The following is a 472,516-nucleotide window of genomic DNA, read 5'->3' on the forward strand; positions in this document are numbered from 1 at the left end:
GTCTCTCGGTGTTTATTCTGAACTGTCTCTCGGTGTTTGTTCTGAACTGTCTCTCGGTGTTTGTTCTGAACTGTTCGTCGGTGTTTGTTCTGAACTGTCTCTCGGTGTTTGTTCTGAACTGTCTCTCGGTGTTTGTTCTGAACTGTCGCTCACTGTTTTGTTCTGAACTGTCTCTCGGTGTTTATTCTGAACTGTCACTCGGTGTTTGTTCTGAACTGTCTCTCGGTGTTTGTTCAGAACTGTCTCTCGGTGTTAGTTCTGAACTGTCTCTCGGTGTTTGTTCTGAAATGCCTCTCGGTGTTTGTTCTGAACTGTCTCTCGGTGTTTGTTCCAAACTGTCTCTCGGTGTTTGTTCCAAACTGCCTCTCGGTGTTTGTTCTGAACCGTCTCTTGGTGTTTGTTGTGAACTGTCTCTCGGTGTTTGTTCTGAACTGTTCGTCGGTGTTTGTTCTGAACTGTCTCTCAGTGTTTGTTCTGAACTGTCTCTTGGTGTTTGTTCTGAACTGTCTCTTGGTGTTTGTTGTGAACTGTCTCTCGGTGTTTGTTCTGAACTGTTCGTCGGTGTTTGTTCTGAACTGTCTCTCAGTGTTTGTTCTGAACTGTCTCTTGGTGTTTGTTGTGAACTGTCTCTCGGTGTTTGTTCTGAACTGTTCGTCGGTGTTTGTTCTGAACTGTCTCTCAGTGTTTGTTCTGAACTGTCTCTTGGTGTTTGTTGTGAACTGTCTCTCGGTGTTTGTTCTGAACTGTCTCTCGGTGTTTGTTCTGAACTGTTCGTCGGTGTTTGTTCTGAACTGTCTCTCGGTGTTTGTTCTGAACTGTCTCTTGGTGTTTGTTGTGAACTGTCTCTCGGTGTTTGTTCTGAACTGTCTCTCGGTGTTTGTTCTGAACTGTTCGTCGGTGTTTGTTCTGAACTGTCTCTTGGTGTTTGTTGTGAACTGTCTCTCGGTGTTTGTTCTGAACTGTCTCTCGGTGTTTGTTCTGAACTGTTCGTCGGTGTTTGTTCTGAACTGTCTCTCGGTGTTTCTTCTGAACTGTCGCTCACTGTTTTGTTCTGAACTGTCTCTCGGTGTTTATTCTGAACTGTCTCTCGGTGTTAGTTCTGAACTGTCTCTCGGTGTTTGTTCTGAAATGCCTCTCGGTGTTTGTTCCGAACTGTCTCTCGGTGTTTGTTCCAAACTGTCTCTCGGTGTTTGTTCTGAACTGTCTCTCGGTGTTTATTCTGAACTGTCCGTCCGTGTTTGTTCTGAACTGTCTCTCGGTCTTTGTTCTGAACTGTCTCTCGGTGTTTGTTCTGAACTGTCTCTCGGTGTTTGTTCTGAACTTTCCATCGGTGTTTGTTCTGAAAAGTCTGTCGGTGGTTGTACTGACCTGACTCTCTGTGTTTGTTCTGAACTGCACGACGGTGTTTGTTCTGAATTGTCACTCAGTGTTTGTTCTGAACTGACTCTCTGTGTTTGTTCTGAACTGTCCGTCGGTGTTTGTTCTGAACTGTCTCTCGGAGTTTGTTCTGAACTGTCTCTCGGTGTTTGTTCTGAAATGCCTCACGGTGTTTGTTCTGAACTGTCTCTGGGAGTTTGTTCTGAACTGTCTCTCGGTGTTTGTTCTGAACTGTCTCTCGGTGTTTGTTCTGAACTGTCTCTCGGTGTTTGTTCTGAACTGTCTCTCGGTGTTTGTTCTGAAATGCCTCTCGGTGTTTGTTCTGAACTGTCTCGCGGAGTTTGTTCTGAACTGCCCGTCGGTGTTTGTTCTGAACTGTCTCTCGGTGTTTGTACTGACCTGCCCGTCGGTGTTTGTTCTGAACTGTCTCTCGGAGTTTGTTCTGAACTGTCTCTCGGTGTTTGTTCTGAACTGTCTCTCGGTGATTGTTCTGAACTGTCTCTCGGTGATTGTTCTGATCTGTCTCTCGGTGTTTGTTCTGAACTGTCTCTCGGTGTTTGTTCTGAACTGTCTCTCGGTGTTTGTTCTGAACTGTTCGTCGGTGTTTGTTCTGAACTGTCTCTCAGTGTTTGTTCTGAACTGTCTCTCGGTGTTTGTTCTGAACTGTTCGTCGGTGTTTGTTCTGAACTGTCTCTCGGTGTTTGTTCTGAACTGTTCGTCGGTGTTTGTTCTGAACTGTCTCTCGGTGTTTGTTCTGAACTGTCTCTCGGTGTTTGTTCTGAACTGTCTCTCGGTGTTTGTTCTGAACTGTCTCTCGGTGTTTGTTCTGAACTGTCTCTCGGTGTTTGTTCTGAACTGTCTCTCGGTGTTTGTTCTGAACTGTCTCTCGGTGTTTGTTCTGATCTGTCTCTCGGTGTTTGTTCTGAACTGTCTCTCGGTGTTTGTTCTGAACTGTCTCTCTGTGTTTGTTCTGAACTGTCTCTCGGTGTTTGTTCTGAACTCTCTCTCGGTGTTTGTTCTGAACTGTTCGTCGGTGTTTGTTCTGAACTGTCTCTCGGTGTTTGTTCTGAACTGTCTCTCGGTGTTTGTTCTGAACTGTCTCTCGGTGTTTGTTCTGATCTGTCTCTCGGTGTTTGTTCTGAACTGTCTCTCGGTGTTTGTTCTGAACTGTCTCTCAGTGTTTGTTCTGAACTGTCTCTCGGTGTTTGTTCTCAACTGTCTCTCGGTGATTGTTCTGAACTGTCTCTCGGTGTTTGTTCTGAACTGTCGCTCACTGTTTTGTTCTGAACTGTCTCTCGGTGTTTATTCTGAACTGTCACTCGGTGTTTGTTCTGAACTGTCTCTCGGTGTTTATTCTGAAATGTCTCTCGGTGTTTATTCTGAACTGTCCGTCGGTGTTTGTTCTGAACTGTCTCTCGGTGTTTGTTCTGAACTGTCTCTCGGTGTTTGTTCTGAACTGTCTCTCGGTGTTTGTTCTGAACTGTTCGTCGGTGTTTGTTCTGAACTGTCTCTCGGTGTTTGTTCTGAACTGTCTCTCGGTGTTTGTTCTGAACTGTCGCTCACTGTTTTGTTCTGAACTGTCTCTCGGTGTTTATTCTGAACTGTCACTCGGTGTTTGTTCTGAACTGTCTCTCGGTGTTTGTTCAGAACTGTCTCTCGGTGTTAGTTCTGAACTGTCTCTCGGTGTTTGTTCTGAAATGCCTCTCGGTGTTTGTTCTGAACTGTCTCTCGGTGTTTGTTCCAAACTGTCTCTCGGTGTTTGTTCTGAACTGTCTCTCGGTGTTTATTCTGAACTGTCCGTCCGTGTTTGTTCTGAACTGTCTCTCGGTCTTTGTTCTGAACTGTCTCTCGGTGCTTGTTCTGAACTGTCTCTCGGTGTTTGTTCTGAACTGTCTCTCGGTGTTTGTTCTGAACTTTCCATCAGTGTTTGTTCTGAAAAGTCTGTCGGTGGTTGTACTGACCTGACTCTCTGTGTTTGTTCTGAACTGAACGACGGTGTTTGTTCTGAATTGTCACTCAGTGTTTGTTCTGAACTGACTCTCTGTGTTTGTTCTGAACTGACTCTCTGTGTTTGTTCTGAACTGTCCGTCGGTGTTTGTTCTGAACTGTCTCTCGGTGTTAGTTCTGAACTGTCTCTCGGTGTTTGTTCTGAAATGCCTCTCGGTGTTTGTTCTGAACTGTCTCTGGGAGTTTGTTCTGAACTGTCTCTCGGCGTTTGTTCTGAACTGTCTCTCGGTGTTTGTTCTGAACTGTCTCTGGGAGTTTGTTCTGAACTGTCCGTCGGTGTTTGTTCTGAACTGTCCGTCGGTGTTTGTTCTGAACTGTCTCTGCGAGTTTGTTCTGATATGTGTCTCGGAGTTTGTTCTGCACTGTCTCTCGGTGTTTGTTCTGAACTGTCGCTCACTGTTTGTTCTGAACTGTCTCTCGGTGTTTGTTCTGAACTGTCCGTCGGTGTTTGTTCTCAACTGTCTCTCGGTGTTTGTTCTGAAATGCCTCTCGGTGTTTGTTCTGAACTGTCTCTCGGTGTTTGTTCTGAACTGTCCGTCTGTGTTTGTTCTGAACTGTCTCTCGGTGTTTGTTCTGAACTGTCTCTCGGTGTTTGTTCTGAACTGTCTCTCAGTGTTTGTTCTGAACTGTTCGTCGGTGTTTGTTCTGAACTGTCTCTCGGTGTTTGTTCCGAACTGTCTCTCGGAGTTTTTTCTGAACTGTCTCGCGGAGTTTGTTCTGAACTCCCTCTCTGTGTTTTTTCTGAACTGCCCGTCGGTGTTTGTTCTGAACTGTCTCTCGGTGTTTGTTCTGAACTGCCCGTCGGTGTTTGTTCTGAACTGTCTCTCGGTGTTAGTTCTGAACTGTCTCTCGGTGTTTGTTCTGAAATGCCTCTCGGTGTTTGTTCTGAACTGTCTCTGGGAGTTTGTTCTGAACGGTCTCTCGGCGTTTGTTCTGAACTGTCTCTCGGTGTTTGTTCTGAACTGTCTCTGGGAGTTTCTTCTGAACTGTCCGTCGGTGTTTGTTCTGAACTGTCCGTCGGTGTTTGTTCTGAACTGTCTCTGCGAGTTTGTTCTGATATGTGTCTCGGTGTTTGTTCTGAACTGTCGCTCACTGTTTGTTCTGAACTGTCTCTCCGTGTTTGTTCTGAACTGTCCGTCGGTGTTTGTTCTCAACTGTCTCTCGGTGTTTGTTCTGAAATGCCTCTCGGTGTTTGTTCTGAACTGTCTCTCGGTGTTTGTTCTGAACTGTCCGTCTGTGTTTGTTCTGAACTGTCTCTCGGTGTTTGTTCTGAACTGTCTCTCGGTGTTTGTTCTGAACTGTCTCTCAGTGTTTGTTCTGAACTGTCTCTCGGTGTTTGTTCTGAACTGTCTCTCAGTGTTTGTTCTGAACTGTCCGTCGGTGTTTGTTCTGAACTGTCTCTCGGTGTTAGTTCTGAACTCCCTCTCGGTGTTTGTTCCGAACTGTCTCTCGGAGTTTTTTCTGAACTGTCTCGCGGAGTTTGTTCTGAACTCCCTCTCTGTGTTTTTTCTGAACTGCCCGTCGGTGTTTGTTCTGAACTGTCTCTCGGTGTATGTTCTGAACTGCCCGTCGGTGTTTGTTCTGAACTGTCTCTCGAAGTTTGTTCTGAACTGTCTCTCGGTGTTTGTTCTGAACTGTCTCTCGGTGTTTGTTCTGAACTTTCCATCGGTGTTTGTTCTGAAAAGTCTGTCGGTGGTTGTACTGACCTGACTCTCTGTGTTTGTTCTGAACTGAACGTCGGTGTTTGTTCTGAACTGTCTCTCGGTGTTTGTTCTGAACTGTCTCTCGGTGTTTGTTCTGAACTGTCTCTCGGTGTTTGTTCTGAACTGTCTGTCGGTGTTTGTTCTGAACTGTCTCTCACTGTTTGTTCTGGACTGTCTCTCGGAGTTTGTTCTGAACTGTCTCTCGGAGATTGTTCTGAACTCCCTGTCTGTGTTGGTTCTGAACTGTCTCTCGCTGTTTGTTCTGGACTGTCCGTTGGTGATTGTTCTGAACTGTCTCTCGGAGTTTTTTCTGACCTGCCTCTCTGAGTTTGTTCTGAACTGTCCATCTGTGTTTGTTCTGACCTGTCACCCGGTGTTTGATCTGAACTGTCTCTCGCTGTTTGTTCTGAACTGTCTGTCTGTGTTTGTTCTGAACTGTTTCTCGGTGTTTGTTCTGTACTGTCTCTCGGTGTTTGTTCTGAACTGTCCGTCGGTGTTTGTTCTGAACTGTCGCTCACTGTTTGTTCTGAACTGTCTCTCGGTGTTTGTTCTGAACTGTCTCTCGGTGATTGTTCTGAACTGTCTCTCACTGTTTGTTCTGAACTGTCCGTCGGTGTTTGTTCTGAACTGTCGCTCACTGTTTGTTCTGAACTGTCTCTCAGTGTTTGTTCTGAACTGTCTCTCGGTGTTTGTTCTGAACTGTCTCTCGGTGTTTGTTCTGAACTGTCTCTCGGTGTTAGTTCTGAACTGTGTCTCGGTGTTTGTTCTGAACTGTCTCTCGGGGTTTGTTCTGAACTCCCTGTCTGTGTTTGTACTAAACTGTCTCTCGGTGTTTGTTCTGAACTGTCCGTCAGTGTTTGTTCTGATCTGTCTCTCTCTGTTTGTTCTGAACTGTCTCTCGGTGTTTGTTCTGAACTGTTTCTCGGTGTTTGTTCTGAACTGTCTCTGGGTGTTTGTTCTGAACTGTCTCTCGGTGTTTGTTCTGAACTGTCCGTCGGTGTTTGTTCCGAACTGTCTCTCGGTGTTTTTTCTGAACTGTCTCTCGGTGATTGTTCTGAACTGTCTCTCGGTGTTTGTTCTGAACTGTCTCTCGGTGTTTGTTCTGAATGGTCTCTCGGTGTTTGTTCTGAACTGTGTCTCGGTGTTTGTTCTGAACTGTCTCTCGGTGTTTGTTCTGGACTGTCCGTTGGTGTTTGTTCTGAACTGTCTCGCGGAGTTTGTTCTGAACTCCCTCTCTGTGTTTGTTCTGAACTGCCCGTCGGTGTTTGTTCTGAACTGTCTCTCGGTGTTTGTTCTGAACTGTCGCTCACTGTTTGTTCTGAACTGTCTCTCGGTGTTTGTTCTGAACGGTCTCTCGGTGTTTGTTCTGAACTGTCTCTCGGTGTTTGTTCTGGACTGTCCGTTGGTGTTTGTTCTGAACTGTCTCTCGGTGTTAGTTCTGAACTGCCCGTCGGTGTTTATTCTGAACTGTCTCTCGGTGTTTGTTCTGAACTGCCCGTCGGTGTTTGTTCTGAACTGTCTCTCGGAGTTTGTTCTGAACTGTCTCTCGGTGTTTGTTCTGAACTGTCTCTCACTGTTTGTTCTGAACTGTCCGTCTGTGTTTGTTCTGAACTGTCTCTCAGTGTTTGTTCTGAACTGTCTCTCGTTACTTGTTCTGAGCTTTCTCTCGGTGTTTGTTCTGAACTGTCAGTCGGTGTTTGTTCTGAACTGTCTCTCGGTGTTTGTTCTGAACTGTCTCTCGGTGTTTGTTCTGAACTGTCCCTCGGTGTTTGTTCTGAACTGTCCGTCGGTGTTTGTTCTGAACTGTCTCTTGGTGTTTTTTCTGATCTGTCTCTCGGTGTTTGTTTTGAACTGTCTCTCGGTGTTTGTTCTGAACTGTCCCTCGGTGTTTATTCTGAACTGTCTCTCGGTGTTTGTTCTGAACTGTTCGTCGGTGTTTGTTCTGAACTGTCTCTCGGTGTTTGTTCTGAACTGTCTCTCGGTGTTTGTTCTGAACTGTCTCTCGGTGATTGTTCTGAACTGTCTCTCGGTGATTGTTCTGAACTGTCTCTCGGTGTTTGTTCTGAAATGCCTCTCGGTGTTTGTTCTGAACTGTCTCTCGGAGTTTTTTCTGAACTGTCTCGCGGAGTTTGTTCTGAACTCCCTCTCTGTGTTTGTTCTGAACTGCCCGTCGGTGTTTGTTCTGAACTGTCTCTCGGTGTTTGTTCAGAACTGTCTCTCGGAGTTTGTTCTGAACTGTCTCTCGGTGTTTGTTCCGAACTGTCTCTCGGTGTTTGTTCTGAACTTTCCATCGGTGTTTGTTCTGGACTGTGTCTCGGAGTTTGTTCTGAACTGTCTCTCGGTGTTTGTTCTGAACTGTCTCTCGGTGTTTGTTCTGAACTGTCTCTCGGTGATTGTTCTGAACTGTCTCTCGGTGATTGTTCTGAACTGTCTCTCGGTGATTGTTCTGATCTGTCTCTCGGTGTTTGTTCTGAACTGTCTCTCGGTGTTTGTTCTGAACTGTTCGTCGGTGTTTGTTCTGAACTGTCTCTCGGTGTTTGTTCTCAACTGTCTCTCGGTGATTGTTCTGAACTGTCTCTCGGTGTTTGTTCTGAACTACCTGTCGGTGTTTGTTCTGAACTGTCACTCGGTGTTTGTTCAGAACTGTCTCTCGGTGTTTGTTCTGAACTGTCTCTCGGTGTTAGTTCTGAACTGTCTCTCGGTGTTTGTTCTGAAATGCCTTTCGGTGTTTGTTCCGAACTGTGTCTCGGTGTTTGTTCCAAACTGTCTCTCGGTGTTTGTTCTGAACTGTCTCTCGGTGTTTATTCTGAACTGTCCGTCCGTGTTCGTTCTGAACTGTCTCTCGGTCTTTGTTCTGAACTGTCTCTCGGTGTTTGTTCTGAACTGTCTCTCGGTGTTTGTTCTGAACTTTCCATCGGTGTTTGTTCTGAAAAGTCTGTCGGTGGTTGAACTGACCTGACTCTCTGTGTTTGTTCTGAACTGCACGACGGTGTTTGTTCTGAATTGTCACTCAGTGTTTGTTCTGAACTGACTCTCTGTGTTTGTTCTGAACTGACTCTCTGTGTTTGTTCTGAACTGTCCGTCGGTGTTTGTTCTGAACTGTCTCTCGGTGTTAGTTCTGAACTGTCTCTCGGTGTTTGTTCTGAAATGCCTCTCGGTGTTTGTTCTGAACTGTCCGTCTGTGTTTGTTCTGAACTGTCTCTCGTTACTTGTTCTGAGCTGTCTCTCGGTCTTTGTTCTGAACTGTCCGTCGGTGTTTGTTCTGAACTGTCTCTCGGTGTTAGTTCTGAACTGTCTCTCGGAGTTTGTTCTGAACTGTCTCTCACTGTTTGTTCTGAACTGTCCGTCTGTGTTTGTTCTGAACTGTCTCTCGTTACTTGTTCTGAGCTGTCTCTCGGTCTTTGTTCTGAACTGTCCGTCGGTGTTTGTTCTGAACTGTCTCTCGGTGATTGTTCTGAACTGTCCGTCGGTGTTTGTTCTGAACTGTCTCTCGGTGATTGTTCTGAACTTTCTCTCGTTACTTGTTCTGAGCTTTCTCTCGGTGTTTGTTCTGAACTGTCAGTCGGTGTTTGTTCTGAACTGTCTCTCGGTGTTTGTTCTGAACTGTCTCTCGGTGTTTGTTCTGAACTGTCCCTCGGTGTTTGTTCTGAACTGTCCGTCGGTGTTTGTTCTGAACTGTCTCTTGGTGTTTTTTCTGATCTGTCTCTCGGTGTTTGTTTTGAACTGTCTCTCGGTGTTTGTTCTGAACTGTCCCTCGGTGTTTATTCTGAACTGTCTCTCGGTGTTTGTTCTGAACTGTTCGTCGGTGTTTGTTCTGAACTGTCTCTCGGAGTTTGTTCTGAACTGTCTCTCGGTGTTTGTTCTGAACTGTCTCTCGGTGATTGTTCTGAACTGTCTCTCGGTGATTGTTCTGAACTGTCTCTCGGTGTTTGTTCTGAAATGCCTCTCGGTGTTTGTTCTGAACTGTCTCTCGGAGTTTTTTCTGAACTGTCTCGCGGAGTTTGTTCTGAACTCCCTCTCTGTGTTTGTTCTGAACTGCCCGTCGGTGTTTGTTCTGAACTGTCTCTCGTTGTTTGTTCTGAACTGCCCGTCGGTGTTTGTTCTGAACTGTCTCTCGGTGTTTGTTCAGAACTGTCTCTCGGAGTTTGTTCTGAACTGTCTCTCGGTGTTTGTTCCGAACTGTCTCTCGGTGTTTGTTCTGAACTTTCCATCGGTGTTTGTTCTGGACTGTGTCTCGGAGTTTGTTCTGAACTGTCTCTCGGTGTTTGTTCTGAACTGTCTCTCGGTGTTTGTTCTGAACTGTCTCTCGGTGATTGTTCTGAACTGTCTCTCGGTGATTGTTCTGAACTGTCTCTCGGTGATTGTTCTGATCTGTCTCTCGGTGTTTGTTCTGAACTGTCTCTCGGTGTTTGTTCTGAACTGTTCGTCGGTGTTTGTTCTGAACTGTCTCTCGGTGTTTGTTCTCAACTGTCTCTCGGTGATTGTTCTGAACTGTCTCTCGGTGTTTGTTCTGAACTACCTGTCGGTGTTTGTTCTGAACTGTCACTCGGTGTTTGTTCAGAACTGTCTCTCGGTGTTAGTTCTGAACTGTCTCTCGGTGTTTGTTCTGAAATGCCTTTCGGTGTTTGTTCCGAACTGTGTCTCGGTGTTTGTTCCAAACTGTCTCTCGGTGTTTGTTCTGAACTGTCTCTCGGTGTTTATTCTGAACTGTCCGTCCGTGTTCGTTCTGAACTGTCTCTCGGTCTTTGTTCTGAACTGTCTCTCGGTGTTTGTTCTGAACTGTCTCTCGGTGTTTGTTCTGAACTTTCCATCGGTGTTTGTTCTGAAAAGTCTGTCGGTGGTTGAACTGACCTGACTCTCTGTGTTTGTTCTGAACTGCACGACGGTGTTTGTTCTGAATTGTCACTCAGTGTTTGTTCTGAACTGACTCTCTGTGTTTGTTCTGAACTGACTCTCTGTGTTTGTTCTGAACTGTCCGTCGGTGTTTGTTCTGAACTGTCTCTCGGTGTTAGTTCTGAACTGTCTCTCGGTGTTTGTTCTGAAATGCCTCTCGGTGTTTGTTCTGAACTGTCTCTGGGAGTTTGTTCTGAACTGTCTCTCGGTGTTTGTTCTGAACTGTCTCTCGGTGTTTGTTCTGAACTGTCTCTCGGTGTTTGTTCTGAAATGCCTCTCGGTGTTTGTTCTGAACTGTCTCTCGGAGTTTTTTCTGAACTGTCTCGCGGAGTTTGTTCTGAACTCCCTCTCTGTGTTTGTTCTGAACTGCCCGTCGGTGTTTGTTCTGAACTGTCTCTCGGTGTTTGTTCTGAACTGCCCGTCGGTGTTTGTTCTGAACTGTCTCTCGGAGTTTGTTCTGAACTGTCTCTCGGTGTTTGTTCTGAACTGTCTCTCGGTGTTTGTTCTGAACTTTCCATCGGTGGTTGTTCTGGACTTTGTCTCGGAGTTTGTTGTGAACTGTCTCTCGGTGTTTGTTCTGTACTGTCTCTCGGTGTTTGTTCTGAACTTTCCATCGGTGTTTGTTCTGGACTGTGTCTCGGAGTTTGTTCTGAACTGTCTCTCGGTGTTTGTTCTAAACTTTCCATCGGTGTTTGTTCTGGACTGTGTCTCGGAGTTTGTTGTGAACTGTCTCTCGGTGTTTGTTCTGAACTGTCTCTCGGTGATTGTTCTGAACTGTCTCTCGGTGATTGTTCTGAACTGTCTCTCGGTGATTGTTCTGATCTGTCTCTCGGTGTTTGTTCTGAACTGTCTCTCGGTGATTGTTCTGAACTGTCTCTCGGTGATTGTTCTGAGCTGTCTCTCGGTCTTTGTTCTGAACCGTCCGTCGGTGTTTGTTCTGAACTGTCTCTCGGTGTTAGTTCTGAACTGTCTCTCGGAGTTTGTTCTGAACTGTCTCTCACTGTTTGTTCTGAACTGTCCGTCTGTGTTTGTTCTGAACTGTCTCTCGTTACTTGTTCTGAGCTGTCTCTCGGTCTTTGTTCTGAACTGTCCGTCGGTGTTTGTTCTGAACTGTCTCTCGGTGATTGTTCTGAACTGTCCGTCGGTGTTTGTTCTGAACTGTCTCTCGGTGATTGTTCTGAACTGTCTCTCGTTACTTGTTCTGAGCTTTCTCTCGGTGTTTGTTCTGAACTGTCAGTCGGTGTTTGTTCTGAACTGTCTCTCGGTGTTTGTTCTGAACTGTCTCTCGGTGTTTGTTCTGAACTGTCCCTCGGTGTTTGTTCTGAACTGTCCGTCGGTGTTTGTTCTGAACTGTCTCTTGGTGTTTTTTCTGATCTGTCTCTCGGTGTTTGTTTTGAACTGTCTCTCGGTGTTTGTTCTGAACTGTCCCTCGGTGTTTATTCTGAACTGTCTCTCGGTGTTTGTTCTGAACTGTTCGTCGGTGTTTGTTCTGAACTGTCTCTCGGAGTTTTTTCTGAACTGTCTCTCGGTGTTTGTTCTGAACTGTCTCTCGGTGATTGTTCTGAACTGTCTCTCGGTGATTGTTCTGAACTGTCTCTCGGTGTTTGTTCTGAAATGCCTCTCGGTGTTTGTTCTGAACTGTCTCTCGGAGTTTTTTCTGAACTGTCTCGCGGAGTTTGTTCTGAACTCCCTCTCTGTGTTTGTTCTGAACTGCCCGTCGGTGTTTGTTCTGAACTGTCTCTCGTTGTTTGTTCTGAACTGCCCGTCGGTGTTTGTTCTGAACTGTCTCTCGGTGTTTGTTCAGAACTGTCTCTCGGAGTTTGTTCTGAACTGTCTCTCGGTGTTTGTTCCGAACTGTCTCTCGGTGTTTGTTCTGAACTTTCCATCGGAGTTTGTTCTGGACTGTGTCTCGGAGTTTGTTCTGAACTGTCTCTCGGTGTTTGTTCTGAACTGTCTCTCGGTGTTTGTTCTGAACTGTCTCTCGGTGATTGTTCTGAACTGTCTCTCGGTGATTGTTCTGAACTGTCTCTCGGTGATTGTTCTGATCTGTCTCTCGGTGTTTGTTCTGAACTGTCTCTCGGTGTTTGTTCTGAACTGTTCGTCGGTGTTTGTTCTGAACTGTCTCTCGGTGTTTGTTCTCAACTGTCTCTCGGTGATTGTTCTGAACTGTCTCTCGGTGTTTGTTCTGAACTACCTGTCGGTGTTTGTTCTGAACTGTCACTCGGTGTTTGTTCTGAACTGTTCATCGGTGTTTGTTCTGAACTGTCTCTCGGTGTTAGTTCTGAACTGTCTCTCGGTGTTTGTTCTGAAATGCCTTTCGGTGTTTGTTCCGAACTGTGTCTCGGTGTTTGTTCCAAACTGTCTCTCGGTGTTTGTTCTGAACTGTCTCTCGGTGTTTATTCTGAACTGTCCGTCCGTGTTCGTTCTGAACTGTCTCTCGGTCTTTGTTCTGAACTGTCTCTCGGTGTTTGTTCTGAACTGTCTCTCGGTGTTTGTTCTGAACTTTCCATCGGTGTTTGTTCTGAAAAGTCTGTCGGTGGTTGAACTGACCTGACTCTCTGTGTTTGTTCTGAACTGCACGACGGTGTTTGTTCTGAATTGTCACTCAGTGTTTGTTCTGAACTGACTCTCTGTGTTTGTTCTGAACTGACTCTCTGTGTTTGTTCTGAACTGTCCGTCGGTGTTTGTTCTGAACTGTCTCTCGGTGTTAGTTCTGAACTGTCTCTCGGTGTTTGTTCTGAAATGCCTCTCGGTGTTTGTTCTGAACTGTCTCTGGGAGTTTGTTCTGAACTGTCTCTCGGTGTTTGTTCTGAACTGTCTCTCGGTGTTTGTTCTGAACTGTCTCTCGGTGTTTGTTCTGAAATGCCTCTCGGTGTTTGTTCTGAACTGTCTCTCGGAGTTTTTTCTGAACTGTCTCGCGGAGTTTGTTCTGAACTCCCTCTCTGTGTTTGTTCTGAACTGCCCGTCGGTGTTTGTTCTGAACTGTCTCTCGGTGTTTGTTCTGAACTGCCCGTCGGTGTTTGTTCTGAACTGTCTCTCGGAGTTTGTTCTGAACTGTCTCTCGGTGTTTGTTCTGAACTGTCTCTCGGTGTTTGTTCTGAACTTTCCATCGGTGGTTGTTCTGGACTTTGTCTCGGAGTTTGTTGTGAACTGTCTCTCGGTGTTTGTTCTGTACTGTCTCTCGGTGTTTGTTCTGAACTTTCCATCGGTGTTTGTTCTGGACTGTGTCTCGGAGTTTGTTCTGAACTGTCTCTCGGTGTTTGTTCTAAACTTTCCATCGGTGTTTGTTCTGGACTGTGTCTCGGAGTTTGTTGTGAACTGTCTCTCGGTGTTTGTTCTGAACTGTCTCTCGGTGATTGTTCTGAACTGTCTCTCGGTGATTGTTCTGAACTGTCTCTCGGTGATTGTTCTGATCTGTCTCTCGGTGTTTGTTCTGAACTGTCTCTCGGTGTTTGTTCTGAACTGTTCGTCGGTGTTTGTTCTGAACTGTCTCTCAGTGTTTGTTCTGAACTGTCTCTCGGTGTTTGTTCTCAACTGTCTCTCGGTGTTTGTTCTGAACTGTCTCTCGGTGTTTGTTCTGAACTGTCTCTCGGTGTTTGTTCTGAACTGTCTCTCAGTGTTTGTTCTGAACTGTCTCTCGGTGTTTGTTCTCAACTGTCTCTCGGTGTTTGTTCTGAACTGTCTCTCGGTGTTTGTTCTGAACTGTCTCTCGGTGTTTGTTCTGAACTGTCTCTCGGTGTTTGTTCTGAACTGTCGCTCACTGTTTTGTTCTGTACTGTCTCTCTCTGTTTGTTCTGAACTGTCCGTCGGTGTTTATTCTGAACTGTCACTCGGTGTTTGTTCTGAACTGTCTCTCGGTGTTTGTTCAGAACTGTCTCTCGGTGTTAGTTCTGAACTGTCTCTCGGTGTTTGTTCTGAAATGCCTCTCGGTGTTTGTTCTGAACTGTCTCTCGGTGTTTGTTCAGAACTGTCTCTCGGTGTTTGTTCTGAACTGTCTCTCGGTGTTTGTTCCAAACTGTCTCTCGGTGTTTGTTCTGAACGGTCTCTCGGTGTTTATTCTGAACTGTCCGTCCGTGTTTGTTCTGAACTGTCTCTCGGTCGTTGTTCTGAACTGTCTCTCGGTGTTTGTTCTGAACTGTCTCTCGGTGTTTGTTCTGAACTTTCCATCGGTGTTTGTTCTGAAAAGTCTGTCGGTGGTTCTACTGACCTGACTCTCCGTGTTTGTTCTGAACTGCACGACGGTGTTTGTTCTGAATTGTCACTCAGTGTTTGTTCTGAACTGACTCTCTGTGTTTGTTCTGAACTGACTCTCTGTGTTTGTTCTGAACTGTCCGGCGGTGTTTGTTCTGAACTGTCTCTCGGTGTTAGTTCTGAACTGTCTCTCGGTGTTTGTTCTGAAATGCCTCTCGGTGTTTGTTCTGAACTGTCTCTGGGAGTTTGTTCTGAACTGTCTCTCGGTGTTTGTTCTGAACTGTCTCTCGGTGTTTGTTCTGAACTGTCTCTGGGAGTTTGTTCTGAACTGTCCGTCGGTGTTTGTTCTGAACTGTCCGTCGGTGTTTGTTCTGAACTGTCTCTCGGTGTTTGTTCTGAACTGTCCGTCGGTGTTTGTTCTCAACTGTCTCTCGGTGTTTGTTCTGAAATGCCTCTCGGTGTTTGTTCTGAACTGTCTCTCGGTGTTTGTTCTGAACTGTCTTTCTGTGTTTGTTCCGAACTGTCTCTCGGAGTTTTTTCTTAACTGTCTCGCGGAGTTTGTTCTGAACTCCCTCTCTGTGTTTTTTCTGAACTGCCCGTCGGTGTTTGTTCTGAACTGTCTCTCGGTGTTTGTTCTGAACTGCCCGTCGGTGTTTGTTCTGAACTGTCTCTCGGAGTTTGTTCTGAACTGTCTCTCGGTGTTTGTTCTGAACTGTCTCTCGGTGTTTGTTCTGAACTTTCCATCGGTGTTTGTTCTGAAAAGTCTGTCGGTGGTTGTACTGACCTGACTCTCTGTGTTTGTTCTGAACTGAACGTCGGTGTTTGTTCTGAACTGTCTCTCGGTGTTTGTTCTGAACTGTCTGTCGGTGTTTGTTCTGAACTGTCTCTCACTGTTTGTTCTGGACTGTCTCTCGGAGTTTGTTCTGAACTGTCTCTCGGAGATTGTTCTGAACTCCCTGTCTGTGTTGGTTCTGAACTGTCTCTCGCTGTTTGTTCTGGACTGTCCGTTGGTGATTGTTCTGAACTGTCTCTCGGAGTTTTTTCTGAACTGCCTCTCTGAGTTTGTTCTGAACTCCCTGTCTGTGTTTGTTCTGAACTGGCTGTCTGTGTTTGTTCTGAACTGCCCGTCGTTGTTTGTTCTGAACTGTCTCTCGGTGTTAGTTCTGAACTGTCTCTCGGTGTTTGTTCTGAACTGTCTCTCGGTGTTTATTCTGAACTGTCTCTCGGTGTTTGTTCTGAACTGTTCGTCGGTGTTTGTTCTGAACTGTCTCTCGGAGTTTGTTCTGAACTGTCTCTCGGTGTTTGTTCTGAACTGTCTCTCGGTGATTGTTCTGAACTGTCTCTCGGTGATTGTTCTGAACTGTCTCTCGGTGTTTGTTCTGAAATGCCTCTCGGTGTTTGTTCTGAACTGTCTCTCGGAGTTTTTTCTGAACTGTCTCGCGGAGTTTGTTCTGAACTCCCTCTCTGTGTTTGTTCTGAACTGCCCGTCGGTGTTTGTTCTGAACTGTCTCTCGTTGTTTGTTCTGAACTGCCCGTCGGTGTTTGTTCTGAACTGTCTCTCGGTGTTTGTTCAGAACTGTCTCTCGGAGTTTGTTCTGAACTGTCTCTCGGTGTTTGTTCCGAACTGTCTCTCGGTGTTTGTTCTGAACTTTCCATCGGTGTTTGTTCTGGACTGTGTCTCGGAGTTTGTTCTGAACTGTCTCTCGGTGTTTGTTCTGAACTGTCTCTCGGTGTTTGTTCTGAACTGTCTCTCGGTGATTGTTCTGAACTGTCTCTCGGTGATTGTTCTGAACTGTCTCTCGGTGATTGTTCTGATCTGTCTCTCGGTGTTTGTTCTGAACTGTCTCTCGGTGTTTGTTCTGAACTGTTCGTCGGTGTTTGTTCTGAACTGTCTCTCGGTGTTTGTTCTCAACTGTCTCTCGGTGATTGTTCTGAACTGTCTCTCGGTGTTTGTTCTGAACTACCTGTCGGTGTTTGTTCTGAACTGTCACTCGGTGTTTGTTCAGAACTGTCTCTCGGTGTTAGTTCTGAACTGTCTCTCGGTGTTTGTTCTGAAATGCCTTTCGGTGTTTGTTCCGAACTGTGTCTCGGTGTTTGTTCCAAACTGTCTCTCGGTGTTTGTTCTGAACTGTCTCTCGGTGTTTATTCTGAACTGTCCGTCCGTGTTTGTTCTGAACTGTCTCTCGGTCGTTGTTCTGAACTGTCTCTCGGTGTTTGTTCTGAACTGTCTCTCGGTGTTTGTTCTGAACTTTCCATCGGTGTTTGTTCTGAAAAGTCTGTCGGTGGTTCTACTGACCTGACTCTCCGTGTTTGTTCTGAACTGCACGACGGTGTTTGTTCTGAATTGTCACTCAGTGTTTGTTCTGAACTGACTCTCTGTGTTTGTTCTGAACTGACTCTCTGTGTTTGTTCTGAACTGACTCTCTGTGTTTGTTCTGAACTGTCTCTCGGTGTTAGTTCTGAACTGTCTCTCGGTGTTAGTTCTGAACTGTCTCTCGGTGTTTGTTCTGAAATGCCTCTCGGTGTTTGTTCTGAACTGTCTCTGGGAGTTTGTTCTGAACTGTCTCTCGGTGTTTGTTCTGAACTGTCTCTCGGTGTTTGTTCTGAACTGTCTCTCGGTGTTTGTTCTGAAATGCCTCTCGGTGTTTGTTCTGAACTGTCTCTCGGAGTTTTTTCTGAACTGTCTCGCGGAGTTTGTTCTGAACTCCCTCTCTGTGTTTGTTCTGAACTGCCCGTCGGTGTTTGTTCTGAACTGTCTCTCGGTGTTTGTTCTGAACTGCCCGTCGGTGTTTGTTCTGAACTGTCTCTCGGAGTTTGTTCTGAACTGTCTCTCGGTGTTTGTTCTGAACTGTCTCTCGGTGTTTGTTCTGAACTTTCCATCGGTGGTTGTTCTGGACTTTGTCTCGGAGTTTGTTGTGAACTGTCTCTCGGTGTTTGTTCTGTACTGTCTCTCGGTGTTTGTTCTGAACTTTCCATCGGTGTTTGTTCTGGACTGTGTCTCGGAGTTTGTTCTGAACTGTCTCTCGGTGTTTGTTCTAAACTTTCCATCGGTGTTTGTTCTGGACTGTGTCTCGGAGTTTGTTGTGAACTGTCTCTCGGTGTTTGTTCTGAACTGTCTCTCGGTGATTGTTCTGAACTGTCTCTCGGTGATTGTTCTGAACTGTCTCTCGGTGATTGTTCTGATCTGTCTCTCGGTGTTTATTCTGAACTGTCCGTCCGTGTTTGTTCTGAACTGTCTCTCGGTCGTTGTTCTGAACTGTCTCTCGGTGTTTGTTCTGAACTGTCTCTCGGTGTTTGTTCTGAACTTTCCATCGGTGTTTGTTCTGAAAAGTCTGTCGGTGGTTCTACTGACCTGACTCTCCGTGTTTGTTCTGAACTGCACGACGGTGTTTGTTCTGAATTGTCACTCAGTGTTTGTTCTGAACTGACTCTCTGTGTTTGTTCTGAACTGACTCTCTGTGTTTGTTCTGAACTGTACGGCGGTGTTTGTTCTGAACTGTCTCTCGGTGTTAGTTCTGAACTGTCTCTCGGTGTTTGTTCTGAAATGCCTCTCGGTGTTTGTTCTGAACTGTCTCTGGGAGTTTGTTCTGAACTGTCTCTCGGTGTTTGTTCTGAACTGTCTCTCGGTGTTTGTTCTGAACTGTCTCTGGGAGTTTGTTCTGAACTGTCCGTCGGTGTTTGTTCTGAACTGTCCGTCGGTGTTTGTTCTGAACTGTCCGTCGGTGTTTGTTCTCAACTGTCTCTCGGTGTTTGTTCTGAAATGCCTCTCGGTGTTTGTTCTGAACTGTCTCTCGGTGTTTGTTCTGAACTGTCTTTCTGTGTTTGTTCCGAACTGTCTCTCGGAGTTTTTTCTTAACTGTCTCGCGGAGTTTGTTCTGAACTCCCTCTCTGTGTTTTTTCTGAACTGCCCGTCGGTGTTTGTTCTGAACTGTCTCTCGGTGTTTGTTCTGAACTGCCCGTCGGTGTTTGTTCTGAACTGTCTCTCGGAGTTTGTTCTGAACTGTCTCTCGGTGTTTGTTCTGAACTGTCTCTCGGTGTTTGTTCTGAACTTTCCATCGGTGTTTGTTCTGAAAAGTCTGTCGGTGGTTGTACTGACCTGACTCTCTGTGTTTGTTCTGAACTGAACGTCGGTGTTTGTTCTGAACTGTCTCTCGGTGTTTGTTCTGAACTGTCTCTCGGTGTTTGTTCTGAACTGTCTGTCGGTGTTTGTTCTGAACTGTCTCTCACTGTTTGTTCTGGACTGTCTCTCGGAGTTTGTTCTGAACTGTCTCTCGGAGATTGTTCTGAACTCCCTGTCTGTGTTGGTTCTGAACTGTCTCTCGCTGTTTGTTCTGGACTGTCCGTTGGTGATTGTTCTGAACTGTCTCTCGGAGTTTTTTCTGAACTGCCTCTCTGAGTTTGTTCTGAACTCCCTGTCTGTGTTTGTTCTGAACTGGCTGTCTGTGTTTGTTCTGAACTGCCCGTCGTTGTTTGTTCTGAACTGTCTCTCGGTGTTAGTTCTGAACTGTCTCTCGGTGTTTGTTCTGAACTGTCTCTCGGTGTTAGTTCTGAACTGTCTCTCGGTGTTTGTTCTGAACTGTCTCTCGGTGTTAGTTCTGAACTGTCTCTCGGCTTTTGTTCTGAACTGTCTCTTGGTGTTTGTTCTGAACTTTCACTCGGTGTTTCTTCTGAACTGTCCGTCAGTGTTTGTTCTGATCTGTCTCTCTCTGTTTGTTCTGAACTGTCCATCTGTGTTTGTTCTGACCTGTCACCCGGTGTTTGTTCTGAACTGTCTGTCTGTGTTTGTTCTGAAATGTTTCTCGGTGTTTGTTCTGTACTGTCTCTCGGTGTTTGTTCTGAACTGTCCGTCGGTGTTTGTTCTGAACTGTCTCTCGGTGTTTGTTCTGAACTGTCTCTCGGTGATTGTTCTGAACTGTCTCTCACTGCTTGTTCTGAACTGTCTCTCGGTGTTTGTTCTGAACTGTCCGTCGGTGTTTGTTCTGAACTGTCGCTCACTGTTTGTTCTGAACTGTGTCTCGGTGTTTGTTCTGAACTGTCTCTCGGGGTTTGTTCTGAACTCCCTGTCTGTGTTTGTACTAAACTGTCTCTCGGTGTTTGTTCTGAACTGTCCGTCAGTGTTTGTTCTGATCTGTCTCTCTCTGTTTGTTCTGAACTGTCTCTCGGTGTTTGTTCTGAACTGTTTCTCGGTGTTTGTTCTGAACTGTCTCTCGGTGTTTGTTCTGAACTGTCTCTCGGTGTTTGTTCTGAACTGTCCGTCGGTGTTTGTTCTGAACTGTCTCTCGGTGTTTGTTCCGAACTGTCTCTCGGTGTTTTTTCTGAACTGTGTCTCGGTGTTTGTTCTGAACTGTCTCTCGGTGTTTGTTCTGGACTGTCCGTTGGTGTTTGTTCTGAACTGTCTCTCGGTGTTTGTTCTGAAATGCCTCTCGGTGTTTGTTCTGAACTGTCTCTCGGAGTTTTTTCTGAACTGTCTCGCGGAGTTTGTTCTGAACTCCCTCTCTGTGTTTGTTCTGAACTGCCCGTCGGTGTTTGTTCTGAACTGTCTCTCGGTGTTTGTTCTGAACTGCCCGTCGGTGTTTGTTCTGAACTGTCTCTCGGAGTTTGTTCTGAACTGTCGCTCGGTGTTTGTTCTGAACTGTCTCTCGGTGTTTGTTCTGAACTTTCCATCGGTGGTTGTTCTGGACTTTGTCTCGGAGTTTGTTGTGAACTGTCTCTCGGTGTTTGTTCTGTACTGTCTCTCGGTGTTTGTTCTGAACTTTCCATCGGTGTTTGTTCTGGACTGTGTCTCGGAGTTTGTTCTGAACTGTCTCTCGGTGTTTGTTCTAAACTTTCCATCGGTGTTTGTTCTGGACTGTGTCTCGGAGTTTGTTGTGAACTGTCTCTCGGTGTTTGTTCTGAACTGTCTCTCGGTGATTGTTCTGAACTGTCTCTCGGTGATTGTTCTGAACTGTCTCTCGGTGATTGTTCTGATCTGTCTCTCGGTGTTTGTTCTGAACTGTCTCTCGGTGATTGTTCTGAACTGTCTCTCGGTGATTGTTCTGAGCTGTCTCTCGGTCTTTGTTCTGAACTGTCCGTCGGTGTTTGTTCTGAACTGTCTCTCGGTGTTAGTTCTGAACTGTCTCTCGGAGTTTGTTCTGAACTGTCTCTCACTGTTTGTTCTGAACTGTCCGTCTGTGTTTGTTCTGAACTGTCTCTCGTTACTTGTTCTGAGCTGTCTCTCGGTCTTTGTTCTGAACTGTCCGTCGGTGTTTGTTCTGAACTGTCTCTCGGTGATTGTTCTGAACTGTCCGTCGGTGTTTGTTCTGAACTGTCTCTCGGTGATTGTTCTGAACTGTCTCTCGTTACTTGTTCTGAGCTTTCTCTCGGTGTTTGTTCTGAACTGTCAGTCGGTGTTTGTTCTGAACTGTCTCTCGGTGTTTGTTCTGAACTGTCTCTCGGTGTTTGTTCTGAACTGTCCCTCGGTGTTTGTTCTGAACTGTCCGTCGGTGTTTGTTCTGAACTGTCTCTTGGTGTTTTTTCTGATCTGTCTCTCGGTGTTTGTTTTGAACTGTCTCTCGGTGTTTGTTCTGAACTGTCCCTCGGTGTTTATTCTGAACTGTCTCTCGGTGTTTGTTCTGAACTGTTCGTCGGTGTTTGTTCTGAACTGTCTCTCGGAGTTTGTTCTGAACTGTCTCTCGGTGTTTGTTCTGAACTGTCTCTCGGTGATTGTTCTGAACTGTCTCTCGGTGATTGTTCTGAACTGTCTCTCGGTGTTTGTTCTGAAATGCCTCTCGGTGTTTGTTCTGAACTGTCTCTCGGAGTTTTTTCTGAACTGTCTCGCGGAGTTTGTTCTGAACTCCCTCTCTGTGTTTGTTCTGAACTGCCCGTCGGTGTTTGTTCTGAACTGTCTCTCGTTGTTTGTTCTGAACTGCCCGTCGGTGTTTGTTCTGAACTGTCTCTCGGTGTTTGTTCAGAACTGTCTCTCGGAGTTTGTTCTGAACTGTCTCTCGGTGTTTGTTCCGAACTGTCTCTCGGTGTTTGTTCTGAACTTTCCATCGGTGTTTGTTCTGGACTGTGTCTCGGAGTTTGTTCTGAACTGTCTCTCGGTGTTTGTTCTGAACTGTCTCTCGGTGTTTGTTCTGAACTGTCTCTCGGTGATTGTTCTGAACTGTCTCTCGGTGATTGTTCTGAACTGTCTCTCGGTGATTGTTCTGATCTGTCTCTCGGTGTTTGTTCTGAACTGTCTCTCGGTGTTTGTTCTGAACTGTTCGTCGGTGTTTGTTCTGAACTGTCTCTCGGTGTTTGTTCTCAACTGTCTCTCGGTGATTGTTCTGAACTGTCTCTCGGTGTTTGTTCTGAACTACCTGTCGGTGTTTGTTCTGAACTGTCACTCGGTGTTTGTTCAGAACTGTCTCTCGGTGTTAGTTCTGAACTGTCTCTCGGTGTTTGTTCTGAAATGCCTTTCGGTGTTTGTTCCGAACTGTGTCTCGGTGTTTGTTCCAAACTGTCTCTCGGTGTTTGTTCTGAACTGTCTCTCGGTGTTTATTCTGAACTGTCCGTCCGTGTTCGTTCTGAACTGTCTCTCGGTCTTTGTTCTGAACTGTCTCTCGGTGTTTGTTCTGAACTTTCCATCGGTGTTTGTTCTGAAAAGTCTGTCGGTGGTTGAACTGACCTGACTCTCTGTGTTTGTTCTGAACTGCACGACGGTGTTTGTTCTGAATTGTCACTCAGTGTTTGTTCTGAACTGACTCTCTGTGTTTGTTCTGAACTGACTCTCTGTGTTTGTTCTGAACTGTCCGTCGGTGTTTGTTCTGAACTGTCTCTCGGTGTTAGTTCTGAACTGTCTCTCGGTGTTTGTTCTGAAATGCCTCTCGGTGTTTGTTCTGAACTGTCTCTGGGAGTTTGTTCTGAACTGTCTCTCGGTGTTTGTTCTGAACTGTCTCTCGGTGTTTGTTCTGAACTGTCTCTCGGTGTTTGTTCTGAAATGCCTCTCGGTGTTTGTTCTGAACTGTCTCTCGGAGTTTTTTCTGAACTGTCTCGCGGAGTTTGTTCTGAACTCCCTCTCTGTGTTTGTTCTGAACTGCCCGTCGGTGTTTGTTCTGAACTGTCTCTCGGTGTTTGTTCTGAACTGCCCGTCGGTGTTTGTTCTGAACTGTCTCTCGGAGTTTGTTCTGAACTGTCTCTCGGTGTTTGTTCTGAACTGTCTCTCGGTGTTTGTTCTGAACTTTCCATCGGTGGTTGTTCTGGACTTTGTCTCGGAGTTTGTTGTGAACAGTCTCTCGGTGTTTGTTCTGTACTGTCTCTCGGTGTTTGTTCTGAACTTTCCATCGGTGTTTGTTCTGGACTGTGTCTCGGAGTTTGTTCTGAACTGTCTCTCGGTGTTTGTTCTAAACTTTCCATCGGTGTTTGTTCTGGACTGTGTCTCGGAGTTTGTTGTGAACTGTCTCTCGGTGTTTGTTCTGAACTGTCTCTCGGTGATTGTTCTGAACTGTCTCTCGGTGATTGTTCTGAACTGTCTCTCGGTGATTGTTCTGATCTGTCTCTCGGTGTTTGTTCTGAACTGTCTCTCGGTGTTTGTTCTGAACTGTTCATCGGTGTTTGTTCAGAACTGTCTCTCGGTGTTAGTTCTGAACTGTCTCTCGGTGTTTGTTCTGAAATGCCTTTCGGTGTTTGTTCCGAACTGTGTCTCGGTGTTTGTTCCAAACTGTCTCTCGGTGTTTGTTCTGAACTGTCTCTCGGTGTTTATTCTGAACTGTCCGTCCGTGTTCGTTCTGAACTGTCTCTCGGTCTTTGTTCTGAACTGTCTCTCGGTGTTTGTTCTGAACTGTCTCTCGGTGTTTGTTCTGAACTTTCCATCGGTGTTTGTTCTGAAAAGTCTGTCGGTGGTTGAACTGACCTGACTCTCTGTGTTTGTTCTGAACTGCACGACGGTGTTTGTTCTGAATTGTCACTCAGTGTTTGTTCTGAACTGACTCTCTGTGTTTGTTCTGAACTGACTCTCTGTGTTTGTTCTGAACTGTCCGTCGGTGTTTGTTCTGAACTGTTTCTCGGTGTTAGTTCTGAACTGTCTCTCGGTGTTTGTTCTGAAATGCCTCTCGGTGTTTGTTCTGAACTGTCTCTGGGAGTTTGTTCTGAACTGTCTCTCGGTGTTTGTTCTGAACTGTCTCTCGGTGTTTGTTCTGAACTGTCTCTCGGTGTTTGTTCTGAAATGCCTCTCGGTGTTTGTTCTGAACTGTCTCTCGGAGTTTTTTCTGAACTGTCTCGCGGAGTTTGTTCTGAACTCCCTCTCTGTGTTTGTTCTGAACTGCCCGTCGGTGTTTGTTCTGAACTGTCTCTCGGTGTTTGTTCTGAACTGCCCGTCGGTGTTTGTTCTGAACTGTCTCTCGGAGTTTGTTCTGAACTGTCTCTCGGTGTTTGTTCTGAACTGTCTCTCGGTGTTTGTTCTGAACTTTCCATCGGTGGTTGTTCTGGACTTTGTCTCGGAGTTTGTTGTGAACTGTCTCTCGGTGTTTGTTCTGTACTGTCTCTCGGTGTTTGTTCTGAACTTTCCATCGGTGTTTGTTCTGGACTGTGTCTCGGAGTTTGTTCTGAACTGTCTCTCGGTGTTTGTTCTAAACTTTCCATCGGTGTTTGTTCTGGACTGTGTCTCGGAGTTTGTTGTGAACTGTCTCTCGGTGTTTGTTCTGAACTGTCTCTCGGTGATTGTTCTGAACTGTCTCTCGGTGATTGTTCTGAACTGTCTCTCGGTGATTGTTCTGATCTGTTTCTCGGTGTTTGTTCTGAACTGTCTCTCGGTGTTTGTTCTGAACTGTTCGTCGGTGTTTGTTCTGAACTGTCTCTCAGTGTTTGTTCTGAACTGTCTCTCGGTGTTTGTTCTCAACTGTCTCTCGGTGTTTGTTCTGAACTGTCTCTCGGTGTTTGTTCTGAACTGTCTCTCGGTGTTTGTTCTGAACTGTCTCTCGGTGTTTGTTCTGAACTGTCGCTCACTGTTTTGTTCTGAACTGTCTCTCGGTGTTTGTTTTGAACTGTCTCTCTCTGTTTGTTCTGAACTGTCCGTCGGTGTTTATTCTGAACTGTCACTCGGTGTTTGTTCTGAACTGTCTCTCGGTGTTTGTTCAGAACTGTCTCTCGGTGTTAGTTCTGAACTGTCTCTCGGTGTTTGTTCTGAAATGCCTCTCGGTGTTTGTTCTGAACTGTCTCTCGGTGTTTGTTCAGAACTGTCTCTCGGTGTTTGTTCTGAACTGTCTCTCGGTGTTTGTTCCAAACTGTCTCTCGGTGTTTGTTCTGAACGGTCTCTCGGTGTTTATTCTGAACTGTCCGTCCGTGTTTGTTCTGAACTGTCTCTCGGTCGTTGTTCTGAACTGTCTCTCGGTGTTTGTTCTGAACTGTCTCTCGGTGTTTGTTCTGAACTTTCCATCGGTGTTTGTTCTGAAAAGTCTGTCGGTGGTTCTACTGACCTGACTCTCCGTGTTTGTTCTGAACTGCACGACGGTGTTTGTTCTGAATTGTCACTCAGTGTTTGTTCTGAACTGACTCTCTGTGTTTGTTCTGAACTGACTCTCTGTGTTTGTTCTGAACTGTCCGGCGGTGTTTGTTCTGAACTGTCTCTCGGTGTTAGTTCTGAACTGTCTCTCGGTGTTTGTTCTGAAATGCCTCTCGGTGTTTGTTCTGAACTGTCTCTGGGAGTTTGTTCTGAACTGTCTCTCGGTGTTTGTTCTGAACTGTCTCTCGGTGTTTGTTCTGAACTGTCTCTGGGAGTTTGTTCTGAACTGTCCGTCGGTGTTTGTTCTGAACTGTCCGTCGGTGTTTGTTCTGAACTGTCTCTCGGTGTTTGTTCTGAACTGTCCGTCGGTGTTTGTTCTCAACTGTCTCTCGGTGTTTGTTCTGAAATGCCTCTCGGTGTTTGTTCTGAACTGTCTCTCGGTGTTTGTTCTGAACTGTCTTTCTGTGTTTGTTCCGAACTGTCTCTCGGAGTTTTTTCTTAACTGTCTCGCGGAGTTTGTTCTGAACTCCCTCTCTGTGTTTTTTCTGAACTGCCCGTCGGTGTTTGTTCTGAACTGTCTCTCGGTGTTTGTTCTGAACTGCCCGTCGGTGTTTGTTCTGAACTGTCTCTCGGAGTTTGTTCTGAACTGTCTCTCGGTGTTTGTTCTGAACTGTCTCTCGGTGTTTGTTCTGAACTTTCCATCGGTGTTTGTTCTGAAAAGTCTGTCGGTGGTTGTACTGACCTGACTCTCTGTGTTTGTTCTGAACTGAACGTCGGTGTTTGTTCTGAACTGTCTCTCGGTGTTTGTTCTGAACTGTCTCTCGGTGTTTGTTCTGAACTGTCTGTCGGTGTTTGTTCTGAACTGTCTCTCACTGTTTGTTCTGGACTGTCTCTCGGAGTTTGTTCTGAACTGTCTCTCGGAGATTGTTCTGAACTCCCTGTCTGTGTTGGTTCTGAACTGTCTCTCGCTGTTTGTTCTGGACTGTCCGTTGGTGATTGTTCTGAACTGTCTCTCGGAGTTTTTTCTGAACTGCCTCTCTGAGTTTGTTCTGAACTCCCTGTCTGTGTTTGTTCTGAACTGGCTGTCTGTGTTTGTTCTGAACTGCCCGTCGTTGTTTGTTCTGAACTGTCTCTCGGTGTTAGTTCTGAACTGTCTCTCGGTGTTTGTTCTGAACTGTCTCTCGGTGTTTATTCTGAACTGTCTCTCGGTGTTTGTTCTGAACTGTTCGTCGGTGTTTGTTCTGAACTCTCTCTCGGAGTTTGTTCTGAACTGTCTCTCGGTGTTTGTTCTGAACTGTCTCTCGGTGATTGTTCTGAACTGTCTCTCGGTGATTGTTCTGAACTGTCTCTCGGTGTTTGTTCTGAAATGCCTCTCGGTGTTTGTTCTGAACTGTCTCTCGGAGTTTTTTCTGAACTGTCTCGCGGAGTTTGTTCTGAACTCCCTCTCTGTGTTTGTTCTGAACTGCCCGTCGGTGTTTGTTCTGAACTGTCTCTCGTTGTTTGTTCTGAACTGTCTCTCGGTGTTTGTTCTGAACTGTCTCTCGGTGTTTGTTCTGAACTGTCTCTCGGTGATTGTTCTGAACTGTCTCTCGGTGATTGTTCTGAACTGTCTCTCGGTGATTGTTCTGATCTGTCTCTCGGTGTTTGTTCTGAACTGTCTCTCGGTGTTTGTTCTGAACTGTTCGTCGGTGTTTGTTCTGAACTGTCTCTCGGTGTTTGTTCTCAACTGTCTCTCGGTGATTGTTCTGAACTGTCTCTCGGTGTTTGTTCTGAACTACCTGTCGGTGTTTGTTCTGAACTGTCACTCGGTGTTTGTTCAGAACTGTCTCTCGGTGTTAGTTCTGAACTGTCTCTCGGTGTTTGTTCTGAAATGCCTTTCGGTGTTTGTTCCGAACTGTGTCTCGGTGTTTGTTCCAAACTGTCTCTCGGTGTTTGTTCTGAACTGTCTCTCGGTGTTTATTCTGAACTGTCCGTCCGTGTTCGTTCTGAACTGTCTCTCGGTCTTTGTTCTGAACTGTCTCTCGGTGTTTGTTCTGAACTGTCTCTCGGTGTTTGTTCTGAACTTTCCATCGGTGTTTGTTCTGAAAAGTCTGTCGGTGGTTGAACTGACCTGACTCTCTGTGTTTGTTCTGAACTGCACGACGGTGTTTGTTCTGAATTGTCACTCAGTGTTTGTTCTGAACTGACTCTCTGTGTTTGTTCTGAACTGACTCTCTGTGTTTGTTCTGAACTGTCCGTCGGTGTTTGTTCTGAACTGTCTCTCGGTGTTAGTTCTGAACTGTCTCTCGGTGTTTGTTCTGAAATGCCTCTCGGTGTTTGTTCTGAACTGTCTCTGGGAGTTTGTTCTGAACTGTCTCTCGGTGTTTGTTCTGAACTGTCTCTCGGTGTTTGTTATGAACTGTCTCTCGGTGTTTGTTCTGAAATGCCTCTCGGTGTTTGTTCTGAACTGTCTCTCGGAGTTTTTTCTGAACTGTCTCGCGGAGTTTGTTCTGAACTCCCTCTCTGTGTTTGTTCTGAACTGCCCGTCGGTGTTTGTTCTGAACTGTCTCTCGGTGTTTGTTCTGAACTGCCCGTCGGTGTTTGTTCTGAACTGTCTCTCGGAGTTTGTTCTGAACTGTCTCTCGGTGTTTGTTCTGAACTGTCTCTCGGTGTTTGTTCTGAACTTTCCATCGGTGGTTGTTCTGGACTTTGTCTCGGAGTTTGTTGTGAACTGTCTCTCGGTGTTTGTTCTGTACTGTCTCTCGGTGTTTGTTCTGAACTTTCCATCGGTGTTTGTTCTGGACTGTGTCTCGGAGTTTGTTCTGAACTGTCTCTCGGTGTTTGTTCTAAACTTTCCATCGGTGTTTGTTCTGGACTGTGTCTCGGAGTTTGTTGTGAACTGTCTCTCGGTGTTTGTTCTGAACTGTCTCTCGGTGATTGTTCTGAACTGTCTCTCGGTGATTGTTCTGAACTGTCTCTCGGTGATTGTTCTGATCTGTCTCTCGGTGTTTATTCTGAACTGTCCGTCCGTGTTTGTTCTGAACTGTCTCTCGGTCGTTGTTCTGAACTGTCTCTCGGTGTTTGTTCTGAACTGTCTCTCGGTGTTTGTTCTGAACTTTCCATCGGTGTTTGTTCTGAAAAGTCTGTCGGTGGTTCTACTGACCTGACTCTCCGTGTTTGTTCTGAACTGCACGACGGTGTTTGTTCTGAATTGTCACTCAGTGTTTGTTCTGAACTGACTCTCTGTGTTTGTTCTGAACTGACTCTCTGTGTTTGTTCTGAACTGTCTCTCGGTGTTTATTCTGAACTGTCCGTCCGTGTTCGTTCTGAACTGTCTCTCGGTCTTTGTTCTGAACTGTCTCTCGGTGTTTGTTCTGAACTTTCCATCGGTGTTTGTTCTGAAAAGTCTGTCGGTGGTTGAACTGACCTGACTCTCTGTGTTTGTTCTGAACTGCACGACGGTGTTTGTTCTGAATTGTCACTCAGTGTTTGTTCTGAACTGACTCTCTGTGTTTGTTCTGAACTGACTCTCTGTGTTTGTTCTGAACTGTCCGTCGGTGTTTGTTCTGAACTGTCTCTCGGTGTTAGTTCTGAACTGTCTCTCGGTGTTTGTTCTGAAATGCCTCTCGGTGTTTGTTCTGAACTGTCTCTGGGAGTTTGTTCTGAACTGTCTCTCGGTGTTTGTTCTGAACTGTCTCTCGGTGTTTGTTCTGAACTGTCTCTCGGTGTTTGTTCTGAAATGCCTCTCGGTGTTTGTTCTGAACTGTCTCTCGGAGTTTTTTCTGAACTGTCTCGCGGAGTTTGTTCTGAACTCCCTCTCTGTGTTTGTTCTGAACTGCCCGTCGGTGTTTGTTCTGAACTGTCTCTCGGTGTTTGTTCTGAACTGCCCGTCGGTGTTTGTTCTGAACTGTCTCTCGGAGTTTGTTCTGAACTGTCTCTCGGTGTTTGTTCTGAACTGTCTCTCGGTGTTTGTTCTGAACTTTCCATCGGTGGTTGTTCTGGACTTTGTCTCGGAGTTTGTTGTGAACAGTCTCTCGGTGTTTGTTCTGTACTGTCTCTCGGTGTTTGTTCTGAACTTTCCATCGGTGTTTGTTCTGGACTGTGTCTCGGAGTTTGTTCTGAACTGTCTCTCGGTGTTTGTTCTAAACTTTCCATCGGTGTTTGTTCTGGACTGTGTCTCGGAGTTTGTTGTGAACTGTCTCTCGGTGTTTGTTCTGAACTGTCTCTCGGTGATTGTTCTGAACTGTCTCTCGGTGATTGTTCTGAACTGTCTCTCGGTGATTGTTCTGATCTGTCTCTCGGTGTTTGTTCTGAACTGTCTCTCGGTGTTTGTTCTGAACTGTTCATCGGTGTTTGTTCAGAACTGTCTCTCGGTGTTAGTTCTGAACTGTCTCTCGGTGTTTGTTCTGAAATGCCTTTCGGTGTTTGTTCCGAACTGTGTCTCGGTGTTTGTTCCAAACTGTCTCTCGGTGTTTGTTCTGAACTGTCTCTCGGTGTTTATTCTGAACTGTCCGTCCGTGTTCGTTCTGAACTGTCTCTCGGTCTTTGTTCTGAACTGTCTCTCGGTGTTTGTTCTGAACTGTCTCTCGGTGTTTGTTCTGAACTTTCCATCGGTGTTTGTTCTGAAAAGTCTGTCGGTGGTTGAACTGACCTGACTCTCTGTGTTTGTTCTGAACTGCACGACGGTGTTTGTTCTGAATTGTCACTCAGTGTTTGTTCTGAACTGACTCTCTGTGTTTGTTCTGAACTGACTCTCTGTGTTTGTTCTGAACTGTCCGTCGGTGTTTGTTCTGAACTGTTTCTCGGTGTTAGTTCTGAACTGTCTCTCGGTGTTTGTTCTGAAATGCCTCTCGGTGTTTGTTCTGAACTGTCTCTGGGAGTTTGTTCTGAACTGTCTCTCGGTGTTTGTTCTGAACTGTCTCTCGGTGTTTGTTCTGAACTGTCTCTCGGTGTTTGTTCTGAAATGCCTCTCGGTGTTTGTTCTGAACTGTCTCTCGGAGTTTTTTCTGAACTGTCTCGCGGAGTTTGTTCTGAACTCCCTCTCTGTGTTTGTTCTGAACTGCCCGTCGGTGTTTGTTCTGAACTGTCTCTCGGTGTTTGTTCTGAACTGCCCGTCGGTGTTTGTTCTGAACTGTCTCTCGGAGTTTGTTCTGAACTGTCTCTCGGTGTTTGTTCTGAACTGTCTCTCGGTGTTTGTTCTGAACTTTCCATCGGTGGTTGTTCTGGACTTTGTCTCGGAGTTTGTTGTGAACTGTCTCTCGGTGTTTGTTCTGTACTGTCTCTCGGTGTTTGTTCTGAACTTTCCATCGGTGTTTGTTCTGGACTGTGTCTCGGAGTTTGTTCTGAACTGTCTCTCGGTGTTTGTTCTAAACTTTCCATCGGTGTTTGTTCTGGACTGTGTCTCGGAGTTTGTTGTGAACTGTCTCTCGGTGTTTGTTCTGAACTGTCTCTCGGTGATTGTTCTGAACTGTCTCTCGGTGATTGTTCTGAACTGTCTCTCGGTGATTGTTCTGATCTGTCTCTCGGTGTTTGTTCTGAACTGTCTCTCGGTGTTTGTTCTGAACTGTTCGTCGGTGTTTGTTCTGAACTGTCTCTCAGTGTTTGTTCTGAACTGTCTCTCGGTGTTTGTTCTCAACTGTCTCTCGGTGTTTGTTCTGAACTGTCTCTCGGTGTTTGTTCTGAACTGTCTCTCGGTGTTTGTTCTGAACTGTCTCTCGGTGTTTGTTCTGAACTGTCGCTCACTGTTTTGTTCTGAACTGTCTCTCGGTGTTTGTTTTGAACTGTCTCTCTCTGTTTGTTCTGAACTGTCCGTCGGTGTTTATTCTGAACTGTCACTCGGTGTTTGTTCTGAACTGTCTCTCGGTGTTTGTTCAGAACTGTCTCTCGGTGTTAGTTCTGAACTGTCTCTCGGTGTTTGTTCTGAAATGCCTCTCGGTGTTTGTTCTGAACTGTCTCTCGGTGTTTGTTCAGAACTGTCTCTCGGTGTTTGTTCTGAACTGTCTCTCGGTGTTTGTTCCAAACTGTCTCTCGGTGTTTGTTCTGAACGGTCTCTCGGTGTTTATTCTGAACTGTCCGTCCGTGTTTGTTCTGAACTGTCTCTCGGTCGTTGTTCTGAACTGTCTCTCGGTGTTTGTTCTGAACTGTCTCTCGGTGTTTGTTCTGAACTTTCCATCGGTGTTTGTTCTGAAAAGTCTGTCGGTGGTTCTACTGACCTGACTCTCCGTGTTTGTTCTGAACTGCACGACGGTGTTTGTTCTGAATTGTCACTCAGTGTTTGTTCTGAACTGACTCTCTGTGTTTGTTCTGAACTGACTCTCTGTGTTTGTTCTGAACTGTCCGGCGGTGTTTGTTCTGAACTGTCTCTCGGTGTTAGTTCTGAACTGTCTCTCGGTGTTTGTTCTGAAATGCCTCTCGGTGTTTGTTCTGAACTGTCTCTGGGAGTTTGTTCTGAACTGTCTCTCGGTGTTTGTTCTGAACTGTCTCTCGGTGTTTGTTCTGAACTGTCTCTGGGAGTTTGTTCTGAACTGTCCGTCGGTGTTTGTTCTGAACTGTCCGTCGGTGTTTGTTCTGAACTGTCTCTCGGTGTTTGTTCTGAACTGTCCGTCGGTGTTTGTTCTCAACTGTCTCTCGGTGTTTGTTCTGAAATGCCTCTCGGTGTTTGTTCTGAACTGTCTCTCGGTGTTTGTTCTGAACTGTCTTTCTGTGTTTGTTCCGAACTGTCTCTCGGAGTTTTTTCTTAACTGTCTCGCGGAGTTTGTTCTGAACTCCCTCTCTGTGTTTTTTCTGAACTGCCCGTCGGTGTTTGTTCTGAACTGTCTCTCGGTGTTTGTTCTGAACTGCCCGTCGGTGTTTGTTCTGAACTGTCTCTCGGAGTTTGTTCTGAACTGTCTCTCGGTGTTTGTTCTGAACTGTCTCTCGGTGTTTGTTCTGAACTTTCCATCGGTGTTTGTTCTGAAAAGTCTGTCGGTGGTTGTACTGACCTGACTCTCTGTGTTTGTTCTGAACTGAACGTCGGTGTTTGTTCTGAACTGTCTCTCGGTGTTTGTTCTGAACTGTCTCTCGGTGTTTGTTCTGAACTGTCTGTCGGTGTTTGTTCTGAACTGTCTCTCACTGTTTGTTCTGGACTGTCTCTCGGAGTTTGTTCTGAACTGTCTCTCGGAGATTGTTCTGAACTCCCTGTCTGTGTTGGTTCTGAACTGTCTCTCGCTGTTTGTTCTGGACTGTCCGTTGGTGATTGTTCTGAACTGTCTCTCGGAGTTTTTTCTGAACTGCCTCTCTGAGTTTGTTCTGAACTCCCTGTCTGTGTTTGTTCTGAACTGGCTGTCTGTGTTTGTTCTGAACTGCCCGTCGTTGTTTGTTCTGAACTGTCTCTCGGTGTTAGTTCTGAACTGTCTCTCGGTGTTTGTTCTGAACTGTCTCTCGGTGTTTATTCTGAACTGTCTCTCGGTGTTTGTTCTGAACTGTTCGTCGGTGTTTGTTCTGAACTGTCTCTCGGAGTTTGTTCTGAACTGTCTCTCGGTGTTTGTTCTGAACTGTCTCTCGGTGATTGTTCTGAACTGTCTCTCGGTGATTGTTCTGAACTGTCTCTCGGTGTTTGTTCTGAAATGCCTCTCGGTGTTTGTTCTGAACTGTCTCTCGGAGTTTTTTCTGAACTGTCTCGCGGAGTTTGTTCTGAACTCCCTCTCTGTGTTTGTTCTGAACTGCCCGTCGGTGTTTGTTCTGAACTGTCTCTCGGTGTTTGTTCTGAACTGCCCGTCGGTGTTTGTTCTGAACTGTCTCTCGGAGTTTGTTCTGAACTGTCTCTCGGTGTTTGTTCTGAACTGTCTCTCGGTGTTTGTTCTGAACTTTCCATCGGTGGTTGTTCTGGACTTTGTCTCGGAGTTTGTTGTGAACTGTCTCTCGGTGTTTGTTCTGTACTGTCTCTCGGTGTTTGTTCTGAACTTTCCATCGGTGTTTGTTCTGGACTGTGTCTCGGAGTTTGTTCTGAACTGTCTCTCGGTGTTTGTTCTAAACTTTCCATCGGTGTTTGTTCTGGACTGTGTCTCGGAGTTTGTTGTGAACTGTCTCTCGGTGTTTGTTCTGAACTGTCTCTCGGTGATTGTTCTGAACTGTCTCTCGGTGATTGTTCTGAACTGTCTCTCGGTGATTGTTCTGATCTGTCTCTCGGTGTTTGTTCTGAACTGTCTCTCGGTGTTTGTTCTGAACTGTTCGTCGGTGTTTGTTCTGAACTGTCTCTCAGTGTTTGTTCTGAACTGTCTCTCGGTGTTTGTTCTCAACTGTCTCTCGGTGTTTGTTCTGAACTGTCTCTCGGTGTTTGTTCTGAACTGTCTCTCGGTGTTTGTTCTGAACTGTCTCTCGGTGTTTGTTCTGAACTGTCGCTCACTGTTTTGTTCTGAACTGTCTCTCGGTGTTTGTTTTGAACTGTCTCTCTCTGTTTGTTCTGAACTGTCCGTCGGTGTTTATTCTGAACTGTCACTCGGTGTTTGTTCTGAACTGTCTCTCGGTGTTTGTTCAGAACTGTCTCTCGGTGTTAGTTCTGAACTGTCTCTCGGTGTTTGTTCTGAAATGCCTCTCGGTGTTTGTTCTGAACTGTCTCTCGGTGTTTGTTCAGAACTGTCTCTCGGTGTTTGTTCTGAACTGTCTCTCGGTGTTTGTTCCAAACTGTCTCTCGGTGTTTGTTCTGAACGGTCTCTCGGTGTTTATTCTGAACTGTCCGTCCGTGTTTGTTCTGAACTGTCTCTCGGTCGTTGTTCTGAACTGTCTCTCGGTGTTTGTTCTGAACTGTCTCTCGGTGTTTGTTCTGAACTTTCCATCGGTGTTTGTTCTGAAAAGTCTGTCGGTGGTTCTACTGACCTGACTCTCCGTGTTTGTTCTGAACTGCACGACGGTGTTTGTTCTGAATTGTCACTCAGTGTTTGTTCTGAACTGACTCTCTGTGTTTGTTCTGAACTGACTCTCTGTGTTTGTTCTGAACTGTCCGGCGGTGTTTGTTCTGAACTGTCTCTCGGTGTTAGTTCTGAACTGTCTCTCGGTGTTTGTTCTGAAATGCCTCTCGGTGTTTGTTCTGAACTGTCTCTGGGAGTTTGTTCTGAACTGTCTCTCGGTGTTTGTTCTGAACTGTCTCTCGGTGTTTGTTCTGAACTGTCTCTGGGAGTTTGTTCTGAACTGTCCGTCGGTGTTTGTTCTGAACTGTCCGTCGGTGTTTGTTCTGAACTGTCTCTCGGTGTTTGTTCTGAACTGTCCGTCGGTGTTTGTTCTCAACTGTCTCTCGGTGTTTGTTCTGAAATGCCTCTCGGTGTTTGTTCTGAACTGTCTCTCGGTGTTTGTTCTGAACTGTCTTTCTGTGTTTGTTCCGAACTGTCTCTCGGAGTTTTTTCTTAACTGTCTCGCGGAGTTTGTTCTGAACTCCCTCTCTGTGTTTGTTCTGAACTTCCCGTCGGTGTTTGTTCTGAACTGTCTCTCGGTGTTTGTTCTGAACTGCCCGTCGGTGTTTGTTCTGAACTGTCTCTCGGAGTTTGTTCTGAACTGTCTCTCGGTGTTTGTTCTGAACTGTCTCTCGGTGTTTGTTCTGAACTTTCCATCGGTGGTTGTTCTGGACTTTGTCTCGGAGTTTGTTGTGAACTGTCTCTCGGTGTTTGTTCTGTACTGTCTCTCGGTGTTTGTTCTGAACTTTCCATCGGTGTTTGTTCTGGACTGTGTCTCGGAGTTTGTTCTGAACTGTCTCTCGGTGTTTGTTCTAAACTTTCCATCGGTGTTTGTTCTGGACTGTGTCTCGGAGTTTGTTGTGAACTGTCTCTCGGTGTTTGTTCTGAACTGTCTCTCGGTGATTGTTCTGAACTGTCTCTCGGTGATTGTTCTGAACTGTCTCTCGGTGATTGTTCTGATCTGTCTCTCGGTGTTTGTTCTGAACTGTCTCTCGGTGTTTGTTCTGAACTGTTCGTCGGTGTTTGTTCTGAACTGTCTCTCAGTGTTTGTTCTGAACTGTCTCTCGGTGTTTGTTCTCAACTGTCTCTCGGTGTTTGTTCTGAACTGTCTCTCGGTGTTTGTTCTGAACTGTCTCTCGGTGTTTGTTCTGAACTGTCTCTCGGTGTTTTGTTCTGAACTGTCTCTCGGTGTTTGTTTTGAACTGTCTCTCTCTGTTTGTTCTGAACTGTCCGTCGGTGTTTATTCTGAACTGTCACTCGGTGTTTGTTCTGAACTGTCTCTCGGTGTTTGTTCAGAACTGTCTCTCGGTGTTAGTTCTGAACTGTCTCTCGGTGTTTGTTCTGAAATGCCTCTCGGTGTTTGTTCTGAACTGTCTCTCGGTGTTTGTTCAGAACTGTCTCTCGGTGTTTGTTCTGAACTGTCTCTCGGTGTTTGTTCCAAACTGTCTCTCGGTGTTTGTTCTGAACGGTCTCTCGGTGTTTATTCTGAACTGTCCGTCCGTGTTTGTTCTGAACTGTCTCTCGGTCGTTGTTCTGAACTGTCTCTCGGTGTTTGTTCTGAACTGTCTCTCGGTGTTTGTTCTGAACTTTCCATCGGTGTTTGTTCTGAAAAGTCTGTCGGTGGTTCTACTGACCTGACTCTCCGTGTTTGTTCTGAACTGCACGACGGTGTTTGTTCTGAATTGTCACTCAGTGTTTGTTCTGAACTGACTCTCTGTGTTTGTTCTGAACTGACTCTCTGTGTTTGTTCTGAACTGTCCGGCGGTGTTTGTTCTGAACTGTCTCTCGGTGTTAGTTCTGAACTGTCTCTCGGTGTTTGTTCTGAAATGCCTCTCGGTGTTTGTTCTGAACTGTCTCTGGGAGTTTGTTCTGAACTGTCTCTCGGTGTTTGTTCTGAACTGTCTCTCGGTGTTTGTTCTGAACTGTCTCTGGGAGTTTGTTCTGAACTGTCCGTCGGTGTTTGTTCTGAACTGTCCGTCGGTGTTTGTTCTGAACTGTCTCTCGGTGTTTGTTCTGAACTGTCCGTCGGTGTTTGTTCTCAACTGTCTCTCGGTGTTTGTTCTGAAATGCCTCTCGGTGTTTGTTCTGAACTGTCTCTCGGTGTTTGTTCTGAACTGTCTTTCTGTGTTTGTTCCGAACTGTCTCTCGGAGTTTTTTCTTAACTGTCTCGCGGAGTTTGTTCTGAACTCCCTCTCTGTGTTTTTTCTGAACTGCCCGTCGGTGTTTGTTCTGAACTGTCTCTCGGTGTTTGTTCTGAACTGCCCGTCGGTGTTTGTTCTGAACTGTCTCTCGGAGTTTGTTCTGAACTGTCTCTCGGTGTTTGTTCTGAACTGTCTCTCGGTGTTTGTTCTGAACTTTCCATCGGTGTTTGTTCTGAAAAGTCTGTCGGTGGTTGTACTGACCTGACTCTCTGTGTTTGTTCTGAACTGAACGTCGGTGTTTGTTCTGAACTGTCTCTCGGTGTTTGTTCTGAACTGTCTCTCGGTGTTTGTTCTGAACTGTCTGTCGGTGTTTGTTCTGAACTGTCTCTCACTGTTTGTTCTGGACTGTCTCTCGGAGTTTGTTCTGAACTGTCTCTCGGAGATTGTTCTGAACTCCCTGTCTGTGTTGGTTCTGAACTGTCTCTCGCTGTTTGTTCTGGACTGTCCGTTGGTGATTGTTCTGAACTGTCTCTCGGAGTTTTTTCTGAACTGCCTCTCTGAGTTTGTTCTGAACTCCCTGTCTGTGTTTGTTCTGAACTGGCTGTCTGTGTTTGTTCTGAACTGCCCGTCGTTGTTTGTTCTGAACTGTCTCTCGGTGTTAGTTCTGAACTGTCTCTCGGTGTTTGTTCTGAACTGTCTCTCGGTGTTTATTCTGAACTGTCTCTCGGTGTTTGTTCTGAACTGTTCGTCGGTGTTTGTTCTGAACTGTCTCTCGGAGTTTGTTCTGAACTGTCTCTCGGTGTTTGTTCTGAACTGTCTCTCGGTGATTGTTCTGAACTGTCTCTCGGTGATTGTTCTGAACTGTCTCTCGGTGTTTGTTCTGAAATGCCTCTCGGTGTTTGTTCTGAACTGTCTCTCGGAGTTTTTTCTGAACTGTCTCGCGGAGTTTGTTCTGAACTCCCTCTCTGTGTTTGTTCTGAACTGCCCGTCGGTGTTTGTTCTGAACTGTCTCTCGTTGTTTGTTCTGAACTGCCCGTCGGTGTTTGTTCTGAACTGTCTCTCGGTGTTTGTTCAGAACTGTCTCTCGGAGTTTGTTCTGAACTGTCTCTCGGTGTTTGTTCCGAACTGTCTCTCGGTGTTTGTTCTGAACTTTCCATCGGTGTTTGTTCTGGACTGTGTCTCGGAGTTTGTTCTGAACTGTCTCTCGGTGTTTGTTCTGAACTGTCTCTCGGTGTTTGTTCTGAACTGTCTCTCGGTGATTGTTCTGAACTGTCTCTCGGTGATTGTTCTGAACTGTCTCTCGGTGATTGTTCTGATCTGTCTCTCGGTGTTTGTTCTGAACTGTCTCTCGGTGTTTGTTCTGAACTGTTCGTCGGTGTTTGTTCTGAACTGTCTCTCGGTGTTTGTTCTCAACTGTCTCTCGGTGATTGTTCTGAATTGTCTCTCGGTGTTTGTTCTGAACTACCTGTCGGTGTTTGTTCTGAACTGTCACTCGGTGTTTGTTCAGAACTGTCTCTCGGTGTTAGTTCTGAACTGTCTCTCGGTGTTTGTTCTGAAATGCCTTTCGGTGTTTGTTCCGAACTGTGTCTCGGTGTTTGTTCCAAACTGTCTCTCGGTGTTTGTTCTGAACTGTCTCTCGGTGTTTATTCTGAACTGTCCGTCCGTGTTCGTTCTGAACTGTCTCTCGGTCTTTGTTCTGAACTGTCTCTCGGTGTTTGTTCTGAACTGTCTCTCGGTGTTTGTTCTGAACTTTCCATCGGTGTTTGTTCTGAAAAGTCTGTCGGTGGTTGAACTGACCTGACTCTCTGTGTTTGTTCTGAACTGCACGACGGTGTTTGTTCTGAATTGTCACTCAGTGTTTGTTCTGAACTGACTCTCTGTGTTTGTTCTGAACTGACTCTCTGTGTTTGTTCTGAACTGTCCGTCGGTGTTTGTTCTGAACTGTCTCTCGGTGTTAGTTCTGAACTGTCTCTCGGTGTTTGTTCTGAAATGCCTCTCGGTGTTTGTTCTGAACTGTCTCTGGGAGTTTGTTCTGAACTGTCTCTCGGTGTTTGTTCTGAACTGTCTCTCGGTGTTTGTTCTGAACTGTCTCTCGGTGTTTGTTCTGAAATGCCTCTCGGTGTTTGTTCTGAACTGTCTCTCGGAGTTTTTTCTGAACTGTCTCGCGGAGTTTGTTCTGAACTCCCTCTCTGTGTTTGTTCTGAACTGCCCGTCGGTGTTTGTTCTGAACTGTCTCTCGGTGTTTGTTCTGAACTGCCCGTCGGTGTTTGTTCTGAACTGTCTCTCGGAGTTTGTTCTGAACTGTCTCTCGGTGTTTGTTCTGAACTGTCTCTCGGTGTTTGTTCTGAACTTTCCATCGGTGGTTGTTCTGGACTTTGTCTCGGAGTTTGTTGTGAACTGTCTCTCGGTGTTTGTTCTGTACTGTCTCTCGGTGTTTGTTCTGAACTTTCCATCGGTGTTTGTTCTGGACTGTGTCTCGGAGTTTGTTCTGAACTGTCTCTCGGTGTTTGTTCTAAACTTTCCATCGGTGTTTGTTCTGGACTGTGTCTCGGAGTTTGTTGTGAACTGTCTCTCGGTGTTTGTTCTGAACTGTCTCTCGGTGATTGTTCTGAACTGTCTCTCGGTGATTGTTCTGAACTGTCTCTCGGTGATTGTTCTGATCTGTCTCTCGGTGTTTATTCTGAACTGTCCGTCCGTGTTTGTTCTGAACTGTCTCTCGGTCGTTGTTCTGAACTGTCTCTCGGTGTTTGTTCTGAACTGTCTCTCGGTGTTTGTTCTGAACTTTCCATCGGTGTTTGTTCTGAAAAGTCTGTCGGTGGTTCTACTGACCTGACTCTCCGTGTTTGTTCTGAACTGCACGACGGTGTTTGTTCTGAATTGTCACTCAGTGTTTGTTCTGAACTGACTCTCTGTGTTTGTTCTGAACTGACTCTCTGTGTTTGTTCTGAACTGTCCGGCGGTGTTTGTTCTGAACTGTCTCTCGGTGTTAGTTCTGAACTGTCTCTCGGTGTTTGTTCTGAAATGCCTCTCGGTGTTTGTTCTGAACTGTCTCTGGGAGTTTGTTCTGAACTGTCTCTCGGTGTTTGTTCTGAACTGTCTCTCGGTGTTTGTTCTGAACTGTCTCTGGGAGTTTGTTCTGAACTGTCCGTCGGTGTTTGTTCTGAACTGTCCGTCGGTGTTTGTTCTGAACTGTCCGTCGGTGTTTGTTCTCAACTGTCTCTCGGTGTTTGTTCTGAAATGCCTCTCGGTGTTTGTTCTGAACTGTCTCTCGGTGTTTGTTCTGAACTGTCTTTCTGTGTTTGTTCCGAACTGTCTCTCGGAGTTTTTTCTTAACTGTCTCGCGGAGTTTGTTCTGAACTCCCTCTCTGTGTTTTTTCTGAACTGCCCGTCGGTGTTTGTTCTGAACTGTCTCTCGGTGTTTGTTCTGAACTGCCCGTCGGTGTTTGTTCTGAACTGTCTCTCGGAGTTTGTTCTGAACTGTCTCTCGGTGTTTGTTCTGAACTGTCTCTCGGTGTTTGTTCTGAACTTTCCATCGGTGTTTGTTCTGAAAAGTCTGTCGGTGGTTGTACTGACCTGACTCTCTGTGTTTGTTCTGAACTGAACGTCGGTGTTTGTTCTGAACTGTCTCTCGGTGTTTGTTCTGAACTGTCTCTCGGTGTTTGTTCTGAACTGTCTGTCGGTGTTTGTTCTGAACTGTCTCTCACTGTTTGTTCTGGACTGTCTCTCGGAGTTTGTTCTGAACTGTCTCTCGGAGATTGTTCTGAACTCCCTGTCTGTGTTGGTTCTGAACTGTCTCTCGCTGTTTGTTCTGGACTGTCCGTTGGTGATTGTTCTGAACTGTCTCTCGGAGTTTTTTCTGAACTGCCTCTCTGAGTTTGTTCTGAACTCCCTGTCTGTGTTTGTTCTGAACTGGCTGTCTGTGTTTGTTCTGAACTGCCCGTCGTTGTTTGTTCTGAACTGTCTCTCGGTGTTAGTTCTGAACTGTCTCTCGGTGTTTGTTCTGAACTGTCTCTCGGTGTTAGTTCTGAACTGTCTCTCGGTGTTTGTTCTGAACTGTCTCTCGGTGTTAGTTCTGAACTGTCTCTCGGCTTTTGTTCTGAACTGTCTCTTGGTGTTTGTTCTGAACTTTCACTCGGTGTTTCTTCTGAACTGTCCGTCAGTGTTTGTTCTGATCTGTCTCTCTCTGTTTGTTCTGAACTGTCCATCTGTGTTTGTTCTGACCTGTCACCCGGTGTTTGTTCTGAACTGTCTGTCTGTGTTTGTTCTGAAATGTTTCTCGGTGTTTGTTCTGTACTGTCTCTCGGTGTTTGTTCTGAACTGTCCGTCGGTGTTTGTTCTGAACTGTCGCTCACTGTTTGTTCTGAACTGTCTCTCGGTGTTTGTTCTGAACTGTCTCTCGGTGATTGTTCTGAACTGTCTCTCACTGCTTGTTCTGAACTGTCTCTCGGTGTTTGTTCTGAACTGTCCGTCGGTGTTTGTTCTGAACTGTCGCTCACTGTTTGTTCTGAACTGTCTCTCGGTGTTTGTTCTGAACTGTCTCTCGCTGTTAGTTCTGAACTGTGTCTCGGTGTTTGTTCTGAACTGTCTCTCGGGGTTTGTTCTGAACTCCCTGTCTGTGTTTGTACTAAACTGTCTCTCGGTGTTTGTTCTGAACTGTCCGTCAGTGTTTGTTCTGATCTGTCTCTCTCTGTTTGTTCTGAACTGTCTCTCGGTGTTTGTTCTGAACTGTTTCTCGGTGTTTGTTCTGAACTGTCTCTCGGTGTTTGTTCTGAACTGTCTCTCGGTGTTTGTTCTGAACTGTCCGTCGGTGTTTGTTCTGAACTGTCTCTCGGTGTTTGTTCCGAACTGTCTCTCGGTGTTTTTTCTGAACTGTGTCTCGGTGTTTGTTCTGAACTGTCTCTCGGTGTTTGTTCTGGACTGTCCGTTGGTGTTTGTTCTGAACTGTCTCTCGGTGTTTGTTCTGAAATGCCTCTCGGTGTTTGTTCTGAACTGTCTCTCGGAGTTTTTTCTGAACTGTCTCGCGGAGTTTGTTCTGAACTCCCTCTCTGTGTTTGTTCTGAACTGCCCGTCGGTGTTTGTTCTGAACTGTCTCTCGGTGTTTGTTCTGAACTGCCCGTCGGTGTTTGTTCTGAACTGTCTCTCGGAGTTTGTTCTGAACTGTCTCTCGGTGTTTGTTCTGAACTGTCTCTCGGTGTTTGTTCTGAACTTTCCATCGGTGGTTGTTCTGGACTTTGTCTCGGAGTTTGTTGTGAACTGTCTCTCGGTGTTTGTTCTGTACTGTCTCTCGGTGTTTGTTCTGAACTTTCCATCGGTGTTTGTTCTGGACTGTGTCTCGGAGTTTGTTCTGAACTGTCTCTCGGTGTTTGTTCTAAACTTTCCATCGGTGTTTGTTCTGGACTGTGTCTCGGAGTTTGTTGTGAACTGTCTCTCGGTGTTTGTTCTGAACTGTCTCTCGGTGATTGTTCTGAACTGTCTCTCGGTGATTGTTCTGAACTGTCTCTCGGTGATTGTTCTGATCTGTCTCTCGGTGTTTGTTCTGAACTGTCTCTCGGTGATTGTTCTGAACTGTCTCTCGGTGATTGTTCTGAGCTGTCTCTCGGTCTTTGTTCTGAACTGTCCGTCGGTGTTTGTTCTGAACTGTCTCTCGGTGTTAGTTCTGAACTGTCTCTCGGAGTTTGTTCTGAACTGTCTCTCACTGTTTGTTCTGAACTGTCCGTCTGTGTTTGTTCTGAACTGTCTCTCGTTACTTGTTCTGAGCTGTCTCTCGGTCTTTGTTCTGAACTGTCCGTCGGTGTTTGTTCTGAACTGTCTCTCGGTGATTGTTCTGAACTGTCCGTCGGTGTTTGTTCTGAACTGTCTCTCGGTGATTGTTCTGAACTGTCTCTCGTTACTTGTTCTGAGCTTTCTCTCGGTGTTTGTTCTGAACTGTCAGTCGGTGTTTGTTCTGAACTGTCTCTCGGTGTTTGTTCTGAACTGTCTCTCGGTGTTTGTTCTGAACTGTCCCTCGGTGTTTGTTCTGAACTGTCCGTCGGTGTTTGTTCTGAACTGTCTCTTGGTGTTTTTTCTGATCTGTCTCTCGGTGTTTGTTTTGAACTGTCTCTCGGTGTTTGTTCTGAACTGTCCCTCGGTGTTTATTCTGAACTGTCTCTCGGTGTTTGTTCTGAACTGTTCGTCGGTGTTTGTTCTGAACTGTCTCTCGGAGTTTGTTCTGAACTGTCTCTCGGTGTTTGTTCTGAACTGTCTCTCGGTGATTGTTCTGAACTGTCTCTCGGTGATTGTTCTGAACTGTCTCTCGGTGTTTGTTCTGAAATGCCTCTCGGTGTTTGTTCTGAACTGTCTCTCGGAGTTTTTTCTGAACTGTCTCGCGGAGTTTGTTCTGAACTCCCTCTCTGTGTTTGTTCTGAACTGCCCGTCGGTGTTTGTTCTGAACTGTCTCTCGTTGTTTGTTCTGAACTGCCCGTCGGTGTTTGTTCTGAACTGTCTCTCGGTGTTTGTTCAGAACTGTCTCTCGGAGTTTGTTCTGAACTGTCTCTCGGTGTTTGTTCCGAACTGTCTCTCGGTGTTTGTTCTGAACTTTCCATCGGTGTTTGTTCTGGACTGTGTCTCGGAGTTTGTTCTGAACTGTCTCTCGGTGTTTGTTCTGAACTGTCTCTCGGTGTTTGTTCTGAACTGTCTCTCGGTGATTGTTCTGAACTGTCTCTCGGTGATTGTTCTGAACTGTCTCTCGGTGATTGTTCTGATCTGTCTCTCGGTGTTTGTTCTGAACTGTCTCTCGGTGTTTGTTCTGAACTGTTCGTCGGTGTTTGTTCTGAACTGTCTCTCGGTGTTTGTTCTCAACTGTCTCTCGGTGATTGTTCTGAACTGTCTCTCGGTGTTTGTTCTGAACTACCTGTCGGTGTTTGTTCTGAACTGTCACTCGGTGTTTGTTCAGAACTGTCTCTCGGTGTTAGTTCTGAACTGTCTCTCGGTGTTTGTTCTGAAATGCCTTTCGGTGTTTGTTCCGAACTGTGTCTCGGTGTTTGTTCCAAACTGTCTCTCGGTGTTTGTTCTGAACTGTCTCTCGGTGTTTATTCTGAACTGTCCGTCCGTGTTCGTTCTGAACTGTCTCTCGGTCTTTGTTCTGAACTGTCTCTCGGTGTTTGTTCTGAACTTTCCATCGGTGTTTGTTCTGAAAAGTCTGTCGGTGGTTGAACTGACCTGACTCTCTGTGTTTGTTCTGAACTGCACGACGGTGTTTGTTCTGAATTGTCACTCAGTGTTTGTTCTGAACTGACTCTCTGTGTTTGTTCTGAACTGACTCTCTGTGTTTGTTCTGAACTGTCCGTCGGTGTTTGTTCTGAACTGTCTCTCGGTGTTAGTTCTGAACTGTCTCTCGGTGTTTGTTCTGAAATGCCTCTCGGTGTTTGTTCTGAACTGTCTCTGGGAGTTTGTTCTGAACTGTCTCTCGGTGTTTGTTCTGAACTGTCTCTCGGTGTTTGTTCTGAACTGTCTCTCGGTGTTTGTTCTGAAATGCCTCTCGGTGTTTGTTCTGAACTGTCTCTCGGAGTTTTTTCTGAACTGTCTCGCGGAGTTTGTTCTGAACTCCCTCTCTGTGTTTGTTCTGAACTGCCCGTCGGTGTTTGTTCTGAACTGTCTCTCGGTGTTTGTTCTGAACTGCCCGTCGGTGTTTGTTCTGAACTGTCTCTCGGAGTTTGTTCTGAACTGTCTCTCGGTGTTTGTTCTGAACTGTCTCTCGGTGTTTGTTCTGAACTTTCCATCGGTGGTTGTTCTGGACTTTGTCTCGGAGTTTGTTGTGAACAGTCTCTCGGTGTTTGTTCTGTACTGTCTCTCGGTGTTTGTTCTGAACTTTCCATCGGTGTTTGTTCTGGACTGTGTCTCGGAGTTTGTTCTGAACTGTCTCTCGGTGTTTGTTCTAAACTTTCCATCGGTGTTTGTTCTGGACTGTGTCTCGGAGTTTGTTGTGAACTGTCTCTCGGTGTTTGTTCTGAACTGTCTCTCGGTGATTGTTCTGAACTGTCTCTCGGTGATTGTTCTGAACTGTCTCTCGGTGATTGTTCTGATCTGTCTCTCGGTGTTTGTTCTGAACTGTCTCTCGGTGTTTGTTCTGAACTGTTCATCGGTGTTTGTTCTGAACTGTCTCTCAGTGTTTGTTCTGAACTGTCTCTCGGTGTTTGTTCTCAACTGTCTCTCGGTGTTTGTTCTGAACTGTTCGTCGGTGTTTGTTCTGAACTGTCTCTCGGTGTTTGTTCTGAACTGTCTCTCGGTGTTTGTTCTGAACTGTCTCTCGGTGTTTGTTCTGAACTGTCGCTCACTGTTTTGTTCTGAACTGTCTCTCGGTGTTTGTTTTGAACTGTCTCTCTCTGTTTGTTCTGAACTGTCCGTCGGTGTTTATTCTGAACTGTCACTCGGTGTTTGTTCTGAACTGTCTCTCGGTGTTTGTTCAGAACTGTCTCTCGGTGTTAGTTCTGAACTGTCTCTCGGTGTTTGTTCTGAAATGCCTCTCGGTGTTTGTTCTGAAATGCCTCTCGGTGTTTGTTCCGAACTGTCTCTCGGTGTTTGTTCTGAACGGTCTCTCGGTGTTTATTCTGAACTGTCCGTCCGTGTTTGTTCTGAACTGTCTCTCGGTCGTTGTTCTGAACTGTCTCTCGGTGTTTGTTCTGAACTGTCTCTCGGTGTTTGTTCTGAACTTTCCATCGGTGTTTGTTCTGAAAAGTCTGTCGGTGGTTCTACTGACCTGACTCTCCGTGTTTGTTCTGAACTGCACGACGGTGTTTGTTCTGAATTGTCACTCAGTGTTTGTTCTGAACTGACTCTCTGTGTTTGTTCTGAACTGACTCTCTGTGTTTGTTCTGAACTGTCCGGCGGTGTTTGTTCTGAACTGTCTCTCGGTGTTAGTTCTGAACTGTCTCTCGGTGTTTGTTCTGAAATGCCTCTCGGTGTTTGTTCTGAACTGTCTCTGGGAGTTTGTTCTGAACTGTCTCTCGGTGTTTGTTCTGAACTGTCTCTCGGTGTTTGTTCTGAACTGTCTCTGGGAGTTTGTTCTGAACTGTCCGTCGGTGTTTGTTCTGAACTGTCGCTCACTGTTTGTTCTGAACTGTCTCTCGGTGTTTGTTCTGAACTGTCCGTCGGTGTTTGTTCTCAACTGTCTCTCGGTGTTTGTTCTGAAATGCCTCTCGGTGTTTGTTCTGAACTGTCTCTCGGTGTTTGTTCTGAACTGTCTTTCTGTGTTTGTTCCGAACTGTCTCTCGGAGTTTTTTCTTAACTGTCTCGCGGAGTTTGTTCTGAACTCCCTCTCTGTGTTTTTTCTGAACTGCCCGTCGGTGTTTGTTCTGAACTGTCTCTCGGTGTTTGTTCTGAACTGCCCGTCGGAGTTTGTTCTGAACTGTCTCTCGGAGTTTGTTCTGAACTGTCTCTCGGTGTTTGTTCTGAACTGTCTCTCGGTGTTTGTTCTGAACTTTCCATCGGTGTTTGTTCTGAAAAGTCTGTCGGTGGTTGTACTGACCTGACTCTCTGTGTTTGTTCTGAACTGAACGTCGGTGTTTGTTCTGAACTGTCTCTCGGTGTTTGTTCTGAACTGTCTCTCGGTGTTTGTTCTGAACTGTCTGTCGGTGTTTGTTCTGAACTGTCTCTCACTGTTTGTTCTGGACTGTCTCTCGGAGTTTGTTCTGAACTGTCTCTCGGAGATTGTTCTGAACTCCCTGTCTGTGTTGGTTCTGAACTGTCTCTCGCTGTTTGTTCTGGACTGTCCGTTGGTGATTGTTCTGAACTGTCTCTCGGAGTTTTTTCTGAACTGCCTCTCTGAGTTTGTTCTGAACTCCCTGTCTGTGTTTGTTCTGAACTGGCTGTCTGTGTTTGTTCTGAACTGCCCGTCGTTGTTTGTTCTGAACTGTCTCTCGGTGTTAGTTCTGAACTGTGTCTCGGTGTTTGTTCTGAACTGTCTCTCGGTGTTAGTTCTGAACTGTCTCTCGGTGTTTGTTCTGAACTGTCTCTCGGTGTTAGTTCTGAACTGTCTCTCGGCTTTTGTTCTGAACTGTCTCTTGGTGTTTGTTCTGAACTTTCACTCGGTGTTTGTTCTGAACTGTCCGTCAGTGTTTGTTCTGATCTGTCTCTCTCTGTTTGTTCTGAACTGTCCATCTGTGTTTGTTCTGACCTGTCACCCGGTGTTTGTTCTGAACTGTCTGTCTGTGTTTGTTCTGAAATGTTTCTCGGTGTTTGTTCTGTACTGTCTCTCGGTGTTTGTTCTGAACTGTCCGTCGGTGTTTGTTCTGAACTGTCGCTCACTGTTTGTTCTGAACTGTCTCTCGGTGATTGTTCTGAACTGTCTCTCACTGCTTGTTCTGAACTGTCTCTCGGTGTTTGTTCTGAACTGTCCGTCGGTGTTTGTTCTGAACTGTCTCTCGGTGTTTGTTCTGGACTGTCCGTTGGTGTTTGTTCTGAACTGTCTCTCGGTGTTTGTTCTGAACTGTCTCTCGGTGTTAGTTCTGAACTGTGTCTCGGTGTTTGTTCTGAACTGTCTCTCGGGGTTTGTTCTGAACTCCCTGTCTGTGTTTGTACTAAACTGTCTCTCGGTGTTTGTTCTGAACTGTCCGTCAGTGTTTGTTCTGATCTGTCTCTCTCTGTTTGTTCTGAACTGTCTCTCGGTGATTGTTCTGAACTGTCTCTCGGTGATTGTTCTGAACTGTCTCTCGGTGATTGTTCTGATCTGTCTCTCGGTGTTTGTTCTGAACTGTCTCTCGGTGTTTGTTCTGAACTGTCTCTCGGTGTTTGTTCTCAACTGTCTCTCGGTGATTGTTCTGAACTGTCTCTCGGTGTTTGTTCTGAACTGTCTCTCGGTGTTTATTCTGAACTGTCACTCGGTGTTTGTTCTGAACTGTCTCTCGGTGTTTGTTCAGAACTGTCTCTCGGTGTTAGTTCTGAACTGTCTCTCGGTGTTTGTTCTGAAATGCCTTTCGGTATTTGTTCCGAACTGTGTCTCGGTGTTTGTTCCAAACTGTCTCTCGGTGTTTGTTCTGAACTGTCTCTTGGTGTTTATTCTGAACTGTCCGTCCGTGTTTGTTCTGAACTGTCTCTCGGTCTTTGTTCTGAACTGTCTCTCGGTGTTTGTTCTGAACTGTCTCTCGGTGTTTGTTCTGAACTTTCCATCGGTGTTTGTTCTGAAAAGTCTGTCGGTGGTTGAACTGACCTGACTCTCTGTGTTTGTTCTGAACTGCACGACGGTGTTTGTTCTGAATTGTCACTCAGTGTTTGTTCTGAACTGACTCTCTGTGTTTGTTCTGAACTGACTCTCTGTGTTTGTTCTGAACTGTCCGTCGGTGTTTGTTCTGAACTGTCTCTCGGTGTTAGTTCTGAACTGTCTCTCGGTGTTTGTTCTGAAATGCCTCTCGGTGTTTGTTCTGAACTGTCTCTGGGAGTTTGTTCTGAACTGTCTCTCGGTGTTTGTTCTGAACTGTCTCTCGGTGTTAGTTCTGAACTGTCTCTCGGTATTTGTTCTGAACTGTCTCTCGGTGTTTGTTCTGTACTGTCTCTCGGTGTTTGTTCTGAACTGTCTCTCGGTGTTTGTTCTGAACTGTCTCTCGGTGTTTGTTCTGAACTGTCCGTCGGTGTTTATTCTGAACTGTCCGTCGGTGTTAGTTCTGAACTGTCTCTCGGTGTTTGTTCTGAACTGTTCATCGGTGTTTGTTCTGAACTGTCTCTCAGTGTTTTTTCTGATCTGTCTCTCGGTGATTGTTCTGAACTGTCTCTCGGTGTTTGTTCTGAACTGTCGCTCACTGTTTTGTTCTGAACTGTCTCTCGGTGTTTGTTCTGAACTGTCTCTCGGTGTTTGTTCTGAACTGTCTCTCGGTGTTTGTTCTGAACTGTCTCTCGGTGTTTGTTCTGAACTGTCGCTCACTGTTTGTTCTGAACTGTCTCTCGGTGTTTGTTCTGAACTGTCTCTCGGTGTTAGTTCTGAACTGTGTCTCGGTGTTTGTTCTGAACTGTCTCTCGGGGTTTGTTCTGAACTCCCTGTCTGTGTTTGTACTAAACTGTCTCTCGGTGTTTGTTCTGAACTGTCCGTCAGTGTTTGTTCTGATCTGTCTCTCTCGGTGTTTGTTCTGAACTGTTTCTCGGTGTTTGTTCTGAACTGTCTCTCGGTGTTTGTTCTGAACTGTCTCTCGGTGTTTGTTCTGAACTGTCCGTCGGTGTTTGTTCTGAACTGTCTCTCGGTGTTTGTTCCGAACTGTCTCTCGGTGTTTTTTCTGAACTGTCTCTCGGTGTTTGTTCTGAACTGTCCGTCCGTGTTTGTTCTGAACTGTCTCTCGGTGTTTGTTCTGAACTGTCTCTCGGTGTTTGTTCTGAACTGTCTCTCGGTGTTTGTTCAGAACTTTCCATCGGTGTTTGTTCTGAAAAGTCTGTCGGTGGTTGTACTGACCTGACTCTCTGTGTTTGTTCTGAACTGCACGACGGTGTTTGTTCTGAATTGTCACTCAGTGTTTGTTCTGAACTGACTCTCTGTGTTTGTTCTGAACTGACTCTCTGTGTTTGTTCTGAACTGTCCGTCGGTGTTTGTTCTGAACTGTCTCTCGGTGTTAGTTCTGAACTGTCTCTCCGTGTTTGTTCTGAAATGCCTCTCTGTGTTTGTTCTGAACTGTCTCTGGGAGTTTGTTCTGAACTGTCTCTCGGTGTTTGTTCTGAACTGTCTCTCGGTGTTTGTTCTGAACTGTCTCTGGGAGTTTGTTCTGAACTGTCCGTCGGTGTTTGTTCTGAACTGTCCGTCGGTGTTTGTTCTGAACTGTCGCTCACTGTTTGTTCTGAACTGTCTCTCGGTGTTTGTTCTGAACTGTCTCTCGGTGTTTGTTCTGAACTGTCTTTCTGTGTTTGTTCCGAACTGTCTCTCGGAGTTTTTTCTGAACTGTCTCGCGGAGTTTGTTCTGAACTCCCTCTCTGTGTTTTTTCTGAACTGCCCGTCGGTGTTTGTTCTGAACTGTCTCTCGGTGTTTGTTCTGAACTGCCCGTCGGTGTTTGTTCTGAACTGTCTCTCGGAGTTTGTTCTGAACTGTCTCTCGGTGTTTGTTCTGAACTGTCTGTCGGTGTTTGTTCTGAACTTTCCATCGGTGTTTGTTCTGAAAAGTCTGTCGGTGGTTGTACTGACCTGACTCTCTGTGTTTGTTCTGAACTGAACGTCGGTGTTTGTTCTGAACTGTCTCTCGGTGTTTGTTCTGAACTGTCTCTCGGTGTTTGTTCTGAACTGTCTGTCGGTGTTTGTTCTGAACTGTCTCTCACTGTTTGTTCTGGACTGTCTCTCGGAGTTTGTTCTGAACTGTCTCTCGGAGATTGTTCTGAACTCCCTGTCTGTGTTGGTTCTGAACTGTCTCTCGCTGTTTGTTCTGGACTGTCCGTTGGTGATTGTTCTGAACTGTCTCTCGGAGTTTTTTCTGAACTGCCTCTCTGAGTTTGTTCTGAACTCCCTGTCTGTGTTTGTTCTGAACTGGCTGTCTGTGTTTGTTCTGAACTGCCCGTCGTTGTTTGTTCTGAACTGTCTCTCGGTGTTTGTTCTGAACTGTCTCTCGGTGTTTGTTCTGAACTGTCCGTCGGTGTTTGTTCTGAACTGTCTCTCGGTGTTTGTTCTGAACTGTCTCTCGGTGTTAGTTCTGAACTGTCTCTCGGCTTTTGTTCTGAACTGTCTCTTGGTGTTTGTTCTGAACTTTCACTCGGTGTTTGTTCTGAACTGTCCGTCAGTGTTTGTTCTGATCTGTCTCTCTCTGTTTGTTCTGAACTGTCCATCTGTGTTTGTTCTGACCTGTCACCCGGTGTTTGTTCTGAACTGTCTCTCGCTGTTTGTTCTGAACTGTCTGTCTGTGTTTGTTCTGAACTGTTTCTCGGTGTTTGTTCTGTACTGTCTCTCGGTGTTTGTTCTGAACAGTCCGTCGGTGTTTGTTCTGAACTGTCGCTCACTGTTTGTTCTGAACTGTCTCTCGGTGTTTGTTCTGAACTGTCTCTCGGTGATTGTTCTGAACTGTCCGTCGGTGTTTGTTCTGAACTGTCGCTCACTGTTTGTTCTGAACTGTCTCTCGGTGTTTGTTCTGAACTGTCTCTCGGTGTTAGTTCTGAACTGTGACTCGGTGTTTGTTCTGAACTGTCTCTCGGGGTTTGTTCTGAACTCCCTGTCTGTGTTTGTACTAAACTGTCTCTCGGTGTTTGTTCTGAACTGTCCGTCAGTGTTTGTTCTGATCTGTCTCTCTCTGTTTGTTCTGAACTGTCTCTCGGTGTTTGTTCTGAACTGTTTCTCGGTGTTTGTTCTGAACTGTCTCTCGGTGTTTGTTCTGAACTGTCTCTCGGTGTTTGTTCTGAACTGTCCGTCGGTGTTTGTTCTGAACTGTCTCTCGGTGTTTGTTCCGAACTGTCTCTCGGTGTTTTTTCTGAACTGTCTCTCGGTGTTTGTTCTGAACTGTCTCTCGGTGTTTGTTCTGAACTGTCGCTCACTGTTTGTTCTGAACTGTCTCTCGGTGTTTGTTCTGAACTGTCTCTCGGTGTTTGTTCTGAACTGTGTCTCGGTGTTTGTTCTGAACTGTCTCTCGGTGTTTGTTCTGAACTCCCTCTCTGTGTTTGTTCTGAACTGCCCGTCGGTGTTTGTTCTGAACTGTCTCTCGGTGTTTGTTCTGAACTGTCTCTCGGTGTTTGTTCTGAACTGCCCGTCGGTGTTTGTTCTGAACTGTCTCTCGGTGTTTGTTCTGAACTGTCTCTCGGTGTTTGTTCTGAACTGTCTCTCGGTGTTTGTTCTGAACTGTCTCTCGGTGTTTGTTCTGAACTGTCTCTCGGTGATTGTTCTGAACTGTCTCTCGGTGATTGTTCTGAACTGTCTCTCGGTGATTGTTCTGATCTGTCTCTCGGTGTTTGTTCTGAACTGTCTCTCGGTGATTGTTCTGAACTGTCTCTCGGTGATTGTTCTGAACTGTCTCTCGGTGATTGTTCTGATCTGTCTCTCGGTGTTTGTTCTGAAATGTCTCTCGGTGTTTGTTCTGAACTGTCTCTCGTTACTTGTTCTGAACTATCTCTCGGTGTTTGGTCTGAACTGTTCGTCGGTGTTTGTTCTGAACTGTCTCTCAGTGTTTGTTCTGAACTGTCTCTCGGTGTTTGTTCTCAACTGTCTCTCGCTGTTTGTTCTGAACTGTCTCTCGGTGTTTGTTCTGAACTGTTCGTCGGTGTTTGTTCTGAACTGTCTCTCGGTGTTTGTTCTGAACTGTCTCTCGGTGTTTGTTCTGAACTGTCTCTCGGTGTTTGTTCTGAACTATCGCTCACTGTTTTGTTCTGAACTGTCTCTCGGTGTTTATTCTGAACTGTCACTCGGTGTTTGTTCTGAACTGTCTCTCGGTGTTTGTTCAGAACTGTCTCTCGGTGTTAGTTCTGAACTGTCTCTCGGTGTTTGTTCTGAAATGCCTCTCGGTGTTTGTTCCGAACTGTCTCTCGGTGTTTGTTCTGAACTGTCTCTCGGTGTTTGTTCCGAACTGTCTCTCGGTGTTTGTTCCGAACTGTCTCTCGGTGTTTGTTCTGAACTGTCTCTCGGTGTTTGTTCTGAACTGTCTCTCGGTGTTAGTTCTGAACTGTCTCTCGGTATTTGTTCTGAACTGTCTCTCGGTGTTTGTTCTGTACTGTCTCTCGGTGTTTGTTCTGAACTGTCTCTCGGTGTTTGTTCTGAACTGTCTCTCGGTGTTTGTTCTGAACTGTCCGTCGGTGTTTATTCTGAACTGTCCGTCGGTGTTAGTTCTGAACTGTCTCTCGGTGTTTGTTCTGAACTGTCTCTCGGTGTTTGTTCTGAACTGTTCGTCGGTGTTTGTTCTGAACTGTCTCTCAGTGTTTTTTCTGATCTGTCTCTCGGTGATTGTTCTGAACTGTCTCTCGGTGTTTGTTCTGAACTGTCGCTCACTGTTTTGTTCTGAACTGTCTCTCGGTGTTTGTTCTGAACTGTCTCTCGGTGTTTGTTCTGAACTGTCTCTCGGTGTTTGTTCTGAACTGTTCGTCGGTGTTTGTTCTGAACTGTCTCTCAGTGTTTTTTCTGATCTGTCTCTCGGTGATTGTTCTGAACTGTCTCTCGGTGTTTGTTCTGAACTGTCGCTCACTGTTTTGTTCTGAACTGTCTCTCGGTGTTTGTTCTGAACTGTCTCTCGGTGTTTGTTCTGAACTGTTCGTCGGTGTTTGTTCTGAACTGTCTCTCGGTGTTTGTTCTGAACTGTCTCTCGGTGTTTGTTCTGAACTGTCGCTCACTGTTTTGTTCTGAACTGTCTCTCGGTGTTTATTCTGAACTGTCACTCGCTGTTTGTTCTGAACTGTCTCTCGGTGTTTGTTCAGAACTGTCTCTCGGTGTTAGTTCTGAACTGTCTCTCGGTGTTTGTTCTGAAATGCCTCTCGGTGTTTGTTCCGAACTGTCTCTCGGTGTTTGTTCCAAACTGTCTCTCGGTGTTTGTTCTGAACTGTCCGTCCGTGTTTGTTCTGAACTGTCTCTCGGTGTTTGTTCTGAACTGTCTCTCGGTGTTTGTTCTGAACTGTCTCTCGGTGTTTGTTCAGAACTTTCCATCGGTGTTTGTTCTGAAAAGTCTGTCGGTGGTTGTACTGACCTGACTCTCTGTGTTTGTTCTGAACTGCACGACGGTGTTTGTTCTGAATTGTCACTCAGTGTTTGTTCTGAACTGACTCTCTGTGTTTGTTCTGAACTGACTCTCTGTGTTTGTTCTGAACTGTCCGTCGGTGTTTGTTCTGAACTGTCTCTCGGTGTTTGTTCTGAAATGCCTCTCGGTGTTTGTTCTGAACTGTCTCTCGGAGTTTTTTCTGAACTGTCTCGCGGAGTTTGTTCTGAACTCCCTCTCTGTGTTTGTTCTGAACTGCCCGTCGGTGTTTGTTCTGAACTGTCTCTCGGTGTTTGTTCTGAACTGCCCGTCGGTGTTTGTTCTGAACTGTCTCTCGGAGTTTGTTCTGAACTGTCTCTCGGTGTTTGTTCTGAACTGTCTCTCGGTGTTTGTTCTGAACTTTCCATCGGTGGTTGTTCTGGACTTTGTCTCGGATTTTGTTGTGAACTGTCTCTCGGTGTTTGTTCTGTACTGTCTCTCGGTGTTTGTTCTGAACTTTCCATCGGTGTTTGTTCTGGACTGTGTCTCGGAGTTTGTTCTGAACTGTCTCTCGGTGTTTGTTCTAAACTTTCCATCGGTGTTTGTTCTGGACTGTGTCTCGGAGTTTGTTGTGAACTGTCTCTTGGTGTTTGTTCTGAACTGTCTCTCGGTGATTGTTCTGAACTGTCTCTCGGTGATTGTTCTGAACTGTCTCTCGGTGATTGTTCTGATCTGTCTCTCGGTGTTTGTTCTGAACTGTCTCTCGGTGTTTGTTCTGAACTGTTCGTCGGTGTTTGTTCTGAACTGTCTCTCAGTGTTTGTTCTGAACTGTCTCTCGGTGTTTGTTCTCAACTGTCTCTCGGTGTTTGTTCTGAACTGTTCGTCGGTGTTTGTTCTGAACTGTCTCTCGGTGTTTGTTCTGAACTGTCTCTCGGTGTTTGTTCTGAACTGTCTCTCGGTGTTTGTTCTGAACTGTCGCTCACTGTTTTGTTCTGAACTGTCTCTCGGTGTTTATTCTGAACTGTCACTCGGTGTTTGTTCTGAACTGTCTCTCGGTGTTTGTTCAGAACTGTCTCTCGGTGTTAGTTCTGAACTGTCTCTCGGTGTTTGTTCTGAAATGCCTCTCGGTGTTTGTTCCGAACTGTCTCTCGGTGTTTGTTCCAAACTGTCTCTCGGTGTTTGTTCTGAACGGTCTCTCGGTGTTTATTCTGAACTGTCCGTCCGTGTTTGTTCTGAACTGTCTCTCGGTCGTTGTTCTGAACTGTCTCTCGGTGTTTGTTCTGAACTGTCTCTCGGTGTTTGTTCTGAACTTTCCATCGGTGTTTGTTCTGAAAAGTCTGTCGGTGGTTGTACTGACCTGACTCTCCGTGTTTGTTCTGAACTGCACGACGGTGTTTGTTCTGAATTGTCACTCAGTGTTTGTTCTGAACTGACTCTCTGTATTTGTTCTGAACTGACTCTCTGTGTTTGTTCTGAACTGTCCGGCGGTGTTTGTTCTGAACTGTCTCTCGGTGTTAGTTCTGAACTGTCTCTCGGTGTTTGTTCTGAAATGCCTCTCGGTGTTTGTTCTGAACTGTCTCTGGGAGTTTGTTCTGAACTGTCTCTCGGTGTTTGTTCTGAACTGTCTCTCGGTGTTTGTTCTGAACTGTCTCTGGGAGTTTGTTCTGAACTGTCCGTCGGTGTTTGTTCTGAACTGTCCGTCGGTGTTTGTTCTGAACTGTCGCTCACTGTTTGTTCTGAACTGTCTCTCGGTGTTTGTTCTGAACTGTCCGTCGGTGTTTGTTCTCAACTGTCTCTCGGTGTTTGTTCTGAAATGCCTCTCGGTGTTTGTTCTGAACTGTCTCTCGGTGTTTGTTCTGAACTGTCTTTCTGTGTTTGTTCCGAACTGTCTCTCGGAGTTTTTTCTTAACTGTCTCGCGGAGTTTGTTCTGAACTCCCTCTCTGTGTTTTTTCTGAACTGCCCGTCGGTGTTTGTTCTGAACTGTCTCTCGGTGTTTGTTCTGAACTGCCCGTCGGTGTTTGTTCTGAACTGTCTCTCGGAGTTTGTTCTGAACTGTCTCTCGGTGTTTGTTCTGAACTGTCTCTCGGTGTTTGTTCTGAACTTTCCATCGGTGTTTGTTCTGAAAAGTCTGTCGGTGGTTGTACTGACCTGACTCTCTGTGTTTGTTCTGAACTGAACGTCGGTGTTTGTTCTGAACTGTCTCTCGGTGTTTGTTCTGAACTGTCTCTCGGTGTTTGTTCTGAACTGTCTGTCGGTGTTTGTTCTGAACTGTCTCTCACTGTTTGTTCTGGACTGTCTCTCGGAGTTTGTTCTGAACTGTCTCTCGGAGATTGTTCTGAACTCCCTGTCTGTGTTGGTTCTGAACTGTCTCTCGCTGTTTGTTCTGGACTGTCCGTTGGTGATTGTTCTGAACTGTCTCTCGGAGTTTTTTCTGAACTGCCTCTCTGAGTTTGTTCTGAACTCCCTGTCTGTGTTTGTTCTGAACTGGCTGTCTGTGTTTGTTCTGAACTGCCCGTCGTTGTTTGTTCTGAACTGTCTCTCGGTGTTTGTTCTGAACTGTCTCTCGGTGTTTGTTCTGAACTGTCCGTTGGTGTTTGTTCTGAACTGTCTCTCCGTGCTTGTTCTGAACTGTCTCTCGGTGTTAGTTCTGAACTGTCTCTCGGCTTTTGTTCTGAACTGTCTCTTGGTGTTTGTTCTGAACTTTCACTCGGTGTTTGTTCTGAACTGTCCGTCAGTGTTTGTTCTGATCTGTCTCTCTCTGTTTGTTCTGAACTGTCCATCTGTGTTTGTTCTGACCTGTCACCCGGTGTTTGTTCTGAACTGTCTGTCTGTGTTTGTTCTGAACTGTTTCTCGGTGTTTGTTCTGTACTGTCTCTCGGTGTTTGTTCTGAACTGTCCGTCGGTGTTTGTTCTGAACTGTCGCTCACTGTTTGTTCTGAACTGTCTCTCGGTGTTTGTTCTGAACTGTCTCTCGGTGATTGTTCTGAACTGTCTCTCACTGTTTGTTCTGAACTGTCTCTCGGTGTTTGTTCTGAACTGTCCGTCGGTGTTTGTTCTGAACTGTCGCTCACTGTTTGTTCTGAACTGTCTCTCGGTGTTTGTTCTGAACTGTCTCTCGCTGTTAGTTCTGAACTGTGTCTCGTTGTTTGTTCTGAACTGTCTCTCGGGGTTTGTTCTGAACTCCCTGTCTGTGTTTGTACTAAACTGTCTCTCGGTGTTTGTTCTGAACTGTCCGTCAGTGTTTGTTCTGATCTGTCTCTCTCTGTTTGTTCTGAACTGTCTCTCGGTGTTTGTTCTGAACTGTTTCTCGGTGTTTGTTCTGAACTGTCTCTCGGTGTTTGTTCTGAACTGTCTCTCGGTGTTTGTTCTGAACTGTCCGTCGGTGTTTGTTCTGAACTGTCTCTCGGTGTTTGTTCCGAACTGTCTCTCGGTGTTTTTTCTGAACTGTGTCTCGGTGTTTGTTCTGAACTGTCTCTCGGTGTTTGTTCTGGACTGTCCGTTGGTGTTTGTTCTGAACTGTCTCTCGGTGTTTGTTCTGAACTGTCTCTCGGTGTTAGTTCTGAACTGTGTCTCGGTGTTTGTTCTGAACTGTCTCTCGGGGTTTGTTCTGAACTCCCTGTCTGTGTTTGTACTAAACTGTCTCTCGGTGTTTGTTCTGAACTGTCCGTCAGTGTTTGTTCTGATCTGTCTCTCTCTGTTTGTTCTGAACTGTCTCTCGGTGATTGTTCTGAACTGTCTCTCGGTGATTGTTCTGAACTGTCTCTCGGTGATTGTTCTGATCTGTCTCTCGGTGTTTGTTCTGAACTGTCTCTCGGTGTTTGTTCTGAACTGTCTCTCGGTGTTTGTTCTCAACTGTCTCTCGGTGATTGTTCTGAACTGTCTCTCGGTGTTTGTTCTGAACTGTCGCTCACTGTTTTGTTCTGAACTGTCTCTCGGTGTTTGTTCTGAACTGTCTCTCGGTGTTTATTCTGAACTGTCACTCGGTGTTTGTTCTGAACTGTCTCTCGGTGTTTGTTCAGAACTGTCTCTCGGTGTTAGTTCTGAACTGTCTCTCGGTGTTTGTTCTGAAATGCCTTTCGGTATTTGTTCCGAACTGTGTCTCGGTGTTTGTTCCAAACTGTCTCTCGGTGTTTGTTCTGAACTGTCTCTCGGTGTTTATTCTGAACTGTCCGTCCGTGTTTGTTCTGAACTGTCTCTCGGTCTTTGTTCTGAACTGTCTCTCGGTGTTTGTTCTGAACTGTCTCTCGGTGTTTGTTCTGAACTTTCCATCGGTGTTTGTTCTGAAAAGTCTGTCGGTGGTTGAACTGACCTGACTCTCTGTGTTTGTTCTGAACTGCACGACGGTGTTTGTTCTGAATTGTCACTCAGTGTTTGTTCTGAACTGACTCTCTGTGTTTGTTCTGAACTGACTCTCTGTGTTTGTTCTGAACTGTCCGTCGGTGTTTGTTCTGAACTGTCTCTCGGTGTTAGTTCTGAACTGTCTCTCGGTGTTTGTTCTGAAATGCCTCTCGGTGTTTGTTCTGAACTGTCTCTGGGAGTTTGTTCTGAACTGTCTCTCGGTGTTTGTTCTGAACTGTCTCTCGGTGTTAGTTCTGAACTGTCTCTCGGTATTTGTTCTGAACTGTCTCTCGGTGTTTGTTCTGTACTGTCTCTCGGTGTTTGTTCTGAACTGTCTCTCGGTGTTTGTTCTGAACTGTCTCTCGGTGTTTGTTCTGAACTGTCCGTCGGTGTTTATTCTGAACTGTCCGTCGGTGTTAGTTCTGAACTGTCTCTCGGTGTTTGTTCTGAACTGTCTCTCGGTGTTTGTTCTGAACTGTTCGTCGGTGTTTGTTCTGAACTGTCTCTCAGTGTTTTTTCTGATCTGTCTCTCGGTGATTGTTCTGAACTGTCTCTCGGTGTTTGTTCTGAACTGTCGCTCACTGTTTTGTTCTGAACTGTCTCTCGGTGTTTGTTCTGAACTGTCTCTCGGTGTTTGTTCTGAACTGTTCGTCGGTGTTTGTTCTGAACTGTCTCTCGGTGTTTGTTCTGAACTGTCTCTCGGTGTTTGTTCTGAACTGTCGCTCACTGTTTTGTTCTGAACTGTCTCTCGGTGTTTATTCTGAACTGTCACTCGGTGTTTGTTCTGAACTGTCTCTCGGTGTTTGTTCAGAACTGTCTCTCGGTGTTAGTTCTGAACTGTCTCTCGGTGTTTGTTCTGAAATGCCTCTCGGTGTTTGTTCCGAACTGTCTCTCGGTGTTTGTTCCAAACTGTCTCTCGGTGTTTGTTCTGAACTGTCCGTCCGTGTTTGTTCTGAACTGTCTCTCGGTGTTTGTTCTGAACTGTCTCTCGGTGTTTGTTCTGAACTGTCTCTCGGTGTTTGTTCAGAACTTTCCATCGGTGTTTGTTCTGAAAAGTCTGTCGGTGGTTGTACTGACCTGACTCTCTGTGTTTGTTCTGAACTGCACGACGGTGTTTGTTCTGAATTGTCACTCAGTGTTTGTTCTGAACTGACTCTCTGTGTTTGTTCTGAACTGACTCTCTGTGTTTGTTCTGAACTGTCCGTCGGTGTTTGTTCTGAACTGTCTCTCGGTGTTAGTTCTGAACTGTCTCTCCGTGTTTGTTCTGAAATGCCTCTCTGTGTTTGTTCTGAACTGTCTCTGGGAGTTTGTTCTGAACTGTCTCTCGGTGTTTGTTCTGAACTGTCTCTCGGTGTTTGTTCTGAACTGTCTCTGGGAGTTTGTTCTGAACTGTCCGTCGGTGTTTGTTCTGAACTGTCCGTCGGTGTTTGTTCTGAACTGTCGCTCACTGTTTGTTCTGAACTGTCTCTCGGTGTTTGTTCTGAACTGTCTCTCGGTGTTTGTTCTGAACTGTCTTTCTGTGTTTGTTCCGAACTGTCTCTCGGAGTTTTTTCTGAACTGTCTCGCGGAGTTTGTTCTGAACTCCCTCTCTGTGTTTTTTCTGAACTGCCCGTCGGTGTTTGTTCTGAACTGTCTCTCGGTGTTTGTTCTGAACTGCCCGTCGGTGTTTGTTCTGAACTGTCTCTCGGAGTTTGTTCTGAACTGTCTCTCGGTGTTTGTTCTGAACTGTCTCTCGGTGTTTGTTCTGAACTTTCCATCGGTGTTTGTTCTGAAAAGTCTGTCGGTGGTTGTACTGACCTGACTCTCTGTGTTTGTTCTGAACTGAACGTCGGTGTTTGTTCTGAACTGTCTCTCGGTGTTTGTTCTGAACTGTCTCTCGGTGTTTGTTCTGAACTGTCTGTCGGTGTTTGTTCTGAACTGTCTCTCACTGTTTGTTCTGGACTGTCTCTCGGAGTTTGTTCTGAACTGTCTCTCGGAGATTGTTCTGAACTCCCTGTCTGTGTTGGTTCTGAACTGTCTCTCGCTGTTTGTTCTGGACTGTCCGTTGGTGATTGTTCTGAACTGTCTCTCGGAGTTTTTTCTGAACTGCCTCTCTGAGTTTGTTCTGAACTCCCTGTCTGTGTTTGTTCTGAACTGGCTGTCTGTGTTTGTTCTGAACTGCCCGTCGTTGTTTGTTCTGAACTGTCTCTCGGCTTTTGTTCTGAACTGTCTCTTGGTGTTTGTTCTGAACTTTCACTCGGTGTTTGTTCTGAACTGTCCGTCAGTGTTTGTTCTGATCTGTCTCTCTCTGTTTGTTCTGAACTGTCCATCTGTGTTTGTTCTGACCTGCCACCCGGTGTTTGTTCTGAACTGTCTCTCGCTGTTTGTTCTGAACTGTCTGTCTGTGTTTGTTCTGAACTGTTTCTCGGTGTTTGTTCTGTACTGTCTCTCGGTGTTTGTTCTGAACTGTCCGTCGGTGTTTGTTCTGAACTGTCGCTCACTGTTTGTTCTGAACTGTCTCTCGGTGTTTGTTCTGAACTGTCTCTCGGTGATTGTTCTGAACTGTCCGTCGGTGTTTGTTCTGAACTGTCGCTCACTGTTTGTTCTGAACTGTCTCTCGGTGTTTGTTCTGAACTGTCTCTCGGTGTTAGTTCTGAACTGTGTCTCGGTGTTTGTTCTGAACTGTCTCTCGGGGTTTGTTCTGAACTCCCTGTCTGTGTTTGTACTAAACTGTCTCTCGGTGTTTGTTCTGAACTGTCCGTCAGTGTTTGTTCTGATCTGTCTCTCTCTGTTTGTTCTGAACTGTCTCTCGGTGTTTGTTCTGAACTGTTTCTCGGTGTTTGTTCTGAACTGTCTCTCGGTGTTTGTTCTGAACTGTCTCTCGGTGTTTGTTCTGAACTGTCCGTCGGTGTTTGTTCTGAACTGTCTCTCGGTGTTTGTTCCGAACTGTCTCTCGGTGTTTTTTCTGAACTGTCTCTCGGTGTTTGTTCTGAACTGTCTCTCGGTGTTTGTTCTGAACTGTCGCTCACTGTTTGTTCTGAACTGTCTCTCGGTGTTTGTTCTGAACTGTCTCTCGGTGTTTGTTCTGAACTGTGTCTCGGTGTTTGTTCTGAACTGTCTCTCGGTGTTTGTTCTGAACTCCCTCTCTGTGTTTGTTCTGAACTGCCCGTCGGTGTTTGTTCTGAACTGTCTCTCGGTGTTTGTTCTGAACTGCCCGTCGGTGTTTGTTCTGAACTGTCTCTCGGAGTTTGTTCTGAACTGTCTTTCGGTGTTTGTTCTGAACTGTCTCTCAGTGTTTGTTCTGAACTGTCTCTCGGTGATTGTTCTGAACTGTCTCTCGGTGATTGTTCTGAACTGTCTCTCGGTGATTGTTCTGATCTGTCTCTCGGTGTTTGTTCTGAACTGTCTCTCGGTGATTGTTCTGAACTGTCTCTCGGTGATTGTTCTGAACTGTCTCTCGGTGATTGTTCTGATCTGTCTCTCGGTGTTTGTTCTGAACTGTCTCTCGGTGTTTGTTCTGAACTGTCTCTCGTTACTTGTTCTGAACTATCTCTCGGTGTTTGGTCTGAACTGTTCGTCGGTGTTTGTTCTGAACTGTCTCTCAGTGTTTGTTCTGAACTGTCTCTCGGTGTTTGTTCTCAACTGTCTCTCGGTGATTGTTCTGAACTGTCTCTCGGTGTTTGTTCTGAACTGTCGCTCACTGTTTTGTTCTGAACTGTCTCTCGGTGTTTGTTCTGAACTGTCTCTCGGTGTTTGTTCTGAACTGTTCGTCGGTGTTTGTTCTGAACTGTCTCTCGGTGTTTGTTCTGAACTGTCTCTCGGTGTTTGTTCTGAACTGTCTCTCGGTGTTTGTTCTGAACTGTCGCTCACTGTTTTGTTCTGAACTGTCTCTCGGTGTTTGTTCTGAACTGTCTCTCGGTGTTTATTCTGAACTGTCACTCGGTGTTTGTTCTGAACTGTCTCTCGGTGTTTGTTCAGAACTGTCTCTCGGTGTTAGTTCTGAACTGTCTCTCGGTGTTTGTTCTGAAATGCCTCTCGGTGTTTGTTCCGAACTGTCTCTCGGTGTTTGTTCTGAACTGTCTCTCGGTGTTTGTTCCGAACTGTCTCTCGGTGTTTGTTCCGAACTGTCTCTCGGTGTTTGTTCTGAACTGTCTCTCGGTGTTTGTTCTGAACTGTCTCTCGGTGTTAGTTCTGAACTGTCTCTCGGTATTTGTTCTGAACTGTCTCTCGGTGTTTGTTCTGTACTGTCTCTCGGTGTTTGTTCTGAACTGTCTCTCGGTGTTTGTTCTGAACTGTCTCTCGGTGTTTGTTCTGAACTGTCCGTCGGTGTTTATTCTGAACTGTCCGTCGGTGTTAGTTCTGAACTGTCTCTCGGTGTTTGTTCTGAACTGTCTCTCGGTGTTTGTTCTGAACTGTTCGTCGGTGTTTGTTCTGAACTGTCTCTCAGTGTTTTTTCTGATCTGTCTCTCGGTGATTGTTCTGAACTGTCTCTCGGTGTTTGTTCTGAACTGTCGCTCACTGTTTTGTTCTGAACTGTCTCTCGGTGTTTGTTCTGAACTGTCTCTCGGTGTTTGTTCTGAACTGTCTCTCGGTGTTTGTTCTGAACTGTTCGTCGGTGTTTGTTCTGAACTGTCTCTCAGTGTTTTTTCTGATCTGTCTCTCGGTGATTGTTCTGAACTGTCTCTCGGTGTTTGTTCTGAACTGTCGCTCACTGTTTTGTTCTGAACTGTCTCTCGGTGTTTGTTCTGAACTGTCTCTCGGTGTTTGTTCTGAACTGTTCGTCGGTGTTTGTTCTGAACTGTCTCTCGGTGTTTGTTCTGAACTGTCTCTCGGTGTTTGTTCTGAACTGTCGCTCACTGTTTTGTTCTGAACTGTCTCTCGGTGTTTATTCTGAACTGTCACTCGGTGTTTGTTCTGAACTGTCTCTCGGTGTTTGTTCAGAACTGTCTCTCGGTGTTAGTTCTGAACTGTCTCTCGGTGTTTGTTCTGAAATGCCTCTCGGTGTTTGTTCCGAACTGTCTCTCGGTGTTTGTTCCAAACTGTCTCTCGGTGTTTGTTCTGAACTGTCCGTCCGTGTTTGTTCTGAACTGTCTCTCGGTGTTTGTTCTGAACTGTCTCTCGGTGTTTGTTCTGAACTGTCTCTCGGTGTTTGTTCTGAACTTTCCATCGGTGTTTGTTCTGAAAAGTCTGTCGGTGGTTGTACTGACCTGACTCTCTGTGTTTGTTCTGAACTGCACGACGGTGTTTGTTCTGAATTGTCACTCAGTGTTTGTTCTGAACTGACTCTCTGTGTTTGTTCTGAACTGACTCTCTGTGTTTGTTCTGAACTGTCCGTCGGTGTTTGTTCTGAACTGTCTCTCGGTGTTAGTTCTGAACTGTCTCTCGGTGTTTGTTCTGAAATGCCTCTCGGTGTTTGTTCTGAACTGTCTCTGTGAGTTTGTTCTGAACTGTCTCTCGGTGTTTGTTCTGAACTGTCTCTCGGTGTTTGTTCTGAACTGTCTCTGGGAGTTTGTTCTGAACTGTCCGTCGGTGTTTGTTCTGAACTGTCCGTCGGTGTTTGTTCTGAACTGTCTCTGCGAGTTTGTTCTGATATGTGTCTCGGAGTTTGTTCTGCACTGTCTCTCGGTGTTTGTTCTGAACTGTCGCTCACTGTTTGTTCTGAACTGTCTCTCGGTGTTTGTTCTGAACTGTCCGTCGGTGTTTGTTCTCAACTGTCTCTCGGTGTTTGTTCTGAAATGCCTCTCGGTGTTTGTTCCGAACTGTCTCTCGGTGTTTATTCTGAACTGTCTTTCTGTGTTTGTTCCGAACTGTCTCTCGGAGTTTTTTCTGAACTGTCTCGCGGAGTTTGTTCTGAACTCCCTCTCTGTGTTTTTTCTGAACTGCCCGTCGGTGTTTGTTCTGAACTGTCTCTCGGTGTTTGTTCTGAACTGCCCGTCGGTGTTTGTTCTGAACTGTCTCTCGGAGTTTTTTCTGAATTGTCTCTCGGTGTTTGTTCTGAACTGTCTCTCGGTGTTTGTTCTGAACTTTCCATCGGTGTTTGTTCTGAAAAGTCTGTCGGTGGTTGTACTGACCTGACTCTCTGTGTTTGTTCTGAACTGAACGTCGGTGTTTGTTCTGAACTGTCTCTCGGTGTTTGTTCTGAACTGTCTCTCGGTGTTTGTTCTGAACTGTCTGTCGGTGTTTGTTCTGAACTGTCTCTCACTGTTTGTTCTGGACTGTCTCTCGGAGTTTGTTCTGAACTGTCTCTCGGAGATTGTTCTGAACTCCCTGTCTGTGTTGGTTCTGAACTGTCTCTCGTTGTTTGTTCTGGACTGTCCGTTGGTGATTGTTCTGAACTGTCTCTCGGAGTTTTTTCTGAACTGCCTCTCTGAGTTTGTTCTGAACTCCCTGTCTGTGTTTGTTCTGAACTGGCTGTCTGTGTTTGTTCTGAACTGCCCGTCGTTGTTTGTTCTGAACTGTCTCTCGGTGTTTGTTCTGAACTGTCTCTCGGTGTTTGTTCTGAACTGTCCGTCGGTGTTTGTTCTGAACTGTCTCTCGGTGTTTGTTCTGAACTGTCTCTCGGTGTTAGTTCTGAACTGTCTCTCGGCTTTTGTTCTGAACTGTCTCTTGGTGTTTGTTCTGAACTTTCATTCGGTGTTTGTTCTGAACTGTCCGTCAGTGTTTGTTCTGATCTGTCTCTCTCTGTTTGTTCTGAACTGTCCATCTGTGTTTGTTCTGACCTGTCACCCGGTGTTTGTTCTGAACTGTCTCTCGCTGTTTGTTCTGAACTGTTTCTCGGTGTTTGTTCTGTACTGTCTCTCGGTGTTTGTTCTGAACTGTCCGTCGGTGTTTGTTCTGAACTGTCGCTCACTGTTTGTTCTGAACTGTCTCTCGGTGTTTGTTCTGAACTGTCTCTCACTGTTTGTTCTGAACTGTCTCTCGGTGTTTGTTCTGAACTGCCCGTCGGTGTTTGTTCTGAACTGTCTCTCGGAGTTTGTTCTGAACTGTCTCTCGGTGTTTGTTCTGAACTGTCTCTCGGTGTTTGTTCTGAACTTTCCATCGGTGTTTGTTCTGGACTGTGTCTCGGAGTTTGTTCTGAACTGTCTCTCGGTGTTTGTTCTGAACTGTCTCTCGGTGTTTGTTCTGAACTGTATCTCGGTGATTGTTCTGAAATGTCTCTCGGTGATTGTTCTGAACTGTCTCTCGGTGATTGTTCTGATCTGTCTCTCGGTGTTTGTTCTGAACTGTCTCTCGGTGTTTGTTCTCAACTGTCTCTCGGTGATTGTTCTGAACTGTCTCTCGGTGTTTGTTCTGAACTGTCTCTCGGTGTTTGTTCTGAACTGTCTCTCAGTGTTTGTTCTCAACTGTCTCTCGGTGATTGTTCTGAACTGTCTCTCGGTGTTTGTTCTGAACTGTCTCTCGGTGTTTGTTCTGAACTGTTCGTCGGTGTTTGTTCTGAAGTGTCTCTCGGTGTTTGTTCTGAACTGTCTCTCGGTGTTTGTTCTGAACTGTCGCTCACTGTTTTGTTCTGAACTGTCTCTCGGTGTTTATTCTGAACTGTCACTCGGTGTTTGTTCTGAACTGTCTCTCGGTGTTTGTTCAGAACTGTCTCGCGGTGTTAGTTCTGAACTGTCTCTCGGTGTTTGTTCTGAAATGCCTCTCGGTGTTTGTTCCGAACTGTCTCTCGGTGTTTGTTCCAAACTGTCTCTCGGTGTTTGTTCTGAACTGTCTCTCGGTGTTTATTCTGAACTGTCCGTCCGTGTTTGTTCTGAACTGTCTCTCGGTCTTTGTTCTGAACTGTCTCTCGGTGTTTGTTCTGAACTGTCTCTCGGTGTTTGTTCTGAACTGTCTCTCGGTGTTTGTTCTGAACTTTCCATCGGTGCTTGTTCTGAAAAGTCTGTAGGTGGTTGTACTGACCTGACTCTCTGTGTTTGTTCTGAACTGCACGACGGTGTTTGTTCTGAACTGTCTCTCACTGTTTGTTCTGGACTGTCTCTCGGAGTTTGTTCTGAACTGTCTCTCGGAGATTGTTCTGAACTCCCTGTCTGTGTTGGTTCTGAACTGTCTCTCGTTGTTTGTTCTGGACTGTCCGTTGGTGATTGTTCTGAACTGTCTCTCGGAGTTTTTTCTGAACTGCCTCTCTGAGTTTGTTCTGAACTCCCTGTCTGTGTTTGTTCTGAACTGGCTGTCTGTGTTTGTTCTGAACTGCCCGTCGTTGTTTGTTCTGAACTGTCTCTCGGTGTTTGTTCTGAACTGTCTCTCGGTGTTTGTTCTGAACTGTCCGTCGGTGTTTGTTCTGAACTGTCTCTCGGTGTTTGTTCTGAACTGTCTCTCGGTGTTAGTTCTGAACTGTCTCTCGGCTTTTGTTCTGAACTGTCTCTTGGTGTTTGTTCTGAACTTTCATTCGGTGTTTGTTCTGAACTGTCCGTCAGTGTTTGTTCTGATCTGTCTCTCTCTGTTTGTTCTGAACTGTCCATCTGTGTTTGTTCTGACCTGTCACCCGGTGTTTGTTCTGAACTGTCTCTCGCTGTTTGTTCTGAACTGTTTCTCGGTGTTTGTTCTGTACTGTCTCTCGGTGTTTGTTCTGAACTGTCCGTCGGTGTTTGTTCTGAACTGTCGCTCACTGTTTGTTCTGAACTGTCTCTCGGTGTTTGTTCTGAACTGTCTCTCACTGTTTGTTCTGAACTGTCTCTCGGTGTTTGTTCTGAACTGCCCGTCGGTGTTTGTTCTGAACTGTCTCTCGGAGTTTGTTCTGAACTGTCTCTCGGTGTTTGTTCTGAACTGTCTCTCGGTGTTTGTTCTGAACTTTCCATCGGTGTTTGTTCTGGACTGTGTCTCGGAGTTTGTTCTGAACTGTCTCTCGGTGTTTGTTCTGAACTGTCTCTCGGTGTTTGTTCTGAACTGTATCTCGGTGATTGTTCTGAAATGTCTCTCGGTGATTGTTCTGAACTGTCTCTCGGTGATTGTTCTGATCTGTCTCTCGGTGTTTGTTCTGAACTGTCTCTCGGTGTTTGTTCTCAACTGTCTCTCGGTGATTGTTCTGAACTGTCTCTCGGTGTTTGTTCTGAACTGTCTCTCGGTGTTTGTTCTGAACTGTCTCTCAGTGTTTGTTCTCAACTGTCTCTCGGTGATTGTTCTGAACTGTCTCTCGGTGTTTGTTCTGAACTGTCTCTCGGTGTTTGTTCTGAACTGTTCGTCGGTGTTTGTTCTGAAGTGTCTCTCGGTGTTTGTTCTGAACTGTCTCTCGGTGTTTGTTCTGAACTGTCGCTCACTGTTTTGTTCTGAACTGTCTCTCGGTGTTTATTCTGAACTGTCACTCGGTGTTTGTTCTGAACTGTCTCTCGGTGTTTGTTCAGAACTGTCTCGCGGTGTTAGTTCTGAACTGTCTCTCGGTGTTTGTTCTGAAATGCCTCTCGGTGTTTGTTCCGAACTGTCTCTCGGTGTTTGTTCCAAACTGTCTCTCGGTGTTTGTTCTGAACTGTCTCTCGGTGTTTATTCTGAACTGTCCGTCCGTGTTTGTTCTGAACTGTCTCTCGGTCTTTGTTCTGAACTGTCTCTCGGTGTTTGTTCTGAACTGTCTCTCGGTGTTTGTTCTGAACTGTCTCTCGGTGTTTGTTCTGAACTTTCCATCGGTGCTTGTTCTGAAAAGTCTGTAGGTGGTTGTACTGACCTGACTCTCTGTGTTTGTTCTGAACTGCACGACGGTGTTTGTTCTGAACTGTCTCTCACTGTTTGTTCTGGACTGTCTCTCGGAGTTTGTTCTGAACTGTCTCTCGGAGATTGTTCTGAACTCCCTGTCTGTGTTGGTTCTGAACTGTCTCTCGTTGTTTGTTCTGGACTGTCCGTTGGTGATTGTTCTGAACTGTCTCTCGGAGTTTTTTCTGAACTGCCTCTCTGAGTTTGTTCTGAACTCCCTGTCTGTGTTTGTTCTGAACTGGCTGTCTGTGTTTGTTCTGAACTGCCCGTCGTTGTTTGTTCTGAACTGTCTCTCGGTGTTTGTTCTGAACTGTCTCTCGGTGTTTGTTCTGAACTGTCCGTCGGTGTTTGTTCTGAACTGTCTCTCGGTGTTTGTTCTGAACTGTCTCTCGGTGTTAGTTCTGAACTGTCTCTCGGCTTTTGTTCTGAACTGTCTCTTGGTGTTTGTTCTGAACTTTCACTCGGTGTTTGTTCTGAACTGTCTGTCAGTGTTTGTTCTGATCTGTCTCTCTCTGTTTGTTCTGAACTGTCCATCTGTGTTTGTTCTGACCTGTCACCCGGTGTTTGTTCTGAACTGTCTCTCGCTCTTTGTTCTGAACTGTTTCTCGGTGTTTGTTCTGAACTGTCTCTCGCTGTTTGTTCTGAACTGTCTCTCGGTGTTTGTTCTGAGCTGTCTCTCTCTGTTTGTTCTGAACTGTCCATCTGTGTTTGTTCTGACCTGTCACCCGGTGTTTGTTCTGAACTGTCTCTCGCTGTTTGTTCTGAACTGTCTGTCTGTGTTTGTTCTGAACTGTTTCTCGGTGTTTGTTCTGTACTGTCTCTCGGTGTTTGTTCTGAACTGTCCGTCGGTGTTTGTTCTGAACTGTCGCTCACTGTTTGTTCTGAACTGTCTCTCGGTGTTTGTTCTGAACTGTCTCTCACTGTTTGTTCTGAACTGTCTCTCGGTGTTTGTTCTGAACTGCCCGTCGGTGTTTGTTCTGAACTGTCTCTCGGAGTTTGTTCTGAACTGTCTCTCGGTGTTTGTTCTGAACTGTCTCTCGGTGTTTGTTCTGAACTTTCCATCGGTGTTTGTTCTGGACTGTGTCTCGGAGTTTGTTCTGAACTGTCTCTCGGTGTTTGTTCTGAACTGTCTCTCGGTGTTTGTTCTGAACTGTATCTCGGTGATTGTTCTGAAATGTCTCTCGGTGATTGTTCTGAACTGTCTCTCGGTGATTGTTCTGATCTGTCTCTCGGTGTTTGTTCTGAACTGTCTCTCGGTGTTTGTTCTGAACTGTTCGTCGGTGTTTGTTCTGAACTGTCTCTCAGTGTTTGTTCTGAACTGTCTCTCGGTGTTTGTTCTCAACTGTCTCTCGGTGATTGTTCTGAACTGTCTCTCGGTGTTTGTTCTGAACTGTCTCTCGGTGTTTGTTCTGAACTGTCTCTCAGTGTTTGTTCTCAACTGTCTCTCGGTGATTGTTCTGAACTGTCTCTCGGTGTTTGTTCTGAACTGTCTCTCGGTGTTTGTTCTGAACTGTTCGTCGGTGTTTGTTCTGAAGTGTCTCTCGGTGTTTGTTCTGAACTGTCTCTCGGTGTTTGTTCTGAACTGTCGCTCACTGTTTTGTTCTGAACTGTCTCTCGGTGTTTATTCTGAACTGTCACTCGGTGTTTGTTCTGAACTGTCTCTCGGTGTTTGTTCAGAACTGTCCCTCGGTGTTAGTTCTGAACTGTCTCTCGGTGTTTGTTCTGAAATGCCTCTCGGTGTTTGTTCCGAACTGTCTCTCGTTGTTTGTTCCAAACTGTCTCTCGGTGTTTGTTCTGAACTGTCTCTCGGTGTTTATTCTGAACTGACCGTCCGTGTTTGTTCTGAACTGTCTCTCGGTCTTTGTTCTGAACTGTCTCTCGGTGTTTGTTCTGAACTGTCTCTCGGTGTTTGTTCTGAACTTTCCATCGGTGTTTGTTCTGAAAAGTCTGTCGGTGGTTGTACTGACCTGTCTCTCTGTGTTTGTTCTGAACTGCACGACGGTGTTTGTTCTGAATTGTCACTCAGTGTTTGTTCTGAACTGACTCTCTGTGTTTGTTCTGAACTGACTCTCTGTGTTTGTTCTGAACTGTCCGTCGGTGTTTGTTCTGAACTGTCTCTCGGTGTTAGTTCTGAACTGTCTCTCGGTGTTTGTTCTGAAATGCCTCTCGGTGTTTGTTCTGAACTGTCTCTGGGAGTTTGTTCTGAACTGTCTCTCGGTGTTTGTTCTGAACTGTCTCTCGGTGTTTGTTCTGAACTGTCTCTGGGAGTTTGTTCTGAACTGTCCGTCGGTGTTTGTTCTGAACTGTCCGTCGGTGTTTGTTCTGAACTGTCTCTGCGAGTTTGTTCTGATATGTGTCTCGGAGTTTGTTCTGCACTGTCTCTCGGTGTTTGTTCTGAACTGTCGCTCACTGTTTGTTCTGAACTGTCTCTCGGTGTTTGTTCTGAACTGTCCGTCGGTGTTTGTTCTCAACTGTCTCTCGGTGTTTGTTCTGAAATGCCTCTCGGTGTTTGTTCTGAACTGTCTCTCGGTGTTTGTTCTGAACTGTCTTTCTGTGTTTGTTCCGAACTGTCTCTCGGAGTTTTTTCTGAACTGTCTCGCGGAGTTTGTTCTGAACTCCCTCTCTGTGTTTTTTCTGAACTGCCCGTCGGTGTTTGTTCTGAACTGTCTCTCGGTGTTTGTTCTTTACTGTCTCTCGGTGTTTGTTCTGAACTGCCCGTCGGTGTTTGTTCTGAACTGTCTCTCGGAGTTTGTTCTGAACTGTCTCTCGGTGTTTGTTCTGAACTGTCTCTCGGTGTTTGTTCTGAACTTTCCATCGGTGTTTGTTCTGAAAAGTCTGTCGGTGGTTGTACTGACCTGACTCTCTGTGTTTGTTCTGAACTGAACGTCGGTGTTTGTTCTGAACTGTCTCTCGGTGTTTGTTCTGAACTGTCTCTCGGTGTTTGTTCTGAACTGTCTGTCGGTGTTTGTTCTGAACTGTCTCTCACTGTTTGTTCTGGACTGTCTCTCGGAGTTTGTTCTGAACTGTCTCTCGGAGATTGTTCTGAACTCCCTGTCTGTGTTGGTTCTGAACTGTCTCTCGCTGTTTGTTCTGGACTGTCCGTTGGTGATTGTTCTGAACTGTCTCTCGGAGTTTTTTCTGAACTGCCTCTCTGAGTTTGTTCTGAACTCCCTGTCTGTGTTTGTTCTGAACTGGCTGTCTGTGTTTGTTCTGAACTGCCCGTCGTTGTTTGTTCTGAACTGTCTCTCGGTGTTTGTTCTGAACTGTCTCTCGGTGTTTGTTCTGAACTGTCCGTCGGTGTTTGTTCTGAACTGTCTCTCGGTGTTTGTTCTGAACTGTCTCTCGGTGTTAGTTCTGAACTGTCTCTCGGCTTTTGTTCTGAACTGTCTCTTGGTGTTTGTTCTGAACTTTCACTCGGTGTTTGTTCTGAACTGTCCGTCAGTGTTTGTTCTGATCTGTCTCTCTCTGTTTGTTCTGAACTGTCCATCTGTGTTTGTTCTGACCTGTCACCCGGTGTTTGTTCTGAACTGTCTCTCGCTGTTTGTTCTGAACTGTCTGTCTGTGTTTGTTCTGAACTGTTTCTCGGTGTTTGTTCTGTACTGTCTCTCGGTGTTTGTTCTGAACTGTCCGTCGGTGTTTGTTCTGAACTGTCGCTCACTGTTTGTTCTGAACTGTCTCTCGGTGTTTGTTCTGAACTGTCTCTCGGTGATTGTTCTGAACTGTCTCTCACTGTTTGTTCTGAACTGTCTCTCGGTGTTTGTTCTGAACTGTCCGTCGGTGTTTGTTCTGAACTGTCGCTCACTGTTTGTTCTGAACTGTCTCTCGGTGTTTGTTCTGAACTGTCTCTCGGTGTTAGTTCTGAACTGTGTCTCGGTGTTTGTTCTGAACTGTCTCTCGGGGTTTGTTCTGAACTCCCTGTCTGTGTTTGTACTAAACTGTCTCTCACTGTTTGTTCTGAACTGTCTCTCGGTGTTTGTTCTGAACTGTCCGTCGGTGTTTGTTCTGAACTGTCGCTCACTGTTTGTTCTGAACTGTCTCTCGGTGTTTGTTCTGAACTGTCTCTCGGTGTTAGTTCTGAACTGTGTCTCGGTGTGTGTTCTGAACTGTCTCTCGGTGTTTGTTCTGAACTGTCCGTCAGTGTTTGTTCTGATCTGTCTCTCTCTGTTTGTTCTGAACTGTCTCTCGGTGTTTGTTCTGAACTGTTTCTCGGTGTTTGTTCTGAATTGTCTCTCGGTGTTTGTTCTGAACTGTCTCTCGGTGTTTGTTCTGAACTGTCCGTCGGTGTTTGTTCTGAACTGTCTCTCGGTGTTTGTTCCGAACTGTCTCTCGGTGTTTTTTCTGAACTGTCTCTCGGTGTTTGTTCTGAACTGTCTCTCGGTGTTTGTTCCGATCTGTCTCTCGTTGTTTGTTCTGAACTGTCTCTCGGTGTTTGTTCTGAACTGTCGCTCACTGTTTGTTCTGAACTGTCTCTCGGTGTTTGTTCTGAACTGTCTCTCGGTGTTTGTTCTGAACTGTGTCTCGGTGTTTGTTCTGAACTGTCTCTCGGTGTTTTTTCTGAACTGTCTCTCGGTGTTTGTTCTGAACTGTCTCTCGGTGTTTGTTCTGAACTGTCTCTCGGTGTTTGTTCTGAACTGTCGCTCACTGTTTGTTCTGAACTGTCTCTCGGTGTTTGTTCTGAACTGTCTCTCGGTGTTTGTTCTGAACTGTGTCTCGGTGTTTGTTCTGAACTGTGTCTCGGTGTTTGTTCTGAACTGTCTCTCGGTGTTTGTTCTGAACTGTGTCTCGGTGTTTGTTCTGAACTGTGTCTCGGTGTTTGTTCTGAACTGTCTCTCGGTGTTTGTTCTGGACTGTCCGTTGGTGTTTGTTCTGAACTGTCTCTCGGTGTTTGTTCTGAACTGTCTCTCGGAGTTTTTTCTGAACTGTCTCTCTGAGTTTGTTCTGAACTCCCTGTCTGTGTTTGTTCTGAACTGGAAAGTATTCTTAGAGATAGTATCTATAATTATCTGGATAGACAGGCTCTGATTAGGAACAGTCAACATTGATTTGTGCGCGGACGGTCATGTTTGTCAAATCTTATTTAATTTTTTGAAGCTGTTACGAGGAAAGTTGACGAGTTTAAAGCAGTGGATGTTGTCCATATGGACTTCAGTAAGGCCTTTTACAAGGTTCCGCACGAAAGGTTAGTTAGGAAGGTTCAATCGTTAGGTATTAAAATTGAAGTAATAAAATGGATTCAACACTGGGTGGATGGGAGATGCCAGAGAGTAGTGGTGTATAACTGTTTGTAAGTTTGGAGGCCGTTGATAAGTGTGAGATTCTGCATTTTGGTAGGAATAATCCAAATAGGACATACATGGTAAATGGTAGGGCATTGAATAATGCAGTAGAACAGAGTGATCTAGGAATAATGGTGCATAGTTCCTTGAAGGTGGAATCTGATGTGGATAGGGTGGTGAAGAAAGCTTTTGGTATGTTGGCCTTTATAAATCAGAGCATTGAGTATAGGATTTGGAATGTAATGTTGAAATTGTACAAGGCATTGGTGAGGCCACTTTTGGAGTATTGTGTATCAGTTCTGGTCACCGAATTATAGGACAGATTTCAACAAAATAGCGAGAGTACAGAGAAGGTTTACTAGGATGTTACTTGGGTTTCAGTGCCTAAGTTACAGGGAAAGGTTGAACAATTAGGTCTTTATTCTTTGGAGCATAGAAGGTTGAGGGGGATTTGATAGAGGTATTTAAAATTATGAGGTGGATACATAGTTGATGTGGATAGGCTTTTTCCGTTGAGTGTAGAGGAGATTCAAACAAGAAGACATGAGTTGAGAGTTCGGGGGCAAAAGTTTAGGGGTAACTTGAGGGGGAACTTCTTTACTCAGAGTGTGGTAGCTGTGTGGAACGAGCTTCCAGTAGAAGTGGTAGAGGCAGGTTTGATATTGTCATTTAAGGTAAAATTGGATAGGTATATGGACAGGAAAGGAATGGAGGGTTATGGACTGAGTGCAGGTCGGTGGGACTAGGGGAGAATTAGCGTGTGTCATGGACTAGAAGGGCTGAGATGGCCTGTTTCTGTGCTGTAATTGTTATATGGTTATTGTTATATAGGAGCAGAATTAGGTCATTTGCCCCATTGAGTCTGCTTCATCATTTCATCATGGCTGATCCATTTCCTTCTCAGCCCCAATTTCCTGCCATCTCCCTGTAACCTTTATACCCTAATCTATCATTCTTTGCCTTAAATATACACAATGACCTGACCTTCACAGCTACCTGTGCTAACAAATTTCACACGTTCCCAGAATTAGTCTTTGGGTAGAGAAATTCCTCCTCATCTCTGTTTCAAAAGGATACCCTTCCGTTCTAAGGCTGTGTCCTCTGATCTTATACTCCCCCAGCACTGGAATCATCCTCTCCACATCAGGGCCTTTCGACATTCAGTGTAGTCACCGCTCGTTTCTCTGAACTCCAGTGTATACGGGCCCAAAGCCATCAAATGCTCCTCATATGATAAGCCTTTCAAACGAGGAATCATTTTTGTGAACCTGAGGATGAGAGGTGACCTGATAGGGGTGTACAAGATAATGACAGGGATGATCATATGGGTCGTCACAGACTTTTTCCCAGGACTGAAATAGCTCGCAGGAGAGGGCACAGTTTTAAGGTGCTTGGAAGTAGGTACAGAGGAGATTTCAGCAGATAGGTTGGAAAAATCAGGTTGGTTTTGGATCCCAAGGTGAGGATTTCTAGAATGCCTACAAAATGGCTTTTAGAACAGTTGGCAGTTGAGTCAACTAGAGTATGAGCTATTCTATATTGTGAATTATGCAATGAACTGAAAGTGATTAGCAAGCTTAAGCTAAAAGAACCCTTAGGGGCAAGTAATCATAATATGATTGAAATCAGCCTAAAACTTGAGAAGGAGAAGCTAAAGTCAGAAGTATCAGTATTACAGTTGAGTAAAGGGAATTACAGAGGCTTGAGAGAGGAGCTGATCAAAACTGATTGGAAAAGAACACTGGCAGGGATGACGGCAGAGCAGCGATGGCTGGAATTCTGGAAGCAATTCAGAAGGCACAGGGTATGTACATCCCAAAGAGGAAGAAGCATTCTAAAGGAAAGGTGACATAACCATGGCTAACGAGAGGCCCTATAATAGAGCAATATAAAAAGAGAGGCCCTATAATAGAGCAAAAATTAGTGGGAAGTTAGAGTATTGGGAGGCTTTTAAAAACCAACAGAAGGCCACTGAAAAGTCATAAAAAAGGAAAAGATGGAACACATAAGAACATGAGCAACAGGAGCAGGAGGAGGTCATCCAGCCCATCGAGCCTGCCCCACCATTCAATAAGATCATGGCTGATCTGTCCGTAAACTCAGATCCATCTGCCAGACCTTGGCCCACAAACTTAACCTATCTATATCCCTCTGCAGACTCTCCACACCCTCTGTACAATTTGCTTTTCTACTCAGTTTAGTGTCATCAGCAAATTTTGCTACACCACACTCAGTCCCCTCTTCCAAATCATCAAAGTAAATGGTAAACAGCTGCAGGCCCATCACTGACCTCTGCGGCACCCCACTCACCACAGACTGCCAACCAGAGAAACACCCATTTATACCAGCTCTCTGCCTTTTATCAGTTAACCAATCCACTATCCAAGCCAATACACTTCCTCCGACTCCATGCATCCGTATCTTATTTATAAGTCTCTTGTGCGGCACCTTATCGAACGCCTTCTGGAAATTCAAGTATATGACATCTACCTGTTCCCCTCTATCCACTGCACTCATTATGTCCTCAAAGAACTCCTGTAAGTATTTCAAACAGGACCTGCCCTTTCTGAATCCATGTTGCATCTGTCGAATGGAACCACTCCTTTCTAAATGTTTCGCCATTTCTTCCTTAATGACAGCTTCAAGCATTTTCCCGACTACAGATGTTAACTAACTGTACAGGTGTACAGCTAACTAGCCTATAGTTGCCCATCTTTTGCCTACATCCTTTTTTAAAAGTGGCGTGACATTTGCTGTCTTCCAATCCACTAGGACCTGCCCAGGGTCTAGAGAGTTTTGATAAATGATTACCAGCACGTCTACTGTAAACTCTGCCAATTCCCTTATCACCCTGGGATGCATCCCATCAGAATCAGGGGACTTGTCTACCTTCAGGCCCTCTAGTTTGCTCATCACTATCTCTTTAGTGACAGTGATTTTATCTAGGTCCTCACCTCCCATTTTGTCCATAACATCCTTTTTTGGCATATAGACGTGTCCCCCACCATGAAGACTGACACAAAATAGTCGTTCAATGCCTCAGCCATTTCCTTATCACCCAATATCAATTTCCCCTTCTTGTCTTCCAAGGGACCTATGTTGACTTTAGCCACCCTCTTCTGCTTTATGTACCTCTACTGGAAGGTGAGACTAGAACTAGGGGACATAGCTTCAAGATTTGGGGGAGTAGATTTAGGACAGGAATGAGGAGTAACTGCTTTTCCCAGAGAGTGGTGGATCGGTGGAATTCTCTGCCCAATAAAGCAGTGGAGGCTACCTCAGTAAAAATATTTAAGACAAGGATGGTCCCTCCTGCCGTCTGGGAAAAAGCTCTGAAGCATTTGGGCTCTCATGACCAGACCATGTAACAGTTTCTTCCCTCAAGCTATCAGACTCCTCAATACCCAAAGCCTAGACTGACATCTTGCCCTACTGCCCTGTTTATTATTTATTGTAAATGCCTGCACTGTTTTTGTGCACTTTACGCAGTCCAGTGTAGGTCTGTAGTCTAGTGTAGCTTTCTCTGTGTTGTTTTTTTACGTAGTTCAGTCTAGTTTTTTTACTGTGTCATGTAACACCATGGCCCTGAAAAACGTTGTCTCGTTTTTACTGTGTACTGTGCCAGCAGTTATAGTCGAAATGACAATAAAAGTGTCTTCACTTGAATTGATAGATTTTTGCATGAGGATTAAGCAAATTAAGGATTATGGGGAATAGGCAGGTAGGTGGAGATGAGTCCATGATCTTATTGAATGGCAGAGCAGGCTCGAAGGGCCAGATGGCCACTCCTGTCCTATTTATTATGTTCTTATTTATCACCATATACAACCCTAACATTCATTTTCTTGTGGGGCATATGAAATAAATCCATCATAGAATGAGAATACTGTAGTAGAATCAATGAAAGACTGCACCAATTTGGACATTCAGCCAACCTATGTATAAAAGATAACAATCTGCAAGTACAAAAAGGAAATAATGAATACTATATATAAACCATAAATATCAAGAACGAGATGAGGAGTCATTGAAAGTGAGTCAGTGGACTGTGCGACAGTGATGGGGCAAGTGGAGTGAAGTTATCCCTTTTGGCTGAAGGGATAACTGTTTATGAACCTGGCGGTGTGAGTCCTGAGGGTCCTGTCCCTCCTGCCTGATGGCAGCAGTGAGAAGAGAGCATGTCTTGGGTGGTGGCGGGGTTCTCTGATAATGGATACTGCTTCCCTACGATAGCAGTTCATGCAGATGTCTCCTCTCCACTCACTGACCAACAGAACAGTTGCAGAATATTCTGCTTCTATTTCAATAGTTTTTCTTGAATCTTCCTCTGATGTGTCCGTCCCACCTGTTTTATTCTGTCCACCCTCACTATTGACTCTCTCTCCTGACTCCGTTCCCTGGTTTTTCACTAACCTCTGGTTCCTGCTCTTCTCAACTTGGTTTTCTTTTCATTTCCCTCTTTCCCCTCAGCCCAACTCTGTCTTGTCAGACACGTCTTCTCGCCTAGTTCCTGCAGCAAATTTTTCTCCTGCGATAACTCTCTGTCCTCCTCGTGGAATCTGATTCTACCCTTGCCCTGATAGGATGTTCCATACACACATCACTCTCTGTGTAAAAATCCTCCACACATCCTCCATTCACCTTACCATTTTGCATGCCTCCATTAGGTCATCTCTCATCCTCCTTCATTCCAAACAGTAAAGTGCTAGCTCATTTAACTTTCTTATAAGACATGCTTTCTTGACCAGGCAATCTCCTCTTCACCCTGTCTAAAAGTTCCACATCCCTTCAGTAACGAGGCAACCAGAACTGAAGACAATACTGAAGACAATAAGTGTGGTCCCACAAGAGTTTTATAGAACTGCAACATTACATTTCAGCTCTTTAACTCAGTCACCTGACTGATGAAGCTCAACACACCGTACACCTTCTTAACCACTCCATCAACTTATGTAGCAATTTTGAGGGATCGATGTATGTGGACTCCAAGATCTCTGTTCCTCCACACTTCTAAGAATCCTGCTGTTAGCCCTGGATCTGGCCTTCAAATTCGACCTTCCAAAATGATTCACTTCATACTTACCTGGATTGAACTTCATCTCTCACTTCTCAGCCCAGCAACCTACAAGAACCCTCTATGCTATCCAGAGCAACACCAAACTTTATATCCTCTGAAAGCTGACTAACCCACTCTTCCACTTCCTCATCCAAGTCACTTATTAGCATCACCAAGAGCAGGGGACCCGGAACATCACTGGTCACTGACACCTAGGCAGAATACACTCAATCTACAGCCACCATTTGCTTTCTGTGGAAACCCAATTGTGTATCCACACAGCCAAGTTTCCCTGGAAACCACACCTAATGAATTACTGAATGAGCCCACCATGGGGAACCTTACCAAATCATAAACACAAGAGGTTCTGCGGATGCTGGAAATCCAAAGCAATACACACAAAATGCTGGAGGAACTCAGCAGGTCAGGCAGCATCTATAGAAATGAATGAACAGTCTATATTTTGGGCTGAGACCCAAGAAAGGTCTCCTTATCAAATGCCTTACTAAATTCCATATACACTTCATCTGATGCTTTACCTTCATCAAAGTGCTCTGTCACGTTCTCAAAGAATTAAATCAGGCTCATAAATCATGGGCCTTCCCCTCACAAAGCCATGCTGACTATCCCTAATCAGACTATGCTTCTCCAAATGCTCGTAAACATTGTGAATCTTCTCCAATAATTCTCCTGCCACTGATGTATGACCCACTGGGCAATAATTCCCTGGGTTATCCCAGCTACCTTTCATGGACAAAGGAACAAGATTTGCCACTATACAATCACTCGGTACTGTTCCTGTAGCCAGTGAGGATGCAAAGATCACCACCAAAGACACTGCAAGCTCTTCCCTCACTTCCCAGGGTTCCCTGTTTCACACCCACATTCCAACGGTGTGTGGGATTAGTGGGGTGATTGGCCCAAGTGTGTGGTTGAGGTGGAAGAATCTGGTGGGGGGGTGGGGGGGGCAGAGTGGGTTAGTATAAGATTGGTGTAAGTTCATGGCTGATGGGCAGAAAGGACTGAGTGACCTAACGTCAGAATTAGGAGCTGGAGATGACCTCCTCCACCATTCAATCAGATCATGGCTGATCTGACCATGGACTCAGAGCCATCTTCCCTGCCTTTCCCTCCGAACACTCCGAACTTGCCCTGCACAAGGTTTGCCAAGTAGAAAAATCCGATCAGTGCAAAAATCTATCAAACTGGGTCTTAAGTATGTTCAATGAGAAAGCCTCTATGGCTTCTCTGGGCAGTGGATTCCACAGATTCCAGACTCTCTGGGAAAAACATTTTCTTCTCAGCTCGCTCCAGCATAAATCATAAATATACTCCCCCAAATCCTGAGATTCTATCCCCCAGTTCTAGTGTCACTCACCAATGGAAACAACTTTCCTGCCCCGATCTTATCTGTCCCTTAAATAATTTTATACGATCATTATAAATTCCTGCTGAAGTTCCAATGTTCCCATCATTTGCTCCACAAATGGCAGGAGGAACTCAGTGAGTCACGCAGCATCCGGGATGGAAAGTGATGTCGAATATCCTTCATCTCCCACCTCCGTTCCATCAGCAAAAAGCAGGATTTCCCAGTGGCCGGCTGTTCTAATCCCAATCCCCATTCTTGCTCTGACACATGGCCTCCTCTCAGGGTGGAGAAGCCTCATCTCATTTTCCATTTAGGTAGCCTCCAGCCTAATGGCATCAACATTGATTTCTCTTTCTGCTAATCTTTCCCCTTCCCCTTCCTCACCTGCCTATCACCTCCCCCTGGTACCCCTCCATCTTCCCTTTCTCCTGTGGTCTGCCTCCTCCCTCTCCAGCCTTTCACCTTTCCACCCACCTGCTTTACCCGTCACCTTCCAGCTTGTCTGCCTCCCCCTCCCCCACCTTTTTATTCCGGCCTCTCCCCTTCCTATCCAGTCCTGATAAAAGGTTTTGGCCTGAAACATCGTCAGTTTATTAACTTCCACCGAATCGGCCTGCCCTGCTGAGCTCCCCCAGCATTTTGTGTGAGTTGTTTGGATCTGCAGACTCTGCTTTGTCTCCATCTTGCTCAGTTCGCACCGCGACTGTGAGTGACGAGCCCACTCACCACTTTCCTGAAATGACATCACACTGGCAATTTCCTGAAACATTCTACCGATCAGCGCTTGAGTCCCGTCACCACACAGACTGAAATTAAAATTGCCAGCAACTCCCTGATTTGCAGCCAACAGCAGTGAGAATTCAGTGACCTCAGTCAGTCTGACGCAGGGTACACGGACAGAATTAATGATGGAGACGGGGGAGGGGATGGGAAATGAGATTAAAGATTACTGATTAAGAATAAGAATTTTGAAAGATTAGTCTTGTTTGTCACATGCAGATCAAAACATCAAAGTAAGCGACAGAAGGCTGCTGAACAGCCAACATTTCATCCCTGAATTAATGAAAAAATCAGAGGCAGAATCAGGTGTAATACAAATGCCACAGGTCGTGAAGCTTGCGATTTTGCAGCAGCAGTACATTGCAATCACTGCATAATAATGTAAATACTGTCAATTACAATAAGGAATAGAGTCATAGAAAAGTACAGCACAGAAATAGGAACTTCAGCCCACCTAGACCATACCAGGCCAACTAACCTGCCTGCTCCCATTGACCTGCACCAGGCCCATAGCCCTCCATCCCCTTCCATACATGTACCTATCCAAATTCCTCTGAAACATTGAAATCGCGCTCACATGCACCATTTGTGTTGGTAGCTCGTTCCACACTCTCACCACCTTCTTGAGTGAAGAAATTTTCCCTCGCGTTCCTGTTAAAATTTTCACCTTTTAAACCCGTGTAGCCCAACGCAATCTCAGTGGAAAAAGCCTGTTTGCATTTACCCTACCTATACCCCTCATAATTTTGTATGCCCCTATCAAATCTCATCTCAGTCTTTTGTGTTCCAAGGAATGAAGTTCTAACCTCATCAATCTTTCCATATAGCTCGGGTCCTCCAGTCCAGTAACATCCTTGTAAATTTTCTCTGTACTCTTTCAATCTCTCCTGTAGGAAGTTTAACCAAAAAAAAATAAATAAAATTCATGTAAGTAAAAAGAAAGCTAAAAATATATAGTAAGATTGTGTAGATGGGTTCATTGTCCATTCTGGAATGAGATGGCAGAGGAAATGCCGACTGTGGGTCTTTAGGTTCCTGTACCTCCTACCTGATGAGAAGAGGGCATGTCCTGGCTGATGGAGGTCCTTAACGATGGATGCTGTCTTCTTGAGGCTTTGTCCTTGTTTCTGGAGAGGCCAGTGCCCACGTTGGAGCCCGCTGAGTTTACGTTCTGCAATTTTTTCCCAGTTCTGTGCAATCACCTCTCTCTCTCCCCCTCTCTCTTTCTCACTCTCTCTCCTCTCTCTCTCCCACTCTCTCTCTCTTTTTTTCTCTCTCCCTCCCCTCTCTCTCACTCTCTCTTCCCCTTCTCCCCTCTCCCTCTTTCTCTCTCTCTCTCTCACTCTCTCTCTCTCTCTCTCCTCCTCCACTCTCTCTCTTTCCACCCTCTCTCCAACACAGAAGACGTGGGTCTTTTACATAGAAAGTGGGCGGGTGCGTGGTCAAGGCAGATACGTTAGAGTAATTTAAGAAACTCAGATGGGCACACGGATGAAGGAAGAATGGAGGGCTATGTGTGAGAGAAGGGTTAGATTGATCTCGGAGTGAGGTATCATTAAAATCTACCAAATATCAGACCCAGGTAGAGTGGACATGCAGAGGCTGTTTCCAATAGTGGGGGATTCTAGGATCAGAGGGCACAGTCTCAGAATACAAGGATGTCTCTTTAGAACAGAGATGAGGAGGAATTTCTTTAGCCAGAGGCTGGTGACTCTGTGAAATTCATTGCCACAAATGAATGTGGAGGCCGAGTCATTGGGGATATTTAAAGTGGAGGAGGATCGGTTCTTGATCAGTAAGGGAGTCAAAGGTTACAGGGAGAAGGCAGCAGAATGCAGTTGAGAGGTTGATCAGCCATGATGGAATTGTGGGACAGAAGCAATGGGTCCAACTGCCTAATTGTGACTCTATATTGTATGGTCTAATTGTCCAGCAATTGAGACATGTCTGGGTCTTTACCCTGGACACTGTGACTCTGTCATATGGTTTAATTGTCCAGCAGTTGGGACATGTCTGGGTCTTTACCCTGGACACTGTGACTCTGTCATATGGTTTAATTGTCCAGCAGTTGGGACATGTCTGGGTCTTTACCCGGGACACTGTGACTCTATGTCATGTGGTTTAATTGTCCAGCAGTTGGGACATGTCTGGGTCTTTACCCTGGATGCTGTGACTCTATGTCATATGGTTTAATTGTCCAGCAGTTGGGACATGTCTGGGTCTTTACCCTGGACACTGTGACTCTGTCATATGGTTTAATTGTCCAGCAGTTGGGACATGTCTGGGTCTTTACCCTGGACACTGTGACTCTGTCATATGGTTTAATTGTCCAGCAGTTGGGACATGTCTGGGTCTTTACCCTGGACACTGTGACTCTGTCATATGGTTTAATTGTCCAGCAGTTGGGACATGTCTGGGTCTTTACCCGGGACACTGTGACTCTATGTCATATGGTTTAATTGTCCAGCAGTTGGGACATGTCTGGGTCTTTACCCTGGATGCTGTGACTCTATGTCATATGGTTTAATTGTCCAGCAGTTGGGACATGTCTGGGTCTTTACCCGGGACACTGTGACTCTATGTCATATGGTTTAATTGTCCAGCAGTTGGGACATGTCTGGGTCTTTACCTTGGACACTGTGACTCTATGTCATGTGGTTTAATTGTCCAGCAGTTGGGACATGTCTGGGTCTTTACCTTGGACACTGTGACTCACCCAAGTGATGTCAGGCTTCAGTCCCTCCTCAACTGTCATGGTGAGAGAGCTGATGTAATGTTTGGCTACAGTCCATCAGAACGCAGAGAACAAATCCCACAACAGCACAGGAATAGGCCATTCTGCCCACCATGCAGTGCTGACCAAACTAACCCCTTCTGTCTGCACATGGTCACCTCAAACAAGCATGCACCATTAAGGACCCTCATCATCCAGGAATCACCACCATCAGGGAGGAGGTACAGGCTCCTGAATTCACACACTCAATGATTCAGGAACAGCTTCTTCCCTTCTGCAGTCGGATTTCCGAATGGACATTGAACCTCTGAACTCTACTCCACTACATTTTTTTCATTCTCCTGCATCACTTATGTAAGTTAATTTTATGTATATTTCTTATTGTAATTTACAGTTCTTAATTGATATGCATCGCAATGTATTGCTGCTGCAAAACAACGGATTCCACGACATACGCTGGAGATAGAAAACCTGATTCCAGTTCTGATGATCCATGTATCACGTTAAACACCCCTGCCCTATCTGGCTCCACCCCCATTCTTGGCACCCGCCACTCCCTGTGTAAAAATCCTCACCCCACACAACTTCTTTAAACTTGACCCCCTCGGAGACTCTGTGTGTGAGGACGCAGGAGGAAGGCATGGGGCAACAGTTAGCCCATTCTTGGCACCCACCACTCCCTGTGTAAAAATCCTCACCCCACACAACTTCTTTAAACTTGACCCCCTCGGAGACTCTGTGTGTGAGGACGCAGGAGGAAGGCATGGGGCAACAGTTAGCCCATTCTTGGCACCCGCCACTCCCTGTGTAAAAATCCTCAACACTGCCCCCCACATCTCCTGTAAATTCTACCCCCTCAGAGTGAGGACACAGGAGGAGAGTGTGGGGCAATAACTCTCTAACCCAGACGCTGTCAGGAAAAGGGACCCAAAAGCCAGGGGCACAGGCTTAATAGACAATAGACAGTAGGTGCAGGAGTAGGCCATTCGGCGCTTCTAGCCAGCACTGCCATTCACTGTGATCATGGCTGAACATACACATACCCTAAGATGTGAGGGGGAGATTGACAGGGGAAAAAGGAGCAGCTTTCAGAGGGTGGTGAGGGTGTGGAATGAGGAAGTGTTGAGGAGGCCATTATTACATTTGAAAGGCACTTGGACAGATACATTAACAGGAAAGTGGGACAAGTACCGGTTTAGATGGACACCTTGCTCAGCGAGGATTGAAGTTCAAGTTCATCTGACTGTACGTACAACCAAATGAAACTGTTCTTCTGGACAACAGAACATATGAACCATAAATAAACTGATAAACTACCACTCAAAGTGCATGTAGAGACACCACAGGTAAACAATAAACAGCTCACTGTCCTGGTGACGAGACCCCAGTGGTGACAGGGTATTCATTAGTCTCACAGCCCGAGGGAAGAAGCTGTTACCCAGTCTGACAGTCCCAGTCCTGATGCCCCTGTACCTCCTTTCTGACAGTACAGAGACAAAGAGATTGTGGGTTGGGTGGTGGAAACGAGACCCCAGTGGTGACAGGGTATTCATTAGTCTCACAGCCCGAGGGAAGAAGCTGTCACCCAGTCTGACTGTCCCAGTCCTGAAACTCCTGTACCTGGTGGTGGATCAAAGAGATTATGGGGTGGGTGGTGGGGATTCTCAAGAATTCTTCAAGCCCTTGGTCTGCAACGCTCCCGGTAAATGTCAGAAATGCGGGAGGGAGACCCCAGTCATCCTGACAGCCACTGCCCGCACAGAACACTGGACAGAATAGACCTGATAGCTGGCATGCCCTGAATCACTGTTTACTGTATCCCGATGGGATCTCGCTGGGACCTAGAGCTCTACAACACAGAAACAGGCCTTTCAGCCCATCTAGTCCGTGCTGAACTATTCTGCCTGGATCCATCGACCTGCACCCAGACCATAGCCCTCCATACCCCTTCCATCCATGTATTTATCCAAACTTATCTTAAATGTTGAAATTGAGCTCAGCTCCACCATTTCTGCTGTCAGCTCGTTCCATACTTTCACCACCCTCTGAGTGAAGAAGTTCTCTCTCAGGTGCCTCTTAAATATTTCACCTTCCACCCTTAAAAGAGCCCTAAGGCAGAAGTAATCATAATATGCTAGAATTCACCCTGCAATTTGAGAGAGAGAAGCTAAAGTTAGATGTATCAGTATTACAGTGGAGTAAAGCGAAAATTGATGAGGAAGTATTCTAAAGAAAGGATGAAACAACTGTGTCTGACAAGAGAAGTCAAAGACAGCATAAAGGCTAAAGAGAGGGCATACAATACAGCAACAACTGAGAGAAAAGATAACATATGAAGGTAAATTAGCTAATAATAAAAAAAAGACACCAAAAGAATTTTCACAATATAAAGAGTAAAAGAGAAATGACAGCATATATTTGATTGATTGCAAATGACAATGGAGAGGTAGTAATGGGGATCAAAAATGGCGGAAGGACTTAGTAAACATTTTGCTTCATTGTGGAAGACTCAAGCAGAATGCCAGAAATAGAAGCATATTGGGGGAAGAAGTGAGTGAAGTCACTGCTACAGGGAGAAAGTGCTTGGAAACTGAAAGGTCAGAAGGTAGACAAGTGTAAAAGAGAGTCGAAAGTGGATATCAAACCACTGGAAAATGAAGATGCAGAAGTAGTAATGGTGGACAAGGAAATGGCAGATGAACTGAATAAGCAGTTTGCATCAGTCTTCATTGCGGAAGACACTGTGGTAGAAGTTCCCCGTGTCAGGAAGCATGAAGTGTGTGAAGTTTCCATTTCTAGAGAGAAGGGTTTTGGGAAACTGAAAAGGTCTGAAGGTAGATAAGACACCTGGACCAGATGGTCTGCACCCTAGGGCTCTGAAAGAGGTGGCTGAAGAGATGGTGGAGGCGTTAGTAATGATCTTTCAAAAATCCCTGGATTCTGGAATGGTTCTGAAAGACTGGAAAATTGCAAATGTGACTCCACTCTTCGAGAAGGGAGAGAAGCAAAATAAAGAAAACTATAGGCCAGTTATTTGACCTCAGTGGTCAGGAAGATGTTGGAGTTGATCATTAAGGATGAGGTTTCAGGATACTTAGAGGCAGATGATAAAAATAGGCCATAGTCAGCATGGTTTCCTCAAGGGAAAATCTTACCTGACAAATCTGTTGGAATTCTTTGGAGAAATAATAAACAGGATAGACAAAGGAGAATCGGTGGATGTTGTGCACTTGGATTTTCAGAAGGCCTTTGACAAAGAGCCACACAAGAGGCTGCTAAACATGATAAGAGCCCATGGTATTACAGGAAAGAACGAGCATGGATAAAGCATTAGGCTGGATGCAGAAGGCAAAAAGTGAGAATAAAGGGAAGCTGATCTGGCTGGCTGTTGATGACCAGTGGTGTTCAGCAGGGGTCTGTGTTGGGATTGATTCTTTTCACTTTACGTGTCAGTGATTTGGATGATGGAACTAATGGCTTTGGGGCCAGGTTTGTAGATGGAGGGGGTGGTGGTGTTGAGGAAGCAGCGTATCTGCAGAAGGACATAGACAGATTAGGAGAACGGGCAAAGCAATGGCAGATGGAACGCAGTGTTGGGAAGTGAATGGTCAGACACTTTGGTAGAAGGAATAAAAATGCAGACTCTGTTGTAAATGGTGAGAAAATAGAACAATCAGAGGTGCACAGGGACGTGGGAGTCCTCATGCAGGATTCCCTAAAAGTTAATTTGCAGGTTGAATTTGTGGTGAAGAAGGCAAATGTAATGTTAGCATTCTTTTTGAGAGGACTAGAATATGGAAACAAAGATATATTGCTGAGGCTTTAGAAGACATTGATCAGACCACAGTTAGAGTACAGTGAGCAGTTTTGGGCCCATTATCTATACTGACATTTGAAAGGGTCCAGAGGAGGTTTGCAAAAAAAATGTTTTCAGGAAAGAACAGGTTAACATATGAGGAGAATTTGATAGCTCTGGGCTATACTCATTGGAGTTTAGAAGAATGAGGGGGTCATCACTGAAACCTTTCTAATATTGAAAGGCCTAGATAGATAGAGTGGATGTGGAGAGGATGTTTCCTATGGTGGGGGCATCTAGAACCACAGATAGAGTGGATGTTTCCTGTAGTGGGGAGTCTAGGACCAGAGGACACAGATAGTGGATGTGGAGAGGATGTTTCCTATGGTGGGGGCATCTAGAACCAGAGGACACAGATAGAGTGGATGTTTCCTATAGTGGGGGAGTCTAGGACCAGAGGACACAGATAGAGTGGATGTGGAAAGGATGTTTCCTGTAGTGGGGGAGTCTAGGACCAGAGGACACAGATAGAGTGGATGTGGAGAGGATGTTTCCTGTAGTGGGGGAGTCTAGGACCAGAGGACACAGATAGAGTGGATGTGGAGAGGATGTTTCCTATAGTAGGAGAGTCTAGGACCAGAGGACACAGATAGAGTGAATGTGGAGGATGTTTCCTATAGTGGGGGAGTCTAGGACCAGAGGACACAGATAGTGGATGTGGAGAGGATGTTTCCTATAGTAGGAGAGTCTAGGACCAGAGGACACAGATAGAGTGAATGTGGAGGATGTTTCCTATAGTGGGAGAGTCTAGGACCAGAGGACACAGATAGAGTAGATGTGGAGAGGATGTTTCCTAGAGTGGGAGAGTCTAGGACCAGAGGACACAGATAGAGTGGATGTGGAGAGGATGTTTCCTAGAGTGGGAGAGTCTAGGACCAGAGGACACAGATAGAGTGAATGTGGAGAGGATGTTTCCTATAGTGGGAGAGTCTAGGACCAGAGGACACAGATAGAGTGAATGTGGAGAGGATGTTTCCTATGGTGGGGGAGTCTAGGACCAGAGGACACAGATAGAGTGGATGTGGAGAGGATGTTTCCTATAGTGGGAGAGTCTAGGACCAGAGGACACAGATAGAGTGAATGTGGAGAGGATGTTTCCTATGGTGGGGGAGTCTAGGACCAGAGGACACAGATAGTGGATGTGGAGAGGATGTTTCCTATGGTGGGGGAGTCTAGGACCAGAGGACACAGATAGAGTGGATGTGGAGAGGATGTTTCCTAGAGTGGGAGAGTCTAGGACCAGAGGACACAGATAGAGTGAATGTGGAGAGGATGTTTCCTATGGTGGGGGAGTCTAGGACCAGAGGACACAGATAGTGGATGTGGAGAGGATGTTTCCTATGGTGGGGGAGTCTAGGACCAGAGGACACAGATAGAGTGGATGTGGAGAGGATGTTTCCTATAGTGGGAGAGTCTAGGACCAGAGGAAACAGATAGAGTGGATGTGGAGAGGATGTTTCCTATAGTGGGGGAGTCTAGGACCAGAGGACACAGATAGAGTGGATGTGGAGAGGATGTTTCCTATAGTGGGGGAGTCTGGGACTAGAGGACACAGATAGAGTGGATGTGGAGAGGATGTTTCCTAGAGTGGGAGAGTCTAGGACCAGAGGACACAGATAGAGTAGATGTGGAGGATATTTCCTATAGTGGGAGAGTCTAGGACCAGAGGACACAGATAGAGTGAATATGGAGAGGATGTTTCCTATGGTGGTGGAGTCTAGGACCAGAGGACACAGATAGAGTAGATGTGGAGAGGATGTTTGCTAGAGTGGGAGAGTCTAGGACCAGAGGACACAGATAGAGTGGATGTGGAGAGGATGTTTCCTAGAGTGGGAGAGTGTAGGACCAGAGGACACAGATAGAGTGGATGTGGAGAGGATGTTTCCTATAGTGGGGGAGTCTAGGACCAGAGGACACAGATAGAGTGGATGTGGAGAGGATGTTTCCTATAGTGGGGGAGTCTTATCATCACCAATGATGGAATGGCAGAGCAGGCTCAATGGGCTGAATGGCCTCATGGCCAATGAGTCCTATGTCTTGTGGTCTTAACCGATGAACTCTAGTTTTAGTTTCACCCAAGCTCAGTGGAAAAAACCTGCTTGCTTTTGCCCTATCTATACCCCTCATAATTTTGTATGCCTCTGTCAAATCTCCTCTCATTCTCCTGGGCTGGAAGGAATCAAGTCCTAACCTATTTAACCTTCCCCTGTAACTCAGGCCCTCAAGTCCCGACATTGAGCTCCTGCAGAGGGAAACCATGCAGTAGTGATCTGGCCGAGGGCCCCCGATTGACCCCAGCACCTCCACCCCTCGTGCCTTTCCCTACCTTTTCCCCCGAGGCAGTGGGAAAGAGCCTGGTCTCAGAGGGTTAATTGCTTCCACCGCTGGCTCCGATCCCACCGGCCAATCAGAGCTCTCACCAGCGTCTTCCAATCAGGGGGCGGCGATTGATGTCATGCGAGGAGCCGGAGGCAGGCGGCTGGTCCAGACGCGTCAGTTTCTGCTGCTCCGGAGGCAGACACCTGCGGTAAGTGGGCACAAGGCAAACACGGGCGAGTCCGGCTGCGAATCCGCCGGGAAGCGCAGACAGCCTCTACTATTACCATGATTTTGCGAGGGATGTGTGTGTGACTGCGACAGATTGCCCACACCAATTTACGGCGATATCATGTTGTTTCCCTGTTTCTTCGGTGTTTTGATGAAATATTTCCCGAATGTTTTTTGAAAAGAATATTGTCGTCAGTGTATGAATGGACTGAGATTATCAGCACCGTGTTACGTCAATATCACCTCGGCAGTCTTGCTTTTGGCCTGTGATTTGATTAAATCGCTTGTATGCTGTCTGTTTTAAAATGAATACTAGACATACAATCAATGTATAAAAGGTATCTTGTGTGTTGATATTTATTGTGTTTGTATCATCGTCTTCTACATCTTATTCCGTGTTTTTGTGCTGCATCAGATCCAGGGTAACAATTATTTTGTTCTCCTTTACACTGTGTACTGGAAATGGCGTTAAACAATCTTGAGAATTTTGTTGTCAGTGAATGAACGGTTTGAACAAAGAAACTTGATTTATTTCCCCTCTGATAGTCAGTTCCCGGAGTGTTGCGGGGATAGATGCGGGTACTGGGTATGAAGTGTAAGCAGCGCTAATGGCTGTTGTGGGCAGGTGCCGGTCTGTACCGCTCCCTCGGCGATCTGTCGGAGTCAGGTTTATATCACTGACATTCCATGTTTTCTGTCAGCAGTACTGTGCACGACATAAAATTACTGTGAGTTACAATCAGAAATATTTAAAAATACTGCAAAAAGAGAGTGAAATAGTGAGTGAGTGTTCCTGGCTCAGAAACCCTCCGGGGGCGGGGCGGGGGTGTTGCTGCAGCTGTCCGTCTGTTTCATGAAAAACACGGTGCCTGGTATGATCTTCGAACTGGGTTGTGTCTCGATGGAATCGGGGAGCTGGACAAGTGAGACGAGAAGCAGGGCGTGGTATGAGCCATTCTCATAGGAGTGTGTGTGTGTGAGAGACTGGGTGTGTCCGTGTGTGTGTGTGACTGGTGTGTCCGTGTGTCTGTGTCCGTGTGTGTGTGTCTGTGTTTACGCGTCCCTGTCTGTCTGTGTCCGTGGGTGTGTCTGTGCCGTGTGCGTGTCTGTGTTTACGCGTCCTGGTCTGTCTGTGTCCGTGTGCGTATGCGTGTGTCTGTGTTTACGCGTCCCTGTCTATCTGTCCGTGGGTGTGTCCGTGTGTGTCTGTGTCTGTGTCCGTGTGAGGTCTGTGTTTACGCGTCCCAGTCTGTCTGTGTCCGTGTGTCTGTGTTTACGCTTCCCGGTCTGTCAGTATCCGTGTGTCTGTGTCCATGTCCGTGTCCGTGTCTGTGTTTACGCGTCCCGGTCTGTCTGTGTCCGTGTATCTGTGTCTGTGTCCGTTTGCGTATATGTGTTTACGCGTCCCTGTGTCTGTCTGGACGTGGGTGTGTCCGTCTGTGTCTGTGTCTGTGTCCATGTGGGTGTCTGTGTTTACGAGACCCTGTCGAGGTGCCCTGCAGATTCCGATTCATTTCTTTGTCGCGCAAACACGGGAACTTGCAGTGAAATGCGAGTTTCGCGTGAACGAAGGATGTGCTGCGGGCAGTGTGACCACATTCTGGTACCAGTGAAGTGAAAATTCCCACCACGCCTTACCCAGCCTCACAACAGGGCAGTACCGTGACGGGTTTTCCCTTTCAGCTGTCTGCATTCAGGGGTCCGCCACTGCAACGCTCTGCCCAGCAGCGTCCGAGAAAGAAATTAACCGGGTTTCTCAACATTAGAGAAGTTGGGAGTCTTTACAAGGAGACGTGCCGAGGCTGACTGGCAGCCATCACTCCCACCATGGACAGGCAGGAGAGGCACAGAAATCATCTGGTGTCTGTGCGTGAGAGTGTGCCGGCCGCACAGCCTGGGACCACTCCCCGATGTCCAGGACGAGCAGGTTCAAGTTCCAGGGCGTCAACATCTCTGAGGATTTGAAAAGCTCACTGCAGTGGCTCGATTTCTTTGGGAGTTGGAGCGGATTTGGTACGTCACATAAAACACTCGCAAATATCTACAGAAATTTGGAGCGCATTCCAGCCGGTAGCACAGCGGATGTCCTCACCATACCAGGATCGATATAAGCTGCAGTCTGTACTGAGGTCTCTCAGCTCCATCGGGGACAATAGACGCCCCAACATCCCGGACATCTTCACAGAGCGATGCTGCAAAAAGGCGGCATCCGAGATCCTGGACATGCCCTCACCCCACTATTACCATCGGGGAGGAGGTACAGGACATTCCCTCTCTTCACTGTTCCCACCGGGGAGGAGGTACTGGATATTCCCTCTCCTCACTGTTCCCATCGGGGAGGAGGTACTGGACACTCCCTCTCCTCACTGTTCCCATCGGGGAGGAGGTACAGGACATTCCCTCTCCTCACTGTTCCCATCGGGGAGGAGGTACTGGATATTCCCTCTCCTCACTGTTCCCATCGGGGAGGAGCTACAGGACATTCCCTCTCCTCACTGTTCCCATCGGGGAGGAGGTACTGGATATTCCCTCTCCTCTGTTCCCATCGGGGAGGAGGTACTGGATATTCCCTCTCCTCACTGTTCCCATCGGGGAGGAGGTACTGGATATTCCCTCTCCTCACTGTTCCCATCGGGGAGGAGGTACAGGACACTCCCTCTCCTCACTGTTCCCATCGGGGAGGAGGTACTGGATATTCCCTCTCCTCACTGTTCCCATCGGGGAGGAGGTACAGGACATTCCCACTCTTCACTGTTCCCATCGGGGAGGAGGTACAGGACATTCCCACTCCTCACTGTTCCCATCGGGGAGGAGGTACAGGACTCCCTCACCTCACTATTACCATCGGGGAGGAGGTACAGGACACACCCTCTCCTCACTGTTCCCATCGGGGAGGAGGTACAGGACATTCCCACTCCTCACTGTTCCCATCGGGGAGGAGGTACAAGACATTCCCTCTCCTCACTGTTCCCATCGGGGAAGAGGTACAGGACATTCCCTCTCCTCACTGTTCCCATCGGGGAGGAGGTACAGGACATTCCCTCTCCTCACTGTTCCCATCGGGGAGGAGGTACTGGATATTCCCTCTCCTCACTGTTCCCATCGGGGAGGAGGTACTGGATATTCCCTCTCCTCACTGTTCCCATCGGGGAGGAGGTACTGGATATTCCCTCTCCTCACTGTTCCCATCGGGGAGGAGGTACTGGATATTCCCTCTCCTCACTGTTCCCATCGGGGAGGAGGTACTGGATATTCCCTCTCCTCACTGTTCCCATCGGGGAGGAGGTACTGGATATTCCCTCTCCTCACTGTTCCCATCGGGGAGGAGGTACAGGACATGCCCTCACCCCACTATTACCATCGGGGAGGAGGTACAGGACATTCCCTCTCCTCACTGTTCCCATCGGGGAGGAGGTACAGGACATTCCCTCTCCTCACTGTTCCCATCGGGGAGGAGGTACTGGATATTCCCTCTCCTCACTGTTCCCATCGGGGAGGAGGTACTGGACACTCCCTCTCCTCACTGTTCCCATCGGGGAGGAGGTACAGGACATTCCCTCTCCTCACTGTTCCCATTGGGGAGGAGGTACTGGATATTCCCTCTCCTCACTGTTCCCATCGGGGAGGAGGTACAGGACATTCCCTCTCCTCACTGTTCTCATCGGGGAGGAGGTACTGGATATTCCCTCTCCTCACTGTTCCCATCGGGGAGGAGGTACTGGATATTCCCTCTCCTCACTGTTCCCATCGGGGAGGAGGTACTGGATATTCCCTCTCCTCACTGTTCCCATTGGGGAGGAGGTACAGGACACTCCCTCTCCTCACTGTTCCCATCGGGGAGGAGGTACTGGATATTCCCTCTCCTCACTGTTCCCATCGGGGAGGAGGTACAGGACATTCCCACTCCTCACTGTTCCCATCGGGGAGGAGGTACAGGACATTCTCACTCCTCACTGTTCCCATCGGGGAGGAGGTACAGGACATTCCCTCACCTCACTATTACCATCGGGGAGGAGGTACAGGACACACCCTTTCCTCACTGTTCCCATCGGGGAGGAGGTACAGGACATTCCCACTCCTCACTGTTCCCATCGGGGAGGAGGTACAAGACATTACCTCTCCTCACTGTTCCCATCGGGGAGGAGGTACAGGACATTCCCTCTCCTCACTGTTCCCATCGGGGAGGAGGTACAGGACATTCCCTCTCCTCACTGTTCCCATCGGGGAGGAGGTACTGGATATTCCCTCTCCTCACTGTTCCCATCGGGGAGGAGGTACTGGATATTCCCTCTCCTCACTGTTCCCATCGGGGAGGAGGTACTGGATATTCCCTCTCCTCACTGTTCCCATCGGGGAGGTACAGGACATTCCCTCTCCTCACTGTTCCCATCGGGAAGGAGGTACAGGACATTCCCTCTCCTCACTGTTCTTATCGGGGAGGAGGTACTGGATATTCCCTCTCCTCACTGTTCCCATCGGGGAGGAGGTACTGGATATTCCCTCTCCTCACTGTTCCCATCGGGGAGGAGGTACAGGACACTCCCTCTCCTCACTGTTCCCATCGGGGAGGAGGTACTGGATATTCCCTCTCCTCACTGTTCCCATCGGGGAGGAGGTACAGGACATTCCCACTCCTCACTGTTCCCATCGGGGAGGAGGTACAGGACATTCCCACTCCTCACTGTTCCCATCGGGGAGGAGGTACAGGACATTCCCTCACCTCACTATTACCATCGGGGAGGAGGTACAGGACACACCCTCTCCTCACTGTTCCCATCGGGGAGGAGGTACAAGACATTCCCTCTCCTCACTGTTCCCATCGGGGAGGAGGTACAGGACACCCCCTCTCCTCACTGTTCCCATCGGGGAGGAGGTAAAGGACATTCCCTCTCCTCACTGTTCCTATCGGGGAGGAGGTACAGGACACCTTCTCCTCACTGTTCCCATCGGGGAGGAGGTACAGGACATTCCCTCTCCTCACTGATCCCATCGGGGAGGAGGTACAGGACACTCCCCATCCTCACTGTTCCCATCGGGGAGGAGGTACAGGACACGCCCTCTCCTCACTGTTCCCCTCGGGGAGGAGGTACAGGACATTCCCTCTCCTCACTGTTCCCATCGGGGAGGAGGTACAGGACATTGCCTCTCCTCACTGTTCCCATCGGGGAGGAGGTACAGGACATTCCCTCTCCTCACTGATCCCATCGGAGAGGAGGTACAGGACATTCCCTCTCCTCACTGTTCCCATCGGGGAGGAGGTACAGGACATTCCCTCTCCTCACTGTTCCCATCGGGGAGGAGGTACAGGACACACCCTCTCCTCACTGTTCCCATCGGGGAGGAGGTACAGGACACCATCTCCACACTGTTCCCATCGGGGAGGAGGTACAGGACACTCCCCATCCTCACTGTTCCCATCGGGGAGGAGGTAAAGAACACCCCCACTCCACACTGTTCCCATCGGGGAGGAGGTACAGGACACTCCCTCTCCTCACTGTTCCCATCGGGGAGGTGGTACAGGACACTCCCTCTCCTCACTGTTCCCATCGGGGAGGAGGTACAGGACATTCCCTCTCCTCACTGTTCCCATCGGGGAGGAGGTACAGGACACACCCTCTCCTCACTGTTCCCATCGGGGAGGAGGTACAGGACACTCCCTCTCCTCACTGTTACCATCGGGGAGGAGGTACAGGACACTCCCTCTCCTCACTGTTCCCATTGGGGAGGAGGTACAGGACACCCTCTCCTCACTGATCCCATCGGGGAGGAGGTACAGGACACTTCCTCTCCTCACTGTTCCCATCGGGGAGGAGGTACAGGACATTCCCTCTCATCACTGTTCCCATCAGGGAGGGGGTACAGGACACTCGCTCTCCTCACTGATCCCATCGGGGAGGACGTACAGGACACTCCCTCTCCTCACTGTTCCCATCGGGGAGGAGGTACAGGACACACCCTCTCCTCACTGTTCCCATCGGGGAGGAGGTACAGGACATTCCCTCTCCTTTACTGATCCCATCGGGGAGGAGGTACAGGACATTCCCTCTCCTCACTGTTCCCATCGGGGAGGGGGTACAGGACACACCCTCTCCTCACTGTTCCCATCGGGGAGGAGGTACAGGACATTCCCTCTCCTCACTGTTCCCATCGGGGAAGAGGTACAGGACATTCCCTCTCCTTTAGTGTTCCCATCGGGGAGGATGTACAGGACATTCCCTCACCTCACTGTTCCCATCGGGGAGCAGGTACAGGACATTCCCTCTCCTTTACTGTTCCCTTCGGGGAGGAGGTACAGGACATTCCCTCACCTCACTGTTCCCATCGGGGAGGAGGTACAGGACATTCCCTCTCCTTTACTGTTCCCATCGGGGAGGAGGTACAGGACATTCCCTCTACTCACTGTTCCCATCGGGGAGGAGGTACTGGGCATTCCCTCTCCTCACTGATCCCATCGGGGAGGAGGTACAGGACATTCCCTCTACTCACTGTTCCCATCAGGGAGGAGGTACAGGCCACCCTCTCCCCACTGTTCCCATCGGGGAGGAGGTACAGGACACTCCCTCTCCTCACTGATCCCATCGGGGAGGAGGTACAGGACATTCCCTCACCTCACTGTTCCCATCGGGGAGGAGGTACAGGACATTCCCTCTCCTTTACTGATCCCATCGGGGAGGAGGTACAGGACATTCCCTCTCCTCACTGTTCCCATCGGGGAGCAGGTACAGGACATTCCCTCACCTCACTGTTACCATCGGGGAGGAGGTACAGGACATTCCCTCTCCTTTACTGTTCCCATTGGGGAGGAGGTACAGGACATTCCCTCTCCTCACTGTTCCCATCGGGGAGGAGGTACAGGACAAACCCTCTCCTCACCGTTCCCATCGGGGAGGAGGTACTGGACATTCCCTCTCCTCACTGTTCCAATCGGGGAGGATGTACAGGACAAACCCTCTCCTCACTGTTCCCATCGGGGAGGAGGTACAGGACATTCCCTCACCTCACTGATCCCATCGGGGAGGAGGTACAGGACACTCGCTCTCCTCACTGTTCCCATCGGGGAGGAGGTACAGGACACTCCCTCCTCACTGTTCCCATCGGGGAGGACACACCCTCTCCTCACTGTTCCCATCAGGGAGGAGGTACAGGACATTCCCTCTCCTCACTGTTCCCATCGGGGAAGAGGTACAGGACATTCCCTCTCCTTTAGTGTTCCCATCGGGGAGGATGTACAGGACATTCCCTCACCTCACTGTTCCCATCGGGGAGCAGGTACAGGACATTCCCTCTCCTTTACTGTTCCCATCGGGGAGGAGGTACAGGACATTCCCTCACCTCACTGTTCCCATCGGGGAGGAGGTACAGGACATTCCCTCTCCTTTACTGTTCCCATCGGGGAGGAGGTACAGGACACGCCCTCTCCTCACTGTTCCCATCGGGGAGGAGGTACAGGACATTCCCTCTACTGTTCCCATTGGGGAGGAGGTACAGGACATTCCCTCTACTCACTGTTCCCATCGGGGAGGAGGTACTGGGCATTCCCTCTCCTCACTGATCCCATCGGGGAGGAGGTACAGGACATTCCCTCTACTCACTGTTCCCATCAGGGAGGAGGTACAGGCCACCCTCTCCCCACTGTTCCCATCGGGGAGGAGGTACAGGACACTCCCTCTCCTCACTGATCCCATCGGGGAGGAGGTACAGGACACTCCCTCTCCTCACTGTTCCCATCGGGGAGGAGGTACAGGACACTCCCTCTCCTCACTGTTCCCATCGGGGAGGAGGTACAGGACATTCCCTCTCCTCACTGATCCCATCGGGGAGGAGGTACAGGACACTCCCTCTCCTCACTGTTCCCATTGGGGAGGAGGTACCGGACACTCGCTCTCCTCATTGTTCCCATCGGGGAGGAGGTACAGGACATTCCCTCTCCTCATTGTTCCCATCGGGGAGGAGGTACAGGACATTCCCTCTCCTCACTGTTCCCATTGGGGAGGAGGTACAGGACGTCCTCTCCTCATTGTTCCCATCGGGGAGGAGGTACAGGACATTCCCTCTCCTCACTGTTCCCATCGGGGAGGAGGTACAGGACACTCGATCTCCTCACTGTTCCCATCGGGGAGGAGGTACAGGACACACCCTCTCCTCACTGATCCCATCGGAGAGGAGGTACAGGACAGTCGCTCCCCTCACTGTTCCCATCGGGGAGGAGGTACTGGACATTCCCTTTCCTCACTGTTCCCATCGGGGAGGAGGTACAGGACACGTCCTCTCCTCACTGATCCCATCGGGGAGGAGGTACAGGACATTCCCTCTACTCACTGTTCCCATCAGGGAGGAGGTACAGGACATTCCCTCTCCTCACCGTTCCCATCGGGGAGGAGGTACAGGACACGTCCTCTCCTCACTGATCCCATCGGGGAGGAGGTACAGGACATTCCCTCCCCTCACCGTTCCCATCGGGGAGGAGGTACTGGACATTCCCTCTCCTCACTGTTCCCATCGGGGAGGAGGTACAGGACATTCCCTCTCCTCACTGTTCCCATCGGGGAGGAGGTACAGGACATTCCCTCTCCTCACTGTTCCCATTGGGGAGGACACACCCTCTCCTCACTGTTCCCATCGGTGAGGAGGTACAGGACATTCCCTCTCCTCACTGTTCCCATCTGGGAGGAGGTACAGGATAGTGACGCTCCTCACTGTTCCCATTGGGGAGGAGGGACAGGACATTCCCTACCCTCACTGTTCCCATCGGGGAGGAGGTACAGGACATTCCCTCTCCTCACTGTTCCCATCGGGGAGGAGGTACAGGACACACCCACTCCTCAGTGTGCCTATTGGGGAAGAGGTACAGAACATTCCCTCTCCTTTAGTGTTCCCATCGGGGAGGATGTACAGGACATTCCCTCACCTCACTGTTCCCATCGGGGAGGAGGTACAGGACATTCCCTCACCTCACTGTTCCCATCGGGGAGCAGGTACAGGACATTCCCTCTCCTTTACTGTTCCCATCGGGGAGGAGGTACAGGACATTCCCTCTCCTCACTGTTCCCATCGGGGAGGAGCTTCAGGACATTCCCTCTCCTTTAGTGTTCCCATCGGGGAGGATGTACAGGACATTCCCTCACCTCACTGTTCCCATCGGGGTGCAGGTACAGGACATTCCCTCTCCTTTACTGTTCCCATCGGGGAGGAGGTACAGGACATTCCCTCACCTCACTGTTCCCATCGGGGAGGAGGTACAGGACATTCCCTCACCTCACTGTTCCCATCGGGGAGGAGGTACAGGACATTCCCTCTACTGTTCCCATTGGGGAGGAGGTACAGGACATTCCCTCTCCTCACTGTTCCCATCGGGGAGGAGGTACAGGACAAACCCTCTTCTCACCGTTCCCATCGGGGAGGAGCTACAGGACAAACCCTCTCCTCACTGTTCCCATCGGGGAGGAGATACAGGACATTCCCTCCTCACTGTTCCCATCGGGGAGGAGGTACAGGACACTCCCTCCTCACTGTCCCCATCGGGGAGGAGGTACAGGACATTCCCTCTCCTCACTGTTCCCATCGGGGAGGAGGTAGAGGACAGTCCCGCTCCTCACTGTTCCCATCGGGGAGGAGGTAGAGGACACACCCTCCCCTCAGTGTTCCCATCCGGTAGTAGGTACAGGACACTCCCTCTCCTCACTGTTCCAATCGGGGAGGAGGTACAGGACACACCCTCCCCTCAGTGTTCCCATCGGGGAGGAGGTACAGGACATTCCCTCTCCTCACTGTTCCCGTCGGGGAGGAGGTACAGGACATTCCCTCTCCTCACTGTTCCCATCGGGGAGGAGGTATAGGACACGTCCTCTCCTCACCTGTTCCCATCGGGGAGGAGGTACAGGACATTCCCTCTCCTCACTGATCCCATAGGGGAGGAGGTATAGGACACGTCCTCTCCTCACCTGTTCCCATCGGGGAGGAGGTACTGGACATTCCCTCTCCTCACAGTTCCCATCGGGGAGGGTGTACAGGTTCCTGAACTCAACGCTTCAGAAACAGGTTCTTCTTCTCCGCCGTCACTACCTTTTCCCTATTCTGCTCTCATTTTGTTCTGATGCAGCAGTTTCACATTTCACAGAAATTCTCGCTGATCAGAGAGGCGTCTTCCAATGCTGACTTGCCGCTGATCCTGCGCCGGTTTGGCTGGGTATCACTGTGCAGAGACTGGGCGCTGTCCGTCACGGCGCGGGGGTGTCTAATTTGCGGCTCCTTTTCTGGTTCTCTGCCTCACCCAGGCGATGTTCAGTAACGTCCCGGTGCAGCTGACGGAAAGACCTGATTAATTCCTGTCGGCATGACCGTTGTTAATTAATACTCGTCACACTCAAAAGATTGACGCATCCTAACAGCAGACGAACAGCAGAGCTGCCCAGGCAATGGTTGTCTCTCTGCGCTATCCCGTCACCCTCTCCCAGGACAGGTAATGACGGGTTGGACACAGAGTAAATCTCCCTCCACACTGTCCTGACTCCCTCTTCCAGGACGGAGCCATTGGGGTTGGACACAACAATGTTGTCCCGAACTGTCCTGTCAGGTTGTTCGAGGTGAGATACGCTACTGGTTCCTTTTCTGAACCGAGCAAACCTTCGTTATTTCTTTATTTAACATGGAACATTGAACCCTGCAGGAACAGGCCTTTCGGCCCACAATTTTGTGCTGACCCAATCAAATTCGTTCTCAAGTGGCCAACTAAACTACTCCCTTCTGCCTGCACAATGTCCATTCCCTTCCAGTTTCCTCTCATTCATGTGACTATCTAAACATCTCTTAAAAGCCCCTGATGTATCTGCCTCTACCACCACCCCAGGCAGGGCATTTACCAGTACCCACCACTCTCTGTGTTCAAGAAAACCTGCCCCTCAGTCTCGTTTTGAACTTACTCCTCTCCTACTACTGCTCTGCTCTGCTCCGACTGAAGCCGGACCCAAGGGTTTGTGAACTCAGAGCTCCCTTGGCTGCTGTCCTCAGCTGCAGAAGACACCAACTGCTCCCAGAGATGCTGGGGAGCCGATATCAACTGCTGTGACTGATGCCCTGCTCTGTGCCCTACCCCACCGATCCAGCCCCTGTGTTACAGTCAGCATCTCCCTGTCTTTCACTGAATTGCACACCACAGGAACAGACCTTTTGGCCCATCGGATCCCTACTAGTCCCATTCTATAGCAGTTGTACCCATCTCTACTGGTCCCATTCTATAGCAGTTGTACCCATCTCTACTGGTCCCATTCTATAGCAGTTGTACCCATCCCTGCTGGTCCCATTCTATAGCAGTTGTACCCATCCCTACTGGTCCCATTCTATAGCAGTTGTACCCATCTCTGCTGGTCCCATTCTATAGCAGTTGTACCCATCTCTACTGGTCCCATTCTATAGCAGTTGTACCCATCTCTGCTGGTCCCATTCTATAGCAGTTGTACCCATCTCTGCTGGTCCCATTCTATAGCAGTTGTACCCATCTCTACTGGTCCCATTCTATAGCAGTTGTACCCATCTCTACTGGTCCCATTCTATAGCAGTTGTACCCATCCCTACTGGTCCCATTCTATAGCAGTTGTACCCATCTCTGCTGGTCCCATTCTATAGCAGTTGTACCCATCTCTGCTGGTCCCATTCTATAGCAGTTGTACCCATCTCTGCTGGTCCCATTCTATAGCAGTTGTACCCATCTCTGCTGGTCCCATTCTATAGCAGTTGTACCCATCTCTGCTGGTCCCATTCTATAGCAGTTGTACCCATCTCTGCTGGTCCCATTCTATAGCAGTTGTACCCATCTCTGCTGGTCCCATTCTATAGCAGTTGTACCCATCTCTGCTGGTCCCATTCTATAGCAGTTGTACTCATCTCTGCTGGTCCCATTCTATAGCAGTTGTACCCATCTCTGCTGGTCCCATTCTATAGCAGTTGTACCCATCTCTACTGGTCCCATTCTATAGCAGTTGTACCCATCTCTGCTGGTCCCATTCTATAGCAGTTGTACCCATCTCTGCTAGTCCCCGTCTCTGCTAATCCCATTAAATAGCAGTTGTTACATAGCCTTGGTGATTCAAGTCAGAGAACACTACAGCACAGAAAGAGGCCCTTCGACTCATCGAGTCTATGCTGATCTATTATTCTGCCAAATCCCATCAACCTGGACCATTGCCCTTCAAACCTCTTCCATCCATGTTCCTATCCAAACATTTCTTAAATGTTGTAATTGATCACATGCTGGCCACCTCCACTGGTTCTCTGTTCCACACTCCCATCACCCTCTGAGTGAAAAAGTTCATCCTCATGTTCCCCTTAAACACTTCATCTTTCACCCTTAACGCATGACTTCTGCTTGTGGTCCCACCCAGCTTTAGTGGAAAAAGCCAGTTTGCGTTCACCCTATCTATACCACTCGGAATTTTGGATACCTCATTCCCCTACGTTCCATGGAAAAACATCCTAACCTTTAACTAGGTGTTGATCCAGATGCTGCCCCACCACCATCTCAGGTAATGTGCCCAAATTCCAATCTCCCTCTAGGAACAAAGATAAACTTTACCTGTTACATCGAAACAGACAGTGAAACGTGCTGTTCAAATCAGATCACTGAGGGGAGCCACGCTTGCAGCACTGACACAGTATGCCCACAACGTCCTAACCCTAACGGGTACAGGAGGGAAATGGAGAAGCTAGGGAAGCCGACACTGTCACAATGACGGGAGAACACAGGAATCAAACCCTGATCAGTGATCGCTAACTGACATGTTTAAATTCACCATGGACGGCCACAAGCCTGGCGGCGAAAGGTGGAGGGTTGGCAACCTCATCACGTACAAACATCAAAACCCAGAGTTACAGACACCCGGAGATCTCATCCCTGGGAGAGGAAAGACCTTCGCCTGGGAGGCGTCTGAAATCAAAAGCCACTGTACCGATCAGCCTCGGACGGGGGGCCCTGGGGAACTGTCCCAGTGGTCAACATCGTAGTCGTGGCGATGGGATTAAGAAGAGCTGCTACACTTCCTGAGGTCCCCTCCAACCATTTTCATCAGCTGTGGTGTTAGGAAAAGGCCCATTATCTCTCCCCTTGTAACTGTCTACATCTGTATCACCTCAGCGTCCTCCATCCCAAGGAAAACGACCCCACCCTGTCCAATCTCCCCACTTCACTGGAGCGTTCTAACCCTTCTGCACCCTCTCCTCTCCATTCACCTCCTTCCATAAGACATAGATGCAGAATTAGGCCATTCAGCCCATAGAGTCTGCTCTGCCACTCCATCATGGCTGACTCAGTGGCCCTATCTTCTCCATTCTCCAACCTTCTCCCCATAACCTTTGTCACCCTTACTAATCAAGAACCTATTGAACTCTGCTTTAATATACCCAATGGCTTGGTCCCCACAGCCATCATGCCAATGAATTCGCCATCCTCTGGCTAAAGAAATTCCTCCTCATTTCTGCTCTGAGGCTGTGTCCTCCAGTCTGAGACACCCCCTTTATAGGAAACATGCTCTCCACTTCCAGTCTGCCTAGGCTTTGCAATGTTTGATAGGTTTCTAATCTTCAGTGAGCCATCAAATGCTCCTCACACATTAACCCTTCCATTCCTGGAATAATAATCCTGAGGTGTGTGAGGTGATAACTTTGAGGACGTATCATCAATATTGCACATGATGAATGGTGGTATGCAATGGAGTGTTGAGCAGAGTGACCTTGCGGCACCTGACCAGGACTCTCTGAAGGTAGTCTTAGCAGATGTGTATGTGCTGAGGAGCTGGTGCAGAGGGAAGAATTTCAGATGTCTGATCCTAGGGAAGGTATGACCTGTACGAAAGAGACCGATTTCCTTGTGGACAGGCTTGCTGGAGCTGTTGGGGAGGATGTAAGTTAATTTGGCAGAGGATGGGAACCAGAGTGATAAATCAAAGGATGGGCCAGTTGGTGGAAAGGTAGATGCAGTGTGCAGAGAGACTGTGAGGAAGGATAGACAGTGGAAAGAGCAAAATTGCAGTCAGTGGGATGTCGGTGTGACCAGGAACAATTCCCTACATAATATGTGGACAGACGGACTGAAGAAGGGAAGCTCCTATCCCACTGCTATTATAATGTTCACTTGGTACAAGGTGGACTATCTACCGCATTATGAAGTTGCACCCCATTGTCTGCCTGCAGTGCTCTCTCTCTGTGACCATCACACTTTGTGTATTTACTCATTGAGACATACAGCAGAGAGCAGGCCCCTACGGCCCAACAAGCTGCACTGCCCGGCAATCCTAGCCTAGTCACGGGACCATTTACAAAGACTGATTAACCATCTAACTGGTACCTCTTTGAACTGTTGGAGGAAACCAGAGCACCTGGAGGAAATCCACGCAGTCACTGGGAGAATGTAGAAACTCCTCGGAGGCAACACCAGTACTGAATGCTGATCTCCAGGAGGCCCTGATCCGTAATACTGTCCTCCTACCTTTCCCCACCACCGAGACAGCCTGGGGGTCAGGACAGTCACCCTGTCATTGGTCGCCTTCTTCACTGAACCCAATGGAGTGGCCTCACTCAGTGACTGTCTGAAATCCCAGACCATCAGGCTCAAGGACAGGGTCTACCCTCCTCTTATATGATTATTGAACATTCTAGAACATAGAAGAATGCAGCCTATGCAGAGGCCCTTTGGCCCACAATATTGTGCTGAATCAATTCAATTAGTAATAAGACCATAAGACATAAGAGCAGAATGAAGCCATTCAGCCCATCAAGTCTGCTCTGCCAGATCCCGAATCCCACTCAACCCCATACACCTGCTTTCTCACCATATCCTTTAATGCCCTGACCAGACAGGAAACAATCAACTTCCACCTTAAATACCCTCACAGTCCTTGGCTCCACCTCAGTCTGTGGCAGAGCCCTCCACAGATACACTACTCTCTGGCTAAAAAAATTCCTCCTTATCTCTGTTCAAAAAGGTTGCCCCTCAATTTTGAGGTTGTGCCCTCTAGTTCTGGATACCCCACCATAGGAAACATCCTTTCCACATCCACCCTATCTAGTCCTTCAAAATTCGGTAGGTTTCAATGAGATCCCCCAACATTCTTCTAAATTCCAGTGAGTACAAGCCCACAACTGCCAAACACTCCTCATATGTTAACCCCTAAATTCCCAGAATCATCCTTGTAAACCTCGTGAACCTCCTCTGGACTCTCTCCAATGACAACACATCCTGTCTGAGATACGGGGCCCAAAACTGCTGACAATACTCCAGGTGCAGCCTGACTAGTGTCTTATAAAGGCTCAGCATTATCTCACATAACACACACAAAATGCTGGTGGAACGCAGCAGGCCAGGCAGCATCTATAGGGAGAAGCACTGTCGATGTTTCCGGCCGAGACCCTTCATCAGGACTAACCGAAAGAAACTATCTTTTCTTTCAGTTAGTCCTGATGAAGAGTCTCGGCCCGAAATGTCGACGGTGCTTCTTCCTATAGATGCTGCCTGGCCTGCTGTGTTCCACCAGCATTTTGTGTGTGCTGCTTGAATTTCCAGCATCTGCAGATTTCCTCGTGTCAGCATTATCTCCTTCGTTTTATATTATATTCCCCTTGAAATAAATGCCAACAATTATTTACCACAGACTCGACCTGTAAATTAACTTTCTGAGAGTCTTGCACAAGAATACCTAAGTCCCTCTGCGTCTCTGATGCTTGAACCTTCTCCCCATTTAGATAATAGTCCACACTTCTGTTCCTTTAACCAAAAAGCATTATCATACATTTCCAAACACTGTATCCCATCTGACACTTTTCTGCCCATTCTTCTTCCAATTTGTCTAAGTCCTGCTGCAATCACGTTGCTTCCTCAGCACTACCTACCCCTCCACCTATCCTTGATCTTCAACTGCAGACTTTGCTACAAAGCCATCAAATGCATTATCTAAATCATTGACAAACAATGTGAAAAGTAACAGTCCCAATACTGACCCCCAAGGAGCACCACTAGTCATTGGCAGCCAGCCAGAAAAAGCCCCTTTTTATACCCACTCACTGCCTCCTGCCTGTCAGCCATTCTCTATGCATGCCAGTATCTTTCCTGTAATGCCATGGGATTTTATTTTGTTAAGCAGCCTCCTGTGTGGCACCTTATCAAATGCCTTCTGAAAATCCAGGTAAATGACATCCACTGCCTCTCCTTTGTCCACCCTCCTTGTTACTTCCTTGAAGAACTCTAACAGATTTGTCAGGCAAGGGTTCCCTTCACAGAAACCATGCTGACTTTGACTTATTTTATTATTAGTTTCCAAGTACCTCAAAACCTCATCCTTAACACCAGCACTTTTTCAACCACTGAGGTGAGGCTAACTGGCCGATAATTTCCTTTCTTTTACCTTCCTCCCTTCATAAAGAGTGGAGTGACATTTGCAATCTTCCAGTCCTCCGGGACCATGCCAGAGTCAAGTGATTCTTGAAAGATCATGACCAATGCATCTGTTATCTCTTCTGCAACCACTCTCAGGACTCTGGGATGTAGTCCATCTGGTCCAGGTGACTGATCCACCTTAAGACCTTTCAGTTTGTCTAGCACTTTTCCTTTGTAATAGCAATGGCACTCACTTCTGCTCTCTGACACCCATGGACCTCTGGCACACTGCTAGGGTCTTGCACAGTGAAGACTGATGCAAAGTGCACATTAAATTCATCTGCTATTTCTTTGTTCCCCCATTAGTACCTCAGCAGCATCATTTTCCAAAGGTCCAATGTCAACTCTCACCTCCCTTTTACCCTTTATATAATTGAAAAAAGATTCTAGTATCCTGCTTCATATTACTGGCTAGCATGCCCTTGTATTTCACCTTTCCATATGGCTTTTTCAGTCGCCTTTTGTTTGATTTTAAAAGCTTCCCAATCATCCCACTTCCCGCTCAATCTTGTTATCTTATATGCCCTTTCCTTAGCTTTTTTTGCAGTCAAAAACAGTTGCCTAGTCTTGTCCTTTGAGAACTTCTTCTGTGGAACAGATCTATCCTGCACCTTGTGAACTAATCCCAGAAACTTCAGCCATCTCTGATCTGCCATCATCCCCACCAGCATCCTCCTCCAATCCACCTGGGCAACTAGACCAATCTCTTCTGCCTACACATATCCTTACATTTCCCTCACATTCCTCAGCCCATCCAGACATCTGTAACATTTGCAGAGCACCCCAAGCTGTAATAGTGTCATTCTAACTGCCATGCTACCACAGAGCTAAGCTTTATTTTGCATTCTGTTATTGTTTTAACTTGTTCTCCCTCAATATGACAAGATAGGCAGAACTCAGCATGGTTTCCTTTAAGGAAAATCTTGCCTGACAAACCTAGTGCAATTTTTTGAGGAAATTACAAGTAGGCTAGACAAGGGAGATGCAGTGGATGTTGTGTATTTGGATTTTCAGAAGGCCTTTGACAAGGTGCCACGCATGAGGCTGCTAAACAAGATAAGAGCCCAAGGAATTACGGGAAAGTTACACAAGTGGTTAGAGCATTAGTTGATTGGCAGGAAACAGAGTGGGAATAAAGGGATCCCATTCTGGTTGGCTGCCAGTTACCAGTGATGTTCCACAGGGGTCCATGTTGGGGCTGCTTCTTTTTACATTGTATATCAATGATTTGGATTATGGAATGGATGGCTTTGTGGCTAAGTTTGCTGATGATACAAAGATAGGTGGAGGGGCTGGTAGTGCTGAGGAAACAGAGAGTCTGCAGAGAGACCTGGATAGATTGGGGGAATGGGCAAAGAAGTGGCAAATGAATTACAATGTCGGAAATTGTATGGTCATGCACTTTGGTAGAAGAAATAAACGGGCAGACTATTATTTAAATGGGCAGAAAATTCAAAGTTCTGAGATGCAACGGGACTTGGGAGTTCTCGTGCAGGATACCCTTAAGGTTAAACTCCAGGTTGAGTCAGTGGTGAAGAAGGCAAATGCAATGTTGGCATTCATTTCTAGAAGAATAGAGTATAGAAGCAGGGACGTGATGTTGAGGCTCTATAAGGCACTGGTAAGACCTCACTTGGAGTACTGTGTGTAGTTTTGGGCACCTTATTTGAGAAAGGATGAGCTGACATTGGAGAGAGTTCAGAGAAGATTCACTAGAATGATTCTGGGACACGCTATGCAATGATTTGAACCATATACAAGACAAGTTTTACATGGTATCTTGGTACATGTGACAATAATACCAATTTCAAATCTTTGCTCTGTAATCATTAGTCCACAGGGATGTTAAAAATCCACCCTGTAGGTATGGATGTTGAGACTGCAACCTGGGACAGAACGTTGCATCTCTTCCTGCTGCCATCGGGAAGGAGGTACAGGAGCCTCAGGCCTCACACCACCAGGTTCAGGAACAGTATTACCCCTCAACCATCAGGCTCCTGAACCAGAGGGGTAACTTCACTCGCTACAACACTGAACAGTACCCACAACCTATGGACTCGCTTTCAAGAAATCTCCATCTCATATTCTCAACATTTAAGACCATAAGACCATACAAATTTAGGAACAAAATTAGGCCATTTGGCACATTTCATCATGGCTGATCCATTTTCCCTCTCAGCCCCAACCTCCTGCCTTCTCTCCGTATCCCTTCATGCTCTGACCAATCAAGAATCTATCAAACTCTGCCTTAAATATACCCGATGACTTGGCTTCCAGTCACCTATGGCAACGAATTCCACAGATTCACCATCCTGTGGCTAAAGAAATTCATCCTTGTCTCCATTCTAATTGGATGTCCCTCTGTTCTGAGGCTTTGTCCTCTGGTCTTAGACTCCCCCACCATAGGACTCACCCTCTCCATATGCACTCTATCAAGGCCTTTCACCATTCAATGAGGTCCCCTTCATTCTTCTGAATTCCAGTGAGTACAGGCCCAGAACCATCAAATGCTCCTCATATAACAAGCCTTTCAATTTAGAATCATTTTTGTGAACCTCTTTTACACCCTCTTTAGTTTCAGTATATCTTGTCTAAGATAAGGAGCACAAAACTACTCACAATTCTCCAAGTGAGGCCTTGCCAGTGGTTTATAACATTACAACATTACATCCTTGTTCTTATATCGTAGTCCTTTTGAAATGAATGCCAATATCTCATTTGCCTTCCTCACCAGCGACTTAACCTGCAAATTAACTTTTAGGGGATCCTGTATGAGGACTCCCAATTCCCTTTGCACCTTGTTTTTTTTAAATTTTCTGTCCAAATAGTCAACCCTTTTATTTCTTCTTCCAAGGTGCATGACCATAGACTTCCTGCCACTGTATTCCATGTGCCATTCTGTGCCCATTCTCCTCATCTGTCTAAATCCGTCTGTACCCTCCCTATATCCTGAAAACCACCTGGCCCTCCACCTATCTACATATCACCTGCAAATGGCCTCAAAGCCGTTTACCCCATCGTTCAAATCATTGATATGTATTGCTTATTTATTCATTATTATTATGGTTTTTTTCCCACTTTTTGAATTTTAACCGTTTGTTGTCTTTAGCACATTGGATGTTTGTCTATCTAGTTGTGTGTGTTATTTCATTGGTTCTATTGTGTTGCTGGTAGTTACAAAGATGAATCTCTGGATTGTATATGGTGATATATATGTATTTCGATAATAAATTTACTTTAAACTCTGAACATCCAGCTGCTGGAAGGCTTCCTCTCTCCAACACCCATTTCTGGGCCTTGCCCTGAGCTCCCAGCAGAGGGAGCCAGCTCTCCGTCCCAACCCCGGCAGACGCTCCCGCCACACCGGGCTCCTCACGTCCTGCCTGCCTTTCAGCCCCATCTTTGCTCATCCTGTACGAAGGGGTCAGAGAAAGAAGAGGGACCTGTCGATAAGCTGGAGACAGGCAGTGGAGGGGTCCGTCCGGGCTGACCGCCTGGCAATGCTCAGAGGGTATTGCACGTTGCACCCACGGGTAGCAGGTGTTCGGGCACTGCTGGGCACTTGGGGGGGTGGGGGGGGGGTAAATGGCATCTTCGATGAGAATGGGAAGTTAGTTCAGTCTGTCTCAGTCAGGAATTATCTGATTTATATTAGTAATGTGATGGTGCAATGGACTGCAGTGTGCTTTAAAAATTACACACACACACCCTTATACAGACACACACTCTCTGTGTGCTGAATGAATCTGTTCGAAAGGATGCTCCGCTGCTTATTCAGTAGGTTATGAAGCGGACATGTCCGATTGTTCATAATGGATAACGGTTTGTGTAGTGACCTCCTCTCCACCACTAGCTCAAAAGAATCCAGGTTGTGGCCAAGGACGTATCCAGCCTTTCTGATGAGTTTAGTTTGCATCACCAGCTCTGATGCTGCTCCCCCAACATAAAGCCACAAAGAAGACTGCAGTCGCTACAACAGACTGGTGGAAGATCTCCAACATCCTGCTTCCTTAGAATCTCAACTTCCTTAGAAAATAGAGTCAACTCCTACCCTTCAAGAAAAGGAGTAGAGATAACCCAGGAAATTATAGACCAGAGAGTCTGACTTCAGTGGTGGGTAATTTGTTGAAGATCCTGAGGGGCAGGACTTTTGAGCATTTGAAGAGGTCGTGCCTTACGAGCCTGTTTGAATTCTTTGAGGATGTGACTAAACACATTGATGAAGGTCAAGCAGTGGATGTAATGTGTATGGATTTCAGTAAGACATTTGATAAGGTTCCCCATTCAGAAAGTAAGGAGGCATGGATCCAAGGAGGCCGTGCTTTGTGGATCCAGAATTTGCTTGCCCACAAAAGGTGATCGTAGATGGTTTATATTCTGCACTGAGGTCAGTGATCAATGGTGTTCTGCAGGGATCTGTTCTGGGAGCCTTCCTCTTTATAAATGACCTGGATGAGGAAGTGGAGGATGGGTTAGTACATTTGCTGGTGACACAAAGGTTGGAGATGTTGTGGATAGTGTGGAGGGCTGTCAGAATTTACAGTGGGACATTGATAGGATGCAGAACTGGGCTGAGAAGTGGCAGATGGACTTCAACCCAGATAAGTGTGAAGTGGTTCATTTTGGTAGGTCCAATTTGAAGACAGAATATAGACAACTTTTTTTTAAAAAGGAGGGAGAGAGAAACCGGGGAATTATAGACCCATTAGCCTGACATCGGTGGTGGGGAAAATGCTAGTCAGTTATCAAAGATGTGATAACAGCACATTTGGAAAGCGGTGAAATCATCGGACAAAGTCAGCATGGATTTGTGAAAGGAAAATCATGTCTGACGAATCTTACAGAATTTTTTGAGGATGTAGCTAGTAGAGTGGATAGGGGAGAACCAGTGGATGTGGTATATTTGGATTTTCAAAAGGCTTTTGACAAGGTCCCACACAGGAGATTAGTGTGAAAACTTAAAGCACACGGTATTGGGGGTATGGTATTGATGTGGATAGAGAATTGGTTGGCAGACAGGAAGCAAAGAGTGGGAGTAAACGGGACCTTTTCAGAATGGCAGGCAGTGACTAGTGGGGGTACCACAAGGCTCAGTGCTGGGACCCCAGTTGTTTACAATATATATTAATGATTCAGACAAGGGAATTAACTGCAGCATCTCCAAGTTTGCGGATGACATGAAGCTGGGTGGCAGTGTTAGCTGTGAGGAGGATGCTAAGAGGATGCAGGGTGATTTGGAGAGGTTAGGTGAATGGGCAAATTCATGGCAGATGCAATTTAATGTGGATAAATGTGAGGTTATCCACTTTGGTGGCAAGACCAGGAAGACAGATTATTATCTGAATGGTGGCTGATTAGGAAAAAGGGAGGTGCAACGAGACCTGGGTGTCATTGTACACCAGTCATTGAAGGTGGGCATGCAGGTACAGCAGGCGGTGAAAAAGGCAAATGGTATGTTGGCATTCAGAGCAAGAGGACTCGAGTACAGGAGCAGGGAGGTTCTACTGCAGTTGTACAAGGCCTTGGTGAGACCACACCTGGAGTATTGTGTGCAGATTTGGTCCCCTAATCTGAGGAAAGACATTCTTGCAATTGAGGGAGTACAAAGAAAGATTAATTCCTGGGATGGCAGGACTTTCATATGAAGAAAGACTGAATTGACTGGGCTTACACTTGCTGGAATTTAGAAAATTGAGGGGGGATCTTATTGAAATGTATAAAATTCTAAAGAAATTGGACAGGCTAGATGCAGGAAGATTGTTCCCGATGTTGGAACAAGGGGTCACAGTTTAAGGATATAGGGGAAGCCTTTTAGGACCGAGGTGAGGAGAAACTTCTTCACACAGAGAGTGGTGAATCTGTGGAATTCTCTGCCACAGGAAACAGTTGAGGCCGGTCCTTTGGCTATATTTAAGAGGGAGTTAGATATGGCCCTTGTGGCTAAAGGGATCAGAGGGTATGGAGAGAAAGCAGGTACAGGGTTCTGAGTTGGATGATCAGCCATGATCATACTGAATGGTGGTGCAGGCTCGAAGGGCCGAATGGCCTACTCCTGCACCTACTTTCTATGTTTCTATAATATAAATGGTAAGACTTTTAGCAGTATGGATGATCTGAGAGATCTTGGGCTCTGTGTTGATAGGACATTCAAAGTTGCTGTGCAGGTTGACAGCATTGTCAAGAAGGTGTATGGTGTGTTGGAATTCATCAACCATGCGATTGAGTTCAAGAGCCATGAGGCAATGTTGCAGCTATATAGGACCTTGGTCAGACCCCACTTGGAGTACTGTGTTCGTTTCTGGTCACCTCACTACAGGAAGGATGTGGAAGCCATAGAAAGGGTGTAGAGGAGATTTACAAGGATGTTGCCTGGATTGGAGAGCATGCCTTAAGGGAATAAGTTGAGTGAACTCGACCTTTTCTCCTTGGAGTGGTGGAGGATGAGATGTGACCTGATAGAGGTGTATAAGATGATGAGTGACATTAGTCGTGTGGATAGCCAGAGGCTTTTTCCCAGGGCTGAAATGGCTAACATGAGAGGGCATAGTATCGATAAGATGTTAGGGTTTCACACAGCGAGTGGTGGGTGCGTGGAATGCACTGCTAGTGAAGGTGGTAGAGGTCTTTTAAGAGCCTTTAGGGTCTTTTAAGAGCCTCTTGGATAGGTATATGGATCTAAGAAAAATAGACAGCTATGTGCTAGGGAAATTCTAGGCAGTTTCTAGAGTAGGTTACATGGTCGGCACAACATTGTGGGCCGAAGGGCCTGTAATGTGCTGTAGATTTCTATGTTGTATGTTCTTGTAATAACCTTGGGGTTGGTTTTCCAGTCAAGTCTGCTGTCAAGGTGAATTCGCAAGTATTTGTACTCCACCACCACAACAACCTCTCCCAGAATGTATACAGGACTCCCAGACCACCTGGCTTAAGGACAGAGTCTACCCGCTGTTCTATCATTATTGACTGGCTCCTTAGAATATAGAACCGCACAGCAAAAGAAACAGGCCCTTATGCCTACAGAGCTGTGCCAAACTTATTAAGCTAGTAATCAAATGGCCAACTGAACTAATCCTTTCTGCCTGCACAACGTCCATACCCTTCCAATATCCTCTCATTCATGTGTCTTAAACTTCTCTTAAATGTCCCTGATGTAACTGCCTCTACCACCACCCCAGGCAGGGCATTTCAGACACCCACCACTCTGTATTTTTAAAAAAATCATTCTCTCACATCTCCTTTGAACTGCCCTCTTCTCACCTTAAAGGCATGGCCTCTGGTATTAGAACATCTCAACCCTGGGGAAAAAATCCTGTCTGTCCATAATCTTATAGACCTCCATCAGTTCTCCCATCAGCCTCCACCGCTCCAGAAAAACAACCCAGGTTTGTCCAAGCTCTTGTTAAAGCATGTGCCCTCTAAACCAGGCAGCATCCTGGTGAACCTCTTCAACACAGCTCCAACATCTTTCCTATAGTGGGTAGATGTATAGCAGGAACAGCAGCTCTGCCATACTCCTGATGCAGACTAACTTGAGTTTTATAAAGCTGTAACATAACTTCCTGACTTCTGAACTCAATTCCTCGACTAATAAATGTACAAATGCCATTTGCCTTCTTAACCACCTGTGTAGCCACCTTCAGGGGGCAAGGAACTTGGACCTCAAAATCCCTCAGCTGATGAACGGCCTTGCCCTGGACAGTGTACTGTCTCTGGACAGAGTCTTCCCAGTACAATAAGATGGACTTTTGGCCCAATCATCCTCATCATTTTGGCCTTTCATCTTATTATTTACCTGCTCTCCACTTCCATGTACTTGTTACACTATAAAACCATAAGATATAGGAGTATAAGTAGTCCATTGAGTCTGCTCCACCATGGGCTGAACCAATTATTATAGTCATCCCCACTCCCCTGCCCTCTCCCCATACCCTTTGATGCCCTGGCTAACCAAGAACCTATCTATCTCTGCCTTAAATGCACCCAATAACTTGGCCTCCACAGCTACTCATGGCAACAAATTCCACAGATTTACCACCCTCTGTCTAAATTAATTTCTCCACACCTCTGTTCTAAATGGATGTCCTTCAATCCTGAAGTCATGCCCTTTGTCCTAGCCTCCCCTACCATGGGAAATAACTTTGCCATATCTAATCTCTTCAGGCCTTTTAACATTTGGAACATTTCTATGAAATCCCCCCCTCATTCTCCTGAACTCCAGGGAATACAGCCCAGGAGCTACCAAATGTTCCTAATATGGTAACCCTTTCATTCCTGGAATCATTCTCGTGAATCTTCTCTGAACCCTCTCCAATGTCAGTATAAACTTTCTAAAATAAGAAGCCCAAAACAGCACACAATACTCCAAGTGTGGTTTCACGAGTGTCTTATAGAGCCTCAACATCTCATTCCTGCTCTTATATTCTATATCTCTAGAAATGAATGCCAACATTGCATTCGTCATCTTCACCCCCGACTCAGTTTGGAGGTTAACCTTTAGGGGATCTTGCACAAGGTCTCCTAAGTCCCTTTGCATCTCTGCATTTTGAATTCTCTCCCCATCTAAATAACAGTCTGCCACTTTCTTTCTTCCACCAAAATGCATGACCATACACTCTTCAACATTGTATTTCATTTGCCACTTCTTTGCCCATTCCCCTAAACTATCTAAGTCTCTCTGCAGGCTCTGTTTCCCCAACACTACCCGCTCCTCCACCTATCTTTGTATTATCGGCAAATTTGGCCACAAATCCATTAATCCACAGTCAAAATCATGACATACGTCGTAAAAAGCAGTGGTCCCAACACTGACCCCTGTGGAACTCCACTGGTAAATGGCAGCCAGCCAGAATAGGATCCCTTTATTCCCACTCTCTGTTTTCTGCCGATCAGCCAATGCTCCACCCATGCAGTAACCTCCCTGTAATTCCATGGTCTCATATCTTGCTAAACAGCCTCATGTCCGACACCTTGTCAAAGCCCTTCTGAAAATCCAAGTACACCATGTCTACTTCAACTCCTTTGACTACCTTGCATGTAATTTCTTCAAAGAGTTGCATTAGGTTTGTCAGTTCAGACTTCCCTTTCAGGAAACCATGCTGGCCTTGGCCTTCCTAAAATATAGATAGATACAGGCCTTTCAGCCCACAAAGTTGTGCTGAACATGTCCCTACCTTAGAAATTACCAGGGTTACCCATAGCCCTCTATTTTTCTAAGCTCCATATACCTATCCAAAACTCTCTTAAAAGACCCCATCGTATCCACCCCCACCACCGTCACCGGCAGCCCATTCCACGCACTCGCCACTCTCTGAGTAAAAAAACTGACCCCTAACATCTCCACTGTATCTACTCCCCAGCAACATAAACCTGTGCCCTCCTGTGGCAGCCATTTCAGCCCTGGGAAAAAGCCTCTGACTATCCACATGATCAATGCCTCTCATCTCATACACCTCGATCAGGTCACCTCTCATCCTCCATTGCTCCAAGGAGAAAAGGCCGATTTCAGTCAATTTATTCCCTTAAGGCATGTCCTCCAATTCAGGCAACATCCTTGTAAATCTCCTCTGCACCCTTTCTATGGTTTCCACATCCTTCCTGTAGTGAGGTGACCAGAACTGAGCACAGTACTCCAAGTGGGGTCTGACCAGGGTCCTATATAGCTGCAACATTACCTCTCGGCTCCTAATTTCAATTCAACAATTGATCAAGGCCAATGCACCGTATGCCTCTTTCCACACAGTCAACCTGCGCAGCTGCTTTGAGTTTCCTATGGACTTGGACCCAAGATCCCTCTGATCCTCCACACTGCCAAGAGTCTTACCATTAATACTGTATTCTGCCATCATATTTGACCTACCAAAATGAGCCACTTCACACTTATCTGGGTTGAAATCCATCTGCTCTTCTCAGTCCATTTTCGTATCCTATCAATGTCCTGCTGTAACCTCTGACAGCCCTCTACAGTATCCACAACATCCCCAACCTTTGTGTCATTAGCAAATTTACTAACCCATCCCTCCACTTCCTCATCCAGGTCCAGAGTAAGGGTCCCAGAACAGATCCCTGAGGCACACCACTGGTCAGTGACCTCCATGCCGAATATGTCCTGTCTACAACCATTCTTTGCCTTCTGTGGGCAAGCCAGTACAAAGTAATGTCCCCTCACATCCCATGCCTCCTTACTTTCTCAATAAACCTTGCATGGAGTACTTCATCAAATGCCTTGCTGAAATCCATATACACTACATCTACTGCTCTTCTTTCAAAGTGTTTAGTCACATCCTCAAAATTCAATCAGACTCATAAGGCACGACCTGCCCTTGATAAACCCATGCTGACTATTCCTAAGCATATTATCCCTCTCCAAATGTTCATAAATCCTGCCTCTCAGGATCTTCTCCATCACCTTACCAACCACTGAAGTAAGACTCATTGGTCTATAATTTCCAGGGCTATCTCTACTCCCTTTCTTGAATAAAGGAACAACATCCGCAAGACTCCAATCCTCCAGAACATTCCCCCGTCCTCATTGATGATGTAAAGATCATCACCAGAGGTTCAGCAATCTCCTCCCTCGCCTCCCACAGTAGCCTGGGGTACATCTCATCCGGTCCCGGTGACTTATCCAACTTGATGCTTTCCAAAAGCTACAACACATCCTCTTTCTTAAGATCTACATGCTCAAGCTTTTCAGACCACGGCAAGTCATCACTACAATCACTTCTCATCTGCCTCCAGATACTCCATAATCTCATCTCTATCAATTGATTCCAACATATTCCCAACCACTAATGTCAGGCTAACAGGTCCATAGTTTCCTTTCTGCTTCCTGCCACCCTTCTTAAATGTCGGAGTAACATTTGCAATTTTCCAGTCATCTGGTACAATGCCAGAATTTATCGATTCTTCAAAGAACATTGTTAATGCCTCTGCAATCTTTCCAGCTACATCCTTCAGAACCCGAGGGTGCGTTCAATCAGGTCCAGGAGATTTATCCATCCCTCAGACTCTTGGGCAGATATAGCTAATATCATTCAAAGGTGATTGGAGGAATGTTGGAGAGGCTGAGCTTTGTGAGAGGGGGAATTCACAGGAGATGGCTCCACCCAACCCCTGCACCTGAACTACTGGGGAACCAGATATACTGGCCCAGTAATGTGGCGCTAACACACTCACAGTGTGAAATAACAGCGGTAATGTACAGCAATGAGACCCAGCTGTCCAGGTACAACCAGCTCCAGTCGGCAGGCAAACCACACACAGGCCCAAACAGCGGTATTGCCACATTTTATGCAGCCTTTCCCACTGAATTTGGTGTTTAATTCCCTCTACCTTTCCTTTCTTTCACAGGTGGACACAAGGAATTCGCAATCTCCATCCAGTGTTTTTGGATCTGCTGATCACAGCAGTCACCATGTCTCTGTCTGGTATGTATCACCTGTCCTCACAAACTCCTCATCCCTCACCGTGAACGTGTCCATCTCACTGTCCAGTCTTAATCACCCTGTACTCACAAACTCCTCATCCCTCACTGTGAACGTCCCCATCTCACTGTCCAGTGTGTATCACACAGTCGGCACAATCTCCTCATCCCTCAGTGTGAACATGTCCATCTCACTGTCCAGTGTGTATCACACTGACCTCACAATCTACTCATCCCTCACTGTAAAAATGTCCATCTCACTGTCCGGTGTGTATCACCCTGTCCTCACAATCTCCTCATCCCTCACTATGAACGTGTCCATTTCACAGTCCGCTGTGTATCACCCTGACCTCACAATCTCCTCATCCCTCACTGTGAACGTCTCCATCTCATTTTCCGGTGTCTATCACCCTGTCCTCACAATCTCTTCATCCCTCACTGTGAACGTGTCCATCTCACAGTCTGGAGTATATCACACTGTCCTGACAATCTCCTCATCCCTCAATGTGAACGTGTCCATCTCACTGTCCGGTGTGTATCACCCTGTCCTCACAATCTCCTCATCCCTCACTGTGAAACCGTCCAACTCACTGTCCAGTGTGTATCACCCTGTCGTCACAATCTCATCATCCGTCACTGTGAATGTCTCCATCTGACTGCCCTGTCTGTATTACCCTATTCACACAATCTCCTCATCCCTCACTGTGAAACCGTCCATCTCACTGTCTGGTGTGAATCACCCTGTCATCACAATCTCCTTGTCACTCACTGTGAACATGTCCACCTCACTGTCCTGTGTATAACACCCTGTCATCACGATCTCCTCATCCTTCACTGTGAACGTCTCCATCTCACTGTCCGGACTGTATCACACTGTCCTCACAATCTCCTCATCCTTCACTGTGAACGTGTCCATCTCACTGTCCTGTGTGTATCACCCTGTCCTCAAAATCTCCTCATCTCTAACTGTGAACATGTCCATCTCACTGTCCTGTGTGTATCACCCTGTCCTCAAAATCTCCTCATCTCTAACTGTGAACATGTCCATCTCACTGTCCAGTGTGTATCACACTGTCCTCACAATCTACTCATACCTCACTGTGAACGTCTCCATCACACTGTCCTGTGTGTATCACCCTGTCCTCACAATCTCCTCAGCCCTCCCTGTGAACGTGTGTATCTCACTGACCGTTCTGTATCGGCCTGTCCTCAAAATCTCCTCATCGGTCACTGTGAATGTCTCCATCTCACAGTCTGGTGTGTATCACCCTGTCCTCACAATCTCCTCTTCCCTCACTGTGAACATGTCCATCTCACTGTCCTGTGTGTATCACCCTGTCTTGACAATCTCCTCATCCATCACTGTGAACGTGTCCATCTCACTGTCCTGTGTGTATCACCCTGTCCTCACAATCTACTCATACCTCACTGTGAACGTCTCCATCACACTGTCCTGTGTGTATCAGCCTGTCCTCACAATCTCCTCATACCTCACAGTGAACATCTCCATCTTCCTGTCCGGATTGTATCACCCTGTCCTCTCAATCTCTTCATCCCTCACTGTGAAACCGTCCATCTCACTGTCCTGTGTGTATCACCCTGTCCTCTCAATCTCCTCATCCCTCACTGTGAACATGTCCATCTCACTGTCCGATGTGTTTCACACTGTCCTCACAATCTACTCATACGTCACTGTGAACGTCTCCATCTCACTGTCCTGTGTGTATCACCCTGTTCTCACAATCTCCTCATCCCTCACTTTGAACGTGTCCATCTCACTGTCCAGTGTGTATCACCCTGTCCTGGCAATCTCCTCATCCTTCACTGTGGAAGTATCCATCTCACAGTCCTGTGTGTATCACCCTGTCCTCACAATCTCCTCATCCCTCACTGTGAACGTGTCCATCTCACTGTCCTTTGTGTATCACCCTGTCCGCACAATCTCCTCATCCCTCACTGTGAACGTGTCCATCTCAATGTCCGGTGTGTTTCACCATGTCCGCACAACCTCCTCATCCCTCACTGTGAACGTGTCCATCTCACTGTCCTTTGTGTATCACCCTGTCCGCACAATCTCCTCATTCCTCAGAGTGCACGTGTCCATCTCACTGTCCGGTGTGTTTCACCATGTCCGCACAATCTCCTCATCCCTCACTGTGAACGTGTCCATCTCAATGTCCTGTGTGTATCACACTGTCCTCACAATCTACTCATACCTCACTGTGAATGTCTCCATCTCACTGTCCTGTGTGTATCAGCCTGTCCTCACAATCTCCTCATACCTCACTGTGAACATCTCCATCTCACTGTCCGGTTTGTATCACCCTGTCCTCACAATCTCCTCATCCCTCACTGTGAAACCGTCCATCTCACTGTCCTGTGTGTATCACCCTGTCCTCTCAATCTCCTCATCCCTCACTGTGAAGATGTCCATCTCACTGTCCTGAGTGTTTCACCCTGTCCTCACAATCTCCTCATCCCTCACTATGAACATGTCCATCTCACTGTCCTTTGTGTATCACCCTGTCCGCACAATCTCATCATCCCTCAGTGTGAACGTGTCCATGTCACTGTCCGGTGTGTTTCACCCTGTCCGCACAATCTCCTCATCCCTCACTGTGAACGTGTCCATCTCACTGTCCTGTGTGTATCACCCTGTCCTCACAATCTACTCATACCTCACTGTGAACGTGTCCATCTCACTGTCCTGTGTGTATCACCCTGTCCTCACAATCTACTCATACCTCACTGTGAAACTGTCCATCTCACTGTCCAATGTGTTTCACACTGTCCTCACAATCTACTCATACCTCACTGTGAAATTCTCCATCTCACTGTCCTGTGTGTATCACCCTGTTCTCACAATCTCCTCATCCCTCACTTTGAACGTGTCCATCTCACTGTCCAGTGTGTATCACCCTGTCCTGACAATCTCCTCATCCTTCACTGTGAAAGTATCCATTTCACAGTCCTGTGTGTATCACCCTGTCCTCACAATCTCCTCATCCCTCACTGTGAACGTGTCCATCTCACTGTCCTGAGTGTATCACCCTGTCCTCACAATCTCCTCATCCCTCACTGTGAACATGTCCATCTCACTGTCCTTTGTGTATCACCCTGTCCGCACAATCTCATCATCCCTCAGTGTGAACGTGTCCATCTCACTGTCCGGTGTGATTCACCCTGTCCGCACAATCTCCTCATCCCTCACTGTGAACATCTCCATCTCACTGTCCGGTTTATATCACCCTGTCCTCTCAATCTCCTCATCTTTCACTGTGAAACTATCCATCTCACTGTACGATGTGTTTCACACTGTCCTCACAATCTACTCATACCTCACTGTGAAATGCTCCATCTCACTGTCCTGTGTGTATCACCCTGTTCTCACAATCTCCTCATCCCTCACTGTGAACGTGTCCATTTCACTGTACGGTGTGTATCACCCTGTCCTCACAATCTCCTCATCCCTCACTGAGAATATGTCCATCTCACTGTCCTTTGTGTATCAACCTGTCCGCACAATCTCCTCATCCCTCAGTGTGAACGTGTCCATCTCACTGTCCGGTGTGTGTCACCCTGTCCGCACAATCTCCTCATCCCTCACTGTGAACGTGTCCATCTCACTGTCCTATGTGTATCACACTGTCCTCACAATCTACTCATACCTCACTGTGAATGTCTCCATCTCACTGTCCTGTGTGTATCAGCCTGTCCTCACAATCTCCTCATACCTCACTGTGAACATCTCCATCTCACTGTCCAGTTTGTATCACCCTGTCCTCTCAATCTCCTCATCCCTCACTGTGAAACCGTCCATCTCACTGTCCTGTGTGTATCACCCTGTCATCTCAATCTCCTCATCCCTCACTGTGAACGTGTCCATCTCACTGTCCTTTGTGTATCACCCTGTCCGCACAATCTCCTCATCCCTCACTGTGAACGTGTCCATCTCACTCTCCGGTGTGTTTCACCCTGTCCGCACAATCTCCTCATCCCTCACTGTGAACGTCTCCATCTCACTGTCCTGTGCGTATCAGCCTGTCCTCACAATCTCCTCATACCTCACTGTGAACATCTCCATCTCACTGTCCAGTTTGTATCACCCTGTCCTCTCAATCTCCTCATCCCTCACTGTGAACATGTCCATCTCACTGTCTGATGTGTTTCACACTGTCCTCACAATCTACTCATACCTCACTGTGAATGTCTCCATTTCACTGTCCTGTGTGTATCACCCTGTTTCCACAATCTCCTCATCCCTCACCTTGAACGTGTCCATCTTACTGTCCAGTGTGTATCACCCTGTCTTGGCAATCTCCTCATCCTTCACTGTGAAAGTATCCATCTCACAGTCCTGTGTGTATCACCCTGTGCTCACAATCTCCTCATCCCTCACTGTGAACGTGTCCATTTCACTGTCCGCTGTGTATCACCCTGTCCTCACAATCTCCTCATCCCTCACTGTGAACGTCTCCATCTCACTGTCCTGTGTGTATCACCCTGTTCTCACAATCTCCTCATCCCTCACTTTGAACGTGTCCATCTCACTGTCCAGTGTGTATCACCCTGTCCTGGCAATCTCCTCATCCTTCACTGTGAAAGTATCCATCTCACAGTCCTGTGTGTATCACCCTGTGCTCACAATCTCCTCATCCCTCACTGTGAAGGTGTCCATTTCACTGTACGGTGTGTATCACCCTGTCCTCACAATCTCCTCATCCCTCACTATGAACATGTCCATCTCACTGTCCTTTGTGTATCACCCTGTCCGCACAATCTCATCATCCCTCAGTGTGAACGTGTCCATCTCACTGTCCGGTGTGTTTCACCCTGTCCGCACAATCTCCTCATCCCTCACTGTGAACATCTCCATCTCACTGTCCGGTTTGTATCACCCTGTCCTCTCAATCTCCTCATCCCTCACTGTGAACATGTCCATCTCACTGTCCTGAGTGTTTCACCCTGTCCTCACAATCTCCTCATCCCTCACTATGAACATGTCCATCTCACTGTCCTTTGTGTATCACCCTGTCCGCACAATCTCATCATCCCTCAGTGTGAACGTGTCCATCTCACTGTCCGGTGTGTTTCACCCTGTCCGCACAATCTCCTCATCCCTCACTGTGAACGTGTCCATCTCACTGTCCTGTGTGTATCACCCTGTCCTCACAATCTCCTCATACCTCACTGTGAACGTGTCCATCTCACTGTCCTGTGTGTATCACCCTGTCCTCACAATCTACTCATACCTCACTGTGAAACTGTCCATCTCACTGTCCAATGTGTTTCACACTGTCCTCACAATCTACTCATACCTCACTGTGAAATTCTCCATCTCACTGTCCTGTGTGTATCACCCTGTTCTCACAATCTCCTCATCCCTCACTTTGAACGTGTCCATCTCACTGTCCAGTGTGTATCACCCTGTCCTGACAATCTCCTCATCCTTCACTGTGAAAGTATCCATTTCACAGTCCTGTGTGTATCACCCTGTCCTCACAATCTCCTCATCCCTCACTGTGAACATGTCCATCTCACTGTCCTTTGTGTATCACCCTGTCCGCACAATCTCATCATCCCTCAGTGTGAACGTGTCCATCTCACTGTCCGGTGTGATTCACCCTGTCCGCACAATCTCCTCATCCCTCACTGTGAACATCTCCATCTCACTGTCCGGTTTATATCACCCTGTCCTCTCAATCTCCTCATCTTTCACTGTGAAACTATCCATCTCACTGTACGATGTGTTTCACACTGTCCTCACAATCTACTCATACCTCACTGTGAAATGCTCCATCTCACTGTCCTGTGTGTATCACCCTGTTCTCACAATCTCCTCATCCCTCACTGTGAACGTCTCCATATCACTGTCCTGTGTATAACAACCTGTCCTCACAATCTCCTCATCCCTCACTGTGAACGTGTCCATCTCACTGTCCTTTGTGTATCACCCTGTCCGCACAATCTCCTCATCCCTCACTGTGAACATCACCATCTCACTATCCGGTGTGTATCACCCTGTCCACACAAACTCCTGATCCCTCACTGTAAACATGTCCATCTCAGTGTCCGGTGTGTATCACCCTGTCCTCACAATCTCCTCATCCCTCACTGTGAACGTGTCCATCTCACTGTCCTGTGTGTATCAGCCTGTCCTCACAATCTCCTCATCCCTCACTGTGAACGTGTCCATGACACTGTCCGGTGTCTATCACCCATTCATCACGATCTCCTCATCCTTCACTGTGAACGTCTCCATCTCACTGTCCGGACTGTATCACACTGTCCTCACAATCTCCTCATCCTTCACTGTGAACGTGTCCATCTCACTGTCAGGAGTGCATCACCCTGTCCTCAAAATCTCCTCATCTCTAACTGTGAACATGTCCATCTCACTGTCCAGTGTGTATCACACTGTCCTCACAATCTACTCATACCTCACTGTGAACGTCTCCATCACACTGTCCTGTGTGTATCACCCTGTCCTCACAATCTCCTCAGCCCTCCCTGTGAACGTGTGTATCTCACTGACCGTTCTGTATCGGCCTGTCCTCAAAATCTCCTCATCGGTCACTGTGAATGTCTCCATCTCACAGTCTGGTGTGTATCACCCTGTCCTCACAATCTCCTCTTCCCTCACTGTGAACATGTCCATCTCACTGTCCTGTGTGTATCACCCTGTCTTGACAATCTCCTCATCCATCACTGTGAACGTGTCCATCTCACTGTCCTGTGTGTATCACCCTGTCCTCACAATCTACTCATACCTCACTGTGAACGTCTCCATCACACTGTCCTGTGTGTATCAGCCTGTCCTCACAATCTCCTCATACCTCACTGTGAACATCTCCATCTTCCTGACCGGATTGTATCACCCTGTCCTCTCAATCTCTTCATCCCTCACTGTGAAACCGTCCATCTCACTGTCCTGTGTGTATCACCCTGTCCTCTCAATCTCCTCATCCCTCACTGTGAACATGTCCATCTCACTGTCCGATGTGTTTCACACTGTCCTCACAATCTACTCATACGTCACTGTGAACGTCTCCATCTCACTGTCCGGTTTGTATCACCCTGTCCTCTCAATCTCCTCATCCCTCACTGTGAACATGTCCATCTCACTGTCCTGAGTGTTTCACCCTGTCCTCACAATCTCCTCATCCCTCACTATGAACATGTCCATCTCACTGTCCTTTGTGTATCACCCTGTCCGCACAATCTCATCATCCCTCAGTGTGAACGTGTCCATCTCACTGTCCGGTGTGTTTCACCCTGTCCGCACAATCTCCTCATCCCTCACTGTGAACGTGTCCATCTCACTGTCCTGTGTGTATCACCCTGTCCTCACAATCTACTCATACCTCACTGTGAACGTGTCCATCTCACTGTCCTGTGTGTATCACCCTGTCCTCACAATCTACTCATACCTCACTGTGAAACTGTCCATCTCACTGTCCAATGTGTTTCACACTGTCCTCACAATCTACTCATACCTCACTGTGAAATTCTCCATCTCACTGTCCTGTGTGTATCACCCTGTTCTCACAATCTCCTCATCCCTCACTTTGAACGTGTCCATCTCACTGTCCAGTGTGTATCACCCTGTCCTGACAATCTCCTCATCCTTCACTGTGAAAGTATCCATTTCACAGTCCTGTGTGTATCACCCTGTCCTCACAATCTCCTCATCCCTCACTGTGAACGTGTCCATCTCACTGTCCTGTGTGTATCACCCTGTCCTCACAATCTACTCATACCTCACTGTGAAACTGTCCATCTCACTGTCCAATGTGTTTCACACTGTCCTCACAATCTACTCATACCTCACTGTGAAATTCTCCATCTCACTGTCCTGTGTGTATCACCCTGTTCTCACAATCTCCTCATCCCTCACTTTGAACGTGTCCATCTCACTGTCCAGTGTGTATCACCCTGTCCTGACAATCTCCTCATCCTTCACTGTGAACATGTCCATCTCACTGTCCTTTGTGTATCACCCTGTCCGCACAATCTCATCATCCCTCAGTGTGAACGTGACCATCTCACTGTCCGGTGTGATTCACCCTGTCCGCACAATCTCCTCATCCCTCACTGTGAACATCTCCATCTCACTGTCCGGTTTATATCACCCTGTCCTCTCAATCTCCTCATCTTTCACTGTGAAACTATCCATCTCACTGTACGATGTGTTTCACACTGTCCTCACAATCTACTCATACCTCACTGTGAAATGCTCCATCTCACTGTCCTGTGTGTATCACCCTGTTCTCACAATCTCCTCATCCCTCACTGTGAACGTCTCCATATCACTGTCCTGTGTATAACAACCTGTCCTCACAATCTCCTCATCCGTCACTGTGAACGTGTCCATCTCACTGTCCTTTGTGTATCACCCTGTCCGCACAATCTCCTCATCCCTCACTGTGAACATCACCATCTCACTATCCGGTGTGTATCACCCTGTCCACACAAACTCCTGATCCCTCACTGTAAACATGTCCATCTCACTGTCCTATGTGTATCAGCCTGTCCTCACAATCTCCTCATCCCTCACTGTGAACGTGTCCATGACACTGTCCGGTGTCTATCACCCATTCATCACGATCTCCTCATCCTTCACTGTGAACGTCTCCATCTCACTGTCCGGACTGTATCACACTGTCCTCACAATCTCCTCATCCTTCACTGTGAACGTGTCCATCTCACTGTCAGGAGTGCATCACCCTGTCCTCAAAATCTCCTCATCTCTAACTGTGAACATGTCCATCTCACTGTCCAGTGTGTATCACACTGTCCTCACAATCTACTCATACCTCACTGTGAACGTCTCCATCACACTGTCCTGTGTGTATCACCCTGTCCTCACAATCTCCTCAGCCCTCCCTGTGAACGTGTGTATCTCACTGACCGTTCTGTATCGGCCTGTCCTCAAAATCTCCTCATCGGTCACTGTGAATGTCTCCATCTCACAGTCTGGTGTGTATCACCCTGTCCTCACAATCTCCTCTTCCCTCACTGTGAACATGTCCATCTCACTGTCCTGTGTGTATCACCCTGTCTTGACAATCTCCTCATCCATCACTGTGAACGTGTCCATCTCACTGTCCTGTGTGTATCACCCTGTCCTCACAATCTACTCATACCTCACTGTGAACGTCTCCATCACACTGTCCTGTGTGTATCAGCCTGTCCTCACAATCTCCTCATACCTCACTGTGAACATCTCCATCTTCCTGACCGGATTGTATCACCCTGTCCTCTCAATCTCTTCATCCCTCACTGTGAAACCGTCCATCTCACTGTCCTGTGTGTATCACCCTGTCCTCTCAATCTCCTCATCCCTCACTGTGAACATGTCCATCTCACTGTCCGATGTGTTTCACACTGTCCTCACAATCTACTCATACGTCACTGTGAACGTCTCCATCTCACTGTCCTGTGTGTATCACCCTGTTCTCACAATCTCCTCATCCCTCACTTTGAACGTGTCCATCTCACTGTCCAGTGTGTATCACCCTGTCCTGGCAATCTCCTCATCCTTCACTGTGGAAGTATCCATCTCACAGTCCTGTGTGTATCACCCTGTCCTCACAATCTCCTCATCCCTCACTGTGAACGTGTCCATCTCACTGTCCTTTGTGTATCACCCTGTCCGCACAATCTCCTCATCCCTCACTGAGAACGTGTCCATCTCAATGTCCGGTGTGTTTCACCATGTCCGCACAACCTCCTCATCCCTCACTGTGAACGTGTCCATCTCACTGTCCTTTGTGTATCACCCTGTCCGCACAATCTCCTCATTCCTCAGAGTGCACGTGTCCATCTCACTGTCCGGTGTGTTTCACCATGTCCGCACAATCTCCTCATCCCTCACTGTGAACGTGTCCATCTCAATGTCCTGTGTGTATCACACTGTCCTCACAATCTACTCATACCTCACTGTGAATGTCTCCATCTCACTGTCCTGTGTGTATCAGCCTGTCCTCACAATCTCCTCATACCTCACTGTGAACATCTCCATCTCACTGTCCGGTTTGTATCACCCTGTCCTCACAATCTCCTCATCCCTCACTGTGAAACCGTCCATCTCACTGTCCTGTGTGTATCACCCTGTCCTCTCAATCTCCTCATCCCTCACTGTGAACATGTCCATCTCACTGTCCTGAGTGTTTCACCCTGTCCTCACAATCTCCTCATCCCTCACTATGAACATGTCCATCTCACTGTCCTTTGTGTATCACCCTGTCCGCACAATCTCATCATCCCTCAGTGTGAACGTGTCCATCTCACTGTCCGGTGTGTTTCACCCTGTCCGCACAATCTCCTCATCCCTCACTGTGAACGTGTCCATCTCACTGTCCTGTGTGTATCACCCTGTCCTCACAATCTACTCATACCTCACTGTGAACGTGTCCATCTCACTGTCCTGTGTGTATCACCCTGTCCTCACAATCTACTCATACCTCACTGTGAAACTGTCCATCTCACTGTCCAATGTGTTTCACACTGTCCTCACAATCTACTCATACCTCACTGTGAAATTCTCCATCTCACTGTCCTGTGTGTATCACCCTGTTCTCACAATCTCCTCATCCCTCACTTTGAACGTGTCCATCTCACTGTCCAGTGTGTATCACCCTGTCCTGACAATCTCCTCATCCTTCACTGTGAAAGTATCCATTTCACAGTCCTGTGTGTATCACCCTGTCCTCACAATCTCCTCATCCCTCACTGTGAACGTGTCCATCTCACTGTCCTTTGTGTATCACCCTGTCCGCACAATCTCCTCATCCCTCACTGTGAACGTGTCCATCTCACTGTCCTTTGTGTATCACCCTGTCCGCACAATCTCCTCATCCCTCACTGTGAACATCACCATCTCACTATCCGGTGTGTATCACCCTGTCCACACAAACTCCTGATCCCTCACTGTAAACATGTCCATCTCAGTGTCCGGTGTGTATCACCCTGTCCTCACAATCTCCTCATCCCTCACTGTGAACGTGTCCATCTCACTGTCCTGTGTGTATCAGCCTGTCCTCACAATCTCCTCATCCCTCACTGTGAACGTGTCCATGACACTGTCCGGTGTCTATCACCCATTCATCACGATCTCCTCATCCTTCACTGTGAACGTCTCCATCTCACTGTCCGGACTGTATCACACTGTCCTCACAATCTCCTCATCCTTCACTGTGAACGTGTCCATCTCACTGTCAGGAGTGCATCACCCTGTCCTCAAAATCTCCTCATCTCTAACTGTGAACATGTCCATCTCACTGTCCAGTGTGTATCACACTGTCCTCACAATCTACTCATACCTCACTGTGAACGTCTCCATCACACTGTCCTGTGTGTATCACCCTGTCCTCACAATCTCCTCAGCCCTCCCTGTGAACGTGTGTATCTCACTGACCGTTCTGTATCGGCCTGTCCTCAAAATCTCCTCATCGGTCACTGTGAATGTCTCCATCTCACAGTCTGGTGTGTATCACCCTGTCCTCACAATCTCCTCTTCCCTCACTGTGAACATGTCCATCTCACTGTCCTGTGTGTATCACCCTGTCTTGACAATCTCCTCATCCATCACTGTGAACGTGTCCATCTCACTGTCCTGTGTGTATCACCCTGTCCTCACAATCTACTCATACCTCACTGTGAACGTCTCCATCACACTGTCCTGTGTGTATCAGCCTGTCCTCACAATCTCCTCATACCTCACTGTGAACATCTCCATCTTCCTGACCGGATTGTATCACCCTGTCCTCTCAATCTCTTCATCCCTCACTGTGAAACCGTCCATCTCACTGTCCTGTGTGTATCACCCTGTCCTCTCAATCTCCTCATCCCTCACTGTGAACATGTCCATCTCACTGTCCGATGTGTTTCACACTGTCCTCACAATCTACTCATACGTCACTGTGAACGTCTCCATCTCACTGTCCGGTTTGTATCACCCTGTCCTCTCAATCTCCTCATCCCTCACTGTGAACATGTCCATCTCACTGTCCTGAGTGTTTCACCCTGTCCTCACAATCTCCTCATCCCTCACTATGAACATGTCCATCTGACTGTCCTTTGTGTATCACCCTGTCCGCACAATCTCATCATCCCTCAGTGTGAACGTGTCCATCTCACTGTCCGGTGTGTTTCACCCTGTCCGCACAATCTCCTCATCCCTCACTGTGAACGTGTCCATCTCACTGTCCTGTGTGTATCACCCTGTCCTCACAATCTACTCATACCTCACTGTGAACGTGTCCATCTCACTGTCCTGTGTGTATCACCCTGTCCTCACAATCTACTCATACCTCACTGTGAAACTGTCCATCTCACTGTCCAATGTGTTTCACACTGTCCTCACAATCTACTCATACCTCACTGTGAAATTCTCCATCTCACTGTCCTGTGTGTATCACCCTGTTCTCACAATCTCCTCATCCCTCACTTTGAACGTGTCCATCTCACTGTCCAGTGTGTATCACCCTGTCCTGACAATCTCCTCATCCTTCACTGTGAAAGTATCCATTTCACAGTCCTGTGTGTATCACCCTGTCCTCACAATCTCCTCATCCCTCACTGTGAACGTGTCCATCTCACTGTCCTGTGTGTATCACCCTGTCCTCACAATCTACTCATACCTCACTGTGAAACTGTCCATCTCACTGTCCAATGTGTTTCACACTGTCCTCACAATCTACTCATACCTCACTGTGAAATTCTCCATCTCACTGTCCTGTGTGTATCACCCTGTCCTCACAATCTACTCATACCTCACTGTGAAACTGTCCATCTCACTGTCCAATGTGTTTCACACTGTCCTCACAATCTACTCATACCTCACTGTGAAATTCTCCATCTCACTGTCCTGTGTGTATCACCCTGTTCTCACAATCTCCTCATCCCTCACTTTGAACGTGTCCATCTCACTGTCCAGTGTGTATCACCCTGTCCTGACAATCTCCTCATCCTTCACTGTGAACATGTCCATCTCACTGTCCTTTGTGTATCACCCTGTCCGCACAATCTCATCATCCCTCAGTGTGAACGTGACCATCTCACTGTCCGGTGTGATTCACCCTGTCCGCACAATCTCCTCATCCCTCACTGTGAACATCTCCATCTCACTGTCCGGTTTATATCACCCTGTCCTCTCAATCTCCTCATCTTTCACTGTGAAACTATCCATCTCACTGTACGATGTGTTTCACACTGTCCTCACAATCTACTCATACCTCACTGTGAAATGCTCCATCTCACTGTCCTGTGTGTATCACCCTGTTCTCACAATCTCCTCATCCCTCACTGTGAACGTCTCCATATCACTGTCCTGTGTATAACAACCTGTCCTCACAATCTCCTCATCCCTCACTGTGAACGTGTCCATCTCACTGTCCTTTGTGTATCACCCTGTCCGCACAATCTCCTCATCCCTCACTGTGAACATCACCATCTCACTATCCGGTGTGTATCACCCTGTCCACACAAACTCCTGATCCCTCACTGTAAACATGTCCATCTCACTGTCCTATGTGTATCAGCCTGTCCTCACAATCTCCTCATCCCTCACTGTGAACGTGTCCATGACACTGTCCGGTGTCTATCACCCATTCATCACGATCTCCTCATCCTTCACTGTGAACGTCTCCATCTCACTGTCCGGACTGTATCACACTGTCCTCACAATCTCCTCATCCTTCACTGTGAACGTGTCCATCTCACTGTCAGGAGTGCATCACCCTGTCCTCAAAATCTCCTCATCTCTAACTGTGAACATGTCCATCTCACTGTCCAGTGTGTATCACACTGTCCTCACAATCTACTCATACCTCACTGTGAACGTCTCCATCACACTGTCCTGTGTGTATCACCCTGTCCTCACAATCTCCTCAGCCCTCCCTGTGAACGTGTGTATCTCACTGACCGTTCTGTATCGGCCTGTCCTCAAAATCTCCTCATCGGTCACTGTGAATGTCTCCATCTCACAGTCTGGTGTGTATCACCCTGTCCTCACAATCTCCTCTTCCCTCACTGTGAACATGTCCATCTCACTGTCCTGTGTGTATCACCCTGTCTTGACAATCTCCTCATCCATCACTGTGAACGTGTCCATCTCACTGTCCTGTGTGTATCACCCTGTCCTCACAATCTACTCATACCTCACTGTGAACGTCTCCATCACACTGTCCTGTGTGTATCAGCCTGTCCTCACAATCTCCTCATACCTCACTGTGAACATCTCCATCTTCCTGACCGGATTGTATCACCCTGTCCTCTCAATCTCTTCATCCCTCACTGTGAAACCGTCCATCTCACTGTCCTGTGTGTATCACCCTGTCCTCTCAATCTCCTCATCCCTCACTGTGAACATGTCCATCTCACTGTCCGATGTGTTTCACACTGTCCTCACAATCTACTCATACGTCACTGTGAACGTCTCCATCTCACTGTCCTGTGTGTATCACCCTGTTCTCACAATCTCCTCATCCCTCACTTTGAACGTGTCCATCTCACTATCCAGTGTGTATCACCCTGTCCTGGCAATCTCCTCATCCTTCACTGTGGAAGTATCCATCTCACAGTCCTGTGTGTATCACCCTGTCCTCACAATCTCCTCATCCCTCACTGTGAACGTGTCCATCTCACTGTCCTTTGTGTATCACCCTGTCCGCACAATCTCCTCATCCCTCACTGAGAACGTGTCCATCTCAATGTCCGGTGTGTTTCACCATGTCCGCACAACCTCCTCATCCCTCACTGTGAACGTGTCCATCTCACTGTCCTTTGTGTATCACCCTGTCCGCACAATCTCCTCATTCCTCAGAGTGCACGTGTCCATCTCACTGTCCGGTGTGTTTCACCATGTCCGCACAATCTCCTCATCCCTCACTGTGAACGTGTCCATCTCAATGTCCTGTGTGTATCACACTGTCCTCACAATCTACTCATACCTCACTGTGAATGTCTCCATCTCACTGTCCTGTGTGTATCAGCCTGTCCTCACAATCTCCTCATACCTCACTGTGAACATCTCCATCTCACTGTCCGGTTTGTATCACCCTGTCCTCACAATCTCCTCATCCCTCACTGTGAAACCGTCCATCTCACTGTCCTGTGTGTATCACCCTGTCCTCTCAATCTCCTCATCCCTCACTGTGAACATGTCCATCTCACTGTCCTGAGTGTTTCACCCTGTCCTCACAATCTCCTCATCCCTCACTATGAACATGTCCATCTCACTGTCCTTTGTGTATCACCCTGTCCGCACAATCTCATCATCCCTCAGTGTGAACGTGTCCATGTCACTGTCCGGTGTGTTTCACCCTGTCCGCACAATCTCCTCATCCCTCACTGTGAACGTGTCCATCTCACTGTCCTGTGTGTATCACCCTGTCCTCACAATCTACTCATACCTCACTGTGAACGTGTCCATCTCACTGTCCTGTGTGTATCACCCTGTCCTCACAATCTACTCATACCTCACTGTGAAACTGTCCATCTCACTGTCCAATGTGTTTCACACTGTCCTCACAATCTACTCATACCTCACTGTGAAATTCTCCATCTCACTGTCCTGTGTGTATCACCCTGTTCTCACAATCTCCTCATCCCTCACTTTGAACGTGTCCATCTCACTGTCCAGTGTGTATCACCCTGTCCTGACAATCTCCTCATCCTTCACTGTGAAAGTATCCATTTCACAGTCCTGTGTGTATCACCCTGTCCTCACAATCTCCTCATCCCTCACTGTGAACGTGTCCATCTCACTGTCCTGAGTGTATCACCCTGTCCTCACAATCTCCTCATCCCTCACTGTGAACATGTCCATCTCACTGTCCTTTGTGTATCACCCTGTCCGCACAATCTCATCATCCCTCAGTGTGAACGTGTCCATCTCACTGTCCGGTGTGATTCACCCTGTCCGCACAATCTCCTCATCCCTCACTGTGAACATCTCCATCTCACTGTCCGGTTTATATCACCCTGTCCTCTCAATCTCCTCATCTTTCACTGTGAAACTATCCATCTCACTGTACGATGTGTTTCACACTGTCCTCACAATCTACTCATACCTCACTGTGAAATGCTCCATCTCACTGTCCTGTGTGTATCACCCTGTTCTCACAATCTCCTCATCCCTCACTGTGAACGTGTCCATTTCACTGTACGGTGTGTATCACCCTGTCCTCACAATCTCCTCATCCCTCACTGAGAACATGTCCATCTCACTGTCCTTTGTGTATCAACCTGTCCGCACAATCTCCTCATCCCTCAGTGTGAACGTGTCCATCTCACTGTCCGGTGTGTGTCACCCTGTCCGCACAATCTCCTCATCCCTCACTGTGAACGTGTCCATCTCACTGTCCTATGTGTATCACACTGTCCTCACAATCTACTCATACCTCACTGTGAATGTCTCCATCTCACTGTCCTGTGTGTATCAGCCTGTCCTCACAATCTCCTCATACCTCACTGTGAACATCTCCATCTCACTGTCCGGTTTGTATCACCCTGTCCTCTCAATCTCTTCATCCCTCACTGTGAAACCGTCCATCTCACTGTCCTGTGTGTATCACCCTGTCCTGGCAATCTCCTCATCCTTCACTGTGAAAGTATCCATCTCACAGTCCTGTGTGTATCACCCTGTCCGCACAATCTCCTCATCCCCCAGTGTGAACGTGTCCATCTCACTGTCCGGTGTGTTTCACCCTGTCCGCACAATCTCCTCATCCCTCACTGTGAACGTCTCCATCTCACTGTCCTGTGCGTATCAGCCTGTCCTCACAATCTACTCATACCTCACTGTGAATGTCTCCATCTCACTGTCCTGTGTGTATCAGCCTGTCCTCACAATCTCCTCATACCTCACTGTGAACATCTCCATCTCACTGTCCGGTTTGTATCACCCTGTCCTCTCAATCTCTTCATCCCTCACTGTGAAACCGTCCATCTCACTGTCCTGTGTGTATCACCCTGTCCTGGCAATCTCCTCATCCTTCACTGTGAAAGTATCCATCTCACAGTCCTGTGTGTATCACCCTGTCCGCACAATCTCCTCATCCCCCAGTGTGAACGTGTCCATCTCACTGTCCGGTGTGTTTCACCCTGTCCGCACAATCTCCTCATCCCTCACTGTGAACGTCTCCATCTCACTGTCCTGTGCGTATCAGCCTGTCCTCACAATCTCCTCATACCTCACTGTGAACATCTCCATCTCACTGTCCAGTTTGTATCACCCTGTCCTCTCAATCTCCTCATCCCTCACTGTGAGCATGTCCATCTCACTGTCCTTTGTGTATCACACTGTCCTCACAATCTACTTATACCTCACTGTGAATGTCTCCATCTCACTGTCCTGTGTGTATCAGCCTGTCCTCACAATCTCCTCATACCTCACTGTGAACATCTCCATCTCACTGTCCAGTTTGTATCACCCTGTCCTCTCAATCTCCTCATCCCTCACTGTGAAACCGTCCATCTCACTGTCCTGTGTGTATCACCCTGTCATCTCAATCTCCTCATCCCTCACTGTGAACGTGTCCATCTCACTGTCCTTTGTGTATCACCCTGTCCGCACAATCTCCTCATCCCTCACTGTGAACGTGTCCATCTCACTCTCCGGTGTGTTTCACCCTGTCCGCACAATCTCCTCATCCCTCACTGTGAACGTCTCCATCTCACTGTCCTGTGCGTATCAGCCTGTCCTCACAATCTCCTCATACCTCACTGTGAACATCTCCATCTCACTGTCCAGTTTGTATCACCCTGTCCTCTCAATCTCCTCATCCCTCACTGTGAACATGTCCATCTCACTGTCTGATGTGTTTCACACTGTCCTCACAATCTACTCATACCTCACTGTGAATGTCTCCATTTCACTGTCCTGTGTGTATCACCCTGTTTCCACAATCTCCTCATCCCTCACCTTGAACGTGTCCATCTTACTGTCCAGTGTGTATCACCCTGTCTTGGCAATCTCCTCATCCTTCACTGTGAAAGTATCCATCTCACAGTCCTGTGTGTATCACCCTGTGCTCACAATCTCCTCATCCCTCACTGTGAACGTGTCCATTTAACTGTCCGGTGTGTATCACCCTGTCCTCACAATCTCCTCATCCCTCACTGTGAACGTCTCCATCTCACTGTCCTGTGTGTATCACCCTGTTCTCACAATCTCCTCATCCCTCACTTTGAACGTGTCCATCTCACTGTCCAGTGTGTATCACCCTGTCCTGGCAATCTCCTCATCCTTCACTGTGAAAGTATCCATCTCACAGTCCTGTGTGTATCACCCTGTCCTCTCAATCTCTTCATCCCTCACTGTGAAACCGTCCATCTCACTGTCCTGTGTGTATCACCCTGTCCTGGCAATCTCCTCATCCTTCACTGTGAAAGTATCCATCTCACAGTCCTGTGTGTATCACCCTGTCCGCACAATCTCCTCATCCCCCAGTGTGAACGTGTCCATCTCACTGTCCGGTGTGTTTCACCCTGTCCGCACAATCTCCTCATCCCTCACTGTGAACGTCTCCATCTCACTGTCCTGTGCGTATCAGCCTGTCCTCACAATCTCCTCATACCTCACTGTGAACATCTCCATCTCACTGTCCAGTTTGTATCACCCTGTCCTCTCAATCTCCTCATCCCTCACTGTGAGCATGTCCATCTCACTGTCCTTTGTGTATCACACTGTCCTCACAATCTACTTATACCTCACTGTGAATGTCTCCATCTCACTGTCCTGTGTGTATCAGCCTGTCCTCACAATCTCCTCATACCTCACTGTGAACATCTCCATCTCACTGTCCAGTTTGTATCACCCTGTCCTCTCAATCTCCTCATCCCTCACTGTGAAACCGTCCATCTCACTGTCCTGTGTGTATCACCCTGTCATCTCAATCTCCTCATCCCTCACTGTGAACGTGTCCATCTCACTGTCCTTTGTGTATCACCCTGTCCGCACAATCTCCTCATCCCTCACTGTGAACGTGTCCATCTCACTCTCCGGTGTGTTTCACCCTGTCCGCACAATCTCCTCATCCCTCACTGTGAACGTCTCCATCTCACTGTCCTGTGCGTATCAGCCTGTCCTCACAATCTCCTCATACCTCACTGTGAACATCTCCATCTCACTGTCCAGTTTGTATCACCCTGTCCTCTCAATCTCCTCATCCCTCACTGTGAACATGTCCATCTCACTGTCTGATGTGTTTCACACTGTCCTCACAATCTACTCATACCTCACTGTGAATGTCTCCATTTCACTGTCCTGTGTGTATCACCCTGTTTCCACAATCTCCTCATCCCTCACCTTGAACGTGTCCATCTTACTGTCCAGTGTGTATCACCCTGTCTTGGCAATCTCCTCATCCTTCACTGTGAAAGTATCCATCTCACAGTCCTGTGTGTATCACCCTGTGCTCACAATCTCCTCATCCCTCACTGTGAACGTGTCCATTTAACTGTCCGGTGTGTATCACCCTGTCCTCACAATCTCCTCATCCCTCACTGTGAACGTCTCCATCTCACTGTCCTGTGTGTATCACCCTGTTCTCACAATCTCCTCATCCCTCACTTTGAACGTGTCCATCTCACTGTCCAGTGTGTATCACCCTGTCCTGGCAATCTCCTCATCCTTCACTGTGAAAGTATCCATCTCACAGTCCTGTGTGTATCACCCTGTGCTCACAATCTCCTCATCCCTCACTGTGAAGGTGTCCATTTCACTGTACGGTGTGTATCACCCTGTCCTCACAATCTCCTCATCCCTCACTATGAACATGTCCATCTCACTGTCCTTTGTGTATCACCCTGTCCGCACAATCTCATCATCCCTCAGTGTGAACGTGTCCATCTCACTGTCCTATGTGTATCACACTGTCCTCACAATCTACTCATACCTCACTGTGAATGTCTCCATCTCACTGTCCTGTGTGTATCAGCCTGTCCTCACAATCTCCTCATACCTCACTGTGAACATCTCCATCTCACTGTCCGGTTTGTATCACCCTGTCCTCTCAATCTCTTCATCCCTCACTGTGAAACCGTCCATCTCACTGTCCTGTGTGTATCACCCTGTCCTGGCAATCTCCTCATCCTTCACTGTGAAAGTATCCATCTCACAGTCCTGTGTGTATCACCCTGTCCGCACAATCTCCTCATCCCCCAGTGTGAACGTGTCCATCTCACTGTCCGGTGTGTTTCACCCTGTCCGCACAATCTCCTCATCCCTCACTGTGAACGTCTCCATCTCACTGTCCTGTGCGTATCAGCCTGTCCTCACAATCTCCTCATACCTCACTGTGAACATCTCCATCTCACTGTCCAGTTTGTATCACCCTGTCCTCTCAATCTCCTCATCCCTCACTGTGAGCATGTCCATCTCACTGTCCTTTGTGTATCACACTGTCCTCACAATCTACTTATACCTCACTGTGAATGTCTCCATCTCACTGTCCTGTGTGTATCAGCCTGTCCTCACAATCTCCTCATACCTCACTGTGAACATCTCCATCTCACTGTCCAGTTTGTATCACCCTGTCCTCTCAATCTCCTCATCCCTCACTGTGAAACCGTCCATCTCACTGTCCTGTGTGTATCACCCTGTCATCTCAATCTCCTCATCCCTCACTGTGAACGTGTCCATCTCACTGTCCTTTGTGTATCACCCTGTCCGCACAATCTCCTCATCCCTCACTGTGAACGTGTCCATCTCACTCTCCGGTGTGTTTCACCCTGTCCGCACAATCTCCTCATCCCTCACTGTGAACGTCTCCATCTCACTGTCCTGTGCGTATCAGCCTGTCCTCACAATCTCCTCATACCTCACTGTGAACATCTCCATCTCACTGTCCAGTTTGTATCACCCTGTCCTCTCAATCTCCTCATCCCTCACTGTGAACATGTCCATCTCACTGTCCGATGTGTTTCACACTGTCCTCACAATCTACTCATACCTCACTGTGAACGTCTCCATCTCACTGTCCTGTGTGTATCACACTGTTCTCACAATCTCGTCATCCCTCACTTTGAACGTGTCCATCTCACTGTCCAGTGTGTATCACCCTGTCCTGGCAATCTCCTCATCCTTCACTGTGAAAGTATCCATCTCACAGTCCTGTGTGTATCACCCTGTGCTCACAATCTCCTCATCCCTCACTGTGAACGTGTCCATTTCACTGTACGGTGTGTATCACCCTGTCCTCACAATCTCCTCATCCCTCACTGTGAACATGTCCATCTCACTGTCCTTTGTGTATCACCCTGTCCGCTCAATCTCCTCATCCCTCAGTGTGAACGTGTCCACCTCACTGTCCTTTGTGTATAACCCTGTCCGCACAATCTCCTCATCCCTCAGTGTGAACGTGTCCATCTCACTGTCCTGTGTGTATCAGCCTGTCCTCACAATCTCCTCATCCCTCACTGTGAACGTGTCCATTTCACTGTACGGTGTGTATCACCCTGTCCTCACAATCTCCTCATCCCTCACTATGAATGTGTCCATCTCACCGTCCTTTGTGTATCACCCTGTCCGCAAAATCTCCTCATCCCTCACTGTGAACATGTCCATCTCACTGTCCGATCTGTTTCACAATGTCCTAACAATCTCCTCATCCCTCACTGTGAACCCGTCTATCACTGTGCACGTGTCCATCTCACTGGCCGGTTTGTATCTTCCTGTCTTCACAAACTCCTCATTCCTCAATGTGAACCGAACCATCTCACAGTCTGGTGTGTATCACCCTGTCCTCACAGTCTCCTAATCACTCACTGTGAACATCTCCATCCCACTGTCCTGTGTGTATCACCCTGTCCTCACAATCTCCTCATCCCTCACTGTGAACATGTCCATCTCACTGTCCGTTGCGTATCACCCTGTCTTCACAAACTCCTCATCCCTCACTGTGAACTCATCCTTCTCTCTGTCCGGTGTGTATCTCCCTGTCTTCACAATCTCCTCATCCCTCACTTGGAACGTGTCCATCTCACTGTCCACTGTGTATCATCCTGTCCTCACAATCTACTCATCCCTCACTGTGAACGTGTCCATCTCACTGTCCGCTGTGTATCACCCTGTCCTCACAATCTCCTCATCCCTCACTGTGAACGTCTCCATCTCACTGTCCGGTGTGTATCACCTTGTCTTAACAATCTCCTCATCCCTCACTGTGCACGTGCCCATCTCACTATCTGGTATGTATCTCCCTGTCTTCACAAACTCCTCATTCCTCAGTGTGAACCGAACCATCTCACAGGCTGGTGTGTATCACCCTGTCCTCACAATCTCGTCATCCCGCACTGTGAACATGTCCATCTCACTGTCCGGTGTGTTTAACCCTGTCCTCACAATCTTCTCATCCCTCATTGTGAACGTGTCCATCTAACTGTCCGGTGTGTATCAGCCTGACTTGACAATCTCCTCCTCCCTCACTGTGAATGTCTCCATCTCACCGTCCTGTGTGTATCACCCTGTCCTCAAAATCTCCTCATCGGTCACTGTGAACGTCTCCATCTCACTGTTCGGTGTGTATCACCCTGTCCTCACAATCTCCTCATCCCTCACCGTGAACGTGTCCATTTCACTGTCCCGTGTGTATCACCCTGTCCTCACAATCTCCTCAATCCTCACCGTGAACGTGTCCATCTCACTGTCCGGTGTGATTCACCCGGTCCTCACATTCTCCTCATCCCTCACTTTGCACATGTCCATCTCACTGTCCGGTGTGTATCACCCTGTCCTCACAATCTCCTCATCCTTCACTGTGAATATCTCCATCTCACTGTCCTGCGTGTATCTCCCTGTCCTCTCAATCACCTCATCCCTCACAGTTAACGTGTCCATTTCACTGTCCTGTGTGTATCTCCCTGTTCTCACAATCTCCTCATCCCTCACTGTGAACGTGTCTATCTCACTGTACGGTGTGTATCTCCCTGTCCTCACTATCTCCTCATCCCTCACTGTGAACGTTTCCATATAACGGTTCAGTGTGCATCACCCAGTCCGCACAATCTCCTCATCCCTTAGTGTGAACGTGTCCATCTCACTTTCCTTTGTGTATCACCCTGTCCGCACACTCTCCTCATCCCTCAGTGTGAACGTGTCCATCTCACTGTCCTGTGTGTATCACACTGTCCTGACAATCTACTCATACCTCACTGTGAACATCTCCATCTCACTGTCCGGTTTGTATCACCCTGACCTCTCAATCTCTTCATCCCTCACTGTGAAACCGTCCATCTCACTGTCCTGTGTGTATCACCCTGTCATCTCAATCTCCTCATCCTTCACTGTGAACGTGTCCATCTCACTGTCCTGTGTGTATCACACTGTCCTCACAATCTACTCATACCTCACTGTGAACGTCACCATCTCACAGTCCTGTGTGTATCACCCTGTCCTCACAATCTCCTCATCCCTCACTGTGAACGTGTCCATTTCACTATACAGTGTGTATCACCCTGTCCTCACAATCTCCTCATCCCTCACTGTGAACGTGCCCATCTCACTGTCCTTTGTGTATCACCCTGTCCGCACAATCTCCTCATCCCTCAGTGTGAACGTGTCCATCTCACTGTCCGGTGTGTTTCACCCTGTCCGCACAATCTCCTCATCCCTCACTGTGAACGTTTCCATCTCACTGTGCTGTGTGTATCACCCTGTCCTCACAATCTACTCATACCTCACTGTGAACGTCTCCATCACACTGTCCTGTGTGTATCAGCCTGTCCTCACAATCTCCTCATACCTCACTGTGAACATCTCCATCTCACTGTCCGGTTTGTATCACCCTGTCCTCTCAATCTCTTCATCCCTCACTGTGAAACCGTCCATCTCACTGATGTGTGTGTATCACCCTGTCATCTCAATCTCCTCATGCCTCACTGTGAACATGTCCATCTCACTGTCCAATGTGTTTCACACTGTCCTCACAATCTACTCATACCTCACTGTGAACGTCTCGATCTCACTGTCCTGTGTGTATCACCCTGTTCTCACAATCTCCTCATGCCTCACTTTGAACGTGTCCATCTCACTGTCCAGTGTGTATCACCCTGTCAGCACAATCTCCTCATCACTCACTGTGAACATGTCCATCTCACTGTCCTTTGTGTATCACCCTGTCCGCACAATCTCCTCATCCCTTAGTGTGAACGTGTCCATCTCACTGTCCGGTGTGTTTCACCCTGTCCGCACAATCTCCTCATCCCTCACTGTGAATGTGTCCATCTCACTGTCCTGTGTGTATCACACTGTCCTCACAATCAACTCATACCTCACTGTGAACGTCTCCATCTCACTGTCCTGTGTGTATCACCCTGTCCTCTCAATCTCTTCATCCCTCACTGTGAAACCGTCCATCTCACTGTCCTGTGTGTATCACCCTGTCATCTCAATCTCCTCATCCTTCACTGTGAACGTGTCCATCTCACTGTCCTGTGTGTATCACCCTGTCCTCACAATCTCCTCATCCCTCACTGTGAACATCTCCATCTCACTGTCCGGTTTGTATCACCCTGTCCTCTCAATATCTTCATCCCTCACTGTGAAACCGTCCATCTCACTGTCCTGTGTGTATCACCCTGTCCTCACCATCTCCGCATCCCTCACTGTGAACGTGTCCATCTCACTGTCCTTTGTGTATCATCCTGTCCGCACAATCTCCTCATCCCTCAGTGTGAACGTGTCCATCTCACTGTCCGGTGTGTATCAGCCTGTCCTCACAATCTCCTCATACCTCACTGTGAACGTGTCCATCTCACTGTCCAGTGTGTATCACCCTGTCCTCACAATCTCCTCATCCCTCACTGTGAACGTGTCCATCTCACTGTCCTTTGTGCATCACCCTGTCCGCACAATCTCCTCATCCCTCACTGTGAACGTCTCCATCTCACTGTCCTTTGTGCATCACCCTGTCCGCACAATCTCCTCATCCCTCACTGTGAACGTCTCCATCTCACTGTCCTTTGTGCATCACCCTGTCCGCACAATCTCCTCATCCCTCAGTGTGAACGTGTCCATCTCACTGTCCGGTGTGTTTCACCCTGTCCGCACAATCTCCTCATCACTCACTGTGAACATGTCCATCTCACTGTCCTTTGTGTATCACCCTGTCCGCACAATCTCCTCATCCCTTAGTGTGAACGTGTCCATCTCACTGTCCGGTGGGTTTCACCCTGTCCGCACAATCTCCTCATCCCTCACTGTGAATGTGTCCATCTCACTGTCCTGTGTGTATCACACTGTCCTCACAATCTACTCATACCTCACTGTGAACGTCTCCATCTCACTGTCCTGTGTGTATCAGCCTGTCCTCACAATCTCCTCATACCTCACTGTGAACATCTCCATCTCACTGTCCGGTTTGTATCACCCTGTCCTCCCAATATCTTCATCCCTCACTGTGAACGTCTCGATCTCACTGTCCTGTGTGTATCACCCTGTTCTCACAATCTCCTCATCCCTCACTTTGAACGTGTCCATCTCACTGTCCAGTGTGTATCTCACTGTCCTCACCATCTCCTCATCCCTCACTGTGAACGAGTCCATCTCACTGTCCTGTGTGTATCACCCTGTCCTCACCATCTCCGCATCCCTCACTGTGAACGTGTCCATCTCACTGTCCTTTGTGTATCATCCTGTCCGCACAATCTCCTCATCCCTCAGTGTGAACGTGTCCATCTCACTGTCCGGTGTGTATCACCCTGTCCGCACAATCTCCTCATCCCTCAGTGTGAACGTGTCCATCTCACTGTCCTGTGTGTATCACCCTGTCCGCACAATCTCCTCATCCCTCAGTGTGAACGTGTCCATCTCACTGTCCTGTGTTTATCACACTGTCCTCACAATCTACTCATACCTCACTGTGAAAGTCTCCATCTCACTGTCCTTTGTGTATCACCCTGTCCGCACAATCTCCTCATCCCTCAGTGTGAACGTGTCCATCTCACTGTCCTGTCTGTATCACACTGTCCTCACAATCTACTCATACCTCACTGTGAACGTCTCCATCTCACTGTCCTGTGTGTATCAGCCTGTCCTCACAATCTCCTCATACCTCACTGTGAACATCTCCATCTCACTTTCCGGTGTGTATCACACTGTCCTCAATATCTCCTAATCCCTCACTGTGAACGTCTCCATCTCACTTCCTCTGTGTATCTCCCTGTCCTCTCAATCTCATCATCCCTCACTGTGAACGTGTCCATTTCACTATCCGGTGTGTATCACCCTGTCGTCACAATCTCCTCATCCCTCACTGTGAACCCGTCTATCACTGTGCACGTGTCCATCTCACTATACGGTGTGTATCTCACTGTCTTCACAGACTCCTCATTCCTCAATGTGAACCGAACCATCTCACAGTCTGGTGTGTATCACCCTGTCTTCACAATCTCCTCAGTCCTCACAATGAACGTGTCCATCTCACTATACGGTGTGTATCACCCTCTCCTGACAATCTCCTCATCCTTCACTGTGAACGTGTCCATCTCACTGTCCGGTGTGTTTCACCCTGTCCGCACAATCTCCTCATCCCTCACTGTGAACGTGTCCATTTCACTGTACAGTGTGTATCACCCTGTCCTCACAATCTCCTCATCCCTCACTGTGAACGTGACCATCTCACTGTCCTTTGTGTATCACCCTGTCCGCACATTCTCCTCATCCCTCACCGTGAACGTGTCCATCTCACTGTCCGATGTGTTTCACCCTGTCCGCACAATCTCCTCATCCCTCACTGTGAACGTGTCCATCTCACTTTCCTTTGGGTATCACCCTGTCCGCACACTCTCCTCATCCCTCAGTGTGAACGTGTCCATCTCATTGTCCTGTGTGTATCACACTGTCCTCACAATCTACTCATACCTCACTGTGAACGTCTCCATCTCACTGTCCTGTGTGTATAAGCCTGTCCTCACAATCTCCTCATACCTCACTGTGAACATCTCCATCTCACTGTCCGGTTTGTATCACCCTGACCTCTCAATCTCTTCATCCCTCACTGTGAAACCGTCCATCTCACTGTCCTGTGTTTATCACCCTGTCATCTCAATCTCCTTATCCCTCACTGTGAACACGTCCATCTCACTGTCCGATGTGTTTCACACTGTCCTCACAATCTACTCATACCTCACTGTGAACGTCTCCATCTCACTGTCCTGTGTGTATCACCCTGTCCTCACAATCTCCTCATCCCTCACTGTGAACGTGTCCATTTCACTGTACAGTGTGTATCACCCTGTCCTCACAATCTCCTCATCCCTCACTGTGAACGTGTCCATCTCACTGTCCTTTGTGCGGACAGGGTGATACACAATCTCCTCATCCCTCACTGTGAACGTGTCCATCTCACTGTCCTTTCTGTATCACCCTGTCCGCACAATCTCCTCATCCCTCAGTGTGAACGTGTCCATCTCACTGTCCGGTGTGTTTCACCCTGTCCGCATAATCTCCTCATCCCTCACTGTGGACGTGTCCATCTCACTGTCCTTTGTGTATCAACCTATCCGCACAATCTCCTCATCCCTCAGAGTGCACATGTCCATCTCACAGTCCGGTGTGTTTCACCCTGTCTGCACAATCTCCTCATACCTCACTGTGAACATCTCCATCTCACTGTCCGGTTTGTATCACCCTGTCCTCTCAATCTCCTCATCCCTCACTGTGAAACTGTCCATCTCACTGTCCTGTGTGTATCACCCTATCCTCTCAATCTCCTCATCCCTCACTGTGAACATGTCCATCTCACTGTCCGATGTGTTTCACACTGTCCTCACAATCTACTCATCCCTCACTGTGAACATTTCCATCTCACTGTCCGGTGTGTATCACCCTATCCTCTCAATCTCCTCATCCCTCACTGTGAACATGTCCATCTCACTGACCTTTGTGTATCACCCTGTCCGCACAATCTCCTCATCCCTTAGTGTGAACGAGTCCATCTCACTGTCCTTTGTGTATCACCCTGTCCGCACAATCTCCTCATCCCTCAGTGTGAACGTGTCCATCTCACTGTCCTTTATGTATCACGCTGTCTGCACAATCTCCTCATTCCTCAGTGTGAACGTGTCCATCTCACTGTCCTTTGTGTATCACCCTGTCCTCACAATCTCCTCATCCCTCACTGTGAACGTGTCCATTTCACTGTACGGTGTGTATCACCCTGTCCTCACAATCTCTTTATCCCTCACTATGAACTTGTCCATCTCACTGTCCTTTGTGTATCACCCTGTCCGCACAATCTCCTCATCCCTCAGTGTGAACGTGTCCATCTCACTGTCCGGTGTGTTTCACCCTGTCCGCACAATCTCCTCATCCCTCACTGTGAACGTGTCCATCTCACTGTCCTATGTGTATCACACTGTCCTCACAATCTACTCATACCTCACTGTGAACATCTCCATCTCACTGTCCGGTTTGTATCACCCTGTCCTCACTATCTTTTCATCCCTCACTGTGAAACCGTCCATCTCATTGTCCTGTGTGTATCACCCTGTCCGCACAATCTCCTCATCCCTCAGTGTGAACGTGTCCATCTCACTGTCCTTTGTGTATCACCCTTTCCGCACAATCTCCTCATCCCTCACTGTGAACGTGTCCATCTCACTGTCCGGTGTGTTTCACCCTGTCCGCACAATCTCCTCATACCTCACTGTGAACGTCTCCATCTCACTCTCCGGTTTGTATCACCCTGTCCTAACAATCTCCTCATCCCTAACTGTGAACCCGTCTATCACTGTGCACGTGTCCATCTCTCTATCCGGTGTGTATCTCCCTGTCTTCACAGACTCCTCATTCCTCAATGTGAACCGAACTATCTCACAGTCTGGTGTGTATCACCCTGTCCTCACAATCTCCTCAGTACTCACAGTGAACGTGTCCATCTCACTATCCGGTGTGTATCACCCTCTCCTGACAATCTCCTCATCCCTCACGTTGAACGTGTCCATCTCACTGTCCAGTGTGTATCACCCTGTCCTGACAATCTCCTCATCCCTCACTGTGAACGTGTCCATTTCACTGTACAGTGTGTATCACCCTGTCCTCACAATCTCCTCATCCCTCACTGTGAACGTGACCATCTCACTGTCCTTTGTTTATCACCCTGTCCGCACAAGCTCCTCATCTCTCAGTGTGAACGTGTCCATCTCACTGTCCTGTGTGTATCAGCCTGTCCTCACAATCTCCTCATCCCTCACTGTGAAACCGTCCATCTCACTGTCCTGTGTGTATCACCCTGTCATCTCAATCTCCTTATCCCTCACTGTGAACACGTCCATCTCACTGTCCTGTGTGTATCACCCTGTCCTCACAATCTACTTATAACTCACTGTGAACGTCTCCATCTCACTGTCCTGTGTGTATCACCCTGTTGTCACAATCTCCACATCCCTCACTTTGAACGTGTCCATCTCACTGTCCAGTGTGTTTCACCCTGTCCTGACAATCTCCTCATCCTTCACTGTGAAAGTATCCATCTCACAGTCCTGTGTGTATCACCCTGTCCTCACAATCTCCTCATCCCTCACTGTGAACGTGTCCATTTCACTGTACAGTGTGTATCACCCTGTCTGCACAATCTCCTCATCCCTCAGTGTGAACGTGTCCATCTCACTGTCCGGTGTGTTTCACCCTGCCCGCACAATCTCCTCATCACTCACTGTGAACGTGTCCATCTCACTGTCCTGTGTGTATCACCCTGTCCTCACAATCTCCTCATCCCTCACTGTGAACGTGTCCATCTCACTGTCCTTTGTGTATCACCCTGTCCGCACAATCTCCTCATCCCTTATTGTGAACGTGTCCATCCCACTGTCCGGTGTGTTTCACCCTGTCCGCACAATCTCCTCATCCCTCACTGTGAACGTGTCCATTTCACTGTACGGTGTGTATCACCCTGTCCTCACAATCTCCTCATCCCTCACTGTGAACGTTTCCATCTCACTGTCCTTTGTGTATCACCCTGTCCGCACAATCTCCTCATCCCTCAGTGTGAACGTGTCCATCTCACAGTCCGGTGTGTTTCACCCTGACTGCACAATCTCCTCATACCTCACTGTGAACATCTCCATCTCACTGTCCGGTTTGTATCACCCTGTCCTCTCAATCTCCTCATCCCTCACTGTGAAACTGTCCATCTCACTGTCCTGTGTGTATCACCCAGTTCTCACAATCTCCTCATCCCTCACTGTGAACGTGTCCATCTCACTGTCCAGTGTGTATCACCCTGTCCTGACAATCTCCTCATCCCTCACTGTGAACGTGTCCATCTCACTGACCTTTGTGTATCACCCTGTCCGCACAATCTCCTCATCCCTTAGTGTGAACGAGTCCATCTCACTGTCCTTTGTGTATCACCCTGTCCGCACAATCTCCTCATCCCTCAGTGTGAACGTGTCCATCTCACTGTCCTTTGTGTATCACGCTGTCTGCACAATCTCCTCATCCCTCAGTGTGAACGTGTCCATCTCACTGTCCTTTGTGTATCACCCTGTCCGCACAATCTCCTCATCCCTCAGTGTGAACGTGTCCATCTCACTGTCCGGTGTGTTTCACCCTGTCCGCACAATCTCCTCATCCCTCACTGTGAACGTGTCCATCTCACTGTCCTGTGTGTATCACCCTGTCCTCACAATCTCCTCATACCTCACTGTGAACGTCTCCATCTCACTGTCCTGTGTGTATCAGCCTGTCCTCACAATCTCCTCATCCCTCACTGTGAACATCTCCATCTCACTGTCCTGTGTGTATCAGCCTGTCCTCACAATCTCCTCATACCTCACTGTGAACATCTCCATCTCACTGTCCGGTTTGTATCACCCTGTCCTCTCAATCTCCTCATCCCTCACTGTGAAACTGTCCATCTCACTGTCCTGTGTGTATCACCCTATCCTCTCAATCTCCTCATCCCTCACTGTGAACATGTCCATCTCACTGTCCTGAGTGCATCACCCTGTCCTCACAATCTCCTCATCCCTCACTGTGAACATGTCCATCTCACTGTCCGGTGTGTATCACCCTGTCCGCACAATCTCCTCATCCCTCACTGTGAACGTCTCCATCTCACTGTCCTGTGTGTATCACCCAGTTCTCACAATCTCCTCATCCCTCACTTTGAACGTGTTCATCTCACTGTCCAGTGTGTATCACCCTGTCCTGACAATCTCCTCATCCCTCACTGTGAACGTGTCCATCTCACTGACCTTTGTGTATCACCCTGTCCGCACAATCTCCTCATCCCTTAGTGTGAACGAGTCCATCTCACTGTCCTGTGTGTATCACCCTGTCCTCACAATCTCCTCATCCCTCACTGTGAACGTGTCCATCTCACTGTCCTGTGTGTATCACACTGTCCTCACAATCTACTCATACCTCACTGTGAACGTCTCCATCTCACTGTCCTGCGTGTATCAGCCTGTCCTCACAATCTCCTCATACCTCACTGTGAACATCTCCATCTCACTGTCCGGTTTGTATCACCCTGTCCTCTCAATCTTTTCATCCCTCACTGTGAAACCGACCATCTCACTGTCCTTTGTGTATCACCCTGTCCTCACAATCACCTCATCCCTCACTGTGAACGTGTCCATTTCACTGTACGGTGTGTATCACCCTGTCCTCACAATCTCTTTATCCCTCACTATGAACTTGTCCATCTCACTGTCCTTTGTGTATCACCCTGTCCGCACAATCTCCTCATCCCTCACTGTGAACGTGTCCATCTCTCTGTCCTGTGTGTATCACCCTGTCCTCACAATCTCCTCATACCTCACTGTGAACGTGTCCATCTCACTGTCCTGTGTGTATCAGCCTGTCCTCACAATCTTCTCATACCTCACTGTGCACATCTCCATCTCACTGTCCGATGTGTTTCTCCCTGTCCTCACAATCTCCTCATCCCTCACTGTGAACGTGTCCATCTCACTGTCCTTTGTGTATCACCCTGTCTTCACAAACTCCTCATCCATCAATGTGAAACGAACGATCTCACAGTCTGGTGTGTATCACCCTGTCTGCACAATCTCCTCATCCCTTAGTGTGAACGAGTCCATCTCACTGTCCTTTGTGTATCACCCTGTCCGCACAATCTCCTCATCCCTCACTGTGAACGTGTCCATCTCACTGACCTTTGTGTATCACCCTGTCCGCACAATCTCCTCATCCCTTAGTGTGAACGAGTCCATCTCACTGTCCTTTGTGTATCACACTGTCCGCACAATCTCCTCATCCCTCAGTGTGAACGTGTCCATCTCACTGTCCTTTGTGTATCACGCTGTCTGCACAATCTCCTCATCCCTCAGTGTGAACGTGTCCATCTCACTGTCCTTTGTGTATCACCCTGTCCGCACAATCTCCTCATCCCTCAGTGTGAACGTGTCCATCTGACTGTCCGGTGTGTTTCACCCTGTCCGCACAATCTCCTCATCCCTCACTGTGAACGTGTCCATCTCACTGTCCTGTGTGTATCACCCTGTCCTCACAATCTCCTCATACCTCACTGTGAACGTCTCCATCTCACTGTCCTGTGTGTATCAGCCTGTCCTCACAATCTCCTCATACCTCACTGTGAACATCTCCATCTCACTGTCCGAAGTGTTTCACAATGTCCTAACAATCTCCTCATCCCTCACTGTGAACATCTCCATCTCACTGTCCTGTGTGTATCAGCCTGTCCTCACAATCTCCTCATACCTCACTGTGAACATCTCCATCTCACTGTCCTGTGTGTATCACCCTATCCTCTCAATCTCCTCATCCCTCACTGTGAACATGTCCATCTCACTGTCCTGAGTGCATCACCCTGTCCTCACAATCTCCTCATCCCTCACTGTGAACATGTCCATCTCACTGTCCGGTGTGTTTCACCCTGTCCGCACAATCTCCTCATCCCTCACTGTGAACGTCTCCATCTCACTGTCCTGTGTGTATCACCCAGTTCTCACAATCTCCTCATCCCTCACTTTGAACGTGTCCATCTCACTGTCCAGTGTGTATCACCCTGTCCTGACAATCTCCTCATCCCTCACTGTGAACGTGTCCATCTCACTGACCTTTGTGTATCACCCTGTCCGCACAATCTCCTCATCCCTTAGTGTGAACGAGTCCATCTCACTGTCCTGTGTGTATCACCCTGTCCTCACAATCTCCTCATCCCTCACTGTGAACATGTCCATCTCACTGTCCTGTGTGTATCACACTGTCCTCACAATCTACTCATACCTCACTGTGAACGTCTCCATCTCACTGTCCTGCGTGTATCAGCCTGTCCTCACAATCTCCTCATACCTCACTGTGAACATCTCCATCTCACTGTCCGGTTTGTATCACCCTGTCCTCTCAATCTTTTCATCCCTCACTGTGAAACCGTCCATCTCACTGTCCTTTGTGTATCACCCTGTCCTCACAATCTCCTCATCCCTCACTGTGAACGTGTCCATTTCACTGTACGGTGTGTATCACCCTGTCCTCACAATCTCTTTATCCCTCACTATGAACTTGTCCATCTCACTGTCCTTTGTGTATCACCCTGTCCGCAAAATCTCCTCATCCCTCAGTGTGAACGTGTCCATCTCACTGTCCGGTGTGTTTCACCCTGTCCGCACAATCTCCTCATCCCTCACTGTGAACGTGTCCATCTCTCTGTCCTGTGTGTATCACCCTGTCCTCACAATCTCCTCATACCTCACTGTGAACGTCTCCATCTCACTGTCCTGTGTGTATCAGCCTGTCCTCACAATCTTCTCATACCTCACTGTGAACATCTCCATCTCACTGTCCGATGTGTTTCTCCCTGTCCTCACAATCTCCTCATCCCTCACTGTGAACGTGTCCATCTCACTGTCCTTTGTGTATCACCCTGTCTTCACAAACTCCTCATCCATCAATGTGAAACGAACGATCTCACAGTCTGGTGTGTATCACCCTGTCTGCACAATCTCCTCATCCCTTAGTGTGAACGAGTCCATCTCACTGTCCTTTGTGTATCACCCTGTCCGCACAATCTCCTCATCCCTCAGTGTGAACGTGTTCATCTCACTGTCCTTTGTGTATCACCCTGTCCGCACAATCTCCTCATCCCTTAGTGTGAACGTGTCCATCTCACTGTCCGGTGTGTATCACCCTGTCCTCACAATCTCCTCATCCCTCACTGTGAACGTGTCCATCTCACTGTCCTTTGTGTATCACCCTGTCCGCACAATCTCCTCATCCCTTAGTGTGAACGTGTCCATCTCACTGTCCGGTGTGTTTCACCCTGTCCGCACAATCTCCTCATCCCTCACTGTGAACGTGTCCATCTTACTGTCCTGTGTGTATCACACTGTCCTCACAATCTACTCATACCTCACTGTGAACGTCTCCATCTCACTGTCCTGTGTGTATCAGCCTGTCCTCACAATCTCCTCATACCTCACTGTGAACATCTCCATCTCACTGTCCGGTTTGTATCACCCTGTCCGCACAATCTCCTCATCCCTCACTGTGAAACCGTCCATCTCACTGTCCTGTGTGTATCACCCTGTCCTCACAATCTCCTCATCCCTCACTGTGAACATGTCCATCTCACTGTCCGATGTGTTTCACACTGTTCTCACAATCTACTCATACCTCACTGTGAACGTCTCCATCTCACTGTCCTGTGTGTATCAACCTGTTCTCACAATCTCCTCATCCCTCACTTTGAACGTGTCCATCTCACTGTCCTTTCTGTATCACCCTGTCCGCACAATCTCCTCATCCCTCACTGTGAACGTGTCCATCTCACTGTCCTTTCTGTATCACCCTGTCCGCACAATCTCCTCATCCCTCAGTGTGAACGTGTCCATCTCACTGTCCGGTGTGTTTCACCCTTTCCGCACAATCTGCTCATCCCTCACTGTGAACGTGTCCATCTCAGTGTCCGGTGTGTATCACCCTGTCCTCACAATCTCCTCATCCCTCACTGTGAACGTGTCCATTTCACTGTACGGTGTGTATCACCCTGTTCTCACAATCTCCTCATCCCTCACTGTGAACGTGTCCATCTCACTGTCCGTTGTGTATCACCCTGTCCTCACAATCTCCTCATCCCTCACTGTGAACGTGTCCATTTCACTGTACGGTGTGTATCACCCTGTCCTCACAATCTCCTCATCCCTCACTATGAATGTGTCCATCTCAGCGTCCTTTGTGTATCACCCTGTCCGCACAATCTCCTCATCCCTCATTGTGAATGTGTCCATCTCACCGTCCTTTGTGTATCACCCTGTCCGCACAATCTCCTCATCCCTCACTGTGAACATGTCCATCTCACTGTCCGATGTGTTTCACAATGTCCTAACAATCTCCTCATCCCTAACTGTGAACACGTCTATCACTGTGCTCGTGTCCATCTCACTGGCCGGTTTGTATCTTCCTGTCTTCACAAACTCCTCATTCCTCAATGTGAACCGAACCATCTCACAGTCTGGTGTGTATCACCCTGTCCTCACAATCTCCTCAGTCCTCACAGTGAACGTGTCCATCTCACTATCCGGTGTGTATCACCCTCTCCTGACAATCTCCTCATCCCTCACCGTCAACGTGTCAATTTCAAAGTCCCGTGTGTATCACCCTGTCCTCACAATCTCCTCATCCCTCACTGTGAACGTGTCCATCTCACTGTCCGTTGCGTATCACCCTGTCTTCACAAACTCCTCATCCATCAATGTGAAACGAACGATCTCACAGTCTGGTGTGTATCACCCTGTCCTCACAATCTCCTCATCCCTCACTTGGAACGTGTCCATTTCACTGTCCTGTGTGTATCACACTGTCCTCACAATCTCCTCATCCCTCACTGTGAACGTCTCCATCTGACTGTCTGGTGTGTTTCACCCTGTCCTCACAATCTCCTCATCCCTCACTGTGAACGTGTCCATCTCACTGACCTTTGTGTATCACCCTGTCCGCACAATCTCCTCATCCCTTAGTGTGAACGAGTCCATCTCACTGTCCTGTGTGTATCACCCTGTCCTCACAATCTCCTCATCCCTCACTGTGAACATGTCCATCTCACTGTCCTATGTGTATCACACTGTCCTCACAATCTACTCATACCTCACTGTGAACGTCTCCATCTCACTGTCCTGTGTGTATCAGCCTGTCCTCACAATCTCCTCATACCTCACTGTGAACATCTCCATCTCACTGTCCGGTTTGTATCACCCTGTCCTCTCAATCTTTTCATCCCTCACTGTGAAACCGTCCATCTCACTGTCCTTTGTGTATCACCCTGTCCACACAATCTCCTCATCCCTCACTGTGAACGTGTCCATTTCACTGTACGGTGTGTATCACCCTGTCCTCACAATCTCTTTATCCCTCACTATGAACTTGTCCATCTCACTGTCCTTTGTGTATCACCCTGTCCGCAAAATCTCCTCATCCCTCAGTGTGAACGTGTCCATCTCACTGTCCGGTGTGTTTCACCCTGTCCGCACAATCTCCTCATCCCTCACTGTGAACGTGTCCATCTCACTGTCCTGTGTGTATCACCCTGTCCTCACAATCTTCTCATACCTCACTGTGAACATCTCCATCTCACTGTCCGATGTGTTTCTCCCTGTCCTCACAATCTCCTCATCCCTCACTGTGAACGTGTCCATCTCACTGTCCGTTGCGTATCACCCTGTCTTCACAAACTCCTCATCCATCAATGTGAAACGAACGATCTCACAGTCTGGTGTGTATCACCCTGTCCTCACCATCTCCTCATCCCTCACTGTGAACTCATCCTTCTGTCTGTCCGGTGTGTATCTCCCTGTCTTCACAATCTCCTCATCCCTCACTTGGAACGTGTCCATTTCACTGTCCTGTGTGTATCACACTGTCCTCACAATCTCCTCATCCCTCACTGTGAACGTCTCCATCTGACTGTCTGGTGTGTTTCACCCTGTCCTCACAATCTCCTCATCCCTCACTGTGAACGTGTCCATCTCACTGTCCGCTGTTTATCACCCTGTCCTCACAATCTCCTCATCCCTTAGTGTGAACGTGTCCATCTCACTGTACGGTGTGTATCACCTTGTCGTAACAATCTCCTCATCCCTAACTGTGAACCCATCTATCACTGTGCACGTGCCCATCTCACTAACCAGTGTGTATCTCCATGTCTTCACAAACTCCTCATTCCACACTGTGAACCGAACCATCTCACAGGCTGGTGGGTAACACGCTGTCCTCACAATCTCCTCATCCCTCACCGTGAACGTGTCCATTTCACTGTCCCGTGTGTATCACCCTGTCCTCACAATCTCCTCAATCCTCACCGTGAACGTGTCCATTTCACTGTCCCGTGAGTATCACCCTGTCCTCACAATCTCCTCAATCCTCACCGTGAACGTGTCCATCTCACCGTCCGGTGTGATTGACCCGGTCCTCACAATCTCCTCATCCCTCACTGTGAACATCTCCATCTCACTGTCCTGCGTGTATCTCCCTGTCCTCTCAATCTCGTCATCCCTCACAGTGAACGTGTCCATTTCACTGTCCGGTGTGTATCACCCTGTCCTCACTATCTCCTCATCCCTCACTGTGAACGTGTCTATCTCACTGTACAGTGTGTATCACCCTGTCCTCACAATCTCCTCATCCCTCACTGTGAACATGTCCATCTCACTGTCCTTTGTGTATCACCCTGTCCGCACAATCTCCTCATCCCTCACTGTGAACGTGTCCATCTCACTGTCCTGTGTGTATCACCCTGTCCTCACAATCTTCTCATACCTCACTGTGAACATCTCCATCTCACTGTCCGATGTGTTTCTCCCTGTCCTCACAATCTCCTCATCCCTCACTGTGAACGTGTCCATCTCACTGTCCGTTGCGTATCACCCTGTCTTCACAAACTCCTCATCCATCAATGTGAAACGAACGATCTCACAGTCTGGTGTGTATCACCCTGTCCTCACCATCTCCTCATCCCTCACTGTGAACTCATCCTTCTGTCTGTCCGGTGTGTATCTCCCTGTCTTCACAATCTCCTCATCCCTCACTTGGAACGTGTCCATTTCACTGTCCTGTGTGTATCACACTGTCCTCACAATCTCCTCATCCCTCACTGTGAACGTCTCCATCTGACTGTCTGGTGTGTTTCACCCTGTCCTCACAATCTCCTCATCCCTCACTGTGAACGTGTCCATCTCACTGTCCGCTGTTTATCACCCTGTCCTCACAATCTCCTCATCCCTTAGTGTGAACGTGTCCATCTCACTGTACGGTGTGTATCACCTTGTCGTAACAATCTCCTCATCCCTAACTGTGAACCCATCTATCACTGTGCACGTGCCCATCTCACTAACCAGTGTGTATCTCCATGTCTTCACAAACTCCTCATTCCACACTGTGAACCGAACCATCTCACAGGCTGGTGGGTAACACGCTGTCCTCACAATCTCCTCATCCCTCACCGTGAACGTGTCCATTTCACTGTCCCGTGTGTATCACCCTGTCCTCACAATCTCCTCAATCCTCACCGTGAACGTGTCCATTTCACTGTCCCGTGAGTATCACCCTGTCCTCACAATCTCCTCAATCCTCACCGTGAACGTGTCCATCTCACCGTCCGGTGTGATTGACCCGGTCCTCACAATCTCCTCATCCCTCACTGTGAACATCTCCATCTCACTGTCCTGCGTGTATCTCCCTGTCCTCTCAATCTCGTCATCCCTCACAGTGAACGTGTCCATTTCACTGTCCGGTGTGTATCACCCTGTCCTCACTATCTCCTCATCCCTCACTGTGAACGTGTCTATCTCACTGTACAGTGTGTATCACCCTGTCCTCACAATCTCCTCATCCCTCACTGTGAACATGTCCATCTCACTGTCCTTTGTGTATCACCCTGTCCGCACAATCTCCTCATCCCTTAGTGTGAACGTGTCCATCTAACTGTGAACCCGTCTATCACTGTGAACGTCACCATCTCACTGTCCTGTGTGTATCTCCCTGTCCTCTCAATCTCATCATCCCTCACTGTGAACGTGTCCATCTCACTGTCCGGTGTGTTTCACCCTGTCCGCACAATTTCCTTATCCCTCAGTGTGAACGTGTCCATCTCACTGTCCGGTTTATATCACCCTGCCCTCTCAATCTCTTCATCCCTCACTGTGAACGTGTCCATTTCACTGTCCTGTGTGTAACACCCTGTTCTCACAATCTCCTCATCCCTCACTGTGAACGTCTCCAACTCACTGTCCTGTGTGTATCACCCTGTCCTCACAATCTCCTCATCCCTCACTGTGAACATGTCCATCTCACTGTCCTGTGTGTATCACCCTGTCCTCACAATCTCCTCATCCCTCACTGTGAACATGTCCATCTCACTGTCCGGTGTGTTTCACACTGTCCTAACAAACTCCTCATCCATAACTGTGAACCCGTCTATCACTGTGCACGTGTCCATCTCACTATCTGGTGTGTATCTCCCTGTCTTCACAGACACCTCATTCCTCAATGTGAACCGAACCATCTCACAGTCTGGTGTGTATCACCCTGTCCTCACAATCTCCTCAGTCCTCACAGTGAACGTGTCCATCTCACTATATGGTGTGTATCACCCTCTCCTGAAAATCTCCGCATCCCTCACTTTGAACGTGTCCATCTCACTGTCCAGTGTGTATCACCCTGTCCTCACAATCTCCTCATCCCTCACTGTGAACGTGTCCATTTCACTGTACAGTGTGTATCAACCTGTCCTCACAGTCTCCTCATCCCTCACTGTGAACGTGACCATCTCACTGTCCTTTGTGTATCACCCTGTCCGCACACTCTCCTCATCCCTCAGTGTGAACGTGTCCATCTCACTGTCCGGTGTGTTTCACCCTGTCCGCACAATCTCCTCATCCCTCACTGTGAACGTGTCCATCTCATTGTCCTGTGTGTATCACACTGTCCTCACAATCTACTCATACCTCACTGTGAACGTCTCCATCTCACTGTCCTGTGTGTATCAGCCTGTCCTCACAATATCCTCATACCTCACTGTGAACATCTCCATCTCACTGTCCGGTTTGTATCACCCTGACCTCTCAATCTCTTCATCCCTCACTGTGAAACCGTCCATCTCACTGTCCTGTGTGTATCACCCTGTCATCTCAATCTCCTTATCCCTCACTGTGAACACGTCCATCTCACTGTCCGAAGTGTATCACACTGTCCTCACAATCTACTCATACCTCACTGTGAACGTGTCCATCTCACTGTCCTGTGTGTATCACCCTGTCCTCACAATCTGCTCATACCTCACTGTGAACGTCTCGATCTCACTGTCCTGTGTGTATCAGCCTGTCCTCACAATCTCCTCATACCTCACTGTGAACGTGTCCATCTCACTGTCCTGTGTGTATCACCCTGTCCGCACAATCTCCTCATCCCTCACTGTGAACGTGTCCATCTCACTGTCCGGTGTGTATCAGCCTGTCCTCACAATCTCCTCATCCCTCACTGTGAACGTGTCCATCTCACTGTCCTTTGTGTATCACCCTGTCCTCACAATCTCCTCATCCCTCACTGTGAAAGTGTCCATCTCACTGTCCTGTGTGTATCACCCTGTCCGCACAATCTCCTCATCCCTCACTGTGAACGTGTCCATCTCACTGTCCTTTGTGTATCACCCTGTCCGCACAATCTCCTCATCCCTCAGTGTGAACGTGTCCATCTCACTGTCCTGTGTGTATCACCCTGTCCTCACAATCTCCTCATCCCTCACTGTGAAAGTGTCCATTTCACTGTCCTTTGTGTATCACCCTGTCCGCACAATCTCCTCATCCCTTAGTGTGAACGTGTCCATCTCACTGTCCGGTGTGTTTCACACTGTCCGCACAATCTACTCATACCTCACTGTGAACGTCTCTATCTCACTGTACTGTGTGTATCAGCCTGTCCTCAGAATCTCCTCATCCCTCACTGTGAACATCACCATCTCACTGTCCGGTTTGTATCACACTGTCCTCTCAATCTCTTCATCTCTCACTGTGAACGTCTCGATCTCACTGTCCTGTGTGTATCACCCTTTTCTCACAATCTCCTCATCCCTCACTTTGAACGTGTCCATCTCACTGTCCAGTGTGTATCTCACTGTCCGCACAATCTACTCATACCTCACTGTGAACGTGTCCATCTCAATGTCCTGTGTGTATCACCCTGTCCTCACAATCTCCTCATCCCTCACCGTGAACGTGTCCATCTCACTGTCCTTTGTGTATCATCCTGTCCGCACAATCTCCTCATACCTCAGTGTGAACGTGTCCATCTCACTGTCCTGTGTGTATCACACTGTCCTCACAATCTACTCATACCTCAGTGTGAACGTGTCCATCTCACTGTCCTGTGTGTATCACCCTGTCCTCACAATCTCCTCATCCCTCACCGTGAACGTGTCCATCTCACTGTCCTTTGTGTATCACCCTGTCCGCACAATCTCCTCATCCCTCACTGTGAACGTGTCCATCTCACTGTCCGGTGTGTTTCACCCTATCCTCACAATCTCCTCATCCCTCACTGTGAACGTGTCCATCTCACTGTCCAGTGTGTTTCACCCTGTCCGCACAATCTCCTCATCCCTCAGTGTGCACGTGTCCATCTCACTGTCCGGTGTGTTTCACCCTGTCCGCACAATCTCCTCATCCCTCACTGTGAACGTGTCCATCTCACTGTCCTTTGTGTATCACCCTGTCCTCACAATCTCCTCATCCCTCACTGTGAACGTGTCCATCTCACTGTCCTTTGTGTATCAGCCTGTCCGCACAATCTCCTCATCCCTTAGTGTGAACGTGTCCATCTCACTGTCCAGTGTGTATCAGCCTGTCCTCACAATCTCCTCATCCTTCACTGTGAACGTGTCCATCTCACTGTCCGGTGTGTTTCACCCTGTCCGCACAATCTCCTCATCCCTCACTGTGAACGTGTCCATCTCACTGTCCGGTGTGTATCACCCTGTCCGCACAATCTCCTCATCCCTCAGTGTGAACGTGTCCATCTCACTGTCTGGTGTGATTCACCCTGTCTGCACAATCTCCTCATCCCTCACTGTGAACGTGTCCATCTCACTGTCCTTTGTGTATCACCCTGTCCGCACAATCTCCTCATCCCTTAGTGTGAACGTGTCCATCTCACTGTCCGGTGTGTATCACCCTGTCCTCACAATCTCCTCATCCCTTAGTGTGAACGTGTCCATCTGACTGTCCAGTGTGTTTCACCCTGTCCGCACAATCTCCTCATCCCTCACTGTGAACGTGTCCATTTCACTGTCCTGTGTGTATCACCCTGTCCTCTCAATCTCTTCATCCCTCACTGTGAACGTCTCGATCTCACTGTCCTGTGTGTATCACCCTGTTCTCACAATCTCCTCATCCCTCACTTTGAACGTGTCCATCTCACTGTCCAGTGTGTATCTCACTGTCCTCACAATCTCCTCATCCCTCACTGTGAACGAGTCCAACTCACTGTCCTGTGTGTATCACCCTGTCCTCACAATCTCCTCATCCCTCACCGTGAACGTGTCCATCTCACTGTCCTTTGTGTATCACCCTGTCCGCACAATCTCCTCATCCCTCAGTGTGAACGTGTCCATCTCACTGTCCGGTGTGTTTCACCCTGTCCGCACAATCTCCTCATCCCTCACTGTGAACGTGTCCATCTCACTGTCCTGTGTGTATCACCCTGTCCTCACAATCTCCTCATCCCTCACTGTGAACGTGTCCATCTCACTGTCCTTTGTGTATCACCCTGTCCGCACAATCTCCTCATCCCTTAGTGTGAACGTGTCCATCTCACTGTCCGGTGTGTATCACCCTGTCCGCACAATCTCCTCATCCCTCACTGTGAACGTGTCCATCTCACTGTCCTTTGTGTTTCACCCTGTCCGCACAATCTCCTCATCCCTCACTGTGAACGTGTCCATCTCACTGTCCTGTGTGTATCACCCTGTCCTCACAATCTCCTCATCCCTCACTGTGAACGTGTCCATCTCACTGTCCTTTGTGTATCACCCTGTCCGCACAATCTCCTCATCCCTTAGTGTGAACGTGTCCATCTCACTGTCCGGTGTGTATCACCCTGTCCGCACAATCTCCTCATCCCTCACTGTGAACGTGTCCACCTCACTGTCCTTTGTGTATCACCCTGTCCGCACAATCTCCTCATCCCTCACTGTGAACATGTCCATCTCACTGTCCTTTGTGTATCACCCTGTCCGCACAATCTCCTCATCCCTTAGTGTGAACGTGTCCATCTAACTGTGAACCCGTCTATCACTGTGAACGTCACCATCTCACTGTCCTGTGTGTATCTCCCTGTCCTCTCAATCTCATCATCCCTCACTGTGAACGTGTCCATCTCACTGTCCGGTGTGTTTCACCCTGTCCGCACAATTTCCTTATCCCTCAGTGTGAACGTGTCCATCTCACTGTCCGGTTTATATCACCCTGCCCTCTCAATCTCTTCATCCCTCACTGTGAACGTGTCCATTTCACTGTCCTGTGTGTAACACCCTGTTCTCACAATCTCCTCATCCCTCACTGTGAACGTCTCCAACTCACTGTCCTGTGTGTATCACCCTGTCCTCACAATCTCCTCATCCCTCACTGTGAACATGTCCATCTCACTGTCCGGTGTGTTTCACACTGTCCTAACAAACTCCTCATCCGTAACTGTGAACCCGTCTATCACTGTGCACGTGTCCATCTCACTATCTGGTGTGTATCTCCCTGTCTTCACAGACACCTCATTCCTCAATGTGAACCGAACCATCTCACAGTCTGGTGTGTATCACCCTGTCCTCACAATCTCCTCAGTCCTCACAGTGAACGTGTCCATCTCACTATATGGTGTGTATCACCCTCTCCTGAAAATCTCCGCATCCCTCACTTTGAACGTGTCCATCTCACTGTCCAGTGTGTATCACCCTGTCCTCACAATCTCCACATCCCTCACTGTGAACGTGTCCATTTCACTGTACAGTGTGTATCAACCTGTCCTCACAGTCTCCTCATCCCTCACTGTGAACGTGACCATCTCACTGTCCTTTGTGTATCACCCTGTCCGCACACTCTCCTCATCCCTCAGTGTGAACGTGTCCATCTCACTGTCCGGTGTGTTTCACCCTGTCCGCACAATCTCCTCATCCCTCACTGTGAACGTGTCCATCTCATTGTCCTGTGTGTATCACACTGTCCTCACAATCTACTCATACCTCACTGTGAACGTCTCCATCTCACTGTCCTGTGTGTATCAGCCTGTCCTCACAATATCCTCATACCTCACTGTGAACATCTCCATCTCACTGTCCGGTTTGTATCACCCTGACCTCTCAATCTCTTCATCCCTCACTGTGAAACCGTCCATCTCACTGTCCTGTGTGTATCACCCTGTCATCTCAATCTCCTTATCCCTCACTGTGAACACGTCCATCTCACTGTCCTGTGTGTATCACACTGTCCTCACAATCTACTCATACCTCACTGTGAACGTGTCCATCTCACTGTCCTGTGTGTATCACCCTGTCCTCACAATCTGCTCATACCTCACTGTGAAAGTCTCGATCTCACTGTCCTGTGTGTATCAGCCTGTCCTCACAATCTCCTCATACCTCACTGTGAACGTGTCCATCTCACTGTCCTGTGTGTATCACCCTGTCCTCACAATCTCCTCATCCCTCACTTTGAACGTGTCCATCTCACTGTCCAGTGTGTATCTCACTGTCCGCACAATCTACTCATACCTCACTGTGAACGTGTCCATCTCACTGTCCTGTGTGTATCAGACTGTCCTCACAATCTACTCATACCTCAGTGTGAACGTGTCCATCTCACTGTCCTGTGTGTATCACCCTGTCCTCACAATCTCCTCATCCCTCACTGTGAACGTGTCCATCTCACTGTCCTTTGTGTGTCACCCTGTCCGCACAATCTCCTCATCCCTCACTGTGAACGAGTCCATCTCACTGTCCTGTGTGTATCACCCTGTCCTCACAATCTCCTCATCCCTCACTGTGAACGAGTCCATCTCACTGTCCTGTGTGTATCACCCTGTCCTCACAATCTCCTGATCCCTCACCGTGAACGTGTCCATCTCACTGTCCTTTGTGTATCACCCTGTCCGCACAATCTCCTAATCCCTCAGTGTGAACGTGTCCATCTCACTGTCCGGTGTGTTTCACCCTGTCCACACAATATCCTCATCCCTCAGTGTGAACATGTCCATCTCACTGTCCTTTGTGTATCACCCTGTCCGCACAATCTCCTCATCCCTCACTGTGAACGTGTCCATCTCACTGTCCTGTGTGTATCACCCTGTCCTCACAATCTCCTCATCCCTCACTGTGAACGTGTCCATCTCACTGTCCTTTGTGTATCACCCTGTCCTCACAATCTCCTCATCCCTCACTGTGAACGTGTCCATCTCACTGTCCTTTGTGTATCAGCCTGTCCGCACAATCTCCTCATCCCTCACTGTGAACGTGTCCATCTCACTGTCCTTTGTGTATCACCCTGTCCTCACAATCTCCTCATCCCTTAGTGTGAACGTGTCCATCTCACTGTCCGGTGTGTATCACCCTGTCCTCACAATCTCCTCATCCCTTAGTGTGAACGTGTCCATCTGACTGTCCAGTGTGTTTCACCCTGTCCGCACAATCTCCTCATCCTTCACTGTGAACGTGTCCATTTCACTGTCCTGTGTGTATCACCCTGTCCTCTCAATCTCTTCATCCCTCACTGTGAACGTCTCGATCTCACTGTCCTGTGTGTATCACCCTGTTCTCACAATCTCCTCATCCCTCACTTTGAACGTGTCCATCTCACTGTCCAGTGTGTATCTCACTGTCCTCACAATCTCCTCATCCCTCACTGTGAACGAGTCCAACTCACTGTCCTGTGTGTATCACCCTGTCCTCACAATCTCCTCATCCCTCACCGTGAACGTGTCCATCTCACTGTCCTTTGTGTATCACCCTGTCCGCACAATCTCCTCATCCCTCAGTGTGAACGTGTCCATCTCACTGTCCGGTGTGTTTCACCCTGTCCGCACAATCTCCTCATCCCTCACTGTGAATGTGTCCATCTCACTGTCCTGTGTGTATCACCCTGTCCTCACAATCTCCTCATCCCTCACTATGAACGTGTCCATCTCACTGTCCTGTGTGTATCACCCTGTCCTCACAATCTCCTCATCCCTCACTGTGAACGTGTCCATCTCACTGTCCTTTGTGTATCACCCTGTCCGCACAATCTCCTCATCCCTTAGTGTGAACGTGTCCATCTCACTGTCCGGTGTGTATCACCCTGTCCGCACAATCTCCTCATCCCTCACTGTGAACGTGTCCATCTCACTGTCCTTTGTGTATCACCCTGTCCGCACAATCTCCTCATCCCTCAGTGTGAACATGTCCATCTCACTGTCCGGTGTGTTTCACCCTGTCCGCACAATCTCCTCATCCCTCAGTGTGAACGTGTCCATCTCACTGTCCAGTGTGTTTCACCCTGTCCTCACAATCTCCTCATCCCTCACTGTGAACGTGTCCATCTCACTGTCCTTTGTGTATCACCCTGTCCGCACAATCTGCACATCCCTCACTGTGAACGTGTCCATCTCACTGTCCTTTGTGTATCACCCTGTCCGCACAATCTCCTCATCCCTCACTGTGTACGTGTCCATCTCACTGTCCTGTGTGTATCACCCTGTCCGCACAATCTCCTCATCCCTCAGTGTGAACGTGTCCATCTCACTGTCCGGTGTGTTTCACCCTGTCCGCACAATCTCCGCATCCCTCACTGTGAACGTGTCCATCTCACTGTCCTGTGTGTATCACCCTGTCCTCACAATCTCCTCATCCCTCACTTTGAACGTGTCCATCTCACTGTCCAGTGTGTATCACACTGTCCTCACAATCTACTCATCCCTCAGTGTGAACGTGTCCATCTCACTGTCCTGTGTGTATCAGCCTGTCCTCACAATCTCCTCATACCTCACTGTGAACATCACCATCTCACTGTCCGGTTTGTATGACCCTGTCCTCTCAATATCTTCATCCCTCACTGTGAACGTCTCGATCTCACTGTCCTGTGTGTATCACCCTGTTCTCACAATGTCCTCATCCCTCACTTTGAACGTGTCCATCTCACTGTCCAGTGTGCGTCTCACTGTCCTCACAATCTCCTCATCCCTCACTGTGAACGAGTCCATCTCACTGTCCTGTGTGTATCACCCTGTCCTCACAATCTCCTCATCCCTCACCGTCAACGTGTCCATCTCACTGTCCTTTGTGTATCACCCTGTCCGCACAATCTCCTCATCCCTCAGTGTGAACGTTTCCATCTCACTGTCAGGTGTGTTTCACCCTGTCCGCACAATCTCCTCATCCCTCACTGTGAACGTGTCCAACTCACTGTCCTGTGTGTTTCACCCTGTCCGCACAATCTCCTCATCCCTCAGTGTGAACGTGTCCATCTCACTGTCTGGTGTGTTTCACCCTGTCCGCACAATCTCCTCATCACTCACTGTGAACGTGTCCATCTCACTGTCCTGTGTGTATCACCCTGTCCTTACAATCTCCTCATCCCTCACTGTGAACGTGTCCATCTCACTGTCCTTTGTGTATCACCCTGTCCGCACAATCTCCTCATCCCTTAGTGTGAACGTGTCCATCTTACTGTCCGGTGTGTTTCACCCTGTCCGCACAATCTCCTCATCCCTCACTGTGAACGTGTCCATCTCACTGTCCTGTGTGTATCAGCCTGTGCTCACAATCTCCTCATCCCTCACTGTGAACGTGTCCACCTCACTGTCCTGTGTGTATCACACTGTCCTCACAATCTACTCATACCTCACTGTGAACGTCTCCATCTCACTGTCCTGTGTGTATCAGCCTGTCCTCACAATCTCCTCATCCCTCACTGTGAACGTGTCCATCTCACTGTCCTTTGTGTATCACCCTGTCCTCACAATCTCCTCATCCCTCAGTGTGAACGTGTCCATCTCACTGTCCTTTGTGTATCACCCTGTCCGCACAATCTCCTCATCCCTCAGTGTGAACATGTCCATCTCACTGTCCTGTGTGTATCACCCTGTCCTCACAATCTACTCATACCTCACTGTGAACGTGTCCATCTCACTGTCCTGTGTGTATCGCACTGTCCGCACAATCTACTCATCCCTCACTGTGAACGTGTCCATCTCACTGTCCTGTGTGTATCACACTGTCCGCACAATCTCCTAATCCCTCACTGTGAATGTGTCCATCTCACTGTCCTGTGTGTATCACACTGTCCTCACAATCTACTCATACCTCACTGTGAACGTGTCCATCTCACTGTCCTGTGTGTATCACACTGTCCGCACAATCTCCTCATCCCTCACTGTGAATGTGTCCATCTCACTGTCCTGTGTGTTTCACACTGTCCTCACAATCTACTCATACCTCACTGTGAACATCTCCATCTCACTGTCCGGTGTGTATCACCCTGTCCTCTCAATCTCTTCATCCCTCACTGTGAAACCGTCCATCTCACTGACGTGTGTGTATCACCCTGTCCTCACAATCTCCTCATCCCTCACTGTGAACGTGTCCATCTCACTGTCCTTTGTGTATCACCCTGTCCGCACAATCTCCTCATCCCTCAGTGTGAACGTGTCCATCTCACTGTCCGGTGTGTTTCACCCTGTCCGCACAATCTCCTCATCCCTCACTGTGAACGTGTCCATCTCACTGTCCGGTGTGTTTCACCCTGTCCGCACAATCTCCTCATCCCTTAGTGTGAACGTGTCCATCTCACTGTCCGGTGTGTTTCACCCTGTCCGCACAATCTCCGCATCCCTCACTGTGAACGTGTCCATCTCACTGTCCTGTGTGTATCACCCTGTCCTCACAATCTCCTCATCCCTCACTTTGAACGTGTCCATCTCACTGTCCAGTGTGTATCACACTGTCCTCACAATCTACTCATCCCTCAGTGTGAACGTGTCCATCTCACTGTCCTGTGTGTATCAGCCTGTCCTCACAATCTCCTCATACCTCACTGTGAACATCACCATCTCACTGTCCGGTTTGTATGACCCTGTCCTCTCAATATCTTCATCCCTCACTGTGAACGTCTCGATCTCACTGTCCTGTGTGTATCACCCTGTTCTCACAATGTCCTCATCCCTCACTTTGAACGTGTCCATCTCACTGTCCAGTGTGCGTCTCACTGTCCTCACAATCTCCTCATCCCTCACTGTGAACGAGTCCATCTCACTGTCCTGTGTGTATCACCCTGTCCTCACAATCTCCTCATCCCTCACCGTCAACGTGTCCATCTCACTGTCCTTTGTGTATCACCCTGTCCGCACAATCTCCTCATCCCTCAGTGTGAACGTTTCCATCTCACTGTCAGGTGTGTTTCACCCTGTCCGCACAATCTCCTCATCCCTCACTGTGAACGTGTCCAACTCACTGACCTGTGTGTTTCACCCTGTCCGCACAATCTCCTCATCCCTCAGTGTGAACGTGTCCATCTCACTGTCTGGTGTGTTTCACCCTGTCCGCACAATCTCCTCATCACTCACTGTGAACGTGTCCATCTCACTGTCCTGTGTGTATCACCCTGTCCTTACAATCTCCTCATCCCTCACTGTGAACGTGTCCATCTCACTGTCCTTTGTGTATCACCCTGTCCGCACAATCTCCTCATCCCTTAGTGTGAACGTGTCCATCTTACTGTCCGGTGTGTTTCACCCTGTCCGCACAATCTCCTCATCCCTCACTGTGAACGTGTCCATCTCACTGTCCTGTGTGTATCAGCCTGTGCTCACAATCTCCTCATCCCTCACTGTGAACGTGTCCATCTCACTGTCCTGTGTGTATCACACTGTCCTCACAATCTACTCATACCTCACTGTGAACGTCTCCATCTCACTGTCCTGTGTGTATCAGCCTGTCCTCACAATCTCCTCATCCCTCACTGTGAACGTGTCCATCTCACTGTCCTTTGTGTATCACCCTGTCCTCACAATCTCCTCATCCCTCAGTGTGAACGTGTCCATCTCACTGTCCTTTGTGTATCACCCTGTCCGCACAATCTCCTCATCCCTCAGTGTGAACATGTCCATCTCACTGTCCTGTGTGTATCACCCTGTCCTCACAATCTACTCATACCTCACTGTGAACGTGTCCATCTCACTGTCCTGTGTGTATCACACTGTCCGCACAATCTACTCATCCCTCACTGTGAACGTGTCCATCTCACTGTCCTGTGTGTATCACACTGTCCGCACAATCTCCTAATCCCTCACTGTGAATGTGTCCATCTCACTGTCCTGTGTGTATCACACTGTCCTCACAATCTACTCATACCTCACTGTGAACGTGTCCATCTCACTGTCCTGTGTGTATCACACTGTCCGCACAATCTCCTCATCCCTCACTGTGAATGTGTCCATCTCACTGTCCTGTGTGTTTCACACTGTCCTCACAATCTACTCATACCTCACTGTGAACATCTCCATCTCACTGTCCGGTGTGTATCACCCTGTCCTCTCAATCTCTTCATCCCTCACTGTGAAACCGTCCATCTCACTGACGTGTGTGTATCACCCTGTCCTCACAATCTCCTCATCCCTCACTGTGAACGTGTCCATCTCACTGTCCTTTGTGTATCACCCTGTCCGCACAATCTCCTCATCCCTCAGTGTGAACGTGTCCATCTCACTGTCCGGTGTGTTTCACCCTGTCCGCACAATCTCCTCATCCCTCACTGTGAACGTGTCCATCTCACTGTCCGGTGTGTTTCACCCTGTCCGCACAATCTCCTCATCCCTCACTGTGAACGTGTCCATCTCACTGTCCTGTGTGTATCACACTGTCCTCACAATCTACTCATACCTCACTGTGAACGTGTCCATCTCACAGTCCTGTGTGTATCACACTGTCCGCACAATCTCCTCATCCCTCACTGTGAACGTGTCCATCTCACTGTCCTGTGTGTATCACACTGTCCTCACAATTTACTCATACCTCACTGTGAACATCTCCATCTCACTGTCCGGTGTGTATCACCCTGTCCTCTCAATCTCTTCATCCCTCACTGTGAAACCGTCCATCTCACTGACGTGTGTGTATCACCCTGTCATCTCAATCTCCTCATGCCTCACTGTGAACGTCTCGATCTCACTGTCCTGTGTGTATCACCCTGTTCTCACAATCTCCTCATCCCTCACTTTGAACGTGTCCGTCTCACTGTCCAGTGTGTACCTCACTGTGCTCACAATCTCCTCATCCCTCACTGTGAACGAGTCCATCTCACTGTCCTGTGTGTATCACCCTGTCCTCACAATCTCCTCATCCCTCACTGTGAACGTGTCCATCTCACTGTCCTTTGTGTATCACCCTGTCCGCACAATCTCCTCATTCCTCAGTGTGAACGTGTCCATCTCACTGTCCTGTGTGTATCACACTGTCCTCACAATCTACTCATACCTCACTGTGAACGTCTCCATCTCACTGTCCTGTGTGTATCAGCCTGTCCTCACAATCTCCTCATACCTCACTGTGAACATCACCATCTCACTGTCCGGTTGTATCACCCTGTCCTCTCAATCTCTTCATCCCTCACTGTGAAACCGTCCATCTCACTGTCCGGTGTGTATCAGCCTGTCCTCACAATCTCCTCATCCCTCACTGTGAACGTGTCCATCTCACTGACCTTTGTGTATCACCCTATCCGCACAATCTCCTCATCCCTCAGTGTGAACGTGTCCATCTCACTGTCCGGTGTGTTTCACACTGTCCTCACAATCTCCTCAGCCCTCCCTGTGAACATGTCCATCTCACTGTCCTGTGTGTATCACACTGTCCTCACAATCTACTCATACCTCACTGTGAACGTCTCCATCTCACTGTCCTGTGTGTATCAGCCTGTCCTCAAAATCTCCTCATCCCTCACTGTGAACGTGTACATCTCACTGTCCTTTGTGTATCACCCTGTCCGCACAATCTCCTCATCCCTCAGTGTGAACGTGTCCATCTCACTGTCCGGTGTGTTTCACCCTGTCCGCACAATCTCCTCATCACTCACTGTGAACGTGTCCATCTCACTGTCCTGTGTGTTTCACCCTGTCCGCACAATCTCCTCATCCCTCACTGTGAACGTGTCCATCTCACTGTCCGGTGTGTATCTCCCTGTCCTCTCAATCTCTTCATCCCTCACTGTGAACGTCTCCATCTCACTGTCCTGTGTGTATCACACTGTCCTCACAATCTCCTCATCCCTCAGTGTGAACGTGTCCATCTCACTGTCCGGTGTGTTTCACCCTGTCCTCACAATCTCCTCATCCCTCACTGTGAACGTGTCCATCTCACTGTCCTTTGTGTATCACCCTGTCCGCACAATCTCCTCATCCCTTAGTGTGAACGTGTCCATCTCACTGTCCGGTGTGTATCACCCTGTCCTCTCAATCTCTTCATCCCTCACTGTGAAACCGTCCATCTCACTGACGTGTGTGTATCACCCTGTCATCTCAAACTCCTCATGCCTCACTGTGAACATGTCCATCTCACTGTCCGATGTGTTTCACACTGTCCTCACAATCTGCACATACCTCACTGTGAACGTCTCGATCTCACTGTCCTCTGTGTATCACCCTGTTCTCACAATCTCCTCATCCCTCACTGTGAACGTGTCCATCCCACTGTCCTTCGTGTATCACCCTGTCCGCACAATCTCCTCATCCCTCAGTGTGAACGTGTCCATCTCACTGTCCGGTGTGTTTCACCCTGTCCGCACAATCTCCGCATCCCTCACTGTGAACGTGTCCATCTCACTGTCCTGTGTGTATCACACTGTCCTCACAATCTACTCATACCTCACTGTGAACGTCTCCATCTCACTGTCCTGTGTGTATCAGCCTGTCCTCACAATCTCCTCATACCTCACTGTGAACATCACCATCTCACTGTCCGGTTTGTATCACCCTGTCCTCTCAATCTCTTCATCCCTCACTGTGAACGTCTCGATCTCACTGTCCTGTGTGTATCACCCTGTCCTCTCAATCTCTTCATCCCTCACTGTGAACGTCTCGATCTCACTGTCCTGTGTGTATCACCCTGTCCGCACAATCTCCTCATCCCTCAGTGTGAACGTGTCCATCTCACTGTCCGGTGTGTTTCACCCTGTCCGCACAATCTCCTCATCCCTCACTGTGAACGTGTCCATCTCACTGTCCTGTGTGTATCACAGTCTCCTCACAATCTCCTCATACCTCACTGTGAACATCTCCATCTCACTGTCCGGTTTGTATCACCCTGTCCTCTCAATCTCTTCATCCCTCACTGTGAAACCATCCATCTCACTGTCCTGTGTGTATCAGCCTGTCCTCACAATCTCCTCATCCCTCACTGTGAACGTGTCCATCTCACTGTCCTTTGTGTATCACCCTGTCCGCACAATCTCCTCATCCCTCAGTGTGAACGTGTCCATCTCACTCTCTGGTGTGTTTCGCCCTGTCCGCACAATCTCCTCATCACTCACTGTGAACGTGTCCATCTCACTGTCCTGTGTGTATCACCCTGTCCTCACAATCTCCTCATCCCTCACTGTGAACGTGTCCATCTCACTGTCCTGTGTGTATCACCCTGTCCTCACAATCTCCTCATCCCTTAGTGTGAACGTGTCCATCTCACTGTCCGGTGTGTATCACACTGTCCTCACAATCTCCTCATCATTCACTGTGAACGTGTCCATCTCACTGTCCTTTGTGTATCACCCTGTCCGCACAATCTCCTCATCCCTTAGTGTGAACGTGTCCATCTCACTGTCCGGTGTGTATCACACTGTCCTCACAATCTACTCATACCTCACTGTGAACATCACCATCTCACTGTCCGGTTTGTATCACCCTGTCCTCTCAATCTCTTCATCCCTCACTGTGAACGTCTCGATCTCACTGTCCTGTGTGTATCACCCTGTTCTCACAATCTGCTCATCCCTCACTTTGAACGTGTCCATCTCACTGTCCTTTGTGTATCACCCTGTCCGCACAATCTCCTCATCCCTCACTGTGAACGTGTCCATCTCACTGTCCTTTGTGTATCACCCTGTCCGCACAATCTACTCATACCTCACTGTGACCGTGTCCATCTCACTGTCCTTTGTGTATCAGCCTGTCCGCACAATCTCCTCATCCCTCAGTGTGATCATGTCCATCTCATTGTCCTGTGTGTATCACACTGTCCTCACAATCTACTCATAGCTCACTGTGAACGTCTACATCTCACTGTCCTGTGTGTATCAGCCTGTCCTCACAATCTCCTCATCCCTCACCGTGAACGTGTCCATCTCACTGTCCTTTGTGTATCACCCTGTCCGCACAATCTCCTCATCCCTCAGTGTGAACGTGTCCATCTAACTGTCCTGTGTGTTTCACACTGTCCTCACAATCTACTCATCCCTCACTGTGAACGTGTCCATCTCACTGTCCTGTGTGTATCACACTGTCCTCACAATCTCCTCATCCCTCACTGTGAACGTGTCCATCTCACTGTCCTGTGTGTATCACCCTGTCCTCACAATCTCCTCATCCCTAACTGTGAACGTGTCCATCTCACTGTCCTTTGTGTATCACCCTGTCCGCACAATCTCCTCATCCCTCAGTGTGAACGTGTCCATCTCACTGTCCTTTGTGTATCACCCTGTCCGCACAATCTCCTCATCCCTTAGTGTGAACGTCTCCATCTCACTGTCCGGTTTGTATCACCCTGTCCGCACAATCTCCTCATCCCTCACTGTGAACGTGTCCATCTCACTGTCCTTTGTGTTTCGCCCTGTCCGCACAATCTCCTCATCACTCACTGTGAACGTGTCCATCTCACTGTCCTGTGTGTATCACCCTGTCCTCACAATCTCCTCATCCCTTAGTGTGAACGTGTCCATCTCACTGTCCGGTGTGTTTCACCCTGTCCGCACAATCTCCTCATCCCTCACTGTGAACGTGTCCATCTCACTGTCCTGTGTGTATCACCCTGTCCTCACAATCTCCTCATCCCTCAGTGTGAACGTGTCCATCTCACTGTCCTTTGTGTATCACCCTGTCCGCACAATCTCCTCATCCCTCAGTGTGAACGTGTCCATCTCACTGTCCTGTGTGTATCACCCTGTCCTCACAATCTCCTCATCCCTCACTGTGAACGTGTCCATCTCACTGTCCTTTGTGTATCACCCTGTCCGCACAATCTCCTCATCCCTCAGTGTGAACGTGTCCATCTCACTCTCTGGTGTGTTTCGCCCTGTCCGCACAATCTCCTCATCACTCACTGTGAACGTGTCCATCTCACTGTCCTGTGTGTATCAGCCTGTCCTCACAATCTCCTCATCCCTCAGTGTGAACGTGTCCATCTCACTGTCCTTTGTGTATCACCCTGTCCGCACAATCTCCTCATCATTCACTGTGAACGTGTCCATCTCACTGTCCTTTGTGTATCACCCTGTCCGCACAATCTCCTCATCCCTTAGTGTGAACGTGTCCATCTCACTGTCCGGTGTGTATCACACTGTCCTCACAATCTACTCATACCTCACTGTGAACGTCTCCATCTCACTGTCCTGTGTGTTTCAGCCTGTCCTCACAATCTCCTCATACCTCACTGTGAACATCACCATCTCACTGTCCGGTTTGTATCACCCTGTCCTCTCAATCTCTTCATCCCTCACTGTGAACGTCTCGATCTCACTGTCCTGTGTGTATCACCCTGTTCTCACAATCTCCTCATCCCTCACTTTGAACGTGTCCATCTCACTGTCCTTTGTGTATCACCCTGTCCGCACAATCTCCTCATCCCTCACTGTGAACGTGTCCATCTCACTGTCCTTTGTGTATCACCCTGTCCGCACAATCTACTCATACCTCACTGTGACCGTGTCCATCTCACTGTCCTTTGTGTATCAGCCTGTCCACACAATCTCCTCATCCCTCACTGTGAACGTCTCCATCTCACTGTCCTGTGTGTATCACCCTGTCCGCACAATCTCCTCATCCCTCAGTGTGATCATGTCCATCTCATTGTCCTGTGTGTATCACCCTGTCGTTACAATCTCCTCATCCCTCACTGTGAACGTGTCCATCTCACTGTCCTATGTGTATCACCCTGTCCTCACAATCTACTCATAGCTCACTGTGAACGTCTACATCTCACTGTCCTGTGTGTATCAGCCTGTCCTCACAATCTCCTCATCCCTCACCGTGAACGTGTCCATCTCACTGTCCTTTGTGTATCACCCTGTCCGCACAATCTCCTCATCCCTCAGTGTGAACGTGTCCATCTCACTGTCCGGTGTGTTTCACCCTGTCCTCACAATCTCCTCATCCCTCACTGTGAACGTGTCCATCTCACTGTCCTTTGTGTATCACCCTGTCCGCACAATCTCCTCATCCCTCAGTGTGAACGTGTCCATCTCACTCTCTGGTGTGTTTCGCCCTGTCCGCACAATCTCCTCATCACTCACTGTGAACGTGTCCATCTCACTGTCCTGTGTGTATCACCCTGTCCTCACAATCTCCTCATCCCTCAGTGTGAACGTGTCCATCTCACTGTCCTTTGTGTATCACCCTGTCCGCACAATCTCCTCATCCCTCAGTGTGAACGTGTCCATCTCACTGTCCTTTGTGTATCACCCTGTCCGCACAATCTCCTCATCCCTCAGTGTGAACGTGTCCATCTCACTCTCTGGTGTGTTTCGCCCTGTCCGCACAATCTCCTCATCACTCACTGTGAACGTGTCCATCTCACTGTCCTGTGTGTATCACCCTGTCCTCACAATCTCCTCATCCCTCAGTGTGAACGTGTCCATCTCACTGTCCTTTGTGTATCACCCTGTCCGCACAATCTCCTCATCCCTCAGTGTGAACGTGTCCATCTCACTGTCCTGTGTGTATCACCCTGTCCTCACAATCTCCTCATCCCTCACTGTGAACGTGTCCATCTCACTGTCCTTTGTGTATCACCCTGTCCGCACAATCTCCTCATCCGTTAGTGTGAACGTGTCCATCTCACTGTCCGGTGTGTTTCACCCTGTCCGCACAATCTCCTCATCCCTCACTGTGAACGTGTCCATCTCACTGTCCTGTGTGTATCACACTGTCCTCACAATCTCCTCATCCCTCAGTGTGAACGTGTCCATCTCACTGTCTGGTGTGTTTCGCCCTGTCCGCACAATCTCCTCATCACTCACTGTGAACGTGTCCATCTCACTGTCCTGTGTGTATCACCCTGTCCTCACAATCTCCTCATCCCTCACTGTGAACGTGTCCATCTCACTGTCCTGTGTGTATCACCCTGTCCTCACAATCTCCTCATCCCTAACTGTGAACGTGTCCATCTCACTGTCCTTTGTGTATCACCCTGTCCGCACAATCTCCTCATCCCTTAGTGTGAACGTGTCCATCTCACTGTCCGGTGTGTTTCACAATGTCCTCACAATCTCCTCATCCCTCACTGTGAACGTGTCCATCTCACTGTCCGGTGTGTTTCACAATGTCCTCACAATCTCCTCATCCCTCAGTGTGAACGTGTCCATCTCACTCTCTGGTGTGTTTCGCCCTGTCCGCACAATCTCCTCATCACTCACTGTGAACGTGTCCATCTCACTGTCCTGTGTGTATCACCCTGTCCTCACAATCTCCTCATCCCTCAGTGTGAACGTGTCCATCTCACTGTCCGGTGTGTTTCACCCTGTCCGCACAATCTCCTCATCCCTCACTGTGAACGTGTCCATCTCACTGTCCTGTGTGTATCACCCTGTCCTCACAATCTCCTCATCCCTCAGTGTGAACGTGTCCATCTCACTGTCCTTTGTGTATCACCCTGTCCGCACAATCTCCTCATCCCTCAGTGTGAACGTGTCCATCTCACTGTCCTGTGTGTATCACCCTGTCCTCACAATCTCCTCATCCCTCACTGTGAACGTGTCCATCTCACTGTCCTTTGTGTATCACCCTGTCCGCACAATCTCCTCATCCGTTAGTGTGAACGTGTCCATCTCACTGTCCGGTGTGTTTCACCCTGTCCGCACAATCTCCTCATCCCTCACTGTGAACGTGTCCATCTCACTGTCCTGTGTGTATCACACTGTCCTCACAATCTCCTCATCCCTCAGTGTGAACGTGTCCATCTCACTGTCTGGTGTGTTTCGCCCTGTCCGCACAATCTCCTCATCACTCACTGTGAACGTGTCCATCTCACTGTCCTGTGTGTATCACCCTGTCCTCACAATCTCCTCATCCCTCACTGTGAACGTGTCCATCTCACTGTCCTTTGTGTATCACCCTGTCCGCACAATCTCCTCATCCCTTAGTGTGAACGTGTCCATCTCACTGTCCTGTGTGTATCACACTGTCCTCACAATCTCCTCATCCCTCAGTGTGAACGTGTCCATCTCACTGTCCGGTGTGTTTCACCCTGTCCGCACAATCTCCTCATCCCTCACTGTGAACGTGTCCATCTCACTGTCCTGTGTGTATCACCCTGTCCTCACAATCTCCTCATCCCTCACTGTGAACGTGTCCATCTCACTGTCCTTTGTGTATCACCCTGTCCTAAAAATCTCCTCATCCCTCACTGTGAATGTGTCCATCTCACTGTCCGGTGTGTATCACCCTGTCCGCACAATCTCCTCATCCCTTAGTGTGAACGTGTCCATCTCACTGTCCGGTGTGTTTCACCCTGTCCGCACAATCTCCTCATCCCTCACTGTGAACGTGTCCATCTCACTGTCCTGTGTGTATCACACTGTCCCCACAATCTACTCATACCTCACTGTGAACGTCTCCATCTCACTGTCCTGTGTGTATCAGCTTGTGCTCACAATCTCCTCATACCTCACTGTGAACATCTCCATCTCACTGTCCGGTTTGTATCACCCTGTCCTCTCAATCTCTTCATCCCTCACTGTGAAACCGTCCATCTCACTGTCCTGTGTGTATCACCCTGTCATCTCAATCTCCTCATCCCTCACTGTGAACATGTCCATCTCACTGTCCAGAGTGTTTCACACTGTCCTCACAATCTACTCATACCTCACTGTGAACGTCTCCATCTCACTGTCCTGTGTGTATCACCCTGTCCTCACAATCTCCTCATCCCTCACTGTGAACGTGTCCATTTCACTGTACAGTGTGTATCACCCTGTTCTCACAATCTCCTCATCCCTCACTGTGAACGTGTCCATCTCCCTGTCCTTTGTGTATCACACTGTCCGCACAATCTCCTCATCCCTCAGTGTGAACATGTCCATCTCACTGTCCTGTGTGTATCACCCTGTCCTCACAATCTCCTCATCCCTCACCGTGAACGTGTCCATCTCACTGTCCTTTGTGTATCACCCTGTCCGCACAATCTCCTCATCCCTCACTGTGAACGTGTCCATCTCACTGTACAGTGTGTATAACCCTGTCCGCACAATCTCCTCATCCCTCAGTGTGAACGTGTCCATCTCACTGTCTGGTGTGTTTCACCCTGTCCACACAATCTCCTCATCCCTCACTGTGAACGTGTCCATCTCACTGTCCTGTGTGTATCACCCTGTCCTCACAATCTCCTCATCCCTCACCGTGAACGTGTCCATCTCACTGTCCTTTGTGTATAACACTGTCCTCACAATCTACTCATACCTCAGTGTGAACGTGTCCATCTCACTGTCCTGTGTGTATCACCCTGTCCTCACAATCTCCTCATCCCTTAGTGTGAACGTGTCCATCTCACTGTCCTGTGTGTATCAGCCTGTCCTCACAATCTCCTCATCCCTCACTGTGAACATGTCCATCTCACTGTCCTTTGTGTATCACCCTGTCCTCACAATCTCCTCATCCCTCACTGTGAACGTGTCCATCTCACTGTCCTTTGTGTATCACCCTATCCGCACAATCTCCTCATCCCTTAGTGTGAACGTGTCCATCTCACTGTCCGGTGTGTGTCACCCTGTCCGCACAATCTCCTCATCCCTCACTGTGAACGTGTCCATCTCACTGTCCTTTGTGGATCACCCTGTCCGCACAATCTCCTCATCCCTCAGTGTGAACGTGTCCATCTCACTGTCCGGTGTGTTTCACCCTGTCCGCACAATCTCCTCATCCCTTAGTGTGAACGTGTCCATCTCACTGTCCTGTGTGTTTCACACTGTCCTCACAATCTCCTCATCCCTCACTGTGAACGTGTACATCTCACTGTCCTTTGTGTATCACCCTGTCCGCACAATCTCCTCATCCCTTAGTGTGAACGTGTCCATCTCACTGTCCGGTGTGTTTCACCCTGTCCGCACAATCTCCTCATCCCTCACTGTGAAACCATCCATCTCACTGTCCTGTGTGTATCAGCCTGTCCTCACAATCTCCTCATCCCTCACTTTGAACGTGTCCATCTCACTGTCCAGTGTGTATCACACTGTCCTCACAATCTCCTCATCCCTCACTGTGAACGTGTCCATCTCACTGTCCTTTGTGTATCACCCTGTCCGCACAATCTCCTCATCCCTCAGTGTGAACGTGTCCATCTCACTGTCCGGTGTGTTTCACCCTGTCCGCACAATCTCCTCATCCCTCAGTGTGAACGTGTCCATCTCACTGTCCTGTGTGTATCACCCTGTCCTCACAATCTCCTCATCCCTCACTGTGAACGTGTACATCTCACTGTCCTTTGTGTATCACCCTGTCCGCACAATCTCCTCATCCCTTAGTGTGAACGTGTCCATCTCACTGTCCGGTGTGTTTCACCCTGTCCGCACAATCTCCTCATCCCTCACTGTGTACGTGTCCATCTCACTGTCCTGTGTGTATCACCCTGTCCTCACAATCTCCTCATCCCTCACTTTGAACGTGTCCATCTCACTGTCCTGTGTGTATCACACTGTCCTCACAATCTCCTCATCCCTCACTGTGAACGTGTCCATCTCACTGTCCTGTGTGTATCATCCTGTCCTCACAATCTCCTCATCCCTCACTGTGAACGTGTCCATCTCACTGTCCGTTGTGTATCACCCTGTCCGCACAATCTCCTCATCCCTTAGTGTGAACGTGTCCATCTCACTGTCCTGTGTGTATCACACTGTCCTCACAATCTGCTCATACCTCACTGTGAACGTCTCCATCTCACTGTCCGTTGTGTATCACCCTGTCCGCACAATCTCCTCATCCCTCACTGTGATCGTGTCCATCTCACTGTCCTGTGTGTATCACACTGTCCTCACAATCTACTCATCCCTCACTGTGAACGTCTCCATCTCACTGTCCTTTGTGTATCACCCTGTCCTCACAATCTCCTCAATCCTCACCGTGAACGTGTCCATCTCACTGTCCGGTGTCTAACACCCTGTCCTAACAATCTCCTCATCCCTCACTGTGAACGTCTCCATCTCACTGTCCTTTGTGTATCACCCTGTCCGCACAATCTCCTCATCCCTCACTGTGAACGTGTCCATCTCACTGTCAGGAGTGTATCACCCTGTCCGCACAATCTCCTCGTCCCTCACTGTGAACGTGTCCATCTCACTGTCAGGAGTGTATCACCCTGTCCTCACAATCTCCTCATCCCTCACTGTGAACGTCTCCATCTCTCTGTCCTGTGTGTATCTCCCTGTCCTCTCAATCTCCTCATCCCTCACTGTGAACATCCCCATCTCACTCTCCTGTGTGTATCACCCTGTCGTTACAATCTCCTCATCGGTCACTGTGAAACCCTCAATCTCAGAGTACCGTGCGTATCACCCTATTCTCACAATCTCCTCATCCCTCACCGTGAACGTGTCCATTTGACTGTCTCGTGTGTATCACCCTGACCTCACAATCTCCTCATCCCTCACTGTGAACGTGTCCATCTCACTGTCCTTTGTGTATCACCCTGTCCGCACAATCTCTCATCCTTCAGTGTGAACGTGTCCATCTCACTGTCCTTTGTGTTTCACCCTGTCCGCACAATCTCCTCATCCCTCACTGTGAACGTGTCCATCTCACTGTCCTGTGTGTATCACACTGTCCTCACAATCTACTCATACCTCACTGTGAACGTCTCCATCTCACTGTCCGGTGTGTATCACCCTGTCCTCACAATCTCCTCATACCTCACTGTGAACATCTCCATCTCACTGTCCGGTTAGTATCACCCTGTCCTCTCAATCTCTTCATCCCTCACTGTGAAACCATCCATCTCACTGTCCTGTGTGTATCACACTGTCCTCACAATCTACTCATACCTCACTGTGAACGTCTCCATCTCACTGTCCGGTGTGTATCACCCTGTCCTCACAATCTCCTCATACCTCACTGTGAACATCTCCATCTCACTGTCCGGTTAGTATCACCCTGTCCTCTCAATCTCTTCATCCCTCACTGTGAAACCGTCCATCTCACTGTCCGATGTGTTTCACACTGTCCTCACAATCTCCTCATCCCTCACTGTGAACATGTCCATCTCACTGTCCTTTGTGTATCACCCTGTCCTCACAATCTCCTCATCACTCACTGTGAACATGTCCATCTCACTGCCCGGTGTGTATCACACTGTCCTCACAATCTACTCATACCTCACTGTGAACGTCTCCATCTCACTGTCCGGTGTGTATCACCCTGTCCTCTCAATCTCCTCATCCCTCACTGTGAACATCTCCATCTCACTGTCCGGTTGGTATCACCCTGTCCTCACAATCTACTCATACCTCACTGTGAATTTCTCCATCTCACTGTCCTGTGTGTATCACCCTGTTCTCACAATCTTCTAATCCCTCACTTTGAACGGGTCCATCTCACTGTCCTGTGTGTATCACCCTGTTCTCACAATCTCCTCATCCCTCACTGTGAACATATCCATCTCACTGTCCTGAGTGTATCACCCTGTCCGCACAATCTCCTCATCCCTCACTGTGAACATGTCCATCTCACTGTCCGGTGTGTTTCACAATGTCCTCACAATCTCCTCATCCCTCACTGTGAACATGCCCATCTCACTGTCCTTTGTGTATCACCCTGTCCTCACAATCTCCTCATCCCTCACTGTGAACGTGTCCATCTCACTGTCCTTTGTGTATCACCCTGTCCGCACAATCTCCTCATCCCTCACTGTGAACGTGTCCATCTCACTGTCCTTTGTGTATCACCCTGTCCTCACAATCTCCTCATCCCTCACTGTGAACATGTCCATCTCACTGTCCGGTGTGTTTCACACAGTCCTCACAATCTCCTCATCCCTCACTGTCAACGTCTACATCTCACTGTCCTGTGTGTGTATCACCCTGTCTTGACAATCTCCTCATCCCTCACTGTGAACGTGTCCATCTCACTGTCCATTGTGTATCACCCTGCCCTCACAATCTCCTCATCCCTCACTGTGAATGTCTCCATCTCACTGTCCTGTGTGTATCACCCTGTCCTCACAATCTCCTCATCACTCGCTGTTAACGTGTCCATCTCACTGTCTGGTGTGTTTCACCCTATCCTCACAATCTCCTCATCTCTCATTGTGAACGTGTCCATCTCACTATCCGATGTGTATCACCCTCTCCTGACAATCTCCTCATCCCTCACCGTGAACGTGTCCATCTCACTGACCTTTGTGTATCACCCTGTCCGCACAATCTCCTCATCCCTCAGTGTGAACGTGTCCATCTCACTGTCCGGTGTGTTTCACCCTGTCCACACAATCTCCTCATCTCTCATTGTGAACGTGTCCATCTCACTATCCGATGTGTATCACCCTCTCCTGACAATCTCCTCATCCCTCACCGTGAACGTGTCCATTTGACTGTCTCGTGTGTATCACCCTGTCCTCACAATCTCCTCATCCCTCACTGTGAACGTGTCCATCTCACTGTCCTTTGTGTATCACCATGTCCGCACAATCTCTCATCCCTCAGTGTGAACGTGTCCATCTCACTGTCCGGTGTGTTTCACCCTGTCCGCACAATCTCCTCATCCCTCACTGTGAACGTGTCCATCTCACTGTCCAGTGTGTATCACCCTGTTCTCACAATCTACTCATACCTCACTGTGAACGTCTCCATCTCACTGTCCGGTGTGTATCACCCTGTCCGCACAATCTCCTCATCCCTCACTGTGAACGTGTCCATCTCACTGTCCTGTGTGTATCAGCCTGTCCTCACAATCTCCTCATATCTCACTGTGAACATCTCCATCTCACTGTCCGGTTTGTATCACCCTGTCCTCTCAATCTCTTCATCCCTCACTGTGAAACCGTCCATCTCACTGTCCTGTGTGTATCACCCTGTCCTCTCAATCTCCTCATCCCTCACTGTGAACATGTGCATCTCACTGTCCGATGTGTTTCACACTGTCCTCACAATCTCCTCATCCCTCACTGTGAACATGTCCATCTCACTGTCCTTTGTGTATCACTCTGTCCGCACAATCTCCTCATCTCTCAGTGTGAACGTTTCCATCTCACTGTCCGGTGTGTTTCACCCTGTCCGCACAATCTCCTCATCCCTCACTGTAAACGTGTCCATCTCACTGTCCTGTGTGTATCACACTGTACTCACAATCTCCTCATTCCTCACTGTGAACATCTCCATCTCACTGTCCGGTTTGTATCACCCTGTCCTCTCAATCTCTTCATCCCTCACTGTGAAACCATCCATCTCACTGTCCTGTGTGTATCACCCTGTTCTCACAATCTCCTCATCCCTCACTTTGAACGTGTCCATCTCACTGTCCTGTGTGTATCACCGTGTCTTCACAATCTCCTCATCCCTCACTGTGAACATCTCACTGTCCTGTGTGTATCACCCTGTCTTCACAATCTCCTCATCCTTCACTGTGAACTTATCCATCTCACTGTCCGATGTGTTTCACACTGTCCTCACAATCTACTCATACCTCACTGTGAACTTCTCCATCTCACGGTCCTGTGTGTATCACCCTGTCCTCACAATCTCCTCAGCCCTCCCTGTGAAAGTGTGTATCTCACTGTCCGTTCTGTATCAGACTGTCCTCAAAATCTCCTCATCGGTCACTGTGAATGTCTCCATCTCACAGTCTGGTGTGTATCACCCTGTCCTCACAATCTCCACATCCCTCACTGTGAACGTGTCCATCTCACTGTCCTGTGTGTTTCACACTGTCCTCACAATCTCCTCATCCCTCACTGTCAACGTCTCCATCTCACTGTCCTGTGTGTATCACACTGTCCTAACAATCTCCTCATCCCTCACTGTGAACGTGTCCATCTCACTGTCCTGTGTGTATCACCCTGTCTTGACAATCTCCGCATCCATCACTGTGAACGTGTCCATCTCACTGTCCATTGTGTATCACACTGTCCTCACCCCTCGCTGTTAACGAGTCCATCTCACGGTCTGGTGTGATTCACCCTATCCTCACAATCTCCTCATCCCTCATTGTGAACGTGTCCATCTCACTATCTGGTGTGTATCACCCTCTCCTGACAATCTCCTCATCCCTCACCGTAAACGTGTCCATCTCACTGTCCCGTGTGTATCACCCTGTCCTCACAATCTACTCATACCTCACTTTGAACGTGTCCATCTCACTGTCCAGTGTGTATCACCCTGTCCTGGCAATCTCCTCATCCTTCACTGTGAAAGTATCCATCTCACAGTCCTGTGTGTATCACCCTGTGCTCACAATCTCCTCATCCCTCACTGTGAAACTGTCCATCTCACTGTCCTGTGTGTATCACCCTATCCTCTCAATCTCATCATCCCTCACTGTGAACATGTCCATCTCACTGTCCTGAGTGTATCACCCTGTCTTCACAATCTCCTCATCCTTCACTGTGAACTTATTATCTCACTGTCCAATGTGTTTCACACTGTCCTCACAATCTACTCATACCTCACTGTGAACATTTCCATCTCACTGTCCTTTGTGTATCACCCTGTCCGCACAATCTCCTCATCCCTCAGTGTGAACGTGTCCATCTCACTGTCCGGTGTGTTTCACCCTGTCCGCACAATCTCCTCATCCCTCAGTGTGAACGTCTCCATCTCACTGTCCGGTGTGTTTCACCCTGTCCGCACAATCTCCTCATCCCTCAGTGTGAACGTGTCCATCTCACTGTCCGGTGTGTTTCACCCTGTCCGCACAATCTCCTCATCCCTCACTGTGAACGTGTCCATCTCACTGTCCTGTGTGTATCACCCTGTCATCTCAATCTCCTCATCCCTCACTGTGAACATATCCATCTCACTGTACAGTGTGTATCACCCTGTCCTCACAATCTCCTCATACCTCACTGTGAACTTGTCCATCTCACTGTCCTGTGTGTATCACCCTGTTCTCACAATCTCCTCATCCCTCACTGTGAACATGTCCATCTCACTGTCCGATGTGTTTCACACTGTCCTCACAATCTACTCATACCTCACTGTGAACTTCTCCATCTCACTGTCCGATGTGTTTCACACTGTCCTCACAATCTACTCATACCTCACTGTGAACTTCTCCATCTCACTGTCCTGTGTGTATCACCCTGTTCTCACAATCTCCTCATCCCTCACTTTGAACGTGTCCATCTCACTGTCCAGTGTGTATCACCCTGTCCTGACAATCTCCTCATCCTTCACTGTGAAAGTATCCATTTCACAGTCCTGTGTGTATCACCCTGTCATCACAATCTCCTGATCCCTCACTGTGAACGTGTCCATTTCACTGTACGGTGTGTATCACCCTGTCCTCACAATCTCCTCATGCCTAACTGTGAACGTGTCCATCTCACTGTCCTTTGTCTATCACCCTGTCCTCACAATCTCCTCATCCCTCACTGTGAACATGTCCATCTCACTGTCCGGTGTGTTTCACCCTGTCCGCACAATCTCTTCATCCCTCACTGTGAAACCGTCCATCTCACTGTCCGGTTTGTATCACCCTGTCCTCTCAATCTCCTCATCCCTCACTCTGAACATGTCCATCTCACTGTCCGATGTGTTCCACACTGTCCTCACAATCTACTCATACCTCACTTTGAACGTGTCCATCTCACTGTCCAGTGTGTATCACCCTGTCCTGGCAATCCCCTCATCCTTCACTGTGAAAGTATCCATCTCACAGTCCTGTGTGTATCACCCTGTGCTCACAATCTCCTCATCCCTCACTGTGAAACTGTCCATCTCACTGTCCTGTGTGTATCACCCTGTCCTCACAATCTCCTCATCCCTCACTCTGAACGTGTCCATCTCACTGTCCTGTGTGTATCAGCCTGTCATCTCAATCTCCTCATACTTCACTGTGAACGTCTCCATCTCACTGTCCTGTGTGTATCACCCTGTTCTCATAATCTCCTCATCTCTCACTTTGAACGTGTCCATCTCACTGTCCTCTGTGTATCACCCTGTGCTCACAATCTCCTCATCCCTCACTGTGAACATGTCCATTTCACTGTACGGTGTGTATCACCCTGTCCTCACAATCTCCTCATCCCTCACTGTGAATGTGTCCATCTCACTGTCCTTTGAGTATCACCCTGTCCGCACAATCTCCTCATCCCTCAGTGTGAACGTGTCCATCTCACTGTCCGGTGTGTTTCACCCTGTCCGCACAATCTCTTCATCCCTCACTGTGAAACCGTCCATCTCACTGTCCGATTTGTAACACCCTGTCCTCTCAATCTCCTCATCCCTCACTGTGAACATGTCCATCTCACTGTCCGATGTGTTTCACACTGTCCTCACAATCTACTCATACCTCACTTTGAACGTGTCCATCTCACTGTCCAGTGTGTATCACCCTATCCTGACAATCTCCTCATCCTTCACTGTGAAAGTATCCATCTCACAGTCCTGTGTGTATCACCCTGTGCTCACAATCTCCTCTTCCCTCACTGTGAAACTGTCCATCTCACTTTCCTGTGTGTATCACCCTATCCTCTCAATCTCATCATCCCTCACTGTGAACATGTCCATCTCACTGTCCTGAGTGTATCACCCAGTCTTCACAATCTCCTCATCCCTCACTGTGAACGTGTCCATCTCACTGTCCTGTGTGTATCACACTGTCCTCACAATCTCCTCATTCCTCACTGTGAACATCTCCATCTCACTGTCCTGTGTGTATCACCCTGTCCTCTCAATCTCCTCATCCCTCACTGTGAACATATCCATCACACTGTCCTGAGTGTATCACCCTGTCCTCACAATCTCCTCATCCCTCACTGTGAACATATCCATCTCACTGTCCTGAGTGTATCGCCCTGTCGTTACAATCTCCTCATCGGTCACTGTGAACGTCTCCATCTCACCGTCCGGTGTGTATCACCCTGTCTTCACAATCTCCTCATCCTTCACTGTGAACTTATCCATCTCACTGTCCTGTGTGTATCACCCTGTTCTCACAATCTCCTCATCCCTCACTTTGAACGTTTCCATCTCACTGTCCAGTGTGTATCACCCTGTCCTGACAATCTCCTCATCCTTCACTGTGAAAGTATCCATTTCACAGTCCTGTGTGTATCACCCTGTCCTCACAATCTCCTCATCCCTCACTGTGAACGTGTCCATTTCACTGTACGGCGTGTATCACCCTGTCCTCACAATCTCCTCATCCCTCACTGTGAACATGTCCATCTCACTGTCCGGTGTGTTTCACCCTGTCCGCACAATCTCTTCATCCCTCACTGTGAAACCGTCCATCTCACTGTCCGGTTTGTATCACCCTGTCCTCTCAATCTCTTCATCCCTCACTGTGAAACCGTCCATCTCACTGTCCGGTTGGTATCACCCTGTCCTCTCAATCTCCTCATCCCTCACTATGAACATGTCCATCTCACTGTCCGATGTGTTCCACACTGTCCTCACAATCTACTCATACCTCACTTTGAACGTGTCCATCTCACTGTCCAGTGTGTATCACCCTGTCCTGGCAATCTCCTCATCCTTCACTGTGAAAGTATCCATCTCACAGTCCTGTGTGTATCACCCTGTGCTCACAATCTCCTCATCCCTCACTGTGAAACTGTCCATCTCACTGTCCTGTGTGTATCACCCTATCCTCTCAATCTCATCATCCCTCACTGTGAACGTGTCCATCTCACTGTCCGGTGTGTTTCACCCTATCCGCACAATCTCCTCATCCCCCACTGTGAACGTGTCCATCTCACTGTCCTGTGTGTATCACACTTTCCTCACAATCTCCTCATTCCTCACTGTGAACTTCTCCATTTCACAGTCCTGTGTGTATCACCCTGTCCTCACAATTTCCTCATCCCTCACTCTGAACGTGTCCATCTCACTGTCCTGTGTGTATCAGCCTGTCATCTCAATCTCCTCATCCTTCACTGTGAACGTCTCCATTTCACAGTCCTGTGTGTATCACCCTGTCCTCACAATTTCCTCATCCCTCACTCTGAACGTGTCCATCTCACTGTCCTGTGTGTATCAGCCTGTCATCTCAATCTCCTCATCCTTCACTGTGAACGTCTCCATCTCACTGTCCGGTGTGTATCACCCTGTCCTCACAATCTCCTCATCCCTCACTGTGAACGTGTCCATCTCACTGCCCTTTGAGTATCACCCTGTCCGCACAATCTCCTCATCCCTCAGTGTGAACGTGTCCATCTCACTGTCCGGTGTGTTTCACCCTGTCTGCACAATCTCTTCATCACTCACTGTGAAACCGTCCATCTCACTGTCCGGTTTGTAACACCCTGTCCTCTCAATCTCCTCATCCCTCACTGTGAACATGTCCATCTCACTGTCCGATGTGTTTCACACTGTCCTCACAATCTACTCATACCTCACTTTGAACGTGTCCATCTCACTGTCCAGTGTGTATCACCCTATCCTGGCAATCTCCTCATCCTTCACTGTGAAAGTATCCATCTCACAGTCCTGTGTGTATCACCCTGTCATCACAATCTCCTCATCCCTCACTGTGAAACTGTCCATCTCACTGTCCTGTGTGTATCACCCTATCCTCTCAATCTCATCATCCCTCACTGTGAACATGTCCATCTCACTGTCCTGAGTGTATCACCCAGTCTTCACAATCTCCTCATCCTTCACTGTGAACTTATTATCTCACTGTCCAATGTGTTTCACACTGTCCTCACAATCTACTCATACCTCACTGTGAACATTTCCATCTCACTGTCCTTTGTGTATCACCCTGTCCGCACAATCTCCACATCCCTCACTGTGAACGTGTCCATCTCACTGTCCTGTGTGTATCACACTGTCCTCACAATCTCCTCAATCCTCACTGTGAACATCTCCATCTCACTGTCCTGAGTGTATCACCCTGTCCTCACAATCTCCTCATCCCTCACTGTGAACATGTCCATCTCACTGTCCGGTGTGTATCACCCTGTCTTCACAATCTCCTCATCCTTCACTGTGAACTTATCCATCTCACTGTCCGATGTGTTTCACACTGTTCTCACAATCTACTCATACCTCACTGTGAACTTCTCCATCTCACTGTCCTGTGTGTATCACCCTGTTCTCACAATCTCCTCATCCCTCACTTTGAACGTGTCCATCTCACTGTCCAGTGTGTATCACCCTGTCCTGACAATCTCCTCATCCTTCACTGTGAAAGTATCCATTTCACAGTCCTGTGTGTATCACCCTGTCATCACAATCTCCTGATCCCTCACTGTGAACGTGTCCATTTCACTGTACGGTGTGTATCACCCTGTCCTCACAATCTCCTCATCCCTCACTATGAACGTGTCCATCTCACTGTCCTTTGTCTATCACCCTGTCCTCACAATCTCCTCATCCCTCACTGTGAACATGTCCATCTCACTGTCCGGTGTGTTTCACCCTGTCCGCACAATCTCTTCATCCCTCACTGTGAAACCGTCCATCTCACTGTCCGGTTTGTATCACCCTGTCCTCTCAATCTCCTCATCCCTCACTGTGAACATGTCCATCTCACTGTCCGATGTGTTCTACACTGTCCTCACAATCTACTCATACCTCACTTTGAACGTGTCCATCTCACTGTCCAGTGTGTATCACCCTGTCCTGGCAATCTCCTCATCCTTCACTGTGAAAGTATCCATCTCACAGTCCTGTGTGTATCACCCTGTGCTCACAATCTCCTCATCCCTCACTGTGAAACTGTCCATCTCACTGTCCTGTGTGTATCACCCTATCCTCTCAATCTCATCATCCCTCACTGTGAACATGTCCATCTCACTGTCCAATGAGTTTCACAGTGTCCTCACAATCTCCTCATCCCTCACTGTGAACATTTCCATCTCACTGTCCTTTGTGTATCACCCTGTCCGCACAATCTCCTCATCCCTCAGTGTGAACCTGTCCATCTCACTGTCCGGTGTGTTTCACCCTGTCCGCACAATCTCCTCATCCCTCACTGTGAACGTGTCCATCTCACTGTCCTGTGTGTATCACACTGTCCTCACAATCTCCTCATTCCTCACTGTGAACTTCTCCATTTCACAGTCCTGTGTGTATCACCCTGTCCTCACAATCTCCTCATCCCTCACTGTGAACGTGTCCATTTCACTGTACGGTGTGTATCACCCTGTCCTCACAATTTCCTCATCCCTCACTCTGAACGTGTCCATCTCACTGTCCTGTGTGTATCAGCCTGTCATCTCAATCTCCTCATCCTTCACTGTGAACGTCTCCATCCCACTGTCCTGTGTGTATCACCCTGTTCTCACAATCTCCTCATCTCTCACTTTGAACGTGTCCATCTCACTGTCCAGTGTGTATCACACTGTCCTGGCAATCTCCTCATCCTTCACTGTGAAAGTATCCATCTCACAGTCCTGTGTGTATCACCCTGTGCTCACAATCTCCTCATCCCTCACTGTGAAACTGTCCATCTCACTGTCCTGTGTGTATCACCCTGTCCTCACAATCTCCTCATCTCTCATTGTGAACGTGTCCATCTCACTATCCGATGTGTATCACCCTCTCCTGACAATCTCCTCAATCCTCTCTGTGAACGTGTCCATCTCACTGTCCGGTGTGTTTCACACTGTCCTCACAATCTACTCATACCTCACTGTGAACCTCTCCATCTCACTGTCCTGTGTGTATCACCCTGTTCTCACAATCTCCTCATCCCTCACTTTGAACGTGTCCATCTCACTGTCCAGTGTGTATCACCCTGTCCTGACAATCTCCTCATCCTTCACTGAGAAAGTATCCATTTCACAGTCCTGTGTTGATCACCCTGTCATCACAATCTCCTGATCCCTCACTGTGAACGTGTCCATTTCACTGTACGGTGTGTATCACCCTGTCCTCACAATCTCCTCATCCCTCACTGTGAACGTGTCCATCTCACTGTCCTTTGTCTATCACCCTGTCCTCACAATCTCCTCATCCCTCACTGTGAACATGTCCATCTCACTGTCCGGTGTGTTTCACCCTGTCCGCACAATCTCTTCATCCCTCACTGTGAAACCGTCCATCTCACTGTCCGGTTTGTATCACCCTGTCCTCTCAATCTCCTCATCCCTCACTGTGAACATGTCCATCTCACTGTCCAGTGTGTATCACCCTGTCCTGGCAATCTCCTCATCCTTCACTGTGAAAGTATCCATCTCACAGTCCTGTGTGTATCACCCTGTGCTCACAATCTCCTCATCCCTCACTGTGAAACTGTCCATCTCACTGTCCTGTGTGTATCACCCTATCCTCTCCATCTCATCATCCCTCACTGTGAACATGTCCATCTCACTGTCCAATGAGTTTCACACTGTCCTCACAATCTCCTCATCCCTCACTGTGAACATTTCCATCTCACTGTCCTTTGTGTATCACCCTGTCCGCACAATCTCCTCATCCCTCAGTGTGAACCTGTCCATCTCACTGTCCGGTGTGTTTCACCCTGTCCGCACAATCTCCTCATCCCTCACTGTGAACGTGTCCATCTCACTGTCCTGTGTGTATCACACTGTCCTCACAATCTCCTCATTCCTCACTGTGAACTTCTCCATTTCACAGTCCTGTGTGTATCACCCTGTCCTCACAATCTCCTCATCCCTCACTGTGAACGTGTCCATCTCTCTGTCCTGTGTGTATCAGCCTGTCATCTCAATCTCCTCATCTCTCACTTTGAACGTGACCATCTCACTGTCCAGTGTGTATCACACTGTCCTGGCAATCTCCTCATCCTTCACTGTGAAAGTATCCATCTCACAGTCCTGTGTGTATCACCCTGTGCTCACAATCTCCTCATCCCTCACTGTGAAACTGTCCATCTCACTGTCCTGTGTGTATCACCCTGTCCGCACAATCTCCTCATCCCTCATTCTGAACGTGTCCATCTCACTGTCCTGTGTGTATCAGCCTGTCATCTCAATCTCCTCATCCTTCACTGTGAACGTCTCCATCTCACTGTCCTGTGTGTATCACCCTGTTCTCACAATCTCCTCATCTCTCACTTTGAACGTGTCCATCTCACTGTCCAGTGTGTATCACCCTGTCTTGACAATCTTCTCATACCTCACTGTGAATGTCTCCATCTCACTGTCCTGTGTGTATCACCCTGTCCTCACAATCTCCTCATCACTCGCTGTTAACGTGTCCATCTCACTGTCTGGTGTGTTTCACCCTATCCTCACAATCTCCTCATCTCTCATTGTGAACGTGTCCATCTCACTATCCGATGTGTATCACCCTCTCCTGACAATCTCCTCAATCCTCTCTGTGAACGTGTCCATCTCACTGTCCGGTGTGTTTCACACTGTCCTCACAATCTACTCATACCTCACTGTGAACCTCTCCATCTCACTATCCGGTGTGTATCACCCTGTCATCACAATCTCCTGATCCCTCACTGTGAACGTGTCCATTTCACTGTACGGTGTGTATCACCCTGTCCTCACAATCTCCTCATCCCTCACTGTGAACGTGTCCATCTCACTGTCCTTTGTCTATCACCCTGTCCTCACAATCTCCTCATCCCTCACTGTGAACATGTCCATCTCACTGTCCGGTGTGTTTCACCCTGTCCGCACAATCTCTTCATCCCTCACTGTGAAACCGTCCATCTCACTGTCCGGTTTGTATCACCCTGTCCTCTCAATCTCCTCATCCCTCACTGTGAACATGTCCATCTCACTGTCCAGTGTGTATCACCCTGTCCTGGCAATCTCCTCATCCTTCACTGTGAAAGTATCCATCTCACAGTCCTGTGTGTATCACCCTGTGCTCACAATCTCCTCATCCCTCACTGTGAAACTGTCCATCTCACTGTCCTGTGTGTATCACCCTATCCTCTCCATCTCATCATCCCTCACTGTGAACATGTCCATCTCACTGTCCAATGAGTTTCACACTGTCCTCACAATCTCCTCATCCCTCACTGTGAACATTTCCATCTCACTGTCCTTTGTGTATCACCCTGTCCGCACAATCTCCTCATCCCTCAGTGTGAACCTGTCCATCTCACTGTCCGGTGTGTTTCACCCTGTCCGCACAATCTCCTCATCCCTCACTGTGAACGTGTCCATCTCACTGTCCTGTGTGTATCACACTGTCCTCACAATCTCCTCATTCCTCACTGTGAACTTCTCCATTTCACAGTCCTGTGTGTATCACCCTGTCCTCACAATCTCCTCATCCCTCACTGTGAACGTGTCCATCTCTCTGTCCTGTGTGTATCAGCCTGTCATCTCAATCTCCTCATCTCTCACTTTGAACGTGACCATCTCACTGTCCAGTGTGTATCACACTGTCCTGGCAATCTCCTCATCCTTCACTGTGAAAGTATCCATCTCACAGTCCTGTGTGTATCACCCTGTGCTCACAATCTCCTCATCCCTCACTGTGAAACTGTCCATCTCACTGTCCTGTGTGTATCACCCTGTCCGCACAATCTCCTCATCCCTCATTCTGAACGTGTCCATCTCACTGTCCTGTGTGTATCAGCCTGTCATCTCAATCTCCTCATCCTTCACTGTGAACGTCTCCATCTCACTGTCCTGTGTGTATCACCCTGTTCTCACAATCTCCTCATCTCTCACTTTGAACGTGTCCATCTCACTGTCCAGTGTGTATCACCCTGTCCTGGCAATCTCCTCATCCTTCACTGTGAAAGTATCCATCTCACAGTCCTGTGTGTATCAGCCTGTGCTCACAATCTCCTCATCCCTCACTGTGAACATGTCCATTTCACTGTACGGTGTGTATCACCCTGTCCTCACAATCTCCTCATCCCTCACTGTGAACGTGTCCATCTCACTGTCCTTTGTGTATCACCCTGTCCGCACAATCTCCTCATCCCTCACTGTGAACATGTCCATCTCACTGTCCGGTGTGTTTCACACTGTCCTCACGATCTCCTCATCCCTCATTGTGAACGTGTCCATCTCACTGTCCGGTCTGAATCACCCTGTCCTCACAATCTTGTCATCCCTCACTGTGAACTTGTCCATCTCACTGTCCAGTGTGTATCACCCTGTCCTCACAATCTCCTCATCCTTCACTGTGAACCTGTCCATCTCACTGTCAGGAGTGTATCTCCCTGTCCTCACAAGCTACTCATTCCTCACTGTGAACGTCTCCATCTCACTGTCCGGACTGTATCACACTGTCGTCACAATCTCCTCATCCCTCACTGTGAATGTCTCCATATCACTGTCCGGTGTGTATCTCCCTGTCCTCACAATCTCCTCATTCCTCACTGTGAACGTCTCCATCTCACTGTCCGGTGTCTAACACCCTGTCCTCACAATCTCCTCATCCTTCACTGTGAACATCTCCATCTCACTGTCCAGTGTGTATCACCATGTCCTCACAATCTCCTCATCCCTCACCGTGAACGTGTCCATTTGACTGTCTCGTGTGTATCACCCTGACCTCACAATCTCCTCATCCCTCACTGTGAACGTGTCCATCTCACTGTCCTTTGTGTATCACCCTGTCCGCACAATCTCTCATTCTTCAGTGTGAACGTGTCCATCTCACTGTCCGGTGTGTTTCACCCTGTCCGCACAATCTCCTCATCCCTCACTGTGAACGTGTCCATCTCACTGTCCTGTGTGTATCACACTGTCCTCACAATCTACTCATACCTCACTGTGAACGTCTCCATCTCACTGTCCGGTGTGTATCACCCTGTCCTCACAATCTCCTCATACCTCACTGTGAACATCTCCATCTCACTGTCCGGTTAGTATCACCCTGTCCTCTCAATCTCTTCATCCCTCACTGTGAAACCGTCCATCTCACTGTCCGATGTGTTTCACACTGTCCTCACAATCTCCTCATCCCTCACTGTGAACATGTCCATCTCACTGTCCTTTGTGTATCACCCTGTCCTCACAATCTCCTCATCACTCACTGTGAACATGTCCATCTCACTGCCCGGTGTGTATCACACTGTCCTCACAATCTACTCATACCTCACTGTGAACGTCTCCATCTCACTGTCCGGTGTGTATCACCCTGTCCTCTCAATCTCCTCATCCCTCACTGTGAACATCTCCATCTCACTGTCCGGTTGGTATCACCCTGTCCTCACAATCTACTCATACCTCACTGTGAATTTCTCCATCTCACTGTCCTGTGTGTATCACCCTGTTCTCACAATCTTCTAATCCCTCACTTTGAACGGGTCCATCTCACTGTCCTGTGTGTATCACCCTGTTCTCACAATCTCCTCATCCCTCACTGTGAACATATCCATCTCACTGTCCTGAGTGTATCACCCTGTCTTCACAATCTCCTCATCCCTCAGTGTGAACATGTCCATCTCACTGTCCGATGTGTTTCACACTGTCCTCACAATCTCCTCATCCCTCACTGTGAACATGTCCGTCTCACTGTCCTGTGTGTATCACCCTGTCCGCACAATCTCCTCATCCCTCACTGTGAACATGTCCATCTCACTGTCCGGTGTGTTTCACAATGTCCTCACAATCTCCTCATCCCTCACTGTGAACATGCCCATCTCACTGTCCTTTGTGTATCACCCTGTCCTCACAATCTCCTCATCCCTCACTGTGAACGTGTCCATCTCACTGTCCTTTGTGTATCACCCTGTCCGCACAATCTCCTCATCCCTCACTGTGAACGTGTCCATCTCACTGTCCTTTGTGTATCACCCTGTCCTCACAATCTCCTCATCCCTCACTGTGAACATGTCCATCTCACTGTCCGGTGTGTTTCACACAGTCCTCACAATCTCCTCATCCCTCACTGTCAACGTCTACATCTCACTGTCCTGTGTGTGTATCACCCTGTCTTGACAATCTCCTCATCCCTCACTGTGAACGTGTCCATCTCACTGTCCATTGTGTATCACCCTGCCCTCACAATCTCCTCATCCCTCACTGTGAATGTCTCCATCTCACTGTCCTGTGTGTATCACCCTGTCCTCACAATCTCCTCATCACTCGCTGTTAACGTGTCCATCTCACTGTCTGGTGTGTTTCACCCTATCCTCACAATCTCCTCATCTCTCATTGTGAACGTGTCCATCTCACTATCCGATGTGTATCACACTCTCCTGACAATCTCCTCATCCCTCACCGTGAACGTGTCCATCTCACTGACCTTTGTGTATCACCCTGTCCGCACAATCTCCTCATCCCTCAGTGTGAACGTGTCCATCTCACTGTCCGGTGTGTTTCACCCTGTCCACACAATCTCCTCATCTCTCATTGTGAACGTGTCCATCTCACTATCCGATGTGTATCACCCTCTCCTGACAATCTCCTCATCCCTCACCGTGAACGTGTCCATTTGACTGTCTCGTGTGTATCACCCTGTCCTCACAATCTCCTCATCCCTCACTGTGAACGTGTCCATCTCACTGTCCTTTGTGTATCACCATGTCCGCACAATCTCTCATCCCTCAGTGTGAACGTGTCCATCTCACTGTCCGGTGTGTTTCACCCTGTCCGCACAATCTCCTCATCCCTCACTGTGAACGTGTCCATCTCACTGTCCTGTGTGTATCACACTGTCCTCACAATCTACTCATACCTCACTGTGAACGTCTCCATCTCACTGTCCGGTGTGTATCACCCTGACCTCACAATCTCCTCATATCTCACTGTGAACATCTCCATCTCACTGTCCGGTTTGTATCACCCTGTCCTCTCAATCTCTTCATCCCTCACTGTGAAACCGTCCATCTCACTGTCCTGTGTGTATCACCCTGTCCTCTCAATCTCCTCATCCCTCACTGTGAACATGTGCATCTCACTGTCCGATGTGTTTCACACTGTCCTCACAATCTCCTCATCCCTCACTGTGAACATGTCCATCTCACTGTCCTTTGTGTATCACCCTGTCCGCACAATCTCCTCATCTCTCAGTGTGAACGTTTCCATCTCACTGTCCGGTGTGTTTCACCCTGTCCGCACAATCTCCTCATCCCTCACTGTAAACGTGTCCATCTCACTGTCCTGTGTGTATCACACTGTACTCACAATCTCCTCATTCCTCACTGTGAACATCTCCATCTCACTGTCCGGTTTGTATCACCCTGTCCTCTCAATCTCTTCATCCCTCACTGTGAAACCGTCCATCTCACTGTTCTGAGTGTATCACCCTGTCCTCACAATCTCCTCATACCTCACTGTGAACTTGTCCATCTCACTGTCCTGTGTGTATCACCCTGTTCTCACAATCTCCTCATCCCTCACTGTGAACATGTCCATCTCACTGTCCTGAGTGTATCACCCTGTCTTCACAATCTCCTCATCCTTCACTGTGAACTTATCCATCTCACTGTCCGATGTGTTTCACACTGTCCTCACAATCTAATCATACCTCACTGTGAACTTCTCCATCTCACGGTCCTGTGTGTATCACCCTGTCCTCACAATCTCCTCAGCCCTCCCTGTGAACGTGTGTATCTCACTGTCCGTTCTGTATCAGACTGTCCTCAAAATCTCCTCATCGGTCACTGTGAATGTCTCCATCTCACAGTCTGGTGTGTATCACCCTGTCCTCACAATCTCCACATCCCTCACTGTGAACGTGTCCATCTCACTGTCCTGTGTGTTTCACACTGTCCTCACAATCTCCTCATTCCTCACTGTCAACGTCTCCATCTCACTGTCCTGTGTGTATCACACTGTCCTAACAATCTCCTCATCCCTCACTGTGAACGTGTCCATCTCACTGTCCTGTGTGTATCACCCTGTCTTGACAATCTCCTCATCCATCACTGTGAACGTGTCCATCTCACTGTCCATTGTGTATCACACTGTCCTCACCCCTCGCTGTTAACGAGTCCATCTCACGGTCTGGTGTGATTCACCCTATCCTCACAATCTCCTCATCCCTCATTGTGAACGTGTCCATCTCACTATCTGGTGTGTATCACCCTCTCCTGACAATCTCCTCATCCCTCACCGTAAACGTGTCCATCTCACTGTCCCGTGTGTATCACCCTGTCCTCACAATCTACTCATACCTCACTTTGAACGTGTCCATCTCACTGTCCAGTGTGTATCACCCTGTCCTGGCAATCTCCTCATCCTTCACTGTGAAAGTATCCATCTCACAGTCCTGTGTGTATCACCCTGTGCTCACAATCTCCTCATCCCTCACTGTGAAACTGTCCATCTCACTGTCCTGTGTGTATCACCCTATCCTCTCAATCTCATCATCCCTCACTGTGAACATGTCCATCTCACTGTCCTGAGTGTATCACCCTGTCTTCACAATCTCCTCATCCTTCACTGTGAACTTATTATCTCACTGTCCAATGTGTTTCACACTGTCCTCACAATCTACTCATACCTCACTGTGAACATTTCCATCTCACTGTCCTTTGTGTATCACCCTGTCCGCACAATCTCCTCATCCCTCACTGTGAACATGTCCATCTCACTGTCCTGAGTGTATCACCCTGTCTTCACAATCTCCTCATCCTTCACTGTGAACTTATCCATCTCACTGTCCGATGTGTTTCACACTGTCCTCACAATCTACTCATACCTCACTGTGAACTTCTCCATCTCACGGTCCTGTGTGTATCACCCTGTCCTCACAATCTCCTCAGCCCTCCCTGTGAACGTGTGTATCTCACTGTCCGTTCTGTATCAGACTGTCCTCAAAATCTCCTCATCGGTCACTGTGAATGTCTCCATCTCACAGTCTGGTGTGTATCACCCTGTCCTCACAATCTCCACATCCCTCACTGTGAACGTGTCCATCTCACTGTCCTGTGTGTTTCACACTGTCCTCACAATCTCCTCATCCCTCACTGTCAACGTCTCCATCTCACTGTCCTGTGTGTATCACACTGTCCTAACAATCTCCTCATCCCTCACTGTGAACGTGTCCATCTCACTGTCCTGTGTGTATCACCCTGTCTTGACAATCTCCTCATCCATCACTGTGAACGTGTCCATCTCACTGTCCATTGTGTATCACACTGTCCTCACCCCTCGCTGTTAACGAGTCCATCTCACGGTCTGGTGTGATTCACCCTATCCTCACAATCTCCTCATCCCTCATTGTGAACGTGTCCATCTCACTATCTGGTGTGTATCACCCTCTCCTGACAATCTCCTCATCCCTCACCGTAAACGTGTCCATCTCACTGTCCCGTGTGTATCACCCTGTCCTCACAATCTACTCATACCTCACTTTGAACGTGTCCATCTCACTGTCCAGTGTGTATCACCCTGTCCTGGCAATCTCCTCATCCTTCACTGTGAAAGTATCCATCTCACAGTCCTGTGTGTATCACCCTGTGCTCACAATCTCCTCATCCCTCACTGTGAAACTGTCCATCTCACTGTCCTGTGTGTATCACCCTATCCTCTCAATCTCATCATCCCTCACTGTGAACATGTCCATCTCACTGTCCTGAGTGTATCACCCTGTCTTCACAATCTCCTCATCCTTCACTGTGAACTTATTATCTCACTGTCCAATGTGTTTCACACTGTCCTCACAATCTACTCATACCTCACTGTGAACATTTCAATCTCACTGTCCTTTGTGTATCACCCTGTCCGCACAATCTCCTCATCCCTCAGTGTGAACGTGTCCATCTCACTGTCCGGTGTGTTTCACCCTGTCCGCACAATCTCCTCATCCCTCACTGTGAACGTGTCCATCTCACTGTCCTGTGTGTATCACACTGTCCTCACAATCTCCTCATTCCTCACTGTGAACATCTCCATCTCACTGTCCTGTGTGTATCACCCTGTCATCTCAATCTCCTCATCCCTCACTGTGAACATATCCATCTCACTGTCCTGAGTGTATCACACTGTCCTCACAATCTCCTCATCCCTCACTGTGAAAATGTCCATCTCACTGTCCGGTGTGTATCACCCTGTCTTCACAATCTCCTCATACCTCACTGTGAACGTCTCCATCTCACTGTCCGGTGTGTATCACCCTGTCTTCACAATCTCCTCATCCCTAACTGTGAACATGTCCATCTCACTGTCCGATGTGTTTCACACTGTCCTCACAATCTACTCATACCTCACTGTGAACTTCTCCATCTCACTGTCCTGTGTGTATCACCCTGTTCTCACAATCTCCTCATCCCTCACTTTGAACGTGTCCATCTCACTGTCCAGTGTGTATCACCCTGTCCTGACAATCTCCTCATCCTTCACTGTGAAAGTATCCATTTCACAGTCCTGTGTGTATCACCCTGTCATCACAATCTCCTGATCCCTCACTGTGAACGTATCCATTTCACTGTACGGTGTGTATCACCCTGTCCTCACAATCTCCTCATGCCTAACTGTGAACGTGTCCATCTCACTGTCCTTTGTCTATCACCCTGTCCTCACAATCTCCTCATCCCTCACTGTGAACATGTCCATCTCACTGTCCGGTGTGTTTCACCCTGTCCGCACAATCTCTTCATCCCTCACTGTGAAACCGTCCATCTCACTGTCCGGTTTGTATCACCCTGTCCTCTCAATCTCCTCATCCCTCACTGTGAACATGTCCATCTCACTGTCCGATGTGTTCCACACTGTCCTCACAATCTACTCATACCTCACTTTGAACGTGTCCATCTCACTGTCCAGTGTGTATCACCCTGTCCTGGCAATCCCCTCATCCTTCACTGTGAAAGTATCCATCTCACAGTCCTGTGTGTATCACCCTGTGCTCACAATCTCCTCATCCCTCACTGTGAAACTGTCCATCTCACTGTCCTGTGTGTATCACCCTGTCCTCACAATCTCCTCATCCCTCACTCTGAACGTGTCCATCTCACTGTCCTGTGTGTATCAGCCTGTCATCTCAATCTCCTCATACTTCACTGTGAACGTCTCCATCTCACTGTCCTGTGTGTATCACCCTGTTCTCATAATCTCCTCATCTCTCACTTTGAACGTGTCCATCTCACTGTCCTCTGTGTATCACCCTGTGCTCACAATCTCCTCATCCCTCACTGTGAACATGTCCATTTCACTGTACGGTGTGTATCACCCTGTCCTCACAATCTCCTCATCCCTCACTGTGAACGTGTCCATCTCACTGTCCTTTGAGTATCACCCTGTCCGCACAATCTCCTCATCCCTCAGTGTGAACGTGTCCATCTCACTGTCCGGTGTGTTTCACCCTGTCCGCACAATCTCTTCATCCCTCACTGTGAAACCGTCCATCTCACTGTCCGATTTGTAACACCCTGTCCTCTCAATCTCCTCATCCCTCACTGTGAACATGTCCATCTCACTGTCCGATGTGTTTCACACTGTCCTCACAATCTACTCATACCTCACTTTGAACGTGTCCATCTCACTGTCCAGTGTGTATCACCCTATCCTGACAATCTCCTCATCCTTCACTGTGAAAGTATCCATCTCACAGTCCTGTGTGTATCACCCTGTGCTCACAATCTCCTCATCCCTCACTGTGAAACTGTCCATCTCACTTTCCTGTGTGTATCTCCCTATCCTCTCAATCTCATCATCCCTCACTGTGAACATGTCCATCTCACTGTCCTGAGTGTATCACCCAGTCTTCACAATCTCCTCATCCCTCACTGTGAACGTGTCCATCTCACTGTCCTGTGTGTATCACACTGTCCTCACAATCTCCTCATTCCTCACTGTGAACATCTCCATCTCACTGTCCTGTGTGTATCACCCTGTCCTCTCAATCTCCTCATCCCTCACTGTGAACATATCCATCACACTGTCCTGAGTGTATCACCCTGTCCTCACAATCTCCTCATCCCTCACTGTGAACATGTCCATCTCACCGTCCGGTGTGTATCACCCTGTCTTCACAATCTCCTCATCCTTCACTGTGAACTTATCCATCTCACTGTCCGATGTGTTTCACACTGTCCTCACAATCTACTCATACCTCACTGTGAACTTCTCCATCTCACTGTCCTGTGTGTATCACCCTGTTCTCACAATCTCCTCATCCCTCACTTTGAACGTTTCCATCTCACTGTCCAGTGTGTATCACCCTGTCCTGACAATCTCCTCATCCTTCACTGTGAAAGTATCCATTTCACAGTCCTGTGTGTATCACCCTGTCCTCACAATCTCCTCATCCCTCACTGTGAACGTGTCCATTTCACTGTACGGTGTGTATCACCCTGTCCTCACAATCTCTTCATCCCTCACTGTGAAACCGTCCATCTCACTGTCCGGTTTGTATCACCCTGTCCTCTCAATCTCTTCATCCCTCACTGTGAAACCGTCCATCTCACTGTCCGGTTGGTATCACCCTGTCCTCTCAATCTCCTCATCCCTCACTGTGAACATGTCCATCTCACTGTCCGATGTGTTCCACACTGTCCTCACAATCTACTCATACCTCACTTTGAACGTGTCCATCTCACTGTCCAGTGTGTATCACCCTGTCCTGGCAATCTCCTCATCCTTCACTGTGAAAGTATCCATCTCACAGTCCTGTGTGTATCACCCTGTGCTCACAATCTCCTCATCCCTCACTGTGAAACTGTCCATCTCACTGTCCTGTGTGTATCACCCTATCCTCTCAATCTCATCATCCCTCACTGTGAACGTGTCCATCTCACTGTCCGGTGTGTTTCACCCTGTCCGCACAATCTCCTCATCCCCCACTGTGAACGTGTCCATCTCACTGTCCTGTGTGTATCACACTGTCCTCACAATCTCCTCATTCCTCACTGTGAACTTCTCCATTTCACAGTCCTGTGTGTATCACCCTGTCCTCACAATTTCCTCATCCCTCACTCTGAACGTGTCCATCTCACTGTCCTGTGTGTATCAGCCTGTCATCTCAATCTCCTCATCCTTCACTGTGAACGTCTCCATCTCACTGTCCTGTGTGTATCACCCTGTCCTCACAATCTCCTCATCCCTCACTGTGAACGTGTCCATCTCACTGCCCTTTGAGTATCACCCTGTCCGCACAATCTCCTCATCCCTCAGTGTGAACGTGTCCATCTCACTGTCCGGTGTGTTTCACCCTGTCTGCACAATCTCTTCATCCCTCACTGTGAAACCGTCCATCTCACTGTCCGGTTTGTAACACCCTGTCCTCTCAATCTCCTCATCCCTCACTGTGAACATGTCCATCTCACTGTCCGATGTGTTTCACACTGTCCTCACAATCTACTCATACCTCACTTTGAACGTGTCCATCTCACTGTCCAGTGTGTATCACCCTATCCTGGCAATCTCCTCATCCTTCACTGTGAAAGTATCCATCTCACAGTCCTGTGTGTATCACCCTGTGCTCACAATCTCCTCATCCCTCACTGTGAAACTGTCCATCTCACTGTCCTGTGTGTATCACCCTATCCTCTCAATCTCATCATCCCTCACTGTGAACATGTCCATCTCACTGTCCTGAGTGTATCACCCAGTCTTCACAATCTCCTCATCCTTCACTGTGAACTTATTATCTCACTGTCCAATGTGTTTCACACTGTCCTCACAATCTACTCATACCTCACTGTGAACATTTCCATCTCACTGTCCTTTGTGTATCACCCTGTCCGCACAATCTCCACATCCCGCACTGTGAACGTGTCCATCTCACTGTCCTGTGTGTATCACACTGTCCTCACAATCTCCTCAATCCTCACTGTGAACATCTCCATCTCACTGTCCTGTGTGTATCACCCTGTCCTGACAATCTCCTCATCCTTCACTGTGAAAGTATCCATTTCACAGTCCTGTGTGTATCACCCTGTCATCACAATCTCCTGATCCCTCACTGTGAACGTGTCCATTTCACTGTACGGTGTGTATCACCCAGTCCTCACAATCTCCTCATCCCTCACTGTGAACGTGTCCATCTCACTGTCCTTTGTCTATCACCCTGTCCTCACAATCTCCTCATCCCTCACTGTGAACATGTCCATCTCACTGTCCGGTGTGTTTCACCCTGTCCGCACAATCTCTTCATCCCTCACTGTGAAACCGTCCATCTCACTGTCCGGTTTGTATCACCCTGTCCTCTCAATCTCCTCATTCCTCACTGTGAACATGTCCATCTCACTGTCCGATGTGTTCCACACTGTCCTCACAATCTACTCATACCTCACTTTGAACGTGTCCATCTCACTGTCCAGTGTGTATCACCCTGTCCTGGCAATCTCCTCATCCTTCACTGTGAAAGTATCCATCTCACAGTCCTGTGTGTATCACCCTGTGCTCACAATCTCCTCATCCCTCACTGTGAAACTGTCCATCTCACTGTCCTGTGTGTATCACCCTATCCTCTCAATCTCATCATCCCTCACTGTGAACATGTCCATCTCACTGTCCAATGAGTTTCACACTGTCCTCACAATCTCCTCATCCCTCACTGTGAACATTTCCATCTCACTGTCCTTTGTGTATCACCCTGTCCGCACAATCTCCTCATCCCTCAGTGTGAACCTGTCCATCTCACTGTCCGGTGTGTTTCACCCTGTCCGCACAATCTCCTCATCCCTCACTGTGAACGTGTCCATCTCACTGTCCTGTGTGTATCACACTGTCCTCACAATCTCCTCATTCCTCACTGTGAACTTCTCCATTTCACAGTCCTGTGTGTATCACCCTGTCCTCACAATCTCCTCATCCCTCACTGTGAACGTGTCCATTTCACTGTACGGTGTGTATCACCCTGTCCTCACAATTTCCTCATCCCTCACTCTGAACGTGTCCATCTCACTGTCCTGTGTGTATCAGCCTGTCATCTCAATCTCCTCATCCTTCACTGTGAACGTCTCCATCTCACTGTCCTGTGTGTATCACCCTGTTCTCACAATCTCCTCATCTCTCACTTTGAACGTGTCCATCTCACTGTCCAGTGTGTATCACACTGTCCTGGCAATCTCCTCATCCTTCACTGTGAAAGTATCCATCTCACAGTCCTGTGTGTATCACCCTGTGCTCACAATCTCCTCATCCCTCACTGTGAAACTGTCCATCTCACTGTCCTGTGTGTATCACCCTGTCCTCACAATCTCCTCATCCCTCACTCTGAACGTGTCCATCTCACTGTCCTGTGTGTATCAGCCTGTCATCTCAATCTCCTCATCCTTCACTGTGAACGTCTCCATCTCACTATCCTGTGTGTATCACCCTGTTCTCACAATCTCCTCATCTCTCACTTTGAACGTGTCCATCTCACTGTCCAGTGTGTATCACCCTGTCCTGGCAATCTCCTCATCCTTCACTGTGAAAGTATCCATCTCACAGTCCTGTGTGTATCAGCCTGTGCTCACAATCTCCTCATCCCTCACTGTGAACATGTCCATTTCACTGTACGGTGTGTATCACCCTGTCCTCACAATCTCCTCATCCCTCACTGTGAACGTGTCCATCTCACTGTCCTTTGTGTATCACCCTGTCCGCACAATCTCCTCATCCCTCACTGTGAACATGTCCATCTCACTGTCCGGTGTGTTTCACCCTGTCCGCACAATCTCTTCATCCCTCACTGTGAAACCGTCCATCTCACTGTCCGGTTTGTATCACCCTGTCCTCTCAATCTCTTCATCCCTCACTGTGAAACCGTCCATCTCACTGTCCGGTTTGTATCACCCTGTCCTCTCAATCTCCTCATCCCTCACTGTGAACATGTCCATCTGACTGTCCGATGTGTTCCACACTGTCCTCACAATCTACTCATACCTCACTTTGAACGTGTCCATCTCACTGTCCAGTGTGTATCACCCTGTCCTGGCAATCTCCTCATCCTTCACTGTGAAAGTATCCATCTCACTGTCCTGTGTGTATCACCCTATCCTCTCAATCTCATCATCCCTCACTGTGAACATGTCCATCTCACTGTCCAATGAGTTTCACACTGTCCTCACAATCTCCTCATCCCTCACTGTGAACATTTCCATCTCACTGTCCTTTGTGTATCACCCTGTCCGCACAATCTCCTCATCCCTCAGTGTCAACCTGTCCATCTCACTGTCCGGTGTGTTTCACCCTGTCAGCACAATCTCCTCATCCCTCACTGTGAACGTGTCCATCTCACTGTCCTGTGTGTATCACACTGTCCTCACAATCTCCTCATTCCTCACTGTGAACTTCTCCATTTCACAGTCCTGTGTGTATCACCCTGTCCTCACAATCGCCTCATCCCTCACTGTGAACGTGTCCATTTCACTGTACGGTATGTATCACCCTGTCCTCACAATTTGCTCATCCCTCACTCTGAACGTGTCCATCTCACTGTCCTGTGTGTATCAGCCTGTCATCTCAATCTCCTCATCCTTCACTGTGAACTTATCCATCTCACTGTCCGATGTGTTTCACACTGTCCTCACAATCTACTCATACCTCACTGTGAACTTCTCCATCTCACTGTCCTGTGTGTATCACCCTGTTCTCACAATCTCCTCATCCCTCACTTTGAACGTGTCCATCTCACTGTCCAGTGTGTATCACCCTGTCCTGACAATCTCCTCATCCTTCACTGTGAACGTCTCCATCTCACTGTCCTGTGTGTATCACCCTGTCCTCACAATCTCCTCATCCCTCACTGTGAACGTGTCCATCTCACTGTCCTTTGAGTATCACCCTGTCTGCACAATCTCCTCATCCCTCAGTGTGAACGTGTCCATCTCACTGTCCGGTTTGTAACACCCTGTCCTCTCAATCTCCTCATCCCTCACTGTGAACACGTCCATCTCACTGTCCGATGTGTTTCACACTGTCCTCACAATCTACTCATACCTCACTTTGAACGTGTCCATCTCACTGTCCAGTGTGTATCACCCTATCCTGGCAATCTCCTCATCCTTCACTGTGAAAGTATCCATCTCACAGTCCTGTGTGTATCACCCTGTGCTCACAATCTCCTCATCCCTCACTGTGAAACTGTCCATCTCACTGTCCTGTGTGTATCACCCTATCCTCTCAATCTCATCATCCCTCACTGTGAACATGTCCATCTCACTGTCCTGAGTGTATCACCCTGTCTTCACAATCTCCTCATCCTTCACTGTGAACTTATTATCTCACTGTCCAATGTGTTTCACACTGTCCTCACAATCTACTCATACCTCACTGTGAACATTTCCATCTCACTGTCCTTTGTGTATCACCCTGTCCGCACAATCTCCACATCCCTCACTGTGAACGTGTCCATCTCACTGTCCTGTGTGTATCACACTGTCCTCACAATCTCCTCAATCCTCACTGTGAACATCTCCATCTCACTGTCCTGTGTGTATCACCCTGTCCTCTCAATCTCCTCATCCCTCACTGTGAACATATCCATCTCACTGTCCTGAGTGTATCACCCTGTCCTCACAATCTCCTCATCCCTCACTGTGAACATGTCCATCTCACTGTCCGGTGTGTATCACCCTGTCCTCACAATCTCCTCATCCCTCACTGTGAACATGTCCATCTCACTGTCCGGTGTGTATCACCCTGTCCTCTCAATCTCCTCATCCCTCACTGTGAACATATCCATCTCACTGTCCTGAGTGTATCACCCTGTCCTCACAATCTCCTCATCCCTCACTGTGAACATATCCATCTCACTGTCCGGTGTGTATCACACTGTCCTCACAATCTACTCATACCTCACTGTGAACTTGTCCATCTCACTGTCCTGTGTGTATCACCATGTTCTCACAATCTCCTCATCCCTCACTTTGATCGTGTCCATCTCACTGTCCAGTGTGTATCACCCTGTCCTGACAATCTCCTCATCCTTCACTGTGAAAGTATCCATTTCACAGTCCTGTGTGTATCACCCTGTCATCACAATCTCCTGATCCCTCACTGTGAACGTGTCCATTTCACTGTACGGTGTGTATCACCCTGTCCTCACAATCTCCTCATCCCTCACTGTGAACGTGTCCATCTCACTGTCCTTTGTCTATCACCCTGTCTTCACAATCTCCTCATCCCTCACTGTGAACATGTCCATCTCACTGTCCGGTGTGTTTCACCCTGTCCGCACAATCTCTTCATCCCTCACTGTGAAACCGTCCATCTCACTGTCCGGTTTGTATCACCCTGTCCTCTCAATCTCCTCATCCCTCACTGTGAACATGTCCATCTCACTGTCCGATGTGTTCCACACTGTCCTCACAATCTACTCATACCTCACTTTGAACGTGTCCATCTCACTGTCCAGTGTGTATCACCCTGTCCTGGCAATCTCCTCATCCTTCACTGTGAAAGTATCCATCTCACAGTCCTGTGTGTATCACCCTATCCTCTCAATCTCATCATCCCTCACTGTGAACATGTCCATCTCACTGTCCTGAGTGTATCACCCTGTCTTCACAATCTCCTCATCCTTCACTGTGAACTTATTATCTCACTGTCCAATGTGTTTCACACTGTCCTCACAATCTACTCATACCTCACTGTGAACTTCTCCATCTCACTGTCCTTTGTGTATCACCCTGTCCGCACAATCTCCTCATCCCTCACTGTGAACATGTCCATCTCACTGTCCTGAGTGTATCACCCTGTCTTCACAATCTCCTCATCCCTCACTGTGAACTTATTATCTCACTGTCCAATGTGTTTCACACTGTCCTCACAATCTACTCATACCTCACTGTGAACATTTCCATCTCACTGTCCTGTGTGTATCACACTGTCCTCACAATTTCCTCAATCCTCACTGTGAACATCTCCATCTCACTGTCCTGTGTGTATCACCCTGTCCTCACAATCTCCTCATCCCTCACTGTGAACATGTCCATCTCACTGTCCTATGTGTATCACCCTGTCTTCACAATCTCCTCATCCTTCACTGTGAACTTATCCATCTCACTGTCCGATGTGTTTCACACTGTCCTCACAATCTACTCATCCCTCAGTGTGAACGTGTCCATCTCACTGTCCTGTGTGTTTCACACTGTCCTCACAATCTACTCATACCTCACTTTGAACGTGTCCATCTCACTGTCCAGTGTGTATCACCCTGTCCTGGCAATCTCCTCATCCTTCACTGTGAAAGTATCCATCTCACAGTCCTGTGTGTATCACCCTGTGCTCACAATCTCCTCATCCCTCACTGTGAAACTGTCCATCTCACTGTCCTGTGTGTATCACCCTATCCTCTCAATCTCATCATCCCTCACTGTGAACATGTCCATCTCACTGTCCAATGAGTTTCACACTGTCCTCACAATCTCCTCATCCCTCACTGTGAACATTTCCATCTCACTGTCCTTTGTGTATCACCCTGTCCGCACAATCTCCTCATCCCTCAGTGTGAACCTGTCCATCTCACTGTCCGGTGTGTTTCACCCTGTCCGCACAATCTCCTCATCCCTCACTGTGAACGTGTCCATCTCACTGTCCTGTGTGTATCACACTGTCCTCACAATCTCCTCATTCCTCACTGTGAACTTCTCCATTTCACAGTCCTGTGTGTATCACCCTGTCCTCACAATCTCCTCATCCCTCACTGTGAACGTGTCCATTTCACTGTACGGTGTGTATCACCCTGTCCTCACAATTTCCTCATCCCTCACTCTGAACGTGTCCATCTCACTGTCCTGTGTGTATCAGCCTGTCATCTCAATCTCCTCATCCTTCACTGTGAACGTCTCCATCTCACTGTCCTGTGTCTATCACCCTGTTCTCACAATCTCCTCATCTCTCACTTTGAACGTGTCCATCTCACTGTCCAGTGTGTATCACACTGTCCTGGCAATCTCCTCATCCTTCACTGTGAAAGTATCCATCTCACAGTCCTGTGTGTATCACCCTGTCCGCACAATCTCCTCATCCCTCAGTGTGAACCTGTCCATCTCACTGTCCGGTGTGTTTCACCCTGACCGCACAATCTCCTCATCCCTCACTGTGAACGTGTCCATCTCACTGTCCTGTGTGTATCACCCTATCCTCTCAATCTCATCATCCCTCACTGTGAACGTGTCCATCTCACTGTCCTGTGTGTATCACCCTATCCTCTCAATCTCCTCATCCCTCACTGTGAACATGTCCATCTCACTGTCCTGAGTGTATCACCCTGTCTTCACAATCTCCTCATCCTTCACTGTGAACTTATTATCTCACTGTCCAATGTGTTTCACACTGTCCTCACAATCTACTCATACCTCACTGTGAACATTTCCATCTCACTGTCCTTTGTGTATCACCCTGTCCGCACAATCTCCACATCCCTCACTGTGAACGTGTCCATCTCACTGTCCTGTGTGTATCACACTGTCCTCACAATCTCCTCAATCCTCACTGTGAACATCTCCATCTCACTGTCCTGTGTGTATCACCCTGTCCTCTCAATCTCCTCATCCCTCACTGTGAACATATCCATCTCACTGTCCTGAGTGTATCACCCTGTCCTCACAATCTCCTCATCCCTCACTGTGAACATGTCCATCTCACTGTCCGGTGTGTATCACCCTGTCCTCACAATCTCCTCATCCCTCACTGTGAAAATGTCCATCTCACTGTCCGGTGTGTATCACCCTGTCCTCTCAATCTCCTCATCCCTCACTGTGAACATATCCATCTCACTGTCCTGAGTGTATCACCCTGTCCTCACAATCTCCTCATCCCTCACTGTGAACATATCCATCTCACTGTCCGGTGTGTATCACACTGTCCTCACAATCTACTCATACCTCACTGTGAACTTCTCCATCTCACTGTCCTGTGTGTATCACCATGTTCTCACAATCTCCTCATCCCTCACTTTGATCGTGTCCATCTCACTGTCCAGTGTGTATCACCCTGTCCTGACAATCTCCTCATCCTTCACTGTGAAAGTATCCATTTCACAGTCCTGTGTGTATCACCCTGTCATCACAATCTCCTGATCCCTCACTGTGAACGTGTCCATTTCACTGTACGGTGTGTATCACCCTGTCCTCACAATCTCCTCATCCCTCACTGTGAACGTGTCCATCTCACTGTCCTTTGTCTATCACCCTGTCCTCACAATCTCCTCATCCCTCACTGTGAACATGTCCATCTCACTGTCCGGTGTGTTTCACCCTGTCCGCACAATCTCTTCATCCCTCACTGTGAAACCGTCCATCTCACTGTCCGGTTTGTATCACCCTGTCCTCTCAATCTCCTCATCCCTCACTGTGAACATGTCCATCTCACTGTCCGATGTGTTCCACACTGTCCTCACAATCTACTCATACCTCACTTTGAACGTGTCCATCTCACTGTCCAGTGTGTATCACCCTGTCCTGGCAATCTCCTCATCCTTCACTGTGAAAGTATCCATCTCACAGTCCTGTGTGTATCACCCTATCCTCTCAATCTCATCATCCCTCACTGTGAACATGTCCATCTCACTGTCCTGAGTGTATCACCCTGTCTTCACAATCTCCTCATCCTTCACTGTGAACTTATTATCTCACTGTCCAATGTGTTTCACACTGTCCTCACAATCTACTCATACCTCACTGTGAACTTCTCCATCTCACTGTCCTTTGTGTATCACCCTGTCCGCACAATCTCCTCATCCCTCACTGTGAACATGTCCATCTCACTGTCCTGAGTGTATCACCCTGTCTTCACAATCTCCTCATCCCTCACTGTGAACTTATTATCTCACTGTCCAATGTGTTTCACACTGTCCTCACAATCTACTCATACCTCACTGTGAACATTTCCATCTCACTGTCCTGTGTGTATCACACTGTCCTCACAATTTCCTCAATCCTCACTGTGAACATCTCCATCTCACTGTCCTGTGTGTATCACCCTGTCCTCACAATCTCCTCATCCCTCACTGTGAACATATCCATCTCACTGTCCTGAGTGTATCACCCTGTCCTCACAATCTCCTCATCCCTCACTGTGAACATGTCCATCTCACTGTCCTATGTGTATCACCCTGTCTTCACAATCTCCTCATCCTTCACTGTGAACTTATCCATCTCACTGTCCGATGTGTTTCACACTGTCCTCACAATCTACTCATCCCTCAGTGTGAACGTGTCCATCTCACTGTCCTGTGTGTTTCACACTGTCCTCACAATCTACTCATACCTCACTTTGAACGTGTCCATCTCACTGTCCAGTGTGTATCACCCTGTCCTGGCAATCTCCTCATCCTTCACTGTGAAAGTATCCATCTCACAGTCCTGTGTGTATCACCCTGTGCTCACAATCTCCTCATCCCTCACTGTGAAACTGTCCATCTCACTGTCCTGTGTGTATCACCCTATCCTCTCAATCTCATCATCCCTCACTGTGAACATGTCCATCTCACTGTCCAATGAGTTTCACACTGTCCTCACAATCTCCTCATCCCTCACTGTGAACATTTCCATCTCACTGTCCTTTGTGTATCACCCTGTCCGCACAATCTCCTCATCCCTCAGTGTGAACCTGTCCATCTCACTGTCCGGTGTGTTTCACCCTGTCCGCACAATCTCCTCATCCCTCACTGTGAACGTGTCCATCTCACTGTCCTGTGTGTATCACACTGTCCTCACAATCTCCTCATTCCTCACTGTGAACTTCTCCATTTCACAGTCCTGTGTGTATCACCCTGTCCTCACAATCTCCTCATCCCTCACTGTGAACGTGTCCATTTCACTGTACGGTGTGTATCACCCTGTCCTCACAATTTCCTCATCCCTCACTCTGAACGTGTCCATCTCACTGTCCTGTGTGTATCAGCCTGTCATCTCAATCTCCTCATCCTTCACTGTGAACGTCTCCATCTCACTGTCCTGTGTGTATCACCCTGTTCTCACAATCTCCTCATCTCTCACTTTGAACGTGTCCATCTCACTGTCCAGTGTGTATCACACTGTCCTGGCAATCTCCTCATCCTTCACTGTGAAAGTATCCATCTCACAGTCCAGTGTGTATCACCCTGTGCTCACAATCTCCTCATCCCTCACTGTGAAACTGTCCATCTCACTGTCCTGTGTGTATCACCCTGTCCTCACAATCTCCTCATCCCTCACTCTGAACGTGTCCATCTCACTGTCCTGTGTGTATCAGCCTGTCATCTCAATCTCCTCATCCTTCACTGTGAACGTCTCCATCTCACTATCCTGTGTGTATCACCCTGTTCTCACAATCTCCTCATCTCTCACTTTGAACGTGTCCATCTCACTGTCCAGTGTGTATCACCCTGTCCTGGCAATCTCCTCATCCTTCACTGTGAAAGTATCCATCTCACAGTCCTGTGTGTATCAGCCTGTGCTCACAATCTCCTCATCCCTCACTGTGAACATGTCCATTTCACTGTACGGTGTGTATCACCCTGTCCTCACAATCTCCTCATCCCTCACTGTGAACGTGTCCATCTCACTGTCCTTTGTGTATCACCCTGTCCGCACAATCTCCTCATCCCTCACTGTGAACATGTCCATCTCACTGTCCGGTGTGTTTCACCCTGTCCGCACAATCTCTTCATCCCTCACTGTGAAACCGTCCATCTCACTGTCCGGTTTGTATCACCCTGTCCTCTCAATCTCTTCATCCCTCACTGTGAAACCGTCCATCTCACTGTCCGGTTTGTATCACCCTGTCCTCTCAATCTCCTCATCCCTCACTGTGAACATGTCCATCTCACTGTCCGATGTGTTCCACACTGTCCTCACAATCTACTCATACCTCACTTTGAACGTGTCCATCTCACTGTCCAGTGTGTATCACCCTGTCCTGGCAATCTCCTCATCCTTCACTGTGAAAGTATCCATCTCACTGTCCTGTGTGTATCACCCTATCCTCTCAATCTCATCATCCCTCACTGTGAACATGTCCATCTCACTGTCCAATGAGTTTCACACTGTCCTCACAATCTCCTCATCCCTCACTGTGAACATTTCCATCTCACTGTCCTTTGTGTATCACCCTGTCCGCACAATCTCCTCATCCCTCAGTGTCAACCTGTCCATCTCACTGTCCGGTGTGTTTCACCCTGTCCGCACAATCTCCTCATCCCTCACTGTGAACGTGTCCATCTCACTGTCCTGTGTGTATCACACTGTCCTCACAATCTCCTCATTCCTCACTGTGAACTTCTCCATTTCACAGTCCTGTGTGTATCACCCTGTCCTCACAATCGCCTCATCCCTCACTGTGAACGTGTCCATTTCACTGTACGGTATGTATCACCCTGTCCTCACAATTTGCTCATCCCTCACTCTGAACGTGTCCATCTCACTGTCCTGTGTGTATCAGCCTGTCATCTCAATCTCCTCATCCTTCACTGTGAACTTATCCATCTCACTGTCCGATGTGTTTCACACTGTCCTCACAATCTACTCATACCTCACTGTGAACTTCTCCATCTCACTGTCCTGTGTGTATCACCCTGTTCTCACAATCTCCTCATCCCTCACTTTGAACGTGTCCATCTCACTGTCCAGTGTGTATCACCCTGTCCTGACAATCTCCTCATCCTTCACTGTGAACGTCTCCATCTCACTGTCCTGTGTGTATCACCCTGTCCTCACAATCTCCTCATCCCTCACTGTGAACGTGTCCATCTCACTGTCCTTTGAGTATCACCCTGTCCGCACAATCTCCTCATCCCTCAGTGTGAACGTGTCCATCTCACTGTCCGGTGTGTTTCACCCTGTCCGCACAATCTCTTCATCCCTCACTGTGAAACCGTCCATCTCACTGTCCGGTTTGTAACACCCTGTCCTCTCAATCTCCTCATCCCTCACTGTGAACACGTCCATCTCACTGTCCGATGTGTTTCACACTGTCCTCACAATCTACTCATACCTCACTTTGAACGTGTCCATCTCACTGTCCAGTGTGTATCACCCTATCCTGGCAATCTCCTCATCCTTCACTGTGAAAGTATCCATCTCACAGTCCTGTGTGTATCACCCTGTGCTCACAATCTCCTCATCCCTCACTGTGAAACTGTCCATCTCACTGTCCTGTGTGTATCACCCTATCCTCTCAATCTCATCATCCCTCACTGTGAACATGTCCATCTCACTGTCCTGAGTGTATCACCCTGTCTTCACAATCTCCTCATCCTTCACTGTGAACTTATTATCTCACTGTCCAATGTGTTTCACACTGTCCTCACAATCTACTCATACCTCACTGTGAACATTTCCATCTCACTGTCCTTTGTGTATCACCCTGTCCGCACAACCTCCACATCCCTCACTGTGAACGTGTCCATCTCACTGTCCTGTGTGTATCACACTGTCCTCACAATCTCCTCAATCCTCACTGTGAACATCTCCATCTCACTGTCCTGTGTGTATCACCCTGTCCTCTCAATCTCCTCATCCCTCACTGTGAACATATCCATCTCACTGTCCTGAGTGTATCACCCTGTCCTCACAATCTCCTCATCCCTCACTGTGAACATGTCCATCTCACTGTCCGGTGTGTATCACCCTGTCCTCACAATCTCCTCATCCCTCACTGTGAACATGTCCATCTCACTGTCCGGTGTGTATCACCCTGTCCTCTCAATCTCCTCATCCCTCACTGTGAACATATCCATCTCACTGTCCTGAGTGTATCACCCTGTCCTCACAATCTCCTCATCCCTCACTGTGAACATATCCATCTCACTGTCCGGTGTGTATCACACTGTCCTCACAATCTACTCATACCTCACTGTGAACTTCTCCATCTCACTGTCCTGTGTGTATCACCATGTTCTCACAATCTCCTCATCCCTCACTTTGAACGTGTCCATCTCACTGTCCAGTGTGTATCACCCTGTCCTGACAATCTCCTCATCCTTCACTGTGAAAGTATCCATTTCACAGTCCTGTGTGTATCACCCTGTCATCACAATCTCCTGATCCCTCACTGTGAACGTGTCCATTTCACTGTACGGTGTGTATCACCCTGTCCTCACAATCTCCTCATCCCTCACTGTGAACGTGTCCATCTCACTGTCCTTTGTCTATCACCCTGTCCTCACAATCTCCTCATCCCTCACTGTGAACATGTCCATCTCACTGTCCGGTGTGTTTCACCCTGTCCGCACAATCTCTTCATCCCTCACTGTGAAACCGTCCATCTCACTGTCCGGTTTGTATCACCCTGTCCTCTCAATCTCCTCATCCCTCACTGTGAACATGTCCATCTCACTGTCCGATGTGTTCCACACTGTCCTCACAATCTACTCATACCTCACTTTGAACGTGTCCATCTCACTGTCCAGTGTGTATCACCCTGTCCTGGCAATCTCCTCATCCTTCACTGTGAAAGTATCCATCTCACAGTCCTGTGTGTATCACCCTATCCTCTCAATCTCATCATCCCTCACTGTGAACATGTCCATCTCACTGTCCGGAGTGTATCACCCTGTCTTCACAATCTCCTCATCCTTCACTGTGAACTTATTATCTCACTGTCCAATGTGTTTCACACTGTCCTCACAATCTACTCATACCTCACTGTGAACTTCTCCATCTCACTGTCCTTTGTGTATCACCCTGTCCGCACAATCTCCTCATCCCTCACTGTGAACATGTCCATCTCACTGTCCTGAGTGTATCACCCTGTCTTCACAATCTCCTCATCCCTCACTGTGAACTTATTATCTCACTGTCCAATGTGTTTCACACTGTCCTCACAATCTACTCATACCTCACTGTGAACATTTCCATCTCACTATCCTGTGTGTATCACACTGTCCTCACAATTTCCTCAATCCTCACTGTGAACATCTCCATCTCACTGTCCTGTGTGTATCACCCTGTCCTCACAATCTCCTCATCCCTCACTGTGAACATATCCATCTCACTGTCCTGAGTGTATCACCCTGTCCTCACAATCTCCTCATCCCTCACTGTGAACATGTCCATCTCACTGTCCTGTGTGTATCACCCTGTCTTCACAATCTCCTCATCCTTCACTGTGAACTTATCCATCTCACTGTCCGATGTGTTTCACACTGTCCTCACAATCTACTCATCCCTCAGTGTGAACGTGTCCATCTCACTGTCCTGTGTGTTTCACACTGTCCTCACAATCTACTCATACCTCACTGTGAACTTCTCCATCTCACTGTCCTGTGTGTATCACCCTGTTCTCACAATCTCCTCATCCCTCACTTTGAACGTGTCCATCTCACTGTCCAGTGTGTATCACCCTGTCCTGACAATCTCCTCATCCTTCACTGTGAAAGTATCCATTTCACAGTCCTGTGTGTATCACCCTGTCATCACAATCTCCTGATCCCTCACTGTGAAAGTGTCCATTTCACTGTACGGTGTGTATCACCCTGTCCTCACAATCTCCTCATCCCTCACTGTGAATGTGTCCATCTCACTGTCCTTTGTCTATCACCCTGTCCTCACAATCTCCTCATCCCTCACTGTGAACATGTCCATCTCACTGTCCGGTGTGTTTCACCCTGTCCGCACAATCTCTTCATCCCTCAATGTGAAACCGTCCATCTCACTGTCCGGTTTGTATCACCCTGTCCTCTCAATCTCCTCATCCCTCACTGTGAACATGTCCATCTCACTGTCCGATGTGTTCCACACTGTCCTCACAATCTACTCATACCTCACTTTGAACGTGTCCATCTCACTGTCCAGTGTGTATCACCCTGTCCTGGCAATCTCCTCATCCTTCACTGTGAAAGTATCCATCTCACAGTCCTGTGTGTATCACCCTGTGCTTACAATCTCCTCATCCCTCACTGTGAAACTGTCCATCTCACTGTCCTGTGTGTATCACCCTATCCTCTCAATCTCATCATCCCTCACTGTGAACATGTCCATCTCACTGTCCAATGAGTTTCACACTGTCCTCACAATCTCCTCATCCCTCACTGTGAACATTTCCATCTCACTGTCCTTTGTGTATCACCCTGTCCGCACAATCTCCTCATCCCTCAGTGTGAACCTGTCCATCTCACTGTCCGATGTGTTTCACCCTGTCCGCACAATCTCCTCATCCCTCACTGAGAACGTGTCCATCTCACTGTCCTGTGTGTATCACACTGTCCTCACAATCTCCTCATTCCTCACTGTGAACTTCTCCATTTCACAGTCCTGTGTGTATCACCCTGTCCTCACAATCTCCTCATCCCTCACTGTGAAACTGTCCATCTCACTGTCCTGTGTGTATCACCCTGTCCTCACAATCTCCTCATCCCTCACTCTGAACGTGTCCATCTCACTGTCCTGTGTGTATCAGCCTGTCATCTCAATCTCCTCATCCTTCACTGTGAACGTCTCCATCTCACTGTCCTGTGTGTATCACCCTGTCCTCACAATCTCCTCATCCTTCACTGTGAAAGTATCCATCTCACTGTCCTGTGTGTATCACCCTGTCCTCTCAATCTCCTCATCCCTCACTGTGAACATATCCATCTCACTGTCCGGTGTGTATCACCCTGTCCTCACAATCTCCTCATCCCTCACTGTGAACATGTCCATCTCACTGTCCGGTGTGTTTCACCCTGTCCGCACAATCTCTTCATCCCTCACTGTGAAACCGTCCATCTCACTGTCCGGTTTGTATCACCCTGTCCTCTCAATCTCCTCATCCCTCACTGTGAACATGTCCATCTCACTGTCCGATGTGTTCCACACTGTCCTCACAATCTACTCATACCTCACTTTGAACGTGTCCATCTCACTGTCCAGTGTGTATCACCCTGTCCTGGCAATCTCCTCATCCTTCACTGTGAAAGTATCCATCTCACAGTCCTGTGTGTATCACCCTGTGCTCACAATCTCCTCATCCCTCACTGTGAACATGTCCATCTCACTGTCCAATGAGTTTCACACTGTCCTCACAATCTCCTCATCCCTCACTGTGAACATTTCCATCTCACTGTCCTTTGTGTATCACCCTGTCCGCACAATCTCCTCATCCCTCAGTGTGAACCTGTCCATCTCACTGTCCGGTGTGTTTCACCCTGTCCGCACAATCTCCTCATCCCTCACTGTGAACGTGTCCATCTCACTGTCCTGTGTGTATCACACTGTCCTCACAATCTCCTCATTCCTCACTGTGAACTTCTCCATTTCACAGTCCTGTGTGTATCACCCTGTCCTCACAATCTCCTCATCCCTCACTGTGAACGTGTCCATTTCACTGTACGGTGTGTATCACCCTGTCCTCACAATTTCCTCATCCCTCACTCTGAACGTGTCCATCTCACTGTCCTGTGTGTATCAGCCTGTCATCTCAATCTCCTCATCATTCACTTTGAACGTCTCCATCTCACTGTTCTGTGTGTATCACCCTGTTCTCACAATCTCCTCATCTCTCACTTTGAACGTGTCCATCTCACTGTCCAGTGTGTATCACACTGTCCTGGCAATCTCCTCATCCTTCACTGTGAAAGTATCCATCTCACAGTCCTGTGTGTATCACCCTGTGCTCACAATCTCCTCATCCCTCACTGTGAAACTGTCCATCTCACTGTCCTGTGTGTATCACCCTGTCCTCACAATCTCCTCATCCCTCACTCTGAACGTGTCCATCTCACTGTCCTGTGTGTATCACCCTGTTCTCACAATCTCCTCATCTCTCACTTTGAACGTGTCCATCTCACTGTCCAGTGTGTATCACCCTGTCCTGGCAATCTCCTCATCCTTCACTGTGAAAGTATCCATCTCACAGTCCTGTGTGTATCAGCCTGTGCTCACAATCTCCTCATCCCTCACTGTGAACATGTCCATTTCACTGTACTGTGTGTATCACCCTGTCCTCACAATCTCCTCATCCCTCACTGTGAACGTGTCCATCTCACTGTCCTTTGTGTATCACCCTGTCCGCACAATCTCCTCATCCCTCACTGTGAACATGTCCATCTCACTGTCCGGTGTGTTTCACCCTGTCCGCACAATCTCTTCGTCCCTCACTGTGAAACCGTCCATCTCACTGTCCGGTTTGTATCACCCTGTCCTCTCAATCTCTTCATCCCTCACTGTGAAACCGTCCATCTCACTGTCCGGTTTGTATCACCCTGTCCTCTCAATCTCCTCATCCCTCACTGTGAACATGTCCATCTCACTGTCCGATGTGTTCCACACTGTCCTCACAATGTACTCATACCTCACTTTGAACGTGTCCATCTCACTGTCCAGTGTGTATCACCCTGTCCTGGCAATCTCCTCATCCTTCACTGTGAAGGTATCCATCTCACAGTCCTGTGTGTATCACCCTGTGCTCACAATCTCCTCATCCCTCACTGTGAAACTGTCCATCTCACTGTCCTGTGTGTATCACCGTATCCTCTCAATCTCATCATCCCTCACTGTGAACATGTCCATCTCACTGTCCAATGAGTTTCACACTGTCCTCACAATCACCTCATCCCTCACTGTGAACATTTCCATCTCACTGTCCTTTGTGTATCACCCTGTCCGCACCATCTCCTCATCCCTCAGTGTGAACCTGTCCATCTCACTGTCCGGTGTGTTTCACCCTGTCCGCACAATCTCCTCATCCCTCACTGTGAACGTGTCCATCTCACTGTCCTGTGTGTATCACACTGTCCTCAAAATCTCCTCATTCCTCACTGTGAACTTCTCCATTTCACAGTCCTGTGTGTATCACCCTGTCCTCACAATCGCCTCATCCCTCACTGTGAACGTGTCCATTTCACTGTAGGGTGTGTATCACCCTGTCCTCACAATTTCCTCATCCCTCACTCTGAACGTGTCCATCTCACTGTCCTGTGTGTATCAGCCTGTCATCTCAATCTCCTCATCCTTCACTGTGAACGTCTCCATCTCACTGTCCTGTGTGTATCACCCTGTTCTCACAATCTCCTCATCTCTCACTTTGAACGTGTCCATCTCACTGTCCAGTGTGTATCACACTGTCCTGGCAATCTCCTCATCCTTCACTGTGAAAGTATCCATCTCACAGTCCTGTGTGTATCACCCTGTGCTTACAATCTCCTCATCCCTCACTGTGAAACTATCCATTTCACTGTCCTGTGTGTATCACCCTGTCCTCACAATCTCCTCATCCCTCACTCTGAACGTGTCCATCTCACTGTCCTGTGTGTATCAGCCTGTCATCTCAATCTCCTCATCCTTCACTGTGAACGTCTCCATCTCACTGTCCTGTGTGTATCACCCTGTTCTCACAATCTCCTCATCTCTCACTTTGAACGTGTCCATCTCACTGTCCAGTGTGTATCACCCTGTCCTGGCAATCTCCTCATCCTTCACCGTGAAAGTATCCATCTCACAGTCCTGTGTGTATCACCCTGTGCTCACAATCTCCGCATCCCTCACTGTGAACATGTCCATTTCACTGTACGGTGTGTATCACCCTGTCCTCACAATCTCCTCATCCCTCACTGTGAACGTGTCCATCTCACTGTCCTTTGTGTATCACCCTGTCCGCACAATCTCCTCATCCCTCACTGTGAACATGTCCATCTCACTGTCCGGTGTGTTTCACCCTGTCCGCACAATCTCTTCATCCCTCACTGTGAAACCATCCATCTCACTGTCCGGTTTGTATCACCCTGTCCTCTCAATCTCTTCATCCCTCACTGTGAAACCGTCCATCTCACTGTCCGGTTTGTAACACCCTGTCCTCTCAATCTCCTCATCCCTCACTGTGAACATGTCCATCTCACTGTCCGATGTGTTCCACACTGTCCTCACAATCTCCTCATCCCTCACTGTGAACATGTCCATCTCACTGTCCGGTGTGTTTCACCCTGTCCGCACAATCTCTTCATCCCTCACTGTGAAACCGTCCATCTCACTGTCCGGTTTGTATCACCCTGTCCTCTCAATCTCTTCATCCCTCACTGTGAAGCTGTCCAACTCACTGTCCGGTGTGTATCACCCTGTCCTCTCAATCTCCTCATCCCTCACTGTGAACATGTCCATCTCACTGTCCGATGTGTTCCACACTGTCCTCACAATCTACTCATACCTCACTTTGAACGTGTCCATCTCACTGTCCAGTGTGTATCACCCTGTCCTGGCAATCTCCTCATCCTTCACTGTGAAGGTATCCATCTCACAGTCCTGTGTGTATCACCCTGTGCTCACAATCTCCTCATCCCTCACTGTGAAACTGTCCATCTCACTGTCCTGTGTGTATCACCGTATCCTCTCAATCTCATCATCCCTCACTGTGAACATGTCCATCTCACTGTCCTGAGTGTATCACCCTGTCCGCACAATCTCCTCATCCCTCACTGTGAACGTGTCCATCTCACTGTCCGGTGTGTTTCACCCTGTCCTCACAATCTCCTCATCCCTCACTGTGAACATGTCCATCTCACTGTCCAATGAGTTTCACACTGTCCTCACAATCTCCTCATCCCTCACTGTGAACATTTCCAACTCACTGTCCTTTGTGTATCACCCTGTCCGCACAATCTCCTCATCCCTCAGTGTGAACCTGTCCATCTCACTGTCCGGTGTGTTTCACCCTGTCCGCACAATCTCCTCATCCCTCACTGTAAACGTGTCCATCTCACTGTCCTGTGTGTATCACACTGTCCTCAAAATCTCCTCATTCCTCACTGTGAACTTCTCCATTTCACAGTCCTGTGTGTATCACCCTGTCCTCACAATCGCCTCATCCCTCACTGTGAACGTGTCCATTTCACTGTACGGTGTGTATCACCCTGTCCTCACAATTTCCTCATCCCTCACTCTGAACGTGTCCATCTCACTGTCCTGTGTGTATCAGCCTGTCATCTCAATCTCCTCATCCTTCACTGTGAACGTCTCCATCTCACTGTCCTGTGTGTATCACCCTGTTCTCACAATCTCCTCATCTCTCACTTTGAACGTGTCCATCTCACTGTCCAGTGTGTATCACACTGTCCTGGCAATCTCCTCATCCTTCACTGTGAAAGTATCCATCTCACAGTCCTGTGTGTATCACCCTGTGCTTACAATCTCCTCATCCCTCACTGTGAAACTGTCCATTTCACTGTCCTGTGTGTATCACCCTGTCCTCACAATCTCCTCATCCCTCACTCTGAACGTGTCCATCTCACTGTCCTGTGTGTATCAGCCTGTCATCTCAATCTCCTCATCCTTCACTGTGAACGTCTCCATCTCACTGTCCTGTGTGTATCACCCTGTTCTCACAATCTCCTCATCTCTCACTTTGAACGTCTCCATCTCACTGTCCTGTGTGTATCACCCTGTTCTCACAATCTCCTCATCCTTCACTGTGAAAGTATCCATCTCACAGTCCTGTGTGTATCACCCTGTGCTCACAATCTCCTCATCCCTCACTGTGAACATGTCCATTTCACTGTACGGTGTGTATCACCCTGTCCTCACAATCTCCTCATCCCTCACTGTGAACGTGTCCATCTCACTGTCCTTTGTGTATCACCCTGTCCGCAAAATCTCCTCATCCCTCACTGTGAACGTGTCCATCTCACTGTCCTTTGTGTATCACCCTGTCCGCACAATCTCCTCATCCCTCACTGTGAACGTGTCCATCTCACTGTCCTTTGTGTATCACCCTGTCCTCACAATCTCCTCATCCCTCACTCTGAACGTGTCCATCTCACTGTCCTGTGTGTATCAGCCTGTCATCTCAATCTCCTCATCCTTCACTGTGAACGTCTCCATCTCACTGTCCTGTGTGTATCACCCTGTTCTCACAATCTCCTCATCTCTCACTTTGAACGTCTCCATCTCACTGTCCTGTGTGTATCACCCTGTGCTCACAATCTCCTCATCCCTCACTGTGAACGTGTCCATTTCACTGTCCGGTGTGTTTCACCTTGTCCGCACAATCTCCTCATCCCTCACTGTGAACGTGTCCATCTCACTGTCCTGTGTGTATCACCCTGTCCTCACAATCTCCTCATCCCTCACTGTGAACGTGTCCATCTCACTGTCCTGTGTGTATCACCCTGTCCTCACAATCTCTTCATCCCTCACTGTGAAACCGTCCATCTCACTGTCCGGTTTGTATCACCCTGTCCTCTCAATCTCTTCATCCCTCACTGTGAAACCGTCCATCTCACTGTCCGGTTTGTATCACCCTGTCCTCTCAATCTCCTCATCCCTCACTGTGAACATGTCCATCTCACTGTCCGATGTGTTCCACACTGTCCTCACAATCTACTCATACCTCACTTTGAACGTGTCCATCTCACTGTCCAGTGTGTATCACCCTGTCCTGGCAATCTCCTCATCCTTCACTGTGAAAGTATCCATCTCACAGTCCTGTGTGTATCACCCTGTGCTCACAATCTCCTCATCCCTCACTGTGAAACTGTCCATCTCACTGTCCTGTGTGTATCACCCTATCCTCTCAATCTCATCATCCCTCACTGTGAACGTGTCCATCTCACTGTCCAGTGAGTTTCACACTGTCCTCACAATCTACTCATACCTCACTGTGAACTTCTCCATCTCACTGTCCTGTGTGTATCACCCTGTTCTCACAATCTACTCATCCCTCACTGTGAACATTTCCATCTCACTGTCCTTTGTGTATCACCCTGTCCGCACAATCTCCTCATCCCTCAGTGTGAACCTGTCCATCTCACTGTCCGGTGTGTTTCACCCTGTCCGCACAATCTCCTCATCCCTCACTGTGAACGTGTCCATCTCACTGTCCTGTGTGTATCACACTGTCCTCACAATCTCCTCATTCCTCACTGTGAACTTCTCCATTTCACAGTCCTGTGTGTATCACCCTGTCCTCACAATCTCCTCATCCCTCACTGTGAACGTGTCCATTTCACTGTACGGTGTGTATCACCCTGTCCTCACAATTTCCTCATCCCTCACTCTGAACGTGTCCATCTCACTGTCCTGTGTGTATCAGCCTGTCATCTCAATCTCCTCATCCTTCACTGTGAACGTCTCCATCTCACTGTCCTGTGTGTATCACCCTGTTCTCACAATCTCCTCATCTCTCACTTTGAACGTGTCCATCTCACTGTCCAGTGTGTATCACCCTATCCTCTCAATCTCATCATCCCTCACTGTGAACATGTCCATCTCACTGTCCAATGAGTTTCACACTGTCCTCACAATCTCCTCATCCCTCACTGTGAACATTTCCATCTCACTGTCCTTTGTGTATCACCCTGTCCGCACAATCTCCTCATCCCTCAGTGTGAACCTGTCCATCTCACTGTCCGGTGTGTTTCACCCTGTCCGCACAATCTCCTCATCCTTCACTGTGAACGTCTCCATCTCACTGTCCTGTGTGTATCACCCTGTTCTCACAATCTCCTCATCTCTCACTTTGAACGTGTCCATCTCACTGTCCAGTGTGTATCACCCTGTCCTGGCAATCTCCTCATCTATCACTGTGAAAGTATCCATCTCACAGTCCTGTGTGTATCACCCTGTGCTCACAATCTCCTCATCCCTCACTGTGAACATGTCCATTTCACTGTACGGTGTGTATCACCCTGTCCTCACAATCTCCTCATCCCTCACTGTGAACGTCTCCATCTCACTGTCCTGTGTGTATCACCCTGTTCTCACAATCTCCTCATCCCTCACTTTGAACGTGTCCATCTCACTGTCCAGTCTGTATCACCCTGTCCTGGCAATCTCCTCATCCTTCACTGTGAAAGTATCCATCTCACAGTCCTGTGTGTATCACCCTGTGCTCACAATCTCCTCATCCCTCACTGTGAAACTGTCCATCTCACTGTCCTGTGTGTATCACCCTATCCTCTCAATCTCATCATCCCTCACTGTGAACATGTCCATCTCACTGTCCGGTGTGTTTCACCTTGTCCGCACAATCTCTTCATCCCTCACTGTGAAACCGTCCATCTCACTGTCCGGTTTGTATCACCCTGTCCTCTCAATCTCTTCATCCCTCACTGTGAAACCGTCCATCTCACTGTCCGGTTTGTATCACCCTGTCCTCTCAATCTCCTCATCCCTCACTGTGAACATGTCCATCTCACTGTCCGATGTGTTCCACACTGTCCTCACAATCTACTCATACCTCACTTTGAACGTGTCCATCTCACTGTCCAGTGTGTATCACCCTGTCCTGGCAATCTCCTCATCCTTCACTGTGAAAGTATCCATCTCACAGTCCTGTGTGTATCACCCTGTGCTCACAATCTCCTCATCCCTCACTGTGAAACTGTCCATCTCACTGTCCTGTGTGTATCACCCTATCCTCTCAATCTCATCATCCCTCACTGTGAACATGTCCATCTCACTGTCCAGTGAGTTTCACACTGTCCTCACAATCTACTCATACCTCACTGTGAACTTCTCCATCTCACTGTCCTGTGTGTATCACCCTGTTCTCACAATCTACTCATCCCTCACTGTGAACATTTCCATCTCACTGTCCTTTGTGTATCACCCTGTCCGCACAATCTCCTCATCCCTCAGTGTGAACCTGTCCATCTCACTGTCCGGTGTGTTTCACCCTGTCCGCACAATCTCCTCATCCCTCACTGTGAACGTGTCCATCTCACTGTCCTGTGTGTATCACACTGTCCTCACAATCTCCTCATTCCTCACTGTGAACTTCTCCATTTCACAGTCCTGTGTGTATCACCCTGTCCTCACAATCTCCTCATCCCTCACTGTGAACGTGTCCATTTCACTGTACGGTGTGTATCACCCTGTCCTCACAATTTCCTCATCCCTCACTCTGAACGTGTCCATCTCACTGTCCTGTGTGTATCAGCCTGTCATCTCAATCTCCTCATCCTTCACTGTGAACGTCTCCATCTCACTGTCCTGTGTGTATCACCCTGTTCTCACAATCTCCTCATCTCTCACTTTGAACGTGTCCATCTCACTGTCCAGTGTGTATCACCCTATCCTCTCAATCTCATCATCCCTCACTGTGAACATGTCCATCTCACTGTCCAATGAGTTTCACACTGTCCTCACAATCTCCTCATCCCTCACTGTGAACATTTCCATCTCACTGTCCTTTGTGTATCACCCTGTCCGCACAATCTCCTCATCCCTCAGTGTGAACCTGTCCATCTCACTGTCCGGTGTGTTTCACCCTGTCCGCACAATCTCCTCATCCCTCACTGTGAACGTGTCCATCTCACTGTCCTGTGTGTATCACACTGTCCTCAAAATCTCCTCATTCCTCACTGTGAACTTCTCCATTTCACAGTCCTGTGTGTATCACCCTGTCCTCACAATCGCCTCATCCCTCACTGTGAACGTGTCCATTTCACTGTACGGTGTGTATCACCCTGTCCTCACAATTTCCTCATCCCTCACTCTGAACGTGTCCATCTCACTGTCCTGTGTGTATCAGCCTGTCATCTCAATCTCCTCATCCTTCACTGTGAACGTCTCCATCTCACTGTCCTGTGTGTATCACCCTGTTCTCACAATCTCCTCATCTCTCACTTTGAACGTGTCCATCTCACTGTCCAGTGTGTATCACACTGTCCTGGCAATCTCCTCATCCTTCACTGTGAAAGTATCCATCTCACAGTCCTGTGTGTATCACCCTGTGCTTACAATCTCCTCATCCCTCACTGTGAAACTGTCCATTTCACTGTCCTGTGTGTATCACCCTGTCCTCACAATCTCCTCATCCCTCACTCTGAACGTGTCCATCTCACTGTCCTGTGTGTATCAGCCTGTCATCTCAATCTCCTCATCCTTCACTGTGAACGTCTCCATCTCACTGTCCTGTGTGTATCACCCTGTTCTCACAATCTCCTCATCTCTCACTTTGAACGTGTCCATCTCACTGTCCAGTGTGTATCACCCTGTCCTGGCAATCTCCTCATCTATCACTGTGAAAGTATCCATCTCACAGTCCTGTGTGTATCACCCTGTGCTCACAATCTCCTCATCCCTCACTGTGAACATGTCCATTTCACTGTACGGTGTGTATCACCCTGTCCTCACAATCTCCTCATCCCTCACTGTGAACGTGTCCATCTCACTGTCCTTTGTGTATCACCCTGTCCGCACAATCTCCTCATCCCTCACTGTGAACATGTCCATCTCACTGTCCGGTGTGTTTCACCCTGTCCGCACAATCTCTTCATCTCTCACTGTGAAACCATCCATCTCACTGTCCGGTTTGTATCACCCTGTCCTCTCAATCTCTTCATCCCTCACTGTGAAACCGTCCATCTCACTGTCCTGTTTGTATCACCCTGTCCTCTCAATCTCCTCATCCCTCACTGTGAACATGTCCATCTCACTGTCCGATGTGTTCCACACTGTCCTCACAATCTACTCATACCTCACTTTGAACGTGTCCATCTCACTGTCCAGTGTGTATCACCCTGCCCTGGCAATCTCCTCATCCTTCACTGTGAAAGTATCCATCTCACAGTCCTGTGTGTATCACCCTATCCTCTCAATCTCATCATCCCTCACTGTGAACATGTCCATCTCACTGTCCAGTGAGTTTCACACTGTCCTCACAATCTACTCATACCTCACTGTGAACTTCTCCATCTCACTGTCCTGTGTGTATCACCCTGTTCTCACAATCTCCTCATCCCTCAATGTGAACATTTCCATCTCACAGTCCTGTGTGTATCACCCTGTGCTCACAATCTCCTCATCCCTCACTGTGAACATGTCCATTTCACTGTACGGTGTGTATCACCCTGTCCTCACAATCTCCTCATCCCTCACTGTGAACGTGTCCATCTCACTGTCCTTTGTGTATCACCCTGTCCGCACAATCTCCTCATCCCTCACTGTGAACATGTCCATCTCACTGTCCGGTGTGTTTCACCCTGTCCGCACAATCTCTTCATCTCTCACTGTGAAACCATCCATCTCACTGTCCGGTTTGTATCACCCTGTCCTCTCAATCTCTTCATCCCTCACTGTGAAACCGTCCATCTCACTGTCCTGTTTGTATCACCCTGTCCTCTCAATCTCCTCATCCCTCACTGTGAACATGTCCATCTCACTGTCCGATGTGTTCCACACTGTCCTCACAATCTACTCATACCTCACTTTGAACGTGTCCATCTCACTGTCCAGTGTGTATCACTCTGCCCTGGCAATCTCCTCATCCTTCACTGTGAAAGTATCCATCTCACAGTCCTGTGTGTATCACCCTATCCTCTCAATCTCATCATCCCTCACTGTGAACATGTCCATCTCACTGTCCAGTGAGTTTCACACTGTCCTCACAATCTACTCATACCTCACTGTGAACTTCTCCATCTCACTGTCCTGTGTGTATCACCCTGTTCTCACAATCTCCTCATCCCTCACTGTGAACATTTCCATCTCACTGTCCTTTGTGTATCACCCTGTCCGCACAATCTCCTCATCCCTCAGTGTGAACCTGTCCATCTCACTGTCCGGTGTGTTTCACCCTGTCCGCACAATCTCCTCATCCCTCACTGTGAACGTGTCCATCTCACTGTCCTGTGTGTATCACACTGTCCTCACAATCTCCTCATTCCTCACTGTGAACTTCTCCATTTCACAGTCCTGTGTGTATCACCCTGTCCTCACAATCTCCTCATCCCTCACTGTGAACGTGTCCATTTCACTGTACGGTGTGTATCACCCTGTCCTCACAATTTCCTCATCCCTCACTCTGAACGTGTCCATCTCACTGTCCTGTGTGTATCAGCCTGTCATCTCAATCTCCTCATCCTTCACTGTGAACGTCTCCATCTCACTGTCCTGTGTGTATCACCCTGTTCTCACAATCTCCTCATCTCTCACTTTGAACGTGTCCATCTCACTGTCCAGTGTGTATCACCCTGTCCTGGCAATCTCCTCATCCTTCACTGTGAAAGTATCCATCTCACAGTCCTGTGTGTATCACCCTGTGCTCACAATCTCCTCATCCCTCACTGTGAACATGTCCATTTCACTGTACGGTGTGTATCACCCTGTCCTCACAATCTCCTCATCCCTCACTGTGAACGTGTCCATCTCACTGTCCTTTGTGTATCACCCTGTCCGCACAATCTCCTCATCCCTCAGTGTGAACGTGTCCATCTCACTGTCCGGTGTGTTTCACCCTGTCCGCACAATCTCTTCATCCCTCACTGTGAAACCGTCCATCTCACTGTCCGGTTTGTAACACCCTGTCCTCTCAATCTCCTCATCCCTCACTGTGAACATGTCCATCTCACTGTCCGATGTGTTTCACACTGTCCTCACAATCTACTCATCCCTCAGTGTGAGCGTGTCCATCTCACTGTCCTGTGTGTATCACACTGTCCTCACAATCTAATACCTCACTGTGAACGTCTCCATCTCACTGTCCGGTTTGTATCACCCTGACCTCTCAATCTCTTCATCCCTCACTGTGAAACCATCCATCTCACTGTCCTGTGTGTATCACCCTGTCATCTCAATCTCCTTATCCCTCACGGTGAACACGTCCATCTCACTGTCCAATGTGTTTCACACTGTCCTCACAATCTACTCATACCTCACTGTGAACGTCTCCATCTCACAGTCCTGTGTGTATCACCCTGTCCTCACAATCCCCTCATCCCTCACTGTGAACGTGTCCATTTCACTGTACAGTGTGTATCACCCTGTCCTCACAATCTCCTCATCCCTCACTGTGAACGTGTCCATCTCACTGTCCTTTGTGTATCACCCTGTCCGCACAATCTCCTCATCCCTCAGTGTGAACGTGTCCTTCTCACTGTCCGGTGTGTTTCACCCTGTCCGCACAATCTCCTCATCCCTCACTGTGAACGTGTCCATCTCACTGTCCTTTGTCTATCACCCTGTCCTCACAATCTCCTCATCCCTCACTGTGAACGTGTCCATCTCACTGTCCTTTGTGTATCACCCTGTCCGCACAATCTCCTCATCCCTTAGTGTGAACGTGTCCATCTCACTGTCCGGTGTGTTTCACCCTGTCCGCACAATCTCCTCATCCCTCACTGTGAACGTGTCCATCTCACTGACGTGTGTGTATCACCCTGTCATCTCAATCTACTCATACCTCACTGTGAACATGTCCATCTCACTGTCCGATGTGTTTCACACTGTCCTCACAATCTGCTCATACCTCACTGTGAACGTCTCGATCTCACTGTCCTGTGTGTATCACCCTGTTCTCACAATCTCCTCATCCCTCACTGTGAACGTGTCCATCTCACTGTCCTGTGTGTCTCACACTGTCCTCACAATCTCCTCATCCCTCACTGTGAACGTGTCCATCTCACTGTCCTTTGTGTATCACCCTGTCCGCACAATCTCTCATCCCTCACTGTGAAAGTGTCCAACTCACTGTCCTTTGTGTATCACCCTGTCCGCACAATCTCCTCATCCCTCAGTGTGAACGTGTCCATCTCACTGTCCTGTGTGTATCACCCTGTCATCTCAATCTCCTCATCCCTCACTGTGAACATGTGCATCTCACTGTCCAATGTGTTTCACACTGTCCTCACAATCTACTCATACCTCACTGTGAACGTCTCCATCTCACAGACCTGTGTGTATCACCCTGTCCTCACAATCTCCTCATCCCTCACTGTGAACGTGTCCATTTCACAGTACAGTGTGTATCACCCTGTCCTCACAATCTCCTCATCCCTCAGTGTGAACGTGTCCATCTCACTATCCGGTGTGTTTCACGCTGTCCGCACAATCTCCTCATCCCTCACTGTGAACGTGTCCATCTCACTGTCCTGTGTGTATCACCCTGTCCTCACAATCTCCTCATACCTCACTGTGAACGTGTCCATCTCACTGTCCTTTGTGTATCACCCTGTCCGCACAATCTCCTCATCCCTCACTGTGAACGTGTCCATCTCACTGTCCTGTGTGTATCACACTGTCCTCACAATCTCCTCATACCTCACTGTGAACATCTCCATCTCACTGTCCGGTTTGAATCACCCTGTCCTCTCAATCTCTTCATCCCTCACTGTGAAACCGTCCATCTCACTGACGTGTGTGTATCACCCTGTCATCTCAATCTCCTCATGCCTCACTGTGAACGTGTCCATCTCACTGTCCTGTGTGTATCACACTGTCCTCACAATCTACTCATACCTCACTGTGAACGTCTCCATCTCACTGTCCTGTGTGTATCAGCCTGTCCTCACAATCTCCTCATACCTCACTGTGAACATCTCCATCTCACTGTCCGGTTTGTATCACCCTGTCCTCTCAATCTCTTCATCCCTCACTGTGAACGTCTCGATCTCACTGTCCTGTGTGTATCACCCTGTTCTCACAATCTCCTCATCCCTCACTTTGAACGTGTCCATCTCACTGTCCTGTGTGTATCACACTGTCCTCACAATCTACTCATACCTCACTGTGAACGTCTCCATCTCACTGTCCTGTGTGTATCAGCCTGTCCTCACAATCTCCTCATACCTCACTGTGAACATCTCCATCTCACTGTCCGGTTTGTATCACCCTGTCCTCTCAATCTCTTCATCCCTCACTGTGAACGTCTCGATCTCACTGTCCTGTGTGTATCACCCTGTCCTCACAATCTCCGCATCCCTCAGTGTGAACGTGTCCATCTCACTGTCCTTTGTGTATCATCCTGTCCGCACAAGCTCCTCATCCCTTAGTGTGAACGTGTCCATCTCACTGTCCTTTGTGTATCACCCTGTCCGCACAATCTCCTCATCCCTCAGTGTGAACGTGTCCATCTCACTGTCCTGTGTGTATCACACTGTCCTCAATATCTCCTAATCCCTCACTGTGAACGTCTCCATCTCACTTCCTCTGTGTATCTCCCTGTCCTCTCAATCTCATCATCCCTCACTGTGAACGTGTCCATTTCACTATCCGGTGTGTATCACCCTGTCGTCGCAATCTCCTCATCCCTCACTGTGAACCCGTCTATCACTGTGCACGTGTCCATCTCACTATACGGTGTGTATCTCACTGTCTTCACAGACTCCTCATTCCTCAATGTGAACCGAACCATCTCACAGTCTGGTGTGTATGACCCTGTCCTCACAATCTCCTCAGTCCTCACAATGAACGTGTCCATCTCACTATACGGTGTGTATCACCCTCTCCTGACAATCTCCTCATCCCTCACTTTGAACGTGTCCATCTCACTGTCCAGTGTGTATCACCCTGTCCTGACAATCTCCTCATCCTTCACTGTGAACGTGTCCAACTCACTGTCCGGTGTGTTTCACCCTGTCCGCACAATCTCCTCATCCCTCACTGTGAACGTGTCCATCTCACTTTCCTTTGTGTATCACCCTGTCCGCACACTCTCCTCATCCCTCAGTGTGAACGTGTCCATCTCACTGTCCTGTGTGTATCACACTGTCCTCACAATCTACTCATACCTCACTGTGAACGTCTCCATCTCACTGTCCTGTGTGTATCAGCCTGTCCACACAATCTCCTCATACCTCACTGTGAACATCTCCATCTCACTGTACGGTTTGTATCACCCTGTCCTCTCAATGTCTTCATCCCTCACTGTGAAACCATCCATCTCACTGTCCGATGTGTTTCACACTGTCCTCACAATCTCCTCATCCCTCACTGTGAACATGTCCATCTCACTGACGTGTGTGTATCACCCTGTCATCTCAATCTCCTCATCCCTCACTGTGAACATTTCCATCTCACTGTCCGATGTGTTTCACACTGTCCTCACAATCTGCTCATACCTCACTGTGAACGTCTCGATCTCACTGTCCTGTGTGTATCACCCTGTTCTCACAACCTCCTCATCCCTCACTTTGAACGTGTCCATCTCACTGTCCTGTGTGTATCACCCTGTCCTCACAATCTCCTCATCCCTCACTGTGAATGAGTCCATCTCACTGTCCTGTGTGTATCACCCTGTCCTCACAATCTCCTCATCCCTCAGTGTGAACGTGTCCATCTCACTGTCCTTCGTGTATCACCCTGTCCGCACAATCTCCTCATCCCTCAGTGTGAATGTCTCCATCTCACTGTCCTTCGTGTATCACCCTGTCCGCACAATCTCCTCATCCCTCAGTGTGAACGTGTCCATCTCACTGCCCTGTGTGTAACACCCTGTCCTCACAATCTCCTCATCCCTCACTGTGAACGTGTCCATCTCACTGTCCTTTGTGTATCACCCTGTCCGCACAATCTCCTCATCCCTGAGTGTGAACGTGTCCATCTCACTGTCCGGTGTGTTTCACCCTGTCCGCACAATCTCCTCATCCCTCACTGTGAACGTGTCCATCTCACTGTCCTGTGTGTATCACACTGTCCTCACAATCTACTCAAACCTCACTGTGAACGTCTCCATCTCACTGTCCGGTTTGTAACACCCTGTCCTCTCAATCTCTTCATCCCTCACTGTGAACGTCTCGATCTCACTGTCCTGTGTGTATCACCCTGTTCTCACAATCTCCTCATCCCTCACTTTGAACGTGTCCATCTCAGTGTCCTTTGTGTATCACCCTGTCCGCACAATCTCCTCATCCTTCACTGTGAAAGTATCCATCTCACAGTCCTGTGCGTATCACCCTGTCCTCACAATCTCCTCATCCCTCACTGTGAACGAGTCCATCTCACTGTCCTGTGTGTATCACCCTGTCCTCACAATCTCCTCATCCCTCACTGTGAACGTGTCCATCTCACTGTCCTTTGTGTATCACCCTGTCCGCACAATCTCCTCATCCCTCACTGTGAACGTGTCCATCTCACTGTCCTTTGTGTATCACCCTGACCGCACAATCTCCTCATCCCTTAGTGTGAACGTGTCCATCTCACTGTCCTGTGTGTATCACACTGTCCTCACAATCTCCTCATCCGTCAGTGTGAACGTGTCCATCTCACTGTCTGGTGTGTTTCACCCTGTCCGCACAATCTCCTCATACCTCACTGTGAACGTCTCCATCTCACTGTCCTGTGTGTATCATCCTGTCCTCACAATCTCCTCATACCTCACTGTGAACATCTCCATCTCACTGTCCGGTTTGTATCACCCTGTCCTCTCAATCTTTTCATCCCTCACTGTGAAACCGTCCATCTCACTGTCCTTTGTGTATCACCCTGTCATCTCAATCTCCTCATCCCTCACTGTGAACATGTCCATCTCACTATCCGAAGTGTTTCACACTGTCCTCACAATCTACTCATACCTCACTGTGAACGTCTCCATCTCACTGTCCAGTGTGTATCACCCTGTTTTCACAATCTCCTCATCCCCCACTTTGAACGTGTCCATCTCACTGTCCAGTGTGTATCACCCTGTCCTGACAATCTCCTCATCCTTCACTGTGAACGTGTCCATCTCACTGTCCTTTGTGTATCACCCTGTCCTCACAATCTCCTCATCCCTCACTGTGAACGTGTCCATTTCACTGTATAGTGTGTATCACCCTGTCCTCACAATCTCCTCATCCCTCACTGTGAACGTGTCCATCTCACTGTCCTTTGTGTATCACCCTGTCCGCACAATCTCCTCATCCCTCAGTGTGAACGTGTCCATCTCACTGTCCTGTGTGTATCAGCCTGTCCTCACAATCTCCTCATACCTCACTGTGAACATCTCCATCTCACTGTCCGGTTTGTATCACCCTGTCCTCTCAATCTCTTCATCCCTCACTGTGAACGTCTCGATCTCACCTGTCCTGTGTGTATCACCCTGTTCTCACAATCTCCTCATCCCTCACTTTGAACGTGTCCATCTGACTGCCCAGTGTGTATCTAACTGTCCTCTCAATCTCTTCATCCCTCACTGTGGAACCGTCCATCTCACTGTCCTGTGTCTATCACCCTGTCATCTCAATCTCCTCATCCTTCACTGTGAACACGTCCATCTCACTGTCCGATGTGTTTCACACTGTCCGCACAATCTACTCATCCCTCAGTGTGAACGTGTCCATCTCACTGTCCGGTGTGTTTCACCCTGTCCGCACAATCTCCTCATCCCTCACTGTGAACGTGTCCATCTCACTGTCCTGTGTGTATCACACTGTCCTCACAATCTACTCATACCTCACTGTGAACGTCTCCATCTCACTGTCCGGTGTGTATCACCCTGTCCTCACAATCTCCTCATCCCTCACTGTGAACGTGTCCATCTCACTGTCCTTTGTGTATCACCCTGTCCGCACAATCTCCTCATCCCTCAGTGTGAACGTGTCCATCTCACTGTCCTGTGTGTATCAGCCTGTCCTCACAATCTCCTCATACCTCACTGTGAACATCTCCATCTCACTGTCCGGTTTGTATCACCCTGTCCTCTCAATCTCTTCATCCCTCACTGTGAACGTCTCGATCTCACCTGTCCTGTGTGTATCACCCTGTTCTCACAATCTCCTCATCCCTCACTTTGAACGTGTCCATCTGACTGCCCAGTGTGTATCTAACTGTCCTCTCAATCTCTTCATCCCTCACTGTGGAACCGTCCATCTCACTGTCCTGTGTCTATCACCCTGTCATCTCAATCTCCTCATCCTTCACTGTGAACACGTCCATCTCACTGTCCGATGTGTTTCACACTGTCCGCACAATCTACTCATCCCTCAGTGTGAACGTGTCCATCTCACTGTCCGGTGTGTTTCACCCTGTCCGCACAATCTCCTCATCCCTCACTGTGAACGTCTCCATCTCACTTCCTCTGTGTATCTCCCTGTCCTCTCAATCTCATCATCCCTCACTGTGAACGTGTCCATTTCACTATCCGGTGTGTATCACCCTGTCGTCGCAATCTCCTCATCCCTCACTGTGAACCCGTCTATCACTGTGCACGTGTCCATCTCACTATACGGTGTGTATCTCACTGTCTTCACAGACTCCTCATTCCTCAATGTGAACCGAACCATCTCACAGTCTGGTGTGTATGACCCTGTCCTCACAATCTCCTCAGTCCTCACAATGAACGTGTCCATCTCACTATACGGTGTGTATCACCCTCTCCTGACAATCTCCTCATCCCTCACTTTGAACGTGTCCATCTCACTGTCCAGTGTGTATCACCCTGTCCTGACAATCTCCTCATCCTTCACTGTGAACGTGTCCAACTCACTGTCCGGTGTGTTTCACCCTGTCCGCACAATCTCCTCATCCCTCACTGTGAACGTGTCCATCTCACTTTCCTTTGTGTATCACCCTGTCTGCACACTCTCCTCATCCCTCAGTGTGAACGTGTCCATCTCACTGTCCTGTGTGTATCACACTGTCCTCACAATCTACTCATACCTCACTGTGAACGTCTCCATCTCACTGTCCTGTGTGTATCAGCCTGTCCACACAATCTCCTCATACCTCACTGTGAACATCTCCATCTCACTGTCCGGTTTGTATCACCCTGTCCTCTCAATGTCTTCATCCCTCACTGTGAAACCATCCATCTCACTGTCCGATGTGTTTCACACTGTCCTCACAATCTCCTCATCCCTCACTGTGAACATGTCCATCTCACTGACGTGTGTGTATCACCCTGTCATCTCAATCTCCTCATCCCTCACTGTGAACATTTCCATCTCACTGTCCGATGTGTTTCACACTGTCCTCACAATCTGCTCATACCTCACTGTGAACGTCTCGATCTCACTGTCCTGTGTGTATCACCCTGTTCTCACAACCTCCTCATCCCTCACTTTGAACGTGTCCATCTCACTGTCCTGTGTGTATCACCCTGTCCTCACAATCTCCTCATCCCTCACTGTGAATGAGTCCATCTCACTGTCCTGTGTGTATCACCCTGTCCTCACAATCTCCTCATCCCTCACTGTGAACGTGTCCATCTCACTGTCCTTCGTGTATCACCCTGTCCGCACAATCTCCTCATCCCTCAGTGTGAATGTCTCCATCTCACTGTCCTTCGTGTATCACCCTGTCCGCACAATCTCCTCATCCCTCACTGTGAACGTGTCCATCTCACTGCCCTGTGTGTAACACCCTGTCCTCACAATCTCCTCATCCCTCACTGTGAACGTGTCCATCTCACTGTCCTTTGTGTATCACCCTGTCCGCACAATCTCCTCATCCCTGAGTGTGAACGTGTCCATCTCACTGTCCGGTGTGTTTCACCCTGTCCGCACAATCTCCTCATCCCTCACTGTGAACGTGTCCATCTCACTGTCCTGTGTGTATCACACTGTCCTCACAATCTACTCAAACCTCACTGTGAACGTCTCCATCTCACTGTCCGGTTTGTAACACCCTGTCCTCTCAATCTCTTCATCCCTCACTGTGAACGTCTCGATCTCACTGTCCTGTGTGTATCACCCTGTTCTCACAATCTCCTCATCCCTCACTTTGAACGTGTCCATCTCAGTGTCCTTTGTGTATGACCCTGTCCGCACAATCTCCTCATCCTTCACTGTGAAAGTATCCATCTCACAGTCCTGTGCGTATCACCCTGTCCTCACAATCTCCTCATCCCTCACTGTGAACGAGACCATCTCACTGTCCTGTGTGTATCACCCTGTCCTCACAATCTCCTCATCCCTCACTGTGAACGTGTCCATCTCACTGTCCTTTGTGTATCACCCTGTCCGCACAATCTCCTCATCCCTCACTGTGAACGTGTCCATCTCACTGTCCTTTGTGTATCACCCTGACCGCACAATCTCCTCATCCCTTAGTGTGAACGTGTCCATCTCACTGTCCTGTGTGTATCACACTGTCCTCACAATCTCCTCATCCGTCAGTGTGAACGTGTCCATCTCACTGTCTGGTGTGTTTCACCCTGTCCGCACAATCTCCTCATACCTCACTGTGAACGTCTCCATCTCACTGTCCTGTGTGTATCATCCTGTCCTCACAATCTCCTCATACCTCACTGTGAACATCTCCATCTCACTGTCCGGTTTGTATCACCCTGTCCTCTCAATCTTTTCATCCCTCACTGTGAAACCGTCCATCTCACTGTCCTTTGTGTATCACCCTGTCATCTCAATCTCCTCATCCCTCACTGTGAACATGTCCATCTCACTATCCGAAGTGTTTCACACTGTCCTCACAATCTACTCATACCTCACTGTGAACGTCTCCATCTCACTGTCCAGTGTGTATCACCCTGTTTTCACAATCTCCTCATCCCCCACTTTGAACGTGTCCATCTCACTGTCCAGTGTGTATCACCCTGTCCTGACAATCTCCTCATCCTTCACTGTGAACGTGTCCATCTCACTGTCCTTTGTGTATCACCCTGTCCGCACAATCTCTCATCCCTCAGTGTGAACGTGTCCATCTCACTGTCCTGTGTGTATCAGCCTGTCCTCACAATCTCCTCATCCCTCACTGTGAACGTGTCCATCTCACTGTCCTTTGTGTATCACCCTGTCCGCACAATCTCCTCATCCCTCACTGTGAACGTGTCCATTTCACTGTCCTGTGTGTATCACCCAGTTCTCACAATCTCCTCATCCCTCACTTTGAACGTGTCCATCTCACTGTCCAGTGTGTATCACCCTGTCCTGACAATCTCCTCATCCCTTAGTGTGAATGAGTCCATCTCACTGTCCTTTGTGTATCACCCTGTCCGCACAATCTCCTCATCCCTCAGTGTGAACGTGTCCATCTCACTGTCCGGTGTGTTTCACCCTGTCCGCACAATCTCCTCATCCCTCACTGTGAACGTGTCCATCTCACTGTCCAGTGTGTATCACGCTGTCCTCACAATCTCCTCATCCCTTAGTGTGAACGTGTCCATCTCACTGACCGGTGTGTATCACACTGTCCTCACAATCTCCTCATACCTCACTGTGAACATCTCCATCTCACTGTCCGGTTTGTATCACCCTGCCCTCTCAATCTCCTCATCCCTCACTGTGAAACCGTCCATCTCACTGTCCTGTGTGTATCACCCTGTCCTCACAATCTCCTCATCCCTCAGTGTGAACGTGTCCATCTCACTGTCCTGTGTGTTTCACCCTGTCCTCACAATCTCCTCATCCCTCACTGTGAACGTGTCCATTTCACTGTACGGTGTGTATCACCCTGTCCTCACAATCTCTTTATCCCTCACTATGAACTTGTCCATCTCACTGTCCTTTGTGTATCACCCTGTCCGCACAATCTCCTCATCCCTCAGTGTGAACGTGTCCATCTCACTGTCCGGTGTGTATCACCCTGTCCGCACAATCTCCTCATCCCTCACTGTGAACGTGTCCATCTCACTGTCCTTTGTGTATCACCCTGTCCGCACAATCTCCTCATCCCTCAGTGTGAACGTGTCCATCTCACTGTCCGGTGTGTATCACCCTGTCCGCATAATCTCCTCATCCCTCACTGTGGACGTGTCCATCTCACTGTCCTTTGTGTATCAACCTATCCGCACAATCTCCTCATCCCTCAGAGTGCACGTGTCCATCTCACAGTCCGGTGTGTTTCACCCTGTCTGCACAATCTCCTCATACCTCACTGTGAACATGTCCATCTCACTGTCCGGTTTGTATCACCCTGTTCTCTCAATCTCCTCATCCCTCACTGTGAAACTGTCCATCTCACTGTCCTGAGTGTATCACCCTGTCCTCACAATCTACTCATATCTCACTGTGAACTTCTCCATCTCATTGTCCTGTGTGCATCACCCAGTTCTCACAATCTCCTCATCCCTCACTTTGAACGTGTCCATCTCACTGTCCAGTGTGTATCACCCTGTCCTGACAATCTCCTCATCCCTCACTGTGAACGTGTCCATCTCACTGACCTTTGTGTATCACCCTGTCCGCACAATCTCCTCATCCCTTAGTGTGAACGAGTCCATCTCACTGTCCTTTGTGTATCACACTGTCCGCACAATCTCCTGATCCCTCACTGTGAACGTGTCCATTTCACTGTACGGTGTGTATCACCCTGTCCTCACAATCTCTTTATCCCTCACTATGAACTTGTCCATCTCACTGTCCTTTGTGTATCACCCTGTCCGCACAATCTCCTCATCCCTCAGTGTGAACGTGTCCATCCCACTGTCCTGTGTGTATCACCCTGTCCTCACAATCTCCTCATCCCTCACTGTGAACATGTCCATCTCACTGTCCGGTGTGTTTCACACTGTCCTAACAAACTCCTCATCCGTAACTGTGAACCCGTCTATCACTGTGCACGTGTCCATCTCAATATCCGGTGTGTATCTCCCTGTCTTCACAGACACCTCATTCCTCAATGTGAACCGAACCATCTCACAATCTGGTGTGTATCACCCTGTCCTCACAATCTCCTCATCCCTCACTGTGAACGTGTCCATTTCACTATACAGTGTGTATCAACCTGTCCTCACAGTCTCCTCATCCCTCACTGTGAACGTGACCATCTCACTGTCCTTTGTGTATCACCCTGTCCGCACACTCTCCTCATCCCTCAGTGTGAACGTGTCCATCTCACTGTCCTGTGTGTATCACACTGTCCTCACAATCTACTCATACCTCACTGTGAACGTCTCCATCTCACTGTCCTGTGTGTATCAGCCTGTCCTCACAATCTCCTCATACCTCACTGTCAACATCTCCATCTCACTGTCCGGTTTGTATCACCCTGTCCTCTCAATCTCCTTATCCCTCACTGTGAACACGTCCATCTCACTGTCCGATGTGTTTCACACTGTCCTCACAATCTACTCATACCTCACTGTGAACGTCTCCATCTCACAGTCCTGTGTGTATCACCCTGTCCTCACAATCTCCTCATCCCTCACTGTGAACGTGTCCATCTCACTGTCCTTTGTGTATCACCCTGTCCGCACAATCTCCTCATCCCTCAGTGTGAAGGTGTCCATCTCACTGTCCGGTGTGTTTCACCCTGTCCGCACAATCTCCTCATCCCTCACTGTGAACGTGTCCATCTCACTGTCCTGTGTGTATCACCCTGTCCTCACAATCTCCTCATACCTCACTGTGAACGTGTCGATCTCACTGTCCTGTGTGTATCACCCTGTCCTCTCAATCTCCTCATCCCTCACTGTGAACGTGTCCATCTCACTGTCCTGTGTGTATCACCCTGTCCGCACAATCTCCTCATCCCTCAGTGTGAACGTGTCCATCTCACTATCCGGTGTGTTTCACCCTGTCCGCACAATCTCCTTATCCCTCAGTGTGAACGTGTCCATCTCACTGTCCGGTTTATATCACCCTGCCCTCTCAATCTCTTCATCCCTCACTGTGAACGTCTCCATCTCACTGTCCTGTGTGTAACACCCTGTTCTCACAACCTCCTCATCCCTCACTTTGAACGTGTCCATCTCACTGTCCAGTGTGTATCACCCTGTCCTGACAAACTCCTCATCCTTCACTGTGAACGTATCCATCTCACAGTCCTGTGTGTATCACCCTGTCCTCACAATCTCCTCATCCCTCACTGTGAACGTGTCCATTTCACTGTACAGTGTGTATCACCCTGTCCTCACAATCTCCTCATCCCTCACTGTGAACGTGTCCATCTCACTGTCCTTTGTGTATCACCCTGTCCGCACAATCTCCTCATCCCTCAGTGTGAACGTCTCCATCTGACTGTCTGGTGTGTTTCACCCTGTCCTCACAATCTCCTCATCCCTCACTGTGAACGTGTCCATCTCACTGTCCGCTGTTTATCACCCTGTCCTCACAATCTCCTCATCCCTCACTGTGAACATGTCCATCTCACTGTCCGGTGTGTTTCACACTGTCCTAACAAACTCCTCATCCGTAACTGTGAACCCGTCTATCACTGTGCACGTGTCCATCTCAATATCCGGTGTGTATCTCCCTGTCTTCACAGACACCTCATTCCTCAATGTGAACCGAACCATCTCACAGTCTGGTGTGTATCACCCTGTCCTCACAATCTCCTCAGTCCTCACAGTGAACGTGTCCATCTCACTATATGGTGTGTATCACCCTCTCCTCAAAATCTCCGCATCCCTCACTTTGAACGTGTCCATCTCACTGTCCAGTGTGTATCACCCTGTCCTGACAATCTCCACATCCTTCACTGTGAACGTGTCCATCTCACTGTCCAGTGTGTATCACCCTGTCCTGACAATCTCCTCATCCCTCACTGTGAACGTGTCCATTTCACTATACAGTGTGTATCAACCTGTCCTCACAGTCTCCTCATCCCTCACTGTGAACGTGACCATCTCACTGTCCTTTGTGTATCACCCTGTCCGCACACTCTCCTCATCCCTCAGTGTGAACGTGTCCATCTCACTGTCCTGTGTGTATCACACTGTCCTCACAATCTACTCATACCTCACTGTGAACGTCTCCATCTCACTGTCCTGTGTGTATCAGCCTGTCCTCACAATCTCCTCATACCTCACTGTCAACATCTCCATCTCACTGTCCGGTTTGTATCACCCTGTCCTCTCAATCTCCTTATCCCTCACTGTGAACACGTCCATCTCACTGTCCGATGTGTTTCACACTGTCCTCACAATCTACTCATACCTCACTGTGAACGTCTCCATCTCACAGTCCTGTGTGTATCACCCTGTCCTCACAATCTCCTCATCCCTCACTGTGAACGTGTCCATTTCACTGTACAGTGTGTATCACCCTGTCCTCACAATCTCCTCATCCCTCACTGTGAACGTGTCCATCTCACTGTCCTTTGTGTATCACCCTGTCCGCACAATCTCCTCATCCCTCAGTGTGAACGTCTCCATCTGACTGTCTGGTGTGTTTCACCCTGTCCTCACAATCTCCTCATCCCTCACTGTGAACGTGTCCATCTCACTGTCCGCTGTTTATCACCCTGTCCTCACAATCTCCTCATCCCTCACTGTGAACATGTCCATCTCACTGTCCGGTGTGTTTCACCCTGTCCGCACAATCTCCTCATCCCTCACTGTGAACATGTCCATCTCACTGTCCGGTGTGTTTCACACTGTCCTAACAAACTCCTCATCCGTAACTGTGAACCCGTCTATCACTGTGCACGTGTCCATCTCAATATCCGGTGTGTATCTCCCTGTCTTCACAGACACCTCATTCCTCAATGTGAACCGAACCATCTCACAGTCTGGTGTGTATCACCCTGTCCTCACAATCTCCTCAGTCCTCACAGTGAACGTGTCCATCTCACTATATGGTGTGTATCACCCTCTCCTCAAAATCTCCGCATCCCTCACTTTGAACGTGTCCATCTCACTGTCCAGTGTGTATCACCCTTCCTGACAATCTCCACATCCTTCACTGTGAACGTGTCCATCTCACTGTCCGGTGTGTTTCACCCTGTCCTCACAATCTCCTCATCCCTCACTGTGAACGTGTCCATTTCACTATACAGTGTGCATCACCCTGTCCACACAATCTCCTCATCCCTCGCTGTGAACCCGTCTATCACTGTGAACGTCACCATCTCACTGTCCTGTGTGTATCTCCCTGTCCTCTCAATCCCATCATCCCTCACTGTGAACGTGTCCATTTCACTATCCGGTGTGTATCACTCTGTCGTCACAATCTCCTCATCCCTCACTGTGAACGTGTCCATCTCACTGTCCTGTGTGTATCACCCTGTCCTCACAATCTCCTCATCCCTCACTGTGAACATGTCCATCTCACTGTCCGGTGTGTTTCACACTGTCCTAACAAACTCCTCATCCGTAACTGTGAACCCGTCTATCACTGTGCACGTGTCCATCTCAATATCCGGTGTGTATCTCCCTGTCTTCACAGACACCTCATTCCTCAATGTGAACCGAACCATCTCACAGTCTGGTGTGTATCACCCTGTCCTCACAATCTCCTCAGTCCTCACAGTGAACGTGTCCATCTCACTATATGGTGTGTATCACCCTCTCCTCAAAATCTCCGCATCCCTCACTTTGAACGTGTCCATCTCACTGTCCAGTGTGTATCACCCTGTCCTGACAATCTCCACATCCTTCACTGTGAACGTGTCCATCTCACTGTCCAGTGTGTATCACCCTGTCCTGACAATCTCCTCATCCCTCACTGTGAACGTGTCCATTTCACTATACAGTGTGTATCAACCTGTCCTCACAGTCTCCTCATCCCTCACTGTGAACGTGACCATCTCACTGTCCTTTGTGTATCACCCTGTCCGCACACTCTCCTCATCCCTCAGTGTGAACGTGTCCATCTCACTGTCCTGTGTGTATCACACTGTCCTCACAATCTACTCATACCTCACTGTGAACGTCTCCATCTCACTGTCCTGTGTGTATCAGCCTGTCCTCACAATCTCCTCATACCTCACTGTCAACATCTCCATCTCACTGTCCGGTTTGTATCACCCTGTCCTCTCAATCTCCTTATCCCTCACTGTGAACACGTCCATCTCACTGTCCGATGTGTTTCACACTGTCCTCACAATCTACTCATACCTCACTGTGAACGTCTCCATCTCACAGTCCTGTGTGTATCACCCTGTCCTCACAATCTCCGCATCCCTCACTGTGAACGTGTCCATCTCACTGTCCTTTGTGTATCACCCTGTCCGCACAATCTCCTCATCCCTCACTGTGAACATCTCCATCTCACTGTCCGGTTTGTATCACCCTGTCCTCTCAAACTCTTCATCCCTCACTGTGAAACCGTCCATCTCACTGTCCTGTGTGTATCATCCTGTCATCTCACTCTCCGCATCCCTCACTGTGAACGTGTCCATCTCACTGTCCTTTGTGTATCACCCTGTCCGCACAATCTCCTCATCCCTCACTGTGAACATGTCCATCTCACTGTCCTTTGTGTATCACCCTGACCGCACAATCTCCTCATCCCTCAGTGTGAACGTGTCCATCTCACTGTCCGGTGTGTTTCACCCTGTCCTCACAATCTCCTCATCCCTCACTGTGAACGTGTCCATCTCACTGTCCTTTGTGTATCACCCTGACCGCACAATCTCCTCATCCCTCAGTGTGAACGTGTCCATCTCACTGTCCGGTGTGTTTCACCCTGTCCGCACAATCTCCTCATCCCTGACTGTGAACATCTCCATCTCACTGTCCGGTGTGTATCACCCTGTCCTCTCAATCTCCTCATTCCTCACTGTGAACATCTCCATCTCACTGTCCGGTTTGTATCACCCTGTCCTCTCAAACTCTTCATCCCTCACTGTGAAACCGTCCATCTCACTGTCCTGTGTGTATCATCCTGTCATCTCACTCTCCGCATCCCTCACTGTGAACGTGTCCATCTCACTGTCCTTTGTGTATCACCCTGTCCGCACAATCTCCTCATCCCTCAGTGTGAACGTGTCCATCTCACTGTCCGGTGTGTTTCACCCTGTCCTCACAATCTCCTCATCCCTCACTGTGAACGTGTCCATCTCACTGTCCTTTGTGTATCACCCTGTCCGCACAATCTCCTCATCCCTCAGTGTGAACGTGTCCATCTCACTGTCCTTTGTGTATCACCCTGTCCGCACAATCTCCTCATCCCTCAGTGTGAACGTGTCCATCTCACTGTCCGGTGTGTTTCACCCTGTCCGCACAATCTCCTCATCCCTGACTGTGAACATCTCCAACTCACTGTCCGGTTTGTATCACCCTGTCCTCTCAAACTCTTCATCCCTCACTGTGAACGTGTCCATTTCACTGTACAGTGTGTATCACCCTGTCCTCACAATCTCCTCATCTGTCACTGTGAACGTCTCCATCTCACTGTCTGATGTGTATCACCCTGTTCTCACAATCTACTCATACCTCACTATGAACGGGTCCATTTCACTGTACGGTGTGTATCACCCTGTCCTCACTATCTGCTCATCCCTCGCTGTGAACCACTACATCTCACTGTCCGGTGTGTATCACCCTGTCCTCACAATCTCCTCATCCCTCACTGTGAACGTGCCCATCTCACTCTCCGGTGTGTATCACCCTGTCCGCACAATCTCCTCATCCTTCACTGTAAAAGTATCCATTTCACAGTCCTGTGTGTATCACCCTGTCCTCACAATCTCCTCATCCCTCACTGTGAACATCTCCATCTCACTGTCCGGTTGGTATCACCCTGCCCTCTCAATCTCTTCATCCCTCACTGTGAAACCGTCCATCTCACTGTCCTGTGTGTATCACCCTGTCATCTCAATCTCCTCATCCCTCACTATGAACGTGTCCATCTCACTGTACTTTGTGTATCACCCTGTCCGCACAATCACCTCATCCCTCAGTGTGAACGTGTCCATCTCACTGTCTGGTGTGTTTCACAATGTCCGCACAATCTCCTCATCCCTCACTGTGAACATGTCCATATCACTGTCCGATGTGTTTCACACTGTCCTCACAATCTCCTCATCACTCACTGTGAACATGTCCATCTCACTGTCCTTTGTGTATCACCCTGTCCGCACAATCTCATCATCCCTCACTGTGAAGGTCTCCATCTCACTGTCCTTTGTGTATCACCCTGTCCGCAGAATCTCCTCATCCCTCAGTGTGAACGTGTCCATCTCACTGTCCGGTGTGTTTCACCCTGTCCGCACAATCTCCTCATCCCTCACTGTGAGCGTGTCCATCTCACTGTCCTGTGTGTATCACACTGTCCTCACAATCTACTCATACCTCACTGTGAACATCTCCATCTCACTGTCCTGTGTGTATCAGCCTGTCCTCACAATCTCCTCATACCTCACTGTGAACATCTCCATCTCACTGTCCTTTGTGTATCACCCTGTCCGCACAATCTCATCATCCCTCACTGTGAAGGTCTCCATCTCACTGTCCTTTGTGTATCACCCTGTCCGCAGAATCTCCTCATCCCTCAGTGTGAACGTGTCCATCTCACTGTCCGGTGTGTTTCACCCTGTCCGCACAATCTCCTCATCCCTCACTGTGAACATGTCCATCTCACTGTCCGATGTGTTTCACACTGTCCTCACAATCTACTCATACCTCACTGTGAACGTCTCCATCTCACTGTCCTGTGTGTATCACCCTGTTCTCACAATCTCCTCATCCCTCACTGTGAACGTGTCCATTTCACTGTACAGTGTGTATCACCCTGTCCTCACAATCTCCTCATCCCTCACTGTGAACGTGTCCATCTCACTGTCCTTTGTGTATCACCCTGTCCGCACAATCTCCTCATCCCTCAGTGTGAACGTGTCCATCTCACTGTCCGGTGTGTTTCACCCTGTCCTCACAATCTCCTCATCCCTCACTGTGAACGTGTCCATCTCACTGTCCTTTGTGTATCACCCTGACCGCACAATCTCCTCATCCCTCAGTGTGAACGTGTCCATCTCACTGTCCGGTGTGTTTCACCCTGTCCGCACAATCTCCTCATCCCTGACTGTGAACATCTCCATCTCACTGTCCGGTTTGTATCACCCTGTCCTCTCAAACTCTTCATCCCTCACTGTGAAACCGTCCATCTCACTGTCCTGTGTGTATCATCCTGTCATCTCAATCTCCGCATCCCTCACTGTGAACACGTCCATCTCACTGTCCGATGTGTTTCACACTGTCCTCTCAATCGCCTCATCCCTCACTGTGAACATGTCCATCTCACTGTCCTTTGTGTATCACCCTGTCCGCACAATCTCCTCATCCCTCACTGTGAAACTGTCCATCTCACTGTCCTGTGTGTATCACCCTGTCCTCTCAATCTCCTCATCCCTCACTGTGAACATGTCCATCTCACTGTCCTGAGTGTATCACCCTGTCTTCACAATCTCCTCATCCTTCACTGTGAACTTATCCATCTCACTGTCTGATGTGTTTCACACTGTCCTCACAATCTACTCATACCTCACTGTGAACTTCTCCATCTCACTGTCTTGTGTGTATCACCCTGTCCTGACAATCTCCTCATCCTTCACTGTGAAAGTATCCATTTCACAGTCCTGTGTGTATCACCCTGTCCTCACAATCTCCTCATCCCTCACTGTGAACATCGCCATCTCACTGTCCGGTTGGTATCACCCTGCCCTCTCAATCTCTTCATCCCTCACTGTGAAACCGTCCATCTCACTGTCCTGTGTGTATCACCCTGTCATCTCAATCTCCTCATCCCTCACTATGAACATGTCCATCTCACTGTCCGATGTGTTTCACACTGTCCTCACAATCTACTCATACCTCACTGTGAACGTCTCCATCTCACTGTCCTGTGTGTATCACCCTGTTCTCACAATCTCCTCATCCCTCACTTTGAACGTGTCCATCTCACTGTCCAGTCTGTATCACCCTGTCCTGACAATCTCCTCATCCTTCACTGTGAAAGTATCCATCTCACAGTCCTGTGCGTATCACCCTGTCCTCACAATCTCCTCATCCCTCACTGTGAACGTGTCCATTTCACTGTACAGTGTGTATCACCCTGTCCTTACAATCTCCTCATCCCTCACTGTGAACGTGTCCATCTCACTGTCCTTTGTGTATCACCCTGTCCGCACAATCTCCTCATCCCTCACTGTGAACGTCTCCATCTCACTGTCCTGTGTGTATCACCCTGTTCTCACAATCTCCTCATCCCTCACTTTGAACGTGTCCATCTCACTGTCCAGTCTGTATCACCCTGTCCTGACAATCTCCTCATCCTTCACTGTGAAAGTATCCATCTCACAGTCCTGTGCGTATCACCCTGTCCTCACAATCTCCTCATCCCTCACTGTGAACGTGTCCATTTCACTGTACAGTGTGTATCACCCTGTCCTTACAATCTCCTCATCCCACACTGTGAACGTCTCCATCTCACTGTCCAGTGTGTATCACCCTGTCCTGACAATCTCCACATCCTTCACTGTGAATGTATCCATCTCACAGTCCTGTGCGTATCACCCTGTCCTCACAATCTCCTCATCTGTCACTGTGAACGTCTCCATCTCACTGTCTGGTGTGTATCACCCTGTTCTCACAATCTACTCATACCTCACTATGAACGGGTCCATTTCACTGTACGGTGTGTATCACCCTGTCCTCACTATCTCCTCATCCCTCACTGTGAACGTGCCCATCTCACTCTCCGGTGTGTATCACCCTGTCCGCACAATCTCCTCATCCTTCACTGTAGAAGTATCCATTTCACAGTCCTGTGTGTATCACCCTGTCCTCACAATCTCCTCATCCCTCACTGTGAACATCGCCATCTCACTGTCCGGTTGGTATCACCCTGCCCTCTCAATCTCTTCATCCCTCACTGTGAAACCGTCCATCTCACTGTCCTGTGTGTATCACCCTGTCATCTCAATCTCCTCATCCCTCACTATGAACGTGTCCATCTCACTGTCCTTTGTGTATCACCCTGTCCGCACAATCTCCTCATCCCTCAGTGTGAACGTGTCCATCTCACTGTCTGGTGTGTTTCACAATGTCCGCACAATCTCCTCATCCCTCACTGTGAATATGTCCATATCACTGTCCGATGTGTTTCACACTGTCCTCACAATCTCCTCATCCCTCACTGTGAACATGTCCATCTCACTGTCCTTTGTGTATCACCCTGTCCACACAATCTCATCATCCCTCACTGTGAAGGTCTCCATCTCACTGTCCTTTGTGTATCACCCTGTCCGCAGAATCTCCTCATCCCTCAGTGTGAACGTGTCCATCTCACTGTCCGGTGTGTTTCACCCTGTCCGCACAATCTCCTCATCCCTCACTGTGAGCGTGTCCATCTCACTGTCCTGTGTGTATCACACTGTCCTCACAATCTACTCATACCTCACTGTGAACATCTCCATCTCACTGTCCTGTGTGTATCAGCCTGTCCTCACAATCTCCTCATACCTCACTGTGAACATCTCCATCTCACTGTCCAGTTTGTATCACCCTGTCCTCTCAATCTCTTCATCCCTCACTGTGAAACCGTCCATCTCACTGTCCTGTGTGTATCACCCTGTCATCTCAATCTCCTCATCCCTCACTGTGAACATGACCATCTCACTGTCCGATGTGTTTCACCCTGTCCTCACAATCTACTCATACCTCACTTTGAACGTCTCCATCTCACTGTCCTGTGTGTATCACCCTGTTCTCACAATCTCCTCATCCCTTACTTTAAACGTGTCCATTTCACTGTCCAGTGTGTATCACCCTGTCCTGACAATCTCCTCATCCCTCACTGTGAAACTGTCCATCTCACTGTCCTGTGTGTATCACCCTGTCCTCTCAATCTCCTCATCCCTCACTGTGAACGTGTCCATCTCACTGTCCTGTGTGTATCACCCTGTCCGCACAATCTCCTCATCCCTCAGTGTGAACGTGTCCATCTCACTATCCGGTGTGTTTCACCCTGTCCGCACAATCTCCTTATCCCTCAGTGTGAACGTGTCCATCTCACTGTCCGGTTTATATCACCCTGCCCTCTCAATCTCTTCATCCCTCACTGTGAACGTCTCCATCTCACTGTCCTGTGTGTAACACCCTGTTCTCACAACCTCCTCATCCCTCACTTTGAACGTGTCCATCTCACTGTCCAGTGTGTATCACCCTGTCCTGACAATCTCCTCATCCTTCACTGTGAACGTATCCATCTCACAGTCCTGTGTGTATCACCCTGTCCTCACAATCTCCTCATCCCTCACTGTGAACGTGTCCATTTCACTGTACAGTGTGTATCACCCTGTCCTCACAATCTCCTCATCCCTCACTGTGAACGTGTCCATCTCACTGTCCTTTGTGTATCACCCTGACCGCACAATCTCCTCATCCCTCAGTGTGAACGTGTCCATCTCACTGTCCGGTGTGTTTCACCCTGTCCGCACAATCTCCTCATCCCTGACTGTGAACATCTCCATCTCACTGTCCGGTTTGTATCACCCTGTCCTCTCAAACTCTTCATCCATCACTGTGAAACCGTCCATCTCACTGTCCTGTGTGTATCATCCTGTCATCTCAATCTCCGCATCCCTCACTGTGAACATGTCCATCTCACTGTCCGATGTGTTTCACACTGTCCTCACTATCTACTCATACCTCACTGTGAACGTCTCCATCTCACTGTACTGTGTGTTTCACCCTGTCCGCACAATCTCCTTATCCCTCAGTGTGAACGTGTCCATCTCACTGTCCGGTTTATATCACCCTGCCCTCTCAATCTCTTCATCCCTCACTGTGAACGTCTCCATCTCACTGTCCTGTGTGTAACACCCTGTTCTCACAACCTCCTCATCCCTCACTTTGAACGTGTCCATCTCACTGTCCAGTGTGTATCACCCTGTCCTGACAATCTCCTCATCCTTCACTGTGAACGTATCCATCTCACTGTCCTTTGTGTATCACCCTGTCCACACAATCTCATCATCCCTCACTGTGAAGGTCTCCATCTCACTGTCCTTTGTGTATCACCCTGTCCGCAGAATCTCCTCATCCCTCAGTGTGAACGTGTCCATCTCACTGTCCGGTGTGTTTCACCCTGTCCGCACAATCTCCTCATCCCTCACTGTGAGCGTGTCCATCTCACTGTCCTGTGTGTATCACACTGTCCTCACAATCTACTCATACCTCACTGTGAACATCTCCATCTCACTGTCCTGTGTGTATCAGCCTGTCCTCACAATCTCCTCATACCTCACTGTGAACATCTCCATCTCACTGTCCAGTTTGTATCACCCTGTCCTCTCAATCTCTTCATCCCTCACTGTGAAACCGTCCATCTCACTGTCCTGTGTGTATCACCCTGTCATCTCAATCTCCTCATCCCTCACTGTGAACATGACCATCTCACTGTCCGATGTGTTTCACACTGTCCTCACAATCTACTCATACCTCACTTTGAACGTCTCCATCTCACTGTCCTGTGTGTATCACCCTGTTCTCACAATCTCCTCATCCCTTACTTTAAACGTGTCCATTTCACTGTCCAGTGTGTATCACCCTGTCCTGACAATCTCCTCATCCCTCACTGTGAAACTGTCCATCTCACTGTCCTGTGTGTATCACCCTGTCCTCTCAATCTCCTCATCCCTCACTGTGAACGTGTCCATCTCACTGTCCTGTGTGTATCACCCTGTCCGCACAATCTCCTCATCCCTCAGTGTGAACGTGTCCATCTCACTATCCGGTGTGTTTCACCCTGTCCGCACAATCTCCTTATCCCTCAGTGTGAACGTGTCCATCTCACTGTCCGGTTTATATCACCCTGCCCTCTCAATCTCTTCATCCCTCACTGTGAACGTCTCCATCTCACTGTCCTGTGTGTAACACCCTGTTCTCACAACCTCCTCATCCCTCACTTTGAACGTGTCCATCTCACTGTCCAGTGTGTATCACCCTGTCCTGACAATCTCCTCATCCTTCACTGTGAACGTATCCATCTCACAGTCCTGTGTGTATCACCCTGTCCTCACAATCTCCTCATCCCTCACTGTGAACGTGTCCATTTCACTGTACAGTGTGTATCACCCTGTCCTCACAATCTCCTCATCCCTCACTGTGAACGTGTCCATCTCACTGTCCTTTGTGTATCACCCTGACCGCACAATCTCCTCATCCCTCAGTGTGAACGTGTCCATCTCACTGTCCGGTGTGTTTCACCCTGTCCGCACAATCTCCTCATCCCTGACTGTGAACATCTCCATCTCACTGTCCGGTTTGTATCACCCTGTCCTCTCAAACTCTTCATCCATCACTGTGAAACCGTCCATCTCACTGTCCTGTGTGTATCATCCTGTCATCTCAATCTCCGCATCCCTCACTGTGAACATGTCCATCTCACTGTCCGATGTGTTTCACACTGTCCTCACTATCTACTCATACCTCACTGTGAACGTCTCCATCTCACTGTCCTGTGTGTATCACCCTGTTCTCACAATCTCCTCATCCCTCACTTTGAACGTGTCCATTTCACTGTCCAGTGTGTATCACCCTGTCCTGACAATCTCTTCATCCCTCACTGTGAAACCGTCCATCTCACTGTCCTGTGTGTATCACCCTGTCCTCTCAGTCTCCTCATCCCTCACTGTGAACGTGTCCATCTCACTATCCTTTGTGTATCACCCTGTCCGCACAATCTCCTCATCCCTCACTGTGAACGTGTCCACCTCACTGTGCGGTGTGTTTCACCCTGTCCGCACAATCTCCTCATCCCTCACTGTGAACATGTCCATCTCACTGTCCGATGTGTTTCTCACTGTCCTCTCAATCGCCTCATCCCTCACTGTGAACATGTCCATCTCACTGTCCTGTGTGTATAACCCTGTCCTCTCAATCTCCTCATCCCTCACTGTGAACGTGTCCATCTCACTGTCCTGTGTGTATCACCCTGTCCGCACAATCTCCTCATCCCTCAGTGTGAACGTGTCCATCTCACTATCCGGTGTGTTTCACCCTGTCCGCACAATCTCCTTATCCCTCAGTGTGAACGTGTCCATCTCGCTGTCCAGTTTATATCACCCTGCCCTCTCAATCTCTTCATCCCTCACTGTGAACGTCTCCATCTCACTGTCCTGTGTGTAACACCCTGTTCTCACAACCTCCTCATCCCTCACTTTGAACGTGTCCATCTAACTGTCCAGTGTGTATCACCCTGTCCTGACAATCTCCTCATCCTTCACTGTGAACGTGCCCATCTCACTCTCCGGTGTGTATCACCCTGTCCGCACAATCTCCTCATCCTTCACTGTAAAAGTATCCATTTCACAGTCCTGTGTGTATCACCCTGTCCTCACAATCTCCTCATCCCTCACTGTGAACATCGCCATCTCACTGTCCGGTTGGTATCACCCTGCCCTCTCAATCTCTTCATCCCTCACTGTGAAACCGTCCATCTCACTGTCCTGTGTGTATCACCCTGTCATCTCAATCTCCTCATCCCTCACTATGAACGTGTCCATCTCACTGTCCTTTGTGTATCACCCTGTCCGCACAATCTCCTCATCCCTCAGTGTGAACGTGTCCATCTCACTGTCTGGTGTGTTTCACAATGTCCGCACAATCTCCTCATCCCTCACTGTGAATATGTCCATATCACTGTCCGATGTGTTTCACACTGTCCTCACAATCTCCTCATCCCTCACTGTGAACATGTCCATCTCACTGTCCTTTGTGTATCACCCTGTCCGCACAATCTCATCATCCCTCACTGTGAAGGTCTCCATCTCACTGTCCTTTGTGTATCACCCTGTCCGCAGAATCTCCTCATCCCTCAGTGTGAACGTGTCCATCTCACTGTCCGGTGTGTTTCACCCTGTCCGCACAATCTCCTCATCCCTCACTGTGAGCGTGTCCATCTCACTGTCCTGTGTGTATCACACTGTCCTCACAATCTACTCATACCTCACTGTGAACATCTCCATCTCACTGTCCTGTGTGTATCAGCCTGTCCTCACAATCTCCTCATACCTCACTGTGAACATCTCCATCTCACTGTCCAGTTTGTATCACCCTGTCCTCTCAATCTCTTCATCCCTCACTGTGAAACCGTCCATCTCACTGTCCTGTGTGTATCACCCTGTCATCTCAATCTCCTCATCCCTCACTGTGAACATGACCATCTCACTGTCCGATGTGTTTCACCCTGTCCTCACAATCTACTCATACCTCACTTTGAACGTCTCCATCTCAATGTCCTGTGTGTATCACCCTGTTCTCACAATCTCCTCATCCCTTACTTTGAACGTGTCCATTTCACTGTCCAGTGTGTATCACCCTGTCCTGACAATCTCCTCATCCCTCACTGTGAAACTGTCCATCTCACTGTCCTGTGTGTATCACCCTGTCCTCTCAATCTCCTCATCCCTCACTGTGAACGTGTCCATCTCACTGTCCTGTGTGTATCACCCTGTCCGCACAATCTCCTCATCCCTCAGTGTGAACGTGTCCATCTCACTATCCGGTGTGTTTCACCCTGTCCGCACAATCTCCTTATCCCTCAGTGTGAACGTGTCCATCTCACTGTCCGGTTTATATCACCCTGCCCTCTCAATCTCTTCATCCCTCACTGTGAACGTCTCCATCTCACTGTCCTGTGTGTAACACCCTGTTCTCACAACCTCCTCATCCCTCACTTTGAACGTGTCCATCTCACTGTCCAGTGTGTATCACCCTGTCCTGACAATCTCCTCATCCTTCACTGTGAACGTATCCATCTCACAGTCCTGTGTGTATCACCCTGTCCTCACAATCTCCTCATCCCTCACTGTGAACGTGTCCATTTCACTGTACAGTGTGTATCACCCTGTCCTCACAATCTCCTCATCCCTCACTGTGAACGTGTCCATCTCACTGTCCTTTGTGTATCACTCTGTCCGCACAATCTCCTCATCCCTCACTGTGAACGTGTCCATCTCACTGTCCTTTGTGTATCACCCTGACCGCACAATCTCCTCATCCCTCAGTGTGAACGTGTCCATCTCACTGTCCGGTGTGTTTCACCCTGTCCGCACAATCTCCTCATCCCTGACTGTGAACATCTCCATCTCACTGTCCGGTTTGTATCACCCTGTCCTCTCAAACTCTTCATCCATCACTGTGAAACCGTCCATCTCACTGTCCTGTGTGTATCATCCTGTCATCTCAATCTCCGCATCCCTCACTGTGAACATGTCCATCTCACTGTCCGATGTGTTTCACACTGTCCTCACTATCTACTCATACCTCACTGTGAACGTCTCCATCTCACTGTCCTGTGTGTATCACCCTGTTCTCACAATCTCCTCATCCCTCACTTTGAACGTGTCCATTTCACTGTCCAGTGTGTATCACCCTGTCCTGACAATCTCTTCATCCCTCACTGTGAAACCGTCCATCTCACTGTCCTGTGTGTATCACCCTGTCCTCTCAGTCTCCTCATCCCTCACTGTGAACGTGTCCATCTCACTGTCCTTTGTGTATCACCCTGTCCGCACAATCTCCTCATCCCTCACTGTGAACGTGTCCACCTCACTGTGCGGTGTGTTTCACCCTGTCCGCACAATCTCCTCATCCCTCACTGTGAACATGTCCATCTCACTGTCCGATGTGTTTCTCACTGTCCTCTCAATCGCCTCATCCCTCACTGTGAACATGTCCATCTCACTGTCCTGTGTGTATAACCCTGTCCTCTCAATCTCCTCATCCCTCACTGTGAACGTGTCCATCTCACTGTCCTGTGTGTATCACCCTGTCCGCACAATCTCCTCATCCCTCAGTGTGAACGTGTCCATCTCACTATCCGGTGTGTTTCACCCTGTCCGCACAATCTCCTTATCCCTCAGTGTGAACGTGTCCATCTCACTGTCCAGTTTATATCACCCTGCCCTCTCAATCTCTTCATCCCTCACTGTGAACGTCTCCATCTCACTGTCCTGTGTGTAACACCCTGTTCTCACAACCTCCTCATCCCTCACTTTGAACGTGTCCATCTAACTGTCCAGTGTGTATCACCCTGTCCTGACAATCTCCTCATCCTTCACTGTGAACGTATCCATCTCACAGTCCTGTGTGTATCATCCTGTCATCTCAATCTCCGCATCCCTCACTGTGAACATGTCCATCTCACTGTCCGATGTGTTTCACACTGTCCTCACTATCTACTCATACCTCACTGTGAACGTCTCCATCTCACTGTCCTGTGTGTATCACCCTGTTCTCACAATCTCCTCATCCCTCACTTTGAACGTGTCCATTTCACTGTCCAGTGTGTATCACCCTGTCCTCTCAATCGCCTCAACCCTCACTGTGAACATGTCCATCTCACTGTCCTGTGTGTATCACCCTGTCCTCTCAATCTCCTCATCCCTCACTGTGAACGTGTCCATCTCACTGTCCTGTGTGTATCACCCTGTCCGCACAATCTCCTCATCCCTCAGTGTGAACGTGTCCATCTCACTATCCGGTGTGTTTCACCCTGTCCGCACAATCTCCTTATCCCTCAGTGTGAACGTGTCCATCTCACTGTCCGGTTTATATCACCCTGCCCTCTCAATCTCTTCATCCCTCACTGTGAACGTCTCCATCTAACTGTCCTGTGTGTAACACCCTGTTCTCACAACCTCCTCATCCCTCACTTTGAACGTGTCCATCTAACTGTCCAGTGTGTATCACCCTGTCCTGGCAATCTCCTCATCCTTCACTGTGAAAGTATCCATCTCACAGTCCTGTGTGAATCACCCTGTTCTCACAATCTCCTCATCCCTCACTGTGAACATATCCATCTCACTTTCCTGAGTGTATCACCCTGTCTTCACAATCTCCTCATCCTTCACTGTGAACGTATCCATCTCACAGTCCTGTGTGTATCACCCTGTCCTCACAATCTCCTCATCCCTCACTGTGAACGTGTCCATTTCACTGTACAGTGTGTATCACCCTGTCCTCACAATCTCCTCATCCCTCACTGTGAACGTGTCCATCTCACTGTCCGGTGTGTTTCACCCTGTCCGCACAATCTCCTCATGCCTGACTGTGAACATCTCCATCTCACTGTCCGGTTTGTATCACCCTGTCCTCTCAAACTCTTCATCCCTCACTGTGAAACCGTCCATCTCACTGTCCTGTGTGTATCATCCTGTCATCTCAATCTCCGCATCCCTCACTGTGAACATGTCCATCTCACTGTCCGATGTGTTTCACACTGTCCTCACAATCTACTCATACCTCACTGTGAACGTCTCCATCTCACTGTCCTGTGTGTATCACCCTGTTCTCACAATCTCCTCATCCCTCACTTTGAACGTGTCCATTTCACTGTCCAGTGTGTATCACCCTGTCCTGACAATCTCTTCATCCCTCACTGTGAAACCGTCCATCTCACTGTCCTGTGTGTATCACCCTGTCCTCTCAATCTCCTCATCCCTCACTGTGAACGTGTCCATCTCACTGTCCTTTGTGTATCACCCTGTCCGCACAATCTCCTCATCCCTCAGTGTGAACGTGTCCACCTCACTGTGCGGTGTGTTTCACCCTGTCCGCACAATCTCCTCAATCCTCATTGTGAACGTGTCCATCTCACTGTCCTTTGTGTATCACCCTGTCTGCACAATCTCCTCATCCCTCACTGTGAACTTATCCATCTCACTGTCCTGTGTGTTTCACACTGTCCTCACAATCTACTCATACCTCACTGTGAACTTCTCCATCTCACTGTCTTGTGTGTATCACCCTGTCCTGACAATCTCCTCATCCTTCACTGTGAAAGTATCCATTTCACAGTCCTGTGTGTATCACCCTGTCCTCACAATCTCCTCATCCCTCACTGTGAACATCTCCATCTCACTGTCCGGTTGGTATCACCCTGCCCTCTCAATCTCTTCATCCCTCACTGTGAAACCGTCCATCTCACTGTCCTGTGTGTATCACCCTGTCATCTCAATCTCCTCATCCCTCACTATGAACATGTCCATCTCACTGTCCGATGTGTTTCACACTGTCCTCACAATCTACTCATACCTCACTGTGAACGTCTCCATCTCACTGTCCTGTGTGTATCACCCTGTTCTCACAATCTCCTCATCCCTCACTTTGAACGTGTCCAGCTCACTGTCCAGTGTGTATCACCCTGTCCTGACAATCTCCTCATCCTTCACTGTGAAAGTATCCATCTCACAGTCCTGTGTGTATCACCCTATCCTCACAATCTCCTCATCCCTCACTGTGAACGTGTCCATTTCACTGTACAGTGTGTATCACCCTGTCCTTACAATCTCCTCATCCCTCACTGTGAACGTGTCCATCTCACTGTCCTTTGTGTATCACCCTGTCCGCACAATTTCCTCATCCCTCACTGTGAACATGTCCATCTCACTGTCTGGTGTGTATCACCCTGTCCGCACAATCTCCTCATCCCTCACTGTGAACGTGTCCATCTCACTGTCCGATGTGTTTCACACTGTCTTCACAATCTACTCATACCTCACTGTGAACATCTCCATCTCACTGTCCTGTGTGTATCACCCTGTTCTCACAATCTCCTCATCCCTCACTGTGAACGTGCCCATCTCACTCTCCGGTGTGTATCACCCTGTCCTCACAATTTCCTCATCCCTCAGTGTGAACATCTCCATCTCACTCTCCTGTGTGTATCACCCTGTCGTTACAATCTCCTCATCGGTCACTGTGAAACCCTCAATCTCACAGTACGGTGCGTATCACCCTATCCGCACAGTCTCCTCATCCCTCACTGTGATTGTGTCCATCTCACTGTCCTGTGTGTATCACACTGTCCTCACAATCTACTCATCCCTCACTGTGAACGTCTCCATCTCACTGTCCTTTGTGTATCACCCTGTCCTCACAATCTCCTCAATCCTCACCGTGAACGTGTCCATCTCACTGTCCGGTGTCTAACACCCTGTCCTCACAATCTCCTCATCCCTCACTGTGAACGTCTCCATCTCACTGTCCTTTGTGTATCACCCTGTCCTCACAATCTCCTCATCCCTCACTGTGAACGTCTCCATCTCACTGTCAGGAATGTATCACCCTGTCCTCACAATCTCCTCATCCCTCACTGTGAACGTGTCCATCTCACTTTCAGGAGTGTATCACCCTGTCCTCACAATCTCCTCATCCCTCACTGTGAACGTGTCCATCTCACTGTCAGGAGTGTATCACCCTGTCCTCACAATCTCCTAATCCCTCACTGTGAACGTCTCCATCTCACTTTCAGGAGTGTATCACCCTGTCCTCACAATCTCCTAATCCCTCACTGTGAACGTCTCCATCTCACTTTCAGGAGTGTATCACCCTGTCCTCACAATCTCCTCATCCCTCACTGTGAACATCCCCATCTCACTCTCCTGTGTGTATCACCCTGTCGTTACAATCTCCTCATCGGTCACTGTGAAACCCTCAATCTCAGAGTACCGTGCGTATCACCCTGTCCGCACAGTCTCCTTATCACTCACTGTGAACATGTCCATCTCACTGTCCTGTGTGTATCACACTGTCCTCACAATCTCCTCAATCCTCACTGTGAACGTGTCCATCTCACTGTCCGGTGTGTATCACCCTGTCCTCACAATCTCCTCATCCCTCACTGTGAACGTCTCCATCTCACTGTCCGGTGTGTATCACCCTGTCCTCACTATTTCCTCATCCCTCACTGTGAACGTTTCCATATAACGGTTCAGTGTGCATCACCCTGTCCTCACAATCTCCTCATCCCTGACTGGGAACATCCCCATCTCACTCTCCTGTGTGTATCACCCTGTCGTTACAATCTCCTCATCGGTCACTGTGAAACCCTCAATCTCACAGTACCGTGTGTATCTCCCTGTCCGCACAATCTCCCCATCCCTCACTGTGAGCGCCTCCACCTCACTGTCCGATGTGTATCAACCTTTCCTCACAATCTCGTCATCCCTCACTGTGAACCCGTCCTTCTCACTCTCCTCTGTGTATCACCCTGTCGTCCAAATCTCCTTATCTGTCACTGTGAAACCGTCCATCTCACTGTCCGGTGTGTATCACCCTGTCCTCACAATCTCCTCATCCCTCACTGTGAATGTCTCAATCTCACTGTCCTGTGTGTATCACCCTGTCCTCACAATCTCCTCATCCCTCACTGTGAACGTCTCCATCTCACTGTACGGTCTGTATCACCCTGTCCTCACAATCTCCTCATACCTCACTATGAACGTCTCCATCTCACTGTCCTGTGTGTATCACCCTGTCTTGACAATCTCCTCATCCGTCACTGTGAACGTGTCCATCTCACTGTCCGTTGTGTGTCACCCTGTCCTCACAATCTCCACATCCCTCACTGTGAACGTGTCCATCTCACTGTCAGGAGTGTATCACCCTGTCCGCACAATCTCCTCATACCTCACTGTGAACATCTCCATCTCACTGTCCTGTGTGTATCACACTGTCCTCACAATCTCCTCATCCGTCACTGTGAGCGTGTCCATTTCACTGTACAGTGTGTATCACCCTGTCCTCACAATCTCCTCATCCCTCACTGTGAACGTGTCCATCTCACTGTCCTTTGTGTATCACCCTGACCGCACAATCTCCTCATCCCTCAGTGTGAACGTGTCCATCTCACTGTCCGGTGTGTTTCACCCTGTCCGCACAATCTCCTCATCCCTGACTGTGAACATCTCCATCTCACTGTCCGGTTTGTATCACCCTGTCCTCTCAAACTCTTCATCCATCACTGTGAAACCGTCCATCTCACTGTCCTGTGTGTATCATCCTGTCATCTCAATCTCCGCATCCCTCACTGTGAACATGTCCATCTCACTGTCCGATGTGTTTCACACTGTCCTCACTATCTACTCATACCTCACTGTGAACGTCTCCATCTCACTGTCCTGTGTGTATCACCCTGTTCTCACAATCTCCTCATCCCTCACTTTGAACGTGTCCATTTCACTGTCCAGTGTGTATCACCCTGTCCTGACAATCTCTTCATCCCTCACTGTTAATGTGTCTATCTCACTGTACAATCTGTATCACCCTGTCCTCACTATCTCCTCTTCGCTCACTGTGAACGTGTCCATCTCACTGTCGGTTGTGTATCACCCTGCCCTCACAATCTCCTCATCCCTCACTGTGAACATCCCCATCTCACTGTCCGGTGTGTATCACCCTGTCCTCACTATTTCCTCATCCCTCACTGTGAACGTTTCCATATAACGGTTCAGTGTGCATCACCCTGTCGTCACAATCTCCTCATCCCTCACTGGGAACATCCCCATCTCACTGTCCTTTGTGTTTCACCCTGCCCGCACAATCTCCTCATCCCTCACTGTGAACGTGTCCATCTCACTGTCAGGAGTGTATCACCCTGTCCTCACAATCTCCTCAACCCTCACTGTGAACATCTCCATCTCACTGTCCTGTGTGCATCTCCCGGTCCTCACAATCTCCTCATACCTCACTGTGAATGTCTCCATCTCACTGTCCTGTGTGTATCACCCTGTCCTCACAATCTCCTCATCCCTCGCTGTGAACGTGTCCATCTCACTGTCTGGTGTGTATCACCCTGTCCTCACAATCTCCTCATCCCTCACTGTGAACGTGTCCATCTCACTGTACGGTGTGTATCACCCTGTCCGCACAATCTCCTCATCCCTCAGTGTGAACGTCTCCATCTCTCAGTCCTGTGTGTATCTCCCTGTCCTCTCAGTCTCCTCATCCCTCACTGTGAACCCGTCCTTCTCACTCTCCTGTGTGTATCACCCTGACGTCCAAATCTCCTTATCTGTCACTGTGAAACCGTCCATCTCACTGTCCGGTGTGTATCACCCTGTCCTCACAATCTCCTCATCCCTCACTGTGAATGTCTCCATCTCACTGTCCTGTGTGTATCACCCTGTCCTCACAATCTCCTCATCCCTCACTGTGAATGTCTCCATCTCACTGTCCTGTGTGTATCACCCTGTCTTGACAATCTACTCATCCCTCACTGGGAACGTGTCCATCTCACTGTACGGTGTGTTTCACCCTGTCCGCACAATCTCCTCATCCCTCACTGTGAACGTGTCCATCTCACTGTCCGGTGTGTATCACCCTGTCCGCTCAATCTCCTCATCCCTCAATGTGAACATCTCCATCTCACTGTCCTGTGTGCATCTCCCTGTCCTCTCAATTTCCTCATACCTCACTATGAACGTGTCCATTTCACTGTCCGGTGTGTATCACACTGTTCTCACAATCTCTTCATCCCTCACTGTTAATGTGTCTATCTCACTGTACAATCTGTATCACCCTGTCCTCACTATCTCCTCTTCGCTCACTGTGAATGTGCCCATCTCACTGTCCGTTGTGTATCACCCTGCCCTCACAATCTCCTCATCCCTCACTGTGAACATCCCCATCTCACTGTCCGGTGTGTATCACCCTGTCCTCACTATTTCCTCATCCCTCACTGTGAACGTTTCCATATAACGGTTCAGTGTGCATCACCCTGTCGTCACAATCTCCTCATCCCTCACTGGGAACATCCCCATCTCACTCTCCTGTGTGTATCACCCTGTCGTTACAATCTCCTCATCGGTCACTGTGAAACCCTCAATCTCACAGTACCGTGCGTATCTCCCTGTCCGCACAATCTCCCCATCCCTCACTGTGAGCGCCTCCACCTCACTGTCCGATGTGTATCAACCTTTCCTCACAATCTCGTCATCCCTCACTGTGAACCCGTCCTTCTCACTCTCCTGTGTGTATCACCCTGTCGTCCAAATATCCTCATCCCTCACTGTGAATGTCTCCATCTCACTGTCCTGTGTGTATCTCCCTGTCCTCACAATCTCCTCATCCCTCACTGTGAACGTCTCCATCTCACTGTACGGTCTGTATCACCCTGTCCTCACTATCTCCTCATCCCTGACTGTGAACGTTTCCATATAACGGTTCAGTGTGCATCACCCTGTCCTCACAATCTCCTCATCCCTCACTGTGAACGTGTCCATCTCACTGTCCTTTGTGTATCACCCTGTCCGCACAATCTCCTCAACCCTCAGTGTGAACGTGTCCATCTCACTGTCCGGTGTGATTCACCCTGTCCTCAACATCTCCTCAACCCTCACTATGAACGTGTCCATCTCACTGTCTGGTGTGTATCACCCTGTCCTCACAATCTCATCAATCCTCACTGTGAACGTGTCCATCTCACTGTCCGGTGTGATTCACCCTGTCCTCAACATCTCCTCAACCCTCACTATGAACGTGTCCATCTCACTGTCTGGTGTGTATCACACTGTCCTCACAATCTCCTCATCCCTCACTGTGAACGTGTCCATCTCACTGTCCGGGGTGTTTCACACTGTCCTCACAATCTCCTCATCCCTCAGTGTGAACGTCTCCATCTCACTGTCTTGTGTATATCACCCTGTCCTCACAATCTCCTCAATCCTCACTGTGAACGTGTCCATCTCACTGTCCGGTGTGTATCACCCTGTCCTCACAATCTCCTCATCCCTCACTGTGAACGTCTCCATCTCACTGTCCGGTGTGTATCACCCTGTCCTCACAATCTCCTCATCCCTCACTGGGAACATCCCCATCTCACTCTCCTGTGTGTATCACCCTGTCGTTACAATCTCCTCATCGGTCACTGTGAAACCCTCAATCTCACAGTACCGTGCGTATCTCCCTGTCCGCACAATCTCCCCATCCCTCACTGTGAGCGCATCCACCTCACTGTCCGATGTGTATCAACATTTCCTCACAATCTCGTCATCCCTCACTGTGAACCCGTCCTTCTCACTCTCCTGTGTGTATCACCCTGTCGTCCAAACCTCCTTATCTGTCACTGTGAAACCGTCCATCTCACTGTCCGGTGTGTATCACCCTGTCCTCACAATCTCCTCATCCCTCACTGTGAATGTCTCCATCTCACTCTCCTGTGTGTATCACCCTGTCGTCCAAACCTCCTTATCTGTCACTGTGAAACCGTCCATCTCACTGTCCGGTGTGTATCACCCTGTCCTCACTATTTCCTCATCCCTCACTGTGAACGTTTCCATATAACGGTTCAGTGTGCATCACCCTGTCCTCACAATCTCCTCATCCCTCACTGGGAACATCCCCATCTCACTCTCCTGTGTGTATCACCCTGTCGTTACAATCTCCTCATCGGTCACTGTGAAACCCTCAATCTCACAGTACCGTGCGTATCTCCCTGTCCGCACAATCTCCCCATCCCTCACTGTGAGCGCCTCCACCTCACTGTCCGATGTGTATCAACCTTTCCTCACAATCTCGTCATCCCTCACTGTGAACCCGTCCTTCTCACTCTCCTGTGTGTATCACCCTGACGTCCAAATCTCCTTATCTGTCACTGTGAAACCGTCCATCTCACTGTCCGGTGTGTATCACCCTGTCCTCACAATCTACTCATCCCTCACTGGGAACGTGTCCATCTCACTGTACGGTGTGTTTCACCCTGTCCGCACAATCTCCTCATCCCTCACTGTGAACGTGTCCATCTCACTGTCCGGTGTGTTTCAGCCTGTCCGCACAATCTCCTCATCCCTCACTGTGAACGTGTCCATCTCACTGTCAGGAGTGTATCAGCCTGTCCGCACAATCTCCTCATCCCTCACTGTGAACATCTCCATCTCACTGTCCTGTGTGCATCTCCCTGTCCTCTCAATTTCCTCATACCTCACTATGAACGTGTCCATTTCACTGTCCGGTGTGTATCACACTGTTCTCACAATCTCTTCATCCCTCACTGTTAATGTGTCTATCTCACTGTACAATCTGTATCACCCTGTCCTCACTATCTCCTCTTCGCTCACTGTGAATGTGCCCATCTCACTGTCCGTTGTGTATCACCCTGCCCTCACAATCTCCTCATCCCTCACTGTGAACATCCCCATCTCACTGTCCGGTGTGTATCACCCTGTCCTCACTATTTCCTCATCCCTCACTGTGAACGTTTCCATATAACGGTTCAGTGTGCATCACCCTGTCGTCACAATCTCCTCATCCCTCACTGGGAACATCCCCATCTCACTCTCCTGTGTGTATCACCCTGTCGTTACAATCTCCTCATCGGTCACTGTGAAACCCTCAATCTCACAGTACCGTGCGTATCTCCCTGTCCGCACAATCTCCCCATCCCTCACTGTGAGCGCCTCCACCTCACTGTCCGATGTGTATCAACCTTTCCTCACAATCTCGTCATCCCTCACTGTGAACCCGTCCTTCTCACTCTCCTGTGTGTATCACCCTGTCGTCCAAATATCCTCATCCCTCACTGTGAATGTCTCCATCTCACTGTCCTGTGTGTATCTCCCTGTCCTCACAATCTCCTCATCCCTCACTGTGAACGTCTCCATCTCACTGTACGGTCTGTATCACCCTGTCCTCACTATCTCCTCATCCCTGACTGTGAACGTTTCCATATAACGGTTCAGTGTGCATCACCCTGTCCTCACAATCTCCTCATCCCTCACTGTGAACGTGTCCATCTCACTGTCCTTTGTGTATCACCCTGTCCGCACAATCTCCTCAACCCTCAGTGTGAACGTGTCCATCTCACTGTCCGGTGTGATTCACCCTGTCCTCAACATCTCCTCAACCCTCACTATGAACGTGTCCATCTCACTGTCTGGTGTGTATCACCCTGTCCTCACAATCTCATCAATCCTCACTGTGAACGTGTCCATCTCACTGTCCGGTGTGATTCACCCTGTCCTCAACATCTCCTCAACCCTCACTATGAACGTGTCCATCTCACTGTCTGGTGTGTATCACACTGTCCTCACAATCTCCTCATCCCTCACTGTGAACGTGTCCATCTCACTGTCCGGGGTGTTTCACACTGTCCTCACAATCTCCTCATCCCTCAGTGTGAACGTCTCCATCTCACTGTCTTGTGTATATCACCCTGTCCTCACAATCTCCTCAATCCTCACTGTGAACGTGTCCATCTCACTGTCCGGTGTGTATCACCCTGTCCTCACAATCTCCTCATCCCTCACTGTGAACGTCTCCATCTCACTGTCCGGTGTGTATCACCCTGTCCTCACAATCTCCTCATCCCTCACTGGGAACATCCCCATCTCACTCTCCTGTGTGTATCACCCTGTCGTTACAATCTCCTCATCGGTCACTGTGAAACCCTCAATCTCACAGTACCGTGCGTATCTCCCTGTCCGCACAATCTCCCCATCCCTCACTGTGAGCGCATCCACCTCACTGTCCGATGTGTATCAACATTTCCTCACAATCTCGTCATCCCTCACTGTGAACCCGTCCTTCTCACTCTCCTGTGTGTATCACCCTGTCGTCCAAACCTCCTTATCTGTCACTGTGAAACCGTCCATCTCACTGTCCGGTGTGTATCACCCTGTCCTCACTATTTCCTCATCCCTCACTGTGAACGTTTCCATATAACGGTTCAGTGTGCATCACCCTGTCCTCACAATCTCCTCATCCCTCACTGGGAACATCCCCATCTCACTCTCCTGTGTGTATCACCCTGTCGTTACAATCTCCTCATCGGTCACTGTGAAACCCTCAATCTCACAGTACCGTGCGTATCTCCCTGTCCGCACAATCTCCCCATCCCTCACTGTGAGCGCCTCCACCTCACTGTCCGATGTGTATCAACCTTTCCTCACAATCTCGTCATCCCTCACTGTGAACCCGTCCGTCTCACTCTCCTGTGTGTATCACCCTGTCGTCCAAATCTCCTTATCTGTCACTGTGAAACCGTCCATTTCACTGTCCGGTGTGTATCACCCAGTCCTCACAATCTCCTCATCCCTCACTGTGAATGTCTCCATCTCACTGTCCTGTGTGTATCACCCTGTCCTCACAATCTACTCATCCCTCACTGTGAACGTCTCCATCTCACTGTACGGTCTGTATCACCCTGTCCTCACTATCTCCTCATCCCTCACTGTGAACGTGTCCACCTCACTGTCCTTTGTGTATCACCCTGTCCGCACAATCTCCTCAACCCTCACTGTGAACGTGTCCATCTCACTGTCTGGTGTGTATCACCCTGTCCTCACAATCTCCTCATCCTTCACTGTGAACGTCTCCATCTCACTGTCCTGTGTGTATCACCCTGTCCTCACAATCTCCTCATCTCTCACTGTGAACGTCTCCATCTCAATGTCCTTTGTGTATCACCCTGTCCGCACAATCTCCTCAACCATCAGTGTGAACGTGTCCATCTCACTGTCCGGTGTGATTCACCCTGTCCGCACAATCTCGTCAGCCCTCACTGTGAACGTGTCCATCTCACAGTCCTGTGTGTATCACCCTGTCCTCACCATCTCCTCATCCTTCTCTGTGAACGTGTCCATCTCACTGTCTGGTGTGTATCACCCTGTCCTCACAATCTCGTCAGTCCTCACTGTGAACGTGTCCATCTCACTGTCCGGTGTGTATCACCCTGTCCTCACAATCTCCTCATACCTCACTGTGAACGTCTCCATCTCACTGTCCGGGATGTTTCACACTGTCCTCACAATCTCCTCATCCCTCACTGTGAACGTGTCCATCTCACTGTCCGGTGTGATTCACCCTGTCCGCACAATCTCGTCAGTCCTCACTGTGAACGTGTCCATCTCACTGTCTTGTGTGTATCACCCTGTCCTCACAATCTCCTCATCCCTCACTGTGAACGTCTCCATCTCACTGTCCGGTGTCTAACACCCTGTCCTCACAATCTCCTCATCCGTCACTGTGAACGTGTCCATCTCACTGTCCGTTGTGTGTCACCCTGTCCTCACAATCTCGTCAGTCCTCACTGTGAACGTGTCCATCTCACTGTCTTCTGTGTATCACCCTGTCCTCACAATCTCCTCATCCCTCACTGTGAACGTCTCCATCTCACTGTCCGGTGTCTAACACCCTGTCCTCACAATCTCCTCATCCGTCACTGTGAACGTGTCCATCTCACTGTCCGTTGTGTGTCACACTGTCGTCACAATCTCCTCATCCCTCACTGTGAACGTGTCCATCTCACTGTCATGAGTGTATCACCCTGTCCTCACAATCTCCTCATCCCTCACTGTGAACGTGTCCATCTCACTGTCAGGAGTGTATCACCCTGTCCTCACAATCTCCTCATCCCTCACTGTGAACATCTCCATCTCAATGTCCTGTGTGCATCTCCCTGTCCTCTCAATCTCCTCATCCCTCACTGTGAACATCTCCATCTCAATGTCCTGTGTGCATCTCCCTGTCCTCTCAATTTCCTCATACCTCACTATGAACGTGTCCATTTCACTGTCCGGTGTGTATCACCCTGTCCTCACAATCTCCTCATCCCTCACTGTGAACGTGTCCATCTCACTCTCATGTGTGTATCTCCCTGTCCTCTCAATCTCCTCATCCCTCACTGTGAACATCCCCATCTCACCCTCCTGTGTGTATCACCCTGTCGTTACAATCTCCTCATCGGTTACTGTGAAACCCTCAATCTCAGAGTACCGTGCGTATCACCCTGTCCGCACCGTCTCCTCATCGCTCACTGTGAACGTCTCCATCTCACTGTCCTGTGTGTATCACACTGTCCTCACAATCTCCTCAATCCTCACTGTGAACGTGTCCATCTCACTGTCCGGTGTGTATAACCCTGTCCTCACAATCTCCTCATCCCTCACTGTGAACGTCTCCATCTCGCTGTCCGGTGTGTATCACCCTGTCCTCACTATTTCCTCATCCCTCACTGTGAACGTTTCCATATAACGGTTCAGTGTGCATCACCCTGTCCTCACAATCTCCTCATCCCTCACTGGGAACATCCCCATCTCACTCTCCTGTGTGTATCACCCTGTCGTTACAATCTCCTCATCGGTCACTGTGAACGTGTCCATCTCACTGTCCTTTGTGTATCACCCTGTCCGCACAATCTCCTCAACCCTCAGTGTGAACGTGTCCATCTCACTGTCCGGTGTGATTCACCCTGTCCGCACAATCTCCTCATCCCTCACTGTGAACGTGTCCATCTCACTGTCCTTTCTGTATCACCCTGTCCGCACAATCTCCTCAACCCTCAGTGTGAACGTGTCCATCTCACTGTCCGGTGTGATTCACCCTGTCCTCACAATCTCATCAATCCTCACTGTGAACGTGTCCATCTCACTGTCCGGTGTGTATCACCCTGTCCTCACAATCTCCTCATCCCTCACTGTGAACGTGTCCATCTCACTGTCTGGGTTGTTTCACACTGTCCTCACAATCTCCTCATCCCTCAGTGTGAACGTCTCCATCTCACTGTCTTGTGTGTATCACCCTGTCCTCACAATCTCCTCAATCCTCACTGTGAACGTGTCCATCTCACTGTCCGGTGTGTATCACCCTGTCCTCACAATCTCCTCATCCCTCACTGTGAACGTCTCCATCTCACTGTCCGGTGTGTATCACCCTGTCCTCACAATCTCCTCATCCCTCACTGGGAACATCCCCATCTCACTCTCCTGTGTGTATCACCCTGTCGTTACAATCTCCTCATCGGTCACTGTGAAACCCTCAATCTCACAGTACCGTGCGTATCTCCCTGTCCGCACAATCTCCCCATCCCTCACTGTGAGCGCATCCACCTCACTGTCCGATGTGTATCAACATTTCCTCACAATCTCGTCATCCCTCACTGTGAACCCGTCCTTCTCACTCTCCTGTGTGTATCACCCTGTCGTCCAAACCTCCTTATCTGTCACTGTGAAACCGTCCATCTCACTGTCCGGTGTGTATCACCCTGTCCTCACAATCTCCTCATCCCTCACTGTGAATGTCTCCATCTCACTGTCCGATGTGTATCAACCTTTCCTCACAATCTCGTCATCCCTCACTGTGAACCCGTCCTTCTCACTCTCCTGTGTGTATCACCCTGTCGTCCAACTCTCCTTATCTGTCACTGTGAAACCGTCCATCTCACTGTCCGGTGTGTATCACCCAGTCCTCACAATCTCCTCATCCCTCACTGTGAATGTCTCCATCTCACTGTCCTGTGTGTATCACCCTGTCCTCACAATCTACTCATCTCTCACTGTGAACGTCTCCATCTCACTGTACGGTCTGTATCACCCTGTCCTCACTATCTCCTCATCCCTCACTGTGAACGTGTCCACCTCACTGTCCTTTGTGTATCACCCTGTCCGCACAATCTCCTCAACCCTCACTGTGAACGTGTCCATCTCACTGTCTGGTATGTATCACCCTGTCCTCACAATCTCCTCATCCTTCACTGTGAACGTCTCCATCTCACTGTCCTTTGTGTATCACCCTGTCCTCACAATCTCCTCATCTCTCACTGTGAACGTCTCCATCTCACTGTCCTTTGTGTATCACCCTGTCCGCACAATCTCCTCAACCCTCAGTGTGAATGTGTCCATCTCACTGTCCGGTGTGATTCACCCTGTCCGCACAATCTCGTCAGTCCTCACTGTGAACGTGTCCATCTCACAGTCCTGTGTGTATCACCCTGTCCTCACCATCTCCTCATCCTTCTCTGTGAACGTGTCCATCTCACTGTCTGGTGTGTATCACCCTGTCCTCACAATCTCGTCAGTCCTCACTGTGAACGTGTCCATCTCACTGTCCGGTGTGTATCACCCTGTCCTCACAATCTCCTCATACCTCACTGTGAACGTCTCCATCTCACTGTCTTGTGTGTATCACCCTGTCCTCACAATCTCCTCATCCCTCACTGTGAACGTGTCCATCTCACTGTCCGGTGTCTAACACCCTGTCCTCACAATCTCCTCATCCCTCACTGTGAACGTCTCCATCTCACTGTACGGTCTGTATCACCCTGTCCTCACTATCTCCTCATCCCTCACTGTGAACGTGTCCACCTCACTGTCCTTTGTGTATCACCCTGTCCGCACAATCTCCTCAACCCTCACTGTGAACGTGTCCATCTCACTGTCTGGTGTGTATCACCCTGTTCTCACAATCTCTTCATCCCTCACTGTTAATGTGTCTATCTCACTGTACAATCTGTATCACCCTGTCCTCACTATCTCCTCTTCGCTCACTGTGAACGTGTCCATCTCACTGTCCTGTGTGTATCACCCTGTCCGCACAATCTCCTCATCCCTCACCGTGAACGTCTCCATCTCACTCTCATGTGTGTATCTCCCTGTCCTCTCAATCTCCTCATCCCTCACTGTGAACATCCCCATCTCACCCTCCTGTGTGTATCACCCTATCGTTACAATCTCCTCATCGGTTACTGTGAAACCCTCAATCTCAGAGTACCGTGCGTATCACCCTGTCCGCACCGTCTCCTCATCGCTCACTGTGAACGTCTCCATCTCACTGTCCTGTGTGTATCACACTGTCCTCACAATCTCCTCAATCCTCACTGTGAACGTGTCCATCTCACTGTCCGGTGTGTATAACCCTGTCCTCACAATCTCCTCATCCCTCACTGTGAACGTCTCCATCTCGCTGTCCGGTGTGTATCACCCTGTCCTCACTATTTCCTCATCCCTCACTGTGAACCTTTCCATATAACGGTTCAGTGTGCATCACCCTGTCCTCACAATCTCCTCATCCCTCACTGGGAACATCCCCATCTCACTCTCCTGTGTGTATCACCCTGTCGTTACAATCTCCTCATCGGTCACTGTGAACGTGTCCATCTCACTGTCCTTTGTGTATCACCCTGTCCGCACAATCTCCTCAACCCTCAGTGTGAACGTGTCCATCTCACTGTCCGGTGTGATTCACCCTGTCCGCACAATCTCCTCATCCCTCACTGTGAACGTGTCCATCTCACTGTCCTTTCTGTATCACCCTGTCCGCACAATCTCCTCAACCCTCAGTGTGAACGTGTCCATCTCACTGTCCGGTGTGATTCACCCTGTCCTCAACATCTCCTCAACCCTCACTATGAACGTGTCCATCTCACTGTCTGGTGTGTATCACCCTGTCCTCACAATCTCATCAATCCTCACTGTGAACGTGTCCATCTCACTGTCCGGTGTGTATCACCCTGTCCTCACAATCTCCTCATCCCTCACTGTGAACGTGTCCATCTCACTGTCCGGGGTGTTTCACACTGTCCTCACAATCTCCTCATCCCTCAGTGTGAACGTCTCCATCTCACTGTCTTGTGTGTATCACCCTGTCCTCACAATCTCCTCAATCCTCACTGTGAACGTGTCCATCTCACTGTCCGGTGTGTATCACCCTGTCCTCACAATCTCCTCATCCCTCACTGTGAACGTCTCCATCTCACTGTCCGGTGTGTATCACCCTGTCGTCCAAACCTCCTTATCTGTCACTGTGAAACCGTCCATCTCACTGTCCGGTGTGTATCACCCTGTCCTCACAATCTCCTCATCCCTCACTGTGAATGTCTCCATCTCACTGTCCTGTGTGTATCACCCTGTCCTCACAATCTCCTCATCCCTCACTGTGAACGTCTCCATCTCACTGTACGGTCTGTATCACCCTGTCCTCACTATTTCCTCATCCCTCACTGTGAACGTTTCCATATAACGGTTCAGTGTGCATCACCCTGTCCTCACAATCTCCTCATCCCTCACTGGGAACATCCCCATCTCACTCTCCTGTGTGTATCACCCTGTCGTTACAATCTCCTCATCGGTCACTGTGAAACCCTCAATCTCACAGTCCCGTGCGTATCACCCTGTCCTCACCATCTCCTCATCCTTCTCTGTGAACGTGTCCATCTCACTGTCTGGTGTGTATCACCCTGTCCTCACAATCTCGTCAGTCCTCACTGTGAACGTGTCCATCTCACTGTCCGGTGTGTATCACACTGTCCTCACAATCTCCTCATACCTCACTGTGAACGTCTCCATCTCACTGTCCGGGATGTTTCACACTGTCCTCACAATCTCCTCATCCCTCACTGTGAACGTCTCCATCTCACTGTCTTGTGTGTATCACCCTGTCCTCACAATCTACTCATCCCTCACTGTGAACGTCTCCATCTCACTGTCCGGTGTCTAACACCCTGTCGTCACAATCTCCTCATCCCTCACTGTGAACGTGTCCATCTCACTGTCATGAGTGTATCACCCTGTCCGCACAATCTCCTCATCCCTCACTGTGAACGTCTCCATCTCACTGTCAGGAGTGTATCACCCTGTCCGCACAATCTCCTCATCCCTCACTGTGAACGTCTCCATCTCACTGTCCGGTGTGTTTCACCCTGTCCTCACAATCTCCTCATCCCTCACTGTGAACATCTCCATCTCAATGTCCTGTGTGCATCTCCCTGTCCTCACAATCTCCTCATCCCTCACTGTGAACGTCTCCATCTCGCTGTCCGGTGTGTATCACCCTGTCCTCACTATTTCCTCATCCCTCACTGTGAACGTTTCCATATAACGGTTCAGTGTGCATCACCCTGTCCTCACAATCTCCTCATCCCTCACTGGGAACATCCCCATCTCACTCTCCTGTGTGTATCACCCTGTCGTTACAATCTCCTCATCGGTCACTGTGAACGTGTCCATCTCACTGTCCTTTGTGTATCACCCTGTCCGCACAATCTCCTCAACCCTCAGTGTGAACGTGTCCATCTCACTGTCCGGTGTGATTCACCCTGTCCGCACAATCTCCTCATCCCTCACTGTGAACGTGTCCATCTCACTGTCCTTTCTGTATCACCCTGTCCGCACAATCTCCTCAACCCTCAGTGTGAACGTGTCCATCTCACTGTCTGGTGTGATACACACTGTCCTCACCATCTCCTCATCCTTCACTGTGAACGTGTCCATCACACTGTCTGGTGTGTATCTCCCTGTCCTCACAATCTCCTCATCCCTCATAGTCAACGTGTCCATCTCACTGTCCGGTGTGTATCACCCTGTCCTCACAATCTCCTCATCCCTCACTGTGAACGTCTCCATCTAAATGTCCGGTGTCTAACACCTTGTCCTCACAATCTCCTCATACCTCACTGTGAACGTCTCCATCTCACTATCCTGTGTGTATCACCCTGTCTTGACAATCTCCTCATCCCTCACTGTGAACGTGTCCATCTCACTGTCAGGAGTGTATCACCCTGTCCTCACAATCTCCTCATCGCTCACTGTGAACGTGTCCATCACACTGTCCGTTGTGTATCACCCTGCCCTCACAATCTCCTCATCCCTCACTGTTAATGTGTCCATCTCACTGTACAATCTGTATCACCCTGTCCTCACTATCTCCTCATCGCTCACTGTGAACGTGTCCATCACACTGTCCGTTGTGTATCACCCTGCCCTCACAATCTCCTCATCCCTCACTGTGAATGTCTCCATCTCACTGTCCTGTGTGTATCAGCCTGTCCTCACAATCTCCTCATCCCTCGCTGTGAACGTGTCCATCTCACTGTCTGGTGTGTATCACCCTGTCCTCACAATCTCCTCATCCCTCACTGTGAACGTGTCCATCTCACTCTCATGTGTGTATCTCCCTGTCCTCTCAATCTCCTCATCCCTCACTGTGAATGTCTCCATCTCACTGTCCTGTGTGTATCACCCTGTCGTTACAATCTCCTCATCGGTCACTGTGAAACCCTCAATCTCAGAGTACCGTGCGTATCACCCTGTCCGCACAGTCTCCTCATCGCTCACTGTGAACGTCTCCATCTCACTGTCCTGTGTGTATCACCCTGTCCTCACAATCTCCTCAATCCTCACTGTGAACGTGTCCATCTCACTGTCCGGTGTGTATCACCCTGTCCTCACAATCTCCTCATCCCTCACTGTGAACGTCTCCATCTCACTGTCCGGTGCGTATCTCCCTGTCCGCACAATCTCCCCATCCCTCACTGTGAGCGCCTCCACCTCACTGTCCGATGTGTATCAACCTTTCCTCACAATCTCGTCATCCCTCACTGTGAACCCGTCCTTCTCACTCTCCTGTGTGTATCACCCTGTCGTCCAAATCTCCTTATCTGTCACTGTGAAACCGTCCATCTCACTGTCCGGTGTGTATCACCCAGTCCTCACAATCTCCTCATCCCTCACTGTGAATGTCTCCATCTCACTGTCCTGTGTGTATCACCCTGTCCTCACAATCTACTCATCCCTCACTGTGAACGTCTCCATCTCACTGTACGGTCTGTATCACCCTGTCCTCACTATCTCCTCATCCCTCACTGTGAACGTGTCCACCTCACTGTCCTTTGTGTATCACCCTGTCCGCACAATCTCCTCAACCCTCACTGTGAACGTGTCCATCTCACTGTCTGGTGTGTATCACCCTGTCCTCACAATCTCCTCATCTCTCACTGTGAACGTCTCCATCTCACTGTCCTGTGTGCATCTCCCTGTCCTCTCAATCTCCTCATCCCTCACTGGGAACATCCCCATCTCACTCTCCTGTGTGTATCACCCTGTCGTTACAATCTCCTCATCGGTCACTGTGAAACCCTCAATCTCACAGTACCGTGCGTATCTCCCTATCCGCACAATCTCCCCATCCCTCACTGTGAGCGCCTCCACCTCACTGTCCGATGTGTATCAACCTTTCCTCACAATCTCGTCATCCCTCACTGTGAACCCGTCCTTCTCACTCTCCTGTGTGTATCACCCTGTCGTCCAAATCTCCTCATCCCTCACTGTGAATGTCTCCTTCTCACTGTCCTGTGTGTATCTCCCTGTCCTCACAATCTCCTCATCCCTCACTGTGAACGTCTCCATCTCACTGTACAGTCTGTATCACCCTGTCCTCACTATCTCCTCATCCCTCACTGTGAACGTGTCCACCTCACTGTCCTTTGTGTATCACCCTGTCCGCACAATCTCCTCAACCCTCACTGTGAACGTGTCCATCTCACTGTCTGGTGTGTATCACCCTGTCCTCACAATCTCCTCATCCTTCACTGTGAACGTCTCCATCTCACTGTCCTGTGTGTATCACCCTGTCCTCACAATCTCCTCATCTCTCACTGTGAACGTCTCCATCTCACTGTCCTGTGTGCATCTCCCTGTCCTCTCAATCTCCTCATCCCTCACTGGGAACATCCCCATCTCAATCTCCTGTGTGTATCACCCTGTCGTTACAATCTCCTCATCGGTCACTGTGAAACCCTCAATCTCACAGTACCGTGCGTATCTCCCTGTCCGCACAATCTCCCCATCCCTCACTGTGAGCGCCTCCACCTCACTGTCCGATGTGTATCAACCTTTCCTCACAATCTCGTCATCCCTCACTGTGAACCCGTCCTTCTCACTGTCCTGTGTGTATCACCCTGTCCTCTCAATCTCCTCATCCCTCACTGTGAACATCCCCATCTCACTCTCCTGTGTGTATCACCCTGTCCTCACAATCTCCTCATCCCTCACTGTGAACATCTCCATCTCAATGTCCTGTGTGCATCTCCCTGTCCTCTCAATCTCCTCATACCTCACTATGAACGTGTCCATTTCACTGTCCGGTGTGTATCACCCTGTCTTCACAATCTCCTCATCCCTCACTGTTAATGTGTCTATCTCACTGTACAATCTGTATCACCCTGTCCTCACTATCTCCTCTTCGCTCACTGTGAACGTGTCCATCACACTGTCCGTTGTGTATCACCCTGTCCTCACAATCTCCTCATCCCTCACTGTGAACGTGTCCATCTCACTCTCATGTGTGTATCTCCCTGTCCTCTCAATCTCCTCATCCCTCACTGTGAACATCCCCATCTCACTCTGCTGTGTGTATCACCCTGTCGTTACAATCTCCTCATCGGTTACTGTGAAACCCTCAATCTCAGAGTACCGTGCGTATCACCCTGTCCGCACAGTCTCCTCATCGCTCACTGTGAACGTCTCCATCTCACTGTCCTGTGTGTATCACACTGTCCTCACAATCTCCTCAATCCTCACTGTGAACGTGTCCATCTCACTGTCCGGTGTGTATCACCCTGTCCTCACAATCTCCTCATCCCTCACTGTGAACGTCTCCATCTCGCTGTCCGGTGTGTATCACCCTGTCCTCACTATTTCCTCATCCCTCACTGTGACCGTTTCCATATAACGGTTCAGTGTGCATCACCCTGTCCTCACAATCTCCTCATCCCTCACTGGGAACATCCCCATCTCACTCTCCTGTGTGTATCACTCTGTCGTTACAATCTCCTCATCGGTCACTGTGAACGTGTCCATCTCACTGTCCTTTGTGTATCACCCTGTCCGCACAATCTCCTCAACCCTCAGTGTGAACGTGTCCATCTCACTGTCCGGTGTGATTCACCCTGTCCGCACAATCTCCTCATCCCTCACTGTGAACATGTCCATCTCACTGTCCTTTCTGTATCACCCTGTCCGCACAATCTCCTCAACCCTCAGTGTGAACGTGTCCATCTCACTGTCCGGTGTGATTCACCCTGTCCTCACCATCTCCTCATCCTTCACTGTGAACGTGTCCATCTCACTGTCTGGTGTGTATCACCCTGTCCTCACAATCTCGTCAGTCCTCACTGTGAACGTGTCCATCTCACTGTCCGGTGTGTATCACCCTGTCCTCACAATCTCCTCATACCTCACTGTGAACGTGTCCATCTCACTGTCCGGTGTGTATCACCCTGTCCTCACAATCTCCTCATCCCTCACTGTGAACGTCTCCATCTCACTGTCTTGTGTGTATCACCCTGTCCTCACAATCTCCTCATCCCTCACTGTGAACGTCTCCATCTAAATGTCCGGTGTCTAACACCTTGTCCTCACAATCTCCTCATACCTCACTGTGAACGTCTCCATCTCACTATCCTGTGTGTATCACCCTGTCTTGACAATCTCCTCATCCGTCACTGTGAACGTGTCCATCTCACTGTCCGTTGTGTGTCACACAGTCGTCACAATCTCCTCATCCCTCACTGTGAACGTGTCCATCTCACTGTCAGGAGTGTATCACCCTGTCCTCACAATCTCCTCATCCCTCACTGTGAACATCTCCATCTCAATGTCCTGTGTGCATCTCCCTGTTTTCTCAATCTCCTCATACCTCACTATGAACGTGTCCATTTCACTGTACGGTGTGTATCACCCTGTTCTCACAATCTCTTCATCCCTCAGTGTGAACGTGTCCATCTCACTGTCCTGTGTGTATCACCCTGTCCGCACAATCTCCTCATCCCTCACTGTTAATGTGTCTATCTCACTGTACAATCTGTATCACCCTGTCCTCACTATCTCCTCATCGCTCACTGTGAACGTGTCCATCACACTGTCCGTTGTGTATCACCCTGCCCTCACAATCTCCTCATCCCTCACTGTGAATGTCTCCATCTCACTGTCCTGTGTGTATCACCCTGTCCTCACAAACTCCTCATCCCTCGCTGTGAACGTGTCCATCTCACTGTCTGGTGTGTATCACCCTGTCCTCACAATCTCCTCATCCCTCACTGTGAACGTGTCCATCTCACTCTCATGTGTGTATCTCCCTGTCCTCTCAATCTCCTCATCCCTCACTGTGAACATCCCCATCTCACTCTCCTGTGTGTATCACCCTGTCGTTACAATCTCCTCATCGGTCACTGTGAAACCCTCAATCTCAGAGTACCGTGCGTATCACCCTGTCCGCACCGTCTCCTCATCGCTCACTGTGAACGTCTCCATCTCACTGTCCTGTGTGTATCACACAGTCGTCACAATCTCCTCATCCCTCACTGTGAACGTGTCCATCTCACTGTCAGGAGTGTATCACCCTGTCCTCACTATTTCCTCATCCCTCACTGTGAACATCTCCATCTCACTGTCCTGTGTGCATCTCCCTGTCCGCACAATCTCCTCATCCCTCACTGTGAACGTTTCCATATAACGGTTCAGTGTGCATCACCCTGTCCTCACAATCTCCTCATCCCTCACTGTGAACGTGTCCATCTCACTGTCAGGAGTGTATCACCCTGTCCTCACAATCTCCTCATCCCTCACTGTGAACATCTCCATCTCACTGTCCTGTGTGCATCTCCCTGTCCTCTCAATCTCCTCATACCTCACTATGAACGTGTCCATTTCACTATCCGGTGTGTATCACCCTGTCGTTACAATCTCCTCATCGGTCACTGTGAAACCCTCAATCTCAGAGTACCGTGCGTATCACCCTGTCCGCACAGTCTCCTCATCGCTCACTGTGAACGTCTCCATCTCACTGTCCTGTGTGTATCACACTGTCCTCACAATCTCCTCAATCCTCACTGTGAACGTGTCCATCTCACTGTCCGGTGTGTATCACCCTGTCCTCACAATCTCCTCATCCCTCACTGTGAACGTCTCCATCTCGCTGTCCGGTGTGTATCACCCTGTCCTCACTATTTCCTCATCCCTCACTGTGAACGTGTCCATCTCACTGTCAGGAGTGTATCACCCTGTCCTCACAATCTCCTCATCCCTCACTGTGAACATCTCCATCTCACTGTCCTGTGTGCATCTCCCTGTCCTCTCAATCTCCTCATACCTCACTATGAACGTGTCCATTTCACAGTCCTGTGTGTTTCACCCTGTCCTCACAATCTCCTCATCGCTCACTGTGAACGTGTCCATCACACTGTCCGTTGTGTATCACCCTGCCCTCACAATCTCCTCATCCCTCACTGTGAATGTCTCCATCTCACTGTCCTGTGTGTATCACCCTGTCCTCACAATCTCCTCATCCCTCGCTGTGAACATCCCCATCTCACTCTCCTGTGTGTATCACCCTGTCGTTACAATCTCCTCATCGGTCACTGTGAAACCCTCAATCTCAGAGTACCGTGCGTATCACCCTGTCCACACAGTCTCCTCATCGCTCACTGTGAACGTGTCCATCTCACTGTCCGGTGTGTATCACCCTGTCCTCACAATCTCCTCATCCCTCACTGTGAACGTCTCCATCTCACTGTCCGGTGTGTATCACCCTGTCCTCACTATTTCCTCATCCCTCACTGTGAACGTTTCCATATAACGGTTCAGTGTGCATCACCCTGTCCTCACAATCTCCTCATCCCTCACTGGGAACATCCCCATCTCACTCTCCTGTGTGTATCACCCTGTCGTTACAATCTCCTCATCGGTCACTGTGAAACCCTCAATCTCACAGTACCGTGCGTATCTCCCTGTCCGCACAATCTCCCCATCCCTCACTGTGAGCGCCTCCACCTCACTGTCCGATGTGTATCAACCTTTCCTCACAATCTCGTCATCCCTCACTGTGAACCCGTCCTTCTCACTCTCCTGTGTGTATCACCCTGTCGTCCAAATCTCCTTATCTGTCACTGTGAAACCGTCCATCTCACTGTACGGTCTGTATCACCCTGTCCTCACTATCTCCTCATCCCTCACTGTGAACGTTTCCATATAACGGTTCAGTGTGCATCACACTGTCCTCACAATCTCCTCATCCCTCACTGTGAACGTGTCCACCTCACTGTCCTTTGTGTATCACCCTGTCCGCACAATCTCCTCAACCCTCACTGTGAACGTGTCCATCTCACTGTCCTGTGTGTATCACCCTGTCCTCACAATATATAACCTTATAACAATCACAGCACGGAAACAGGCCATCTTGGCCCTCCTAGTCCCTGCCGAACTCTTAATCTCACCTGGTCCCACCTACCCGCACTCAGCCCATAACCCTCCACTCCTTTCCTGTCCATATACCTATCCAATTTTACCTTAAATGACACAACTGAACTGGCCTCTACTACTTGTACAGGAAGCTCATTCCACACAGCTATCACTCTTAGAGTAAGGAAATGCCCCCTCGTGTTTCCCTTAAACTTCTGCCCCCTAAGTCTCAAATCATGTTCTTTAGTTTGAATCTCCTCTACTCTCAATGGAAACATCCTGTTCACGTCAACTCTATCTATCCCTCTCAAAATTTTAAATACCTCAATCAAATCCCTCTCAATCTCTTCATCATTCACTGTGAAACCATCCATCTCACTGTCCGGTGCGTATCACCCTGTCCTCACAATCTCCTCATCCCTCAATGTGAACGTCTCCATCTCACTGTACGGTCTGTATCACCCTGTCCTCACTATCTCCTCATCCCTCACTGTGAACGTTTCCATATAACGATTCAGTGTGCATCACACTGTCCTCACTATCTCCTCATCCCTCACTGTGAACGTGTCCATCTCACTGTCCTTTGTGTATCACCCTGTCCGCACAATCTCCTCAACCCTCAGTGTGAACGTGTCCATCTCACTGTCCGGTGTGATTCACCCTGTCCTCACCATCTCCTCATCCTTCACTGTGAACGTGTCCATCTCACTGTCTGGTGTGTATCACCCTGTCCTCACAATCTCGTCAGCCCTCACTGTGAACGTGTCAATCTCACTGTCCGGTGTGTATCACCCTGTCCTCACAATCCCCTCATACCTCACTGTGAACGTCTCCATCTCACTGTCCGGGGTGTTTCACACTGTCCTCACAATCTCCTCATCCCTCACTGTGAACGTCTCCATCTCACTGTCTTGTGTGTATCACCCTGTCCTCACAATCTCCTCATCCCTCACTGTGAACGTCTCCATCTCACTGTCCGGTGTCTAACACCCTGTCCTCACAATCTCCTCATCCCTCACTGTGAACGTCTCCATCTCACTGTCCTGTGTGTATCACCCTGTCTTGACAATCTCCTCATCCCTCACTGTGAACGTGTCCATCTCACTGTCCTTTGTGTATCACCCTGTCCGCACAATCTCCTCAACCCTCAGTGTGAACGTGTCCATCTCACTGTCCGTTGTGTGTCACACTGTCGTCACAATCTCCTCATCCCTCACTGTGAACGTGTCCATCTCACTGTCAGGAGTGTATCTCCCTGTCCTCTCAATCTCCTCATCCCTCACTGTGAACGTGTCCATTTCACTGTCAGGAATGTATCACCCTATCCGCACAATCTCCTCATCCCTCACTGTGAACGTGTCCATCTCACTGTCAGGAGTGTATCACCCTGTCCTCACAATCTCCTCATCCCTCACTGTGAACATCTCCATCTCACTGTCCTGTGTGCATCTCCCTGTCCTCTCAATCTCCTCATACCTCACTATGAACGTGTCCATCTCACTGTCCGTTGTGTATCACCCTGTCCTCACAATCTCCTCATCCCTCACTGTGAACGTTTCCACATAACGGTTCAGTGTGCATCACACTGTCCTCACAATCTCCTCATCCCTCACTGTGAACGTGTCCATCTCACTGTCCGTTGTGTATCACCCTGCCCTCACAATCTCCTCATCCCTCACTGTGAATGTCTCCATCTCACTGTCCGGTTTGTATCACCCTGTCCTCTCAATCTCTTCATCCCTCACTGTGAAACCGTCCATCTCACTGTCCTGTGTGTATCACCCTGTCCGCACAATCTCCTCATCCCTCAGTGTGAACGTGTCCGTCTCACTGTCCGGTGTGTTTCACCCTGTCCGCACAATCTCCTCATCCCTCACTGTGAACATGTCCATCTCACTGTCCGATGTGTTTCACACTGTCCTCACAATCTCCTCATCCCTCACTGTGAACATGTCCATCTCACTGTCCTGTGTGTATCACCCTGTCCTCTCAATCTCCTCATCCCACACTGTGAACGTGTCCATCTCACTGTCCTTTCTGTATCACCCTGTCGTCCAAATCTCCTTATCTGTCACTGTGAAACCGTCCATCTCACTGTCCGGTGTGTATCACCCTGTCCGCACAATCTCCTCAACCCTCACTGTGAACGTGTCCATCTCACTGTCCTGTGTGTATCACCCTGTCCTCACAATATATAACCTTATAACAATCACAGCACGGAAACAGGCCATCTTGGCCCTCCTAGTCCCTGCCGAACTCTTAATCTCACCTGGTCCCACCTACCCGCACTCAGCCCATAACCCTCCACTCCTTTCCTGTCCATATACCTATCCAATTTTACCTTAAATGACACAACTGAACTGGCCTCTACTACTTGTACAGGAAGCTCATTCCACACAGCTATCACTCTTAGAGTAAGGAAATGCCCCCTCGTGTTTCCCTTAAACTTCTGCCCCCTAAGTCTCAAATCATGTTCTTTAGTTTGAATCTCCTCTACTCTCAATGGAAACATCCTGTTCACGTCAACTCTATCTATCCCTCTCAAAATTTTAAATACCTCAATCAAATCCCTCTCAATCTCTTCATCATTCACTGTGAAACCATCCATCTCACTGTCCGGTGCGTATCACCCTGTCCTCACAATCTCCTCATCCCTCAATGTGAACGTCTCCATCTCACTGTACGGTCTGTATCACCCTGTCCTCACTATCTCCTCATCCCTCACTGTGAACGTTTCCATATAACGATTCAGTGTGCATCACCCTGTCCTCACAATCTCCTCATCCCTCACTGTGAACGTGTCCATCTCACTCTCATGTGTGTATCTCCCTGTCCTCTCAATCTCCTCATCCCTCACTGTGAACATCCCCATCTCACTCTGCTGTGTGTATCACCCTGTCGTTACAATCTCCTCATCGGTTACTGTGAAACCCTCAATCTCAGAGTACCGTGCGTATCACCCTGTCCGCACAGTCTCCTCATCGCTCACTGTGAACGTCTCCATCTCACTGTCCTGTGTGTATCACACTGTCCTCACAATCTCCTCAATCCTCACTGTGAACGTGTCCATCTCACTGTCCGGTGTGTATCACCCTGTCCTCACAATCTCCTCATCCCTCACTGTGAACGTCTCCATCTCGCTGTCCGGTGTGTATCACCCTGTCCTCACTATTTCCTCATCCCTCACTGTGACCGTTTCCATATAACGGTTCAGTGTGCATCACCCTGTCCTCACAATCTCCTCATCCCTCACTGGGAACATCCCCATCTCACTCTCCTGTGTGTATCACTCTGTCGTTACAATCTCCTCATCGGTCACTGTGAACGTGTCCATCTCACTGTCCTTTGTGTATCACCCTGTCCGCACAATCTCCTCAACCCTCAGTGTGAACGTGTCCATCTCACTGTCCGGTGTGATTCACCCTGTCCGCACAATCTCCTCATCCCTCACTGTGAACATGTCCATCTCACTGTCCTTTCTGTATCACCCTGTCCGCACAATCTCCTCAACCCTCAGTGTGAACGTGTCCATCTCACTGTCCGGTGTGATTCACCCTGTCCTCACCATCTCCTCATCCTTCACTGTGAACGTGTCCATCTCACTGTCTGGTGTGTATCACCCTGTCCTCACAATCTCGTCAGTCCTCACTGTGAACGTGTCCATCTCACTGTCCGGTGTGTATCACCCTGTCCTCACAATCTCCTCATACCTCACTGTGAACGTGTCCATCTCACTGTCCGGTGTGTATCACCCTGTCCTCACAATCTCCTCATCCCTCACTGTGAACGTCTCCATCTCACTGTCTTGTGTGTATCACCCTGTCCTCACAATCTCCTCATCCCTCACTGTGAACGTCTCCATCTAAATGTCCGGTGTCTAACACCTTGTCCTCACAATCTCCTCATACCTCACTGTGAACGTCTCCATCTCACTATCCTGTGTGTATCACCCTGTCTTGACAATCTCCTCATCCGTCACTGTGAACGTGTCCATCTCACTGTCCGTTGTGTGTCACACAGTCGTCACAATCTCCTCATCCCTCACTGTGAACGTGTCCATCTCACTGTCAGGAGTGTATCACCCTGTCCTCACAATCTCCTCATCCCTCACTGTGAACATCTCCATCTCAATGTCCTGTGTGCATCTCCCTGTTTTCTCAATCTCCTCATACCTCACTATGAACGTGTCCATTTCACTGTACGGTGTGTATCACCCTGTTCTCACAATCTCTTCATCCCTCAGTGTGAACGTGTCCATCTCACTGTCCTGTGTGTATCACCCTGTCCGCACAATCTCCTCATCCCTCACTGTTAATGTGTCTATCTCACTGTACAATCTGTATCACCCTGTCCTCACTATCTCCTCATCGCTCACTGTGAACGTGTCCATCACACTGTCCGTTGTGTATCACCCTGCCCTCACAATCTCCTCATCCCTCACTGTGAATGTCTCCATCTCACTGTCCTGTGTGTATCACCCTGTCCTCACAAACTCCTCATCCCTCGCTGTGAACGTGTCCATCTCACTGTCTGGTGTGTATCACCCTGTCCTCACAATCTCCTCATCCCTCACTGTGAACGTGTCCATCTCACTCTCATGTGTGTATCTCCCTGTCCTCTCAATCTCCTCATCCCTCACTGTGAACATCCCCATCTCACTCTCCTGTGTGTATCACCCTGTCGTTACAATCTCCTCATCGGTCACTGTGAAACCCTCAATCTCAGAGTACCGTGCGTATCACCCTGTCCGCACCGTCTCCTCATCGCTCACTGTGAACGTCTCCATCTCACTGTCCTGTGTGTATCACACAGTCGTCACAATCTCCTCATCCCTCACTGTGAACGTGTCCATCTCACTGTCAGGAGTGTATCACCCTGTCCTCACTATTTCCTCATCCCTCACTGTGAACATCTCCATCTCACTGTCCTGTGTGCATCTCCCTGTCCGCACAATCTCCTCATCCCTCACTGTGAACGTTTCCATATAACGGTTCAGTGTGCATCACCCTGTCCTCACAATCTCCTCATCCCTCACTGTGAACGTGTCCATCTCACTGTCAGGAGTGTATCACCCTGTCCTCACAATCTCCTCATCCCTCACTGTGAACATCTCCATCTCACTGTCCTGTGTGCATCTCCCTGTCCTCTCAATCTCCTCATACCTCACTATGAACGTGTCCATTTCACTATCCGGTGTGTATCACCCTGTCGTTACAATCTCCTCATCGGTCACTGTGAAACCCTCAATCTCAGAGTACCGTGCGTATCACCCTGTCCGCACAGTCTCCTCATCGCTCACTGTGAACGTCTCCATCTCACTGTCCTGTGTGTATCACACTGTCCTCACAATCTCCTCAATCCTCACTGTGAACGTGTCCATCTCACTGTCCGGTGTGTATCACCCTGTCCTCACAATCTCCTCATCCCTCACTGTGAACGTCTCCATCTCGCTGTCCGGTGTGTATCACCCTGTCCTCACTATTTCCTCATCCCTCACTGTGAACGTGTCCATCTCACTGTCAGGAGTGTATCACCCTGTCCTCACAATCTCCTCATCCCTCACTGTGAACATCTCCATCTCACTGTCCTGTGTGCATCTCCCTGTCCTCTCAATCTCCTCATACCTCACTATGAACGTGTCCATTTCACAGTCCTGTGTGTTTCACCCTGTCCTCACAATCTCCTCATCGCTCACTGTGAACGTGTCCATCACACTGTCCGTTGTGTATCACCCTGCCCTCACAATCTCCTCATCCCTCACTGTGAATGTCTCCATCTCACTGTCCTGTGTGTATCACCCTGTCCTCACAATCTCCTCATCCCTCGCTGTGAACATCCCCATCTCACTCTCCTGTGTGTATCACCCTGTCGTTACAATCTCCTCATCGGTCACTGTGAAACCCTCAATCTCAGAGTACCGTGCGTATCACCCTGTCCACACAGTCTCCTCATCGCTCACTGTGAACGTGTCCATCTCACTGTCCGGTGTGTATCACCCTGTCCTCACAATCTCCTCATCCCTCACTGTGAACGTCTCCATCTCACTGTCCGGTGTGTATCACCCTGTCCTCACTATTTCCTCATCCCTCACTGTGAACGTTTCCATATAACGGTTCAGTGTGCATCACCCTGTCCTCACAATCTCCTCATCCCTCACTGGGAACATCCCCATCTCACTCTCCTGTGTGTATCACCCTGTCGTTACAATCTCCTCATCGGTCACTGTGAAACCCTCAATCTCACAGTACCGTGCGTATCTCCCTGTCCGCACAATCTCCCCATCCCTCACTGTGAGCGCCTCCACCTCACTGTCCGATGTGTATCAACCTTTCCTCACAATCTCGTCATCCCTCACTGTGAACCCGTCCTTCTCACTCTCCTGTGTGTATCACCCTGTCGTCCAAATCTCCTTATCTGTCACTGTGAAACCGTCCATCTCACTGTACGGTCTGTATCACCCTGTCCTCACTATCTCCTCATCCCTCACTGTGAACGTTTCCATATAACGGTTCAGTGTGCATCACACTGTCCTCACAATCTCCTCATCCCTCACTGTGAACGTGTCCACCTCACTGTCCTTTGTGTATCACCCTGTCCGCACAATCTCCTCAACCCTCACTGTGAACGTGTCCATCTCACTGTCCTGTGTGTATCACCCTGTCCTCACAATATATAACCTTATAACAATCACAGCACGGAAACAGGCCATCTTGGCCCTCCTAGTCCCTGCCGAACTCTTAATCTCACCTGGTCCCACCTACCCGCACTCAGCCCATAACCCTCCACTCCTTTCCTGTCCATATACCTATCCAATTTTACCTTAAATGACACAACTGAACTGGCCTCTACTACTTGTACAGGAAGCTCATTCCACACAGCTATCACTCTTAGAGTAAGGAAATGCCCCCTCGTGTTTCCCTTAAACTTCTGCCCCCTAAGTCTCAAATCATGTTCTTTAGTTTGAATCTCCTCTACTCTCAATGGAAACATCCTGTTCACGTCAACTCTATCTATCCCTCTCAAAATTTTAAATACCTCAATCAAATCCCTCTCAATCTCTTCATCATTCACTGTGAAACCATCCATCTCACTGTCCGGTGCGTATCACCCTGTCCTCACAATCTCCTCATCCCTCAATGTGAACGTCTCCATCTCACTGTACGGTCTGTATCACCCTGTCCTCACTATCTCCTCATCCCTCACTGTGAACGTTTCCATATAACGATTCAGTGTGCATCACACTGTCCTCACTATCTCCTCATCCCTCACTGTGAACGTGTCCATCTCACTGTCCTTTGTGTATCACCCTGTCCGCACAATCTCCTCAACCCTCAGTGTGAACGTGTCCATCTCACTGTCCGGTGTGATTCACCCTGTCCTCACCATCTCCTCATCCTTCACTGTGAACGTGTCCATCTCACTGTCTGGTGTGTATCACCCTGTCCTCACAATCTCGTCAGCCCTCACTGTGAACGTGTCAATCTCACTGTCCGGTGTGTATCACCCTGTCCTCACAATCCCCTCATACCTCACTGTGAACGTCTCCATCTCACTGTCCGGGGTGTTTCACACTGTCCTCACAATCTCCTCATCCCTCACTGTGAACGTCTCCATCTCACTGTCTTGTGTGTATCACCCTGTCCTCACAATCTCCTCATCCCTCACTGTGAACGTCTCCATCTCACTGTCCGGTGTCTAACACCCTGTCCTCACAATCTCCTCATCCCTCACTGTGAACGTCTCCATCTCACTGTCCTGTGTGTATCACCCTGTCTTGACAATCTCCTCATCCCTCACTGTGAACGTGTCCATCTCACTGTCCTTTGTGTATCACCCTGTCCGCACAATCTCCTCAACCCTCAGTGTGAACGTGTCCATCTCACTGTCCGTTGTGTGTCACACTGTCGTCACAATCTCCTCATCCCTCACTGTGAACGTGTCCATCTCACTGTCAGGAGTGTATCTCCCTGTCCTCTCAATCTCCTCATCCCTCACTGTGAACGTGTCCATTTCACTGTCAGGAATGTATCACCCTATCCGCACAATCTCCTCATCCCTCACTGTGAACGTGTCCATCTCACTGTCAGGAGTGTATCACCCTGTCCTCACAATCTCCTCATCCCTCACTGTGAACATCTCCATCTCACTGTCCTGTGTGCATCTCCCTGTCCTCTCAATCTCCTCATACCTCACTATGAACGTGTCCATCTCACTGTCCGTTGTGTATCACCCTGTCCTCACAATCTCCTCATCCCTCACTGTGAACGTTTCCACATAACGGTTCAGTGTGCATCACACTGTCCTCACAATCTCCTCATCCCTCACTGTGAACGTGTCCATCTCACTGTCCGTTGTGTATCACCCTGCCCTCACAATCTCCTCATCCCTCACTGTGAATGTCTCCATCTCACTGTCCGGTTTGTATCACCCTGTCCTCTCAATCTCTTCATCCCTCACTGTGAAACCGTCCATCTCACTGTCCTGTGTGTATCACCCTGTCCGCACAATCTCCTCATCCCTCAGTGTGAACGTGTCCGTCTCACTGTCCGGTGTGTTTCACCCTGTCCGCACAATCTCCTCATCCCTCACTGTGAACATGTCCATCTCACTGTCCGATGTGTTTCACACTGTCCTCACAATCTCCTCATCCCTCACTGTGAACATGTCCATCTCACTGTCCTGTGTGTATCACCCTGTCCTCTCAATCTCCTCATCCCACACTGTGAACGTGTCCATCTCACTGTCCTTTCTGTATCACCCTGTCGTCCAAATCTCCTTATCTGTCACTGTGAAACCGTCCATCTCACTGTCCGGTGTGTATCACCCTGTCCGCACAATCTCCTCAACCCTCACTGTGAACGTGTCCATCTCACTGTCCTGTGTGTATCACCCTGTCCTCACAATATATAACCTTATAACAATCACAGCACGGAAACAGGCCATCTTGGCCCTCCTAGTCCCTGCCGAACTCTTAATCTCACCTGGTCCCACCTACCCGCACTCAGCCCATAACCCTCCACTCCTTTCCTGTCCATATACCTATCCAATTTTACCTTAAATGACACAACTGAACTGGCCTCTACTACTTGTACAGGAAGCTCATTCCACACAGCTATCACTCTTAGAGTAAGGAAATGCCCCCTCGTGTTTCCCTTAAACTTCTGCCCCCTAAGTCTCAAATCATGTTCTTTAGTTTGAATCTCCTCTACTCTCAATGGAAACATCCTGTTCACGTCAACTCTATCTATCCCTCTCAAAATTTTAAATACCTCAATCAAATCCCTCTCAATCTCTTCATCATTCACTGTGAAACCATCCATCTCACTGTCCGGTGCGTATCACCCTGTCCTCACAATCTCCTCATCCCTCAATGTGAACGTCTCCATCTCACTGTACGGTCTGTATCACCCTGTCCTCACTATCTCCTCATCCCTCACTGTGAACGTTTCCATATAACGATTCAGTGTGCATCACACTGTCCTCACTATCTCCTCATCCCTCACTGTGAACGTGTCCATCTCACTGTCCTTTGTGTATCACCCTGTCCGCACAATCTCCTCAACCCTCAGTGTGAACGTGTCCATCTCACTGTCCGGTGTGATTCACCCTGTCCTCACCATCTCCTCATCCTTCACTGTGAACGTGTCCATCTCACTGTCTGGTGTGTATCACCCTGTCCTCACAATCTCGTCAGCCCTCACTGTGAACGTGTCAATCTCACTGTCCGGTGTGTATCACCCTGTCCTCACAATCCCCTCATACCTCACTGTGAACGTCTCCATCTCACTGTCCGGGGTGTTTCACACTGTCCTCACAATCTCCTCATCCCTCACTGTGAACGTCTCCATCTCACTGTCTTGTGTGTATCACCCTGTCCTCACAATCTCCTCATCCCTCACTGTGAACGTCTCCATCTCACTGTCCGGTGTCTAACACCCTGTCCTCACAATCTCCTCATCCCTCACTGTGAACGTCTCCATCTCACTGTCCTGTGTGTATCACCCTGTCTTGACAATCTCCTCATCCCTCACTGTGAACGTGTCCATCTCACTGTCCTTTGTGTATCACCCTGTCCGCACAATCTCCTCAACCCTCAGTGTGAACGTGTCCATCTCACTGTCCGTTGTGTGTCACACTGTCGTCACAATCTCCTCATCCCTCACTGTGAACGTGTCCATCTCACTGTCAGGAGTGTATCTCCCTGTCCTCTCAATCTCCTCATCCCTCACTGTGAACGTGTCCATTTCACTGTCAGGAATGTATCACCCTGTCCGCACAATCTCCTCATCCCTCACTGTGAACGTGTCCATCTCACTGTCAGGAGTGTATCACCCTGTCCTCACAATCTCCTCATCCCTCACTGTGAACATCTCCATCTCACTGTCCTGTGTGCATCTCCCTGTCCTCTCAATCTCCTCATACCTCACTATGAACGTGTCCATCTCACTGTCCGTTGTGTATCACCCTGTCCTCACAATCTCCTCATCCCTCACTGTGAACGTTTCCACATAACGGTTCAGTGTGCATCACACTGTCCTCACAATCTCCTCATCCCTCACTGTGAACGTGTCCATCTCACTGTCCGTTGTGTATCACCCTGCCCTCACAATCTCCTCATCCCTCACTGTGAATGTCTCCATCTCACTGTCCGGTTTGTATCACCCTGTCCTCTCAATCTCTTCATCCCTCACTGTGAAACCGTCCATCTCACTGTCCTGTGTGTATCACCCTGTCCGCACAATCTCCTCATCCCTCAGTGTGAACGTGTCCGTCTCACTGTCCGGTGTGTTTCACCCTGTCCGCACAATCTCCTCATCCCTCACTGTGAACATGTCCATCTCACTGTCCGATGTGTTTCACACTGTCCTCACAATCTCCTCATCCCTCACTGTGAACATGTCCATCTCACTGTCCTGTGTGTATCACCCTGTCCTCTCAATCTCCTCATCCCACACTGTGAACGTGTCCATCTCACTGTCCTTTCTGTATCACCCTGTCGTCCAAATCTCCTTATCTGTCACTGTGAAACCGTCCATCTCACTGTCCGGTGTGTATCACCCTGTCCGCACAATCTCCTCAACCCTCACTGTGAACGTGTCCATCTCACTGTCCTGTGTGTATCACCCTGTCCTCACAATATATAACCTTATAACAATCACAGCACGGAAACAGGCCATCTTGGCCCTCCTAGTCCCTGCCGAACTCTTAATCTCACCTGGTCCCACCTACCCGCACTCAGCCCATAACCCTCCACTCCTTTCCTGTCCATATACCTATCCAATTTTACCTTAAATGACACAACTGAACTGGCCTCTACTACTTGTACAGGAAGCTCATTCCACACAGCTATCACTCTTAGAGTAAGGAAATGCCCCCTCGTGTTTCCCTTAAACTTCTGCCCCCTAAGTCTCAAATCATGTTCTTTAGTTTGAATCTCCTCTACTCTCAATGGAAACATCCTGTTCACGTCAACTCTATCTATCCCTCTCAAAATTTTAAATACCTCAATCAAATCCCTCTCAATCTCTTCATCATTCACTGTGAAACCATCCATCTCACTGTCCGGTGCGTATCACCCTGTCCTCACAATCTCCTCATCCCTCAATGTGAACGTCTCCATCTCACTGTACGGTCTGTATCACCCTGACCTCACTATCTCCTCATCCCTCACTGTGAACGTTTCCATATAACGATTCAGTGTGCATCACACTGTCCTCACTATCTCCTCATCCCTCACTGTGAACGTGTCCATCTCACTGTCCTTTGTGTATCACCCTGTCCGCACAATCTCCTCAACCCTCAGTGTGAACGTGTCCATCTCACTGTCCGGTGTGATTCACCCTGTCCTCACCATCTCCTCATCCTTCACTGTGAACGTGTCCATCTCACTGTCTGGTGTGTATCACCCTGTCCTCACAATCTCGTCAGCCCTCACTGTGAACGTGTCAATCTCACTGTCCGGTGTGTATCACCCTGTCCTCACAATCCCCTCATACCTCACTGTGAACGTCTCCATCTCACTGTCCGGGGTGTTTCACACTGTCCTCACAATCTCCTCATCCCTCACTGTGAACGTCTCCATCTCACTGTCTTGTGTGTATCACCCTGTCCTCACAATCTCCTCATCCCTCACTGTGAACGTCTCCATCTCACTGTCCGGTGTCTAACACCCTGTCCTCACAATCTCCTCATACCTCACTGTGAACGTCTCCATCTCACTGTCCTGTGTGTATCACCCTGTCTTGACAATCTCCTCATCCCTCACTGTGAACGTGTCCATCTCACTGTCCTTTGTGTATCACCCTGTCCGCACAATCTCCTCAACCCTCAGTGTGAACGTGTCCATCTCACTGTCCGTTGTGTGTCACACTGTCGTCACAATCTCCTCATCCCTCACTGTGAACGTGTCCATCTCACTGTCAGGAGTGTATCTCCCTGTCCTCTCAATCTCCTCATCCCTCACTGTGAACGTGTCCATTTCACTGTCAGGAATGTATCACCCTGTCCGCACAATCTCCTCATCCCTCACTGTGAACGTGTCCATCTCACTGTCCTGTGTGTATCACCCTGTCCTCACAATCTCCTCATCCCTCACTGTGAACATCTCCATCTCACTGTCCTGTGTGCATCTCCCTGTCCTCTCAATCTCCTCATACCTCACTATGAACGTGTCCATCTCACTGTCCGTTGTGTATCACCCTGTCCTCACAATCTCCTCATCCCTCACTGTGAACGTTTCCACATAACGGTTCAGTGTGCATCACACTGTCCTCACAATCTCCTCATCCCTCACTGTGAACGTGTCCATCTCACTGTCCGTTGTGTATCACCCTGCCCTCACAATCTCCTCATCCCTCACTGTGAATGTCTCCATCTCACTGTCCGGTTTGTATCACCCTGTCCTCTCAATCTCTTCATCCCTCACTGTGAAACCGTCCATCTCACTGTCCTGTGTGTATCACCCTGTCCGCACAATCTCCTCATCCCTCAGTGTGAACGTGTCCGTCTCACTGTCCGGTGTGTTTCACCCTGTCCGCACAATCTCCTCATCCCTCACTGTGAACATGTCCATCTCACTGTCCGATGTGTTTCACACTGTCCTCACAATCTCCTCATCCCTCACTGTGAACATGTCCATCTCACTGTCCTGTGTGTATCACCCTGTCCTCTCAATCTCCTCATCCCACACTGTGAACGTGTCCATCTCACTGTCCTTTCTGTATCACCCTGTCGTCCAAATCTCCTTATCTGTCACTGTGAAACCGTCCATCTCACCGTCCGGTGTGTATCACCCTGTCCTCACAATCTCCTCATCCCTCACTGTGAACGTGTCCATCTCACTGTCTGGTGTGTATCACCTTGTCCTCACAATCTCCTCATCCCTCACTGTGAACGTGTCCATCTCACTGTACGGTGTGTATCACCCTGTCCTCACTATCTCCTCATCCCTCACTGTGAACGTTTCCATATAACGGTTCAGTGTGCATCACACTGTCCTCACAATCTCCTCATCCCTCACTGTGAACATCCCCATCTCACTCTCCTGTGTGTATCACCCTGTCGTTACAATCTCCTCATCGGTCACTGTGAAACCCTCAATCTCAGAGTACCGTGCGTATCACCCTGTCCGCACAGTCTCCTCAATGCTAACTGTGAACGTCTCCATCTCGCTGTCCTGTGTGTATCACACTGTCCTCACAATCTCGTCATCCCTCACTGTGAACCCGTCCTTCTCACTCTCCTGTGTGTATCACCCTGTCATCACAATCTCCTCATCCGTCAATGTGATGCCAATCATTTCACTGTCCGGTGTATTTCAAAGAGTCCACACCATCTCCTCATCACTCACTGTGAAATTGTTCATTTCACTATCCGGTGTGTATCACCCTATCCTCACAGAGTCCTCAACACTCACTGTCAAAGTGTCCATCTCACTGTCCTGTGTGTATCACACTGTCCTCACAATCTCCTCATCCCTCACTATGAACGTGTCCATTTCACTCTCCGGTGTGTATCACCCTGTTCTCACAATCTCTTCATCCCTCACTGTTAATGTGTCTATCTCACTGTACAATGTGTATCACCCTGTCCTCACTATCTCCTCATCGCTCACTGTGAACGTGTCCATCTCACTGTCCTGTGTGTATCAGCCTGTCCGCACAATCTCCTCATCCCTCACTGTGAATGTCTCCATCTCACTGTCCTGTGTGTATCAGCCTGTCCTCACAATCTCCTCATCCCTCACTGTGAAATTGTCCATCTCACTATCCGGTGTGTATCACCCTGTCCTCACAATCTCCTCATCCTTCACTGTGAACGTGTCCATTTCACTGTCCGATGTGTTTCAACCTGTCCTCACAATCTCCTCATCTCTCACTGTGAACGTGTCCATCTCACTGTCCTGTGTGTATCACAATACACACAATATATAACCTCACAATATATAACCATATAACAATCACAGCACGGAAACAGGCCATCTTGGCCCTCCTAGTCCGTGCCGAACCCTTAATCTCACCTAGTCCCACCTACCCGCACTCAGCCCATAACCCTCCACTCCTTTCCTGTCCATATACCTATCCAATTTTACCTTAAATGACACAACTGAACTGGCCTCTACTACTTGTACAGGAAGCTCATTCCACACAGCTATCACTCTTAGAGTAAAGAAATGCCCCCTCGTGTTTCCCTTAAACTTCTGCCCCCTAAGTCTCAAATCATGTTCTTTAGTTTGAATCTCCTCTACTCTCAATGGAAACATCCTGTTCACGTCAACTCTATCTATCCTTCTCAAAATTTTAAATACCTCAATCAAATCCCTCTCAATCTCTTCATCATTCACTGTGAACGTGTCCATCTCACTGTCCGGTGTGTATCACCCTGTCCTCACAATCTCCTCATCCCTCACTGTCAACGTGTCCATCTCACTGTCCGGTGTGTTTCACCCTGTCCTCACAATCTCCTCAGCCCTCCCTGTGAACGTGTCCATCTCACTGTCCGTTCTGTATCAGCCTGTCTTCAAAATCTCCTCATCGGTCACTGTGAATGTCTCCATCTCATAGTCCGGGTGTATCACCCTGTCCTCACAAACTCCTCATTCCTCAATGTGAACCGAACCATCTCACAGTCTGGTGTGTATCACCCTGTCCTCACAATCTCCTCAATCCTCACAGTGAACATGTCCATCTCACTATCCGGTGTGTATCACCCTCTCCTGACAATCTCCTCATCCCTCACCGTCAACGTGTCAATTTCAAAGTCCCGTGTGTATCACCCTGTCCTCACAATCTCCTAATCCCTCACTGTGAACATCTCCATCCCACTGTCCTGTGTGTATCGCCCTGTCCTCATAATCTCCTCATCCCTCACTGTGAACATGTCCATCTCACTGTCCGTTGTGTATCACCCTGTCTTCACAAACTCCTCATCCATCAATGTGAAACCAACCATCTCACAGTCTGCTGTGTATCACCCTGTCCTCACCATCTCCTCATCCCTCATGGTGAACCCGTCCTTCTCTCTGTTCGGGGTGTATCTCCCTGTCTTCACAATCTCCTCATCCCTCACTGTGAACGTGTCCATTTCACTGCCTGGTATGTATCACCGTGTCCTCACCATCTCCTCATCCCTCACTGTGAACCAAACCATCTCACTCTCCTCTGTGTATCACCCTGTTGTCACAATCTACTCATCGGTCACTCTGAAACCGTCCATCTGACTGTTCGGTGTGCATCACCCTGTCCTCACAAACTCCTCATCCGTCAATGTGATGCCAATCATCTCACTGTGCGGTGTGTTTCAAACAGTCCACACAATCTCCTCATCACTCACTGTGAAATTGTACATCTCACTATCCGGTGTGCATCACCGTGTCCTCACAATCTCCTCATCCCTCACTGTGAACGTGTCCATCTCACTATCCGGTGTGCATCACCGTGTCCTCACAATCTCCTCACCTCTCACTGTCAACGTGTCCATCTCACTGTCCGGTGTGTTTCACCCTGTCCGCACAATCTCCTAATCCCTCACTGTGAACATGTCCATCTCACTGTCCGGTGTGTTTCACCCTGTCCGCACAATCTCCTCATCCCTCAGTGTGAACGTGTCCATCTCACTGTCCGGTGTGTATCACCCTGTTCTAACAATCTCCTCTTCGGTCACTGTGAAACCATCCATCTCACTATCGGGTGTGTATCACCCTGTTCTAACAATCTCCTCATCCCTCACTGTGAACATCTCCATCTCACTGTCCGGTGTGTATCACCCTGTTCTAACAATCTCCTCATCCCTCACTGTGAACGTCTCCATCTCACTGTCCGGTGTGTATCACCCTGACCTCTCAATCTCCTCGTCCCTCACTGTGAACGTGTCCATCTCACTCTCTGGTGTGTATCACCCTGTCCTCACAATCTCCTCATCCCTCACTGTGAACGTGTCCATCTCACTGTCTGGTGTGTATCACCCTGTCCTCACAATCTCCTCATCCCTCACAGTGAACGTGTCCATCTCACTGTACGTTGTGTATCACCCTGTCCTCACAATCTCCTCATCCCTCTCTGTGAACGTGTCCATCTCACTGTCTGGTGTGTATCACCCTGTCCTCACAATCTCCTCATCCCTCACAGTGAACGTGTCCATCTCACTGTACGTTGTGTATCACCCTGTCCTCACAATCTCCTCATCCCTCACTGTGAACGTGTCCATCTCACTGTACGGTGTGTTTCACCCTGTCCTCACCATCTCCTCATCCTTCACTGTGAACGTCTCCATCTCACTGTCCTGTGTGTAACACCCTGTCCTCACAATCTCCTCATTCCTCACTGTGAAACCGTCCAAATCACTGTCCGGTGTGTATCACCCTTTCCACATAATCTCCTCATCCCTCACTGTGAACGTGTCCATCTCACTGTCCTGTGTGTATCACCCTGTCCTCACAATCTCCTCATCCCTCACTGTGACGGTCTCCATCTCTGTCCGGAGTGTATCACCCTGACTTCAAAATCTCCTCATCCCTCACTGTGAACGTGTCTATCACACTGTCTGGTGTGTATCTCCCTGTCCTCACAATCTCCTCATCCCTCATAGTCAAAGTGTCCAGGTCACTGTCCGGTCTGTAATATCCTGTCCTCAAAATCTGCTCATCCCTCACTACGAACGTGTACATCTCACTGTCTTGTGTGTATCTCCCTGTCCTCAGAATCTCCTCAGCCCTCACTGTGAACGGCTCCATCTCACTGTCCGGAGAGTATCACCCTGTCCTCACAATCTCTTCATCCCTCACTGTGAATATTTCCAACTCACTGTCCGGAGTGTATCACCCTGTTCTCACAATCACCTCATCCCTTACTCCGAACGTCTCCAAATCACTGTCCGCTGTGTCTCACCCTGTCCTCACAATCTCCTCATCCCTCACTGTGAACGTCTCCATCTCAATGTCCAGTTGTATCACCCTGTCCGCACAATCTACTCATACCTCACTGTGAACGTCTCCATCTCACTGTCCGGGGTGTATCACCCTGACCTCTCAATCTCCTCGTCCCTCACTGTGAACGTGTCCATCTCACTCTCTGGTGTGTATCACCCTGTCCTCACAATCTCCTCATCCCTCACAGTGAACGTGTCCATCTCACTGTACGTTGTGTATCACCCTGTCCTCACAATCTCCCCATCCCTCACTGTGAACGTGTCCATCTCACTGTACGGTGTGTTTCACCCTGTCCTCACCATCTCCTCATCCTTCACTGTGAACGTCTCCATCTCACTGTACAGTGTGTATCACTCTGTCCTCACAATCTCCTCATCCCTCACTGTGAACGTCTCCATCTCAATGTCCAGTTGTATCACCCTGTCCGCACAATCTACTCATACCTCACTGTGAACGTCTCCATCTCACTGTCCGGGGTGTATCACCCTGACCTCTCAATCTCCTCGTCCCTCACTGTGAACGTGTCCATCTCACTCTCTGGTGTGTATCACCCTGTCCTCACAATCTCCTCATCCCTCACTGTGAACGTGTCCATCTCACTGTCCTGTGTGTAACACCCTGTCCTCACAATCTCCTCATTCCTCACTGTGAAACCGTCCAAATCACTGTCCGGTGTGTATCACCCTTTCCACATATTCTCCTCATGCAAGACTGTGAACCCGTACATCTCACTGTCTGGTGTGTATCACCCTTTCCTCACAATCTCCTCATCCTTCACTGTGAACGTGTCCATCTCACTGTCCTGTGTGTATCACCCTGTGCTCACAATCTCCTCATCCCTCACTGTGACGGTCTCCATCTCACTGTCCGGAGTGTATCACCCTGACTTCAAAATCTCCTCATCCCTCAGTGTGAACGTGTCTATCACACTGTCTGGTGTGTATCTCCCTGTCCTCACAATCTCCTCATCCCTCATAGTCAACGTGTCCATCTCACTGTCCTGTGTGTATCACACTGTCCTCACAATGTTCTCATCCCTCACTGTCAACGTCTCCAGGTCACTGTCCGGTCTGTAATATCCTGTCCTCAAAATCTGCTCATCCCTCACTGTGAAAGTTTCCATCTCAGTGTCCTGTGTGTATCACCCTGTCCTCACAATCTCCTCATCCCTCACTGTGAAAGTGTCGATCTCACTGTCCTGTGTGTATCACCCTGTCCTCACAATCTCCTAATCCCTCACTGTGAACGTCTCCATCTCACTGTACGGTCTGTATCACCCTGTCCTCACTATCTCCTCATCCCTCACTGTGAACGTTTCCATATAACGGTTCAGTGTGCATCACACTGTCCTCACAATCTCCTCATCCCTCACTGTGAACGTGTCCATCTCACTGTCCTTTGTGTATCATCCTGTCCGCACAATCTCCTCAACCCTCAGTGTGAACGTGTCCATCTCAATGTCCAGTTGTATCACCCTGTCCGCACAATCTACTCATACCTCACTGTGAACGTCTCCATCTCACTGTCCGGGGTGTATCACCCTGACCTCTCAATCTCCTCGTCCCTCACTGTGAACGTGTCCATCTCACTCTCTGGTGTGTATCACCCTGTCCTCACAATCTCCTCATCCCTCACTGTGAACGTGTCCATCTCACTGTCTGGTGTGTATCACCCTGTCCTCACAATCTCCTCATCCCTCACAGTGAACGTGTCCATCTCACTGTACGTTGTGTATCACCCTGTCCTCACAATCTCCTCATCCCTCACTGTGAACGTGTCCATCTCACTGTCTGGTGTGTATCACCCTGTCCTCACAATCTCCTCATCCCTCACAGTGAACGTGTCCATCTCACTGTACGTTGTGTATCACCCTGTCCTCACAATCTCCTCATCCCTCTCTGTGAACGTGTCCATCTCACTGTCTGGTGTGTATCACCCTGTCCTCACAATCTCCTCATCCCTCACTGTGAACGTGTCCATCTCACTGTACGGTGTGTTTCACCCTGTCCTCACCATCTCCTCATCCTTCACTGTGAACGTCTCCATCTCACTGTCCTGTGTGTAACACCCTGTCCTCACAATCTCCTCATTCCTCACTGTGAAACCGTCCAAATCACTGTCCGGTGTGTATCACCCTTTCCACATAATCTCCTCATGCATGACTGTGAACCCGTACATCTCACTGTCTGGTGTGTATCACCCTTTCCTCACAATCTCCTCATCCCTCACTGTGAACGTGTCCATCTCACTGTCCTGTGTGTATCACCCTGTCCTCACAATCTCCTCATCCCTCACTGTGACGGTCTCCATCTCACTGTCCGGAGTGTATCACCCTGACTTCAAAATCTCCTCATCCCTCAGTGTGAACGTGTCTATCACACTGTCTGGTGTGTATCTCCCTGTCCTCACAATCTCCTCATCCCTCACTGTGAACGTGTCCAGGTCACTGTCCGGTCTGTAATATCCTGTCCTCAAAATCTGCTCATCCCTCACTACGAACGTGTACATCTCACTGTCTTGTGTGTATCTCCCTGTCCTCAGAATCTCCTCAGCCCTCACTGTGAACGGCTCCATCTCACTGTCCGGAGAGTATCACCCTGTCCTCACAATCTCTTCATCCCTCACTGTGAATATTTCCAACTCACTGTCCGGAGTGTATCACCCTGTTCTCACAATCACCTCATCCCTTACTCCGAACGTCTCCAAATCACTGTCCGCTGTGTCTCACCCTGTCCTCACAATCTCCTCATCCCTCACTGTGAACGTCTCCATCTCAATGTCCAGTTGTATCACCCTGTCCGCACAATCTACTCATACCTCACTGTGAACGTCTCCATCTCACTGTCCGGGGTGTATCACCCTGACCTCTCAATCTCCTCGTCCCTCAGTGTGAAAGTGTCCATCTCACTGTCTGGTGTGTATCACCCTGTCCTCACAATCTCCTCATCCCTCACAGTGAACGTGTCCATCTCACTGTACGTTGTGTATCACCCTGTCCTCACAATCTCCTCATCCCTCACTGTGAACGTGTCCATCTCACTGTCTGGTGTGTATCACCCTGTCCTCACAATCTCCTCATCCCTCACAGTGAACGTGTCCATCTCACTGTACGTTGTGTATCACCCTGTCCTCACAATCTCCCCATCCCTCACTGTGAACGTGTCCATCTCACTGTCTGGTGTGTATAACCCTGTCCTCACAATCTCCCCATCCCTCACTGTGAACGTGTCCATCTCACTGTCTGGTGTGTATAACCCTGTCCTCACAATCTCCTCATCCTTCACTGTGAACGTCTCCATCTCACTGTACAGTGTGTATCACTCTGTCCTCACAATCTCCTCATCCCTCACTGTGAGCGTCTCCATCTCACTGTCCTGTGTGTAACACCCTGTCCTCACAATCTCCTCATTCCTCACTGTGAAACCGTCCAAATCACTGTCCGGTGTGTATCACCCTGTCCTCACAATCTCCTCATCCCTCACTGTGAACGTCTCCATCTCACTGTACGGTGTGTTTCACCCTGTCCTCACCATCTCCTCATCCTTCACTGTGAACGTCTCCATCTCACTGTACAGTGTGTATCACTCTGTCCGCACAATCTCCTCATCCCTCACTGTGAACGTGTCCATCTCACTGTCTGGTGTGTATCACCCTGTCCTCACAATCTCCTCATCCCTCACTGTGAACGTGTCCATCTCACTGTCCTGTGTGTAACACCCTGTCCTCACAATCTCCTCATTCCTCACTGTGAAACCGTCCAAATCACTGTCCGGTGTGTATCACCCTTTCCACATAATCTCCTCATGCATGACTGTGAACCCGTACATCTCACTGTCTGGTGTGTATCACCCTTTCCTCACAATCTCCTCATCCCTCACTGTGAACGTGTCCATCTCACTGTCCTGTGTGTATCACCCTGTCCTCACAATCTCCTCATCCCTCACTGTGACGGTCTCCATCTCACTGTCCGGAGTGTATCACCCTGACTTCAAAATCTCCTCATCCCTCACTGTGAACGTGTCTATCACACTGTCTGGTGTGTATCTCCCTGTCCTCACAATCTCCTCATCCCTCATAGTCAACGTGTCCAGGTCACTGTCCGGTCTGTAATATCCTGTCCTCAAAATCTGCTCATCCCTCACTACGAACGTGTACATCTCACTGTCTTGTGTGTATCTCCCTGTCCTCAGAATCTCCTCAGCCCTCACTGTGAACGGCTCCATCTCACTGTCCGGAGAGTATCACCCTGTCCTCACAATCTCTTCATCCCTCACTGTGAATATTTCCAACTCACTGTCCGGAGTGTATCACCCTGTTCTCACAATCACCTCATCCCTTACTCCGAACGTCTCCAAATCACTGTCCGCTGTGTCTCACCCTGTCCTCACAATCTCCTCATCCCTCACTGTGAACGTCTCCATCTCAATGTCCAGTTGTATCACCCTGTCCGCACAATCTACTCATACCTCACTGTGAACGTCTCCATCTCACTGTCCGGGGTGTATCACCCTGACCTCTCAATCTCCTCGTCCCTCACTGTGAACGTGTCCATCTCACTCTCTGGTGTGTATCACCCTGTCCTCACAATCTCCTCATCCCTCACAGTGAACGTGTCCATCTCACTGTACGTTGTGTATCACCCTGTCCTCACAATCTCCCCATCCCTCACTGTGAACGTGTCCATCTCACTGTCTGGTGTGTATAACCCTGTCCTCACAATCTCCTCATCCCTCACTGTGAACGTGTCCATCTCACTGTACGGTGTGTTTCACCCTGTCCTCACCATCTCCTCATCCTTCACTGTGAACGTCTCCATCTCACTGTACAGTGTGTATCACTCTGTCCTCACAATCTCCTCATCCCTCACTGTGAGCGTCTCCATCTCACTGTCCTGTGTGTAACACCCTGTCCTCACAATCTCCTCATTCCTCACTGTGAAACCGTCCAAATCACTGTCCGGTGTGTATCACCCTTTCCACATATTCTCCTCATGCAAGACTGTGAACCCGTACATCTCACTGTCTGGTGTGTATCACCCTTTCCTCACAATCTCCTCATCCCTCACTGTGAACGTGTCCATCTCACTGTCCTGTGTGTATCACCCTGTCCTCACAATCTCCTCATCCCTCACTGTGACGGTCTCCATCTCACTGTCCGGAGTGTATCACCCTGACTTCAAAATCTCCTCATCCCTCAGTGTGAACGTGTCTATCACACTGTCTGGTGTGTATCTCCCTGTCCTCACAATCTCCTCATCCCTCATAGTCAACGTGTCCATCTCACTGTCCTGTGTGTATCACACTGTCCTCACAATGTTCTCATCCCTCACTGTCAACGTCTCCAGGTCACTGTCCGGTCTGTAATATCCTGTCCTCAAAATCTGCTCATCCCTCACTGTGAAAGTTTCCATCTCAGTGTCCTGTGTGTATCACCCTGTCCTCACAATCTCCTCATCCCTCACTGTGAAAGTGTCGATCTCACTGTCCTGTGTGTATCACCCTGTCCTCACAATCTCCTAATCCCTCACTGTGAACGTCTCCATCTCACTGTACGGTCTGTATCACCCTGTCCTCACTATCTCCTCATCCCTCACTGTGAACGTTTCCATATAACGGTTCAGTGTGCATCACACTGTCCTCACAATCTCCTCATCCCTCACTGTGAACGTGTCCATCTCACTGTCCTTTGTGTATCACCCTGTCCTCACAATCTCCTCAACCCTCAGTGTGAACGTGTCCATCTCAATGTCCAGTTGTATCACCCTGTCCGCACAATCTACTCATACCTCACTGTGAACGTCTCCATCTCACTGTCCGGGGTGTATCACCCTGACCTCTCAAACTCCTCGTCCCTCACTGTGAACGTGTCCATCTCACTCTCTGGTGTGTATCACCCTGTCCTCACAATCTCCTCATCCCTCACTGTGAACGTGTCCATCTCACTGTCTGGTGTGTATCACCCTGTCCTCACAATCTCCTCATCCCTCACAGTGAACGTGTCCATCTCACTGTACGTTGTGTATCACCCTGTCCTCACAATCTCCTCATCCCTCACTGTGAACGTGTCCATCTCACTGTCTGGTGTGTATCACCCTGTCCTCACAATCTCCTCATCCCTCACAGTGAACGTGTCCATCTCACTGTACGTTGTGTATCACCCTGTCCTCACAATCTCCTCATCCCTCTCTGTGAACGTGTCCATCTCACTGTCTGGTGTGTATCACCCTGTCCTCACAATCTCCTCATCCCTCACTGTGAACGTGTCCATCTCACTGTACGGTGTGTTTCACCCTGTCCTCACCATCTCCTCATCCTTCACTGTGAACGTCTCCATCTCACTGTCCTGTGTGTAACACCCTGTCCTCACAATCTCCTCATTCCTCACTGTGAAACCGTCCAAATCACTGTCCGGTGTGTATCACCCTTTCCACATAATCTCCTCATGCATGACTGTGAACCCGTACATCTCACTGTCTGGTGTGTATCACCCTTTCCTCACAATCTCCTCATCCCTCACTGTGAACGTGTCCATCTCACTGTTCTGTGTGTATCACCCTGTCCTCACAATCTCCTCATCCCTCACTGTGACGGTCTCCATCTCACTGTCCGGAGTGTATCACCCTGACTTCAAAATCTCCTCATCCCTCACTGTGAACGTGTCTATCACACTGTCTGGTGTGTATCTCCCTGTCCTCACAATCTCCTCATCCCTCATAGTCAACGTGTCCAGGTCACTGTCCGGTCTGTAATATCCTGTCCTCAAAGTCTGCTCATCCCTCACTACGAACGTGTACATCTCACTGTCTTGTGTGTATCTCCCTGTCCTCAGAATCTCCTCAGCCCTCACTGTGAACGGCTCCATCTCACTGTCCGGAGAGTATCACCCTGTCCTCACAATCTCTTCATCCCTCACTGTGAATATTTCCAACTCACTGTCCGGAGTGTATCACCCTGTTCTCACAATCACCTCATCCCTTACTCCGAACGTCTCCAAATCACTGTCCGCTGTGTCTCACCCTGTCCTCACAATCTCCTCATCCCTCACTGTGAACGTCTCCATCTCAATGTCCAGTTGTATCACCCTGTCCGCACAATCTACTCATACCTCACTGTGAACGTCTCCATCTCACTGTCCGGGGTGTATCACCCTGACCTCTCAATCTCCTCGTCCCTCACTGTGAACGTGTCCATCTCACTCTCTGGTGTGTATCACCCTGTCCTCACAATCTCCTCATCCCTCACTGTGAACGTGTCCATCTCACTGTCTGGTGTGTATCACCCTGTCCTCACAATCTCCTCATCCCTCACAGTGAACGTGTCCATCTCACTGTACGTTGTGTATCACCCTGTCCTCACAATCTCCCCATCCCTCACTGTGAACGTGTCCATCTCACTGTACGGTGTGTTTCACCCTGTCCTCACCATCTCCTCATCCTTCACTGTGAACGTGTCCATCTCACTGTACAGTGTGTATCACTCTGTCCTCACAATCTCCTCATCCCTCACTGTGAGCGTCTCCATCTCACTGTCCTGTGTGTAACACCCTGTCCTCACAATCTCCTCATTCCTCACTGTGACGGTCTCCATCTCACTGTCCGGAGTGTATCACCCTGACTTCAAAATCTCCTCATCCCTCAGTGTGAACGTGTCTATCACACTGTCTGGTGTGTATCTCCCTGTCCTCACAATCTCCTCATCCCTCATAGTCAACGTGTCCATCTCACTGTCCTGTGTGTATCACACTGTCCTCACAATGTTCTCATCCCTCACTGTCAACGTCTCCAGGTCACTGTCCGGTCTGTAATATCCTGTCCTCAAAATCTGCTCATCCCTCACTGTGAAAGTTTCCATCTCAGTGTCCTGTGTGTATCACCCTGTCCTCACAATCTCCTCATCCCTCACTGTGAAAGTGTCGATCTCACTGTCCTGTGTGTATCACCCTGTCCTCACAATCTCCTAATCCCTCACTGTGAACGTCTCCATCTCACTGTCCGGTGTGTATGAACCTTTCCTCCCAATCGTGTCATCCCTCACTGTCAATGCCTCCAGGGTCACTGTCCGGTCTGTATCTTCCTATCCTCTAAATCTCCTCATCCCTCACTGTGAACGTCTCCATCACACTGTCTGGTGTGTATCGCCCTGTCCTCACAAACTCGTCATCCCTCACTGTGAACGTGTCCATCTCACGGTCCGCTGTGCATCACACTGTCCTCATTGTCTCCTCATCACTCACTGTGAACTGTGGTCAGAAGACAGAGTCTCACCTAATCAGAGACTACACCAACCCCAGGCATTCTCAAATCCCCTCTCCCAGTGGACAGAAGATAGTCTCACCTAATCAGAGACTACACGAACGCCAGACATTCTCAAATACCCTCTCCCAGTGGTCAGAAGATACAGTCTCACCTAATCAGAGACTACACCCACCCCAGGCATTCTCAAATCCCCTCTCCCAGTGGATAGAAGATACAGTCTGACTTAAATAGAGACTACACCCACCTCAGACATTCTCAAATCCCCTCTCCCACTGGATAGAAGATACAGTCTCACCTAATCAGAGACTGCACCCACCCAAGACATTCTCAAATACCCTCTCCCAGTGGATAGATGTTACAGTCTCACCTAATCAGAGACTACACCCACCCCAGACATTCTCAAATACCCTCTCCCAGTGGATAGAAGTTACAGTCTCACCTAATCAGAGACTGCACCCACCCAAGACATTCTCAAATACCCTCTCCCAGTGGTCAGATATTACAGTCTCACCTAATCAGAGACTGCACCCACCCAAGACATTCTCAAATACCCTCTCCCTATGGAATGAAGATACAGTCTCACCTAATCAGAGACTACACCCACCCCAGACAATCTCAATTCCCCTCTCCCAGTGGATAGAATATACAGTCTGACTTAAATAGAGACTACACCCACCCCAGACATTCTCAAATCCCCTCTCCAACTGGATTGAAGATACAGTCTCACCTAATCAGAGACTACACCCACCCCAGACAGTCTCAAATCCCCTTTCCCACGAGATACAAGATACAGTCTCACCTAATCAGCGACTTCACCCACCCCAGACATTCTCAAATACCCTCTCCCAGTGGATAGAAGATATAGTCTCACCTAATCAGAGACTACACGCACGCCAGACATTCTCAAATACCCTCTCCCAGTGGTCAGAAGATACAGTCTCACCTAATCAAAGACTACACCCACCCCAGGCATTCTCAAATCCCCTCTCCCAGTGGATAGAAGATACAGTCTGACTTAAATAGAGACTACACCCACCCCAGACATTCTCAAATACACTCTCCCAGTGGTCAGATGTTACAGTCTCACCTAATAAGAGACTACACCCAACCCAGACATTCTCAAATCCCCTTTCCCTCGAGATACAAGATACAGTCTCACCTAATCAGCGACTTCACCCACCACAGTCATTCTCAAATACCCTCTCCCAGTGGATAGAAGATACAGTCTCACCTAATCAGAGACTACACGCACTCCAGACATTCTCAAATACCCTCTCCCAGTGGATAGAAGATACAGTCTCACCTAATCAGAGACTACACGCACGCCAGACATTCTCAAATACTCTCGCCCAGTGGTCAGATGTTACAGTCTCATCTAATCAGAGACTACACCCACCCCAGAAATTCTCAAATCCCCTCTCCGAGTGGGCAGAAGATACAGTCTCACCTAATCAGAGACTACACCCACCCCAGACATTCTCAAATCCCCTCTCCCAGTGGTCAGAAGTTACAGTCTCACCTAATCAGAGACTACACCCACCCCAGACATTCTCAAATCCCCTCTCCCAGTGGATAGAATATACAGTCTGACTTGAATAGAGACAACACCCACTCCAGACATTCTCAAATCCCCTCTCCCTATGGAATGAAGATACAGTCTCACCTAATCAGAGACTACACCCACCCCAGACCATCTCAAATCCCCTTTCCGACGAGATACAAGATACAGTCTCACCTAATCAGCGACTTCACCCACCCCAGACATTCTCAAATACCCTCTCCCAGTGGATAGAAGATACTGTCTCACCTAATCAGAGACTACACGCACCCCAGACATTCTCAAATACACTCTCCCAGTGGTCAGATGTTACAGTCTCACCTAATCAGAGACTACACCCACCCCAGACATTCTCAAAACCCCTCTCCCAGTGGTCAGAAGATACAGTCTGAATTAAATAGAGACAACACCCACTCCAGACATTCTCAAATCCCCTCTCCCAATGGAATGAAAGTACAGTCTCACCTAATCAGAGACTACACCCACCCCAGACATTCTCAAATCCGGTCTCCCAATGGGATGAACATACAGTCTCACCTAATCAGAGACTACACCCACCCCAGACATTCTTAAATCCCCTCTCCCAGTGGATAGAAGATGCAGTCTCACCTAATCAGTGACTACACGCACCCCAGACATTCTCAAATACTCTCTCCCAGTGGTCAGATATTACAGTCTCACCTAATCAGTGACAACACCCACCCCAGACATTCTCAAATCCCCTCTCCCAATGGAATGAAGATACAGTCTCACCTAATCAGAGACTACACGCACCCCAGACATTCTCAAATACCCTCTCCCAGTGGATAGAAGATACTGTCTCACCTAATCAGAGACTACACGCACTCCAGACATTCTCAAATACTCTCTCCCAGTGGTCAGATGTTACAGTCTCACCTAATCAGAGACTACACCCACCCCAGACATTCTCAAAACCCCTCTCCCAGTGGTCAGAAGATACAGTCTGAATTAAATAGAGACAACACCCACTCCAGACATTCTCAAATCCCCTCTCCCAATGGAATGAAAGTACAGTCTCACCTAATCAGAGACTACACCCACCCCAGACATTCTCAAATCCGGTCTCCCAATGGGATGAACATACAGTCTCACCTAATCAGAGACTACACCCACCCCAGACATTCTTAAATCCCCTCTCCCAGTGGATAGAAGATGCAGTCTCACCTAATCAGTGACTACACGCACCCCAGACATTCTCAAATACTCTCTCCCAGTGGTCAGATATTACAGTCTCACCTAATCAGTGACAACACCCACCCCAGACATTCTCAAATCCCCTCTCCCAATGGAATGAAGATACAGTCTCACCTAATCAGAGACTACACCCACCCCAGACATTCTCAAATCCCCTCTCCCAGTCTATAGAAGATACAATCTGACTTAAATAGAGACTACACCCACCCCAGACATTCTCAAATCCGCTCTCCCAGTGTATAGAAGATACAGTCTCACCTAATCAGAGACGACACGCACCCCAGACATTCTCAAATCCCCTTTCCCACGAGATAGAAGATACAGTCTCACCTAATCAGAGACTACACCCACCCCAGACATTCTCAAATCCGCTCTCCCAGTGTATAGAAGATACAGTCTCACCTAATCAGAGACTACACGCACCCCAGACATTCTCAAATACCCTCTCCCAGTGGTCAGATATTACAGTCTCACCTAATCAGATACTGCACCCACCCAAGACATTCTCAAATACCCTCTCCCTATGGAATGAAGATAGAGTCTCACCTAATCAGAGACTACACAAAACCCCAGACAATCTCAATTCCCCTCTCCCAGTGGATAGAATATACAGTCTGACTTAAATAGAGACTACACCCACCCCAGACATTCTCAAATCCCCTCTCCAACTGGATAGAAGATACAGTCTCACCTAATCAGAGACTACACCCACCCCAGACAGTCTCAAATCCCCTTTCCGACGAGATACAAGATACAGTCTCACCTAATCAGCGACTTCACCCACCCCAGTCATTCTCAAATACCCTCTCCCAGTGGATAGAAGATACTGTCTCACCTAATCAGAGACTACACGCACCCCAGACATTCTCAAATACACTCTCCCAGTGGTCAGATGTTACAGTCTCACCTAATCAGAGACTACACCCAACCCAGACATTCTCAAATCCCCTTTCCCTCGAGATACAAGATACAGTCTCACCTAATCAGCGACTTCACCCACCCCAGTCATTCTCAAATACCCTCTCCCAGTGGATAGAAGATACAGTCTCACCTAATCAGAGACTACACCCACCCCAGACATTCTCAAATACCCTCTCCCAGTGGTCAGAAGTTACAGTCTCACCTAATCAGAGACTACACCCACCCCAGACATTCTCAAAACCCCTCTCCCAGTGGTCAGAAGATACAGTCTCACCTAATCAGAGACTACACCCACCCCAGACATTCTCAAATCCCCTCTCCCAGTGGTCAGAAGTTACAGTCTCACCTAATCAGAGACTACACCCACCCCAGACATTCTCAAATCCCCTCTCCCAGTGGATAGAATATACAGTCTGACTTGAATAGAGACTACACCCACCCCAGACATTCTCAAATCCCCTCCCCAACTGGATAGAAGATACAGTTCCACCTAATCAGAGACTACACCCACCCCAGACAGTCTCAAATCCCCTTTCCCACGAGATACAAGATACAGTCTCACCTAATCAGCGACTTCACCCACCCCAGACATTCTCAAATACCCTCTCCCAGTGGATAGAAGATACTGTCTCACCTAATCAGAGACTACACGCACCCCAGACATTCTCAAATACACTCTCCCAGTGGTCAGGTGTTACAGTCTCACCTAATCAGAGACTACACCCAACCCAGACATTCTCAAATCCCCTTTCCCTTGAGATACAAGATACAGTCTCACCTAATCAGAGACTACACCCACCCCAGAATTTCTCAAATCCCCTCTCCCAGTGGTCAGAAGATACAGTCTCACCTAATCAGAGACTACACCCACCCCAGACATTCTCAAAACCCCTCGCCCAGTGGTCAGAAGATACAGTCTGACTTAAATAGAGACAACACCCACCCCAGACATTCTCAAATTCCCTCTCCCACTGGATAGAAGATACAGTCTCACCTAATCAGCGACTTCACCCACCCCAGACATTTTCAAATCCGCTCTCCCAGTGTATAGAAGATACAGTCTCACCTAATCAGAGACTACACGCACCCCAGACATTCTCAAATACCCTCTCCCAGTGGTCAGATATTACAGTCTCACCTAATCAGTGACAACACCCACCCCAGACATTCTCAAATCCCCTCTCCCAATGGAATGAAGATACAGTCTCACCTAATCAGAGACTACACCCACCCCAGACATTCTCAAATCCCCTCTCCCAGTCTATAGAAGATACAGTCTGACTTAAATAGAGACTACACCCACCCCAGATATTCTCAAATCCCCTCTCCCACTGGATAGAAGATACACTCACCTAATCAGCGACTTCACCCACCCCAGACATTTTCAAATCCGCTCTCCCAGTGTATAGAAGATACAGTCTCACCAAATCAGAGACTACACGCACCCCAGACATTCTCAAATACCCTCTCCCAATGGTCAGATATTACAGTCTCACCTAATCAGTGACAACACCCACCCCAGACATTCTCAAATCCCCTCTCCCAATGGAATGAAGATACAGTCTCACCTAATCAGAGACTACACCCACCCCAGACATTCTCAAATACCCTCTCCCAGTGGATAGAAGATACTGTCTCACCTAATCAGAGACTACACGCACTCCAGACATTCTCAAATACTCTCTCCCAGTGGTCAGATGTTACAGTCTCACCTAATCAGAGACTACACCCACCCCAGACATTCTCAAAACCCCTCTCCCAGTGGTCAGAAGATACTGTCTCACCTAATCAGAGACTACACCCACCCCAGACATTCTCAAATCCGCTCTCCCAGTGTATAGAAGATACAGTCTCACCTAATCAGAGACTACACGCACCCCAGACATTCTCAAATACCCTCTCACAGTGGTCAGATATTACAGTCTCACCTAATCAGTGACAACACCCACCCCAGACATTCTCAAATCCCCTCTCCCACTGGATAGAAGACAGTCTCACCTAATCAGAGACTACACCCACCCCAGACATTCTCAAATCCCCTCTCCCAGTGGTCAGAAGATACAGTCTGAATTAAATAGAGACAACACCCACCCCAGACATTCTCAAATCCGCTCTCCCAATGGGATGAACATACAGTCTCACCTAATCAGAGACTACACGCACCCCAGACATTCTCAAATACCCTCTCCCAGTGGATAGATACTGTCTCACCTAATCAGAGACTACACGCACCCCAGACATTCTCAAATACTCTCTCCCTGTGGTCAGAAGTTACAGTCTCACCTAATCAGAGACTGCACCCACCCAAGACATTCTCAAATACCCTCTCCCTATGGAATGAAGATACAGTCTCACCTAATCAGAGACTACACACACCCCAGACATTCTCAAATACCCTCTCCAACTGTATAGAAGATACAGTCTCACCTAATCAGAGACTACACGCACCCCAGACAATCTCAAATCCCCTCTCCCAGTCGATAGAATATACAGTCTGACTTGAATAGAGACTACACCCACCCCAGACATTCTCAAATACCCTCCCCAACTGGATAGAAGATACAGTTCCACCTAATCAGAGACTACACCCACCCCAGACAGTCTCAAATCCCCTTTCCCACGAGATACAAGATACAGTCTCACCTAATCAGCGACTTCACCCACCCCAGACTTTCTCAAATACCCTCTCCCAGTGGATAGAAGATACTGTCTCACCTAATCAGAGACTACACGCACCCCAGACATTCTCAAATACACTCTCCCAGTGGTCAGATGTTACAGTCTCACCTAATCAGAGACTACACCCAACCCAGACATTCTCAAATCCCCTTTCCCTCGAGATACAAGATACAGTCTCACCTAATCAGAGACTACACCCACCCCAGACATTCTCAAATCCCCTCTCCCAGTCTATAGAAGATACAGTCTGACTTAAATAGAGACTACACCCACCCCAGACATTCTCAAATCCCCTCTCCCACTGGATAGAAGATACACTCACCTAATCAGCGACTTCACCCACCCCAGACATTTTCAAATCCGCTCTCCCAGTGTATAGAAGATACAGTCTCACCTAATCAGAGACTACACGCACCCCAGACATTCTCAAATACCCTCTCCCAGTGGTCAGATATTACAGTCTCACCTAATCAGTGACAACACCCACCCCAGACATTCTCAAATCCCCTCTCCCAATGGAATGAAGATACAGTCTCACCTAATCAGAGACTACACCCACCCCAGACATTCTCAAATCCCCTCTCCCAGTGGATAGAAGATACTGTCTCACCTAATCAGAGACTACACGCACTCCAGACATTCTCAAATACCCTCTCCCAGTGGATTGAAGATACTGTCTCACCTAATCAGAGACTACACGCACTCCAGACATTCTCAAATACTCTCTCCCAGTGTACAGAAGATACAGTCTCACCTAATCAGAGACTACACCCACCCCAGACATTCTCAAAACCCCTCTCCCAGTGGTCAGAAGATACTGTCTCACCTAATCAGAGACTACACCCACCCCAGACATTCTCAAATCCCCTTTCCCACGAGATAGAAGATACAGTCTCACCTAATCAGAGACTACACCCATCCCATACATTCACAAAACCGCTCTCCCAGTGTATAGAAGATACAGTCTCACCTAATCAGAGACTACACGCACCCCAGACATTCTCAAATACCCTCTCACAGTGGTCAGATATTACAGTCTCACCTAATCAGTGACAACACCCACCCCAGACATTCTCAAATCCCCTCTCCCACTGGATAGAAGACAGTCTCACCTAATCAGAGACTACACCCACCCAAGACATTCTCAAATACCCTCTCCCTATGGAATGAAGATACAGTCTCACCTAATCAGAGACTACACACACCCCAGACATTCTCAAACACCCTCTCCAACTGGATAGAAGATACAGTCTCACCTAATCAGAGACTACACCCACCCCAGACAATCTCAAATCCCCTCTCCCAGTCGATAGAATATACAGTCTGACTTGAATAGAGACTACACCCACCCCAGACATTCTCAAATCCCCTCCCCAACTGGATAGAAGATACAGTCTCACCTAATCAGAGACTACACCCACCCCAGACAGTCTCAAATCCCCTTTCCCACGAGATACAAGATACAGTCTCACCTAATCAGCGACTTCACCCACCCCAGACTTTCTCAAATACCCTCTCCCAGTGGATAGAAGATACTGTCTCACCTAATCAGAGACTACACGCACCCCAGACATTCTCAAATACACTCTCCCAGTGGTCAGATGTTACAGTCTCACCTAATCAGAGACTACACCCAACCCAGACATTCTCAAATCCCCTTTCCCTCGAGATACAAGATACAGTCTCACCTAATCAGCGACTTCACCCACCCCAGATATTCTCAAATACCCTCTCCCAGTGGATAGAAGATACAGTCTCACCTAATCAGCGACTTCACCCACCCCAGACATTCTCAAATACCCTCTCCCAGTGGATAGAAGTTACAGTCTCACCTAATCAGAGACTGCACCCACCCAAGACATTCTCAAATACCCTCTCCCAGTGGTCAGATATTACAGTCTCACCTAATCAGCGACTTCACCACCCCAGACTTTCTCAAATACCCTCTCCCAGTGGATAGAAGATACTGTCTCACCTAATCAGAGACTACACGCACCCCAGACATTCTCAAATACACTCTCCCAGTGGTCAGATGTTACAGTCTCACCTAATCAGAGACTACACCCAACCCAGACATTCTCAAATCCCCTTTCCCTCGAGATACAAGATACAGTCTCACCTAATCAGAGACTACACCCACCCCAGAATTTCTCAAATCCCCTCTCCCAGTGGTCAGAAGATACAGTCTCACCTAATCAGAGACTACACCCAACCCAGACATTCTCAAAACCCCTCTCCCAGTGGTCAGAAGATACAGTCTGACTTAAATAGAGACAACACCCACCCCAGACATTCTCAAATCCCCTCTCCCACTGGATAGAAGATACACTCACCTAATCAGCGACTTCACCCACCCCAGACATTTTCAAATCCGCTCTCCCAGTGTATAGAAGATACAGTCTCACCTAATCAGAGACTACACCCACCCCAGACATTCTCAAATCCCCTCTCCCAGTGGTCAGAAGATACAGTCTCACCTAATCAGAGACTACACCCACCCCAGACATTCTCAAAACCCCTCTCCCAGTGGTCAGAAGATACAGTCTGACTTAAATAGAGACAACACCCACCCCAGACATTCTCAAATCCCCTCTCCCACTGGATAGAAGATACACTCACCTAATCAGCGACTTCACCCACCCCAGACATTTTCAAATCCGCTCTCCCAGTGTATAGAAGATACAGTCTCACCTAATCAGAGACTACACGCACCCCAGACATTCTCAAATACCCTCTCCCAGTGGTCAGATATTACAGTCTCACCTAATCAGTGACAACACCCACCCCAGACATTCTCAAATCCCCTCTCCCAATGGAATGAAGATACAGTCTCACCTAATCAGAGACTACACGCACTCCAGACATTCTCAAATACCCTCTCCCAGTGGATAGAAGATACTGTCTCACCTAATCAGAGACTACACGCACTCCAGACATTCTCAAATACTCTCTCCCAGTGGTCAGATGTTACAGTCTCACCTAATCAGAGACTACACCCACCCCAGACATTCTCAAAACCCCTCTCCCAGTGGTCAGAAGATACAGTCTCACCTAATCAGAGACAACACCCACCCCAGAAATTCTCAAATCCCCTCTCCCAGTGGTCAGAAGATACAGTCTCACCTAATCAGAGACTACACCCACCCCAGACATTCTCAAATCCCCTCTCCCAACGGAACGAAGATACAGTCTCATCTAATCAGACACTACACCCACCCCAGACATTCTCAAATCCCCTCTCCCAGTCTATAGAAGATACAGTCTGACTTAAATAGAGACTACACCCACCCCAGACATTCTCAAATCCGCTCTCCCAGTGTATAGAAGATACAGTCTCACCTAATCAGAGACTACACGCACCCCAGACATTCTCAAATCCCCTTTCCCACGAGATAGAAGATACAGTCTCACCTAATCAGAGACTACACCCACCTCAGACATTCTCAAATCCGCTCTCCCAGTGTATAGAAGATACAGTCTCACCTAATCAGAGACTACACGCACCCCAGACATTCTCAAATACCCTCTCCCAGTGGTCAGATATTACAGTCTCACCTAATCAGTGACAACACCCACCCCAGACATTCTCAAATCCCCTCTCCCACTGGATAGAAGACAGTCTCACCTAATCAGAGACTACACCCACCCCAGACATTCTCAAATCCCCTCTCCCAGTGGTCAGAAGATACAGTCTGAATTAAATAGAGACAACACCCACCCCAGACATTCTCAAATCCGCTCTCCCAATGGGATGAACATACAGTCTCACCTAATCAGAGACTACACGCTCCCCAGACATTCTCAAATACCCTCTCCCAGTGGATAGATACTGTCTCACCTAATCAGAGACTACACGCACCCCAGACATTCTCAAATACTCTCTCCCTGTGGTCAGAAGTTACAGTCTCACCTAATCAGAGACTGCACCCACCCAAGACATTCTCAAATACCCTCTCCCAGTGGATAGATACTGTCTCACCTAATCAGAGACTGCACCCACCCAAGACATTCTCAAATACCCTCTCCCTATGGAATGAAGATACAGTCTCACCTAATCAGAGACTACACACACCCCAGACATTCTCAAATACCCTCTCCAACTGGATAGAAGATACAGTCTCACCTAATCAGAGACTACACCCAACCCAGACAATCTCAAATCCCCTCTCCCAGTCGATAGAATATACAGTCTGACTTGAATAGAGACTACACCCACCCCAGACATTCTCAAATCCCCTCCCCAACTGGATAGAAGATACAGTCTCACCTAATCAGAGACTACACCCACCCCAGACAGTCTCAAATCCCCTTTCCCACGAGATACAAGATACAGTCTCACCTAATCAGAGACTACACCCACCCCAGACATTCTCAAATCCCCTCCCCCAGTGGTCAGAAGATACAGTCTCACCTAATCAGAGACATCACCCACCCCAGACATTCTCAAATCTCCTCTCCCAGTCTATAGAAGATACAGTCTGACTTAAATAGAGACTACACCCACCCCAGACATTCTCAAATCCGCTCTCCCAGTGTATAGAAGATACAGTCTCACCTAATCAGAGACTACACCCACCCCAGACATTCTCAAATACCCTCTCCCAGTGGTCAGATGTTACAGTCTCACCTAATCAGAGACTACACCCAACCCAGACATTCTCAAATCCCCTCTCCCAGTGGGCAGAAGATACAGTCTCACCTAATCAGAGACTACACCCACCCCAGACATTCTCAAATCCCCTCTCCCAGTGGGCAGAAGATACAGTCTCACCTAATCAGAGACTACACCCACCCCAGACATTCTCAAATCCCCTCTCCCAGTGGGCAGAAGATACAGTCTCACCTAATCAGAGACTACACCCACCCCAGACATTCTCAAATCCCCTTTCCCACTGGATAGAAGATACAGTCTCACCTAATCAGAGACTACACCCACCCCAGACATTCTCAAATCCCCTCTCCCAGTGGGCAGAAGTTACAGTCTCACCTAATCAGAGACTACACCCACCCCAGACCATCTCAAATCCCCTCTCCCAGTGGATAGAATATACAGTCTGACTTGAATAGAGACTACACCCACCCCAGACATTCTCAAATCCCCTCTCCAACTGGATAGAAGATACAGTCTCACCTAATCAGAGACTACACCCACCCCAGACAGTCTCAAATCCCCTTTCCGACGAGATACAAGATACAGTCTCACCTAATCAGCGACTTCACCCACCCCAGACATTCTCAAATACCCTCTCCCAGTGGATAGAAGATACTGTCTCACCTAATCAGAGACTACACGCACCCCAGACATTCTCAAATACACTCTCCCAGTGGTCAGATGTTACAGTCTCACCTAATCAGAGACTACACCCACCCCAGACATTCTCAAAACCCCTCTCCCAGTGGTCAGAAGATACAGTCTCACCTAATCAGAGACTACACCCACCCCAGACATTCTTAAATCCCCTCTCCCAGTGGTCAGAAGATACAGTCTGACTTAAATAGAGACTACACCCACCCCAGACATTCTCAAATCCCCTCTCCCACTGGATAGAAGATGCAGTCTCACCTAATCAGAGACTACACCCACCCCAGACATTCTCAAATACACTCTCCCAGTGGTCAGAAGTTACAGTCTCACCTAATCAGAGACTACACACACCCCAGACATTCGCAAATCCCCTCTCCCAGTCTATAGAAGATACAGTCTGACTTAAATAGAGACTACACCCACCCCAGACATTCTCAAATCCCCTCTCCCACTGAATAGAAGATACAGTCTCACCTAATCAGCGACTTCACCCACCCCAGACATTTTCAAATCCGCTCTCCCAGTGTATAGAAGATACAGTCTCACCTAATCAGAGACTACACGCACCCCAGACATTCTCAAATACTCTCTCCCAGTGGTCAGATATTACAGTCTCACCTAATCAGCGACTTCACCCACTCCAGACATTCTCAAATCCCCTCTCCCAATGGAATGAAGATACAGTCTCACCTAATCAGAGACTACACGCACCCCAGACATTCTCAAATACCCTCTCCCAGTGGATAGAAGATACTGTCTCACCTAATCAGAGACGACACGCACTCCAGACATTCTCAAATACTCTCTCCCAGTGGTCAGATGTTACAGTCTCACCTAATCAGAGACTACACCCACCCCAGACATTCTCAAAACCCCTCTCCCAGTGGGCAGAAGATACAGTCTCACCTAATCAGAGACTACACCCACCCCAGACATTCTCAAATCCCCTCTCCCAACGGAACGAAGATACAGTCTCATCTAATCAGAGACTACACCCACCCCAGACATTCTCAAATCCCCTCTCCCAGTCTATAGAAGATACAGTCTGACTTAAATAGAGACTACACCAAACCCAGACATTCTCAAATCCGCTCTCCCTGTGTATAGAAGATACAGTCTCACCTAATCAGAGACTACACCCACCCCAGACATTCTCAAATCCCCTTTCCCACGAGATAGAAGATACAGTCTCACCTAATCAGAGACTACACCCACCCCAGACATTCTCAAATCCGCTCTCCCAGTGTATAGAAGATACAGTCTCACCTAATCAGAGACTACACGCACCCCAGACATTCTCAAATACCCTCTCCCAGTGGTCAGATATTACAGTCTCACCTAATCAGTGACAACACCCACCCCAGACATTCTCAAATCCCCTCTCCCACTGGATAGAAGACAGTCTCACCTAATCAGAGACTACACCCACCCCAGACATTCTCAAATCCCCTCTCCCAGTGGTCAGAAGATACAGTCTGAATTAAATAGAGACAACACCCACTCCAGACATTCTCAAATCCCCTCTCCCAATGGAATGAAGATACAGTCTCACCTAATCAGAGACTACACCCACCCCAGACATTCTCAAATCCGCTCTCCCAGTGTATAGAAGATACAGTCTCACCTAATCAGAGACTACACGCACCCCAGACATTCTCAAATACCCTCTCCCAGTGGTCAGATATTACAGTCTCACCTAATCAGTGACAACACCCACCCCAGACATTCTCAAATCCCCTCTCCCACTGGATAGAAGACAGTCTCACCTAATCAGAGACTACACCCACCCCAGACATTCTCAAATCCCCTCTCCCAGTGGTCAGAAGATACAGTCTGAATTAAATAGAGACAACACCCACTCCAGACATTCTCAAATCCCCTCTCCCACTGGATAGAAGACAGTCTCACCTAATCAGAGACTACACCCACCCCAGACATTCTCAAATCCCCTCTCCCAGTGGTCAGAAGATACAGTCTGAATTAAATAGAGACAACACCCACTCCAGACATTCTCAAATCCCCTCTCCCAATGGAATGAACATACAGTCTCACCTAATCAGAGACTACACGCACCCCAGACATTCTCAAATACCCCCTCCCAGTGGATAGATACTGTCTCACCTAATCAGAGACTACACGCACCCCAGACATTCTCAAATACTCTCTCCCTGTGGTCAGAAGTTACAGTCTCACCTAATCAGAGACTGCACCCACCCAAGACATTCTCAAATCCCCTCTCCCAGTGGTCAGAAGATACAGTCTGAATTAAATAGAGACAACACCCACTCCAGACATTCTCAAATCCCCTCTCCCACTGGATAGAAGACAGTCTCACCTAATCAGAGACTACACGCACCCCAGACATTCTCAAATACCCCCTCCCAGTGGATAGATACTGTCTCACCTAATCAGAGACTACACGCACCCCAGACATTCTCAAATACTCTCTCCCTGTGGTCAGAAGTTACAGTCTCACCTAATCAGAGACTGCACCCACCCAAGACATTCTCAAATACCCTCTCCCAGTGGATAGATACTGTCTCACCTAATCAGAGACTGCACCCACCCAAGACATTCTCAAATACCCTCTCCCTATGGAATGAAGATACAGTCTCACCTAATCAGAGACTACACACACCCCAGACATTCTCAAATACCCTCTCCAACTGGATAGAAGATACAGTCTCACCTAATCAGAGACTACACCCACCCCAGAAAATCGCAAATCCCCTCTCCCAGTCGACAGAATATACAGTCTGACTTGAATAGAGACTACACCCACCCCAGACATTCTCAAATCCCCTCCCCAACTGGATAGAAGATACAGTCTCACCTAATCAGAGACAACACCCACCCCAGACAGTCTCAAATCCCCTTTCCCACGAGATACAAGATACAGTCTCACCTAATCAGCGACTTCACCCACCCCAGACATTCTCAAATACCCTCTCCCAGTGGATAGAAGATACTGTCTCACCTAATCAGAGACTACACGCACCCCAGACATTCTCAAATACACTCTCCCAGTGGTCAGATGTTACAGTCTCACCTAATCAGAGACTACACCCAACCCAGACATTCTCAAATCCCCTTTCCCTCGAGATACAAGATACAGTCTCACCTAATCAGCGACTTCACCCACCCCAGATATTCTCAAATACCCTCTCCCAGTGGATAGAAGATACAGTCTCACCTAATCAGCGACTTCACCCACCCCAGTCATTCTCAAAACCCCTCTCCCAGTGGGCAGAAGATACAGTCTCACCTAATCAGAGACTACACCCACCCCAGACATTCTCAAATCTCCTCTCCCAGTGGTCAGAAGATACAGTCTCACCTAAACAGAGACATCACCCACCCCAGACATTCTCAAATCTCCTCTCCCAGTCTATAGAAGATACAATATGACTTAAATAGAGGCTACACCCACCCCAGACATTCTCAAATCCCCTCTCCCACTGGATAGAAGATACAGTCTCACCTAATCAGAGGCTACACCCACCCCAGACATTCTCAAATCCCCTCTCCCAGTGGTCAGAAGATACAGTCTCACCTAATCAGAGACATCACCCACCCCAGACATTCTCAAATCCCCTCTCCCAATGGAATGAAGATACAGTCTCACCTAATCAGAGACTACACCCACCCCAGACATTCTCAAATACCCTCTCCCAGTGGTCAGATGTTACAGTCTCACCTAATCAGTGACAACACCCACCCCAGACATTCTCAAATCCCCTCTCCCAATGGAATGAAGATACAGTCTCACCTAATCAGAGACTACACCCACCCCAGACATTCTCAAATCCCCTCTCCCAGTGGTCTGAAGATACAGTCTGAATTAAATAGAGACAACACCCACTCCAGACATTCTCAAATCCCCTCTCCCAATGGAATGAAAGTACAGTCTCACCTAATCAGAGACTACACCCACCCCAGACATTCTCAAATCCGTCTCCCAATGGGATGAACATACAGTCTCACCTAATCAGAGACTACACCCACCCCAGACATTCTCAAATCCCCTCTCCCACTGGATAGAAGATACAGTCTCACCTAATCAGAGACTACACCCACCCCAGACATTCTCAAATCTCCTCTCCCAGTGATCAGTAGATACAGTCTCACCTAATCAGAGACATCACCCACCCCAGACATTCTCAAATCCCCTCTCCCAGTTGGCAGAAGATACAGTTTCATGTAATCAGAGACTACACCCACCCCAGACATTCTCAAATCCCCTCTCCCACTGGATAGAAGATGCAGTCTCACCTAATCAGGGACTACACCCACCCCAGACATTCTCAAATTCCCTCTCGCAATGGATAGAAGATACAATCTCACCTAATCAGAGACTACACCCACCCCAGACTTTCTCAAATCCCCTCTCCCAGTGGATAGAAGATACAGACTCACCTAATCAGAGACTACACCAACCCCGGACATTCTCAAATCCCCTCTCACAATGGATAGAAGATACAGTCTGACTTAAATAGAGACTACACCCACCCCAGACATTCTCAAATCCCCTCTCCCAATGGAACGAAGATACAGTCTCATCTAATCAGAGACTACACGCACCCCAGACATTCTCAAATCCCCTCTCCCAGTGGTCAGAAGTTACAGTCTCATCTAATCAGAGACTACACCCACCCCAGACATTCTCAAATCCCCTCTCCCAGTGGATAGAAGATACAGACTCACCTAATCAGAGACTACACGCACTCCAGACATTCTCAAATCCCCTCTCACAATGGATAGAAGATACAGTCTCATCTAATCAGAGACTACACCCACCCCAGACATTCTCAAATCTCCTCTCCCAGTGGTCAGAAGATACAGTCTCACCTAATCAGAGACTACACCCACCCCAGACATTCTCAAATCCCCTCTGCCAGTGGTCAGAAGATACAAAGCCTGAAAACAAATCCCACCCAGCTCAAGGGCTGTTTCTATCCCACTGTTTTTTCAATGTTGCCCTAGTCTGTTACAATGGTCACTTGCTCTCACAGCCTATCTTGTTGTGATATTTCAGTTTACTGTTTACCTAAGACTGTACGACAGAGGAGCAGAATTAATCCATTTGGCCCATCGAGTCTGCTCTGCTATTCCATCATGGCTGATTCATTACCCTTCTCATGCCTTCTCCCCATAACCTTTGACATCTTGACTAATCGAGAAACTTTCAACTTCTGCTTTAAATATACCCAATGATTTGTACTCTGCAGTCATCTGTGACAACGAATTCCACAGATTCACCAGGGAACTGAGCAGGCTGGGCTTTTGTTTTGACCAAAGGAAGATGAGAGGTGACTTGTTAGAGGTGTACAGGATAATGAGAGGGTTGATATAATGGACCCCCTTTACTCAGGGTGGAAATGGTTAACATGAGGGGGCATAATTTTAAGGTGATTGGAGGAAAGTATAGGGGGGATGCCAGAAATAGATATTTTACACTGAGAGTGCTGAGTGTGTGGAAACCCCTGCTGGGGTGGTGATAGAGGCAGATACATCAGGGACATTTAAGAAACTCTAAAATAGGCACGTGGATGATTAAAAAGAAAAATGGAAGGTTATGTAGGAGGGAATAGTTAGATTGATTTTAGAGTAGGTTAAAGGGCCAGTCCAACAACGTGTGCTGAAGGGACTGTACTTTCCTGTGTGTGTGGTTCTAAGGGCAGAGGGCATATTCTTCAGTGTCTGATCTTCCTTTCCTTTCCAGCCTACAAGAAGAAGATGAAGGAATTACCCCTCTTCAACATGTTTTGTTCCTGTTTCAACCCAGAGCCGCGTAGCAGAACCCTCTACAAATTTGATGGTGAGCACTGGGAATGCGTTCCCACTGTGGGGGGGCGGCATCCATACTGGGGCAGTGTTTGTGCTTGGGGGGGGACATTCGCATTGCTGGTGTGTTTGAGCTGTGGTTTGTCCCCACAGGGGGAAGGAAGGGGTGGCGGGAGTCCACTCTGACAGTGTATCCATAGCACATGCTTTCTAATCCAGGCAGCATCTTGTACAACTTCACCGTTTACCTGTGCTGTGCGCTTCATGTGCATTTTCAATTATATTTAATTAACTTCCACGACTGTGCAAAAGTCTTGGGCACCCTAGGTTTTGAAAATAATTCTGAATTAGATATTTAATATTTGTCTTCTGCATTAGTAAAAATAACAAACTTTAGATTTCCAAACACTTATTTTCCAAAAAAAGCTTAAATGTTACAGGGAAATCTTTGTATTTCTTTAAAGAAAGTAACATATTGAGTGATAGACCATTTTTTAAATAAAAACTTAACGACTTTGTAGGTATATAGGCCAGTGCGTGATCAAACACAGACGGTCAATGAAATAATGAGTTAAATAAACTAAACTGATTAACAGAAACGGGTGTAGAAGGAATCAAATTGGGCGAAAGATAAACTAAAATGTGAGGGTGAAGCAGATGTGACAGTTTAACCTTCAAATCATCAATTCTTCCACCATGGCAAGAGTGAGCATCGCACTCTGCTGTGGTGGGCCTCTCCCAGGCAGAAATTTCCCAGCAGACAGGAGTTTCGACGTGTGCTATCTAATCTCTTCTAAAGATGCACAAAAAAGCAGCAAGGTTGAGGATCAGAAATGCAGTGTTCAGCCTGGAAACTAAGTGCAGTGGATGAGAGAAACATCTGACTCGTGTCCCTTTCTAAATTGAAAGGCCAGCCCTGCTATCAGCTGTGAACTCACTGGAACTCCGCTACACCCCTCTACAGTCCGGAGAAGTTTTGTCAGAAGTGGTCTTCAGGGAAGAGCTGCTCCCACAAAGCCGTTTCTCCGGTGGAAACAAAGCCAAGAGACTCGCATACGCACAAAACACAAGTATTGGGGTGCTGAACAATGGCAGCAAGTCTCTGGACTGACGAGTCCACAGTGGAAAGCTTTGGCTGAAACAGGAGGCAGCTTGCCTGTAGAAGAGCTGGAGATCACGACAAGGATGAGTGTCTGCAGCCAACGGTGGAGCACAGCAAAGCTTCCCTGCAAGTTTGGGGCTGCATTTCTTCAAATGGAATTGGTGATCTGGTCAGAATTAATGGAATCCTCAATGCTGAAATGTAGAAGAAGATTTTCATCCATCATGGAATCCCATTAGGGAGGCGTCTGATCTGTCCCAATTTCATTCTGCAGCAGGACAATGGCCTCAGCAATCTTCATTCAAAAAAGAACAAGGAATTCTGCAGCAGATGATATGGCATCTACAGAACCCTCATCTCAACACCATCAAGACTGTCTGGGAATACCCAGAGGGACAAAAGCAAGACAGCCAAAGCCTGCAGCAGTGCCCCTGTGGCCATCCTCCTCAACAACACGTTTGGATACTGTTGATGGGGGGATGTGGGTGCTTACCTCACTGAGGAAAGTCACAGTCATCAGCTCTCTGACACCGAGTCTCTCTGTGACTCAGAAGGGAAAAGGGGAGGAGATGCACGCTATGGTGATAGGGAATCCGTTCGTTAGGGGAATGGACAGGAGGTCCTGTGGGTGAGAACGAGATACCCAGATGGTATCTTGCCTCCTGGGTGCCAGGGTCAAGGATATTTTGGATTGAGTCGCATTCTTAAGTGGGAGGATCCACTGATATGGGTGGATGCATGAACAGGTTCTGCAAAGGGAGTTCAGGGAGTTAGGTGTTAAGTTAAAGGGCAGGACCCCCGGGGTTGTGATCTCAGGATTGCTACCCATGCCATGTGTTAGTGAGGACAGAACTAGGAAGATTATGCAGGTGATATGATATGTAGTGAAAGAGTTGGTGTAGGAGGGAGGGCACAAGATTATTGGATCATTGGGCTCTCTTCCAGGAAAGGTGGGACTTGTTCAGAATGGGCAGTTTGCACCAGAACTGAAGGGGGTTAATATTCTAGCGAGAAAGTTCGTTAATGCTGCACGGTGGGGTTTAAACTAGAGTCACAGGGGGATGGGAACCAGAGTGCCTGAACAGTTAGTGGAGAGGTTATGGAGGCAGATGTTGGTAAGACCACAGACAAAGTCAGGAATCAAAAGGTTGAGCATGGTGCGACAAAATCAAAAAGGGTGAATACAGGACCGAAGGTGCGCAGTATACAGAGTAAGGTAGATGGACTTGCAGCACAGTTGCAGATTGGCAGGCTGTAGGCATCACTGAGTGATGGCTAAGAGGAGATTATATCTGGGAGCTTAATGTCCAAGGATACACATTGCATCAAAAGGAAGGCAAAGGAGGTGTCATTGTTTTGTTGGTAAAAAATGAAATCAAATCATTAGAAAGAGGTGGCATAGGGTTGGAAGGTGTTCAATTATTGTGGATAGCGGTAATAGACAATAGGTGCAGAAGTAGACCATTCGGCCCCTCGAGTCTGCACCGCCATTCTGAGATCATGGCTGATCATTCACTATCAATACCCAGTCCCTGCCTTGTCCCCATATCCCTTGATTCCCCTATCCATCAGATATCTATCTAGCTCCTTCTTGAAAGCATCCAGAGAATTGGCCTCCACCATCTTCCGAAGCAGTGCATTCCACACCTCCATAACTCTCTGGGAGAAGAAGCTCTTCCTCAACTCTGTTTTAAATAACTGACCTCTTATTCTCAATCCATGCCCTCTGGTACTGGACTCTCCCAACATCTGGAACATATTTCCTGCCTCAATCCTATCAAATCCTTTAATTATCTTAAACGTTTCAATCAGATCCCCTCTCAATCTCCTCAATTCCAGCGTGTACAAGCCCAATCTCTCCAATCTCTCTGCATAAGACAGCCCTGCCATCCCAGGAATCAACCTAGTGAATCTACGCTGCACTTCCTCAATTGCCAGAATGTCCTTCCTTAAACCTGGAGACCAAAACTGTACACAATATTCCAGGTGTGGTCTCACCAGGGCCCTGTACAAATGCAAAAGGACATCTTTGCTCTTGTACTCTATTCCCCTTGTAATAAAGGCCAACATTCCATTTGCCCTCTTCACTGCCTGTTGCACTTGCTCATTCACCTTCATTGACTGGTGAACTAGGACTCCTAGGTCTCTTTGCATTTCTCCCTTACCTAACTCGACACCGTTCAGACGATACTCTGCCCTCTTGTTCCAGCTTCCAAAGTGGATAACTTCACATTTATTCACATTGAATGACATCTGCCAAGTATCTGCCCACTCACCCAGCCTATCCAAGTCTCCCTGTATTCTCCTAACGTCCTCTTCGCATGTCACACTGCCACCCAGTTTAGTATCGTCAGCAAACTTGCTGATATAGTTTTCAATGCCCTCATCTAAATCATTGACATAAATCGTAAAGAGCTGTGGTCCCAATACAGAGCCCTGTGGTACCCCACTAGTCACCTCCAGCCAGTCCGAGAAACACCCATTCACTGCTACCCTTTGCTTTCTATCTGCCAACCAGTTTTCTATCCATGTTGAAACCCTGCCCCCAATGCCATGAGCTCTGATTTTACTCACCAATCTCCTATGTAGCACCTTATCGAAGGAAAAGCAAGGGTAAATCTACTCTGTAGATTTCAATGTACAAAATGTTTCAATGAGATTCCTCCACCACCCCCCGTAATCCTTCTAAATTCCATCGAGTACAGGCCCAGAGCCATCAAACGTTCCTCGGTTGATAACCCTTTCATTCCTGGAATCATTCTTGTGAACCTCCCCTGAACCCTTCCCAATGCCAGCACATATATTCTCAGACGAGAGGCCCAAATCTGTTCACTGTACTCAAGGTGAGGCCTCACCAGTGCCTTATAAAGCCTCAGCATCACAGCCCTTCTCTTGTATTCTAGACCTCTTGAAATAAATGGTAACATTGCATTTGCCTTCTTCACCATCAAGTTAAACTTTAGTTGTTCTGCACAAGGACTCCCAAGGTCCTTTGGCATCCCAGACTTTTGGATTTTCTCCCTTTTAGAAAATAGTCTGCACATTTATTTCTTCTAGTAAGTACACGACCATGCATTTCCAACATTGTCTTTCATTTGCCACTTTCTTGTCCATTCTCCGAATCTGTCTAAGCCCTTCTGCAGCCTACCTGTTTCCTCAACACTACCTGCCCCTCCACCAATCTTCATATCATCTGCAAACGGCAACAAATCCATGAAGCAGTCCCAACACTGACCTCGGCAGAACAGCACTATTCACTGGCAGTCCACTCACTGCCTCCTACCAATCAGCCAATGCTCTAACCATCTTAGTAATTTTCCTGCGATACCACGGGCTCTGAACATGGGAAGCAGCCTCATGGACTTTCAAAGGCCTTCTGAAAGGCCAAATATGCTTTTGGACTTAGGGGATCCACTGCATCCCCTTTATGTGTAATCACCTCAAAGAATTCCAACAGGTTTGACAGGCAGGATTTTCCCTGAAGGAAACCATCTGACTTTGTCCCATCCTGCCCTGAATCTGTATAACCTCTTCCTTTATAATTGACTCCAACATGTTCCCAACCACAGAGGCCAGGCTAACTGAACTATAATTTCCTTTCTGCTGCCTCCTTTTTTTTTAAAGAGTGGAGTGACACTTGTAATTTTCCAGTCCTCCAGAACATGACAGAATCAAGTGATTATTGAAAGATAATTTCTAATGATCCACTATCTCTACTGCTATGTCTCTCAGAACACTTAAGGTGCAGTTCATCTGGTCTGGGTGACTTATGTATCCTTGGGTCTTTCAGCTTTTTGAGCACCTCTCCCTTGTAACAGTAACTGCACTCACTTCTCTTCCTTCACACCCTTCAATGTCTGGAGCACTGTTAGTGTCTTCCACAGTGAAGACTGATGCAAAATACTCGTTTAGTTCACCAGCCATCTCCTTGTTCCCTGTTATTATTTATCCTGCCTCATTTTCTAGTGGTTCGATATCCACTCTTATCTCCTTTTTATTTTTTAACATACTTGAAAAAGCTTTTTCAATCCACCTTGATATTGTTTGTTAGCTTGCTTTCATATTTCATCTTTTCCTTCCTAATGATTCTTTTAGTTGCTTTCTGCAGGTTTTTGAAAGCTTTCTAATCCTCTAACTTCCTGCTATTTTAGCTTTGTTGTATTTTTTGCTTTTTTGACTTCCCTTGCCAGCCACATTTTGCTATTTTGCTATTTGAGTATTTCTTCATTTTCTGAATACATCTATCCTGTACTTCTCTTATTTTTCCCAGAAATGCATTCCATTGCTGCTCTGCTGACATCCCTGACAACAGCTCCTTCCAATTTACTTTGGCTAAATCCTCTGTCATACCACTGTAATTTCCCTTACTCCACTGAAATACTGCTACATCAGACTTTACTTTCTCCTATCAAATTTCAAGTTGAACTCAATCATATTGCGATCACTGTCTCCTAAGGGTTCTTTTACCTTGAGCTCCCTAATCAGTTCATTACATAACACTCAATCCAGTATTATCCACTCTAGAAGGCTCAATGACAAACAAACTCACCCTCTTGAGATCCATTACCAGCCTCATTTTTCCAATTTATCCGCAATTTAAAATATCCCGTGACTAACACAACATTGCCTTTTTGACTTGCCTTTTCTATGTCCTGTTGTAACCTGTGCTCCACCTCCCAGCTACTGTTGGGAGGCCTGTAGATAACTGCCATCAGCGTCCTTTTACCCTTACAGTTTCTTAACTCAACCCAGCCCCAGATCTCCTGATCCTATGTCGTATCTTTCTAATGATTTGATGCCATTCTTTATCAGTAGGGCCATAACACAGCCTCTGCCTACCTTCCTATCCCTCCAATACAATGTGTAACCTTGGACATTCAGCTCCAAACTACAACCATCCTTCAGCCAAGATTCAGTGATGTCCACAACATCATACCTGGAAATCTGTAATAGTGCAACAAGATCATCCACCTTATTTCTTATACTCCATGCATTGAGATACAACACTTTGAGTACTGTATTTGCTACCCTTTTTGATTCTGCGTCCTTAATGCACCGATACTCACCCTGCTGGTTACAATTATGTCCCATTACCTGCCTGCCCTTCCTGACAGTCTGACTGCACGCTATCTTTACTTTTTTACCCTCTGTCCTATCCTGAGTCCTTTCACTCTGGTTCCCACCCCACTGCCAAATTAGGTTAAACCCTCCCCAACAGCTCTAACAAACTTGCCCGTGAGAATATTGATCCCCCTCGGGTTCAGGTGCAACCCGTCACTTTTGAACAGGTCAGACCTCCTCAGAAGAGATCCCAATGATCCAAGAACCTGAAGCCCTGCCCCCTGCACCACCTTCTCAGCCACATATTTATCTGCCAAATCACCCTGTTTCTACCCCCACTGGCGCATGGCACTGGCAGCAATCCAGAAATTACTACGTGGGGGTTCCTGCTTCTCAGCTTTCTACCTAGCTCTCTGAATTCTCTTTTCAGGACCTCCTTGCTTTTCCCTCCTATGTCATTGGTACCAATATGTACCAAGACATCTGGCTGCTCCCCCTCCCTCTCCAAAATGTTGTGGGCTCGATCCAATAAGACCCTGACCCTGGCACCTGGGAGGCAACATACCATCCAGGCATTCCATTCACATCCTCAGTATCTCCTGCCTGTCCCTCTGACTACCGATTCCCCCATCACTACTGCTCCCCTCTTCTCCCTCTTTCCCTTCTGCAGCACCCATGCCCAGTGCCAGTAACCCAGTCTGTATGGCATCCACCTGGGGGGGTCATCCCCCACAACAGTATCAAAAATGGTGTACTTAATACTGAGGGAATGGCCACAGAGGTGCTCTGCACTCACTGCCTATTCACCTTCCCACTTTTTCTTCTGACAGTCACCCAGCTACCCCGCTTCTGCAACTTCCCTGTAACTCTGATTATCTCCTCACTCTCCTGTACGTAGAACCTTAGAAATCTACAGCTCATTGCAGGCCCTTGAGCCCACAATGTTGTGCTGACCATGTAACCTACTCTCGAAGCTGCCTTGAGTTTCCCTACCACACAGCCCTCTATTTTCCTAAGCTCCATGTACCTATCTAAGAGTCTCTTAAAATACCCTATTGTTTCTGCCTCTACCACCATCACTGGCAGTGAATTCCACGCACCCACCACTGTCTGTGTGAAAAACTTAACTCTGACATCCATTTTGTACCAACTTCCACGCACCTGAAAACTGTGCCCCCTCGTGTAATGTAAAAAAGCCAAAGGTCACCCAGCTGCTGCTCCAGATCCCCAAAAGAGTCTTCAAGGAGCTGCAGCCGGCTGTAATTCCCTGGGTCTTCCAGGACTCCAGCTTCTAGCATGAAGAATGCACAATGGCCACTTAAGCTACACTGTACCCCTAACAAAGTAAGAGAAAAAGGAAGCTTAACAGAAACTTACCTGGACAACTTAAGCAGCACAATGCTTTTTCCGAGCCGAAGCCTGACACTCCCACTCTCACTACTGGCCACTCCCAACAATGCGGAAGCAGGTCCTTTCACCAAACACCCACAGGGCTCGATCACCGATGACCTGCGAGAAAGCTCCTCACTGCTGACGGGGCCACGGAAAGAAATGGAAGAGTTGACTAATTTCTAAATGGAGAAAAAATACAAAAAACTGAGGCGCAAAGGGATCTGGGGAGTCCTTGTGAACGATTCCCCAAAGGCTAATTTACAGTTGAGTCTGTGGTGAGGAAGGCAAATGCAATGTTAGCATTCATTTCATGACTAGAATATAAAAGCAGGATGTAATATTGAAACATTATAAAGCACTGTCGAGGCCTCATAGAATATTGAAAGCACTTTGGGCTCCTTATCTTAAAAGGATGAGCTGAAACTGCAGAGGGTTCAAAGGAAGTTCACGGAAATGATCTCAAGATATGAAGAGCATTTGATGACTCTGGGCCTGTATTCACTGGAATTCAGAGAATGAGGGTGACCTCATTGAAACCTATTGAATAGTGAAAGGCCTCAAAGGCATGGACGTGGAGGGGATGCTTCCTATGGTGGGAGAGTCTAAGACCAGAGGACACAGCCTCAGAATAGAGGGCTGTCCTTTCAGAATGGAGATGAGGAGGAATTTCATCAGCCAGAGAGTGTGAATCGGTGGAATTCTTTGCCACAGGCGTCTGTGGAGGTCAAGTCTTTACGTATATTTAAGGGTGAGGTTGATAGATTTTTGAATGGTCAGGCCATAAAGAGATACGGGGAGAAGGCAGGTGATTGGGGCTGAAAGGAAATTTGGTTGAGCGATGATGAAATAGTGGAGTAGAATCGATGGGCCAAATGGCCTGTTTCTGCTCGTATGTCTTCTGGTCTATGGTCATAGGAACTGTGGCAGAGGGGCCGCTACAGTGGTGCTTCGAGGCGGTGTCTGGACCATGGTCAAGGACTCATCTGTGGATCTGGTTTTCATGGACGTTAATCAGTTGTTGACAAGTGTGTCCCCACAGAATCCTCTCATTCAGAAGCCCTGGATGAACCATGAGATGTGAAATCTGCTGAGAATCAGATCAGAAGCATTCAGGTCTGGTGATGAAGAGGTGCAGGTTCGATCCCTGCAAATCCATCCCATGGGTAGAGTGGCAGATCCGGACTAAACCGGAATCAGTGAAGGATATGCTCGACAGTCGTGGCAGAGCTTATCACCTCTTCTAAAGTGAAGTCAAGTGACAGAGGCAACAACGGGGCTTCACTTCCAGGTGAGCTCAATGCCACCTGTGCCCACCTTGACCATCACAAACCCCCACAGATCTGGTGATCCTGTGATCTCAGACTCTGAGGTCGACATCTGTGCAGCCTTCAGGAGGGTGAGCTCACAAAAAGCATTCAGCCCAGATGGAGTGCCTGACCGAGTATTAATGACCTGTGCTCAACAGCCTGCTGGAGTGTTCACTGAGATCTTTAACCTCTCGCTTCGGCAGTGTATAGTGCCCACCCGCTTCCAGCAGGCTTCAGTTATAACCGGTAATCTGCCTCAATGACTGTCATCCAGTAGAACTTACATCACAGTGTTGTGTTTTGAGCAGTGTGGGTTTAATACTGTTTTTAGGGATCTATGGGTCAGCATAACATCGAGGGCTGAAGGGCCTGTACTGTGCTGTAGTATTCTAGTGTCTAGTGTCTTGAGAAGTTGGTGATAAAATATGTCAATCACTGTCTGACAAACAACTTGGAACTGCTCCAATAAGAACATAAGAAACAGGAGCAGGAGTAGACCATCCAGCCCATTGAGCCTGCCCCACCATTCAATAAGATCATGGCTGATCTGTCCATAAACTCAGCTTCATCTACCTGCCTTTTCCCCATAACCCTTAATTCCCTTACTATGTAAAAACCTATTTAACTGTTTCTTAAATATATTCAGTGAAGAAGCTACAACTGCTTCCCTGGGCAGAGAATTCCACAGATTCACCACTCTCTGGGGAGAAACAGTTTCTCCTCATCTCCATCCTAAATCTTCTCCCTGAACCTTGAAGTAATATCCCCTAATTCTAGTCTCACCTACCAATGGAAACAACTTTCCTACTTCTATTTTATCTATCCCTTTCAAAATTTTGTATGTTTCTATACGATTCCCACTCATTCTTTTGAATTCCAGAGAGTATAATCCCAGGCGACTCAATCTGTCCTCATAGGTTAACCCCCTCATCGCTGGAATCAACCTGGTGAACCTCCTCTGCACCGTCTCCAAAACCAGTATATCCTTCCTCAAGTAAGGAGACCAGAACTACACACTCCAGGTGTGACCTCATCTGTACCCTGTATAGTTGCAGCATGACCTCCCTGCTCTCGAATTCAATCCCTCTAGCAATGAAGGCCAACTTTCCATTTGCCTTCTTAGTAACCTGTTGTACCTGCAAGCCAACTTTTGCAATTCATGACCAAGCACTCCCAAGTCCCTCTGCACAACAGCATGCAGCAATCTTTCAGCATTTAAATAATAATCTGCTCTTCTATTATTCCTTCCAAAGCGGATGATCTCACATTTACCAAAGTTGTATTCGATCTGCCAGACCTTGGCCCACTCACTTAACCTATCGATATCCCAATGCAGACTCTCCACATCCTCTGTACAATTTGCTTTTCCACTCAGTTTAGTGTCATCAGCAAATTTGCTACGCTACACTCAGTCCCCTCTTCCAAATCATCAATGTAAATGGTAAACAGCTGCAGGCCCAGCACCGATCCCTGAGGCACCCCACTCGCCACAGACTGCCAACCGGAGAAACACCCATTTATACCAACTCTCTGCCTTAACCAATCCACTATCCAAGCCAATACACTTCCTCTGAATCCATGCATCCGTATCTTATTTATAAGTCTCTTGTGTGGCACCTTATCGAACGCCTTCTGTAAGTCCAAGTATACAACATCCACCTGTTCCCTCCATCCACTGCACTCATTATGTCCTCAAAGAACTCCAGTAAATTTGTCAAACAGGACCTGCCTTTTCTGAATCCATGCTGCATCTGTCTAATGGAACCATTCCTTTCTAAATGTTTCACTATTTCTGTCTTAATGACAGCTTCAAGCATTTTCCCGACTACAGATGTTAAGCTGAATGGCCTATAGTTGCCCATCTTTTGCCTACATCCCTTTAAAAAAAAGTGGCGTGACATTTGCTGTCTTCCAATTCGTTGGGACCTGCCCAGAGTCCAGAGAGTTTTGATAAATAAATACCAACGTGTCTACTATAACCTATGCCAATTCCTTCAGCACCCTGGGATGCATCCTATCAGGACCAAGGGACTTGTCTACCTTCAGGCCCTCTAGTTTGCTCAATCCTGACATAACAGGTCTACACAGATGCCATCTCATTGGCTCTTCATTTAACCCTGGAACATCTGGATACCAAAGATGTACGCATTACACTCCATTATGGTGATTATTCAGTTATGGATTTATACAGACTGCCTGCAAGAAAATGAATCTCAGGGATCTATATGGTGACATATATGTACTTAGATAATAAATTTACTTTGAACTTCAAACTTTTCAACTTTGAAGTTCCCCAAGATGTTTGGAACAACCTACCAGCCGATTTTGCTATACCTATGAGAATTGATGCAAGTTTAAAGGCAAATATTGATTTGATTTATTTTTATTTACTTTTTAGTACTTTGTTTTTGATATTTATAAATTTTTCATTTCATTATCTTTAAAATCATCTTCACAATTGTAGAATTATTTCACATGTACCTGTGACTTTTGCATAGCACTGTATTGATGGTAATATTTTGGTTTATGTGCTGTGTGATGCAAGTTTTGTGAGTGCACTAGGTCTGGAGGAATATTGTTTCATTTGGTTTTATGTATGTGTAATAGTATATATATGTATAATAGTTATATGTATATAATAGTTTATGTATAATACTGAGGGTACAGTGTTGATCTCTGGGCTAAGAAACCATTGCCCAGATTGACAGTTTTCATAACAGCAAAGCAGAATATGAAAGAATCTTTAGATGCTGGAAATCCAGAAAAATGCACACAAAATGCTGGAGGAACTCAGCAGGTCAGGCAGCATCTGTATAGGTGAATAAACACAAGAGATTCTGCAGATGCTGGAAATCCAGAACAACCCACACAAAATGCTGGAGGAACTCAGCAGGTCAGGCACATTTACAGAGGGGAATAAATGGAGTCTTGATAAGTGTCTTGGCCTGAAACGTTGATTGCTTATTCATCTCCACAGATGCTGCCAGACCTGCTGAGTTTTGCCAGCATTTTGTCTTTTACAAAGCAGGGTTTCACATCAAATGTGCACACAAGATGTGATTTAGTGTAAACGCCTGGTAGATACCTGATTGTCCAGGTCCATATCACTAAGATGGACAGGGTAATATGAGTAGAAGCAGGGGTCCTCAAGGAGACAGGGGTTAAATGAGAGGGTTGGACTGTGGAGTTGATTACAAAGAAATGTCAGAAAAGAGAAACGGGGTATTTCCAGCATTGGGAAAGGGGGAACTAGTGAAGGGTTTGGACTGTGTTGGAGAGGGATTGGTCACAGGGAAGATCCCTCCAGGAACAAGCCAGTAGCCCTTGTGTCAAAGAGCCATAGAACATTACAGCACAGGAACAAACCATTCAACCCACAAATTCTCTGCCGACCATGATGCCAAATTCAACTAACCCCATCTACCTTCAGCCCTTCATTCCTTGAACGTTCATTTTTTTGTCTGAAGTTACTTAAAGACTATTAACTTGTATGCCTCCATCACCACCCAGGCAGTCAGCTCCCGGCATCCACAAATCTCTGTATTTTTTAAAAAATGGCCCCACACAACCGCTTTGAGCTTCCCTCACTCCCGTTAGAACTACAATTTCTACACCAGTTTTGCCTCTGATCTCTATCGGTGACAGCTATCATGTTAGGAACAGCTTTTCCCCCTCCACAATCAGGTGTCTGGACAGTCCGTGAACACCACAAAACTACTTTGCTCACCTTTTGCAATATTTATTTATATTTATATATTGTACTGCTGCCACAAAGCAGCAAATTTCAGAACATGTTAGTGATAATAAACTTAAATCTGATTCTTATAAACTTCTGCTACTCCAGAGAAAATGACCAAGTTTGTCCAACCTCGTTACAGCCAGTGCCCTCTAATCCAGTTAGCATCCAGCTAAACCACATCCACACCCTCTGCAGAGTATCCGCACCCTCTGCAGAGTATCCGCACCCTCTGCAGAGTATCCGCACCCTTCTGTGCAGAGTATCCGCACCCTCTGCAGAGTATCCGCACCCTCTGCAGAGTATCCGCACCCTCTGCAGAGTATCCGCACCCTCTGCAGAGTATCTGCACCCTTCCATGCAGAGTATCCGCACCCTTCCCTGCAGAGCATCCGCACCCTTCTGTGCAGAGTATCTGCACCCTGCAGAGTATCCGCACCCTCTGCAGAGTATCTGCACCCTTCCATGCAGAGTATCCGCACCCTTCCCTGCAGAGTATCCGCACCCTTCCCTGCAGAGTATCCGCACCCTTCCCTGCAGAGTATCCGCACCCTCTGCAGAGTATCCGCACCCTTACGTGCAGAGTATCCGCACCCTGTGCAGAGTATCCGCACCCTCTGCAGAGTATCCGCACCCTCTGCAGAGTATCCGCACCCTTCCGTGCAGAGTATCCGCACCCTTCCCTGCAGAGTATCCGCACCCTCTGCAGAGTATCCGCACCCTTCCCTGCAGAGTATCCGCACCCTTCCATGCAGAGTATCCGCACCCTTCCCTGCAGAGTATCCGCACCCTTCCCTGCAGAGTATCCGCACCCTCTGCAGAGTATCCGCACCCTTCCATGCAGAGTATCCACACCCTCTGCAGAGTATCCGCACCCTTCCGTGCAGAGTATCCGCACCCTTCCCTGCAGAGTATCCGCACCCTCTGCAGAGTATCCGCACCCTTACGTGCAGAGTATCCGCACCCTCTGCAGAGTATCCGCACCCTTCCCTGAAGACTATCCGCACCCTTCCCTGCAGAGTATCCGCACCCTCTGCAGAGTATCCGCACCCTTCCCTGCAGAGTATCCGCACCCTCTGCAGAGTATCCGCACCCTTCCCTGCAGAGTATCCGCACCCTCTGCAGAGTATCCGCACCCTTCCCTGCAGAATATCCGCACCCTGCAGAGTACCCGCTCCCTTCCCTGCAGAGTATCCACACCCTCTGCAGAGTATCCGCACCCTTACGTGCAGAATATCCGCACCCTTCCCTGCAGAGTATCCGCACCCTCTGCAGAGTATCCGCACCCCTACGTGCAGAGTATCCGCACCCTCTGCAGAGTATCCGCACCCTCTGCAGAGTATCCGCACCCTTCCCTGCAGAATATCCGCACCCTCTGCAGAGTATCCGCACCTTTCCCTGCAGAGTATCCACACCCTCTGCAGAGTATCCGCACCCTTACGTGCAGAGTATCCGCACCCTCTGCAGAGTATCCGCACCCTTCCCTGCAGAGTATCCGCACCCTCTGCAGAGTATCCGCACCCTTCCCTGCAGAGTATCCACACCCTCTGCAGAGTATCCGCACCCTTCCCTGCAGAGTATCCACACCCTCTGCAGAGTATCCGCACCCTTACGTGCAGAGTATCCGCACCCTTCCCTGCAGAGTATCCACACCCTCTGCAGAGTATCCGCACCCTTCCCTGCAGAATATCCGCACCCTCTGCAGAGTATCCGCACCCTTCCCTGCAGAGTATCCACACCCTCTGCAGAGTATCCGCACCCTTACGTGCAGAGTATCCGCACCCTTCCCTGCAGAGTATCCGCACCCTCTGCAGAGTACCCGCACCCTTACGTGCAGAGTATCCGCACCCTTCCGTGCAGAGTATCCGCACCCTTACATGCAGAGTATCCGCACCCTTCCATGCAGAGTATCCGCACCCTTCCCTGCAGAGTATCCGCACCCTTCCCTGCAGAGTATCCGCACCCTCTGCAGAGTATCCGCACCCTTCCGTGCAGAGTATCCACACCCTCTGCAGAGTATCCGCACCCTTCCGTGCAGAGTATCCGCACCCTTCCCTGCAGAGTATCCGCACCCTCTGCAGAGTATCCGCACCCTTACGTGCAGAGTATCCGCACCCTCTGCAGAGTATCCGCACCCTTCCCTGAAGACTATCCGCACCCTTCCCTGCAGAGTATCCGCACCCTCTGCAGAGTATCCGCACCCTTCCCTGCAGAGTATCCGCACCCTCTGCAGAGTATCCGCACCCTTCCATGCAGAGTATCCGCACCCTCTGCAGAGTATCCGCACCCTTCCCTGCAGAATATCCGCACCCTCTGCAGAGTACCCGCTCCCTTCCCTGCAGAGTATCCACACCCTCTGCAGAGTATCCGCACCCTTACGTGCAGAGTATCCGCACCCTTCCCTGCAGAGTATCCGCACCCTCTGCAGAGTATCCGCACCCCTACGTGCAGAGTATCCGCACCCTCTGCAGAGTATCCGCACCCTCTGCAGAGTATCCGCACCCTTCCCTGCAGAATATCCGCACCCTCTGCAGAGTATCCGCACCCTTCCCTGCAGAGTATCCACACCCTCTGCAGAGTATCCGCACCCTTACGTGCAGAGTATCCGCACCCTCTGCAGAGTATCCGCACCCTTCCCTGCAGAGTATCCGCACCCTCTGCAGAGTATCCGCACCCTTCCCTGCAGAGTATCCACACCCTCTGCAGAGTATCCGCACCCTTCCCTGCAGAGTATCCACACCCTCTGCAGAGTATCCGCACCCTTACGTGCAGAGTATCCGCACCCTTCCCTGCAGAGTATCCACACCCTCTGCAGAGTATCCGCACCCTTCCCTGCAGAATATCCGCACCCTCTGCAGAGTATCCGCACCCTTCCCTGCAGAGTATCCACACCCTCTGCAGAGTATCCGCACCCTTACGTGCAGAGTATCCGCACCCTTCCCTGCAGAGTATCCGCACCCTCTGCAGAGTATCCGCACCCTTACGTGCAGAGTATCCGCACCCTTCCGTGCAGAGTATCCGCACCCTTACATGCAGAGTATCCGCACCCTTACATGCAGAGTATCCGCACCCTTCCATGCAGAGTATCCACACCCTTCCCTGCAGAGTATCCGCACCCTCTGCAGAGTATCCGCACCCTTACGTGCAGAGTATCCGCACCCTTCCCTGCAGAGTATCCGCACCCTTACATGCATAGTATCCGCACCCTTCCATGCAGACTATCCGCACCCTTACATGCAGAGTATCCGCACCCTCTGCAGAGTATCCACACCCTTACATGCAGAGTATCCACACCCTCTGCAGAGTATCCACACCCTTACATGCAGAGTATCCGCACCCTTAAATGAGGAAAGCACGGATTGATAGAACACCTAGAGCTCCCTGTCTGAACTATGATGGGGTGATGCTGATGGGTCTGGGACATCGGGCAGTGGGTCTGAGGTGTGGTGGGACAGGACTGATGGAGCAAATGGCATGCTGTCCTGCAGTAACTTACCTGACCACTGTTTGGTGTGCTTGCAGATCCAGCTGACCAGAACTGGTGTTTCATCTCTGACATGGAGGTGAAAGAGCTGAACAAGAGGGCATCTGGCCTCTCCTTCGAGGTCATCCTGAAGCCGCCTTCCTTTGAGGGGGTCCCGGAATTCCATACCGTGCTCCCGAAAAAGCGAGATCCATCCCTGGAGGAGATCCAGAAGAAACTGGAGGCGGCTGAAGAAAGAAGGAAGGTATGAACCCAGTCACATGGAGCAACTGATCATAGGAATAGTGACCAGGGACCGAAAACTGACTGAGATAAGGGAGGGAGACACACAGACAATGCCGGGGACAGGCACCAAACACATGGACACTGACGAGGGTCAGGAATCAGACACATGGACATTGACGAGGGTCAGGAATCAGACACGCGGACACTGACGAGGGTCAGGAATCAGACACGCGGACACTGACGAGGGTCAGGAATCAGACACGCGGACACTGACGAGGGTCAGGAATCAGACACGCGGACACTGACGAGGGTCAGGAATCAGACACGCGGACACTGACGAGGGTCAGGAATCAGACACGCGGACACTGACGAGGGTCAGGAATCAGACACGCGGACACTGACGAGGGTCAGGAATCAGACAAGCGGACACTGACGAGGGTCAGGAATCAGACACGCGGACACTGACGAGGGTCAGGAATCAGACACGCGGACACTGACGAGGGTCAGGAATCAGACACGCGGACACTGACGAGGGTCAGGAATCAGACACGCGGACACTGACGAGGGTCAGGAATCAGACACGCGGACACTGACGAGGGTCAGGAATCAGACACGCGGACACTGACGAGGGTCAGGAATCAGACAAGCGGACACTGACGAGGGTCAGGAATCAGACACGCGGACACTGACGAGGGTCAGGAATCAGACACGCGGACACTGACGAGGGTCAGGAATCAGACAAGCGGACACTGACGAGGGTCAGGAATCAGACAAGCGGACACTGACGAGGGTCAGGAATCAGACACGCGGACACTGACGAGGGTCAGGAATCAGACACGCGGACACTGACGAGGGTCAGGAATCAGACACGCGGACACTGACGAGGGTCAGGAATCAGACACGCGGACACTGACGAGGGTCAGACGACAGACACGCGGACACTGACGAGGGTCAGGAATCAGACACGCGGACACTGACGAGGGTCTGGAATCAGACACGCGGACACTGACGAGGGTCAGGAATCAGACGCGCGGACACTGACGAGGGTCAGGAATCAGACGCGCGGACACTGACGAGGGTCAGGAATCAGACGCGCGGACACTGACGAGGGTCAGGAATCAGACGCGCGGACACTGACGAGGGTCAGGAATCAGACGCGCGGACACTGACGAGGGTCAGGAATCAGACGCGCGGACACTGACGAGGGTCAGGAATCAGACACGCGGACACTGACGAGGGTCAGGAATCAGACGCGCGGACACTGACGAGGGTCAGGAATCAGACGCGCGGACACTGACGAGGGTCAGGAATCAGACGCGCGGACACTGACGAGGGTCAGGAATCAGACGCGCGGACACTGACGAGGGTCAGGAATCAGACGCGCGGACACTGACGAGGGTCAGGAATCAGACGCGCGGACACTGACGAGGGTCAGGAATCAGACGCGCGGACACTGACGAGGGTCAGGAATCAGACGCGCGGACACTGACGAGGGTCAGGAATCAGACGCGCGGACACTGACGAGGGTCAGGAATCAGACGCGCGGACACTGACGAGGGTCAGGAATCAGACGCGCGGACACTGACGAGGGTCAGGAATCAGACGCGCGGACACTGACGAGGGTCAGGAATCAGACGCGCGGACACTGACGAGGGTCAGGAATCAGACACGCGGACACTGACGAGGGTCAGACGACAGACACGCGGACACTGACGAGGGTCAGGAATCAGACACGCGGACACTGACGAGGGTCAGGAATCAGACACGCGGACACTGACGAGGGTCAGGAATCAGACACGCGGACACTGACGAGGGTCAGGAATCAGACACGCGGACACTGACGAGGGTCAGGAATCAGACACGCGGACACTGACGAGGGTCAGGAATCAGACACGCGGACACTGACGAGGGTCAGGAATCAGACACGCGGACACTGACGAGGGTCAGGAATCAGACACGCGGACACTGACGAGGGTCAGACGACAGACACGCGGACACTGACGAGGGGCAGAGAGATTCATGCCCATACCCTTCCCTATATATGCCTTCTGCTACTTCTTTGCCCATTTGCCCATTCTCTTAATCTAAGTCCTTCTGCAGACTCCCACCTGCCTCTCCACCTCTCCATGTATCATGTCCACACCTCGTCTGTACCCACTCCAGAACCATCACAGCCATTAGTTCTTGTGGTGCAGCCTGGGCACTCCCTCCCTTCAGCCCACAGCTCACTCCGATCTTCCTCTGCCCTCCCAGTGCCAGGAGGCCGAGCTGCTGAAGCATCTGGCTGAGAAGAGGGAGCATGAGCGAGAGGTGATCCAGAAAGCCATCGAGGAGAACAACAACTTCATCCGGATGGCCAAGGAGAAGTTAGAGCAGAAGAACGAGACCCAGAAGGAGAACAGGGAGGCTCACCTGGCAGCCCTGCTCGAGCGGCTCCAGGAGAAGGTGAGATGTCCCTGTTTCTGGCTCCCTGTCTGAATCACCTGTTCCTTTCAATACACAGCCCCACAGTCACAGAGCACTAAACACCAAAAAAGGCCCTTCAGCCCATCTAAGCACTGCAGAACTGTTATTGTTCCAATCCTGTCGACCTGCACCCAGACCATAGCCCCGCGTGCCCATCTACACTGGAACTGGGCTAAAAGATGGCTGCCATTAGGAGCTGAACATCCAAGGATATATGGTGTATTGGAAAGATAGGTTAGTAGGCAGAGGGGGTAGTGTGGCCCTGTGTATAAGAAATAATATTAAATCATTGGAAAGGGATGACATAGGATCGGAAGGTGTAGAGACTCTATGGGTTGAGTTCAGAAATGGCAAGGGTAAAAGGACCCTAATGGCAGTTGTATACAGGCCTCCAAACAGCAGCCGGGATGTGGATTACAAATTACAGCAGGAGACGGAAAAGGCGTTTCAGAGGGCAATGTCATGATAATTGTTGGGGATTTTAACATGAAAGTGGATTGGGAAAACCAGGCCAGTACTGGACCTCGAGAGAGAGAATTTGTAGAATGTCTAATGGATGGCTTTTTAGAACAGCTTATAGTTGAGCCCACTGGGGAATCGGCTGTGCTGGATTGCAATGATCCGGAGGAAAAGAGAGCTTTAGGTTAAGGAACCTTCAGGGAACAGTGATCACAATATGATCAAGTTCACATTGAAATTTGAGAGGGAAAACAATAAAATCTAATGTGTCAGTATTTCAGTGGAGAAAAGTAAATTACAATGGCATGACTGGAAAGGGACATTTGCAGGAAGGACAGCAGAGCAGCAATGGCTGGAGCTTCTGTGAAAAATAGGGAAGTGCAAGACAGATATATTCCAAATAAGAAGAAATTTTCAAAGGGAAGAAGGACACTACCATGGCTGACATGTGAAGTCAGAGCCAAAGTAAAAGCAGAAGAGAGGGCATACAAGGAAGCCAGAGCTAGTTGAAAATAGAGGATTGGGAAGCTTTTAAAAACTTGCAGAAGGAAACTAAAACAACACACACAAAATGCTGGTGGAACACAGCAGGCCAGGCAGCATCTATAGGGAGAAGCGCTGTCGGCGTTTCGGCTAAGACCCTTCGTCAGGACTAACCAAAAGGAAAGATAGTAAGAGATTTGAAAGTAGTGGGGGGAGGGGAAACTAAGGGAACTAAGAAGGTCATTAGGAAGGAAAAGATGAATTATGAGAGGAAGCTGGCGACTAATATCAAAGAAGATACTAAAAGCTATTTTAAGTATGTAAAGGGCAAAAGAGAGTTGAGGATCGATACAGGACCAATACAAAATGACACTGATACTGTAATGAGAGATGCAGAGATGGCAGAGGAATTGAATGAGTATTTTCATCAGTCTTCACAGTGAAAGACATCTGCAGTATACCAGACATTCAAGAGTGTCAGAGAATTGAAGTAAGTGCAGTCAAATTACAACTGAGGAGGTGCTCAGGGAGCTTAACGGTCTGAGGGTGGATAAATCTCCTGGGCCTGATGGAATGCACTCTCGAGTTCTGAAGGAAGTAGCTGAAGAGATTGTGGAGGCATTAACAATGATCGTTCAAGAATCAATAGATTCTGGCATTGTACCAGATGACTGGAAAATTGATAACGTTACTCCGCTATTTAAGAACGGTGGGAGGCAGTAGAAAGGAAACTATAGATCTGTTAACCAGACATCAGTGGTTGGAAAGTTGATGGAATCGACTGTTAGGGATGAGATTATGGGGCACCTGGAGGCACATGACAAGGTAGGCCAAAGCCAGCATGGTTTCCTGAAAGGAAAATTCTACCTGACTAACCTACTGCAATTCTTTGAGGAAATTACAAGCAGGGTAGACAAAGGAGATGCAGTCGACGTGGGGTACTTGGATTTTCAGAAGGTCTTTGACAAGGTGCCACACATGAGGCTGCTTAGCAAGATATGAGACCATGGAATTACAGGGAGGTTACTGCATGGGTGGAACATTGGCTGGTCGGCAGAAACAGAGAGTGGGAATAAAGGGATCCTATTCTGGCTGGCTGCCGGTTACCAGTGGAGTTCCACAGGGGTCGGTGTTGGGACCACTGCTTTTTACCATGAATGTCAATGATTTGGGCTACGCTATTAAATAATTTGTGGCTAAATTTGCTGGTGATAAAAAGAAAGGTAGGGGAGCGGGTAGTGTTGAGGAAACAGAGATCCTGCAGAGAGACTCAGATAGTTTAGGAAAATGGGCAAAGAAGTGGCAAATGAAATACAATGTGTGAAAGTGTATGGTCATGCACTTTGGTGGAAGAAATAAATGGGCAGACTATTATTTAGCTGGGGAGAGAATTCAAAATGCAGAGATGCAAAGTAATTTTGGAGTCCTTGTGCAAGATAACCTAAAGATTAACCTCCAGATTGAGTCGGTTGTGAAGAAGGCAAATGTAATGTTGGCATTCATTTCCAGAGGTATAGAATATAACAGCAGGGATGTAATGTTGAGGCTCTTTAAGGCACTCGTGAGATCACACTTGGAATATTATGTGCAGTTTTGGGCTCCTTATTTTAGAAAGGAATATACTGACATTGGAGAGGGTTCAGAGAAGATTCACGAGAATGATTCCAGGAATGAAAGGGTTATCGTATGAGGAACGTCCGGCAGCTCTTGGGCTGTATTCCCTGGAGTTCCGGAGAATGAGGGAGGATCTCATTGAAACATTCCGAATGTTAGAAAAGCCTGAACAGATTAGATATGGCAAAGTTATTTCACATGGTAGATGAGTCTAGGAAAAGAGAGCATGACTTCAGGATTGAATGACGTCCATTTAGAACAGAGATGTGGAGAAATTACTTAAATCAGGGGGTGGTAAATCTGTGGAATTTGTTGCCACAAGTGGCTGTGGAGGCCAGGTGTATTTAAGGCAGAGACAGATAGGTTCTTTATTGGCCATTGCATAAAAGGGTATGGGGTGAAGATAGGGGAGCGGTGATGACTGGAAGAACTGGATAAGCCCATGATCGAATGGCAGAACAGACTCGATGGGCCGAATGACCTACTTCTTTTCCTATATCTTATGGTCTTATAGTCTAAAGCGCTTTATGACAAGTAAGGCTTTCTAAAGGGGGTGGCATGGAAGCGTAATGGTTAGCACAATGCTTTCCAGCATTAGCGAGCTGGGATCAATTCCAGCCACTGCCAGTAAGGAGTTTGTACGTTCTCCCCATGACCGTGTGGGTTTCTGTGTTCTCCAGCTTCCTCCCACAGTCCAATGATGTACTGGTTGGTAGGTTAATTACTCATTGTAAATCCTCCTGTGATTAGGCTTGGATTAAATTGGCAGATTGCTGGGCAGCAGGCTCAAAGGGCCCATATTGCCCAATATCACAATGAAAGTAAAAAAGGTTTTGAGGATCAGCTGGGAAGACAGATACATTAACACCAGCATACTGGAGGAGGCCATCACAAACAGCATGTCCAACACCAACAAGCAATAGATCATTTATCCAGAGGTCTAATGCACACTTCCCCAAACAGACTTTACTCCAGTTGCAGATTTCCTCGTGAAGGGTACATTGTGGGACAGTTGAGGGAGCGAGCGCTGACTACTTCAGGGTTATGTCCATGAATCCTGCCCAGTTACACTGATCCAGTGAGTATCAGTAAAGACAAAGAATTGGGGATGTGGGTGGACAGCCTTGAATTTGCAGTCCTTAAAATAACTTGTGGGGTTTGAGTGACTATTGAACCAAGAAAATCTGTGACTGGACAGTGTAGGGGGTGGCTTTATTCTGAATCTAACCTATCCCTGGAATTGGAGTAGATTCTCTGTGTCTCAGCCTGGGAATGTGTGATAGGATGGTGTAGAGGGAACTTCACTGTGTGTCTGACCCCAGGAGTGCACGTTAGGATGATGTGGCAGGAGCTTAGCTCTGTGTCTGACCCTGGGAATGTGTGATGGGATGGTGTAGAGGGAACTTCACTCAATATCTGACTCTGGGAGAGTTGTGATGGGACAGTATAGAGGGAACTTCACTTAATATCTGACTCTGGGAGAGTTGTGATGGGACAGTATAGAGGGAGCTTCACTTTATGTCTGACTCTGGGAATGTGTGATGGGACAGTATAGAGGGAACCACTTAATATTTGACTCTGGGAGAGTTGTGATGGGACAGTATAGAGGGAGCTTCACTTTATGTCTGACTCTGGGAATGTGTGATGGGATAGTATAGAGGAAGCTTCACTTTATGTCTGACCCTGGGAATGTGTGATGGGACAGTGTAGAGGGGGCTTCACTTTATGTCTGACCCTGGGACTGAATGATGGGATGGTGTGGAGGGAGCTTCATTCTCTGACTGACCCCCAGAGACAATAATAGTACAGGATGGAGGGAGCTTCACCCTGAGATTAACGTGTGCTCTCTCTGTGTATGTGATTAACCCTGTACGTGCTTTCTGTCTCTATATCTGTATGATCTGCATCCCAGGGTACTTAAGGAGGTGGCTCTAGAAATTGTGGATGCATTGGTAATCATTTTCCAATGTTCTATAGATTCAGGATCAGTTCCTGAGGATTGGAGGGTAGCTAATGTTATCCCACTTTTTAAGAAAGGAAAGAGAGAGGAAACAGGGAATTATAGACCAGTTAGCCTGACATCAGTGGTGAGGAAGATGCTGGAGTCAATTATAAAAGATGAAATAGCGGCACATTTGGATAGCAGTAATAGGATCGGTCCGAGTCAGCATGGATTTACAAAGGGGAAATCAGGCTTAACTAATCTTCTGGAATTTTTGAGTATGTAACTATGAAAATGGACAAGGGAGAGCCAGTGGATGTAGTGTACCTGGACTTTCAGAAAGCCTTTGATAAGGTCCCGCATGGGAGATTAGTGGGCAAAATCAGAGCACGTGGTATTGGGGGTAGGGTACTGACATGGATAGAAAATTGGTTGGCAGACAGGAAACAAAGAGTAGGGATTAACGGGTCCTTTTCAGAATGGCAGGCAGTGACCAGTGGGGTACCGCAAGGCTTGGTGCTGGAAGCACAGCTGTTTACAATATACATTAGTGATTTAGATGAAGGGATTAAAAGTAACATTAGCAAATTTGCAGATGACACAAAGCTGGGTGGCAGTGTGAAATATGAGGAGAATGTTAAGAGAATGCAGGGTGACTTGGACAGGTTGGGTGAGTGGGCAGATGCATGGCAGATGCAGTTTAATGTGGATAAATGTGAGGTTATCCACTTTGGTGTCAAGAACAGAAAGGCAGATTACTATCTGAATGGTGTCAAGTTAGGAAAAGGGGAAGTACAACGAGATCTAGGTGTCAATGAAAGCAAGCATGCAGGTACAGCAGGCAGTGAAGAAAGCTAATGGCATGCTGGCCTTCATAACAAGGGGAGTTGAGTATCGGAGTAAAGAGGTCCTTCTGCAGTTGTACAGGGCCCTGGTGAGACCACACCTGGAATATTGTGTTCAGTTTTGGTCTCCAAATTGGAGGAAGGACATTCTTGCTATTGAGGGAGTGCAGCGTAGGTTCACAAGGTTGATTCCCAGGATGGCAGAACCATCATATGTTGAAAGATTGGAGCGACTGGGCTTATATACACTGTAATTTAGAAGGATGAGAGGGGATCTGATTGAAAAATATAAGATTATTAATGGATTGGACACACTAGAGGCAGGAAACACGTTCCCGGTGTTGGGGGAGTCCAGAACTAGAGGCCACAGTTTAAGAATAAGAAGTAGGCCATTTAGAACAGAGTTGAGGAAAAACTTTTTCACCCAGAGAGTTGTGGATCTGTGGGATGCTCTGCCTCAGAAGGCAGTGGAGGCCAATTCTCTGGATGATTTCAAGAAAGAGTCAGATAGAGCTCAAAGATAGCGGGGTCAAGGGATATGGGGAGAAGGCAGGAACGGGGTACTGATTGTGGATGATCAGCCATGATCACACTGATTAGCGGTGCTGGCTTGAAGGGCCGAATGGCCTACTCCAGCGTCTATTGTCTATTAACCCTGTGATCACATGCAGGTTCTCTCTCTCTCTCTCTCTCTCTCTCTCTCTCTCTCTCTCTCTCTCTCTCTCTCTCTCTCTCTCTCTCTCTCTCTCTCTCTCTCTCTCTCTCTCTCTCTCTCTCTCTCTCTCTCTCTCTCTCTCTCTCTCTCACCTGTGTACCGCCTATCTCTCTATCTGTCTCACTCTCTCTTCCTCTCTCCCTCACCCTCTCTCTCTCTTCCTCCTCCCTCCCTCCCTCCCCCTTTCCCTCTCCTTCTCTCCCTCTCCCTCTCCATTTCCCTCTCCCTCGGTAATTAATAATACCTCTAATAGCTGTTTATTTTATTTTAGGACAGGCGTGTAGAGGAGGTCCGAAAAAATAAAAGTCTTCGATCCAACGCAGAGCGATAGAGGCACGTGGATATGGGCCGACTCCACCCAGCGCTTCTCATTTGAAAGTTTATTTGTAAATATTAATTCTGAACAAAATGTGGGCAACCAGTTAGAGACAGAAATGTCTGACTCTCAGCTGGGCATGCGTATCCCAGTGTAAACCAGCTTTCAGTCTGTTTATTGGTCCTGGTTCAGCTTGTTCTGGTTCTGGCCTGCTTCAGTCCAGTATGAGTACAGTTTGGTGCATTTCAGGCCTGTTCTGGCCCGGGGGACCCACACCGCTGGAGGAGCTCAATAGGCAGGCAGCATTAATGGAGGGGAACAGTCAATGTTTTAGTCTGAGAGCCTGGAATGAATGAGGGCAGAAGGCAGAATACTCCCTCCTCCTCAGCTGCCCCCTCACATGGTCTCACATGCCAGCTGCCCTTCTCCCCACCTTCTCCCTTCCTTTCACATGTTCAGGGAGGGTGTCTCAGCTCAAATTTTCAACACTTTATTCCTCTCCATAGATCTTGCCTGACCTGCTGAGTTCCTCCAGCATTTTGCGTGTGTTGCTCTGGATTTCTAGCGTCGGCAGAATGTCCCGTGCTTCCGATCTGGCCCTGGATCGGCCCAGTTCTGCCTCTCTCTGGTCTTGTTCTGTGTTGTTTTGTCCTGTGATCTGATACACTCTGGTCAGGGCCTGATCTCTGACTTCTCATCCACAAGGTTGAAAGCTTTGTTTTTGTCTAATTCATACCGTCAGTGATTTTCCCGCCCTTGCAGAAAGCACAATGCCAGCCCACCTTCACACCTGCTGGCAGAGCCAAGACCCATTTCAGAATTGGTTCTCACTTGGTCCCTGTGTCACCCCTGCCCCTCTCAGTCTCTCCTCTCTGCTCATTGATGTTCTAAGGTGGCCTCACCCTCCCCTCTGTGCTGCAGCAGTTCCAGTTCCCCTCCCTTTCCCACCACATTTGTCCCAAAGCCTCGAGGACCCGAGGCAGGAGGCCAGCTCTCTCCACTCCTGTCCCTGCCGGCTCTCACTCGGGGGGTGTGATGTTCAGCCCCTGTGAAGGGAGAACCGGGTTGGCGCTCTGGCTCTGGGGTGAGAGAAGCTGGTCCCTGGGGGAAGGGGGTGGATGTCAGGCATTGGTTGGGACAGATGAAGTGGTAAGGGCAAGGGTATCAGACGTTCCCCTGGTCTGCCCTTATCTTCCTACTGTCACCGTCGTCTCCTCTCTCCAGGAGGTTTGTTGTCCTGCACTTCATTCCTCCCCCCCACCCCCACCGCCGATCTGCTCAGACACCCCACCCCCTGTCTCCGGCCTCAAATGCAGCCAATCTTCATCCTGACTCTTTCTAACGATCTCGTCTGTTTCAGTGTTTCCGGAGTATTGTCGATATTCACTGACACACTCACTCACACAGACACCACACACACACTGACACACACACAGACACTCTCACTCACACTCACACAGACACTCACACTCACGCACACACTCACATTCACAGACACTGACACACACACACACTCACACTCACTCACTCACACAGACACACACTCACGCAAACACTCACACTCACAGACACTGACACACACAGACACTCACGCACACACACACAGACACTCACGCACACACTCACACTCACTCACTCACACAGACACTCACACTCACATACACACTCAGTCACTCACACAGACACTCACACTCACATACACACACACTCACTCACACAGACACTCACAGACACTGACACACACAGACACTCACGCACACACTCACTCAGTCACTCACACAGACACTCACGCACACACTCACACTCACTCACTCACACACACTCACTCACAAACACACACACTCACAAAATAAACAGACACACTGAAACAGACACACACATAGAAACAGAAACTCCAAGCCACGCAGACACACACACACTGCCACATACAACAATTTCTCAAGGGAGAAGTGTGATCCTCTATCAGTACTGTCTCCCACAGCGTGCCCCTCCGTCAGTACAACCCGTCCCACAGTGTGACGGTCCCTCCCATGGTGCACTGCTCCGTCAGTGCCACCCCTCTAACTTACAGCACTGGTTACCGAGGCTTTGTCAGCATAGTTCTTTCTCTCCTTCTCTCTCTCTCCCCCCTCTCTCCCCCCTGCACAGAATGGGTTTCATTTCAATAAAGTATTGTCTGGTGATTTGACCTCTGACCCACTGTCTCAATTGCCTGGTTCGGGAGATTTTGTTTATTCATTTGGAGATACAGGTTGGTAACAAGCCCGTGCTGCTCGAATACACCACGTGACCCATTAATCTACAAACCCGTACGTCTCTGGAACGTTGGATGAAATCGGAGCACACAGAGGAAACTGTGCAGACTGATTGGAGACCACGGTGGAACTGCACCCGTGTTGCTGGCATTGTAACAGAGCTATGATACCATGCACCTGCAGAGCCTGGGCAGAGTGAGGCCCAGCGGTAAAACTGAGGGATAAACCCCGGCCTCGGCAGAGTGAGGCCCAGCGGTGTTACTGAGAGATAAACCCCAGCCTGGGCAGAGTGAGGACCAGGGGCAATACTGAGGGATAAACCCCGGCCTGGGCAGAGTGAGGGATCAGCGGTGTTACTGAGGGATAGACCCCGGCCTGGGCAGAGTGAGGGATCAGCGGTGTTACTGAGGGATAAACCCCTGCCTGGGCAGAGTGAGGGATCAGCTGTGTTACTGAGGGATAAACCCCGGCCTGGGCAGAGTGAGGGTTCAGCGGTGTTACTGAGGGCTAAACGCCTGCCTGGGCAGAGTGAGGGATCAGTGGTGTTACTGAGGGATAAACCCCGGCCTGGGCAGAGTGAGGGATCAGCGGTGTTACTGAGGGCTAAACCCCGGCCTGGGCAGAGTGAGGCCCAGGGGTATTACTGAGGGATAAACCCCGGCCTGGGCAGAGTGAGGCCCAGGGGTATTACTGAGGGATAAACCGCGGCCTGGGCAGAGTGAGGGATCAGCGGTGTTACTGAGGGCTAAACCTCGGCCTGGGCAGAGTGAGGCCCAGGGGTATTACTGAGGGATAAACCCCGGCCTGGGCAGAGTGAGGCCCAGGGGTATTACTGAGGGATAAACCCCGGCCTGGGCAGAGTGAGGCCCAGGGGTATTACTGAGGGATAAACCCCGGCCTGGGCAGAGTGAGGCCCAGGGGAATTACTGAGGGATAAACCGCGGCCTGGGCAGAGTGAGGGATCAGCGGTGTTACTGAGGGCTAAACCCCGGCCTGGGCAGAGTGAGGCCCAGGGGTATTACTGAGGGATAAACCCCGGCCTGGGCAGAGTGAGGCCCAGGGGTATTACTGAGGGATAAACCGCGGCCTGGGCAGAGTGAGGGATCAGCGGTGTTACTGAGGGATAAACCCCGGCCTGGGCAGAGTGAGGGATCAGCGGTGTTACTGAGGGATAGACCCCGGCCTGGGCAGAGTGAGGGATCAGCGGTGTTACTGAGGGATAAACCCCAGCCTGGGCAGAGTGAGGGATCAGCGGTGTTACTGAGGGAAAAACACCTGCCTGGGCATAGTTAGGGATCAGCGGTGTTACTGAGGGCTAAACGCCTGCCTGGGCAGAGTGAGGGATCAGCGGTGTTACTGAGGGATAAACCCTGGACTGGGCAGAGTGAGGGATCAGCGGTGTTACTGAGGGATAAACCCTGGACTGGGCAGAGTGAGGGATCAGTGGTGTTACTGAGGGATAAACCCCTGCCTGGGCAGAGTGAGGGATCAGCGGTGTTACTGAGGGCTAAACGCCTGCCTGGGCAGAGTGAGGGATCAGCGGTGTTACTGAGGGATAAACCCTGGACTGGGCAGAGTGAGGGATCAGCGGTGTTACTGAGGGATAAACCCTGGACTGGGCAGAGTGAGGGATCAGCGGTGTTACTGAGGGATAAACCCCTGCCTGGGCAGAGTGAGGGATCAGCGGTGTTACAGAGGGATAAACCCCGGCCTGGGCAGAGTGAGGGTTCAGCGGTGTTACTGAGGGATAAACGCCTGCCTGGGCAGAGTGAGGGATCAGCGGTGTTACTGAGGGATAAACCCCAGCCTGGGCAGAGTGAGGGATCAGCGGTGTTACTGAGGGATAAACCCCGGCATGGGCAGAGTGAGGCCCAGCGGTGTTACTGAGGGATAAACCCCGGCCTGGGCAGAGTGAGGCCCAGCGGTGTTACTGAGGGATAAACCCCGGCCTGGGCAGAGTGAGGCCCAGCGGTGTTACTGAGGGATAAACCCCTGCCTGGGCAGAGTGAGGGATCAGCGGTGTTACTGAGGGATAAACCCCAGCCTGGGCAGAGTGAGGGATTAGCGGTGTTACTGAGGGATAAACCCCTGCCTGGGCAGAGTGAGGGATCAATGGTGTTACTAAGCGATAAACCCCGGCCTGCGCAGAGTGAGGCCCAGGGGTATTACTGAGGGATAAACCCCGGCCTGGGCAGAGTGAGGGATCAGCGGTGTTACTGAGGGATAAACCCCGGCCTGGGCAGAGTGAGGCCCAGGGGTATTACTGAGGGATAAACCCCGGCCTGGGCAGAGTGAGGCCCAGGGGTATTACTGAGGATAAACCCCGGACTGGGCAGAGTGAGGCCCAGTGCTGTTACTGAGGGATAAACCCCAGCCTGGGCAGAGTGAGGGTTCAGCGGTGTTACTGAGGATAAACCCCGGACTGGGCAGAGTGAGGCCCAGTGCTGTTACTGAGGGATAAACCCCAGCCTGGGCAGAGTGAGGGTTCAGCGGTGTTACTGAGGGCTAAACCCCGGCCTGGGCAGAGTGGGGGATCAGCGCTGTTACTGAGGGATAAACCCCAGCCTGGGCAGAGTGAGGCCCAGCGGTGTTACTGAGGGCTAAACCCCGGCCTGGGCAGAGTGAGGCCCAGCGGTGTTACTGAGGGCTAAACCCCGGCCTGGGCAGAGTGAGGGATCAGCGGTGTTACTGAGGGATAAACCCCGGCCTGGGCAGAGTGGGGGATCAGCGGTGTTACTGAGGGATAAACCCCGGCCTGGGCAGAGTGGGGGATCAGCGGTGTTACTGAGGGATAAACCCCGGCCTGGGCAGAGTGAGGACCAGGGGCATTACTGAGGGATAAACCCCGGCCTCGGCAGAGTGAGGCCCAGCGGTGTTACTGAGAGATAAACCCCAGCCTGGGCAGAGTGAGGACCAGGGGCAATACTGAGGGATAAACCCCGGCCTGGGCAGAGTGAGGGATCAGCGGTGTTACTGAGGGATAGACCCCGGCCTGGGCAGAGTGAGGGATCAGCGGTGTTACAGAGGGATAAACCCCGGCCTGGGCAGAGTGAGGGATCAGCGGTGTTACTGAGGGATAAACCCCGGCCTGGGCAGAGTGAGGGATCAACGCTGTTACTGAGGGATAAACCCCGGCCTGGGCAGAGTGAGGCCCGGGGGTATTACTGAGGGATAAAACCCGGCCTGGGCAGAGTGAGGGATCAGCGGTGTTACTGAGGGATAAACCCTGGCCTGGGCAGAGTGAGGCCCAGTGGTGTTACTGAGGGATAAAACCCAGCCTGGGCAGAGTGGGGGATCAGCGGTGTTACTGAGGGATAAACCCCGGTCTGGGCAGAGTGAGGGATCAGCGGTGTTACAGAGGGATAAACCCCGGCCTGGGCAGTGTCAGGACCAGGGGTGTTAGTGAGTGATAAACCTCAGCCTGGGCAGAGTGAGGGATCATCAGAGTTTCTGTGGGCAAGCTTGACTGGAATCAACGAGAGCTTGGGCTTCGATGAGTCTATTCACTCTCAAATCGTACATCAGAGAATGGGCAAGTAGGGGAGGGTACATCTGTTGGATGGTGTGAGTGTGTGAGGGTGCCGGTAGTGTATGGGGGTGTGTGTGGGGGGGGTGGGGGGTGCTGGTGTTGATAGGGGAGGGTTCACGTGTTGGACTGTGAGGATGTGTGAGGGTGCAGATAGTGTATGGGAGTGTGTGGGGGGGGTGGGGGGTGCTGGTGGTAGGGAAGGTTTCACGTGTTGGATGGTGTGAGGGTGCAGGTAGTGTATGGGGGTTGTGTCTGGGGATGGGGGTGCTGATGTTGCTAGGGGAGGGTTCACGTGTTGGACTGTGAGGATGTGTGAGGGTGCAGATAGTGTATGGGAGTGTGTGGGGGGGGTGGGGGGTGCTGATGTTGCTAGGGGAGGGTTCACGTGTTGGACTGTGAGGATGTGTGAGGGTGCAGATAGTGTATGGGAGTGTGTGGGGGGGGTGGGGGGTGCTGGTGTTGCTAGGGGAGGGTTCACGTGTTGGACTGTGAGGATGTGTGAGGGTGCAGATAGTGTATGGGAGTGTGTGGGGGGGGTGGGGGGTGCTGGTGTTGATAGGGGAGGTTTCAGGTGTTGGATGGTGTCAGTGTGTGAGGGTGCAGATAGTGTATGGGAGTGTGTGGGGGGGGTGGGGGGTGCTGGTGTTGGTAGGGGAGGGTTCAGGTATTGGATGGTGTGAGTGTGTGAGGGTGTGTGAGGGTGCTGGTGTTGGTAGGGACATACTTCTTCTGCCTGGAACAGTTTGATTCCAGCGACTTATCAGGAGCTCATCACCATCTTCATTCGGAGTTTGAGGAGACTTGGTTCTTTGTCACCAAAGACACTAGCAAGTTTCTGCAGATGTTCCGTGGAGAGCATTCGAACTGGCTGCATCACCGTCTGGAGCGGGGGCTTGGGCGGGCTGATAATGGCGGTGGGCTACTGCACGGGACAGAAAGTCGTAAACTCAGCCAGCTCCATCCTGGGCCCGGACTCTCCGGCTTCCAGGACACCCTCGAGGAGCGATGCCTCAGAAAGGTGACGTCCACCATCGAGGGCCCCATCACCCAGGACATGCCCTCTCCTCATTGCTACCATCAGGGAGGAGGTACAGGAGCCTGAAGGCACACACTCAGTGGTTCAGAAACAGCTTCTTTCCAATTTCCGAATGGACATTGAACCCATGAACACTGCCTCACCACTTTTTTCTTTAATTTGCTGTCTTTTTGCACAACTTATTTAATTAATACACACACGTTTTACAGTAATTTATAGTTTTGCAGTATTGTATTGCTGCTGCTAAACAGCAGATTTCATGACATATGCCAGTGGTATTAAACCTGATTCTGGCAGGAAATGATAAAGTAGTGGTGGTGGGATGGGTTAGTGGGTTGCTATGGCGATGAGCGATGATGGTCTGTGGAGGGGTCCTCTCTGTTTCACAGGGAGTTGGAGACCAGCGCTGGGCCTGTTGTAATTACTCCCCCTCACCACCGCTCTCAGTGACAGAGAGACCACCAGACAGCCTGCACCCGCCAGCTCCCTGAGATAACATCAGCGTGCTTAGTCACTGCCGCTCGATGGTGGAAACATATTCATTCTGTCCCTGAGTGGGTGCATTGATGTCAGCAGTGAGATTCGGCACAGGGCTAGTTGTAAGTGGGTCACCTCTGACCTGACACACTTTTCTACCACCACTTCTCTTCTGAGCCTCTCTTCCCTTCATTCTTGTTTTCCTGAGCACGACCATTTCCCGTACAACAAGCAGGTCATGAGTCCTCGTCTCCACAGCGTCACCCAGACGGTGTCATCTTGAGACAGTGAGTCAGCGAGGAAGTCTATCAAAGTCACAGCGGGATCTGGACCTGATGGTAAAGCAGACAGAAACATAGCAGATGGAATTTAATGAAGGCAAGTGTGAGGTGCTTGGGAGGACCAGTCAGGGCAGGTCTTATAATGAGAGTGCGTTAGGACAGTAGAACAGATCCTTGAAAGTGGTGTCACAGGTAGGTAGAGTCATAAAGAGAGCTTTTGGCCTTCATTAATCAAAGTATTAAAAGCAAGAATTGGGATAGAATTGGGATTTCATTTTGAAGTTGTATAAGATATCGGTGTGGCCAAATTTGAAGTATTGTGTGTAGTTTTGGCTACCTACCTACAGGAAAGATATCCATACATTTGAAAGAGTGCAGAGAAAATTTACAAAGATGTTGCTGGGAGGTGAGGACCTGAGTATTGGGAAAGTCTGAACAGGTTAAGATTTTATTCCCTGGAGCATAGGAGAACAAGATGAGATTTGGTGGAGGGTTTTCCCATTGAGCTTGGGTGAGACTAACACTAGAGGTCATGGGTGAAAAGTGAAATATTTAAGGGGAACTTCTTCACTCAGAGGGTGAGAGTGTGGAACGAGCTGGCAGCACAAGTGGTGCATGCGGGTTTGAGTCCAACATTAAGAGAAGTTTGGGTAGGTACATGGATGGGAGGGGGGTGGAGGGCTGTGGTTCGGATGGGATCCAGGCAGAATAACATTTTGGAACAGACTAGATGGTCTGATTTATGTTGTAGTGCTCTACGACTCTATGTCAATGGCAGAGTATAGCTTCCTTCACCAATGTGCTGGCCAGCTCGCCACTCCCAGCCCTCCATGTCCTCATGTCTCACCTTACCTCCGTTCCAAACATGGAGCAACTGACTGCCCATCAAACCAGGGCAGAATTTAAGTGACTGTGACGTTGGGAAAACTGGGAAATCTACTGAAATCTGACACGTCCTCATTCACTCTCACCAATCCGTACCGACACACCATAGAAAGTGTCTACCCAGATGCTTGACAGCTTGGTATGGCAACCCCTTGACACAGCACATACAGAAACCAGCCTCCCCTCCACAGACCTCTCACTGCCTCAGTAAAGCAGCCAGCATAATCAAAGACCCCACCCTGACAGTCTCTCTTCCCCCTTCTCCCACCGGGCAGAAGATACAAAAGCCTGAAGGCACGCACCACCAAGTTCAAAGACAGCTTCTGCCCTGCGGTTATCAGACCAGAACAATACAATGGGCTCCTGATCTCACAGTTGACCCATTATGGACCCTTTTGCCGGTCTGTAGCTGTTACACTTTATTCTGTTATTAGTTATCCTTGTTCCACCCCAGAGCACTGTACAATGATTCGATCTGTAGGAACAGTGTGCAAGACAAGCTCTTCACTGAATCAATATTAAATTAATTTACCGAGGTCAGTGGCCATCGTCAGAGCACACTGGCATTGGAGATGGTCCAGAGGAAGATCTATGAGAATGATTCTGGAAATGTAAGGGTTATTATATGAGGAGGGTTTGATATCTCTGGGCCTTCACCCTCTGGAATTTATAAGAATGAGGAGGATCTCAATGAAACCTATCAACTATTGAAAGGCCTCGATAGAGTGCACGTGGAGAGGATGTTTCCTATAGTGGGAGAGTCTAGGACCCAGAGGATACAGATAGAGTGGATGTGGAGAGGATGTTTCCTATGGTGGGGGAGTCTAGGACCAGAGGACACAGATAGAGTGGATGTGGAGAGGATGTTTCCTATAGTGGGGGAGTCTAGGACCAGAGGGCACAGATAGAGTGGATGTGGAGAGGATGTTTCCTATAGTGGGGGAGTCTAGGACCAGAGGACACAGATAGAGTGGATGTGGAGAGGATGTTTCCTATAGTGGGAGAGTCTAGGACCCAGAGGATACAGATAGAGTGGATGTGGAGAGGATGTTTCCCATAGTGGGGGAGTCTAGGACCAGAGGGCACAGATAGAGTGGATGTGGAGAGGATGTTTCCTATAGTGGGAGAGTCTAGGACCCAGAGGACACAGATAGAGTGGATGTGGAGAGGATGTTTCCCATAGTGGGGGAGTCTAGGACCAGAGGGCACAGATAGAGTGGATGTGGAGAGGATGTTTCCTATAGTGGGAGAGTCTAGGACCCAGAGGACACAGATAGAGTGGATGTGGAGAGGATGTTTCCTATAGTGGGAGAGTCTAGGACCCAGAGGATACAGATAGAGTGGACGTGGAGAGGATGTTTCCTATAGTGGGGGAGTCTAGGACCAGAGGACACAGATAGAGTGGATGTGGAGAGGATGTTTCCTATAGTGGGGGAGTCTCGGACCAGAGGACACAGATAGAGTGGATGTGGAGAGGATGTTTCCTATAGTGGGAGTGTAGGACCAGAGGACACAGATAGAGTGGATGTGGAGAGGATGTTTCCTATAGTGGGAGAGTCTAGGACCCAGAGGGCACAGATAGAGTGGATGTGGAGAGGATGTTTCCTATAGTGGGAGAGTCTAGGACCCAGAGGGCACAGCCTCAGAACTGAGAGAGAAATCCACTTAGAACAGAAATGAACAGGAATTTCTTTAGCGGGTGGGTGGCGAATCTGTGGAATTCGTTGCCACAGGCAGCTGTGGAGGCCGTCATAGGTACAGTATATTTAAAGTGGAGATTGATAGGTTCGTGACTAGTCAGGGTGTCAAAGGTTACAGGCAGAAGGCAGAGAATGAGGTTGAGAGGGGTAATGAATCAACCATGATGGAATGACAGAGCAGACGTGATGGGCCGAATGCTTTGGCTAACGCTCTTCTGCTCACACACTGAGGATGGTGAGTGTGGATGCTGGATGTGTATCGTTGCCATTGAGTGCAGGGTTCCCTCACAGCTCAACCCCATCACTGCCTTTCATTCTGATAAGTGGTGCTCTGCACGGATCTGTTCTGGGAGCCCTGATCTTTGTGATTTTAATAAATGACTTGGATGAGGAGGTGTAAGGGTAGATTAGCAAATTTGCTAATACAAAGGTTGGTGGGATTATGAAAAATGTATGTAATGCCCTGGTTAAGATTTCTTCTCCTATGCTGTAGGCATTTCCTTTCAGCAGCTGTCTGCAAAAACAGTGTGTCCTGGTGGTAGAATGTTTCGATTTCGGCTGGAGATAAGAAGCCTGCTGTTCAATTTAGCAATGTTGTGTCAGCCAGTCAGTGTGGTGGGATCGGAAGAAAGTTCTAGAGAGGACGGGGTGGAGAGAAGTTTGTGACAGACAGTAGGGGTCGTGTTGGTGGGAGCTGCGGACAGGACAGGAGGGAATGCTGTTGGAAAGAGGAACCGTTGCACAAAGTGCTTTTTGTGGATGAATGGCCCCCAAGGAGGAGGGACAACACTCCTGAGAGAGAGCAGCTTGTTTGAGATGGACCGAGGGAAGTTCGGACTGTGGTGGGTGCTTCTAGGCAGACCGTGGGTTGGGCGCCATGGTTATACCCTGCTTTGGAAGAGGCGGGCTCTGATGGTCATGTGTATGGGCAGTATTTACACAGTATTCCCTCAAATCGAGGTTTCTTTAATTGGAAAACCATGATGTTCCAGTTTGGTTGAATCCCAAAACATATCAACCCTAGATGTATATTGTTTCTAAAATGTGGCCTTCTCTCCGTTGAGTCATGTGGCTGTCAGCAGAGGTAGCTAATGAGCTGAGTTTACACACGAGCCCAGTGAGACTGTTACATGCAGAAGATCGGGGTAAAAAGGGACATTGGGTCGATGCAGACCTAGAAAAAGATTTTTAAAATATTAGCTTTATTTGTCACATGTACATCGAAACATGCATGAAATGTGTTGTTTGTGTCAACAGCCAATACAATCTGAGGATGTGGTAGGGACAGTCCGCTAGATTCGCCATGCTTCCAGTGCCACCCTCACCCGCATGTGGGAGGAAACTAGAACGTGCAGAGGACACCCACGTGGTCACGAGGGGAATACAGTGTGCAGTGTGGAGGAAGGGATGGATCTTGGGGTTCAAGTACACAGATCCCTCAAAGTTGCCACAGAAATAGACAGGGTGGTTAAGAAGGTGTATGGTCTTTGTTAGACAGGGGATCAAGTTCAAGAACCGTGAGGTAACGTTGCAGCCGGTTGGACCCACACTTGGAATATTGCCTTCAGTTCTGGTCACCTCATGGATGTGAAGGATGTGCAAGCTTTAGAGAAGTTGTAAAGGAGATTTACCAGGATGTTGCCTGGTCTAGAGTGCATGTCTTATGCGGTAAGGTTGAGAAAGCTAGGAATACGTACACAACGCTGGAAGAACTCAGCAGGTCAGGCAGCATCCGTGAGAAAAGAGTAGCCAAGGCCGAGACCGAAAGCTAGGGCTTTTCTCTTTGGACACTCCCTCAGTTTTTTAATAAATAGTATTTCTGTTTTTTGCACAATTTTTAATTTTTTCAATATATGTATACTGTAATCGGTTTTGTTATTTTTTTTCTCTGCTAAATTATGTATTGCATTGAACTGCTGCTGCTAAGTTATCAAGTCACGTGCCGGTGATAATAAACCTGATTCTGATTCAGAGACGTAACTTGACAGGATGATAAGATGGACAGCCAGAGCCTTTTTCCCAGGGTGCAAATGGGTAACAGTCAGAAGGTGGTGAATCTGGAGTTCATCGCTAAATACAGTTGTGGAGGCCAAGTCATTGAGTGTATTTGAAGCAGAGGTTGGAAGAGTCCTAGAGAGTAAGGGAATGAAAGGTTATGTAGAGAAGACAGGAGAATGGGATTGAGATGGGAAGTATATCAGCCACGATCAAATTAGAAAGCTGAGTCAACGGGCTGAATGCCGAATGGTGCTGATGTTCTAATCAATGGCATTGCCATCAATGAGGTTAGAGGTTAAGGGTGAAGGGTGGAATATTTAAGGGGAACCTGAGAGGGACCTCAGGGTGCTGAGAACATGGAATGAGCTGTTAGCAGAAGTGGTAGAAACAGATTTAAGCTCTACATTTAAGAGGTTTGGATCTGAGAGTGGGTGGAGGGGATGAAGATCTGTAGTCCAGATGCAGGTCGATGGGACTAGACAGAGTAGCGGTCTGGCATGTACTGGATGGGCTGAATGGCCTGTTTCTGCACAGCAGTGCTCTATGACTCTATAAAGCTTGGCAACAGTACGGGCTGGAGATGGCAGAGAGAGGTTTCACAAGATATACTCAAGCTGAGGACAGGGATATTGTTGGATGAATGAATTAATGAGGGATTGGAAAGAGTTGTTGCTCACGAGGACCTGGGTCTCCTTGTTCATCGGTCTGTTAGGATACGTGGGTTTTGACCGAGGGAAGAAAGTGGCTGGAGTCGCTTAGCACTGTCCTGCCAAGCTGCTTATTAGGCACATCAAAAAGTCAAACTTACAAAATTTAGCAACAATCATGAAAAGAAAACTACCAATATTTGCAAAAAGTTATCTACCAGAAAACACAGTAACTGCTCCACCCTTTGTACAATAACTCCTGGCAGGCTGACATCTGCCTGCCACTGAGAGCCAGGATCCCTGTTTATTAGCCATCCATGAATTAGAATCTGATGGCCCCACAATCACACTACAAAAAACACACAAGTATCCTTAGGTACAGTGTCCAAACACATCTACACATCCCCGTTACCAAAGGATTCCACTGTGTATGCTGGTAAAGGCTCCATAAAGCCAACCCGAGCACATCAGCTCGGTTTAGGACACAATATGAGAATATACCGGAGAAGACATTGAAGTGCGTTCACTCAGCGCAATGACAGCAGAAAACAAGCAATGTGTGTGTGGGTGTAAGCGTGTGTGTTGTGTGGGTGTAAGCGTGTGTGTTGTGTGGGTGTAAGCATGTGTGTTGTGTGGGTGTAAGCGTGTGTGTTGTGTGGGTGTAAGCGTGTGTGTTGTGGGTATAAACGTGTTGTGTGGGTGTAAGCGTGTGTGTTGTGGGTATAAACGTGTTGTGTGGGTGTAAGCGTGTGTGTTGTGTGGGTGTAAGCGTGCGTGTGTGTGGGTGTAAGCATGTGTGTTGTGTGGGTGTAAGCATGTGTGTTGTGTGGGTGTAAGCGTGCGTGTGTGTGGGTATAAACGTGTTGTGTGGGTGTAAGCGTGTGTGTTGTGTGGGTGTAAGCGTGCGTGTGTGTGGGTGTAAGCGTGTGTGTTGTGTGGGTGTAAGCGTGCGTGTGTGTGGGTATAAACGTGTTGTGTGGGTGTAAGTGTGTGTGTTGTGTGGGTGTAAGCGTGCGTGTGTGTGGGTGTAAGCGTGTGTGTTGTGTGGGTGTAAGAGTGCGTGTGTGTGGGTATAAACGTGTTATGTGGGTGTAAGCGTGTGGGTTTAAGGAGAGCATTCACTGAGAGGTGGTGATGATGTTTAGCAGTCGAGACAGGCAGTCTGCAGTAACATTCCCTTTCCCTGCTTTATACTGAACACAGAAGGGTTGCAGCTGCAGGTACCACCTTGTCACTCTGGCATTATGGTCCACGTCAACACTCCGTGTAAAGGTGCCGTACCAGAGGCTGCCTAGGGCCCACAATGGCCAGATACTCCTTTCAATGCTGGAATACCTGTTTTCCCTTGGGAGGAGTTTCTGACTCTGGTTAGGAACAGGTCGCTCATCTCCAGGTTCCCCTTGTGCCGGCATTGCTTCAGTGCCCACCCCGAGATACCCACCCGGACAAGAAACCGTTTGTCAAAGTCTGGGCTCTGAAGATCAGATTGAGAACTCATGTGAGCTTTAAGGGCCTGAAAAGTGATTTCACGCTCACTGGTTGTCTCGAAGCTTGTCAGTAAGATTCGTCAGAGGTGTGACCAGAGTGGTGAATTGGGGAATGAAGCTGTGAAACCACCCTACCAGACCCAGGAGGGAATTCACTTTCTTCTCGGTGCGAGGACGAGGACTGCAGTGGATTGCTTCCAGCTTGAACCTCTCCCCGTCCCAGCTGGTAGCCGAGGTATCTGCCCACTCGTACCTTGTAGATTGGAGGTGAGACAGGCAGCGTGACTATTCCCCAGGACCCTGCACAGGTGGTCCAGACGCTCTGAGCACGTCTGGCCGGATAGACCTCTCTGCCCTCCTCACTCCGAGCGCCCGGAAGACCGTCACAGTGAACGGAAAGTGAGGGGTCTGATTGGCCGTCTCAGGAGCATGCCAGTAGCTCTTATAAAGGTCCAGTGTAGTAAATTGCCCATCCAACCTTTTCACACAGGACCAGTATTAAACAGAGAAATGGCATTCAACTTCCGGAAATGAATCCATACCCTCAGGGTGCCATCACTCTTGAGGATGAAAATGGTAAGACTATTCCACTCACTATCCGAAGGCTCAATGTCTCCCAGCTCCTGCACGGTCTCAACCCCAACCTTCAAGGCCCCCACGCTGTCAGTGTCAGTGTACAGAACCCTGGTCACGTCTGATCCGGATGGAATGTTTCAGGAGCTTTGTCAGCCTTGGTCCCTGCTTGAACAGCTGTGGAAAGTCGGCAAACACCCACGGCAGCTGCACTGATTTGCGGCCATTGAGTTGGGAAAGGTCAGCTTTCCAGGCCTCCACAACCCCTTCTGAGCCATCATCAGTGGGCATTCCATCCGTATAAATATCAGGAGAGCCGCAGATTTCCCGCAGCACCATCGCCAGCGTGCCTTGCTAGGTCTTTTGGTTTCTCCCTCACACAGCCCAGCATCGAGCCAGGTGGAGACTGAAACACAGCCATTGCTTTTGTTTCAGCTTGAACCGTGATGATAAAAACAGCACTGTCTACGCCTGCAGTAACAGACGGATGTCACTGGCTATTTCGCCTCTTCATTAACTCGTGTAACACAGACAAATCTCTCCCCAGAATCATGTTTCCCTTTCCTCGAGTACCGATATGGTTATCCAGCTTAGTGGTGAGTTCTGCCAGTGGCTCAGACTTCCGATCACCATGGACACATCGATCATCTGTCAACACCAAAGACTTTTCTTAATTCATGACCGTCAGCTGTCTGAATTTGAAAGAGCTTTAATAGGTTTTCCATTAACCTTGTCTATTATAAACATGGGCTCTCTCTGCTCACGTTCTGCTTGTTTTCCATGACTATACTCACTATCATCATCACATTCCCCCTCTGTTGGTGCACAGTACCTACCCGACAATTTGGGCTTCCTGACAGGACACACAGAGGACTTATGACCTGGCTGCTGACAATGGTAGCAAATAAGTCTTAGAAGCAACTATTAAAGGCTGTTTGCCCCCTTTACTCCCACTCCCTGATTCTGCAGAGTTAAACTGAGAGTCCCTTGGGGGGGTGAGAGATACTGTTGCTTCAGAATGCTATCTGTGATGGCGCCCCCTCGTGGGCATTGCGGGGCAAGCCAGGCCCCATGAGTGCCTCGTGTGGTCAGAGCCATGCTCTGGTTTCTGCCGGAAGAACCCACTCCAGTCACCAATCTCCTCCTTGAACTTCTGCTCTGGTGGAATCCACCCTCAGGTGATGATAGGTCTCAGTGAGTGACTCCCCCGGAGGTAGAGACCTGGCATGGAAGTGTTGGCAACAGATGTCAGCCAAGATATCAAATTTAACCAGCAGCACCACCTTTAAGTCAGGATTGTTGTTGGGCCTCCCCTCATCCATTGCAGTGCAGGCTTCGAGACATTTATCCATTCGTGATGGCTCCACCGGGTAGGCCCTCCTCTGGTCATTGCCATATCTGGGCCTTCCTTTCCAACCCCTTATCTTTCCCACCCCCCTGACTTCACCTATCACCTTCCAGCTAATCTCCTTCCCCTCTCCCCTGATCTCTATTCTGGCATCTTCACTTCCAGTTCCAGGCAGAACAAAGGGTTTCGGCCTGGAACATCGACTTCCATCCATGCTGAGCTCCTCCAGCATTTAGTGTGTGTTGCTCTGCATTTCCAGCATCTCTGGCATTTATGATTTATAGTGACGTTATGTCTTTGCGCTGCACAGCTGCCACAAAATAACAAATTTAATGTCATATAAACCCTGATTCTGATAATCCACCCTATACTAGGTACATTGACCCCTCCCACACAAAACAGAAGAGGGATATCCCCTCCCCCCCAAAAAAAAACAATTCCTGCTCTTCACAAAAAAAAACTCACAGAACACAAGAGCATCAGGCCTCATACCCCCTCCCCTCGCACAAAAAGGGACTGGCATGATAAAACACAGACTATAAAATCCATATGTTTGAAAAAGTGCAGAGTCCATAAACGCACTACTCGAAGCTAACAACACAAAGAACCACGATACCATCCTGTGATATCACTGACATTCGTCGAAAGGGAGGGACAGCACATGAGGCAGAGAGGCCTACCCGCCTACAACAGTGACAGGTTCCTTCTCAACTGTGATCAAAAGGCAGGCAGTTGGCATTGAATTCTCACTCTCCTTCTGCATTTGCTTCAACGTCCCAATCTTCCTCAACGCTTAAATCGGCAATTAATGGATGCTTTAACCGTCAAAATGGAGTCAAACATCGCCTCACACCCTGTGTCTGCATTGAGGCTGTCCGAGTACACGCTCACCTCCCAAATTCAATTTAATTTATATTATGTTATGATTTTCTTAATCCAATTGAATTAATTTAGTTTCTTGTTTCTTGATTGTCTTGTGGATGCTGCTTGTCTGATGCTATGTGCCTGTGATGCTGCTACAAGACCAGAAGAAAAAAGAAGAATCAGACCACTCGGCCCATCAAGCATGTTCTGCCATTCTTTTATTATGCCTCTCAGCTCCATTCTCCTGCCTACTCTCGGTAACGTTTGTCACCCTGACTAATCAATTACCTAGCAGCCTCCGCTTTAAATACCCAAAGAAGGCCTCTGCAGAGTCCGTGGCAATGAATTCCACAGATTCACCACCCGCTGGCTAAAGAAATTCCTCCCCAACTCTATTCTAAATCAACGTTTCTTTACGAGGGGACAGTGAAATCTGGTCCTAGACCCTCTCACGATAGGAAATGTCATCTCCAAATCCACTCTATTTAGGCTTTCCAATATTCACCAGGTTTCAATGAGACCTCCGTCATTCTGCTAAACTAATTTGTTCATTGCACCTGTGCCCATGTGGGCTTGTGGAGATGATGATAAAATTCCACTTTGACTTTGGCTTCCTCTCTCTCACTCACAACATTTACACACTCACTGTGTTATGTCGGTACCAGGTTACATGGGTAGCCTAACACCAGCAGGGCCAGCACTTTCACCTGACCTTCAAAAAACACAAACGTTCAGGTGAGCCAGGATTCTGGTCAGCTTATCAAGGGCAGGACCTTTCGAAATCGTTCACTTTTCTGGACGGGTGAGAGCGGTTAACTAGGTTCCGTTATCTGGCCCTGGCGCAGGCCCTGGCCTATGTCGAGACGGAAACAAAGGTCAGGCATAGAAAGAACACCAAAGCCTTGGCAACATGATGAGCGACACCATCAGACAAACCCTTCTCCACAACAGCCCTAAAAGCGTGTCCGCGTTACGTACTCACAGGTGGCAGAAAACCCGTGGAAGTCACAACTAACCTGACGAGATTAAAGAGGAAGCACAAAAAAGGACTCCAGTTAAGTGAATTAGTGAACACAGGTGCTTGAGAAACCTATCGCTCTACGGCAAGCCACAGGGCTCATACCTGAAAGTGCATTATGCCCGTCATTTGCTGGAGTAATAATTCCTACATCTGACTGGGATTATATAATTAATTTCTTGATGAAGGGTCACGGTCTGTTTACTCCCCTCCATAGATGCTGCCTGTCCTGTAGAGATTCTCCAGCGTGCCCGCCACGGTATTGTAGTAGTGCGATGCCATCCCAGCTCGTGGTGTCAGAGTTCGGAGTGTAACAGTCACGTAACACAGCAGGCCCGACAGAGTAAACAGTCAACATTTCAGGCTGAGACCCTTCATCAGGACTGGTGTTCGATCCTGATGTCTCCTGTAAGGAGTCTTTTCATTCTCCCAGTGGAAAGAATGGATTTTCTCCAGCTGACCCGGTTTCCTTGCACAATCCAAGGTGTGCAGGTTAATTGATTGTTGTAACTTGTCCGGTGATGAGGCGAGGGTTAAATGGGGCGTGCTGGGCCATGCGGTTTGAAGGGCTCCACATTGTTTTGCTAAGTAAGAAAGAAAGAAATCAGTTAGGCTGTGTGTAGCTCCAGAGTTCCAGCGTCTGCAGAACCTCTTGTGCTTATGTAATTCAGTTTACTGATTCAGCTCATTGAAGTGTTTTGACAAAGCCTGACTGTCCCAACGATATTTCTGTAAAACATCGAACATCACTGGGTCCAGATTCCTGTCATATTCTTCAATTCCTATTCGCTGGCTGTCAACGTGGCCTTAGATACCTGGACAATGCAAATACCTATGTCAGGATGCCACTTATTGAGCATGGCCCAGAGTTTATCACCATCGTTCCTACAGTCCTGATTGAAAAGCTACAGAACCTGGGCCTCTGTACCTACTTCTGCAACTGGAAGTCATAAGCAGAAGACCACAAACTGTACAACTTGTGCTCCTCGCTGACGATCAACACTGGCACACTTCAGGGGTGTGTGCTTAGCCCACTGTTTGACTCTCTCTGAACCCTTGACTGTGTGGCGAGGCACAACTCAAATACCATTGATAAACTTACTGGTGACATAACTATTGTTAGCAGAATCACAGATGGTTTCAAGAGGGTGTACAGGGGCGAAATTTATCAGCTAGTTGAGTGGTGTCACAGCAACAGCCCTGCACTCAAAGTCAGTAAGACCAGGGTAAGATGAGTGAGCACACACCACTCAGAAGTGGAGAGAGGGAGCAATTTCAAGCTACTGGGTGTTGATATCTCTGAAAATCTATCTTGAACTCGACATTTTGATGCAGCTACAAAGAAGGCAAGACAATAGCTATACAGTCGGCCCTCCGTATCCGCGGATTCAACCAACCGCGGATTGGGATCGGTAAAAAAGACCCGGAAGTTCTCTCTCCGGCACTCGTCGTTTGAGCATTGTTCGCCTCGCGTCTCGTTCGGTCGCTACTTGGTTTCTGTGAAGAAATGGCTGCTAAAAACCAATTAAGTGGTCAAAGCAATTCCTCAAAGGCTAAGAGGGAGCGTGAAGTACTGTAATCTACAGATAATTACTCGTTTCAGTATTGTTCACCTCACGTCTCGGTCGTTCGCCACATGTGAGTGAGAGGAAGGAGTTTAAGGCTAGTAGGGGATGGCTGGCTAGCTATGTAAAGTGCGACAGCCTCGAGAACTTAAAGATCACGGGAGAATCGGGATCGGCTGATGCCGAGGCAGCATCAGCGTTCCCAGAAGAGCTACGATGGTTGCGTCTGTACTGAACATGTACAGACTTTTTTTTCTTGTCATTATAACAATACAGTATAACAACTATTTACATAGTATTTACATTGTATTAGGTATTATAAGTAATCTAGAGATGATTTAAAGTAGTCGGGAGGATGTGCGTAGGTTATATGCATTTATATATGGGACTTGAGCATCCACAGAATTTAGTATTCGCGGGGTGTCCCGGAACCAAACCCCCACGGATACGGAGGGCCCACAGTATTTCATTAGGAGTTTGAGGAGATTTGGAATATCACCAAAGACACTTGAAAACTTCTACAATGTAGTTTCTAACTGGATGCATCACCATCTAGTTTGAAGCAAGCTGCAGAGAGTTGTAAAGTCAATCAGCTCCATCACGGGCTCGAGCTTACGTAGTATCCAGGACATCTTCACGGAGTGATACATCAAGAAGGCAGTGTCCATCATTAAGGACTCCCATCACTTAGGTCATCAGGGAGGAGGTACAGGAGCCTGAAGGCACACACTCAACGATTCAGGAACAGCTTCTTCCACTCCTCCATCCAATTTTGCATGAACATCAGACCCATGAAAACTACTTCACCACTTTTTTAGTTCTATTTTTGAACTACTTTTTAATCTAACAGTTTTATGTATATATACTTACTGTCATTCACAGTTTTGTTTCTCTGTTATTATGTATTGTATTATACTGCTGCCTTAAAGTCAACAAATTTCATGACACATGCCAGTGAAATTAAACAATTCCGATTCATTGAATTCCCACAGTGGACGTTTCAGGCCAACAGCGAGATCTGGTGGAGGGTCTGGGTCTGAAGCAGATTCCCCTCCACAGATGCTGCCTGACCTGCTGAGTCAGGATCATGTCCAGGCCAGTGCAGGGCTGCGGGGCTCTGTGAGAGGGAGGTGCCACCCAGACCTGATGACTGGAATGGCCTGCACCCCATCACAAGTAAATAATTAAACGTCTTGTTGTTTCATACCGGAGCGCCACGGCAGCTTGGCGATTCACACAACGTTATTCCAGCTCCAGGCGTTGGGAGTTCAGAGTTCCGTCCCGGCACCCTCCCTGTGAAGTGTGAGGGCTTCTTCCGGGTGTTCCGCTTTCCCCCCACTCTCCAAAGACACACCAGCTAGTAGGTTGTTTGGTGATGGTAACTCGTCCTGTGATGAGGCTCAGGTTAGATGGGTGGCTGGGAGATGTGATTCGAAGGGCTGGAAGGGCCCCTGCTCCAAGCTGTATCTCTAAATAAATTCAATATTACACTTGACCTTTTTCTACAAAACATCCTTGGCAGGTTTACAGAGCACAGATTTGCAAGAACCACATGGCTGTTTACAAGTTCCAGTATCTTTGTTGCTGTGTACAAGGCAGGTCACCTGGGCTTGCCAATGACGTGCCAGTACTCGACAGTTTCACTTGTAAATTACGCAGCCCACCCGCAGCGGAACATCAAAGGGAACTCTCCCCCCTTGGGACTTCTGTGTAAGTGACGCACATCCACCCTGCTCAGCTCACTTCCCCTCACAGAGATGAACAACAGAACCCACATCTGACCCTCAGCAGTGACTGATACAGCACTTTCACCAGACTCCTGAGGCATCCAGTAAATGTCCCCTCTCTTCCATCCTCTCCCCCTGCCCCTCTCCCCCGTGATTAACCCTGTGCTCTCTCTCTCCCCCTCTCTCCCTGTGATTAACCCTGCTTTCTCTCTCTCTCTCTCTCTCTCGCTCTCCCCCTCTCTCCCTGTGATTAACCCTGTGCTCTCTCTCTCCCCCTCTCTCCCTGATTAACCCTGTGCTTTCTCTCTCTCTCTCTCTCTCTCTCGCTCTCCCCCTCTCTCCCTGTGATTAACCCTGTGCTTTCTCTCTCTCTCTCTCTCGCTCTCCTCCTCTCTCCCTGTGATTAACCCTGTGCTTTCTCTCTCTCTCTCTCTCTCTCTCTCTCTCTCTCTCCCCCTCTCTCCCTGTGATTAACCCTGTGCTTTCTCTCTCTCGCGCTCTCCCCTTCTCTCTCTGTGATTAACCCTGTACTTTCTCTCTCTCTCGCTCTCCCCCTCTCTCCCTGTGATTAACCCTGTGACTTTTTTTTTCTCTCTCTTTCGCTCTCCCCCTCTCTCCCTGTGATTAACCCTGTGCTTTCTCTCTCTCCGCCTGCGTGACTAACTCTGTGCTATCTCTCCCTCTCTGATGGTCTGGGTGTTTAACCCTGCGTTCTCCCTCTCTCTCTGTCGTACACTTAGAGTCATAGAGTCACGGCACAGAGCCAGGTTCGTCAGTCTATCTAGTCTGACAAGCTATTCAAGCTGTGTGTTCCCATTGACGGTAACAGCCCTCCATACAACCACTCTCCAAACTGATCCAAACTGATCCAAACTGATCCAAACGTTGAAATCAAGCTTGCATACACCAATTGTGCTATTAGCTCATTCCACACTCTCACGAGCCTCTGAGTGAAGTTTTCCCTCAAGTTTCCCTTAAACCTTTCACCTTTCGCCTTTAATCCATGACCCACCCAACCTCAGGAAAAAGACCTGCTTGCACTTAACCCATCTATACCCCTCCATTTTATATGCCTATCAAATCTCCCCTCAATCTTCTACGTTCCAAGAAATAAAGTCCTAACCTCTTCAATCTTTCCATATAACTCGGGTCCTCCAGTCCCAGTAACATCCTTGTAAATTTTCTCTGTACTCTTTCAACCTTGTTTACATTTTTCCTGTCAGTAGGTGACCAAAACCACACACAATACTCCAAATTAGGCCTCTTATACAATATCAACAGAACAACCTTTCTCCTGTGTTCAATACAAAGGCCAACAAGCCAAAAGCTTTCTTTACGACACCATCTATCTGAGACTGCCAATGAATTATGCACCTTTGTTCTACCACCCTCGTCAGTGCCGGACCGTTCACTGTGTGAGACCTTCCCTGGTTGGTCCCACTGAACTGCAACACCTGACATTTTCAGCCCATTTTTCCAGCTGATCCAGATCCCTCTGCAAGCAATGATAGTTTGCCTCACTGTCCACCAATCTTGATGTCATCAGCAAATTTTCAATGAACCACATTGTCATCCAGATCATTGATATAGATGACAACAACAGACCCAGCACCGATCCCTGTGGCACTCCACTAGTCACAGGCCTCCAGTCAGAGAGGCAATCCTCTACTATCAGTCTCTGGCCTCTCCCACAAAGCCATTGTCTAATCTAATTTACTACCTCATCCTGAATGCCAAGTGACTGAACTTTTTCTCTTTCTCGCTGTTTTTCTGCTGAGCCACTGCAGAGCTAATCAAAAGCACAGGAAATTCTGAAGATGCTGGAAACGCTTGAGGAACTCAGCATCTATGGAAATGAATAATCAGTCGATATTTCACGTTGAGACCCTCCTTCACAACTGAAGAGATAAAACTTGTTGGCCTTTATCTATCAGTATGAGCCTGTGAGTTCACCGCCCAGTCACTGTGAATCCCACGGTTGACTCAATACCTCGGAAGGTCTAGAGAGGGTGCAGAGGGTCTAGAGAGGGTGCAGAGGGTCTAGAGAGGGTGCAGCAGAGATTTACCAGGATGCTGCCTGCACTGGAGAACATGTCTCATGAAGATAAGAAAAGTGAACTGGCGCTTTCCTCTTTGGTGTGAAAGTGAATGAGAAATGACTTGATAGAGTAGTTCAAGATGATAAGAGCCCAGCGACTCTTCCTACAGAGATAATACGAGGGGACATAATTTTAAGGTGGTTGGAGGAAATTCTCTCTGTCATTTTTCAGCCCATTTTTCCAGGAAATCCTTTTGCATTTGTACAGGGCCCTGGTGAGACCACACCTGGAGTATTGTGTACAGTTTTGGTCTCCAGGGTTAAGGAAGGACATCCTGGCTGTAGAGGAAGTGCAGCGTAGATTCACGAGGTTAATTCCTGGGATGTCCGGACTGTCCTCAACAGAGAGGTTAGAGAGACTGGGCTTGTACACGCTGGAATTAAGGAGATTGAGAGGGGATCTGATTGCAACATATAAGATTATTAAGGGATTGGACAAGATAGAGGCAGGAAATATGTTCCAGATGCTGGGAGAGTCCAGTACCAGAGGGCATGGTTTGAGAATAAGGTGTAGGTCATTTAGGACAGATTTAAGGAAAAACTTCTCCCAGAGAGTTGTGGGGGTCTGGAATGCACTGTCTCGGAAGGCAGTGGAGGCCAATTCTCTGGATGCTTTCAAGAAGGAACTAGATAGGTATCATATGGATAGGGGAATCAAGGGATATGGGGACAAGGCAGGAACCGGGTATTGATAGTAGATGATCAGCCATAATCTCAGAATGGCGGTGCAGGCTCGAAGGGCCGAATGGTCTACTTTTGCACCTATTGTCTATTGTCTATTGAAAGTATACGGGAGGTACGTCAGAGATAGGTGAGGGTTCAGAGGAGATTCACAAGAATGATTCCAGGAATGAATAAAGTATGAGGGGTGATAGATGGCCCAGGCTTACTTGCTGGAATTTAAGAGAATGATGGGGGATCTATTGAATATTGAAAGGCCAAGTAGAAAGTGGACATGGAGAGGATGTTTCCTATAACCATATAACCATATAACAATCACAGCACGGAAACAGGCCATCTCGGCCCTCCTAGTCCGTGCCAAACTCTTAATCTCACCTAGTCCCACCTACCCGCACTCAGCCCATAACCCCCCACTCCTTTCCTGTCCATATACCTATCCAATTTTACCTTAAGTGACACAACTGAACTGGCATCTACTACTTCTACAGGAAGCTCATTCCACACAGCTATCACTCTCTGAGTAAAGAAATACCCCCTCGTGTTTCCCTTAAACTTTTGCCCCCAACTCTCAAATCATGTCCTCTCATTTGAATCTCCCCTACTCTCAATGGAAACAGCCTATTCACGTCAACTCTATCTATCCCTCTCAAAATTTTAAATACCTCGATCAAATCCCCCCTCAACCTTCTACGCTCCAATGAATAGAGACCTAACTTGTTCAACCTTTCTCTGTAACTTAAGTGCTGAAACCCAGGTAACATCCTAGTAATTCGTCTCTGCACTCTCTCTAATTTATTGATATCTTTCCGATAATTCGGTGACCAGAACTGTACACAATATTCCAAATTTGGCCTTACCAATGCCTTGTACAATTTTAACATTACATCCCAACTTCTGTACTCAATGCTCTGATTTATAAAGGCCAGCATTCCAAAAGCCTTCTTCACCACCCTAACTACATGAGACTCCACCTTCAGGGAACTATGCACTGTTATTCCTAGATTTCTCTGTTCCACTGCATTCCTCAATGCCCTACCATTTACCCTGTACGTTCTATTTGGATTATTCCTGCCAAAATGGAGAACCTCACACTTCTCAGCATTAAACTCCATCTGCCAACATTCAGCCCATTCTTCTAACCGGCATAAATCTCCCTGCAAGCTTTGAAAACCCACCTCATTATCCACAACACCTCCTACCTTAGTATCATCGGCATACTTACTAATCCAATTCACCACCCCATCATCCAGATCATTTATGTATATTACAAACAACATTGGGCCCAAAACAGATCCCTGAGGCACCCCGCTAGTCACCGGCCTCCATCCCGATAAACAATTATCCACCACTACTCTCTGGCATCTCCCATCTAGCCACTGTTGAATCCATTTTATTACTCCAGCATTAATACCTAACGACTGAACCTTCTTAACTAACCTTCCATGTGGAACCTTGTCAAAGGCCTTGCTGAAGTCCATATAGACTACATCCACTGCCTAACCCTCGTCAACATTTCTCGTAACTTCATCAAAAAATTCAATAAGGTTTGTCAAACATGACCTTCCACGCACAAATCCATGCTGGCTACTCCTAATCAGATCCTGTCTATCCAGGTAATTATTAATACTATCTCTAAGAATACTTTCCATTAATTTACCCACCACTGATGTCAAACTGACAGGTCTATAATTGCTAGGCTTACTTCTAGAACCCTTTTTAAACAATGGAACCACATGAGCAATACGCCAATCCTCCGGCACAATCCCCGTTTCTAATGACATCTGAAAGATCTCCATCAGAGCTCCTGCTATTTCTACACAAACTTCCCTCAAGGTCCTGGGGAATATCCTGTCAGGACCTGGAGACTTATCCACTTTTAAATTTCTTAAAAGCGCCAGTACTTCCACCTCTTTAATTGTCATAGGTTCCATAACTTCCTTACTTGTTTCCCACACCTTACACAATTCAATATCCTTCTCCTTAGTGAATACCGAAGAGAAGAAATCGTTCAAAATCTCTCCCATCTCCCTCGGCTCCACATATAGCTGACCACCCTGATTCTCTAAGGGACCAATTTTATCCCTCACTATCCTCTTGCTTTTAATATAACTGTAGAAACCTTTCGGATTTACTTTCACCTTATTTGCCAAACCAACCTCGTATCTTCTTTTAGCTTTTCTAATCTCTTTCTTAAGATTCCTTTTACATTCTTTATCTTCCTCGAGCATGCTGCCTATCTCTATTGTAGACATCCCTCTTTTTCCGAACCAAGTTTCTAATATCCCTTGAAAACCATGATGCTTTCAAACCTTTAACCTTTCCTTTCAACCTAACAGGAACATAAAGATTCTGTACCCTCATAATTTCACCCTTAAATGACCTCCATTTCTCTATTACATCCTTCCCATAAAACAACTTGACCCAATCCACTCTCTCAAAATCCCTTCGCACCTCCTCAAAGTCAGCCTTTCTCCTATCAAAAATCTCAACTCTAGGTCCAGTCCTGTCCTTTTCCATAATTATATTGAAGCTAATGCTATTGTGATCACTGGACCCGAAGTGCTCCCCAACACATACATCTGTCAGCTGACCTATCACATTCCCTATGGTGGGGGAATCTAGGACCAGAGGATAAAGCTGCAGAATAGAGGGACATCTATTTAGAACAGAGATGAGGAGGAATTTCTTAACCAGAGGTGGTAAATTTGTGGAATTTGTTGCCACAGGCGTACTTAAGTCCAAGTTCGATAGGTTCTTGATTAGACAGCACGAAAGGGTACAGGGAACAGGTAGGAGAATAGGATTGAGAAGGAAATGGATCAGCCATGATGGAATGGCAGAGCAGACTCGATGGACAGAATGGCCTAATTCTGCTCCTATGTCTTATGATTTCATGTTTTTTTTACAAAGAGAGTGGTGTTAGAGGCAGATCAATAGGGGCATTTAATTGGCAGGTGGATGATAGAAAATGGAGTGCTATGTGGGTGGGAAGAGTCAGATTGATGTTACAGTGGGTTAAATGGCCAGCACAGCATCATGAAATGCATTCAAAATTACCATCAATTACAAAAAGGTATTTTTTTAAATTGTGCAAAAAGAAAGCAAAATAATGAGGTGGTGTTAAAGGATTCCTGGCCCATTCAGAAATGTGAATTGCTGAGTGTGGACCCTTGCTTTACAGTAGTAATAGACAATAGTCAATAGGTGCAGAAGTAGACCATTTGGCCCTTCGAGCCTGCACCACCATTTTGAGATCATGGCTGATCATCTACTATCAATACCCAGTTCCTGCCTTGTCCCCATATCCCTTGATTCCCCTTTCCATAAGATACCTATCTAGCTCCTTCTTGAAAGCATCCAGAGAATTGGCCTCCACTGCCTTCCGAGGCAGTGCATTCCACACCCCCACAACTCTCTGGGAGAAGAAGTTTTTCCTTAACTCTGTCCTAAATGACCTATCCCTTATTCTCAAACCATGCCCTCTGGTACTGGACTCTCCCAGCAACTGGAACATATTTCCTGCCTCTATCTTGTCCAATCCCTTAATAATCTTAAAAGTTGCAATCAGATTCCAGCGTGTACAAGCCCAGTCTCTCTAACCTCTCTGCGTAAGACAGTCCGGACATCCCAGGAATTAACCTTGTGAATCTACACTGCACTTCCTCTACAGCCAGGATGTCTTCCTTAAGCCTGGAGACCAAATCTGTACACAATACTCCAGGTGTGGTCTCACCAGGGCCCTGTACAAATGCAAAAGGATTTCCTTGCTCTTGTACTCAATTCCCTTTGTAATAAAGGCCAACATTCCATTAGCCTTCTTCACTGCCTGCTGCACTTGCTCATTCACCTTCAGTGACTGATAAACAAGGACTCCTAGATCTCTTTGTATTTCTCCCTTACCTAACTCTACACCGTTCAGATAATAATCTGCCTTCCTGTTCTTACTCCCAAAGTGGATAACTTATTCACTTATTCACATTAAACGTCATCTGCCAAGTATCTGCCCACTCACCCAACCTATCCAAGTCACCCTGAATTCTCCTAACATCCTCATCACATGTCACACTGCCACCCAGCTTAGTATCATCAACAAACTTGCTGATATTATTCTCAATGCCTTCATCTAAATCATTGATGTAAATTGTAAACAGCTGTGGTCCCAATACCGAGCCCTGTGGCACCCCACTAGTCACCACCTGCCATTCTGAGAAACACCCATTCACCGTTACCCTTTGCTTTCTATCTGCCAACCAGTTTTCTATCCATGTCAATATCTTCCCCCCAATGCCCTGAGCTTTGATTTTACCCACCAATCTCCTATGTGGGACCTTATCAAATGCCTTCTGAAAATCCAGGTACACTACATCCACTGGATCTCCCTTGTCTAACTTCCTGGTTACATCCTTGAAAAACTCCCAACAGATTAGTCAAGCATGATTTGCCCTTGGTAAATCCATGCTGGCTCGGCCCAATCCTATCACTGCTGTCTAGATAAGCCACGATTTCATCACGATTTAATGTCCTGATTGGTGAGGGTCTTTCAGGACAGACGAGTGCAACTGACTGGATTGTTTCTCTCCTGCTTTGTGTGAGTGGGGCATACTTTGGTGACCCTCTACATTGTCGGGCAGATAGTTGGAGCAGCTCATTTATAGGTCCAGGTCCAGGTCTCCAGTACTGCAGCTGAGATGCTGTCTGATCCCACATCTTTCCTGCATCCGGGGTCCTCAGCCTGTCCTGACGTCAGCCGGAGATAATCGGATAGGGTAGGGAATGGCATCTGCGGATGGACTGACTGAATCAGAACTGGTTATTCTGTGGCAGCAGACAGCACCATCACTACCAACCATAAACACGGGAGATCCAGAGCAACACACACAACCAGCTGGAGGAAGTCAGCAGGTCAGACTGTATCTGTGGCAATGAATAAACTGTTGATGTTTTGTGCCGAGACCCATCATCAGGACTGGATAAGAAGGAGGAGGATGCCAGAATAAAGAGGAGGGAGGAGGGAGAAGGATGACAAGCTAGAAGGCGATAGGTGAATCCAGATGGGTGGGAGGCAAAGGGGTGGAGAGGAGAGTGGGCCTCAGGAGAAAGGGAAGGAGGGAAACTGGGCAGGTGAGGGAAAGAGTAAGAGGACAGAGTGGAGAACAGAAGAAAAGAAAAGGGTGAGGTTAAAAAAACGGCAGTAGGAGAAAGCGATGTTCATGCCATTAAGTTGGAAGCTTCGGAGACGGAAATCTAGGTGTTTCTTCTCCACCCCAACGTGGCAGAGGAAAGGCCATGGACTGGCATGTCAGAGCAGGAATGAGGATAGGAATTCAAATGGTTGGCCACCATGAAATTACTAAATAAATAAATAGTGCAAAAAGACAAATACTGAAGTGGTGTTTATAAGTTTCAGAAATCTGAAGGGGGGGGAGAAGCTGCTCTCTTCTTGGACTATGGAGTTATTCTTCATGAGTTGGCGTGTGGCCAAGTGGTTAAGGCGTTCGTCTAGTGATCTGAAGGTCGTTAGTTCGAGCCTTGGCTGAGGCTGCGTGCGTGTCCTTGAGCAAAGCACTTAACCACACATTGCTCTGTGACGACACCAGTGCCAAGCTGTATGGGTCCTAATGCCCTTCCCTTGGACAACGTCGGTGGCGTGGAGAGGGGAGACTTGCAGATTGGGCAACTGCCGGTCTTCCATAAAAAAAACCTTGCCCAGGTTTGTGCCCTGGAAACTCTCCAAGGTGCAAATCCATGGTCTATTGAGACTAATGGAAGCCTACACTTTATGTATTCCTGATTTTGAGATTCCCAGCTGACATGGAGGGGCCACAGGAATTTATATATTTTCACAGAAAAGCTGCAGGAATTTGTAAACACAGCAAGCTCCACCATTGAGGACATTCTCTATCCAGGACATGGCCTCTTCTTGTTGCTACCATCAGGAAGGAGGCACAGGAGCCTGAAGACCCCACTCAACAATTCAGAATGGATTCTTCCCCTCCACTATCAGATTTCTGAACAGACAATGAAACCGTGAATGCTGCCTAACTGTTCATCATTTGCACTATGTATTTATGTATTTTTAAATTGTAACTGAGAGTAATTTTTAATGTATTTCACGGTACTGCCAACTCCACCATGGACGGTCCCAAGCCCCACTGTGAATGGGGGAGGATTGGACACGGGGCCAGCAACCCCGCCCCGGAAAGCCCAGAGCTACAGAAACACCAGCACAAGCTCCAAGTTCTTCATCCCTGGGAACAGACAAAGAGTCGCTGTTGATGGTCTATGTCCTAGCGGGGGTGATGGTCTTAACAACAAGACGCTGAGCAACGTGCTGCTGGTCAGTGATTCTGATCGAGGGTCAGCCCCCTGCCCTGGCAGTCGTGGAGAGGGTGGGCTGCATTGGACAGGAAGTCACAGGTCACGGTCCCTGGGCCACTCTCCCTCTGACCCACTCAGCACAACTGCAGGGTTCCCACCATGAGGGAGGGTGTCCTCGGTGTGTGGCCAAGATGTACTCCCCACCAGAGCGGAGTGGTGGTCTCCTCTAACAGATACGCCTGTCACCAGGAGACTGGTGAGGGCTTGTTCCCTGGGGTTAGTCACACACTCGTAAATGGTCAGCTCATTTTCATGTGTCCAGAGCAAAGTGGTCTGGCCTTTTCAGATTACCAGCACCAGGCTCTTCTAAAAAAATCTGCTGGTGCATTTAACTATTGATTATTGTTCTGTTCTTCCAGTCTCTGTATCACGCTGGGTGGGATCCCTAGTAAAGCAGATTGGGTAATAATCTCTCACTCAGTGCCAGCAAAATCAAAGAACTGATTATTGAAAACTGAATTTTGGAAGAGGAAATGGGAGGCACATAAGCCGCCTTCATCAGGGGATTGGAGGTGGAGAGGGTCGGTCATTTTAAATGCCCTGGTGTTATCACAACAGAGAACTGTCCTGGGACCAGCACGTACTGTGAGTACCATCACAAAGAAGGCACTGCAGTGCCTCTGCTTTCTCAGAAGGCTGTGTGGATCCAGTACGGCACCTAAAAGTTTGACAAACTTCCATAGATGCACAGTGGGGAATATCCTGACTGGTTGCATCACAGTCTGTATGGAAACACCAATGGCCAGGAATAGAAAATCTGCACAGTGTGGAGGTTACAACCCAGTCCATCAGAAGCAAAGCTACATGGGAAAGCAGCATCCATCGCCCAGGCCATGCTCCATCAGGCAGGAGGTACAGGAGCCTCAGGTCCCACACCACCAGGTTCAGGAACAGATATTACCCCTCAACCATCAGGCAGGAGGTACAGGAGCCTCAGGTCCCACACCACCAGCTTCAGGAACAGATATTACCCCTCAACCATCAGGCTCCTGAACCAGTGAGGATAACCTCAACTCTGAACTGATTCCATCAGGAAGGAGGTACAGGAGCCTCAGGTCCCACACCACCAGGTTCAGAAACAGATATTACCCCTCAACCATCAGGCAGGAGGTACAGGAGCCTCAGGTCCCACACCACCAGCTTCAGGAACAGATATTATCCCTCAACTATTCGGCTTCTGAACCAGTGTGGACAGCTTCACTCACCTCAGCACTGAGCTGATTCACTTTCAAGGACTTTACAACTGCACAGTTTGTCTTCTCACATGGGTTGTTTGTCAGTCTTTGTTTATACATTTTCATCGTCATCATCACCACATGCTGTGTTATATGATATGGTAAATGGTAGGGCATTGAGGAATGCAGTAGAACAGAGTGATCTAGGAATAATGGTGCATAGTTCCCTGAAGGTGGAATCTCATGTGGATAGGATGGTGAAGAAAGCTTTTGGTATGCTGGCCTTTATAAATCAGAGCATTGAGTATAGGAGATGGGATGTAATGTTAAAATTGTACAAGGCATTGGTAAGACCAAAATTGGAGTATTGTGTACAGTTCTGGTCACCGAATTATAGGAAAGATGTCAACAAAATAGAGAGAGTACAGAGAAGATTTACTAGAATGTTACCTGGGTTTCAGCACCTAAGTTACAGAGAAAAGTTGAGCAAGTTAGATCTTTATTCTTTGGAGCATAGAAGGTTGAGGGGGGACTTGATAGATGTATTTAAAATTATGAGGGGAATAGATAGAGTTGACGTAGATAAGCTTTTTCCATTGAGAGTAGGGGAGATTCAAACGAAAGGACATGATTTGAGAGTTAGGGGTCAAAAATTTAGGGGTAACATGAGGGGGAATTTCTTTACTCAGAGAGTGGTAGCTGTGTGGAATGAGTTTTCAGTAGAAGTGGTAGAGGCAGGTTTGGTGTTGTCATTTAAAGTAAAATTAGATAGGTATATGGCCAGGAAAGGAATGGAGGGTTATGGGCTGAGTGCAGGTCGGTGGGACTAGGTGGGAGTAAGCGTTTGGCATGGACTAGAAGGGCTGAGATGGCCTGTTTCCATGCTGTAATTGTTATATGGTTTTATGGGTGACCATGGCCTCGTGACCATGATTGTTCTTGGCAAATTTTACAGAACTGGTTTGCCATTGCCTACTTCTGCGCAGTATTTTTACAAAACGGGTGACCCCAGCCATTATCAATACTCTTCAGAGATTGTCTGCCTGGTGTCAGTGGGCACATAACCAGGACTTGTGATGTGCACCAGTTGCTCATACGACCATCCACCACCTGCTCCCACAGCTTCACATGACCCTGATTGGGGGGCCAAGCAGGTGCTACACCTCAACCAAGGTGACCTGCAGGCTAGCGAAGGGAAGGAGCACCTTACACCTCCTTTGTTTGAGACATATCTCCATCCCGACACACACGATTTATAGGTTTTCATAAATGCTATTATATTTCTTCATTTTCCTGTAAATGGCCATAAGAAAAGGAATCTGAGAGTAGTATATGGTGACAAACAGTATATGTACTTTCATTATAAACGTATTTGAATTTGGCCTTACTGTTAACCTGTATTAACCTGTATTGCACTTTCCTGTAACTGTGACGCCTGATATCATTGTCTTTCCAAAGATGTACAAGTTCGGCTCAGTGAGTTGTGAGCATACTACGTTGGCACTGGAATCACGGTGATACTTTCAGCTCACCTCCCCCCATTGGCACTAACGATGCATCTTGCTGAATTGTTTTGAAGTACATATGACAAAGCTAATCAGAATCAGGTTTATTATCACCAGCATCTGGTGTGAAATTTGTTAATTTAGCAGCAGCAGTTCAATGCAATGCCTAATATAGAAAACAATGAATCAATCAATTACGGTAAGTATATATATGTATATTAAATAGATTAAAATAGTGCAAAATCAGAAATATTCTTTTTTAAAAAGTGAGATAGTATTCATGGGTTCAATGTCCATTTAGGAATTGGATGGCAGAGGGGAAGAAGCTGTTCCCGAATCACTGAGTGTGAGCCATCAGGCTTCTGTACCTCCTACCTGATGGTAACAGTGAGAAAAGGGCATGTCCTGGGTGCTGGAGGTCCTTAATAATGGACACTGCCTTTCTGAGACACCGCTCCTTGAAGATGTCTTGGATACCTAAGATGGAGCTGACTAATTTTACAACTTTCTGCAGCTTCTCTGGATCGTGTGTCATAGCCACCGCTCTGTCCCCATACCCGACAGTGGTGAAGCCTGTCAGAATGCTCCCCACAGGACATGGAGAGAAGTTTTCGAGTATCTACCTCAATGCACTATGTAATGATCTGATCTGAATGAATACTGTTCAAGACAAGCTTTTCACTGTGTCTCGATACATCTGACAAGTTAATAATCTACCCTCTGTAACTTACTTCCTGACCACAGCACTTATCATACGAAAGTAACACTGAGAATCACTGGCGGAACTCAGCAGATCTATGGAGATGAACGGACGGTCATCGCTTCGGGCTGGGACCCTTCCGCAGGACTGAAAAGGAAGGGGGGAGACACTAGAGTAAAATAGTGGGGGTGGGAGAAGCCGGTCAGATAGGAAAGGTAAAGGGTAGGAGAAGAAAAAATCTGATGGGAGAAGAGAATGGACCGTGGGGGAACAGGAAGCAGGAGGGGACCTAGGGGAAGATGAGAGGCAGGTGAGAGGCCAGAGTGGGGAATAGAAGATGGAAGGGGGAGTGAAGAAAATGTTCTACTAGAAGAAGAAATCGATATTCATGCCATCGGGTTGGAGGCTACTTGTCACAACCATGGGTTCAACAGCGCAGCAGATTCGGCAATTGCGCTCATGAATATAGAAACATAAAAACATAGAAAACCTACAGCACAAAGTTGTGCCGAATATGTCCCTACCTTAGAGATTACTAGGCTTACCCATAGCCCTCTAGTTTTCTAAGCTCCATGTACCTATCCAAAAGACTCTTAAAAGACCCTATCATATCTGCCTCCACCACCATTGCTGGCAGCCCATTCCACGCACTCACCACACTGAGTAAAAAACTTAGCCCTGACATCTCCTCTGTACCTACTCCCCAACACCTTAAACCTGTGTCCTCTTGTGGCAACCATTCTACAACCAGGGTCCTATATAGCTGCAACATTACCTCTCGGCTCCTAAATTCAATTCCACAATTGCCAAAGGCCAATGCACCATACGTCTTCTTAACCACAGAGTCAACCTGCACAGCAGCTTTGAGTGTCCTATGGACTTGGACCCCAAGATCCCTCTGCTCCTCCACACTTCCAAGAGTCTTACCATTAATACTATATTCTGCCATCATATTTGACCTACCAAAATGAACCACGGATGAGTTGAACTCCATTTGCCACTTCTCAGCCCAGTTTTGTTTCCTATCAATGTCCCACTGTAACCTCTGACAGCCCTCCACACTATCCACAACACCCCAACCTTTGTGTCATCAGCAAATTTACTAACCCATCCCTCCACTTCCTCATCCAGGTCATTTATAAAAATCACGGTTATTTGAGTTACTGTCACCTTCCTGTCAACTTGATCCAGTCTGGCTGTTCTCTTCTGACCTCTCTCATTAACAAGACATTTGAGCTCACAGAACTGTCCCTCACTATTTTATTTTTGTTTTTTGCAACAGTCTCTGTAAACTCGAGAGACTGTTGGGCAAATCCCAGGAGATCAGTAGTTTCTGAAATACTGAAATCACCCCGTCTGGCACCAACAATCATTCTATGGTCAAAGTCATTAAGTTCACATTTCTTCCCCATTCTAGTGTTCAGTCTGAACAACAAATGAATCTCTTGACCATGCCTGTGTGCTTTTATGATTGGTTCAGTAGATATTTCAAAATTCAAGGTTCAGGATTATTTAATGTCATTTCCAGTATTAAAGTGTAAAGGCAAACAAATTAATTCTTACTCTGGATCTGATGCAGCACAAAAAAAACCACACTATAAAATAAAAAACAGAATTAATATAAATACATAGGATAACTTATCTGTAGTGTCTGTAGATAAGGTGACTGACAGGAAATGACAAAGTAGTGGTGGTTGGGGGTGTGGAAGGGTGAGTTAGTGGCTGGACATGTTACTTACTGCGTGAGGAAAGTAACTGATTTTGTGTCTGCTTGTCCTGGTGCAGACACTACGTAGCCTCCTCCCTGATGGGAGTGGGACAAAGTGCATGAGCAGGGCGGGTGGGATCCTTCGTGGTGTTACTGGCCCTTTTCCAGCACCTTTCTGTGTATATGACCTTGATGGCGGGTAGGCTGGTACTGGTGGTGACTGCTCATTGTGGAGGCTTCCTGTTAGTCAGGGTGCAGTTTCTGTACCACACAGCTTGTTAGGATGCTCATCTGGAGAAATAAAGTCACATTTCTTCCCCATTCTGATGCTTGTTCTGAAAACAACTGAACCTCTTGAACATGTCTGCATGTGAGTTGTTGCCACCTGATTGGCTGATTAGATATTTGCATTAAAGAGAATGCGTACAGGTGTACCTAATAAAATGGCCACTGAGTGTGGGTCTGAAACACTACACCAGAGAAGGTGGTGCTGTCTGGTACAATCACCATGTTTAACAGACAGTTAGATTTTATCAAGGCAATGTAGAGAAAGATGCAGACCTCATGTGGGGCAATGGGATTACTGTCGATGTTGATGAAGGTAGAGCTGCTGATGTAGTGTATATGGATTTTCTCCTCGTGACAGAGGATGAGAGGTGACCTGATAGAGGAGTATAAGATGATGAGAGACACCTACTCGGCAATAACCTGCTTATGGATGTCCAGTTTGGGTCCTGTCAAGGCCACTCAGCTCCTGGCCTCATCACCTCCTTGGTCCAAACATGGACCAAAGAGCTAACTACCAGAGGTGAGGTGACAGTGATAGACCTCAACATCAAGGCAGCATTTGACCGATTATGGCATCAAAGTGCCCGAGCTAAAATGGAGTCAACGGGAATTATGGGGAAACCCTCCACTGGTTGGAATCACACATGATGTCCTCAGGATATCCTTGCAAGAGTTCCTGAGGGAAGTGTCCTCAGACTAATCATCTTCCGCTGCTTCATCAATGACCTTCCTTCTGTCATAAGGTCAGAAGTGGGGATGTTCTCAGATGACTGCACAATGTTCTGCACCATTTGTGACTTTGTTCATACCTAAATGCAGCAGGACCTGGACAATATCCAGGCAAGTAACATTCGATCCACAAAAGAGCCAGGCAACGGCCATCTCCAACAAGAGAGGCTCTGACCATTGTCCCTTCACATTCAGTAGCATCACCATCACTGAATCCCCTACTATCTACATCCTGGGGGTTACCATTGACGGGAAATTGAACTGGTCTGGTCATATGAACACCGTGGCTACCAGAGCAGGTCAAGGTTAGGAATCCTGTGGCAAGTAACTCACCTCCTGACTCCCCAAAGCCTGTCCGCCATCTACAAAGCTCAGCTCAGGGGTGTAATCAAATATTGGTTGAGTGCAACTCCATCAACACTGAGGAAGCTTGACACCTTCCAGTACAAGGCAGCCCACTTGACTGGTACCCCTTCCACAAGCATCCAATCCCCCCACCATCGACAAACAGTTGCAGCAGTGTGTACTATCTACAAGATGCTCTGCAACTAAGGCAGCCCCTTCCAGACCCACGACCACCACCATCTAGAAGGACGAGAACACCTGGGAGGACCACCACTTGGAAATCCCCTCCAAGTCACTCACCATCCTGACTTGGAAACATATCGCCATTCCTTCATTGTCACTGGGTCAAAATCATGGAATTCCCCCCCCCCCCCCAACAGCACCGTGGGTGTTACTACACCTCAGGGACTGCAGCGGATCAAGAAGGCAGCTCATCACCACCTTCTCAAGGGCAACTAGGGATGGGCATTAAATGCTGGCTTAGCTGGCGATGCCCACATCCCGTAAATGAATTTAAAACATAGTAAAATAGACTTTTATTCAGGGTAAGGGTAAATGGCAGAAGTTCCGCAAAAATCTTCAAAAGACAATGTTTCAAAAAGGCAATTTCTGTCATTAAAACCCTCCTCACCCAGGAAGTGGCCACATCTCATTTTTGCCATTCAGGGGAAACCGTAGAGTCATAGAAAGGTACAAGACAGAAACAGGCCCTTTGGCCCATTTAGTGCATCCTGAACCATTTAAACTGCTTACTCCTATCGACCTGCAACCACAGCCCTCCATATCCCTACTATCCATGTACTAGCATGTATCACTTGCACTGTCAGCTCATTCCACACTCTCATGGCCTCTGAATGTAGAGGATTCCCCTCATGTTCACCTTAAAATTTTCACCCTTCACTCCTAATCCATGACCTCTAGTTGTAGTCCCACACAACGTCAGCAGAAAAACAACACACACAAAATGCTGGTGGAACACAGCAGGCCAGGCAGCATCTATAAGGAGAAGCCCTTCGTCAGGTCTAGGCCCGAAACGTCGACAGTGCTCCTCCTTACAGATAGATGCTGCCTGGCCTGCTGTGTTCCACCAGCATTTTGTGTGTGTTGTTTGAATTTCCAACATCTGCAGATTTCCTCGTGTTTGCTCAGCAGAAAAAGCCTGCTTGCATTTACCCTATCTATCTATACCCCTCATAATTTTATATACCTCTTTCAAATCTCCTTTCAATCTTTTACATTCCAAGGAATAAAGTCCTAACTTATTCAATCTTCTCTTATAACTCAAGTCCTTAAGACCCCGGCAACATCCTTGTAAATTTTCTCAGTACTCTTTCAACCTTATTTGTGCCTTTCCTGTAGGTAGGTGATCAAAACTGCACACAATACTCCAAATTAGGCTTCAACAAAGTCTTAGACAACTTCAACCAAACACCCCATGTCCTGTACTCAATACATTGATTTCTGAAGGCCAGTGTGTCAAAAGCTTTTTTTACAACCCTATCTACGTGTGACGCCATTTTCAATGAATTATGGACCTGTATTCCCAAATACTTTTGTTCTACCACACTCCTCAGTGCCCTACCATTCGCCGTGTAAAATCCACCCTGGTTGGTCCTCCTGAAGCACAACACCTTGCACATAAATGCATTAAATTCCACCTGCCATTTTTCCGGAAGATCCCGATCTCACTGCAAAGCCATGATCATGTTCCTCGCTGTCCACTACACCCCCAGTCTTAGTGTCATCCACAAATTTGCTGATCTAGTTAACCACATTATCATCTAGATCATTGATATACATGACAAACAACAATGGACCTAACACTGATCCCTGCAGCACTCCACTAGTCACAGGCCTCCAGTCAGAGAGACAACCCTCTACTACCACTCTCTGGCCTCTCCCACAAAGCTGATGTCTAATCCAATTTACCACCTCACTTGGATGCTGAGCGACTGAACATTCTTGACATTTGATATTTAAAATGTCGATATCCACAGGTCAGGTGCCGGAGGATTGGAGGATAGCTCATGTAGTTCCGTTGTTTAAAAAAGGCTCAACAAGTAAGCCGGGAAATTATAGGCCGGTAAGTTTAACATCGGTAGTGAGTAAATTATTGGAAGGAATACTGAGAGATAGGATCAACAAGTATTTGGATGGACTTGGACATTTAAAAAAAAATCAGCATAGCTTTGTGCGTGGTAGGTCATGTTTAACCAATCTATTAGAGCTTTTCAAGGAAGTTACTAGGAAAGTGGATGAAAGGAAGGCAGTGGATGTTGTAAACATGGACTTCAGTAAGGCCTTTGACAAGGATTTGGACCAGTTGGAGGAATGGGCAGAAAAATGGTAGATGGAGTTCAATGCAGACAAGTGAGGTATTGCACTTCGGAAGGTCAAACCGAAGTAGAACATACAAGGTAAATGGTAGGACACTGAGGAGTGCAGTAGAGCAGAGGGATCTGGGAGGACAAATACATAATTCCCTAAAAGTGGCGTCACAGGTAGATAGGGTTGTAAAGAGAGCTTTTGGTACATTGGCCTTTATAAATCAAAGTATTGAGTATAAGAATTGGAATGTAATGGTGAGCTTGTATAAGACATTGGTAAGGCTGAATTTGGAGTTTTGTGTGCAGTTTTGGTCACCTAGTTACAGGAAGGATATTAATAAGGTTGAAAGAGTGCAGAGAAGGTTTACAAGGATGTTGCCGGACTTGAGAAACTGAGTTACAGAGAAAGGTTGAATAGTTTAGGACTTTATTCCCTAGAGCGTAGGAGAATGATGGGAGACTTGATAGAGGTGTATACAATTATGATGGGTATAGATAGAGTGAATGCAAGCAGGCTTTTTCCACTGAGGCTAGGGGAGAAAAAAAAACAGAGGTCATGGGTTAAGGGTGAAGCGGGAAAAGTTTAAAGGGAACATTGGGGGGGCTTCTTCATGCAGAGAGCGGTGGGAGTGTGGAATGAGCTGCCAGATGAAGTGGTGAATGTGGGCTCACTTTTGGCATTTAAGAAAAACCTGGACAGGTATATGGATGATCGGGGTTTGGAGGGATATGGCCCAGGTGCAGGTCAGTGGGACTAGGCAGAAAAATGGTTCAGCACAGCCAAGAAGGGCCAAAAGGCCTGTTTCTGTGTTGTAATGTTCTACGGTTCTATGACCTCCCATGCAAGACCTTGTCAAATGCCTTGCTAAAGTCCATGTAGGCAACATCCACTGACTTGCCTTCATCAACTTTCCTGGTAAATTGGTTGATTAGACATGACCTACCAGGCAGAAAGCCATGTTGACTATCCTTAGTCAGTCCATGTCTATCCAGATACTCATAATCAGGTCCCTCAGAACACCTGCCAATAACTTCCACACAACTGATGTCAGGCTCACTGGCCAGTAATTTCACGATTTATTTTAGCCTGTCTTAAACAGCAGAACAACATTAGTTACCCTTCAAACCTCTGGTACCCGACCTGTCACTAAGGATGATTTAAAAACATTTGCTAGGGCCCCCCAGACACACACTCAATGTTTCAGGAACAGCTTCTTCCCCTCTGTCATCAGAGTTCAGAGTGGACAATAACACTATGTACACAACCTCACTCTATTCTATCTCCTATTTTGCTCTCTTGTAGCACTACTTATTTGATTTATTTTAAAATATACTGTATGCATTTCTTATTATAATGTAGCATGTTTTTAATTATATTGTAATGTACTGCTACTGCAAAGCAACAAATTTCATCACAAGTGCCTGTGATTTTAAACCCGATTCTGGCTCTGATATAGAGATTAAGGTTAAGACCATAAGAGCAGAAGGCCAGAAGACATAGGAACAGAATTAGGCCATTCAGCCCATCGAGTCTGCTCTGTCCATAGAACCATGGAACTCTACGGCACAGTACAGGCCCTTCAGCCCTCCATGTTGTGCCAAACCATATAATCCTTAAGAAAAAGTGCTAAACCCACACTACCCCATAACCCTCCATTTTTCTTTCATCCATGTGCCTGTCCAAGAGGCTCTTAAATACCCCTAATGTTTTAGCCTCCACCACCATCCTTGGCAAGTCATTCCAGGCACTCACAACACTTTGTGTAAAAAACTTACCCCTGATGTCTCCCCTAAACTTCCCTCCCTTAATTTTGTACATATGCCCTCTGGTGTTTGCTATTGGTGCCCTGGGAAACAGGTACTGACTATCCACCCTATCTATGCCTCTCATAATCTTGTAGACCTCTATCAAGTCCCCTCTCATTCTTCTACGCTCTGAAGAGAAAAGTCCCAGCTCTGTTAACCTTGCTTCATATGACTTGTTCTCCAATCCAGGTAACATCCTGGTAAATCTCCTCTGCATCCTCTCCATAGTTTCCACATCCTTCCTATAATGAGGTGACCAAAACTGAACACAATACTCTAACTGCGGTCTCACCAGAGATTTGTAGAGTTGCAACGTGACCTCTCTACTCTTGAACTCAATCCCCCTGTTAATGAAGCTTAGCATCCCACAGGCCTTCTTAACTACCCTATCAACCTGTGCAGCGACCTTGAGGGATGTATGGATTTGAACCCCAAGGTCCCTTTGTTCATCCACGCTCTTAAGTAACTGGTCATTTAAGTAACTGTCATTCCATCATGGCTGATCCCAGATCCCATTCAACACTATACACCTGCCTTCTCGTCACATCCTTCAATGCCCTGACAAATCAGGAAAGAATAAGTTTCCATTTTGAATATACCCAGGGACTAGGCCTCTACCATAGCCTGTGGCAGAGCATTCCACAGATTCACCACTAAGGCTAAAAAACAAATCCTTCTTACCTCTGTTCTAAAGGTTGTCCCTCAAGCTTGAGGCTGTACTCTGCAGTTCTGGATATTCCCACCATAGGAAACATCCTCTCCACATCCACCCCATCTATTCTTTTCAACATTCAGCATGTTTCAAAGAGATCCTCCAGCATTCTTTTAAATTCCAGTGAGTACAGGCCCAAAGCTACCAAACGCTCCTCATATGTTAACCCCTTCATTCCCAGAATAATCCTCGTGAACCTCCTCTGGATTCTCTCCAATGACAACACATCCTGTCTGAGATATGGGACCCAAAACTGTTGACAATGCTCCAAGTGTGGCCTGACTAGTAACTTATGAAGCTTCAGCATTATCTCCTTGCTTTTATATTCTATTCCCCTTGAAATAAAAGCCAATGTTGCACTTGCCTTCTTTACCACAGACTCAACCTGTAAATTAACCTTCTGTGAGTCTTGCATGAGGACTCCCAGGTCCCTCTGCACCTCTGATGTTTGAACCTTCTCCCCATTTAGATAATAGTCTGCACTATTGTTCCTTTTACCAAAATGCATTATCATACATTTCCCAACACTGTATTCCATCTGCCATTTTATTGCCCATTCCTCCAATGTGTCTAAGTCCTGCTGCAATCACATTGCTTCCTCAGCACTACCTGCCCCTCCACCTATCTTCGTATCGCCTGCAAACTTTGCCCACAAAACCATCAATTCCACTATATGAATCATTGACAAACAATGTGAAAAGCAGCAGTCGCAGTACTGACCCCTGACAAACACCACTAGGCTGCTTTATTCCCACCCGGTACTGAGAAAAAGTGACAATCTGGGATCCACGGACCCCTTGCTGAAAGGCATTGGTCCAAGGCGTAATAAAAACTTCTGATCCCGAGGGCTGTCCAGAGAGATGTCCTTAATCAATCCACCTGTAACTTTACAACATCAGCCAGTTCCAAATCCAACATCAACAACAGAGTGAAGTGATCTCATATCGTATTCAGAGATACAGTGCAGAACAGGTCTTCAGATCCAACAAGCAACCCGGCTGTTGACTAAGCTAATCGCATGACAATTTACAATGACTAATGAACCAGGAGCCTTTAACAACAAAATATGTATGTCCATCCTGTATCGGTGTACAGACAGGTGTTACTCGTGTGTGTATGTCTGCACATCTTTTGAAAGTACCGTAGAGGTTGGTAGGTACTTCATGGAGTTCAGAAGAATGAGGAAATCACACTGAAACCTATTGAATATTGAGAGGCCTAGGTGGAGTGAATGTTTCCTATAGTGGGCGCAGCTTCAGAATAGAGGGACGTTCATTTAGAACAGAGTTGAACTGTTTTTTCTCCAGCGAGAGGGTAATGAATCTGTGGCATTCATTGCCACAGTCTTCGGGTATATTGAAAGTGGTGGTTGATAGCTTCTCGTTCGGCCAGGGAATCAAAGATTACGGGGAGAAGTCAGGCAAATGAGGTTGAGAGGGTTAATAAATCAGACATGATGGAATGGCAGAGCAGACTTGATGTCCGAATGGTCTAATTCTGCTCCGATGTCTTTGGTCTGGTTATGTGGTGAAGGATACCCCTTTAGAACAGGTGCTTTCTTATGCTGTGAACCAATGCCTTTAACCAAGGGGTCCGTGGACCCAGGTTGAAAACTCCTGCTTTAAAAGACATGAGGAGGAAATTCTTTAGCCGGGGGTGGTGAATCTGTGGAATTTATTGCCGCAGATGTCTGGGGGGAACTAAGTCACTTGGTATATTTAAAGTGGAGGTTGATAGTTTCTTAATTAGTCAGATCATTACAGGTCAGAAGGAGAATACAGGAGAATGGGGCTGAGAGGGATAATAAATCGGCTGTAACTGAATGGCAGAGCAGACTCAATAGGCTGATTGGCCAAATTGTGTTCCTTTGTCTCATGGTCTTGTGATAGGCTCTTGAAGGTTACAGAGAGAAGGCAGGAAATGGGGGTTAAGAAGGAACATAGATCAGCCATGATGAAATGACAGAGCAGGCATGATGGTCGGTGGAGGTCGATGACCAGTGGTGTGCCTCAGGGATCTGTTCTGGGATCCTTACTCTTTATGATTTTTATAAATGACCTGGATGAGGAAGTGGAGGGATGGGTTAGTAAGTTTGCTGATGACACAATGGTTGGGGGTGTTGTGGATAGTGTAGAGGGCTGTCAGAGGTTACAGCAGGACATTGATAGGATACAAAACTGGGCTGAGAAGTGGCAGATGGAGTTCAACCCAGATAAATGTAAGCTGGTTCATTTTGGTAGGTTAAATATGATGGCAGAGTACAGTATTAATGGTAAGACTCTTGGCAGTATGGAGGATCAGAGGGATCTTGGGGTCCGAGTCCATAGGACACTCAAAGCAGCTGCGCAGGTTGACTCTGTGGTTAAGAAGGCGTATGGTTTATTGGCCTTCACTAATTGTGGAATTGAATTTAGGAGCCAAGAGGTAATGTTGCAGCTATATGGGACCCTGGTCAGACCCCACTTGAAATACTGTGCTCATTTCTGGTCGTCTCACTACAGGAAGGATGTGGAAGCCATAGAAAGGGTGCAGAGGAGATTTACAAGGATGTTGCCTGGATTGGGGAGCATGTCTTATGAGAATAAGTTGAGTGAACTTGGCCTTTTCTCCTTGGAACGATGGAGGATGAGAGGTGACCTGATAGAGGTGTATAAGATATTGAGAGGAGTTGATTGGGCTTTTTCCCAGGGCTGAAATGCTTTTCACAAGAGAACACAGATTTAAGGTGCTGGGGAGTAGGCACAGAGGAGAGGTCAGGGGTAAGTTTGTTACTCAGAGAGTGGTGAGTGCATGGAATGGGCTGCTGGCAACGGTGGTGGTGTGGGATATGATAGGGTCTTTTAAGAGACTTTTGGGTGGGTACATGGAGCTTAGAAAAATAGAGGGCAATGGGTAAGCCTTTTCATGTCTAGAGTAGGGACATGTTCGGCACAACCTTGTGGGCCGAAGGGCCTGTATTGTACTGTAAGTTTTCTATGTTTCCATTTTTCTATGATGGGCTGAATGGCCTAATTCTGGTCCTATGTTTCACGAACTGGGCAAAGTTTTGGCACTTGAGATAACAGACCTACTGACATCCACATCTCTGACCTTTCTGATGATGTTCATTGTGACCGCCTGGCCCGGCTGTCAGGAAGTTGCTTACCGGCCAAGCTGTATTTCCCAAAAGCTACCTTGACAATCGCTGCTCCGGGGGCAGGGCCCTGCTGTGTCAGCCCCGGCCTAGATTCAAGGCCTAGCTAAAAACGACCTCACCACAACCCACAGCTTCCACTGATCAGAAAGTGTTAACCAAGTCAGCAGGTAAAAACCAGGCCTCAGCCGCTGTTACTACAGCAGTGCAGGGAATGTTCCCCCGATCAGCCCCAGCTCCCTCCATCTCTCTCTCACTGTCTGCTGGTTGCTGAACTCACCATGGTGAAGGGACTGGGCTTACAAACAGCAAAGAGACAATGCTGGGGTGGGGGGGGGGGGTCTCGTCTTATTCCAAGGGCAGTAAGATGCTCATCGGCTTGGCCCCAGGTCCAGTGTGGGGTGGTACACTTTGGGAGAACACTCCAGGGTAGGATTTACACTGTGAACACTAGAACACGAAGGAGAGCTGTAGAACAGAGGTATCTGGGAATACAGACTCATAATTTCTTGGAGTCACAGGTAGATAGAGTTGTAAAACGCAAACACGAGGAAATCTGCAGATGCTGGAAATTCAAGCCACATGCACAAAATGCTGGTGGAACGCAGCAGACCAGGCAGCAGTCGACGTTACAGGCCGAGATTCTTCGTCAGTCCTGCTGCATTCCACCAGCATTTTGTGTGCGTTGCTAGAGATGTAAAGAGAACTTTTGGTACATTGACCTTCATAAATCAATATAGTGATTACAAGAAATGGGATGTTATGCTGAAGTTGTCTAAGACATTGCTGAGGCCTGATTTGGAGTATTATGTGAGGTTCTGTTCACCTACCTACAGAAAAGATGTAAATAAGATTGAAAGAGTGCAGTGTGGAGGGTTTGGAATTGGTGTGGAGGGGAGGTTGGATTGGTGTGGAGGGGGAGGTTGGATTGGTGTGGAGGGGAGGTTGGATTGGTGTTGAAGGGAGGTTGGATTGGTGTGGAGGGTGAGGTTGGATTGGTGTGGGGGGGAGGTTGGATTGGAGTGGAGGGGGAGGTTGGATTGGTGTGGAGGGGGGTTGGATTGGTGTGGAGGGTGAGGTTGGATTGGTGTGGACGGTGAGGTTGGATTGGTGTGGAGGGTGAGGTTGGTTTGGTGTGGAGGGGGAGGTTGGATTGGTGTGGAGGGTGAGGTTGGTTTGGTGTGGAGGGGGAGGTTGGATTGGTGTGGAGGGGAGGTTGGATTGGTGTGGAGGGTGAGGTTGGATTGGTGTGGAGGGTGAAGTTGGATTGGAGTGGAGGGGGAGGTTGGATTGGTGTGGAGGGTGAGGTTGGTTTGGTGTGGAGGGTGAGGTTGGATTGGTGTGGAGGGGAGGTTGGATTGGTGTGGAGGGGAGGTTGGATTGGAGTGGAGGGGGAGGTTGGATTGGTGTGGAGGGGAGGTTGGATTGGTGTTGAAGGGAGGTTGGATTGGTGTGGAGGGGGAGGTTGGATTGGTGTGGAGGGGGAGGTTGGATTGGTGTGGAGGGGAGGTTGGATTGGTGTGGAGGGGAGGTTGGATTGGTGTGGAGGGGGAGGTTGGATTGGTGTGGAGGGGAGGTTGGATTGGAGTGGAGGGGAGGTTGGATTGGTGTGGAGGGTGAGGTTGGATTGGGTGTGGGGGGGGAGGTTGGATTGGAGTGGAGGGGGGAGGTTGGATTGGTGTGGAGGGTGAGGTTGGATTGGTGTGGACGGTGAGGTTGGATTGGTGTGGAGGGTGAGGTTGGTTTGGTGTGGAGGGGGAGGTTGGATTGGTGTGGAGGGTGAGGTTGGTTTGGTGTGGAGGGGGAGGTTGGATTGGTGTGGAGGGGAGGTTGGATTGGTGTGGAGGGTGAGGTTGGATTGGTGTGGAGGGTGAAGTTGGATTGGAGTGGAGGGGGAGGTTGGATTGGTGTGGAGGGTGAGGTTGGTTTGGTGTGGAGGGTGAGGTTGGATTGGTGTGGAGGGGAGGTTGGATTGGTGTGGAGGGGAGGTTGGATTGGAGTGGAGGGGGAGGTTGGATTGGTGTGGAGGGGAGGTTGGATTGGTGTTGAAGGGAGGTTGGATTGGTGTGGAGGGGGGAGGTTGGATTGGTGTGGAGGGGGAGGTTGGATTGGTGTGGAGGGGAGGTTGGATTGGTGTGGAGGGGAGGTTTGGATTGGTGTGGAGGGGGAGGTTGGATTGGTGTGGAGGGGAGGTTGGATTGGAGTGGAGGGGAGGTTGGATTGGTGTGGAGGGTGAGGTTGGATTGGTGTGGAGGGGGAGGTTGGATTGGAGTGGAGGGGGAGGTTGGATTGGTGTGGAGGGTGAGGTTGGTTTGGTGTGGAGGGGGAGGTTGGATTGGTGTGGAGGGGGAGGTTGGATTGGTGTTGAAGGGAGGTTGGATTGGAGTGGGAGGGTGAAGTTGGATTGGTGTGGAGGGGAGGTTGGATTGGAGTGGAGGGTGAAGTTGGATTGGTGTGGAGGGGGTGTTGGATTGGTGTGGAGGGGAGGTTGGATTGGTGTTGAAGGGAGGTTGGATTGGAGTGGAGGGTGAAGTTGGATTGGTGTGGAGGGGAGGTTGGATTGGAGTGGAGGGGTGAAGTTGGATTGGTGTGGAGGGGAGGTTGGATTGGTGTGGAGGGTGAGGTCGGATTGGTGTTGAAGGGAGGTTGGATTGGAGTGGAGGGGTGAAGTTGGATTGGTGTGGAGGGGGAGGTTGGATTGGTGTGGAGGGGAGGTTGGATTGGTGTTGAAGGGAGGTTGGATTGGAGTGGAGGGTGAAGTTGGATTGGTGTGGAGGGGAGGTTGGATTGGTGTGGAGGGGGGGTTGGATGGGTGTGGAGGGTGAGGTTGGATTGGTGTGGAGGGTGAGGTTGGATTGGAGTGGAGGGTGAAGTTGGATTGGTGTGGAGGGGAGGTTGGATTGGTGTGGAGGGGGGGTTGGATGGGTGTGGAGGGTGAGGTTGGATTGGTGTGGAAGGGAGGTTGGATTGGTGTGGAGGAAGGTTGGATTGGTGTGGAGGGGGAGGTTGGATGGGTGTGGAGGGGAGGTTGGATTGGTGTGGAGGGGGAGGTTGGATTGGTGTTGAGGGGGAGGTTGGATTGGAGTGGAGGGGAGGTTGGATTGGAGTGGAGGGAAAGGTTGGATTCGTGTGGAGGGGAGGTTGGATTGGTGTGGAGGGGGAGGTTGGATTGGTGTGGAGGGGGAGGTTGGATTGGAGTGGAGGGGGTGTTGGATTGGTGTGGAGGGGAGGTTGGATTGGTGTGGAGGGGGAGGTTGGATTGGTGTGAAGGGGGTTGGATTGGTGTGGAGGGGGAGGTTGGATTGGTGTGAAGGGAGGTTGGATTGGTGTGGAGGGGGGGGTTTGGATTGGTGTTGAGGGGGAGGTTGGATTGGTGTGAAGGGGGGTTGGATTGGTGTGGAGGGGTGAGGTTGGATTGGGTGTGTGAAGGGGGGTTGGATTGGTGTGGAGGGGAGGTTGGATTGGTGTGGAGGGGGGAGGTTGGATTGGGTGTGTGGGGGGAGGTTGGATTGGTAGTGGAGGGTGAGGTTGGATTGGTGTGGGGGGAGGTTGGATTGGTGTGGAGGGTGAGGTTGGATTGGTGTGGAGGGGAGGTTGGATTGGTGTGGAGGGTGAGGTTGGATTGGTGTGGAGGGGGAGGTTGGATTGGTATTGAAGGGAGGTTGGATTGGTGTGGAGGGGGAGGTTGGATTGGTGTGAAGGGGGGGTTGGGATTGGTGTGAAGGGGGGGTTGGATTGGTGTTGAGGGGGAGGTTGGATTGGTGTGGAGGGGAGGTTGGATTGGAGTGGAGGGGGAGGTTGGATTGGTGTGAAGGGAGGTTGGATTGGTGTGAAGGGGGGGTTGGATTGGTGTGGAGGGGGGAGGTTGGATTGGTATTGAAGGGAGGTTGGATTGGTGTGGAGGGGGAGGTTGGATTGGTGTGAGAGGGGGAGGTTGGATTGGTGTGGAGGGGGAGGTTGGATTGGAGTGGAGGGGGGGTTGGATTGGTGTGGAGGGGGAGGTTGGATTGGTGTGGAGAGGGAGGTTGGATTGGAGTGGAGGGGGGGTTGGATTGTGTGGAGGGGGGGTTGGATTGGTGTGGACGGGGGGGTTGGATTGGTGTGGAGGGGGAGGTTGGATTGGTGTGAAGGGGGGTTGGATTGGTGTGGAGGGGGAGGTTGGATTGGTGTGGAGGGGAGGTTGGATTGGAGTGGAGGGTGAGGTTGGATTGGTGTGGAAGGGAGGTTGGATTGGTGTGGAGGGTGAGGTTGGATTGGTTGTGGGGAAGGTTGGATTGGTGTGGAGGGGAGGTTGGATTGGTGTGGAGGGGGAGGTTGGATTGGTGTGGAGGGGAGGTTGGATTGGTGTGGAGGGGGGGTTGGATTGGTGTGGAGGGGGAGGTTGGATTGGTGTTGAAGGGAGGTTGGATTGGTGTGAAGGGGAGGTTGGATTGGAGTGGAGGGTGAGGTTGGGTTGGTGTGGAGGGGAGGTTGGATTGGTGTGGAGGGTGAGGTTGGATTGGTGTGGAGGGTGAGGTTGGGTTGGTGTGGAGGGGAGGTTGGATTGGTGTGGAGGGTGAGGTTGGATTGGAGTGGAGGGTGAGGTTGGATTGGTGTGGAGGGGAGGTTGGATTGGTGTGGAGGGGAGGTTGGATTGGTGTGGAGGGGGAGGTTGGATTGGTGTGGAGGGGTTGTTGGATTGGTGTGGAGGGGGAGGTTGGATTGGTGTGGAGGGGAGGTTGGATTGGTGTGGAGGGGGAGGTTGGATTGGTGTGGAGGGGAGGTTGGATTGGAGTGGAGGGGAGGTTGGATTGGTGTGGAGGGTGAGGTTGGATTGGTGTGGAGGGGAGGTTGGATTGGTGTGGAGGGTGAGGTTGGATTGGTGTGGAGGGTGAGGTTGGATTGGTGTGGAGGGTGAGGTTGGATTGGTGTGGAGGTTGAGGTTGGATTGGTGTGGAGGGGAGGTTGGATTGGTGTGGAGGGTGAGGTTGGATTGGTGTGGAGGGGGAGGTTGGATTGGAGTGGAGGGGAGGTTGGATTGGTGTGGAGGGGAGGTTGGATTGGTGTGGAGGGTGAGGTTGGATTGGTGTGGAGAGGAGGTTGGATTGGTGTTGAAGGGAGGTTGGATTGGTGTGGAGGGGGAGGTTGGATTGGAGTGGAGGGGAGGTTGGATTGGTGTGGAGGGGAGGTTGGATTGGTGTGGAGGGTGAGGTTGGATTGGTGTGGAGGGGAGGTTGGATTGGTGTGGAGGGGGAGGTTGGATTGGAGTGGAGGGGGAGGTTGGATTGGTGTGGAGGGGAGGTTGGATTGGTGTGGAGGGGAGGTTGGATTGGTGTGAAGGGGGGTTGGATTGGTGTGAAGGGGGGGTTGGATTGGTGTTGAGGGGGAGGTTGGATTGGTGTGGAGGGGAGGTTGGATTGGAGTGGAGGGGGAGGTTGGATTGGTGTGAAGGGAGGTTGGATTGGTGTGAAGGGGGGGTTGGATTGGTGTGGAGGGGGAGGTTGGATTGGTATTGAAGGGAGGTTGGATTGGTGTGGAGGGGGAGGTTGGATTGGTGTGGAGGGGGAGGTTGGATTGGTGTGGAGGGGGAGGTTGGATTGGAGTGGAGGGGGGGTTGGATTGGTGTGGAGGGGGAGGTTGGATTGGTGTGGAGAGGGAGGTTGGATTGGAGTGGAGGGGGGGTTGGATTGGTGTGGAGGGGGGGTTGGATTGGTGTGGAGGGGGGGTTGGATTGGTGTGGAGGGGGAGGTTGGATTGGTGTGAAGGGGGGTTGGATTGGTGTGGAGGGGGAGGTTGGATTGGTGTGGAGGGGAGGTTGGATTGGAGTGGAGGGTGAGGTTGGATTGGTGTGGAAGGGAGGTTGGATTGGTGTGGAGGGTGAGGTTGGATTGGTGTGGGGGAAGGTTGGATTGGTGTGGAGGGGAGGTTGGATTGGTGTGGAGGGGGAGGTTGGATTGGTGTGGAGGGGAGGTTGGATTGGTGTGGAGGGGGGGTTGGATTGGTGTGGAGGGGGAGGTTGGATTGGTGTTGAAGGGAGGTTGGATTGGTGTGAAGGGGAGGTTGGATTGGAGTGGAGGGTGAGGTTGGGTTGGTGTGGAGGGGAGGTTGGATTGGTGTGGAGGGTGAGGTTGGATTGGTGTGGAGGGTGAGGTTGGGTTGGTGTGGAGGGGAGGTTGGATTGGTGTGGAGGGTGAGGTTGGATTGGAGTGGAGGGTGAGGTTGGATTGGTGTGGAGGGGAGGTTGGATTGGTGTGGAGGGGAGGTTGGATTGGTGTGGAGGGGGAGGTTGGATTGGTGTGGAGGGGTTGTTGGATTGGTGTGGAGGGGGAGGTTGGATTGGTGTGGAGGGGAGGTTGGATTGGTGTGGAGGGGGAGGTTGGATTGGTGTGGAGGGGAGGTTGGATTGGAGTGGAGGGGAGGTTGGATTGGTGTGGAGGGTGAGGTTGGATTGGTGTGGAGGGGAGGTTGGATTGGTGTGGAGGGTGAGGTTGGATTGGTGTGGAGGGTGAGGTTGGATTGGTGTGGAGGGTGAGGTTGGATTGGTGTGGAGGTTGAGGTTGGATTGGTGTGGAGGGGAGGTTGGATTGGTGTGGAGGGTGAGGTTGGATTGGTGTGGAGGGGGAGGTTGGATTGGAGTGGAGGGGAGGTTGGATTGGTGTGGAGGGGAGGTTGGATTGGTGTGGAGGGTGAGGTTGGATTGGTGTGGAGAGGAGGTTGGATTGGTGTTGAAGGGAGGTTGGATTGGTGTGGAGGGGGAGGTTGGATTGGAGTGGAGGGGAGGTTGGATTGGTGTGGAGGGGAGGTTGGATTGGTGTGGAGGGTGAGGTTGGATTGGTGTGGAGGGGAGGTTGGATTGGTGTGGAGGGGGAGGTTGGATTGGAGTGGAGGGGGGAGGTTGGACTGGTGTGGAGGGGAGGTTGGATTGGAGTGGAGGGGGAGGTTGGATTGGTGTGGAGGGGAGGTTGGATGGGTGTGGAGGGGAGGTTGGATTGGTGTGGAGGGGAAGGTTGGATTGGTGTGAAGGGGGGTTGGATTGGAGTGGAGTGGGAGGTTGGATTGGTGTGGAGGGGGAGGTTGGATTGGTGTGGAGGGTGAGGTTGGATTGGTGTGGAGGGGGAGGTTGGATTGGTGTGGAGGGGGGTTGGATTGGTGTTGAAGGGGGGTTGGATTGGTGTGGAGGGGGAGGTTGGATTGGTGTGGGGGGGGGTTGGATTGGTGTGGAGGGGAGGTTGGATTGGAGTGGAGGGGGAGGTTGGATTGGTGTGGAAGGGAGGTTGGATTGGTGTGGAGGGGAGGTTGGATTGGTGTGGAGGGGAGGTTGGATTGGTGTGGAGGGTGAGGTTGGTTTGGTGTGGAGGGGAGGTTGGATTGGTGTGGAGGGGGAAGGTTGGATTGGTGTGGAGGGTGAGGTTGGATTGGTGTGGAGGGGGAGGTTGGATTGGTGTGGAGGGGGAGGTTGGATGGGTGTGGAGGGGAGGTTGGATTGGTGTGGAGGGGGAGGTTGGATTGGTGTGGAGGGGGACGTTGGATTGGAGTGGAGGGGGAGGTTGGATTGGTGTGGAGGGTGAGGTTGGATTGGTGTGGGGGAAGGTTGGATTGGTGTGGAAGGTGAGGTTGGATTGGTGTTGACGGGAGGTTGGATTGGTGTGGAGGGGAGGTTGGATTGGTGTGGAGGGGGAGGTTGGATTGGAGTGGAGGGGGAGGTTGGATTGGTGTGGAGGGGTAGGTTGGATTTGTGTGGAGGGGGAGGTTGGATTGGTGTTGAAGGGAGGTTGGATTGGTGTGGAGGGTGAGGTTGGATTGGTGTGGAGGGTGAGGTTGAATTGGTGTGCAGGGTGAGATTGGATTGGTGTGGAGGGGAGGTTGGATTGGTGTGGACGGTGAGGTTGGATTGGTGTGGAGGGGAGGTTGGATTGGTGTGGAGGGGGAGGTTGGATTGGAGTGGAGGGTGAGGTTGGATTGGTGTGGGGGAAGGTTGGATTGGTGTGGAGGGGGAGGTTGGATTGGTTGGAGGGGAGGTTGGATTGGTGTGGAGGGGGAAGGTTGGATTGGTGTGGAGGGGGAGGTTGGATTGGTGTGGAGGGGGAGGTTGGATTGGTGTGGAGGGGGAAGGTTGGATTGGTGTGGAGGGGGAAGGTTGGATTGGTGTGGAGGGGGAGGTTGGATTGGTGTGGAGGGGGAGGTTGGATTGGTGTGGAGGGGGAGGTTGGATTGGAGTGGAGGGGGAGGTTGGATTGGTGTGGAGGGGGAGGTTGGATTGGTGTGGAGGGTGAGGTTGGATTGGTGTGGAGGGGAGGTTGGATTGGTGTGGAGGGTGAGGTTGGATTGGTGTGGAGGGGAGGTTGGATTGGTGTGGAGGGGGAGGTTGGATTGGAGTGGAGGGTGAGGTTGGATTGGTGTGGGGGAAGGTTGGATTGGTGTGGAGGGGGAGGTTGGATTGGTGTGGAGGGGAGGTTGGATTGGTGTGGAGGGGGAGGTTGGATTGGTGTGGAGGGGGTGTTGGATTGGAGTGGAGGGGAGGTTGGATTGGTGTGGAGGGGAGGTTGGATTGGTGTGAAGGGGGAGGTTGGATTGGTGTGGAGGGGAGGTTGGATTGGAGTGGAGGGGAGGTTGGATTGGTGTGGAGGGGAGGTTGGATTGGTGTGGAGGGGGAGGTTGGATTGGAGTGGAGGGGGAGGTTGGATTGGAGTGGAGGGTGAGGTTGGATTGGTGTGGAGGGGAGGTTGGATTGGTGTGGAGTTGAGGTTGGATTGATGTGGAGGGGAGGTTGGATTGGTGTGGAGGGTGAGGTTGGATTGGGGTGGAGGGGAGGATGGATTGGTGTTGAAGGGAGGCTGGATTGGTGTGGAGGGGGAGGTTGGATTGGTGTGGAGGGGAGGTTGGATTGGTGTGGAGGGTGAGGTTGAATTGGTGTGGAGGGGAGGTTGGATTGGTGTGGAGGGGGAGGTTGGATTGGTGTGGGGGGAGGTTGGATTGGTGTGGAGGGGAGGTTGGATTGGTGTGGAGGGGAGGTTGGATTGGTGTGGAGGGGGAGGTTGGATTGGTGTGGAGGGGAGGTTGGATTGGTGTGGAGGGGGAGGTTGGATTGGTGTGGAGGGGGGAGGTTGGATTGGAGTGGAGGGGGAGGTTGGATTGGTGTGGAGGGGGAGGTTGGATTGGTGTTGAAGGGTGGTTGGATTGGTGTGGAGGGTGAGGTTGGATTGGTGTGGAGGGGGTGGTTGGATTGGTGTGGAGGGGGAGGTTGGATGGGTGTGGAGGGGAGGTTGGATTGGTGTGGAGGGGGAGGTTGGATTGGTGTGGAGGGGGACGTTGGATTGGAGTGGAGGGGGAGGTTGGATTGGTGTGGAGGGGGACGTTGGATTGGAGTGGAGGGGGAGGTTGGATTGGAGTGGAGGGGGAGGTTGGATCGGTGTGGAGGGGAGGTTGGATCGGTGTGGAGGGGAGGTTGGATTGGTGTGGAGGGGGAGGTTGGATTGGTGTGGAGGGGGAGGTTGGATTGGTGTGGAGGGTGAGGTTGGATTGGAGTGGAGGGTGAGGTTGGATTGGTGTGGGGGAAGGTTGGATTGGTGTGGAAGGGAGGTTGGATTGGTGTGGAGGGTGAGGTTGGATTGGTGTGGGGGAAGGTTGGATTGGTGTGGAGGGTGAGGTTGGATTGGTGTGGAGGGTGAGGTTGGATTGGAGTGGAGGGTGAGGTTGGATTGGTGTGGGGGAAGGTTGGATTGGTGTGGAGGGGAGGTTGGATTGGTGTGGAGGGGGAGGTTGGATTGGTGTGGAGGGGGACGTTGGATTGGAGTGGAGGGGGAGGTTGGATTGGTGTGGAGGGGGAGGTTGGATTGGTGTGGAGGGGAGGTTGGATTGGTGTGGAGGGGGAGGTTGGATTGGTGTGGAGGGGGACGTTGGATTGGAGTGGAGGGGGAGGTTGGATTGGTGTGGAGGGGGAGGTTGGATTGGTGTGGAGGGGGACGTTGGATTGGAGTGGAGGGGGAGGTTGGATTGGTGTGGAGGGGGAGGTTGGATTGGTGTGGAGGGGAGGTTGGATTGGTGTTGACGGGAGGTTGGATTGGTGTGGAGGGGAGGTTGGATTGGAGTGGAGGGGGAGGTTGGATTGGAGTGGAGGGGGAGGTTGGATTGGTGTTGAAGGGAGGTTGGATTGGTGTGGAGGGTGAGGTTGGATTGGTGTGGAGGGTGAGGTTGAATTGGTGTGCAGGGTGAGGTTGGATTGGTGTGGAGGGGAGGTTGGATTGGTGTGGAGGGTGAGGTTGGATTGGTGTGGAGGGGAGGTTGGATTGGTGTGGAGGGGGAGGTTGGATTGGAGTGGAGGGTGAGGTTGGATTGGTGTGGGGGAAGGTTGGATTGGTGTGGAGGGGGAGGTTGGATTGGTGTGGAGGGGAGGTTGGATTGGTGTGGAGGGGGAAGGTTGGATTGGTGTGGAGGGGGAGGTTGGATTGGTGTGGAGGGGGAGGTTGGATTGGTGTGGAGGGGGAAGGTTGGATTGGTGTGGAGGGGGAGGTTGGATTGGTGTGGAGGGGGAGGTTGGATTGGTGTGGAGGGGGAGGTTGGATTGGTGTGGAGGGGGAGGTTGGATTGGTGTGGAGGGGGAGGTTGGATTGGAGTGGAGGGGGAGGTTGGATTGGTGTGGAGGGGGAGGTTGGATTGGAGTGGAGGGGGAGGTTTGATTGGTGTGGAGGGGGAGGTTGGATTGGTGTGGAGGGTGAGGTTGGATTGGTGTGGAGGGGGAGGTTGGATTGGTGTTGAAGGGTGGTTGGATTGGTGTGGAGGGTGAGGTTGGATTGGTGTGGAGGGGGTGGTTGGATTGGTGTGGAGGGGGAGGTTGGATGGGTGTGGAGGGGAGGTTGGATTGGTGTGGAGGGGGAGGTTGGATTGGTGTGGAGGGGGACGTTGGATTGGAGTGGAGGGGGAGGTTGGATTGGTGTGGAGGGGGACGTTGGATTGGAGTGGAGGGGGAGGTTGGATTGGAGTGGAGGGGGAGGTTGGATCGGTGTGGAGGGGAGGTTGGATCGGTGTGGAGGGGAGGTTGGATTGGTGTGGAGGGGGAGGTTGGATTGGTGTGGAGGGGGAGGTTGGATTGGTGTGGAGGGTGAGGTTGGATTGGAGTGGAGGGTGAGGTTGGATTGGTGTGGGGGAAGGTTGGATTGGTGTGGAGGGGAGGTTGGATTGGTGTGGAGGGTGAGGTTGGATTGGTGTGGGGGAAGGTTGGATTGGTGTGGAGGGTGAGGTTGGATTGGTGTGGAGGGTGAGGTTGGATTGGAGTGGAGGGTGAGGTTGGATTGGTGTGGGGGAAGGTTGGATTGGTGTGGAGGGGAGGTTGGATTGGTGTGAAGGGGGGTTGGATTGGAGTGGAGTGGGAGGTTGGATTGGTGTGGAGGGGGAGGTTGGATTGGTGTGGAGGGTGAGGTTGGATTGGTGTGGAGGGGGAGGTTGGATTGGTGTGGAGGGGGGTTGGATTGGTGTTGAAGGGGGGTTGGATTGGTGTGGAGGGGGAGGTTGGATTGGTGTGGGGGGGGTTGGATTGGTGTGGAGGGGAGGTTGGATTGGAGTGGAGGGGGAGGTTGGATTGGTGTGGAAGGGAGGTTGGATTGGTGTGGAGGGGAGGTTGGATTGGTGTGGAGGGGAGGTTGGATTGGTGTGGAGGGTGAGGTTGGTTTGGTGTGGAGGGGAGGTTGGATTGGTGTGGAGGGGGAAGGTTGGATTGGTGTGGAGGGTGAGGTTGGATTGGTGTGGAGGGGGAGGTTGGATTGGTGTGGAGGGGGAGGTTGGATGGGTGTGGAGGGGAGGTTGGATTGGTGTGGAGGGGGAGGTTGGATTGGTGTGGAGGGGGACGTTGGATTGGAGTGGAGGGGGAGGTTGGATTGGTGTGGAGGGTGAGGTTGGATTGGTGTGGGGGAAGGTTGGATTGGTGTGGAAGGTGAGGTTGGATTGGTGTTGACGGGAGGTTGGATTGGTGTGGAGGGGAGGTTGGATTGGTGTGGAGGGGGAGGTTGGATTGGAGTGGAGGGGGAGGTTGGATTGGTGTGGAGGGGTAGGTTGGATTTGTGTGGAGGGGGAGGTTGGATTGGTGTTGAAGGGAGGTTGGATTGGTGTGGAGGGTGAGGTTGGATTGGTGTGGAGGGTGAGGTTGAATTGGTGTGCAGGGTGAGATTGGATTGGTGTGGAGGGGAGGTTGGATTGGTGTGGACGGTGAGGTTGGATTGGTGTGGAGGGGAGGTTGGATTGGTGTGGAGGGGGAGGTTGGATTGGAGTGGAGGGTGAGGTTGGATTGGTGTGGGGGAAGGTTGGATTGGTGTGGAGGGGGAGGTTGGATTGGTTGGAGGGGAGGTTGGATTGGTGTGGAGGGGGAAGGTTGGATTGGTGTGGAGGGGGAGGTTGGATTGGTGTGGAGGGGGAGGTTGGATTGGTGTGGAGGGGGAAGGTTGGATTGGTGTGGAGGGGGAAGGTTGGATTGGTGTGGAGGGGGAGGTTGGATTGGTGTGGAGGGGGAGGTTGGATTGGTGTGGAGGGGGAGGTTGGATTGGAGTGGAGGGGGAGGTTGGATTGGTGTGGAGGGGGAGGTTGGATTGGTGTGGAGGGTGAGGTTGGATTGGTGTGGAGGGGAGGTTGGATTGGTGTGGAGGGTGAGGTTGGATTGGTGTGGAGGGGAGGTTGGATTGGTGTGGAGGGGGAGGTTGGATTGGAGTGGAGGGTGAGGTTGGATTGGTGTGGGGGAAGGTTGGATTGGTGTGGAGGGGGAGGTTGGATTGGTGTGGAGGGGAGGTTGGATTGGTGTGGAGGGGGAAGGTTGGATTGGTGTGGAGGGGGTGTTGGATTGGAGTGGAGGGGAGGTTGGATTGGTGTGGAGGGGAGGTTGGATTGGTGTGAAGGGGGAGGTTGGATTGGTGTGGAGGGGAGGTTGGATTGGAGTGGAGGGGAGGTTGGATTGGTGTGGAGGGGAGGTTGGATTGGTGTGGAGGGGGAGGTTGGATTGGAGTGGAGGGGGAGGTTGGATTGGAGTGGAGGGTGAGGTTGGATTGGTGTGGAGGGGAGGTTGGATTGGTGTGGAGTTGAGGTTGGATTGATGTGGAGGGGAGGTTGGATTGGTGTGGAGGGTGAGGTTGGATTGGGGTGGAGGGGAGGATGGATTGGTGTTGAAGGGAGGCTGGATTGGTGTGGAGGGGGAGGTTGGATTGGTGTGGAGGGGAGGTTGGATTGGTGTGGAGGGTGAGGTTGAATTGGTGTGGAGGGGAGGTTGGATTGGTGTGGAGGGGGAGGTTGGATTGGTGTGGGGGGAGGTTGGATTGGTGTGGAGGGGAGGTTGGATTGGTGTGGAGGGGAGGTTGGATTGGTGTGGAGGGGGAGGTTGGATTGGTGTGGAGGGGAGGTTGGATTGGTGTGGAGGGGGAGGTTGGATTGGTGTGGAGGGGGAGGTTGGATTGGAGTGGAGGGGGAGGTTGGATTGGTGTGGAGGGGGAGGTTGGATTGGTGTTGAAGGGTGGTTGGATTGGTGTGGAGGGTGAGGTTGGATTGGTGTGGAGGGGGTGGTTGGATTGGTGTGGAGGGGGAGGTTGGATGGGTGTGGAGGGGAGGTTGGATTGGTGTGGAGGGGGAGGTTGGATTGGTGTGGAGGGGGACGTTGGATTGGAGTGGAGGGGGAGGTTGGATTGGTGTGGAGGGGGACGTTGGATTGGAGTGGAGGGGGAGGTTGGATTGGAGTGGAGGGGGAGGTTGGATCGGTGTGGAGGGGAGGTTGGATCGGTGTGGAGGGGAGGTTGGATTGGTGTGGAGGGGGAGGTTGGATTGGTGTGGAGGGGGAGGTTGGATTGGTGTGGAGGGTGAGGTTGGATTGGAGTGGAGGGTGAGGTTGGATTGGTGTGGGGGAAGGTTGGATTGGTGTGGAAGGGAGGTTGGATTGGTGTGGAGGGTGAGGTTGGATTGGTGTGGGGGAAGGTTGGATTGGTGTGGAGGGTGAGGTTGGATTGGTGTGGAGGGTGAGGTTGGATTGGAGTGGAGGGTGAGGTTGGATTGGTGTGGGGGAAGGTTGGATTGGTGTGGAGGGGAGGTTGGATTGGTGTGGAGGGGGAGGTTGGATTGGTGTGGAGGGGGACGTTGGATTGGAGTGGAGGGGGAGGTTGGATTGGTGTGGAGGGGGAGGTTGGATTGGTGTGGAGGGGAGGTTGGATTGGTGTGGAGGGGGAGGTTGGATTGGTGTGGAGGGGGACGTTGGATTGGAGTGGAGGGGGAGGTTGGATTGGTGTGGAGGGGGAGGTTGGATTGGTGTGGAGGGGGACGTTGGATTGGAGTGGAGGGGGAGGTTGGATTGGTGTGGAGGGGGAGGTTGGATTGGTGTGGAGGGGAGGTTGGATTGGTGTTGACGGGAGGTTGGATTGGTGTGGAGGGGAGGTTGGATTGGAGTGGAGGGGGAGGTTGGATTGGAGTGGAGGGGGAGGTTGGATTGGTGTGAAGGGAGGTTGGATTGGTGTGGAGGGTGAGGTTGGATTGGTGTGGAGGGTGAGGTCTATTTTTATTTTTTCTTTCTTTGTATTTTTTTCTATGGTATTTTTCTTTTTATTTTTTATTTTTTTTTTGTTTGAAGGTTGGATTGGTGTGGAGGGGAGGTTGGATTGGTGTGGAGGGGGAGGTTGGATTGGAGTGGAGGGTGAGGTTGGATTGGTGTGGGGGAAGGTTGGATTGGTGTGGAGGGGGAGGTTGGATTGGTGTGGAGGGGAGGTTGGATTGGTGTGGAGGGGGAAGGTTGGATTGGTGTGGAGGGGGAGGTTGGATTGGTGTGGAGGGGGAGGTTGGATTGGTGTGGAGGGGGAAGGTTGGATTGGTGTGGAGGGGGAGGTTGGATTGGTGTGGAGGGGGAGGTTGGATTGGTGTGGAGGGGGAAGGTTGGATTGGTGTGGAGGGGGAGGTTGGATTGGTGTGGAGGGGGAGGTTGGATTGGTGTGGAGGGGGAGGTTGGATTGGTGTGGAGGGGGAGGTTGGATTGGTGTGGAGGGGGAGGTTGGATTGGAGTGGAGGGGGAGGTTGGATTGGTGTGGAGGGGGAGGTTGGATTGGAGTGGAGGGGGAGGTTTGATTGGTGTGGAGGGGGAGGTTGGATTGGTGTGGAGGGTGAGGTTGGATTGGTGTGGAGGGGGAGGTTGGATTGGTGTTGAAGGGTGGTTGGATTGGTGTGGAGGGTGAGGTTGGATTGGTGTGGAGGGGGTGGTTGGATTGGTGTGGAGGGGGAGGTTGGATGGGTGTGGAGGGGAGGTTGGATTGGTGTGGAGGGGGAGGTTGGATTGGTGTGGAGGGGGACGTTGGATTGGAGTGGAGGGGGAGGTTGGATTGGTGTGGAGGGGGACGTTGGATTGGAGTGGAGGGGGAGGTTGGATTGGAGTGGAGGGGGAGGTTGGATCGGTGTGGAGGGGAGGTTGGATCGGTGTGGAGGGGAGGTTGGATTGGTGTGGAGGGGGAGGTTGGATTGGTGTGGAGGGGGAGGTTGGATTGGTGTGGAGGGTGAGGTTGGATTGGAGTGGAGGGTGAGGTTGGATTGGTGTGGGGGAAGGTTGGATTGGTGTGGAGGGGAGGTTGGATTGGTGTGGAGGGTGAGGTTGGATTGGTGTGGGGGAAGGTTGGATTGGTGTGGAGGGTGAGGTTGGATTGGTGTGGAGGGTGAGGTTGGATTGGAGTGGAGGGTGAGGTTGGATTGGTGTGGGGGAAGGTTGGATTGGTGTGGAGGGGAGGTTGGATTGGTGTGGAGGGGGAGGTTGGATTGGTGTGGAGGGGGACGTTGGATTGGAGTGGAGGGGGAGGTTGGATTGGTGTGGAGGGGGAGGTTGGATTGGTGTGGAGGGGAGGTTGGATTGGTGTGGAGGGGGAGGTTGGATTGGTGTGGAGGGGGACGTTGGATTGGAGTGGAGGGGGAGGTTGGATTGGTGTGGAGGGGGAGGTTGGATTGGTGTGGAGGGGGACGTTGGATTGGAGTGGAGGGGGAGGTTGGATTGGTGTGGAGGGGGAGGTTGGATTGGTGTGGAGGGGAGGTTGGATTGGTGTTGACGGGAGGTTGGATTGGTGTGGAGGGGAGTTTGGATTGGAGTGGAGGGGGAGGTTGGATTGGAGTGGAGGGGGAGGTTGGATTGGTGTTGAAGGGAGGTTGGATTGGTGTGGAGGGTGAGGTTGGATTGGTGTGGAGGGTGAGGTTGAATTGGTGTGCAGGGTGAGGTTGGATTGGTGTGGAGGGGAGGTTGGATTGGTGTGGAGGGTGAGGTTGGATTGGTGTGGAGGGGAGGTTGGATTGGTGTGGAGGGGGAGGTTGGATTGGAGTGGAGGGTGAGGTTGGATTGGTGTGGGGGAAGGTTGGATTGGTGTGGAGGGGGAGGTTGGATTGGTGTGGAGGGGAGGTTGGATTGGTGTGGAGGGGGAAGGTTGGATTGGTGTGGAGGGGGAGGTTGGATTGGTGTGGAGGGGGAGGTTGGATTGGTGTGGAGGGGGAAGGTTGGATTGGTGTGGAGGGGGAAGGTTGGATTGGTGTGGAGGGGGAGGTTGGATTGGTGTGGAGGGGGAGGTTGGATTGGTGTGGAGGGGGAGGTTGGATTGGTGTGGAGGGGGAGGTTGGATTGGAGTGGAGGGGGAGGTTGGATTGGTGTGGAGGGGGAGGTTGGATTGGAGTGGAGGGGGAGGTTCGATTGGTGTGGAGGGGGAGGTTGGATTGGTGTGGAGGGTGAGGTTAGATGGTGTGGAGGGATGCACTGAGAGATTGTTCAGTTTGTTGAATCTTACAAGAAATCATTCAAAAATGGCCCCTAACTGAAGCACAACACACATTTGAATTGACTTTATTTCTTATAGCTTTCAATACTCATGAGGAGTAAAAACACATGAGATCCTCGATGATGTGGATACTGAGGAACTTAAAACTGTTTACCCTCTCAACTCCAGATCCATTGATGTCAATAGGGGTTAGCCCATCTCCATTAATCCTGTAATCCACAACCAGCTCCTTTGTTTTTTGCAACATTCAGACAGAGGTTGTTTTCTTGACTCCACACTGGCCACATTGATGGCCACACTTCTACCCTGTAGGCCATCTTGTTATTGTTTGAGATAAGGCCAATCAATGTTGTGCATCGGCAAATTTAATTAGCAGATTGGAGCTGTGGGTGGCAGTACAGTCGTGGGTAAACATGACGGGAACTGAGTACGCAGTGCTGAGGGGCTCCTGTGTTGAGAGTCAGAGGGGTGGAGGTGAGGGAGCCCACTCTTATAACCTGCTGGCCATCTGACTGCAAGTCCAGGATCCAGCTGCAGAAGGCAGGGTCAAGGCTGTGGTCTCTGAGCCTCTTGTCAAGCCTGGATGGAATTATGGTGTTGAACGCTGAACTGTAGTCCAAGAACAGCATTCTCACATAAGCATCCTTCTTCTCCAGATGTGTAAAGGTGGTATGTAGAGAATTTGGCGATTGTGTCACCTGTTGATTGGTCATATCGGTAAGTGAATTCTAGGGGTCCAGTTTGGGTGGTAGCAAGCTGCAGATGTAATCCTTGACGATCCTCTCAAAGCATTTGCTTATTATTGAGGTGAGTGCGACAGGACAACAGTCGTTCAGACACGTTACCTTGGTCTTTTTGGTACAGGGACAATGGTGGATAATTTGAAGCAGGAGGGCACACTACACATGGAGAGGGAGGGATTAAAAATGTTGCTAAAAGCACCTGCCATTTATGCTGCACACAACCTGAGTACTTGCCCTGGGATGCCATTCGGTCCCGCAGCCTTGCGACTGTCCACTCTGGAAACATCTGCGTACCTCAGCCTCAGAGGTGACTGGGTTGCAGGTTGTAGCGGTGGCTTTCCTCGGAGGCTCTGAGTTAGCGACATCGAACGAGTGTAAAATTGATTGAGCTCATCTGGGAGAGAGGCCGTGATGTTGGTGGCACCACAATGTTTGGCTTTGAAGTCTGCGATGGAATGCAACCCTTGCCACAAGTCACATGTGCTATTCGTTGTGAATACTGACTCAGTCTTGTTCCTGTATTGTTGTTTCGCAGCCCAGATAGCTTTGCACAGATCGCAGCTGCTTTTCTTGAGCTCTCGTTGATCTCCAGCAATGCAAGCTCTGTGTCGCGTGGTAAGTGCAGAACTATTGATCCACAGTTTCTGTTTCAGGAAGATCCTGACTGACTTCTGAGGGACAACATTGTTGATGCACTTCCGGATGAAGCACATGACTCCATCCGTGAACTCGGAGACATCCTCATCGTGGAAATCAACAAAGCTGTCCTGCAATGTGGAGGCCAATCGGTTGGACCAATAGTAGATGGTTTTAACTATGGCTGCCTCTTGTTTCAGCCTGTATGACAGGAGAAGCAGGATCGAAGAGTGGTCTGATTTTCCAAAAGCTGAGCAAAGGAGAGTCTTGTAAACGTTACGAAAGGGAGTGTAATGGTGATCAAATGAGTTATCTCCATGAGTGCTCACCTGGATGTGCTGACAAAACGTCAGAGAGCAGTTGAAATCACTGTTTCAATGGAAGCCACAGACAGATACAATTGAGTTGTAAATAAAAGTGAAAATGAGCACATACAAAATTGCAATGTCTGGACAAAGGCCTGCTTGGCTGAACAAACTACGAAGCCGAGGCTGCAGGAGCTCACAGGTGCCAAACTAATGCAGGATTAAAGGTGAAACTTTCAGTAACTGCAACAAAGTAGGACACATGAAGAGCATGTCAGTCAAGCAGAAGTAAATGGACTGCAAATGGAAGAGATAAAGGCAAGAAGCGAAGTTACCGTTTCAGAGAGAGCACTGATCTGCACGCTGTCGATGAAAAATCTGATAACGATGAGAGTAACACAGGACTGAGTAGCCTTGAGATTTGTGATGTGGAAACTAACAATAGATATGACTTACATCTAAATGAATGGAATTAAAATGGAATTGGACACTGGCTCAGCTGTTTCATTCATTCCACAAAATGAGTTTGAACAGCACTCTGACACAGAAATACAAACAACCAAAGGCCACTTTGGGCTTGTACGTGGTACATACAGGAGCACCACGAGTGTCTGAAACAAGTACAGCTGGATTGAAATCCATCCACCATCTCCATGCCACATCCCTGCGACAGAGTCAACAGAAAGAGAATGAAGAAATGTACTGGTTGATGCCAGAGCATTGGTCAGGAATGCCATTGGTCAAACATACCAAGGTAAAATCAGAATCAGGTTTATTACAGTATCACCAGCATGTATCGTGAAATGTGTTAACAGCATTAGCAGTTCAATGCAACACACAATATAGAAAAAAAAGTAAAAATAAATAAATTGCAGTACATGTATATTGAATACATTAAAACCATGCAAAAACAGAAATACTGTATATTAAAAAAAGTGAGGTAGTGTCCATTTAGGAATTGGATGGCAGAGGGGAAGAAGCTGTTCCCGAATCACTGAGTGTGAGCCATCAGGCTTCTGTACCTCCTACCTGATGGTAACAGTGAGAAAAGGGCATGTCCTGGGTGCTGGAGGTCCTTAATTATGGACACTGCCTTTCTGAGACACCGCTCCCTGAACACATCCTGGGTACTTTGTAGACTAGTATCTGAGATGGAGCTGACTAAATTTACAACCCTCTGCAGCTTCTTTCAGTCCTGTGCAGTAGCCCCTCCATACCTGACAGTGTTGCAGGCTGTCAGAATGCTCTCCACAGTACAACTATAAAAGTTTTTGAGTGTTTTTGCTGACATACCAGATCTCTTCAAACTTCTAATAAAGTATAGTTGCTGTCATGCCTTCTTTATAGCTGCATCGATATGTGGGGACCAGGTTAGATCCTCAGAAATCTTGACACTCAGGAAGAATGTAATAAATGAAAATGCCACACCCAAGTTTTACAAAGCTCATCCAGTTCCTTGTACCAACCGCGATAAAGTTGCCACTGAGCTAGATTGTGTTCAGGCTGAAGGAATTCTTTCCAAGGCTGAGTGGAGCCCATGGGTAACGCCATTGGTCCCAGTAGCCAAGAATAATGGGTCTGTCAGGATCTGAGTTGATTTTAAGGTCACCATCAACCCAGTACTGAAAGTAGATCGATACCCTCTGCCCAGGATAGAGAATACCTTCACAAACCTTTCTGGAGGTTAACACTTCAGCAAAATAGACTTACCTATAGGTGGAGGTGGAAGAAGAGTCCAAGGTGTTTCTCACCATAAACACTCACAAGGGGCTTTATTGCAATGATAGGCTTATTTTTGAAGTCGCACCTGCATCTGCACCCTGGCAGAAAGACATCCAGCAGGTGCTGCAAGGCCAGCCAGCCATTCAGTGACATTCTTGTTACTGGTAAGGATGACAAGCAATATCTCCAAAACCTCAGGACAGTGTTAAGATGAGAAGATCACGGGCTCAGAGCACAATGCAACATGTGAACTCTTCAACCAAGCATCACTTACTGTGCTCACACTGTCAACGCACAAGAATCATACAGTGTGCTCCAAGGCCAAAGGATGTATCAATGACTGTAACAGCTTCCTTCCAAACCTGGCCACTCTGCTCCACCCGCTGAACTCATTACTGCAGACTGACAAGAAATGGCCGTGTGAGGAGGCTTTCCAAAAGGTAAAGGGAATGATGACACATCATGATTCACATCAACCAGTTAAAATTGCTACGCACTGTTCGGGAAGCCAACATGTCAGAACCACTTCTTCCAATCCCAGAGCCAACTCCTACAAGCACCATGGTGGAGGGTCCAGAACCTGAGGATGTTTTCACAGCCAGAGTGACCCACTTATTCTACATTCTATGCTTGAGTTCAAGAGCCGTGAGGTAATATTACAGCTATATAAGACCTTAGTTAGATCCCACTTGGAGTACTGTGTTCAGTTCTGGTCACCTCATTACAGAAAGTATGTCAATACTATAGAGGGAGTGCAGAGGAGATTTACAAGGATGTTGCCTGGATCGGGGTGCATGCCTTATGAGAATAGATTGAGTGAACTCGGCTTTTTCTCCTTGTTGTGATGGAGGATGAGAGGTGACCTGATGGAGGTGTATAAGATGGAGGCATTGATTGTGCGGACAGTCAGAGGCTTTTTCCCAAGGCTGAAATGGCTAACATGAGGGGGCACAGTTTTAAGGTGCTTGGAAGTAGGTAGAAGGGGATGCCAGAGGTAAGTTTTTCACACAGAGAGTGGTGAGTGCCTGGAATGCACTGCCAGCAAAGGAGCCAGAGCTGTATAATGCAGACGAGTGTGAGGTGTGGGACCGACCAGGGTGGGTCTTACACCGTGAGAGGTAGCCCACTGAGGAGTACATAGAACAACGGGTTCTGGGAATACAGGACCATTACTCGTTGAAAGTGGCATCACAGATAGATAAGGTCACAAAGAAAGCTTTTGGCACATTGGCCTTCATAAATCAATGTACTGAGTACAGGAGATGGGATGTTATGTTGAAGATGTATTAGATATTGGTGAAGCCTAATTTGGAGTATTGTGTGCAGCTCTTGTCACAACCTATAGGAAAGATGTGAAAAAGATTGAAAGAGGACAGAGAAAATGTACGAGGATGTTGCCGGGTCTGGAGAACCTGAGTTATATAAGGGTAGATTGAATAGATTTGGACTTAAGAGGTGGAGCTTGGGATGGATGATGGCTCCTTTGTTTGCATCTTTGGAAACAGCTCTATTTCTACCTTTAATATCTTTATTTTTCCCTGTCAGGTTTCTTTTGTAAGACCCTGACCTGGAGTTACAGGCAGGTTTCAGTTCTTTGTGGGAATGGGACCCAATCTCAGGGTTCCGTGACCGGCCGTTATTCGACATGCCAAGGATTTGGCCTGAGAACCTTGATCGTGTTCGGGAGCCTAAGATCTCGGGGCTCTGGAGACGGGTGGATCGAGGGTTGGCTCAGTGATTGTACCAATGTGCTTTTTCTTTGCTGACGGGGGGAGGGGAATCATTGCTTGCTGCCGCTTACGTGCAGGAGGGAGGAGTTGGGGGGTCTGGGGTTCTTACGTTTCTCTGTCGCTCATTCTTAGGGGCACTTCTCTGTTTTCTTGGATGTTTGTGAAGAAAAAGCATTTCAGGATATATATTGTATACATTTCTCTGACTTTAAATTCAACCTTGGAATGTAAAAGATTGAGAGGAGATTTGAAAGAGGTATTCAAAATTATGAGGGGTATAATTAGATAGGGTAAATGCAAGCAGGCTTTTTCCACTGAAGTTGGTGAGTCTACAGCCAGAGAGCATGGGTTAGAGATGAAAGGTGAAAAGTTTAAGGGAACATGGAGGAAACTTTTCCACTCAGAGGGTGGTGAGAGTGGAACCAGCTGTCAGCACAAGTGGAGCTTGTGAGCTCAACTTCAACATTTAAGTGAAGTTTGAATGGTACGTGGATGGTAGGGTATGGATGGCTAAGGTCTCAGTGCAGATTGTTGGAGTCGGCAGTTTAAGTCATTTCAGCATGGACTAGATGGGATGAATGGCCTGTTTCTGTGCTGTACCTCTATGTCTATGAATCTATGTACATATGAAGGGAAGAGGGAGGGAAAAATTCCCTCCCCCTTCCCCCTTCTTCTATTCCCTACTCTGGTCTCTTACCTTTTCTCCTCACCTGCCTCTCACCCCCCCACTGGAGCTTTGCCTTTCCACCATGATCCACACTTCACTCCTATCCGATTCCTTTTGTTCAAGTCAAGTCAAGCCACTTTTTATTGTCATTTCAACCATAAACTGCTGGTACAGTACACAGTAAAATTGAAACAACGTTCCTCCATTCATGTAACGGTGCTACATGAAACAACACAAAACTACACTAGACTATGTGAGACAGCACAGGGCTACACTAGACTACAGACCTACACAGGACTACATAAAGTACACAAAACAGTGCAGGACAGTACAATAATTAATAATTAAATAAATAATAAACAAGACAATAGGCACAGTAGAGGACAAATTTCAATATAATAAATGATATAGATGTCAGTCTAGACTCTGGGTATTGAGGAGTCTGATGACTTGGGGGAAGAAACTGTTGCACAGTCTGGTCGTGAGAACCCGAATGCTTTGGTGCCTTTTCCCAGATGGCAGGAGGGAGAAGAGATTGTATGAGGGGTGCGTGGGGTATTTCATAATGCTATTTGCTTTGCGGATGCAGCGTGTAGTGTAAATGTTCGTGACGATGGGAAGAGAGACCCCGATGATCTTCTCAGCTGACCTCACTATCCGCTGCAGGGTCTTGCGATCCAAGATGGTGCAATTTCTGAACCGGGCAGTGATGCAGCTGCTCAGGATGCTCTCAATACAACCCCTGTAGAATGTGATGAGGATGGGGGGTGGGAGATGGACTTTCCTCAGCCTTCGCAGAAAGTAGAGACGCTGCTGGGCTTTCTTTGCTATGGAGCTGGTGTTGAGGGACCAGGTGAGATTTTCTGCCAGGTGAACACCAAGAAATTTGGTGCTCTTAACGACCTCTACCGAGGAGCCGTCGATATCAGCCTTTCAGCTTTCCAATCCACCTGGTTTCTCCTGTCACCTAGCTATCCTCCTTTTCCTCTCTTTGCCTTTTTCTATTGCATCTTCTCCCTTCTTATCCAGTCCTGATGAAGGGTCTTGGCCTGAAATGTCGACTGTTTATTAATTTGCACAGATGCTGCCTGACCTGCTGAGCTCCTCCAGCATTTTGTGTGTGTGCTCAAGATATCCACCATCTGCAGAATCTCTTGTGTGTGGGTATTAAGGATTTTTTCCCTTTACGGGCATGTCTAAATCAAGAGGAAATAGCAAAGCTGAGAGACAAGTCAACTTTAGATAGATGAGAGGTCAATAGGAAATGGTTCAGGGGATCTAAAGGGGAGATTTTCACTCAGTCATTGGGATCTGGAACAGGCTGCCTGAGGAAGTGGTGAAGACAGGTATTTTCATAGTTAAACAAGTATCTAGTAAATTCCTGAGTCACCAGGAAACAGAAGACCACAGATCAAGATTGTTAGATAGATAGATACCTTATTGATCCTAAAGGAAATTACAGTGTCACAGTAGCATTACAGATATACAAATATTAGAAGAGAAGTAAGAAAGAATAAAAAATAAGTTACCTCAAACAGTCTAACGGGGGGGGGGGGGGGGAGGGGGATCATCACTTCCTCGGCTTTAGGTTGACTCATTACAGAGCCTAATGGCCAAGGGTAAGAATGACCTCATAGAGCACTCTTTGAAGCAGCGCAGTTGTCTTAGTCTGAAACTGAAAGTGCTCCTCTGTTTGGTCAAGCTGGCATGCAGAGGGTGAGAAACGTTGTCCAGAATTGCCAGGATTTTCCGGAGAGTCCTTTGTTCTCCTGCAGTCTCCGGTGTGTCCAGTTTGGCTCCTATAACAGAGCCAGCCTTTCTAATCAGGTTATTGAGCCTGTTGATGCCATTGCACAAGCACACCATGGCATAGAAGATTGTACTGGTGATGGAACAGGCCTGCATACTCCAAAGGACCTCAGACTCCCCAGGCAGTAGAGGTGACTCTGACCCTCTGTGTTGGTGCTCCACTCAAGTCTGTCATCCAGGTGCACACCCAGGTACTTGTAGATCCTCACCACATCCACATCCTCATCATCAATAGTAACAGGCTCGATCTTCATAAAGTCCATCACCATCTCCTTTGTCTCACTGATACTGAGCTGCAGATGAATCAGCTTACACTATCTGACAAAGTCCTCCACCAGCACCCGGTCCCTGTGGACTCCACCAACGTCAGTAAACAGAAATTAGTACAGATATAAACAATTGCTGGCAGGATCATTATGGGCCGAAGGGACTGTTACTGTGCTGGGATTTAATGAATAGCATCAACACACCATTAGGAAACCTCAACACAATGGATCACCCTCAACAGTACAGTCGAGGGGCCATTACTCACCAACATCCTACAGTACATAGAGAGGCAGGGACTGAAGCCACAAATAATCTCCAAGAGGAAGTGTATGAACACTGCTGACACTCAATAGCTTTATCATCATCAGACCTCCCATCACTGATAACTTGAGGAACGTCATTGACTGGACAACCATCTGGGCCAATCCCAGGAAGACCATATCTACATAATGAGCACTGACGGGGTCGATGTCGAGCAGCATCAGATGAGGTAGCTCCGGGAAAAGATTTTGTGCCTTCTTTGCGTACAGAGGCAACAGACAGAATCTATCTCAAATCAATCAGCTTATCATTGCAGGATGTTTCTGAAACGAGTCAGTGTTGGCTTCAAGCACTCCACTCCTTCCTTTAATCAGTAAATCAGATTTGTTAATTCATTATCTTGATCTTGCAACAACAACCATAAAGCCTGTCCACTCCAAATCTCCAGAAACCAGTTCAGGGATAGGGACTGAAACAGGGACAGAGACCTAATCTCCAGAAGCCAGGACAGGAACAGGAACAGAGTGATGCTGCCTCTACACTGTCCTATCACACACTCCAGGACAGGGACAGGAACAGAGTTAATCTCCCTCTACACTGTCCTATCACACACTCCAGGACAGGGACAGGAACAGAGTTAATCTCCCTCTACACTGTCCTATCACACACTCCCAGGACAGGAACAGGAACAGAGTTAATCTCCCTCTACACTGTCCTATCACACACTCCCAGGACAGGGACAACACGGGTTAGAAACAGAGTTAATCTCCCTCTACCCTGTCCTATCACACACTCCCTGAGCAGGGCCAGAATATGGTTCAGATACTGAATGAAGCTTCCTCAACTCCATTCCATCACACACTCCTGAGGTCAGAGTTGAACGTTCAAAGTAGATTTACAATTCAAATATAAATGTCTCCATATTCTACCTTCAGATTTATTTTATTACAGGCATGCACAGGCAAAATGAAGAACTATAATGCAATACAATTTACAAATACCTGTACATAAACAGAGACTGATAAACAACCAACGTGTATAACAAGACAGGCAAATAAGAAAAAAATTCTGACAATATGTGTTACAGACAGTCCTTAAAAGTCAGTATATAGATTATGGAATCAGATCAGTATTGAGGTGATGATGTTATCTGCATTGGAGCCAGATGGTTGAGTAGAAGTAACTGTTGCTAATGGTGTGGGACTCCTGTAACCGCTTCCCAATGGCAGTCAGAAGAGAGAATGGCCTGGATGGTGGGAGTCTTTAATGTCACGCAATGGCAGCAAAACCAAAGAGCTGATTAATGACGCAGGAGGAGGAGACCTGAGGTCCATCAGCCAGTCCTCATCAAGGGATCAGAGGTGCAGGGGCCACGAAAGTTTAAATCCCTCAATGCTATCATTTCAGAGGATCTTTCCTGGGGCCAATACGTAAGAGCCATTACAAAGCAGACACGGCAGCACCTTTACTTTCATGCAGGTTTGCACAGATTCAAAATGTTGCCAATTTTCTATCTATCGATAGACTGTGGAGAGTATTGCATCACAGCCTGCTATAGAAACACCAGTCCCCTTGAATGGAAAAGCCTACAAAAAGTAGTAGATACAGCCCACTCGATATCAGGCAAAGTCCTCCCACTGTTGAGCTTATTTGCACAGAGTGCTGTCAAAGAAAAGCAGAATCCACCATCAAAGATCCCCACTACCCAGGCCATGCTCTCTTCTTGTTGCCGCCATCAGGAGTCTCAGGATTCACACCACCAGGGTCTGGAATAGTTACTGCCCCTCAGCCCTCAGGGTCCTGAAACAGCAGGGATAACTTCACTCACCCCAACACTGAACTGATTTCAGAACCTTTGGACAACCTACAGACTCACTTTTAAGGACTCTACAACACATGTTCTCAATATTTATTGCTGATTTGTTTGTTATTACCATTACGTTTTTCTCTTTTATGTTTCTTCAGTTTGTTGAACCTTTACATTGGCTGTTTGTCCGTATATGTAACAGGCGTTTTTCATTGACTCTGTTGTGTTTGTGTTTACTGTGAATGCCCACAAGAAGCTGAATCTCAGGGTGGTATATGCTGACATTCACTTTGAACTTTGACGGATGCTGCATTTTTGTGGCAGCGCTCAGTGTAAATCTACTCAATGGTGGGGAGGGCTTTTCCTGTGACGGACTGGGCTGATTTCACACTTTATGTAGGCTTTTCCACTTCCCCCTTCCCTGTGACTACCCAGAAGTGGGTTGTGAATGTCTCGGCTTCCAACTCGGCTCAAAGTTGCTGAGTGGCTGAGGTGTAAAGGGAAGGTAGACAGGCGGCCCACATCTGCTACCCATCCTCCGTACCAGATACGATCTCTCAGCAGCAGTCCTGAGATGAAGACATCAGCTTATCTTCACCCAAACTGCAGGTTACAAGATGACTCATTTGGTTGTGGGGTGAATGTCTCTCATTGGTGAAGATGTCTGCTGCAGCCTTGGACAAGTCAATAGCAACAGGCTTGACCTGGTTGGCAGTGAGATGTTATTCGCAGAAGAACAGTTTGCTCTCTCTGTGACCCAGAGATCTTCCCACAAGCCTGCTGCAACATCCTAACTCCCCCTTCACATCCCGTAAGACCATCAGGCACAGGAGCAGGATTAGGCCATTTTCCCATTGAGTCTGCTCCCCCATTCCATCATTTATTATCCCTCTCAATCCTGTTCTCCTGCCTTCCTTTGATAACCTTACTAATCAAGATACCTTCAGCCTCCACTTCAAGTCTACTCAAAGACTAGGCCTTCATAGCTGTCAGTGACAATGAATTCCACAGACTTACCACTCACTGGCTAAAGAAATTCCTCCTCATCTCTGTTCAAAATGGACATCCCTCGACTCAGAGGCTGTGCCCTCTGATTAGTGCTAGATTCCCCCACTGTAGAAATCAGTCTCCACTCCATGTCCAGTCCATCTAAGCCTTTCAATATTCAATAGGTTTCAATGAAATCCCGCCCCCTCACTTGTTCTACTAAAATCCAGTGAGTACAGTCCAGAGGCATCAAATCCTCCTCAGATGTTAACCCTTTCATTCCAGGGATCATCTCATGAACTTCTTCTGAACCTTCTCCAATGTCATAAAACACGAAGGAGCAGAATTAGGCCATTAGTCTGCTCCACCATTCCATGAACGCTCCTCTATTCTGAGGCTGAATCTGAGACTCTCACACTTTATCAAACATCCTCTCCATGTCCACTTCACCCGAGTGTTTCAGTATTTGGTAGGTTTGGTAGATATTTGATCAGTATTTGGTGGGTAATACAGCACTACTTTTATCCTTCTTCATCATCTCTCTAGCTGCTCTTATCTCATGGCTCTGGTGAATTTTCACTCACTCTGACTGGCCCCATTATCCTATTGATATGATGTTCTCTTCAAGTTATCCCCCGGGTAATCCTACCCTCACTCTCTCAAATATATTCCATTTGTCTTCAGAAGTGCCTGTTTCAGATGCCGGTTGGCTTTCAGTGACAGCCGAATGATGTTACATCCCATTGTTACATCTGCACTTCCTAAGCTAACACCAGCAGGGCAGCATGGCAGATTGCATAATGCTGTTACAGCGTTGGAATCCCACCATTGTTTATACGTTCTCCCGTGACGGCATGGGTATGCTCCACGTGCTCCACTTTTCTCCCACCTTCCAAATATTTACGGATTCATAAGTTAATTGTTCATGTGGGTGTAATAGGGTGGGGGGAGACGAAGAGCAGTCATTGGGTCTGATACCAGGATGTATCTCCAAATAAAATAAATTTAAGTATCTTCAAATTACCAATCAACCCATTTTAGCTCGTTTTTGACATTCTGGATTCAAGATAGTTTAATGTCATTTCCTGTACACAAGTCTAGAGGACAAAATAATTGTTACTCCGGATCTGAGGCAGCACAAAAACACAATAAAATAAAGAGCAGGATAGTAAGAATAAAACACAATAAATATAAATACACAGGAGAGTTTATGTACATAGATTGAGTGTATGTCCGTAAAGTGACTGACAGGAAATGGTAAAGTCGTGATGGAGGTAGTGGGTGGAGCTGTTGATCAGCCTTACTGTTGGAGAAAGTAACTGTTTGACTCTGTGACTCCAAAACTTCTTCCAATTTTCCAGCCAGAGTTTTTCAACATTGTCATCTACCCGTCATCTTTGCCCATGTGCTCAATCTCTGAGCCTCTTCAAAGTCTCTTTGTACCCCCCTCATTACTCACCATCACGCTCTGTGTAGTCACCCGGCTGCTTCATCCCGGGTGTTGTGGAGACGGTGCACCACTCATCTCTCACTACCCCGTGGCCTCACGGAAAACAGCATTCAAACCTTCTCCAGTCAACCCAGCTTCACCTCAGGCCACTGATTACCCACAAAGTGTGTGTATGAATGTCACACTCAACAGAATATGAAACATACAAGAGTAACAGGCTCTTAGCCCATTATATAGTGCTGGCGTTTAACCTACTCCAAGATCAATCTCTACAACCCTCTATTTTTCTATCATCCATGTGCCCGTCGAAGAGACTCTTAAGACCCCTAATGTATCTGCCTCTACCAACACTTGCCAGGGTATTTCACACATCCGCCAATACTCTCTGTAAAGAAAACTAATTGTGACATCTCCTCCTATACTTTCCTCCAATCACTTTAAAATTCTGCCCCTGGTATTATCCATTTCCACATGGGGAAGTCTCTGCCTTTTATCATCTTGTACACCTCTATCAGGTCATCGCTCATCCTCCTTCACTCCAGAGAGAAAAGTCCTAGCTCACTAATCCTCTCTCATGAGACAGGCTCTCTAATCCCTGCAGCATCCTGGTAAAACTTCTCTGCACCGAACAGAACAGAACTCAATATTCCAGGTGTGACCTAACCAGGGATTTATAGAGCCAAAACATTACCTCAGCTGTTGAACTCAGTTTACCAACATTTAGGTGAAACTGGTCCTCAGTACCTCAACCTCAGCAGAGGGAGTTTGCACTGTACTGCTGCCACAAAACAGCAAATGCCGCAGCATATAAAACTGAGATAATAAATGTGACTCTGACTGGTAATAACACCTCATTGCTGAAATCGACACAGACATCCAACATAGATGTGTGCTTTGCCGTCTGCTCGACTAGCTCTACACCCACAAGTGCGTAGCTAGGCACAGCTCAAATGTCATCTGCAAATTCTTGGACAACACCACTCTCGTTGCCAGAATCTCAGATGGTGACTAGGAGGCTTAGAGGAGCTGGTTGAGTGGTGTTGCAACCCAATCCTTGCATTCAATGTCATTAAGACCAAGGAATTAATTGTGGACTTCAGGAAGGGGAAGTCGAGGGATCAGCAGTGGAAAATTGGAGCAGTTTCAAGTTCCACATCTCTGAAATCTATACTGGGCCCAACACATTGACACAATTACAAAGGAGATTCGCCAGCAGCTATATTTCATGTGGAGTTTGAGAAGATTTGGTTTGAACTGACACCTGTTCTACAGATTTGGTTTGACACTGATGACTGTTCTACAGATTTGGTTTCTACTGACGATTGTTCTACAGATTTGGTTTGTACTGAAGACTGTTCTACAGATTTGTTTTGTACTGAAGATTGTTCTACAGATTTGGTTTATATTGACGACTGTTCTACAGATTTGGTTTGTCACGGACGACTGTTCTACAGATTTGGTTTGTCACTGACGACTGTTCTACAGATTTGGTTTCTACTGACGATTGTTCTACAGATTTGGTTTGTCACTGAAGACTGTTCTACAGATTTGGTTTGTACTGAAGACTGTTCTACAGATTTGCTTTGTACTGAAGACTGTTCTACAGATTTGGTTTGTCACTGAAGACTGTTCTACAGATTTGGTTTGACACTGACGACTGTTCTACAGATTTGGTTTGTATTGATGACTGTTCTACAGATTTGGTTTGTACTGAAGACTGTTCTACCGATTTGGTTTGACACTGAAGACTGTTCTACAGATTTGGTTTCTACTGACAACTGTTCTACAGATTTGGTTTGTCACGGATGACTGTTCTACAGATTTGGTTTGTACTGAAGACTGCTCTACAGATTTGGTTTGACACTGAAGACTGTTCTACAGATTTGGTTTGTACTGACGATTATTCTACAGATTTGGTTTGTCTCTGACGACTGTTCTACGGATTTGGTTTGTGTTGACGACTGTTCTACAGATTTGGTTTGTACTGAAGACTGTTCTACAGATTTGGTTTCTACTGACAACTGTTCTACAGATTTGGTTTGTACTGAAGACTGTTCTACAGCTTTGGTTTGACACTGAAGACTGTTCTACAGATTTGGTTTGTACTGATGATTATTCTACAGATTTGGTTTGTCTCTGATGACTGTTCTACGGATTTGGTTTGTGTTGACGACTGTTCTACAGATTTGGTTTGTACTGAAGACTGTTCTACAGATTTGGTTTCTACTGACAACTGTTCTACAGATTTGGTTTGTACTGAAGACTGTTCTACAGCTTTGGTTTGACACTGAAGACTGTTCTACAGATTTGGTTTGTACTGACGATTATTCTACAGATTTGGTTTGTCTCTGACGACTGTTCTACAGATTTGGTTTGTATTGACGACTGTTCTACAGATTTGGTTTGACACTGAAGACTGTTCTACAGATTTGGTTTGTACTGAAGACTGTTCTACAGATTTAGTTTGACACTGAAGACTGTTCTACAGATTTGGTTTGTCACTGAAGACTGTTCTACAGATTTGGTTTGTCACTGACAACTGTTCTACAGATTTGGTTTGACACTGAAGACTGTTCTACAGATTTGGTTTGTACTGAAGACTGTTCTACAGATTTGTTTTGTACTGAAGATTGTTCTGCAGATTTGGTTTGTCACGGATGACTGTTCTACAGGTTTGGTTTGTCACGGATGACTGTTCTACAGATTTGGTTTGTCACTGATGACTGTTCTACAGATTTTGTTTGTACAGATGATTATTCTACAGATTTGGTTTGTCTCTGACGACTGTTCTACAAATTTGGTTTGTATTGACGATTATTCTACAGATTTGGTTTGTACTGAAGACTGTTCTACCGATTTGGTTTTTCACTGAAGACTGTTCTACAGATTTGGTTTGTCACTGACGACTGTTCTACAGATTTGGTTTGTACTGACGACTGTTCTACAGATTTGATTTGTCACTGTTCTACGGATTTGTTTTGTACTGAAGATTGTTCTACAGATTTGGTTTATATTGACGACTGTTCTACAGATTTGGTTTGTCACGGACGACTGTTCTACAGATTTGGTTTGTCACTGACGACTGTTCTACAGATTTGGTTTCTACTGACGATTGTTCTACAGATTTGGTTTGTACTGAAGACTGTTCTACAGATTTGCTTTGTACTGAAGACTGTTCTACAGATTTGGTTTGTCACTGAAGACTGTTCTACAGATTTGGTTTATATTGACGACTGTTCTACAGATTTGGTTTGTCACGGACGACTGTTCTACAGATTTGGTTTGTCACTGACGACTGTTCTACCGATTTGGTTTGACACTGAAGACTGTTCTACAGATTTGGTTTCTACTGACAACTGTTCTACAGATTTGGTTTGTCACGGATGACTGTTCTGCAGATTTGGTTTGTACTGAAGACTGTTCTACAGATTTGGTTTGACACTGAAGACTGTTCTACAGATTTGGTTTTAACTGACGATTATTCTACAGATTTGGTTTGTCTCTGACGACTGTTCTACAGATTTGGTTTGTGTTGACGACTGTTCTACAGATTTGGTTTGTACTGAAGACTGTTCTACAGATTTGGTTTCTACTGACAACTGTTCTACAGATTTGGTTTGTATTGACGACTGTTCTACAGATTTGGTTTGTACTGAAGACTGTTCTACAGATTTGGTTTGACACTGAAGACTGTTCTACAGATTTGGTTTGTACTGACGATTATTCTACAGATTTGGTTTGTCTCTGACGACTGTTCTACAGATTTGGTTTGTATTGACGACTGTTCTACAGATTTGGTTTGTACTGAAGACTGTTCTACCGATTTGGTTTGACACTGAAGACTGTTCTACAGATTTGGTTTGTACTGAAGACTGTTCTACAGATTTAGTTTGACACTGAAGACTGTTCTACAGATTTGGTTTGTCACTGAAGACTGTTCTACAGATTTGGTTTGTCACTGACAACTGTTCTACAGATTTGGTTTGACACTGAAGACTGTTCTACAGATTTGGTTTGTACTGAAGACTGTTCTACAGATTTGTTTTGTACTGAAGATTGTTCTGCAGATTTGGTTTGTCACGGATGACTGTTCTACAGATTTGGTTTGTCACGGATGACTGTTCTACAGATTTGGTTTGTCACTGATGACTGTTCAACAGATTTTGTTTGTACAGATGATTATTCTACAGATTTGGTTTGTCTCTGACGACTGTTCTACAAATTTGGTTTGTATTGACGATTATTCTACAGATTTGGTTTGTACTGAAGACTGTTCTACCGATTTGGTTTTTCACTGAAGACTGTTCTACAGATTTGGTTTGTCACTGACGACTGTTCTACAGATTTGGTTTGTACTGAAGACTGTTCTACAGATTTGGTTTGTACTGACGACTGTTCTACAGATTTGATTTGTCACTGTTCTACGGATTTGGTTTGTACTGAAGACTGTTCTACTGATTTGGTTTTTACTGAAGACTGTTCTATGGATTTGGTTTGTACTGACGACTGTTCTGCAGATTTGGTTTGTTTCTGACAACTGTTCTACAGATTTGGTTTGTCTCTGACGACTGTTCTACAGATTTGGTTTGTACTGAAGACTGTTCTACAGATTTGGTTTGTCACTGATGACTGTTCTACAGATTTGGTTTGACACTGAAGACTGTTCTACAGATTTGGTTTGTACTGAAGACTGTTCTACAGATTTGGTTTGTCACTGACAACTGTTCTACAGATTTGGTTTGTATTGACGACTGTTCTACAGATTTGTTTTGTACTGAAGACTGTTCTACAGATTTGGTTTGACACTGAAGACTGTACTACAGATTTGGTTTGTCTCTGATGACTGTTCTACAGATTTGGTTTGACACTGAAGACTGTTCTATAGATTTGGTTTGTACTGAAGACTGTTCTACAGATTTGGTTTGTCACTGATGACTGTTCTACGGATTTGGTTTGTCACTGAAGACTGTTCTACAGATTTGGTTTGTACTGAAGACTGTTCTACGGATTTGGTTTGTCACTGAAGACTGTTCTACAGATTTGGTTTGTACTGAAGACTGTTCTACAGATTTGGTTTGTACTGACGACTGTTCTACAGATTTGATTTGTCACTGTTTTACGGATTTGGTTTGTACTGAAGACTGTTCTACTGATTTGGTTTGTACTGAAGACTGTTCTATGGATTTGGTTTGTACTGACGACTGTTCTGCAGATTTGGTTTGTTTCTGACAACTGTTCTACAGATTTGGTTTGTCTCTGACAACTGTTCTACAGATTTGGTTTGTACTGAAGACTGTTCTACAGATTTGGTTTGTCACTGATGACTGTTCTACAGATTTGGTTTGTCTCTGACGACTGTTCTACAGATTTGGTTTGTACTGAAGACTGTTCTACAGATTTGGTTTGTCACTGATGACTGTTCTACAGATTTGGTTTGACACTGAAGACTGTTCTACAGATTTGGTTTGTACTGAAGACTGTTCTACAGATTTGGTTTGTCACTGACAACTGTTCTACAGATTTGGTTTGTATTGACGACTGTTCTACAGATTTGTTTTGTACTGAAGACTGTTCTACAGATTTGGTTTGACACTGAAGACTGTACTACAGATTTGGTTTGTCTCTGATGACTGTTCTACAGATTTGGTTTGACACTGAAGACTGTTCTATAGATTTGGTTTGTACTGAAGACTGTTCTACAGATTTGGTTTGTCACTGATGACTGTTCTACGGATTTGGTTTGTCACTGAAGTCTGTTCTACAGATTTGGTTTGTCTCTGATGACTGTTCTACAGATTTGGTTTGACACTGAAGACTGTTCTATAGATTTGGTTTGTACTGAAGACTGTTCTACAGATTTGGTTTGACACTGACGACTGTTCTACGGATTTGGTTTGTCACTGAAGACTGTTCTACAGATTTGGTTTGTCACTGAAGACTGTTCTACAGATTTGGTTTGACACTGAAGTCTGTAGCAGATGGAAAGCATTCTAACTGGCTGCATCACAGTCTTGTATGGAGGCTCCAATTCACAGGATTGATACACTGTACCTCTGAGACATTATCAATAATCAGTCGATATTGGTATGTACATAAACCTTTACATTTTGCCAGGAAAGTTTTGTATTACTCGCATTTTGAAGTTCTCTAGGAATCTGCAAGTGAGATTACGAATGCCCTGCAAAATGAACCCAGTGAAACATGTGGGAGGACTCAGAGCAACATAGGGTGACATTGAAACCCATTACAACTGCACAGGAAATGGCAACAGAAACCGCCAGAACCACTCTGCAGTTCAGGCTGTGACTGAGGACAGAGAATCTGGATGAACAGTTAGTGATTAGCGCAATCACTTTATGGCACTAGCGATTGGCGTTCAATTCCTGCCGCTATCTGTCTGTTTGTACGCACTGCAGTAGACTGCACACATTTCCTCTACACTCCTCTGTGAAGACTGATGCAAGATACTCATTTAGTTCATCTGCCATCTCCTTGTCCCCCGTTATTAGTTCTCTGGCCTCATTTTCTCGTTGTCTATATCCACTCTCATCTCTTTTATTTTCACATACTTTAAAAGCTTTTACTATTTATTTTGATAGTGTTTGTTAGCTTGCTGTTATACTTCATTATTTCCTTCCTAATGATATTTTTAGTTGTTCTCTGTAGGATTTTTAAAAGCTTCCCAACCCTCTGTCTTCTCACTATTTTTTGTTTTGTTGTCTGCCCTTCTTTGCTTTTACATTAACTTTGACTTCCCTTGTACTATTTTGCCATTTGAATATTTATTTGTTTCTGGAATACATCTATCTTGCACCTTCCTTATTTTTTCCAGTAAGTCACACCATTGCTGTTCTGCTGTCATTCCAGCTAACATTTCCTTTCAATTTACTTTGGCCAATTCCTCTCTCATGCCTCTGTAATTTTTTTTCCTCCACTAAAATACTGCTACATCAGACTTTACCCTCTCTCTATCAAATTTCAAGTTGGACTCAATCATATTGTGATCACTGCCTCCTAAGGATTTTTTTATCTTAAGCTCCCTAATTGCCTCCTGTTCATTACAGAACCCATTCCAGTAGAGCTCGATCCCCTAGTAGGCATAAAGACAAGCTGCTCTGAAAAGCCATCTCGTAGGCATTTAACAAACTCACTCTCTCGAGATCTATTACCAACCTAATTTTCCCAGTTGACCTATTTGTTGAAATCTCCCATGACTATCATAACATTGCCCTTTTAACTCGCCTTTTCTATGTCCTGTTGAAATCTGTGATCCACATCCCAGCCACTGTTGGGAGGCCTGTCATCAGCTTCCTTTTATCTTTGCAGTTTTCTAACTCATCCGACAAGGATTCAGCATCTTCCGATCCTATGTCACATCTTCCTAATGATTTGATGGCATTCTTTGCCAGCAGAGCCCCACCACCTCCTCTGCCTGCCTTCCTATCCCTCTGACAGTCAGCTCCCCACTACAACCATCCTTCAGCCACGATTCAGTGATGGCCACAACATCACACCTGACAATCTGTAACAGTGCAACAAGATCATCCACCTTGTTTCTTATAGTCAGTGCACTGAGATATAACACTTTGAGTACTGTATTTGCTACCCTTTTTGATTCTGCATCCCTAATGCACTGATACTCACCCTGCTGGCTGTAATTTTGTCTTATCATCTCCCTGCCCTTCCTGACAGTCTGACCGCCGGCTATCTTTGCTTTTTTACCCCCCGTCCTATCCTGAGTCCCTTCACTCCGATTTCCAGCCCCTGCCAAATTAGATTAAACCTTCAACTAATTAGTTTAATTAGTTAAGGACCACCATCACCCTGGACAAGTTTTCTTCTTGTCCCTACCATCAGGGAGGAGGTACAAGGGCCTACAGACACACACTCAACATTTTAGGAACGGCTTCTTCCCCTTCACCATCAGATTTCTGAATGGACAAAAAACCCATGTACACTACCTCACTATTGTAGTTTTTATTTATCCACTATGTATTTTTATTTCTTATTGGATTTTATTGTATTTATTATGTATTGCAAGTAACTGCTGGCGTAAAATAAATTTCATGACACATGTCATTGATATTAACCTGATTCTGATCTGTGTATTGATCAGGGAACAGTCAGAAATAACCAAAGAGCAACAGGCTAACTTTGACAGGTGCGCTGTTGGAATTGTCCTGACTGGTTGTATCCCAGCCTGGTCTGTCTGGACCGATAGAAGCTGCAGAGAGCAATCAAACATGGTCCAGTCCGTCACAGGCCTGTCACTTTCTTCCATCCAGTCCATCTGCACCGTGCGTTGTTTCAGGAAGGCTAACAGTATTGACATGGACACCTGTCACCTTCGCCATTCCCTTTTCTCTCTTTGAAGAAGCCAATGGCAAGACTGTGGAACAGCCTTTTCCCATCTGCCATCAGATTTTGGAATGCATGCACCCTACCTCACTACTTCTGCTCTCTTTTATCACAGCTTTTTTATTGCTTATATCTCTTATTGTAATTCATGCTCATTTTTAATGGACTACGAAACAATAAATTTCATGACACATGCCAGTGATAATAAACACTGATTCTGACTGTGAAATTGGGGGACTGAGACATCAGGCTGTAGGCTACACAGTGGGGCTGTGGGGGGAGATTTCCTCCTCTTTGTGTTGGCAATCGCCCCGGCAGTAGAGGAGGCTGAGGGCAGATAGGTTGGTGTGGGCTGTGACTGGCAGACAAAGAATCTCTGCCCTTTTAGAATGGAGATAAGGAGGAATTTCTTTAGCCAGAGAATGGTGAATCTGTGGAATTCATTGTCACCAGGCTGCTGTGGGAGCCAAGTCATTACATACATTTAAAGCGGAGGTTGATAGTTTCTTGATTAGTCAGGGCGTCAAAGGTTAGGGGGAGAAGGCAGAAGAGTGGGGTTCAGGGGAAAATAAATCAGTCATGACGGAACGGTGGTGAACACACAATAGGCCAAAAGGCTTAATTCTTATACGTTGTTTATGGTCACTGCAGTCTGGTCGATGGAAGGGGGAGCATGCTGGCAGCACCACGTGCAGGAGATGAGAACGGAAGACAATTTTTTACACGATTTATTTATTTTGCAATTTATAGATGTGTCTGTGTTTCAACTGTACTGCTGCTGTGAAACAACAAACTTATCAGTGAAAATAAAGCAGATTCTGATTCTGAATGAGGAGTGAAAGAATGTGTCAGCACCGACAGCCTGTGGAAGACTCATCTCTCAGTATGAGGTGTAGAAATTCCTTTGATTCAGCGAGCAATGGTGGACAGGAAATTGGCAGAGGCGCAAGCAAGGGAGCTGAACATTGAGCACCAGATCTAATGCCTAACCCTGGAGTCAGTCACTGGGCAATTCTGCTCATCAGTTCTTCCCCACTCCTCAAAGTCACGTCTCCTATGGTGAGTTGGCCTTCAATAGTAAGGGATTGAGTACAAAAGCCTCGTTGCTGCACTGGTTTGACTACACATGGAATATTGTCTTCAATTCTGGTCAACACATTATAGAAAGGATGTGGAAGCTTTAGAAAAGGCGCAGAGGAGATGTGCCAGGATGCTGCCTTGATTAGAGAGAGTGTCTTATGAGGATAGGCTGAGCGAGCTAGGGCTTTTCTCTCTGAAGCGAAGGAGATCAGAGGCAACAATGGAGGTGTACAGGATGATAAGAGGCATTGAGAGAATGGACACCCAGGCTAGAAAAGACAAATTTGAGAAGGCGTAGTTTTATGGTGTTTGGAGGAAAGTTGACTGTAGGAGAGATGACATAAAAATAATCAAGATAAAAGCTGAGATAAGGAAACTGGGTCGCATTTATCAGAAGAGAATCTACAGGACGGAGGACCCTCCCTTCCGTAGGCAGAGCTGAGAAATCTGATCAGGGACATCTGGGGGTCGGGAGGGAGTGCCTCTTTGCACAGAGAGTGCTGGGTGCATGGAACTCGCTGCCAGGGGTGGTGACACAGGCAGATACATTAGGCAGATTTAAGGGATAGGGAGATGGGTGATAGAAAAATGGGGGCAATGTGCGAGAGAAGAGTTAGATTATCTTAGAGTAGGTTAAAAGGTCAGCATAGTATTGTTGGTGGAAGGGCCAGTACTGTGCTGTACTGTTCTACGTTTTCTGAGCCTGTGGCTAATGGTGGCCTTTCACTCTATTCTCTGAGGTTGGTTGTTAGGTGCTGTTACTGCCAATGACAGAGCTCCCTCGAGAGCAGACATGGAGCAGGATTGCATCCCGCTGACCCCCAGACACTCAGCTGATCAGGTTTCTGAGCTTTGCCCACAAAAGGGAGCTCGGTCCCATAGAATCTCTTCTGGTAAACATAGCCCAAAGTTTCCCTGTCCCTGCTGTTATCATTATTATATGACCATTACATACAGGAGCAGAATTAGGCCATTTGGCCCATTGAGTCTGCTCCACCATTTCATCCTGGCTGATCCATTTTTCCTCTCAGCCCCAACCTCTTGGCTTCTCCCCGTACCCCTTCATGCCCTGACCAATCAAGACTCTATCAACCTCTATCCAATGGACATTAGAACTGGAACAAACGGAGACAATAGATATTCCAGTGATAACAATTAACCCTCACATGAAACAGCCAGATTGCTGCAGAAAAACTGAGAAGCTTCCAGAAAAATTCAGAATCAGCAATAGCACAATTACTGAAAGAGGTAACAAGCAGTTATACAACTGTAATCCTCGGACTCGCCCAGCTCACATTTGTCTCGGGGAAACAGCCTTTGGTCCCGCCAAACTGGGAAATCACGTTTGTGTGGATGCTGTGTAATGTACCCCCAGTTACAAACCCACAACGCAAAATATCAGACAGTACATTTAATATGCAATTAAATGACAGACTTTATGAATCTTAATCTGAATGTAGGGTTAGTAATGAAAATTTTTAAAAGGGTCCAATTCCAGGAAAAGTCAAAAGTTCATGTTGGGACTCACTCAGTCGTCATTCTTCCACCATCAGTTTCCTCCGAGCATCGCCGATCTTCAGACCCTCAGATCCCAGTCCACTCCGTCCGGTGGCCTACCAGCTCTCTCCACACATGTCCTCCCTCTTCACCTCTCCTCGACAAAAGACCGTGAAAAAACATCCTTTCAGATACACAAGACAAAGCAAAAATCTCCGAATGGCGAACATTCATACCACAGTCCTGTTATCTCCAACCATAACCCAAACGTTGCTCCTACAGAGAAACTGTTACCTCAGCAGTGAACGTTACTGAGAAGCCATTACATTAGCAGTGAACCCTTTCAGCGTGTTACACACATATAGATGATTATGTAAAAATACAGTATAAGCCAGCTTAGGAAAGTCAAACTGCAAGGGAAGTATTAGAAAATAACAATTCTATTCTCTAATCTAACTGCAGCCTCTTGAGTCACTTTGGATAAGAACCACTGGGCAGGAGTGATGAAGGCACATTGTCTTGTTTTTCATGGGTATTGGGATGATAGTGTAATTCTTAAAGCAGGCGGGAACCTACAGGGAGATGTTACTAATGACTGCAAATGGCCCCACTGGCTGATCAAGTTCAAGTATGGGGAAATGACCCTGGGCAGGTGTCAGATCTCTCAGTGAGACAACATTTTGGAGATAGTGATCATAATTCTATCTCCTTTACAATAGCATTGGAGAGAGATAGGAACAGACAAGTTAGAAAAGCGTTTAATTGGAGTAAGGGGAATTATGAGGCTATCAGGCAGGAAATTGGAGGCTTTAATTGGAAACAGATGTTCTCAGGGAAAAGTACAGAAGAAATGTGGCAAATGTTCAGGGGATATTTGTGTGGAGTTCTGCATAGGTTCATTCCAATGAGATAGGGAAGTTATGGTAGAGTACAGGAACCATGGTGTACAAAGGCAGTAATAAATCTAGTTAAGAAGAAAAGAAAAGCTTACAAAAGGTTCAGAGAGCTAGGTAATGTTAGAGATCTAGAAGATTATAAGGCTACCAGGAAGGAGCTTAAAAAGGAAATTAGGAGAGCCAGAAGTGGCCATGAGAAGACCTTGGTGGGCAGCATTAAGGAAAACCCCAAGGCATTCTACAAGTATGTGAAGAGCAAGAGGATAAGACGTAAAATAATAGGACCTAACAAGTGTGACAGTGGGAAAGCGTGTATGGAACTGGAGGAAACAGCAGTGGTACTTAATGAATACTTTACTTCAGTATTCACTATGGAAAAGGATCTTGGCAATTGTAGTGATGACTTACAGCAGACTGAAAAGCTTGGTTGGTCGGATTAATGCTATTAAAATGATGATTCTACCGACATTTTTATATTTATTTCAAGCTTTACCAATTTTTATTCCTAAATCTTTTTTTGATAACATTGACTCAAAAATTTCCTCATTTGTGTGGCAAAATAAAAATCCCAGGTTAAGTAAAAGGCAATTACAAAAATCTAAAAAAGATGGTGGTTTAGCTTTACCTAACTTTAGATTTTACTATTGGGCGAATAATATTCGTAACTTAATTTATTGGAAATCAGATTTGGATTCACCATTGTGCCCACAGTGGGTAAATTTAGAATGCAATGAGGCACAGGGATATTCTCTATTCTCCGTTCTGGGTTCTTCTCTTTCTGCCGATTTAGTTAAATTCAATAAACAGATATGCAACCCTGTTGTCAAACATACATTACAAATTTGGTTTCAATTTCGTAAGTTTTTTACTCTGAAAAACTTTGCTCTTGATAGCCCTATTTTACTTAATTTTTTTTTCAAACCTTCTTTGACAGATCAAGCCTTTAGCATATGGAAAAGGAAAGGTATAAAATGTTTTCGTGATCTCTTCTTTGAAGGTAGTTTGATGTCTTTCGACCAACTTTCCAACAAATTTGAGTTACCTAAATCTAATTTTTTTAGATATCTACAAATCAGAAATTTTTTACATAAAATTCTACCATCCTTCCCCAATTCAACTTCAATGGACTTTTTAGGTTTGATTTTTACCTTAAATCCCTATCAGAAGGGATTAGTGGCTTTTATTTATAATATGATTATGAAGATACAACCAGAAATATCAGGTAGAATTAAACAAGAAAGGGAAAAAGAACTTCAATATAATATATCAATAGAAAAATGGGAAAAAATTTTACAAATGGTTAATTCTTCTTCTATATGTGCTAAACATGCTTTAATACAATTTAAAATTGTACATAGAGCTCATATGTCGAAAGATAAACTTGCTCGATTCTACTCTCATATTAACTCTCAATGTGACAGATGTCATTCAGATGTGGCTTCATTGACCCACATGTTTTGGTCATGTCCCACCTTATATAACTATTGGAAAGACATATTTGCTACCATTTCCTCAATTTGGAATATCGATTTACAACCTCATTTTATTACTGCAATTTTTGGTATACCAAATGAGGATGATAATCAGTTTTCCCCTTCAATTAGACGAATGATTGCTTTTGTAACATTAATGGCCAGAAGGTCTATATTACAAAATTGGAAAGAAGTAAATCCTCCTACCACGTCTCAGTGGCTTTTTCAAACTATTTCTTATCTGAGCTTGGAAAAAATTAGAAGCACTATTTTTGACTCATCAGTTAAATTTGAAGAAACTTGGGGACCATTCATTCGACATTTTCATATGAATTAATTTGGCCTCTCCCAGACCTTCTCTCTGTTTATTCTTGTTCTGGTATGGGGTTCCGGAGTTTTTGGCACTATCATATACATATAAACTGTTATTATTGCCCATGTTAGTTTAGTTTAGTGTTTTTTTTCCAATATATATTTTTTGCTTGTATTTTTATAATTTTTTCTTTTTCTTTTGATGATTATTCTTATTTTTTTCCATATAATTATTATAGGCTTGATTGATAATGTACTATGTTTTCCTGTTGATATTTTAATAGGATATTGTTATCCTATTATTAATTTAATTTCAAGTCTAATGCACTTATAACCTATTCATTATTATGTTATGTTTTTTTTATATATATGAAATTCAATAAAAAGATTGAAAAAGAAAGAAAAAGAAAGAAAAGCTTGAGCATGTAGATATTAAGAAAAAGGATGTGCTGGAGCTTTTGGAAAGCATCAAGTTGGATAAGTCACCGGGACTGGATGAGATGTACCCCAGGATACTGTGGGAGGTGAGGAAAGAGATTGCTGAGCCTCTGGCAATGATCTTTGCATCTGCAATGGGGATGGGAGAGGTTCTGGAGGAATGGAGGGTTGCAGATGTTGTTCCTTTACTCAAGAAAGGGAGTAGAGATAGCCCAGGAAATTATAGACCAGTGAGTCTTACCTCAGTGGTTGATAAGTTGATGGAGAAGATCCTGTGAGGCAGCATTTATGAACATTTGGAGAAGTATAATATGATTAGGAATAGTCAGCATGGCTTTGTCAAGGGCAGGTCGTGCCTTACAAGCCTGATTGAATTTTTTGATGATGTGACTAAACACATTGATAAAGGAAGAGCAGTAGATGTAGTATATATGGATTTCAGCAAGGCATTTGATAAGGAACCCCATGCAAGGCTTATTGAGAAAGTAAGGAGACATGGGATCCAAGGGGATGTTGCTTTGTGGATTCAGAACTGGCTTGCCCACAGAAGGCAAAGAGTGGTTGTAGACAGGTCATATTCTGCATGGAGGTCATTGAACAGTGGAGTGCCTCAGGGATCTGCTCTGGGACCCTTACTCTTTGTGATGTTTATAAATTACCTGGATGAGGAAGTGGAGGGATGATTTAGTAAGCTTGCTGATGACACAAAGGTTGGAGGTGTTGTGTATAGTGAGGAGGGCTGTCAGAGGTTACAGCGGGACATTAATTGGATGCAAAACTGGGCTGAGAAGTGGCAGGTGGTGTTCAACCCAGATAAGTGTGAAGTGGATCATTTTGGTAGATCAAATATGATGGCAGAAAATAGTATTAATGGTAAGACTCTTGGCAGTGTGGAGGATCAGAGGGATCTTGGGGTCCGAGTCCATAGGACACTCAAAGCATCTGTGCAGGTTGACTCTGTGGTTAAGAAGGCGTACGGTGTATTGGCCTTCATCAATCGTGGAATTGAATTTAGGAGCCGAGAGGCAATGTTGGAGCTATATAGGACCCCGGTCAGACTCCACATGGAGTACTGTGCTCAGTTCTGGTCACCTCAGTACAGGAAGTACGTGGAAACCATAGAAAGGGTGCAGAGGAGATTTACAATGATGTTGCCTGGATTGGGGAGCATGCCTTATGAGAATAGGTTGAGTGAACTCGGCCTTTTCTCCTTGGAGTGACGGAGGATGAGAGGTGACCTGATAGAGGTGTTTAAGATGCTGAGAGGAATTGATTGTATGGATAGTCAGAGGCTTTTTCCCAGGGCTGAACTGGTTGCCACAAGAGGACACAGGTTTAAGGTGCTATGGAGTAGGTGCAAAGGAGATGTCAAGGGTAAGTGTTTTACTCAGAGAGTGGTGAGTGCATGGAATGGGCTGCCAGCAACGGTGGTGGAGGTGGATACGATAGGGTCTTTTAAGAGGCTTTTGGATAGGTACATGGAGCTTGGAAAAATAGAGGGCTATAGGTAAGCCTAGTAATTTCTAAGTTAAGGGCATGTTTGGCACAACTTTGTGGGTCAAAGGGGCTGTATTGTGCTGCAGGTTTTCTATGTTTCTATGCTTGTAAGTTTGTTTATTGTCATCTGACTGTATGTGGTTACAACTAAATGAAACACTGTTCCCCCAGACCACAGCGCACCCACAAGACATATATCACACAAAACATAAACCAAATATTACTATTAGTATAATAAAATTAATGAATGATATTAATAAAATATCATTCAGAATGCATGTAGAGCACGGCACAGGTAAACAATAAACAGCTCACTGTCCTGGTGATGAGACCCCAGTGGTGACAGGGTATCCATTAGTCTCACAGCCAGAGGGAAGAAACTGTTACCCAGTCTGACAGTCCCAGTCCTGATGCTCCTGTACCTCCATCCTGACGGTGGTGGGTCAGAGAGATTGTGGGATGGGTGGTAGGGATCCTCAACAATACTTCAGGCCCTTCGTCTGCAACACTCCTGGTAAGTGTCACCAGTAGATGGAAGGAAAACCCACAGTGATCCTCTTGGTGGTTTTACCTGCACAATGATCTGCACAGTATCTAAGGACATGGTCAAGGACATTTCCTTGGCCCAATGCTTCCCACTGTCATCTGACGTTGGCAGGCTGCCTCACAAGGATGGAGTCCATGACACTCAAGGTGGGAACCAATCGGAGCCCTGCTTGACCTGAGACGTTGACTGCATATTTCCCTTCACAGACGCCGGCCAGACGGCAGCGTAGCCCTGAGGGTCTCTGCTGGACCAACATATCGATGCAGTTAAAATGAGGGCATGACCGTATTTCATTCGGAGAGGAGGCGCGGTATGTCACCAAAGACTCTCACAAATTTCTACAGATGTACGGTGGAGAGCGTTCCCATTGGCTGCATCACCGGCTGCTCAGGTGGGGCCACCGCACAGGATCATAAAAAGCTGCAGAAAGACGTAAACTCAGTCAACTCCATCCTGGGCGCTGGGCCCCAGCATCAAGCACATCTGCAAAAGGCGATGCCTCAAAAAGGAGGCATCTGTCATTAAGGACCCCAACACCCTGGACCTGTTCTCTCCTCTTTGCTACCGTCAGGGAGGAGGTACAGGGGTCTGAAGACCCACATTCAACAGCCTCCCCTCCGCCATTAGATTTCTGAATGGACAATGAACACTTTATCACTATATTTTTCTGTTTTGAAATGCTTATTTAATTTAAGTTTTTTATTATAATTTGTAGTTTTATTATTATGTATCGCAAGGTACTGCTGCAGCAAAACAACAAATTTGACAAGATTGCCGGTGATATTAAACCTGGTTCCGAGCAGTCTGTTTGCTGGGAGCTGGGCTCTGGAGTTGAGCGGTGGTGGGGACACTGGGCACCAGTTGGCGCAATGCTTCACGGCACCAACAAGAGGAGGAACGTGGTTCAGTCCCATCGCTATCAATAGGAGTTTGTACATTCTCACCGTGACCCTGTGGGCTTCATCCAAGTGCTCCGGTTTCCTCTAACAGGAAACTGAAAGATGTATGGGTTAGGGCATGGTTAGCATGTTATGGGCATGCTATGTTGACACCAGAAATGTCCCCAGCACATCCTCGGTGGTTGACAAAAACTGACATCTTTCAAAGTAAGTTTCAAAGTAGATGTGACAAATACAGCCAATCTTTCAGTCTCTAAGTGGTTGCTAGAGGTTAAGATCACTGAAGAAGATGAAATCAGATTCAATCAGATTTATTATAAGTGACATGCGTCATGTGATTTGTTGTTTTCTGGCAGCAGGAGAGTGTGTATACGCAAAACTACTGCACAATAACCATATAACCATATAACAATCACAGCATGGAAACAGGCCATCTCGGCCCTCCTAGTCCGTGCCGAGCTCTTAATCTCACCTAGTCCCACCTACCCGCACTCAGCCCATAACCCTCCACTCCTTTCCTGTCCATATACCTATCCAATTTTACCTTAAATGACACAACTGAACTGGCCTCTACTACTTCTACAGGAAGCTCATTCCACACAGCTATCATTCTCTGAATAAAGAAATACCCCCTCGTGTTTCCCTTAAACTTCTGCCCCCCAACTCTCAAATCATGTCCTCTCGTTTGAATCTCCCCTACTCTCAATGGAAAAAGCCTATTCATGTCAACTCTATCTATCCCTCTCAAAATTTTAAATAGCTCGATCAAATCCCCCCTCAACCTTCTACGCTCCAATGAATAGAGACCTAACTTGTTCAACCTTTCTCTGTAACTTAAGTGCTGAAGCCCAGGTAACATCCTATTAAATCGTCTCTGCACTCTCTCTAATTTATTGATATCTTTCCTATAATTCGGTGACCAGAACAGCACACAATATTCTAAATTTGGCCTTACCAATGCCTTGTACAATTTTAACATTACATTCCAACTTCTGTACTCAATGCTTTGATTTATAAAGGACAGCATTCCAAAAGCCTTCTTCACCACCCTATCTAAATGAGACTCCACCTTCAGGGAACTATGCACTGTTATTCCTAGATCTCTCTGTTCCTCTGCATTCCTCAATACCCTACCATTTACCCTGTATGTTCTATTTGGATTATTCCTGCCAAAATGTAGAACCTCACACCTCTCAGCATTAAACTCCATCTGCCAATGTTCAGCCCATTGTTCTAACCGGCATAAATCTCCCTGCAAGCTTTGAAAACCCACCTCATTATCTACAACACCTCCTACCTCAGTATCATCGGCATACTTACTAATCCAATTCACCACCCCATCATCCAGATCATTTATGTATATTACAAACAACATTGGGCCCAAAACAGATCCCTGAGGCACCCCGTTAGTCACTGACCTCCATCCCGATAAACAATTATCCACCACTACTCTCTGGCATCTCCCATCTAGCCACTGTTGAATCCATTACTCCAGCATGAATACACAATAAACATTGCAGAAAGAGAGCAAACAGAGCAGTAGTGTTCACTGTCCCGTCAGAAATCCAACGTGGAGGGAAATAAGCTGCCCCCAAATAATTGATTTTAGTTCATCAGGCTCCTATACCTGCTCCCCGAGGTGAACGGTGAGGAGACGGAGTGTCCTGTACCTCCTCCCCGATGGGAACAGTGAGGAGAGGGAGTGTCCTGTACCTCCTCCCCGATGTGAACAGTGAGGAGAGGGAGTGTCCTGTACCTCCTCCCCGATGGGAACAGTGAGGAGAGGGAATCTCCTGTATCTCCACCCCGATGGGAACAGTGAGGAGAGGGAGTGTCCTGTACCTCATCCCCGATGGGAACAGAGAGGAGAGGGAATGTCCTGTGCCTCCTCCCCGATGGGAACAGTGAGGAGAGGGAGTGTCCTGTACCTCATCCCCGATGGGAACAGTGAGCAGAGGGAATGTCCTGTATCTCCACCCCGATGGGATCAGTGAGGAGAGGGAGTGTCCTGTACCTCCTCCCCGATGGGATCAGTGAGGAGAGGGAATGTCCTGTACCTCCTCCCCGATGGGAACAGTGAGGAGAGGGAATGTCCTGTACCTCCACCCCGATGGGAACAGTGAGGAGAGGGAGTGTCCTGTGCCTCCTCCCCGATGGGATCAGTGAGGAGAGGGAGTGTCCTGTACCTCCTCCCCAATGGGAACAGTGAGGAGAGGGAATGTCCTGTACCTCCTCCCCGATGGGAACAGTGAGGAGAGGGAATGTCCTGTGCCTCCTCCCCGATGGGAACAGTGAGGAGAGGGAATGCCCTGTGCCTCCTCCCCGATGGGAACAGTGAGGAGAGGGAGTGTCCTGTACCTCCTCCCCGATGGGAACAGTGAGGAGGGGGAGTGTCCTGTGCCTCCTCCGCAAGGGGAAAAGTGAGGAGAGGGACTGTCCTGTACCTCCTCCCCGATGGGAACAGTGAGGTGAGGGAACGTCCTGTACCTCCTCCCCGATGGGAACAGAGAGGAGAGGGAGTGTCCTGTACCTCCTCCCCGATGGGAACAGTGAGGAGAGGGAGTGTCCTGTGCCTCCTCCGCAAGGGGAAAAGTGAGGAGAGGGACTGTCCTGTGCCTCCTCCCTGATGGGAACAGTGAGGAGAGGGAGTGTCCTGTACCTCCTCCCCGATGGGAACAGTGAGGAGAGGGAATGTCCTGTGCCTCCTCCCCGATGGGAACAGTGAGGAGAGGGAATGTCCTGTGCCTCCTCCCCGATGGGAACAGAGAGGAGAGGGAATGTCCTGTACCCTCCCCGATGGGAACAGTAAAGGAGAGGGAGTGTCCTGTACCTCCTCCCCGATGGGAACAGTGAGGAGAGGGAGTGTCCTGCACCTCCTCCCCGATGGGAACAGAGAGGAGAGGGAATGTCCTGTGCCTCCTCCCCGATGGGAACAGTGAGGAGAGGGAGTGTCCTGTACCTCCTCCCCGATGGGAACAGTGAGGAGAGGGCGTGTCCTGTACCTCCTCCCCGATGGGATCATTGAGGAGAGGGAATGTCCTGTACCTCCTCCCCGATGGGAACAGTGAGGAGAGGGAATGTCCAGTACCTCCTCCCCGATGGGATCAGTGAGGAGAGGGAATGTCCTGTACCTCCTCCCCGATGGGAACAGTGAGGTGAGGGAACGTCCTGTACCTCCTCCCCGATGGGAACAGAGAGGAGAGGGAGTGTCCTGTACCTCCTCCCCGATGGGAACAGTGAGGAGAGGGAGTGTCCTGTGCCTCCTCCGCAAGGGGAAAAGTGAGGAGAGGGACTGTCCTGTGCCTCCTCCCTGATGGGAACAGTGAGGAGAGGGAGTGTCCTGTACCTCCTCCCCGATGGGAACAGTGAGGAGAGGGAATGTCCTGTGCCTCCTCCCCGATGGGAACAGTGAGGAGAGGGAATGTCCTGTGCCTCCTCCCCGATGGGAACAGAGAGGAGAGGGAATGTCCTGTACCCTCCCCGATGGGAACAGTAAAGGAGAGGGAGTGTCCTGTACCTCCTCCCCGATGGGAACAGTGAGGAGAGGGAGTGTCCTGCACCTCCTCCCCGATGGGAACAGAGAGGAGAGGGAATGTCCTGTGCCTCCTCCCCGATGGGAACAGTGAGGAGAGGGCGTGTCCTGTACCTCCTCCCCGATGGGATCATTGAGGAGAGGGAATGTCCTGTACCTCCTCCCCGATGGGAACAGTGAGGAGAGGGAATGTCCAGTACCTCCTCCCCGATGGGATCAGTGAGGAGAGGGAATGTCCTGTACCTCCTCCCCGATGGGAACAGTGAGGAGAGGGTGTGTCCTGTACCTCCTCCCCGAGGGGAACAGTGAGGAGAGGGAGTGTCCTGTACCTGCTCCCCGATGGGAACAGTGAGGAGAGGGAGTGTCCTGTACCTGCTCCCCGATGGGAACAGTGAGGAGAGGGAGTGTCCTGGACCTCCTCCCCGATAGGAACAGTAAAGGAGAGGGAATGTCCTGTACCTCCTCCCCGAGGGGAACAGTGAGGAGAGGGAGTGTCCAGTACCTCCTCCCCGAGGGGAGCAGTGAGGAGAGGGAATGTCCTGTACCTCCTCCCCGATGGGAACAGTGAGGAGAGGGAATGTCCAGTACCTCCTCCCCGATGGGATCAGTGAGGAGAGGGAATGTCCTGTACCTCCTCCCCGATGGGAACAGTGAGGTGAGGGAATGTCCTGTACCTCCTCCCCGATGGGAACAGTGAGGAGAGGGCATGTCCTGTACCTCCTCCCGGATGGGAACAGTGAGGAGAGGGAGTGTCCTGTACCTCCTCCCCGATGGGAACAGTGAGGGAGTGTCCTGTACCTCCCCCCCCGAGGGGAGCAGTGAGGAGAGGGAGTGTCCTATACCTCCTCCCCGATGGGAGCAGTGAGGAGAGGGAATGTCCTGTACCTCCTCCCGGATGGGAACAGTGAGGAGAGGGAATGTCCTGTACCTCCTCCCCGATGGGAACAGTGAGGAGAGGGAATGTCCTGTACCTCCTCCCGGATGGGAACAGTGAGGAGAGGGAATGTCCTGTACCTCCTCCCGGATGGGAACAGTGAGGAGAGGGAGTGTCCTGTACCTCCTCCCCGATGGGAACAGTGAGGAGAGGGAATGTCCTGTACCTCCTCCCCGATGGGATCAGTGAGGAGAGGGAATGTCCTGTACCTCCTCCCCGAGGGGAACAGTGAGTAGAGGGAATATCCTGTACCTCCTCCCCGAGGGGAACAGTGAGGAGAGGGAATGTCCTGTACCTCCTCCCCGAGGGGAACAGTGAGGAGAGGGAATGTCCTGTACCTACTCCCCGATGGGAACAGTGAGGAGAGGGCGTATCCTGTACCTCCTCCCCGATGGGAACAGTGAGGAGTGGGAATGTCCTGTACCTCCTCCCCGATGGGAACAGTGAGGAGAGGGAATGTCCTGTACCTCCTCACCGATGGGAACAGTGAGGAGAGGGAGTGTCCTGTACCTCCTCCCCGATGGGATCAGTGAGGAGAGGGAGTGTCCAGTACCTCCTCCCCGATGGGAACAGTGAGGAGAGGGAATGTCCTGTACCTCCACCCCAATGGGAAGAGTGAGGAGAGGGAATGTCCTGTACCTCCACCCCAATGGGAACAGTGAGGAGAGGGCGTGTCCTGTACCTCCTCCCCGATGGGAACAGTGAGGAGAGGGAGTATCCTGTACCTCCTCCCCGATGGGAACAGTGAGGAGGGTGTGTCCTGTACCTCCACCCCGATGGGATCAGTGAGGAGGGTGTGTCCTGTACCTCCTCCCCGATGGGAACAGTGAGGAGAGGGAGTGTCCTGTACCTCCACCCCAATGGGTACAGTGAGGAGAGGGCGTGTCCTGTACCTCCTCCCCGATGGGAACAGTGAGGAGAGGGAATGTCCTGTACCTCCTCCCTGATGGGAACAGTGAGGAGAGGGAGTGTCCTGCACCTCCACCCCAATGGGAACAGTGAGGAGAGGGAGTGTCCTGTACCTCCTCCCCGATGGGAACAGTGAGGAGAGGGCGTGTCCTGTACCTCCTCCCCGATGGGAACAGTGAGGAGAGGGAGTGTCCTGTACCTCCTCCCCGATGGGAACAGTGAGGAGAGGGAATATCCTGTACCTCCTCCCCGATGGGAACACTGAGGAGAGGAAATGTCCTGTACCTCCTCCCCGATGGGAACAGTGAGGAGAGGGAATGTCCTGTACCTCCTCCCCAATGGGAACAGTGAGGAGAGGGAATGTCCTGTACCTCCTCCCTGATGGGAACAGTGAGGAGAGGGAATGTCCAGTACCTCCTCCCCAATGGGAACAGTGAGGAGAGGGAATGTCCTGTACCTCCTCCCCGATGGGAACAGTGAGGAGAGGGAATGTCCTGTACCTCCTCCCCGATGGGAACAGTGAGGAGAGTGAATGTCCTGTACCTCCTCCCCGATGGGAACAGTGAGGAGAGGAAATGTCCTGTACCTCCTCCCCGATGGTAACCGTGAGGAGTGGGAGTGTCCTGTACCTCCTCCCCGATGGGAACAGTGAGGAGAGGGAGTGTCCTGTACCTCCACCCCAATGGGAACAGTGAGGAGAGGGCGTGTCCTGTACCTCCTCCCCGATGGGAACAGTGAGGAGAGGGCGTGTCCTGTACCTCCTCCCCGATGGGAACAGTGAGGAGAGGGAATGTCCTGTACCTCCTCCCTGATGGGAACAGTGAGGAGAGGGAATGTCCAGTACCTCCTCCCCGATGGGAACAGTGAGGGGAGGGAATGTCCAGTATCTCCTCCCCAATGGGAACAGTGAGGAGAGGGAATGTCCTGTACCTCCTCCCCGATGGGAACAGTGAGGAGAGGGAATGTCCTGTACCTCCTCCCCGATGGTAACCGTGAGGAGTGGGAGTGTCCTGTACCTCCTCCCCGATGGGAACAGTGAGGAGAGGGAGTGTCCTGTACCTCCACCCCAATGGGAACAGTGAGGAGAGGGCGTGTCCTGTACCTCCTCCCCGATGGGAACAGTGAGGAGAGGGCGTGTCCTGTACCTCCTCCCCGATGGGAACAGTGAGGAGAGGGAATGTCCTGTACCTCCTCCCTGATGGGAACAGTGAGGAGAGGGAATGTCCAGTACCTCCTCCCCGATGGGAACAGTGAGGAGAGGGAATGTCCTGTACCTCCTCCCCGATGGTAACAGTGAGGAGTGGGAGTGTCCTGTACCTCCTCCCCGGTGGGATCAGTGAGGAGAGCGAGTGTCCTGTACCTCCTCCTCGATGGTAACAGTGAGGAGTGGGAGTGTCCTGTACCTCCTCCCCGAGCGGAACAGTGGGGAGAGGGAATGTCCTGTGCCTCCTCCCCGATGGGAACAGTGAGGAGAGGACGTGTCCTGTACCTCCTCCCCGATGGGAAAAGTGAGGAGAGACGTGTCCTGTACCTCCTCCCCGATGGGAAAAGTGAGGAGAGTACGTGTCCTGTACCTCCTCCCCGATGGGAACAGTGAGGAGAGGGAATGTCCTCTACCTCCTCCCCGATGGGAACAGTGAGGAGAGGGAATGTCCTGTACCTCCTCCCCGATGGGAACAGTGAGGCGAGGGAAAGTCCTGTACCTCCTCCCCAATGGGAACAGAGAGGAGAGGGTGTGTCCTGGACCTCCTCCCCGATGGGAACAGTGAGGAGAGGGAATGTCCTGTTCCTCCTCCCCGATGGGAACAGTGAGGAGAGGGAATGTCCTGTACCTCCTCCCCGATGGGATCAGTGAGGAGAGGGAATGTCCTGTACCTCCTCCCCGATGGGATCAGTGAGGAGAGGGAATGTCCTGTACCTCCTCCCCGATGGGAACAGTGAGGAGAGGGAATGTCCTGTACCTCCTCCCCGATGGGATCAGTGAGGAGAGGGTGTGTCCTGGACCTCCTCCCCGATGGGAACAGTGAGGAGAGGGAATGTCCTGTACCTCCTCCCCGATGGGAACAGTGAGGAGAGGGAGTGTCCTGTACCACCTCCCCGATGGGATCAGTGAGGAGAGGGAGTGTCCTGTACCTCCTCCCCGATGGGATCAGTGAGGAGAGGGAATGTCTTGTACCTCCACCCCGATGGGAACAGTGAGGAGAGGGACTGTCCTGTACCTCCTCCCCGATGGGAACAGTGAGGAGAGGGAATGTCCTGTGCCTCCTCCCCGATGGGAACAGTGAGGAGAGGACGTGTCCTGTACCTCCTCCCCGATGGGAAAAGTGAGGAGAGTACGTGTCCTGTACCTCCTCCCCGATGGGAACAGTGAGGAGAGGGAATGTCCTCTACCTCCTCCCCGATGGGAACAGTGAGGAGAGGGAATGTCCTGTACCTCCTCCCCGATGGGAACAGTGAGGCGAGGGAAAGTCCTGTACCTCCTCCCCAATGGGAACAGAGAGGAGAGGGTGTGTCCTGGACCTCCTCCCCGATGGGAACAGTGAGGAGAGGGAATGTCCTGTTCCTCCTCCCCGATGGGAACAGTGAGGAGAGGGAATGTCCTGTACCTCCTCCCCGATGGGATCAGTGAGGAGAGGGAATGTCCTGTACCTCCTCCCCGATGGGATCAGTGAGGAGAGGGAATGTCCTGTACCTCCTCCCCGATGGGAACAGTGAGGAGAGGGAATGTCCTGTACCTCCTCCCCGATGGGATCAGTGAGGAGAGGGTGTGTCCTGGACCTCCTCCCCGATGGGAACAGTGAGGAGAGGGAATGTCCTGTACCTCCTCCCCGATGGGAACAGTGAGGAGAGGGAGTGTCCTGTACCACCTCCCCGATGGGATCAGTGAGGAGAGGGAGTGTCCTGTACCTCCTCCCCGATGGGATCAGTGAGGAGAGGGAATGTCTTGTACCTCCACCCCGATGGGAACAGTGAGGAGAGGGACTGTCCTGTACCTCCTCCCCGATGGGATCAGTGAGGAGAGGGAATGTCCTGTACCTCCACCCCGATGGGAACAGTGAGGAGAGGGACTGTCCTGTACCTCCTCCCCGATGGGATCAGTGAGGAGAGGGAATGTCTTGTACCTCCACCCCGATGGGAACAGTGAGGAGAGGGACTGTCCTGTACCTCCACCCCGATGGGATCAGTGAGGAGAGGGAGTGTCCTGTACCTCCTCCCCGATGGGATCAGTGAGGAGAGGGAATGTCTTGTACCTCCACCCCGATGGGAACAGTGAGGAGAGGGAATGTCCTGTACCTGCTCCCCGATGGGAACAGTGAGGCGAGGGAATGTCCTGTACCTCCTCCCCGCTGGGATCAGTGAGGAGAGGGAATGTCCTGTACCTCCTCCCCGATGGGAACAGTGAGGAGAGGGGGTGTCCTGTACCTCCTCCCCGATGGGATCAGTGAGGAGAGGGAATGTCCTGTACCTCCACCCCAATGGGAACAGTGAGGAGAGGGCGTGTCCTGTACCTCCTCCCGGATGGGAACAGTGAGTAGAGGGAGTGTCCTGTACCTCCTCCCCGATGGGAACGGTGAGGAGAGGGGGTGTCCAGTACCTCTTCCCGATGGGAACAGTGAGGAGAGGGAGTGTCCTGAACCTCCTCCCCGATGGGAACAGTGAGGAGAGGGAATGTCCTGTACCTCCTCCCCGATGGGAACAGTGAGGAGAGGGAGTGTCCTGTACCTCCTCCCCGATGGGAACAGTGAGGAGAGGGAGTGTCCTGTACCTCCTCCCCGATGGGAACAGTGAGGAGAGGGAATGTCCTGTACCTCCTCCCCGATGGGAACAGTGAGGAGAGGGAATGTCCTGTACCTCCTCCCCGATGGGAACAGTGAGGAGAGGGTGTGTCCTCTACCTCCGCCCCGATGGGAACAATGAGGAGAGGGTGTGTCCTGTGCCTTCTCCCCGATGGGAACAGTGAGGAGAGGGAATGTCCTGTACCTCCTCCCCGATGGGAACAGTGAGGAGAGGGTGTGTCCTCTACCTCCGCCCCGATGGGAACAGTGAGGAGAGGGAATGTCCTGTACCTCCTCCCCGAGGGGAACAGTGAGGAGAGGGAGTGTCCTGTACCTCCTCCCCGATGGGATCAGTGAGGAGAGGGAATGTCCTGTACCTCCTCCCCGATGGGAACAGTGAGGAGAGAGTGTGTCCTGTACCTCCTCCCCGATGGGATCAGTGAGGAGAGGGAATGTCCTGTACCTCCTCCCCGATGGGAACAGTGAGGAGAGAGTGTGTCCTGTACCTCCTCCCCGATGGGATCAGTGAGGAGAGGGTGTGTCCTGTGCCTTCTCCCCGATGGGAACAGTGAGGAGAGGGAATGTCCTGTACCTCCTCCACGATGGGAACAGTGAGGAGAGGGTGTGTCCTCTACCTCCGCCCCGATGGGAACAGTGAGGAGAGGGTGTGTCCTGTGCCTTCTCCCCGATGGGAACAGTGAGGAGAGGGAATGTCCTGTACCTCCTCCCCGAGGGGAACAGTGAGGAGAGGGAGTGTCCTGTACCTCCTCCCCGATGGGATCAGTGAGGAGAGGGAATGTCCTGTACCTCCTCCCCGATGGGAACAGTGAGGAGAGAGTGTGTCCTGTACCTCCTCCCCGATGGGATCAGTGAGGAGAGGGAATGTCCTGTACCTCCTCCCCGATGGGAACAGTGAGGAGAGAGTGTGTCCTGTACCTCCGCCCCGATGGGATCAGTGAGGAGAGGGAATGTCCTGTACCTCCTCCCCGATGGGATCAGTGAGGAGAGGGAGTGTCCTGTACCTCCTCCCCGATGGGAACAATGAGGAGAGCGAGTGTCCTGTACCTCCTCCCCGATGGGAACAGTGAGGAGAGGGAATGTCCTGTACCTGCTCCCCGATGGGATCAGTGAAGAGAGGGAGTGTCCTGTACCTCCTCCCCGATGGGAACAGTGAGGAGAGCGAGTGTCCTGTACCTCCTCCCCGATGGGAACAGTGAGGAGAGGGAATGTCCTGTACCTGCTCCCCGATGGGAACAGTGAGGAGAGGGAATGTCCTGTACCTCCTCCCCGATGGGAACAGTGAGGAGAGGGAGTGTCCTGCACCTCCTCCCCGATGGGAACAGTGAGGAGAGGGAGTGTCCTGTACCTCCTCCCCGATGGGAACAGTGAGGAGAGGGAATGTCCTGTACCTCCTCCCCGATGGGAACAGTGAGGAGAGGGAATGTCCTGTACCTCCTCCCCGATGGGAACAGTGAGGAGAGGGAGTGTCCTGTACCTCCTCCCCGATGGGATCAGTGAGGAGAGGGAATGTCCTGTACCTCCTCCCCGATGGGAACGGTGAGGAGAGGGAATGTGCTGTACCTCCTCCCCGATGGGATCAGTGAGGAGAGGGAGTGTCCCACGGAGGGTCCCTAATGATGTATGCCACCTTCTGGAGGTACCGTTTATTGAAGATGTACTTGACAGTGAGGAAGAAGCTGCTCCTATTGAGGGTGCTTCATTTTGAGAATTTCGGGGAAGGTACACGTATGAAAAGGGCTACGCAGCTGAAGGATTGGGGAAGTTAACCCTATGAATGTGGGACACTCACTCAGTCTAGTCATGTAATGTCTTGTTCATCGATAAAAAAACATTACGTTGGTGCTGGAATGTGCGGCAATACTTGTGGGTTGTGCCCATAAGACATCGGAGCAGAATTAGGCCATTCAGCCCATCGAATCCTCTCCACCGTTCAATCATGGTGGATCCAGGATCCCACTCAACCCCATACACCTGCCCTCTCACCACATCCTTTGTTGCTCTGACCGATCAGGAAACCATCAACGATTGCTGTTAATGCATTTTGGTGAAAGGAGCAATAGTGTAGACTGTTGTCCAAATGGGCAGAAGGTTCAAACATGAGAGGTGCAGAGGGACTTAGGAGTTCTTGTGCAAGACTCCCAGAAGGTTAAATTACGGGTGGAAAAGAAGGGAATTGCAATGTTGGCATTTATTTCAAGGGAATAGAATATGAAAGCAAAGAGATAATGCTGAGGTTTTATCAGACACTCGTCAGGCCACAGTTGGAATATTCTCAATTGTTTTGGGTCCCATATCTCAGAAAGGATTGTCATTGGAGAGAGTCCTGAGGGAGTTCATGAGGATGATTCCAGGAATGAAGGGGTTAATATATGAGGAGCGTTTGGCAGCTCTGGGCTTGGACTCACTGGAATTTAGAAGAATGTGGGGGGATCTCATTGAAACCTACCGAATGTTGAAAGGACTAGATCGGGTGGTTGTGGAGAGGATCTTTCCTATGGTGCTGGTCTCCACAACTAGAGCGAACAGTCTCACGACTGAGGGGCAACCCTTTGGAACAGAGGTAAGAGTAATTTTTTTAGCCAGAAAGTATTGAATCTATGGAATACTGCGGCACCACAGACTGCGGTGGAGGCTAAGTCCGTGTGTGTATCTCAGGGGGAAGTTGGTCATCTCCTGATGGGTCAGGTTTCAAACAATATAGTGAGAAGGCAGGTGTATGGGGTTGAGTGGGATCTGGGATCAGCCATGATGGAATAGAGGATCAGGCCCGATGGGCTGAATGGCCTAATTTTGCTCTTATGCCCTATGGTCTAACTTCCACCCTAAATATACCCACAGACTCGGCCACCGCAGTCTGTGGCAGAGCATTCTACAAATTCAGTACTCTGGCTATAAATAATTCCTCCTTACCTTCGCCACAAAGCCATCAATTCCATTATCTAAATCATTGACAAACAATGTGTAAAGCAGCGGTCCCAGTACTGACCCTGAGGTTGTGCTGGATGTTAACGCAAGTGATGGAGTTCACTGTACGTTTCGACGTATGTATGATAAAAAATTAATCTGAACCAGAGGGTACAGCCTTGGAATAGAAACATAGAAAATAGGTGAAGGAGTAGGCCATTTGGCCTTTCGAGCCTACACCGCCATTCAGTATGATCATGGCTGATCATCCAACTCAGAACACTGTACCTGCTTTCTCTCCATACCCCCGATCCCTCTAGCCACAAGGGCCATATCTAACTTCCTCTTAAATATAGCCAATGAACCAGCCTCAACTGTTTCCTGTGGCAGAGAATTCCACAGATTCACCACTCTCTGTGTGAAGAAGTTTCTCTTCATCTCGGTCCTAAAAGGCTTCTCCTTTATCCTTAAACTGTGACCCCTCGTTCTGAACTTCCCCAACATCGGGAACAATCTTCCTGCATCTAGCCTGTCCCATCCCTTTAAAATTTTATACGTTTCAATAAGATCCCTCCTCAATCTTCTTAATTCCCGCGAGTATAAGCCTAGTCGAGCCAGTCTTTCTTCATATGAAAGTCCTGCCATCCCAGGAATCAATCTGGTGAACCTTCTTTGTACTCCTTCTATGGCAAGAATGTCTTTCCTCAGATTAGGGGACAAAAACTGCACACAATACTCTAGGTGTGGTCTCACCAAGGCCTTGCACAACTGCAGTAGAACCTCCCTGCTCCTGTACTCGAGTCCTCTTGCTATGAATGCCAACATACCATTTGCCTTTTTCACCGCCTGCTGTACCTGCATGCCCACTTTCAATGACTGGTGTACAATGACACCCAGGTCTCGTTGCACCTCCCCTTTTCCTAATCGGCCACCGTTCAGATAATAATCTGTTTTCCTGTTCTTGCAACCAAAATGGATAACCTCACATTTATCCACAATAAATTGCATCTGCCATGAATTTTCCCACTCACCTCACCTATCCAAGTCACCCTGCATCCTCTTAGCATCCTCCTCACAGCTAACACCGCCACCCAGCTTCGTGTCATCTGCAAACTTGGATATGCTGCATTTAATTCCCTTGTCTAAATCATTAATATATATTGTAAACAACTGGGGTCCCAGCACCGAGCATTGCGGTACCCCACTAGTCATCGCCTGCCATTCTGAAAAGGTCCCGTTTATTCCCACTCTTTGTTTCCTGTCTGCTAACCAATTCTCTATTCACATCAATACCATACCCCCATACATAGAAAACATACCCAATACCATACATAGAAGAATGTCCATTTAGAACAGAGCTGAGGAGGAATTTCGAGCAGGTGATGAATCTGCGGAATTCATTGCCACGTGCTGCTGTGGGGGACAGGTCACAGGTCATATTTAAAGGTGAGGTTGAGAGGTTCTTAATTAATCAGGTTAGGGGAGAAGGCAGGAGAAAGGGGCTGAGAGGGATAATAAATCAGCCATGATGGAATGGTGAAGCAGACTCGATGGGCTGATTGCCTTAATTTGCTCCTCTGCCTTATGGTCTTATGAATCTGAATATGACTTGAAAAGCAGGGAATGATGATGTACGGATGAAAAGAGAGCTGTAGTTGGTTTTCAGTGGGAATGGAATGACGATTTTCAAAAGTGCAGAAGGGGTTGAGAAAAGACTCAATGTTTGTGAAAGTTCTTCCATAAGTTCTTTTGTCAGAACCTGTATAAACTGTGTGCATGACAAGCTTTGCACAGTACCTCAGTATATGGGACAATACTAAGCCCAGTTAACAATTTCCTCTCTCTCTCTGACTTCCTTCCTGACCGCTACACTTATCACACCAGTGAATGGCAGTGCATAAAGAGTGCAAAAAAAACAGAGAGATCTGAGAAAACACATCCAGAGTTCCTTGACAGTGGCATCACAGGTAGACAGGCTCATAAAAGAGAGCTTCATTAAGGCCTTTGACAAAGTCCCACTTGGGAGGTTGGTCAAGAAGGTCAGAATCACAATCAGGTTTATTATCAACAGCATGAGTCATGAAATTTATTTACTTAGCAGCAGCAGTTCAATGCAATACATAATATAGAAGAAAAAAAGTAAAAATAAATAAATTACATACATAGAATTGATTAAAAATCGTGCAAAAACAGAAATAATATATATTAAAAATAAGGTGGAGTTCATAGATTCGATGTCCATTTAGGAATCGGATGATAGAAGGGAAGAAGCTGTTCCTGAATCACTGAGTATGTGCCTGCAGGCAACCTGATGGTAACAGTGGGAAAAGGACATGCCCTGGGTGCTGGAGGTCCTTAATAATGGACACTGCCTTTCTGAGACACCGCTCCTTGAAGATGTCCTGGGTACTTTGTAGGTTAGAATCCAAGATGGAGCTGACTAAATTTATGAACCTCTGCAGCTTCTTTCAGTCCTGTGCAATAGCCCCACCTCCCCGTACCAGACAGTGATGCAGCCTGTCAGAATGCTCTCCACGGTACATCTATAGAAATTTTTGCGTGTTTTTGTTGACAAACCAAATCTCTTCAAACTCCTAATGAAATATAGTCACTGTCTTGCCTTCTTTATATCTGCATTGATATATTGGGACCAGGTTAGGTCCTCCGAACCTCAGGAACTGCTCACTCTCTCCACTTCTGATCCCTCTATGATCCTTTGTCTTACCCTTCCTGAAGTCCACAATCAGCTCTTTCATCTTACTGACATTGAGTGCAAGGCTGTGACACCACTCAACTAGTTGCCATATCTCACTCCTGTACGCCCTCTCGTCACCATCTGAGATTCTACCTACAGTGGTTGTATTGTCAGCAAATTTTTAGATGGTATTTGAGCTATGCCTAGCCACACAATCATGTGTATATAGAGTGTAGAGCAGTGGGCTAAGCACACATCCCTGAGGTGCACCAGTGTTGATCGTCAATGGGGAGGATATGTTATCACCAATCTGCTCAGACTGTGGTCTTCTGGTTGGGAAGTCAAGGATCCAATTGTAGAGGGAGGTACAGAGACCCAGGTTCTGCAGCTTCTCAATCAGGATTGTGGGAATGATGGTGTTAAATGCTGAGCTATAGTTGATGAACAGCATCCTGACATAAATGTTTGTATTGTCCAGGTGGTCTAAGGTCATTTGAAGAGTCATTGAAATTGGTATCTGCTGTTGACCTATTGTGGTGATCGGCAAATTACAGTGGGTCCAGGTCCTTGCTGAGGCAGGAGTTCAGTCTAGTCATGACCAACTTCTCAAAGCATTTCATCACTGTCGATGTGAGTGCTACCGGGCGATAGTCATTCAGGAAGCTCGTATTATTCTTCTTAGGCACTGGTATAATTGTTGCCTTTTTGAAGCAAGTGGGAACTATCGCCATTAGCAGCGAAAGGTTGAAAATGTCCTTGATATCTCCCATTAATTGGTTGGCACAGGTTTTCAGAGCCTTACCAGGTATTCCATCAGTACCTTCCGCCTTATGAGGGTTCACTCTCTTTAAAGACAGTCTAACATCGGCCTCTGAGACAGAGATAACAGGGTCACCGGGTGCAGCAGGGATCTTCACAGCTGTAGCTCTCTTTCAAAGCCGGCATTGAGTTCATCTGGTAGTGAAGCATCACTATTTCATGCTATTGGGTTTTGCTTTGTAGGAAGTCATGTCTAGCAAACCCTGACAGAGTTGTTGTGCATCAGTTACTTGGCCCTTAGGATGATGCAGTAAATTGGATTAGGCCTTGGCCTTATGGGAAAAGCTAGAGGTCGGTTGTAGATGCTTGTCTCTCTGACTGAAGAGGTGACTAATAGAGCACCACAAGAATCCTGTGTTATTTGTCATCTATGTCAATGGTCTGCATGATAATGTGGTTAAATGGGTCATCAGCTTTGCAGATGATACCAAGATTCAAGGTGTCGTGGAGAGCGAGGAAGGCTATCATGACTTTTGGCAGGATCTGGAACAGCTGGAAAAATGGGCTGAGAAATGGCTGATGGAGTTTAGTGCAGACAAGTGTGAGGATTTGCACTTTGGGAGGACCAACCAGGGTAGGTCTTACACAGTGAATGGTGGGGTATGGAAGAGTGGGATAGAACAGAGGGATCTGTGAATACAGATCTATAATTCATTGAAAGTGATGTCACAGGTAAACAGGGTAGTCACATTGGCCTTCACAAATCAATGTATTGAGTACAGGAATTTGGTTGTTATATTGAAATTGTTTACATCATTGATGAGGTCCAATTTCGAGTATTGTGTGTAGTTCCAATCATCTAACTACAGGAAAGATGTCAATAAGATTGAAAAAGTGCAAAGGAAATTTACAAGAACGTTGCCAAGGTTTGAGGATGTGAGTTATAAGGAAAGTTTGAATAGGTTAGATTTGACAGAGGCATACAAAATTATGAGGGGTATAGATAGGGTAAATGCAAGCAGGCTTTTTCCACTGAGCTTGGTTGAGACTGCAACTAGAGGTCATGGGTGAAGGGTGAAAGGTGAAATGTTTAAGGGGAACATGAGGAGAATTCTTCACTCAGTAGGTGGTGAGTATGTGGAACGAGTTGCCAGCCAGTCTTGATGGATGAATGTTTGATTCCAGCATTTAAGAGAAAGTTGGATAGATACATGGATGAGAAGGGCAGGGTAATAATTCAACATAGACACGGTGTGCTGAAGGGACTCTTTCTATGCTAAGACACTATGACACTAGCTGAAACTAAATGAAGCAGCCATTTGTCAGCTCTGTCATGGACACCAGTCTCCACAGCAACCAGGATACCTTCAAATGTGATGCCTCAAAAAGGCAGCATCTATCATTAAAGACCCCTTCACCCAGGACATGCACTCTTCTTGTTGCTGCCATTAGGAAGGAGGTACAAGATCCTGAAGACACGCACTCAATGTTCTAGGAACATCTTCCTCTCTGTCATCAGATTTCTGAATGGACAATAAATCCATATATACATATTAAACCTGTACTTGCTAGAATGAGAGGGAGGGGGATCTCATTCAAACCTATTGAATATGGAAAGGCCTGGATAGAGTGGATGTGGAGAGGATGTTTCCTATCGGGGGAGTCTAGGACCAGAGAGCACAGCCTCAGACTAGAGGAATGTCCCTTTAGAACAGAGATGAGAAGGAATTTCAAAGGCAACACAAGTGAATCTGCAGATGCTGGAAATAAATAAAAACACAAAATGCTGGCAGAACTCAGCAGGCCAGACAGCATCTATGGGAGGAGGTAGTGATGACGTTTCATCCCTTCATCAGGAGTGAAGTAACATGGGATGGTCGAGGGGGGATAAGGAGTGGGGGGAGGGATAAAGTAGAGAGCTGGGAAGTGATAGGTTGAAGGGAAATGGGCTAGGGGGAAGGTGGAGAATTACGGAAAATAAAAGAGAAAGAAAGGTAGGGCTGGGGGAGATTATAGTGAGGGTGAAAAAGAGAGAGAAAGAGAACCAGACCAAAATTATAGATAGGGATGGGGTAAGGGGGGGGGGGGGGGGGCAGGGATATTTCTTTAAGAAGGAATTTCTTTAGCCAGAGGTTGGTGAATCGGTGGAATTCACTGCCACAGGTGGCTGTGGAGGCCAAGTCATTGGCTATATTTAAGGTGGAAGTTGATAGGTTCTGAATTAGTCAGGCAATGAAAGATTTAGAGGAGAATGGTGTTGAGGAGGAATAAGAAATCAGTTATGATGGTATGGTGGAGCAGACTTGATGGGCTGAATGGCCTAATTCTGCTTCAGCGTCTTACGGTCTTATGTTCTGATTCTGATTCTGGTTCTGTCTATTTCATACCATTTTCCCCTGTGTTTACCTGCAACCAGAGCTCTGGACAGGGATTGGGACCTTTGGCCAACCTGTTGGGAACACTCGGCACTGTACTCCCCTAAAAGACAAAAGCTGCGTCCAAATAGCTACCCTCCAGAAAAAAAAGGAGTCATTACGAAGACCACAGAGATTTAAAGAATAAGCTTGCTCTAAAACCCAATGCAAGTTGCTGCTTTGATCCTGACGCTAAATAGGTTAGATGTGGTTTTCAGATTAATTCTGCTCTAAGTTATTAGAAAGAGGAAAGTCCATGAATCTGGATACTCTGAGTCTCAACCCCTGACTCAGTTATCTGCTGATATCATTTTCCATGCTAGAAGGTAGAAACCCCTGCACATCTGCCAGTAATCTGCGGTGAACCACGTGAAGTCTGCCCTCTATAAAAAGGGATGTAGCAACCATTTGAGCAGACAGATTCGAGATAGACCTCCTTGCAATCACAGCCCAGCTCAAGAACAACCAACGTCAGGTGGAAATCCAGCCGCAGTAAGCAAGAGGCTTCAAGATGCTTTGCAAGGGCAGACTGATGGTAAGGAAAGCGATATTTTAAAATAATGCATGCAGCCACGAGAGATTGTAGATGCTGTTACCTTGAGCAGCTGGATATCAATATGATTGAAAGAGTGCAGAGAAAATTTACAAGGATGTTGCCAGGACTTGAGGACCTGAGTTATAGGGAAAGGTTCAATAAGTTAGGACTTTATTCCCTGGAGTGTAGGACACGGAAGGGGGGATTTGGTAGAGATATACTGTACAAAGTCCTGATGAAGGGCCTCGTTTATTCATTTTCATTGATGCTGCCTGATCTGCTGAGTACCGCCAGCATTGTGTGTGTGAGTGTGTGTGTGTGTGTGTGTGTGTGTGTGCGTGTATTTGCTGCTCAATCCTTCATTAGTTGCCCAAGTACCTTCTGCTGGGATTTTGCTCAACTGAGATTCCCAACTTGAGGATCATGCAGTATGGAAGTAATATTAGAACAATTACAACATCTTGAAAGACATTTGCAAAGATACATGGACAGGAAACCACAGACCCCCCTCGTTTAATGGGACTAGCTCACTTGGGTGTAATGTCCAAAGGACCTGTTTCCATATTGTATAATCCCGTGACCCTCATGTTATGGGATTAAGACTGAGGATGATTACTAATGGGTACTATTTTACCCACAATCCCCTGTACTCCAGGGTCCTCTCTATCCATTAACCAGCAAAATTCAGCATGCTACTACTATTGTGATTCTGACCAATGACATGGATAGAGCCACAGAGTCACACATCACAGAACCAGGCCCTTCAGCCCATATGGTCCATGCACCCCAGTATACCTATCCATACTAAACCCATTTACCCACATTAGGTCCAATCGGTTCCATTCTTTGTTGATTTGAGTGCTTGGCAGAATCAGAACCAGAATCAGGTTCATTTTCACTGACATATGTCATGACATTCGTTGTTTTGCATCGGCAGTTCAAATGTTCTGAGAGTATATTATCTGGAGTGCAGGAGATTGGATAGAATTATGAGGGGTATAGGTAGGGTAGGCTTTTTCCCCTGAGGTCAATGAGAGTCCAGCTACAGGTCATGGGTTAAGGGTGAGAGGTGAGTTGCTTAGAGGGAACATGAGGGGGAATTTCTTCACTTAGAGGGAGGTGAGAGTGTGGAATGAGCCGCCAGTACAAGTGGTGCATGTGGGTTTGCGTTCAATATTTAAGAGAAATTTGGATAGATACACGGATGGGAGGGGCATGGAATGATATGGTCTGGGTGGCACTGAGCACAACGACAGTTCAGCATAGACTAGATGGGCCAAAGTGCCTGTCTCTCTGCTGTAGTGCTCTATGACTATGTTTCTGGCATCGATTGTGCATCAGAGCTCCGGAAAGGTGCTGGGAGTAGGGGGGCGATGTTTTGGCAAGGAAAGAGCGAGCACTACATAAAGAGAGAAAAATGAAATACCGTACACAATTTTTACAGGAAAGACAACAATAACTAAATCAACTGTCTATTTTAGATCAGTGGTCACAGTGACGAGGTAGTGTGGGCCGAATGGCTGAAGGAAAGGAGCTGTTGTGGAAGCTGGTGGTGTGGGACTCTGGCAAATGGTAGCTGAAGGAAGATGATATCGGCTGCGAGGAGGGCATGTTGCCACCTCGAGGTAGTGCCTCCTGCAGATACCACCGACAGAGTGCCCACGGTGTGATGCCACCAGCCTGTCCAGATTCTTACCTACCAGTCCATTCACATAGACATGCCACGTGCTAGATTTTATCTGTTAGAATTTCTGTGTTGATATTTCCCCTGTTCCTCCCCCTTTCTCCTATGGTCCACTCTCCTCTCCTATCAGATTCTTTCTCCTCCAGCCCTTGACCTCTCTCACCCACCTGGATTCGCCTATCACCTTCCAGCTGGCCTCTTTCCGCTCCCCTCACCTTTCTATTCTGGTGTCCTCCCCCTTCCTTCTCAGTCCTGATGCAGGGTCTCGGCCTGAAATGTCGGCTATTTATTCCTTTCCAAAGATGCTGCCTGAACTGCTGTTCCTCCAGTGTTTTGTGTGTGTTGCTATGCTAATATTATTGTATATGATATATGGTTTGTGAAGTACTGTATGTGATATATGGTTTGTGATATACTGTATGTGATGCACGGTATGTACTGTGTTTTGCACCTTGGTCCTTTGTTTCATTTTGCTGTACGGATGAGAGTTGACCTTAAGCTTGAGATCATTATGTATCAGTGATTCCCATGGTTTCTGGGAAGGAAATCCATACGGCAGAGCAAATGGTGTAATTCTGCACCTATCGAGTCTGCTCTGCAGTCTCCTTCTCCCCATAACGTTTGACTCCCTTATTGCTCCAAGAACTTATCAACTTCCACTTCAAAAACACCCAATGGCTTTGTCCCCTCAGCTATCTGTGGCATTGAATTCCACAGGTTATTCACCACTCTCTGTCTGAAAGAAATTCCTCATCATCTCAGTTATAACTAGATAGATAGATATCTGATGGATCGGGGAATCTATTGTCTATCGTCTATTGTCTATAACTGGATGTCCCTCTGTTCTGAGGCTGTGCCCTCTGGTCCTAGACTCTCATTATTGGAAACATCCTCTCAACATCCACTCTTTCAATATTCAAAGCTGTTGTGGAAAGGAAATCCCAGGAGCAGCAGACCAGGCTGACTCACAGTTTCAGACTAAAGGGGTTTATTAAATGATATCATGAAGAGCCCAGACTCCAAAAGCGGAGCTCCACAGCTCTGCTCAACAATGGATTACATTCTTATTTATCGTCAAAGTATACATGACAAAAAGCACTTTCTCACACAAATAGAGAAGTTTCACAACATGTTCTAGATGACAACCCGAAGCACCAGTCAGCTTAAAAGTTACTCTGCCTGCCATGTTAGGGCAGATTACAGAACAAGGAGTTCAGAGAGAAACGAGTTCCCACATCCTTCTTAAAGTACAAACAAGCATGGGAGTCAGTTACTCATAGCTAGGCACGGTTAGTTAGTTGGCAATTTACCACGAGCAGACAGTACTGCTGTTGTGGTAGAAATGGCTCCCTAATCGGCAATAATGCTTTAAATTTTCTTCCACAAAAGTGTTTCAATGAGATCCCTTTCTGTTCTAAACTGCAGCAAATACCGGCCCAGAGCCATCATTTCATTGCTGGGATCATCCTAGTGAACCTCCACTGATCCCTCCTCAATCCGCGGCCCAAAACTGCTCAGAACACTCTCATTGCTGTCTGAATCTTGAGCTTTAGAGACTCCTCATCAGAGGTGGAGAGGGTTAGCAACTTTAAAGTTATTATTTCAGAGGCCCAGCACATCAGTGCAATTATGAAGAAAGCACAGCAGTGCCTTGACTTCCTAGGAGTTGCGAAGATTCGGCATGATATCTAAAAGCTTGACAGACTTTATAGGTGTGTAGTGGAGAGTGTCTGCATCACAGTCTGGTATGAACCACCAATTCCCTTAATTGGAAAATTCTACAAAATATAGCGGATACGGCCCTCTCAACTATTGAGAGCATCTACATGCAATGTTATCACAGGAAAGCTGCATCCATTGTCAGGGACCCTCATCATCCAGGCCCTGCTCCCCTCTCACCTCCGTCACCAGGAAGATCTAGAAGCCTCAAGATCCACACCACCAGACTCAGAAATAGTTGTCACCCCTCAACCATCAGGCTCTTGAACTAAAGGGGATAGCTTCACTTGCCCCATCAGTGAACTGTTCCCACAACCTAGAGGCTTACTTTCAAGACTCTTAATCTCATATTCTTAATGCTTATTGCTTATCTATCTATCTATCTATCTATTTATTTATTATTACTATTACTACTTCTGTCTTCTTGTATTTGCACAGTTTTTTCTCTTTTGCACATGGTCGAATGCCCAAGCTGGGCAGTCTGTCATTGATTCTATTATGATTATTATTCTGTGTTGGATATATTGAGTTTCCCGACAAGAAAACGAGTTGTAATATGGAGACGTATATGTACTTTGATAATAAGTTTACTTTGAAGTTTAGGATCAGCTTTACTTGTCACATGTGGGGGGTTGTGGAGATAGGTTCCATACCAATATGAATGACGCTGGCACTTTCCTCCAGGTAACTGCGGTGCTGGTCACATTGGTGCTCGCTGCCATGGCGGACCCCACTGCTGCAGCGAAAGGGAAGAAGAATGGGAGAAAGGGCAGCCACCCACGCCTGAGGAGAACCGCAAAGTACATGCTGGAACTGGGAAACCTGAAGCTGCTTGCTGACCTCCCAAAATACAGCCAGCATTTCTATGACGCCTCCTTCAGGAACCGCTCACTGTCCCCTTGGACTTATAAGTAAGTGGCCGTACAGCCCTCTCTCTTCTTTATAAAGATTAGCTTCATTTATCACACCTAAATCGAGCCATACAGTGAAATACTTTGTTTGCATCAACAACCAACAGAGTGAAAGGAGGTGCTGGGGACAGCCCACACGTGTCATGATGTTTCCAGTGCCAACAGAGCAAACCCACATCTCACTAACACTAACACAACCGATGGACTGTGGGAGGAAATGGAGCATCCAGAGGAAACACACACGGTCACGGGGAAAACGTACATCCTCTGGGTGCTAGGAATTGTACTGATCGCAGGCATTGTCATAACATTAAGCCACTGCGTTGCCGTTGCAAACCCCATTATCTCCCACACAGCCCAGCTGAATAAACGCACCTGCAAGAAATGGCTCTCTCCATCACTGCCCATCTCTTCAGCACACTGGGATCTCACTACGTGGGCCGAGTCTCTTCATCAGGGCTGCAAGTGAAGGGGGCAGAAATGAGAATAAGAAGGTGCAGGGAGGGGAAGGAGTACAGGCTAGGAATTTAACTTCCCATTTCCATTCTGACATGTCAGTCCATGGCCTCCTCTCCTGCTACGGTGAGGCCACATCGTGCTGGAGGATGAACACTGCGTAGTTTTGCCTAGTGGTTGCTAACCTGATGGCATGAACATTTATTTCTCCAATTTCCAGTAGTTTCCAACCTCCCCGCCCCCTTTTTTCCATTCCCCACTCCCTTCTCACCCCTCCTCACCTGCCTATCACCTCTCTCTAGTTCCCTCCTTCTTCCCTTGCTCCCCTGGTCCACCTATCATCTCCCAGCTTCTTACTTCATCTCTCTCCCCCACCCACCTGGTCTCACCAATCACCTGCTGGCATGTGCTCATCCCCTTCCCCCACCTTCTGCCCCCTTCCTTTCCAGTCCTGATGAAAGGTCTCGACCCTCCCTCCAGTGTCTTGTATATGTGACTGAAACTCTGGATGTTGTTGCTAGTTTTCAGACATACATGATGAAGTGTCCTCGCCATATTGCTGGAATTGTGAAGTTTCTGCAGTTTTCTTTTGCGTTCTAGTATTTCCTTACAACATAGACCTGATGAGCCAAATGGCTTCTTCCTATTATGATCACAACAGCTTCTGCAGATGCAGGAGATCCAGAGTAACGCATACAAAATGCAGGAAGAACTCAGCAGGTCAGGCAGCATCTGTGGAAGGGAAGAAGTTTCGAGCTGGGACTCTGCCCTCCACTGATGCTGCCTGGCTTGCTGAGTTGCTCCCATTCCAGCACTGCAGTTACCTGGAGGCAAATGCCAGCGTCATCAATAGTGGCAGTAAACAGCTGGTGCACGGATCCCGTCTCCACTTAACCCCCTCACTTGAACGTGTACAAGTGACAAGTAAAGGTAATCCAACACTTAGCCAGTTTATCCCTCAACTCCTCTCAGATTCCACCGCTGACCTACACACTAATTACAGTCGTCAGTTAACCTACCGACCAGATTTGCTGGTGGTACTGTATCTCAATAAGCACACAAGGTTCTGCAGATTTGCTGGTGGTACTGTATCTCAATAAGCACACAAGGTTCTGCAGACGCTGGAAACCTTGAGGCAACACACATAATAGAGAATATGACAAGTTGCTCTTCCAATGTGAGGGTGACCTCACCCTGGCAGAAGAGGAGCAGAAGAGGGTATGTCGAAATGGGATTGTGTTGTAGAATTAAAATGGGAAAGATTGTGCAGATGCTGGAGGTTTTGAACAACCCACACTGAGACTGGGTAACTGACCTATGCCCCTAAGGTTCAAACTAAATTTAGTATCAAAGTACCTACATGTCACCCTATGAGATTCACTTTCTCGCGGGCATTCACAGTAAATACAAAGAAGAAACAAAGAAACCTGCAAAGTAATAAGAATAAATAAATAAGTGACAAATATCGAGAACGTGAAATGAAGAGTCCATAGTGAGAATAGTTCAGTGATGGGCTAAGTGAAGGTTCAGGAGCCTGATGGTTGAGAGGCAATATCTGGTCCTGAGCCTGTACCTCCTTTCTGATGGCAGCAGGGAGAAGAGAGCCTGGCCTGGGTGGGTGGTGGGAGTCCCTGATGATGTGCTCAATGTTAGGCAGGGCTTTACCGTGATCCCCTGGGCCATATGTAGGATTTTCCGTTCAAGGAGTGGGTGGTGAAGGAAGAGTACGTTTGTCCCAGTGACTTTGTGACTGACATTCTGCCCCTTTCTCCTGCGACAGGGTGGACTCTGATGCCAACCGCTACCCTTCCACCATCTTCAGGGCCGAGTGTATCAGCAGACATTGCCTGAACAGCCGAGGCATTCTTGACTCAAGCTTGAACGCTCGCCTGGTCAAACAGGAGATGCTTGTCCTCAAGAAGAAGAAGACATCTGGTGACAGTATTACTTTCCATGTGGAGAAAATCCTGGTGCCTGTTGCCTGCGTCTGTGTCCGCCCAGATGTGCAGACTGCCTGAGAAACACAGCAGTAGGCGGCCAAAGCAGAAAGTATTATTAAGCCAATTAGTAGCACGATCCTTTAGCATTCCGAACTCGAGTCACAATGAGGGCGACATAAGCCAGACTAGAGTATTGCTTTAAAGCACCCACTCCAGCCAGTCACCAGCATAACGAGAGGCCCCACCACCACAGTATCACCCATGCTTTGCTTGAGAATAAACGCCTTTGGTAGGTCCTGCAGCCTGAGTGGTTAAATTGTTGGCTTCACAAGGAGACCATAGGACCATCAGGCCGTAACATTAGACGCCCTTACTAATCAGGAACCTCTCAATTTCACCTTTAAATATACTCAATGACGGCCTCCACAGCCGCCTGTGGCAATGAGTTCCACAAATTCGCCACTCTCTGGGGAAAGAAATTTCTCCTCACCCTGTTCTAAAGTGTTGTTCCTTTATTCTGAGGCTGTGCCCTCTGGTCCTAGACTGCCCCACTATACGAAACATTGTCTCCACATCCACTTTATCTAGGCTTTTCAATTTTCAGTAAGTTTCATTTAGAAACACCCTCATTTTTTTTAAACCTCCAGCAAGTACAGGCCCAGAGCCATCAAACGCTCCTCGTTCGTTAACCCTTTCGTTCCCAAGATCATTCTTGCGAACCTCCACTGGCCCCTTTCCAATGCCAGTACACCCTTTCTTAGATAAGGGGCCCAAAACTGCTCGCAATAGTCCGTGTGGTCAGACCAGTGCTTTATAAAAGCCTCAGCATCACAGTCTTGCTTTTATCTACTAGTCTTCTCAAAACAAATGCTGACATTGCTTTTGCCTTCGCTGTGCAGCCAGCAAACTCGGTGAAAGATCGTAGGACATAGGAGTAGAATTAGGCCATTCAGCCCATCGAGTCTGCCTGAGTTATTATCCATCTCGGCCCCATTCCCCCTGTAACATTTGACAATCTGACTAATCAAGAACCTACCAACCTCTGCTTTAAATGACTTGGCCTCCACAGCTGTCTGTGACAATGAATTCCCTCAGCTTGCCCACCCTCTGCCTATAACTCAGGCCCTCCTGTCCTTAAGACATCCTCGTAATTAGATGCGGTTAGTGAATTCACACAGAATATCAATCTTTTGTTCTCCCTGTCTTTCTCTCCATCAGCCAGGCTCGGTAGCTCAGCTGCCAACAGACAACAGCACCCCCTGGGAGTGACGTTTGAAGTCACAACCCATCAGCCGGTCGCTGGCTAGTGCACTCAGCTGAACATTTGTTTAGCAGGGTTTGCCAGTTTTACCAGCTCTTTAAACCAAACGATGACGTGCCCAGATCGCGGGACAATACAATGGGAAGGCCTAAGCTTCACACCAGCGAAATGGCCATGTGGTATCTGTGGTCAGCAGCTGACTTCTTACCACATTGCCCCCAAGTCTGAACTAGCTCACACCTACTGGCCGGTACGGCCTCCGCTCACTGTGGGGTCAGAGAGGGAAGCCAGGCAGGGAAGGGAAATCCTGGAGAAGTCCACCTGGGATCTGGGGAAGCGAAGCGAAGGGAAGTGTCACAATGTATTAATTATTAATTTATTAAGTTATTTTTAAAATATTTATATGAAATATTTCTGACTAAAGAGCCTCACTGTACGTTTTAATTTTAAAATAAAGATTTATGTATCAAGCATCTGTGGTTTCCAGTCTGAGTGTTTGCAATCACCAGTGCTTGGCTGAAGACAGGCAAAAGTCTGGTTTAACATTTGCTTTATGTATCACATGTGCATCAAAGCACAGAGCGACCGTGCAGGGGGCAGTCACAAGCATCACCGTGCTCTGCCACCAACGTGCTGGTTGTCCATCGTATCCAGCCAGACCTGTGCAGGTGAGATTTTCTAAGGGGCTTTGGAGAGGGTACAGAAGAGGTTTGCCAGGCTGTTGCCTGGATGAGAGGGCATCTGCTACTGTGAGAGGTTGGACAAACTTGGGTTGTTTTCTCTGGCGCAGCGGAGGCTAAGGTGCGAAATTCAAAGTAAGTTCATCAACAAAGTACATATATGGCACCATATACTGCACAACCCTGAAATTCATTTACTTGCGGGCATTTGCAGTAAATACAAATAAACAACAAGAAAACCACACACAAGATGGACGATCAACCAATGGGCAAAAGTCAATGACCTGCGCGAAGACAAAAAGAGAAAAAAAAAATTAATAGCAATAAACAATGAGAAAATCAGTTGAAAAGCCCTTGTAGGTGAGCTCATAGGCTGTGGGAACAGTTCTGTGACGGGGTGAGTGGAGTGAAGTTTGGTGAATTATCCCCTCAAGATGGTTGAGGGGTAATAATTGTTCCTGAACCTGGTGGTGTGGGTCATGAGGCAGATGTACATTCCTCCTAATGACAGCAGTGAGAAGACAGCATCCCCTTCTCTTAATTCCTCCGTCTCCACCGCATCTGCTCTAAGGATGAGGCTTTTCATTCCAGAACGGAGGTGTCCTCCTTTTTCAAAGAAGTGGAATTCCCTTTCTCCACCATCAACGCTGCCCTCAACCACATCTCTTCTTTCATGTACGTCTGCACTTACCATGTTCTCCCGCCACACTACCAAGGATAGGGTTCCTCTTGTCCTCACCTAACACCCCACCGGCCTCTGCATCCAGCACATAATTCTCTGAAGCCTCCACCACCAAACACATTTCCACCCCCCCCCCCCAACTTTCTACTTTCCACAAACATTGCCTGGCTCCCTCCTCAATTTGCCCCTCCAACTGATCTCCCTCCTGGCACTTATCCTTGCAAGTAGAACAAGTACTACACCTGCCCCTACACCTCCTCCCTCACCACCATTCAGGACCCCAAGCAGTCTGTCCAAGTGAGGCGACACTTAACCTGTCAGTCTGTTGGGGTCATATACTGGGCTCACTGCTCCCAGTGTGCCCTCTTGTAGTTCGGTGAGACCCAATGTAGACTGGGAGATTGCTTCGCCGAGAAACTACGCTGAATCCACCAGAGGAAGCAGGATCTCCCAGTGGTCGCCCATTTTAATTCCACTTCCCATTCTCGTTCAGATATGCCCATCCATCGCCTCTTCTACTGTCAGGATAAGACCTTGTCTAGTTTGGAGGAAAAATATTCTGTCTGGTTAGCCTCCAACCTGATGACATAAACATTAATTTGTCAAGCTTCCAGTAATGCTACCACACCCTGCCCCATCACCACTTCCCATCCCCTTGTCCCTCTCTCATGTTATCTCCTTGCCCACCCATTGCCTCCCACGGGTGCTCCTCCCTCCCCACCTTTCTTCTTTCTTCCATGGCCTTCTGTCTCGTTCACCAGTCAACTTCCCAGCTCTTTGCTTCATCCTTCCCCCTCTGAGTTTCACCTAATGCCTGGCGTTTCTCTCTACCTTTCAAATACACTCATCTTTTTTTCTCCAGTCCTGCCAAAGGGTTTCGGTCAAAAACGTCCACAGATACTGCCTGGCCGACTGAGTTCCTGCGGCATTTTCTGAGTGTTGATACAGCATCCACAATCATCACAGTCCCCGGATGTGCTGGGGGCAGCCCGCAAGCATGCCCACAACTCACTAACTCTCGCCCGTGCATCTTTGAAGGAAACTGGGCAGCCTGAGGAAAGGCGCGCAGTCTAGTGCAGTGCGTACAAACATAGAAAACCTACAGCCCACAAAGCTGTGCCAAACATGTCCTTACCTTACTCATAGCCCTCTATTTTTTTAAACTCCATGTACCTAACTAGGAGTCTCTTAAAGACCCTATCATATTCGCCTCCACCACCGTTGCTGGCAGCCCATTCTATGCACTCACCACTCTCTGCGTTAAAAATTTACCAGATATCCCCTCTGTACCTACTTCCAATCACCTTAAAACTATGCCCTCTCATGCCAGCCATTTTAACCCTAGGAAAAAGCCTCTCATCACCTTAGACACCTCTATCAGGTCGCCTCTCATCCCCCATTGCTCCAAGTTAAAAAGGCCAAATTCACTCAACCTATTCTCATAAGGCATGCTCCCTCTTTGGGGCAATATCCTTGTAAATCTCCTCTGCACCCTTTCTATGGTTTCTACATCCTTCCTGTAGTGAGGTGACCAGAACTGAGCACAGTACTCCAAGTGGGGTCTGACCAGGGTCCTACATAGCTGCAACAGTACCACGGCAGGAATTGAACGCCAACCACTGCTGCCATAAAGTGATTGTGCTAATTGCTAACTGTTCATCCAGATTCTCTGTCCTCAGTCACAACCTGAACTGCAGAGTGGTTCTGGCGGTTTCTGTTGCCATTTCCTGTGCAGTTGTAATGGGTTTCAATGTCACCCTATGTTGCTCTGAGTCCTCCCACATGTTTCACTGGGTTCATTTTGCAGGGCATTCGTAATCTCACTTGCAGATTCCTAGAGAACTTCAAAATGCGAGTAATACAAAACTTTCCTGGCAAAATGTAAAGGTTTATGTACATACCAATATCGACTGATTATTGATAATGTCTCAGAGGTACAGTGTATCAATCCTGTGAATTGGAGCCTCCATACAAGACTGTGATGCAGCCAGTTAGAATGCTTTCCATCTGCTACAGACTTCAGTGTCAAACCAAATCTGTAGAACAGTCTTCAGTGACAAACCAAATCTGTAGAACAGTCTTCAGTGACAAACCAAATCTGTAGAACAGTCTTCAGTACAAACCAAATCTGTAGAACAGTCGTCAGTGTCCAACCAAATCTGTAGAACAGTCTTCAGTGACAAACCAAATCTGTAAACAGTCTTCAGTACAAACCAAATCTGTAGAACAGTCTTCAGTGACAAACCAAATCTGTAAACAGTCTTCAGTACAAACCAAATCTGTAGAACAATCTTCAGTACAAACCAAATCTGTAGAACAGTCATCAGTGCCAAACCACATCTGTAGAACAGTCATCAGAGACAAACCAAATCTGTAGAACAGTCTTCAGTACAAACCAAATCTGTAGAACAGTTGTCAGTAGAAACCAAATCTGTAGAACACTCTTCAGTACAAACCAGATCTGTAGAACACTCTTCAGTGACAAACCAAATCTGTAGAACAATCTTCAGTACAAATCAAATCTGTAGAACAGTCGTCAGTACAAACCAAATCTGTAGAACAGTCGTCAGTGTCCAACCAAATCTGTAGAACAGTCTTCAGTGACAAACCAAATCTGTAAACAGTCTTCAGTACAAACCAAATCTGTAGAACAGTCTTCAGTGACAAACCAAATCTGTAAACAGTCTTCAGTACAAACCAAATCTGTAGAACAATCTTCAGTACAAACCAAATCTGTAGAACAGTCATCAGTCCAAACCAAATCTGTAGAACAGTCGTCAGTACAAACCAAATCTGTAAACAGACTTCAGTACAAACCAAATCTGTAGAACAGGTGTCAGTTCAAACCAAATCTTCTCAAACTCCACATGAAATATAGCTGCTGGCGAATCTCCTTTGTAATTGTGTCAATGTATTGGGCCCAGTATAGATTTCAGAGATGTGGAACTTGAAACTGCTCCAACTTTCCACTGCTGATCCCTCGACTTCCCCTTCCTGAAGTCCACAATTAATTCCTTGGTCTTAATGACATTGAATGCAAGGATTGGGTTTCAACACCACTCAACCAGCTCCTCTAAGCCTCCTAGTCACCATCTGAGATTCTGGCAATGAGAGTGGTGTTGTCCAAGAATTTACAGATGACATTTGAGCTGTGCCTAGCTACGCACTTGTGGGTGTAGAGCTAGTCGAGCAGACGGCAAAGCACACATCTATGTTGGATGTCTGTGTCGATTGTCAGCAATGAGGTGTTATTACCAGTCAGAATCACATTTATTATCTCAGTTTTATATGCTGCGAAATTTGCTGTTTTGTGGCAGCAGTACAGTGCAAACTCCCTCTGCTGAGGTTGAGGTACTGAGGCCCAGTTTCACCTAAATGTTGGTAAACTGAGTTCAACAGCTGAGGTAATGTTTTGGCTCTATAAATCCCTGGTTAGGTCACACCTGGAATATTGAGTTCTGTTCTGTTCGGTGCAGAGAAGTTTTACCAGGATGCTGCAGGGATTAGAGAGCCTGTCTTATGAGAGAGGATTAGTGAGCTAGGACTTTTCTCTCTGGAGTGAAGGGGGACGAGCGATGACCTGATAGAGGTGTACAAGATGATAAAAGGCAGAGACTTCCCCATGTGGAAATGGATAATACCAGGGGCAGAATTTTAAAGTGATTGGAGGAAAGTATAGGAGGAGATGTCACAATTAGTTTTCTTTACAGAGAGTATTGGCGGATGTGTGAAATACCCTGGCAAGTGTTGGTAGAGGCAGATACACTAGGGGTCTTAAGAGTCTCTTCGACGGGCACATGGATGATAGAAAAATAGAGGGTTGTAGAGATTGATCTTGGAGTAGGTTAAACGCCAGCACTATATAATGGGCTAAGAGCCTGTTACTCTTGTATGTTTCATATTCTGTTGAGTGTGACATTCATACACACACTTTGTGGGTAATCAGTGGCCTGAGGTGAAGCTGGGTTGACTGGAGAAGGTTTGAATGCTGTTTTCCGTGAGGCGACGGGGTAGTGAGAGATGAGTGGTGCACCGTCTCCACAACACCCGGGATGAAGCAGCCGGGTGACTACACAGAGCGTGATGGTGAGTAATGAGGGGGGTACAAAGAGACTTTGAAGAGGCTCAGAGATTGAGCACATGGGCAAAGATGACGGGTAGATGACAATGTTGAAAAACTCTGGCTGGAAAATTGGAAGAAGTTTTGGAGTCACAGAGTCAAACAGTTACTTTCACCAAGCAGTAAGGCTGATCAACAGCTCCACCCACTACCTCCATCACGACTTTACCATTTCCTGTCAGTCACTTTACGGACATACACTCAATCTATGTACATAAACTCTCCTGTGTATTTATATTTATTGTGTTTTATTCTTACTATCCTGCTCTTTAGGAAGAGGCGGTTGGCTCACAAATACAGAAAGCTTGGAGACAGTGCAAGAGGGACGATAGGCAGGTGATCGAGAAGGGATGGTTTAAGATGTGCCTATTTTAATGCAAGGAGTATTATGAACAAAGCTAATGACCTTAAAGTGCGGATCAGTACTTGGAGCTATGATGTTGTGGCCATTACAGAGACTTGGATGGCTCAGGGACAGGAATGGTTACTTAGAGTGCCAGGCTTTTGATGTTTCAGAAAGGATAAGGAGGGAGGCAAAAGAGGCTGGGGCATGGCACTGTTGATCAGAGATAGTCATGGCTGCAGAAAAGGAAGAAGTCATGGAGGGATTGTCTACAGAGTCTCTGTGGGTGGAAGTTAGGAATAGGAAGGAGTCAATAACTCTATGGAGTGTTTTTTATAGACCACGCAATAGTAACAGGGTCATCAAGGAGCAGATAGGGAGACAGATTCTGGAAAGGTGTAATAATAACAGGGTCACCATAGTGGGAGATTTTAATTTCCCAAGTATCATAGAACCATAGAACACTACAGCACAGTACAGGCCCTTCAACCCTCCATGGTTTGCTGACCCATATAATCCTTAAAAAAAAGTACTAAACCCAAACTACCCCATAACCCTCCATTTTTCTTTCATCCATGTGCCTGTCCAAGAGGCTCTTAAATCGCCCTAATGTTTTAGCCTCCACCACCATCCCTGGCAAGTTATTCCAGACACTCACAACTCTTTGTGTAAAAAACTTACCCCTGATGTCTCCCCTAAACTTCCCTCACTTAATTTTGTACATATGCCCTCTGGTGTTTGCTATTGGTGCCCTGGGGAACAGGTACTGACTATCCACCCTATCTATGCCTCTCATTATCTTGTGGACCTCTATCAAGTGCCCTCTCATTCTTCTACACTCCAAAGAGAAAAGTCCCAGCACTGCTAACCTTACTTCATATGACTTGTTCTCCAATCCAGGCAACATCCTGGTAAATCTCCTCTGCACCTTCTCCATAGCTTCCACATCCTTCCTATAATGAGGTAACCAGAATTGAACACAATACTCTAAGTGTGGTCTCACCAGAGATTTGTAGAGTTGCAACATGACCTCTCTACTCTTGAACTCAATCCCCGTTAATGAAGCCTAGCATCCCATAGGCCTTCTTAACTACCCTATCAACCTGTGCAGCAACCTTGAGGGATGTATGGATTTGAACCCCAACATCCCTTTGTTCATCCACACTCTTAAGTAACTGACCATTAATCCTGTACTCAGTCTTCTGGTTTGTCCTTCCAAAATGCATCACCTCACACTTGTCCGGATCGAACACCATCTGCCATTTTTCTGCCCAACTCCGCAGCCTGTCTATATCCTCTTGTAACTTTTGACCACCTACAGCTCCATCCACAACTTCCCCAATCTTCGTGTCATCTGCAAACTTCCTCACCCATCCTTCCGCCTCTACATCCAGGTCATTTATAAAAATCACAAATAGCAGGGGTCCCAGGACAGATCCCTGCGGCACTCCACTAGTCACCGACCTCCAGGCAGAATACTTTCCTTCCACAACTACTCTCTGCTTTCTTCCTTTAAGCCAATTTTTTATCCAAACAGCCAAGGTTCCACTTATCCCATGCCTCATGACTTTCTGGATGAGTCCCTCATGAGGGGCCTTGTCAAATGCTTTGCTAAAGTCCATGTAGACCACATTCACTACCCTACCCTCATCAATTTCTTTTGTTACCTCTTCAAAAAACTCAATCAGGCTTGTGAGGCACAATCTTCCCTTCATAAAGCCATGTTGACTATCCCTGAGTAGACACTTCTCCAAATGCTCGTAGATCCTATCCTTAAGAATCCTTTCCAGTAGTTTGCATACCTCCGATGTAAGACTCACCGGTCTATATTTCCCAGGTTTCTCCATATTACCTTTTTCAAACAAGGGAACTACATTTGCTATTCTCCAGTCCTCCGGCACTTCCCCTGCAGCCAAAGATGTTTCAAAGATCATAGCTAATGCTCCTGCGATCTCTTCTCAATTCCCAGAACAACCTGCGGTGTATCATATCCAGCCCTGGGGACTTATCAATCTTAATATTTTTAAGAAGATCCAGCACTTCTTCTTCCTTAATCTCCACATTGTCCAGCACACAGGCCCGCTCTACTTCAACCTCATCCTGATCAAGATCCTTTTCACTTGTGAATACTGAAGCAAAGTATTCATTTAGGACCTCCCCAACCTCCTCCGCTTCCAGGCACATGTTGCCCTCTTTATCCTTTACTGGTCTCACCTTCGTTCTCGTCATCCTATTTTTCACATACGCATAGAATGCCTTGGGTTTCTCCTTAATTATACATGCCAAGGCCTTCTCATGTCCTCTCTGAGCTCTCCTAAGTCCTTTCTTTAGCTCCCTGGCTAGCCTATATTTCTCGTAAGCCCCTCCTACTTCCTGCTTCTTA

At 48.4% G+C, this 472,516-nt stretch overlaps 2 protein-coding genes and 1 long non-coding RNA gene across 3 annotated transcripts; 2 read left to right on the top strand and 1 right to left on the bottom strand.

Annotated features, from left to right (window-relative positions):
• The first annotated feature begins 87,813 nt into the window (after window positions 1-87,813).
• LOC132402430 (stathmin-4-like) lies at window positions 87,814-348,955 on the top strand. Its single transcript, XM_059985285.1, has 6 exons — window positions 87,814-87,842; window positions 115,632-115,708; window positions 321,565-321,660; window positions 337,747-337,952; window positions 340,187-340,378; window positions 346,729-348,955. Exons 2-6 carry the CDS (start codon window positions 115,696-115,698, stop codon window positions 346,786-346,788), a joined length of 567 nt encoding a protein of 188 aa, XP_059841268.1. The 5' UTR covers window positions 87,814-87,842; window positions 115,632-115,695; the 3' UTR covers window positions 346,789-348,955.
• Window positions 348,956-353,940: 4,985 nt separating this feature from the next.
• On the bottom strand, window positions 353,941-368,125 carry LOC132402432 (uncharacterized). Its single transcript, XR_009514894.1, has 3 exons — window positions 367,307-368,125; window positions 364,977-365,455; window positions 353,941-354,402 (listed from the first exon to the last, which is right to left on the bottom strand). It is a non-coding gene; the product is annotated as an uncharacterized LOC132402432 (long non-coding RNA).
• An 88,103-nt stretch (window positions 368,126-456,228) lies between these two features.
• LOC132402431 (interleukin-17A-like) lies at window positions 456,229-464,773 on the top strand. Its single transcript, XM_059985286.1, has 3 exons — window positions 456,229-456,337; window positions 460,425-460,651; window positions 462,888-464,773. The coding sequence occupies exons 1-3, from the start codon at window positions 456,314-456,316 to the stop codon at window positions 463,123-463,125; spliced, it is 489 nt and encodes a 162-aa protein (XP_059841269.1). The 5' UTR covers window positions 456,229-456,313; the 3' UTR covers window positions 463,126-464,773.
• The last annotated feature ends 7,743 nt before the right edge of the window (window positions 464,774-472,516 follow it).

Source organism: Hypanus sabinus, chromosome 12 (genome assembly GCF_030144855.1).
Source record: "Hypanus sabinus isolate sHypSab1 chromosome 12, sHypSab1.hap1, whole genome shotgun sequence".
NCBI lineage: Eukaryota > Metazoa > Chordata > Chondrichthyes > Myliobatiformes > Dasyatidae > Hypanus > Hypanus sabinus.

Coding starts and splice junctions, on each gene's coding strand:
- LOC132402430 (XM_059985285.1), top strand. Junction 321,661..337,746: donor AACCCTCTACAAATTTGATG/GTGAGCACTGGG, acceptor GTGTGCTTGCAG/ATCCAGCTGACCAGAACTGG. Junction 340,379..346,728: donor TCGAGCGGCTCCAGGAGAAG/GTGAGATGTCCC, acceptor ATTTTATTTTAG/GACAGGCGTGTAGAGGAGGT.
- LOC132402431 (XM_059985286.1), top strand. CDS start 456,314: ATGCTTTGCAAGGGCAGACTGATG. Junction 456,338..460,424: donor TTTGCAAGGGCAGACTGATG/GTAAGGAAAGCG, acceptor ACTTTCCTCCAG/GTAACTGCGGTGCTGGTCAC. Junction 460,652..462,887: donor CTGTCCCCTTGGACTTATAA/GTAAGTGGCCGT, acceptor CTCCTGCGACAG/GGTGGACTCTGATGCCAACC.